The following is a 576716-nucleotide window of genomic DNA, read 5'->3' as shown; positions in this document are numbered from 1 at the left end:
TTTTTAAGATTTTATTTGGGGTGACTGTGTGGCTCAGTCATTAAGCATCTGCCTTAGGCTCAGGTCATGATCCCAAGGTCCTGGGATCGAGCCCCGCATCGGGCTCCCTGCTCAGTGGGAGGCCTGCTTCTCTCTCTCCCACACCTCTTGCTTGTGTTCCCTCTCTCACTGTGTCTCTCTCTGTCAAATAAATAAATAAAATTTGGCAGAGACAGAGAGTGGCAGGCAGAGGGAGAGGAAGAAGCAGGCTCCCCGCTGAGCAGAGAGCCCAACGTGGGGCTCCATCCCAGGACCCTGAGATCATGACCTGAGCCAAAGGCAAACGCTTAACCAACTGAGCCACCCAGGTGCCCCCAAAAGAGTAAGTTTTAAATGTAAGTTTGAAACAGTGAGAATAGAAGAAATTCAGGAAAAGCTGAAATTACTGAGGTTATTGGCAACCAGAACTACCTAAATCTCCCTGTAATTATTTTGACAGTGATGTGTTCCAATCACCATTTCAATAAGCTGAAGTTCATCTAAAATGTACAGGATGGGCGCCTGGGTGGCTCAGTCGTTAAGCGTCTGCCTTCAGCTCAGATCATGATCCCAGGGTCCTGGGATCGAGTCCCACATCGGGCTCCCTGATCCTTCGGAGCCTGCTTCTCCCTCTTCCTCTCTCTCTCTCTCTCTCTCTCTCTGTCTCTCATGAATAAATAAATAAAATCTTTAAAAAATAAAATAAAATAAAATAAAATAAAATGTACAGGATGTAGGAGCACCTGGGTGGCTCAGTCAGTTAGTTAAGTGTCTGCCTTCGGCTCAGGTCATGATCCCAGGGTCCTGGAATGGAGCTCCGCATCAGGCTCCCTGCTCAGAGGGAAGCCTGCTTCTCCCTCTCCCACTCCCCCTGCTTGTGTTCCCTCTCTCGCTGTGTGTCTCTCTCTCTGTGTCAAATAAATAAATAAAATCTTTAAAAAAAAGACTACACAGGGCGCCTGGGTGGCTCAGTTGGTTAAGCGACTGCCTTCGGCTCAGGTCATGATCCAGGAGTCCCTGGATCGAGTCCCGCATCGGGCTCCCTGCTCAGCAGAGAGTCTGCTTCTCCCTCTGACCCTCCCCCCTCTCATGTGCTCTCTCTCTCTCTCTCTCTCTCATTCTCTCTGTCTCAAATAAATAAAAAAAATAAAATAAAATAAAAAAAAAGACTACACAGCCAAGAAATAATGATGAATGATAGAAATTCACAATTATTAACACTAAAGAAACTGAAAAATCTTTTAAGAAAAAAACCCACTAGATTGCTTAAAAAAAAAGCAACTAACGCCATATAAATGATCACTTTTCTAAAGTATAAGAGGTAAATGTAATTAATTTAACAAATCAGTTTAATGAACAATGCAGAGATTACATGATAACTATACTATTATTTGTGGGGGGCAGAGGGAGAGGGAGAGAGAATCTTAAACAGGCTTCATTCACAGCCCAGAGACCGACACTGGATCTCACAACCCTGAGCTCATGACCTGAGCCAAAACCAAGAGTTGGACGCTTAATCCACTGAGCCACCCAGCCACATCCATGATAACCGTATTACCAAGGCTGTTCCTAAGAATTTTTTAAGCAGTTCACATACATGTCTTTTGTTATTTAATTCTCATGGGAACCCTATAAGGTTCAATTACTATCATCCTGCTTCCATAGATGGGGTCTTTGAAGCACAGAGAACAAAAGTCACATAACTAATAAACCAGGGAAAAGAGATTCAAAACTCTCAGTAACCCCACCTATGGAGAGTTGTATACATTCAGTTCCTGCATTTCTCTCCCCACGGTTTTCCTTGACAACAAAAGCTGAGGTAGGGTTGAGCGCGCAAGAGCAACCTTCAACCAAAGAGGTTCAGGATTGGTAGATAAATACCCCAGCTTCCTCACCTCTCCGTGAGACAATTCTAAGTATTCTGTACAGTCCCCGGAGTGACTGAGCCCCATTTGCCCCCAGTAGCAACTCACTCATTAATGGCCCCTTTTCTTGCTTTCCTTCCTTCCAGGTCTCACTGTCTCACTACCACCCTTCCAGGGGTCACTTTCTGACTAACTACTTACACCCATGTCCTTGCCCTTGGAGAAACCCAGGCTAAGACAAAACCCAAGCAAGTCTGCCCTCGGCCTCGAGCCTCTGCACATCCATGCGTTACAAGAGCAGATTGCCACCATAGTCCCTCTGGGAGAGTACACACTCATTTCACTGCTTCGGACAAAACTTGAAATTTGCCACGGTGACTATATCTTTATCTTATACCCTAGGTCCCCCAAAACTTGTACCTGGGAAAATGAGGCCAGTCTGGTAACCCCATGACTGTCACAAGGGCTGGGTCATTTCTTCTGAACCCCCAGTCTCTGATAATAGATTCTCTGATGCCTGCTTTCAGGCTACTCTAACACATATCCCTATGCGCTTAACCAGAGCTGCCACTTTGCCTCGGCCTCAGCTGTTTGTTCCTGCTTAGTCCTGCCAGGGTCCACTGTGGCTCCCATAGACCCAGCTCCAGAAGAGACCTGTTTCTCCACTTCTACTCTCTCCCCACGCTGTCCCCACCTCACCTTCTCTGGTGCAGTGAGTGTCAATGCATTATTCATGTTAAGAAAACTGCGGTTTTGCCCACTATTCTTTTGTACCATCAGTGCCAATATCAACCCCATGTAACAAGCCAAAAATGTCTTAGTATTACTATGAAAATAATGGACTTGGGGTGCTTGGGTGGCTCAGTCGTTAAGTGTCTGCCTTCGGCTCAGGTCATGATCCCAGGGTCCTGGGATCCAGCCCTGCATTGAGCTCCCTGCTCCGTGGGAAGCCTGCTTCTCCCTCTCGCACTCTGCCTGCTTGTGTTCCCTCTCTCACTGTGTCTCTCTCTGTCAAATAAATAAATAAAATCTTTTTAAAAAAAGAAAAAAATGGACAGAAGACATGAATAGACATTTCTTCAAAAAAGGCAGATGGCTGGGTGCCTGGGTGCCTCAGTCTTTAAGCATCTGCCTTCGGCTCAGGTCATGGTCTCAGGGTCCTGGGATCGAGCCCCACCTCGGGCTCCCTGCTCAGCAGGAAGCCTGCTTCTCCCTCTCCCACTCCCCCTGCTTGTGTTCCCTCTTTTGCTGTATCTCTCTCTGTCAAATAAATAAATAAAATCTTTAAAAAAAAATAGTGGACTCACTCTGAGAACTCCTGCACTGGAATATCTATAGTGGGTTTGGTTGTGTCCTCCCAAAAGATATGCCCATGTCCTAACCCTAGAACCTGTGAATGTGACCTTATTTGGAGACAGGGTCTTTGCAAACATAAAAAGATGTCAAGATGAGATCATCTTGGATCATCATTAGTGTTTCCAGCCTAAGTTCCAAGAACGTGAGGTGTCACCTGTGTTTGACACCCCAGGTAGGGGGACCATGTCAGGGCAGTCACAAGTCTGGGCAGCTTTAATATCCTGTATTACCTTACTATCACATTTGGCACTCAACAATTAGGCTAAGTCCACAAAGGCTCACTTTTTCTTTTAGGTATCTATGTATCTGAAGTAATCGATAAGGAAATCATTAAATCTTTATTTTCCTAATGTCTCATTCAGATCTTTGATAGTTGTGAGAATCTTACTCGAAAAGAACTACATCTTTCCTTCTTGAATTATTCTAACAGCCTCCTTAAGAAATTATTCCCTGATTATGAAATGAATGTTTGTGTCCCTCAAAACTCTTATGTTGAAGTCCAATGTGATAGTGTTAGGAGGTGGGGTTTGGGGGAGGTAATTATGTTTAAATGAGGTCATGAAGGTAGGGTCTTCATGATGGGATTAGTCCTCTCTCTCCTCCCCCAACCCATGTAAGGACACCACAAGAAGGTAGCCATCAGGGCACCTGGGTGGCTCAGTTGTTAGCGTCTGCCTTCAGCTCAGGTCATGATCCCAGGGTCCTGGGATCGAGTCCCACATGGGGCTCCCTGCCCAGCAGGAAGCCTGCTTCTCCCTCTCCCACTCCCCCTGCTTGTGTTCCTACTCTCGCGGTCTCTCGCTGTCTCTCGCTGTCTCTGTCTCTGTCAAATAAATAAATAAAATCTTAAAAAAAAAAAAAAAGAAGGTAGCCATCTGCACCCTGACTATGCTGGCACTCATCTCAGACTTCCCAGCCTCCACAACAGTGGGAAATAAATGTCTGTTGTTTAAGCCACACAGTCTATGGTATTTTGTTATAGAAATCTGAGCTATGACACCTGGCTTCTCTTTGATCTGTTTTGCACTTTGGAGCCAGTGATCTTTCAAGAATTAATGTTACTTTTTTTACTTAAAAATCTTCAGTAACCTCTTTTTTTATTTATTTATTTGACAGAGAGAGAGAGAGAGAACGAGAAAGGAAAAACAAGCAGGGGGAGTGGAAGAGGGAGAAGCAGGCTTCCCGCTGAGCAGGGAGCCCGATGTGGGGACTCCATCCCAGGACGCTGGGATCATGACCTGAGCCGAAGGCAGACGCTTAACGACTGAGCCACCCAGGTGCCCCTTCAGTAACCTCTTTAATTCTGAAAGACAGATTATAAACTGCTGGCCTGGCTCCTACGATTTTTCCAGCTTTCATACGCCTTACATCCCCAATCACAGTGGCTGTTTCTTGAGAACGCCAATCCTTTTCCTTTTTCAATAGAACACATAGAGACTTTCTGGTCTCAGGAATTGATCTGTAGCATTCTAAAAATTTTCAGGTCATGACTAGCTCGCTTTCCCTTAATATCAACACTTGTTAAGCCTTTACAAAGAAAGATGGACTAGAAGAAATTTAACACATTATAGAAAAGGAAACTTTAGCCAGCCAGTTTTACAAAGTGCATAGGGCAACTTGGGGTCAAGCCAATGTGAGTGAGTGAACAGCTTTTCAGACACGTATGAGGCTGAGATGGTTTCAGTGAACCCATTTTTCAGACTCCCAGGTTCATTATTAAGGTTTTCAGAGAAGCCTCAGATGCAGTAACCTTGTGCCTGCCATTGCAAACTGCTGGGAACAGTAAAATAAAATAGAAGACCACACTAAGACCTTTAATGTCTGGGTTCTGGTGTGACCTCTGTCTCTTTCTTGTTTTGTGTTTTCACACAATGCACATAAATTCTCCCACATTACGGTTGCATTTGATTTTGTAAAAGTATCTCATAAAGAGCTTCCCTAGTGTAGTCCTGTAAGATCGGCCTGAAGGTTCATTTCCATGGCATGGGGAAAAGGAAACTCAGTGCCCTGGCCAAGAGATCTGTGAATTCCCTATGGAGTTATGGTCTCATGGCCATGCAGGCTCTGGCAGCTTCCAACTGAATTCTTGCTCTCCATTGTGCAGCGTGAGGCTGTTCCTTCATCTCTACCCTGTCTTCAATCCATTTCTTAGTTTTCATACCAAAAATGGCTTCTGCTTACCCGAGGTTCGAGTATGTAGCAGTCCACAAGGAATGTTTTGGAAGGTAGAGCTGCAGAAGCATCTCACAATCAGACATCAAGCCCTCTTGTTCTCAGGACACTTTGGCTACATCTCTTGTTTCTGTACTCACTCCTCTCTCCTCTGTGCTTGCCCTCTCCAAAGGGGGGAAAAACATAAAAAAACAAATTCTTTCCATTTTCTTCCATACGGCACTTTAAACTTCTCCAGCTCCTACCTTCCCAAAGCAGCTCTGAAGCCTTTGACCATGAACTTTTATGGTTTCTTTATAGATATAAGTCTTTGGACTATCTGGTATTTGTTTTTGTTTAAGACTTTTTTTTTAAGATTTATTTATTTATTTTAGAGAGAGAGAGAGAGAGAGAGCATGAGAAAGAGGGGCTGGGGGAGAGGGAGAGAGAATCTCAAGCAGATTCCGCACTGAGTGTGGAGCCTGGCACAAGGCTGGATCTCATGACCCTGAGATCACAACCTGAGCTGAAACCGGGAATCAGTTGCTCAACCTACTGCTCCACCCAGGCACCCCTTTGTTTAAGACATTTTGAAAGTTTTTATTGTTTCATAAGGAAACATAAGGAGGTTGGATATAAATTAGCAAAAACAAAACAAAACAACAACAAAAGGAAATAGAAAGAAGCAACAAACCATAAAACAAGGATGAACAAGAGTATCATGCTCAGAATGACTCAAAGCAGTCCTCAAAGACTAAGTTTGTTGCCAGGCATGGTGAAAACCCAGAGATACCCTGCTCAGATCCCTTCAGAATGCTCTTTGGGTGACACCTCAAAGAGTGCTTACAGCTTCATGGTCTTATGTGCTAGGTTTTGGAGGGCACATAAGATTCTAAGCAAAAAGTTGGAAGTGGAGAGCACATTAACTGGAGAAAATAGTATGGGTATTGAGTATGTTAGGTTGAAAAGATAAAGAAAAATGTAGTATTAAGAGAGCTCTTGAGAGGATCCTCTGTCTTCTGAAAGACTGAATCCTTGCCATATAACTTCATCCCTTCACTTGGCCACTCATTCCCATGGGCATATGATATGAAGCGTGTAAGGGGTCATTCTGTGCTTGCAGGATGGGTACAAACCTTAGGGAACATGTTCAAATAGGCAAAAAGCCATTACATTTTTTTCCCTCCTATATAATTTCCTGTATAATTATTCTTGTAAGTCTCCATTCCACTAGGGTAGTAACAATTTAATCTTGATCAAATTGTGTGTCTCCTCTACTGCCCTCTTTTCGTCAAGCTGCATCTAAGTTCCAGGAGCCTTTTGGGTAATTTAGTAGGACTCCTCATCCTCACACCAGCCAGATATTGGATCCCTGGGTTATCAGGCCTGAGTGGTTCACTGTTGAGGAATGTTCCTCATTCCTACTCTCAAGACATCTGTAGATCCCACTGTCCTTTCGGCTACTCTCAGGCTGTGCTGGAGCACGGTGTGCCTTGGGAGGTTGGTCCCTGTGGTCTGCCCAGGGGTGATCAAGTTGCAAGGATTTGTCTCTATTTAAACTTCCATCGTTTTCCTATTTCCCTTCCGCTGCTCCTTTCCTCTTTACTTGTAGAATCATATTTAGTAACAAGACAGGAGTTGGCTCTTACATTATTCTGTTTTTTTCCCCCTCCCAAACATTATCTGTATTTTGAGCCGTTTCCATTCCTTAAGGATTTTGAAACTACCAAGTGAGGAAGAGACAGGCTGTTCTCTTCCTGCTGTCTCAGCCTGAAAGTGGGGGAGAAATCACAGAAGGAAACAGGGCAGGGAATAGAGGTGCCACAGTGCAAAATTTGAGAAAATACTAACTCTCAGGGTCAAGTAAATGCTGACTCTACAGAATCCGGAGAATGAGTGCCTCCTAAATTTCGTGCCCTAGACATCTCACTTGCCTCATGCTAGTCCCAGACTTGGAAGAAAACACCAATCATTACCCCCCCTCCAAAAAAAAGCAGTTAAAATATAATTTTTAGCCTATCTAACTAGACAAAAGACAAAAAGAGATGTCAACAATGGCTATAGCTCCATAGCAGATTATGATATCCATGTTGTTTACTCTATTTTGTATTTTTTCTTTTTTTCCTCCAGCTTTATTGAGGTATAACTGACAAAATTGTAAGATATTTGAAGTGTACAATATGATGATTTGATGTATGTCTACATTGTGAAAGGATTTCCCCATCGAGTTAATTATCACATCCATCACTCCATATATTAGCTTTTGTGTGTATGTGCGAGAGAGAGAGAATATTTCAGTTCCACTTTCTTGGCATATTTCAATTATACAATACAGTGTTATCCACTACAGTCACACATTACAAATTAGATCCTTAGAACTTACTCCTTTCATACCAGTAGCCTTTTTGTTCAAGCAACCCTTGTGCTAAGGACTTGTGATAAAAGGGTGCTTAGAAGATATCAAGGAGAATCATTGGCTCATTGTTATGTGAGCATGGCCTTCCTTCCATTTCCTTTTCCAGAATGTGGCCCCAGGCAGAGACAATGAAAAGGAGGGAGAAATGGTCTAGAACGAGGCTGGGGATGACTGTTCTATCACATAAATCCTGTGTACAGGTGGCTTGAACCACCTTTTAGAAGTCCCTGTTAAGTGTTGTCGCACAATCTTTGTAGGTATTCTATATTTTTCTAGTTTCCTCCAATAAGCATGTAATAGTGTTATCATAAAAAGTAAAGCTATAGGGTGCCTGGGTGGCTCAGTTGGTTAAGCATCTACCTTCAGCTCGGATCCTGATCCCAGGGTTCTGGGATCAAGTACCGCATCGGGCTCCCTGCTCGGGAAGAAGCCTGCTTCTCCCTCTCTCTCTGCTGCACCCCTTTCTCGTGCTCTCGCACAAGCAGTATGTGGAGCGATATTCAGTGCAAACTTTCTAATTCTCATATCGCTGCCTTCTCTTGCTACCTATACCCCTGGTGTGCCATCTAATACTGACACAAAAGCACATTTTCCAGACTTTTGATATTATTATAAATAATAGGTAACATTAATCTGAAAGGGAGTTTATTTGAATTTGGGATACTTACTGACAGCTGATAAGTATATAACCGGTATTTAAATAGAGGAGTTGGAAAGGAAGATACACAGTCATATGGCGATATAAATTTGGGAATGTTTGGTGAAAATATTTTGTGAATAATTTAGTGAAAAAAATAATGCATTGAATCAGTAGACTTAGATGAATATGTTTTGGTCAGCAGGGGCGCAGGTGTGATGATGGGGCGGGGGTAGTTCAATTTCTGCACTTGTATAATCAAAAAATGAAGTGAGCAAGAGCTGAGACCTGCCCAAGGGGATGGAGGTCTTGACTGAGAACAAATTACACAGACATATGAGCGCACACTGAGGACCTCTGTTCGTGCTGATTATACAATAATAAGCAAAAATGTGTGAAAATAAAATAAGTTGTATATAAGAGCTGATGGGGCATTTAGGAGGTCTATTGGCCATAACATTTAGAGTTTCAGGAAAAGATTAATTAAATCATTGAGGGAAGAGTGTAGGTTTTCAATTAAGGAATACATTGCACCTGTGAGTTCTTGAGTAGCTTGGCCACTGCACAGACCCATGTGAAATTAATAAAGGGAAACTCACTAAAGTGGATTAGAGGCTAGAAGAGGAGGTTAGAAGGGGGAGCCCTATCACTCAGTGTCCGCTACGGAAGTCTTCTTAGTTGCAGAGACCAACAGGAGAGTCATCAACAGGAAAGAATCATCAGTTACAGGTCCCAACAGGGAAATGTGTACATTGCATTTTATGCAAGAAACCCTGCAACTCACCCAGTGAGGAACTGTGATCACCCTGAAATCTTGCTTTTTTCCGGTGGATTTTTGTTCAGAACAACCACTCCCAAATTTCTCCCTCTTTTCCATAAAATAATTCTCCTCTCTTTTGTTTTTTGGACTTGTCTATGGTTTTGCCAGAGCTTGCCTGTCCCAAATTGCAATTCTCTACTATTCCTGAATAAATCCATTTTTGTTGGTAAAATGGCTGACTTTTATTTTTAACAACACCTATCGTTTCTCCCACTGGTGTAGCTACAACCTATGAAGATCCACCAAGGATCTACGGACCCACACGGCCTAGTCTGTCCTGCTTACCACACTACTGCGTGGAGAAAACCCAGAAACGGAGATAGCAGAACTCTCTCTTCTCATAGCTTCTAGAGCATTGGATTTAGTATGTGTCCAGCTGAAGCGAGCACTTGAGCACTGGTTTTAATATGAGCCCAAGGGGGGCGCCTGGGTGGCTCAGTTGGTTAAGCGACTGCCTTCGGCTCAGGTCATGATCCTGGAGTCCCAAGACCGAGTCCCACATCGGGCTCCCTGCTCAGCGGGGAGTTTGCTTCTCCCTCTGACTCTCCCCCCTCTCATGTACTTTCTCTCTCTCACTCTCTCTCTCAAATAAATAAATAAAAATCTTAAAAAAAAATATACGAGCCCGAGGGGAGCCAGCTATTGTGCCTGTCCTCCACCTCCTGAGATCAGAGGAGGTCGAGGTGGGTGAGGTGGGTCAAAGCTAAAAAAAGGAAAAAGAAATGTTCTCCTAGAAGTTGGGTTTGAGATGATAAACAGAAAAAGAAGTTAACCAACCAGCACTTTCCCCTCGTCTATGTCAAGAGCTAACTCTTGCTCTGCAGGAATAGTTTTGTCCAAGTAAAGTGCTAAGTATCTATCTGTGAAAATGTATATATTATGGTGGTTTATTTTCTATGTCCAACAGACTCATTTAATAAATACATTTTTTGCTAATAACTCCTTCCCTTAGCTCTCCAAGCCTAATGTTTGTTGTGAACTTCGTTGGATAGATTCCAAGCTTTTTGACTACCATGTAATTTACTCCTATTTTTGTTACTCAGAATGCAACTTTGAATTATTTTTTGATTTTTTTTGTTTTAGTTTTGGTTCTCTTCCCATGTTTGTAACAAGATTCGATATTTGTTAGGCATATTGGAATTGATTGTTTTGCACCAGATAATGAAAAAACTCAACAGATTTTTACCTGCAAGGTCACTGCTTCTTTGAAAACAGAGAAACGTTTTGATGACCTCATATCAGTAATTGATCCAGTTTCAAAACAGACTGTATAGTGTGGTCCAGGGACAAATGGATTGTTGAGCTTCCATCGAAATGTTCAGTTAGTCATAGTTATAGTTTGTAGTCATTTTTTTAAAGTTTTCTTTTAAGATTTTATTTATTTATTTGAGAGAGAGTGAGCAAAAACACGAATGGGGGGAGGGGCAGAGGGAGAGAAGCTGACTCACTACTGGGCAGGGAGCCCAACGTGAGACTCCATTCGAGAATCTTGGAATCATGACCTGAGCTAGAGGCTTACATGAGTAGACGATTAACTGACTGAGCCACCCAGGCACCCCAACTTTTTTTAAGTTTTTATTTAAATTCCAGTTAGTTAACATATAGTGTAATATTAATTTCATGTGCACAATATAATGATTTAACACTTCCATACATTACCCTATATTCATCACAAGTGCACTCCCTTAATCCCCATCACCTATTTAACCCATCCCCCACCAATCTCCCCTCTAGCAACCGTCAGTTTGTTCTCTATAGTTAAGAGTCTGTTTCCTGGTTTGCCTCTCTCTTTTTTCCCCTATGATCATTAGTTTTGTTTCTTAAATTACACATATAAGTGAAATAATATAGTATTTGTCTTTCTATGACTAACTTATTTTGCTTAGCAAAATACTCTCTAGCTCCATTCATGTTGTTACAAATGGCAAGATTTCATTCCTTTTTATGGCTGAGTAATTTTCCATTATATGCATATATATATATATATATATATATATATATATAATGGAGTTATATATGTATCTCTCACATCTTCTTTATCCATTCATCAGTCAATGACATTTGGGCTCTTTCCATAATTTGGCTATTGTTGATAACGCTGCTGTAAACATCCGGGTGTATGTATCCCTTTGAATTAGTATTTTTATATTTTGGGTAAATACCTAGTAGTGCAATTGCTGGATTGTAGGGTAGTTTTATTTTTAACTTTTTGAGGAACTCCCGTATTGTTTTCCAGAGTGGCTGCTTCCTTTCAAGTGCACATGGAACATTCTCCAGAATAGATCACATGCTAGGTCACAAATCAGGCCTCAACAAGTACAGAATGATTGAGATCATACCATGCATATTTTCTGACCACAACACTATGAAATTTGAAGTCACCCATGAGAAAAAAAATCAGAAAGAAAACAAAAACATGGAGGTTAAACAACATGCTTCTAAACAATGAATGGGTCAACCAGGAAATCAAAGAAGAAATAAAAAAATACATAGAAACAAATGAAAATGAAAACATAATGGTGCAAAACCTTTGAGATGCAGCAAAAGTGGTCCTAAGAGGGAAGTATACAGCAATACAGACCTACCTCAAGAAGCAAGAAAAATCTCAAATATACAACCTAACCTTATGCCTAAAGGGGCTAGAGAAAGAGCAACAAACAAGACCTAAAGCCGGCAGAAGAAGGGAAATAATAAAGATTAGAGCAGAGATGAATGATGTAGAAACTAAAATCAACAGAACAGATCAATGAAACCAGGAGGTCGTTCTTTGAAAAAAATTAATAAAATTGATAAACCCCTAGCCAGACTTATCAAAAAGAAAAGAGAAAGGACCCAAATAAATAAAATCACAAACAAGAGAGGAGAAATGACAACCAACACCACAGAAAGACAGTTATAAGATAATATTATGAAAAATTGATATGCCAACAAATTGGATAATCTGGAAGAAATGGATAAATTCCTAGAGATTATAACCTATCAAAACTGAAACAGGTAGAAATAGAAAATTTGAACAGACCAATAAGCAGCAAAGAAACTGAAATTGAATCAGTAATAAAAAAAATCTCCCAACAAACAAAAGTCAGGGCCAGATGACATCACAGGTGAATTCTACCGAACATTTAAAGAAGAGTTAATACCTATTCTTCTCAAACTATTCGAAAAAATAGAAATGGAAGGAAAACTTCCAAACTCATTCTATGAGGCCAGCATTACCTTGATTCCAAAACCAGACAAAGACTTCACCAAAAAAGAGAACTACAAGTCAATATCCCTGATGAACATGGGTGCAAAAATTCTCAACAAAATACTAGCAAATCGAATCCAATAGTACATGAAAAGAATCATTCACCACGATCAAGTGGTATTTATTCCTGGGCTGCAGAGTGGTTTAATATTCACAAATCATAGGTCCCCTTATCATTCATAAAACATTTTTTTCCTCTCCAGGGAAGAATGGGGGAAGCGATTAAAATTAAAATTTGAGGGCGGCTATTTCCTGTTCTTAAGAAAGTCACATTAAGCTCTCTGAACATCTTTAGAAAAATAAATTCCATTTTATTGTAACAAATGAAACATTTAATACTTGCAACATTACTTGAGTCATCTTTGTTTCAAAAATTGTGCCAAAACATCCTGGCAGTTTCTCAAAAGGTTAAATATAGTTATTACATGACCTAGCAATTCCACCCCTAGGTATATACCCAAGAGAAATAAAAATATACAACTTGTACACAAATTTCATAGCAGCATTATTCATAATAGCCTAAGGTGAATGGCACCCAAACATATGTCAACTGACGGTTGGATAAGCAAAATATGGTATAGCCATACAATGGAATATTATTCATTCATATAAAGTACTGATACATGCTACAACATGAATGAACCATGAAAACATGCTAAGTGAAAGAAGGCAGTCACAAAACACCATATATTGTACAATTCCACTTACATGAAATATCCAGAATAGGCAAATCCATAGAGACAGAAAGTAGATTAGTGGTTGTGTAAGAGCTGGGAATTCTCTACAAGGGGAATGGGAGTGACTGCTAAAGGGGTGGGGTTCTTTTGGGTGATGAAAATGTTCTGAGATTAGATAGTGGCACCACTGAATTGTATACTTTAAATGGGCAACTTTATGCTATGTAAATTATACCTTGATAAAATTGTTATTTTTTTAAAGTACCAACTATATGTTTAATATTGCAAGTAAAAGAACAGAGAGAAACCTGCTTATGAAACAGCTCAAGTGGGTAATGGAGTTATAATTGGATGTCATTTCCGCCCATCTTTACTGCCCTGAGTGAGGTTTTATGTGGGGTTGGAGCCACCTTGGCCTTTGAAGCAGGTATCTGATTGAGAATGAAATCTCTTCTCAACACCATCTTCCCAAAAAAGGTGGGGGATCAAACTTTGCCTGGACATCTCGCAAGCAGAAGGCTGAGATTATTTAAGGAGAGGGCGGAAGACAGTGTGCTAGTATCTGAATGTTGTTCATGGTTTTTCACAGAGCAGCAGTTCTCAGTCTTGGCTGCACAGTGGAATCACCTGGGGAGTTTAAACAATACCCATAGCTGGGTCCCGCCTCGAGAGGCCCTGATTTACGTGGTCTCAGATCAGGCCCGGGGTTTGGAATTCTAAAACCTTCCCTAGTGATTCGAATGTGCACACAAGGTTGACAGGTGCTGCCGTGGAGGAAAAAGGAGTAACAGAATATCTGACTCCTTTATTGGTCCCTTGGTGCTCTGAAATTTCCATTTACTGCTCATTTTCAAAAGCTTAAAATTAGGCCTTGCCCAGATAAGTGATTCTGGCAAGTGCTTAGAACAGCCAAGCTATTCTTAGAGATATATTTAGGTTACTATTTGCATTACTACTTTTAAGCTTCCAAGAACCGTATCTCAATGATTGATAAGTTCGATGACTTGGGGATCTAGAACAACACAGCAGAGACCATCAGAGGTTAATATTAAGTTTAACAGAAGTAAACAATCACATGGAAATAACTCAAAAACACCATGGCTGAAATAAACTACGTCTGGCTAATTATAATTTAGGCAAGGTAAGTTGTTCTTTCATAACAATTTCAAAGCCATCTTTAAGACTGTAATGATTTTTTTAGAATGTAACCAGCTTTCTGAGAAAGTCATAGTTAATCCTTTATTTCAAAATTCTGAATAATGCTATTTATTACTTTTTACTCAGAAACCTCCAAAGTACTTAAGGATCACAGAGAAATGCTTCTGAAGTCATGACTTCAGAAACTGTTAGTGGTTCATATTGGCAGATGCCATCATACTGGCATAATTATAGCCCCTTTAAACACTTTTAACTATTTTTTTTTTAGTATTTATTACCACATTGATAAATACGAGCTTATGAGGCTATTTCTTGGTTTTTCAAAATTAAACATTAACTACTCTTTTCAAAATGAAATTGAAGATTTATTTTTTTTTTTACATTCCCATTGTCCTCACCTCCACTTCTTCTCATCTCATTTTCCACATATAATTACAATTTGTGGCTAGCTCAATATTCATAGTTTATTTGATTAGGGACTATGTAACTATTGTTTACTATTGAGCCACAGAGAAAATTGTGATTATATCTCCTTTTTTTGTGTACTTCTTGTTTATTCAACTTATGAATATATCATTGCCTTGGTTTTTTGTTTGTTTAGTATCTTTATACCTATCATTAATTCATCCTCAGAATCTTTTCAGAGTGGTAAAACTACTCCCAGTGACTGTAGACACATAGTAGTATATCAATTCAACTGTTTTCTTTAAAGGCCTCCTTCCAGGAGCCCTCTGTCCTGTTCCAGTCCCGATGGTGGCTTTCCAGGTGGGTCATACAGCTGTCAAGGGAATTCATTTCACCATAATTTAAGGAATTCCCTCTGTCCCTTGTGTCATGGATTCTATATTTTCTCTATCTTGGTCTACACTCTTACCTTAGGAATCGCATCCTCCATTGGAAGATAAATTATTTAAGGCCTGACATTGCTAATTGTATATTTATTCTACCCTCATACATAGGTAATTGGGTTGCAGAATTCTGTGTTGTAATCCATTTTGTCTTACATTTTGGAAATCATTCCTCCAAGCTCTTCTGGATTCCAGTGGGTTGTTTTTTTTTTTCCCGAGAAGCTTTATAATGTTTTGTTTATTTCAGTTGTAGTGATGTGTCTTGATATGGTTCCTTGTAATTCTTTTTTTGCCAGCCACTGAGTAAACCCTTGCAATCTGTTCAGATTGGATGACTTTTGTCTTATTTCTTTGAAAAAGCTTTCACTTCTATTGCTCCGTTTTCTCTTCCCGGAATTCCTATTTGCTGGATGTTGGACTTCCTGGAATAATCAAACTCACTATTTTCATATCTTTTTTTTCTCCTGTTTCCGATGTCTTTGATTTTTTTTTTTTGCCACTTTCCAGGAGGATTCCTCTATTTTCATTTCCAACCTGTTTATTGAACCTAAAAGAATGGCTACCATATTTTTACCCCCAAGAGCTAATTTTCTTAATGGACTTTTAAGAAATCTCTTCCTATGTCACAGATATGATGTCTTCTGTTATCTCTTTGAAGATTCTTACAGATTTTTTTCCCATTCCCTGCATACTCTGTTACTCTGACTTCCTTTCAAGATTTTATTTATTTATTTACAGAGAGAGAGACAACCTGCTTCTCCCTCTCCCACTGCCCTTGTTTGTGTTCCCTCTCTTGCTGTGTCTCTCTTTATCAAATAAATAAAAAATCTTTAAGAAAAAAATCTCTTTCATGATATTTCCTGAAATGTTCATTTATAAGGCAAGTAATAAGAAGCTACTGGAAGCATTGTGAAGCTGTGTGTGTGTGAGTCCGATCACCAGGGGCAATCAGGCGAGAACTTGGATATTTGACTGGAGCTTCAGCAAATGTCAGGATCTGTAGGTTTTTTTTCCCTCTTAACTCAGTCAATTTTCCCAGAGTTTAACCCCCCAATCTCTTGCCTAGGATGTGGTTATGGGGTGAATTGTGTCCCCCCCTACCGTGAGGAGGAGTCCTCACCTCCTGAAACTTGGAATGTGGCCTTATTTTGAAATAGTGTCATTGCAGATGTAATTAGTTAAGATGAGGTCATACTGGAGTAGGGTGAGCCCTTCATCCAGTATGATGGTGTCCTTAGTAAGAATAGACAGGACGATACACACACAGAAGATGGCCATGTGAGGATGGAGGCAGAGATTGGAGTGATACACCTACACACCAAGCAAGGAACACCTTGGGTTCCCAGAAGCTGGAAGAAGCCACATAGAATCTTAGATGGTTCAGAGAAAACATGGCCCTGCCAACATCCTGATTTTGGACTTCCAGCCTCCTGAATTGTGGGGCAATAAGTGTCTGTTGTTTAAAGTCACCCAATTTGTAGTACTTTGCTATGACTGCTCTCAGAAACTAGTACAGTTTCACAAGCTGGTTTTTAATATCCTAGGAATCAGCAAGGAGAGAATACTAGCAATTTCCCCCATTCAGTATCTAAACTTTTATGTATTCCCCTTCTTTCCATTATGGCACTCCGTGCTTGCCCTTAGCTCTGCCTCAGATCCTCTTTGGTTAAAATTTTTCCAGTGTCGGGCGCCTGGGTGGCTCAGTTGGTTAAGCGACTGCCTTCGGCTCAGGTCATGATTCTGGAGTCCCGGGATCGAGTCCCGCATCGGGCTCCCTGCTCGGCGGGGAGTCTGCTTCTCCCTCTGACCCTCCTCCCTCTCGTGCTCTCTCTCATTCTCTCTCTCTCTCAAATAAATAAATAAAATCTTTAAAAAAAATAAAATTTTCCAGTGTCTAAACCTCCAGTATTAAACTATGGTGGAGGAAGGATGATCTTGCGGTGGTACAGGCTGGGGGAAGTGACTTCTTATTCTGAACTGATGTATTCACTGCTCCTTATACATGTTATCAACCAATCTTCCCACCCCCTTACCTTACCAATGACTTCCTTGGTCCTTTTGAGTTCACGTTTTTTCTGGGGTTTGTCCTTCAAATTCATGTTCTAATCTGTTTCCCATTGCAGTAGAAAAGTAGGTAGGTTTCCAGGTTTTTTAGTGCTTTTAAGTCAGTTTTCACTCCTTTGCTTTTTATGCTGCCAATATTTTATTTTTTATTCCTACAGATCTATATATTTTTTGCTGCCAGTAATTAATTTGCTGCCAGTATATTTTATTTATATATGTGTTTAAAATGCATCTTTTTGAATGAGATTCTTGTGATTTTATTCATTTTGGCATCCAGATTAGCATAAGAGCAATGAGAATTATGTTTTACAAGCATTGCATTATTACTCTATCATTAGGAAAAGGCTTTGCATTGATTGTACATAGAGAAAAAAATAACATTGGAACTAAGGTAATAACTACCTGTGCAAACCAAGCACATTACCCTGACATAGTTCTTAATAAAAACCTCTTTTGGTTAGCTGATGGTTGATACTGCTGCATGCAGGTCAATTGCTGTGAAAGAAATTGCCTTGAAGGACAAGGTATGAATAGCTTTATTCATTTGAAAAATCCCTTCTACTGTCCTACGACGGCCATAAGAAGCCTTCAGTAATCTCCACTCATGTCACTTGCAGTCACTGTGCCCAGGGTCTTCGGGCACATCTGATTGAACATCTGTTTTGTTTGTACAAGATCAACCTCACTTTGAGTGACTGCAATCCTGACAAGGTGGAGCCATCTGTGCCCACAGCTTTCACAGAAGAGAAGAACTTCTCAGCAAAGTCGGTAGGGCGGTTCAGGGCACACTGCAAGCTGGTCTTCAAACCACTTCCAACATTTCCAGGAAACTCACAGCCAACACAGTTTAACAAATCTTAATTAGTCATCTTGGATTAAGTCTCCATGGTAGCAATGCTGAGCACCTTCCTAAGCCAATTGGTAATTTACAATCTGATTTTGTCACAATATCCCTGGCACATGGATACAAGTAAATGTTCAAGATACTTTAATATATCTGACCTAATGTCCTTTTCAAGGTCTTGTGTAAATTCTGACTGATAATATCTGGCAATTTCTCAGATTTCCTGATTTGTTTTTGTTCACCACATTTCAATCGATACACATTCTTGAGTTTTACTGGAATAAAAAATAATTCATCTATGATTATTTTGATAAGATTCAGAAAGGACCAATGAAATGGCATGTCCAGGCAGGCATGTCTAGCTGGAAATCCAATCATATAGCTTTTTAGAGCATCTGGTTGCAAGCTAAGTAAAAGAGAAGAGAATTTGTTCAATTGGATAAAGGGCATCTATAAAAAAGCTACAGCTAGTATAATACTTAAAGGCAAAAGAGTGAATGCTTTTCCCCTAAAATCCCCCACTTTTATCACTTCCACATAGCATTGTACCTGAAGTTCTAACCAGTACAATCAGGCATGGAAAAAATTAAAAGGCACCCAGATTAGAAAATAAGAAGTAAAACTGTCTTTATTTATAGATGATATAATCGTCCATATGGAAAATCCAATGAAGGTACTAAAAAGCTTTTAGAATTATATGTTAGTTTAGCAAGCTTGCAGTATACAAGATCAATTTGTAAAAATCAATTTTATGTCCAAGTACAAGCAAAGAGCACTATAACATTGAAATTTTAGAAAAACACTACAAATTACAATAACATAAAAAAAGAAACAATTAGAGATAAATCTAACAAAGGATGTGAAAGATTTGTGCACTGAAAACTATCAAATATTTCTGAGAGAAATTTTGAAAGTCAAATAAATGAAGCAATGTACCATGTTCATGGGTTGGAAGACTCAGTATTGTTTAGATGTCAATATTCCCCAAATGAGCGATAGATTCAATGCAAGCTAGTCAAAATCCCAGTAGGCTTTTTGTGTAGAAATTGATAAGCTGATTCCAGAATTCAAATGAAAATGGAAAGGTCCTACGATAGCTACAATTTTGAGAAAGAAGAACAAAGTTAGAGGACTAACACCACCTAATTTCAAGATTAAAGAGCTACAGACACTAAGATAGTGGGTGCCTGGGTGGCTCAGTCAGTTAAGCGTTTGACTCTTGATTTCGGCTCAGGTCATGATCTCAGGGTTGTGAGATCAAGCCCCACGCCGGGCATGGAGTCTGCTTGAGATTCTCTCTCTCTGCCCCTCCCCCACTCCCTCTCAAAAAAAAAAAAAAAAAAAGAAAGAGAGAGAAAAGAAAAGAAAAAAGAAGCCAAGATAGTGTGGTATCATCACAGAGAGAGACAAACAGCAATGGAATAGAATAGAAGGATGAGAAATAAAACCACCCATATGTGGATGACTGATTTTCCCAAAATGTGAAAGGCAATTCTGTAGAGAAAGGATAGACTGCTCAACAAATGTTTCTACAGGAACAACTGGGCATTCATATGCAAAAACAAACAAACAACAATTTTCAATCAATGACTTTAACCATATACAAAAATAAACTCAAAATGGATCACAGGCCTAAATGTAAAACCTAAAATTATAAAACTTCTAAAAGAAAACATAGGAAAATAATCTTTGTGACTTTGGGTGAGGCAAAGATTTCTTAAATATAACACCAAGAGCACAATCTATAAAAGAAGAAATCAATAAATTGGATGTCAACAAAATTGAAAATGAATGCCCTTCAAAAGGTAATGTTAAAAGAATGAAAAACCAAGCCACAGACTCAGAAAATATTTGCAGAGTAGAATTTAGATAAAGGATTGTATCTAAAATATATTAAGTGTTCCCAAAAGTCAAAATTAAGGGAACAAATGGCACTTAAAATATGGGCAAAAGATTTGAACAGACATTCCACCAAAGAAGATATATGGGTGAAAAGATAGATGCTCAATATCACTAGTCATTAGAGAAATGCAAATTAAAATCAGACCGGTATGGCACCACATACCTATTACAATGAATAACATTTAAAAGACTGACTATACCAACTGTTAGCAAGGATGTGGAGAAACGGGGCCTTTCCTACACTGCTGGTAGAAACATGAAATAGAATAACCCAATTTGTCAATTTCTTTAAAAGTTAAACATACACGTCTCATAAGATCCTGCCATTCCAGTGCTAGGTATTTACCCAAGGGAAATGAAATCATCCCTACAAAGACTTGTACACATATGTACATAGAAATTTTATGTAATAGCCAAAAACTGGAAATAACAAAATGTCAGACAACAAGTAATAAGTGAACAGAATGCAGTATAGCCTTACAATGAAATGATGCTCTGCAATAAAAAGAATGAACTATTGGTACATTCTACAACATGACAAATCTCAAAACAATTGTGCTAACTGCAGGAAGCCAGACATAAAACATGCATACTGTGAGATTTAATATTCATAAAATTCTAGGAAATGCAAACTAATGTGTGGTGACCCGAAAGCAGATCAGTGGTTGCCTGGGAATGGGTAGGGAGAGGTAGGAAGGAGAAATTACAAAGAGGCACAAGAAACTTTTGGGGATGATGGATATGCTCATAATTTTGATCATGATGGTGGCAGGAGTGTATGAACATACAAACATACACACAACTGTACACTTTAAATATGTATAGTTTATGGCATGTCAAGTATACCTCAATAAAGCCGTTAAAAATTCAACTGTAATTAATTTGGTGAAGTTCCAGGATGGAGCAGGAAAATAGATATGGTTTATCCACCATGTTGAACTAAAACTATGATCACATAACTTTTAAAAGAATCCTGTCTCTTTTCAAAAAGCACTCTTAAAACTTTTGGGTTTTGGCTCTGGTCATGATCTTGGGGTCATGGGATTGGGCGCCCCCAGAGGGGGGCGGCTCTGCACTCAGCATGGAGTCTGCTTAGGGTTCTCTCTCTGCCTCTTCCTCTGCCCCTCCCTTGCTCATGCTATAAATAAATAAATAAAAATAAATAAATAAAATCTTAAAAAATGTTTTGCTTCCTGTATTTCTATCACTCATTAATACTTCCATGCATTTATGCCTCATCTTGTTCCCAACCCAACCAAGTTCTGGGTTGAGTAGTAGGGATGGGCCCCAATGCAATAAATTACCACAGGTGGATGGAATGTTACTGCCTGAGGATTAATTCCTTAGTTAAATCAGTTAGAGATCTACCCATGAAGCAAGAGGACAGACTAAGCAATCTTTCAAGTTCTTTTCAATAAATTCATGAGTTAGTCATATTATGAATAGTTAATCTTAAAAATGAAGGAGGCAAGTAAATTAGATAACGGGTCTTGGCTTTTGCAGTTTCATATAAGCCCCTTCCCTTTTCACACCGTAGTCCAACCCTTACCCAAGGCTAATAATATCCAAAAAAGACCTTGACTGTCCAGGTTCTTGGGATGGGTGGAGTGAGCATGACTGAAGCACACATGTAAGGTATGCCCAGAACATGTATGGACATGCCAAAGGCACAGCTACGTCATAATGGGTGGATCTAGATTGGAATTCTTTTTCTCAGGGCTGCTTTAATCATGCATCACTTCTTTTTATAAAAGGAGTTGTATGTTACTCACAACCATAGTGGGCAAGCAATGTTTTTAATCTAAAGTGTTTTTGTTCTCACAGTGATTGGGGAGTCCCAAAATGATCCGGAATTTTTCCTGAATGTAATTCAGAAACGGAAACTCCTGTATCTCAAAAATCTTTAAAATAGAAACTAGAAGTCTCCAGTCTCCAGAATACCACTTTGCAAATGAGGTAAAGCAATTTACTAAATTGTTAAAGGAATCAAGAAGGAAAAAGGAAGAAAATTGGGGAAAATGAGACCCTTGAGGGTAGTGTCTACATTTTATTACCTCTGTATTCAGGTTGCCAAGCACAGTAGACATCTGTTAGACATCTATCATTTTGGGTGTGATTTGCATTCCTTTCCTCTTACTCTGATACCAGGCCTCTTCTTTCCTGTGGGGGAGTCACTTTGTGTGGATCTAGTGAGACTCTCAATGTTCACTCACCCACCGGTGACTGAGCCTGGCCATTCATTTCCCCAGGAATGGTGATTGGTTCAGAAATAGGCATATGAATAAGCTGGGCCAATTATAGTTTTCCCCAAGGCTTTTCTTGTTTGTTTGTTGGACAGATTTTCTGAGATACAGACCTAGCTTCTGATTGTAGGGAAAAAAAAATGAGGCTGTGAAGACTATGTTTGAGCCCCCCAAATCCAGATGGGACTAAAAGTAGCCGTGATCTTCTTCTGCTTGAGCTAACTTGAGTTAGGTTTCTGTCACTTGCAACCAAAAGAATTCCAACTAGTGCAACCATAATGATTTAATGATACCCTTTAAAATATGATTTTTAAAATAAATATGAAGGTCAGCTGTCTTCCAACTCAAATGAAAATAAAATATAAGAAAATAAAATCTAACCACATCTTAGGAGAGTATGGTTTGCAAGTAGGAACAACTTCAAATAGTAAAATCTTCTAGACAATGAATAGTGAGGGAATCTACAAAATTTCTTTTTTTTTCAAAATTTTAAAAAATGGTCTCTCATCAAAAGTGTTGTAGCTACCTAGATCTGAAGGATAAGTAGCACCTGAAGATCTTTAAGACTGCAACTATAGTCTTTGTGTCTAAGTTGCACTAAACTGAAGAATATAATGAAGCCACATTTCCTTTAGTAGCCTCATTTCAATGACTTTCAGCCCCTGTCTGCCCACTGAGGTTCCTAGTCTCTGCTTCCAGATGCCCTATCTGTTCTCAGAGTTCCCCAGGTATTCGCTCATGCCAGGGACAAAAATCACTCTCAGTCTTCTACTCTTGTCTTCTTATCAGTTTGCTTGGCTGTCTGGCTTCTCCAAGAGGAGTCCATGGTCAGGGAGCAGTGCTGTCTCCTGAATCCCCTCCTGCCTCCTTGGGCTGCCAGAGCTGCGTGACTTTGTACTTGAAGGAAGGGGGAATGGCTTCCTTAGGAGTGCATACCGCCTGTTGTCAGCTGAGTTCCCAGGGAGCATGAAACGCTGAAACGCACATTAGGTGGCTCATGAAAACAGGTTGAGCCATGAGTTCAAACATGGTATCTCTCTGCCTCTCTCCCTCACGTGTGCGCTTACACACATACACGCACACACGCTTCCACATACACTGCTCTTTAGGCATAGAACACATCTCTTTCTCTAAAGTCCATAGTCAGTCTGCCTACAGCAGGGACAAACTTGACCTTTGTCATATTGAGCAGTGTAGTAATATGGAATCTCTCACATTCCCATTTCAGAAGAAGCTCTTCGGTTTACTTTCTTTAAGGGGACTGGTATAATTTATCACTTTCTTCTTTATAGTGTTCTATATTCTTTAAATTTTTACTCTTTTGTTTTGGTATTGCTGTTTTATGAGTGAAGTATGGAAACTTTATCTCCCTTTTCTCTTTACACACTCCCTAATTGTCTAAACTGTTTCTTGTACATATATGGAGAATCACATCAATGTTACAATTTTTGCTTCAACAAACATAATTATTTATTTATTTATTTATTTATTTATTTATTCAATAATACCCTCTTTTTTTAAGATTTTATTTATTTATTTGACAGAGAGACAGCAAGAGAGGGAACACAAGCAGAGAAGTGGGAGAGGGAGAAGCAGGCTTCCCGCGGAGCAGAGAGCCCGATGCGGGGCTTGATCCCAGGACCCTGGGATCATGACCTGAGCCAAAGGCAGATGCTTAATGACTGAGCCACCCAGGCGCCCCTCAACAAACGTAATTTAAAAAACTCAAGAAGAGGAGTCTTGTATTTATCCATATTTTTACTTTCCATTGTTCTTTCTTCCTGATGTTCCAAGATTCCTTCTTTTACAATTTTCTTTCTGTTTGAAATCCTTTAGCCATTCTTTTAGGGGTGGTCTGCTGGTGACAAATTCTTTTAGTTCTTCTTTATATGAGAGTGTCTTGATTTCCCCTTCATTCCTGAAAACGATTTTCACTGGATATATAATTCTGAGTTCACAGTTCTTTTCTTTAAATGCTTCAGAAATGTTGTGCCACTTTCTTTTGGAATCCATGATTTCTGGTGAGCAATCTGCTCTCATTCAAATTGTTTTTACTGTATGAGTAAAACATCATTTCTCTCTCTTGCTTTCAAGATATTTCCTGTCTTTCATCTTCAGAAGTTTGATTATGGGGACACCTAGGTGGCTCACTTGGTTAAGCCTCCGATTTTTGATCTCAGCTCAGGTGGTGATCTCAGAGTCATGAGTTCAAGCCCCCCATTGGGCTCCACATGGAGCCTCCACTTAAAAAAATTTTTTTTTTTATTATGATGTGTTCTGGCATGAATTTATTTGGGCATATCCTGCTTGGGGTTCAATAGCTTCTTGAATCTATAGGTTTATATATTATTCCAGATTTGGGGACGAGCCAGCCATTACTTTGCCGAATAATTTTTCAGCCTTATACTCTCTCTTCTCTGATGACACAAACGAAAGCCTTTTGTTACCGTCCCACAGGTTCCTGAGGTTCTGTTCATTTTTTCCCTTCAGTCTCTTTTCCTTCTGTCATTCATATTGGGTAAGTTTAATTGATCTAACTTTAAACACATGGATTTATTCTTACCTCCTCCTCAGTCAGCTATTGAGCCTATCCAGTGAGTTTTTATATTTTATTGTATTTTTCATTTCTAAATTTATTTGGCTCCTCTTTATAGTTTCTATTTCTTTGCTGAAACTTTACTTTTTCATTTGTTTCAAGCATGTTCACAATTTCTCACTGAAGCATTTTTTATGATGTCTGCTTTAAAATCCTTGTCAAGTCATTTCAGTGTCTATTGTCATCTGGTCTTGCCATCTGTTGATTGTCTCTTCTCATTCTAGCTGAGATTTTTCTTGATTCTTGGGAAAAGGATTGATGTTTTAAATTAGTTTCAGACATTTTGGTTATTATGTTATGAGACTCTGGATCTTATTTAAATCTTCAATTTTAGTGGGTTTCCTCTGACACCATCTCGTGGGGGAAGTATGATGCTGCCTTGCTACTGCCAGGTGGAATGGAAATCCAAGGTCTTTCCGTGGTCTCCTCTGAGACTTCAGAGGATGGAGGGACTTGTTACTGACTGATTAGGATGAAAAGTCCTGGCTCATCACTTGGCCTTCTTTGATACCACCCCAGTTGGGGCAGAAGAAGGGAAGAGGAATGCCTCATCCCAGCTGTGTGAGGGCAAAGTCTAGGCCTCCCACTCAGCCTCTGTTGACAGGGGTGTGGGTAGGACCTCGGTTTTTCCTGTGGCATTTGACTGCAGTAGGACAATTACTGTCTACAAGTTTTCAGTCTTGCTAGACTTAGCTATCCTTTGGCTGGAAAGGTCTACATCTGTTGGCATTTCTCTGTTGTTAGCCTCTCCAGCACCCAGTTGAGAATAAGAAAATTCAGGAAACTCAATGCATGTCATTCCTTGGGTCTTGAGGTCCCTAGCCATTTTGTTTTCTTTGCTCTATCTTTCAGGGTCTTCTTGATTTATTTTATATATGATGTCCAAGGTTTTGAGTTGTACTTAGTGGAAGGAATAAGAAGTGTGTCTATTCCATCTCATCTGCAACCAGAAGTCTCTTTAGTTTACTTTCCATACTTAAAAGACTCAGTTGGGAGTCATGTTGCTTGTATTTAAATCCCAACTGTGCCATCTTGGATCATTCTTTAAGTCTGTTTTCTTATCTGTGAAATGGAGATTAAACTAGTACTTGCTTCATGGGACTGTAGTGAGAATCAAATGAATACACACACACATACACACCCAGTACCAGTGGCTGGCACATAGTAAATGCTCAAGCAAGCACTGAACTATTATTTTTTACAATAGCATAAGGTACATATCTACTGCATAGATGGTGTCAACCCCTGGGTTAGCAGGCTGTAATTCTCCTTAAAGGCTTTGTGCTAGCTACTATATGCCAAAAGGTGTCTCAAGTCCACTCCTGAGTTAACCCACACTTGAACCCAGCCTCTCTATGGCATTTTATCTTACTCAAGGTTTCAATCCTCAGTACCAACAACAGGCCCTTTTCTCTGGTCTCCATTTCCCATATAACTGTTCCAGGAAGCTGGAGCTCTCCACTGCCTCAAGTGTTCTCAGAGATCACTCCTTAGTTTCTGCCAAAGCACCTTATATAACAGGCTCACCAGAAGTTTTAACATAATATAAGATTGTTAGTATAGAGAAAATGGAACTTTAAGGGATGCCTGGGTGGCTCAGTCGGTTAAGCGTCTGCCTTCGGCTCAGGTCATGATCCCAGGGTCCTAGGATCGAGCCCCACATCCAGCTCCTGGCTCAGTGGGGAGCCTCCCCCTGCTCATGCTCTCTATCTCTCTGTATCTCTGTGTCTCGAATGAATAAATAAAATCTTAAAAAAAAAAGAAAATGGAACTTTAAAACTGTATATCCATCATCACCACTCCTAAATCAGTCATGTTACAATAACTTGGTTATTTTGTGTCAACTGAAAACTCTTGAAAGTGTTTGTCCAAATAATATAGCTCTTATAACCTATAGAGCAAAAGATAAAAATTACACCTATAATTTTTATTTATTTATTTTTAAGAATTTTATATCATAACCAAACATTTTTTTGAAGTATAATTGACACACAATGTTCTATTAGTTTCAGGTGTACAAGGTAGTAATTGGACAAGTCTATACATCCGGCTGTGCTCCCCACAATTATAGCTCCCATCTATCACCATACAGTGCTATTATAATACCATTGACTATATTCCTTATGCTGTACTGTTCATCCCTGTGACTTATTTATTCTGTAACTGGTAGCTTGTGCCTCCCACTTCCCTTCATCCATTTTGCCCATCCCCCTCCCCACTAGCAGCCATCAGTTTGTTCTCTGTATTTATGGGTCTGTTTCTGCTTTTTTGTTTGTTTGTTTTATTTTTTAGATTCCACATGTAGGTGAAATCATATGGTATTTTTCTTTCTCTGACTTATTTCACTTAGCATAGTACCCTCTAGGTCCATCCATGTGGTTGCAAATGGCAAGATGCAACTATAATTTTTAAAACAACAGTTTTCATCTTGTCCCTATGCCACTAAAACCAGTCTACAACAAAGGAGCATTAAAACCATGTTTTAAAAAATATGTTTTCTGTGTCTCTCCACTAAGAATTCAAACATCTCAAGAAATACATAGCTCTAATTCATAAAACTCTATACTCTTCAAATAAAGATACATCTTTTTAGGCATCCAAGAAATGGTTACAAGATGTGATTTTTAAAAATCAATAAATTTTAAAAAATTAGAAATAATATAGGCAACATTAGTTTTTGGCAATATTATTTTGTACCTGGTGCAATTAAATTAGAAATTAATAAAATTATACCAACAAATCATAAACATTTTTTGTATCAAAGAGGAAACTAAAACTGAAATGTGAAAACAGTAAAACATCTGAGACACATACAAAGCAGTGCTTGGAGGAAAATGGAAATTCCTAATATTTAATTTTTTAAAAAGCTATCTTGACAGTAAAGAGTTAAATGTTCAAATCAAGAAATCAGAAAAGCACAAGAAAATAAGCCTAGTGGTATAAAAATTAATGAATTAATAAAGATAAAAGCAGAAGTTAGAAACTTGGGAAACATGGCAGATGTGAGAGATTAAAACTGAAACCTAATTCTTCAAAATAAGCAAGATAAGTAAACTGTTATTTAATTTAATTAAGGTTAAAAGGATGAAATTATAAATGCAGTAAATAAGAATGTATATGCGAGAATCAAAAATAGATACAGGATAAATTAAAAGATCCCGGAGAGACTACATTGTACATCACTATAAAGTAAATTTGAGAACCTGGCCCAAATGAAGAATTACCAACTTTTCTCAGAATGGATAGAAAATATAAAGAGATTGATTACCATAGAAAAAGCATGTGTATGGGGAAATATTAAAAGGCTATTCCCCAAAAAGCACCCTAGTACAGACATTTTTACTGAAGGCTTCTACCAAATCTTCAAGGAAGAATGACTTCATGCTTCTGTGTTCTAAAGTATGCATGGATAAGACTTCTAAATTTCTAATGAAGTGAAGATAACCACAAAGATAATGTAAAAAATAAATAGAACTATAGCTCAATATCATTTGTGAATATGCATATAAAAATCCTTAATAGGGGCGCCTGGGTGGCTCAGTCGTTGGGCGTCTGCCTTCGGCTCAGGTCGTGATCCCAGGGTTCTGGGATCGAGCCCCACATCGGGCTCCCTGCTCGGCGGGAAGCCTGCTTCTCCCTCTCCCACTCCCCCTGCTTGTGTTCCCTCTCTCGCTGTCTCTCTCTGTCAAATAAATAAATAAATAAAAATCTTAAAAAAAAAATCCTTAATAGTGACACCCATTAAAAAAATCCTAAATAGCATATTAGCAAACAGTTAAGAAGTACATTAAAAGAATAATATAACTTGACCAAGTGGTATTTATTCCATGAAGGCAAGGATTTTTCAATAATTCACCATTTAGTATAGAAAAAGTGGGAAAATCATATAATTATCTCTACATGCACTGAAAAGCATTTGATGAAATCCAACATCCATTTTTATAATAGCTATTAATAAAATAGGAAGAGTAAGTTGGATTATTCAATAAATTATATTGAGATAACTGGAATTCTTTCATTTGGAAAAGAGAGTTGGATTACTGCTTCTCACTTTATACCAAAACAAATGACAGGGGTGCCTGGGTGGTTCAGTCGCTAAGCGTCTGCCTTCGGCTCAGGTCATGATCCCAGGGTCCTGGGATTGAGCCCCCGCATCGGGCTCTGTGCTCAGCGGGGAGCCTGCTTCTCCCTCTCTCACTCCCCCTGCTTGTGCTCTCTCTCTCTCTGTATCAAATAAACAAAAATCTTAAAAAAAAACAAACCAAAAACCAGGGTACTCAAAACTTTTACAAAAGAAAGAGCACTATGTGTACTGGGTAAGAAACATCTCTAAGACTCATTATCAAATAAAAAGTCTAAAGGCAAAACAGCGATAGTGTATGATATCATCTGTTTACATAAAACAAAGATAAGCCCACAAAAATACATATTTAATATTTTATATTTACATATTATACATTTTCTTATGTTTCTGCAAGTTGACCCAAGACACTGGCAATCCTGGTTACCTCTTAAGAGTGAACTGTGTGCCTTGAAGGAAAGACGCAGACAGATACCCTTGTCTTATGTCAGATTCTCTAGACACAGAGGCTGAGACGGGAATTCTTGAGTGTGTGCTTTCAGGAGAAGGGGAGATAAGGAGGACAAGGCAGGAATCAAAAGCTAAGCAAGAAGGTGTCTCAGCTGGAGTCTAGCTTCTACCTGATATCTTGAGGAGTTCTGGAGCCTGGATTGTGCCCTAGAGTTGGTCCCGCCTTAAAACAAAGGGTCCAGGCTTTTGTACCTTCATCAGTCAATCCTTGGCTGTGGGCGGCCTCAGGAGGAGGGAGTATCCTCTTAGGAGGCTCTTATTGGCTAAAGGCCATTCTCTAGAAAAGGGGCAGCTCTGAGCAATTAGCAATCAGTCTTCAGAGCAGCTGGGAGGGAGCAAGATTAGAAGAAGGGATGCGGGCCCAATAGTTGTCTATTACAACCTCACTGTACTTTTTGTATTTGTATTGACCTCCTCAAAAAAAAAAAAAATCAGTTAAAAAGATCAGTATTACAGAAGGTTTGTCTAGATTTGTGGTTTGTCTAGATTCTAAATTCAGCATGAATGCCAAAATTTAAACAGGAAAAGTTAGCCTTAGAAATCCTTAGCAAGGCTTCAATTTAGGACCAGATGTTAGTCAATTTTTCCGCCAGACTTGGAACAAATTGTGTTTTTTTGGATGAGCACCACATGAAATAGTTGGCTTGTATTTAGGTGGCCTTCTGTTTGAAACATTTACAACTTTAAATGCTGGACTTGTATTCACTGGTGAGAGGCCCTGGGATACGGAGAAGAACTGAGGCAAGAGTGGATTTTTATCTACCATCCCAGGCTCACCCCCGGCTGGAATGGAAGGGGGTCAAGCATATTATTGGTCTCTATCCTTTATTTTTCCATACCAAATGTAGTTATGAATGTAGTATATGCTGTACTGAAAAAATGATACAGATTGGACAAAAGGTGAAAAGATGAGTAACATTTTAACATCGTGTTAGAGCATTTTCTAATAGACTCACCTGAGGGTCATATCCTGCAAGAAATAGAACTTTGTTTGGCTAACAACTGAGTTAGATGTTAACTTGTAAAAATTGGCAAGGTATGATTTTTTCCCCCTCTCTGGTAAAGAAGATAACCCAGAGATTATGGTTCTATTGCCTTGTAGGATATGATCTGGTTTCATATCTAACTCAGCCATCTGATTTCAACATTCCTTTTCCCACTGACATTTCCATCCCAGTTTCTCATATCCTCATCAAACTATTTTCTCTCTTTTCTATTTTCTTCATTAATGAGTTAAATAAAACTTTGGCATGTGCTCGCTATAAGATAATTGTGCTTTTTAAATAATTTGAGAAAATGTGCTTTTTCATTGTAAATTAACATAATGTATATTTATGTGGTTAAATGCACACTCTGTAGCTTGCTACAAAGTAATACATTGACTGCAAAGCTCAGTGGAATAAAACACTATTAGATTCATTACTCGTTATTTTCTCTCTGGAGGGTACCGTTGCATGTGTTTCAAACTAAGCTTGTGACTATTAGTCTGGCTGCTGAGGTCCTTGACATACCAACATAGGTAGTGCTTTGAAAAATGGCTTCACCAGGAAAGAGAATAAAAATAAAAAGCATTCATATATTTTTCCTGATTCATTTTTGCCCCAAAATCCACTTGCCATGTTTAGCAAATAAGGATATAGGACATTCTAGTTAAATTTGAACTTCCTATAGGCGATTAATAATTTTTAGTATAACTATGTCCCAAATATTGCAAGTATTTTCTCTGAAAAGCCTGTCTGGGGCATCTCAAAGTCCAGATGGGATTGTAGGGAAGCAGGTGGGGCAAGAAGGTGGCTGCCAGAGGCGTCAGAAATGAAAAGGACCATAGGCACGGATTGAGTCTGTGCTGGGGAGTACCAAAGGCCAAACTCAGGAAGTAGAATCCTGTTGTCAATTCCAAGGAGCGAAGGTTGAAGCACTAAGTAAGGACCTGGGAGGCACTGTAGGAGGGCAAACTGCTAGAACCAGAAGTGGGGCCAATCAAGAGAATTCACAGAGCTGCTCTGAAGGTTAATGTGTTCACGTGGGTTTGTATTGCTCTGGAGCGTCCATCCAGGTGCGTGAGTTAACTAGATGTATTTAAAAATTCAGGGTCAAAGAAAACATATTTTTAGCAATGGGGCAAAATACACATAACAAAATTTACAATTTCAACCACTTTAAAGGGTTCAATTTGGTAGCATTAAGTATATTCACAATGTTGTACAACCATCAGCACTATCAGTTTTCAGACCTTTCTTCATCTTCCCAAGTAGCACTTCTCTATTCATTAAACAATAACTCCCCAGCCCCTGGTTACCTCTATTATGCTTTCTGTCGCTGTGAATTTGCCTATTATAGATACCTCATATAAGTGGAATCATACAATGTTTGTTTTTCTGTGTCTGGCTTATCTCAGTAAGCATAATGTTTTCAAGGTTATAGTATGCATTAGAATTGCATTCCTTTTTAAGGCTGAATACGTTCCACTGTATAAGTGTCTACATATATATAAATATATACAAATACACGCACACACACACACACACACACCACATTTTGTTTATCCATAAAGCCATAAAGAGGACACTTTTTTTTTTTTTTTTTAAGGGAGAGAGCACGCACGAGAGGGGCTGGGGAGAGGGAGAGAAAGAATCTTAAGTAGGCTCCATGCCCAGCACTGAGTCGGACACAGGTCTCCATCTCACGACCATGAGATCATGACCTGCACCGAAATCAAGAGTCGGATACTTACCTGACTGAGCCACCCAGGCACCCCAAGAGGACACATTTTAGTGGACATTTTATTTTTTAATTTTCCTGTGTAACATGCCTATGTTATGTCCTTAAGGAGGACATATTTTTGTGGACATTTTATTTTTTAAATTTGCCTATTTTTTTATTTGCCTATATATTTACTGCTAAAAAAACCCCGACTCCATAAATAAGTATATTAAAATAACAACCTTGGGGGCGCCTGGGTGGCTCAGTCGGTTAAGTGTCTGACTTCAGCTTAGGTCATGATCCGGGGGTCCTGAGATTGAGCCCCACATCAGGCTCCCTGCTGAACAGGGAGCCCTGCTTCTCCCTCTCCCTCTGTCTGTGCGCTCTCTCTCTCAAATAAATAAATAAAATCTTAAAAAAAAAATAACAACCTTAAAAATTTGTTTTAAAAAAAATTTAGGTACAGTTGATACACAATATTACATTAGTTTCACGTGTACAACATAATGATTTAACTTCTCTATACTTTATGCTATGCTCACTACAAGTGTAGCTACCATGAGTCACCATACAACGCTGTTACAATATCATTGATTGTATTCTTTATGCTGTGCCTTTTCCTGTGGCTTATTTATCCCATAACTGGAAGCCCGTATTTCCCATTCCCCTTCACCCATTTTGCCCATCCTTCCCCCACCCTTTTCCCTCCAGCAACCATCAGTTTGTTTTCTGTATTTATAGGTCTGATTCTGCTTTTTGTTTGTTTGTTTATAATTTGTTTTGTTTTTTAGATTCCATATATAAGTGAAATAATATGGTATTTATCTTTCTTAGTCTGAGTATTTCACTTAGCATAATATCCTCTAGGTCCATCCATGTTGTCACGAATCCTCTAGGTCCATCCATGTTGTCACAAATATATATATATATATAATCTTCCTTATCCATCCATCTATTGATAGACACTTAGGTTGCTTCCATAATTTGGCTATTGTAAATAATACTGCAATAAACAGGTGGGTGCATATATCTTTTGGAATTGGTATTTTCATTTTCTTTGAGTAAATACCCAGTAGTGGAATTATTGGATCATATGGTATTTCTATTTTTATTTATTTATTTATTTTTAATTTTAATTTTTTTTAAAGATTTTATTTATTTGACAGAGAGAGACAGCGAGAGCAGGAACACAAGCAGGGGAAGTGGGAGAGAGGAAAGCAGGTTTCCCACGGAGCAGGGAGCCCGATGCGGGGCTCGATCCCAGGACCCTGTGATCATGACCTGAGCTGGAGGCAGATGCTTCTGCCTTCAGGGCCTGAGCCACCCAGGCGCCCCAGTATTTCTATTTTTAATTGTTCAAGGAGCCTCCATACTGTTTTCCACAGTGGCTGCACCAATTTACATTCCCACCAACAGTGCACAAGGGTTCCAATTGCTCCACATCCTCACCAACACTTGCTATTTCCTGGCTTTTTTATTTTAGCCGCTCTGTGAAGTATGAGGTGATATCTCTTTGTGGTTTTGGTTTGCATTTCCTGATGATGAGTGATGTTAATCATCTTTTCATGTGTCTCTTGACCACCTGTATGTCTTCATTGGAAAAATGTCTATTCAGGTCCTCTGCCCATTTTTTAATCAGATTGTTTGAATAATACCTGTTTAAAATTCCTCTAGAGTCTTCAGATGGACTGGGTAGCTCTGCTGATTTGGGCCAGGGTTTTGTGATCTCAGCTGGGTTGCCTGTCATATCTGTGGTACTTCTAGGTTGGCTGGGAGCTGGCTGATCTAGGACAGACTCAGCTGGGGTGATTTATCTCTGCTCTATGTGGTTGCTCATCCTCCAGCAGGCTATCATGGTCATATGGTGGTAGAATAAGAAGAAGTGTGGAAGACATCTCTAAGCCTAGGCTTGGAACTAGCCCAATGTCACTCTTGCCTCATTCTTTTTGGTCAAAGTAAGTCACAAGGCCAGCCTGGATTCAAAGGATGAGAAATGACACTATCTTTTGATGGGAGGAACTCAAATATCATGGCATCTATCCATATATGAGGAAGGGAATGACTGAGGCCATCTTTGCAAAAAGTCTTGCACAACCTAAACAATAACATTATTTTATAAGTTTGTTTTGTACTTTCCAAATTGATCTGCAGATTCAATACAACCCCTAGCAAAATTCTGTGAGTTTTTCTTGCAGAAATGGACAAGCTGATTCTAAAACTCATATAAAATTTCAAGGGACCAAGAATAGAAAAAGAAGAGCAAAGTTGGAAGACTTACTTACTTCCCAGTTGAAAAACTTACTACAAAACACCGTAATCAAGGCAATGTGGTACTGGTAAAGGATAGCAATATGGAACAATGGAATGGAATTGAGATTCCATAAATAAACCTCTGCATCTGTGGTCAATGGAAATTTCACAGAATGCCAAGACCATTGAATGGGGGAACAACAGTGTTTTCAATAATTGGTGTGGGGACAACTGGACATCTATCTACATGAGGTTGGATCCCTATCTCACATCACATACAAAATTAACTCAAAATGGATCAAAGACCTAAATGTAACAGTGAAAACTCTAATGCTCTTGGAAGAAAACATGGTAGTAAATCTTCATGACATCCTTCCTATTTAGTAATAGCTTCTTGGATATGATACCGAAAGTATGAGCAACAAAAGAAAAAATAGGTAAATTGGATTTAAGCAAAATTAAAAGCTTCTAGGGTCATGTTTCAAATGGCACTATCAAGAAAGTGAAAAGACAACCTACAGAATGGGAGAATGTATTTGCAATCATATATCCAATTAGGGACTTATATCTAGAGTATATAAAGTACTCTTAAAACTCGGTAATAAAGAAATGTAATCTAATTTTTAAAATGGGCAAAAGATCTGAATAGGCATTTCTCTAAAGAAGATATATAAATGGCCAAAGAGCACATAAAAAGATACTCAATGTAATTAGTCATGAGGGAAATAAAAATCAAAAGCACAAGATGCCACTTCACACCGACTAGCATGTCTATAATAAAAAAAAGTCAGATAATAACGTGTTGGTCACAGGAACTAGTCACAAAAGACCACATACTGTATCATTCCACTTATACAAAATGTCCAGAATAGGCAAATCTGTAGAGACAAAAAAAATAGATTACTGTTTGCTGAGAGCTGGCAAGAATGGCAGGATAGGGAGGAAACAGCTAAAAGGTACAGGGTTTCTTTTTGGGGTGATGAAAACATTGTAAAATTGAGTAGTATGATGGTTGCATGCATTTATAAAGACACTAAAAAACATTGAATTGCACACTTTAAATATGTGAATAATATGGTATTTCAATTATATATCAATAAAGCTGTTACTTTAAAAGGTCACATATTGTATGATTCTACTTATATGAAATGTCCAGATAGGCAAATCCACAGAGACAGAAAGTAGATCACTGTTTGTCAAGGGTCAAGGGACGATGGAAGCAAGAAGGATGGTTAATAGGTATGGAGCTTCTTTTTGAGGTGATTTAAATGTTTCAGAATTGGAGAGTAGTGATGGTTGCACAACATTTTGAATATACTAAAAACCTCTGGATTGTACACTTCAAATTGGTGAATTTTGTTACAAGAATTTTAACTCAATAAAAAATTGTAGCTTGTTTTGTTTGTTTTAGACACTAAGACCAATGACTGCATACATTTCTATTTAAGGTGAGCTCATTAAGTAATTGATCCATTCATTAAATTGAAATGAATTATGTCCAACATGAAGTCAAAGTGCTCTAGTTGTTCTAGCTTTTCACTCTTCTGACTTACACTGACTATAATTTGCATCACTACAAATTCTTTAAATGACCGTGCTTACTTATGGGAAGAATAAGAAGCCCAACCACTATTCTAGGTACATGTTTTTAATTAATGTAATTAGATCAGTCTGAGGGAGTTTTAAAAAGTATTTACTGGACATTAAAGTGGGCTTTAATAGCTATAATTTTCAGATGTAATTATTTGGTCTAAATACCTACTTACTTATTTCCACATATATACAAAAAAAGGAAGAACGAATTATAGGCATTTCTGTTTTTGGAGTCCTTCCCTGGGTTCACATTATGACAAAACTCTTTTGTGTTTAGGACAAAGCTCGATATGGGTGATTCAATAACAAATTGATTTTGAACTACAAGTATCGTCATGGTCACGTTACAGCTCATATTAGAGAGTGATGCATGGTATATCTAAATAATTATCATTTGCTTTGTCTATGAGATGTTATGCAAATAAATTTTTAAATAATTGCTTTTTCCTTCACGAAAGCTTATTGTCTCGGAACTGGTCTGTTGAAACTTACCTTGCTGAATGTTTGATCGACTATTACTATTTTAAAATTTTTTTAAAAGAATTCGTATCTGGGGCTTGGAAGATTCTTAAAATTTTGAGTAAAAAATGAATTTGTTGATTTCAAAAAGATAATGCCCAGAATTGATAAGGATGTGAAAAAAATACACACCGTCAATACTCTGTTGCTGGAGATATAAATTGCTGGTAAACTTCTGGAAAACAAGTTGGTAGTACACATCAAGGTTCTAAAAATTTATGTACTCTTTGACCTATTTTGTTACGTACTTTTGTTATGTACCTTATGTACTCTTTGACTCTATTCTATTACAATTTCAATTTTAGAAATATGTCCTAAGAAAATAATTCAGTTAATGTGCAAAGTTCTGTTCATTGTATCACTATTTCTTAAAAAAAAAAGATTTTATTTATTCATTTGAGAGAGAGAGAGAGAGAACACAAGCAGGGGGAGAGGCAGAGGGAGAGGGAGAAGCAGACTCCCCGCTGAGCTGGGAGCCCGACAAGGGGCTTGATTGATCCCAGGACCCTGGGATCCTTACCTGAGCCTAAGTCAGATGCTTAACCAGCTGAGCCACCCAGACGCCCCAGTATCACTATTTCTCTATAAAAACTGTATTATAAGCCATCTACATATCTACCAGTAGGCATTACGTTTGACATATTTATGCAAGGAAATACTCTGTGGCCATAAATTGATATTCCTTATCATGGGAAGATGTCCAAAAACAATAATATTGTTAAAAAAAGCAGGTTATCAATTAGTATTTATCAACTGATCCCATTAAAATGGTACACAGAGCCTTTACAGTTCCCTACATTTTCTGCATTTTGCAATGAGCATGGGTTATGTTTACAATCATAAAGATCAGTAAAATGATTTCTTTTTTAAAAATTTTTATTGTTATGTTAATCACCATACATCATTAGTTTTTGAAGTAAAATGATTTCTATCTCACAGAAAACGTGCCTTTCTTTGCAATAACCAGTGGTTACCGCTTTCTACCTTATCTTTTTTAACTACGAGATGTCATTCATATCCTAGGACTTCTTTGAGCTTCCCCATGACACTACCTGCAAAGAAGGCAAAGGAGATTATCTCCCTCCTACATGACAGCTTGAGAGATGTCACAGTCAGGCCAATGGTCACACCAGCGGAGGGCAATGATGGCCAATTCCAGAGTCTTTAGCCAGTTGCCCCATTCAGGGTTCTTAGGTAGAGACTTGCTACAATGTTTCACAATTAACTTTGTCTGATACCCCTTGCAGTAGCTTTAAGGAGCTAAGCACGGGTGGCCCTACTGACCTCACCAAGCCTACGGCTCCCTCAGCCTTGGGGACTCTCCCCACCCCCTGCATTCCCCTCTACTAAGACAGTCCATCCTATCTCTCCTTTTCTCCCTCCAGGAGAATCCTGCAGATGCTTTCTTCAAGGGGCCTTTAATTACTTAGTTTGTCTCATTTTATCGGGGGTAGGAGAAAGAGTTTGCCGACAGCTCTGTTTCCATCATGTTAAATATCAGGTGTACCGAAACCACACATTAAATGTGTTTGGTCACCTGGATCGAAAGTTCATTTCACTTGCCTACTCTTAGGAGGAAAAAGGCCCATACCTGTGATTTTGTTCTGTAAACTTAAGGATGACATAAATAAAAGGTAGAAGGGTAGGATATTCACAAGTTTGACCTGAGCTATATTAGTCATAAATGTCCCTCCTTCCAGAAAAAAAGAGCGAGAGAGAGAAGAAAAAAAAAAAAAAAGGAGGAGGATATAGTAAGGAGCAGATGAAACTCAGAAGCGCCACTTGTCTAAAAAATTGTGTGCAAGTCATATTATCACTGTTCTTATATATCATGGTACCCCCATAGTTGACTTTCAATAAATGTCTATTAAATATAAATGGAGTTAACATTGCACAGAAACAATATGTATTTTGCATATTCTGTTGTGCACCACTGTTGGATCTTGATATGCTAAGTGTTTGCAAGAAGAGCTCTATTCTAACCAAGTTAGGTCCAAATTCATAATGAGATTGGCAAAATTTCTATTTATTATGAGGAAAATCGCATCCTACGGAGAACATTGAAGTCGATAATTCTGTAATTGAAAGCAGTATTTGTATAAGAGAAAAAAAGTTTTAGTGATCACGAGAAATGAAAAAAATGTAAAATATGTTTGTCTCAAAATAGCCAAGGCTGGACATATTTCACAAAGCTTCCATCATAACTGGGTTACAAAGCTGAGTGTAATTGAAATTGAGTCCTAGATCATAAAAATGAGTTTTTGTAATTATCTGTTATAAGCAGTGTCTCAGTGTGATTTTTCTCACTCTCTTTAGGACAGTCTGAAATTGGCCACATCTCCCTTGGGCTCCCCTAGCTAGCCCAACTGGGTGCTTAGTGTCTTCCCAGGACTGCGTTCGTCATGTGACTTCGTCATTCATTCCCTCCCCTAGTCCCTCCTGAGTAACCTGATAAACAGCCTTAGATGCAAAAGAAGTATTTACTTTCCATTATCCTGTGCATTAAGTGCATTTTCAGCACGGCCAACTTCTAAGGGAATGAATCTCCCTGAAGAGGGAAATCTCAGGCAAGGAGAACAAGCTGGTATAAGATAATTCGGTCAGGAATACCTCGAGGTGCCCCTCAAATATTCTTGAGTCTTGCAGTCTGAGACCAGCTCCTCTGATTCTGGCTCTCTTCCCTGGTGCAGCAAGGAAGCTAAGTACAGGTCACCCCACCAGGCCCACCTAATGTGTGCCCAGTCTCCCCCACCCCACATCGCTCCCTACAAAAATAATCTGCTCAACTCCTCTCACACTGGAAGGGCTCCACTTGTTTCCTCAAGGAGTCTTGGGAAATAAGGTTGGCCTCTCTTTAGGGGGAAGGAGTAGAGAATGCTGATTGGGGGACTGTTAGCTATGTTTGTTCACAGGGACAGCTCAGTGGACTGCCATTCTTGTCAACAGTAATTCTAAGTTTGTCACTTTTAGTATGCTTCTGGACATGGGCTCCCTCTTGTGGCTCATAGGATATGAATACGACATACAAGATACAAGAAATTACATCTGCATTTTTGCAGCTGCAAAGGTTACTTAGGCACTGGTAGAAAAATGATTACAGCTAATTGATCGAGATATATATATATTTTGTTTAGAGAGAGAGGGAGAGCGTGAATGTGTGTGTGCAAGCACGAGCGGCAGGGGAGGGGCAGAAGGAGAAGGAAAAAGAGAATCTTTTTTTTTTTAAGATTTTATTTATTTATTTGAGAGAGAGAATGAGATAGATAGAGAGAGCACGAGAGGGGGGAGTCAGAGGGAGGAGCAGACTCCCCGCTGAGCAGGGAGCCCGATGCGGGACTCAATCCCGGGACTCCAGGATCATGACCTGGGCCGAAGGCAGTCGCTTAACCAACTGAGCCACCCAGGCTCCCGAGAATCTTAAGCAGGCTCTATACCCAGTGAGGACGGAAGAGGGGCTCAATCTCACAACCCTAAGATCATGACATGAGCCGAAATTAAGAGTTGGACACTTAACCAACTGAGCCACTCAAGCGACCCCGATCAATAATTTTTTTAAGTCATCTTTACACCTAACGTGGGACTTGAACTCATAACCCCAAGATCAAGAGTCACATGCTCTACCAACTGAGCCAGTCAGGAATCCTTGAATTGACCAATGATTTTTAAGCAAACATTATATAGACCTAAATTAAGTTATTTAATCCAGAATCATACATGTATAAAGACCCAGGGTATAAGAAATTATATCACTTGAATAAAGAAAAATCTGGCTTATCGAGCATCCCAAAAGTAATAATTAACATTTATTGAGTCTATACTATGTTCCAGATACCACTATAAACATTTTACATAAAGAATTACATAACTTTTGATTATAGAAATTTTATTATGGAAAATTAAGCAATACAGAAAAGCTCATATAGGAACCTCCTTCCATATATCACCCACTTTCAACCATTATCAAAACATTTTAGGGGCACTTGGGTGGCACAGTTGGTTAAGCAACCGATTCTTGGTTTCGGCTCAGGTCGTGGTCTCATGGTCATTGGATGGAACCTGGAGTTAGGCTGAGCTCAGCGTGGAATCTGCTTGAGACTCTTCCTCTTCCTCTGTACCTCTCGGCCTGTGCACTCTCTCTCTCTCTCTCAAATAAACAAATAAATAATCTAAAAAAAAACCATTTTAACATTCTGCCATCTTTGTTTTATCTACCATCATCATTCTTATTCCCCAATTTTTTTCCTGGAGTATTTGAAACAAATACCGAATGTCCTACAATTCAGTCATAAATATCTTAAGTATATTCTAAAGTTTTAAAATAGATTAGTGGTTTTCATGTTCACAACAAAAGAACAAACTGTTATTATTCCCATTTTACATGTGTATAAACTGAGGCAAATGTTATGAAGAGATTCAAACCCTGGATTCTGAGTCCAGAGGCTGTGTGGTAGCCAGCTTCCAAGACGGCTCCTGATCTCTGCCTCCTGGTATTCATACATGTTGGGCTGTGAGACCAATAGTGGAAGAGATGGTATGCCACTTCTGAGATTAGGCAGTGGCTTCTGTCTTAGGTGCATGCTCTCTCTCTCTCTTTCTTGGATCATTTTCTGTGGGGGGGAAGCCAGCTGCCATGGGCAGGAGCCCCATGGAGAGCCCCACATGGGGATGGAAAGCCCAAAAGCCAGAGAGGAACTGAAGTTTGCCAACAATGAGAGAGTTTGGAGGCACATTTCCAGCCCTCTTTGAGCCTTGAGCTGACTACAACCTCCTGAAAGACCCCGAGACAGAACCATCCTGCTACAGCACTCACAGATTTCTGACCCACAGAAATTGAGATAATCAATACTTGTTGTTGAAGCTGCTATACTTTGGGTAACTTGTTATGTAGCATCAACCACTGACAGCCTGTATTCTCAGTCACTGTTCTATTCTTCCTCCCATGCAAGTCTGCAATAGCTTCTGTTTTGTTACCACTATGGCACTTGTTGTTGATGACAACATTGAGGCAGTGCAATGAACTGAAAAGATATATTTAGGGGCGTTTAATATTACACATGCATTCTTTGCTCTAATCTGTGAGTGGTGAAGGTGTCAACTCTTTGGGAGTTAATTAAACTAAAAAGGGATGAGCTAATTAAATCAAATATCTTACTGTTCATATAATTTCCATATCAACACAAACTAATCTACAACACAACTAATCATGTTTTAAAAAAAATGACAGCAGAGCATTCTATCTTAGTTATTAAACCAATGCCCTATTGATTAGCAATTTGTTTCCAGTTTCTCTTTTTGTTTTGTAATTACAAATAATGCTTCACTGAACATCTTTATACATCCTATCTTGGTGAACTTTTGCAAACCTAGCCTTATGGAATATTTCTAGCAATGAGCTTGATAGGTCAAGGGTATGTGCACAAAAAGTGACTGCCAAATCAACTACACAAAATTTCCACTAATTTACAATACCACCAATCCTTTGTGAGTTTCCCTGACTTCCCACATTTTCATTAGAACTTGATAGCGTTAAACTTCAAAATTTTCCCAATCTAAAAGGTGAAAAAATATCTTCCATTGTTTGAATTTGCATTTCTTTAACTGTGGCTGAAGTCAAGCCTCTCTTTATAAGTTTATTGGTCATTAGTATTTATTTTGCTCTGAACCATCTGTCCTTATCCTTAACACAATTTTAATCTTACTGGTTTATAAGAGCTCTTTGTAAAGTATGGAAACTAGCCTGTCAAATGTGTTGCTAATAGTTTTCTCATCATTTGAGCTTTGACTTTGTTTATGGCTTATGGATTTGTGTACTACTTAGTAAGGTTTTCCCTGCTCTATAATAACAAAAATGTATTCCCATGCTTTATTCTGGAAACTTTTGTTTTTCATTTGTTTCATAACATCTTTGCTCCCTCTGGTTTAAGGAATGAGGTAGGGATGCAGCGTTTTTGTCCTCCAAAAGTTACCTAGCTGTTTTGATATCATATATAATAATCTCTCATTCTTCATCAATTTGAGGTACCACCTCTATCACTAACTTTCTATACATATTCGTTTCTATTTTGGACCCTTTATTCTGTTGCATAAATCTGCCCACTGCTTTGCAAGTATTAAAGTGCTTTTATTATTATAGCATTAATCTGTGGTAGGACCAGTCTTCTGCCATACTTTGCTTTAAATTTTCCTGGTTACCATGAATTATAGAATTATTTTTCAAGATAAAACATTCTTGTTTGTATTTTAATTGGGATTAGATTGAATTTATAGGACAATTTATGAAGATTTTATATATTTACATATTTAGTTTCCTGATCCAAGAAATGTTACATCTTTCAGTTTACTTGTCTTCTTTTATGTCACAAGATAGAATTTTAAAGTTTTCTTCATTTAAGTTCTATACATTTTTTATTTGTGAATACTTAGATATTTGATCAGTTTATGGGTTTAAAAATAGTTTCTTCCACTGAATTTTCTAATAGTTATTGATTAGGGACTTTTTTTTTTAAAGATTTTATTTAGAGAGTGAACGGGGGTGGGGGCAGAAGGAGAGGGAGAGAGAGAATCCCCTGCAGACTCTGTGCTGAGCACAGAGCCCAATTCCTGAGCCCATGACCCTGAGAGCATGACCTGAGCCGAAATCAAGAATTGGATCCTTAACTTTCTGAGCCACCCAAGTGCCCCTGTTGAATTTTATATATTAAATTTATAACCTGCCATTTTCCTGAATCCTATTATTGCTTCTGTTTTTAGTAATTCTCTAGGTTATCTTCCTAGATATGTCTCATCCCCCTGGGATCCCCTTTAGCAGAGCAGTGTGCCCATCCCCCAGCTGTCCTGAATGTTGACTATTAACTACTCATAGCTGCCCCCTTCCCTGGAGAATTGCCCTTCACTGAATGGGAGTTGACTTGCCTGGGAGATAACATTCTCCTCCATCCCCACCAAGAAGCATATAGTCAATAACTAATGACTTATTGATTTGGGTGTAAAAAAAAAAAGCTTGCCGCGCTTGCTTTAAAGTGGTGCTAACTATGGAACCGTCACGCTCTGGAGCATTCCATGGGCTCAGGCTGAGCCTGGACTTCAGCTAGCATGTTGAGTTACTCTGCCTGCCTTAGCCTGCTTCTTTCACTCCCCTTCTCCTTCTGCAAGAGCACCGCTTCAAAAAATCACATGCTTCTGCATCCCTGTCTTAGGATTTGCTTCTAGGAAACCCAATTTAAGATAATATGTAATCCTATGGATTAAATCAACATTTATTAAGCAAGTATTATTGGGCATTGATGATGTGCTAGCACTTCCTAGACACTGGGCATCTGAACAGGCCAAGTTCTTGTCTTGTGGAGCTTACATTTTTGTGGGAGACAATAGCAATAAATAAGTAAACAAACACAGAAATATATAATAAGGAGGATAAGAGAGCAATGTGTGATGGAGTGGGGCATTAGTTTTGAAAGAGTAACCAAAGAAGGTACATCGGTTATTTTACCCTTGGTGCAAGTAAATAGAAAACACAACTCAATGTGGCTTAGGCAAAACAAACAAAACAAAACAAAACGAAAAAAGGAAATTTATTATATCACAAAGCAAAAAGTCTAGAGGCAGAGGAGCCCCATAGCTAGGAATAGAAAGATATTAACAAGGAACCAGATTCCTTCTGTCTTTCTACTTTGCCATCTGTGGTGTATCAGTTTTGACCTCCAGACAAAAGAAACACAGACTCTGAGGCAGAGTAATTGTTAAACTGCAAAGAATACTTTGGGGACAAATTCAGGGTAAAGTCTTGGGGATTTACTCATTTATAGGTATGTGAGAGAGTACAGCGTTCTGAAGGCTGTGTCTCTGATCAAAGGCAAGGGCAGGACCTATAAAGGCAGAAGTCACAAGTTTTTACAAGGAAAAATGATTGCTTGGTTTAAACAAACTTTTGGATTGCCAGTTCAAAATTGGTTAGTTACAGTGGAGCTTGGGATAGCTGATCGCTATGCCCCAAGTCAGCTTTTCAAGTCTAGACAATACAGTCACAAATTCACCACTGACAGCTTTTCTACTGATTGGCTAGCTTTCTGAAAAGCTGTTGCTCTGCTTCCTTCTGTTCCTTCTTCTGGGAAGCCAGGTGCTATTTCTCCCTGCTATATATTACAGGGTCCGGATCATGCAGTGAGCAAGTCTGAGTGTATATATTCAAAGTCCAGCAAAAATTTCTTTTAGCACTTTCTTCATGGTCACAGGGTGGCTGCAGCAGTTCCAGATGTCACACCCAGACACACAATATTAAGTGACTATCTTGTATCATGCTGTAGCATAGATATTTATTAAGCCTTCAAAATCCCTTTCAATGGTTAACACTATATACCCTAGATATAATGTGCCAGATTTGAAATACAATACTCATCTCCCCCCAAGCCATGAAGCATTAAGATATTGGTGAGAATGAGATTCATGGTGATTCACAGTTTTTAAAAGGGTGGGTTGAATCATGCAAGGACAAGAGATTCTATATAAATCGCCCAAAGAAATACCCAATTCAGTTTGCATTAGATTATCTTCTTGCCTAAGTGTTGCTTAGGGGTTGTTGATTACGGATCAAATAATCCCTGGGCTCAATGGCTGTTCTGTAATCACTGAACATCTTAAAGAGCTGTACTTCCCTGCACCACCTCCCTTAACTCAGGTCAAATTCTATCTAACTCCCAGGAAGCTGGGCTTTCTAAAGCACACATTTGGGAAAAAGTAGGAAATAAAAGCCAGAAATCCCAGCCTTTTCTTCTAGGAAAAATACTGGAGTTTATTTCAACTCAGCAGTGGTGTAACTCACTACCTACAGCCTGGGAAATTTGCCCTGAGACCTTTGCAATACATGGATTGCAGGAATATGTCCGGAGATATTTTAAACCTACCACCATTGTATTTTCCACGTAACATAGAAAGGTTAAGGGGAGAGTGCAGAACACATGAGGGAATTGTTAGTTTAGGGAAAAGGTTGAAGGAGAGAGGGAGGTCTAGGGGTCACTCGGACAGACCAATCCAGTTTCACGGTTTTACCTGGGGCCAGGTTGAAATGGTTGACTTCAAAGCTCCTGTAGCTGGTTGAACCACATCTTCTCTGTCCTAGCTTGGTAATGTCTTTAGCTATAAATGTGATCCAGTATTGCAATTTGGCTTGTCATTAAGTAATTCAGTTCTTACTCAAATCAGTCTCTTGTCAAATATACCTTCCTCATTCAGTTCATGCTTTTGTTTCTTTTCACATAAGCAACAATATATGTCTTGTAAGAGGTTTAAGAGCTTTATACTCCACTTTAATTCTTGCTGTTTATGGAGCTCGTATGGCAGAGCAGATAGTCCAGCATTTATTCATCTATGGAATGTTTGTTGAGTGTCTACTGTGTGCCAGCAGGAGGCAAGACAAACACGTTGGTCGGTTCTTGTAGGGGTTTAGCGATTATTCTTTATAGCTATTGGAATCGATAGATACTAAATCATTTAGGAGACCCCATTCCCTAGTAGTAGACATTCAGTAACAAACTTTATTGTTTGGGGGCTAGAATTTCATAGAAGGAACATCGTGCTGGCCTCTTGGTGCCTTTTCCCAAGGTATCCATTTCCATCAAAGAGCAAGGGCACAGCAATAGGGAGCTTGGGTCCGAATGGGATGACATTATGCTGATACACTAAGTCTGTATCACATATCTTTGCTGACTCAGTGTATAGCCACACTGCAGCAGACTCTAAGCCTAGGGTGGGTGATGATGGTCTGGGGAGGCCAAAGAAAATCCCAGAGACAGAGAACAAGACACAGGGTTATTGGGGGGAACCTGACTGGACAAAGGATCTGCTGGGATCTATGTGCAGCGAGTTTTTGCTCATAGCAACTTACCCTGGCAACCATCAGTGGCCCTTCCCCTCCTCACATAGCCAGGGTTTCCAAGGATATTAGGCCTGCCACCAGGGCAGTCTTCGCTGGCCACCATTGGAACCCCCTGACTTGGAACACTGAACAACATGTTCTTCTGCACATTGTACTTGATGGGAATATAGAGGGAGACAGGATCTCTAGATTCTCGGGAGAGTGATTAACAGAGGCATTCAGGGTAAGCTTGCAGGAGCTAGCTATCCAGTGTGTGCCATACACTCAGTCTCCCATTAAATAGTTAAAAAACTTCTTTTCAATTCACACGTGGGCACTTTCACTCATTCTTTTATTTATTCATGTAAAAATATTTATTAAGAACCATCTGTGGAGAACTATGAGCATCATTCCCCAGACAGAAGCTTCTGGGAAACCGATCATTCCATTTCTGGAACCCCTACGGGCAGACTGGCTTTAGCCTGAGATGCTCTTTGCAAAAAATATTATCTCCATAGATCTTAGATTTGGGATGGGTCCCTTCAGCTTCCTGCAAATGAAAACTCGGGTTGTAGAGAGGAAAAATGGGGTGTTTCTGCAGAAGTCTTAAAGCTATCCTGACCATACATATATCACAACTTCATAGGAAGAAACGCTATGTGAATCACTATATGTTTTCAGGCATTATCTCTTGACTGTGATATCCTGGTAGCCTCCAAAGACATTTCTTCCTTGATGTCTGTGTCCTGAGACCCAAGCCCCAGGTGCTTTGGAAACATCATGCCATATCTTCATTCTGCCTCCCCGGAACATGGAAACCTGTAGTGATTGACTGCAGCACCATTGTCCTAGGTGCCCTGTTGTAGAACCGTCTTCCTCACTTCTGCTGACCACCATCTCCAAAAAACATAGAAGGCCAAGCTGTGCAAGCTAACCAATCAAGGTCCAAGATCAGACCCCAAAAGGCAATAAATTCATGTGCTGATTGTTTTCTCTTTAGGTGGTAAGAGTGAATCTATTCATTCGACAAATTGTTGAATGCTTTTATGTTTAAGATGAAATACTCTGCTTTTAAAAGCAGTTTCACTGTTAAACGCATCTCTTCAGAATATTTACTCCTGTGTGGGTGTTGGGTAGCCAGCTTCCAAGATGGTCTCCCAGTGATGTTCACCTTCTGGTACCTTTGTATATTCCCCTCCCAAATTGTATCAAGGTTGGTCTGTGAGTATGGCAGAAGTGATGGTATGGGACTTCCATGGCTCAGTCTTAAAAAAACTTGTGTCTCAGCCTGGTTATCCATAGCAACTGTCAGATAATCAATGTTCATTGTTTTAAGCCACTAAAGTCTGGGGCAATTTGTTATGCAGCAATAGTTAACTACTAACTGCAGTATAGTGTGTGAAGCCAGAATTAATTCAGTTAAAGCTTTAAGTTGGGTTTAATAGATCAAAAGGGTTTGCAACAACAGAAATAACAGATTTACAGTTGTTTATCACAAAATCGGTTTAACAAGCTACATACCTATTAAAATGTAATTTACTTTCTCTAATTGCCAGATACCATGAAAAAAAATTTCTTCCTACAATAATCAACACATAGGGTATACATAATTAAGTTAAATATGCTAACTTTACAGGAAAAGTTTCTTGAAGATTTAAAAAATTATAATAAGTGGAGCCTGGTTTAATGGATTTAAAGACACCTCCTTTAAAAAAATTTTTTAAAAAGATTTTATTAATTTATTTTAGAGAGAGAGAGTTGGGGGGGGTACGAGCAGAGGGAGAGGGACAAGCAGACTCTGCACTAAGCACAAGCCTTATGAGGGGCTCGATCTCATGATCCTGAGATCATGACCTGAGCCAAAACCAAGAGTCAGACACTTGACCAACTGAACCACCCAGGCGCCTCAAGATGCTTCTTAAAGTAGTTAAGGGTGAATACAAAAAAATCTCAAAAAGTAAAATTTAAGAAAACTGATTTTCAATGTTTCAAAAATTTCAAAATTTAAGAATCAACCTTCTTTTCTTCATAATAGTTATCATTAATTAAGTCCTTACAGTAGCCTTGTGAGGAAAATATTATTATGCCCAAATGTTAGCCTAGGAAACAGGCTTGGACAACAGCGGTAACTTGTTTAAAGCTACCCAGATAGAAGGTGACTGAGATAGAATTTGAACCCTGTTTTGCCTATCTCCTTATCCTATACTTATTCTACTATCACAGGAAAAGGACCTTTTTCCAAGGTTAGTTTTAAGGTTTGATATGTGCTGAATGATGTGCGCATTCATGTCACCACTATGCATGGAAAATGAATAAATACTTCTGATTCAGGTTTTTATTTTTATTTAATTAATTAATTTATTTTTTAAGATTTTATTCATTCACTTGAGAGAGAGAGAGACAGCAAGAGAGGGAACACAAGCAGGGGGAGCGGGAGAGGGAGAAGCAGGCTTCCTGCAGAGCAGGGAGCCCAATGCGGGGCTCGATCCCATGACCCTGGGATCATGACCTTGAGCCGAAGGCAGATGCTTAATGACTGAGCCACCCAGGTGCCCCAAGTTTCAGGTTTTTAAAAAGCCCTACTCTTAAGTGAAAAGAAATGAGCTGATCTTCTGAATTATTTAAGTGCTCCCCATTTTTTTATCCGTACCTTTCACCAGTTAACTGCTCATTTTCTTGTTTACCACAAACAATTGTAAAAATGATTAAGAACTTAAGCTTACATGGAGTAATTACTCTCTAGTTAACATTTAGTTTAAAAAATACTCTTATTATATAACATCTATAACACATGACCTACAACATAACTTATTCATAACAAGACATTACTCCCTAGTAGGTTAGTTGATACACTATTATCTGCCCTTCTTGTCGGCAGATAATATCTTTTGATGCTTGGTAATTTATGCACAGGGAAACCACAGTTGTGGTCATTTTTGACACACTGATATGAATTAATAAGTTTTCTCTTGCTTTTTAAATTTTTCTACTCTGAGTATAATAAAATAACCAATGTTTTTTTTTTTTAGATTTTATTTATTTATTTATTTATTTATTTATTTATTTATTTATTTATTTATCTATAGTGCACGAGCAGGGAGAGGGGCAGAGGGAGAGGGAGAGAGAATCTCAAGCAGACTCCATGCTGAGCATGGAGCTCCATCTCCTGACCTGAGATCATGACCTGAGCCAAAATCAGGAGTCAGATCCTTAACCAACTGAGCCACCCAGGTGCCCACAACCAATGTCTATTCTGTAAATATTTTTCATGAGTAGCGAGTAGTAAATTATCTATTTAATAAATACAGCAGGATCATAATATATATTTTATGATTTTATGATTTTATTTCTCAAAGAAATTTCTGTCCTTTCTATACGATAAAAACACTCAGGAGATGATGTGCTTTGCTGAAATGCTTGTGTTTTCTCATAAATTAGGCTTTTACTTCTTCTCAATGTGTTGCACAGGCTTTTGTATATTTTCCCATATTGTTTCTTCTAGGAAGGGCCACATTTTAGTTTTTTACATCAGTCACATATGATTGCTTTTAAGTACAATGCCATGCTGTGACGCTAATGTAGTTTAGAGAAACAAAAGCATTTCACAGTGTTTGAGACCATAAAATGTAATTTTAGGTATTTTTGTTGAATTAGAATATACATGTAACATGAAACTCCTTCCGCTTCTCCTTTCTTCCTTCTCTCCACATGTAACATCATCTACACCAGTCCATCCCTCTCCGCCAGCCTCAGTAGCTGCTGTGCCTATTTGTCTGACCCGTGGATCTGTGTGCTTGGTCTCACCTCTCCATGTCACTGTGGACTTTGATTCATCCATTGCCCTGTTTTATTCCCTTGGCCGCCTTCTCTCCCTCTCTGTTAGCTTATAGCCTGCTGCTTATAAATGAGCTACCAATATACAACCTGATAAAAACCCAAATTACCCCAATCCATTAACAAAACCAAAGACATTTTTGCAAAAATCAATTCAAGAAGCATAGAAAACATTAATGGATCAATAGCTAATAGAAGAAATTGGAGAAATCATTAAAGAAAAATAATCATTAGTGATAGTAAGTACATTTATTGAGCTTGCCAAGCATTTAGCTATACTTAAGTGCCATGCTAAACACATAAATTTATCTTATTTAATCGTCAACAGCAATATGAGATAGGTAATATTATTATTGATACTGTTTTACAGGCAAGGAAATTGAGGTTTAAAGGAGTAAAAAGTAAGTTGCCCTGGTGTTATATAGCTTTATTTACTTCATTTATTGTGAAAAAGCTGGAGTAGACGGGCGCCTGGGTGCCTCAGTTGCTAAGCGGCTGCCTTTGGCTCAGGTCACGATCCCGGGGTCCTGGAATCGAGCCCCGCATCGGGCTCCCTGCTCCGCGGGAAGCCTGCTTCTCCCTCTCCCCCTCCCCCTGCTTGTGTTCTCTCTCTCGTTGTCTCTCTCTGTTAAAAAAGAAATAAAAAATCTTAAAAAAAAGAAAAAGCTAGAGTAGGACCCAGGTGTGTTTGATCCTTTGAACGACGTTTCCCCACTTTCCCCAGCTGATTTAATGAGTGGTAACACGCTGAAGGGATGACAAATTCTTATATGTGTCTTTCAAACACAAGAAATAGCTTTCTCATTTTCTTAGTAAAAACAGCTTAGTCTTCCAAATCTATACTTACACGTAGACGGGAAAAATCTTAACATTTAACAAATTGAATCCAGGATCATGTAAAAGTTAACGCTGTCTGACCCAACAGAGTTTATTTTAGGAATACAGGGTATAAATCACAGGCCTGGCCTTTGACATAGTAAGTCATTCCCGCCAACATTCAAAAGTCTTCATTTGAAACCACACACCGAGGCTCACACAAAGTCTCCTCGGGACACACAGTCGCTGTTCTCTTTCTCTTACCAAAGGGTCACCAAGCTCACCACTTTCCATCCTCACAGACTCTTCAGAGCCCACTTAGATCAGGCTTTCACTCCCCCAAAATTTCTCTTGAAGATTATCCTTGATTACATCAATTTTAATAAGCAAATTTCATTCTTTCTAAGAGCACTTGGCATGCCTGACCATTCTCTCCTTTTTGAAATATTTTCTTCACTTGGCCTCCAGGACCCCACTCTCTTATGGTTCTCCTCCTGTGGTTCTGGCTGCTCCTTTGGTCTCATTTGCTGGCTCCTCTTCGTCTTCCTGACGTCTAAACACTGCATGGGCCCTGGGCTCAGAATGAGAATTCTTTTTTCTACCTTATGATCTCATCCAGTCTTGGCTTTTTAAATTTTTACCTTTTAAATTAATTTTTATTTTATTGAAGTAATATATACACATTTTTAAAAAGTCAAATAATATTCATGAGATAATAGAAACTCTCTATATATTGGTCTCTGCCCCTGGCTCCCAGCACAAAGCTCCTAAAACCCTTTTAATTTTATAATAAGAACACTAGGAGCACCCTTGTAACATTTGTCTTTGACGCCGTCCCTGACACAGGGCTCCTACAACTCTTGCCAATTTCTACGTGGTAAGAGCTTTAGGAGCATCTTTTGTTCATTGTGGTGACTCTGAGTGGGCTGGCTGGGTGGATCCTGGATGGGGGCTTTTCCCCAGAAAGACCAAGCCATGATTAGAAGCTTGGAATTGTCAGGCCCAACCCTCCAGAGAGGGTAAAGGGGCTAAAAATGGAGTTAATAACTGACCATTTCTACATAAGGAAGCCTCCACAAAATCCCAATGGTATGGGTATTGGAGATCTTCTAGGTTGGTAAACACATCCACACCGGCACATCCCCAACTCCATGGGGACAGAAGTTCCTGTACCTGGAATTCTCCAACACTTTGCCCTAAGTATCTCTTCATCTGGCTGACCATCTGTATCCTTTATTTTATCCTTTAATAAACTAGTAAATGTAAGTGTTTCCTGAGGTCTGTGAGCTACTCTAGCAAATTAATCAAACCCAAGGAGGGCTCATTGGAATCTGCAGTGTATAACCTGTTGGTCAGAAACTCAGGTGACAACCTTGGCTTGTGAATGTCATCTGAGCTGTGTGTGTAGGGGGCAGTCTAATAGGACTGAGACCTTGACCTGTGGGATCTAACACTATCTCCAGATAGCTAGTGTTAAGACTTAAACTGTGTTGGACAGCCAGCTAGTGTCAAAGACTTCCTTCTTGTGGGGAACCACCCCCCCACACACATATGGTGACCACAAGTATCAGAAGTGAAGTGTTCTCTGTGAAAGCAAAGGAGACCCACAAGGAAAAAGACACAGAAGGGATGAACTGGGTTTTCCCCTACATAGGAAGAAAAAAAACCCCAGTTTTTCCTTTTTTAGTACTAAAAAGGCTTATGACAGAATACCTCATATTATTGTGCTTCACTTGATTACACTTGGCGGATATCACTTTTTTTTTTTTGACGGATTGAGGATTTGTGGCAACCTGCAACACAAAAGTCCTTTTGTACCATTTTCCAACATTTCCTCCCTTCTCTGTCATATTTTGGTAATTCTCATAATATGCCTAACTTCTAAATTATTATTATTTTTGTTATAGTGATCTATAACCAGTGATTATGATTCACTGAAAGCTCAGATAATGGTTAGCATTTTTAGCAATAAAGTATTTCTTAAAATTTCTTAAATTCTAATTCCACTATAATTAACATACCATGTTATATTAGTTTCAGGTAATACAATATGGTGATTCAACATCACCAGGTGCTCATCACAACAAGTACACTCCTTAATCCCCATCACCTATTTACCCATCCCCCCACCCACCTCCCCTCTGGTGACCACCAGTTTGTTATCTATAGTTAAGGGTCTGTTTCTTGGTTTCTCATTCTCACTCTCTTTCCCTTTGTTTGTTTGTTTGTTCCTCAAATTCCATATATGAGTGAAATTATATGATATTTGTTTTTCTCTGACTGCCTTATTTCGTTTAGCATTATACTCTCTAGTTCCATCTACGTTGTTGCAAATAGCAAGATTTCATTCTTTTTTAATGGCTGAGTAATATTCCATCACACACACACACACACACACACACACACACACACACATCTTCTTTATCCATTTATCTATTGATGGACGCTTGGGCTGCTTCCATAATTTGGCTGTTATAAATAATATTGCTATAAATATAGGGGTGTATATATCCCTTTGATTTAGTGTTTTTATATTTTGAGCATAAATATCCAGTATTTCTATTATTAGATAGTGGGGTAGCTCTATTTTTTAACTTTTTTAAGTAGGCTCCACACCCAACATGGGGCTCAAACCCAGGACCCTGAGCTCAAGGGTAGCATGCTCTACCAACTGAGCCAGCCAGGTGTCCCTATTTTTAACTTTTCGAGGAACCTCATACTGTTTTCCACAGTGGCTGCACCAATTTGCATTCCTACCAATAGCACACAAGTGTTCCTTTTTCTCCACATCCTTGCCAACACTTGTTGTTTCTTATGTTTTTGATTTTAGTCATTCTGAGAGGTGTGATATGATATCTTGTAGTTTTGGTTTGCATTTCCCGGATGATGAGTGATGTTGCCTCTTTTCATTTGTCTGTTGGTCATCTGGATGTTTTCTTCAGAGAAATGTCTGTTAATGTCTTCTGCCCATTTTTAAATTGGATTATTTGTTTTTTGGGTGTTGAGTTGTGTAAATTCTTTATATATTTTGTATACTAACTATTGGATAGTTATTTGCAAATATCTTCTCCCATTCAGTAGGTTGCCTTTTAGTTTTATTGATTATTTCTTTTGCTGTGCAGAACCTTTTTATTTTGATGTAGTCCCAATAGCTTATTTTTGCTTTTGTTCTCCTTGCCTCAGGAGACATATCTAAAAAAGTGCTGTTATGGCCGATGTCAAAGAAATTACTGCCTATAATCTCCTCTAGGATTTTTATGGTTCAGGTCTCACATTTAGGTCTTTAATCCATTTTGAATTTATTTTTATGTATGGTGTAAAAAAGTGGTCCAGTTTCATTCTTTTGCTTGAAGCTGTCCAGGTTTTCCCAACACTATTTGTTGAAGAGACTGTCTTTTTCCCATTGGATATTCTTTCCTGCTTTGTCAAAGATTAATTAGCCATATAATTGTGGGTTTATTTCTGGGTTTTCTATTCTGTTCCATTGACTTATGTGTCTTTCTGTGCCAGTACCGTACTGGCTTGATTACTACAGCTTTGTAATATAACTTGAAGTCTGGAATTGTGATACCTCCAGCTTTGCTTTTCTTTTTCACAGTTGCTTTGGCTTTTCAGGGTTCAGGGTCTTTTGTGGTTCCATATAAGTTTTAGAATTATTTGTCCTACCTCTGTGAAAAATGCTGTTGGTATTTTGATAAGGATTGCGTTAAATGTGTAGATTGATTCTAGGTAGTATAGACATTTTTTAAAAAAGATTTTATTTATTTATTTGACAGAGAGAGACACAGCGAGAGAGGGAACACAAACAGCGGGGAATGGGAGAGGGAGAAGCAGACTCACCACTGAGTAGGGAGCCCAATGTGGGACTTGATCCCAGGACCCTGGGATCATGACCTGAGCCAAAGTCAGACACTTAACAACTGAGCCACCCAGGCGCCCCTAGTATAGACATTTTAACAATATTTTGTTCTTCCAATGCATGAGCATGGAATTCCATTTCTTTATGTTATCTTCCATTTCTTTCATCAGCCCACCAAGGGAAGCCAGGGTCCTCCCAGCCTGTGGATCTTGGGTCTGTCCCATACCATCTGCATAGACTTTTGAGCAGATGGCGCCTACCCCTGGAAGTCTTTCTGAGGAGGCAACTTTAAACTGGCAATAGTTAGTTCCCATTTGGACTGGCTGCCTGATGGGGTCCCCAATTTGGTCAGCAACAAAGGCTCCCAGCTGTCTCTTATTGGAGGAGACCCCAACCAGTCTGCCAGGCCTAATACCGGCTCAGCCTTCAAGGAAAATATGTGCATTTGTGTAGAATGAGGCTTGGAACTAGGCAAATGCCAGATATCCGCAACAGCCTTCTCCTGTGACCTGGCCCCTCCTTACAGCTGCCATGTTTCAGGTGCCCGACTCCCCTGACCGGCACCCCCTGCACATAGGCATTCTATCAGCTGGCCTTTGGCTGCTGAGGCCCTTCAGGACTACTGTGCTCATGCTGGTCCCCAAAACTGGCATTAGCCTCCAGGGAGGAGGGTGCCCACTTCCTGAAATACTTTCTGAGATGGCAGATTTCCACAAGCAATAGTCACTGACCATCTGGATTGCTGCCCAAGCAGTCCTGGCCTTCTCCAGACATCAAGACTCCCAGGTGTCTGTTACTGGAAGGTACCCTGATCATTTCTCACTGCCCCCTGCCCCCAGCAAGGAAGTCCAGATTTCTCCAGCTCTCCAGGGAGAATGTGTGTATCTGTGTAGGTTAAGGTGTGGAATTTGGCTGATGCCAGGTACCACCAATAACCCCCTCCTCTGAACTGGCCTTATCTGACATGATCTTATTCCAGGACCGTGGTTGTCTGCGCTGAACTCAGCCAACTGTGCATGTGCAGTCCACACCCTGTTAGCATGCCCTGGACTGCAGGGAATGCTCCAGGCTGTGGAGCTCTGCCAGGACCCCAACTGCCTGAAGGACCTCAGGGTCCTATGTTTTAAACTGATGATTGTCAGTCCCCATTTGGACTGCCTGGGGATGGTGTCCCAAAATTCTTCCAGCAACCAAGTCTCCCAGGTGTTTCTTATTGGATGGTACCTGACAATCCTGTTCAGCCCCGCCCTGGCAGACAGTCCAGATTCCTCCAGGTCTTCTACCAGATGGGAATATGTACATTTGTGTAGGTTAGTAGTTAAAATGAGGCAGATACTTTTTACCCTCAACAACCCACTCCCAGGACCAGGTCTGCTCTAGACACTTGCTCAGTTATAGGTCTCTGCCCCCCCAAACTGTGTGGTTCTCCCATGTACTTTATGCACCACATCAGCCTGCTGAGGGCAGCCGAGGCCCCCCCAAGGCAGTGGGATTGGACAGGTCCCAAACCACTTACACAGCCTCCAGGGCAGGGGGATCTTATAACTCCCCCACCCCGCATCTTTCTTTCTGAAACTGGCACTACTTGGTCCCCATTTGGACTGGCTGCCATATAAAGTCCTGGGCTTGGCTCATAGTCAAGAATCAGAGATGTCACTCACTGAAGGATAAGCCCTGCAGCACACCAGGCCCCACCCTTGCAAGCCAGTCTAGACTCCTCTAGTCTCGCCTTTGGGGGAAATATGCACATGATAGGTTAGGGGCTGGAAGGAGACAAATGCTTTATACCCCAACAACCTGCTTCACTGACCTGGCCTCTGCAGACTCGTGACCTGCACAGACTACGCATGTGCTGTTCCCACCCTGCTTGTCCCAGGAGAGCAGCCTGTGGAGCACCACCCAGTCCTGAACCACCTGCATAGTCTTGTGGGCAGAAGAATCCCACCTCAGAAAATCTTTCTAAGATGGCAGCTTTAAACTAGTAAAAACCAGTCCTCATTGGGACCGGTGGCCTGATGGGAGTTCCCTGAGGCTGGAAGACACGCAAGGCACCCTCAGGGAGGCAGTCTAAAGAAGACTGACAGTCCCAGGTTAAAATGGAGCCTCGGAAATATTACCGTGGGGGGGTGGTTTTCTCCACACTGAAGCCATTCAGGTGGCTGAGGTCTTGGCAGACCTGTGGAGTCCTGGAGTGCACCTGTAGCTCCAAGCGTGCTAATGGAGGGGGGGCTCCACAAATGTGGGCAGCGCAGATCAGGGTAGCCAACCAGGGTCCTGGAACGGTACCACATCCTGTGAAAGCAGGTCAAGGAGAAGACTCTTGGGAAGACCCGGCATCAGCCCAATTCCAAGTATTAACTTATAGAACAATGCATATTACCCCTGAGGACAGAGCAGGAGGAATCCAAAGCAGGGCAGTACAAGATGGTTGAGGTCGCCACAAATAAGAGGTGCCTGGGAGTGTCACAGTCCTCTGAGTCCCCAGGAGCCCAAGGCTGGGATGGAATGCAGAATTTGGATGCATGGGAAATGAAAGTCAGGGGAGATGGGAGCCTATAAAAGGCAAGCTGGGGCAAGAGGCCGGACCATGGGTGTAAGCCACTGGGGTATCTGCATCTGCCTAATTCTATGCCCAAACCACACAAATGCACATTTTGCCCGATGCATGCAGAGCTACAGCAAGTGGACTATCTTGCCAGAGTAGAGCAGGGCCATCTGGCAGAGGCATCCTCCAATAACCGATCCCTGGGATAACTGATGGCTGGAGAAGCCTGGAAACTCATTCGGCAACTGCTCCCCATGGAAACTGTCACCAGCTTAAAGATGGAGCCTAGGAAACGCTTCAGGAGTGGGATGCCTCTCCCAGAAGGCTAGGCACACGCTTTGGAACCAGCCATAAATCCAAAGGCCTACAAAGAAACAGCTGCCCGAGATGGGCTGATGGGGTGCATACTGCACATGCACCATTGGAGCCCAGTGCGAGGTAAACAAAAACCTGGAACCCCGGCGTGGTATACACAGGCCAGGTCACAAGAGAGGGCTACTGAGGTACTAGGTAAAAACGTGTTAACAAAGCCTTCTTTTACACAGATGCACACAATCAACCTGAAGGTAGAGATGGAGGCAACTAAAATGCCTTGGGGCCGACCGACTGGCCGTAGGTATCCTCCAGTAAGGGACACCTGGGAGCCTTGATGGCTGGAGGAGACAGGGACCCCAGCCGGCAGCCGGTCCAACTGGGCTCCCAGGTGTCTCCACCCCTAAGCTCATCCTGAGGGGGCAGCTCTCAACAGGAGACAGTCCCCATTTGGACCAGCTGCTGGATGGGGTCCCATGCTTCTCCAGCCCTCAGGCCTCTCAGAGATCTCTTCCTGGAGGATACCCCAACCACCCCATGGAGCCCAACCTGGCAAGGCAGTCCATATTTCTCCATTTCTGCCCTCTGAGGTAATATGCACCTTTGTGTAGGTTGAAATTGGAATTAGGCAAATGCTTCATACCCACCACAGCCTGCTTCCTCTCCTGTGCCCAGGCCTTTCCAGACACTTGCCCTGTGCCAGGTCCCTGGTTTTCCTGTACTGGGCAGCTTGTGCATGAACAGGGTATACCCCTTAGCCCACCCAGGGCAATGGGTTCCCCCACAGGAGTCAGGGTCGGTCCAGAACCTTTTGCATATCGTCTGGGTCTGAAGGAGCCCACATCCAAAAAATCTTTCTGAGGTGGTGGCTTTAAACAGGCAACAGTCCGTCCCTGTTTGGACTGACAGCCTATTGGGGTCCCAGGCTTCCTAGTCATCAAGGCTCCTAGATGTCTCTTTTTGGAGGAGCCCCAACAGCCCACCAGGCCCTGTCTTGGCAAGGGCGTCCATACTTCTCCAGCTTTACCTTCAGGGGGTGGGGGGGAGGCACATTTGTGTTAGGACTTGGAATCAGGCAGATATCAGGTGATTCCCAGAGCCCACACTTGTGACCCAGCCTCTCCCTACAGCTGCTCTCTGAAAATCTCTGAAGTGGTAGCTTTAAACTGGACAGTCAGTCCCCATTCAGACCCCAGATGCTGGGGTCTCTGGCTTCTCCAGGCATCAAGGTTCTTAGGTGTCTTTTATTAGAGGATATTCCAGCCCAGTCTGCTGGGCCCCAACCTGGCAAGCAGCCTAGTTCCCCCCAGCTCTGCCTTCAAAACGAATATACACTTTTGTATAGGTTTGAGCTCAGAGTTAGGCAGATGCTTTTGTAAGAGCCAAGGGCAGGCTGCCCCCAAATGTGCCATTTTGGCATATTGATTATTTTAAATAAAAGTTACTTAATAGGCAGCCTGGGCAGGAAAGACACTCAGATCCTCCTCTGTCCCCCTGAAAGCGGGAAATAAATCTCCCATGTGAAAGGTACCCTCTGTGCACCAGGAGCTAAGGAGACAGCCTTATCACCAGAGATGGGAAATTTAGAGCTGAGAAGGCTTTCCAAACCACCCTTTTTGCTTTTTATTAATTTACTACCCCAGCTCCAACTCTGTTCAGAATTTCTTACTAATCGAAGCTCCCAAAGTTGTTTTCTTTATCCTGCCAATTCCTCATAGGCTTATTGCCTCTTTATCTAAAAAGTATAAAAGCTGCCTGCCTTAGTCATTTTCTTAGGTCTCAATTTCATTATTGGGCCTCCATGCCCATGTAATAAAACTTGGGGGTTTTTCCTCCTATTAATCTATCTCATGTAAATTTAATTCTTTGTTCACCTAGAAGAACCTTGGACAGAGGAACATTTCTTCTTTGCCTTCACCTTGTACCCCAGCAGCCCACTCCCATGACCTGGGCTCTCCAGATACTTGCTTTATTCAGATCCCCGGGCTTCCCTGACCTTCATGGCGTGAGTGTGCACAGTGTGCACCCCATCAGTTGGCATTGGGTACCTGAGGCCTTCCAGACCTATGGAGCTCCAGCTGGTCCCAGAGCACCAACTTGGCCTCCAGGGTGGAGAGGGCGCATTTCCCAAAAATCTTCCAGACGTGACATTTTTAAACTGATTGGGTCCCTCTCTTTACAGCAATGTGTGCTTTCAGTTGTCTCTTATTGGAGGACACGTAGGCCAGTCTACTGGGCCTGATGCTGATGAGGTAGTGTGGTTTCCTCCAGCTCTGCCTTCAGGGGGAATACGCACAGTAGTGTAGGATAAGTCTTGGAATGAGGTAGACGTCTTGTACCCCCCACAACCCATTCCGATGAACCAGCCTCTCCCAACCCTTGCCCCTTTTGGGCTATGCTGACCTGCACAGCTCTTGCATGTGCAAAATGTACTCTGTCTCCCTGCATCCTAACTTCCTCACAGCCCACTCTTAGAATCTTCTAGAATGTCAGGCAGAGTTAGAGGAGATTCAGAAGCCCTCCCTGGCTATATGGAGCTGGGACTGGTCCCCCAAAACCTGCATAGCCTCTTCAGTGAATGGAGCCCATCGATGAAACGTGGTGAGGTGGCAGCCTTGAACTGGCATGAGTCAGTCCACATTTGGACTGGCTGCCTGATGGGGTCTTTTGCTTCTGCCTTCATCAGTGCTCCCAGATATCTCTCTCTCTTTTTATTTTTATTTTTTAGATTTTATTTCTGTATCAGAGAGAGAGAAATAGAGAGAGAGAGAGCACAAGCAGAGGGTAGTGGTAGACGGAGAAGCAGGCTCTGCGCTGAGCAGGGAACCCAACTCGGGGCTCAATCCCAGGACCCAGGGATCAGGACCTGAGCCGAAGGCAGATGTTTAACCGATTGCCCTGTCCCAGATATCTTATTAGAGGGTACCCTGACCATCCCGTGAGGCCCAGCCTGGCCAGGCACTGGAACTGAACTTTTTTTTTTTTTTTTCCAATTCTGATCTTAGAGGGATTCTGATATTTGTGTAGGGTAGAGCCTGGAGATGGGCATGTGCCCTGAAGCTCCAACGGCCAGCTCCCCTGACCTTGTCTCCCCAAACACTTGTTGTGTTTCAGGTCCCTGCTATTCTGACCTGCTGACTGGTGCATGCACAGCGGGGTTCCTCCAGGCCTGTGGAGCTCGGGTAGGTCCAGAACAACCTGCACAGCCTGTGTAGGGGTGTAAAAAAGTCAGGGACCCACATTGTGCTCTCACATTCATATCCTTCTCTCTCCCTGCATCCTGACTTCCTCACAGCCCACTCTTAGAACCTTCCAGAATGCCAGGCATAGTCATAGGAGAGTCTTCCATCGGTAAGGATTTGTTCTTTTTCTTCTTTCTTTCTCTTTCTTTCTTTCTTTCTTTCTTTCTTTCTTTCTTTCTTTCTTTCTTCTTTCTTTCTCCTTCTTTCTTCTTTCTTTCTCTTTCTTTTCTTTCTTTCTTTCTTTCTTTCTTTCTTTCTTTCTTTCTTTCTTTCTTTCTTTCTTTCTTTCTTTCTTTCTTGTCATATGATAGGGAGAGAAATAGAGAGAGTGAGAGAGAGAGCAAGAGAGAGCTCACAAGCAGGGGGAGCAGCAGAGGAAGAGGGAGAAGCAGACTCCCCACTGAGCAGGGAGCCTGATATGGGGCTGGATATCAGGACCCCAGGATCATGACCTGAGCCGAATGCAGACACTCAACTACCTGAGCCACCCAGGTACCCCTGGGAGGCTGTTTCTACAGAGCTCCCCACCCTATAAGTATATCCTCTGCATCAAACTTTCTCCCACTTCTAGCTGTCCTGGTCAGGGCCAGGAGACATCATGTCAAGTGGAGAGGTGAATGAATGCTGGGACACAGCTTGGTTCCAACAGTTAAGATAGTTGTCATTTTCAGGGAAAGACCACACCCTCAGCAAAATGGTACAGGTGGTGTCATCTGTCGTTAGTACCCCACCCACTTGTCTTTCTGCATCTTTTTTCTTTCCTTGGGGCTGACTTTTCCTCCTCTCTAACCAGCCTTCAGATCCCTAGGTCAGTGCAGGTTCTCCTGTCATCCTTTCATTATTAAAAGTGATTCAAGGGGAGTATTTGGTACCAGTCATTAATTACACAGGATGAGTTTTATATCCATGTATTTTTACCTTAGTTTTTCTCTGTAAGGGTGGAGGTAGGGCTTTGTCCCTTGCTAGAGAATGTTCCGTCAGGTATTAGTGAGAGGAAAGGTATTAGGTTAGAATAAGGCCTTCCCTTTCACACTCAAAGTCACACTCAGGAGGTGGCCACACCTTTCCAGATGCTTGTTATTTTTCTAAACCATGATGGATCTGCCTTATACTTACCAGTTACATGTACACTTAAAACTCCCTTATCCTTACCCCTGTGTGGGAGGAGGCCCGTGGGACTTGCTTAGTGAAAGGCTGTCCTGGGTTTGAAAGCCAGTTTACTCGTTAAGCAAAGTCACCTGTGTTCCTGGGTGTCCGCGTGAGGATGGGGATGTTTGGGGTCCTGCTAGGAGACCCCTGGCTGTGCCGCATCATGATGTGGGCTCCACTAGTGACCAGGGTTCTCCATCTTCCCCACTTTCTTGGTGGGATGGCTGTAGGCGCTGGGCTTCGGAAGAGCATCTTGGTGACATCTGGCACCTGCACCAGTCCTGGAGGGGTCCATCGGCAGTGAGGCCCACCTGAGGGAGCAGATGGAGCACGGGCTCAGCTGCATAGCCCACAAGAGCCAGAGGAGAAGCCTAGGCCTTCCTATTTTGGGTCATAATCAAGGAGCTTCTGAAGGGAGGGCCCTTAGGCAGAACTTCACATTTTTCAAAACACTCCACTTACTCCTGACAAACCACCCAGCAAGGCGGATGGGGCACGTGCTAGTACCCTCACGTTGTAGATGTATCTGAGCTCAGAGATTAACTCTCCTCACAGCAGAATGAAGAAGTTCTGTCCCCGGAGTCATCGGACTGCTCATCCCATCCTCAGTCTGCTCATAGACTGCCTGCTAACTTCTCTGTGCCCTTGTCATGGGATTGGCAGGTGGTACGGCCAGGTCTGCCGTGGCCTCCGCCAGCCACTCACTGAGGTGGCCTTTGTCCTAACCCCTCCTCCCAGGCTGCTGTCATTCGGAGGCCATGCCTTCTCCACATCCTTGTCTTGCCCCGAGCACAGCAGCAGCTGTTTAGGGGAAAAAGTCTCTTGAACAACTGCAGGTAGGGCCTGGAGTGGTGCACACCCTGAATCCACCATGCAGAGACCCACAGAAACCAGGCATTTGGTCCATCGGTCTTTATGCCCAGGACTGGAGTCCCCGGGTGTTTCGGCTGGATTGGGACAATATCTCTGGAGATATAGAACAGGTAACTTCTGAAGGCGTCTGTTACCCAAACGTGTAACTTGTCTGCTTGTACTTCCTGGGACAGGATCCAACTCTAACATCTATAGTCCAGGCCCGGAGTCCACACCTCAGCTCTACAACGAGAACACAGTCCTCAGGGAACAAAACCAGAGCCTTCGGGCTCAGCTGGGTCATGTTTTCAGAGGTGGTAAAAGCCACAGACTGCGCTCATTCCCAGGTCCCTTTCCTCCCTGGCCACACCAATCACCAACCAGAGAAGCAAAAAGAAGGAGGTGGAGATGACAGAGCTAACCAGACCCACCAACCCAAAGTCCCATGGCTATTCTCAGTCTAGAAGGGGCTACTTCCTGAGAGGTCCCAACTGTGGGCTCCAGGGACAAATAGCTCTAGGAAATCCACCACCCCCATGCAACCCACAGATATTCAAGTAGTCAGAATCAATAGTTCTCAAACTGGATACCAGTTAGGTGTCTGTTCTACCCCTGCAGACTTTACTGCAGCTCTGTGTGTCCCTCCTGGTCCTGATGTGTCGTCCCCATATCTCCTCACCACCTCCCCTCACTCAAGCTCTCAGGGCTTGTCTCTTGTCTGTAATCCTCAGAACTTTGGGTCTGTAAGCACTGGCAAAATGTCCCCCAGAGCTTTTCTAATCCTACTCAATGGGCATCCACGGGCGGGTGTGTGGCCCCGTGGGGCAGCTGACCTTAGGGCGAATTGACTCGATCAAATCAATATACTAGCAATAACAAATTATTTTTACTTACAAATATTTATTAAATCGCCATAAAAGATGAAGAATAGTGTCCAAAAGGATTAAGCCCAGAATGAAAGAAGGCTTGTGGAATCAGGAAAAGACAGTGAGTGATATTTCTAAATTAGCCACCTCAGAGCAGGAAGGTGTGAGCACAGGTTACTGCTGAGGGAAGAAACAAAAGTTCTGTCCCCAGAGTTAACAGATAAGAGAGAAAGCACAGCGATTAAACCTCCGTTTTGTGCCTGGACAGCCTAGCACAGACCTCACAGGGGAGAAGATAGTAAGGTTTCCATGAGTACGGGCCCGGGCACTTCCCCCAGAAGCCCGACAGCACTGCAGCCTGATTCTCAAGAGTCCCTGTCAGTGGTCTTTGAGAAATCATGAAGAGCAGAGAGATGCTGCAAGCCCATAAAAGAACAGATGTCCTCATTTCCAAAAAGATGATAATGATCTAGTCTAAAAACCGTAGGCAAGAAGTCTTGACGTTGATTCTTTGGCAAAATTCAAGAGTGGGTTGTTGCACAGAGGGTGTGTGAAAACTTAGAAAATAGTGAGCTTTAGAAACCAGAGTGTTTTCCCTACAAGTAAAGTAGGCTTTATTAAACCAGAAGATCAAGGGCATTGCAAAGACGGAGGCTCCCTGTTCCCCATTAGTGAGCTGACACTCTCTGCTTTCCTGGGCAGCTGAAGCATCCGCTGGCCTTCCTGTTGCCTTAGCTTTGTGTGTCTGTACGGATGTGCTTGGGCTCCTCTTCCTGCTGACCTTTGGCCCCAGGGCTCCTGTGTGCTGCTCACCAGAGCCCTCCCAGGAGACGGAATGCCTGAGGGTAGCTCTGCTGTCCTCTCCATCCTAATCCCGATCCGGCTTCAAGGGCTGGAGAGGGAGCTGGAGCACCATAAAGGGGTAGGGGGCAGCAGAGGCTTTTGACCTGAAGGAGAAGCAGCAAGAGATCTTGCATTTCCAGGAAGAACAACTATCCCTCCAGGAGAAAGACCCCAGGTTAAGAGGGAGCCCATTGATAAGGAAGGCGGCCCCATTTTTAGATTTAGAAGAAGGGATATGGTCAAGACAGTCACTGGCTCCTTTTCAAAACCTGTTGCCCATCCCCCTCTGCTATTCCCAATTTATGAATGACTTTGAGCAGAAGAAAGGACTTCTCTGGGAACGTCCTTTTTACTCCAAAGATAGATTAAAAAACCTTGTTATAGAAGGCTTCAGCATATCAGACACTGGAGAAAGGATGTACTCGTGCTCCCAGTTAGTTTAAGGATATTAGTCTCACCACAAGGTAGGAAAGCGCTTACACGGCCATGATGCCCATCCCCAGCATAAGCTGGCCAACGTGGGAGGAGCCCCGCAGGAGCAGTGAGAATACAAGGCTGCCGTGTCTGTTCCTAGCTAACTTTAATGGCATGACTTCAAGCAAGGTTACTTCACTTCTCTGGGCCTCTGTTTCCACATTGTTAAAATAAAAGTGATGGTCTTCGTGATCCCCAGGTTGACAGCTAGGACTACAACTCTCTGATGCAAAGGCTGGCTGAAAGCCGGCTGCCCTGGGGGTGCTGAGGCTCCCCAGCCGCTCAGCAGGCCCTTGCCTCTCCCCTGGCACCTGCAGCGTGAGCTGGCCCTCCTGCAGCAGCTGCGTCAAGAGAAACCACGGTTCTTCCAGTCCCCTCCAGTCAGAGCTACAGATAGACCCGGCACTTTATGGAAATTCCAGAAGGGGCTGAAAGGTATGTGTTCCCTCCTTCCCCCTCTCCATGAGCTTCCTGCCCATACTTAAGGATTGCAGTGAGGTCTTTGTCTCGGGGGTTGCGGAGTTCTGGAAAGCTACAGAGTTCTGTCTCAGAAAAAACCCCAGCTAGCCCTGGGGTTCCCAAGAAGAAGAGAGGGGAGCTCTCATAAACAAAGCCCAGAGGTTGGTGACACGAGCAAGATCCAGCTCAGGCATCCTTAAAAATAGGCCATAAGAGTTCAGCTCCACCCACCTAGATGGCCAGAGAAAAGTTGAAGTCCAGATTATACAGTGATTTTTTTTAATACAAAAAACTATCCTGATCGTCGTGTGAAAAGCTCTCAAATATTGTGAATAATGCATACTGACTGCCCATGCAGCTGGTAGAGTAGAGAGCCTGTGTTGTCCCTGACCCATTCCCCAGGGAGAAAATTAAAAGATCCAAAAAAAATTTACAGAAATACCATTAATAGGACTTGGATTTCAAGCCTGGATTTAAATTTTAAACTCTTTTATTAAGGACTTTTGCCACCTGCTGAAATAATCTAGCATTTGAGAATCTTCTACAAATGAGAGAGGGTTTTCTAAACATAATAAATCCAAGCAGGCTAGAACAGAGGGCTGAGGTCGATATGATGAAATCTAGCAAAGATTTAAGAAAAATCCTGAGGTTGATTAAAAATATCAATGGTAGAAGTACTGGAGAGGAACCATTCATGGGCATGAGGATGAGGGAGTTAGGTAGAAACACATTTACACAAGCAACCCATTGGCCAAGGTTGTTGGAAAAGCCAACTCAACCTGAGACTGAAGAAGTGTAAGTACAGTGTCCATATGGTGAGACCATGTCAGAGATATTGCTAGGTTGTGGGGCACCATCTTGTAAAAGGGACACTGACAAATTAGACACCATAATGAAGATAGGGCCCACATTGCTGAGGGGCCAGACATCTTGAAATGGTTGAAGGAACTAAAAAAATTAGGCCTGGAAAAGATCATGAGGAGATGGGAATTTTATGTGAAGAACTGTCAGGTGAAGAAGAGCTGATGTGTTTTGTTTCCCTTTAGAAGGCTGAACAAGGGTCAAAGGGTGACCTTCAGTGGAATGTGGACCTATACAGCTAATGCTTTCCTTATCGCTAGAGCCTTCTAAGCGTGGAACAGCTGGTTTGTGAAGGAGCAAGCTTTCCATCCAGGCCCTCTTGAAACAGAGATGATTTATCAAGGATGCCATAGAAGCAGTTCTTGCTTTGGGTGGGATGTTGACTTGTAAGTTTTCAATTCTAAGTTTTCTTGATTATATGTTTAAAAGTTCCTTGAGTAATACAGTTTAATTATTTTCAATATTCAGCCAAGTTTGAATTTTCATAAAACCTGATTGAATTTCCTAATTTGCTGATGAGACGTGAACCAGAACTTGAAGAAATGTGGTGGTGCAAGCAGTCTGAGGGCTGAGGGAATAGCTTCTGCACAAAGTCACAGGAGTGTTGGGTCAGTGGGGAGTGCTGGGAATAACCTGCTTGTGGGGTAGCTTTTTGTTGGGGGTGTGAGAAGAAGTAGGTCTACAAGGTAGGATGAAAATTCACATTCTACAAAGTGGACAGTGGAAAACGAGTATTTTTTTTATTATTATGTTATGTTAATCACCATACATTACATCATTAGTTTTTGATGTAGTGTTCCATGATTCATTGTTTGTGCATAACACCCAGTGCTCCACGCAGAACGTGCCCTCTTTAATACCCATCACCAGGCTAACCCATCCCCCCACCCCCTCCCCTCTAGAACCCTCAGTTTGTTTCTCAGGGTCCATCGTCTCTCATGGTTCGTCTCCCCCTCCGATTTCCCCCCTTCATTCTTCCCCTCCTGCTATCTTCTTCTTCTTCTTTTTTCCAAGCAAAACAGGTACTTGATGGGAACAGAACTCTCAGAGGGTAAGACAGGTGGGACATCTAGAGTCCGGAGACGTTAGAACCAGGGAAACCTGCTGAGTGGGTACAGCGATATTCTGGGCATTAGAGATAAGAGTCTAATCTAAGGTGCTGTTGGGAAGATAAAGCAGAATGGATAGAAGGAAAAAATTTAAAATAAAACGGGCAAACTTTGTGAGAATTTAGATTTAGGGAAAGAAAGACAGGGAGGAGCTTCGTGGAACTTTGCAGGAACTTTAGTATCTGGAAATCACTTCATCCTGAACTACCTCCCCTTTTGTGCCTTTCTCCCTTTTTAGGGTCTTTTAGGATTTATTTCAAAGCTACTACCACTACCTTAATTTTACAATTTAGCAAGAGGTCTGAATTGAAATCTTTTCCATATATTCATTTGGTGACAAAACCTAACCGAATGACAAAAGGGTATTCCCAGTCTTGATGTATCCCACTTAGGAGAATATTCACCAACTCATCATAGAAATATGAATGTGCTTGATTAAAGCCTGTGACCCAGATGCAGCTGGGTGCATATGTTATATGGGTATGTATGGCATATGCATCCTATTGCCTTTCTAAAAACCAAAACAACTTCTATCTTTTCAAAAAAACATGGCTTCAAAGTTTTCAGGTAAGAAATTGTGATCTCGTAGAATATTTCTTAGATCTCTTCATCCCCAGTACATAAAAACACACAGTGTGGTGAGTGCAAGTAAAAGAAATGGCGAAGTCGAACGAGTCAATGAGTTGTGACCCCTGGTCTGTGCCGGCCTCCCATCCTACGTGCTACCAAAGGCCTGGAGTCCTCCTCCCCCACTGCTCTGTGCTGCCTGAGTGTGGAGGCATCGACTCTCCTTCTTCCTCAGGGAGGAGTTCCATGCTGACCCCTGTCTTGGAAGACCCCGCTGTCTGGTCTGCAGGACTAAGGTGGAGATAGAATGATAGGCTTGACTTCATCTGCCCAGTACCCGTGGGGCACATAAGCCTCAGGGAAATTTCCAGACGGGAGTGTGTAGTATCTCAGTATGTGCCAGGCCCCACACAGGAAGGGTGGCAGCTCTGTCCCAGATGTGTCACCTGGGACCCCGAGATGACTGTGCAGTCTTGAGCAGAAAGGAATGTCCTAGAGGAGTGTTTAGACGAATGCTTGGAAATGCTTGGATCCGTGCCAATAAACCCTCCTGTCTCTTCTTTTAGCCTCTGCCTGGGATGCCTGTCACCAGGTTCCTTTGAGCAGGGACTTGAGCCACCTGGTGGCAGAGCTGGGAGCTTTTGTGAGGACAGCTGGAGGAGAGCATCCAGATGAACAACTGACTTCCGGTGGAGCAGTATTTGGATAGTGAGGGGCTGGGGGTCGGGGGGGAAGGGCAAGCCAGCTTCAGCCCCTCCTCTGTCAACCGGGACTTGCCAGCCCGCACAGACCCTGGAAGCAAGCAGCAGCTCTTCCAAGGGAGGAAGGAAAAGGGCACCAGGAAGCCCACAGCCAGTGGGACGGTCACCAGGATGTCTGTGGCAGAAGGGACAGACTTGCCTCTTCCAGTCTCCTTAGGGTCAGGGTGAAATCCGAAGTGCTTCAATCTAGAGTCTTGGGTGGGATTTAGGGTCCGACCTGGCTCAGATTTGGAGTTTGCCACATACAGGTTGCTTGCCTTGGGCAAAGTGTTTTAACTCTGCAGGTGTTCAAACCTCCGTTTCCTCATCCTTAAGATGAGGATAGTAACAACATTTAGAGTGTACAGTTATTTGGAGCATTATGTGAAATAATTTGCAAGTGCTTGTCACAATAAGAATTGCTCAACAATGAACAGTTTTGTACGCTAGTATCTATCCCTTGTATTTGTGGAGTGCTTTAAAACTTACCAAGTCTTGGGGCGCCTGGGTGGCTCAGTCGGTTAAGCGGCTGCCTTCGGCCCGGCTCATGGTCCCGGGGTCCTGGGATCGAGTCCCGCGTCAGGCTCCTTGCCCAGCGGGGAGCCTGTTTCTCTCTCTCTCTCTTCCTCTGCTTGTGCTCTCTCTGTCAAATAAATAAATAAAATCTTAAAAAAAAACAAAAAACTTACCAAGTCTTCAAATAATTTTTCAAATATTTTCATCTGAGGTAGGGCAGGATTACTCTCTCTATTTCACATGAGAAAACTCAGGCATTGAGACATTAACTGACACACTAAGGTTTGCAGCAGCTAAGAAACTGACCCAGGATGTGAACCTGATTTTTTTTTTAAACCTTTTTTTAAAGTATTCTCTGATGTGATGTGGGCCAGGAGCGAATGAACGGCCAAAAAAGAATTCTTGAGATGTTTTTGGTGCAAAAAAGGTGGTTTTATTATAGCACAGGGACAGGACCCGTGGCAGGAAGAGGTGCTCAGGGATTGTGAGGAGTGATTGGTTATACACTTTTAAGTTGAGAGGCATAGAGACAAAGGAAGTTTCCAAAAGGATTTTCACACGTTAAAGAAGACTTCCAGGATCCTGAAGGCCTGGCTATTGACAAGCCAAGTTATTTTTTTCTCTAGCAAGGCATTAACATTAAGACAGTTGGGAGTTCCTGAAGGAATGTCATACTCTGCCTGCCTCCAGTATTTGTCAATGGGCTACAAGGTGTAAGGAGATTCAGTTTTGTCTACATTTCCTTTTGCCTTTGTTCCCCCACATCATTCTCTACACCCAGTGTGGGGCTTGCACTCGAGCGACTCCAAGATCAGGAGTCACACGCTCTACCGACTGAGCCAGGCAGCGCCCTGTGCAGCTGATGGCGTGACCCCCAGTCTCTGTCCTTCCACCTCACTGTGCTCTGTCTTGGTATTGCTGGCCTTCCCAGATCCCGAGGCTGGCTTCCCATTTCCTAATTTGTGGGGAGCTCAGCTGGGTGGAAAACATTCCTGTCCCTGAGGCAATCCTGGCTGTGAGAAGGCAGGGCACCGTGACCTTGTTTATTCCTGGTGACCGTCATCCACCTCCCTGCCTGCCCGTGTCTGCCTTTAGAAATGTCTCACCAGGGGCGCCTGGGTGGCTCAGTCGGTTAAGCACCTGCCTTCGGCTGGGGTCATGATCCCAGGGTCCTGAGATCGAGCCCCATGTTGGGCTCCCTGCTCAGTGGGGAGTCTGCTTCTTCCTCTCCCCTCACTCATGCTCTCTCTCTCTCAAATAAATAAATAAAAATCTTAAAAAAAAATGTTTCACCAGTTCTCTCCCTCTCTTCTCAATGTCCTTCATCTGCTTCAGTTCCCCATTTCAATATGAATGTTAATGCTGACCCACCCCACTCCCAGTCCTCCCACACATAGATTTCTATTTCCTCTTCATTCTTTCCTTGTGATGCACCATTTAATTCACCGTCTCCTCCTACCTCCACGGCCATATCCTCAGTTGTATCCTAAGCAGGAGCTGCTTCTGCTCAGAATTATCTTAAGAGCTTTCAAACTTGCATGCCTGCTTTTCCTGGGGCATGTTAATCCTTATTTTCCCCCTGGTTCTGCCACAATTTTATTTATCAGACAATGACCTCATCTGTCAGGTGAAGGTGCTACTCCCGAGGTCACAGCATGTGGCCACTAAATAAGAAAGTGTATGTGGACTGCCAAGCATCAGGCCTGGCCTATAGAAACTGCTTGGCCACGTTAGGTGGACGCCTGGCTCCACTCCGGTCGCCATGATGGTTGTAGCGTTATGTCTCCCCCTCTGCCCTCCTACCAGCCTTTCCCTGCTCACTGCATCCCCAGAGCACCAGCAGGACTCAGCCCCACTGGCTCAGCCATTGCTCCTGTTCCTCACATACCACAGAGGCCAGAGCTGGAGAACAGAATGTGCTCTAAGCCATGTTTGCCTGAGCAGGATCCTTTCTGTCTTCTCTGTGACATTTTCTAATTCCTCCACCAGCGGATTGCTGCCTGATCTCCAGGAAGGCATCTCTAACCCACCATGACTTCCATCTGCTCTTCTCATACTACTATACTTTTTCTAGCACGAACTCATCAGCATCGTGGTTAGAATGCTGAGTTTAATTGTCCACAAATCCATTCCTTCTTTGACTTACTATTTTTAACATTTGTATTACATATAGGCACGCATACTTGTATTTACTTACAGGGCACTGCATTAGACACTGCATACACGATTATATTCAGAAGGGGGGTTAGAAAATGTGCCTGGTAATTTATCAAACTAGAATTTGCTTTCTCATGGAACACCCTTCCATTAAAGGAATATCTTCTTGTTCTAAACTGTGGAGGAGAAGGTGGTGGAGGTGATGTGTGCACATAGATCTTCAACGTCATCAACACATCCATACTGGAGAGAAACACTACATGTGCAGCAGTTGTAAAAAGACCTTTGTCCGTTTCTCAAATCTAACTCAACATCGAAGAACTCATACCGGAGAGAGGCCATACCAGTGTAATGTTTGTAAAAAAACCTTTAAATATCACTCAAACCACCACAGGGAAGCAATGGGCAGGACAGCAAAGGACAAACTGACTGCCTGGAGGCAGTGCTGGGAGCTGTAGGTAAGGAGGAAGGTGAGCAGGTATGGGAACATACGGAATTTTCCTTTTTTGGTAACTGTGCCCTATTGTAAGTAGCCCGTTGGTCAACTAGGGCTCATGGCTATATTGAGGTGAGTCGCCTAATGGGCCTATTTGCATTCAGCCAACGGGTTGGGGGTCACTGTGGGCCCTTCTACCTGACTCAGGTTTCCAGTGCTCAAGTTGGTTCCCTAAAAGTGGCCTCTACACAAACTAAGTGGTTTGTTTGCTATTACTTGTGATTGTGGAGATGAACCATGCTGCCTTAAATCTCCGCTGGTGAAGACAAGGCTGTGCATGGGCCTGGTGAGCCCTGTGTTCCAGGGTTCCTGAAAATTGTTTTTGTCTTTCCTCTCTAGACTCAGTTGCTTCCTCTCCTGTTCAGGACGTTGGCATGAATCCTCCAGCTCTCCAGCTCTTCTTCCACTGCTCATGACTCAGAGACCCCCATCATCAATAGCGCAGATGGTAGATATGGCCACTGAAGGACTCAGGGACTGATGATGGAAAATTATTAGTGTAAGTAACCTTTGGTCGCCAATGAACACATTATCTGAATGTAGAGATTTTTCTCTGTGGAATCCGAGGCCGTTAGTCTGGCTTGTTGTATCTTCTGTGGCCACCTTTCTTATCTTTATTCTTCCTCCTGTGGTTTACTTATTGCTCTGCTGTTGCTTCGTTGCGCTGTGATCTCTCCCTTCTGGAAAGTGCTCTCCGCATCCAGCTCAATTTCTTTGGATCTTCTCTCCCCAGAAATTTTAATATTTTTATTAATAATATTTGTCCTATATATTTCATTGGTCAATAGGGACAAAATTTGCCTCCTGACAGTTTTATCATTAGGAGATGATGTAAGAAAGATTCTAAAAACATAGAACCCAGGACCTCTATGGACTTAATGTCACACTTCTTCCCACGACTGGCTTCTTTCACGGTAGGATGTCTGTTTTGACTCGAAGTGAACTGACGGCATGATTACAGGTAAGTGGATCCTGTGTTGTTGTGGTTTTATTTTTCAGAGTGGGGTTTGGCTGCTTCTCCAGTAATGAAGAACCCTTCCAAGCTGGACGGTGAGCCGCCATGTCATTGGCCACATTGATGACTGTGGCTCCCTTGGACAGCAGATGGGGGAGGGCAAACTGCTGGTCAAAAAGATCATGTCTCTTGTGTGATCAGCCTGCACCTTCCCTGGCCCAGAAGTTCAGGGCACAGAGCTGAGTACATCATAGCTCTTACGTGTACTTTTCCTTTGTGCCCTTTCTTCTTCTGATTTCAGCAACTTCTCCCACTATTTTTTTTAATGCTTTACATCTCCTATGTACTGAAGATACATGTTCTGCTGACACCCAGCCAGGCTTTTCTTCTCCATCTCCTGTTTTCACTATAAACTGCTCTGCTCCAGATGTAGCTGACTTGATATTTCCTCTCAGAACCACAGAAAAGCCGTGCACCGTGGACATCCTCCTCCATAGAGCGTTTGCTGAGCAGGGACATATACATGCGCTGTCCTGACCCCCCCCCCCCCCCCCCCCCCGGTACCTTATTATCTGTTACGGTCACTCTGGCATGTGGTCATCCATAGGCAGAATAAAATCACTTAAGCAGACGGCTGTAAATGGTGGATTCACATCCTTGCGGGCCACCCGTGTGGAAGGGGCGGGAAGCCAGGCAGCCGTGGGGTTGTTTTTGTGCAGACTGAGTAGGGAGGGAAGCAGACAGTGAGGCTTCTCAGAGTACTTCACTGTTGAGGAGGGCATCCGCTGCCGTGCTGTCTGAGCCACCAACCCTGTCCCCGGGCGCTCCCCCAGTAGAGAGGAAGCCACGGATCTGAGGCGATGAGTACAAGGTCCTTTGCTAGAGGCCCCCTCTGGGTGTGAAGGTGTGCTCGCAGCCGCAGCCCTTATCTCGGGCTCTCAGGAGGAGCCCCCGGGGGATGTGTGGGCTCTCTGGGTGGAGGAGGGCATTGCCGGTAGCTGCCTCTCAGTCCCTGGAGCTACAGCTTCATCCAGCCCACGTGAAGCAGAAGGTGTGATTTAGGGTAGGACCGGAGTGTCAGTGCGAAAATCAGGGCGCGTAGACTCCAGAGCGTAGAGCAGAATTAGAAGCTTCCGGAGTGTGGGGGAAGCTGGAATGTCGTGAATTCTTGCAAGTGGGAGGTCACTGCTGAGGTGGAGATCCTGTGCTCTCAGATTTTGAAGAGGGTTTCACCGGGTCCAGCAGGCCCATTCCTGTGCCTTCCTTACGAAGGAAGCTTGAACCTCGTCTCAAAAAATATGGATCTCTCAGCCCTGGTGATGCCCCTGGCTACTCCCGTTCCCCCCATGTGCTGGCAGCAGAGGTGGCCGCGAGCTGGGGAGCGGGACCAGGACCCGCACCCCGAGGGAGGGGTCGGCCTCTCTCCGCTCTGGTCCCCACAGCAGCCTGGCCAAGCCCACAGCCCTGCGCTGCCCGACAACGTGGTGAGAGGCAGTGTCCTTTCCTGTCCTGAGGGTCCTACGGATCAGAGCTGAATGGTGAGTTGGGACAGATGGGACCGTAGACGAGTGTCTCTGGACGGAGACCTGTCGTCCACGGCGGCTTTCAGTGCGACTTTTTCAGTGACGCACCCTCTCCTCCTGCCCCTGACCCCCAGGAGAGGAAATGAAAGACAGAAATGACAGAATATGGAGAAGGCAGAGACATGAGCACCTTGGAACGCACCAACCTGCTTCTCGCTTTCTGAAGTCTGGCTGAGCTGAAGTTCAGGGACGTGTGTTGCTGAGGAGACAACAGCCACTTTTAGCCACCCACTGGATGCCAACACATTGCTTACCCTGGCATCCCTGGGTCAGGCCTGGGGAGGGTCAACCCCCCCAGGTGCCCCCTCTGGTTGTGAAGGTTTCCCAGTCCCTCCCGGGGATTCTAGGGGCAGATTAATATTGTTGACCCCTTAGGGGACCCAACTATGCTAATTCCAGGAGAGGATGTGTTTTGCTGATATGGCCCAGGTGGTCATTTCTGCCTTGTGGGGCTGTCCTATTCATTCAGTGGCCAGGACACACGATATTTTGGAGAAGGCAAGGACCAATGTGTAGGTAAGGAAACCACCATGCCAGCCGGAGCCACAGAGCCAGCCGCAAACCCATCCCCATCTGCCTGGAGTCTGCAGGTGCTCCCCGACCTGCTGTGAATTTCCGGTCCACTTGTAGGGCACAGGCCCTCAGTAAGCACCCTTCTAGTTTCCCTCCCCATCACTCCTCCTCCCCTGCCATCTTGGTCCCCTGTCACATTGTCGTCCTCCTCTCACCCCACTCATCCCTCCTTTCGGCTGCTTCTGGGGTCTGGAGAAATGCAATTCAGTTGGTTCTCGGTGTCAGAAGACATCTGGGAATCCTCCTCTGAATTAGCATCCAGTAAAGGCACCCTGAGGCCTGTTGTGAACTCTGGTGTTTCCTATACCACTTGATGAGAAAAACAAAAGCATGCAACCTAATGAATCAATTTCACTGCACACTGTGGGGCTGAGAACAGCAATGGGATTTGGATATGTCTTTTTCTTTAAGCAACATCACAAAAGAAAACCACTGAGTCTTATTGGCCTAAAAGAGAATTTGATAAATGAAAACTGAAACTTTCAGGGAAGATGTTCTGTAGGTTGATTTAAACACTAACACATTCCCAGCAAGCGCTTTGAAGAAAGACTTGAGGTATATGACATGGCTTAAAAATCAGAAACTAGCCTTTTTAACTTGGACTTAAAGCTTTGCCATAAGCAATTGAGCATATTCCTCAGAATGTTCTTGACTGTGACCTGAGAAAATATTGATCCTGCAGTGAAAATGGGTCAGGCCATGATTTCTCCCTGCCTTTTTTTTTTTTCTCTAATTCCCCTTTGGTTTTTCTCTGGTGATTCCTTTTTTTCCTGAGTCTTTTTAGAAGAGCTCTTAAAAGATGGCCTCATTTCTGCCCCAGCAAAGGTAACCCAACAGCCCCACTACCCACGAGTTCCCCGTTTGGAAGTTACTCCTCTACTTCCAGGAGGTCACTGGAAAGTCCCGGAGGCCTGGATTCTAACCCCAGGCTTGTCACTAACTGGCTGGCCCCTCGTCTCTAAGAGGTGGCACTAGACTTAGGTGGTCTTTGAGCTCCCCACTGATGTGGACCCTCCCTCTCTTCATAAGTAAAGGGGACAGGAACTTCACAGACGGACTTCCTGCAAAATGTCCTCTCCTTCCTGCAACAGGCTGTTTCTACATGTCCATGTTTCACTGTAAGCACTTCTTTTCCTGGGAGGTCCCAAAAGCCATCTTTTTGCTCCAAAGTGAATTACAGAGTAAACTGGTCTGTGCAGAGGGAGTGGTGGGATCTGGTCACCTGGTGTGCAGAGCTCTGAGTGGGGCCATTGTCACCCGAGTTGGGGGGGGGAAGCTTTGCCTCTAACCTGGTGGCACCAGGGGCTCCTCCACACCGCAGTGCCTCCCCTCAGTTTGTCCTCCAACAGGCTCTCATCATGCCTGCACTCCGGTCCCTCTGCAGCTTCAGGGAGCCACCAGCAGGGCAGATAATGGACTCTCAGCTTGTTTTACTTTTGTCACCCAGTGAAATCCCCTGGGCCTTGCTGTGCATCCCAGTCTTGTGACCCTTGCCTTCTAGGAGCCACACGGGAGGCAGAGCCCCGTGAGGTTCTTCAAACAGCAGGAAGGATAGGCCTCGCCCACTTTTGTGCAGCTTCCTCTCCGCTGAGGCGATCTGGCTCTGCTCTTCCACACCTGCTGGAGGAATCCAGAAGGAGCCAGAGATGTGGCCTGGTAGGGCAGGGTGAAAGGCGGAGAGTCTTTCCTGCAGATAAGGAACACCATCAGCCCAGGTCTGCTTGGCCCCACACTCAGCAAAACTTGCGTGGTTTGCAGGGGAACCTCATGACACTGCTTCTGAATGCCGCAGTGGCCTGGGAACTTACAAGAGCCATTTCTCACCTCAGCGCCCATCCTCAGGTGGTGAGCCCGACGGATCCACGTGGGAGCTCCTCGGCAGTTCTAATGCACGTGATGGACAGCGGTGCCCTGCTGGGCAGGGGGGCTCAGCCAGGACTATTCCCAGGTCGGTCCACGCCCACCTGGGGCCAGCTCAGCCGGCTCACCATCAGGTTGGACGTCAGTCTACACTGCAGCACCTGAGTGCTTTGAATCCACATCGTGAAAGAGGGGGCTCCCCACATGCCATCTCCTGCTTAGCCTAGCATCTCCTATTTCGATTCCTTTATGATCTCCAAACGGTGGCAACCTCACTCTAATACCCTGTCCCATTTGATCATCCTAACTCCTTTCGGGGGAACTGGGACCAATGGCTAGAACAGCCCACTGAAAGTCTTGTATCAAGCAAACCAGCGATGATTTTTACGTGGTACGCAGGAGTTGTGAGAAAGCCCAGTCTGCCTCTCACAGTGCTTTAGAAATGTGCATATGTGTATATAAGTGTATAATCCATATGCACATGTGTTACCATAGCGCTATGTTGAAGGACAACGTAACTAGTCGACAGGGTCTATTAGAGGAAATGAAATACAATCTTTTGGTGGCTCTTAAAGCAATAGATATAGAAATAAACATTTTTTCTTCACCTGCTTTGTTCTGCGCCAGTCTCCAGGCTGAGTGTGGAAGAGTAGGGAAGACAAAAAGCTCGTAGTTTAATGCTTGAAGTCTAAGCTTAAAAGAATAAGCTTTCCCTTGTCATTTTGTAAGAATTCCCAACCTAAAAAGATGAGAGAGTGGTTCTTAGATTTGGGGAGCCCTAGAGTCAGTGGTGGAGATAGAAGCTACGTCCTGGTCTCCAATTCCAAGCAATCTGCATTTCTTACCGAAACACCCCAGAAAGTCCTGATGCAGATGGGCTGCAGACCACAGCTTAAAAAACATAGCTCTTTAACATTGAATCAAAGCTATAAATAAACTTAATTAAGGATCTTTAATTGAAAAGTGTGTAAGTCGTTCCATAAATGTTGACATAAGGGTCTTAAAATATTCCTTGGGAAAAGTCCTTCCTTATGTCTTTTTGTCTTCCAGAATTAAAATAAAGCTATCACGTCACAATTATTTCTGAGAAAGTTAAAAATTTAAAATAAACAAGAACAAAAAAATGCAACCACTATAACATAACTACTACCACCACCACCAGACTGATGCCCGAGGCAGAGACACACCCAACTTTCATAGTAGATGCAGGGACCTCAGCCTCTGCTTTAAGTGTTGAGTTAAGTTGGGTTAAGTGTTTTCATGAGTGTCTTTGGCTGTCAACCCACAGGAACTCGCTGGCAGAATCCGCAGAATCGATGACAAATCAGCAAAACCACTAAGTATCACTTAAGACAAAGGAACAACATCTGAAGCCTTCTAGGCCCTTCTAGGCCAATGCTTATTCCAGCATCCCAGCAATTCTTCCTTCTTCCCTGAGCTGCCAGGGTTGGTGGCGCTGATAATGTAATCAGTAACCAATGCAGGAGTCAGATATTCTTGACAGAAACTCATTTTATGTACATAACATGTATGAAAGCAACCACACGGTATCACGTAAACCTCAGATCTGCTCAGGATCCAGTCACAAACTCACCTTATGAAATGTTGAAAAGTAGCCCCGTGCCTTAGTAAAACTACTTGCAAAAAAAAAAAAAAAGGATGTGAGGAGGATTGTCCAATATTTAGCTTTTTGTAAGTTATATCCTTTTCCCTTATGTGACCGAAACAGAGCCCATTCTTTAAAAAAAAATCCGCCTGTGTGACCATCTATGATGTCCAGTTTGCATAATTCACATAAGAACCATGCGCTCTGTGCAGGGAAGAGGGTGCAATCCTACAGAAAAGAATGGAAAGGACAAAAGAGGCAGATGCTTAATGTAACACTCAGAGAGGTGAAAGTAGCTCTTGATGGCCAGTCTCCTATGGACAACCTGCAGAATTATACAGGGTTTATCACATCCCACAGACCTTATTACTGCTCAAGCGAATGATCTAGACGTGTATTGGTTTCTACTGCTGTCATAACAAGTTACCATAAACTTACTGGCTTCAAAGAATACACATTTATTATATGATTCTGTAGGTTAGAAGTCTAACAAGCATCTCACTAAACTAAAACCAAGGTGTCTTATCAGTCTGCCTTCCCTTCTGAGACTGTAGCAGACAACCTGTTTCTTTGCCTTTTCCACCTTTTTGGGGTCCCCCACAATCCTTAGCTGGTGGCTCCTTCCTCTATCCTCAGCACTAACAACAGCAGGTAGAATCCTCACACAGCATCATTCTGACCTCTTTTTCTGCCTCTTCCAAGTTTAAGGCCCTGTGTAATCTCATGGGGTCACCTGGACAATCCAGGAGAATTGCCCCATCTCAGCTTCCTTAACATAAGCACACAGGCAAAGTCACTTTTGCTATGCAGTGTAACATACTCATAGGCTCCAGGGATTAGAATGGGGACCTCTTAGGAAGCTGGGGGTGGGGGGTGTTGTTCTGCCTACCACCACACTATGAACTCTGGTGCCAACTACTAAAATTGGAACTAAAAATATATCTTTTTTAATTTCAATAGTCAAGTTAAGACACTACCCCAAGGTGCAATCTAGAAGAGCAATTCAAAACAAAGCCAAATCACGGGATGCCTGGGTGGCTCAGTCAGTTAAGCGTCTGCCTTTGGCTCAGGTCATGATCCCAGGGTCCTGGGATGGAGTCCCTATATTGGGCTTCTTGCTCAAGGTGGGGGAGCCTGCTTCTCCCTCTGCCTGCCACTCCCCCTGCTTGTGTGCGTGCTCTCTCTGACAATTAAAATCTTAAAGAAAAAAAAAAGGCAAATCAGAACCCTAGAAGTGCTCCATGGATGACCATAAAATTATCCAAGTACCAGGGCCTTTGGAGTTAATTGTTTTGCTTTGTTTTCAGATGGCTTTTTTCCTCCAAGGGCCGACTTTGCAGAAATCTCATCCTGGGCGAAGTGCTCAGTGGTGGAGGAAGGGAAGGCAGTGAGAGAGTCCAGGCTCCTGGGACCCCCACTAACCTCCTGCTGTGAAATCTCAGCTGGGTCTAAATAGAGCAGACAGGATGGTTTTGGATCTGCCCTTGCCTGAACGTGGGAATCCTTGTGCGCCTCCCCCAGGGAGCCACGGTGGGGCGCCCTGGTACTGCCCTCAGAACATGCCTTGTAAAGAAGCAGGCACCTGGATTCTCAGTGTGTGGGGATCTTGAGGGGCTGGTGTCAGCCTTGAGTGCCCAGGGGTTCCTGACTTTTGGCCACACATCTGCCAGTTTGTCCTCAGGTAGGCGCTGCCCAGGCCTTGTGGCTGTGGAGGCTGAGCTCCTCAGGTGAAGCTATCTTCCTCTGTCTCCACAAAACCAGGTTCTGGCCAGAGAGAGCAGAGACATGTGCCCAGGCTTCTCCAGAGATGGGGGAGGACTGGCCTGCTGTGTGTGTGTGTGTGTGTGTGTGTGTGTGTGTGTGTGTGTGTGGCCTGGGTATGTGTGTGATGGTGGAAGGACTGGCCTGCTGTGTGTGTGTGTGTGTGTGTGTGTGTGTGTGTGTGTGTGTGTGTGGCCTGGGTATGTGTGTGATGGTGGAAGGACTGGCCTGCTGTGTGTGTGTGTGTATGTGTGTGTGTGTGTGTGTGTGGCCTGGGTATGTGTGTGTGTGTGGGGGGGGAGGACTGGCCTGCTGTGTGTGTGTGTGTGTGGCCTGGGTATGTGTGTGATGGTGGAAGGACTGGCCTGCTGTGTGTGTGTGGGGGGGGGGGGGGAGGACTGGCCTGCTGTGTGTGTGTGTGTGTGTGTGTGTGTGGCCTGGGTATGTGTGTGATGGTGGAAGGACTGGCCTGCTGTGTGTGTGTGTGTATGTGTGTGTGTGTGTGGCCTGGGTGTGTGTGTGTGTGTGTGTGTGTGGCCTGGGTGTGTGTGTGTGGGGGGGAGGACTGGCCTGCTGTGTGTGTGTGTGTGTGTGTGTGTGTGTGTGTGTGTGTTGGGGGACTGGCCCCGTGTGATCAGACTCTAATCTGATCCTCCAGAGGAGAGGATGAGGAGGCTGGTGGGGGCGGGGGCGGGGGGAGGACCAGAGCTGGAACCCCAGGTGGGAGCTGGGGGCAGGAAGCAGGGTGTGGGCTGGAGGAAGGGGGTGGCCCTAGATGTCACCGATGTGAATCATGCAGCCCAAGGGTAGAGTGCTCCATAGAATTCCCTGGGCTGTGGAAGTACCAGAGCTGTTGCTTGGATTTTATTAGGAAGAGTTGCGTGGGGGCTGGGAGGCTTGAGAAGGGGGCAGGTGCTGAGGGTTTTGGGGGCCAAGTGACTGTGTGTGGACAGTGGGAGGGTGTGAAGCTGTCCTGGATGGACGAGTTCCTACAATTACACTAGGGCACATCTCTCAGTCTGGGGCTTACCTGTTGCACACTAGCCAGGGCGCAGGGGTGCAACGGACCGGGTTTGGCCGCTAGCCACTGACAAAATCCAGAGGCAGAGAGACAAGCGGTGCTGAAACAAGAAAGGAATTGATTTCAGAGAGGCCAGTTCCAGGAAGATACCAGCTAGTGTCTCAAAGACTGTCTCCAAAGTACTTCGCAGTTTGTGCAAGGAAAATGCGGGACAAAGGTTGGTGGGTACGTGCAAGGGGGCACCGAGTGTCAGGTTGATCATTGTCACAGGTGGTGGCTAGCTGGCTCAGGTGGTCCTCATTGCTTGAGGGGTTAGTTTCCGTTCCCATCACGGGATGTTTTGCTCGCAGAGTCTTTTGCCTGCGTTCAGAGATAAGTTGGAAAGAATTTAATCAATTAGAAAGTACAGACTGAGGTCAAAATGGAGGGAGCTGAAGTCCGCTTTTGACGTGAGACACGTGGGTGCATACTACCTCCCCAGACGAGTGGGATGTGGCCACACAAACTGCAGCAGCGGGGGGACGCCCGCACACCTCCCTGCACTGAGCGCTCAAGAAGCCGTCTTTATGCTAGCGTGGAGGAGGTGCTACTAAATGCTTAAGGGAAGAGGCTTTTCATAAAGAATAAAATCCAAGGGCCAGGATTCCGACTTTCGGGCCACTCCCATTCTGCAGTTGGGGCTGGGTTGGACAAAAACTGGCTTCAGTCAGTGAATGAGGAAGACCCTCATGCTGTGTCTCGCAGCATGAGGAGTGCAGACAGCAATACCCCCTGTCCATAAATGGTATCTAGCCCCATTTTTGCTGCTTAGCAGGTGAGGTCCGCAAACTTTTTAGTCCGATCTGATGTGGGGAACAAAGGCAAACCCGTTGACAAATATTTGAGGCAGGCAGAGTGACCTTCCTCCAGGAACTCAACTGCCTCAATGTTAACGCTTTGTTAGAGGTAAAAAGCAACCTTAGCTTGACATGAGCCCCACCTCCAGGATCCTGTAAGTCTTCTTTAAACATATGAAAATCCCTTTGGAAACTTCCTTTATCTCACCGCACCCCCCCCAAGATATATGTTAGTAATCATCCTCTAAACATATGGCCTACTGATGTACCTCAAGAGTCTCATGACTAATATTTTACTAGACAGTAGTAAATAACCTTATCTTTTTTTTATTTAAGATTTTATTTATTTATTCCTGAGTTGAAGGCAGATGCTTAACTGACTGAGCCACCCAGGCATCCCATAAATAACCTTATTTTAACAGCAGCTGGCCCCTCAAGATCCTGGAAGCCTAGCTTCCAAATTCCTTAGAGACGTATGCTATCCCTAACCCCCACTAAAAAGTATCTAATCAATCAGTCACCCCTCACAACCCCAGTGCAGTTCTTTCTCTCAAGGTCCTGTCCCTGTGCTTTAATAAAACCACCTTTTATTGCACCGGAGACATCTGAAGAATTCTTTCTTGACTATTCACTTCTGGACGGCAAACATTCTATCATGACCTTGTGAGTAGAAGCCTTTCCTGGTCTGTTTTGGGCCAGTACAGAGAGGTGCCTGGGAGAGGGTTTGGGCATCTTTGCCCCTCCTTCTGTGCTCAGGTTACAGCCCATGGATTGGGCGAAGCTGTTGTTTCTCCATCCATTTCCACGAAGAAGTTAGCCTGGGCCCAGTGTCAGCTGGGGATACCCCATAAAAGCTCAGAGAAAGCTGACACTTCCCCTCAGGCCACTTTGTAGTCGTGTTCATCTTTCCTTCGCAGGACCCTTGAGAGAAATGATCAAGGCTGACAGTGCTTTTCAAGGGGCTTGTCCACTGGCAAGACCAACTTTACCATAGACCTCCCAGGAACTCTCTATCCCTCAGCTCTTGGACAAGGGAGATGGGGCTCCGATGCTCCCCGACAGAGTCAAGCAAAAACTGTTCTTCGAACTGGCACTGTGCTTTTTAAATACAAGCTTTAAGGGTTTTTCTTACTTCAGGGTTTTGTAACCGAACCAATGTGAGTTTGCTCTGTGGTGAGTCAGAAATTGTACCAGACTGATTTGTCTCACAAAGAAAACTTCATTTGCAACAAAGGAGATCATGGGGAAGGGCTTCCAAAGCCCTGACTCCCTAGTAACGGTGGATGGGTTCCTTTTATTTAGAGTTAGGATGAATATTTACGATGAAGGATAGTTGGAAGGCAGGCAGGCAGGGACAAGGGGCCCCGTCCTAAATGGAAACCACCCTTAAAAGGATTTTACACCACCCTGGAAGGAGCCCTCCACCCTTTCCCTATGATAGACAGAAGACAAAAATCCGATTGGATGACAGGTGCAGGGAGGGTTAAGCAGATTACAACAGCCTGCCAACAAGCCCATACAAACCCCTAGACGTAGAAACTCCAGTGGCAACCCTCTTGGGGGTCCCCTCCCTCCTTGGAAGCTTTGTACTATCACTTCACTATCGCTCAATAAACCTTGCTTTGCTGCCCACCACTCTGTCCGGTCTACTTCTTCATTCTTCGAAGCGGCGTAACCCAGAACCATGGGCACTGACGGAGAAAAAGTCCTGTAACGTTTAGATAGAGAAGTGTTGTCATCATATGTAGAGGGGGGCATAAGGTCGTGCATGTGCCTTAAGGAAACATGCCTATTTATACATTGTATCTTATGTAAATGAGGCTCAGGCTCCTCCTTGGGTGGAGATATGAGTGTTTATAATGAGGTAAAGGTAGTCATTGATCATTCTACAGGTCACTCCATGGTCCATCTGTGCAAGTGTGAGTCAGGGGTTAAGTACAAACTACTCTGGGTGGTCATGGCAGGGAAGTCCCTATCCTTTGAGGGTGCTTTCATTTTCATTTGTCTGAGATAAGAGATAAGCTGGAAAGAAGAGCTTAAGGAAAAATGCGGGACAAAGGTCAGTAAGTACAAGCAGGTGGGCAGTAAATGTCAGGTCTTGGGGCCTAGCTGGTTACACTTTCACCCTGGGTTTGGCTGTTTTCTGTATTCTGTAAAAGTCTCTATTGAGAATCTACATTGACATTTTCCAACTTTGATTTTAACATAGGGGTGCCACACGATTGCAGAGTAATAGGAACTGGATTTGCCCTCCTGCCTGAAACAACAAAACAACAAAACCAGACAAAATACATGAAACACAAATTTTCAAGATATTAGACATCAGGCAAAGAGGACAGTGATCCCTGAGGGATGGAAAACAAACAGGTGAGCCGTGCAATTGCTCTAATTTACTGCCTTGAGCGAGTTTCCAAGCAAGGTGGGGGAGGGGAAACTGAAGAGGCACCCAGTGGACCTCGTGGAATTGAGGACATTGAGCTGAGAGTCCTGGGGGTCGAAGGTAGCTGGTGTCCACAGGACAGAGTGCCAGGGAGAAGAGACCTAAGGAAAGTCAGTTAGAAAGATTTGTCTAGGGCCTCCCCACCCCCCCGCCAGCATGCAGAACTGTCCTGACCAGCGCCTCCGAGTAAGGCAACTACGGGGGCGGGGGGTGTCATTTGAAAGGATTAGAGGGAACAGTGCCCAGCACTCACACAAACTGGGAATGGTGCTTGTTCCCAACAGAGAGACTGAAGAAAAGACACCCCTCATCATTCATGGGGTGTGGGTGGAGCCCTCAGGAAGGTCTTGCCTCAGTCATGGGAACTGATTGGCCCTCGACTGAGCACTCCTCTGGACCACTTAAATCATAAAAGTGAGACCAGAAAAGATCAAACTGTTTCCAAATAACGTAAAGGCATCCTGGAACGAAGCTTGAAATTCATAGATTTATATAAAAATAATAAAATTGATATAAAAATAACCAGCAACCAACACAGTAAACTTCAGAATGTCTGGCCTTCCCTCAAAGATTTTGAGGTATGTGAAGAGCTGGGGGAAATGACTCCTTTTTTCTTTTTTTAAGATTTTATTTATTTATTTGACAGAGAGAGACACAGCAAGAGAGAGGACACAAGCAGGGGGAGTGGGAGAGGGAGAAGCAGGCTTCCCATGGAGCAGGGAGCCCGATGCGGGGCTCAATCCCAGGACCCTGGGATCATGACCAGAGCCGAAAGCAGACGCTTAATGACTGAGCACCCCTGGGGCACCCCTGGGGAAAAGACTCCTAAGGGAGGATATCAATCAATCACTTGAAAATGACCCAGAACTGACACAGATGTTCGAATCACCAGAGGCAGACGTTCAAACATGTTTTATAACTGTAGTCCATAAATTTAAGATGTTATGTCGATAAATGCAACATATCAAAAAGATCCCATCTAACTCTGAGAGATGAAAACTGGCTGAAAGGAAATGTACTGCGAGGGACTGACAGCAATTAGAAAATGAAGAAAAACACTTGCTAGGACTTGTGTTGAATCATTTGAGTGGTACTGTCACCTTCATGGCACGAAACCCTCCAAGCCGAGAACACAGGGTGCCTTTCCACTTCTTTGGGCCTTCTTTAACTGCCTGCAGCAATGCTGTAGAGTTTTCAGGGTAGAAGTCTTTGGACTCCTTGAATACATTTATTCCTAGATAATTTGTTCTTTTGGGTGCTCTTGTAACTGGAATTGTTTTCTTAATTACCTTTTCAGAGTGTTCATTGCTGGTGGATAGAAACACCACTGATTTTTGTCCATATTCTACCCTACCACTTTACAGTTAGTTTATTGACTCTAGCAGTTGTTTTTTTTTTCCCCCTGTGTAGATTAATTGGGATTTTTCATCTGCAAAGAGAGATGGTTTTATTTCTTCCTTTCCACACTATTTTTGCTCACCTTCGGTTTTGAAAGATATTTTAGCAGTGTATAGAAGCCTAGCCTGCTCCAGGCCACCCTTGGACTTTGCAGGTTAAAGAGGAGCAGTGACAGGAGGTTGCCTACCTCAGCTGGTGTCTGGATCAGCTCTCACAGGCTTGCCCAGGGAAATAGAGATCAGACTGAGCCCTTGCTTTTTGCAAGCTGAGCTCCAACTGGAAGGATGCCGGTGACCCCTTGAGGCCCCTGCAGGGAGGGCTCCTGGCCCCAGGAGTTGTGGGGAGGTGAGAGGCCAGAAAAGGGTGGATCCCCAAAAAGCCATCCCAAGTGCCCTTCTGTCAACAAAGGAGAAGGTTAAAGGAGCCACAGGCTCTCTTCTCTAGGTGGGATTGGGAGCCTCAGAGTGGGTGCAGGGGAGGGGCCGCTGATTCCGGGTCCTGGGCGGAGTCTCACTGCCTCAGAATGTGCCTCCTCCGGAATGGTGCCCCTGAGCTGCTTTGCCTTCCTGCTCCGTAGCAGCAGGACAGGGGGAAACCCCCAGGTCCAAAAGGCAACCCCCACGTTGTTGCTGCTATAACCGGGCACGGGGAGTCCTCTCTCAGGGCTCACATTCAAACCCAGGCCCCAGGGTTCCAACACCGCACCAATCACACCAAGACCGCTGTGCACCACCCATCTTGCCTCAGTCATGGGAACTGTGGTGCATGGGGGGGGCGGTGAGGGGGCGCGGGTCTCAGTATTTGAGGTTAGAAGCCAGCTCAGCTGAACCCTCCCCCTCATACTCTCACCTTTTCTCCTCTTCAGCTTTTCCTGTTCACCCCTCTGCCTGTGCAGTCCCGTATCTTCCTGCTGTGTCTTCTGGGGCGGGGGGGGGGGGGGGGGGGGGGGGGGCTGTGGGTAAATACACCTGTGCAGGCCAGGGCTTGTCATTAGGCATCCCCCTGTCCTCTAAGAGTCATCTCTTGTGACCAGCATCTGCAGACCCCTGCCCTCTTCCAGTGTCTGGAGTGAAACTATACAGCTTCTGTATGTCAAAAACTCCATTTTCCTTTTTAAAACAAATAGCTAACGAACTCGAACTGGGCAAAAAGACATTTGAACTGGAACAGAAGAGGCAACTGTTTTACAAGCAGTTGCTCTAAAATTCAACAGGACCACTGACATCTAGACCATAAAACTGTTGGTGTGAACTCTCTGAACACAGTATAGTTAATTAATGCATACCAGGAATAGTTTCCTTTGTTTACGCCAATAGAATAGTTGGTCCGGTAACCCAAAGCGGCTCCCCTGGATTTGCCTGCAAGGATAATCTGTACTCCCCATCTGAGACCCCAAATACAATGGCTTTTTAAAGTTTCACCTCCTTTTCTTGGTTGACCTTGGCAACCCTGAAGTGCTCAACTGCACATGCGCAGTAACCCCCACCTCCCCAGCATGCCTTGGGCAGACAAAGCCCTCCAGGCCTGTGGGGCTAGGACAAGGACACAAAGGACTGCAGTCCCCAGGGGTGATGCAAGCCCACCCCCTTAAAATCACTCTGATCTGGCAGCTGCAAATTGGGTGAGTCCTCATTTGGACCTGCTGCCCCAACAGGCCCCAGGTTCCTCCCAAACCAGGGAACCCAGGTGACTCTCGTTGGAGGAGTCACCAGTCATCAGCCCTGACCTACCCTGACTAGGCAGTGCAGGGTCCTCCAACTGGTGCCTGCAGGGGAAATATGCAGGCTAGGGTTTGGGATTAGCTATACCCTGCTGCCCCAGGGAACACCTGTCCCTCAGCTTCTGCAAACCTCAACCTCTTTCAGATAGCTGGTGACCCTGAATTGTGAAGCCTCCTTATGCTTAGTAGTCTTTCAGCAGGCCTGGGGCAGAAGGAATCTTCTAGGCCTAGGGAGCTTGAGCATGGCCCCAAAGGACTGCATAGTTTTAAGGTTGGTTGGAGCCCAACCCCCTAAGAACTACTCTGAGGTAGCAGCTCAAATCAGTGACAGTCCCCAGTTGAATCAGCTGCCTAATCTGCACTCAGGCCTCTCCCGTAGCAAGGCCCACAAATCTCTCTTCTTGGGGGCTACCCAGCCACCCTGCCAGACCCTGCCCTGGCAAAGCATTCCAGTTTCCTACAGCTCTGCCTTCAGGATAATATGCCTATTTGAGCTGGAGAGGGCTTGGAATTAAAGAGATGCCTGTACTCCCAAAGGCCCACTCCTTTTGATGCGGTTTGAACGCTGGGGTTCAGAGGCGACGGCCAAGAAAGAATTCTTGAGACATTTTTAGTGCAAGAAGGTGGTTTTATGAAAGCATGGGGACAGGACCAGAGGGCAGAAAAAGCTGCATTGGGGTCATGAGGAGTGGCTGATTATATACTCTCAAGTTGGGAGGGGGGTTAACTACAGCACAAGCCTCCCAGGTATTTTGGAAACGTTTCCCGGATCCTGAGGGGACTAGCTCTTGTTAGGGAAAAGGTCATTTATTACTTTTTAGTAAACCCTCAGTCATGAGACTGTTCAGATGAATATCAGTGGGCCATATGCTTGCAGGATGATTTATTTTTTTAATTTTTAATTATTATTATTTTTTATTAACATAATGTATTATTTGTTTCAGAGGTACAGGTCTGTGATTCAACAGTCTTGCACAATTCACAGCGCTCACCATAGCACCTACCCTCCCCAATGGCCATCACCCAGCCACCCCATCCCTCCCACCCCCCACCACTCCAGCAACACTCAGTTTGCTTCCTGAGATGAAGAGTCTCTTATGGTTTGTCTCCCTCTCTGGTTTCATTTTTTCCTCCCTTCCCCTATGCTCCTGTCTTGTTTCTCAAATTCCTCTTATCAGTGAGATCATATGATACTTGTCTTTCCCTGATTGACTTATTTTGCTTAGCATAATAACCTCCAGTTCCATCCATGTCATTGCAATGACAAGATTTCATTCCTTTTGATGGCTGCCTAATATTCCATTGTATATATGGACAACATTTTCTTTACCATTCATCTGTCGATGGATATCTTGGCTCTTTCCATAGTTTGGCTATTGTGGACATTGCTGCTATAAACATTGGGGTGCACGTGACCCTTTGGATCACTACATTTGTATCTTTGGGGTAAATACCCAGTAGTGCAATTGCTGGGTTGTATGGTAGCTCTATTTTCAACTTTTTGAGGAAATCCATACTGTTTTCCAGAGTGGCTGCACCAGCTTGCAGTCCCACCAACAGCATAGGAGGGTTCCCCTTTCTCCACAGCTTGCAGGATGATTTCTAAAATGTATCTTGGGGAGGGTAGAGATAAAGGAAGTTTCCAAAGGCATTTTCATATGTTAAAGAAGACTTACAGGATCCCAGGGGCCTAGCTATTGTCAAGCTAAGGTTGTTTTCCCTCTAGCAAGGCATTAACAGTAAGGCAGTTGGGAGTCTCCCGGGGGAATGTCATACTCTGCCTGCCTCCAGTATTTGTCAATGACTGCAGGTTACACGGAAATTTTTTTCTTTTGCCTTTGTTTCCCACATCACTGTGACCTTGTCTTTCCCATTTCATGGCTTTATCGAGGTTCCTGGCTACCTAACCTGGGAAGCCAGCACATAGGCACAGGTCCGCTGTTCGCTGTTACTGGCAGCTTGGCCCTACAGGGCCATTGCAGGGAGATGCTGGGTTCCAGGAAACTATTTGCAGTACCTGGCATGCGCCTAATTCCAATAGTTCTCGTATCCAAGAAAAGAATGGGTATTTTAAAATGTAGCCTCAGAAAGATTTTTAGAGTGTGGGCTCCCTATATCCTGAGCCCATTCAAGGGGCTGGGGTCCAGCTCGAGCACCACAGATTTGGAGAGCACCCTGCAGCCCCAGGCCAACTGCCAGTGTGCTGACTGCGCAAGCATGGGCAGGGCACTGCAAGTCATGGTGACCAGGGACGCAAACAAGGGACAGTAGCTGAAGAGCGACAGTCACAGGAGCAGGTTATTAGGGATAGCTGGCATCCGCCTAATTCCAAAGCTTAACCTAGACAAATGTGCATTATTTCCCTTGAAAGCAGACCTGGAAGGGCTGCATGAGATGGTTAGGAGTCCTGTCCCAGAAGAGATACCTGGGAGGCTTGATTGCTGGAGAAGCCCAGGACCCCATCGAGGCAGCCAGTCCAAATGGAGACAGAAAGGCCCCAGCTAAAAATGGCGCATCAGAAAGCTTTCAGAGTGTGGGCTGTCTCTACCCCGAGGCTGGTCAGTTGGTTAGAGTTTTATCTGAGCTGCACAGGCCTGGAGTGGCCCCTGGAGCCTAAGGCCAGCTCACAGAGTAGGGACTACACCCGGTAGGCGAGACACTCTCACCTCTGTATATGAAAACAAGAGAACAAATTAAAACGTGAGTCTAAAAGCTGCACCCACCCCCCCACAGGACAGAGCAACATTATTTACAGTGTTTGCAGGCACCAGCAACACGGAACTGGTTGACTTGGTAAGAACAGCTGAGGAAATAAGCCAAGGTAACACCCATGTATATAGGCAAAGCAGGCCTACACCTCATGTAAATAGCCCCAATCAAAACAGACCACAGAGACTTACACTACCACTTTTCAAAACAAATTATCAAAATAGAAACCCAAATAGAAACCCCAGAAACTATGTAAGCGACAGAGAAATGGAAACAACCAACATTTGAGAGTAAATAGACCTACAGAAAATAAACCCAGGTATAGACCCACTAATTCCTTTACCATAAACACTAACCCCTTTAATAAAACCTAATCCCATTAACAGACCAGCCACTGACAGCCAAAGGAGGAATTTGCCCATGTTATGTTGGCCATATCAATAGAAACCCCATTTGTAAATAAAAATACTACGTATACTAACATGTTGTTAGATACAGGTTTCCAAGTAACAGTGATGCAAGGGTATTCTACTAATTTAGAAACCTTTAATAATAAAAAAGGGACTAATTGAAGGATTAGGAGAAAACTTGACCCCAAGGACATGGGCCATAGCTTCCTAACAACTGATGACAGATCACCAATTAAAACTAAATGCCTTAGAGGTCCTGATTTGGGAAACATTCCTGGAATGGATGTAATAGAACATACTCGAAGAAAACATTCAGAAACTCCTAAAGGAATTTAGTATTGTGCTTACTATTTCACCATACAATAACCCAATCTGACCTATTAAAAAGCCAGACGGGTCCTATAGATTTACAGTAGATTATAAGGACTTAAACACTCTCCCCAAATTGAAGGAGCACCCTCAGATACAGGCCTGTCATAAACAGTATCACCACTGGACCTGGAACTTCCTACAGAGTGATAGACTTATGTGACATGTTCTTTGCTATTTCAGTTAACCAGGAGAGCCAACCCATGACTGCATTCACACGGGAAGGCAGACAATACCAGTTCACTAGGTTGCCACAATGACAGCTTAACAGCCCACAACCCAGCACAGGACATCCAGGCCTTGGATGAGAACAGCACACACACAAACCAGTATTTCCTATCCTGATGACATCCTCATTTCTGGTGATTCCTTGGAAGAACAGACTAGGGTCAAAGTTTATTGAATTCCTCACACTCACAGGATGGACAATCAACCCAAGTAAGGGCAAAGGACTCCAAACTACAGTAAAATCTGTCCCCCAGTAATTTGGTCCTCTAAAGGCAGAAAAATACCAGACCGAATAATAAAAAATAATAAACAAAACAGATTGCATACCAACTTCTACTACAAAAGAAGCTCAGAAAAGGATAGCAGTGTTTGGATACTAGAAATAGCACATACCACATATGGGGGTCATATTAAGACATATTTATGAAATAACTAGGAAAAGTAGGGAATTTAGATGGACAGAGATTCAAAGGATGCCTCTATTTGAAAAATGCTACCAGAAATTTAAATACACTGGCACCACCTAATAAGTAGGACTCTCGACATAAACTAGAGTAATCATACTCACAAAGGTTCGCAACACACTCACCATGGACTAAAGCACCATAGGACCCCAATTTTTTACCTGGATGCATTTTGGACTAAGAAGTTCCCATGGCTGAGAACAGATATCAACCAACTGAAAGGTTCATCTGGGCACTCTATGAGGCCCTACAGAATACAGGGCCACTAACAGAAAATAAACCAATGATACTTAGACTCTAACAGCTTATTCTGGAGCAGGTAAAGCAAACCCCTGACAAACAGAGGGGGACTATTCTTGACCATAATGTCCTAACATGGAAATGGCCAGTTTCTGACTGGGTATTACAGAAGGAGGATTGACCTTCTGCGCGAAGTGAGAAAATATCATCAGTGCCAATAGAGGACTTGCCAGAATTTCTGAGGGATGAGCCTATCCAAGCTGGAGCAGTAGGACAATGGGGACCACCCTTGACTGTGGCACTCAACAATGCATGGTTTATAGAGAATCAGCCTCCATGACGCCATCCAGAGTAAGTTGGCAGGTAGCCTTGAGGTTCGTGTTCTAACACTGACAAAATCAGTCTCAGGAGAATCGGTACAATATGCTGAACAAATAACCATAAAATGAGTGACTTAACAGTCTGTTGAGGAAAATCAGAATGAGGTCTATCTTGTCTCAGACTCTTGGGTAGTAGCTAATGGAATAGCTCTTTGGTTGGGACCGTGGCGGAGACAGAGATGACTGGAAAATGGGAAATCAGAACATATAGGGTGAGAACATGTAGCAGAAAATAGCACTGGCTGACATCTCCATATTCATCATACATGTCCCTGTACATCAAAAAGACAACTCTGAAGTAACCAAATTTAATAACTAGGTAGATAAACTCACTAAGAAAAACTAAAAAGGCAGATTCCTTAAATTTAACTAAAAACACAGTGCCTCATGGATAAGGAGGAAACCAATTCAAAGCAAAACCATGCTATAAACAAGAAGAACAATGGAACGTAAAACCTGAACACACAGATATGCCATGATAGGATCTTTGCATGGGCACATCACCAAACAGGTCATGCTATCACACGGACACGAGAGCATGGTTAGAGAAAAGAAGCATGCGCATCCCTACCAGACACCTCCGATTTCAAATTAAGAAATGCGAGAATTGCTCAAATTTTAAAGCATTAATGAATACTCCAGATAAGATCAAAGCTGACATACTCTTCTAAATTATACAAATTGATCGTATAGGACCCTTGCCTATATCAGAGAATAAGTTCTAGGTTTGCAGCACTGTAGACACATGGTCAGGAAGAGCATTCTCCTATTTTTGCTGGAAAGATGATAAAAAATTCCACCATCAGAAAACTGGAAATCTGGATTGCTTTTGTGGTATCCCAACCATCATAAAATCAGCTCAGGGCACCCACTTCATGGGAAATTTAATAGAAGAATGGGTTAAGAAACAGGGCATAACATGGGACTTCCACTTATCTTACAACAAACCACCTCAGATCAACTGAAAGGTATAGTGGCTGACTCAAGCAAAGGCTGAAATTGCTTACGAGCAATATAGATGTAAAACTAACTGAAGCAATCTGGGAGCAAGATCTCTGAACCACAGATATAGAAAGGATGGAAAACTTCCATTGAATGAATGTTGCAGGCACCCACAGAGATGAGAACTAGCACTAACAACACCCCAACATCTAAATTAAAAGGAAAAGTACTAATTAAAAAACAACGATATACATACAGTTCTGGGGCAGCTATAACATCTGCCACTAAGAAATCCTACTGAGTGACTGAAGAAAAGGTACATTACATCAAATTAAAGAAAATAATATGCTGTCTCTATAAAAATTTCAGGCATGGAGAACACCATCTTTTATTGCATCAGCAGTAGATGCCTAATATTTAGGCATGACGCAGGACAATTATGCTTGGGCCAATAATGGCACTAATGGCCATAATTACCCTAGATTTCCTTGAGTGGCAAGAACAACAACAAGAAAGAATTGAAGTTTTATATGACACTATCTTTCTGTTGCAAGCCTGACTCCATTGTGCATCTTTACCCCGTCCATATTCCTAAATGGGTCAGTGCAGCATGCTGCTTGCTGGACATACTATTTTGCCTATTGCTCACTATTGGAGACCATACTCATTGCAGCCATGGACGCTCTTCTGACAGCTCCAGCAACAGCAGGGGTGCCAACCATTCCAAATTGGAATTCCACCTTCTAATCTAGATACAACTCCACTGTCCATGACAGCTTGTACTTCCTCCACAGATCGTCATCCTGGCCACCTTACTGCAACCGAGGGCTCAACAGACTCACCAACATCACCAGCAGCACCAAGCCCCACCCCTCCACCCCACCTTTGCTATCTGCACCATCTACTCACTGGGAAACCTTCCAGTCAGTGGAGAAACCAAACATTAAGGAAGCCGCTGAAGCAGTGGAAACCTCCACGTCAATATCTGCAAGAAAAACAAAGATCTCAAACCACACCCTCTGTTAGACATTGACTTGGAAGATAAAGATCGGCCTGAACTACTAACTGGCTCTTCGTTATTATAACCCAGCATATAAGACAACCAGGTACTGACTTTTGTACTTTTCCCTTATATTACTGAATTGAGTGCAGCACCGAACACATGGCAGAAACTCTGTGCATATAACACCAATTTAATTTCGGATTCATTTTGTGTGCTAGCATTTAGTTGTAAAAAAAAAAAAGCAGCTATTTATTGTAAAAAATACAGAAAGGGCAATTATATCTTTAAATATAAATAAGCAAAAAAAATGACCCTTTACTACACTTTCAACTTGCCCTGTTTAATCCATTTTCACCTATTAGAAAATGAACAATAGACTCACAGGCACTATGTCCAGACTTTATAAGAACAGGGACACCATGGAAGGTGTACAGAGGACACAGGAAACTTAGCATCTAACACCTATCATTACCTTTGATGGTATACATCAGGCTTCAGTCTCATACCACAGGTGTCTGCCCCTGGGATATGGGATCCTATGTTAATAAAACCACTCTTGATCATATTAAAACTTATAATAGTAGCCTCTATCTTGAAATTTAACACAAAGGACTTTCAAGCCAGATATATATAGATTGCCAAACTGTGCTCAGTTTTATCCATCTTCATTTATGCCCAATTTACGACCTGTGCCAAAATCAGATTTGCTAAAATGAAGGAAACCCTTACAAGTCGTTGTTGGACTGGTAGGGGGATTAACTGAAGGAACAAGGGCAGCCACGTTTTCTCAATTCCAAGTCCATGGAGTCATAGTAAGCATATTAAACATTTAAAAATGTTTGAAATCAGTCTCAATTTAACACCCATGCCCCGGCAGCATTGTTTGGTTGGGTACACGGAGAAATAAAATCAGTAGTACATTACAAACCATAACTGAGTTTGACAGAGAAGTAAACAGAGCAATGGAAATTTGACACAAAGCAGGTGGAGAAACACTAAAAAGATACTATAAAATAGCATAAAAGTTGTTTCTCTGACTATAGATTGTTAGTTGTTGCAGTTAAGAACAGTTGATATGTGGAATACTCTTAGACTGGTTATAATGTCAGGGCAATACTTATGATAGAAGGAAAATATGTTCCTAAGGGTATGTGGGTGGAACAAAATCAAAATACCTTTGCTATAGCTACACCTATTGTACAAGTATCTGTGACTATGGCCTTGGGGCCTCCTCCATGAGTTATATATAATATGGGAAATTGGACCAGGATAGTAGACTCTAAGCCAAACCCCACATCATATCCTTTTGGAGTCAAGGGGAAAATAAGAAACACAGCATGATGGCATGTATAAAAATGAAACAGGTAACAAATGTGACGACAGAGGAAAAAGATATTACTCAAGGTCAATAGAAGATAAAGGAATTATTAAAATAACCAGAGAACTATTTCACATTGAACCTCCTAAACTAAATCTAACAAATGTAAATCATACGTTAGAAAACTTAAGAAAAGAAACATATCGAAGGTAATACTGATAAAGTCAAAATAACTTTGCAGTTGTTAAAAACACAAAAACGTGCATTCCCTAAAATAACAACAGCCTTGAATTCTGGTGTTTTGAATTCTGATGTTATGGCAGTCGCACGTGTGCTTAATAGCACTGCGCAAGCTTGTCACCACCGGAGCTTTATAAAAATTCTCTTTCGTTGGAAATGTAATTGTTAAGGAAGTTGAACTGAGTGGTTTAAGAAGGTTAACTTGTGGTCAGTTGGTGATTAGATATGGTACCATATTGGAGCCTTCTCTGTTATGCTTATGTTGATAATATTAGGAATATGCTTGCTTAAACTGGCGATGAAAGTATGGTGTAAAAGAATGTGCAAAGGAGAAATAAAAAATGTGATTGAGTGTGTGTGATCAAGATTGTAAGTGAGGTAGAATCACAGGGTGGATTGATATTTTTGTGAACTTGGATTTGTACAGGGCATTAAGCTTTAGTATTGAATGGTGTGTGTGAATGATTTGAAATCACAGAGTGGATTGTCATGTCCTGATTTGAAATGACTGGAGAGGCACTTGTTTATGACAAAGACATAAAAAAAATTTAGAAATCATGTTTTGATGTAAGAGTGAGGTGAAGTTCCGTCTCATCTGTTCTTACCCATAAGAATTCAGTAGCCCCACTGCTGAGGGGCCTTACTGGGGAATCATCAACGAAGACATAGGAAGAAGCCCTATGACAAGGGGACATGCAGACTATGAACACTGGGACTTGTGAGGAGCATACGAGAGTGTTCTGTTTGGGCAAGGCTCCACTTTGCTGATCTAAAATAGCTCTCCAGAGGCCTTGAGGTAATTAGTTCTTGGCACAGTAAAGGTAACTCTTATTGGCAGTGGTGAAAGCCATACACCTCAAAAAATGTCCCCTTGTCCATCATCACCAGCACCCGTGTTCCCTAGAAACATGCTCTGGCAATGCAGGACTTGAACTCTGACACTGGCAGAGAGACATCAGCCCTCAGTGGGCTAAACTGTCTCTCCTGAGTACCAAGTCCTATAAAGGTACACAACAACAACAATGTGCACAATTATGAAGGTTAAGGCTTGAAAGTAAAAGGATGCCAAGCACCCCCCAATATTCACCTCCTGTGACCTGGCTTCACTGGACATTGCCTTGTCCCAGGTCCCTGGCTGCCCTGACCTGTGCGGTCTGCACATGCATAGTTTGACCCATGTCAGTTGGCCTTGGGCTATAGGGAATACTCTAGGCCCATAGAGCTCTGGCCAAACCCCAAACCCTGAACAGTTTCAGGGTACACAGAGCCTTCCCTAAAAATCTTTCTGAGGTGGCAGCTTTAACCTGGCAAAAGGCAGTCCCCATTTGGACTGGCTGGCTGATGAAGTCCAGAACTTCTCCAGGCTCCCATCTGTATGTTATTGGAGGATACCCATCAGTCTTCCCAGCTTTGCCCTGACAAGGCAGTCCAGATCCCTGCAGCTTTTACATTCAGGGATTATGTGTGTAGGTTAAGGCTTGGAATTAAGCAGATGGCATAAACCTCCAAGAGCTTTCTTCCATGATCCACCTTCTCTGGATACTTGCCCCATTCCAGGTCCCTTCCTAACCTGACGTGCATGACCTGTATATGCACAGAACATACTTGGTCAGCTAGCCTTGGGCAGCAGGGACCCTCTAGGCCTGTGGAGCTTGGCCTGTCCACAACCAACCATAGAGATGTCAGGCTTGAAGCATCTTCAGAATGTGTGAGAACAGGCAGCTGCAATCTCACAGATTTTCCTGGTTTGTAATTTAATTTATTTTTAAAGTAAACTCTGTACCCAGTGTGGGGCTTGAACTCATGACCCCAAGATCAAGAGTTGCATGCTCTGCTGACTGAGCCAGCCAGGTGCCCCCTGGTTTGTAATTTAAATGTGTCTGGTGACCCTTTTGCATGACCCAGAGAGCAATAGGCACAAAGACTGTCTATATGTGAGCTATTGTGGTGATTTCCCATCAGATCATTCATATTCAGTTTGCAGGTCTTAAAAAAAAAAAGAAGAAAAAAGAGAAAAGGCAGGGGTGCCTGGGTGGCTCAGTTGGTTAAGTGTCTACCTTTGGTTCAGGTCATGGTCCCAGGGCCCTGGGATCGAGCCCCGGATCAGGCTCCTTGCTTAGCAGGGAGTCCGTTTCTCCCTCTGCCTCTCCCCTTGCTTATGCTCTCTCTGTCTCTCAAATAAATAAATAAAATCTTTAAAAAAAAAAAGGCAGTTTTGGTTTTCCATGATTCCAAGTCAAATGGATAGGAGAAAATTGGAAATGTTAGTTTTCAGAGTTGTAACCAGACATTGGAGGAAACTAGAAAAATTCAGGATCTAGTCTAGTTTATATGCAGTAAACAAAACCTCAAACACAAATGAACAGAACTGGAATCACAAAATGGTGTTAGTGAAACATAATTTTTCGCTCTAAAGTCACTCTTGTTTTCAAAGTTAGCCAAAATAAGATTAATTTGCATTTAAAATAAGCTAAGTTTTAATGACCGAGGTCTGATTATTTACATAAGTGCAGGAGAATAGTGATTGATCTTATAAGCTCTTTTAAATCTGCTTCACTGTTACTTTTCATAAGGAATCTCCAGATTGAACTTTTAACAGCCTTCTGAGGCTAAGAAGCCAAGCCAAATATTTGCCATCAGATTTGCCTGCAATTCCTATAGATTTGGGTTACTTTTCTCTCTTCTTGAGTCCCCCAAATATCCTGAGATTCTAGCACCTGCCAGGAAGTAACTTCCTTTGCTTACCTGGTAAGGCTGCTGGGAATCTTGTAAGCAAGGTATCAGGCTGTTTCTCCAAAAAGCTTTATTGGCTCCATAAAGTTGACCTTAGCTCCTTAAAGCGGTCTGGTCACATCTGAGTCTATGCATGTTTCTCTAAATGTGACATTTCAGTCAAAGCCGTGGTGTTGTAACCAATGTTTCCAATGTCCCTGTTATAAGGAAAACAGATTCTTACTGAACTTATGCAAATAAATAGACTGCCATGAAAATATAAGAACACTTCCCAAGAGTTTCTGAATTCTGAAGAGATCAGGTAGGGGGAAAAAAGGGTAAATGCTTCAGTTCTGCTTATAAAGGTGCAATTTACCAAATTGTTACAGATCAGTTAGCTCAAGAGAAAAGGTTTCTTTACATCTGGAAAAAGAAAATATTTTTAAAAATCAGCAATGTTCAGACAAAAGTTATAAAAATTATAATCACCCTCTTCAGTTTATTCAGTCCCATGTAATTAATTCTTGTTTTGCTTGAATCCAGTTTTTCCATGAGTTCTGGAAATATTTACCCAGTTTAGTTTTATGACCTCAAAATTATCATAAAACTGTACGCTAGAGTCTTTTTCATGAATCTCCTTGACAATGAAGCTTTTTGCAGGAACACTTTTGTAAAAGCATCTGAGTAAAAATAAAACTGCCCATAAATGATAAAAGACTTAAAATTCCCATGGTTAAAGATCTGAGGGGAGTTTGTTACAATGCAACTGAGAAGGAAGTAAGGTTATTTCTGTGACAGTCAGCACTTCAAGATAATGATAAGAATTACAAGACTTCCAGGAAAGATGGCAGAGCAGGAGAGCCCAATGCTCATTTTGTCCCTCAGATATAACTAGATAACAGCCATATGAGTGTAAATAACCCAGAAAATGACACTGAGACTGGCAGGATAGACTCTTTACAGAGAAGTGGGCATATGGAAGAGGGTGGGAAGGGCAGAAACACGGTTGGGAGTAAACCTGCAGCTGTTCATGGAAGGGAGCGAGCTGCTGGTACAGAGATGGGAGAGAAGCAGACTCTTATACCAGGGGGTCCGCATGGGGAAGACCAATCCCTAGAATATTTGTCTTTGAAAACCCAAGGGCTTGAATTTCACCAGTTCTTATAATTAGCAGGGCTTAAAACTCAGAACTTTAAAAATCAATGGCTCTGGGTGGGGAAGAGGAAACTGAGTCCCTGCCCTTAAAGAGACAGCACAAAAACAGCCCCCTGGGATACAGCATAGAAGCAGCAGTTTGAAAAACACCTGGGGTATACAGGAGGGAGATGCATTTACTAATCTCCGAACATGTGTCGGAGGGATAGAGATCCTTAGGAGACTTCTCCAGGAACAAAGGAGCTGGCAGGCACCATTTCCTTCCCCTAACCCCCAGCCTAGACGCAGAAACCTTTGGGAACCAATGCAGCACCAACACTCCCTATCTAACTTGCTGGCAGTGCTCCCACCCCCACAGTCTCCTGTGGACACACCCCTTCCAGCCAGGCCTCCAATTCAGGCCCCTCCCACAGCAGACCCATGAAAGCCTTACTAACATTGCTGCTTTGCCCCTGAGTATCCTTAGTATTTCTGTGGATCCACCCCTCCAATCTGGCCTACCTCAGTCTCTAGCAGCTGCAGGTCCCATGCCAGTGACATGGACCTTGCTGGCACCACACATCCCAACCCCATGTTCTCTTATAGTTTGGTGCTATTGCGTCTTTGGGAAATGCCTGGTCTGACTCAACTTAAGCCCAAGGTGGCCCCAGACGGTCTTACTAACAACACAGGGACCAAACCCTGTCCACAACAGGCAGAGAGAGCTATTGCAGATGACTGGACTAAAGGCAAAAGCAATTCAGCCACAACAGCAGGGCACACACAACATAGGAGCTAGCCCTGAAGTGCCAGGTTCTGGTGAACAGGGGACATTACATAAACCACAGGGCACTACAGGACCTTCTTCTTCATAAGGCCACTACTTTCAAGAGCAGGACATGTAGCTGACTTTCCTAACACTTAGAAATAGACACAGAGAATTAGACAAAATGAGGAGACAGAAGAATATGTCCCAAATGAAAGAATAGGACAAAATCACAGAAAGAGACCTAAGCAAAATGGAGATAAATAATATACCTGATAGAGAAGTTAAACTAATGATCATAAAGATACTCATTGGACTTGAGAAGAGTGGAGGGCCTCAGTGAGACCCTTAACAAAGAGAAAACATAAAAAAGAACCAATCAGAGATGAAGAACTCAATAATTGAAATTAAAAATAAATTAGGGGGGCACCTGGGTGGCTCAGTCGGTTAATCATCCAACTATTGATTTTGGCTCGGTTCACGATCTCAGGGTCATGGGATTGAGCCCTGTGTCTGGCTCTGTGCTTAACACAGAGTCTGCTTGTCCCTCTCCCTCTACTCCTCCCCCTGCTCTCTCTCTCTCTAATACAATAATAATAATACAATAAAAATAAATAAAATAACAATACTAAAAAAAGGTTTTTTAAAAATGTATTTGAGAGAGAGACAGAGACAGTACAAGCAGGGGGAGGGGCAGAGGGAGAGGGAGAAGACTCTCTGCTGAGTGGGGAGCCCAATGGGGGTTCAATCCCAGGACCCTGAGATCATGACCTGAACCAAAGTCAGATGCTTAACTGACTAAGCCACCAGGTACCCCAAATAATTAAAACCTTAAAAAAAATAAAAATAACCTAGGGTTCCCAGCTGGCTCAGTTGGTAGACCCTGTGATGCTTGATCTCAGGGTCATGAGTTCATGGCCCATAATGGGTGTGGAGACTACTTAAAAAAAGAAAAGGAAAGGAAAGAAACTGTGAAATTAAAAATAAAGTAGATGGAATAAATAGTAGACTAGAGGAAGCAGAAGAACAGATCAGCAACCTGGAGGACAGAGTAAATGGAAAGCAATCAAGGTGAACAGGAGAGAGGGAAAAGAATAACTTAGAGAAAACTCAGTGACACCATTAAGCATGATAAAATTCAACGTTATAGGGATATCAGAAGGAGAAGAGAGAGAAAAGGGCACAGAAAATGTATTTGAAGAAATAATAGTGGCCAACTTCCTGAATCTGGGGAATGAAACAGAAATCCAGTTCCAGGAGGCACAGAGAGCGCCCAACAAAGTCAACACAAGCGGTCTACACCAAGACATACAGTAATTAAAATTGCAAAAAGTAGTGATATAGTCCTTTTGCCTTTTTAAAAAAGTAATCTCTACACCCAAGGTGGGGCTTGAATTCATAACTATGAGATGAAGAGTCATGTGCTCTACTGACCAAGCCAGCCAGGTGCCCCGCAAAAAGTAATGATAAAGAGAAATTTAAAAGCAGCGAGAGAAAAGAAAACAGTTACTACGTGGGAAACCCCATAAGGCCATTAGCTGATTTTTTTTTAGCAGAAACTTTACAGGCCAGAAAAGAGTGACGTGATATATTTAAAGTACTGAAAGAAAAAAAAACCTGCAGCCAAGAATACTCTATCCAGCAAGGCTATCATTCAGAATAGAAGAAATAAAGAGAAATAAAGAGTTTTCCAGACAAACAAAAGTTAAAGGAATTCAAGACCACCAAGCCTGCCCCATAAGAAATGTTAAGGGGGCCTCTTTGAGTGGAAAGGAAAGACCATAAGTAGGACTAAGAAAAGTAGGAAACACAAAAGCAGTAAAAATAAGTATATCCATAAAAATGTCAAGAGAGTCACAAAATAAAATGATGTAAAGCATGACACCATATACCTAATATGTGTGTGGAGGGGTGAAGAGTAAAGAATGGGTTCAAACTTAAGTGACCATCAACTTAATATAGACTGTAGAAGATGTTATATACAAACTGAATGGTAACCACAAATCAAAAACCAGTAATAGATACACATAAAATAAAGAGAAATGAATCCAAGTATATTACTAAAGAAAGCCAACAAACTGTGAGAGATGAGAGCAAGGGAGAATGGAAAAAACTAAAAAAACAACCATTAAACAAGTAACAAAATGGCGATCAGTATACACCTATCAGTAATTACTTTGAATGTAAATGGATTAAACAATCAAAAGACAGAGTGTGACAGAATGGATAAAAAAGCAAGACCCACAGGGTGCTTGGCAGGCTCAGTCAGTAGAGCATGTGACTCTTGATCCTGGGGTTGTGAGTTTGAGCCCCATGTTGGGTGTAGAGATTACTTAAAGATAAAATCTTAAAAACAAAAACAAAAACAAAACTCAAGACCCATTTATATGCTGCCTACAAGAGACTCATCCCAGACCTAAAGACATAGGGAGATTGCAAGTGAAGGGTTGGAAAAATTTATCAAGCAAATGGAAGTGAAAAGAAAGCCAGGGTAGCAATACTTAATCAGACAAAATAGACTTTAAAATAAAGACTATAACAAGAGATAAAGAAGGACACTATATAATCACAAAGGGAACAATCCAACAAGATCTAACAATTGTAAATATTTATGCACCCAACATGGGAGCACTCAAATATATAAAGCAGTTTATAACAAACATAAAGGAAGTAATTATAGTAATACAATAATAGTAGGGGACTTGAATACCGCACTTACATCAATGGATAGATCATCCAAACAGAAAATCAACAAGGAAACAATGGCTTTGAATGACACATTGAACCAGATGGATCTAACAGATATATTCAGAACATTCCATCCTAAAACAGCACAGACCATTCTTTTCAAGTGCACAAACCATTCTCCAGAATAGATTACATATTAGGCCACAAAACAAGTCTCAACATATGCCTAAAGACTGAAGTCATAGCCTGCATAGCATCTTTTCTGACCACAACACTGAAACTAGAAATCAACCACAAGAAAAAATCTGGAAAGAGCACAAATATACGGAAGTTAAATAACACACTACCAAGCAATAAATGGGTCAACCAAGAAATCAAAGAGGAAGTAATACAAAAAAAAATAAAAATACATGGAGACAAATGAAAATGAAAACACAAGGACCCAAAATCTTTGGGATGTAGCAAATGTGGTTCTAAGAGGGAATTTTATAGCACTATAGGCGTAGTTCAAGAAGCAAGAAAAATCTAGCCTAAGCTAAGGAGCTAGAAAAAGAAGAATAAACAAAACCCAAAACCAGTAGAAGGAAATAGTAAAGATTAGAGCAGAAATAAAAGAAATAGAAACTAAACAAACAATAGAATAGGTCAATGAAGCCAGGAGCTGGTTCTTGAGAAGATCAACAAATTGATAAACCTTTATTCAGAAAAAAAAAAGAAGAAAAAAAGAAAAAAAGAGGACTCAAAATCAGAAGTGAAAGAGGAGAAATAACGAACACCACAGCAATACAAAGGATTGTAAGAGAATATTATGAAAAATTATATGCCAACAACTAACTGGACAACCTAGAAGAAAAGGATAAATTCCTAGAAACATATAATTTCCCAAAACAGAATCAGGGACAAATTGCAAATTTGAACAGACCGATTACCAGCAATGAAATTGAATTAGTAATCAAAAAACTCCCAACAAAGTCCAGGACCAGATGGTTTCATAGGTGAAGTCTACCAGACTTTTAAGGAAGGGTTAATATCTATTCTTCTCAAACTATTTCAAAAAATAGAAAAGGAAGAAAAGCTTCCAAATTCATTCAATAACAATTGAAGAATTCCATACATTTCTCAGTGCTCATCAAGATAAGTGTACTCTTGGGGCACCTGGGTGGCTCAGTTGTTGGGCGTCTGCCTTTGGCTCAGGTCAAGATCCTGGGGTTCTGGGATTGAACTTCACATTGGGCTCCCTGCTGGCAGGAAGCCTGCTTCTCCCTCTCCCACTCCCCCTGCTTGTGTTCCCGCTCTCACTATCTCTCTCTCTGTCAAATAAATAAATAAAATCTTAAAAAAAAAGATAAGTGTACTCTTAATCCCCTTCACCTATTTCACCCATTCTCCCACCCTCCCCTCTGGCAACTACCAGTTTGTTCTTGTGTTTAAGAGTTGGGGGTGGGGAGGGAGTGATGGGGGTGGGGCCTGAGTCATTGTTCCTTAAATTCCATATATGAGTAAAATCATATGATATTTTTCTTTGGTATTTCCATTTTTAATTTTTTGAGGAACCTCCATACTGTTTTCCACAGTGGCTGTACCAATATACCTTCCCTCCAAAGGTGCACAAGGTTCCTTTTTCTCTACATCGTCACCAACACTTGTTTCTTGTCTTTTTGTTTCTAGCCATCCTGACAGGTATAAGGTGACATCTCATTGTGGTTTGGATTTGCATTTCCCTGATGATGAATGATGTTGAACATCTTTTCATGTGTCTGTTGGCCATCTGTATGTGTTTGGAAAAATGTCTATTTAGGACCCTTACCCATTTTAAAATCAGATTTTTTTTTTTTTTGGTGTTGAGTTGTGTAAATTCTTTATATATTTCAGATATTAACCCCTTATTTGATATATCATTTGTCAATATTTTCTCCCATTTAGTAGGTTGCCTTTTTGTTTTGTTGATTGTTTCCTTTACTGCATAAATTTTTTTATTTTGGTGTAGTCCCAATAATTCACTTTTGCTTTTGTTTTTCTTGCCTGAGAAGACATTTCTAGAAAAATGTTTCTATGGCTGATGTCAAAGGAATTACTGCTTGTTTTCTTGTAGGAGTTTTATAGTCAGGTCTCACATGTAAGTCTTTAATCCATTTTGAGTTTGTTTTTGTGGATGGTGTAAAAAATGGTTCAGTTTCATTCTTTTGCGTGTTGCTGTCCAGTTTTCCCAGCAACATTTGTTGAAGAGACTGTCTTTGTCCCATTGCATATTCTTGCCTCCTTTGTCAAAGGTTAATCGACCATCTAATTGTGGGTTTATTTATTGGGTCTCTATTCTGTTCTGTTGATCTGTGTGCCTGTTTTTGTGCCAGTACCAAAGTGTTTTGATGACTACAGCTTTGTTGTATATTTTGAAATCTGGGATTGGGATACCTCCAGTTTTGTTCTTCTTCTTCAAGATTGCTTTGGCTAGTCAATGTCTTCTGTGATTCTGTACAAATCTTATATTACTTGTTCTAGTTCTGTGAAAAATGCTGTTGGTATTTTGTTAAGTATTGCAATAAATCTGCAGATTGTTTTGGATACTATGGGCATTTTAACAATATTGATTCTTCCAATCCATGAACATGGACTATCTTTTCATTCATGTGTGTTATCTTCAATTTCTCTCATTAATATTTTATACGTAACTTTTTCTAAGAATTTCAGGGTAGGGCGCCTGGGTGGCTCAGTTGGTTGAGCGACTGCCTTCAGCTCAGGTCATGATCCTGGAGTCCCTGGATCCAGTCCCGCATCGGGCCCCCTGCTCGGCAGGGAGTCTGCTTCTCCCTCTGACCCTCCCCACTCTCACGTGCTCTCTCTCTCATTCTCTCTCTCTCAAGTAAAGAAATAAAAATCTTAAAAAAAAGAATTTCAGGGTAATTGCTATTTACCCTTTTAAAGTATAGACCAATTTTGTCTCAATATTATGGTGTTTTATAATATCTGTAACCATTTAGAAAATAGGTGAGGTTTGGGGATTGGTAGAGAGGTGGGTTTGATCTGCTTCCAAAGTCGCATTTCTGATTTTGTAGAGATTTGCAAGACAAAAAAGTTGTTTTTAATTCCCACAAATAACTGGATTAGAGCCTGGATATCAAGGGATTGACCCACCTTTTAAATTAAGCTTGCTTCTTGAATCACAGATCTGTACCTCTGAAACAAATAATGCAACATATGTTAAGAAAAAAGAAAAAGAAGAAATAGAAGGAGGGGAAGAATGAAGGGGAGTAAGTCGGAGGGGGAGACAAACCATGAGAGATGATGGACTCTGATAAACAAACTGAGGGTTCTAGAGGGGAGGAGGGTGGGGGGATGGGTTAGCCTGGTGATGGGTATTAAAGAGGGCACATTCTGCGTGGAGCACTGGGTGTTATGCACAAACAATGAATCATGGAACACTACATCAAAAACTAATGATGTGATGTATGGTGATTAACATAACAATAAAAAATTAAAAAAATAAATTAAGCTTGCTTCTTTATATCAGAGAGATTTCTAACCAAAATAGGAATTAAAAGATTTATGCCTTTGAAATATCTGTATACAGTATTTTAGCAAAAGTCTTCTGAATATACAATTCAACATCAGCTTCCCTTAGTCCCTGAACATCACCCTTCTGCTAATCATTTGTAGGAGGGCCTACAAGAAATTTCAATCACCTCTTTGCTCTGTGAGGAAGGTGTTGTGAATGGTCACTGATTTTTCTAATTCCATTCTAAATTTGATAGGAAATTTTGGAAAGTGGAGGTAAAGGGGCTTTATAATTTAAAATATCTGCTCTTGTCCAAGAGCATAAATGTGTGTGTGTGGTGGGGGGTCTAGGATACATTTGCAAAGAACATTGTGTAGGAAAGCCTGACGCTGGCAGAGCCTGATTACAGAGCTCTGGGAAGTAGGAGCAAAATGGGCCTTCTAGCCAGTGCTTTTGTTATATTCATTTCCAGGCTTTCAGCATTTCCATGAGTAACCTGTACATCTTCAACCTAGAGATTGGACTGGAGTGCTATCTGTGAATCTAGTAGGGAAAGGAAAATTAAAACAGGTGGATGGGGCTGGATTTTGAGAAGGGGACTTTATGTTGGATGTGGACATTAATTTTGGTCTTAAGTCTAATTTTTGTTTTTTCATCTTGTCAAGGGAGACTCAAAGGTTATTTATTATACTAATATGACATTTGACAAAATGTAAAGAAATTTTTTTCTTTCAATATAGCCAGTTTAAAGGATCCATCAACTGGCCATTGAAGGGTAGAATCTTATTAATCTCAATAATGACTCAAAGACTTTTAATGGAAAGACCCTGAGACAATTTTCCTGGACACGAGAGGCATCCCTGGAGAGGGCATAGGTGATACAACCCGGATTTAAAAGTTTACTCCCAAAAGTAGTCTAAGAGAGCAAAGGTCTTCATTGCACAGGCAATAAGGATAGTGTTAAAAAATGCTATCTACGGTCTCCCACAAAAAAATGTGAGGTGCTTCCGGTCACTGACCTGCTAATATTTGACACCAGGAAGGTGCTACTGAAATGGGATTTTTCCAGCACTAACAAGCAATGAAGACTAAGAGGACAAAGGCCTTTTACGGGCTGAGATCTCTTATAACAATCTCCCCTGAGAGCTGGCACAGCCAGACAGAGACACTACTGCTTGTAAATGACTTGGCACCCCAGTCTACTTGACAGAACACCAAGGTGCACCCCAGTAAGTGTACCCTTCAGATGGTGGAGACTGGAGAGCATATTCCTACCCATCACAAAGCCAAGCATTTAAGACATAGAACAAGCTGAAAAGAAAAAACTCATCTGACTTTTACGTAGGGGACCCACACCAAAGTTTGTCTAAACAGATGCTAGTCACATGATTACCATGAACTCACCAGTTTGTGAGGCTGGCTTAAACACCAGGCTAATGGAGCTTATGCCTGCAGTCTTTCCCTATGGTAATTCCTTTTTATGACAAATGGTATAAAAGGCAACAACAAAAGAAAAACTGTGACCATCTGTGGGAGAAAATGGGTGGCTCAAACCAAGAGTACTCAACCAATAATTTACCAGTGTTGTTAAGCCCAAGCAACTATTCCACAAATATTTATCTTCTGCTAATCTCAATTTAGAAAGTGAGAGGAAAAGGACTCTCACCACTCTTGCTCCATTAGGCCTGCAGGCTGGCACCTGGGAGGCTGATGTGGCAGGGATTCTTACCTTCTGCTGCGTTTTGTGAGATGTCCCAGGATTTCCGAGCTACAACAGTGTGCAACCAGTTAGTGTTTATCCTCCCAACTGTTGGGGAGGAAAAATATTAGTCTAGCCTTCAAGATTCTTCTAGCTGGTCTAAGAATTAAATTGACATGAAACAGATCAATAGGAGAAAAAAACCCAAAGTTTAATTACATGTGCACAGAGGCCAAATATTAAAGTTGAGACCCAAAGAAATAACCAAAGCAGGCAGCTCTTACACTTTTTGGACAAACAATAAATCTGTGAAGAATTGACAGGATAAAGAAAACGTGTTCAGAAGCTTCAGTTAGTAAGGAATTCTAAGAGAATTTGGGTTGGGGTTAGTAAATTATTACTAACAAGGTTTGTTTATACAGCCTTCTTGGCTCTGAATTCCCTGTCTCTGATAATAAGATTGTCATTTTACCTCCTGTTACAGGAAGGGTACCTTTCCATGGGAGATTTATTTCCTGCTTTCTGGAGACAAAGGGGGATCAGAATGTTCTTGCAGTGGCTCTTTCTTAAGTAACGTTAATTCAAAAGAATCAACATGCCAAAATGGTACATTTTGGGGTGGCCTTCCCTTGGTGTCCACATGTGTGTTTGTGTAGGTTAGGGCTTGAAATTAGGCAGATGCCAGATATCCCCAATAACCTGCTGTCATGATCCAGCCTCTCCTGACACTTGTCCCATTTCAGGTCTCTGGCTACCCTGACCTCTGCATCCCATTCATGCACAGTACATATTCTGCCAGTTGGCCTTGGGAAGCTGGGGCTCTTCGGGCCTGTGGAGCTAGAGCTGGTCCCCAAACACCTGCCTATCCTGCCAGAGGGAGCCTACCCACAAAGCTCCTCCTAAGATGGAAACTTGAAACTGGTGACAGTCAGTCCCCATTTGGACTAGCTGCCTGATGAGGTATTGGCTTCTCCAGCTTTCAAGGCTCCAAGGTGTCTCTTACTGGAGGAAACCCAGGCCCAGGCCCAGCCCCACCCTGGCCAGGCAGTCCAGATTCCTCCAGCTCTTCCTTCAGGGGGAATATGAACTTTTGTATAGGTAAAGGCTTAGACGTAGGAAGATAGGAGGTACCCACAATAGCCCCATCCTATAACCCAGTCTTACCTGACTTTGCCTCGTTCCAGTTTCCTGGCTACCCTAACCTGTGGACCCACACATGTGCAGACTGTACTTTGTCAGTTGGCCCTATGACTGCCAGGGCCTTGCAGGTCCTGTGGAGCTCAGGCTGTGACTAACCATGTTTATATCCTACAGCAGGGAGAGAGCCCATGCCTGAAAATCTTTCCGAGGTAGCAGCTTTAAACCAGCTGTTTACTCAGTCCCCATTTAGTCCCCATTTAGACTGGCCACCTGATTGAGTCTTGGGCTTATAGTAATCAAGGCTCCCAGGTGTCTCTTATTGGAGGCTACCCCAGTCAGTCTGCCCAGCCATATCCTGGCCAGACTCCTCCAGCTTTGCCTTCAGAAGGAATAAGTGCATTTGTGTGGGTTAGGGCTTGGAATTAGACAGATGCCATGGGCCCCCAACATTCTACTCTTAAGACCTGGCCTCTCCCGACCCTTGCCCAGTTCTAGGATCCTAGCTACCCTGAACTGTGCTGCCAAGGCATACAAAGTTCAAAGCCATTCAGTTGGTCTGAGGCAACAAGGGCCCACCACCTACACTGGCTGGTGTAGCTGGGGCTGGAGCCCAAACACCTGCATAAGTTCAGTGTGGAGGGGACTCCCAAGCATCACCCTGAGGCAACAGCTGCAAACTGGGGACAGTCATTCCTTATTTGGACTTGCTGCCTGAAGGTCCCATGGTTCCTCCAGCCACAATGGCCTGTAGGAGTATCTTATTAGATGTATCCTGGCCAGACCTCCTGGCCCCACCAAGGCAGTCCAGTAACCTAAAGGTCTACATTCAGAGGGAATACTGCCCATAAGGTAAGTTAGGGCTTGTGTGTATGCATGCACCTTGTCCCTATGAAAACAAGTAAAGGAAACCTCATTTTAAATAAGTAGGGAAGCCCTGAAGGGGGCACGCTCATGCACGTGGCACTCATTGCAGCCTGCATAACCAACAGGAAGAAGGAAGATAATTCTTATTTTGACTAAGGGGGACATTTTTCACATTGGAATTTTACCTCCTGCATTTAAGAAAAGAAGGAAGATCTCTCCTTGCCCCAGCAACAATGCACTAACCACTCCTTGCATCCAATGAGAAACCACCACAAACTCAAACTCTTGTTCTTCTCCAATGAACTTTTGTTCAAGAAATCCTCCCCAATTTTCTGCTGAAATCTAATAAAAACTGACCTTCCCTTTGTCTCTTTGGAACAAGAGTTTGAGTTTGAACTTTTGTTCAAGCAATCCTCCCCAATTTCCTACTGAAATCTAATAAAAACTGACTTTTCCTTTGTCTCTTTGGATTTGCCTATGGCTTGCCAAAATTTGCTTGTCCTAAATTGCAGTCCCTCTGCTATTCCCAAATAAACTCACTTTGCTAGTAAAATAAGTGGCTATTTTATTTTTAAGGTTGACACTGTCAATGCAAACTGAACAAACCTTTTAGAATCTCAGAAAGTAAGAAAAAAAGTTTTATTCAAGTCTAACTTAGGACAGCTGCCCGGGAAGCATGCTCCTCACAAGGAAGAAAGTGCTCTGCAGAATGAACAGTTTTTACAGGGTTATATACTTTTTTACACCCTGTAAAAGCTCAAAAGATTATAGATTAGCATATAGGCAGGAATCATGAGTTTTATCATAAAGGAATGCAGCGAGCAGGAGCATTGATCAATATCTCAAGGACAAGATGGACTTACCTTAGGCTACTCATTCACAAAGCAGATGTACAATGCACACGTGGCGGGCCATAGATCAGGCGGGGTCCAGAGAAGATGCATAATAACTCTGAGGCTGATGAGCACACAGGTGCAGGTATCCACAAAGTCCGTTAAGCTCACTGCTTTCTGCTGACCCTGGAGTTTGTGGGGAAGTCTCTCCTGGATTTTGAACTCTGCTCTCCTTAGGTTTTGAGCTCTCTGGCTTTATTCACGTTCTGGCTTTTTTTTTTTTTTTAATGAAGGCATCACCCTTCCTGGTGAGTTCTCTTTTGCTTCAGTTTGTTGAAGCTTCCTGGTATGTTACCCATTTTGTTCAAAAGTAAGAAACACATGATTCCATGTGTTTTAGAACAGCTGTTGGAAAACCGGGTCCCTCAGAGTTAAGGTAACATAGGGAACCTGAAGGCAAGATAGGTTCCACCTGGTCCTTGGACTCTTGCCTTTCTGGAAAATGGGTGAACTTTTGGATTATTGGATTGTCATGGCCATTCTGGGGAATGTTTGTTTTAGATAAGTCCATGGTAAGGGGCACCCTTGACAGTTATGATTCCAAACCTCTTGGAGACAATGGAATATCTTTTTGATTGATATGCAGAAGCTTCTAAAAGACTAAAATGACTTGAAAATGAGTTCTAAAGGTCCTTTCAGCATGCAAATTAAAAAAAAAACTTAAAAGATTTTGGTGAACTGAGCAGGTAATCTTAACTTAGTCCATCTGCCAGAAATACAATTTGTATCAGAGACATGGCTTAAATTTCTACACAAAAGCAGTAAGATCTCTGTGTCTATCTATATGTTATGTGCGTCTATGTTATGTATGGCATAAATATGTGATATTTTTCTACCTCCAGGTGGTATTGCCAAAATTAATTTGTAAACATCTCTAATTGGCTTAAAGAAAATTAAGCATGTATATAAATCAGTTATACTCTCAGAAATATAGCAACTAACCCAAATGTTTTTCCAGTTCATATGATCTGAGATACTCTCAATTAAAAAAACACTAGTTTGTTTGTTGGTTTGATAAAACCAGGCATGCCTTCAGAGTTATCAACATTAAATAGAATACCTATAAACAACTTTTTCTTCCTGGGTGTACTAATCAAATAAGCTCTTACTCTTATATTACAAAATTTGTCAACAAAAGAAATAGGATGATGTCAGCTATTTAGTGTCTAATACAAGTATATTTGTTAAAAGTAACTAATTCATACAAATGTAAGTAAGACCAAAGTTTATGCTAGGTTAAACTAAATAATGGATAATCATTGAATACCTAAATCATTTCCAAATAAGATAAACATTAAATGCTAAACATAAGCATATATATTTTTGGCTTTTTAATTTTTATAGAGACAAAAAATTTGGATCTATTAATCCACATGTTTTATATCATCTTCAAAAAATTGAAATGTATTTATAAAGTTTGCTAATCTACTATAGGATGTTAATATGTGATAACTCACAACTGTCTTCCTAGTTTTCACTGGAAAGCCAAGATTACATGTATTTAAAAAGTTAAGAGACCCTAAAATACAAAATGAACCCCCAAAATGTCTGAACACTTAGAGTAATAAGCATCAATTAACTCTCCACAAACTGTGTGCATTAATGCTGACAAAATGCAAGTAATGCAGCAGACTCCCCTTTGGAAAGTGAGAAACAATGGAACTTCACGAAAGCTTTCTCCTTCTGTAGAAGGATTTACTGTAATTCTTGTTTTTCTTTCTTTTTTCTTTCTTTCTTTCTTTTTCTTTCTTTCTTTCTTTCTTTCTTTCTTTCTTTCTTTCTTTCTTTCTTCTTTCTTTCTTTCTTTCTTTCTTTCTTTCTTTCTTTCTTTCTTTCTTTCTTTCTTTCTTTCTTCTGTAATTCTTATTTTTCAAACCACAGACACAGATGAATCACCACTGATGAATTATAATTAACATTCATTTAAATAGAATATATATTACCTATATCTATACAAATGGATAATATATCAATTTTATCTAAAATTTGTAAATGGATTTATTATAGATCATATACAAATAAAAATAATTTCATAAAATACAAAACAGAGTACCTGCATGTAATATACTAAAAATAGGAAATACATGTCAGTTTATTAAACTTCTATTTCAGTTACTTAGGTGGTTTTATATACATAGGCATGTGCTGGACCATAAAATATACTTTATTTCTCACTGTGGAATGCTCCAACATGTTTGAAACCACTGCTCTTCTATCACAGTAAACTGAGCAACAGATGAAAAGGCCGTACAAGAACTCCAACCTGTTCTCTCCTGTCCACACACAGCGGTAACTCCTCAAGGTTGGGCTGTAATCATTCTGTGACAGACTCATACTTTGTTGCCTCGTCTTTTCAGATTTGCAAATAGGCAGCAATCTTTGTTTAAAAGGACTTGCTGTATTTCTTATAACTACTTGGAAAGCTGGATGGCAGCTTCCAATATTTCTAGCTCTGCCATCAGTTTGGAAGTTGTCCCATTTTTCAAATCTTTATTCTTTCTATTTAACTCATAGCAACTCTTTTTAACAAAACATGGGGATCCTGTTGCCGAGTCTTACAGAGCACGGTCAGAATGAGCCTCAGACACCAGTGAATCTCATACTGTAATTTCTAAAAAATACATGGTTTATTTTTATATTATATAAAAGTTTATATTTGATATAATGCATAAGCAATTATGCTAACTTCTAAGAGTAAATCTGCAACTATTCTGTAACAACTACTTTACATCATTTCTAAATATGTTTTGTAAGTTTTTTGAAATTGAGAAAATAACATTTAAACTAATACACTTGAAATATTTTCATAGTACACATCCAGGAGACAAAGACCTTAAACGTCATGCCTTGCAACGCTAGGACTTTGTCTTTTGGAAAAGACATCCCCAGACTTTTCAACTCTATTGGAAAGCCTGGTATAAGGTACTGTTAACCAACCCTTGTGCTACCAAACTCCAAGCAATAGACTTTTGGATTCACGTGTCACAGCTAAGGAAAAATCACAAACCCCAGACTGGACCTGCATCCCAACCACTGACCTTCCAGGAATTGAAGCAGATGACAACTGAAGGAGACCACTTTCCCAAGATGGCCAGCCTGGGCCTGTATACCCTTTTCTTGCTCCTGCTTCTTACTACCACCCTCTTCTTTCTCTCAGAGAGAAATGCTCTTATCCACATTTCTCAATCTACTGAAAAAGGGGGAACCTCTCTGACTATTGGATCTGTCACCAGAAACTCCAGTTTGTTCACGATTTTGGTGACCCCTTGGTCTCACCTTAACTATTTTCACTTTAGTCCCAGATGTTACTGCTGATTTTACTCATAAGCCTATGGATGTTACTTGTAAGGTTAAGTTGCTAAGTTCAGGTGTCCCCATGACTTGTTTCAACCTTTCCCCACTCACAATCATACTAGCTCAACTAAACACCTCCACCTCTGTCAGTTATATGACCCTCACTTCCCCATCTTCTTTTCCTTACCTAAATACAATCTCGGGGGTGCCTGGGTGGCTCAGTTAGTTAAGCATCTGCCTTCGGCTCAGGTCATGATCCCAGGGTCCTGGGATCGAGTTCCACATGGGTCTCCCCACTCTGCAGGAAGCCTGTTTCTCCCTCTGCCTTTCTCTCTCTCATGAATAAATAAATAAATAAATAAATAAATAAATAAAAATTAAATACAATCTTCGGGCACCTGGGTAGCTCAGATGGTTATTAAGTGTCTGCCTTTGGCTCAGGTCATGGTCTTCAGGTCCTGGGATGGAGCCCTACATTGGGCTCCCGGCTCAGCAGGGAGTCTGCTTCTGCCTCTCCCTCTGCCTCACCCCCTGCTCATGCTCTCTCTCTGTATCTTTCTGTCTCAAATGACTAAATAAAATCTTTTTAAAAAAATACAGTCTGTTCCTCTGCACCCAAGGGAAAGACAATTGGGTTCATACCTCTTGGTGAAGTTTTTAGAAAAGTCCCCTTTAGGAAGAGATAACCTCTCATAGAATGTCACCCCAACATCTCTGACCCATGGGTTGAAAGTGAGGGAATTCAGCTAATGAATCTATCAATAGTCAGACTTTAGCTGGAGTCCTCTATGCTCCACCTGGTTCCATTTGTATTTGTGGTGGACAGCATTTCCCAGGGGCATATGAATGTTTGCTGGTGAATCAGAGGACAATGCTTATTGGGACATTTAACTGTCCCTGTTGACATGCATAATGAATCAGAAGCCCCCCATTGGTTCACCCCATTGAACCTCCATGGCTGTCATAAATGGGAACTTTCAGGAGGCATAAGCACTCTGGGTTTGCCTCTATAAGAAGAGACTTTCTCCCATGGATCAGAGTGAATACCAACAAATTCAAGATCAGAATTCTCTCCCTGACGTTAGGAGAGCTAGCTGACTCCACAACCAAAGCAATAAAAGCCCAGCAATGATCCCTTGACTCACTGGCTACCGTAATTTTGGATAATTGCATAACCCTTGATTATCTACTAGCGGAACAAGGAGACAGTTGCACAATAGTGAATACCACCTGCTACACATGGATAAATACCTCTGGGGAAGTAAACATCTAACTGCATAAAATCAGAGAATAAGCACTTTGACTACAAAGAACTCTGCCTAATGATCTATGAGCCTTTGATCTATTTAGCTGCACTGGAGGAACGCTCTTGATCAAGTCGATCAAGTCGGGGAAGTGTGAAGGAGTGAAGGAACCCACATTAAAATGGAACCTGGAAGCCCTGAGGGGGGAGCGCTCATGCACACAGCACTCACTGCAGCCTGCATAACCAACAGGAAGAAGGAAGATAATTCTTATCTTGACAAGGGAGGACACTTTTGTCATAGGAATTTATCTCTTGTTTTTAAGAAAAAGAAGACCTCTCCTGGCCCAACAACAGCAACCATAGCTCGTGGCCAAGGAGAAACCACCGTATCTTTAAACCATAGTTGTTTTCCCAGAGAACTTTTATTCAAAACAATCCTCCCCAGTATCCTCCTAAAACATAATGAAAGCTGACCTTCTCTTGGTCTCTTCCACTCGCCTATGGTTTGCCACAGTTTGCTTGTCCTGAATTTCAATTTCTCCAGTATTCCCAGATAAACTCATCTGCTGGTAAAACAAGTGATTTTATTTTTAAGGTTGACATCCCCAAGAGCTGCTCCTCTGACCCAGCCTCTCAAGACCAAACACCTTGTTCTAGGTCTGGGCAGCCGGGGAAGTCCAAGGGGATGGTACTGGGGCCAGGCACCAATACCTGCGTAAGCCACGGTGTGGAGGGGGCCCACCCCTGAAAATCACCCTGAGGTGGCAGCTGCAGATTGGCCATTATCAGTCCCCATTTGGACTTGCTCTCTGAAGGGGTCCCGGGCTTGCCCAGCAAACAGGAATCCCAGATGTCTCTCATCAGATGATAGATCTCCTGGCCCTGCCCTGGCAAGGTGGCCCAGTATCATCCAGTCCTGTTTTCAAAGGGAATATGTGAATTTGTATAGGTTAGGACTTGGATTGAGGCAGATGTCTCGTGTCTACAACATCCTGCCTGGATCCATGCCCTTTCCAGGTTCATGGCTACCTTGAACTGTACTTACTGAGCATGTGGGGTTTGGACCCCTTCAGCCAGCCTGAGGCAGCTGGGACCCTCCAGGCCAAAACACCTGCATAGGCTCTGGTATAGAGGGGGCCCAGCCCCACAAATCACCCTGAAGCAGAAGCTGCTAATTGGCCATCATTGTCTCGATTTGCACTTGCTGCCTGAAGGGGTCCTGCAACAAGGACTGCCAGGTCCCTCCTATTAGATGATAGATACCCCAGCCAATCTGCCCGGGTCTGCTGTGACTGGGAGGCCAGCATCCTCCAGCTCTCTCTTCAGAGGGAGTATGTGCATTTGTGTTTGTTAGGCCTTGGAATGAGGCAGATGCCTTAGGTCCCCAAGATCCTACCACCATGACCCAGCCTCTCCCTACACTTGTCCCGTTCTAGCTGGCTAGCTTCCCTGACCGGCACGGCCCGCACCTGCACAGGACCCACTCCAGGAGCCATCCTTGGGCAGCTGGGGCGCTTTAGGCCTGTGGAACAGGGGCTGTGCACCACCACCTGCAGAGCCTCTAGGGTGCAGGAAGCCCAGCCCCTGAAATCCTTCTATTTGGCCTGGCTGCCTGATCAGGCCCCGGGCTTCTCCAGCAATCATGGTTCCCAGGTGTTTCTTACTGAAGGCTACCTTGGCCAGTCTGCTCAGCTCTGGCCTGGAAAGGAAGTGCAGATTCCTCTAGCTTTACCTTTGAAAGGAATAAGCTCATTGTGGGGGTTAGGGCCTGGGATTAGGCAGATCCACAGACACTCGGGAGTCCATTCCTGAGACCTGGCCTCCCCTGTCTGTTACACAAGCTCCAGATTCCTACTACCCTGAACTGTGCTGTCAGGGCATGGACAGTCCCCACTCTTTCAGCCAGCCTGATGCAGCTGGGGCCCACCAGGCTGCTGTAACTGGGGCTTGAACCCAAACACTTGCAAGTTCAGTCTGAAGGGGCCTACTCCCAAATATCACAGTGGGGCACCAGCTGCAAATTGGCCACTCTCGGTCCCCATCTGGACTTGCTGCCTGAGGGGGTCTGTGGCTTCTTCAGCCACCAGTGCTCCCTGGAGTCTCTTACTAGATGGAACCCTGGCCAGCCTTCCCTGCCCGGTGACCTGCAAAGGCAGTCCAGCGAGCTAAAGCTCTATATTCATGGAGAATACTGCCCATCGGGTTGTTAGGGCTTGCAAGTATGCATATACCTTGTCCCCAAGGGCCACACCTCTGACCCAGCCTCTCAAGATAAGGGCACCATTCTAGGTCCCTGGCTACCCTAAAATGGGCTATAGGTCCATGCTCAGCTTATCCCAGTGAGCCAATCTGAGACAGCTAGGACTCTCTGAGGGGCTGAAGCTGTGGCCAGGCACAATACCAGCATAGGCTACAGTGTGGAAAGGGGCCCACCCCTGAAAATCACCCTGAGCTGGTAGCTGCAAGTGGGTAACATCCAGTCCCTGTGTGGACTGCTGCCCTATGAGGTCCCGGGCTTCTCCAGGAACCAAGCATCCCAACTGTCTCCTAACAGAGGATACTCTGTCCTGCTCCAGCTTCCCCATGGCCAAGCATTTGAAAAACTTCGATCTCTGACTTTGGGGGAATATTCCATAATGAATAGATAGGCCTTGCAATTTGGCCAACACCTTGTACCACAAAGAGCCGGATCGCATGGCCAGGCCTCATCCAACGTTGCCCTATTCCAGGTTGATGCGACTCTGCCCTCAGCAGCTCACCCATGCCGGTACATAAGGGGTCAGCTGCCCTGGGACTGCCAGGCCCTCCAGACTGTGGCGCTAGGGCCTGTTCCCATCCACCTGCATTGCCTCAAGGGTGAATACACCCAGAAAACTGACTGAGGCTGCTGCTGAGAAAGGGAGTCAGTCCCCATGTGCCCTGAGCTTCTGAACAAATGAAGGGTCCCTGCTGTCGGTTATGGAAGGATACCAAGGCCTGCTCTCTAGGCCCAGCCCTAAAAACAGTTGAGTTGTTCAAACTCTGCTTCAGAAAGAATAAGCACATTTGTGTAAAAGAGAAGCTTGGAATTATGCAGCTGCCAAGTACCCCAAATAGCCTATTCCCACTACCTGGCCTCTCCCTACAGCTGCCGCATTCCAGGTCCCTGGCTCCCCTGACCTGGGCAGCACACCCTTGCGCAGTATGCCCTCTCTAACCCAACTTTTGGCTGCTGGAGCCCTTCAGGCCAGTCCCAAAACCTGCATAGCTTCTGGGAGGGGAGTATCCACTCCCCAGAAATCTTTCTGAGGTGGCCGCTTTAAACTGGTAACAGGCAGCCCCAGACTTCTCCAATCATCAAGGCTCCCAGGGATTGGTTAATAAACAATGCCTTGACCATCCCGCTCTGCCCCATCCCATCAAGGCAATCCAGATGCCCCCAGCTCTGGTTTCAGGTAGAATATACCCATTTGTGTCAATGAAAGCTTAGAATTAGGCAGATGCCAACTACACCAAACAGCAACCCACCACCTTGAAACCCTTCCCCAGACATTGTCCTGTTTCCAGACTCTGCCTATACCTCCCTAGGCAGTCCATCCATTTGAAGTATGCCCAGCGCCAGCCCTTTGAGGGCAGCCAGGACCGGGGAGCCTGAGCAGCTCATTGGTTCCCGAACCACATGCTTGGGCTCAGGGCAGAGTTGCCCACGTCCAAACATCTTTCTGAGGTGGCAGCTTGAAACTGCCCCCACTCAGTCCCCATTTCCACTGACTGTCTGATGGGGTCCCGGGCTTCCCAGCGATCACCATTCCCAGGGGTCCCTTGTAGGAGGAGCCCCGACAGGCCCCAGCTGCACAAGGCTGTCCACACTCCTCCAGCTTCCACTTCAGAAGGAATATGGCTGTGAGTTCGTGTAGGTTAGGGCTTGGAAGGAGGCAGATGCGTGTACCCCCAAACGCCTGCTGCTGGGAACGTCCTCTCCAGATCCTGGTTGTGTTCCACCCCCATCCCCACAAATGGCAGGTCGTGCATGCACAGTACGGAGCCCTTCAGTCCTGAGGAGCTTGGGTGGATCCCTGGCCTCTGGGTGGAGAGATTCTACCCCTGAAGTTCTTTCTGAGGCAGAAGCTCTCAACGGGCTATAGTTAGTGTCCATTTGGACCAGCTGCCTGATGGGGTCCCTGTGCCCTACAGCCATCAAGGATCCCAGGTGTCTCTTATTGAAGGGTGCCCACGGCCAGTCAACCTGGCCCCACCTGACAAGGCAGTCCACTTGCCTCCAGCTCTGCCTGCAGGGGCAACGTGCTCAGTTGTGTAGGTGAGGGCATGCAAGTAGGCAGATATAGGTATCCCAAATAGCCCATACCCTTGCCCCGGCCTCACCAGTCACTTGTCCTGTGCCAGGTCCCTGCTTCTGCTGACCTATGTGGCTTGTGCATTTGCTTGGTGTACCCTGTCAGTCCTCGAAGTTAAATTAGCCTTTAGGGATGGTGGTCAGCCACTTGTGGATTGAAGAATGGGAAATGTGGAGTCTGGATGCATATTTCATGTTGGGTTTTTGTTTGGTTTGCTAATGTATGTAGATTATCAATGAACGATTCCAGGTACCAAGGTTAGGAGTCCCTTCCAATCTCTTGAGGGTTGCTTTAGTTCTTTACTTCTGAAGATGGTGTGCAGAGGTTAAGTTCAGAGCCAGGAACCTGACTTACACTCTTAGGTCTACTGCACTGTGCAGCTGGAGCATCTGCCTTCTTCTGGTGTCAGATTGTCAGTATGTGGCACAGTCCTGAGCAACCGAGAGAGAAGGCTGGGTGACTTGCAAAAATATCCCTCAGAGGAATCTACAGACAAATTGCAATGTTAATTTATAAGCTTGGTTGTTTAAAGCCATCAGGGGAAAAAAAGAAGCCACCAGAGTTTTCTAATACTGCCTTCCCTGATGTGGCTCTGATACTTCTTTGACATAGCCTTTCCATTCCAGCTTTTCTTCTAAGAAGAAGAGGAATGGTAGATGATGCTAAATCAGCCAGTGAGTCACTGGGTGACTTTGGGGAGTGACTCAAGGTTCCCAGGTGTCCAAGGATAAGGCCAACTGTTTATGTGGTACTATGGGTGGGAGTTCAAGGAACTCATCCCCTCTAGTGTGGCTTTTTTCTGTTCTATAGAGGTCAGATATGGCTGCTCCCTCCACGACTGCTGGGCTGTGAATAGACCCACTGCTCTATAAGCCTCGTCAGCTGAGAGCTTTGGAACAAGTCAGGACTCATGTCACTGTTTTTGGGTTTCCAGGGGGAGCAGGGAGTGTTCTGTAGCTTCCTAAGAAGAGCCAACTCAGTGGCTCCAGGAAGGACATATTTGCATCGAAGAAATCACACAAGTACTAACACTTTGCTGTCTGCTTTGTGCAACTCATGCCCCAGGCAGCTTCCTGGTGACTGCTAAATGAAGAGTGGTTATCGGGTATACAAGTATTGTAAAACTGAGCTTGTAAGCCAACATTCATGATGGTTTTCTTTGCAATTTATTAGATGGTAGCAGGTCTGTTTTCTCAATGTATTTTAGAAATAATCAAATGTATTTGAAATCTTTGATGACATAGCAATAAAGATGCGGGGAGGCAGCCTTGAAATCTGATGGACACCAATGTATTAGTCAGTTACAGGTGAGGACTTTGGATGTACTGCCCAGATCCCCTTTTGGGAATGAAGGACTTATTCCTTCAGATGCACAGAACACGTGAGTAGCTTTCTCAGGGAGGTGCTTCCACTCAAGAAAACTGCCTCACCCAAGGTCATACCCCTTCCTGGAGCAATTGAATGAGACATCTGGTCAACCCAGAGGTATTAAAACCCCTTGCCCCAACTTGGGACAGCTCCAGAGCAGAGCCTTCATTGGGACTGCACCACAGCTCAGCTCAGCTTCCCCCTCTGCTGAGTTCAGCTTGCTTTCCCTCCCGTCCACAGGTGTTGGTCCCAAGGACACTCCATAACAAACCTCCTGCACACAATTCTGTGTCAGAGTCTGCTTCCTGGAGAACTTGGCTTGAGACACTACTACCCCATAACCTACCCAACAAACCCCTCCAACTCAGTGGCTCAGAGCAAACATCTATTCCTCCTGCTTACAGGCCTGGGGGTCATCAGTGGCAGCTCTGCTCCAAGTGCTGGCCATCTGGGCTTGGCTTTGGGCTCTGAGTTGGTTCAGGCCTGCTCTCTGTGTGCCACTCACTTGTTCTTATTAGGGATACTCATTCTTTCTGGCTCAGATCACAGGAGTGCAGAACCATGAACAGAAATACAGGATGCCTCCTAAGGCCTTGACTCCAAACTGGCTCTGTCCCTTTGCCTGCATGGCCATGGTCAAGTGTGACATCAATGGAGCAGGGGAATCAGCTCTGCCCACGGTAGCCCACTGTGAAGTCAGGCAGCATGGGAGGGAGGCAAGGACTGAGAATAGGACTTCAATCTCCCCCCATCATTATTCTCTCATTCATCTTCTCATACAGTACTTGTGAAGTGGGAACCATGTGCCAGGTGTGGTTGCAGGTGCTGAGGCAGGAAAGATGGACAGGACAGTCTCCCTGCTCTCGGGACACTCACAGTCCAGTGAGAGAGCCAATGAGCAGTGCGTTGCTGGATTCAAACCTGCATTTCCAGAAGGTTTGTGGAGTACTGTGTGGGGAGGGGCCCTCATCCATATCATATCAGAGACCATGTCAGAACCCCACCCATATTGCCTCAGGTCCCTCTTTTCTCACCCCTAAAAGGCAGCATCTTTCTCTTTGTCTGGGGTCTGCCTGCAGGCTGCTGGAGTCCACTGGCTTGTGGCCTGGCAAGCCAGAGATGTCTGAGAATTCACACCCTCCAGGGGTGCTGGCTGGATCGTCAATACAGGGTTATAAACGCTCCGGCTCTCTCACTCCCAGTTAAGACACTCTGGGTGTGACCTATACTGTCCCTGAGGTTCCCTGTGGGATGGGACAAAATGGGAGCCTCCAGGGCACTTTGCCACACCTAGCATAACCTCCCTCCTCCTTGGTCCCACTTCCATACTCCAGGTTTTTCTTTTTAATAAACAGCTTTCCCATTAATGCTACCCCATGATATTTAAACAGAGTGTGCCCACTTCCTTATCTGCTGCTTGGGCGAGGAGGGGAAGGCATTTGCTGGTGGTCACACAGGGCCAAGGAAGGCCAGCACTCAGTCTCTTGAGCGTCATCCTCTGCTGGTCCGACGGTTGATGATGGGAGGGAGTCTCCACTCCTAAAGTCTTGGTGGTCCACTGGAATCACTGAGGCAGGAGTCGGAGCTTGAACTTGAAGCAAACTACCTGAATCACCCAGGGAAGCCCTCAGCTGGACTCCTGATTTTCTGAATCACTTTCATCTTGCTAAAATAACAGGCAGCCATTCAACTAACAGACATTTATAGAGCATCTGTTTGTGCCAGATAGTGTTCTGGGTGCTGGAGAATGAAGGTGAACACAACAACCCACATATCTGCCTCTCATGAAGGAGAGAGAGATAACAGAACACCAGTGGGTGAGAAATGCTAAGAAGAGAAAACACCAGGGACCAGGGGTTTGAGAGTGACGGAAACTGCCATATTGTAGAGGGGTTCGGGGGCCTCCAGGAGGGGATCCGACAGCATGAGATACCTGAGCGTGGTTTCTCTGGGTCCCCTCTCCTGTGTCAGGAGAATGCTGTGCTTAAGCATTGGCGGTGGAGGCAGGGAGGCAGCTGGTTGGCACTCAGTGGACATTGGCCATCCACCTGGTGGGCCCCCTCTGGGTCCGCAGATGGTGCAGTGTGGCTGCACGGCCTGGAGGCCCAGCAGGCTTCTGCTCCAAGTGGGCGAGGAGATGGTTGGAAGTTGGCCTCTCACTGCATACATGGAGCTTGAGCTCCCCGGGAATGGCCTTCTAGCCACCCAAGGATGGCTTCGGGGTTGTCCTCAGCCCTTCAGAGAGGCCATTATCTTGAAAAGGAGAACTGGAGTTACGCATTAGGTGTCCTTCCCCTGACATCAGATAGCATCCTGGCCTCCGATGTCATAGTTAGGGCGGGAATTTTCTCCAGCAGTAACTATCTGAGAACTGTTTTGGAACTCAGCTTATGCTTGCCAGATGTGCAGTCAGGCAGAAATTGGCTTGAGCCTGTGTGGTGTGCTCTCGGGGTCCTCACAGACCCTCTCTGAGCTCAGACCTGAAAGATGAGTGTCCCAGGCAGAAGAAAGAGCCAGCACAAGGCCTCTAGGGCAGAAGTGAGCTTGTGTTCCGGGAACATTGATGAAAAGCGGTAATAAAGGCTGTTCCCTCCTGCAGCTGCTCTGAGGGTCAGTGCAACCAGCTGTACTTCCCACTTGACCCCGAGCCACCCATGACTCCTAAATATGGCTTGTTGATTTGGAGAAAAAGAAGGTGATGCTACCCTGAGCAAGACCAGTGCCTCTAGGTTGGGAAAGATGTGAGGGCACCCCCCCACCCCAGGCAATTGCCCCTCCCAGGCAAGGGTCCCCCACCAGACTCCGCATTCCCGGCTCTGCTTCAATCCCCACTGAAATTGGCCTGGTGTATGTAGGGGGGACTTTTAAAAATACTTATTATTATTTTTTAAGATTTTATTTATTTGTCAGCAAGAGAGAGCGCAAGCAGGGGGAGCAGGAGACAGAGGGGGAAGCAGGATCCCCGCGGAGCAGGGAACCCGATGCCGGACCTGATCCCAGGACCCTGGGATCATGACCTGAGCCGAAGGCAGGCGCTTAACAGACTGAGCCACCCAGGTGGCCCTAAAAATACTTATTTTTAAGTTTTGCTTTGATAACAGCAGAGAAAATAAGTTGCCTTTGAGCCCGTCTTCCAGAGATAAGCTTCCTAATTCTTGGGTGCATTTCATTCCCATCTTTTTTGTAATAAATATTTTCACATAGTTGAGGAGTCCTCATACATAATTTTTTTCTCCTCCTACCAACTTGTTTGTTTTCTTGGCCTGCCACTCCCTGTAAAAGGCACAACATATGGTACAGGAATTTTCCTCCAACCGGGGTTTGGAAATAATTCAAAATGATTCTTTGGCCACTGTTGGCTGAAATGTGTGCTTTATTTTATGAAACCTGCTACTTAGAATCAGGGGCCATAAAACGGAACATAGTCCAGGGAACAGATTGGCTCTTGCGGCAACAAAGCTCCCTTCTCACAAAGCAACACTACAACCCAAACCTGTGCCCATCCAATCCAAAATGCCCACGGTAATTAGCCTCAGTCCTTCTCCCCTCCTTTTTTTCTTATTTGCGTATTTCCTGTTTTCTACAGTGAACAGGTAATACTTGTATAATAAAAATATTTTTAAAAACCCGTAAGACCAAAAGTAAAAAGGACAAATAGAAGGCAAGGCATGTTACGTGTTGAAGGATGAGCACATGGTCCAGTGAACAAGCAAGTTGGGAAACACTGAGTTAAAGTTCATTGGATTTCTTCCCTCCGGGACTTCTCAGACAGAGCCTTTTAACACACTGAAGAGTATCATGACCTTAAGAGGGTGCTATAGCTAGCAATATTATCAGCCTTGTTCAATCTCGGAACCCTTCTTGGGAGAAGTATCTCTGTCCACTGATTATCTGGGGACACACTTTGGAAAACCCTATTCCGAAGTGCTGGCCATGTGCAGTGTCAGGGAGATGCTCGAGTGTCATTCGGCCCCATTCTAACGTGATCGGCATAATTGAATGAAGGTGTGTTTAGTGGGGCAAATTTGAGACCCAGACCAGGAACTCTGCTAGGATCTTGCTAGTAGATTAAAAAGTGTGGGTGGATCCCTTAGGGGTTTTATTATCAGTGAAGAGATCTGGAAAGTAGAAAGACATTCCTGGACATTTGGTTTGTAGGATTACTGAGTTTCTGGTTCTGAAACAGAGGGCACATGCATTCTAGGGGCATAAAGTATGCCTGCAAACGAAATACCCCAAAGGAGAATACAAGGAATAACGGGGAGTACGTGCAACAGATGGGTCAATAGTACCCATATCCCCTGGGGCCTCAACGCTGCAAGGGCTGGACCTCCATCTGCCTAGCTGCCTGAGGAGCTCCCTGGCCACTGGAACCTGCGATGGCAAGCAGGCCAGGGGTGTATAAGAACTGATGCGGAGCAGCCTGCAACCCATGAGAGGCTCCCCTGCCTCTCCGGCGGGATGGCTGCTGTGCAGAGTCCACGCTGGCTGCCAATTCCCCAGTGGTTAGATTTCCAGTTGCCCATAGCGACCTCTGGTTTGATGCCACACCCTTCATTAGCTGCTTTCCCTTCCCTGCCTCACTTGCCCTAGGGAAACAAAGTTAAGTCCTGCAGGAATTTCCTCCCTGGCAAGATGATTACTAAGACAACCAGTTTTCCTGCGTTTCCATAATTCTACCAAGGAAGATTTGCGGCACTGCGGCCGGTTGAGAACAGTTCCATCTTATTTCCGACAGGGGGCAGCATTTAGTTTTCTATCAGAGGGAGATCTATTCCTGGGCTTGCAAATGACTCCGGCTCAAAATAAAGAAAAACAAATTGAAATGAGGATTTTAATCACTGGGAAGGGGAATGAAAGGCTGTGTCAGCGTTTCCATGGTAAGCGCCGCCTTTCTGGGGTTTATCATCCCAGCTGTAAAAATCCGCTTTATGCTAGTATTTGGCAAGAGCAAGCCTTCAGTCACTTAAAATCTATATATTATTAAAGATTCTACTTTCAATCAAGTCGGAAACGTGACTCTGTAAAAATGGCACGGAGTGCTCCCCTGCCCCTCGCGGCTGCCAACTGTGCCCGCTGCGTCCTTCCCTGCCAAATCCGCTCGGCACGGGCTCCTGGAAGCCGCAAAGCGCAGCCCCTGCGTTCCGGAAATGGTCACACAGCCGAGAAGGCCTTGACTTGGTGGAGACAAAGTGGTGGTGTTTGTAAGGTCCCGGATGTGGGGCTGTAGGGGGCTGTTCTCTGAGCACTGGTTGGCTTTCCCCCTCTCCCGCACCCCGGGTCCCAGGGCCAGCGAGCGGAAGGACAGGAGGTGGCCCAACCACGCAGCACGCCGGGCTCCTTGGATCCTGAGCCTGAGGCCCCCATGACATTACAGTGGAAGTGTCTCGGGTTGAGTTAACCTTGGACTCATTCTGATTTTAGCTTGCAGCCTGAGCACCGGTGATGTGAAGAGCGTAAAGCAGTTGGGTCACATTATCAGCCCAAAGAGGAGGCAGTTAGTGTAAAACGGGGCGCAGTCTGAATCTTTGTCAGGTCACATCAAAGCCACCTCTGCTTGATCTCAAATAAGACCTAATTTGCTGAAACTTTAGTGTGTCCTTTATTTGAAACAGGGGGCGGGTGGTTGCGGGGGTAGGCAGGGGGCTCTTCATAATGAAAGAGAAAAAGTAAGAGCAGAACAGCTACTTTTTATGATCTGAAATGAATTCCTTTTTTAAATTAAGATTTTGTTTATTCATTTACCAGAGAGGGAGAGAAAGAATACAAGCAAGGGGTGCAGCAGGCAGAGGGAGGTGAGCAGGGAGCCCGATGCGGGGCTCCATCCCAGGACCCTGGGATCATGACCTGAGCTGAAGGCAGATGCTTAACTGACTGAGCCACCCAGGCGCCCCTGAAATGAATTCTTAGTATGTGCTGCTGGTGCTTACCAGGTTTGAAGCATTAGCAATTTAATCTTACCCCTCCTGACACAGGGAGTAGTAGGTACTGTTCTTTCCATTTTAAAAATGAACAAACGACGTTCAGAGGTTGGGGAACTCACCCCTCATGGAGTGTCAGGGTGAGCAGGTGGCAGAGCAGGTGCCCGAAGCTGGGTCACTAAGCTCTGGGTATTGCACTGGGGAGAGGTCCGAAGTCCCCTCCCCTGAAACAGTGCAGGAGCAAGACACTGAGACCCCACGGCCCATCTCCTTGCCCTCCCCTGGGTGGCGGTGAACAGCCTGGCCCAGAGCTTGCTAGCCCGCAGCCCAGCAGATTTCCTGCTGCTGAGACAGAGGAAGGCTGCAGAGGGCAGGGCTGGGGGCAATGGCCAAACTCTAAAGGCACAGATTTGTTTTCAACACTAACATCTCTTAAGTGCTTACTGTCCCCCAGGCACAGTTGGAGGGGCTGTACGTAATATGTTATCTCGTTCACAAGCACTCCCAGCAACTGCCTGAGATAGGTACTAGTATTGTTCCCATTTTATAGATGAAGAAACTGAGGAAGAGAGAAACTGAATCTTGTGCCCAAGGTCATATGCAAGCCAGTAGGAGGTGGAGAGGGAATTCCGGCCCAGGCAGCTTCCCTCCCAAACCAGGGCCTGCTGCAGGGGCTGGGGGAGGGGGAGTTTCCCTAGGCTCCGAGTGTTCAAGCAAAGATGGCATGTGCTCTGGTAACCTAATCCTAAGTGGCCAGGCTGGACAGGACTTCGAGCCAGCTGGTCAAGCAAGCCGATCTTCATGTTGACCAAGCTGGTGCTACAAGAGCTGAAGTGGCTGCCTTAGGAGGGGTCCTTTCCTCCAAGGGGAGAGCCAGAATGGGAACCTGAGTCCCGTTCTGCAGGAGGCAGGGCATTGTGACCCAGCCTCACACGGAGCCGGCACTTTGTCCCCACGGTGACTCAGGGCCAGAGCCGTGCCTGGGCAGGGCTGCTGCAGGCTGTCCTGTGTCCCTGAGCTAATCCAGGTTCCACACTCCCTCATCTCTCAGTCCAGAGAAGGAAAGAGCAAACAATAGCTTGGGGTGGGGCGGGCAGTATCCCTGGTTCTGAAGTGCATTCTGAAGCAGAGAGACTCGTTCTTGTTGGGATGCAAAGATCATCCGTGCTACCCCAGGAAACTGGGGCTGTGTGAGCAGCCATCCAGGGCAGTGGCCCCCCCCCCCCCGCCCCCCCGCCGAAGCTGCAATATCCGGTCGCGCTAAGGTATTTTGGTGAGGATTCTACCACTTTGGCACTGGTCTAAGATAGTTTCCCCCTGGCACTTAGCTATACTGGCTTACAAGGCAATTAATGGGATGGGACCTTCGGAAAAGTCCAGGCCCTACACTGGGGGGGGGGGGGGGGGGGGGGAGGGGAGAGAAGAATGGGCAATAATGCGAACAAAAGAAGAGCAAAAATCAAGAATGAAAGTGAGACTTTACTACTGACCTTACAAAAACAAGGAGTTTTAAGGGCCTGCTATGAACAATGGGATGCCCACAATTTAGATAACCTACATGAAATGAATGAATTCCTAGAAAGGCAAAAACTATAAAAATGGACTCGAGAAAAAATAGACATTCTCAACAGACTTATACTGACCGGAGAGACTGGATCAGTCATTTAAAAACTCCCTTCAAAGAGACGCCCAGGCCTATATGTCTTCCCTGGTGAATGATACCAAACATTTAAAGAAGAAATAGTAATCCTTCACAAAGTCTTTCAAAAACTAGAAGAGGAAGGAATACTTGGTAACTCGTTAAATGAGTCCAGTATTAACCTGATACCAAAACGCTCTAATATAGATTCAATGTAGTGCCTATCAAAATACCAGCTTGCTCTTTTGCAGAACTTGACAGGTTGATCCTAAAACTCATATGGAAATACAAGGAATGCAGAATAACCAAAATAATCTTGAATAAGGAGAAAAAGTTGGAGGAATCACATATGCTTGTTTCAAAACTTAGTATAAAGCTACAGTCATCAAGCCAGCATGATATTGGCATAAGAAGAGACAATTAGATCCATAAAATAGAATCAACAGTCTAGAGATAAGCCCTTACTCTTATGCTCAATTGATTTTCAACAAGGGTGCCGTGACAGTTCAGTGGGTAGGAATAGTCTTTTAAACACACGGTGCCTAGGACAGCTGGATAGCCACATGCAAAAGAATGAGTGTGGATCTGTACCTCACATTTTACACCAAAATTAACTCAAAATGAATAATAGACCTAAACGTAAGAGCCAAAACTCTAAAACTTTTAGAAGAAAACACAGAAGTAAATTTTTGTGACTTTGGATTAAATAATGATTTCTTGCATGTGACACAAAAAGCAGTTTATAAAAGTAAAGATAGGTCAGTTGGACTTCATCAAGATCAAAACTGCTTTTTGCTGCAGATGGTACTACCAAAAATGAGAAGACAACCCACAGACTAGGAAAACAAATTTGCCAATCATATATCTGATAAGGGACTCATATCCTGAATACATGAGAACTCTTTTTTTTGTTATTATTATGTTATGTTAATCACCATACATTACATCATTAGTTCTTGATGTAGTGTTCCATGATTCATTGTTTGAGTATAACACCCAGTGCTCCATGCAGTACGTGCCCTCCTTAATACCCATCACCAGGCTAACCCACCCCCCTCCCCCCAGCCCTCTAGAACCCTCAGTTTGTTTCTCAGAGTCCATAGTGTCTCATGGTTCGTCTCCCCCTCCGATTTCCTCCTTTTATTCTTCCCTTCCTGCTATCTTCTTCTTCTTTTTTTAACATATAATGTATTATTTGTTTCAGAGATACAGGTCTGTGATTCAACAGTCTTACACAATTCACAGCACTCGCCATAGCACATACCCTCCCCAGCATCTATCACCCAGCCACCCCATCCCTCCCACCCCCCACCACTCCAGCAATCCTCAGTTTGTTTCCTGAGATTAAGAATTCCTCATATCAGTGAGATCATATGATACATGTCTTTCTCTGATTGACTTATTTTGCTCAGCATAACACCCTCCAGTTCCATCCACGTTGTTGCAAATGGCAAGATTTCATTCCTTTTGATGGCTGCATAATATTCCATTGTGTATATATACACCACATCTTCTTTATCCATTCATCTGTCAATGGACATCTTGGCTCTTTCCATAGTTTGGCTATTGAGGACATTGCTGCTATAAACATCGGGGTGCATGTGCCCCTTCGGATCCCTACATTTGTATCTTTGGGGTAAATACCCAGTAGTGCAATTGCTGGGTCATATGGTAGCTCTATTTTCAACCTTTTGAGGAACCTCCATACTATTTTCCGGAGTGGCTGCACCAGCTTGCATTCCCACCAACAGTGTAGAAGAGTTCCCCTTTCTCCGCATCCCCGCCAACATCTGTCGTTTCCTAACTTGTTAATTTTGGCCATTCTGACTGGTGTGAGGTGGTATCTCATTACATAAGAACTCTTACAACTCGATAATCAAAAGACAAATAACCTAATTTGAAAATGAGCAAAGATCTGAGCAGACATTTCACCAAGAGACAAATAGCAACAAGCACGCAAAAACATATTCAATAGCTCAGTCATTGTTAGCCATTGGAGGAATGTAAATCAAAACCATAATGACATCACTTTGCATCCACTAGGTTGGCTATAATCAAGAGCACAGACAACAAGTGTTGGTGAAGATGTGGAGAAACTGGAACCCTCCAACACTGCAGATGGGAATGTCAAATAGGGTGGCCACTTTGGAAAACAGTTGGCAGTCCCTCAAAAAGTTAAACGTATCGTTTCTATAGGCCCAGCCAATCTACCTCTCAGAGAATTAAAAACATGTGTTCACACAAAACTTGTGCACAACTGTTCATAGCAGCATTATTTATCACAGTCAAAACTGAAAAAATCCAAGTGTCTATCAACGGATTAATGGATTAAAAACTGTGGAATAGCTACACAATGGAATATTATTTGTCAATAAAAAGGAATGAAGTACTTACTCACGTTACAATATGGATGAACCTTGAATACTTTATGCTAAGTGAAAGAAGCCAGACACAAAAGCCCATATTCTGTATGTACTCTATTTCTAGGAAATGTCCAGAATAGGCAAACCCACAGAGATGGAAAGCAGGTGAGTGCTTGCCAGAACTGGGAGAGGAGGAAGGATAGGGAATGACTGCTAATGGGTATGGGGTTTCTCTCGGGGGTGATGAAAATGTTCTAAAATTAGCTACTGGCGATGGTTGCACAACTCTGAATATACACTAAACTGACTAAATTGTGCACTTTAAGTGGATGAAGTTTATGGTATGTAAGTGTCAATAAAACTGTTAAAATTCTAGGGGATTAGTTTCAAATATTATGATAAAAGAATACAGTGGATTACTCCGTAGCTCCTTAATTAATGTAATGTATATACATTGATATGGAAAGTTATTCACAATATAGTGAATGGGGGAGAAGCAGGTTATAATTCATTACAACATGATCTCAGTTTTTTTTTACAACATGATCTCAGTTTTATAGAAATAAACAAAACACGTGTGTGTGTGTGTGTGTGTGTGTGTGTGCACAAAATAAAATTTGGAAGGATATACATGAGAAGAGTAATTTTCACTGAGTACCACATAATAAACTATTCTTTTTCAAATTTTTATTTAATCTTCGAAGTAATAAAATCCCATGGCATAAAAGTCAAAAGCTCTGAAAGACTATCTAGTGAAAAAAATCTCCAAACCACCCCGTTCTCCTTCCAGGTGGCAACTAATATTACCAGTCGCCTGAGTGTCCTTTGGGAGAGTGTGACCCACATGGGGCCTGCTGTGCACGCTGCTTAGCACATTATTGTACTCACTTAACTGTGAATCTTGTCCATACTGAGTTATAACATGAGTCCTCACTCTTCTCTTTATGGTTAAGTAGCTCTCCATTCTGCAGATGTACCGTTGAAAGATTATAGTCACGCATTTCTTGTTTCTGCACTTAGCAGGTATTTGACTCGGAATCAGAAAGAGATTAGGCTATTTCTCCAAGAACAGTACATGTCCTGGGGATTCAGATCTAAGAAGAGTGAGTGGGGTGGGGGGGGTGGGGGAGTTGCATGAGGAGCCCTAGAACCCCAGCTGTGAAAGCAGAAGGAGAGCAGGAGAGAGGGGGTGCCCTCTGCCACTGGGGCGGGGTCCGAGAGAGATGCTGGGACTGAGCAGGAGTCCCCATAGCATTTAAGAATCACTCCTTCTTCCTTTTCCCACCTAGTCCCCGCAGAGAGAATTTGAGATCTGCTGGGGGCAGGGGAGCAGCTTTCGGGTCCCCAGGGCCACTCCTGCCTTAGCTCCTCCAGTAATCTCTCCCTGCCCCCCAGCCCAGCTCTAAATAGGACTTTCTGCCCTTGAGCATATGCTGCAGTGCTTGAGAGCCCTCTGGGAACTTTATATTCTACTCTTTCTAGAGCTTCTTAGGTCGTTTAACCTCCATCATGCAGAAACTTGGGGAAGTGCCTGGCTTTGATTCCAGCTTCCCCCTTCCTCGCTGTGTGACCTTGAGCCAGTTACCCAGTCTTTCTGTGGCTCGGTCTCCTATCTCACAGCCCGTCTAAGGGGAAGATTTCGCCACCTTTGTTGTCATCCTGGCACGGAGGGAGGGCTCCCAGATGGCACTCCATGTGTTGGCTGCCCACAGCCCTTCAGGGAGCAGAGAGAAAGGCCAATTGTGTGAAGGGAGGGGTAAAGGGATGGGGAGGCAAAGAGCTCCTCGGTGAATGAACTCTTCCTTCATCTTCATCTGTCCCCCATGTCCTTCTTGCCCTGTGCTTGTTCAGCTTCTGGAAGGCACTTCCTACTGGCCCTCCCTGCTTGCATCCAGCCCCTCTCCAGCTTGGTTGCCTGCTGTGAATGGGGCAGGAAAGAGGAAAAAAGGAAGAGACTTTTGTAGTGGCTACTCTTACTGTGTGAAGGCCTGCTCCTGGTAAAGTTCATGCTCAGCACTCGTTTTTTTTTGTTGTTGTTGTTTACTGCTTACTGGATCAAAACAAAAATAAAATGCTGCAGGTCTGGTGGTTGCCTTATGACTTTCCTGTTACTTCTTCAGATGAGCTCTCCCCTTCCCCACCCCTTCCATCCTACCCCTGACTTGGACACAGCCCAGTCTGCCTCAGGGGACTTTCATGGTGCCAGTCCCTGGCTTGTCACTACCGGGGTTCTGCAAGTAGAAACTTCTCTTTCTCTTTGTCATTGAGCTTGTTTATTTGTAAATATTCTTACCCCTTATGCTTCCTGACACCTGTCCCCCAGGACATTGACTTCAGAGGTTCTAGCAAGAGCTACCTCCAGCCCTTCCTTTGGGCTGGGCATGAACATCGGGTTCCTGGCCTCCTGGGCCTGGGCCAGCATGTGACCATCCCAAGGGCTCAGCCTGCCTCGCTGGGGCAGGTTTGCAGACAATTTAATAAGTTGCCAAAATGGAAAAGGAGTCATAAGACCCAATATCCCAGCTGAGGAAGAAATTAGATTTCTGGAAGGTATCCCTGAATAACGACCAGGTATTTTCTTCCATAGGAGTTCACACTTGACTTGACCAAGTTCAGAAGGAGGAATTGTAGAGGCTCAGTCTGGATCAGACAGGGCCTCAGGACCCACCATTCCGATGAGAACAACCCAAGTATGCACAGGGATTTTCACTGGAGCATCTGTGAGAGCTTTACAAATAACAGTGAATCTTCACAGAAGCCCTCACAGAGAGGCAGGCAGGCAGGTAGGAAGGAGGCTTCTCTCTTTGAAGATGGAGGTACCAAGCCAAGAAATGATTTATCTGAGAGCGTGAAATGCCAATGACCAAGAAAGGGAATGCTTTTCCAAGCACCTGATTGCATGTACAATTATTTGATGCTGACAAATTACTTATTTGAAATAATGCTGACTAACAGCATTTATCAAGCACTTTTTATAGGCTGGGCCCTGGGGAAAATCGTTTGCATAATTTATCCTCATAGTATTCTTAAATGTTGGTGCCATTATTGTGCCCATTTCACCAATGAGGTTCAGAGAGTTTCCCTGACTCACTGAGGTTACACGACTGGCGAGTGAAAGACCTAAGATCATAACCCAGCTCCCTCTCTGCCAGAGCCAGTGCATTCCTCTGTCCTATTCCTCAGTCCAGTGTGCGGTTTTAAATATGTCACCAACCTCAAAAATGTCCCTGCTCTCTGATCCAACAATCCCATGTCTGGTAACCTGTTCTCACGCAATACTTCTGAATGTGGATCAGTGTCTTACAGTTCAACATGGCTAAGGACACACTGCTGTGCACCCATCTTCTCTCCCAAATCCCGCTAATAGAATATGTGATAGAAAAAATACAGAAATAAAAGTAGAGTCCTGGGGCGCCTGGGTGGCTCAGTCGTTAAGCGTCTGCCTTCAGCTCAGGACATGATCCCAGGGTCCTGGGATCGAGCCCTGCATGGGGCTCCCTGCTCAGCGGGAAGCCTGCTTCTCCCTCTCCCACTCCCCCTGCTTGTGTTCCCTCTCTTGCTGTGTCTTTCTCTGTCAAATAAATAAATAAAATCTTAAAAAAAAAAAAGTAGAGTCCTAGTAGTCGTGGACAGTCAGGAGGGGGTGGGAGCATTGTCCAGAAGAAGGAGGCATTGCAGGAAAATAGAAAATTGAGGATGAGATGAAGGGGAAGCTGTAATTGCTGCAGAGCTGAATGCACGACCGTCACAGGTGACCTCTCCCTGCAGAGTTCCGGAAGAAGGGCGACAAACACTGGGTGCAGGAGTGAGCAAGGCAACGGACTGCAGGGCGGTTGAGCTAGTTCCTTCCCACTGTCCACCATCTGTTCCCTTGCACACACACAGTCACCTGAGGCTGGCTCCTGTATCCCAAACTGCATTCCTGGCCAACCAAATGGGATTCTCTGGGGGTATGGAAGTGCCTTCCAGCCACCACCCAGATGGTCTGCCCAGATGTTCATCTACAAGTATCAACAGACAATCAAGAATTGCCAAAAGTTTCTGGGCGCCTGGGTGGCTCAGATGGTTGAGCGTCTGCCTTCGGCTCAGGTCATGATCCCAGGGTCCTGGGATCGAGTCCCGCATCAGGCTCCCTGCTGCTTGGGAGCCTGCTTCTCTCTCTGCCTCTCTCTCTCTCTCTGTCTTTCATGAATAAATAAATAAAATCTTTAAAAAAAAAAAAAGAATTGCCAGAGGTTTCTGAAAAGCCAGAACCTGAAAGAAGGGCAAAAATAGAACTGACTCCAAGAAAACAGAATTAATACCTAAAACAGAAGAAAACTTTAATTAAAATGAATATCCTTGAAAGAGTTAAATGAGTATCCTATCCATTTTAAAAAATAAAATTAATAAAAAATATATAATAAAGTCTCTATGAAAAAGATACTATTTTCTTGGAAATTAAAGCCATGATTGGCAAAATTTAAAAACACAATACATGGGCTAAATAGACAAATGAAAACCAAATTGGTAAGCTGGAAGATCAAGCTAAGGGATATTCCAAAAATGTGTTAGAAAAAAATAAAGAGGTGCCATCATTTACTAAGTTACGTGGTATGAAGTATAGAATCAGACACTGATTTATCTTTCTAATGGGAGTTCCAGAGGAGACTCACAGAGAACATAGAGAATGGATAGAAGGAAATAAAAAAAGATATAGTAGAGGAAAATGTCTTAGTGCTGAAGAAACACTTCAGGTAGAAAAGGACCCAGAGAGAGCTGAGCAAGAATAAAGCAAACTTCTAAAATTCAATTTTCAAAAAAGGCTATGAATCTCCTAGAAAAATGGATAAAGAGCATAGATAATTCACAGAAGAGAATATGAGTGTGGCTAGTAAATAAGTGAAAAGAGCTTAATCTTACATATCAGGGAAATACAAATACTTTATACCCATCCAAGTGGCATAAATGAAACACACCACAATATCCAGTGTTGATGATATGATAAATCAGCAATTTCACAAATGTCATTCGTTGTGGCCTGCCAGAGGGCATCTTAGTAGCAGCTATGAAAACCTTAAATGTAATTCAACACTTATGTTTCTAGGAATCCATTCTTTTTTTTTTTAAGATTTTATTTATTTATTTATTTATTTATTTATTTGAGAGAGAGAAAGAGAGAGAATATGTGCAAGCAGGGGGAGAGATAGAGGGAGAGGGAATCTCAAGCAGACTCCGCACTGAACATGGAGCCTGACACGGGGCTTGATATCATGACCCTGAGATCATGACCTGAGACAAAATCAAGAGTAGGACGCTTAACTGTCTGAGCCATCCAGGCGCCCCTTTAGAAATCCATTCTGCAGAAATTTTCACCCATGTCCACAAAGACCTATGGACAAAGATGTTTATTGGGCCATTGTTTGTAATTGTGATTATTGGAAATCATGTAAGTGTTCATTAACAGAAACACAAATTATGTTGTGTGAGTGTGTACATTATGCACGTGTGCACCCATCATGGAGTTCCATGCAACCATCCTAAAGGATGAGGTAGATGTTTGTGCTCTGATAGAAGATGATTTCTAAGTGAAAAAATATCAGTGTTGAGGTATTGGGGTACTTTCATTCTTCTTGCCAGTGTTTCTTCAGCTCAGGGAAGCTTCCATTGACTATTTGATTATTTCATTTCCTCCTCTGAGAATCTTATCAGATGAATGTTCAAACTTTGAGGACTTGTCTCTTAACTTTGCCCTCACATCTGCCACATCTTTGCCTATTTGTGTGCCCTTTTTAATAGAAACATCAACAGAAGTTACAAGAAGTAACTTATTCTTCAGTTGTTCCATATTCAATTACTGAGTTTAAAAGAATTTTTAATAGTCAAACTTTTATCTCCATTGTCTTTGTTTCTATTTTCATATCAAGCTGGTCTTCGATGGATGCAATGTCCTCTTCAATTCTTTTGGGGATACTAATTGCATTTGCAAATAATAAAGTCTCCTTACATTTGCTTTGTTAACTTTGTTTCCTTGGAAGTTGGGTCCAACTACCTGTAGGGCCAGGTACCTATCTTTTGTGATGCTGGCTCTTAAATATTTTGCTTTCCTGCTTCTGTCTGCCCTCAGAATCAAAATTTAAAATAAAAAAAATCTAAATTTTGATGATCCAAGAGTTGTCTAGGGTATGGGGATATGGGTTCTCTGCATACTTCTGGTGGGAGTATAAATTGATAGCCATTTGGAAGATGATTTGAAAATACCTTTAAAATCTAAATGTGTATAACCTTTTTTTTTTTTTTTAAGTAGGCTCAATGCCCAGCATGGAGCCCAATATGGGGCTCATAACCCTGAGATCAAGACTTGAGCTGAGATCAAGAGTTGGACACTTAACCAACTAAGTCACCCAGGCATTCCTAAGTGTGTAAAACCTTTGATTTAATCATTCCTCTTTCAGTTTTGGAACCCTAGAGGAATACTTACCCATGTGCACAGAGATGTTTACTGCAACTTTGTTTGCAGATGTGAAAATAAAATAACCAAATAAATCCACACACAAAATCGGTATTTCCATAGGTACTTACATATGTGAATAAGTGCATAAAACACAGTGAAGGTTAAAGAGCAAACTGATACTAGCTGTTATCTCTAGGTAGATACTGAGATTGAGTGATGTTAAGGGAGATTTATTGTTTAAATGTTAATAAGAACATATTAACAAACAAATGGCAGAGGTAGCCATACCCAGGCTCCCAGGACAGGCACCAGTCTGGCTTGAGCTCAGTGTGTGTGTGTGTGTGTGTGTGGCGGGGGGTGTCCCCACAGAGGACATGATCACAGAGAATGTAGTCGAGGATGGAGCAGGACAGCTGGTGTTCAAGCGGCCGAGAGTTCTTTCCCAAAGCCCTGTTCTTACCAGGGAGGGAACTTCCAACTGGACTTAAAGAGACATTTTAATTTATTTATCGGGATACTGGAGAAATATTTCCAAAAATTCTCATCTCTCATAATAATTTGTAGAAAGGGGACTCCATGGTCAACTAGCTAGGGCAATGTTCCATGCTATTGTTGGTTTGCAACCCTCTGGGGAGCTTCACCGGTGAAATCTGAAACCAGCCACATATGGAGGGCAGGGAGAGATGAAGAAGGAAGCAAGCCACCCCAGGTTGGTAGGTGGCAGGTGTTCTCAACACCACATCACATCTCAAGGCTGCGTGCTTGGAGCAGCCTCTGGGAGCTGGGAAGGCAAGGGGAACCCACGTTCCAAAGACAGGGCAGAGGTGAGGAGTTCCAAGTGCCTGGGTCCAGCTCATAGGTCACCTGGCAGTCATGTCTTTGCAGTGACCATTCCCAGCAACTGTAGACATTGGGATATTAGAGGCTCAGGAACCATAGTGCAGACACCTGTGAACGTAATGCTTCTCAAACTTATTTGACTCTGGGACCACCCCACATTTTCTCTAGTAATAGCAATTAACATCTTGGAAACCCACTTTAATTAATAATGTGTGCTTCTTCCCATCCCTTCCCCCCCCCCCCCCCACAGTAATGTACGTGAATGGGGCAAGTTCAGGAGGTTTGCACAGGTGCTGGAAGAGAGAAGGAAGCAGGGGACAACATGTTGATGGCCTTAGGTACTGGTCCTTTCCCTAGACCTCTGGGCCAATGTTTAAATCTCCTGAAGAAGCTGTGCCCACTGGGAATTTAGATTCTAACTCAGACCACTGGGGTACCCAGAGGAATGCAGCTGGGGTCCTGGGGCAGGTGCCCATGCTCTCCAGAGGTACTGGGAGCAGCGGGTGAGGGGTCCCTAGGCTGGGTGCCTTCCTGGGCAGGAGACAGAGACACAGTCTTCTGGAGAAGAAGAGTGTGAAACTCCTCTCCAGCAACACTGGAGTGAGCTGCAGAGAGGCATGGAGGTCTTCACGGCAAGAAGAGCAATGGCAATGAAATATGGGCTGTCACCATTAATGTGAATTCACTGTACCCACTAAGTGGTGTAATTCTGATTATTTTTTAAAAGGTGGTTGCAAGTCTTTCTGTATTTTAGGGCTATTCTGCCCAACATGGTTGCCACTAGCCACATGTGGTTATTGAGCATTTGAAAAGTGGTTAGTCTGAATTGAGATGTGCTGTACATGCAAAATATACACCAGATCTAAAATATCTTGTTACATGCCAGAATTAAAATATCTCATTAATAATTTTAAATTTGGTAAATGTTGAAATGATAACATTTTGGATATATTAGGTTAAATAGAGAATATTAAAATTAATCCTACCTGTTTCTTTTTAAAAAGAATTTTATTTATTTATTTATTTATTTAGAGAGAGTGGGAGAGGGGTGGGGGGGCAATGGGGAGGGGCAGAGGGCGCGCACGCGAGAGAGAATCCCAAGCAGACTCCGTGCTGAGCATGGAACACAAAGCAGGGCTCACTCTCATGACCTAAGGTCATGACCCGAGCCAAAATCGAGAGTCGGGTGCTTAACCGACTGAGCCAACCAGGCACCTCCCTTTTTTTTATCATATGATTTCACTGATATGAGGAATCCTTTTTTTTGTCTTTAAATTATTTTATTGTTATGTTAATCACCATACATGACATCATTAGTTTGGATGTAGTGTTCCATGAATCATTGTTTGTGCATAACACCAAGTGCTCCACGCAGAACGTGCCCTCCTTAATACCCATCACCAGGCTAACCCATCCCCCACCCCCTCCCCTCTAGAACCCTCAGTTTGTTTTTCAGAGTCCATCCTCTCTCATGGTTCGTCTCCCCCTCCGATTCCCCCCCCTTCATTCTTCCCCTCCTGCTATCTTCTTCTTTTTTTTTTCTTAACATATATTGCAGTATTTGTTTCAGTGGTACAGATCTGTGATTCAACAGTCTTGCACAATTCACAGCGCTCACCATAGCACATACCCTCCCCAAGGTCTATCACCCAGCCACCCCATCCCTCCCACCCCCAACCACTCCAGCAACCCTCAGTTTGTTCCTGAGATTAAGAATTCCTCATATCAGTGAGGTCACACGATACATGTCTTTCTCTGATTGACTTATTTCACTCAGCATAACACCCTCCAGTTCCATCCACGTTGTTGCAAATGGCAAGATCTCATTCCTTTTGATGCAGGCACCCCTTTTTTAAGTGTATCTACTGGAAATTCAGTGGGACCCAGCCAGAGAGAAAATAAGTTTTTGCCCTTTGGTTTGAGAAAACGTTTTTGGACCCAGACCTGGGGAAGACTCTGAGGCAAATGGGAGGTCAACTGCTTTGTATAAGAAGGTAGAAGAAAAGGAAAATAACAGAATGGGACCAGGACAGGTGAGTATGGCCTGGGGCCAGGTCTCAGGGGGGAAGAAATGGAGGCAGGGTGGGAGGGAGGCCCAGGAACATAGCTGTAGCCAGAGACCAGGGAGACAGATGGCCAAGAAAAGGCTCCCTTAGTCCCTGAGGCAAGGCTAGCAGTGAGTTCTGCCAGCCGTGGGGTCCGTTTGTAAGTTATAAAGTCCTAAGCTGTAGGACTCCTCTGCTGTCTCCACATCCCAAGGACAGACTGCGTGGGGTTGCGGGGAGCAGGGTCCACGCTGGGGCAAAGCAGGGCCAGGTGAGGACAGTGATGTACAAAGCAATGGCCTCACAGCCAGAGGTGAGGAGGAAAGGTGAAGAGCAAAGGTAGATACTGAAAGGTCAGGCCACCGTGAGGACAGTGTGACACCCAGAAATCCTTGTTAAGTGTCCACCAGAGCCTTGGACCCCTGGCAGGGACATGCAAGGCAGCTGAGCGGTTCATTTGGGTTTTGAAAGGAAGGATCAGCCTAGGAGGCTGGCCAACTCGAGGATGTTGTAGTGTCTTCAGGCGTGCTGGGCAGTGGGGGTCAGGGAAGTCTGGCGCCAGTGCTGGCTGGATAGGTGAGGACGAGCAACAGAGCAGGGTTAAAATCCACACTAGTGAATCATGGGGAAAGGTCCCGAGGATGCGCTGCCAGGTGATGGAGCAGCATGGTGTGCTCGCAGGTGGGAAGCACGTTCTCCACGTGCCCCTCCTGAGACACCCACGGCCTTCTCAGCCTGCTCTGCATCTCAGGAGGCTGGCTGGCGAAGTTGACACATGCCAGCCTCCTTGCCCCACGACTTCGGGCAGGGACTGGCCAGTGGGGGCCCTGCTAAAGGTCCAGAGGGCAGGAGGGAGTGAGGGGGAGGTACTGAGCTCCTGGTCCTTCCCTGCAGTGCTTCAGGCAGGCTGTCCCTCGACCTTGAGCCCCCTCCACAAGGTTCTCCCTTTCTCTCTCTCACCGGCTTCCAACATCTACTCCTTCCCCTCATCCCTGCTGCTAGGGCTCCCCAGGATCACCAGCCCTGGGCGTTCCTTTGTTTCCAGTCTGCCCTTTGCTTCCGACAGAGCCCCTGGCAGATCTACAGGACATACATATGCTAACTTTTGTGCATGTAAGGGAGGAGGCAGAGTGAAAATACATATTCGAATTTGCATAAAAATACTAGATTGCACTTACATGTGGAATCTTAAAAACAAAACAAACAAACAGAAACAAAATCACAAATACAGGAAACAAATCCCTGGTTGCCAGAGGAGGGGGGTGGATGGGTTAAATAGGTGAAGGGGATTAGGAGGTACAGACTTGCAGTTATTTAACAAGAAAGAAACCAGTGAAAGTAGCTTACCGTAAGGGGGGACAGTGGGAGGAAACAGTGAGCTAGCGCAGAAGAGGAGTAAGATTTCTCATTCTGCCTCATTTTTATTATTTTGCTTTTGAACCATGTGAATTATTTATTCATCAGACAAAAGCAAACTGGAAAGAATCTTCTCCACCTCAAGTCGGATTATATGGGGGAGTCAGTTTAATTCCACCTAGACCTTTCACTGAGGAAACTCCAAATCTTGAGCTGGAAAAGCCAGGGCACGGAGGGAAGTGGTTTCGCTGAGTTGGCTCCGTGGAGCACCCCACCTGCCACACTCCCTCCTCCTGTCCTTCTAGGGCTCCGGCCACAACCACGCAACAACCCGTATACAGGAGAGAGAGCAAAACCAACTTACACAAGAAAGCCGATCAGGAAAACAAGGGAACTTCGAAAAGCAGCATCTCCGGAGGGACAGCATTTGTGCTGCTCACTCCAACCTTGAAGGATGCTGCTCAGTCTGTGGGTTTTTCTATTGGAAACTTTCAGAAGGCCTGGTAAGATCCATTCCTTTGGCTGGCTTGCTATGTGAAATGCCCCAGGCACGTGCCCTGAGCTTGGAAAATGTTCAGCTCCTTCCTTACTAGACTCCCACCTTCTCCCCCGCCCTCCAGTTTTTGGTAAGTGTGTCTTCTGGGCCTCCTATGACAGGGACACAGACGCAGAGCTCAAGCCACACCTGGAGAGGCGCCTCCCGCAACCTCGGACCTCAGCCTCACATACAGGGAACTTTGACCTTTGCTATTTCTCTGCTTTGTGGAATAATCAGAGGAACCCACTTGGGAACAGAGCTCTCATTCACAAAGCTTAGTGCTCATGCCTTATTAATCCTCCGAGTCATCATTACGAGGCAGGGAGAGGCCAAATGCTATTATAGCCTTTTAGCCAGAACAGAAGGGTAATGACCTGCCGTGTGTCATGCATGAGTCATGAGCAGAGTGGGGTCTAAACCCTGCTCTCTGGACCCTGGCGCAGCCCTCCCTCCTGGCCCTCAGCAGCGGGAGGAGGGAAAGCGCACATGTGCACACAGCTCTGGAAGGTGCTCTGCTTCTTTTCCACTCTTCCCTGCTTGCTGTGGGAAGGTCGATGGAAGATGCACAGATGGGCTTAGCGGTTACCTGAGCAGTGTGACCTTAAGTTCAAGGTCAAAGATCTTTCCCCATAGACACACAGCTGACCGAAGAGCTATCTTTCGTCCCCCTTTGGGGGTGGGGTACCATTCATGGCGGCATTGCCCAAAGTGAGCTCCTGGTCCAAGACAATCAGGAAACACTGGACAAGGGACAGTCCGTGCCTCCCTGAAGGATCTTCCCCTGGGCCGTGGTAAAACATGACCTTGCTCTGGTACTGTCAGTCCAGGCTGGTTCATCAGTCAGGCCGAATCTGGGGCAGAGACCGGGACAGATCAGTTTTATTTGGGCAGGAGGGCGTCACAGAGGTTGGGGCGGGGGTCCCTGAGGAGGTGGGGCCACCCTTCTCAGAGGCAGACCGAGGGCAGAAGGAAACTGTGTCTGAGGTGAAGGCTGTGGGGAGAGACAAACAGGAGGCAGGGCCTTCAGAAGGGTGCCAGAGAGCACTAAGGACCAACTGGCTCAGGCTCGCGTTTAGCTTGGGGTAAAAGGTGTACCCCCAGTCTCTTCCATGTGCTACCCCTTTTCCCAGTGCCGGGATAAATCATTTTCATGTGTCTTCACAGTTTCCAGATGGAAACATGACACTCAGAGAGGTAAACTGCCCATGTTTGCACAGCTGGGAAATGGTCAAACTGGAATTTGAACCCCTGTCCGGCTGGAGTCAAAATGTTCCCAGCACTCCCCAGAACATGCCGCCACATTTACTCCTAGATCTGAGCAAGCTGTGGGGAGGCCGGGAAGGAGGGACAAAGGGGACGAGCTCAGAGGTGGAGAGGAAACGGTGAGGGTGAGGTGGAGACCAGGAAATCCTGCGGGTGTGCATAGAGCGCCGTCAGCACATGGACTGAGCTATTTTAATGTCAAGGCCAGGATGCTGCCTGAAAGAATGGCAAAGGAAAAGGTGTTTGTTTCTGCAGTTGGCCTTTAAAATACATTTTTCTTCGCCAGTTGGAGCCCTGGTAAACATCTGGATCTTCCTGAATTAAGCCTTTGACATTTAAGAAAATAATTTCAGGTAACAAAGCAAATAGGCTTCAGGCTTTGTAGCCAGAAGTCTCCTGCCCTCTGAGATACCAAGCTGTTCCAGCTTCCTTGGTGCCTGCTTTTACTGAACTTGCTGGAAGATGCTCCAGAGGTGAGCTGGCCATCCTGGTAAAGCTTGGCTGAACTGTGATGCAGGAGGAAGGCAGGGCCAGCAGAAGCTGCTGATCACATATCTGGCAAGGCCTGCAGACAAGGTACCTGGATGGTTGGCCTTGTTTGACTCTTCTGCGTTCCCTGTGAGCTCCCTCTGCAAGGGGGCTGTGGAAGTTTCTGGAGCTGTGTCCTCTCTGGGCTGTAGGACTCCCATCCCTTCTCCAAAGTTCTATAGGAAAAGTTGCCATGCAAGTCAAGCTGGAAATGCCCACCAGTTGCAGTGACAGTCATTCTCAGCTCTGCCATGCCGGGTGACCTTGAGCCAGTTACTTCACTGTGTTTCTGTTTTCTCATCTGGAAAATTTGAGTGTTATAATAACATAACCTACCTCGTGGGATCTTTGGGGAGATATGCAAGGCCCTTGGAACAGTCCTGGGGCACCGAGCGCCCTGGGAGCGTGCTGGTATTACTTGTTCTGGCGAGCCTGTGGATATCACATGGTGCAGGGGGTGCGAGGATTTATTGCACACCTTCTATGTGTCGGAGAGTTTCCATAGATGATCTCCTTCAAAGCCTCCCCGTGATCCTGTAAGAAAGAGGTTATCACCAAAGTTTACAGATAAGGACTCAGATAAATCACTTTGCCTAAGGTCACAGAGTTTGGGGACTAGGAATCAGGGTTTGAACCCACATCGGTCTGGCTCCAAGCTGAATTATGCCACATTTCCTCCCTGAAGCCCACCAGGCCTGAATTCTCATTCCTGACACTGGACTAGGATACTAATAAAACCACAGCCCTGGAGGCAGGAGCTGGAAACACAGGCCATGATCACTCAGCCCCTCTGCCCATCATGGATGGGCCTTTTCGGTCATTCTCAATTCCAATTTGAGGGCCCAGTGAGGAGTGGCCAGGAAGAGACACTGAGGGAACTGAAAAGTGAGAACAAACTAGAAGAGGAGTTGGGGTCCTTGGGGCCACGAGGCAGCACACACCAGCAGAGACGTTTCCGTCTGTCCTCCCTGGCTCTGGACCACCTCGAGAAAAGCAGGCCCCAGGCACAGTGACCGGCGAGAGGCGAGCACGTGGGGAAGCAGGAGGGTGACTGAGCACCGAGCCCCAGCCGCCCTACGCTGTGATCTCGTTCAATCTCCACAGTAACCCTACGGCGTGATGATTAGTGGTGCACTTTATAGACCAGGCAGCTCAAGCCCATTAAAGTTAAAGGAGTTGCTCAAAGTCACCCAACAGGAACAGTGATGCTGTTCATACAATAGATAATATGTAATGTGCAACTGCAGAGGCTGGGCCCCTCCCTGTGGCTAGAGCTTAGTAATGCCCCAGCCCCCAGGGCTAAGGAAACGGAGGCAGGGCTAGGATTCCATGAGGACAAGGACTGGGCAGCAGAGGAAGGACGAAGGAAGTGGAGGCAGGGCAGAAGGCAGTTAGGGAGACTGGGAACGCAGAGCCCCACCTGGGCTGGGTCGGCTAGGGCGGTGCGTGAGAGCCCGCTAGCGCCTAGAGCAGACTGGGGCCAAACTCGCTGCCTCCTTGCAAAGCACCAGTACGGACCTATTTACCAGCTTTCGAATGGCAGTAAGCCTTACTTCAGCCTTCCCCCAGGGGCTCAGAGGTGGAAAAGCTCAGGAGGGAAACAGAAGTTGGGGAAGTTTCCCAGGCATGGGAGGGGGAGAGGAAGCAGCCTGGTCCAGAGTCGATCGGATCAGATCAGACCCAGGAGGGAACCTGCAAATGTTGGCTCAAGTGATGAGCAGGCCGCAGGGATTGGGGTCATCTTCCACAAGCGCCCATCTTGGGCCTCCTCTCTGGAGCCCAAAGCTAGGTCCCCGCTGTACATCCCCTCAAGGGCTCCCGTATTTCCCTCCAGCTCACATTTCTTGGAATAGCTCAATTCTGCAGGGAACCTCCACCCCTCTCAGCTGTGGGGCCCTGTAGGTCCCAATGGGCCAGTCTCGCCCTCCTGGGTGCCTGGGTCATATCCTGGAGAGAGTCCTTATGATTGGCTCCACTTTCATGACCCGTACACCTCATGGGTCAGCCACCAACGGTGGGTGGAGCTCCCCTGCATCACCCCCACCCAGCCAGTGTCTTCCCTTGGGGATCATCCCGACACACTGGCAGGCATCCTGCTGACAAGTCTGGTCACACCGCAGGAGCTGGGCAAGGCTCAGGCTGGGCACTCACATCCACAGTCCAGGCAAATGGGGAGGCAGGTGGCTTCACTCACTGGGAATGGGGCTCAGGAATACTGCCAGGCCCTGGGTGGCTCCTCATCAGAGGACCCTTGGCCATGTAGACAGGACTTTTTTGGTCCTCACAGTTTCCTGCTTGTCCTTAGGTAGAGGTGATAAAAATGCCCCTTAAGAAACTTTGCACGAACCAAGTTGTAGTCTAAGGCTTTCAAAAGAAAGAACAAGGGTAAAGAGGCTTGTGGGCTGCGGAGTTCCCAGTTTATAATAGCAATGCCATTTGCTTGCAATAGGAATGTCAATAACACAGATCTCCTGAGGAGCTGAAAGTGATGAACGCAAACCACACCAGGGCTAAGGAGACCTTGAGGTTTGCAGTCCTTCAGGCCATTCCAGCATTGCCTAATAATGGTCGCACAGCCCCCAACCTCAAGCAGAAGAGCAAGCCTGTGAGGGCCCGGCACCCCAACATGCTGACTGGTCTCTGCAGCCCCTGGGGTGGGCCACCCAGCAGCCTGCTGTGGCAGCACTGTGCACGCATGCGTCCCAGTCTCCAGCTCCCCTTGAGAAGGAGCTGCCCCCACCTGGTTAACCGCTGCCTCCCCAGCGCCCAGCACTGGTCTGGGGACAGAACAGGTCCTCGGGAACACTTGCTAAGTCTGTGGCAGCCCTGTCACCAACCCCACAGTGCCTGGGGGCACATGCTGGGGAAGGTCATTGAAAAGATATGAGTGCCAGTTGACCCGTCAGCCGGACCCAGGCGACCAGAGGCTCCTCACCCCCAGCCCTGTCCTTGGGATGTGGGAACAAGGCTTGCCTTTCCCGCTCCCAGAGGCTGCGACAAGGACAAGGTCTGGAGATGGTGATGTGGTGTTGAGAACATCTGTGCAGCATCTCTGGCTGAACCCACTTAAAGCCTCTCTCTCTATAAACTTTTAAGATGTGGCGGGTGGGTGCAGGGATCCGCGCATCTCACTGCCACCCAAGACAAGCCTCATAGGTAAGTTCCCTTTGCTATTAAACCGGCTGGAGGGGCCAGCCCCTTTCTTCCATCTCTCCCTGCCCTCCGCACTCAGGGGCCAGCTCGGATTTCACCCAGGGAGGGTTGCAAACCGACAGCACATCCCAGGTACACTGCAGCAGGCTGAGTGACCGTCACCTCTCCGTGCCTCGGTCTCCTCATGGGGTTAATAATAGTCCTTGGCCCATAGGGTGGCTGTGAGGCGGAAGAAACTGCTCAGAGATGAGGTAACAGGGCTCCTCTGTCTTTTTTCTATTCTGTCAGCTGTCTCTGTGGTCCGAGCCTGGTCCGCCCTCCTGGGAGAGTGAGTGCCCTTGTTTTCCCCACCTTCAGGCCTGAGCCCAAGTCAGTGTTCTTGCCTGCCACCACTTTAGCCAAGCCAGGAGAGTCCCCAGCCGGCCATCCTCCTACCCCAGGATCCAGCCTTGGACGCCGCTCCACCCTCATTAACTGTGTGACACGGGGCAAGTTGTGTGACCCCTCTGTGCCTCAGTTTCCTCCTCTGTAAAATGGGGTTGAAGCACCACTTTAGAAGGGGTGTAGTGAGCTTTAGTGTAAGGCATCCAGTAAGGGCGACGTAACTGTCTGCTAGTTTTATTAATGGTGCTATAGTACTGTCATGGCATTATCTTAGCTCTCCAGCACCCAGGTGCTCCCCGCCTTTGCTGCCAGAGCCTAGCACATAGTCATCCATCGGATTCACCAAATATCTGCTGGGCGCTGACCAGGTGCTATGCCCTGGGGACATAAGGATGTGCGGTACGTGGGGGATGTCCAGTGGTTCTTTTATCCATTTTTCGGGGTTCTAGTCTGGCTTCCTGATTGTCTAACCTTGCTAGTATTGATGCTAGAGTAACGTCCGCCACTAACCAGGCGCTCCCCATGTCATTCATATACACATTACCCAGTTAGATCCATGCACAGCCCTAGTGTGAAGTGTTGCTAAACTTCGTTTCCAGCTAAGGAACAGAGAGGCATGGAGAGGTCAGGGAACTTGCCCGCACCCCTGCAGGGAGGGGGTGCCAGCACCAGGATCTGAATAGATGCCTGTTTCACTCCTCACCCCTCCACCATGCTCTGGGAGGCCTGGGAGAGGTAAGACCTCCTCTCCTTGCGGGGCCCACCTCCCTGTTCTGGAGGGCCACCTTCCCCGGGCGCAGTGGGACCCTCCCTCCTTCTATCCCTGAGAAACTAGAAACCCTTCAGCAGCTTCTTGTCTCCGTACCAAAAAGACTTTCCAGCAACCAGGAGCACTGGCTTCTTTCGTGGGACTGTGTGCATTCATGTTTTCTTTGGAGGTGCTTCATGGAAAATATTAGCCCACGAACTACATAGCCATTCAGAGATGCGATCCAAAGAGGCACAAGTGTTCCAGAAATCGCTGAGAGTGAAAATGGCCCACAGACGTCCAGGTTCCAGGCCCAGATCTGGGAACAGTGCAGTGCCACGTCTGTACTTGAGCCCACAGATGGCTGTTCTGGTAGCAGGTTTTCTGAGAGAATCTCACGACAAACAAAGGCAGAAGATACTGCTTTTCCATATTAGATCTGCTCAGGGACGGAGAAAGAGCATGACTGGGGGTGGGGGAGGGAGAAGGAACCAGGATGTTTACCTCCACCAGCTAGGAGAGGCCCCTGCACCCTTTGAAAATGCACTTGCCTTTGTTACATACAGAAGGCCCAGACCTAATATCCCTTCCCATTCGTTCTCTTCTGCCCATCGGCCCAGGTGCAGGAGCTGAAGTTCTGTCACGGCCAGCACCATGCAAGGCTCCACGGGGGATGCAGGAAAGGCAGTGGGGGGGCTTACAGCCTGCAGCCTGCTTTTTGTCCTTTGCACATTGCCCAATGTCAGCAGTACCTGCTGCATAGTTTTGCAAAATATAACCAAAGTGTTAAAAACATGCCTACCTCTTAACCCAGCAATTCCAAATCCAGAGATTTAGCTTAAGGAAATAATCAAGCACATGAAACAATTTAGCTACAAGAAGGTTCAGATGATTTTTGGGTTTGTTTTGGTTTTGTTTTTTACTTTTTATTTGTTTTTAATAGTAGCAAAGGATTGGAAATGAGCCAGATGAGCAAGAAGAGGGGGCTGGTTACCAAAAGATGGGTGTATTACACAATGGAGTGATATTTGGTCATTATAGCGATTTTGTAAAAGTATCTTTACTGGAAGAGGAGTCTTGATATATTATTAAGGGAAAGGAATTATAAAATATGCTGTGATCATATGTACATTAGGATCCCATTTGTGCACATGTGTATGTGCGTGTGCACGCGCGCACGCGCACACACACACACACACACACCTCTCTGCATATCAAAGTCTACACATGACCCAGTGTTTGGTTTTTCATTATCTTGACAAGGCCTGTGCCGGGGCCCCTTTGTTCACCCCTGGAAGAGTGAATCATCACTTCCAAGCGATCTAAAGGGGCCTTTCAGAAGGTGTGTGTTGGTGGGGGGTTGGGAGTGGTGATAGCTCATGCGGAAGATGCTTTCATCCACGTGGAGGCGGTACCCCTGCTATGACAGGATTCTCTCCATCCCTCCAGCTCCCCATCCTTGTCACCCTCCCTGGAGGGAGGGGCTTAATGTGATCAAGAGTTTGGAAGGAGAAATTGGACAGGAATAGCCCAAACCCTCTTGGGTCTCTCTACTTCCCTATGTTGTAGATCTCACAGGATAGGCATCTTGGTCCAGCTTTGCCAAGACTGGGTGAGTTAGATGCCTAATTCTGGGATTCAGAATGTAGTCTCCTTGTCCAACATCAGCTTTATCGGGACAAGTGACCTTCTGGTCTCCATCGGCCTTACCATTCCTTTGTTTAATTTCTCAGTGGGTTTGGGACTCAAGTGAGGACATGAGAAAGGGGATGTTATTCACAAGGCCCACTCAAACATCTCAACATTCTGGGCCCACTTTTGGAAGCAAGAGAGTGGAACCAACTCCTTTTGTTCAAGGACTGAGAAGCTAAGATGTCTGATTGCTGGGGGCTTTTCCCTGGAGGGAAAGGCAGCTGGAACTGGACGTCAGAAGGATTTGGACTATAAGCTCCAAGAGCATAGGGACCTATGTGGAGTGGGCCATGTGTGGGACTGAGGGACCCTAAGTTTAGGGTGGCTTGATGGCATGGTATGGAGGGATTAGGGTCACTGTCTGCCCTTGGGCAAGGAGTGAGGTCATCGCGAGGCCCCGTTCAGCCCCCTCTCTGTGGCCACAGCGGTGCGGTGTTCCCCACCTTGACCTTCTCTCCCATCTCACGGTTCCACTAGGAAACCCCTTCAGTTCTACCTTCAAATACATCAAGCCACCACCTCCGATATCCTCCTGGTTATTTAACCATTGTCTCTCACTTGGATTGTTGTAATAGCCTCAAGACAGGTCCCTTGCTCCTACTTTTGCCCGTCTGCAGTTTGTTGTCAATGTTAAACCTTTTTGCCCAACTGCTCTGCTTGAATCTTCCAGTAGTGTCCCATCTCACTCAGAGAATGGCCCGATCCCTTCACTGGCCCCAAGGCCCCACCCAGTCCGGCTCCATGACCTCCCTATCTCACCTCCCACACCCTATTCACACTGACACTCTCTCTCTCTCTTCCAGGCACACTGACCTCCTCTGTCCCTAAGTCGTGCCAGGTACACTTCTGCCTCAGGGCTTTTGCACATGCTGTTTCTGCTTCTGGAACACTCTTCCCCATCCTTTCCTGATGGCTCAGTCCTTCAGGTTGTTGCTTTCAGGCTTTCTCTGATCACCCCACTGAAAATTTCAGCCTGCCTGACACTCCCAAAGCCCTTCCCCTGCTGTGATATTTCCATTGCATTTATCCCCAGTTGTCATACTATTTTTCTTATTCATTTGTTTCTTGTCTGTCTTCCCTGGCCAGAGTGTCAGTTGGGCAATGGCAGAGCTTTTTGTTCTCTATCACTGCTGTTTCCCCAGCACTCAGAAGAGTGCTTGGCACATAATAAGTGTTCAACAAATAGCTGTTGAATGAGTGAATGGATCAAAAGTTGGGTGACTGATAGTTTTAGTTGAATTTGGAAAAATAAAAGAAGTATGACCTACTGTGTACAAAAGTGTCATGGAGAAATTCACACCAAGCCCACACGGGAAAAATCAGGCTGTATTTACACTAAAATGTTATAGTGGTTTTCCCTTTGGGGGGGGCAGGGAGCTGCAGATGACATTCTTTCTCTTTCTCTGTTTTTATCTAAACATTATTTCTAATTAATCTACAATATATTGTTTCTGTAATGAAGTAAAAGTAGAGGAGTAATTTTTTTTTTAAATGGTGCTTGCTATCAGGGAAATACAAATCAAAGCCACAGTGAGATACCAACTTACACCAGTCAGAAAGATTAAAACTAACAAGATAGGAAACAATAGATGTTGGTGAGGGGATGTGGAGAAAGGGGAACCCTCTTACAATGTTGGTTAAAAATAGAGCTACCCTACAACCCAGCAATTGCACTACTAGGTGTTTACCCCAAAGATACAAATGTAATGATCCAAAGGGGCACCTGCACCCCAGTGTTCACAGCAGCAATGTCCACAATTATCAAACTGTGGAAGGAGCCCAGATGTCCCTTGACAGATGAATGGATAAAGAAGATGTGGTTCATATATACAATGGAATATTACTTAGCCATCAGAAAGGATGAATATTTACCATTTACATCAACGTGGATGGAACTGGAGGGGATTATACTGAGTGAAATAAGTCAATCAGAGAAAGACAATTATCATATGGTTTCACTCATATGTGGAATATAAGAAACAGCACAGAGGACCACAGGGGAAGGGAGGGAAAACTGAATGGGAAGTCATCAGAGAGGGAGAAAAATCATAAGAGACTCTTGACTCCGGGAAACAAACTGAGGGTTGCCGGAGGGGAGGTGGGTTGGGGGGGAGGTGGTAACTGGGTGATGGACATGGAGGAGGGCACATGATGTGATGAGCACTGGGTGTTATATGCAACTGATGAATTATTGAACTCTACCTCTGAAACTAATGATGTAGTATATGTTGGCTAACTGAATTTGAATAAAAAAATTTTAAAAACCTGGTGCTTGCTATAAGTTATAAGATGTCCAGAGGTGAGGATTGTCTGCAGACGTCTGGGCATTTCTAAATCTCCCAGATAGAGACTCTCCCTAGTCTAAGGTGCTCCACATCTGGCAGGACGGCTAGTTCTCTACCCATCGGGTGTTCTTTGTGCATACCAGCTGAACAGCTTCTGACTATACCTGAGAAAGGCTGGTGCATCAGTAAACCTGCTGTCATCAAGAAAGGAAGTCACACACTCAACCAATGGCCACCTTGCTTGGTATCCTGGCTTAGCGTGGCCCCTTGAGTAAACCATCGTAAGGTTCACGGAGCTCTGTGGCTGACAGAGCATTTTCATGTGAATCCTGTTCCTGGATCCTTGCAACAGCTTCCTATGTTACCTGTCATTCCCTTCCCCAGAGAGGCTGGGGTGGGGGGTTCAGCACTTTGGCCAAGATCCCACAGCTGGCTTCTCCCACAAAGAGCCAGGAAGGAACAAGGAGTTAGTCAGAAGGCTTTCCTGAGGGCAGCAGCGTCTGGGCTGATGACAGCTAATGACAGCTAAGCCCTTGGAGTGCTTAGAGCAAACAGAGGTGAAGAATGGCAGTAGGGGTCTGTCTAGGAAAGGAGATGCAATGCCTCTCTTATCTCAGCAGTATGAGAGGGCCTCTCAGGGAGGGAAGAAAGACCTCAATAAATGTTTGGGGTAGAGTGCCAGGTCTTGAGGGAAAGCTACTCTGCCATACAAAACAACGTGAGAACTATTTTTCAGCCCCCAGGAGAGTCTGAGAGAGGATAAAGGAAAGGTGGGGGAGGGGAAGATGGAGAAGGGCGGGCGGGAGTGGGGGAGGTCAGTGTGGGGCAGCCAGAGGCTCAAGGATCAGAGACATTCTTCTGTTGGTTTGAGGTTGTGTTGCTGTGACTGAACGTGCTCTTGTCTCCCCTCCCAGCCCTTTCTCTTCTGACATAGTTGGCAAATTCTGCTCTGCTCATAAGTATTTCATGTCAGAAGGATTTGTGAGGTACTTGACGGAAGCCGTGCAGGTAACAGCCCAGAAGAGGGGCCACACACGCACGCACACACACACGCGCACACACACGTGCACACACACGCGCACGCAAGCGGGAGCCAGGGTGGGGCGGGGCAGGAGGGGACACAAGGGGACACAAGCACATGAGCCCTATAAGGGCATACAGAAGTCTGGGGGAGAGCTTTAGGTTCCTAAAGACCGCAAATCTGATGGCTCAAGTCAACTCTACCTGGATCTCCATGAGGTGGAGAGAGGTCTGGGGGTGGGGGCTAATATCTGTGTTACATCTACAAGGAAAGTATAAGGGTGGCATTTAGGGCAAATTTATTTTCCTCTCTAAACAATTTCCCTTGTTTGAGTCAAGAAGCTAGAATTACTAAGTGCAAAGAACAACACATTTGTTCCCTGCCCCATTTCCTGCCTTACTTGGGAACAAGGCTTAATGGATCCTTTTCTTTTATAGACAATGCTACCTGCTGAATCATATAGAAACTAATCTTTTCTCAGTGGCGCAGGTTTTCAGATATCAAAGAACTTGAAAAATGCACACAAATAAGGAGCATTTGGGTTTATCCATCAGTCCTCTATGAGTTTAGTCAGCATAGATCAGTTTTCCTGTTTGCTCCGTTTGTTCCCATAGACTGGCAGTCGCCAGCGCTGGACAGAAGCTGGGATTTATCACTGTAATCCTTTTCCTCTTCCCAGGGCTGGGCTGGGGCACGAGGTCACGCAGAGCTCTGATCATAGCAGAAGGAATTGACAAGTTTCAGCCTCACAACTGGAAGCATTTCCAGGATGCAAGAACAGAGGCATCCTCCCCTCTCCTTTCTCATTTTGTCCTCTCCTTGTCGTCACCCCCCTCCAAGGAGCATGTTGGAGGGCCTGTGCCTAGAACAGTCAGGATCTCCACTCCAGGAGTGCTCTGGGACCATAATGGAGACAATCGTGAGACAGCTTTATGCCCCACCTAATGCAGTCATAGTCATTACCTGATGCCACCCTACAACAACTGTGGATTAGCAAGGAAGTCCTTGCCATCCCTCGGTGCAGTGAGGGCTGCAGGATCAGAGAGGGTTGGGACTTGGCCAAGATCACCAAGTGAGTGAGAGAGTCAGGAGTTGGACCCAGATTCGTGGTTAGTGTAAGGGCCTTTCAGGTTTGGTTTTTCCTCTTTATTGTCAGACTCTTGGCTCCGTGGATGCTCCAAACGCTGCTTGTTCTCCCTTTACCCCTCACATTGAGCTCTTCCTGCTCTGCCCCGCCCCATCTTCCTCAGTGCCCAAGGGGCTGGCTTTGTTGACATCATGCGTTGGTGCTGCACTGGCTGGCTTCCTGGTGGTTGTGTTCTGCAGCCCCAGCCCTCCTCTAAGGCTCCAGCCCCGTCCCCCCAGCCTCTGCTACACCGATTCCTGCTCTCACCCCCTCAGAGGCTGCCTGCTTCCCACTGTGGCTGGTGTCTGGGGGCCTCACTCTCCCCAGGGGTGGTTCCCTAACCCTGCAACCCCCCCTTCCCCCACCGATGTGTCCTTTCCTTAAATTGTTCTTCACTGCACCATTTTGAGGGGACCCTCTGGTCCTGTTGGGCCCCTGGCATGTCACATGGATGAAATGGGGCTGCCCTCAGGTCCCCTTGACCCCTTTGGTGGCCCCTGGGACACAGCTGAGGAATCTCAGAGTCCCAGAGGCACAGTTTGAACCGTGACCTACACACCAGGCCATGAAGACCCCACTCTGCTGTGCTGGGGTGTCTGCCAGCTGTGGGCCCCCCGTTCAGTGCAGCCCAAAGGGGTTTGCGGCCTGGGTCCTTCCCTCCTTCGCACACAGGTGCCAACGAGCCTTGCCTCCTGGAGCTCTGGGCTATCCCCCACAGTCCCAGCGATGCCTGATCTCTGGGCCCCGGTCCCTCCCCCTGCCTACTTTGCCCCCTGCACGGCATCTGGGAGGGGCCCTGTCATGGAACAGATGTCAGGAGGCTGCCCAATGGCCCTGTCCTCGCCAGGGTAGCTTCAGTGTGAGTGCCCCCGCGGCAGCCACCCTGCCATGTTCGCTCCCCGAGTAGGGGGTCCGGGACCCATCGTCCTGGCCCAGCGCCGGCACCAGAGAACACAGGGCTTCGCCACCCCCGCCTCCCTCCAAGGGGTTTGGAAACCTGCTCCCCTGCATAGAAACTGCGGATTCAGCCACCTGCCCCTGACTTCAGCAGGGACCACCAGGGCTCTGGGTGTGTTCACATACATGCACACTCCTAAGCGGAGGCAGGAGAGCCAGGGGCGGCCCTGAGCACGTACGAAGACTCTTCCTCAGAGTCCTGTTCCCCATCCTGTAGGGCAGGAACCTAAAGCGTCTCCGGGTGGGGCACTCAGAGCCGAAGACTGCAGGGAAGGTGGCCCCCCACCCCAGCCAATGGTACCTGCTTTGCTTCCATCCTGGTCGGCACAGAAAGGGGTGGCCCGAGGGCAGGTAGCCTGAGGGCAGGTGCCCCGAAGGGGGAGTTCCCTCGAGGAGGGGCACCCTCCCACCAGCTGATGCCTGTCTCCCACTCTTCTTCCAAGCGGCACTTCTCAGAACAAATCCACAAACTGGCATGCGACTCTGACCATCTGTCTCCAGTGATTTTGATTCCCATCAATCAGGCGCCTTTATTCATTAATAACAATTTTTAAAAAGTGTTTGAATGTCCATTCACGCATTTACTCATTCAGCATCGAACTGCTGGCTATTATGAGGCCCGTGGTAGAGGCGGTGGGGCAGAGACCGAGGAACACAAGCTTCCCTGCGCACCAAAACCCACGGGCTCGTGGACGGCAGAGAGCAGGGTGCCGGCAGATGGGAGGGGCTCTGATCGGCTGTGTGTCCAAGCAAGGGCCCCCCTTCCCCTCCGCGTGTTCTCCCCCACCTCTCTCTGTTCCTGTCTCCCTTCTTGTTCCCTTTCCCTTCCTCCTCTGCCTCCCAGTGACAGGCTGTTTGCATGCTCCAGTGTCCCCCCACCCCCCACAGACGCACACGCACACACACTGTGTCCCTCCTCTGACTCTCTTCGCTCACTCCACCCCCACCCTCATCCTTCCCATGCCTCAGCCGGGCCCTCCCAACCACCAGGAACCCCACACAATCGGAGGGAGGGAGGGAGGAAGCAGCCCTCACCACAAGACAAGGAACAGAACTAGGGTGACGGGCCAGAATCATGTCAGATGTTTCCCCGGAGAGGGGAAAAGGCCACAGATGATAATAAAATGGTGCTTGCTGCCATGACAACTGCAATCATTCAGCCACAATACCAGCAGTTTAGGGGCAACAGAAATCGATCAAACGTTTATTTCCCCAGCACAACCAGCATCCCTAAGGAGATGGAAGCCAAGAAGGAGATGTCTTGGGTCCTCCACCTGTCACCTGCCTGAGAACTAGAGTATGGGGCGGGGGTTGGCCCTCCTTTCTCCAATCTACCATCAGTTGTGACATCATTTTCAGCCGTGCCCTGTGTCTAACTCTTCACTCGTGTCAGCCGGGTTGACTACGGTGGTTGGGAGTCTACAGGGAGCCCAGGTGAGGAGGCCTGGCCCTAAGCTGAGGTGAGTGGCCCTGTCTCTAGCCAGGACCTGCAGGGCTGGGTGGCTCAGTGCAAACCCTGTTTGTGGACGGGAGGGCGGGAGGCAGAACCCCACAGAACTCAGCAGGAAGCAGCATCATTGTTAAGAACAAAGCCTAAAACCAACAGGCGAGACTAAAAATGATTAGCCAGGCCCTATTCTGGCTGTAGCCAAAATCACACAGATTTATCAGGTCCAGCTAAGGAAAGGCCATGAGGGGGTCATTTACACTGCTGTCCTGGGTAGTGTGTGACTGTGAACATGACTATTCTGTAACAGATCTCCTCAAGCCATGCTGTGAGCTAAGCCAGTCACAGGGCCACAGGTGGGGTATTCCTGAGGGAACGGTGACTTCTGTCTCCAGGGAAGGCACCACCTGCTCCGAGAGCGAGGCAGCACATGAGGGCCCTGGACGTTTGTTCACTCATTTATTCTGCCTCGTTAGGATGCCAGGCAAGGCTGAATGGAGGCGTGAATCGGTGCTCTCTTCCTGCCATATTCCTCCCACCTCCCCAGGCATCGTGTGACTGACTTTCAAGGGTCTCTGCGCTTAAACATATTGCCACCTGCCAGAAATCTCAACCTGTGCGAGATCTTGCTGTAAGCACGGAAGCACGGCCCGGTGTGTGTGTGGCTGTTGTAAGGAAACTCGTATAAGAGAATCCACCTGTGCCAGGGCATCTGAGAAGGGGGAGGAGGTGGTTAAAGATCGCGCCACCACCACCCATCCCATTAAATAGGATGAGTGGTTCCTAGCTGGATGGGCATTTGTGAATCCCATTCCCCTATTGGCTACAGGAAGCTTGATTTGCATGTGGATCAAAGAACAGCTACTATCAATACTGGAAATTTCCTTCTGATTCACTGGCATTGTTCCACAGGGCGAGGGGAAGCAAAGGCTAGATTCACTCACAGACGGGAGCCTCAAAGCCAAAACATCAAGGGAACAGCTCAAAACGTCAAAAAACAGCCTGACCTAAGTTCTCCCACATTTCATCTTTTCAAAAATCACAAGAAAAAGATGAGTGATCCAAAAAGAGCGAATTCACTTTAATTTCCGCTTAAATACCTCAAAGCAAAAAAGTCCAAGGGTTCAGACTCTTCTCCCACCTGACAGACAGGCCCTCATTATTCTCCCCTCTCCCTTTCCCGATTGTGCTGAAAGTCTACTTTCCAAGCCGGCGGGGGCCTCCGCGAATCGAGCCGGCGGTTGCCAGAGCATGCGTATTGCTTCGGAATAAAAGAAGTTGAACATTTATGTCCGAACGTCTCATTGATTTACCACATTGCCACAGGGGTCTACAAACAAAGAAAGACTGGCTTTGAAACATATACCATTGCAAAAACAGTTTGGCAGGTTCTTAAAAAAATGACACGTACACTCACCATATGTCCCAGCCATTCCACTGCTAGGTATTTACCCGGGAAAAAAGGAAACACATGTCCATACAGAAATTTCACATGAATGTGAAATAGCAGTTTTATTTGCATTAGCTAAAACCTGAAAGCAATCCAAATGCCAATCAATAACGAACAAATATGGCACAAACAAAATAACCAAACAAATTGTGGCATAGTCAATGCAGTGGACTACTACTCAGCTGTGAAAAAGGAGAGACTGTGGTACAAACCACAATGTGCATAAATCAAAATAATTATGCTGAGTGAAAGAAGCTAGACAAAATTTACATAAAACTTATTTATATAAGTTTTTTAATATATTTATGTAAGTTCTTATAAATAAGAATTTATATAAAACTAACAAATGCAAACAAATCTGTGGCGGCTTACAGGAGATCAGTGTTTGCCTTGGGGAAAAGGGTGCAGGGAATGAGGGGATGGAAAGGGGACTTGAAGAAATTTTGGGGGGTGATAGATATGTTCACTGTCTTGAATGTGATGATGGGTTTACGTGTACATACATGTCGAGACTTGTCCACTGTACGTGTTAAATGTATTTTTATTATATCAATTATGCCTCAATAAAGCTGTTTCTTTTAAAAAAAGAACCATGATGTGTACCTAACGGGGACGACTTATATACCCCTGCCTTAAACAACTAGAAAACCAGAAAACAATATATGGAACAATAATTTCCAACACTGGACAACAGTCAAGCCAGGACTGTGATCTCTGAGAGAAGGGAACAAACAGGTGAATCCTACAATGGTACCATCTCACTGCCTAGAGAAAACCCAAATGAAGCCTGGTGGTCTCTAAGAGTGAGGAGACAGGAGTTCTGAATTCTGGAAGGTCAAGGCAGCTCAACTTTGCAGGGCAGAGTACCAGAGCGGAGCAGCTCTACAAACGGAGACAACTCCAGAGACTATCAGATAAAAACCTCAAGTCTTTAATTTCTGATCGGTGGCTGCACATGAAGAAATTCCTCTAGGCGGGGGCAAGAACCACCTGAAAGTCTCAGGACAATTCTTGGAGTGCTTACAGGGCTAGAAAGGACTGGTATTCTCACTAGCTGAAGTAGAGACCTTGTAGTACATGGGTAGCATCCTCAGAAGGGTATTGCCTTGAGGTGCCTGGGTGGCTCAGTCAGTCTGCCTTCCGCTCAGGTCATGATCCCAGGGTCCTGGGATCGAGCCCTGCATCGGGCTCCCTGCTCAGCGGGGAAACTGCTTCTCTCCCCCCCCCCCCCCCCCCCCCGTGCTCTCTCTCTCTCACGCGCTATCTTTAAAAAAAAGAGAGAGAACGGTATTGCCTTAATAATAGAGCTAAATGAGTCCTGGACCTAGCACAAAATTTAAAAGTATTTGGTGAGACAGTCTGTGTTGTGTGAAATGGAGGTCTTGGTCCTTGGATTCCCCATGAAAACATTTACGTGGGAATCCGAGCTCATTGAAAGCCAGCCAGAAAGAAAGTAGCAAGCACAAAGCAGTTTGTTAAGGTGGAAATACACTCTCAAGGTGGGAGAATGGGCAGGTTCCAGGAGGCAGAGCTGGTCCATGGATTGTTTTGGGATTTGATATTATTGGGTCTCCCTGGGCTGGGAGGAGCTATGACAGAGAGTGAGGTGGTCTCTCATAGAGGCTGCTTCCAGGCATTTGGGAAACTCCTCCCAAAGGTCAGGAGGGGAGTTTTTGACCCTATGAGGTATGTACTGGAAAAGTCATGGCAGCTTTCTCCAACAGGCGGGGCCGTACCTGCAAGGCAAATGCATTATAATGAGTTGGGGGTTGCCCTGGGGTGGAGGTGGAGGAGGAGAGCGCTTGCTTCGCACCTGTGGCTCTTAATCGGTCAGGCCCAAGGGTCTTGGAAGCTACAAGGTCAGGATGCTGTGCCCCCAGGCTTTCAACATGTAGCTTATTTATCACTGTCCTGGCCTCCAGCTCATGTCTATCATTCCCCCATCATGGACCTGAGACTTCATCTGCTTTGGGGCGTTCCTTCTGTTGCTCAAGTCTGGCTTCTACCGAACAAAAGCAAGCCCTGAAAGGATCAAACTGTTTCCAGGTAACTGTGCCAGAACAAAGTCCAACACTCTTTCAAGGAATAAAACAAAACCCAATACCAAACACTGTAAAATTTTCATTACCTAGCATCCAATGGGAAATTAACAGGCATGCAAAACAGCAGGAGAATATGGCTTGTAAACAGGAGAAAAAAAGAAAAAAGAAAAGAAAAAGGCCCAGAAGTGGCAGAAATGATGGAACCAGCAGGCAAGGGTATTAAAATAACCATTATGAATCTTATCAATGGATTCAAGGATGTTAAAGCAAAACACAAACTCAACTATGAGAGAAATGGAAGCTATGAAAGAACCCCCAAATGAAACTCCTGGAGGTGGGAAATACAACATTGGAGAAACACATCATGAACAACATTCATTATCTCAACAGTGGGATTTGCTTACAGGCTGTCAAGTGATAATCGAATCACCACTCCCTTGGAGAAGCATCCCTGGCTGGAACAAACTCCATTATTTCATGCTCTCGCAGTGCTTCAGCCTCCTCTTCAAAGCACTTGCTATCCCTGTCATATTTCTGTTGTTCGTGGGACTATCCGATGCATGTCTGCCTTTCCCCCTGCACCGGAAAGTCCACGAGAGCAGGACCCCATGTTTGCTCACGGGTGTGCCAGCACCCAGAACACCGCCAGGCTGAGGAAAGCACTCAGTAAATAGATCTGGAATGAATGAGTGAACTCTTGTAATCAGCTTGGCATTGGATTCATCTGGCAGTTCTAGTTTAAAGCATTGCCTCTGACTTCCTTTGTCAGTGCAGGGATGCCAGCTAACCCTGGGCTACAATCCTCCCTGCAGGCTGAGTCCTGAATCAAGTGCGAACAGAAGACTCACTGAGCCCTGGAGCAAGTTGTTTAATGGCGCTGACCTCTGGGTTCTCAGCTACTACATGAGGTTCCTGAAACAGAGATCTCTGAAAACTGCCCCAGCTCTGCAGTTCCAGGATGCTGTCGTGGTCCAGTCTCCAAAAACGCTCCTCCTTCTCCCAGGATCCGCACCTCCCAGTATACATGCCCTGTAGATGCTCTACCGGCACTGAATCTGGGCTTTCTGTGTGACCTGCACGGTAGGATGGAGAGGGCTGTGTGTGACTCCTGAAGCAAAGTCATAAAGGGCATGGCGGCTTCTGCTTAGGTCTCTTGTATTGCTAGCTCTAGGGGATGCCAGCCACCACGTCCTGAGAATACTCAGGTAGCCCGAGGAGAGGTCCCCATGGAGACTAACTACTGCCCCATTCCCACTGCACTCCCCTTTTCCTTTTTCTCATGAGCTGTTTTTCACTCCAGTTTTACCCACACTCTGCTTCGGATTTTCTAGGTGATTGGGGGACTCCTGACCTGCTCTCTTGAATGAGTGTTCCTGTTCCATAGTCAGTTTCGAATATATTGCAAGCATCTGTGGGCACATAGCAGGCATTGGTTAAATATTCACTGCCTTGGTCCAGGCCTTCCAGAAAGCAGAACCTGACAAAGGATTAAGGTTCTAATAATTTAGTTAGAAGGAGTAAGGCCAGGCCAATGGAGGTGAGGGAAGAAAGAAAGGGAGACAAGAAGGCATGCGATATAATGTGAAATCCCCTGTTCCTCCGTGAGTAGGGAGGGGACACCAGGCTCTCTTGGCATGGGGCTTCTCTGGAAAAGCGGGAAGGAGTCATGATCTGGTGATCATGGGAGAAAGGAAGGTGGAGGAATTTATCTGCCCTGCTCCCATCTTCTATCTCTTAGGTCACTATTTGCCTCACAGGGAGCTAGCTCCCTCGATGATCAGCCCTTCATAACTTCCCAGGAAGCTACAGTCCATGTCCCACAGTGAGGAATTTCATCCAAGTCCCAAAGTGGAGAGCATCCAGGAGCGAGTGGGCACCAGCCAAGAAATGAACAAAGTCACTGAGCAACCTAAGAAGATAGAAAGATGTGTGTCTTGTATCGTTACCTTCTTGGTTCCTTTTCGAATTCCTCAGATACTAACTCACCAGCACAGCCCAAGGAAGGCCTGGATTCTTCTTTTGACTGCATCAGTTCCTCAAGTATGTAATGTGGGCGGAGATACAACAAGTGTGTATATTACTGTGAGCGGACCCTCGAAAGCTTGAAGACAGACAGACACACTCAAACCCTGGCCTGCAAAATACAAGACTTCCTCTTCTGCTGGCTGGAAGGAGGTCTTCTCTCTCAGCAGAGGGTCTCTGAAACAGTAACATTCACCCACCAGCTTAGAAAAGGTAACTTAATTGAGTAGAGCTGGAGCTTTTGGGCCATCCCTGGGCTATTTTAGACAAAATTAAAAGGCCTTGAAGCCCACATTTTTTTGGTAGGAGAAAAGGTGTTTCCTCCCAAGAGTTTGCGAGGTTTCTTCTTAGAGGTAACCCCTGGAGAGTGGCTGCGAGAAGCCCAGAGAGGCACCATGAGTCCCTCCAAATTCCAGTGTGTAAGAGGCCTAGGCCAGCGCTCATTAGCCGATGAGGATGGATGGTTGGTAGATGGACGGACAGGTGGATGGATGGATGGTTGGTAGATGGATGGGTGGGGCAGATGGGTGGATGGACGGATGGACAGATGGATGGATAGGTGAATGGGTGGGTGAATGAACGGATGAGGTAGCTGCTCAGTTTTGTGGATATCTAAGAAGTGTTGTCCTGACACCCTTAAATGCCCCCTTTCCAACAGGCAATCAAGGAAATCATTGCTATGGTTTTTACTGTCTTGAATCAGTCTCTCCAACATGCATTTTCCTTGTCCCTGACGCAGCCACCACCTCCAATCCCCCACCCTTCTGGCTTGTTATCAGCCCCATGCTGTCTCTTTGCATTAAAGTGACAAGCAGCAGCACAAAGCTGACGACAGGAGGCTGGAGCTGTAATTTGCACTGACATTCACTGGCGTGATCCACTTACTGCCTGGTAAGCCAGAGAGGAGATTTGTCTGATTTTGATCCCAGAAGAGAAGTGACAACCCCTCTCTACTCCTGCCATTCAAACCAAGATGCCAGGCTGGTCCTCAGGCTTGGGTCCGGGCTGGCAATGCCCAGCCGCACCACATGGGGCTTCAGTATCCTCTTTCCTTCCTCGGGTCAGAATTGCCTTTCAGACCTGATATCTGGCAAACCCTGAACAGGGGCTATGGTCGGGGGGTGGGTGGATACCACGTCATTCTCTTAGCTAGGGGCAGTGCTGTGCACAGGGCCTCCAAGGACTCTCCCGGGGAATTAAGGACCCCTGGGATGTCAGACCCTGGTTGACAATAGCTCAGTAGCCCTCTTTTTTTTTTTAAGATTTTATTTATTTATTTATTTATTTATTTATTTATTTGACAGAGAGAGAGCACAAGCAGGGGGGAGCAGCAGGCAGAGGGAGAGGGAGAAGCAGGCTTCCCGCTGAACAGAGAGCCCGACGCGGGGCTTGATCCCAGGACTCTGAGATCATGATCGGAGCTGAAGACAGATGGTTAACTGATTGAGCCACCCAGGCCGCCCCCCACCTCAGTAGCCCTCTTTCTGCCTCCATACCCCCTCTCTTTAAACTCTCCCAGCTGTCAGAGAAATGACACCGAACAGGAGGCTCACAAGAAGCTGAAGCAAGGAGTTAGCCTGTGGGCACAGCCTGCTATGTCATCTCCAAAGCCCAGTGCAAAATGAAAATATGGGACCCCTTGTTCAAAAAGGCAGAAAAAAGTACCACTAAAGGTACTAAAATAGAAGGCTCTTACCTTTCTTCTGTGGTCTCTCTCTGACTTGTCATGGTGTTTTTTTATTTGCCATATAATGCTGTTCTAAGCAAACATAAATAAATAAATGAATAAGATATTAATTATTATCATGAATTCTACCTTTCATCTTTCTGTTATACAATGACAGTTTTAAATGAACCTGTAAGAGCTTTTAACTCAGATGTGGAATCACCAAAATGACACAATTCATATCTCCTAATTCATAAAGCACATATAATTCATTTCTATCAGAGCAATGGAAATGCTGCATGATAGTGTTCTTATTTCACTTTTCTTTTTTTAAAGATTTATTTATTTTAGAGAGAGAGAGTGTGAGCAGGGGGAGGGGCAGAAGGAGGGCGAGAGAGCGAGAGAGAGAGAGAGAGAGAATCTCGGGCAGACTGCACTGAGCCTGGAGCCCGATGCGGGGCTCAGTCTCATGACCCCGAGATCAGGACCTGAGCCGAAACCAAGAGTCCGATGCTTAACTGACTGAGCCACCCAGGTCCTTGTTCTTATTTCACTTCTTGAAACACATGCATTCTAGCCACTCTTTGTATCCTTCTCATACTGACAAGTAGGGAAGACGGAAAGGAAAAGATACTATGGTCGCCCTGTCTTTACCATTCCTCCTGTGTCCTCATTTTCAGTGTCGGTGGTTGGTTAATACAGGGAGGCAACCTAAGAATACGACAGGTTTCCTTGGCCTTTCTTGGAACCCCAATGTCTTCTTTCTGCAGTCCAAACCAGTTGTGGTTGAATAGCAAGCTTGAGTCCCCCCTCCTCTCCCCTGCTCAGTCAGTCATATTGGTAACACGCTTCCCTTGTACTCATTGTGAGTCTGCAGGAATTTGGTGCTCATGGGGCATCGAAAATGCTATTTGAGATGGGGCAACAGGGAATGACAGGCATGCACATTGCTCACACATCTCTGCCTATGTGCATGCTCCATTGTCTCCTTGACTTCTCTTATAAAACACAAGTTCAAAGATAAACTTATAAAGAATTTCAAGGTCATGACAGCAAAGCATTACTCGGGGAGCCGGGGAGCCGTGTGCTCCCATGGAACTGGCCCTGTCCGTCACGGTGGTGGGATGTGAGAGCTAACACTTAGAGCTTTATATGTGGGAACTCATTGAGACTTCCTGGCAAGTGCCTACAGCAGGTAAGTTTTTACCCCACTTTTCAGGTACAAAACGTGAGGCACTCGGAGATTAAATGACTTGCCAGGTCACAGTACTGGCCACTGGTGGAGGCAAGATGCAGACCCAAGAAGTGTGGTCCTCCAGTCCATGCCCCGGACCACTAGGCTAAACTGCTCAGGACAAATCAAGGAAAGACTTGGGGGGCGGAGCCACACAGTTTTTCCTCTTGTGTCTGTATTCAGGTCCATACAGCAGCGTTGAGGAATCATTCCCTTCACGTGGGAATCCTTAACTTTACTTCTTTAAAAATGCAGCCTTTGCTCAAACGCAGATTAAGGGGCTTAGCAACAATTTAAAGATGGTGAGGGGGTGGGGATGAAGTTCACACCGGGAGGCCTCGGAGTCTATGGGTCCAAATAAGTCAGAGGAGGGCAGCAGGGGGTCCGAGGAAGCCCCTTCCTCCCAGCTGCTGTTAGACTCAGGAGCCTGGGAGTTTTGCACAGGAACCCAGCTGGTTAAGGCCTGGCTTGGTCTTTCTTGTCCCTTAGTAAACAGTGTGCATGCGCACAGGCGCACACACACGACCCAGCTCTACCTCCAGGCTACATTCTTAGAATGTGTCCCTTTACCACCCCCACATCTTCTTTCTCTCAGTGTGACTCAAAGCCATTCCCCACTGGCTGCCAGGAAAGCAAGAAAGGCATTGCTGAGCAGGTTCACCTGGTCTCCCCTTTGCATCCAGAACACTGGCCTGAGTGCGTCAGCAGGGAGGAAGGAGGACAGCCGGCCAGGATGGAGGGACATGGTAACTCCCTGTTGGTGCTTATGTAGGTGGGAGAGGGCAAGGGGAGTAGGGAGGACAGGGAATGGAGGACTTGGGGAGGGAGGGGCACAGAGGAAGTCAGAGAAGCACTTTGTACAAGGTCCTGGAAGATGAAGAGATCAATGTGTTGCCCAGTGGTCTTACATTGACCCTTATTGGTTTATCAGTCACCAGTCTAGACCCATTCAGCCATTTAAAAAAATTTTTTTTATTAACATATAATGTACTATTTGTTTCAGGGGTACAGGTCTGTGATTCATCAGTCTTACACAATTCATAGCGCTCACCATAGCACATACCCTCCCCAGTGCCCATTCAGCCATTTTTGTGGCCAACCAAACTAGTTACCTTTCCTCTGGAGTAGTGTGTGCTCTCCGATTAGCCATTCAAACAAGGGTGATGTCAAATGCAGCTGTGTCTTCCCTCTCTGACCATGAGACCCCTAGCCCCCTACCAAGAAGACTTCTGTGTCATGTGCATTAATGCACAGTTTGTGTTTTTCACTGAAATGTTCCTGCAGACAGTGTCCCATCATTCAGGAATTGAAAACAACAAATGTAACATAACTGGGTACTGACCAGTACAGATTGGATATCCAGACTTGAAGAAAGAACATCAGGGAAGGGAAGCTGTGGCTTAATGCAATTGCTTTCATCATTCTGGTAAGAGCAGCCATGCTTCTCCCCTCTGGTATTTTTCCTTTTTCCAGAATGCGGAAGGCTTTCTCTGCTTTTCCCATCTTCCCTTGCACAGTGCCTTTATGGAGCTCTTCTTGACCAGCACCAGCATGGGGCAGAGTACCCTTCCCCCTCCTGCTTCCTTATTTGGGTTGTAATATGTTATATTTCTCTCTGGACAGGATGTTTGGAAAGCAACAGGCATGTATTTGATGCGTGGTGCAAATGTCATATGGTGTGGCTAATGTCATACCATTGACAAAAGAAGACAAGAAAAGGCTCCCAGCAGATGGCTTGGTGTTACATTTCATACTACACACAGTTGATTCCTGACAGCCCAGAGCAAACAGCAGTCACTTTATCAGTGGGAGAGATGCAAGGTTTCATGTTGTCTCAAGCAAGAATTCCCCCAAATGGCTGTTTTGGGGTCCTTACCCACTTGTCCATAAATTTTCTTTTGCATGGTTCTTTTTTTCCCCTCCTCAAAGATACCACTGGTCTCAGGGCTTAGGGGCAATAATTGTTGTTCCTCTCAAAATAAAGGTCAGGGTCCTTTGTACAAAGTACATAAAGTTGGGCCAACACGATCTCTACTAAAGGGCCCCAGAAAATACCTCACTCCCCGCTTGCCACATCTGGCCAATTTGAGTAAGAAAGGCTCATGGGTGTAAGAGCATATGAAACCAATTACGGCCTCTTGCTTATCTTTTTATAGACAGGCCAAAGAGATCCCAAAATGTTAGCCAGTGCTTGAACCATAAAGGGGAGTTGGTAAAAAAAAAAAAAAAAAAAAGTTGTTTCTTTTCTTTTGTTGATAGTTTTCTGCCATCATTTTCAAAGTCTCCAGCAGAGAGCCTGACACTATGAAGATACAGTTTCTGTTTATAAAAGATGGAGAGCCTGCTCCTATCCTGGTTTGCTGATTTCCAGATTTCTTCTGGCTTTAGCACAGGAGAGCCAGGGCGTTGAATGCCAAGAAGGTGGAGGTTGATCCCTGGCTGGCTGACCCCATGTCTGGGTTAATCTCTACCAGCTACCAGTCAGGTAGGAAGCATCACTTGGCTGCAGGGCCACTGTGGACCATTCCTTTCAAGTTATTATAGGTTGCCACGGAAACAAGGATGTCTTAATGTTAAGAATAATTTGCTCCTTAATGGAAACAGTCTTTCTCGAAAGGAAAGTTAACTGGGAAACCATTTGAGTCATCCCCAGTTGCTGTCCCCACCCCACCCCCGCCCTACTTTCCTCTGTTTGCCTAGAGGTCTTAATTTTGATGATCTATGAGGTGTCAGCCAGAAGGTCTTGTGCTCTGCTGTGAAGCACTATAAAAAGGCAGATGTATGACTGTGTCATCCACAAATACCCTAGAAAGTTAAGTGTTAAACCAATGTTAATAATAAATGTTTTGCTCCAAAGTAGGTTATGGTAGCATCACCAGAGCCCTGTGAAGTATAACAAACTAATAAAATCCCAGGGAGCTCAGGAATACCTTCTACGCCTGCCATTGTGTTTACGGTACGGTCAGGAAAGTTATTAAATGCCATTCCACTTTTTTCTGCCTGAAACCCTTTGATGCCCCTCCACATCTGAACTTGATCTCCAAAGATGGGAAGTCTTGGGACGAGAAATCCCCAGGGAATGGAGAAATGACTCTTTAAATGTCTTTTTAAGGAAACATGGCCACTAACCCATCACATTGCCTCAGCCCAGTACCCACCACCACTTTGCTACAAGGCCCCCTTGATCTAAATGGGGGAGGTGATCTGGGTCCTGCCTGGCCTCCAATCATAGGGCCCTGTTTTGGTCATTTAGGAACCACTGCACTTCACTCTGGCTCCTGCAGAGGTTTGTCTGAAGAGAACCCCCAGGTAGGGAGCCTATAAGTAGGGCCACATGCTTATGGGTGCAAGAATTAGAAGCTTACTTTGTTGCCCTGTCTTTGCTCAAGAGAATTCCAAGCCAAAATTCTATATTCTGGCTCCAACATATGTAAACTCTTGACAGCTCCTTATCTTCCATTGCTTCTCTTCCAACAGGAAGAGTGTTTGTTACGGTCACTGTTGTTATATTCTATTAGAAGATCCTTCCTGGTGCAGGAAAAAGAGTCAGCATTATGGGGAAAATGAGCTACGGTCAAGAAATGAAAATGTTCCGGTTTTAAGCTAGGTTCCCCAGAAGCAGATCCTGACAGATTATTCCAGTGAAAGTGACTCATTAGGAAGTGTTCCTGGTGTTCTCCATGTTCTGTAGGGTGGGGAAACGGGCCTGGGGAGGGAAGAAGAACAAACAAGGCTGTGATGTCAAGCCAAGTCCCTAGGAGGGTAATGTTGGTATAGCATAGGTCACACCTAAGTGTCCCCATCAGGGATGAGGGACTTGGAGAGTTGGTAGCCTCTACCCCTCAGTCATTGGTTAAGGGCTGCAGGAGCAGGTCATATGAGGCACGGCCAAAGCTGCTGCAGCAGCCTGTGGCTTGTCCTCTGACACAGAAATGCAGGTGACCCTGGGAGCGGAAGCACCAGGAGAGCCCATGTGCCCAGAAACAGCAAAATGATTGGAAGGAATAACAACATAGGACTGACAGCCACTGCTATACACCTGATCTGCAAGGGAAGAAAGACTGAGCTTATTTCCAGGTTAATTTGTTTGCTCATCACTCATTCATTCACTTAGCAAACATTTACTGACCCCCTGCTCTATTCCAGTCATTGTGCTAAATGTTGTAGATACAAAAGAAGAAGACAGTGCTGATCTTGTAGTCGAGAAGCTAGGTGTCATCGGGTGGGTGGGGCACATGTGCTGGAAGGTCTGTCACCCCCCTCCCACCTCAGGTTTGGACCCAACTATTCCTGGCTTCCATCTAGGTCTCTTCTATGAAGGGCCAACCCTTCTACCTGAGGGAGCTCTCTGTATAATTACATAATCCAGGGGCCATAGGTCTGTGCTGCTTAATGCTAATACCACACCTAGAGATCTCTGGATGAAAAGCACAACATGAGTGCGAGGTATTATTAGTAATAAAGGTGGTGTTTAGTAATACCAAAATAAATAGGCTGACGGGAGTTTTGCTCTGCATTTAGGGAAGTGTTCCGGGTCTCCTAGGCCCTTTATCTAAGAATCAAATGCTCCCAACCTCTATAAAACATTCCTGCCCTGGTTTGTCTTAGGACCTGAGCATTTTTCTGGCATCTGCGCTTCGGTAAGTGTCCTGCTGATTCCAAGGACCGGGGCCGTGGGGGCGGCATCTCAGCAGCAGTCCAGGCAAATGGGTTACCTAAGGTCACATCCACCTAGTGCCCTCGACCAACAGGCCAGGGCCAGGAAGGAAGGAAAGGGAATTGGAGTGGAGACTGATGGCAAAGTGTTTCTTATCTGTAGGGTAACGTGGGTTGGGAAAAGTACAGTGTCCTTGCCCCTCCATGCTTGGGACTGAGGACTTGAAGATCAGAACAGGCCCTCAAGGTTGGCACGCCAGATAAAACAAAGGGCACAAAGCTATATCCACACTTCAGATAAACCGTGAATACTTTTTTTTTAGTATAAGTATGTCCCAAATAGCTCATGGGATATGCTTATAATAAAACCTGATTTGTTGCTCATCTGAAATTCAGATGAAACTGGGCATCTTATATTTTTATTTGCCAGAGCTATCAACCCTGGCAACCCTACCCCCAAGGTCTTCTCCAGCAAGACTTTACTCCTTTAATTCCCTGCCCAGGTGAGAAACGGAAGGCCAGATAACCATGGGGGACTCCATTTCAGCCACACGGTGGGTACAGATCTCTCCAATCCAGCCATTTATCTGAAGTCAACTAAAATTACTTTTTAAGATCTTCAACTGTTGCTGGGATGAGGAGTGGAGACCCCAAACTGTTCTTTAACTCATTCTTAAGTTCCCTAATGCCAAACAGAAAGCCCAGCTGCCCTGGGGAGACGGCCGGCAAACATGTTCATGGGCAGGAAAACTGAGGTACAGAAATAACTAAGGTAAGACTCTCTTAGCGGGGGCTCAAATTCCAGGATTTCTTTTTTGAATGTAACTCCTTACATTTTTTCGCCCTGTGATCAGCTTCTCCTATGCTTATGAAGACAACAATGCTTTATGATTTATAACTGCCAGAATGGAAAGCTTATGTCAAACTGAATGCCGTGTGCAGATTTTGAAGCCATAGGGAAGTACAACCATCCCCAAACCTCAAACTTGTCAGCCCTTTTCTCCTGCCATAGCACTTTCCTGGCAATTACTTCATTTGAGCCTTGACATGGTCTTAGAGGCAGGCAACACAAATGCTATTGCACCCTTTGGCAGGTGAGGCAGGTCAGGCCAACACAAGTTGAGGGCTTTGTCCAGAGTGACAGGGGGTGGGGGGTGGCAGAAACCTCATTTATGGCCCTGGTCCTTCCCATCTGAATCAGCTGTTAGGAAATAGACCTGGAGTCAGGGTCTGGACTTTAGAGTCAAGGTCTGGGATATATCACTGAAGGATTCTAGACCTTGCCTCCCATAGCATATTTGGTAGAGGCCACACATTCATTCCATAAATCCATATTGAATATGTATGGTGTGCCAGGCATGGTCCAGGTGCTAGGGACAGAGCTGGGAGAGGCGGACAAAGTCCTGGCCTTCATGGGGCTTCTATCCTGGAGGTGGTGTCAGATGGTGGAAGATAGGGACAGAAGGAAAGGGTGGGAGGTGAGGCTGCTTTATGGAGGGTGAAGAGGAAGCTCTTTCTAGAGAGGGGATGCTTGAACCACCAGTGTCGTGTGCCGTCTGGGTCCTTGCCTTAGCAGACAGAGGGACCGAAGAGCTCCAGGATGGGAAGAAGCTCAGTGTCTGAGGGACAGAGTGGGGCCAGAGGGCCAGAGTGGAGCTGACAAGCTGCAGAGCAGGGAGATGAGGTCTCAGCACCAGGCAGGCCATGGTCAGGAGTTTGGATTTTATTTGAATTGTGATGGGGAAAGCATATCTTAGCTCTTCTCACCTTCTCCTGTAAAAGTCAAGAAAGAAAGAGGATGTGGGCGCAGGTGCAGAGCAGGTGGCACGGAGAGTCCATAGAGACCCTCACAGATGAAGGCCATGAGTCCCTTGGCCTTTGGAAGGGGCAGGTGACATCTCTGGCTGTTGCCTCCTGTTCGATGTTTGGCTCCTGGAGCTTGGAGTTTTCCCAGGATGTAAAGTTCTCTTCCCTGAAGCTTCAGGTCTTCTCCTAAAAGCTGGTAGTTACTCTGATAAGGCTTTAGATCCCGCTGCTGTAATTTCTAGGCCCTGGTGGCCTTTGGACACAGGCTGGAATGTCCCAATGTGCCTCTGCAGGCTGCCAAGAAAAGACAGTCCAAGTCTGATGTGAGGGTGAACAGAGCAGGGCCCTGGCACAGTGGCCGAACACTTCATACACCCAGCTCCTTGGACTCGGGAGAAGGCAATCTGTCTCCTTATCCAGGGGCCGTGTTAGAACATTTGGACTAGTGGTTCTCAAAGTGTGGTCCCTGGACCAGCCGCATCAGCATCAAGTGGGAAGTTGTTAGAATTGCTAAGTCAAAACCTCCTGAGGTAGAGCTCAGCTTTCCGTGTTTTAACAAGTACTCCTGATGATTCTAATATCGAGTAGTTTGAGAACCATTGCTTCAAGGGAAAGCTGGGCAGATGGTTTAAAAAAAATTCTGCTTTAGATAAGACTTGGCTCTCAGTGTAAAGTCAAATCAGAGCAAAAACAGAAACCTTCAGGGCACAGGGATATGTGATGCCAAAACCCCAACCAACCACTGAGTCTAACATCTGAGTTGTAACTTCTCCAATTCAAAAGAACTCTGTGATGAAACATATTAATAAAGAATAAACTTTAGCTACTTCTCCCAAATAGGTTCCGAGCCCTTAGTTTATCCTTGGCGCACTCTGGATGCTCCTGGGGTGGATATTAATTCATTCATTCTCACGCTCAGCTGCTGAAGATACAAAGATGGTAATACCCTCAACTAGCTTGAATTAAAGAGAGGAGTGTGACTTGTAAATGAAACATTACAAAGCAGAGTAGTAAATACTACAAGAGCGTGGTGGGTTGGGGTGAAGGAGACAGAGGGAAGGAAGGAGGAGGGTTATCTCAGCCCAACTGGGAGGAAGGAAACATGGGAGGTTGGCAAGGGTTAACCCAGCTCACCCCGTCCGGAGGCTGAATCAAATCATGATGCAGTCAGATGGGAAAGCTCCAGCCCATAACCCTGCCTTCTCCTGGAGAGCAGAATTGTCTGCAGAGCCCAAATACACCCCATTGTCATAACCGTGTGCTTGGGCTGTGAGCGGGGAGACCGGAGGAGTATGGGCACCACTCGCAGTCTCAGCCCCCTGGTTGCTGACCAGGGGCTCCTTTTCCTGATCGGTTTCTCACTGGTTGGTTGGTCAGCTCCAAAGCCCAGCACCCGCTTCTCGGTAAAATCACCCTGATAGACACTCCCAAACCTCCCTTCTACCACAGAATTCTGTCCATTAAAGTACTTTCAATTGAGCAAGGAAAGACTCAGAATAAATCCCTGTTTATATAAGCAACAATTCAACAACTCCAGGCCTTCACATGCAGCCCAAGTAATTCTACTCATCCCCACAGCGTGGCCCACCTTTGATAATTCATTCATTTGAAACGATTTATTCTGCCAGGCCCTGACTCAAGTGCTTACCCCATCATGTTACCGATGATTGATAATTATGCGAGAATTTTTAGCTTCAGTAGTAATAAAGAACATAACAATGAACTGCTATTTTTCACCTGTCAAATTAACAATGCTTTGTTTTAAAGAAAACAGTGTGGAGCCTGTGAGATGGGTACCTATAGCACCATCATTAGTAAGAGCACCTGGGACATCTTTCTGGAAAGTAATTTGACAGTGTGCATCAGAACTAAATGTTAAAACTGATTAAACAGTTTAAGGAAGTTATTGGGGGTTTAGACAAATATTCATATCAGCTACTATTTATTAAGCACATACCATGGGTTGTGCATCAAATACAAATGCATACATCAAATACATACAAGTTACCTCCTCTACCAGCCAAGATGTTCACAAACACATTGTTTTTAATGACAAAAAATCAGAAACAAGTGACATTGCAATAATAAAGAATGCTTAAACAAATTAGAATGAGTCCACAGAACATAATACTATGCATGAAAAACTTTTTTAAAAAGATTTTTGAATGCTGCAGGAAATGCTTTTATATATACAGTAAGATTTTAATTTATGAAATACATATAATAAACATATGTGCATTAAAAATAACAAAGAGATGGGGCACCTGGGTGGCTCAGTTGATTGAGCGTCTGCCTTTGGCTCAGGTCATGATTCCAGGGTCCTGGGATCGAGCCCTGTGTCGGGCTCCCTGTTTAGCAGGGAGTCTGCTTCTCCCTCTCCCTCTGCCTGCTGCTCCCCCTGCTTGTGCTCTCTCTCTGTCAAATAAATTTAAAAAATCTTTAAAAATAAATAAAAATAACAAAGAGAAATAAGCCAAAATACTATGAGGTAGAATGAGAACTTTCACTTTTTATGCTTTCTGTATTTTCCTATCTTTCTACAATTGGCAAGTAACCCTTTTATAATGAAAAGGTTATAAAGATTAAAACACACAGGCGACTTCCCCCTGGGTATAAGGAACTCCTTATCTCATTGTTCCTCCAGACAGCTGCCTCCTGGTCCAGTCCTGGTGAGTCATCCACCTTGTCTGCTTTTTATTTTCTCTTTGCAAAATGGACATGATAATCCTGGCCTTTCCACCTCATGAGGTAGTTCTATGTCGCCGTCAAAACCCCAGGTGAATGCTAATCACTGGTATTACTAACACACTAATGCTTTCTGGGAGAGGTGAATCCCAGTGATTGTGACATCACCACTGAGACTCCCATGAGGAAGGAATGGGCTCCTGGGACAGGGTTTCCCATGACACCTCCTCTTCCCAGAAAACTTCCTCCTGCGTAGGTGTCCAAGAGGCGCTGGAGGGGACTTGTATATCCAGCAGCCACTGCGGCTCCCAAATGACTGAAAGCCTCGGCAGCAGACCACTGAGCCTCTAATCACACACTGCAGGTCGGCCGCGTTTTGGCTGAAGTTGACTGGCATCAGCTGGCTTGGGCTCCAGGCTGCAGTATGGGGCCAGGTCGGTGCCACATGGCTCTCATCCTCCAGGGACCAGCAAGCTAGCCGGGGCATGTTCTTCTGGCAATGGCAGAGGCGCAAGAGGTCACACCCAATCACATCAGCACATTTCACACCGCTGTATGCGTCACATCTGCGAAGATCCCTGGCCAAGCCCAAAGTCTTGGGCAGAGAAGTGTTCCCGTCCGGAAACTGTAGGAGGATCTGCAAACTCACATGGCAAAGGGTGTGGATGCAGCCAAAGGTGGAGACTTGAGATCAGTGACTCAATGTGGTGCTAGAATGGTTAGGGAGCTGTTTGCCCCCTGCCCATCCAGACCGAAGGAGCTGTGCCTACGCTACACCCCTTCTTCTCTCATGAGCAACATCCAAGGGGGCTTGGCTTGGAGCGCGGTGGGGCTCTCACCTGGGCTGCAGTGCCAGCGAGCATAAAGGCAGGCCTCGACGCCATCCATCTGTTTTCCTCGTCTACTTTATTTCCAAACCTGCAGCCTGGAGCCATATTTTACATGCTTTTTAATTGGCAGCATTCCTGCTTCTTGTGTTGCCATGGTTTTAAAAGGTTGTGTGTATTTTTATCATCTCAAGACCACATCTCAACCACTTCTCTGGTGTGTAAACATCTTTATGACTGGAGTCCTCCCTGGGAAGACCAAATGGATGTGTCCCCAGGCTGGCCTGGAAGGATCCATCTGACGGTGTGGTCTGTCTCCTGGATGGGGGATCCCCCCACCAGGACAGCACCAGAGGAAAGCAGGGAGCTGGGGGAGCTTCGGCAGATGTGCCTGATCAAGGCTGAGGAGATGCCTCCACAGAAATAGCAGAGATGGAGAGTTGCAGAGACAGAGCCTAGCGTTGGGAGCTGGGAGGCAGGTGGCCATGCACCGGGCCTGGGCTTCAGTCTTAGTGGTGACGAACAAGGCCAGGCAGGAGGGTGAAGGACCCAAGTGCAATCTGTGGCCCTGAAATGTGGGGTCCAGCATAGACCAAGGGCTTCTCACCAGCAGGGACCCTGGGTTAAGATGACTTCTTTTAAATGGAACAAGATGACTCGGCACAACTACAAAAGAGGAGTCTCCTTTTCCTTCTGAAAAGAAGCAAAGATGTAAGAGAAAAATTTGACCTGGTCTGTAATTCTGCCAAATGGTGGAAGCAACAGAGCTGTTCCTGTTGGATTTACACCTGCCTCGCGAGAGCTCCCCGTCACTATCAAAAGCCAAGGGTTGAGCCTCAGTCTCATTGTGAGAAAGATCATCAGATGCTGCCCCCAACACCTGACCAGCACTCCTCAGAACCATCAAGGCCATCGACAACAAGGAAGTCAGAGAAAGTGCCACAGCAGGGAGGATTTTAGGATCCTGGGGAGGAAATGTAATGTGGTGTCCAGGATGGGATCCTGGAACAGAAAGAGACATTAGATGAAAACCAAGGAAATCCAAATAAACTATGGACTTTTGTTAATAATGTATCATTCATGATACATTGAATATTATACAATGAACATTAATGTTCATTAATGAGCCTCACATGGGGCTCCTCGCTCAGTGCAGGGTCTGCTTGGGATTCACTCTCTCCCTCTGGCCCTCCCTCTGCTTTCTAAATAAATAAACAAACAAACAAATAGATAAATAAAATCTTTAAAAACAAATTAGTTCATTAATTGTAACAAATGTACCAGCTGATGTAAGATGTTTGTAAATACCGGAAATGGGGTATGGAATGTATTGGAACCTTCTGTACTATCTTAATTTTTCTGTAAACCTAAAACCGTTCTAAAAAATAAAGTCTAATTCAGAAAAACAAATCAAGGGCCAAGAGCACACACCTGGAAGCCAGGTTGCCTTGGGTCCAATCCTGTCTGTCCTCACCTTGGGTAAGCCACTTAACCCTTCTGTGCCTTGGTTTCTTCTTTGTAAAATGGGAATAATCACAGTAGCTCTGCTTGTCCTGGGGACTAAACTCTGGAAGAGTGTCTGGCACCAAGTAAGTGCTGCTAGTGTTTATTTAATACATAAAACTAAAGGTGTGAGTCCACCTCACATGTTCTTTGAAACAAGAAGAGCACACATTAGCTGAGGTTTTTTTTTCTTAAAAAAAAAAAGAAAAGAAAACAAGTATTGGTGAGGATGTGGAGTAAAGGAACTCTTGTGCACTGTTGGTGGGAATGTAAATTGATGCAGCCGCTGTGGAAAATAGTATGGAGATTCCTCGAAAAAAATATAAATAGAAATACCATACGATCCAGTAATTCCACTATTGGGTACTTACCCAGGGAAAACACTAACTCAAAAAGATATATGCACCCCTATGTTTACTGCGGTATTATTTACAATAGCCAAGACATGGAAGCAACTCAGGTGTTCATCAATAGACAAATGGATAAGGAAAATGTGACACACACACACACACACACACACACACACACACACACACGAATATTATGCAGCCATAAGAGAGGATGAGATTATGCCATTTGAGACAGCATGGATGGACCTAGAGGGTATTATGTTAAGTGAAATAAGTCAGGCTGAGAAAGACAAGTACCATATGATTCCACTCATAAATGGAATCTAAAAGAAAAATGGATAAACAAAAAGCAGAATCAGAACTATAAATACAGAGAACAAACGGATGGTTGCAGGGGATGGGGGGACAGTTGGGCAAAACAGGTGAAGGGGAGGGGGAGATACAGACCTCCAGTTATGGAATGAGTAAAGCACAGGAATAAAAAGCAGAGCATAAGGAATACAGTCAGTGATATTGTAATAGGGATGTAATGGGACAGATGGTAGTTATACTTGTGGTGAGCGCAGATAGCATCATGTATAAACTTGTCAAATCACTAAGTTGTACACCTGAAACTAATGTAACATTATGTGTCAACTATACTCATATTAAAAAAAAAAGGAGCATGCTCAGGGCTCACTTTGGGCTATGCTATCGTGTAAACCCTGCAACGTGCCCATTCCCTGCAGCATGGCCTGAGTTCAGCTCCTCCTGCTCTTTCTCTTGAACGTTTCCCATCCTTTGCCAGGTTCAGATGAGATGCGCCCACCTGGAAACCTCCACCAGAGTTGGTATCAGCAAAGGCAGATTCACTGCCTCCTTCTGTCCTCCCTCTTCTTTCAGCCCTGGAAACCTCCTACTCAATTGGGGACGCAGCAATATTCCCAGACACCCCCAATCTCAGCACCCTCCCCCAGCCCCAGACTGCCCAGCTGCCTCTCCTGCCAGCATGGACACCCGTCCAGCGCTGAGCACCTTGGGAAGGAAGGGCACGTCATCACCCAACAGGATGCTTGGGAAACACGTGTGTTCCTTATTGCTCAGGAAGAGGTCTCCCTCAAGAACAATCCTGATCTTTGTCCAAACGATTGAGAGCTTGACACAAGTCATCTTCCTGTGAGCATCTGAAAAAAGCCTGTGTCCAAGCAGAATCAGATGCACACATCTGCTGTTTCCTTCAGTCCAGAGCTCGGGTTCCTGGAGCTATTTCCTGCTTGTGCTCATGGCCACACACCCCCTCTGGGGCCGTAGGTAAAAGGAAAGCCAAACACTGCTCCGTCCGACGTGGCTGCCACTGAAAGTCTACAGCTACAGGATGGAGCTGAATCTCCCAGAACTATTCCCCGGTGGGTTCCCCCACTCTCTGCTGAAGAGGACTGTTTTTGGCCCAAACTCTCGAGACACTAGCAAAGGGGGTTGTTCAGATGACCCTCATTTTACAGGTGAAGAAACCGAGACCTTCTGAAGACAACAGAGACTTCAGCCATGTTTCCTGTTTGGAGAAGGGATTGCCATTTCCCATCCACCTTCTATCTGGGCTTAGCTCATTTTCTTTGCTTTTCTTTGCTCTCCATCATGCCGGTGTTTGGCAATGACCTACATAGACCACATGCCTAATAATAACATGGGCTTTGTTAGCACCTAACATTCAAGAGCCTCTGGGGATTTGGCAAAAACAATATTTACTAAATCATCTGCTTGTTGCAAACAAACCCTCACGCCTCTGGGGCAGCCTTAAAGAGAAGACACTGCTGGCTGGGCGTACCTGACACAGCAGCCCCTTGACTTTTTCTCTTTTTCATTTTTTAATATGGAAATCCTGCCCCTGGCTCAGTTGCACGGGGTCGATATTTAACATATATAGCAACTAGTATGCTCAGGTATTGACCAGCCAGAATGGTTGTCAGCCAGGGTACCCAACTAGGGCCCTACCCTCACCTCCGCCCCCTGTTGGCCAGGCAGTGCTCCTGAAGCTGCAGGATTAGGGGAAGGTCCAGAGAGTTCCAGGGAAGGAGTCTTGGTGGTCAGGGCAGCAGGACAATTGCTGTGCCACGTGATAGGGAAATAATTCAGTGTTTAACCAGCTGACTGCCAACCCTAAATGCAACACATTCTCAATTCCTAGAGAGTACAGATCCATACCACCCGGCTGGACATGGACTTACCCATAAGCATACGTGATGGTTGATTATGGCAGGCCAAGGAGCAGAGGTGTTTGGATTTAAGAACCTTGAGGATTTCATTTTAGTACCTGCCACCTCCCCTCTGGGCTACTGGAGCTGGAAGTGCAACTGGAGATGGGTTGGGTGAATAGATGTAGGAAGTGGGCGTCAGTGGCAAATGATAGCATGAGATGGTTGAAGCTGGAGAAGCCCAAGAGGGTCCCCAAGTCCAAAGAACAAGTGTGGAGTTAGACCTGAGAGACAGGACAATCGAGGCAGATGCTGGGAAGATCCTAGAGGGTCAAGAGGACCAGAGCATAATGAAGCAAGGGAGTCTAAAACCATTGCCTCAAAAACTCGACCATCCTTGCCATGGGAAGCTTAGCTGTGGTTCAGTGTAAGGAAGGGGTAGAGTTACTCAGTACTTGCCTCATAACCTGCTTGTGAAAAGATTTTCCCGAGTGTTTGCAGCTAGCTCACATAGCAAGTTCCTTCTAGAAAAGTTGTTCCAGATGCCAAAGCTGATCCGTCAGAGACCTTCCCCATTCGAAGGGCTACTTCCCACTGGGAAAAAGCATGATTTGGATGAGTGATCATTTCCATCAGAGTCCAAATTCTTCATGACTTTGGCAGTACAGATATTCTAACATAGTCATTTTCAAACTGGGCTGGAAGGCCACTGGTGGGATTCACGAAATCTCTGATGGATGCAAATTGCTCTACAAACATGTGAGTCCTTACTTCTGCTTGTCTGAGTGAATGCCACACAATCCTCCAACTGTCGTTTATGAAGAACTCATCGCTTCTTACCGGTAACTTATTAAGTGAATCACTAAGGATGACTGAATTTGGAATTTGCGAATCCAAATTAGTGTGTGACTAGGATACTTTTACTCTGCATTCTACCCAGACCCAGTCATCCATGCCACATGTGGCAATTTTCAAAACTCCTGCTGGGCATGCATCCCTGTGCATGGCCAGAATGCCCCGACTTAAGAGGAGGCAAGCTCTGTTACCGCTTTCATCAGTTGTTGCTACTATGTTATCCACGTACTACAGCTGGTTACAGATTATCTGATCTTCTCTTCAGTGTTTAGGATCCCATATTCATCCCATTGGTAGTTGGGGCCCATAATTGTCTAATAACTAGATTGGAAGAAATGCCTACATTGTGGTTCAGATAGGAATCGTCGATGCCCCTACTGCAAAAGCAAGCGTTTACGTAATACCACCCCTCTCCCTAAAACGCAAGCTACTTGTACAGTGACACTTTGTGCAGTGACACTGTGGCAAACAAGTCACATCTTTTTTCCACTGGAAAGTATGAAAGGGTAGAATGGGTGCAGAGTGAGGTCTATCGCCCCACCTAAGTGGCTTGGAGTAAAAAAATGTCTAAAGGTTATTGCTCCCCTCGGGGAAGTTTTTCTAAGTGTAATTTTATTTTTTTAATAGATTATAAATTCCTGTGACTCAAAAGTCAACACAATACTAAAAGGCAGAATTGAGACATTTCATTCCCACTGCTCCCCAGTCTACATGGATCCTCCACCCCACACACTAGAAGTCACCACTGTAATTTGTTTCTTGTAAACCCTTCAGTGTGGCTTTACTCAAATAGAGAGTATTTTCCCCAAAAAAGAGGTTTTAAATATTTCACTAATGCACAGAGCTCCCCTGACCTCACATTAAAAGGTAATGTTAAATAAGGTAGATAAATTCAGAAGTGACCCCTGGAGACTGAAATTGTCTCTGAGGTTTATCTTGCTATGAGTGTCAGCAGCAGCGACCTTTTTTAAATACACCTGGCTCTTGGGAAAACAATAGAATAGTTTTTCTCTGGCTCCCTGGTTCCTCTGCTTCCTCCTGTGTCAATAACCCCCGCAAAGGTCTCTGACAAAGTCTCACCTCCACCTCCACCAAACTCACCTGTCTAGAGACCCATCACATCTGTGCTTGTGGGGATGGGTGAATGGATTGTCCTGCGTACAATATTCAAGGAAGAAATGGCTGGCTGGCTCAAATCAAGTTTCTTCCAACTGGAAACAGTCCTTTCAAAATTGATCCAGTGGAGAAACTTGATTCTGGAGCATGTCCCAAGCATGCAATATCCAACCTATTTATGGAGTGTGTATCATGTGCCAAGTGTTATGGCAGGTGCCAGGAGGAAGGGTGAGCAGGACACAGTTCCTGTCCTCACAGGCCTCACAGCCTCAGGAGAGGTACAAGACATTGTTATAAGAGCCTTGAGGAGGGCCCCCTAGCTAGGGTGGAGAGCTCAGAGGCTTCGCAGGGGAAGCCTCATCAAAACTGTGATAAGAGGGGCAAGAAGGTTCAGCTGGACAGTGAGCGGGGGCCTGAGGTGACATTACATGCTGAGACCTCAGCATGAACAAACCAGTCATTCCTCCTCTCCAACTGGGACCTTGTGGAGAAAATCCTGGTGATCGAAGGAGTGACTTTAATGGAGGTGTAGGGGCAGCAGGAGTTGGAGGTGTTTGGGAGAGAGTGGGGGTGTGGAATCCCTCACATCACAACACTCGTCCTACTCTGTGCCAGGGCAGTGGGCGGGGGGGGGTGGTGGTACCAGCCAACAGTCAGGAAATTAAATGCCTTCTCTCCTGAGGACCCCCAAGTTTATTCCAGTTACTTCATATTGCTTTGGAAATCTCAGAAAATGTCATAGCAATGGTAACTTCCATGGAAAGGCCTGAAAATGTACATGAGTCAGAAGGTGAATCAATCAGGTTCCCAACAGAAAAGCAGATGGCACATTCATAGCAGGATAACCTGGGGAGGGGTTATTTATAAAAGTGTGGGTGTGTGTGGGCACAACCAGTAGTACAATGGCTGGGTCCTCACCACTTTTAGGCCCAAAGGAAGGAGATTGGGGGTAGGTACCAGAATTTGCAGGGTAAGGGTGTCTTGTTAGGCCCCCGGGTCTTGAGAGGAGCAGTGGCCTTCAGCAGAGGTGATCTTGCAGAGAGAGAGCCAAGGCGCATAAATTCCTCAACCTTGCTCTCCTTCCTTCTGGCAGGCTTCCCATGTAGCTGAAGCCAGCCCTAGGAGAGGACACAGGGCCTGCCAATATGGTGCCGGACACAGAGCAGTGTGGGGCAAAGATCCGGAGGGGCATAGGTGGCAAGAAGACAAAAGGAAACCCACCAAGACCTCGCTTGACTCAGGGCAGTGGGAGACTGGACAAGCTTTTTTCTCTTCTTCATGCTTTTCTCTGCTTTTCTAATATTCTCAAAATGAGCACAAGTGACTCCTGGAATTGCAGAAAATATGATTTTTAGATTTAAAAGGTCCAAGCACCAACCACATCAACAACCATAACAGCAACAAGAAACGTGGACCAAGGAGGCCCCACTGGGCAGTACAAATGCCTTTATTAATTAGAGCAGAAAAGGGAGGCCTCACAAAAAATTCTTTTCCACTTTGAACAGCCAGCTGACGCTTTCCCACAGGATACCGACCACAGAGAGAGCAAATGCAACATGCATTCTCAACTAAGCTCTTGGGAAGAAGAGTCACCAGGCTCTGAAGAAAGTGACACCCAAGCCCGTCTTGCTTCTCTGAAGTGAGGCTTGTGTAGAGGGAGGTCATCATAGGGGAAGCCACTCAGCATTCCAGGGACATGGGTTCAATCCCCAGCTCAGCCACTTCATTGTGGGGGAACCTCAAGCAGCAGACTGTGAGTGCTGCCCCAGCTCCTCCCCTCCTGAAGGCACCGTGAGGGCCCCTGGCCTTGCAAATTTCCAGAACTTCTGCAAATATTACTTGCAAATGAAGGAGAGGAGGGCACAGAAGATAATAGCCACTGCAAAAGGCAAGAGCAAATGTCCCAACTGCTCCCTCTTTCATGGCCCACAACATCTAGGAGGCCTGCAGCACCGATCACCTTTGGACAGAAAGAACACACCTTCAACTTGGGTGAATTGAGGAGAAACCCATGCGCCAGAGGCACGTACAATCGATTCCTCTATGTTCCATCAGATGGCCTTTCTATCTCTCTTGTTTCTCTGCCTTCTTCACTCCTCAGCTCTGCAGACTCAGGGAGCCCAGACCCTGACCGGAGTTATCTTGTGCAGCTCCCTCCCTACTTCCAGGGTGGAGGTAGACCCTCAGGTTTGGGACTTTCAGAGACTTCAGAGGACAGAACCTATGATGCGCACCTTTCTCTTGCTGCCTCAGCCACTTTTGGCTGTGTGATTTCAGTGTGGGATTGTACTAAAAGTTCCCTGTCCCTTGAGGAAGGAACAAGATGGATGAGGCCAATGGAAACCCCATCTCACCACATGAGGAAAATCATGGCTGAAGAGGGTGTGAGAAGGAGGCAAGACAAGGAGATGGAAAATTCACAATAAAGACTGCATGAAGCCTGAAAATGTGTTCACATTTTGTTATTGTCCTCAATCTCTTCAACATGCAACACACTCACAGCTAGAGCCTGAAGGTTTTAAGGTCAAAGGGAAATGCAGGGGCCAAGGAAAACTCTTGTTAGATGCTAGACCCTCCTCAGACCCTCTCACCTCTCATGACTTCCACTACAGCCGGGAGGGAGGAGAAGGAGCCATATGCCGGGCCCTCTTGATACTTGAAGGCATTGCACCTGTCTTCCTCCCTAGTTTAAACATTATAAGCCGACCCCCGGCATTTTTGGTACTGAGAATGGGTGGGTGCTGGACACAGGGACTTCAGGAAGAGAACAAGGTATGAAAATGGAGCACTTGTCCTTCCTGCAGGATGGGGTTGTGGCTGAAAGTATGGATTTGGAGGTCAGATTGAGAAGGTCCAAAGCCCATCCCCTCTGCCTCCTGTCATCACTTGGGCCCTCTGGTCTACCACTATAAATAGGATAACCAGGCCTTAAGTGCTTCCTAAGGCAATGCAATGTAAAATACACAAGACCAACTTGGACACATCCTTGCCTTAAAAAAATTGACCCTGAAACTAATCAAGCCTCTGGATCTCTTTAACAGTTTACAGAAAATATAGGGATTGAAGAAGAAATTAAGCAACACTATAAAGACACAATCAGCCCAATCCAGAATGTGGGATATTCTACAAGATAAATGACCTAGCAAATCAACAAATCAACAGCATGGAAAAGGGAAGAAAAGATATACAAAAACAATGGACTGTGGATCACCACATCAAAAACTAATGATGTATTGTATGGTGACTAACATAACATAATAAAATTTAAAGATTTATTTATTGAAAAAAGAAAAAAGAAAAGAGTGGAAATTGTTAAAGAATAAGAAAGATCCAAGAGGGGCACCTGAGTGGCTCAGTCGTTTAAGTGTCTGCCTTCGGCTCAGGTCATGATCTCAGGGTCCTGGGATTGAGTCCCACATCAGGCTCCCTGCTCAGTGGGGAGCCTGCTTCTCCCTCTGCCTGCCCCTCAGCCCGGCTTGTGCTCTCTCTCTCTCTCTCTCTCACTCTCCTTCAAATAAATAAAATCTTAAAAAAAAAAAAAAAGACCCAAGAGAGAGGAATATCAAAAGAAATGCGTGAGCCTTGTTTGGGTCCTGATTTGAAAATAGAACAAGACAAGACAAAACAAAACAACCCTAAAGAGACATCTTTAAGAGAACTGATCTAATATTAAGGAATGACTGTTAATTTTGTAAAAGTGAATAATGGCGTGGTAGTTATATTTCTAAAAAGTCCTTACCAATTACAGATGCACCCTGAAGTATTTATGGCTGAAATGACACGGTGTCTGGGATTCACAGAGTCAAGGAGTAACAGGGGACAGAGTTAAATGGTTGGGGCTGGGCAATGAGTGCCTGAGTTTTCATCATACCCTTCTGCCAGCATTGTGTATTGTCTGGAAGTTTTTACAGTAAAACCTTTTATAAAGTCACCATTATATGGCTACAAGTCATGTCTGGTGCTGGATCAGACACCTTTGGTGCCACCTCAGCATCTGTTGGGCTGAGCAGGGCTTGCATCCATGGCTGGGGGGTAGTTCCCTGCAGCTTTGACCTGCTTCATTTCCAGAATGAGCCACGGGTCTCTCTGACTTGTGGCAGGGGATGCCGGCTTGAGTCTGCTCAGCACATCCCACACCCCGCCAGGTGGAGCCCCCAAGTTCAGGGGAGTTAGTGTCCCGTGAGCATAAGTCCAGGTGCCTTGCTGTAAAGGTGCATAAACTGGGACTGTGTGAAGGGAAGGGACACCTTCATGACAGCTGGTCGGTGACAGAGCTGGACCAGGGATTCTGTCTTGATGGCTCCCACAGCACCCAGCAGAGGGCTTTGCCCACAGTAGGCTCTCAATAAGGATGTTTTGCATGATTAAATAGAGACCGTAACAACACAACACAATTAACAATAGAAGGTTCTAAAACTAGGTCTTCTTTTTTTTTCCATATGACTGGTTTTAAGACCCTGAAGTATTATTTGAGAAAATGAATACCTGTGAAGGAAGACAGTCTCTTATGCTCTGGCAATACACTTCCACATCAGTGGTAAAACACTGAGCTTACTGTCTCTTAGCTCTACCTTCAACATAACGAACCCAAGTGTCCACACAGGTAAACAGGTGTGTGTGTGCTCCATATTGCTGGAGATAAAAATAGCTCATGAGCTTGGAAGAACAATCTGCTTTAATTCTATTTTCAAATTCTAGAATTTGAAAAAAATGCTTTGAAAATAATTGGCATTTCCCCCCAAGCACAAATATTTTAAATATTAACATGAATGAGATAACATGCGGAGGCAACTCCTCCAGCCCAAGTCCTCATGACTACAGGAATCCATTCCTTCTTTTCTCTTTCCACGCTCTGCTGGGGCTTTCAGGGAGCTGTGACAAAATCAGCAGGATTGCCAAAGTTTGAAAAATAAGCAACTTGGCTATCAGGTAAAAATATACAAAAGATACCCATACCCTCTTTTTTTGTGTAGAGAGCAAGGAAATATTTTTTATTAGAAAACTGGCAAGCAGAAAGCTAGTTGAGTGATGAAGGTTCCAACTGTGTGGCTAACCTGTTTAGCCAGGACCAGATGGTTCAGAGGGCCGGTAATGAGATCCAAAGTATTCTCTATCTAGGTCAGCACTGAATCCAGCCTAGGTCACAAACAACAGAGTGGTTTGGCCAGATGTGTGTTCAGAAGCTGATGGAAATGAGAGAGTGTTCTAAGATACATACATATTTGACTTTGGGTCTAATTTGTCTCCTTTTTGGGCAGGCTTTGGTCCTGAGTTCTCAGACGGGGTTGTGGAAGGAAAACTTTCTGTATAGAATAGATCTGCAGTTGTGGTTCTTTCCCAAAAGATTGCAGAATGTCATTGACTTTCCAGAACTTTAAAGAAAAACAGTGTCGGGGGCCCCTGGGTGGCTCAGTTGGTTAAACTTTTGACTCTTGATCTCAGTTCAGGTCTTGATCTCAGGGTCGTGAGTTCAAGCCCTGTATCGGGCTCCATGCTGGGCATGGAACCTACTTAAAAATCTTTTTTTTTTTTAATTTAAAAAAAAGTTAGAAAAAGAAAAAAGAAAAACACAGTGACTAGTATGAACCAGAATGCAGGAAATCCTCTCATACATGGTAGATGAGTGTAAATGATTACCACTTTTCTACAGATAAATTTGACCATATATATCAAAAAACCCTAAAAGTTGCACAGTACTCCACTTCTAGGAATTTATTCTAAGGAAATAATCAAGAATGTACCCTAAGATCTTATTTATATTAAAAATAAAGATAAAAATAATAATAATTTTTTTTCAAAAATAGAGCAATGAACTAATCTTATTGCCCAACAGTAGGGGATTTTTAAAATGATGGTGCGATGCGCTATCTTCAGCCATTAAGAACAATATTGCAGAAATGTATTCATTGACATAGAAAGACAAAAAGCTGGTTATAAAGTAGCCTGACCTCATTTTTGCTTCTCAAAAGCTTTTTATCCACAATGCATATGCAGGTGCTTAGAAAGATGTATGAGCAGTTGGTCACAGTAATCTCTGGGTAAGAGAGTAAGAGGCACATTTTCTTTCCTTCTTTGAGTTATTTGTTTTCTAAACTTTTTTATAATAAGAATTTACTTTTATGTTTGCTGTTGAAAGGCTATTTAAAAACAGAAATTAAGAGCTGTTCAGGAGGATTCTCTGTAGTGGCCAAAAGGCAGGGTGGTGGAGGTGTCATCCATGGAAGAAAAGAGGTATGGGAAAGGAACATGCAACGGACTCTGTACTCTTTCAAGGGAGATGTGATGCTAAGGCACTGAGCCCCAAACTTGCATGGAATGACCCTGCTGTGGAATTGAAAAGAAACCTCTGCGGTCCTCCCACAGCAATGCAGGGCTGCCGGTGCACCTTAGAACTGCCAGGCTGCACCCAGTCAGCACACTGAGAAGAAGCCTTCCACTGGTGAGGCTGGACCCGGGTAGAGGCGAGGGGGAGGGGCAGCTCCTGGGCTGGAACAAAACCCAGGCCACCAGCAGCTTTCTTAAAAATTACTCTTCTTGGCTTATTCCTCATTGATTTAAACATATAATTTCTTAATCCCTCAAGAGCAGTCTTTGAAAGTATGGAAGAAACCCATATAAACATCAAGAGAGAATGGAGCCAGCCAGCCAAAGGGGGATTTTTTCTTTTTTTTCAGCTTTCCCATTTTGAGGTGTTTCCTTCTACCAACAGATGTCTCAGTGCCAGGGGAGCCCAGCTCTGGATGGACGCTCCTTTTTCTCTTTGTCCCTCTGAGGTCTGGAATAAGTGTCTTCCCCCTCTTAGCACATGCGTGTCCTCAATTAATTGTACAGCAGCCCGATCTAGGATGGTAAATCCACCCTGGAATGCTCACTTGAGCTCAAAAAGCAAGCAAGGCAACAACCCAACCGAAGGTTTTGAGCTTCCCGGGTAAAGGCAGGGCTGATGTGCACAGCTTTCCCCACGATGGGCTCCTGGGCTCCGGCATAGCAGACTCAGGAGTTAGGAAGACACATGGTTCAGAGGTGACGGTGCCCAGACCTGAAAGACCCACGAAAGACCAACACAGGCATCCCCGGGGCCAGACTCTACTTGACACCCCTGAGTGCTACAGAGGAAGGGCTTTGGGACCACACAAAGCTGATTCTGAAGAATTTGGAGGCCAATGGCACTATTTATGGAGCTGCTTGGGATAACTGACAAAACTCTTGGAGTCTTAGTACCTTTGTTTGTAAAGTGAAAATAACAAAACCCAGGGAAGTTGCAGGAATTAAAGGAGACAGGCCCGAGGGCCCGGAAGAGTCTCACAGAGATGTGCAGCACAGGGCTGAAGAAGAACTCCCGGAGTCCTACCCTCTGAGTGGTCATCCTGGGAACAAAGACAACTAATCATCTACCCCAGTATCAGCCCTTCCTTGGCCAGGCAACAGCTCCCTGGAATAAAGCTCATGTGGCCCAGGCTCTCCTGTAGCTAGATGTGGTCATGAGAGATATTCCGGCCCGTGGGACACTCCATTTACATGGGAGAGTCATGTGCATCTGGGGTTTGGGGGAGAAGTGGGCCCTGCACCACCCCCCCCACTATTCTCCTGGGCCCGAGCATCAACTAGATGGCTGAAGCTGAACAGTCAGATAATCATATTGGGTTGCGAGCCGAGGATGGCAGTGGTAAGGCAGAAGGAGCCTGAATCCCTAATAGCTTCCCAGAGCCCCACCACAGCAGCCCAGATGCCCTAACTCTGGATTCATTTACAGGACTGAAAGATAAACTCCTGTGTTCTTTCAGCCACTGTTGTTTTAGATTTTCACTCCTACATGGACAGATCCAGTCCTAACTTAAACATCACTCATGCTATATGTAAAGCTGTGAAAATAAAGGCTAGCAGCTGACCACCCTAAGAGTAGTCTTTCATGTTCATATAAGCCCCCCACACCCAGGGCCTCTTATATCACACAGTGCCAGACTGACCAGGCTCTCTCTTGTCATAGCAAGTCACCACGCACCCAGAAGGGTTTCCCCACTGATTCAAGGAACAGGGCTCCTCTGTGTGCACCCAGCACAAGAAGACCCCAGAGTCGCTGAATCTATTTGAACACCAAAGACAGATTATGTTTACAAGAGTCAAAGCAAACGCTTATCCACCTATCTGCAGAGTGGGGGCAGGAGGCTACAGTACAGTATATTACAGTATGTAGGATAGCATTTAATACGATACTATATAGCATAGTATTCAAGCTTTGAACTCCAACATTTCAGAGACATTGTTCAAGATCCAGGAAGACCTGCTGCTCATAAACTTTTAGGGATGATTTTTTTTCCTTTAAACAGAAGATTTATTTTCATCTCCCCTTTCCTGTTTCTGTTTATTTTATAAGGGACCCCGATATGATACAAGAAGCGTGTTTTGCACTAATATTCTTTCCTAAAGACTTGTCTCTGATAGTGTTTTGTACCAAAAAAAAAAAAAAAAGTGATTTTCTTGGCTATTGCTTCTTTGAGGTGGCTTATTTCCTTGTTAGAAAGAATTGCAGAGTTTATTTTGGTGGTTGCTTGGCTGGTTTGTTGGGGTTTTGTATGTGTGGTAAAATATACATAACATAAAATTTACCGTTTTACCCATTTTTAACTGTGCAGTTTCCTGGCATTAAGCACATTCACCTTGTGGTACAACCATCACCACCACGTATCTCTGCAATGTTTCATTTTTGTAAACTGAAACTCCATACCCATTGAAAAACTTCCCACTCCTCCCCCCTACCCCCTCGGCTCCTGGCAACCCCCATTCTACTTTCTGGCTGGATGAACTGACTCTTCTAGGAACCACCTGTAAGTGGAATCACACCATATTTGTCCTTTTGTGTCTGACTTATTTTATTTGGCATAATGTCTTCAAGGTTCATCCCTGATGTAGTGTGTGTCACAATTTCATTCCTTTTAAAGGTTGAACAAAAATACTCATTCGGGTGGCTACTCCACATTTTGTTCATTCACCCATTCACCTGTGATGGCCCCTTGGGTTGCTTCCACCTTTCGGCTATTGTGAATAATGCTGTTATGAACATGCGGATACAGAGTTCTGCTTTTGAGGACCCTCCATACTGTTAAGGATTGCTTCAGAAGAAGAGCATGAGGGTGTAGTTTTTCCAGGAGTGGTTAAAACAATGATTCCCAAACTGGATTATGCGTCAGAATGACCTGGGAACTCTTACATGCAAGTTCCTGATTGCCCCATTTTCCAAGACTACTGAATGAGATTATCTAGGGGAGGAGTTGGGAATCTGGAATTTAACACAAGTTCCCTGTTGCCACTCATCTCTGGGGTGGCCTACGGGGCCATCAGGGGCAGGGAGGAGGGGTCCAGCTGTCCCAGCTGTGTCTACTACACACACCCAAAGGGAGACAAGCTTTGTTAGACACAGGTCCCACGCCGCTTTTCTCTCCATATGTGGCAGAAATTTCTTGTAAGAAAGTGAAGGAGTAACGAAAGCCGTCTTCCTGTCTGATGAGGAACCAGAGTAACAGCTCTTACTGCTCAGAACTCAGGGCTTACTGGCCTGAACCTCCTTCGTAATCTCTCAGGAGTGGGCAGAGAAGATGCCGCAGGGCGTTTTTTACGCACTCTTCCTGAGACAGGATCTGATTGGCCCTGTTTTTCACTATCCAATATCGAGGGCTCTTATTTGACAGCGCCTTGGGTCAAGCTTTCTCATAGGTGATTTGGCTTCCTTCCACCTAGGCTATCAGAGCCTTTACTAGGGATTCCCAATTCAATGCTAGCTGTTGGCCTCTGCCAACAGTGTGTGCTTCCAGGAGTGTTTGTAAGGCTGTGTGGATCCTCCAGGACAGGCACTGTTCCCCAATGAATGCTGTGAGCAGAGCTTTCCTCCTCTGAGCACCTGAATTTTTTTTTTTAAGTTTCGTTTTGTAGTTTGCTATAACATCATTGTATTGAGCTTAGAAAATTTGGAAATTATAGGAAAATAGAAGGAAGGAGGAAAAAAATGTGGTCCTAATCCCACTTCCCAGAGTTTACCATTTTTGTGAATTCCTTCCTGTCTTTTTTCTCTGCATAGCATTTTCCCATGTTATTATAAACTCATACATGCATTTCAGTGGGTGCATGGATCTACCATGGTTTACTCAATTCTTTGTTTACTTTTAAATATTTTTAGTTGTTTCCAACTTTTCTCTATTGAAAATGGTATTATAATGACATCTTTAGACCAAAAGCCTCTTGCAATATTTTCCCTTATAGCAAAGGCCAAGAAATAGGATTATTAAGTCAAAGTCATGAACATAGTAAGGCCTTTGATATATGTAGCCCATCTAATTTTTGAGAGGATGGGTACCAAACTGCACAACAATGGGCAAATATAAAAATGGGCACCGTTACCTAGATCCTAGTCTAGTGGTTGGACGCTGAATGATTTTGCCCTCAGGGGACATCTGACAATGTCTGGAGGCATTTTTGATTTTCGTAAGGGGAGGGATACTACTGGCATCTGTTGAGCAGAGGCCAGGGATGCTGCTAAGCATCCTACAATGCACATTATAGCTATACACAACAAAGAATCATCTGGCCCAGAATGTCAATAGTGTCAAGGTTGAGAACGCAACTCTATTGTAACCATCACTCGGATCACAACCCATTCAGGGAGAAAAAGACAGAATCTTATCAGTTCAATTTCAGGGCCCAGCTGTCAGCTGCTGTTGCTTCTGTCTGTGCTACATGATGTCAGTGATGAAAACCAGTCTAAACATCAGCTCAATGTGTCCTTGTCCAAGATTGGCACCCTGCTCCAGAATCAGATTTCATCTTGACCAACCCAGGGCACTACCTGAAGCACCTCTTACCCTGGGGCCCTGAGAATTCTTACCAGTCAGCTGCCCATGGCTTTCAGTCCAGACCACTGCCTCCCATCAGAAATGTTCCAATACAATTCAAAACAGGGGATCCATATGCTCTGATTTTGAGAAATTTTCTGGCATCCTATGCAAATTTACCCATACATCATCCGTTCTCAAACCCACAGTACCCCTGTGCAATACACCCAAACCCTAGGACTTTGAAGACAGGAATTCAAGTCACAGATCTAATGTGTGGTAAAGACAGCTAACTCTTCCCAGTATCTATTCTCCTTTTCCTCCACGGTAATAGAATCTGCAGTTTTTAGGTGGTCAATGTCTTCTCAGAATAAACACCTCATTTCCTAGATGTTCTTGCAGCTATCCAATGGCTTGTAAGAGGAAGTGTTGAGTGTGACTTCTGGTGGTGTCCTGTCAGAGGCAATGCACCCTTTTTTACTGATGGCGTAAATAAATGTGGACATGCTGGCTTGATCTAAAGCAGCCATCTTAGACCAAGAGTTGGAAGTCAAGTTTGGAGGATGTCAGAGCAACAAGATAGAAGGAGCCTGGGTCCTTGAAGATGGTGGAGTTACTGTGCCAACCCTGTACTCTTTACCACCAGGCTTCACTATGTGGGAGAGAAACAACCCATGTTTAATTTAAGCCACTGTTATTTTGGTCTCTGTTACAACTGAACCTAATCCTAAGTGACACATGATCCCACTTCCTCATTTGAAAGATAAAAATGCAGGTCTGAATGGACTATATCAGGCTTGGTTCATTGTGCCTTTTCTGCCAGCTGTCTGGGAGTTTGCTGAATAAGAAAAAAAAATGAATCATTTAAGAGAAATGGTGTATTTTGGGATACCTTATGAGATTGATAACACAAGAGAAGATAAAAGACTTGAATTGGGAGGAAAGCAAAGCCTTCAGAATATGTGAGATGAGATTTGGGGCACAGCAAGGAAAGAGAAAATAAAGCATCAGCTCTGATTTTTCAGGGTTAGATCTCCTGAATCTGAGAGTAGTTAAAACTCTAACGACACTCTCGTTGATGTAATGATCCGTTTTTAGCAGTCAGCATGTCTGAATGCAGAGACTGTTTATAGAGCAGCGTAATTAATAGATACTTCATGGAAGTGATTGTTGCTGGTTCAATTATTCTTTAAGAGATTGGACAGATCAAGAGACTGCTCTGGCAAGAGAATCACCCTTTCTTTTCTCCCCTTCAACATAAGTGAACACTCATAATTTATTAAAATTATCCCTTTGGTTTCATTTCACTCACAAAGGAAATGTATGCAGCTTCTTAAAATATACAGATTTATTTCTCCTAGAGTCTAGCAGGTAAAGAGAAAGATAATCGGCATCCTATTGAGTTAGAAGAAAGCTGTGTCTGCATATTGCCTAAGCAACCAGTTGCTCAGGACAATTCTGCCAAAACACCCATCGACTCTGTGAAAAGTCCATCAGCCTGGTTATGTGACATCCCACAGCCCTCTGTTTGCCCTTACCAGATCGAGTAGCTGAATTTCTTATTTTCTATTGCCTCTATTGGCGATTTTCTATTGCCTCCTAAAGACACTGCTGCTAGTAAAGCTTTGACTTCATAGAGGAAGTCATCTATCTTTAAAACTCTCCACAGGGTGACTTCCCTCATGACCATCAGAAAATGCTCTGCAGAAATAAGCTTCCATTGCCTACTGGAGCTTGAATAGTCAAATGAAGCCTAGTTCCTGGGACAAACAGAAACAATTAGAAAGAAGACCATTAATTGGGCTTCCCCCTTTTCTTCTTCTCTGTGCCCAGAAAATGGTTTTTCTTGGCTCTAGGACTAAATGGAGTGAATGCCTGGTCCAGATTTGCTTGGATCCTTCTTCTCTAAGCAACTAATTCTTGATGGAAAATATGCTTATATCAGGTAAGCCCACACCAAAGAGAAGGAAAAGCCTCCATTTATCCCGTCTCTTTGATTTCATTTCAGCCTCTGGAGGCAAAGTCAGCTCAGGCAAGCCTCATGCAGTACTTCACGGCATAGAAAACTGTTGGGTCTGGCTGGCTGCACTGTTATCATAGAGTGACAGAACCCTGCTTGGCAGCAGCCTCTTCAGCAGGTTGCTGTGACTCTGAAGGCTGTTTGCATCACAAAAGAGTATCTGAGCTGCACCAAGATTCAACCTACAAAACATGTAGGTGACCCACCCTGTGTACATCCACCTTTCTATGCATTTACTCTTCTCATCTGTGACTGGCCTACTTTCATATCTACTTCTCTCATACTCCTTAGTCTAGCCAGTTCCAACTTCACACGAGCTGCCACACCCTGGTTCTGTCTGCTAGTTTAATCCTTCACTTCAACCAATGGTGTGCCAGAGCCAGCTCCCATTGGCTTAAGAAAGCCAATTGTGCACAGCTCTTCATAATGTCATGTTCAATAACATCACATTGGTAGCTGGAAATCAGGCATGGTAAGGATAATTACAACACAGAAACCAGCAAAATCTATAAGAACTTCCCCACCCTGACCCAGAAAGCCGATTAAACGTTTGCCACCATGTGCCGGATCTATCCCTTTTGAAAAGGGGTAAATATGTGTCTGTTTATCATAGTCAATGTAAATAATACACTACATTAAAAAATAATTTAAAAAATAAAGAATTTTAGGCCAACCTTAACTGGATTCTGGTTTGAACCAACTAAATGTAAAAAGATATTTGGAAAAATTTGAAACCAAATATAGATAATATTAAAGAACTCATGTTAATTTTTTAGGCATAAAAATATTATGGAAGAATAGAGGGGCACTTCCTCAACTTGATAAAGAACATATACAAAAAACCTATAGCTAACTTCATTACTTGAGAGAAACTAAAAGTTTTCCCACTAAGGTCATGAATGAGTCATGAGAAAGATGTTCCCTCTTCTTTTCAGCATTGTACAAGAAGTCCTAGCTAATGCAATAAGATAAGAAAATGAAACACAAAGGATACAGATTGGAATAGAAGAAATAAAGCTGTCTTTGTTTACAGACAACATGGCTGTCTATGTAGAAAACCTGAAAGAATCAACAGTAACAACAAAACCTCCTGGAACTAATAAGGTATTATAGCAGGGTTGCAGGATATAAGATTAACATATAAAAGTCTATTGCTTTTCTATACAGCAGCAATAAACAAGTGGAATTTGAAATTAAAAACATATTACCTGGGGTGCCTGGGTGGCTCAGATGGTAAAGCATCTGCCTTCAGCTCAGGTCATGATCCCAGGGTCTTGGGATCAAGCCCCGCATCAGCCTCTCTGCTCGGCGGGGAGCCTGCTTTTCCCTCTCCCTCTGCTGCTCCTCCTGTTTGTGCTTTCTTGCTCTGTCTAATAAGTAAATAAAATCTTTGGAAAAAAAACATATTCTCTATGTCAACTATACTTAAAAAAAATTTTGAAAACCACATCATTTACATTAGCACCTCCCAAAATAAAATACTTAGGTATAAATCTAAAAAATATGTACAAGATCTATATATGAGGAAAACTACAAGACTCTGATGAAAGAAATCAAAGAACTAAATAAATAGAGAGATGCCCATGGATAAAAAGACTCAATATTGTCAAGATGCCCATTTTTCTCAACTTGATCTATAGATTCAATGCAAGCCCAATCAAAGTCCCAGCAAGTTATTTTGTGGATATCAACAAACTGATTTTAAAGTGTATGTGGAATGGCAAAAGACCTAGAATAGTAACACAATATTGCAGGAGAACAAACTGAGAGAATTGAAATTACCTGACTTCAAGGCTTACGATAAAGACACAGTAATCAAGATTGTGTGATTAGACAAAAAGAGACAAAAGAATAGGCAAATAGATCAATGGTATAGAATAAATAGTCCAGAAATGGACCCACATAAATATAGTCAACTGATCTTTGACAAAGTGGCAAAGGCACTTTGCAGGAAAAAAAGTCATTTCAGTGAATGGTGCTGGAACAATCAGACATCCATATTCAAGAAAAATGTATCTAAACACAGACCTTATGCCCTTCACAAACTAACTCGACGTGGGTCACAGATTTCAATGTAAAATGCAAAACTATAAAACTCCTAGCAGGTAACACCGGGGAAAATCTAAATGACCTTGGGTATAGCGATGACTTTTTAGATACAGCACCAAAAGCACAATCCATGCCTTACAATTGAGAAGCTGAACCTCATTAAAATTAAAAACTTCTGCTCTCCAAAACACTCTGTCAAACGAGTAAGAAGACAAGCCACAGACTTGGGAGAAAACTTTTGCAAAAGACTTATCTGATGAAGGACTGCTATCCAAAACAAAGAATTCTTAAGACTCAACAATAAGAAAATGAACAATCTGATTTTTAAAATGAGGAAAAGATCTTAACAGACACTAAAGAAGATGTACAGATGGCAAGTAAGCATATGAAAAGATGCTCAACATCATATAATCATTAGGTAATTGCAAGTTAAAACAACGAGATACCACTACACACATACATATAAGAACGGCCAAAACCCTAAACATTGACAACACCAAATGCTGTCAAAGATGTGGAACCACAGAAATTCTCACTCATTGTTGGTGAGAATACAAAATGGTACAGCCACTTTGGAAGATAGTTTGGCAGTTTCTTACAAAACTGAATGTATTGTCACCATACAATCCAGCAGCTGTGTTCTTTGGTATTTACCCAAGTTAGGTGAAAAGTTATGTCCACACAAAAGCATGCACATGGATATTTATAGTAGCTTTATTCATGATTGCCTAAACTTGGAAATAACCAAGAGCTACCATCCTTTAGTAGGTGAGGTGCATCTAGACAATGGAATATTATTCAGCACTAAAAAGAAATGAACTATTAAGCCATGAGAATATATGGAGAGACTTTAATGCATATTACAAAGTGAAAAAATCTAATCTAAAAAGGCTACATACCATATAATTGCAACTATATGATGCTCTGGAAAAGGCAAAACTATGGAGACAGTAAAAATATCAGTGGTTGCCAAAGGTTAGGGGGTTAGACAAATAGGCTGAGCACACAGGATTTTTAGGGCAGTGAAACTATTTTGCATAATGGTATAATGGTGGATATATGTCATTACACACTTATCAAAACAATAGAACACGCAACACCAAAAGTGAATTCTAACGTAAACTACAGATTTTGGGTGATCATGATATGTCATGTAGGATCATCAATTATCACAAATGTGCCACTCTAGTGACAGATGTTCATAATGGAGGAGTCTATACGTGATGGGGGGCAGGGGATATATGGGAAATCTCTGCACTTCCCACTCAATTTTGCTGGAAATCTAAAACCGCTCCAAAAAATAAAGTCTACTTTTAAAGAACTGGTATTCTGGTTATGTAGGGAATTGTTTCTGTAGTTTAAAGAAGTATTGAGGGATTAAATGCCATAATATCTATAATTTAAAAAACACGTCAGAAGAAGAAACAAAGCAAATATGGAAAAATGCTAGCAATTGTTAAATCTCAAGGACGGATGTAGGGAGGTTTGTGCTACTAGTCTCCATTTCTGTATTTTTGAAATTTTTCATAATAATAATTTAAAAGAACTTCCAGCCACGAAAGCTGTGAGTTTGGGCAATCTCAGGTAGGACTGTTCATATCTGTCCCCTACAATCTGGGCCTGGGTTACTCAAACAGTTGTAAACCTACCGGGTTGTGATTGTCCCAGTGCAAGCCTTTATAGCACACGTTTGTATTGGGCCGAGCTGGCCGCTGGCCAGGGCTCTGCCTGCCCCTGTGAGCACACGGGACGGAGCTGGGGTCAAGTCTGCAGAGGGCAGAATGAGGCAGCCACTGACTAGTAGCATTTTGGGCTTTCCCAGTCAGGCTGGAGGCAGATGTGTGCAGTACACATTTCACTATTTAACATTTGTGCTTTTTGTAATCATATAGACTGACTGAAAACAACTGTTTTTCAATAACCCTCCTAGGAAGCCCCTCCCATTTTGTTCAGTTAAACGTTTTAGTTTCCACGAACTGCATCTGGCATGGTTATACAATTCTCTGAGCGGCAAATACCGTTTAATCGAAATAATATTTTATTTTTAAAGATTTTACCCATTTTTTTTTGACAAAGAGAGAGACAGCGAGAGGGAACACAAGCAAGGGCAGTGGGAGAGGGAGAAGCAGGTTTCCCGCAGAGCAGGGAGCCCGATATGGGGCTCGATCCCAGGGTCCTGGGATCATGACCCAAGCTGAAGGCAGACGCCTAACAACTGAGTCACTAAGGTGCCCCTCAAAATATTTTTTTTATTTTTTTTATTTATTTTATAATAAATAAATTTATTTTTATTTATAAATTTATTTATTATATAAATAAATTTATATAATAAATAAATATTATTTATTTATTTTTTTATTTATTTTATTTTTTTTAAGATTTTATTTATTTATCAGAGAGAGAGACAGAGGCAGGCAGAGGGAGAAGCAGGCTCCTTGCTCAGCAAGGAGCCCGATGTGGGACTCGATCCCAGGACCCTGGGATCATGACCTGAGCCGAAGGCAGACACTTAACCGACTGAGCCACCCAGGCGTCCCCAAAATAATATTTTAAAATATCTATTTTCTTGTACTGATGCTTCCCCCTTTTCTTCCAAGGGGAATCCTTTGGCCTTGGGGAGTTTTAGGGATCTTATAAATGCAAAGAAAAAGAGTTCACATTTAGCTTCTAGCATCCAAACTAGGTTTTTATTTTTTTGGAAAGATTTTATTTAATTATTTATTTTAGATCAAGAGAGCATGCAGTGCAAGTGCAGGGGTGGGGGGTTGGAACAGAGTGGGAGGGAGAGTGACAAGCAGACTCCATGCTGAGCAAGGAGCTGGTCACGGGGCTCAATCCCATGACTGGGAGATCATGACCTAAGCCAAAACTGACTGAGCCACCCAGGTGCCCCAAAACTAGGATTTTAAAACAAGAAGTGTCTTTAGGGAAAAAGTTTTGTAAGTCCTTCTATCCTTACCCTTTAGGGAGAATGGCAGTCCTGGTGGACCTGGGGGTGACCCCAGCCTTTTAGGTCACAGAGTCCTATTCAATCAGGAAGAGGAAGGGGGCCAGGGAGGGAGAAACCAGTGTTGGGTATATGTCCTAAATGCTATCTCTGGGCTCATGTAGTGTGTCAGATGAATGGAGAAAACTGGGGGCACCACTTCTGCCCATGTCTCATTTGGGACTCTGGGAGGAGCTTACCCCATGAGCTCCCCACACCAACCTTCCATAGGAAACTACATCAGAGAACACTCAGAGGCACATGTGATCTAGCAGAAGGAGTTTGGCTCTTATGTGATGGAAGGTACCCCACAGTCCCCATGTGCCCTCTCGGGGGAAACGAAGCTGAATTGAGAGGCACTGGGCCTGCCGGGAGCCCCTGGTGAAGGTGAGGTGGCCCCAGAGCAGAGGAGAGTGGGACAGACACTCAGAAGACTCTGGTGCAGAAGCAACAGTGGCCTAGTCAACCTGAGAGAGTCCGGTCTGTGAGTGACAGCAGCGACACCAATAGGACATGCAAACCCAGTGGTCCCCATCCACACAGCAATCCCAGCCTGCTGCTCCATGGCTGAGACTGGCCCTCACATCTGTCCAACCATCCCACCCTCCCTCTGATACCACAGGGTCCTGTAAAATACAGCCCTCTCCCCAGTATTTACACATCACCTCAGAGGAGCAGAAAGTGGAGCACTTTCCCCCAAAGACCTAGAAAGACTGTGTCAACGACTGCATTTACCCAAGCGCACTGGACCTAGGTAAGCATGAGCTGCTCCTCCCCCTTCCTCCTTCTGCCCAACAGGGAGGGCTCTTCTGACAAAGACTGAAGGAACTATAGTTCTTTTGCTCATCTGAATGCAACGTGAGAAGATCCAAATCATGTTACAGCCAAAGTTTGTTCTGTGGCACATCCTTCTCCCAAGATGCTCACGATAAGAGTCTCATGACCAAACAAATCTGGGAACACCTCTATCCTGAATGCCCCTTCTGGAGCTGTACAACACACTTTGACATATCGAGGGTTCTAAAGGTTTTGCAGTGAAAAGCCTGTTGAATCTTTGTTGATCTCAGCACTATGCTTGGCCCCCACTCCTTCCCTTTGGATAATCTCCATTAATGTCCCAAAGTACATGTGTTCCCATGAACATGCTAGAACCTTGTTCAGTGGAAAAGAAAGTTTGCTGGGCTCACCTATGGAAAACCACATTTAGGCTCCAATGGGCAGGGGGCGGGGGGTGGGAGGTTTATTTTCATTTACCTCCTTGCAGAAGAAATGAAGCATCTCCCAAGCAGTTCCCAGGTGGCTCAGGCACATGATGCAGACACTTTCCAGCATTTCCAGCCCCTTGTTGACAGGCACATTTGTATGATTAGGGTCAGGTATATCCTGCATGCAGGACTTGACTCTAGCTGATTCATGGTTTTCATTTTGCTGCCGGAGACAAGTTGTTAAAATGCAAACACATATTTTTGGTTTTCCTTCACAAACCATTGACTGAAGTGGAAAGAACACTGGATTAAGTGAGGAGTGTAGAAAAACCTGGGTTTGAAGCTCTGCCCATGCACTAGTGGACAACCAGCCCCAGTTCAAGTGTCAACAAAACCATCAAAGGCAAATGGAAGTGGACTTGGACCCTTCACTGAAAACCCTCCCAGAACAGGATGTGGGCTTCCCAAATTCCTTGCGCATTCCTACATATCACTCCCATGGCCTCCTTGCCACCTTAGCCTTCCCTGTGTTTGTCCCTCAGACTAAGACCTAAGCAGTCCTGGATTGTATCTGGTGTTTCTGGGGCCTCCTAAGAGCCCATGTCCTAACTCCCATCCCCTTCCCCTTGGCCAGCTATTGATTTAGGGCTTTTTCCCTCTTCCCTGCTGTGGCCTGATGACTTCAGCTGAACCACAATGCTGAGAGCAGATAGTCTGTAGCCTTGGACATCCCATAGAGCCTTAGATTCATTCCATAATGACATTAATAAAAGATGCCTGTTTTGTCTCCCTTGCAGGGCTGTTAAGAGATCAAAGGAATAAAAGTCTACCTAAGTCTGACGTTCACTGGAAAGCCCAATACAAATGTCCCTTGTTATAATCTATTTTTATATAATTTAATTTTTGATGTTACACAGTATCTTTAGTGACTCTCCAAACAGCCAGTGTTGTTATCTGTTTTCTCATCTAAGAAAACAAAAGGTTTAGTGAAATATTTTCTACTCAGAAAAATCTTAAATTCAGAAGGAGGGGGTCAGTGGCCTCAGATCCATACCACGAAACACCCCTGTGAAGAAGATGCTCGGGCCTGCACAGACAGGTGCCTCCTACACCATGTTCCTGCGCTAGTTGATAGCTACAGATCCAGTTCCTTTTCATTTGGGAACTGCTGACATTGAATTTTCACTGGCTTCGATTTTCTGTTGGCCTTCATTACTTCCTTCCTCCCTCCCTGGCTTCCAAGCTTTTATGATGTTGAAACCTTTGGCACACAGGGCTGCTGACATACCTTTTGTACACCAAGCTGTTGTGCTCTACTTTTAGAAGTAAACAGAATCACATGTTGTTTTAAGGAGCTTCTGGAAACCACTGGGGGAACAGATTCTGTCCAGCTCTGACAGATTTTGAACAGAAAATCTCCAGTTCTTCTAACTTCCCCATGTATTAGTGGAATATCTCCTCCAGATCCGAGTATCAACAAAACCATCAAAGGCAAATGGGAGCCAAGCCCTGGACTCTTCACCACTTTCTTCACACAGCATGTGGGCTCAGATATTCTGAACCAATCACATTTCTGGCAGCACCATCAAAACTCTCAACCTAAAATCAGTCTTGGGGAAACTGAAGTAAGGGCAAAACCCCTGGAGAATACTATTAAAGCACTGAAGGTGAAAGGGATACATTTTAATACCCCAACAAATCTCCCCCTGGATCAATTCTTAGCCAAATGAATCATGGCTGCATTGGATTTCTAGTCGAATCAGTTTCCCCACTCTAGTACTGCAGTCCTCAGAGAGACATTGACCAACAGGAACGATTCCAGGGATGAGGGCCAAGGTAGCTCTTCACCCTGTTGGCAAGTGAGGTGGCTTCCTAAGGCAATCAGAGCCTAAACCTGATTGGAAAACTCCATAACCCCCAATATTTGATTATCTTCTTGTTCCTGTGTAATTATAAGGTTAGATTCTATTTGGCAAAGCCTGTCATCTAGTCCACCTTGGAATTTCCAGTTGTAAGACACTGGCAATCACAAATCCTCACTTCCTCCCTTTCCAAAAGGTGAGATTTTGAAATCCTTATCAACTCACATGTGTGGGGAGTGCTCAGGTACAACATTTTCTGTTCACAACTATTCTCTGGTAAAGCTTCACTATAATCCCACAAGGATAGGGCAAGTATTACCAGTCTCATCTTATGGTTGAACAAACTAAGGGTTGGAGAGTTTGAGGAGGTTCCCCATGGGTCCTACTGTTGGTAATGACAGAGTTACCAAGTCTCATGTTCTTTCTTTTCATTCAGCAGCTTCTTAACCTAAGCCTTTTGTCTGGCTTCAAGAGATTGCCTAGAAAAATTTATATGTACATGCATTTTTCTAGAAAGGGGGTCTATAGGTGTCATGGGATTTCCAAAGAGATGCAAGATTCAAAAATGGCTAAGAACACACTGACTGTTTCGTTTGGCATAGAGAAGGTGTTCAACATTTCCATGCTGAATTGAATTGAGGATAATTGGGGTTGGGGAGATGGGCCTCAGAAGGGTAGCACTCTGTTTATCCAGAAGAGTGCCCTGTGGGGAAGGACTCCTGAGTTGCCACAGTTGAGCTCCTGGTCCTGGTAATTCAGAGAACACATTGCAGAAGTTGGGGAGCAGGCCAGGACAATTTCCTGATGCACATATAGCCCAGAACCCAGGACCAACTCAGCTCACCTGGGGAGGACATATTCCTAAAGAAGTTTATCGTGAGAACACTGTTGAAAGAGAGAGAAATTGCCAACCCCTCCCCTGGACTTGGAGTGTGGTGGCCAGTTTAGGGGTTCTTTGGTCTTCTAGGACTTCTCTAGAAACAAAGAAATGAAACCTGCCTCAGGGGATTCCTGCCTTCAGCTGGCCCAAGGCTCATTACAGAGTGAGACAAGGGCAGAGTTGAGCTTCCCAACCTCATGCAGAGAAGATAAATGAATATGGGGCTTTGGCAGAGAGTTGAAACAAATGTGGAGATCAAGGAGCATCACTGTCAAGCCAGTTGTCCTCTTGGCAACTGGACCAGCTTTGACTCTACTCATTTGGGCATCTTAAAGAACTAGGCATGTATGATGGTTCAGCATCCCTTCAGAGACATGAAGTAAAATCAGGACATTTTTGTCCTAACAACAGAATATATATCCCCTCTTGGCTAGCAGGACACATGCTGTTAGAATGTGTAAAATCTGATGAACTTGGGTAGTAGGAAACAAGCATAAGAACCCTAAGTCGGCCTTCCAGTTTGGGCTATTTTGGTCTTTGTGTTTCACAGGATGCGTTTAGAGGAGAGATTTCCGTGACCACTGAAACACAGAGAAACTCGGTGCCCAAAGAAGAATGAGGGGAAACAAGAGCCTGCGTGTGTGTCCCCTGGTAAACAATGAGGCCGGAAGCATCTATCTGGAATGCAGTCAAAACAAACAGCCGCCCGCTGAAATGCTGGGTACCCGTGTTCTCAAAATGCAGCGCCTCTTTAACAAAACTTTGCTGGGGAACAGATATAAAAGGATGGGTGTGGTAAGGAGCTGTATGGGAAAAAGTTGGGAGCAAAGATTTTTTTAGCAGCCAAATAGTATGTGTTTGTGCAGGAGAGACAGAGAGAGGCAGAGAGGGAAAGAGAGAGAGAGAGAGAGAGAAGAGCGGAGAAACCGAGATTCAGTTGTTGGAAATGCTCTACAATTAAAATTCAGCCCACAATTCATCTCAGTCCCTTTCAGTGGAGTCCTGGCACTATACTTGGGTTGTGGCAGCTCCTTGAGCGATCCTGAGTATAATAGCCTGGGAAGAAATATATGATATGTTTCAAGATCCTTGAATTCATCTTAATCAAGTTACAATGATGGGGGAGAGGTTCAAGCAGCAATGCTGGCATTATTTTAATTCACCTAGTGGAAAATTACTGAAGCATATTTCATATAATTAGGGTCAAGAATGGATTTGGCATCATTTGAGGCAAAGGCCCCAAACACAAAGCCGATTCAGCTGGCATGGTTTCTAGCCTAGAGAACAGCAAGTCTGGCAACAATTAACCAGGCAAGAGGAAATAGTAGAGAGACCACTGTTTGGCCACCCTCTGCACAGACCAGGGCAAAGAATCATGGAACTCCAGCAATTAGCAGTATAAGGGACCCACTGGAACACAACAACATGTTGTGAGTAATGGCTTGTGCCTGGAACATCTCAGGAAGTTTTATGAATGTTAATTTAGTTGTGCAATAGTCCAGGAAAGTAAGTGGTCCTTGTTTTGCAAACACTAGGCTTGCTGGGAGCTGAGTCTCCCTGAGACTCACAGGTGTCCTGGGGTGAGTTGACCCTAGATCCTGAGGCTGATAGATTAAAAAAGAAGAAGAAAAGAAGTAAACCTATATTGTTAACCACATGGCTGATGAACAGAAACTAGATTTGGAACAGAACCAGGATGCTCAGCACAGATGCTTCCATTCAGGACCAAAAAAGAGTTGTCCTGAGCCTTAACGCTGTCAGCTGTGTGCAAGAAAGGATGACAGTGAAATCCCCAAACCAGCCTCATGGCATTCTTAGGCCATAAGTGTCCAGTGAGCTGGCTGCCAGTGTGGGGAAGTTTGGGGTTCAAGTGTGGTAACATCTTGGCTTGCTGGTGGATGCTACGAAGTCAGAACCAAAAGGCACACACAACATCATTGTGATTACTTTGCTTCCCCCTTAGGCTGCTCCCAGTAGATGCCTTGGGGATAAGACCAGTAGGCTTGTCTCTGGGCAGATTCCAAGGGGAGTATTGGGAAGCAAAGTACCAAATTCTGTTATACACAGCAGAGCACATAAATCGGTAGGTATGAAAATGTAAGCCTCACAGAGGTGACCTTATGTAAGAGAGACTCAAATAACAGTGGCTTGAACAAGATGGAAGTTACTTCTCTCTCCTGTAACAGCCTGGACATCAGCGGTCCGGGGCAAGTCTGATGGCTTATGGTGGAGGGACCCAATCTCCTTCAATCTTGTTCTCTGCTGTCCCTAAGACATTCCCCTCATCTACATGGTTCAAGATGACTCATCACCGCCATATGCCCATTCCAGCAGCAAAGGAGAAGAGCAGGACCCTCCTCTACCCAATAGGATATTCCACACATCCTTTCCCAGTGGTCCGAAGACAGTCCTGTGCCACACCTACTTGCAAGGATGACTGGAAAATGTAGTTTTTTTTCCTGAGTTGCCATGCACCCAACCAAGAATTGCATTTCTTTGGAAGCAGGAAAGAGGCAGTCTGAGGGCATAGGGGGTGATGGCAGTCAAATCTTTGGCTCCCTGTTAGAAGTCTCCTCCCCTAAGCTCCTTCATCAGTTGCCCCTCCTCTTCCTCCTCTCCCCCAGCACTTCTTTTTCTGTGCCCCACACAGCACCTCGACTTCCTCTTTGCCGCATCCCCTTTCTCCCTGGCTCCATGGTCCCACTCAGAACTCTCTTTTTGTCCTCCTCTTTTCATATTCTCTTCTTCACATGAGCTGGAGAGGCTTAAAAATAAGGAAAGACAAAGTCACATCTCTCATGAACATCTGGCAAGCATTTTTTTCTGGATGTAACTCCATGTATTATGTTGACCACTTTAAACAGTTACTTCCCTAAATATAGTGGAGGCCTTCTATGAATAAGAAGTGGCTCTGACATTGTACTACGTGGGCTCAAAAACACTAAATAAGTTTCAAACACACAAATCAAAGACACTAAATACATTTCAAACACACTTCTCTCTTCGTTCTGACTGGTGGAGACATGGATGGACACATGTAAGAGACGGAAAAGGAAAGGGATGATGGCCAGACCATATATGACAATAAGACTCTGACTCCCATAAGAAGCCCAGGGAGCCAAACCACAACCTCTGCAGCAACTGGCCCAGAACAGAGTCACGCCTTGGTCAGTAGCTGCCAGCTGCCCTATTTTTTTTTTGCCACCACTGCCCCTACAGTCTTCTCCTAATTCAAGGCCAACCAGAGGAGCCAAATATCAAATACGCTCCCCTAACCAATCGCATAGGATGCCCTGCTTCTAGTTTATGGGTCTCTGGCTCACCCATGTCTCCTGCCCCCAGCCTCTAATCAGAGGACTCCTGAAGCCATGGCTTTTCTCCCCTGTCAAGCTCTCCCACCCTTCTGGTCTGCCTTGGAGTCCCTACCAAAGGCAAGCCCTAACTCTCTTGCTAACGCAAGTTCTGGATAAATAGTCTCTGCTTGTACCTGTTTGTTTATCTTATTCATTTATTTTCACACTTGCAAAAAACTCAGTGAGCTGAACATTTAAGACCAGTGCTCTTTATATTGTTTACTCTGTATATCTCACCCACCCCAAATTTTTAAACCTTAACTTTGCTCGACCTTCTGAATAAAGAAAAGATGGACGATATTAGGAGGAGTAAAAGAAAAGCAAAGAACCTGGTAAAACAAAGTAAGCACCGTTGGCTTCACTGGGCAATATAAGAACCAAGAACTTCTCATTGCTAGTTCATTTGAAATGCCACACGCAGACTTAGGAACAGCTCCTTCTTTTTATGAAAAGGCCATAATCACTGTGCTAAAAAGGGAGATTGAAAGACAAGATCCCTAGAAGTTGCACATCCAGAGTTTCTGGGGCCCTGTCCTAGAGTGTGCATGCAGGTTGGTGAAACAAGACCCAGATCAAGGCACCACTAGCTCTGAGTAATAAAACTTTACTGACTAACCCATACAGGCACCATGTTTTTTCCCCATGCCTCTGTTCTAGGGACACAACTCTCTGTAATGGTCTATTTCGTCTTAGGATATAACTTGCCTCAGCCAGTGCGCCCCCCACCCCCATCCGGAGACCCACTAAAGGTTGGTGGGATTGGCTTCCATCCTGTTCCCCAGAAGCTCTCAGAGTTACCACAAGGAAAGTTCCTCAGTTCTCTCCCATGGCGCAGGGGAGCCCTTGATGCAAATTAAACCCAGACAATCAGAAAACAAAAGACTCCCTTACCAACAAACTGATGCTGATTCTTGTATATTTTGAAGAATTTAATTCAGGGAGGTTCTAGGAACAAAATGGAACTTTCCCCCAATGTTTTGGCTGACTTTTTGACATAAGTTGTGAGGCATAAAATATTCAAAGAAATCAAATATAAAGAGTGAGAGTGAGGTTTAGGATTAGGATTGAAGCATGGCTAAAAGTCGAAGAATCAACAGGATTGTTTGTGACAGGAACACCAGGCTGTTCTTCCAGATTCCAGAGCTGAATTGCAAATGTAGAGGATATGCCCTTCTGTTTGTACTCCAGCCAGAGTGAGGTCTCCAGGGTAAAGCAGGGATGGATGACTTCACACTCAGCAAAGGATGGGGGGGCGGGGGGCGCTCCAAGGACCTGAACTCACAGCTACCACCAGGGCCACACAGGGATGATGGTTGAAGGGAAGGATGGCTACTCACAGATGGTGGGTATGAGACTCAACTCAGTGATGTTAATGGGGTTGCAAAGTAGAAGACAGGACATTAGATATGAATGCCAGGATCAAACTAAGTATCCCCAAGTCCACTGTGAAGCACAGGCTTCTCACCTTCCACAAAGAACATGACCTGGTGGGTGTCACCAAGCCCTTCCTTGCTCTCTTCATTCATCCCAGCAGCCCTCCAAGGGGTTCTAGTATTTCCCCCATTTAAAACTGTCTGCAGATGTCCTTCTCCTGGCACCAAATGTGGTACCAATGTCACCCCAATCATATCCTCTTGACTGACAATTATCTTGGCATGCTCCCGTATCACCCTTGCCCAGGACATTCTTAGACTCTTACCATTGAGGCCCTGAACCCCTCTGGTCCAGCAGCCACCATGTTGCTCGCATGCATCCCCTCCCTTCCCATTTCGTCTGCCCTCCACTGCTCAGGCCTCTGCAGCCCAGCCGGACTCTGGCCCTGACCGCTGAGCTGTGGGCCCCAGCCTCTGTCCTCTCCTGCTGCCACCTGCCCCCCACCGCCTTCCAGACTTGGCCACATCCCCCAGCCTGACTCCCCCAGCCTGACTCCCCAAGTGCTCGTCCCTCCAGCCCCATCCTCAACCTCACTCCCCTGACAACCCTGCAGGTACCCTTTTGTCCAGGCTCACATGTTCTGGCTGATGCTGCCTCTTTCCTCCCTTTTAAAAAAAACAGTTTTCGCCATGAGCTGTAACGTTAAAAATCCCACTTAGGATGAGGACAGCAACACGAGAACTTCACTCCCCCCCACCCCACCCCTGCCTCCCACAATGTGAAAAGACAGATAATCTACAAAAGTTCATCGGAGAACTAAGGTCACAAGGAAACCAGGTGAACTAGATTCCAAACAAGACAAAGGCCTTCAGGGAGCTAAGGGACACATGAACGGTTTCACCTTTGGCAGAGCATGGACAGGTGAGGTTATTGTGGGCCACTATGAAACACAGCATAAAGATAGAAAAATGAAATATGCCTGTAGAGCTTCGTGAATTCTTGGAGAGTAAGCACCTGTATAACGACCCCCCGGGGCAACAGATAGGTTGTTCCCTACCCCCCTGAGAAGAGCAGCACTGCTGGTCTTTATGGTAAAAGCTCCCTTGCTTTTCTTTATCCTTTTACCACTAAATGTGAGTCTCTAATCACTACAGTTCAGTTTGCCTTTTTAAACTTTACAAAATGTAGCCCCACCGGTCCTCTCCAGCAGCCTCCTTCACTCAGCACTGGGTGCATGAGATTCTGCCACGCTGCCCAAGAGTATAACTTAGGCCCGTGCGTCTTTGCTCCTGACTCCTCCTTCCTGGAAAGTCTGTCCCTCACTATCCCACCCAGTCCCCACACGTACCTGCCAAATCATCACCGACCCTCAGAATTCAGTACAAATGCCCCTTCCTCCCCCAAGAAGCCCTCCCTATTGCCCCGCATGGAAGCTGCCACACCTGCTCGTGACTCCAACACCTTGAACTTATCTGCCACCTCTTTGGCCTGCCTTACTCTGCACCATGGTTCCTTGCCCCGAGATTACACCACGTTGTTGTGTGTCCTCAAAACCAGACACCCGGACTGTTTTCTTTATTTGGGATCTGCATGAAACAAAAGGGGTACAGACTCCACTGGGCCAGAGCTTGGCAGAGCCTGGAAGGTTTTCTCCTTATTGTTTGATTGTGTCCCATGGTCCTGCAGATTTCGGGGTGTCAGGAACTAGAAGCAAGACTGCACTTGCTCTGGGGATTGCTCTGGGGACTGAATCCCACATTCGAACTGTTTCCATTGTATCTGTGTCTTAGAGAAGTGATGCGTAGAGTATCGCCTGGCTCTTTGAGCTTCCATATTATTTAGATTTTGGATAAACAGGAGTTTCCTTTCTGGCTCTCTAGGACTAAGTCAGTTGGAGTATCATTTCAGTTTGAATGAAAACAGAGCTCTGTCCCTGACACTGAAATTTTGAGAAACGCAGACTGGAGAGACGGTCTTGGTGTACCTTTGATGACCCATGGCAGAGAAAGAGGTATTTGAGACACTTTAGGAAACTTGCTTCTGTGCTCCAAAAGGGACATGGGTGTGGAGGGGGAATGTGAGAGATGGGGAAGCTGAGCAGGAGCCCAAAGCACCAGGTCCCATGACAGTAGCCACGAGGACTGAGTCTCTTGCCTGAGGTTGGAGCAGCGTCTTCTAGGGTCCCTGTTGCCTGGTAGGGACACTCTGCCTGGGATCTGAGTCCTTTACCTCTATTATTGTTTATACTTCATGGAGTCTGGAAGCTGAAAAGACCTGTAAGCTAAGAGGAGGAGGAAGAGTTTACCTTCCTCAAAAACATGAACAAAACCAAAGAACAGTTATTATCCCCAAGCTACATCTTAACAGCGGTGGTTGTTGACAGGTGAGTTTATGGTAAGGAACCGAAGGAGGTGTCTTTCTGTACTGCACCTTTAAAAATTGTTTGAAAGCTTTTATAACAATGAAAATATTTGATCAAGGAAACCCAGGAGCAAAGTAAAGGTATAATACTAGTTTCTTAGCAAGTATGCAGCCATTCCCCTCCAGACTCTCCCCACCCCTACCCCCTACTCCATTTTGTGGGCCCACCTGGGCCAGACACCCAATGCCCTTATCCCACGAGCAGCTTCTCCCCTTGCTGCCTGTTTCCCTCCTCGCCTCCCCTCTCTGCAGTGCTCTGCAAGAAACCGTGGGAGATAGCTCTCCTATCCTACCCCACCCTGCTCATAGCATATTCCATTGTTCCAGCTGAGGGGCCTGCCCCGTGTAACTGTCACATTGGATAGATTGCCTCATGGCAAAATGTTCATGCCTGGGCTAATGCCTATATTTCCCCCACCATGAAACAGTATTTAGAGTTACAAGCTATTCCACTCCATTTTATCTAATGATGTCACTTCTTAGAATATATTCTAGAGAGATCACCCAAAGAAGGTGGAACAGGTACTGTTGATGCCCTGCCCAGATGCCCTCTACCATGCCAGAGCACCGGTCCCACCCCTGTGGGATTTTGGCAGCCAACAGCTGACGCCTTCCCCAAGCTGACTCCCCGGGGAGCTTATGTGCCCTCCTCTACCACCCAGGGCAGTCTTCAGTCCATAATTGACTCAAGTTTCTTTGCCTCAAGAGGGGATCACCTCTGTGATGCAGTTCACACTCCAGAGCTCCCCATGGGATCTGCCACAGGCCAACTCCAGCCAAGGGCCCATCTTTGCTCAGCTCCTTCCCCTGTTGCCCTGCTCCCCTCACTCTTGTCCTCCTTGGGCCTGAGCTCAAGGAATCACACGCACCTGAACCCCACGTCAGGCTCTGCTTCTGGGGAACCTGACCTAAGACACAGCGGAGAGTTATACTCAGGAAAAAGGCTTATTACAGAGTCATAGAGATAGAGAAAGTTAGGCAGATGCCAATAGGAGAGATCATCATCAGGGGTTGGAACTGGGGTAGGAGACTTGCTTTTCACCATCAGCTTTTCTGTTCTCTTTAATTCATTATCATGCGCTTGCATTATTGTGATTCAAGTATATTAAATTTAAAAACAAAAAATATATATCCATACCACCTCCAAATGAAGCAATGGGCTCACACTTAATGGTCGTCTGGATTTCTTTTTGGAAAGTCAGTCCAGAAAATGTCAAAACATCTAGGCTGGGCCTAGAATGAAATCTACTTCAGGTGAATTTATCTCTTTATCTGTAGGTAGGTAGAAGGTTCATATCGTTTTCTGCTATAATTTGGCTGTATACAGAAAGTAACCAAATCCTAAATCAGAACAGAGTGAAAAACAAAACAAAAAAAAAACCTAAAATGGGGCCCTATTTATTACTAAACTATAGGACATTAAGTTCATTGTAATACCACCCAATGTCAGTAGCACCCAATATTTTTTTCAATTAAATGACAAGGAAGGAGAATTTGAGGATAGTTGGCTGAGCAGAAGCTCTGAAAGTTACTGGTCTTACAGGTACAGATCCAAAAGCAAGACAGCTTCTGCCTCTGGATGGGGGTAGCACTGTTCAGGAGGAAGGCAAGGCCCTCACTGTGCACTGAATGGGGGACAAGGAGGTAGGGGGTCCAAGCTCCTGCCATGTGACTGAATTGGCCGCACTGTGGTCTGAGACAGGGATACCAGCTGATGGAGGCCTGGAGCAAGGGATGTGGCCCACAGTAGCCAGTTCATAAAGTATTCATGCAGCAGCCATTTGGTGCCTCCTCTGTGCTGGGGACTGTGAGGGATGTTGGGGACATCACACACAGAGGAGGGAAATAGAAATAAAGTGTGTCAGTCGGGGACCTTGATTGCAGGCAACAGAAACAGATTTTGCCTAAGAGGAGCAAAACTGAATTTATTGAAAGGCTAATGAGCCACAGAATTGCAAGAAGTTTAGAAGTGCTTTGAAACAGGCAGGGCAGCTCGGGTTGGAGGGGCTAAAAGGAGGAACTACAGGAATGGTTTAATAACAGAAGAATGTAATGTATTCTAGGAGAAAGCATTACAGTGGTCAAGCATAGGCCTTACATCTGTCCCTTTCTGTGTGGGGATGGTCACAGTAGGGATGAGCCCTACATTTGTGGGAGGTGGGGCTCACTGTAGTTACTGCCCTAATGAGACCACATACTGTGGGGGATTGTCCACGAGGAAACCGAGGTGCTCCTCAAGAGGGTGAATAGGCTTTCTGGGGGGAGACAAGCAATGAGCTGTGATGTGGAAGATCAGTAGAAGTCAGCCAAGCCAAGGAGAGGGGGCGGTTGAAGAATGCTCTGGCAGAGGACTGCCAATGGCTGGATGCCTTAGAGTCTCAAGCAGTTTTAGAAATGGTAAGAACCATGTTTCCCCAATTTATATGGTTCCTTATTCCTAAAGGAGTAATTCAATTGATGGTGCAGCCTCAGGTCACGATGCCTTGGGATGGGGGATATTGGCCTCTCTTTGGGCTTGATGCCCAGCCTGACCAGGACCTGGGAGGGGAAAGGCCTGTCGAGGCCAGCAGGGCCATTGTTTTTAAATGTATATATATATATATTTAATTCCAGTGTTGTTAACATACAGTGTTATATTAGTTTCAGGTGTATGACATAGTGATTCAACAATTCCATACATCACCCAGTGCTCATCACAACAAGTGCACTCCTTAATCCCCATCACCTATTTCCCCCATCCCCCACCCACCTCCCTTCTGGTAACCAGCAGTTTGTTCTCTATAGTTAAGAGTCTGTTTCTTGTTTTGCCTTTTTCCCTTTGCTTGTTTGTTTCTTAAATTCCACATGAGTGAGATCATATTTGTCTTTCTCTGACTTATTTCGCTTAGTATTATATTCCCTAGTTCCCCCCATGTTGTTGCAGTGACAAGATTTCATTCTTTTTTATGGCTGAAAAATATTCCATTGAATATATACTACCTATTCTTCATCCATTCATCTATTGATGGGCACTTTGGTGGCTTCTATAATTTGGCTATTGTAAATAATGCTGCTACAAACATAGGAGTGCATGTATCTCTTTGAATTAGTGTTTTTGTATTTTTGGGGTAAATACCCAGTAGTGTGATTATTACATCAAAGTGTACTTCTATGTTTAACTTTTTGAGGAAACTCCATATTTTTTTCCACAGTGGCTGCACCAGTTTGCATTCCCACCAACAGTGCACCAGAGTTCCTTTTTCTCCACATCTTTATCAACACTTGTTATTTCCTGTGTTTTTTATTTTAGCCATTCTGACAGGTGTGAGGTGATATCTCATTGCAGTTTTGATTTGCATTTCTCTGATGATGAGTGATATTGAGCATCTTTTCACGTGTCTGCTGGCCATCCAGATGTCTTTGGAGAATGTCTGTTCCTGTCTTCTGCCTTATTTTTTAATTGGATTATTTATTTTTGGGGGTGTTGAGTTGTATAAGTTCTTTATATTTTGTGGATCCTAACCCTTTATTGGATATGTAATTTGCAAATATTTTCTCCCATTCCATAGACTGCCTTTTAGTTTTGTTGATTGTTTCCCTTGCTCTACAGGGGAAATAAGAGTAAACTTTTTATTTTGATGTAGTCCCAATAGTTTATTTTTGCTTTTGCTCCCCTTGCCTCAGGAGACAAATCTAGAAAAATGTTGCTACAGCTGACTTCAGAGACATTACTGCCTAGGATCTCTTCTAGGATTTTTATGGTTTCAGGTCTAACATTTAGGTCCTTAATCCATTTTGAGTTTATTTTTGTGTATGGTGTAAAAAAGTGGTCCAGCTTCATTCTTTTGCGTGAAGCTGACCAGTTTTCCCAGCACCGTTTGTTGAGGAGACTGTCTTTTTCCCACTGGGTATTCTTTCCTGATTGGTTGAGATTAATTGACCATATAATTGTGGATTTATTTCTGGATTTTCTCTTCTGTTCTATTGACCTTTATGTCTGTTTCTGTGCCAGTATCATACTGCTTTCCTTACCACAGATTTGTAAAATAACTTGAAGTCTGGAATTGGGATACCTCCAGCTTTGCTTTTCTTTTTCATAATTGCTTTGACTATTCGGGGTCTTTTGTGGTTCCATATAAATTTTAGGATTGTTCTAGTTCTGTGAAAAATGCTATTCGTGTTTTGATAGGGACTTCATTAAATGTGTAGATTGCTTTGGATAGTATAAACATTTTAACAATAATTATTCTTTCCAATCCATGAGCATGGAATGTCTTTCCATTTCTTTGTATCTTCCTCAATTTCTTTTATCAGTGTTTTATAGTTTTCAGAGTACAGGTCTTTCACTTCTTGGATTAGGTTTATTCCTAGGTATCTTACTATTTTTGGCATAATTGTAAGTGGGATTGTTTTCTTAATTTTTTTCTCTGCTGCTTCATTGTTAGTGTGTAGAAATGCAACAGATTTCTGCACGTTGATTTTGTATCCTGTGACTTTACTATTCATTTATCAGTTCTAGTAGTTTTTTGGTGGAGTCTTTAAGGTTTTCTGTGTATAGTATTATGTCACTTATAAATAGTGATAGTTTTACTTCTTCTTTACCAATTTGGATCTCTTTTATTTCTTTATGTTATCTAATTGCTAGGCCTTCCAGTACTATGTTGAATAAAAGTGGTGAGAGTAGACATCCTTGTCTTGTTCCTGATCTTAGGGGGAAAGCTTTCAGTTTTTCCCCACTGAGTGTGAGGTTGGCTATGGGTTTTTCACAGATGGCCTTTATTATGTTGAGATATGTTCCCTCTAACCCTACTTTGTTGAGGGCTTTTATCATGAATGGAGGTTGTAATTTGTCAAATGCCTTTTCTGCATCTACTGAAATGATCATATGGTTCTTATCCTTTCTCTTATTGATATGATGTATCATTTGATTGATTTGTGAATATTGAACCACCTTTGCAGCCCAGGAATAAATCCCACTCGATCATGGTGGATGATTTTTTAATATATTGTTGGACTCAGTTTGCTAGTATGTTGTTGAGGATTTTTGCATCTATGTTCATCAGAGATACTGGTTTGTTGTTCTCTTTTTTAGTGGAGTATTTATCTGGTTTTGGCCTCAGGGTAATATTGGGCTCATAGAATTGAGTTTGGAAGTTTTTCTTCTTCTTCTATTTTTTCGAACAGTTTGAGAAGAATAGTTATTAACTCTTTTTTAAATGTTTGGTAGAATTTGCCTGTGAAGCCATCTGGCCCTGAACTTTGGTTTGTTGGGAGTTTGTTGGTGGTTGATTCAGTCTCCTTGCTGGTGATTGATCTGTTCAAATTTTCTATTTCTTCCTGCTTCAGTTTTGGGAATTTTTATGTTTCTAGGAACTTATCCATTTCTTCCAGGTTGTCTAATTTGTTGGCATATAATGTTTTATAATATTCTCTTACAATTGTTTGTGTTTCTGTGGTGTTGGTTGTTATTTCTCCTCTTTCCTCTGTGATTTTTTTGAGTCTTGAGTCCTTTTCTCTCTCTCTGATGAGTCTGGCTAGATATTTATCAATTTTGTTGATCTTTCAAAGAACAAGCTCCTGGTTTCATTGATCTGTTCTATTGTTCTTTTAGCTTCTATATCATTTATTTTTGTTCTAATCTTTATTATTTCTTTCTGCTGGTTTTGAGTTTTGTTTATTATTCTTTTTCTAGCTCCTTAAGGTGGATGGTTAGGTTGTATGTTTGAGATTGTTCTTGCTTCTTTAACTAGGCCTGTATTGCTATAAACTTCCCTCTTGGAACCACTTTTGCTGCATCTCAAAGGTTTTGGACCACTGTGTTTTCATTTTTGTTTATTTCCATCTATTTTTTTATTGCTTCTTTAATTTCCTGGTTGACCCATTTATTGTTTAGTAGCATGTTGTTTAACCTCCATGGAGTTGTGTTCTTTCCAGATGTTTTCTTGTGGTTGATTTCTAGTTTCATAGCATTGTGGTCAGAAAAGATGCATGGTATGACTTTGATCTTCTTGAATTTGTTGAGGCTTGTTTTGTGGCCTGATATGTGATCTATTCTGGAGAATGTTCCGTGTGCATTGAAAAGAACACACATTCTGCTGTTTTAGGATGGAATGTTCTGAATATATCTGTTAAATCCATCTGTTCCAGTGTGTCATTCAAAGCCTCTGTTTCCTTGTTGATTTTCTGTTTGGATGATCTGTCCATCCATGTAAGTGGAGTGCTAAATTCCCCTACTATTATTGTATTATCAATTAGTTCTTTTATGTTTGTTATTAACTGATTTATGTATTTGGGTTCTCCCATGTTGGGTGCATAAATATTTACAATTGTTACATCTCCTTGTTGGATTGTCTCTTTATCATTATACAGTGTCCTTGTCTCTTTTTACAGTCTTCATTTTAAAATCTATTTTCTCAGATATAAGTATTGCTATTCTGGCTTTCTTTTGACACCCATTTGCATGCTAGATGGTTCTCCATCTCCTCACTTTCAATCTGCAGGTGTCTTTAGGTCTGAAATGAATCTCTTGTAGGCGGCATGTAGATGGGTCTTGTTTTTTTTTTTTAATCCATTCTGATACCCTATATCTTTTGATTGAAGTGTTTGGTTCATATCAATTATTGATAGTTATGTATGTATTGCGATTTGTTACTTGTTTGTGGTTGTTTTTGTAGTTTTTCTCTGATCCTTTCTTTTCTTTCTCTTTTTTATGGTTTGCTGGTTTGCTTTAGTGATGTAGTTGGATTCTTTTCTCTTTATTCTTTGCATATCTATTATCGGGTTGTGATTTGTGGTTACCATTAGGTTTGCATATAACATCTTCTGCATATAGCAGTTTATATTGACGGTCACTTGAGTTTGAACCCATTCTTTACTCTCTCCCTCCCACATTTTAGGTATATGGTGTCATACTTTACATCTTTTTATTTTGTGAGTCCCTTGACTGATTTTTTACAGAAATATCTGTAAACAGAAATATCTATTTTTACTGCTTTTGTGTTTCCTACTTTTCATACTCTCACTTATGGTCTTCTTTTCCACTTGAAGAGTCCCCTTTAATATTTCTTATAGGGCTAGTTTAGTGTTCCTGAACTCCGTTAGTTTTTGTTTGTCTGAGAAACTCTTTCTTTCTACTCTGAATGACAGCCTTGCTAGATAGAGTGTTCCTGCCTATAGAATTTTCCCTTTCAGCGTTTTGAATATATCATACCAGCAGGGCCATTCTTGAAGGGTGCTCTGTATTGAAGAGCTGCTGGGGGGAAAGGTTGCTCCCTGCGGTGGGCAGGAAGGGTTGTAGAGGTAGAGCAGGGTGAAAGCTGGAGTGCTGTGGCTATAATCTAGTTGAGGCAAGACAAAACCTGTGGAGGGAGGAAATTGAGAGTGGTGAATGTATAGGCAAAAGCAGGCCTTGCCATAAAGTAAAAAGGATCCACTAGGACAGTCTCTGCACGTAAACAACATGGTAAAGCCTATATCTGGGCTTCCCATTGACATTTTAGCCGCAACCAGGACACCCAGGGTTAGGCCGGGTCACATGTACAGAGTAGATCTTAAAGATGGGTTTAAGACACTACCCCCTCTACCATTTTCTTGCCCTGTTGCTCTGCAAATATTATGTCATTTGTCCAGGTCTCGCAGAGGAGAATTTCCTTTTGTACCTCTTCTGGACATCTGTGGCTTGACTACTGTTCCCTTTTCTCTAGTGAGGCCTCTGATTTTTTGTTTGGGGATCATCCTATCTTCATTCTTCAGGAGTGGAGCTCATACCCCTGGCAACAAAGATTGCTTCAAGGACAGACACATACCCTAAGCCAGTCCAGTCAGAGTGAATCTTGGGAATTTTTGTGGAAGTCACTGGAAGAGATTTTTATTCTTCTCCATTGAATGAAAGCCTAAATTTAGTCATCCTACAGCCATCTTGCCTTTGATATGGAGACAGTCATAGCATGGAGCTCAAAAATGGAGCCACAAATGTATGGCAGGGCTATGATACTAAGGCAAAACAAGTCCTAGTGACACTCTTTTAGCCTCTGGATCAAGCTATACCTAAAGCCAGAGAGATATCCCTGGATTTTTCCATTACATTTAAGTTCTTCTATAGTTTGCTGGTTTCACCCAATAGAACAATGGCAATAGACAAGCTCTGCAGAAGCTGGGCTCTGAAATCACTACCTTGATCCCTGGGCCAGAGTTTGGTTGGTGTTGTCTTTCACCAATGGACTTGGTCCTTTGCAGCAACAGCCCCTCTGGGCAGTGTGTTCAGTGATCAAAACTATCCTCAGACACACCTATGCTGGCCCACTGAAGCTGGCAGTGAGGAAATGGGCAGGCCCAGCTCATTGCAGCTGGAACTGCGTGGGAGGGAGGCTTCGCTTGGCTCAGCCCTGGGAATGCCTGCAGGTGTGCATTGCCATCTCTGTGCCAGCATGCCATGTGCTACAATCTACCTCTCAAAGAGGTGTTTCTCCAAAGCCTGCAGTGGAGGCTTATGGTGTTGCCATGGAGGAAATGGGAGGAACCAGGATAGGAGTCTCATCCTGGGGGCATCCAGTCATGAGGGTGACAAGACCTTGCTTGGGGTAGTACTAAGAGCTGTGGACTTGTTGTGTGTTTGGGGTGCTTGAGCCAGCCGCTCCCCAGAGGAACTCATGCCCATCCACAGGATCACTGTCACCAGGGGGACCATAGCACTAACAGTAGAAGCACTCACACTTGTCTGACAGCGAAGGGCTTTGGCCCACGCTGAGTATGTGCTTCTCAGTAGCACACAACGTGTGGGTGTTGGAGCCAGGGGCCAGGGTTGGATACTGGGAGCTATATAAGCATGGGCAAGTGGCTTAACCTCCGTGCCTCAGTTTCTTCAGTCAAATGTGGATAATAATAGCACTGGCTTCATGAGTAGTTATGAGAATTAACTGAACTAATATCTCCAGGACTGGGCCTGGCTTATAGCGAGGGCTGCAGGTCGGTGGGAAAAGCATTCTTAACAGACTGTTTTTAGCTGACTGTCAAGGCTAGGCTTGTACATTGTACATAGTGAATGCCTATACATTCACTACTCTCAATTCCCTCCCTCCATAGGTTTTGTCTTGCCTCTATTAGATTATAACCACAGCACTCCAGCTTTCACCCTGCTCTACCTCTACAACCCTTCCTGCCCACCGCAGGGAGCAACCTTTCCCCCCAGCAGCTCTTCAATACAGAGCACCCTTCAAGAATGGCCCTGCTGGTATGATATATTCAAAACGCTGAAAGGGAAAAATCTACAGACCTTCTTCTGACTCAGCCAGGAACACAAGGGTGATGTTCACACACTCCAGAATGGTTCATGTGGGCACACCCACACCCCCAGAGTGCAGCCTCAAGCGGAATCTCTGTCGGGTGTTCCATCTGAGTCGATGGCACATTGGGCATATTATCATTAATTTTACTCAAAGTGAGATGTGTCAATATTCCCATATTCTATGTCTGCAACTGCAAACACCAGGGAAACTGACTGGAGCTCACTGGGTATTTATCGGGGTCCATGGGATATTCCTGCTTTCTCAGCCTCTCAACTTGTGGCTGCTTCAATGTTAAGGACAACGGGCAACTGGGCATTCAGCTGAACATCTGACCTAACTTCCATGGTGGCAAAACTTGAGTCTTCTTTATCTGTTTGGTGTGAAGAGGCCTAGATTGGAGGTCCTTGTGCCTGCAGACACACCCTCACCTTACATAACAAGCCCCAGGACTTACAGGAGATGAAATGAGATCCATTCCCACTGTGTTGACTGCCCAGCTTTGCTATGATCCTTTGGAGAGTCCTGTCTCTCAAGCTGGGGTGGGGGGACAGCAGGACTTCAGTGAAACATTAGTCACCCTGAATAATTCTCCACTCAGCTTTGGATAAGGATAAGTTCCAGGCAAAAGGGGACTGTTCCCATCCTGTGACAGCAGCTTGATGGCTGGGACTGGTGCAATAGTCTTCTAACTGGTCTCTAGCTTTGCCTTCTGTCATGATGCCTTCTGATCCATCCTCACTGGCCTCAGGGAGGGTTCTGTGAAATATGAAGCTGCCATTTGCTTCCCTAAAATCCTCCTGTGATTCCTGCAGCCTAGAGCAGGACTGTTCAATGGGACTTTCTGTGATGATGGGAATGTTTTACATCTGTGCTGTCCAATACTGTGACCCTAACCACATGTAGCTATTGAGCACTTGAAATGTGGATAATGTGTCTGGTGAACTGAATTTTTAGTTGCATTTTATTTCAATTAGTTGAAATTGGAATTGCCACATATGGCTAGGGGCTACATATTAGACAGTGCAGGTCTAGAGAATGAAATGTCAAGTGCCAGGCATGTCCTAGCCCTATTTGAGCAAGTTTAATTTTTTTGCCAGAATTCATTCAAACTGGGAATTCCAGCCATAGCAAATGACTTACAACTCCCTAAAACCCTGTGCCCACTTCACACAACCATGCATTGGCATCTGCTGCTCTTTTTGCCTGGAATGTTATCCTTCCCTGCCCAAATGTGTCCGCAAACTGCCTGCCAGGCAAACAGCCCTCCTTCAATGCACAGTTTCAGTGTTACCTCTACTATCAAGCTTTATCATCCACCCCCTGCCCTCCCCATGCAGAATTAACCACCCCTCCCTTTCTTTGTCAGTACAGATATGCTGCAGGCCCTTCCAACACTCAGAATGCCCATGTGTTTCCCATCTGCTTCTCTCTGCAAGTAAAGGCAGATTCCTCGAGAGAAGATTCCAGGTCGAACTCACCTTTGGGCCCCCTAGTGTCTGGCCCAGGGGTTGGCTCATCTCAAGCAGTCATCAGATGATGGCTGAAGAAATAAAATCATTATAGTGGACATATGCCATGGTTCAGGCTGTCCTGTGTCCAACTTCCTGTCCTCTTCTGTCCCAGTCACTCTTTGAGACTTCTCTTTGTGTGTGGCCTTGGGAGTTAGGAGAGTCAGAAGGGAAGATCTTCCTCTTACTGCCTGGGCCATCCTTCCAGAGAGCATAAAGAAGGCAGTGATGCCAAGGTGGATGGAGGTCACACTTGTAATTTCTGCTGACCGGCCTGCCAAAGCTCCAAGATTGGCTCTCCAGCCTCCAGTCAAACATGTGAGCTCCCGATTCGCTGAGAGCTGGCTATCTCTTGGTGGTCAGCTACCAGTGACACTGGCAGTCATGAAGATAACTCCCAGGTCTACAGAGCCCTGCAGGAGGAAACGATTTGTTTTTCTGTGATTAGACTCAATGGGTGACAAGGTTGAGCTGTCAAAATGCACAAAGCTGAGGTTGAAGCCCGAGCAGAAGATCCCCCCTCCGCACCCCAGGCAGCAGAGGGGGACCCAGAGGGAGGTATAATGGACAATGCCAGGAGTCTGGCCCATGCCAGGAGAGCACAGCACCATCCACTCCAACAAGAGGACTGGGATAGCTGGTTAACCACATACTGGGCCACCCCAAGCACTGAGGGAGAAGGGGGGACTACTTGGAGACTCCAGGTGATCCTGAGGAATTGTTTTGACAGGGATTGGGAAACTGAAGGCCATGGTGGGGTTTTGGTGTGCTATTGGTGAGTATTACTGATTGGGTTTAAGTAAATATCCACTCAAATACACTGTGAACCAAAAAATGTACTCATCTCTTCAGCAAAGTTTATGAAGGGCCTCTTCCTTTGCACAAGGTACCATGTCAGCACTCTTTCCCACCTCAGGGCCTTTGCCCAAGCTGTGTCTCCTGCCCAGATTTCTCTTTCTGCCTTGTCTGAACCGCTCCTACCCATCATTCACACTTATTCTAAATGTCACTTCCCTGCAAAAACCCCCCTTTGTACCCAGATTAGGTCTCCTGGACCCTGGTACTTCACCATATAGCACATGTCGGAGTTATAATTGTGTAGCCAGTTATTGGTGGGATCATTTTAAGAAAGGCCCTCTTCCTTGCTACACGGCAGGCTCCGTGAGAGCAGTGACAGTGCCTATCCTGTTCACAGATGCATCCTCAGTACTGCACACTACAGTGTCTGACATGCGAGAATTATTTGTTGAATGAATGAACAAAAGACGAGATGAAGAGGGAGGAAGGGAGGGAGGGAGGACAGAAGGGTTGCAGCACTCTCTCCTGGCCCTGTGGGTGACCACAGTATGATATTGTCCCCACTTACCTTTGCCCTAAAAGAGGAAATACTATGATATGTGAAATTTCTGCTATTTATACATTACCCAGTCTGTGGTATCTTATAGCAGCCCGAAAGGACTAAGACACCTACTACATCACACATCAGACGTGAAGGCTATAGATATTTGATGCTTTCTTCTGCAGCTCAAAAAATACCAAATATAAATGTGGTATTTTCTTATTAGTATTTTGCACATGAGACTTGGGAAGAAAGGAGACTTACAAAAACTGAGCACTAAGTCTACCCAATGTTGTACCCTGGGCAGGATCCTGGACCAGAAAAAAAGACATTAGTGGAAAAACAGGAATCTGAACAGACTTTGCAGTTTAGCTAATAGTATTGTACTGGTATTTGTGTCTTGGGTTTGATGAATGTTCCAGAGTTATGCAATATTTAACTCTGTAGAAGCTGGGTGAAATGTATGTATGCAAACTCTGTATTATCCTTGCAACTGTTTTTTTTGTTTTGCTTTGTTTTGTTTTTGAGAGGGAGAGAGAGAGAGCGCACATGCGTGGGGGATGGGGAACAGAAGGAGAGGGAGAGAGAGAATCCCAAGCAGGCTCCATACCCAGCACAGAGCCTGAAGCAGGGCTTGATCCCAGGACCCTGAGATCTTGACCTGAGCTGAAATCAAGAGTTGGATGCTTAACCAACTGAGGCACCCAGGTGCCCCACCCTTGCAATTTTTATGTAAATCGAAAATTATTGCAAAATAAAAAGTTTATTTAAGAAAAGAGTTCATCTAATTTCTTATTTTAAGTGTTACAAAATATAAATCTCTGCATAGAGATATGATGGATGATTTTTATTGTGTTTATTACACCTTCTGTGTTCTACAATGGCATGTATTGTTTTTCTAATTAGAAAACAAAGTGTTTTTAGTAAAAATAATTAAATAGCTTGGTTTAGAAAATATTCAAGTATGTATAAGTTTTGTTTTTAATTGAAAACACAGTAGCACCATTAAGATTAAAATGTAAAAGATATAATAATCCATCTTCTTACTACTGTGACAAGCTGGATTCTCAGTTTTTCATGTAACCATTCACATGTAAAACTAATGCTGTGAAGATGCAATGGGGGCTGGGCTGTCAAGTTTTAAGCCAGATGCCTGGCTTGTATTTCCTGCAGATGCAACTAGAGCAGATTGTGTGGTAATCTTCAAATGACAAGTGCTCAAAATGCTCAGCTGCCAATCTCGATCCTACAGAGTTCTGAAGATGTGTCCCTTAACTCCCTTCAAGACCTCCCATCATTGTCACGGTGTGTGTGGGTGGTGTGGTCAGGCGGGACTGGGAAGGTCATGTGCCACTGGGTCCCAGAGCACACCTATGTGACACCACTTGACCTTAGCTGCCTGCTGGGGGAGTAGGAGAAGCTGCCTCTAAAGCTGGAGATGCAAAATGGGTGCTAATGGGAGCCTGCTGCTCTAAAGTCATTCTAGATGTGAGTTTGGAAAAAAGTGGGTGGCTCCATTCTCTTCTGCAAAGTGAGGCAGAGAATTAACTATTCATTGTCAAATAACCAAAGGAAGAGTCCAGCATGACCCAGGAACGCTGGGGTTTTGCAGTACTCTGTCCCTGCTGTACCCCATCCTATATTTTTATCTTGACTAATCATCAACTTTCTCTTCAAGACCTCTCAAAAGTTGTATGAGCTAGTCTGAATCCTGACAAATTAAAGCTTTCTTTTACTGCGTTGGAAGAAGTGCCATTTCACATGAAGAAAAGTATGAAGTGTTTCTCTGAATCTACTCCCCTGGTCTCAGAATGTGGAAAGTGGCCCTTTGTCCACTGCAGAGTATCAGCGGCTCTGGAGCCCCCTGTAATTTGGGATCATATCTCTGTCCCAGGACAGAGACCAGAGTGACCTCCTTCCACTTGGGGCAGTGGGGAATGGCTTGCTGCGCCTCCCTGACCTCAGACCCAGGCCCAGCCCTGGGTCACTGACTGCTCCTGCAACCCCCGTTTCTCCCCACATTTATTCCCCCCTCCCCTTGCTGTTGGGACATTGGGCCCCTCCCTAAAGCCACCAGCAGTTGTGATGGACCAAGTGCCAGTCCTCCGCCTGGCATTAAGTCTCCCTCCAGGCTCTCTTGCTGTCCCTTTGGTCAGACCAGTCTTCCATGCTTCCTCGCTTCTGCCCCCTGGCATCTGCCCCTCTTTTTCAGAGTCCTTCCTGCTCCCACTGAATTTCTACCTATTTCCAAGCCTGATTCATGTAGAGCTTCACTGTGGGGTCCAAGGACAGGCATCATGCATGTTAAAGACACAGACTACTAGGACCACCCCCGACCTTTGGCCACAGAACTGTGTTTTCCCAGACCATTGAGTGGTTTGCATGTGCCTTACAATGGTAGAAGAAACTTTGAAATGAAATGGTCTCCACGTGTGGGCCTGAGGCCATCAACAGCAACAGAATCACCATGCCAGAAATGCAGATTCCTGGTCATATCCTAAAGATAGAGGAATTGGAACTTCTGGGGGTGAGACCCAGGAATCTTCATGTTTGACACCCTGTTGTGATTCTCTTGTATTTTCTTTATAAATTATATGTTGTATAATTTAAAAAATCACAAATCACTATAATTTTAATAGCAAGTAAATTTTAATAAATCATTTCAGTAATAATTTTAATTATATTAATTATAAATTAGTCTACATTGCTACAGACATTAGATATCAAATATAAATACATATGTTAGGGACACCTGGGTGGCTCATTTGGTTAAGTATCTGCCTTTGGCTCAGGTCATGATCCCAGCATCCTGGGTTCAAGTCTCACATCAGGCTCCTTGCTCAGCAGGGAGCCTGCTTCTGCTGAGCAGGCTCAGCCTACTGTTCCCCCAGCTTGTGTTCTCTCTCTCTCTCTGACAAACAAATAAAATATTTTTAAAAAATACGTATGTTATTTGTTACTGTATGTAATGAGTTTTACTTGGTACATGAAATATATTGTAGCAGATCAAAACATCAGGGAGAAGGCTGACATTTCATTTAGCCACCATACCCTGTGGCTGTCCTGTTCCCAGAACAACTTCATTGTATTTACACACATGTGTATATTCTGAGAGAAATCACATATTATACATTTTATACATATGGTACCTTTTGTATCATTCTGCAGCTTTCTTTTTTACACTCAGCAATATGTTTTGAGGAGCTTTCTGTGTTAGAAAGCAGAGGGCCAGCATGTACGAGGACCACCAACTATTCCCTTGTATACATTTCTTAAGCCATTAGTGGACAGTTCGTTTTTCTGCAATGCTATAGTGAACATTCTTGAACATACCTCCTGCACCAGAGTGTGTGGGTTTCTTTAGGGCAGAAATAACAAAGGGCTATAAAATGGAATTGTTGGTCATGGAGGGATGAGCATTTTAAGTGTTTAAATGCTATTGCCAAAATGGCTATAGCCTTTCAGCGCTTTACACCTTCCAGTTTAATCTCTTTGTTTTGGGGTTGATTTCACACGAAGTCTGGAATTGGACATTATGTTATAACATCAGAACAGATGATGCTCCAAAGGAGCTTGAATTCACCTCCTAAGACCAGTGCAGCTGACGCGCACTGAACCTTCTCAGCACTCTTCATGGGCTTACTTGTTTAGTCCTCATGTCCCTGATCCTTTGAGGCAGGTACTCCCAGAGTACCAATGCCAGACTGAGGCCCTGACCAAGCCTGGAAGGTAACGAAGTAGCCCATGTAAGATTCCAAGTTTGTATCTACTGCACTCCCTCATTGGCTTTTCACATTCTGGGTAAGCAAGGGACCGGCAGGATCTAAATTCACATACTTGGACTGAGACTTCTTCAAAGACATATTCATAGCTGACTTATCTCAGGAGATCATTAGGAAATTACCCACATAGAAAAACCAATAGGATCTGCAATGTAGGGGATATTATAGTGTGTAAAAGTATCCATCCAGAGCTTCATCTGGATGCCAGCGGAAGGCTCCCAGGATTTGCTGCAGCAGAGACAGAAATTTGGGGGGAAGTCACCGAAAGCACTATTAAAAACAAAAGAAGCATAAGCAAACTTTGTTTTTGTCCATGGGTGAGGATGTGCCCAGCCCTCAGCATTTCATTCTGTACCTGCGCTGTTTCCCTGACTCAGAACAAGAAGCCACTGACTTCATGCACCTTCTGAGTGGAACTTTCTTGCAGTGCTCCAGGGTTATCGCGATAGACTCTGAATTTAACAGCAGCCCTGGGCCTCCGTCCTTTAGGAGCACAATTTCATTCTGCCTGGTTTTTTCTTTGCCACTTTTTACAGAGACAAAATGTGTGACTTTTCTTGATGAGCAAACAGCCAAAGGTGTTCGGGAAGGTCTATCATTTTTCTGGTGGCAAGACACCCTAAACTAAATTCATTAGCGGCTCTTCTGTTTGGAATTTCAAAATATTCTCTGACCTATATAAATTCCTTGTTCCGTCCTCTTCTAATACAAGAAGATTAACTGGCATGCGCTGTGGCTACAGAACAAAGCAGTAACATAGTGTAACAAAAAGGGGCTTGGAGACTGTCATTCCACTGTTGAAAACCTCAAAACCCATGCTCTGGCCCCTGCTTCCTCTCTTCCTAAGGATTTTTCTTCATGTCTATACCTTTATGAATAGTAGATCATAGCTACCGCTTTTTAGACACAAGTCAAGACTTGTCCTTAGTTCTACATGGATTTGTCATTTATTTGTGTTTCTATATTTCCCTACCTTTTAGAAAAATATGAAAGGAACACAAGTTTGGCTATGTTTTATGAGCAACTAACTGTAATGAGTCATGTGGGCAAATGCTGAGTGGGTGACCACCAACTCAGATAAATCAGTTCCCTCTCTACTTCTCAGTTTTCTTTCCCTAAATAAACATGACACAGTATGCTCATGGGTTCATTCATTTGACAAATATTTATTGAGCTCTTAGTCTGTGCCTTGCACCGGTGCAGGGTGCTGGAGCTACGGTGGTAAACAAAATACATATGGCTCCTGCCCTCATGGAATTTAGTTATCAGTGGACATTAAAGCCTTGCAGGGACAAAAACACTGTATTGGTCAGAAGCAATATACATATATGCTTATGGAAACATTCTTTTCCCCCTCTGTCTCTAAAACCCATACTCTTATGTGTCTACACTGTGTACTGGCGCTTACTCGATGACATGTTAACAGCAACCAACTGTAGCCTCATCAACAACAAATGCATGGCTTAGAGTTTTCATATTCCCAATGCTCAGGATGATGGGGTAGGTGGCTCTGAGCCCTGAACATGGCCTTAGGCCCAAGAGTCCCTAGCCTTCTTCCTTTCCTAAATGGCCTTTCAGCTGGGACAGGCCACTGTAGATGTTGAATGTATGATCACAATGATAATAAAACGGGTATTTTCCTACCAGAATTAATGATGGGTACATCTGTGCCAAGATACCTTTGTGAATATTAATGATTTGAACAATCCAGGCCTGAGTTTGTGGACATTCAGGGACACTGCATTTCATGTTCATTAAACCTCAGCTGGTTTAGACTAGTGATTTCCCCCCTAGTTTATGACCATGATTAGCCCCTGAAATCTGAATTAGGCCATTTTGGTTGATTTCATATGGTGCAGAGTTAGATCTAGCTCACTGATTGTAAAAGAAACCATCCTGTCTTCACTCTCAGTTTCTGGCCCTTCCCCTGGCTCTGAGCTCATAAGAATACTCCACTACCTTGAATAACTGCAAGTTTACTATTTAAGAAGTATGGGGATTATCATGAATAAGCCACAGCCAACCACAGTGCAGACTGAGATCTACTAATTAGCATCAGGTCCAGGCAAAGGGCCCCTGTTGGGAGGGCCTGAGTGCTGACTGGGGACCAGAGTTTAGTCATCTCTGGTGAGTCAAGCCCCCATGCACTGTAAGGGAGTGTGTTAAGTGTCATTAAAGGAGGGTTCCCAGCTCTTGCCAGCAGTTTTGTTCCTTTCACCACTACCCACACCCCCAATGCCCCTCCACTCCACGGGGCAGAACAGAGGATTGGATAAGGACAAGCAAAACCTCAGGCTGGCCATTCCAGGAGTGGCAAGAAAGAGAGAGAGAGAGAGAGAGAGAGAGAGAGAGAGAGAGACTGAGAAGAGAAAGAGAGGGTGGGGGTGGTGAGCACCTGCATAACTCATCCCACTTCTATCTAACCTTTCCACTGCTTTCTGAGGACTAGGTGGTTCCTCCCCTTTCAACATTATTCCTTTAAATTAAACTTTGAGGACAAAAGGTATTTAACACCTTACGAAGTAGGATGAACAAAATTTAGAGTCTCAATTCTGAACTTTTGAATCTTGAAAGCCACTCATTTGATTACCTGTATATTTACTAAACAAGTGTTCATTGAGTAGCTACCATGTGCAAAGCAGTGAGGATACAAAGGTGAACACTTTCAGTCTCCATCTTGGAGGAGCTTGTAATCCTGAGTAGAGGTAAGAGATTATTGTACTCTTGTGTTGGAAAAGCCATGCCACATGGCCTATGAGGTGTTATGGGAACACAAAGGAGACCACCCAATCCAGGTTGGGGAGGAGGTTAAGTCGGAGGCTATGACATTGCAGCTAAGACCTGAGAGACATAGAAGTCAACAATGAGGATAGGAGACAGATATCTGGTTTGCCTTTCCATCACTGTGATTTGTAACTTTGGGGGTATCAGAAAAATGATAGGTCTTCTCTTAAAGGTCAGCTGAATGTACTACCTAAGGATGACCGACCTCTCACCAAAGGCTGGCTCAGAGTGGTTATCAAAGCTCAGAGAAAATCAGGGTTATTTTCAGTTAGGAGTGAATCGCCACATATAACACAATGCCCGTGACTTTGGGGCCAAAATTCAAGAAACATTAAGGATATTTCCTGGTTTCCTTTTCTTGACTTAGCAAATTAGAGGCTAGAGGAGAAATAAAGGAAGAGTTACTAGCTCTAAGTAACTAGAGTTACTAGTGCTAAGAATCTCATGTATTGTTGTTGTTAGTTTTGAAAACAGCACAGTTGTCTGTGTAATATAATTACTTATAATCTCCCCTGCTTAAAACAAATTGGAGTAAAGTCTTCTAGGAAGAGGCGAGAGGGTCATGGTGGAGACAGTATGAATTTTTTGTGAGGGATTGGGGGTTGAGGGAACATTGGAAATGGCATATGTGGCACTGATTTTTTGGTCCTTGATGAGAGTGAGGGAGGGGATGGCTCACAGTCTGGTGAAAGAGGTTGGACAAGTCATTACAAGTCAATGGAAAGAGCAAGGTGCTCTTGGCAACATGCAGGAACAGAGTGGAGAACCAACGTGGGTGTTCCACACGTGGAGAACACGGAAAGTGTGCTGGGCAGGAACAGTGTCTCTAAAGTGCCCCTAACATACCATGCTTTCAAGTACAGTCACATGACACTGTTTTATAGCCTAGCTTTGATTGTAGCATTTATTTAGCTTTTATGAAAATAACACTGTGAAGGAAGGAAACGAATTTAGGGACTTTGACAAGATTGTTCTTTTTTTAAATTGCTTTCTCATTTTTGTTGCTATTAGCATCTACAATGCAGGAAAACACAATTAAAACAGTAATATTTTTTTAAAATTTATACAAAATGTTCAACCATACATAAAAGTGGAGAACAAAATACAATAAACCCCTGATTTGTCTCGTCTTAACCTCCCCCACCACACACAACACAATTTTTGTTTGGCTTTGCTCAAATAGTTTAAAGCAAATTCTAGGCATCATTTCATTTCATCCCTAAATATTACAGTAGGTATCTCTATCAAAGAATAACTTTTTAAAAAACATAACCACAATGCCATTTTCATGTGATGCAATACCCAGAACAAACCAAATTTTCCTAAATAGCTCCAATAATAATTTTATAGCTGTTTCATTCAAGTCAGGATCCAAATAAGATCTACACATCATATTTAATTGAAAGTCTCTTTTGCTCTGTAAATTCTTCTCCCCTCCCTGTTTTTATGCCATTTACTTGAGGAAGGGGAGAAATGAGTCATTGTCCTGTACAATATCCTACATTCTGGATTTGGCTGATTGTTTCCTCCTAGTATCATTCAACTTGTTCTTGTCTTTACTGTAAGCTGGATTAGATTCTTGTTAAAATTTTTTTTTTGGCTAGAAAACTTCACAGATGCCTTCTGTTTTCTGATGTATTACAGCATGAGGTGCATGGTGTCTGACTGCCCTACTTTTAGAGATGTAAAAACTGATCAGTGGGTTTGGGTGTTATCAGCAGGGTCCATCCAAAGGTTCCCTGTCAACCATTCACCTAATAGTTATTGATGGTGGTTGCCTGGATTCTTTATTTCATTAGGTGTTCCAGCGTGGTGGTTTTCTAACTCTATCATTCCTTTTGTCTTTATTAGCTAGAATTCTTCTATAAAGAACCCCTTATTATCTCTTTAGTTGCTCTGAAATACAGTTCATACCAGAAAGGCAGGAGAAGTGCTTGGTTATCTCCCTTTACCCACTCTTAACTCAATTTAATCCATTGAGGCATTGTTTTCCAATGCTCAAATTGTCTCCTCCTTGGCCAGTGAAGTCTCCTCAAGTCAGCTTCTGTGTCATCTTGACTTGACCCTAGCAGGACTCGATACCTCCCTTGCTTTTGAGAACAAGTGTCTACAGATTATTTATTTATTTTAGATTTTATTTATTTGAGAGAGAGTGAGAGAGAAGAGTGCATGTGTGTGTGAGCGGGGGAGGGGCAGAGGGAGAGGGAGAAGCAAACTCCCTGCTGAGCAGGGAGCCCGAAGTGGAGCTCAATCTCATGATCCTGTGATCAGGACCCGAGCCAAAGGTAGACGCCTAACTGACTGAGCCACCCAGGTGCCCCTCTACAGCTTCTTTCTGATGAATTCACTAGACTTGGGAAAATCCTTATACCCCTATCCCCACTACCTTTTTCTTGCCCATCCAAGACAAGTAATGGTTTATACTGGTCATATCAGTCAGGAAGGCTTTCAGCTATAAGGAAGCATAATGAACAAATAGAATTTTCAATTTTTTCACAGAACACAAAGTCCGGAGCAGGCAGCTGTTAGCATTTGTTCAGCAGCTCCATGGGGTCCAGAGCCAGCATAGCTATGATTCTCTTGGCCTCTCCTTCCTGGTTGCAAAATGGCAGCTCCTATTCCAGGCATCATGCCCAATTAGGGCAGGAAGAAAGGGGACGGCCAGAGCCAGCTGCAGCTGTCCCTTTGTATCAGAAAAGCAAAAGTGTTCCCCAAACCACCACTCCACCCCCATCCCACTCAGCTGAATTCTACCCAGCTCTTATTGTCCAGACTGGATTAGATGGACACCCCTACTTGCGAGGAAGGCCAGGAAAGTGATCGCTTAGTTTTGCTGGGTTCTATAGTCCAAGCAAGCAAGGGTGTGGTGGCTGGGAGTGAACATAGGGCTAGTTCTGGGAGAGTAGTCTCGAGTCCTGAATCAATATTCCCTGCCCTGGTTTTTTATTTTAATTTTTTTTAATTTAAAAGATTTTGAGAGAGGGCATGTGTGCGTGCAAGTGAGGGGAGGGGCAGAAGGAGAGAATCTTCAAGTGGACTCCCAGGATCCATGGGATCTTGACCTGAGCCAAAATCAAGAATCCAACGCTTAACTGAGTGAGCCACTCTGGCGCCCCTATTTTTTTTTTATTTTTTACATAATGTCTAATATTCCTTGATTTTGAAGCAGGGTGGGACAGTTCAAAGATTTGTGAGCTGGAAATAAGTAAAGCTTTACTTTTGTAAGACTGCTCTAAGGAAATGATATCAGCTGTTTTGACATCCGTGCCCTGATGGCTCAGCTCAGCGCCGTTCAGTTATCAGATGCCAACTCCAGCTATAGGATCTGTGCGGCCAAGTGTCCCATCTCCTGTCTGCATGGGGACAGAGCAGTCTCACCTTCATCATGACAGACACCTCAGTTGAGCTGTAGTGATCCATATGATGCCAGAATACCTTGTGGCTACAGTTTCACAGAAGCCACTCAATCTTTGCACTGTTCTGGCAAAGAGAAGGGCTAACATGCAGCCAGCACTCACTGACACCGACACACGAGCTTATTCTGCACCCCCTGCCTGGAGCCTCACAGTCCTGTAGCCTTGGCCATCCTGGCTCCTCTCTGAGGAGCCCACCCCACCTGCCCATGACCTCCTAACAATCCAGCAACTGAAAACCAAGGCCTGGTCTAACAGGGGCCCTAAGACACTACTCCCACCAGCACTAGGGCCATCCATTCCATGTCCGTACATTTAGAGGTAATTTAAAAATATTTTTACTGTCTTCCAGAAGAAAAAACATTGTTACTATTCCTACTGGTCATTTTTCTGGACTGTCCATGGCTGAAGGCAAATGATAACTAATTCAAGGAATGGAAGTGGATAATTCCATCACTGACAATCTTGATTTCCTTGAGGCTAATGAGTCTCATATTAGAAAACTTGAGTTGTTCTGATACTAGTTTTTTCTTTAATATTCATGCTGCAAGCAAAAGAAGCCAGACACAAAAGAACACACTCTATATGATTCCATTTATAGGAAGTTGAAGAAGAGGCAAGACTATAAGAAGTCACAAGTGGTTACCCTGGGGGGTTAGCATGGATAGGGAAGGGGCACAAGAAGGTCTCTGGGGTGCTGGTTTTGTTCTTTTTCATGGTCTAGGTATTGAAACTGCTGGCCACTAACCCAGTATCCATCCTCTCCTTTCTCCTTTCTGTCAGAATCTGATCTCCTTGTGGGGGTGGAGGTGGCAGGTGAGGAGCTGAACACTACATTTCCCAGCCTCTTTTGGAACTAGGGCTGGTCATATGACATACTTAGGGCCAATGGGATGCATGTGAAAATCCATGGGACTTCCAGGGAATCTCCTTCAGGCAGACAGGCTCAGAAGTCCTCCCTGAGTGTACTGAAGGGTATACTGCCATCAGCCTCAGACATCCCAAATGTCCATTCATGCACTCTTATGTAAAATTCCCCCATGTCACTGGTTCTGTGGTTTGGTTCACTTATTCAACAAATACTGATTGAGCACTTGGGCTCAATAAGTTGGGCATGTGCTGATCAGGTGTCACAGATTCAGATGTCCCAGGGCCAGGCCTGTAATTAGAGATGTAGGCCTGCGCTGAAGGACCAGAGCAGATGAAGGAGGACCTAGGCCCTGGCTAATAAGGAGGATGGGGAGAGCCATTGCTTAGCTCTAACAGCTGGTTTGACATGTGAAAAATTCAAATCTCAAGTTGTAATATCTTCCCATTTTTCAAGAGGGCCAGAAATCTTGATTTTATTTTTAAAATTAACTCTGCCATGAGGCTGGACTTCTAGCTATGGTAGAGTAAAATTGGACTAAGTTGGTATATTAGTTTTCTATTGCTATGTAACAGATTATCACAAACTTAACAGCCCAATCAACATATATTTGCTAACTCACAGTTCTTGCAGATCAGAAGTACAGGCAGGCTCAACAGGTCTCTCTGCTCAGTGTCTTACAAGGCTCAAATCAAGGTGTTAGCTGGACCAGGCTCTTAACTAGAGGCTTTGGAAAAGAATCCACTTCCAATCTCATTGAGGCTGAAGTCATCACATTATGCCACATGAACATATATAAGGAGATCAAATCCAGCAGCATGTAATAATGACCTAAGTGGAATTTATCTTGGGGATGCAAGGTTGATTTAGCATCTGAAAATTATTTAATGCAATGTGTCATATTAATGTAATAGACAAAACCTACACAGTCAATGCATGCAGAGAAAGCATTTGACAAAATCCAACACTCATTCATGATGAAACTCTCAACAAACTCTGAATATAAGGGAATTTCTTCAAACAGATAAAAAGCACCTAAGAAAAATCGATAGTAAATATCATACTTAATAGTGGAAAACTAAATGAGTTTTTGAGAACAAAGCAAGAATATCTACTTTCACCACTTTTTTAAAAAAGATTTTATTTTTATGTACTCTCTATACCCAATGTGGGGCTCAAACTTACAAACCTGAGATCAGGAGTTGTATGCTCTACTGATGGAGCCAGGCAAACTGAAGAACTAACCACTTCTATTCAATATCATATGGTAAGTTATAGGCTGTCAAGAAGATAAGAAAAAGAAATTAAAGGCATTCAGACTGGAAAAGAAGAAATAAAACTGTCTTTATTTGCAGATGATATGATCCTGCTTCTGGAAAATACTAGTGAATCTGAAAACACCAAACTAGAACTAACAAATGAGAATGTTGAAGGATATAAAAATCAACATTTCTATATTCTGATAATGAACAACCTAGAAATAAAGAAAATAATGCAATTCATAATAGCACTAAAAAGTGCTATTTTGTTACCCTTAGAAATACACATCTTTTGTTACCTAAGTTACCCTTAGAAATAAGGGTAAAAAAAGATGTGCAACACCTAAAAACAACAAAACATTGCTGAGAGAAATTTTAAAAGATCTAAATAAATGGGGAGATATACCATGTTCATGAACTGTTAAGACCCATTATTGTTAAGATGGCAATTCTCCCTAAACTGATCTGTACATACAACACAACTCCAATAAAAATCCCATTCCAAAAAAACTGTTTTGGTAGAAATTGACAAGCTGCTCCTAAAGTTTACATGGCATTGCAACATACCTAGAATAGTAAAACAATTTTGAAAAAGAACAACAGAGTTGGAGGACTTATTCTGCCCGTTTTAAAAACTTACTGTAGTCAAAGACCATGTCACAGTGGTGTAAGGATAGACATATAGATCAGTAGAAATGAATAGGAAGTCCAGAAAATCCTTACATTTATGGTAAATAGATTTTCAATGAAGGTGACAAGGCAATTCAATTGGGAAATGATACTCTTTGACAAATGGTTCAGGGGCAATTGACTATCTGTATGCAAAAAATGAATTAATTGATAAAATATGTAGACACTTTACATCATGTATAACAATTAATTCAATTGGATTATAGACTAAATTGTCAAATTGAACTATAAACTTGAAGAAAAACACAGGAGAAAAATAATCTGATTTTGGCTTAGGCAAAAATTTCTTAGATATGACATCCAAAACATGATTCATAAAAATGAAAAATTTGATAATTGGAATTCATCAAAATGCAAAACTTTGGCACATTTAAAGGTATCATCAAAAATATGAGAAGACAAACCACAGCCTGGGAGAAAATATTTGCAAGTCATATATCTAATTAACAGCTTGTATCTGAAATATGTAAAAAATTCTTAAAACTCATTAAGACAAACAACCCAACTAAAAATGGGCAAAAGATTCGAATAGATCTTTCACCAAAGAAGATATATGAATGACTAGAAAGCACATGAAAATATGGTCAACATTGTTGGTCATCAGAGAAATGCAAATTAAAATCATAGTGAGTACCTCTGCACTTTTATTAGAATAGCGATAACTTAAAGGTCAAATAATGCCAAGTGTTGCCAAGGATGTGGAGAAACTAGAGCCCTCATATATTGATGATGGGAATATAAAATAGTAAGTCACTTTAGAAAATAATTTGTCGAATTTGCAAACACGAAACCAGCCCTCCAAGAAATATTGAAAGGGGTCCTCTAAGCAAAGAGAGAGCCTAAAAGCAGCAAAGACCAGAAAGGAACACAGACAACATACAGTAACAGTCACCTTACAGGCAATACAATGGCACTAAATTCATACCTTTCAATAGTTACCCTGAATGTAAATGGGCTCAATGCCCCAATCAAAAGACACAGGCTATCAGATTGGATTAAAAAACAAGACCCATCCATATGCTGTCTGCAAGAGACTCATTTTAGACCCAAAGACACCCCCAGATTGAAAGTGAGGGGGTGGAAAACCATTTACCATGCTAATGGACACCAAAAGAAAGCTGGGGTGGCAATCCTTATATCAGACAAACTAGATTTTAAAACAAAGACTGTAATAAGAGATGAGGAAGGACACTATATTCCTACTTAAAGGTTCTATCCAACAAGAAGATCTAACAATTGTAAATATCTATGCCCCTAACATGGGAGCAACCAATTATATAAGGCAATTAATAACAAAAGCAAAGAAACACATTGACAACAATACAATAATAGTGGGGGACTTTAACACCCCCCTGACTGAAATGGACAGATCATCTAAACAAAAGATCAACAAGGAAATAAAGACTTTAAATGACACACTGGACCAAATGGACTTCACAGACATGTTCAGAACATTCCATCCCAAAGCAACGGAATACACATTCTTCTCTAGTGCCCATGGAACATTCTCCAGAACTGATCACATCCTAGGTCACAAATCAGGTCTCAACCGGTACCAAAAGATTGGGATCATTCCCTGCATATTTTCAGACCACAATGCTTTGAAACTAGAACTCAATCACAAGAGGAAAGTCGGAAAGAACTCAAATACATGGAGGCTAAAGAGCATCCTACTAAAGAATGAATGGGTCAACCAGGAAATTAAAGAAGAATTAAAAAAATTCATGGAAACCAATGAAAATGAAAACACAACTGTCCAAAATCTTTGGGATACAGCAAAGGCAGTCCTGAGAGGAAAGTATATAGCAATACAAGCCTTTCTCAAGAAACAAGAAAGGTCTCAAATACACAATCTAACCCTACACCTAAAGGAGCTGGAGAAAGAACAGCAAATAAAGCCTAAACCCAGCAGGAGAAGAGAAATAATAAAGATCAGAGCAGAAATCAATGAAATAGAAACCAAAAGAACAGTAGAACAGATCAACGAAACTAGGAGCTGGTTCTTTGAAAGAATTAACAAGATTGATAAACCCCTGGCCAGACTTATCCAAAAGAAAAGAGAAATGACCCAAAGCAACAAAATCATGAATGAGAGAGGAGAGATCACAACCAACACCAAAGAAATACAAACAATTATAAGAACATATTATGAGCAACTCTATGCCAGCAAATTAGATAACCTGGAAGAAATGGGTGCATTCCTAGAGATGTATCAACTACCAAAACTGAACCAGGAAGAAATAGAAAACCTAAACAGACCTATAACCACTAAGGAAATTGAAGCAGTCATCAAAAATCTCGCAAGAAACAAAAGCCCAGGGCCAGATGGCTTCCCAGGGGAATTCTATCAGACATTTAAAGAAGAATTAATACCTATTCTCCTGAAACTGTTCCAAAAAATAGAAATGGAAGGAAAACTTCCAAATTCATTTTATGAGGCCACCATTACCTTGATCCCAAAACTAGACAAAGATTCCATCAAAAAGGAGAATTACAGACCAATATCCTTGATGAACATGGATGCAAAAATTCTCACCAAAATACTAGCCAATAGGATCCAACAGTACATTAAAAGGATTATTCACCACGACCAAGTGGGATTTATCCCTGGGCTGCAAGGCTGGTTCAACATCCACAAATCAATCAACGTGATACAATACATTAACAAAAGAAAGAACAAGAATCATATGATCCTCTCAATAGATGCAGAAAAAGCATTTGACAAAGTACAGCATCCTTTCTTGATCAAAACTCTTTAGAGTATAGGGATAGAGGGGACATACCTCAATATCATAAAAGCCATCTACGAAAAACCTACAGCGAATATCATTCTCAATGGGGAAAAGCTGAGAGCTTTTCCCCTAAGGTCAGGAATGCGGCAGGGATGTCCACTCTCACCACTGCTATTCAACATAGTATTAGAAGTCCTAGCCACAGCAATCAGACAACAAAAAGAAATCAAAGGCATCCAAATCGGCAAAGAGGAAGTCAAACTCTCACTCTTTGCAGATGATATGATACTGTATGTGGAAAACCCAAAAGACTCCACCCCAAAACAGCTAGAACTCATACAGGAATTCAGTCAAGTAGCAGGCTATAAAATCAATGCACAGAAATCAGTGGCATTCCTATACACCAACAACAAGACAGAAGAGAGGCAAATCAAGGAGTCGATCCCATTCACAATTGCACCCAAAACTATAAGATACCTAGGAATAAATTTAACCAAAGAGGCAAAGGATCTGTACTCAGAAAACTATAAAATACTCATGAAAGAAATTGAAGAAGACACAAAGAAATGGAAAAATGTTCCATGCTCATGGATTGGGAGAACCAACATTGTGAAGATGTCAATGCTACCTAGAGCAATCTACACATTCAATGCAATCCCCATCAAAATACCATCCACTTTTTTCAAAGAAATGGAACAAATAATCCTAAAATTTGTATGGAACCAGAAGAGACCCCAAATAGTCAGAGGAATATTGAAAAAGAAAAGCAAAGCTGGCGGCATCACAATTCCGGACTTCCAGCTCTATTACAAAGCTGTCATCATCAAGACAGTATGGTACTGGCACAAAAACAGACACATAGATCAATGGAACAGAATCGAGAGCCCAGAAATGGACCCTCAACTCTATGGTCAACTTATCTTTGACAAAGCAGGAAAGAATGTCCAATGGAAAAAAGACAGTCTCTTCAACAAATGGTGTTGGGAAAATTGGACAGCCACATGCAGAAGAATGAAACTGGACCATTTCCTTACACCACACACAAAAATAGACTCCAAATGGTTGAAAGACCTAAACGTGAGACAGGAGTCCATCAAAATCCTAAAGGAGAACACAGGTAGCAACCTCTTCGACCTCAGCCGCAGCAACTTCTTCCTAGAAACATCACCAAAGGCACGGGAAGCCAGGGCAAAAATGAACTATTGGGATTTCATCAAGATAAAAAGCTTTTGCACAGCAAAAGAAACAGTCCACAAAACCAAAAGACAACTGACAGAATGGGAGAAAATATTTGCAAATGACATATCAGATAAAGGGCTAGTATCCAAAATCTATAAAGAACTTATCAAACTCAACACCCAAAGAACAAATAATCCAATCAAGAAATGGGCAGAAGACATGAACAGACATTTTTCCAAAGAAGACATCCAAATGGCCAACAGGCACATGAAAAAGTGCTCCACATCGCTCGGCATCAGGGAAATCCAAATCAAAACCTCAATGAGATACCACCTCACACCCGTCAGAATGGCTAAAATTAACAAGTCAGGGAACGACAGATGTTGGTGGGGATGTGGAGAAAGGGGAACCCTCCTACACTGTTGGTGGGAATGCAAGCTGGTGCAACCCCTCTGGGAAACAGTATGGAGGTTCCTCAAACAGTTGAAATTAGAGCTACCATTAGATCCAGCAATTGCACTACTGGGTATTTACCCCAAAGATACAAATGTAGGGACCCGAAGGGGTACGTGCACCCCAATGTTTATAGCAGCAATGTCCACAATAGCCAAACTGTGGAAAGAGCCAAGATGTCCATCGACAGATGAATGGCTAAAGAAGAGGTGGTATATATACACAATGGAATATTATGCAGCCATCAAAAGGAATGAGATCTTGCCATTTGCAATGACATGGATGGAACTGGAGGGTGTTATGCTGAGTGAAATAAGTCAATCAGAGAAAGACATGTATCATATGACCTCACTGATATGAGGAATTCTTAATCTCAGGAACAAACTGAGGGTTGCTGGAGTGGCGGGGGGTGGGAGGGATGGGGTGACTGGGTGATAGACATTGGGGAGGGTATGTGCTACGGTGAGCACTGTGAATTGTGTAAGACTGTTGAATCACAGATCTGTACTTCTGAAACAAATAACGCAACATATTTTAAGAAAAAAAGAAAAAGAAGAAGATAGCAGGAGAGGAAGAATGAAGGGGAGTAAGTCAGAGGGGGAGACGAACCAGGAGAGATGATGGACTCTGAAAAACAAACTGAGGGTTCTAGAGGGGAGGAGGGTAGGGGGATGGGTTAGCCTGGCGATGGGTATTAAAGAGGGCACGTTCTGCATGGAGCACTGGGTGTTATGCACAAACAATGAATCATGGAACACTACCTCAAAAACAAATGATGTAATATATGGTGATTAACATAACAATAAAAAATTAAAAAAAAAGAAAATAATTTGTCACTACCTTAAAATGTTAGAGTTATGACATGACCCAATAATTCGACCTAGAAATATACCCAAGAAAAATGAAAACATGTCCCCATTTAGAGTTTATATAATTATATATGGCAGCATTATCCGCAATAGCAAAAATGTGGAAATAAAGTGTAGTTTATCTATATAATGGAATACTATTCAGCAATACAAAGGAATGAACTGATACAACTACATGAACTACAAGATGGATAAATCTTATGCTAAGTGAAAAAAGCCTGACACCACAGACGACACATTGTATAATTCTATTTATATAACATTTCTAGAAAGGCAAACCTACAGAGATAGAAAACAAATTATTGGTCGCTGAGGACTTGAAATTGGAGTGTGAATGACTGCATATGCACATGAGAAGACTTTTTGGGAGAGATGGAAATATTTTAAAAGTGGATTAAGGTGATGGCTGCATAACTTTGTAAATTTACTAAAAATCACTGAATTACCATGTATTCTGGGTGAACTTTACAATATGCAAATCAGACCTCAATAAAGTGATTAAACATAAAAATTAAATCTCCCAATTTTAAAATGCTCACAACTAGTTCAAATTCTTAAAAAATCTTTGTGAAAAAAAAAACACCCCAAGTCTGCAGTGATACCTGAAGCCTGTGTATAAGTCCTTGGGCTGCCCTCTTGAAATGTCAGGGCCAAGTGGCATGAATAGAATTTTAAATGAAATAAAATCCTCGTTTTCTAGGAGTTGAAGAGCCAAAGGCAGAAAATGGGAAAGGAAACAATTACAACAGCCCATGATAAATGCTCTAAGTGGGTTGCGCAGTGAGCTATGGGTCCAGATAGTCTTTGGCTCTGACTGGGTGAGGGCTGGGGCACCACAGAGGAGGTTGGACAGTGCAGTTAGGTTCTGAAGCATAAGCAAGAATTTAGGAGGTTGCAAGTGTGGGAAGCCGGGGGGGGGGGGGGGGGGGCGGGCATTTCCAGGCAGGGGGAACAGAACAGGGAAAGCTGGAGATGTGGTGCACATGGAGAATAGAAAAAGCAGGAAAGGAAGGTGGGGGCCACATTATGAAGGGTTTGGTAGGCCATGTTAAAGCTTTTGGATATGGGATTAAGAAGGAGTTTACTTGTTGGAGAACATGGGCATGCTTCTTTTGGCCTAAATTAAACTTTGTAAATTTTGGCAATATCATATTGTACTCATTTAAACATATTCATTAATATACCACTTACTGTGTCCCAGGCACTGTTTTAATACTTCAAATAAACTCACTTAATCCCATCAACAGTGGTTCTCAAACTCTAACTTGCATGAGAATCACCACAGTTTTTGATTTAGTACATCTGGAGTGGAGCCTGAGAATTTGCATTTTGATTCAGTTCCCAGAAGAAGCTGATATGCTGGTCGAAGGAGCACACTTTGAGAACCATTGCTTTACAGCAAGTTTACCAGTGGCTTTATACCTTATAAGAAAGGTGTCATTATCACTGCCATCCCAGTGTTATAGATGAGAAAACAGTTAAGCAACCTGCCCAAAGCCATATAGCATTTAGTGATGGGGCTGGGATTCAATGCCAAGCAATGACAGGCATATCTCCTAGGTCACAGGTTGCAAACAGAGTTAAGGGCTGGCATTTTCAATCTTTGTTTGCAACTATCAAAAATATATTACACACACACACACACACACACACACACACACACACAGGTTGGCCTCAACTGACATCTGAGATACAAGAGTGAAACGTGCTGATGCCAAGGGAGTGGTAAGGGAAGGTCTTTCAGGAACTCTGTGGGCCATTCCAATGAAGTATTATTTTGGTCCTACTGGGATGAAGCTAGGCTTTAGAAATGCACGAGTATCAATGTACAAAATTACTAATTAAATATCTAAAGGAAAATCTTTACCATGTCACACCTCGAAACTGAACTGTAGATGAGTACTCAATATCTATTGCTTTAAATATATTTATTTCAAATTTTTTACAAATTATGAAAACTAACAATATCTGGAGAAGACAATATAATGCTTTTTGTGTGTATGTGTGTGGGGGGAGGGTGTCCCAAGATGAAAATTGCAATTCTTTCAAGAATCTGCTTGCTTTTCACATCTTGATCTAATTCGTAGCATCTCCCTGGTTGCCTTCCAATAAACAACTTCTTCTTTAAATTGGTGGCATTATGTTATGTTTGAGATCTGAATCACAGAGACTGTAATACAAACCTGCATGCTCCATCTTGTCGTTTTGTAGAGTGCTGTATATCTAATTAAAGCTTCTTATGGGTCCATAAAAAGACTTAACATTAAAAAAGCAGTCTGTGTTGGAGAAAGCCCCAGGGCAGTTCGGAGGAGGGGTTTCTTCATTAACAATAAACATATTTGCTTAAATTCAAAGTTAAGTGATAATATATTAATTTGCACTTGAATATTCTTAAATATTGCCTAAGCATAATCAGATCACGTTCCCACATTTATGGTGTGGAACTGAAAATGGGTCATGTTCTTGCCAGCAGCACTCTAGCTTCCCAAGAAACACGGGGAATGAATAAATGATTCACCATGTGGCCAGTACCAACTGTATCCCTGATGTTATTCGAATCAATTTATTATTCTGTTCCTTTTCATTTATTGTTTTGCTATTCATATGTCCTTGTTACCCTTATAGATTTTAGTCAAAACCTGAGTCACATGGCAACAATATAAATACTCTTTTCCAAGGGCTTATCTATTATGGCGTTGTTTTGTGGTTACTGTTACATCTCAGGGGCCATAAGCCTTGGTGGCAGAGGCTATCAACCACTGGAATTCCCTTGGGGGAACATTATAGTATTTTTTTTCCCCTTTACTGGGTTCCCTAAATAGTGATACCTCCCTGAGGGGAAAAGTGCATGGTCTTCCAACTTCCCAGTAGTAAAGGCCCGAATTCCACAAAGAAACTACTGCTTAACATATGGCTAGAGTTAGAATGGCAGCGTCAAAGTGAGATTTTTCTTTTATGGTCTTCCTAAATCAGAGTGATCCCAGAACTGGGGCTTTGACTCATCCTTAAAAGTGTAGAGGCCCAGCCTGAGGCCTAGAACCTAAGGCTTTCTCCAGCCAATGATCCATCACGCCATGCTAGAGCATTAGGGTAACTGGGAGTCCCCCTTTAATAGAAAACCTTATGTTATCACCCTGAGGGTTTGCACCCCCCCCAATCCACTTTTACTTTTCAATCATCTTCAGACATGCAAAATTGATGCTGTGGAGAGTCTGGGAAAAAAAAAAAACAACCCTGACATTTGCAGGTCAACAAAGACATTTGCTAAAGCCATCTAGAGTTCTCTTCTGCACCCAATCAATTTAATCAAATTTGGAGCATCTAAGCAGCTTTTACTTGTATATTTACTTTTTCTTGTGTCCTTCCTCACTAGGTGTCTTTTATTGGAAGGGTGGAAAGAAAGGAGAAACAGAAAGGGAAAAGCAGGTTGGAGAAACCTGGCACCTGGCTTGTTGGCTCTCCCTTTTAGGAACCTCAGAGAGCTGATTAGCCATTGCAAGACAAGCTTTCAAGGGTGGGAGTCAGTCCCCCCCCCCACCTCCAGCACCCCTCTGTGGCTTTGGTTAAGCTCCCTTCCCCAGCCAGTTGGCCTGGTGACCATGCCGCTGAATCATCTAGTTAACCACGGTTAAGGTCTGCTGTTTTGAATCCCGGACTTCATATGCTTTATTACTTTCCACGACCTTTTGCCCTTCCAGGCGGTTTCCAGTGGAGGCAGCTAACTGATGGGGCCGGCTCGGCTAGTGTCTCCCGTAGACCTTTAAAGCCAGCGCTGCATTCAGATGGTGGGCTTTTCTCCTTTTGTTTAAACAGCAACAAAATCAACAAAATTCTTTCAAATTGGGTTCCCAAGAAATAAAACTGTAGAGAAAAAGAACATATGTATATTCGTATATATATACATATGAATGTATATTTAATTTTTTCCCTCCCCTTGCTTAAACTTGGGCGGGAAATGCGGCGAACCTTTAAAAGGGTAAAGTGCGTGCTACCCTTAGCCCCCCGCTTCAGGACGCAGTCAGGGGCGCACGCTGTCCCTTCCCTCCGAATTTCCCCCGACAGCTCGCGCTACTTTTCTTAGCCATTGTCCCATATCCCCGGTGCTTCCTCCTGCATCGTCCCCTCTTCTCGGGCGCCTCGCCTGCTTCCTACCGCCAGCCACAGCCCAGACTCGCTGAGGTGAGACGCCGCCAGTATGCCCTCCAGCAGCCAGCGCGCTGGAGCCCGCAGGTGCTGTCGGCCCCGCCCTTCCCATGGCCCCGCCCCGGCGTTGCGTCACAGTGACGCGCGTGCCGCGCAGGCGCAGCTCGGCCCCACCCCCTCCCCGCGGCCGGCCGCCCGCTCGGTATTATGATTAGCACTGGGTGCGGGGATTCGGCGGCCGGGAGGGAGTCGTCGGCGCCGCGGCCGCTGCTGACGGACGCTTGCCTGCCGGCTGAGGTAGGAGCGAGCGCGGAGCGCGGCCGGGCGCGGCGGCCGTGGACCGCGGTGCGGGCCGGCCTCCGCCGCCTGGTAGCCTGCGCCGTTGCCGGGCTGGGAGTCCGGGCCGGGGCGCCCACCGCAGGCGGAAAGTAAGTTGCGCGCTCCGCGCTCCCCGCGCCGGCCGCAGCGCGGGCCCGGGAGGACGCGGAGCCGGGGCTGCGGCGGCCGGAGCCGGCGCGGCGGCGGCGCGGCCTGGCGGCGGGGCGGCGGCGGGCCCGGCGGGAGCCGGCACTGCGGCGGCCGGCCGCGGGCTACCGGAGGCCCTGCCCTTGCGGCCGCGGCCGGATTGCGGCACCTCGGGAGGTGCCCGCATCCCGCGCCCCGCCCCGAGCGGGCCGAGTGCGGCGCCGCGGGGCCCCGCGTCCGGGCCAGGCTCCCCGCGCCCAGGTACTCTCATGGGGTGTGTGTTCTCGGAATGTGTTTTCCTTTTTCAAACGAATCTGGAAATCTGGCCGCAGCAAGAGGGGTTCCTTGGTAAAACTGCAGCCTTACAATAGAATGGGGATATTGTTGTCTGTAGAGAAAGGGCATCGGGGTAGGGAAGGAGGAGCAGTGCCATTCCCGAGGGAGAGCTAGAAAAAATGTTTTTTTTCCAGATCGGGAAACCTCCGTTCTTTTCCATAGTCATCGCCTGTTGATTTCTTTCTGGACCCTTTTGCAAAAACCTTCCTGCCTTTAACTTGGACTTGGGATCTAGGAAAGTGACAGTCTTATCCTGGGGGGTGTGGGGGGGGGGTTCCTGGAGTTGTGCTATTCCTAACAGTTGGATCAGATAGCTTCTTGGGAAGATCGGTTTAAGCTCAGTATTTGGGGAGAATTTAGCACTAGGGTTCTTAAATCTATAGAGGTCTGAGGATATAGGACCTTTCAAACTGTCAGGTTACTTTTTTCTCTTTTTAAAAATTGAGTGCATTCTCAGTCTTAGATGCGGGTGGTAAAGCTGATTTAATGAGTTTCACATTTTATCAGGTTTTAAGGTGAGGCATGACTTAGAAGTGATGGAACTGCAAATGTTTTGAGTATCCTGCTGAATTTTCACCAATTTCTGTCAAACGTCAGATGCCTCAGTTTGGGTTCCTTTTACCCGGTTGTCTCAAATCAGCCTAATTTATCAGAATGTAGATCAGTGTACTTTAAAGCCAGGGGCTCTCAAGGTTTATATAATCAATTTATTAATTTATAATCTTGTTACATTGCTTTCCAAATTTATAAAATCATTCCCTTAAGGAAATCTGTCTTCAGCTTCTGCTTACATATTTCTTTTGGAATTGGATTCCTGAGGAGGAATGTACTGTACAAGTGGTGATTTAAGCATACCAATTAGACAAGTTTCCTTTAAACAAATACATATTCTTTTATCCAACTATCTTATTGTCCCTCTTAGGAAAACATGACATTCCCATTTTACAGAGCTAGAAATGAGAGAAATTACATGACATTCCCAAGGTCAGACATTAAAGCAGTGTAGTAGCTGAAAAATTAAGTGTATGGTGCTAACTTCTTTTACCTCTTCAAGGTTTTCCAGGCAGGGAACTTTGAGTATCACCTATTTTTTTAAATCTGCACAATCAGTTTTTGTTGTTTTATTTTATGCACAGAAATGGCTGTCACCCTATTAGTATTTTACTATTTAGAGTAAATTTTTCAGTATCGTTGCAGTAAGATCAATTAGTTTAAAACATACAAGAACCTAGAAGGTATCCTAATTTTTATTTTTCTAGAACAGAAATATAAATTGGGACTTTATGTTCAAATTTAATCCCATAATCCTCAAATAAAGGCTTTTACATGTCCTTATTAAAATTGAAGGGCTTTCGTGATATTTTGACTGGTCACAGGAAATACTGTTCATCTAAACCTTATTATGGGTATTTCTGTCATATAGAAAGTGAAACTAAGTGGAAAAAAAGTTATTTATTTTTGGAGATAATTGAACAGCCATGGTTCTAAGCATTGGTATAAATGAGGCATGATGTCTTCCCTATGGCAGCTTGTCTGAGCCTAAGAGCTCACTCAGTACACTGCCCAAGAAGAAAAGGGCACAAGTGAACTTTCCACATGGCCAGAATTTTAGGAATTAAAAACATAGATGAGGAACTCTAAAGACCTATTTTAACTGCATGTGCGCTGTTTGCTTAACAGCCAGAAGATAGAATTTTTAGCCAAATACTTTTATAATAAAATATAATTTAGGTACTTCTCAGCGTATGTGTGTGCAGGTAAATTCCTAGAGCAACTTCGGTGGAAAAGTTACTTGAGTAGATTCTAGTAGTTTTGAAGATAAACTTAACCTATGATCATTTATTCATGGCGCCTTTGTGTGTCTATTTTCAGGGCCCTGGGTTCAAGGGTAGCAATAGAAAAATGAATAAAAACCAGTGACTGCCTTTAGGAGCTTACGGGCTATTGGGGACACTGAAGTAAACAGTAACAATAGGATCCAGCGAATGCTGTGATGAAGCATAGGCAAAACCCTGCAGAAGCACAAAGATGGGGGCAGGGAACTGTCTGACTTGGGAATGCTTTACAGAGGAGGTGACACTGAATGAGTCTTAAAGTACAGGCAGAGAAAAGGGGAAAGTGCTCAGAGGGTTCAGGGAGGATGAGAAGACAAGGTTAAGTGGTGGAAGAACTGAGATCCAAGTGGATGGAAGGGAGATGAGGAGGTAAAGACAGTGCAGCTGTTTTTTTTTTGTTTGTTCGTTTGTTTTAAGATTTTATTTATTTATTTGACAGAGAGAGACACAGCGAGAGAAGGAACACAAGCAGGGGGAGTGGGAGAGGGAGAAGTAGGCTTCCCGCCAAGCAGGAGCCTGACGCGGGGCTCGATCCCAGGACCCTGGGATCATGACCTGAGCCGAAGGCAGACACTTAATGACTGAGCCACCCAGGCGCCCCATTTTTTGTTTTTTTTTTAAGAATATGAGAAGGAAGGAAGAGGAATGGGGCAGGAACTTGGGCATGGAGAGGGAAGTTTTCAGTATTTTGTTTTTGTTTGCAAAGAGCTGGTGTAAAGTCTCTCAGACTTACTAGCCTCACCAGAGCACTGGACATGTGTTTTCTACTCTGGATGATCTGGAACTACATTATTCACCCTGGATGGTTTCCTCGTCTGTTTTTCTGTAAGTTTGCTTTAGATTGAGGCCTTATATCCTATGGGAAACCATTTCTTGCCCATGGTAGGGGAGGAGCTTGTCTAAAGAGGATTCCTGCTATACCTTCCCTGAACATTTATTTCTCTGCTGCTTCCAGAGCCTCCTGAGATTCTGCTTTGGCACCTCCAGCATTTGGCTTCTGCTCAGGTAGCCTCTTCCATAACAAATTAGGCCTCTTTCTCTCTCCTTACTTGTTGTATTGTACCCTCCAGAGTGCTGCTGTGTGGCTATTCAGCAGTTACTTCAAAGTCTGTCACAGACCACAGATCACAAGTCTGTGATGTTTTAAGTTTGCAGTGTCTTCGGGCTCAAAGCAGGATTGGGTCTGTCTGTCTACATACATACCCCCTCAACTACATATTGGCCTGGAAATGTAGGTTATGAAATCTGTGCTCCAGAAGTGTGGGTTATAGGTCATTTAAATGGTCAGATCATAGCCCCACTGGGCCTCAGTTGCTCATTTGTCGATATGCAGTTATTTTTCTCAAACTTAATTGAAGGCAGAGACCACTTCTTTGATTTCAACATCCCCAGACCAGTGTAATGCCTCATGCGTAGTTAGGATACCCAAGTGGTGTCTCGATGAAGAAACTTCAAAAATGTAAACGTATTTTGTTGATTTTATCAGCCTATTAATAGAAACTGTACCCATTTTAATACAGCTGGGCTAAATTTAAATTGTTTTTCAGTCATAGAATTTTGGAACTAGAAGCAAATCTTTCACTTGATCCTAGCATGTAGTAGATGCTCAAGAAATGTTTGTTCCTGTCCTGTGTATTTCTGGTCTGAGGGAATGGCACCACTTGCTACCACTGTCCATTAGAATCATTCTGGATTTCCATCTTTGCTTTGCCCCCCATGCATTGAGTTCTGAGATTCTACTTTCTAAACATGTCTCCTCCATTAATCCTCATCATCACTACCCACATACTGGCTGCCTTCATTTTTAGGTCATTAAGTGATCATTTACCTGGAGAAATTTTCAGTTGTCTCTTTACCTGTCCCGCAGCTCTAGTCTTGCCCTAACAGGCTGGTCTTCACTTTGCTACCAGAGTGGTTTGTGTAACTGTCATCTCTGATTGCCATTCCCCTGCTCAGGATTCATCTTTGGCTTCTTTTTTTAAAATTTTTATTTATTTATTTATTGGAGAGAGAGAGCACACGCGCATGAGTTGGGGGTGGTGGGGGGGGAGGCAAATGGAGAGGGAGAGGCAGACTCCCCACTGAGCAGGGAGCCCCACGCAATGCAGGGCTCGCGCTCCGTCCCAGGACCTTGGGATCATGACCTGACCTGAAGGCAGACGCTTAATTGACTGAGCCACTCAGGTACCCCCTTCTTAGTGGCAGCTTTCATTTGTTCATTTAATAATATGTATCTATATATTTTGGGTAGATGCTATACTCAACCGGCCCTAGGATACAGAGTGGAATAAAAGGGACATGGGCCTTACACAGACTGAAGTTATCATTTAGTTGAGTGGGGACACAGATTATTACTCATGTAACTATATAACTGCAGTTGTGATAATGGCTCTGCTGGGAAAGGAATGGTGCCATGAGAGGGCATGGGAGCTGGTGTGCAGGGGTGTGGGGAGGGGAGGGACACACTCAGGAGGGTGACCTTTCAGCTGGGCCCTGAAGCCCCTGGTAAGGGCTTGTCAGACCCAAGGAACTGCAGCTGATTTGCTTGGAATACCAGACCCTTTGGGTATCTGGCCCCTGCCTACCTGTCTGATCTCATCTCCTATGCTCTGTATTACTGTCCCAGTCACCCTAAGCTCTCTCAGGTCTCTTTTCTGAAAAGCCTCTTCCCCATCATTGCTGATTTCAATTCGTAGCTGAAATAAGAAAATGAATTTCTCTGAGATGCCTCCTATGAACTCCCCAACGTAGGTTTTGGGGAAAGAACACCTCTTCTAGCATATCCCTGTAAGAGATTGTACAGACCTTGTGGCAGGGATCTTCCTAGTATGTCTATAGAGGCATTTAGGGGCAGCTTGATGGGCCTTTTAGGGGATATCAGTGTAAGGTGGGAAACTAAGTATATAACCCCCCTCAAATATCAGACTCTCCTGGGAGGAGGGCCAGTTCTGAAAAGTTGGGGGGAAAACGGTGGATGATATTGAGCCTACTCGCATCTTGCTAATATATATTATCCCACTTAGCCTTCATAATAACTGTGTAGGTGGTGATTATCTTTGTTTTATAGATTAAGATGTGCCTATTTGTAGAAGTTGAGTCACTTGCTGGGCTCCAGGTTCTGTGGTACTCTTTCTCCTGCGCTATGATGCTACGGCTCATGTTTGCTGAATAAATGAATTTTGATCATTTAAAGGTGCACCTCTATGGTGAGGATAGTAAAGGTTGACCCTGTGGTAGTTTGAAATGCTGAATCTTAGGACGCTCTCCCAGCTCCTCTCTGATGTTCCCTCCCCTTCTGTGTACACACCTCTTAGGCCGTTATTCTTTATATTGCGTAGCTAGGGGAAAACGTTCAAATAATAAATTGAACTGGATTTAATACATATTCATCCATGTTGGCTTTTCTTTATTAGAGAAATTACATTTTAGATAATGTAAGTTTTACTCATAGTATAACTTACTTAGATAAAGTTCATTTCAGACTTAGGTCAGGATACTAACAAGTATTCGTGGAGAGAGTATGAAGCTAGAATGTACTGTATTTGTGGATCTTTTTTTAAAATAGTCATAATATTCTAGCCTTTTATATTTAGCAGTGGACAAAAGCAGAGCAATTGAATTTAAAAATAAAGTTTAGCTTCCTGTTTTAGTTCATTTTCTACAGGTGAAACAGTCCTCTCTTTATTGGCATAAAGTATTATGAGGGCTACTGAAGAAATTTGGAATGAGAATATTCACATAGTCTCAGTTCCAGGGCTTGATTTTGTCCTTTGCGCTCCTATTTGATATGTATTTGCTAATCCTCTTGTGAAGGAAAATGCTTTTTCGGAAACAAATGGAGAGAATGTAATTTGCAAAGTATATTAAAATTGCAGTGTGGGAAAGGATACAATTTTTAAGCAGAAAATAGAACCTCCCTAAATTTGTCTGAATTACTTGCTTGGTGTTGGCTGTTCTGTGCCACTGGCTGTTCTTGGCATCACAAAATTGTATGTAAGCTCTAAGGTGAAGTTATTTTTAAGGTGCCGTTCCATTTTTACGTGATCAGTAAATATCTCAGTCTGTCTTTTGACTAGTTATTTGCCTGTAACTTCCTTTCTTAAAAAGCAGTTTCAAAAAAGCTTTAATGGAATTGTTTGTTAATGTTTATTAAGTGGTGCTAGGGAAGTTCCTCCATTTAATTGATTGCTTGGCTAGGTAACTAGCATAGCATATCAGCATTGGAAGAACACAAGAATTGTCAAAATTGATTTATTTTAGTGCTGTTTCCCTGGGAACTAGAAAGGCCTAGGTAAACGGGAGGCATTGTATTGTTGCACGAAAAAGTGGAGGGCCCAGGAATTGGTGGGACCTGGAGTCCAACCGAGGCACCTCTTAGCTAGATATAGGCCTGGGGCAAAGGAAGTCCTTATCCTTATTTGGCCCTGCTTTCTCATCTATGAAATGGGTATGATATTTCCATTATATTGCTGGTTGTGTGGAATAAGTGATGAATCAAATGTAGAGTTCAGTACTGACATAGATTGCCAGTTATTACATTGTTTACCCTTTTTGAGACCTGCATTAAAACAAAACTGGAATTCTAAAATGAACAGTTGTGGCAGTGAAAGACATTTTTAAAATTTGAAGTGAGACAGTTGTGGTTTTGCTATAGTACTGGACTCATTTCTGTATATACCTATTTAGGTTTGTAGTAGGTTTTTAGGAAAGTTGTATGGGTGAGAGATCTAATCTAAGTCAGAACAAAAATTGATGTTTTATGGAACTTTAAAGTGGACAGTGAACTTTTAAAATTGGTTTAAATTCTCTAATTACCTTATTTCTATGTTGCTTTCATGTTAGTACCTGAAGCGTTTTCCTCTTCTGTTTAGACCTCTTAGCAGCTCTGTTATTAGAAGGTGCTTCTGTGCATTTTTAACTCTTTAATGACACTTTAATTAAACTTAAGTATAATTTAAAAATAGATAAGTGGTGAATTGAGTATGGCAAGTTTTCCATTAGTTTTGAGAAAGTAAGAGTTCATTATAGTTGCCTAGATGGTAAGCCATTAGGTATTTTTCAGGATCAGGCTTCTTAACCCTACTAACTTATCTCACATCTACCCCAAATCATAACTTCACCCAAACTAATGGTTTCCTTTCCGAAGCCAGCCAGCCATGTGCATGCTCTGCTGCCTGTTTCCCCCACTTTCAGGAATGGTGTTCCATTGCTCCCTCTTGAAGGGTAAGCTCTGGTCTATGGGCTGCCCTGTCCCTGCCTTTTTAGTGTCCTCTACTCTTCCTTTGGCACACCTCACCCAGGCTAACCTGTGTAGTTATTTATCTTTTTATGTGTAGATAGCTTATTTGTAAGGTTATAATGGACAGAGACTGTGTTGTATTCTACACAGTTAGGGCTCAAATATTTGCTAATGAAAATAGACTTTGTGTTCCTCTTCCTTCCTCAGCCTGAAGGAATTGCATACCTTGTCCCTCAAGGGAAGCAAAATATTTCCTTGAATATGTCTTGTTTATTAAGATGACATAAGTAGGTTTTAGACAATATATTTTTAGGGAAATTGGTCTTTTCATAGATCTCAGTGGAAAAGTAAACTGAAAATTATGTACAAAAAGTCAAAATTTTAATAAACTATCTTTTTTAGATTATAAAAGCAGCACACATTCATTGCCAAAAATTTGAAAAGAACAGAAAAGCATAAAGAGAAAAAAATTCTATAATCTTACCAACTTAACATTTAGGTATTTTTAAAATATATATGCAGACAAATTATATGCTTTAAAAAAATTGAGATCATGCCATGAAATTTGGTATATGAATTAACATTTTATTGTGAGAATTTCTGCATGAGATTAAATAGCCTCAAAATATGACTGCATAGTGTTAATGTTAGGTGTACTTTGATTTAATTGTTTTCTTCTTGCAGACCTTTAGATTATTTCTAATTTTTTGAATATATAAATATCACTGAACATTGTTGACTATAAAAATTTTTAACATCTTTATTTCTTTAAGACATAATCTAGTAGTGAGATTATTAAATCAAGGAGAGTAATTATTTTAAGGCTCTTGATATATGTATTGCCACATTGCTTATCAGAAATTTCAGAAATAAAATAATTTGCAGTCTTAATATAAGAGAATCTCAAATGATTTAGTCTTTTAAGTCAAAGTCATTGTAATGTTAGGTACCAGTATTTTTGTTTATGGGTTAGTTTATTTTTTTCTGTTCCAGTATTCTTTTTTGACCATTTTTTAATGACCATTTTCATCATATCAGCAGGGAAAGAAAAAGATGACAGAGAGTGAAAATTAGTTTTGATAGGATTAATAAAAGTTCGGAAGAAAGATTTAGATGATTAAGTTTTTAAATCCTCCAAACTTCCAACTTATATTGTCTTCCTGGCAACAAGGAGTAATTGCGGTTAGTTTTATGTATTGTGGAGTAACTTCTACATACCAGCTTTTGCTTAAGTCATTATTAAATATGTGAGCGCTTTATACCAGGGCTGTCACCAGAACTGGTGACACACTTAGCATTTTTCATCATTTTAGCAAGAGGCAGATTCTGTTGAGGAATTCAAACTTATCATCTGCCCTGCTAGTCCAAGTTTTGTGGCTTGGATGTTAACCTCTTTTGCTTTACAAATAATTAGTACTACTCTACATCAGTTAATAAATCGCCTGACTCCTGGACACATTAAAATTCTGTGATATATCCTGGAACATGGCTTGTTTCACTTGAATAAAGGTGACGTAAACCAATGCTTCATGAGATCGATCTGCACTGGTGACCCAGTCCCCACCTGGGGAGCCGAGCAGTCCTTTCAGCCTGCCATTCCTGGTCACCTCAGTTGCCCCCAGTCCATTAAAATTGACCGCTTGGAAGAAAACTTATAGAACATGAAGGAGGCAGTTACCTTCCCTTGGAAAATACTTTCCTAGACATTTGGAGGTACAATTTTACCTCTTTGGACATTTCTCATAATAAATAATTTAACCTTTTAATTTGTAGTTCCCATCTTGAGTCCACCCAGTGAGTGCAGCCTGATAACCACATAATCTACATGATAACCACATGGTAATACTCAGTCCATCCAGTGAAAAACTCTGGATCCTTCCATAACTTAGGACCTCTTGACCTATTTGTGGTTTCTTCATCTTTGATTTATGGCTTATATTGGTAACTCCCAGGGGGAGGAGTGCTGTTCTAGAAATGTGGAATATTGTTTATTTTGGATAGAGGGAAGAGCAGTGGCAACTGCATGTAGGTTTGTGTTTATTTTGCTTGACCAGGAGGTTGTTGATACTCTCAGAGGATTTAGTCTCCTGTCTTCCTTTCAGCCTATGGGTATCTTTGAAATTTTAGCAGTAAGATTGGGGTGGTAGAATTCATTGGGGGAGTGTTCATTCTTTACTTCCATTAGTTTTTCGATAAACATGCAGTTTAGTCTAGTATTTTCCATGAGTAAAAATTACAGTTTTCATTTTTGGTATTTGTAAAAGATACCAGATAATTTCCGTATGTAGGAAGCTTAAATGCAGTTTTAGTGTGGCTTTGCAAAAACTCATTTTCAGGGCGCCTGGGTGGCTCAGTTGGTTGGGCGACTGCCTTTGGCTCCGGTCATGATCCTGGAGTCCCGGGATCGAGTCCCACATCGGGCTCCCTGCTAAGCGGGGAGTCTGCTTCTCCCTCTGACCCTCCCCCCTCTCATGTGCGCGCGCGCTCTCTCTCTCTCTCTCTCTCTCATTCTATCTCTCTTCCAAATAAATAAATGAAAAAAAACCTCATTTTCCAGTTATCTGTATTAGAGGGAGAGCATTGGCACAGATACATTTTTTTTAAAGCACTTAATTTGGAAGTTTTTGCATATTTAAATATTGGTGGTCTGATTTTAGGAAATTTATAATATCCTCAATAAAATGTAGAGAAACACATGGCCCTTTTTGTTCTATTCCTCTACTTTCTCATGCCATGGATTGGCCATGCAGAGCTACCTTTGTTTGGTGTGCTATTTTGTCCTCCCCTAGAGGTGTGAGTAGGAGACAATTGTTTGATATATAGACCACACTGCAGTGGTGATGATGTCAGTGAAAATCTAAGTGAATTTTGACAAGAATAACAGGGTGATTTCCAAATTGACAGTAGATTTAACCGAGGCTGGTTCTACAACTGTTTTCAGCAGCTTGCAAAATGTGTGTAGGGCCACCCACACTTCCTTCCTCTTCTCCAGCCACACCCGCACACTTCAGTTTGCTTCTCTCTTTGGTTGGGAGAACATAAGTATATTCTTGCAACATATACTGGTGGTGGTTTCTCAAACATGAATTTCCGTATTCAAAAACACTTTTTTGACTAGTTGGCCTATTTCATTTAGGTCCAGCCCAGTTATATGCATGTGTGAACATATGCTAAATAAGATTGCTTTAGAATAGCCTAATTTAGACGTTTTGCTGTTTTTAAAGGTGGCATCTTTGTTATGTGTCATTAAAAATACCGAATTACAAGAACTCAGTGTGTAGGAAAATGTTCATTATGTAGAAAGGAAGTAAAAGTCGTCTCAGACTTAAGTATCTTAGCTTTGTAAAGAAATATAGGTATGGGGCGCCTGGGTGGCTTAGTCGTTAAGCGTGTGCCTTCGGCTCAGGTCATGATCCCAGGGTCCTGGGATCGAGCCCCGCATCGGGCTCTCTGCTCAGTGGAAAGCCTGCTTCTCCCTCTCCCACTCCCCCTGCTTGTGTTCCCTCTCTCACTGTGTCTCTCTCTCTTTCAAATAAATCAAAAAATCTTTAAAAAAAAAAAAAAGTAGGTATAAAGGATATATACTAACAGCTAAAGAGTGGACATCTTAGATGAATTTATGGGTGATCCCCACCCCACCCCCTCATATTGTGCTTTTCTGCATTTTCCAAATTTTCTAAAGTGAATTTGTATCAACTTGTTTTGTAGAGAAAACACTTCTAAAGTGGTTGTAAACCTTTTTTCCTTCCCTCTGTGTCTGTCTATATGCCATTTTATAAAAAAACTTGTGCCTGGGCATATATGTAGAAAATAATTGGGAAGGCTGTGTAGTGTACCAAACTGTTAACAGAGATTGTCACAGAGAGTAGAATGAATAATGGATGATTTGTAAAAAAAAAATTCTTTTTACCAGTTTATGTGTTCTAATTGTTTACTCTCTTATATTGTACAGGTATTTCATAACTTCATAATAGAAGCAAAATACTAAAACAAAGGAAAGTGATATGTCAAGTGAGAAAAGCAGGCTACAAGATATAAACTTATGTACAGAATGATCACTCCTTTTTAAAACAAAATAAGGAAGAAGCTGTATATGAGTATTTGCAGAAAGATCGCTAAAATATTGATAGTGCTTATCTTCAGGGGTAGGACTATGGGATGCCTTTTTATTCTTTCTACTTTCTAGTCTGTATTTTCCAGATTTTCTGTAAGAATATATTACTTTTGGGGGGGGAAATGTAAAGGAGCATTTAATTCTTTTTGAAAAGGTAGATTTGAAAGAAAGTCATCTTGGTATCATTTTAAAAACAAATACTTAGATTTTGTGGGATGTTTTATTGAAAAATCATCAGACTTTGATGCCCAACTAGAGATACTGTTTTCTTTATATTACAGTCGTACATCAGTCATTTTCAATTTAATACATTTTAGGAAACTGAACAGCTCAGTGGATTCATTCTTGAAGTAGGGTGGAAGAATTTCTACTCGGATAAGGGAGAATACCATCGTTTTAACAGTGATGGTGGTGGTAGCTAGTGTTTCTCGCTTACTCTGTGCCAGGCTTCATTCTAAACACTTTTCCTATACTAACTCATTCAGTTCTCACCACAACCTATGAAGTTGTACTCTTACTATTAACATTTTCTAATAAGGAAACTGATCATACAGAGAGGTCAGGTTTTGCTGAGGTCCTGTGGCCAGTGGTAGGTGAGGTCGGATTCAGATCCAGTGTCTGGCGCTCAGACCCAGTGCTGAGCCACGCTGACTGCCTTGCCTAGGGACTGGCTCGTGGAAAGAGAAGCAAGCAAGGGTAATGTCAGGAGCTACCATATCCCACTTGGAGCTGAAGGAGCAGGTAGCATTCCAGGGTTCACATGTCTCTAAAGGTGGGCCTGTGCCCATGACCTTGCTGGCCCTGTTTATGAGCTTCATGATTACAGATGCTCACCTGTAGTGTGTTGTGTAAATTGCCTTGGCCTAGTGTGAATGTTTAGGCCTTTCAGTATTTGTGGGATATTTCAGTGTTATGGAAAGGACTGTAAGGCCACCTCAGCCAAGGACTCTTACCATGCCACAGACTTTGATGTCAGTGATCTGTTCACATTCTCTGTGTTCATAGTGATAGTTTCTTTTTTACTATCGAATGGAAAGCCTCTGGTATGAAGGTGTTTTATGTGTTCCCAGATGCTGGCATGGTAATTGATTTCTGCTGGACTGCTAGAAGATCGTGTGTTGTAAAGGTTGCCCTTCTTGGCTGTGGGAGTGAGTGTTTCATGAGCTGTCAAGGGTTCCTGCAGGCAAGCTGGACTTGGAAACCAGAATGGGCAGGATTGGAGCTGCCCACCGCTGCTGATTGGGCAAGTCAAGCCTCATTGTGCCTAGCTTGCAGGCTCTTGGTGATGATCCGTGAAATATGGATTTGGCGCCTGTTACCCAGGAAGCATTTAGAAAATGGCGAATCGTCTGTTCATGATTATTATTTCCTCCTCCTTCTAGTGGAAAAATCTGTCTGACCGGGCTACCTGGAACAATCTCTGTGTATCTGTTACTGTTAAATTCCTGTTCACTCAAGATCCTCTGAATGGGTTTTAATTCACATAGGGAAGGGGAGAGGGGACTGGGTCACTAAGGACAAATTTGCCACTTTTATGTTTGTCTGGATATTTTGACTTTAAGCAAAGTTAAATAGAACTAAACGAAAATCTCCTCCTGTATCATCTTTTAGGAAAAAGAAGCTGTTAACGAAACCGTGGTAACAAGGATTATTCAATATGCGGTTTGCAGGGTATGTGCTGGAGCCACTACAGAGTCACCTGCACTTTATATAAGCCACATCTTCACATTTGGCATTGAGGTTCAGAATGACTTTTGGTCACTGGAAGATCCTCAAAGATCAAAAAACAATTTAGTTATTTCCTGTGCTAACACAAAATGCACTTGATGGTAGGATTACACAGTGGGCTAGTACTTAAAAAGATGTTCACTAACAAGGTTATTTTTCCTTCCAACCTTCAGTTAATCATAATGTCCTGTTTTTAGGTATATAATTACAGTTTCATAGACCCTGGAAAGGGATATACGTACAAAACAAAGGACAAAAAGAGTAAATTTCTTGATAGTGAAAGTGATTATTATTTCACTCCAGGGTAGTCTCATTGTGAAGATACCTTATTAGATTCTTTCCCATGAACTCGCTAGTAGATTAAAAACTGTTTTCATTGTACCATTTTGCTGGTACTGTTCTGGGAAGAGAAACCTCAAAGTGTTAGTTGTGATTGTTTCTGGGTGTTGGAGACCCTAAAAAAAGACTTTCCTTCCTCATCTGTCTACACATTTGTTACTTTCGTAATAAGGCAAAATTAAAACTGGGAAAACCTAATTAATTAAAATTAAATTCAGATTTATTTCTAAATTCGGGTTTAGATGCCACTTTATAAGAATATATCTAAACTAAAGTGATAGATGAAAAAAGCAAATAGGGGCACCTGGGTGGCTCAGTCATTAAGCGTCTGCCTTCGGCTCAGGTTGTGATCCCGGGGTCCTGGGATCGAGCCCCACATCGGGCTCCCTGCTCAGCGGGAAGCCTGCTTCTCCCTCTCTCGCTGTGTCTCTCTCTATCAAATAAATAAAACCTTTAAAAAAACAAACAACAAAAACCACAAGTATTGTATAACTTGGGGGCGGCCTGAAATTGTTTTGAGAGCTTAAGTTGCATTTACAAGCTTGTACAATAGAAACATAGACTCAGGTAGAATTTTAAGGATAATTACTGCCCTTATAATTAATCAAAATTAGAGATTTAAAGATAGTTTTCTGCCCCCTGGAGTTAGCTTAGAGTTTCTATTTTTGAAAATTAAATATGCCCGAATTAAACTTTCTTTTGGGGAACTACTGTCCAATTAAAGCAAGATCTTTTCACTCAGATTTCCCTGTTAATCTTATCATTAAAATTAATAGCTCAGATGACATGATAATACACAGTATGGAAGAAATTTGCTTTTTCTCCAACACCTGTACATATTACTGGTTTATTTTAAAAATCTTTATAGAAACAGGATTAACTTAGTTTGGTTTTGAAATTAGTTTGTAGAAACAGGTAGCATAGTTGTTAAAAGCAGAGGCTTTGAGTTCAGGTAGCCCTGGGTTCAAATCCTAGCTCTTTTACACACTGGCCAGGTAGCCAATGACAAGTGACTTACCATTTCTGTGCCTCAGAGTGGGGCTAATAATCCCTGTTTCTGAGGGCAGTTGTAAGGATTAAATGAGGATGACGTAAAGCATTTGGTATGTGAGTGACATATTGTACTTCCTCAGTGAACGGTTGTTTATATTTATAGTAATTACTAAAATATAAAAAAACATGAAACTAACATTGGCTTTTTAAGCTTTCTCTCTCTCTCTCTGTATGTGTGTGTGTATATATATATATATATATATATATATATATGTATAGTGGGGACCCCAGATATGTGTTTCAGATCATTTCAATTTGCATGTGAGAATGACTTTATGCCTCTTTTATAGTTGGTACTTTAACTCACCAGATAGATAATCCTAAATGTAACATTGTTTAGAGTGGTTAAATGTTTATAAAGAAGGTGAGCTTTGAAATAAGAATTTGGTTTGAATCTTAGCACTTTGATTCATTCTGCACAAATATGTATAGTAGGTTTTTTTTTATTTTTTAAGAGATTTTATTTATTTATTTGACAGAGAGAGACAGTGAGAGAGGGAACACAAGCAGGGAGAGTGGGAGAGGGAGAAGCAGACTTCTTGCTGAGCAGGGAGCCCCATGCGGGGCTCGATCCCAGGACCCTGGGATCATGACCTGAGTGGAAGGCAGATGCTTAACAGCTGAGCCACCCAGGTGCCCATATAGTAGGGTTTTAATAAATGTTAGCTTTTCTTCTGTTCTTTTAGGCAAAAATGAGATTTAAAGAAATGTAATGCTAGAGCTTTAAAATAAAAAAATGATCTCATTTTATGTACAATTTACTTTTTTTGGTTATTTTTATCTAAGTGGGAGTAGATAATGTAAGTACTATTAATAAAACAACTGGAAACATGCAGTAGAAAAGGTTTCATAGAAGGGAGGGGTATGCACACAGGACAGAGCTAGTCTTGGGAGATGGCTGTATTCCTCGTTGGATTTTGCTATAATTCTATTAAATTTTGGTCAGAAAAAATAATAGGAATTTAATTTGTGAGATTTAAAGTGGTATCTTAATTTGTATAATTTTATACATTGGTTTTTCTGAGGGTCATTTATAAGAGCCTCTTTCTGTATTTAGAGTTCATAAAGGTTTAGAATTTTAAATGCCATGTGAGATACGGTCTTTAAAACCAAATGGTCTTTAAGATGGTTTAAGAATGCATGCTTGTTCATTGTTGAAATATAATCAGATCATGGTGGGTTGTTTGAGAGTTGGAAAACTGTAATAAAGATAAGCATAACTGAGAAGTACAAAGTGTGAGTACCAGTCAGTCGGCAAACATTAAGCACCTAATGTGTGCTTAGCTAGGCACTAGTGTGACAAGAAGAGCAACAATCACCTTGGAAACATTTTGAAAAAAAGTTGAATTTCAAAATTTAATAAACTTGACTACTGGTTATGTGTTAAAACACTGTTCAAGGAATGGTAGAAGGGAAAAAAAAAATAGAACCTTAGAGTCCTCAGAACTTTGCAGTCTTAGGATGAGGATGGCATATACAAAAACCTATAGAATAAGACCATACGGGTGTCCCGAGCAGCTGTTGGAGATATGGAGTAGGGAAGGTAATTCCAGCTGGGAGGGTTAGAGGAGGCCTCACTAAAGGGATCTGTTTGTGCTTACAGGAAATAGTGCTAGCTTTGGAATAACAGGAAAAAGTTGTTGGGTTTCTGTCCAAATGTTTATTCCGTTTTCCCTTTTTTGTCAGTTCTTGTTTTTTAAGACACTAAATGAAATTACTTTTGCAAGATTTTTTTTTTTACCCAGAGTTTATCAAACTTGCCAGTTTCCTTATTTCTGACATCACCAAAAACTTGTTTCAACTAATTTTTTTCAGTTTGCAAAGTTTAATATGGCATTTAAATCGCAGCCTTTGTAACATAAACCTAAAATACATATATAGATGGTTATAAATGGCCCTTACTCATTTTATGTCTCTATTTACTTCAAGCTTCTATTAAAACTTTAAAAAAAAGAGAAAGCTATAAGAGAAAAAGCTACAGAAACTTAATTTTGTTTCTCCTCTTTTGTAGGTGTCCATGGCGACATTGAAAATGAATTCCTTATTTTCACCAGATATTCTTATATGAGAAGATCCATTTCAAACAGTCTAGATATTTTTCCTTCTGTTGGACCAGCATGGCAGGATTCAAGCGAGGGTATGATGGAAAGATTGCTGGATTATATGATCTGGATAAAACCTTGGGTCGAGGTCATTTTGCAGTGGTTAAACTTGCCAGGCATGTCTTTACAGGTGAAAAAGTAGCAGTAAAAGTTATTGACAAGACAAAATTGGACACTTTAGCCACTGGTCATCTTTTCCAAGAAGTGAGATGCATGAAACTAGTGCAGCATCCCAACATTGTACGCCTTTATGAAGTTATTGACACCCAGACCAAACTATATCTTATTCTAGAACTTGGGGATGGAGGAGATATGTTCGATTACATAATGAAACACGAAGAGGGACTTAATGAAGATTTGGCTAAGAAGTACTTTGCTCAGATTGTTCATGCCATATCTTACTGCCATAAACTCCATGTGGTTCACAGAGACTTAAAACCAGAGAATGTGGTCTTCTTTGAAAAACAAGGTCTTGTAAAGTTGACAGACTTTGGTTTCAGCAACAAATTTCAACCAGGGAAGAAGCTCACTACAAGCTGTGGATCTCTTGCATATTCTGCGCCAGAAATTCTGCTTGGTGATGAGTATGATGCACCCGCAGTAGGTAGGTAACCTTTTTCCAGTATTTGCCCACTTGAATTCCACCAGCTAGAGTGTAGTTGGTCAAATTGGTGGTTGTTTATCTGAAAACCATTTCTTAAGATACTTTCTTAAATGTGTCTTAATTAACAGATTTGCCTTCATGAATGCCATACATTCCTAAAGTTGGCAGTTTGTTTTACCCTTTAGATGGCAAATGTTTAAAGTATATTTCAGCACAAAGAAAAATGAGTAAGTTATCATTTAAGGTAAACATCATCTACTCATTGTAATTCTTTTGAAGGTCTGAGTACATTTCCTATCTTCTTAGATTCTTCTGGTAGTACCCCTAGTCAGCTTCTTCCTGTGCATATCCTTTAACAGTCATTGAGACTCATGTTGGAAAGGTACTATGAATATTACAATACATTATGAAGAATTTGGGCATGGGAATCATTTATTAATTGTGATGTTGAAGAGTGCACTTGATCTCTCTGCTTTATTTCCTCATCCATGGAATAGAATTGGATCAGATAGAGGTATATCGTCCTATGCTGTCATGTTTACCATCCACAGAGACCTGTGTGGTTGTTATTGTCTGCCTCACTGTACAGGACAGGTAATTGACATACAGACATCTGCTATATGGTGGATTCCAGGATCTTGGTAGCCCTGGGCATTCCCAGCTACCTTCTCTTCACTCCAACACATTATTGTGTTCTCTCTTGTCATGAGTTATCTACTTGGGGTGGAAGTGTTTACTGCTTCTCAGCTTATGTCAGCTTTGTCCCTTGGGATCATATCTGTTTTGAAGGTCATATGGGAATTTCTGTATAATTTTTAAGGATTTGCTAAGTTGAATGTATGGTCATCTTTTACAGTTTTTAGTTTAATCTTGGAACAGTATGCCCTAAAACTACATGTATATGATGTCAGACTTCATAGATAGGAGTCTTCTGTTTGTCTTCTGATCATTTGAAATGCATGTTACAAGAAGAGGAAAGATACACATTGAAAAGCACATTGAAGAGTGCTGATTTTTATACTGAATATTTTGTACACCAAGACACTGCCTTTGTGTCTGGAAAAGACTGTTAGACTGTGTTCTGGAAAAGAAAGGGTTATTGAATGGTTCCTGCCCACTACAGATGACAAGGCTTCATCAAAACTTTTTATTAGGATATTTGAGTCAGGTTTTTGATGAGTGGAGCAGGCTAATCAGAAAATGAAGCCAAGAATTAACAGAAGAGGAAACAAATGTCTGAACATGAAAATGATGTTCAACCTCACTAATAGGGAAGATAAAACCACGATCAGCTACTGTTTCATACTTTTCACATTAGGAAAAACTGAAGTCAGACAAATCTAAGCGTAGGTAAGACTATAGATCATTGGGAACTCTTGTAGTATGTAGAAGGCAATTTGTCAGTGTCTACTAAAGTTAAAGATGTACACAATCTTGAGACGTAGCAGTTCTCTTCCTGTGTACACACCCTAAAGATGCTCTCACTCATGTACACAGATTTTCAAAGAATGTTTTTAACAGCATTATTGTGTATTCATCAGTAGGGGAATACATTGTTTGATATTCATATGATGGAAATGGTGAAAATTAATGAACTATGTATGTCATCATGGCTAGTGTTCACAAACATAATGTTTAAGGAGAGCAAATCAGTGAGAGTACTTATAGTATTGTAACATGAAATTTTAAAGAAGACAAAGCAGTGTTACATTGTTTAGGGGTGTGTGCACATGTGGTAAAGTACTGATGAATGCATGAGGTCAAGATAGTTACTTCTGAAGGGCAGGCATACCTAGAGAGTTTCAGCTGTGTTGGTGTTATTTCCAACTTGGGTGGTGGGTATGTAGGTATTCACTGTAATGCTTTTTTCCCCCCCCTTATATCTTAAGTATTGCCTAATAAAACTTTTTAGAAGTTTTTAAAAAGGAAAAGAAAAGTGTCTGGGAGGATGCTTACCAGTCTGATAAATGGTTGGTGAAGTATGAATTGGGTGGAGTTTATGGGTAACTTTTCTTACTTGTATTTATTTCAATTTTGTATAATTGTGTGATTGAGATATAGAAGTACTTTAAAAAACAAATGGACAGTTATCTTTCTGCTAATGTAGTATTTATTGTGCTGGAATCGGTCAGTGATTTTTCACAAATATGTAGTAGAATTAGGGACAAAGATTAAAATCTGTCCTTTTGTTAAATTACTAGATGTTGCTGTATTAAGCAACTTCAGTTCAGTTTTATATGTGTTTTAGAGTGCACTGGTCCTTAACACTGACACTTGGTTCAAGGATTATTATTTTCAAAGAATCAGGTTTTGATTTTATGTATCAGCTGCACTTCTGTTTTCTATGTCATTACTTTTTCTTGCATTGTTACTAATTTTTTCCCACAATCTTTCAAAAGTTTCCCTTTTCTTTTATTGTCCTAATTTCTCACATTTAAGGCTGTATGTTGCTCTCTCCTGCAATCTCTGGTCACATCCTGGGGATTTCACTCTGCAGTCATTGCTGAAGTTTATCTTTACTGTTTTGTTTCTTGTTTAACCCAAAGTTTCTTTTTTTTCTTTTTAAATTCTTTTCTTTTTAAATTTTAATTTAATTTATTTTTCCTTTAGGTATTTGGTTTTTAGCTTCTAATTTTAGTACATTGCAGTCAGTAATGTACACTGCAACCTGATTGGTTTTTGCTTTGGGAAGTATTTTTTAGATTTTCTGTGTGGCTTAATATATACAGTGATTTTTGGTGACTATTTCCCATATGATTAAAATATTTGTAGTCTTAGCATATACAAGTTTTTATACATATTTTAAGGTTGTTAATTATGTATTTTGTTCCTTTGTGTCATGTTTTATTCTGATGTTATTTTCTGAGAGAATTATGCTATTTCCTATTCTAATCTGAATTTTGTATTTTAATCAACTTTTACTTTATATATGTTATTTTCAAACTGTGTGAGGTATATAAAGTTTTGTAATTTATTTTACATGATGGGCTATACCTTCTTTCAATATGAAACTGTGCTTTGTTGCCATGGATTCTATATTGTCATTTTGTTTTAGGACATATTAGTGTCTTCCCTTAATATTCAGAGTTAATATCCATATCATTCCCTCTGCCCCACAAAGAAGAACTATATGTAGTTTGCTTTTACTTCCCTTTTAGTTACCGATTTTTAATTTGCTTTTATTAATAAATACTTTTTTTCTGGTTTGGTAATGCTTTAAGATCTGACAAAGAATGTGGACATATTTTAAATTGTGTTCTTAAGCATCTTTAATTATTCCTTTCTTTGACCTAACGTCCTGCATGTGAAGAACATCTCGAAATCCAGTATGAATTTAAAAGTGACTAGCTGGTCTATCTGAAAAGCATTGCCTTGTCTTTGTGAAAAATTAGATTAGTAAAACATAAATTGAGACATTCTTGACTGTTAATTATGTGCGACTTACAGTTTGTGTAATATGCCAGTTTTTGGAAATCTTGGCATATTCAAGCCAAGAGTTGTGGTTTAACTAGAATCCACATTGCATGTATTTAAGGCAGTCCATTCCTTGCTCTGATTTAGCGCTGTGAAGAAATATCTCAGCGTGCTCCCTCGTATAAAAGAGTCTCTTAGAGAATGTAGGAAATGGGCAGCCACCAGAGCTGTGATTGTAGTAGTATTATGTATATAATATGTTTAAATATTGTTTTTTTGAAAACTTTTAAAAGGATTACTCCTTTCTCTGCAGATCGTACAGCCTAAGCCATAATACCTTTGTGGTAGAACTTTGAAAGAGTCCAAAAGTACCTAAATCAGTAATTTTCTTTTTGGTTTATCTGAATCTGCTAGTATAGTTTGTTATGAATTGATAACTCTTTGCTTTTATTTCCGATTTCTTCCAGAAAAACTGTTAATGTGCCTGCTTTTAATGTGCCCAAAATCTGAGTGGGTACAGTTCCATTTCCCTATCATTTATTAGAGACAGATGTCTTAGTAATGCTACTGTGTTTTCCGACTTAAACCTTCTCTTCCCCGAGTCAGACTCTGGTTAAATTTTATATTACTTACTCTTATGCAGTTTGCCATTTGGACTGTGGGCCCTGATGGGTTCTAGATTAGAAGACCTTGGTTTGTGTCACAGAGTTTTAGGCCCAAGTGTGGAGTTTGGGATTATACATTTTTAAGGGATGATTTGTGCCCTTTTTGTGCATAGGGAAGGAAGTTTGATCTGCTTTAAAGCGTTATCTTGTCTCTTTTATTTAAAAAGATACACATAAAACCCGCCTGCATGGTATGTGTCTGACATGAGCTGCACTGCAGCCTGGGCCCAGGCAAATGCCTGTGCTTTCAGTTGTACAGAACTGAAAAACGTATCTATAGAAACGTGGCCCACACCTTCCACAGTCTAGCTGCCAAGTGCACGGTCACATACTCTGAAAGATACCTTTGACAGAGTATAACATCATCACTTGTCATATAAACCAAAAGAAAAAAAATCCTAAACTCTCTGAAGTTTCACATGCCTGTGAGAAATGACAGTTATTTCAGAGATCACAGTTAAAAATTGATCTGGCCTGAACCCTGTGTAAATAAAAGCACTTAATGGTATTAGCTCTGTATGCACAATGTACTGGCTTTACAGTGTGAATGTTGTGTAATTATGTATTTAGGAAACAGCAAAAGTTCTGTGCTTTGAGTAAAATCTTCAGTTTTATAAATAAGCTATTACTGGATGTAATATTTGTCGTAAAGATTCTTGAGCATGAGGGCACCTGGGTGGCTCAGTTGGTTAAGCGACTGCCTTCGGCTCAGGTCATGATCCTGGAGTCCCAGGATCGAGTCCCACATCGGGCTCCCTGCTCAGCAGGGAGCCTGCTTCTCCCTCTGACCCTCTTCCTTCTCGTGCTCTCTATCTCTCATTCTCTCTCTCTCAAATAAATAAAATCTTTAAAAAAAAAAAAGATTCTTGAGCATGAAATGTTATGGGTAGTGTAATCTATAGGTACCATACAAATGGGTTTTTTAGGCTAACGCCACCATTGATTTTTTAGTGAGAGGCCCGAAAAATGAGATATAAATGACTTACGTGCTTTCAGTGTTTTCCCTACTGCATTTTTAGCTCTGGTGCTTATCGTTCTCACTGTTTTAAGATTCAGATCAAGTGAAATATATGTTGACACTACTTTGAAAAGTATAATTTACTGGTGGTATGGTAAGATCTAAATTGGTGGTTCTCTACTTACCATCTGTAAGTTTCACCTAGAGCGTATTTAAAACCAAGCAAACCTTGTCGGGGGGTGGGCACCCTAAAGATTGTGATTCAGATAATCTTGGTTGAGGCCCTCATCCAGAAGCTTCTCTGAGATTCTGATGGGCATCCAGCCTTGTGTACCTGTGATGTAAAATCCTAGAGTCAAATGTTTTTGGTTATTAGTGGAAAAATTCCTAACATTTTAATTCTAATATTCTTTAAAGAAAAAGTGTTCAGAAAATAATGTTTAAACCTCTTTAGTTTAAAAAATTGAACAAGAACATATACGCTTTTTTGATGTTGATAATTGAGCTTAAATTTCTCTGCTCCCCCTCCCCCATTTTTTTTTTTTTTAAGATTTTATTTATTTATTTGACAGAGAAAGACACAGCAAGAGAGGGAACACAGACAGGGGGAGTGGGAGAGGGAGAAGCAGGCTTCCCGCTGAGCAGGGAGCCCGATGTGGGGCTCGATCCCAGGACCCTGGGATCACGACCCGAGCCAAAGGCAGACGCCTAACGACTGAGCCACCCAGGCCCCCCCCCCCCCCCATTTTAATCATACCCTTTGCTTATTTAGGGATAAGTAAGTGAAAACCAAATTTCAGGTCCTTTGGAAATTTTTTCTGATGTTCCAGTACCTGGAACTTCAGGCTAGACACCCCTTGCCTTTCCTGTTAAGAGGCCAGAGACTGTCCTGTTTGCTTTCCGCTGTCATGCCTGGAGCTGCTTGTCAGGGTGTCCCTTGGCCTTGTGCAGGTCAGAAGGTTGCCTCACTGCCTCATATAAAACCATTTTCTTCAGAAGATTCAAAGCACCTTTGCACTTTTCTAAGGGCTCTTGCTGCTACTAACTAGACTTGGGTTTGGGTTGGTTTTACATGGGCCTTTGTGCTCCTCTTATTCCTTTCCTCTCAAAGCCTGTGTGGAAAGACAAAGGTGTGCAGCACTGATAATCATAGGTCCCACTAGAATGAAAACTGGAAGTTACTATTCATTTACTTTTCAGACTAGTGCCCAAGCTCTGAGTCTTTTGGTATTTCATATGAGGATGTGGGAATTGGGCTGATTGACATGACTATGTGCATCTTTGAAAGAAGATAAGAGAAGGAAGGGAGTTTAAAGGCAAGTTTCCTGTCATTTGTATGTGCTGCTATTTTTCAGACACTGACAGTTACAGGTGAGGGGAGGCCCTGTGGCTCTGGGCAAGAGGAAGTCAGGAATTGTCATGTGGAACAGCTGAAAGAGAGGGGAATTCCTTTGGAGGTGCCAGTATTAGGTAGTCACCACTCATAAGGGAAAAAAATGCTTATCAGTTCCTTTTAAAATTTATATGCGTCTCTCTCCTCTGCTCAGAACACTTTAAAGACTTACCATTTCCTTCACAGTCAAAACCCGAGTCCTCATAGCGGCCAACGTGGCCCTCAAGATTGGCTTCCTCATTGTCTTCCTCACTTTTTCCTCCCACTCTTTTTTCAGTTGCTTACTCAGCTCCAACAACGCTGCCTTCTTGTTAGTCACATTCCACATCCAGTCCTGCCTCAGGGCCCTTCTGTCTCCCTTCCCTCTACTTAGGCTCTTGCCCACTGCCACCCTCTTGGCCAGGCCCCACCCTCTACTCCAAAGCTGGAGGGCCCCAGCACTGCCTGTTCTCCCTCCCCACTTGACTCATTTCTGTGGTCTCTGTTACTTCCATTTGTGAAATGAGGGTAATAATAGTTCTCGCCTTTAGGATTGTTGAAGGAGTTAGATGAATGAAAACAAGGAAATACTTAGCATAATGCCAGACACAGAATCAGTCTTCAGTCAGATATAACTGTCACAGCCAGCCCTTTGGAGCGCTCACAGAATGCCTTGTTTCTTTGGTGCTAGGGCTGCAGGGGTGCCAAAGGGTGTTTAAAGATCATGGCCTCATTTTCCTTTCGAGGTGCTGTCTTTTCCTTTGGAAATTTGTCCCCAGGGGAATTTCTGAAATGTTGGCTGCCGTGGGAAAACTGGGAGGAAGGGGCAGGCCCAGGACCTTTGCTCTTGTGTTTTTCTCACACATGTTTTTAGTTGTATTTAACTTTCAGAATGTAGGAAGTAAGTTAACTTGGATTTTTCTTTGTGTGTGTGTTTTTTTTAATGTTAGATAAAAGCAAAGGAAAGTATTTATTTGATAACTGGTTAGTTTCTTGGAACTTCAGAAGTGCTTTTTAAGCCACTTAAAATAGTTAACTATCTTAATACAGAAATACAGCCTAGGAAACCTTGAGGGAGTTGAAAACATCAAATTTGCTTGGGTATTTTTTTTTTTTTTTTTTTTGGTAGGGAGAAGCATAAACCTGTTGAAGGAAGACTAGTTTGCAAAACAAAAAAATCAGTAAGCACAAACTTTTAACACAACAAACTTGGAAACTTGTTAGTCACAATATACATTGCTGGACAGACTCCGAACTCAAATGTTGAGTAGAATCACTGTAATATTTTTAAGAACTGGTGAAAACTGTCTTGACACGTAGGTGCTGTGCTCTTGTGCTTGCTCTGAGACAGCCTGGTGGGACTTGTTAGTGACACATCTCCGTTTCTGGGGAAACTGTCCCTCCACATCCGGAAGTTGCCTGTGTGGTCCTGGAGTTGTCATGACTCCCAGAGCAGCCGCTTGGGAAATGCTTTCACAGTCACATTAACATACATAGTAGTGTGGTTCTCTTCTTTCACGGGCTGTGGCTTCTCTCAGTTAGGTCCTCACATGTTTGACGCAGACTTTGGTGGAGAAAGACAGAGAGCAGACATAGAACAGGGCGCCATAGAGCTAAGCCAAGCTCATTATCAGAGATATACTGTGGAACCGGTGCTTCCTTACAACTGTGATTCCAAATACATGTCTTTGCTGTTTTTAAATGTCTTCTTCCCGTCATTCTTGATAACCCATTTTCTACCTAACCTGCTTTGTCTTTGGAAAACACTGATTTATCTTACATAGTTTTTATTGATTAGCCTTATGGTGATATCTTTAAAATTGTATCCAGTATGGTGTAGAAAAGTACCTAATTTAATATTACAAAATTTTAATTCAATTATTTTAAGCCTTGGAACCTAAGGCAAACATCAGCATTTGTGGCATTGTCTGGTGAGTAGGAGAACAAGACTTTGTGTAGTGAGACCTTCTTTGTGGATACATCTTAAATTCTGCCTGGGGTGCAGTCAGGCACAGAGTAGGTGTACTAGATAAAAATAACAGAGGAATTGTAGATGGCTAAAAACAGAGGATGATGAGGTACAGGGGACACCTGATGGCCTTTTCCCTTTGGAATTGGATGGGATGACGGCTAGGCCTTGCTCATTTCAGATGGCTCACTTGTTCCCCTTGCTCAATAGTAAGGTCTTTGAGAGAGAGGACTGCGTGTTTATATCTTATCTGTGTCCCATCCCTATCACCTGGTAAACACCACAAGCTCTTAATGTTTGTTTAAATGAGTAAATATTACAGAGACAAACTAAAGAAATGAAAATTTACATTCCTTTAAACTAGTTTACAAAGTATAATTGGAGCCACTCCCCATGGTCCTTCCTGATGTCCTTGCTCATGTTGGAACTCTTTCCCTGCTTTCTGTATATATATTAATGCGTCCTGGACTCACCATGAGTGTGATGGAAGCTGTGGTTCCTCTCTTCATGGAGAGGCAGAGTTGCAGTTTCAGGCACGTTATTACATATGGACCACTGTGAAGCCCTGTTTTGGATCTGACCTTGCAGGCTTGTTGAGCTGAGTAAAAAAAAACAAAAAAAAAACCAGGCACACAGCTTTGACAGGAAGGATGAACACAGGCAGTTTTGAAATAAGCTTTGGAGCATAAATTACAGGTGAGGAATAGTGTCCTTATTTTTGTGTTTTGGCTACTTGACTCTGACTTTTTGTTTTACACGTTTAGATCTCCCGTTTTCCTTACTGTGTTTTGAATTCCCGAGTTATGACTTGGGAATATCGTAATGGAAAATTGGAGGTAAGCTTATAGACAGGGTTTCTCCCAAAAGGAAGATCAAGTCATTGGGGATATGGTGTGCTTTTTTGTTTTTTAAAGTCAAAGAATTAATTTGTAGGTATTTGGTGTGTTTGATATGTGGTTTTGGGTTTTTATTTTGTAAACCCATTTTATGTTGTTAACAGTTTATATGTATCGACTATTCACTGACATTAGGAGGTCCTTGTTACGGTTTAAAGAGACTTTAACATAGATTAGGAGCTCCAGTAGGTAGCAAGGAACCCCTCAGATGGTGTGATCTCCATGTTCCAAGGTGTGATTCTCAGTTTTGTACTCAGTGGTAATTAGTTTCTAGAGGACTGAAACTGGCTTAACAAATTTTTAAGAGACTAATGTATACAAATACCAGTTGATTGATATACCAGATTTTAAATGTCCGTCTACTACAAGCTTATATTCTTAATTCAGATTAGTGATATTTTCCTAAATTTACCTAATTTTTTTCAGGCTCTAAAAAGTTGGCATACATAAGATTTTCTTTTAGGTGTAGTATAAATTGATTTGGTTTAACCTTTCTTAGGAATATTTGTGATCCATTGATATTCCTGAGGTCCCATGATTCATGTTTGGATTTCTGCCTCAGCTCTTAGAAAGGGCTCTTCCCAATTCTGGAATTTCAGTCCATTTCTTTCTTTTCCTTCCAAGGCCTTGAAAACATGATTCAGCAGTTCCACCTCTAGGAATATATCCAAAGGAAACAAAAATACTAACTCAAAAAGATATCTACACCCCCATGTTCAGAACAGCATTATTTACAATAGCCAAGACATTGGAACAACTGTCCATCAGTGGATAAATGGATGAAGAAGTTGTAGTATATATATGTACATACACACAATGGGATATTATTCAGCCATAAAAATTAGGAAATCCTACCGTTTGTGACAGTATGGATCATGAAGGTATTATGCTAAGTGAAATAAGAAAGATACTGTATGATCTCATTTGTATGTGGAATCTAAAACCAAACCAAAATGAACACCACGCTCAGAAAAAGAGATCAGATTCGTGGTTACTGGGGATGTAATGGACAGTGTGATGACAATAGTTAACACTGTTGTATGGTATATAGGAGACTTAAAAGAATAGGTCCTAAGAATTCTCATCACAAGGAGATATTAAGTTTTTCTTTTTATTGTATCTATGGGATAGTGGCTGTTAACTAAATCTATTGTAATCATTTCACAACACGCATAAACTAAACCATCATTCTGTATACCTTAAAGTTACGCAGATGTATGTCAGTTATTTCTCAATAAAACTGGGAGGAGAAAAAACCAAACATGATAGGCCCCTTTGTTCACTATATGGAGTCCAGGCCTTTAGCAGTGCTTATGGGCTCTTGGAGGTAGGGCAAAGTACATACTTGTTATTGAAGCAGCTCTAACAGGGGTATCCTAGATGAAAGATAAGATGGAGCCATCTTTTATAAGCCAGATAGTTGTTAACTTTTTCTGCAAAAGAAGGAATAGAGATGAATTGTGACAAGGGACACAAAGGGCAGTAGTACCATCTCTCCTGGACATTCTCCCTTCGTTGCCAACCTCTAAGGTCTCATTATGATTACATCCCAGCGCCTAGCACAGTGCCTGGCAATTGGTGCCACACATTTGTTGAAAATTCATATCAGTGTCTGCTTTGTAGCCCTTTAGTGTAAGGACCAGTGCCCCCAGGGATACCACTGTATCTTAGCATGGTTCTTACCTGGTAATGTAGATGTAGAAAAACAGGCTCTAAATAGTTCTAACTTCCTCAATTATCAGAAGGCATCAGAGGAGACATTATATAATAAATTGTACTGGAAATAAACATTTAAGGAAGAAGGAATGCTAGGACCCTGTCTATGTGCTGTGTCAAAATAAATTCGAGGTGAATTAAGGATTTGAATATAAAGAATTAAGCCACCCCCCCTAAAGGTAATATTCATAAGATCTTGGCCTTTCTGAACAGGAATCATAAGGAAAAGTTAATAGATTTGATTATAGTTTATGGATATGGTGCGCATCTAGTTTTTTTTTAGAAATTATAATGGAAACCAAGGAAATGATTTGTAATATAGATGATTAATAGTCTTACTGTAGAAAGAGCTCTTACAAATGAAAAGAAAGTTCATTAAAAAGTTATATAAATAACCAAGTTGGAAAAGTTTAGTTTTAAAAGTAATTGGAGTATCCCGGACTTAGTATAAAGTTACAATAATCAAGACTGTATGATGTTAACAAAAAAGCATATGTATAGATCAGTGGAATAGAATAGAGTCCATAAATAAGTCCACACATATATGGTCAATTGATTTTCAGCAGAAGTGCTAAAGCAGTTCAGTAGAGAAAGAGTAACTAGTTTTTCAACAGTGTTGCTGGAAGTTAAATACCCATGTGCAAAAAATGAACCTTGATCCATTCTTTATGCCACTTAAAAAAACTCAGTGTGCATCAGAGACTTAAATGTGAATCATAAAACTGTAAAACCTCTAGAAGAAAACATAGAAGATCTTTGCAGCTTTGACTTAGGCAAAGCTATTTTAGATACAACATCAAAAGCATGATCTATAAGAGAAAAATTTGATAAATTGAATTTTATAAAAATCAACTCCTGCTTCTTGAAAGATACTGTTAAGCTACCACAACAGGGAGAAAATACTTGCAAATCACATATCTGATAGAGAATATATAAAGATTCTCAAAGAAGGAAGATATTTACAAATGATAAATCTGCTAAGGGGTTAAAATCCAAAATATAATAACATATAAACTCAACACCAAAAACACAAATAGTCCAATTAAAAAATGGGGGGAAGAACATTTTTCCCAAGGAGCCATACAGCTGGCCAATAGACAAATGAAAGATGCTCTGCATCGCTAATCATCAGGGAAATGCAAATCAAAACCACAGTGAGAGATCACCTCACACCAGTCAGAATGGCCAGTATGGAAAAGACAAGAAGTAACAAGTGTTGGTGAGGATGCGGAGGAAAGGGAACCCTGGGCACTGTCGGTGGGAAAGTAAATTGGTGCAACCCCAGTGGAAAACAGTATGGGTGGTTCCTCAAAAAATTAAAAATAGAAATACCATACAATCCATTAATTCCACTACTGGATATTTACACAAAGGAAACAAAAATAATAATTTGAAAAGATTTATGCACCTTTATGTTTATTGTAGCATTTACAATAGCTAAGATACAGAAGCAACACAAGTGTTCATTGATGGATGAATGGATAAAGATGTAGTGTGTACACACACACTGGAGTATTACTCAGCCATAAAAAGGATGAGATCTTGCCATTTGCAACAACATGGATGGACCAAGAGGGTATTATGCTAAGAGAAATAAGTCAGAGAATGTCAAATGCCATATGGTTTTACTTACATGTGGAATCTAAAAAACAAACAAAAATCAGACTCTTAAGTACAGAGAACAAATGGGTGGTTGCCAGAGGGTTGCTATCCCTGAAATAGATAAAGGGGATTAAGAGGTACAAATTTAAGTAAGTCATGGAAATGGAAAGTACAAATGATACAGTAATAACATTGTATAGTGACTACACTTATGATGAGCACTGAGGAATGTGTAGAATTGTCGAATCACTATGTTGTACGCTTGAAACTAATATAACGTATGTCAACTATACTTCAGTAATTTTTTTAAAAAGTTTTTGAAGCTGTTTTTAGGAAATAATGTAAATGCAGTCAATATGACTTTTAAAATAAAGCCTTTTTCTGTATTGCTAGAGGTTGTGTATAAAAAAAGAACTCTCAAAACTCAACAAATTAAAAAGCAACCCAATGTTAAAATGAACGAAAGATGTGAACAAACAACTCACCAAAGAAGACATAATATGGCACATAAGCACATGTAGATGCTCCACATCATTAGTCATTAGGGAAAATGCAAATTAAAGCTACATCTATTAGAATGGCTAAAGTTTTTTAAACTGCCAGTCCCAAGAGTTGACAAGGATGTGAATGGAGCCATTGGAATCCTCATACTTTGCTGATGAGAAGGTCAAGTCCTAGAGCCACCTTTGGAAAGTCATTAGGCAGTTCCGTATAAAGGTAACATATACTTACTGTATGCCTCAGCAAGCTTACTTCTAGGTATTTACCCAAGAGAATGTTTAAGTTTGCACAAGCCTCTGTACTCAGATGGTTTTATTCATAATTGCCCCAAACTGAAATAAGCTCTGGAACATCTATATAGTGGACTCCCACTCAAACAATAAAAAGTGATGACCTACTGATAACATGCAACAACGTGGATGAATCTCAAATGCGTTAGGTAAAAAAAAAGCCAGACTTCATACTGTGTGATTCCATTTGTAGACAAGACTTGGAGAGACAGAGCTAGACCTGTGGTCGCCCGGGGCTGGGCCGGGAGGAGCGGTGGGATACAGGGTCCAGGGAACCTTTGGGGTGGTAGAGCCGCTCCAGATCTTGATTGTGGCAGTGGTTGCATGACTGCATTGTTCGAACTCCCAGAAATGCACACTAATGATGGTGACTTCCAGTGCATGTAAATTAAACCTTGAAGAAACGAGGGAAAATAGGACAGTGTAAATAAGGACCAATCTCTCATATCTTTGTCTAATAGGCTAATATTAAAGAATGTGGTGTTGATGAGTGTGGAGGGGCTGCTGATAGAGTCTTACTGTCACTGAACATGTATTACTTTGATAATCTGAAAGAAGTGAATGTTAAAAATGTTAAAAACTGGAAAATGTGTGGTTATACTTGGGAGAACTTTCTAGCTGAAGTTTTAGTCCTAATCCTGTGTGGAACCAACCAGGTTGTATGGTTATTGTAATTTCTTGGAAAATATAACATGCTATGCTGACTTTTTTTTTTTTTTAAAGATTTTATTTATTTAAGAGAGCGAGAATGAGAGAGAGAGAGAGCACATGAGGGGGGGATGGTCAGAGGGAGAAGCAGGCTCCCTGCCGGGCAGGGCGCCCGATGCGGGACTCAATCCTGGGACCCCGGGATCACGACCTGAGCCGAAGGCAGTCACCCAACCAACTGAGCCACCCAGGCGCCCCTGACTTTTTTTAATGTAGGAAAATAAGTTGTATACACTTTTCAACCACATGTCTGTTTAGGTGTTATGCATGGAGAACTAACCAGAATGAAAAATTTCAAGAAACAGTATTTTTAATTTGAATCTTGTTACAGCAAATACACGATTTTAAAGTTTTTTTTTCTTTATCCTCAAATGAGAAAGTTAAAATCTTTTTGACAAGCTTAAACATTTGGGGCAGTCTAGGATAATGTTGTGTTCTGTTAAAGGACAAACTTCATTTGGCTTCTTGTCCCCCACATGCATTAAATATCGTGTGCCTTTTGAAAGAGAACCCATGGGAGTTGGCATATGCAGGTGATTTTTATTAACTGATATTTTAATAGCTTGTATATTTGTCTTACGTTAGCATGCCTCAACCTTATGCAAAAGTCTCAGTGTTTTTAGAATAAATTTAAGAAAACATCAAAATACTCCTCTACCTATTAAACTAAAGCATCAAGCAGACTTAACATTTTACTAATCATACAGTCCTTTAGTCTGCATGGTTTATATTGTTTAACAAATAGAATTGGACATTTTTAGATTTGATATTAAATTTGAATATTCCTATTTTCTAGATCAAAGTTAGACTTGTGAAATTTGCATTTGTCATAATCTTATGGGAAGTTTATGTGTGAAATCACTTCTGAAAACTAAATCTACAGTCACTGTGTATGGGCAGCAGCTGCCTTCTTTGAAGAGCATCCATGTTGAAATGTATAGAAGAAGGTGCTTGTGTGCATGTTGCCATGCTGATGGCCTGACAGCAGCATGTTTCCACATTTCAAAAGTATTTCTTAAAATGTGAACGTTTTAGACTTTGTGGCTAGTGTTATAAAATTGGACAAAAGCCAGAGATTTTCCCACGTAAGCTTCGTGTAAAAGGAAGTATTTAGTTTTCACAAGGTATTAGATGTAAATTTGGATGTAATTTAAAAGATGTAATTTTGGAAAGCTATGAATTTGTAGTGGGTTCTTGCCTCACCTAGGTGTTTAGAAATGCCTTGAGCGACTGTTTTGGCTAGGCAGAGACTTGGAGACAGACCTTGGTAATGTCCCCGAGGTGGGTTGTGCTCTGGTGGCTCTAGCTTTGGTGTCCCCTTCCCCTGGTGAAACCTCGGGTGTGTCCTGAAGCATAGAAATGGAACTAGAGGGTGAAATGGCCAGCAGCACTGACCTGGCCCATTCCCTGGCTTCACAAGACCTAGCGTTTAATATTAGGGTTTTTTTTTTTTTTTTTTTTTAAGTCCTTGAAAGAAGTTACTTGTGCTAAAAATTCAAACTAAAATAATTCCTACTGTTCATGCTTTGGAGAGATTGATCTGTGAATTCATTGAGCGAACCTTGCAGAACCAAGTGTCCCCAGGCCACAGGTTGAGAATCACTGTCTCAGTGAGATTAGGCTTTTTTTTTATTACCTTTTTATTCCTCTAAAGACGTTTCTGCTTATCCCACTGAAGTACATACACTTCATAATGTTCTGTTAAGCACAGCTAATTTTTAATTACTTTTTTTTTACAAACAATAAATGAATGTTTTTGTAAGATAATTCAAATAGTAAAGAAGTAGATTGAATAAAAAGTATTAAATTCTTTTTGCCTTTTCCCTACCTGTCTCCCTCCTATACTTAGAGGTAAGGATTTTCTCAATTCTTGCAGGTTCTGTAGTGATACATGTAGTGCTTTTTGCCTTAGACACCCTCTCAGAAATTACCAGATGAGTGGTGGTGTCCACCTTTCGTGGAAGAGAAGTCTCAGGCACAGAAGGCAGGTAGAACTTGACCAAGAATACTAACTAATTAAATGGCCAAGGTAGGATTTGAGCCCAGGGCTCTCTGATGCTTTAGCCCAGGCGTGTTCTTTTCATTAGGCCATACTGAAGGAAATTACATGATTTTAGCCTGGCCTATCTTTTTTGCTCTTCATCTGTAAAGTTCACTAAAATCAGATTTGTAAAGTGATTTATGAAAGAATGCTGAGTCGGAATGTCTGCTGCTTGTCTGGTTTGGATTTATGAACGTGTGCAGTCCCCACAGTGTGTGATTGATAACCTTTGGACTTCTTGAACTTTTCCCTGTTTTCTTTTGACTTGAAAAAACAAGTTTGCACAAGGCGTTAAACCCTTAACTAAAACAAACTGCAGCTTGTCTTCACTGGTGCCACCCCTTCCCCCACTCTGGGTACTTAGTCTCCTTTTTCTCTTAGCTCTTATTTGAAGGTCATTGATAACTACAGACTGCCCCCTGCTGCAGCTGCCTTTTGTGGGACCCTAACCAAACAGTGTTTACAAAGGTACTGCTTTCTCTTTAGCTCTAGGTTCATTCTGGCATTCAGCAAACTTCTGAGAGTGCAGGGACATATTCTGCTCTCAAGGAGCTCTGAGGAATAGAGGAAAACATCCTTAATTATAGCTCACTGTGGGGATGCCCGGGTCGCCAGGTTGGAGGGCGGTTTGGGGAGGTCTCAGGGGGAGCTGAGGGTCACTGGTAGGATCCTTGGAGGATTCTGGGCACATGCTAGAATTGGCAGGATCTTCCTGACCTGGAAGTGAGAGGTGTGGAGTCTGGGGTGCTTCCTGAGTTTTGATTGGATAGGTGGAGGTGCCATAGACCACACTAGAACCCAGATGAGACAACTAGGTTTGGGTAAAAGGTGATAAGCTTAATTTGGACAGCATTGATTTTTGAAGTCCTCAGGGGGCATTCAGATGGATTCAGGTGTGGGAAAGTTTTTTGAAATATGTATGAGTGATGGCATTCATTCTAACTTTCTTCCTAAGAAAAGAAACGATTACTTGTTAAATAGTAAAACTTTGCTTCTAACTAAAGTGTTGGTAAAACCAGAAATAATATAGATACCCTAAAACATGGACTTGTCCAAATGCTTCATTCCTCTTCTGCCCCACTCTTCCCCTGTTAGTTCAGAAGACCACTTGGAGAATGGTCTCTAGTCCGGTCCCTCAGAACCAACCATTGATCGTGTTGGGAACAAGAATCTTCAGTGACCAGAGCTCTAGGTGATGTTGAATGCAGATGAGTAGTTCTTACTGTGTAGGGAGCAGTTCACATCCGTAGACCTTAGGGTTTCTGAATATCCATACAAGGAACAAAGTCCTAAGACCTACATGCTTGTGTAATGGTACTTGCTATTCTAAGAAAGCATTGCCTTTTACAATAGTTTTGGGTCATATATCAGTTGCTGGTAACCACAGTTGGAACTGAAAAGTGATTGCATAAATCCTGCTGGTTTTAAGTGGTGTCATAAAAGGTGCTGGTCCCTGCTTCATCTGTAGTGGTTTTAGAAACATTCCATTGCTTCTGTTATGATTGATGGCTGCACTAATAAAAGAAAGCCAGAAGAAAACGTAGAAGTTTCCACCTGAAACTTTTCTTCTGGTCTTGCCATTTTTTATTACTTTCTAATCCCTGCTTGTTCTTTGGCTCTCTAGATAATTCACTTCCGTAAGTGATTTTTTAGAAAACTTCTCAGCAGTCATGACGTCCTCCACCCACCCCCTGCCCCACCATTTGGCAGTAGCTTTTCCTCAAATTAATCATTAGCATGTTCTTCTTTTTGTTTTGTTTTCATTTTGATCTTTTGTTAGCCTGCCTAAAATGACCTTTGTAGTAGAAACCCCACCTCTGACCCTAGAAATGGCATAATTGTATTATGACAAGTTGACCTGCTGACTTTTGGCAGGTGAAGGAGACGTCAGGGCTCATTTTTTGTACTCTTATTTCCAGCTTGCTTGAGAGCTGCCATAAGGGGGCCAGTAACTCCCATTCTGTGTACTAACAAAGACCTCGTTATCTTTCCACCCCTTCCCTCAGTTCCATGAGTTGGAAGTGTTTTTTTAACCAAAGGAACTATATTTATTGATACTTTCTTTTTCCATTTTTTATTAACCAAGAACCTAATAGCCGGGTCTGAAATCAAAACATATGCTTCAGATAGTAGTATCAACATTAAATTTGATTTTTCAGATGGTTGATATTTGTTAACTTGTATACCTTTAATATGAATAGACAATTCCATTAACATTTTTTAAAATAAAAATAATGTGAAGTCCCTATTCCATTATCTTTCTCTCACCTTTTCCCTGTCCATCCCCTAATCCCCAGTTACAGACTTGATGGATCCCAAGCTGAACAAGTACGAACTCCCTCCCCCACTTGAGGGAAGTGTAATAGATAATCCTTCTTGATGCCATTGTTAGTCCTGTAATACCAGATACCTTGTCCTGGGGACCCAAGATCATGAATTGTCACCTTTTGTAGCTGCATTACTAAGAGGCCTTTCCTGTTCTCTCCCCCCATCTCCACTAGTTTCTCTTGTCTTGTGTTGGCTTTGTGCCTTCTTGAGCTTCCCTGCTGTCTCTCACAGTGAACTGGGAGCCCTGTAAGGGCAAGGATGTCCCCCATTCATCTCGGTGTCCACTCCACTGTGCTCAGGAACAGTGCCCGTGCGGTACAGATGAACGAGGGCAGGACAGTGCAGCCTCCTTAGAATGCTGTCTGTGTTCTGGGCTCTGTCCCGAATACTCAGCATGGATTTGATTTTAATATCTTTAAAGCCCACAACAGCATTAAGAGGAAGTGCATTACTGCTCTATTCCCATTTAACGATTGGGAACATGTTTAAATACTTGGTTAAAGTCATACCACTTTGTGTTTGTTTCATGATTGTTTTTTCTCTTTCCTTTGCCCCTTAGGATGGAAAAGTAAAATCACTCAGACACAAGACTAAGAAGAGAAATTAAGTCTGGAAAATAAGTACATAAAATAAGCAGCCCCTTGAATAATCACATTGTCTCAGTGAGAGGGTCATTTGCCCTTTCTGAAACTTGACTCCCTTAGTCACACTGCTGCTCTTCTTTTAGCTGCTTCATATCCTGTCACTTAGCTTTGTAAACTACCAGGCACAGAATTGTATTTCTAAATTTCTCAAATTTTAAGCACTCCTACATTCAGAAGTTATTTGAGCCCTAACGAAACAGTGGAGACAGTATATTCATGTTGTTTTTCTCCTTTTACTCTTCTAATCATGCACCACTTCCTAACAAGTGGTGTGTGAGTCTGCTTGGGCAAATGATCCTGAAGAGAACATTTCCAAATAATTGGACTTCCTTATTGCTGTTGAGGTTGATATTTAACAGAAAAAGAAAGTTTTCTTTAACCAGATAAGAATTTGGGATAATTATTAGTTGATGTTTATATTATTTGTTAAACTTTTAAAACATCAGCTTTGTCTGATTGCACCGTCAGATATCACCTCCAATTTAGCATAGAGAAAAAGTAAAAAACTAAATAACCAAAGAGGTTTATCCACAGTTAAAGTATGAGATGGTAGAAGAAATAATGTAACCAGATTCATTTTATAAAAATTGTTGTTGGGGCGCCTGGGTGGCTCAGTCGTTAAGCGTCTGCCTTCGGCTCAGGTCATGATCCCAGGGTCCTGGGATCGAGCCCCACATCGGGTTCCCTGCTCAGCGGGAAGCCTGCTTCTCCCCACTCCCCCTGCTTGTGTTCCTGCTCTCACTCGCTCGCTCTCTGTCAAATAAATAAAATCTTAAAAAAAAATTGTTTTGTAGGATTTATATGGAAGATAAGAATTTATTGTATCTCAAATACATATGTATTAATGGTTGGGCTTGGTTATAGTAGTAGCCCTGGACATTAGTCAGTATTTGAACAACAGAAGAGAGAGTGAGTTTTTGTTTTAACTCCCCTGATTTTTATGTTGATGTGTTTTATTGCAAGCCACTTAAAATCCCTTCCCTTCTTTGGGGAGGAGGTAGCCAAAAATAAAATAACACAAAATAATATAAATCAACCAAAAATAAAACCGTGGTATATTTCCCTTCTTATGTAATAAACATTGATGAAAAGATGGGTTCACTTTATAGCGAATTTCTAGGAATATAACTGCTTTGTAAAATGGGGGACACATGTATTAAAGGGAGAATAATTGTAATTGCCACTTGTTCACAGTAGTGGCTTGAGAGTTGGGGCAGGTAACCGAAAATAGGTTCAGATTGTTCAAAGAGGGTTTAGGTTAAACAACTATATAGATTTCCTTTGAAACTCTTAATAAGTTACAACTAGTATTGGGGTTATAAATTCTTCTCACTGGATAGTTAAAGAACAGGTGCAGCTAGCCACCATTACTCAGATTGTTTGACTTTGTATGGGGATGGCCCTCTACATTCCAAGATCAAGGGAAAGAAATGGGGGTCAGTGAGTAGAGTGGAGTCCTGAGCCAGCTTGCTGTCCTGGGGTGGTAGGTCACATAATTTATGCATCCAACAAGCAATGCCAGGCACATCTCTTGGGGACACTGAAGAGCCAAGGGTTTGGACTGAATGATCTCTAGGTCCCTTTTATTCTTACATATGTAATGTTTTAATTTTAGTATATTTTTCCATATGCTTAACTAATTTTCATTGAAGCCTCCTTAGTAAAATCTGTTGTACATATAAAAAAATCACAATGTGTTTTAACTTTTGGGTTTCTGCCTTTATTGCCCTCTTTGTTTAGTTTGGACCAAGGAGAAGATATTTTATTAACAGGTTACAATTCTGCTGGAAAATAATATGGATCCTACATTATTTTGGGGGTTTAAGCTAAATGAAAACAGCAGTTGAGTATTAACAGATGTGACAAAGTCCACATGGCTTGCATTCTCTTCTAAGCCTTTTGTGGTAGAAAGCTTCTTGAATTCATCTCTTGTTTTATTAATGTTTATGTAATCATACATATACTGTAGTTTCTGGAATGAGTGAATGATTTGTGATGCCGTTCCTAAATGGATTCATCCTTTGTTCATTTGAAAAGCCATCATTTTTCCAAACGATTGGTGAGATTTTATCTAATGGCAAGAAGGTAGGGGGTTATTTGCTCTTGTAGGAGTTAGTCTAATGCTACAGTTGGTAGTGTCCTTGGATGTCAACTAGTCCAGCCTTACAATCACTACAGGAATGTCTTATGCAGAATATTAGACAGATGGTTGCCCAGCCTTTGCTGAAATACTTAGAGTGATGGGAAACCTGTTTTCCCGTGCTTTATTAAGTAGCTTCTGTTGTTTTTAAGCCAAAGTGTGCCTCCTGGTTACTTCTATCTTCAGACCTAGTTTTGTCCTCTGAAATAATGTATCACCTGTCTTTTTCTTCATTGACAGCACAGAAATGTTTCTCTTCTCTGAATTTTAATTTTCTTAACTATAAAATGACTGTGATTTACATCATCTGGTTATCTCACCAGGATTGAGGTAAAGAAAACTGAGATAATTATGACGTTAGGCAAAATCGTTTTCATGTCTCATAGTATTAAAATACTAGTTTTAGTTTTTCTCTGGTAAATAATGTCATGAGAAAGACAGCAGTCTGTTGTCCAGTGGCTTGGGAACCTTGAGACGTACTTTCCACTTGATATTCTTGCCATTAATGAATTAATTTATCTCTTTGTTGAACATTTATTGACTATTCACTATGTGGCTGAGGTGAATATAAAAACAGTGAACAAGACAGATACCTTCCCTGCCTTATTGGGACTTAAGTTTTCTTCCCTAGATGTTTTTCTTTGAGATATAAATGGTTTTCACTATTGAAATAAAATAATATTGTTAGTCTACTTTCGCTCTTCTTAGCGCTTTTGGTTTTCTAACTCATCCAATATTTAACAGTATGTCTTTGATTTGTAGATATATGGAGTCTGGGAGTGATCCTTTTCATGTTGGTGTGTGGGCAACCACCTTTTCAAGAGGCCAATGACAGTGAAACATTGACAATGATCATGGATTGCAAATATACCGTACCATCCCATGTGTCCAAAGAGTGTAAAGAGTAAGTAAAAACAGAAAAAGAATGTGGAAACTTAAAACACTCATACTAAAACCAGATTTTTATTTATTTTTTAAAGATTTATTTATTTATCTAGAGTGCAAGCAGGGGGAGGGGCAGAGAGGGAGAGAGAGGGAGAGAATCCCAAGCAGACCCTGCGCTGAGTGTGGAGCCCTGCTCTGCGCTCAATCTCATGTCCCTGATATCATGACCTGATCAAAATTAAGAGTTGGATGCTTAACCAACTGAGCCACCCATGCACCCCCCCAGAAGTTTTGTTTTATTCCATTAACATGTCAAAAAAATATATAAGCATCTGAGTTCGTTTTAATTTTTGAACTTGATATTTTATTTTTGTTAAGTGTGTTTTGGGGGGTTAACTCCAGAATATAATTTGAAATTTAATATTGGAGTACAAAATGTGTTCGTCTATTTCTTAAATATGCTTGTTTTCAAGAAACCCATTATATGCCTCTTCAGCCTCCAGGAGTGGTAGTTACTGGAAGTGAAGATATTATCATGGGAACTACCTTGGTGGTTTTGCATCAGCAAAAAAGCAAGACCACCTGGAATTATTTTAAATTCCAGAGGAAACTTAAGGCATTTCTATTCCTGAAATAGACCACCAAGACACCATTTTAGGTTTTACATAATGTTTCCCTTAATTTTATTCATACACTGCTTTCCCCAGTTGGTTTGTGTGATTATGGGAATCCAGCAACCAAAAGTACACTCAAGTTGATTATTTGGAATTTAAAGTATAGTTCTGTGATATGTATAGTGAGAAATATAATAATGGAATAAAAGAACTGTTAGAAGCTCAGTATTTTATTGACATTATGGGTGATATATATATATTATATATATATATATTTTTTTAATGGGTGATATTTTTAAGTAAGTTCAGCTGAGATTATAGCTACTACTTTAAGGATTTGTTGTAGTAACAAAGTTTTGAATTTTTCCCATCAGCTGGTAAGAAGGAAATCTGATGGTTCGAGAAATCTTTTCTCCAAGTGGAACCCCATCTTAGGCCCATGTGGTGGATGATTAAGAGCTTACCTATTCAAACTCTTTGGTTTCAGATACAGGCTTCTCTATCTACTGATGATGTGAGAATGGTAGAACCTCTTATCCAGAGTAAGAAATAGCACAGTTATGATATCTTAGGAGACTTCTCTGTTTCTCCCTTGTAGAGGGATTATTTATAATAATCATAGGACCATTGAGTTTTTTACTTTTTCCTATGTCAGTTTTGCTTACTTCTGTTTTTTAAGGAGCTTGCCCATTTTATCTAAATTTTCAAATTTATTGGCCTCAAGTACTTATATTTTCTGGTTATATTTGTAAAGTATATAGATCAGTGGGATGTTGCCCTTTATCATTCCACTGTTGACAGTTTTTGCCTTCTCTTGTTTTTGTCTTGATTAGTTTTGCCTGAGGTTTGTTAATTTTATTAGTCTTTTTCAAGGAACTGCCTTTTATCTTTATTAATTTACTTATATTTCTTGTTTTATGTTGTGAATTTTCTCTTATCTGTATTATTTCCTTCTACCTACTTCATGGGCTGATTCTCTTCTTTTTTTTTTCTTATGTTGGATACTTGGCTCACAAATTTTCCTTTTCTAATGTCGTAGTTAAGGCTATTAAATTGCCTCCTTGTACCATTTCTGCAGTATCTTACTAGTTTTGATTTATAGCCCTGTTATTATTCAGTTCTGAGTATTTTCTAGCTTCAAATGCTTTATTTGACCTTAAGTTTTTAGAGGGGTATTTTACATTTCCAAATGTATAAAATTTTTCTAATTACTTTTTTGTTACTTCCATTGTGGTCCAGGAATATAGTCTATATAATACTAGTTTTTTGTTGTTTTTCAAATTGTTGAGGCTTGCTTAATGCTTAGCATGGAGTCAGTTTTTGTAAATGATTCTTTTGTTCTGGAAGAGAATGTGTTATTTACCCATTTTCAGGGTCAGAGTTATATATAAATCCTTAAGATCAAGCTTGTTAATTATGCTGTTCTAAATTACTTACATCTTTTCTGAGTTGATTACTTGATTTATCACTTACTGAGATACTCTTTCACTATGATGGTGTATTTATTTTATTCTTGGGAGTCTATCAGTTCTTGCTTTAAGTGTTTTGAGGCAACGGTAATTAGGTACAAATTGTTGTATCTTACTGGTGAATTGAACTTGTATATCACTTGTTTATCTCTAATGATGCTTTTTGCCTTAAAGTCAGTCTGTGTTATCTAGTCTTAGCTAGCCATACCAGTCTTCTTTTGGTTAGCATTTATGTGCTATATAGTTTTCCATTCATTTACTTTAAACCTTTTATTGTCTTGATTTTAAGTATGTCTTTTTTAACATCTGGGAGCTGGGGTTTAATCCCTTCTGAGGATTTTTGTCTTTTCATCAGAGTTTATTCCATTCATATTTATTGTCTTCACTGAAAGATGTAGGTATATTTATGCTCTTCTTATATGCTTCATATTTCTCCTACTTTTCTTCCTTTTTTTTTGGTCTATTCCTTCTTTAGGATTGATGGAGGTTTTTCTTTTTCCCCTTACTTGGCTTTCTCCCTTCAACTAGCTTGGAAGTTTTAGTCAATTATTTTAGTGCTTATCCTGTTTTAACACACACATACATATCTGTATGCTTAATTAATTAATTTTAATTTTTTAAAGATTTTATTAGGGAGAAAGAGCTTGTGGGGGTGGGGCAGAAGGAGAAGCAGAGTCCCTGTTGAGCAGGGAGCCCCCTATGTGGGATTCCCAGCACCCTGGGATCATGACCTGAGCTGAAGGCAGACACTTAACCAACTAAGCCACCCAGGTGCCCCCTATATGCTTAATTTAATAAAATTGATAGGTAATCCTTATGTTTATCTCTTCCTAAACAACACAAAATCCTTAGAACACTTTACCATTCAATATTTTCTAACTCCACAAATTATAGTACAGTAAAAAAATTGTTTAGAATTACCCAGATGCTTGATAAAAAACTGTATATCCTTCCATTTGGGATCACATTCTTCTACTAAAATTATACCCTTTAGAATTTCTTTGATGAGCATTTGTTGGTGATAAACTTTCTCAGTTTTTCATTGAAAGTTTCATTAAGTGTAGAATTCTAGGTGTGGACAGTTTTCTCTCAGGTTATTGAAGATGTTACCACATCTTCTGATATGTCTTGTTACTTTTGGGATGTCATCTGTTCATGTTATTATTGTTCTTGCACAGGTGATCTCTCTCTTCTCAGGCTGCTCTAAGAGCTTCTATTCATTCTGCTTAGGATATGTTAGGTTTTCCGGGTCAGGATTTATGTTCTTCCATGAATTTGGAAAATCCTTAGCTATAATCTTTTCAAATATAGTTTCTTGCCCATTCCCTCATTCCCTTCTGGAACTCTGATTAGATATATGTTTAGGTATTTTCACTCTGTCCTCCTTGTCTTTTCATCTCTTAGTTCACCGGTGCAGGGTTATTTCCTTGGCTCTATCTTCCAGTTCATTAATTTTCTTTATATCTAATTTTAAAAATTTGTCCATTGCTTTTTTTTTTTTTTTTTTACTGTCTTCTGTATTTCAGACTTCTCCATGTCTTGAACATATTCAGCACAGTTGTCTTCTGTGTCTGAAAATTTCAGTATTTTAAGACTTTGCATTTTGATGTTGCCATCATGTTTTTTTAGTTCTTGTTAGTACTTGTTTCCTTTGTATTTTTTGATTGTGAGGCCGTATTCCTTGTAATACTATGTGGGAGTTCTTTTAAGTTACGTTCCTATGGAAAGGTTTTACATTTCCTTCTCTACTATAGTTACTTAGGAGCACCTCCAGCTTAAAACCACCTTAAATTAACAACTTCTCTACATGTACCACACAGATATCATTAATTTGGACCACAAACTTGTGTGAGGACCAGCCTGTGGCTAGAAATTCTTAGACGAGATTTCCCTGTCCCACTCCACAGCCAGTGTTGAGGCAGGCAGGTTTCTTTTTTGATATGTTAGCAGATTTGTTTCTCATTTCTCATTCACCGTTACACTGAAGCTGGGACCCCAGCTCTTTACAAGGGCTCTAGTTGTACTCCCTGTCTTCAGTAGGCCCTACACATTATATTCTATTTTGTGCACTCAGTATAGCTTTCAAAACCAAAGCAGAAGCAATCGGGTCAAAGTCTAGCTTTGTCATTCGCCTCCTAAAAGTCCTTTTACTCTATTTTTACCTTTGAGTATTCTTTCCTTTCTTCCATCTTTATGTATATAGGTATTTATTATTTTGCCAGCACAATGCATTTAAACAAAATATATGTTTAAAAGCCTGTGGCATTTTGATTGTTTTCATCAAGATCATTTATTCTTCCTGAAGCAGAAGTTGGCTCATGCACTGTATTCTGTATGTCATTGGTTGATCACTATAGCTGGTTCTGGCATGCCACTAAGCCACAGTTAATTCAACAACAGATGTTGATATCTAGAGCTAATTCTAGATGATGGAAGCTGTTTGGCTTATCAGTATATCCGGCAGTTGTGATTTTCTATTTATGAATCTGATGGCACTAAATTTTTTTTATTCCCCTCGCCGCACCACCACCACCACTAGTGAGCCTAATGAAATTGATGGTATAAGTGTAGGAAACAATTCTGATTAATGAAATAATCCACCATTACTAATCCCTGCCAACAGTTTACTCTAACAGTGGACTTACCTTCCTTTCCAGCCTGATCACACGGATGCTACAGAGAGATCCCAAGAGAAGGGCCTCCTTAGAAGAGATTGAAAATCATCCTTGGCTTCAGGGAGTGGACCCTTCACCAGCCACAAAGTATAACATCCCCCTCGTGTCATACAAAAACCTCTCGGAGGAAGAACACAATAGCATCATTCAGCGCATGGTGCTCGGGGACATAGCAGACCGCGACGCCATTGTAGAGTATGTCAGCACTCATCAGCATGGGGCCACGGGTTTAGGATTCTTGGAATGGTCTCTTAACTTGTCAGGGCCTGTGGACACTGTAATGCGTAGAGTTCCCAGTTGGCAGAAGTCATGTCATTTATTTCTAGAGTTCCTGGCCCAGTGCCTGTCTCATAGGTTTTATTCTGTTGTTTTTATTTTTGTACTAGTGAACAAGTACACCATTGCTGGGTGGTGTCACCGAATGCTGTGGCCTCTCTCCCTTCCTGTAGGGGTGGATTGGAATAGCTTCTTTTGTATCCTAGATTAATTTAATAATAACATGTCTTTTCCATAGCGGCATTTTCTTCATTGTCATGTTTCCCTCTGCTCCCCACAGTGAGTGGGGAGAATGGGGTGGACTGCAGTCCTCTAAATGAGGGGTTGACACACGGGGCCGGTCACACATTGTTGTAAGGAAAGTTTTAGTGGGCCACAATCGTGCCTGGTGGCTTGGGTATTGTCATTAGCCACGTTGTGCTACAATATCACAGTAGCTGTGAGAGAGACCACGTGACCCACAAAGCATAAAATGTTTACTTTCTGGCCCTTCAGAGCCCTTGCTGCAGCGACCTGCAACCCATAAGATACAAAGTTGTTAATTAAGTCATTTAAAACCAAAGCCAGTTTTTAATAATCTAAGAAGTTTGGCATCAAGAATAATATAAAGATGCAGTTGCTTTGTTTTAATAATGATTTATTTCTATAAGAGGTCCTGTCTAGAAAATTATGAAGTATTTCCACAAATGAAAAGTCAAAATGTTATTTAACCTGTTGAATGAAACTGTCGGGTATAATGGAAAGAGGAGATGCTCGGTCGGGGGGTGAGGGGTGGGCGAAAAAGAAAACCACTCAGATTCAAAATTTTGGTTTAAGTACAAATTTCTACAGATTTCCAGCTGCATTATGAGTTGTCATACTTAATGACCTAAGTGAATAGGAAGAGCAGGACACTTGCTATGCCTGCCAAGGACACTTGCTTTAGGAATGTGTAGAAAGTGATTTTTCATTTTGAGTGCATAGAAGGCTATTTGTATCTCCCTGAATTGGCTCAATGTTCTTAGCCTAAATAAACACATGCAGTGGTATCATTTAGAACTATTGGATTCATGTAAATTCAACGATGAATCCAAAGGGAGGGGCAGTCTCCCTGGCTCAGGTGACCCCATTTGCCTTTGCACTGGTGGGCAGGTGCACGGTGAAGCAGGGGCTGGGAGGCCCGAGCTCACTCCCCCCAGCTGGTCTCAGCTCTTGCCCATGGCTTGTCTGTGACCAGCTCCCCCTCCTGAGCATGATGCCTCAACTCAAGGACACGTGTTTTTTGGTCCCCTCAAAATGAGCCAGTGACCTTAGTTTGGTACTTGGCTTAGGAAACCACTCTAAGAAGTCATTCTGAGCCCTGAATTTCATCTTGGGCTCTTTCTTTAGAGTTTTGCACCTCAGACTGCCCTGCCCCCATTAGCTGTGACCCCCCCTCTCCATCTTGTGAAAAGGGATCTTTGTATTGCTTCTTTCCTAAGTGTTCAGTTGTGTATTTTCAATGACTACAGAAAGTTTCTGAGCCCTATAGACCCTTGTAGTGCGCTTGTGCGGTCCGCAGCCCAGGCCAGGCCAGCCGCAGGAGGGCAGGCGGCCGTGTGCCCTGTGGGCGGGAGGCTGCCAGCCCCAGGCTGCAGGGTGCCTGCTCAGACTAAGGACTCAGAGCCCTCTTTTGAAATGGATGAATGAATACATTGATTTTATTCAAAGAAGAGGCTAATGACATGTTCTCAGTTATATTAGTAATTCATTAAATGCAAAGAGTGTAAAAATAAAAACTTATCCTCATTTTTCTGATTGATACTGGTATTTCAGTGCACATTCATACAGCTCATTTCATACTACTGATGGAAGCAAGTAAGCCAATTTAATGAAAATGAATACTTTGACACAGATTAAAGTTTTGTATAATGCATACATTCTTGGAAAGCTTCATCACCTTTTTTATGCATTGAAAACTGACATCCAGCTCAGCTGCTCTCAGCGTTTTGGATTTTTCTTACTAACTGAACATTTTTATATGGTTTTTTAGAATTTCATGAGTGATCTAAATAACTACTAGGTTTTTCTTCTTGCTTGTGTTTTTTTCATGATTTTAAAGATTCCACGTCATTGGATTTCATTTGCTTGTACTTTGGGAAAAAAAAAAGAATTCTGCTTGTAAAACAAACCTGCTGACATGGCTTACATTTATTCTCCCTTATTTTCCTCAGAGCCCTGGAAACCAACAGGTATAATCATATCACGGCCACTTACTTCTTGCTTGCTGAAAGGATCCTGAGGGAGAAGCAAGAGAAAGAAATACAAACCAGATCTGCAAGTCCTAGCAATATCAAGGCCCAGTTTAGGTGAGAAAAAAAAAATCTTCACTGATTTTAGTAAGTTAATGTTTTGAAATAGAGAACTCCTTTAAAAAAATGCTTCCTAACTCTTTGGGGCACAAGAGTATAAACAGTTGTGGCATCTTCATTGGAGAGGCCACGCATGGGCTCTCCCTGTGTGGGAGTCTTGTTCCTTCGTCACCAAGAACACCTTCCTTCCTGGGCTCAGGGGAGAGGGGCTGTGGCTGCTGGCCTGGCCGGGAAAACACGTTTGGAGAAGCAGCCTCAAGCAGAGTGTCTGTCAACTATTTTCATTAAACTCTTCTGGATCTTATATGTATTAATGTGTTATTTTCTTTAAGTTTTCATTCTAGGAACAGGGCCAAATGTTCCCACTGTTATTTGAAATAATTTTTAAGAACATTGAGGGCATTTCCATGCCATGATATTATCTCAGGATTTCAGTGATTTGACAGATCAGCTAGTTGATTTATTTATTGGCTGCTTGATGTTGGGAGGTCACTTCACCTCTTTTGGACTAAGCTTCCTGGTCTGTGAAATGGGAGTAATAATACATCCACCTCCTGAGCCTGGGCTCCACGTGTTTGTGGTCACTGTTACGACTATTTCACCACCACTGGTGTCTTTGGTAAAGTCATGAATGTGCTCTTCCCCATTTTTCCCCCTCCTCCCCACCTTGCTTTTTCTTCTGCCATATTATATGCTTTCCCTTCAAAATCAAAGGACGGAGAGGATTACATTTTTACATCACCACTATGAAAGTCATGTAGAATTTATCTTTTCCTCTTCAGATAAAGGAATCCATGGAAGTGTAGTGATTCAAAAACAGAAGGATGCTCCCAATTCTGAATAATTCTCTACGCGTACATCCATATACAAATGTGTGTGTGTGAATATGTAATAATAATTATTTAAAATAAGCAGAAAGCCATTGGATTTAAATTACGTGCAGTCAACTTGCCATGTGTAGGTTGTTACTTGGGATGCAGCAACAGAGAAGAGCGAAGAAAATGTTCCTGGATGGCCAAAGAATAAAGATTTAGAAGTTTAGGATTGGAAAGTGGACTTAGTAACTTCGTTTAGATCCTGGATGGAGGCTTATGTAATGAAACCTAGGCACGCTGTCTGCTGTGTGTGTGGAAGGGGACTGGTCCCAGGGAGCCAGGGACTCAGGCCTGAGGCCGACCAGAACAGTGACTTCGAGGGGTGAGGTCATCCTAGTCCTGACCTGGCCCCCCTTTGGGAAAGAGCAGGGTCACCACAGATCAGGCCACCACATCTGGAGTCGGTCTAGCCTTAGAGGATGGAATATGTGGATTTGAGCTGTTTTCAGTGAAACAGATCAGAACTCGATCTAAAGTTGATCACATGTGTAAATAAGTTGGTTGTACCTTATTATAAAAGTTATAGGGCCTATAAAGAAATATCCGCGCCTTCCCTCAAGTTTTCCTTTTACCCTCCTGGAGATACCGGAGTGGAGGTTCCGTGAGGGCCTTACCTCCTCCCGGGCCCAGGGCAGGTGGGGCATCTGCTTCCTTGCCTTTTTACTGGCACTGTGACTTTGTCGTCAAAACCCCGGACCTGACTTAGTTCTGTCGCTGGACATGCCTTCAGATCAGAGTGATCCTGGGGCTCAGGACCCTGGACTGGGTGGGGAGACAGGTGTTGAAACTAGCCCAGCTCTTCCGGGGGCTGCGGCAGGCAGGGTGAGCTAGGGAGCCCCAGCTGCAGCGAGAGCGCCTCCTTTGGGTTCTGCAAGCCTGGGCTGGAAGTGTGGCGTGGTCTATGTGTTAGAAGAGGCCTTGTGAGGTCCTCTGAGGAGTGGACCCCGGCACGGGAGCGCTTGGTGCCAGCATCCCCTCCGAGCCCCAGGAAGTGAGGGGAATCCCTGAGGCCAGACCGCAGAGGCCCGGCTGTTCTGCAGCGGCCATTTAGAAGCTTCCTGTGTTGCCCCGGGGGTGCAGTAGCTGTGGAACCCAGCCTCCATGTCACTGTCCGCCAGCCTGCGTGACCTTGGGCAGGTTTCCTACCCTGTCCGTGTTGTCACTTCTTCCCCCGTGAAGGGGAATGATCATGGCCCCAGCTTGTGGAGAGCTGCGGGGATGAAGTGCATTCGGCCCTGTCCGGCTCTCCCCACTGTGCTGCCTCTGGGAAGCACTCAGGCCGTGCGAACTGTTCTGTCCACATGACTCATTTACAATTCTTGTTTAGCCATCTCTGCTCACAGGGTTGTGGCGATGAAGAGGACTGACTTCGGTTAGCACAACATGGAGCTCAGATGTGCGCTCAATTAACGTGAGTGGTTGAACCACTTACTCCTATAAAAGCCGTTCGTTCAGAAGTGGCCAATGGAGGAGCCACCCCAGTGGCCACAGCCACCCCTCCTGTTTTGGGGAGTGGGCTCTGAGAACGGTTTTGGCTTTCTTTTCAGGTGGGGTGGGAGGTGAGGAGAGAAGAGCCTCCGCCACGTGTGGGCCCCCTGATCCTGGACTGCGCTGGCTGCCACTCTGGTGGGTCGGACACAGTCGGCACCCGGCCTCCCGGCCCAGGGCCCCCTGGGGTGTTTGCAGGCGTTGGGGGGGGGGCTGCTCTTTCAGGAACGGGGGTGGGGTGCCATGCTCCAGAGCCCACAGGCGTCGCCCCGGCTTTGTGCATTTGTGTTGGTGGGGAACAGAGGACTTGTCCAGAGACACTTAGTGACCTCAGAGACATTATCCAGCACTCGGCCTTTATGAACTACCAAGAAGTGACTAGCATAGATGGACCACGCCATGGACAAAGAGGAAATGGCTCTGAGTTGGGGGAAAGATATCTGTCGTAAATTCCTGTGAGTTTTTTAAAGCTCTAGATTCAATTGGGTTTTATTTCTAGGATAACAGAATTGGTGTGAAAATGAAAGTGTCATAGTGTGGAAGTGGCTATTTTAAAGATCTCTGGCATCTCCTCTTCCCCTGGACAGAGAGGACAGTTAAGAATTCCAAAACAGCTAGAGACCTCATTTTCAAAAAGTTTTCTTCTTTGACTGCCAAGCAATGTTCTTGTTGCTTGGGTGACTCTAGATGGGGGAATAAAATCGAAGTTTAAATAATTGTGGATTTGCCACTACACTTGTGTGGACATTTAAAAATACTTGGATTTATATTTAGCGTCGTGTGTTTTTTTAATTGGTGAAGAAGAGTTATACGTATGCCCGTGTACATTGACTTTTCTTTGCAGTATTCTCATGTTTAATCCACTGAACTATTTCCATTTATTTTTATAAACACCAGACTTTTACACCATCCTGTCATATCTGGAAGACTGGGAATTTCAGGTGAATTGTTGTTTTGTTTTGTTTTGTTTTTTTTCAGGTGAATTTTATTAGCAAAGCATATACCTTCAAAGGTTGTGATCTAAGACTCAGAGGAACGAAACGTGTTGTGTTTGGGTTTTGCTTTGGTGATCTCCCTTGTGCTTTTTAAAACTTTTTCTTGTGGTGTAAGACTCATATGGGAAAGATGGAGTAGCTCCTGGCTCCCTTTCCTGACAGCTCTGATGAAGTTCTCATTTGGCTAGTAAGCCACAGCCTGATCCATGTTTCAGAAGCACATTTGCCCTGCTGGTGTCCTTGCTAATCTTTATAGGATGTCGAATGGGTTTGCGAGGCTGCTGTTTTTTGTTTTTTTTTTTTTTTCCTTTTTTTGCGTATTTCTTTTTTTCAGTCTGTGGATTTTGCCCCAGTCAGTGTTATATGATGTAGTTTTAGTAGAGTCTGCATATTATTTATGACATGGCTTTCTTCTTCCAATCTGTTACACAGGCAGTCGTGGCCCACCAAAATCGATGTACCCCAGGACCTTGAGGATGATCTCACGGCCACTCCTCTGTCCCACGCGACTGTCCCTCAGTCTCCTGCTCGGGCTGCTGACAGTGTCCTCAATGGCCACAGGAGCAAAGGCCTGTGTGACTCGTCTAAGAAGGACGACCTCCCCGAGTTGGCCGGACCAGCTCTCTCCACCGTGTCCCCGGCGAGCTTGAAAGCCACGGCCAGCGGACGCAAGTGCCTGTTCCGGGTGGAGGAAGACGAAGAGGAAGATGAGGAGGACAAGAAGCCCATGTCCCTCTCGTCACAAGTGGTTCTGCGCCGGAAGCCCTCGGTGACCAACCGGCTGACGTCGAGGAAGAGCGCCCCCGTGCTCAACCAGATCTTTGAGGAAGGGGAGTCGGATGACGAGTTTGACATGGACGAGAACCTGCCCCCCAAGCTGAGCCGGCTCAAGATGAACATCGCTTCCCCGGGCACGGTGCACAAACGCTACCACCGCCGGAAAAGCCAGGGCCGAGGCTCCAGTTGCAGCAGCTCGGAGACCAGTGACGACGACTCGGAGAGCCGGCGGCGGCTGGACAAAGACAGTGGCTTCACCTACTCTTGGCACCGGCGGGATAGCAGCGAGGGGCCCCCGGGCAGCGAGGGTGACGGCGGGGGCCAGGGCAAGCCAAGCGCCGGCAGTGGCGGCGCGGACAAGGCCAGCCCGAGCGAGAACAGCGCGGGTGGCGGCAGCCCCGCGGGTGGCTCGGGTGGCAAGCCCACCGGCACGTCGGGCAGCACGCGCCGCTGCGCCGGCCCTGGGCCCGGCGAGCTGGTGCAGAGCCTCAAACTCATGAGCCTCTGCCTGGGCTCCCAGCTGCATGGCGGCGCCAAGTACATCCTCGACCCGCAGGGCGGCTTGTCCTTCTCCAGCGTCAAGGTCCAGGAGAAGTCCACATGGAAGATGTGCATCAGCTCCACGGGCAGCGCGGGCCAGGCCCCGGGCGTGGGCAGCATAAAGTTTTTCTCCGACCACGTGGCAGACAGCAGCACTGAGTTAGAACGGATAAAGAGCAAGAACCGGAAAAATAACGTGCTGCAGCTACCTCTGTGCGAAAAGACCATCTCTGTGAACATCCAGCGGAACCCTAAGGACGGGCTGCTGTGCGCCTCCAGCCAGGCCAGCTGCTGCCATGTCATCTGACTGGCACCCTCCCCGGCCGCCGGCACCCTCCCCGCTCGGGCCTGAGCACCGGCGCGCTTCTCCACTCTTCTCTGCGCTTCTCGTTTGGCTTTTGCTCTTTCACAGTGGGCGTTAGGAGCAGTTATTTATTACCTTTCACTTGTTCGCCTGACGATGTGACAATGCATGGTCTTTGTGCATGCTGCTAGACACTTCTTTTCCAGCCGAAAAGTCTGTTGTGTAATTTTTACATTTATAATTTTAATGTGGATGATCAGGATTAAATTAAAATGTATATTTGGAACCTAATATAAATGGAGCACTTAGAAATTTGATGTTCCGCACTTAATCTAGAGAGAAAAAAATGCTTTTGTTTCCGTGTGACAGATCTAAATTCCTTTCCTGACCTTCTGTGATAACGGAAACTCCGTGCTCTGAGGCACACTCCCGTGGTGTCTGAGACAGAACCAAAGCAATAACATGGTGATGCCGACAGGCCTGGAGCCTGCGAGCGTGTGCGTGCCCCGCCTCCCGAGGCCTGTGCGGAGCAGAGTACAGTGAGCGTCTGCACTGAGAACCTTAAAACCATGATTTCAGCATACCCACACCTGTTTGTCTTAAGCTATAGTGTGAAAAAAAAAAGTTTGGGCTCTTAAAATTTAACTGAAAAAGATTTTCTTGTTTTGTACTAGGTGAGATAAAGTACTTAGATTTATACGGCAGCTTCCCCCATAGTGGTAAATTACAAACAGACAATCTTATTTTGTAATGTGATGAAGTGAACTGATGGTGTCTTAACTCTACTTATAGAGTGTGTAGTCTGTCTAACAGAACAAAAAGATGCTCGGTGTAAATTCCTTCCTATAGGGCACACCCTAGGGTTTCCTTTAAAACCATGTAGGTAGAAGAAACTGTAGGGCCTGATATGGGAGCAAAGGTGCACACAGAGGTTGGCAAAGTCAAAACCCTATAAATTTTTTTTAAAAATTACTGGGATTTGATTTTTAGGAGTTTGGTAATTAGGTTGTCTCTTTCGGGTTTTTTTCCCCCCATTCTATATCCTTTAGCTCAGTAAGCTATGAAATTGGCTGATCAAAAACATATAAAAGAACAAAATTCACACATAAAGCAAACAAAAATGCACAAAGCCTGCTTTGTTTTTTTTTTTGTTGTCGTTTTGGTTTTTGCTTTTTTTTTTTTTTTTTGCTGGAAGTGTTTTTTACTTTGCCTTCCTGCCAAAACAATAATCAAAGAACTCTTACTTTAAACTGCTCCTGTACAAAGACTACTTTTGACCAGATAATCATCTTTCGTGGCATTTTATCTTGTAAGACGCAGTATATTGCAGATTGCTACTTTTGGAAGGGGCCAGATGCTACTTTTTCAGGCTGTGCCCTGGGGGTCTTCAAAGCAATGCTTATCCACATTGGTGGTAGGATGTGGCTGGGCCAGGGTTGGGGCGGGGGGACCTTCCCACACTCAGCAGCTTTCCTTCACGTCTCTGAAGCGACAGTCACTTTGTAGAGTGGGCAGGGCACCAAAGGACTGCATTCCATTGGTCACGGTTTCTCCAAGTACACCCTGACTCTGCTACTTAGGGTTCATAGATTTTACTCCGAACTCTGAATTTCACAATATACTTAACTAAGATGATACTTAAAATACTTATTTTACTTTCTAGACCTAGGCTAGATATGTTTTAAGCTACAGCTCTAGTTCATTGTGATATTTATAATTGAAAGCTACCAGAAAAGATGTGTGGGTGAAGCCATAGAACATATTTGCTTGAAATTCTTGAGCAGGGATCTTATAAAGGGCCAGAAATAAGATGTGTGGTTCACATAGATGGTGAGCGTAACATCTGTATAAAACGTAGGAGAGAAGTTTATAAAGGGCATTGGCAATAAACTCTTTGTTGCAGCTGTTTTCCAAGTAATGTAAATACTTTTTCCTGTGATTATGTATAGCCTTGGAATGGCACCTTTTAACTAACCCGTATGTGTTTGGTTTCCAATGGTTTTTTATATTCAGATGTATATATGGTGCTCACTTTAGGATCTCAGCAGTGTTGACCGTTTATGCTGCATAGCTGTATTATAGCCTTAGTAGTTGTGTGTGGTTGGTTGACCCTCTGGGTATACAGATGTTAGTCTGAGTGGCGTCTTACTCATTTGTTCGTAAGTGAATGATTGTGCATGTGTCGTATGTCATAGTATGTCGTCACATAAAAGGGAGGGAGCAAATAACCATTACATTAAGACAATATTGGACCAAACTATTTACTAGCTCTAAACAGTTTCTTGTACCCCTTAACCTGTCTTCAGAAGTTGCATAGAGTTATAGTAGTGTGTAAATTAAATACTGTGGAAAAACAATTAGTCTTGTATTTTTCTGTATGTGTGTGTACATATATATATACACATATATATATATAAAATTATGTACTTCTGGCAATTCTATCTGTATTTAAAGATGTGACAATCTTGACACCGATTTTAAGAATAGCTGTGAGACTGAAAGTAAAGATATCCCTACCAAGGAAGAATTGATGTGTGTTAAGAGGGTACAGAATTATCAGCTGATTTGGTCAGTTGCTTCCACTGCTGGTTGATTTTCCTCATTGTGTAAACATTGACAGGTATGTGACAAATGGGAAAAAAAAATTCCAAATAATAAAGTGGCATATTGGTGTTCAGCAATATAACCTGCGTCCCACGTTTCTCTTTCTTCTGATTGCAGACCCAGCCTGGGTGAGACGCCCCTTTGTGTATGCCATGCACCTGTGCTGCCAGGTGTGACTGAAAACTTATGGTGACTGTTCATGCTTTGAACTCATGACCACAAGCCTCAGGTGGCCCCGGGACTGCCCATTAATTATGCTTTATTTCCCCAATTCATCATTTCCCTCACTTAGCTCGTCACCATGCTCCGAAATAATGGAATAAACTGAAGCCGTTAGAACTGCCGAAGGCTCCCGCTTCACCCTCCCACCTTCACCTGAATCTGCACGCCCTGCCCTTGCCCCTGGTTGCGTGATCCCAAGGTCAATTCCTTTACTCACACCTTGAGGCCTGATGGGGATGAGTGAGGCAGCCACGAGGACTACTCATTCACTTCTTTCTTGTACCATCAAACTTCACTGCTAGATCATTCCTAACAGCAAACCAAACAAACATGACTTTATTCCCCGACCTTAAAGAGATGTCCTTGTTGTTCTCTCCTGTCTTCGCTCTTTAAACCCTTCCAATCAGGCTCCTGCTGCCATCACCCCACCATAACTGCTTACTCAAGGTCGGCAGTGGCCTCCATGTGTTAAAACTGGTGGTCAGTTTTTAAAACCAGCTTTGTGGGCACCTGGGTGGCTCAGTTGGTTAACCGACTGCCTTAGGCTTGGGTCATGATCCTGGAGTCTCAAGATCGAGTCCAGCGTCAGGCTCCCTGCTCAGCGGGGAGTCTGCTTCTCCCTCTGACCCTCCCCCTTCTCATGCTCTCATTCTCTCTCTCAAATAATCTTTAAAACCAGTTTTGACATATAATCCACAGCATAGAATTTCCAGTTGTACAAGTCAGTGCTTTTCACTGTATTCTCAGAATTGTGCAACCATTACCAGAAATCCAAAAAGAAATCTGTACCTGTTGGCACTTCCTCCCTTCCTGTCAGCTCCCTGCCGCAGCCTTAGCCCCTGGTGACCACTAACCCCAGCGGCCAGCTTCTAACCCATGGTAGCGTTTGATGAGTTGGTCACCCTTCCTCATAAACCTCCCATTGTTCTGGGCCCCACTTTCCACCTCGCTGCTCTTTATCCCACTGGCTCCTCGCCCAGCCTCTGAATTTGGAGTACCCTGAGGTTCATTTCTGGATCCTTCTCTGCACTTTCTGTCTCTCAGTCATCCCATTCAGTCTAACATTTACATGCTGATAGAACCCAAAAATATGTTTAGCCCACCTCCCCAGAACACCAGATTCCATCAACCTATTTGACTTCTCTACATGGACGTGTCTAATAAGCCCCTGAGTTTTTACATGCTCAAAACTTAAACCTTCCCTTCAAATCCTTATCTTCCTAATGCTTGCCATCTCATAAATGGTGGCTCTAAACCTTTTGCCCAAGTCAAGAATCTGGGTGTCCTTCCCTCTGTCATTCCAGTAGCCAAGCCATCAGCAAATCTTAGGCAACATTCAAAAACTGGCCTGTTCTTACTGCTTTCCCTGCTAACGCTCTAGTCAATGACACCATCATCACAACTGGACAACTGTAAATACCTCCTGGAGAGTCTTGCTGCTTTTGTCCTTGCCTTTCTCTTGTCTGTTCTCTGTATAACAGGGTGAGTGATGCTTTTAAAAGCTAAAGCATGTCATGTTTCAGTGAAAGGTGTTTAATTTCCAAATATTTGGGGATTTTCCACATAAGTTTCTGTTACTAATTTCTAGTGCAGGTCTGTTTTGGCCAGAAATCATGCTTTGTATAACTGAAATCTTTTAAAACTTCCCGAAACTCTTCTTATGGCTCAGCTAATGGCCTCTCTTGAATGTTTTTGTGAGTGCTGGAAAAGTGTGGTTGTTGGTAAAGTGTTCTATATGTCAGTCCCAGTTGCTTATTAATGTTAGGTCTTCTGTATCCTCACTGATTCTCTGTCTTGTGTCAGTTAGTGAGAGAGGAGTACTGAAATCTAGAATTGTGGATTGGCCTATTTCTCCTTTTGTTCTATCAGCTTTGCTTTATGAAATTTGAAGCGTTGTTGTTAGGTACATACACATTTAAGATTGTTAAGTCCCAATGGACTGATCTTTTTCATCATTTTGAAATGTTCCTCTTTATTGCTGATAAATGATTCTTTGTCATGAACTCTACTTTGTGTGATATAGCCACTCTAGCTTTCTTTGATTGGTGGGAGTATTTCTTTTTCCATCTTTTTACTTTTAACCTATCTGTGTCTTTATATTTAAGGTAGAGTTGTTTTGTTTTTGGATTTTTTGTTTCTTTTTTTATAGACAGCATATAGTGGGGTCTTGCTTTTTTTTCTAATCTGCAAATCTTTGCCTTTTATTTGCAGTATTTTAGATCAAGTACATTTGGTGTAATTAACATGGTTGGATTTAAATCTACCATCTTTCTGGCTTTCTATTTGATCTGTTTCTTATTTCTTTTCCCCTCTTTACTATGTTCTTTTTGTTTAACTGAGCACTTTTTATTGGCTTATTGGTTGTGCATGTTTAAATTTTTAGTGCTTGTTATAGGGATGGGTATATATATATGGATGGATATATGTATAAATATAGCACATTGTATTTATATATTTAGGTAATATATCTAATATATAGACATACATAATATATATATAAAGCCGCAATCTACCTCATACAGAATGTAAGAACCTTACAACTGTATTTCCACTTTCCTCTTTGTGCTATTGTTGGCATACATTTTATTTTTATGTATGCATAAATATTTTTGTTTTAAATTGTTTTATTTTGAAGAGATAATGGGAAAAAGTTTATTTTACCTACATCTTATCATTTCCAGCACTCTTCATTTCTCTGTGTAGATCCACATTTCGGTATTTTCCTTCAGATTTTCATGCAGTGCAGGTCTGCTGAAAATATATTCTGTCAGTTTTTGCTTGTCTAAAAAAGTATTTTTACTTAATTCATGAAGGATATGTGCATTGGGTATAAAATTCTAGGCTGCTTTTTACTGCAATGCTGGACAATACATTTTACATTGTTGAGTGCTAGATTTTTCTATTCATGTAAAAAGTGTTGGTTTTCATTTTGCATACAGTTACTTGGGAGCAGGTAGATCCTTTGGGGTTTTGCTTTTAAAGTGTGTTAGGACAGATCCAGAGCTGTGTCTAGGGCTAATTTGACCCACACTGAGACAATACCTCCTGTGCCCTCCACTGAAGTGACATGTCATGCCACCAGACACATCAGACTTCAGGGTGCCCCCTTGCCTTGCTGTTCCCCACAGCTGCCCACGGGGCTCTGGGGAGGGACAGATGAGAAGGGGGAACGGGACTTGAAGCCTCCTTGAGCTAAGGGGACCCAAGCACCTTGTTGACTGCCAGCACATTAGATTTCTGAGGACCCCTGACTCTAGAACTGAGCACTTAGTGGACACCCCACTCCAAGCAGGGTGTGATACAGGTTGAGAAGTTAGGAGGAGAAAAAAACTGAATCTTGGTCCTTCTGAGTTCATAGTGCCCTTGAGTCAGAAATGAGGATCTAAATTCGTACCAGATGAAGATCAGAGGTGGTGACATGTGGCAGGGCACTGCTGGGGGGGTGGTTCTGGAGAGTTCCAAGGAGGGTGAGTCTGGGGAGGGAGTCAGAGTTGATTGCCAGGGATGGAGAACTGAATAGCTGGGCAGATGTGGATCGCCAGCCCCTCTAGGTGCTGAGGGCCAGCAGTGGACTTTGCTGAGGGAGAGTCCACTTTGCTTCTTGGCTCCTTCATCTTTTCACCAGGATGTTTAGCTTTCTGGACCAGAGGACTGGAAGAACTGGAGGCTGGGGGGAGCACAGCTGGAAGGTGTGGTACTGAGCGGAAGGCCTGCATGCAGGGGAAGTGAGACTGATTCAGTGCCCACTGTGTGCGGCCACAGGCTTGGGAGGGCCCCCTCGATTTAATGCTCTGCTCCTAGTTTGTCGTCTTGAAATTCTTAAAAACTTTCAAGCAAGGGTACCGCGTATTCATTTTGCACCGGGCCCCTTAGGGCTGAGAGATTCCTTGCAGATCTGTACTCCACAAGGAAGGGAGGTCATCTAGACCCTGAGAAGGGGGGACTTTGGTGAGAGCATAGACCCTGAGGGAGCGGCAAAGGCCAGAGACAGGAGCCAGACCGCCTCCAGTGTGGCGATGAGCGACAGCATCAAGGAGGCGGCGGAGGGTGTGCGTGTGTGTGTGCAGACCACTGACTGTGAGGCCAGCAGGTGAGCCTGAGAACTTCTTGCTGAGGCTGTGTGGTCTGTGGATCAGCTCTGAGCACCAGAGGGTCCCCTGAGCTTGTGGAGAATGAGATGGAAGCAGGTCCTTGGAGGGCTCTCTCAGAAGTGTCAGGAGCGAGGTGGAAGTGGTAAAGTGAGCTTGGATCATGCCCCACTGAAGGATGGATGGGCGGCGCATTGCCCCTGCCTCCCGGTGCAGTCCCTGATGCTCAAGAGAGGTGAGAGGCCCGCCCAAGGGCACAGCACGCCTGCCCGAGGATCTGATCCCAGAGCCCACTCCTCAGGTTGCCTACCTGGATGTGGAGAGGTGAGCCTACCTGGATGCGGAGAGGTGAGACTGGCCTTTGACATTACCTTTGACCTTGCAGTACCAGAGAGCCGGCCAAGCAGTATTAAGCCTTGTCCTGTAAGGTTCCACTTTAAGCCACACTGGAGCTCGTACCTGACCCGTGTATAAGCATCTTGTTACCTTCCTACCGCCTGAAATTTCCAAAATCATACACATCGCTGGTCCTAGGGGATTGCGGACCTGTAGGTGAGACCAGGTTGGGCAGCTGATCACACACCTCGTGGGGCCAGATCATCTAGAGTCAGGGCTGAGAGCCGGTCTCACGACATTTCCGCAAGAATTCTGGCTGGCTGCGGCTTCCCTGGGCCAGATGGCTAGTTCCTGGGGCCTGCCGCCTGGGAGGAGATGGAGACCAGGGAAGGCCTATCTCTCGGTCCCTGGGAAGGCCTGTTGTCTGTTAGGAAAGTGGACCTTTGGCATGTTCGTGTAGGAAGCACAGCAACAGCCCGGCCCGGTGGACACGCAGTGCGGGTGGACGTCCACCATGTCGGTGGGTTGATGCAGGTTGTTCTGCAAACCCCAACCTGTGTCCTTCCTTCAGGTGTGGCCCAGAGGCGCGGACGGCTTCCAGCTGGGAAACAGCTGTGGCCAGCTGCTTGGCAAGGCCCGGGGCCGGCGGGGGGCCTGGGGGGGTGCTGGTGAGCAGCCCCCCACTGGCGGTCGGTCCTGCCACGTTCCGGGACCCCCCCCCCCCCGGCTCCACCTGCGACGGACAAACCCGTGGCGCCTGTTTTCGGCCTTGCTTTCTGGGGTCGGGAGGGGCAGAGGTTGCCCTAAAGGGGCTCGTCAGCCTCCAGCAGTTGGGGAGACATAACTGGTTTCACCTTTTCAAGCCAGACAGCTGTGTAAAGGGGGGCATGTCCCCGTGTCTACACTTGAGCTGCCTTCTGGTTCATTATTCCGCACTCTACCATGAAGTCCCTGGTACCGAACAGCACTTTAAAGTGAAGATTCGGCCTCAAGGCTGGTTATGCCCACCTGGGCCTGTCGGAGGCTGGGGATGGCACACTCGGGCTAAGAGAGAGAGGGCAGTGGGGGGGGGGGGGAAGGGGCCACGTGCTCTGGCCACTTTGTGCCTTGTGCCCCCTTCCCCAGTCCAGAGAGGAGGCCATGTGTCATCAGCGGGATCTGTGCCACACACGCAGGGCAAAACGCCACCATCCCTCTTTTACTTGTTTAATAATCACGTGAGGCCCACATACCAGTCAGCAGGGAGTTCGGCACCCCCTCCCTCCCCTGAACGGCCCAAACATCCCAGGGCCCTACAGAGGGCCAGGGCAGATGGGGGTCACCCAACGCCGGCACCCCGGAGCTGGAAGGCCTCTGGCCCTGCAGGCTGCTGCTCTACCCCAGCTCCTGTTCAGGCCCAGGGCTCCTGGACCGGTGGGTGCGGAGGTCCCCCACCTGGCCCCATGGGGTCAAGGCAGTGAGGAAGGAAGCTGGCTACTTCTGGGGAGAAACCAGAAAGGCCTCTGCCCCGCCGTGGTTCTCAAACCTCAGTATGCGCGGCATCCACTGCAGGCATCTTCGGGGACGTGACTCCGGGGCCAACCTGCCCACATCCTCTTCCTCAGGCCCAGGGTGCTGGGAGCAGGGTAATCGCTTGAACAAGGGCCAGGTGCTCCGTTCCCAGTGGGGTGCGAACATACTCTGAGCAAGCTGGGGCCCTGTGCTGCTGAGCCAGCGCCACTGCCGCATGGCCCCCATGCGGGACTCGCTGTCCCCCAACCTAGGCTTTGGGTGGGGCCCCCTGGCTGGCTTGCAAGTGTCCCACAACCTTCCTGGGTGCCCACTTTTGCATGGATGAGAAGACTATAAACGGGCCTCTCGACAGGGCCAGAAAAAGTGTCTTCCATCCCCTGAAGAGGCTGTGGCCCCTCTCGTGGTTGGGACAAAGGATGCTCCCAAGCTGAAGGATACAGCTGCCCTGGCTCAGGGGCCACGTCTTTCCTCCAGGCTCTGGTGGCCTCCTGGAGGTGCCGGTGGCTCCGGTCTCAGGCCCCCTGCTCTTGAAGCCACCCTCGGGTGAGCGTGGGGCACGGGGAGGGAAGCCTGGCCTGTTTCTTCAGACTCGGCCCTGTTGGCTGCTGTTGGCCAAGAGCTGGTGCCACATACTGTCATCGCGGGGCCCTGGGATTCTTGGAATAACTCAGCTGGAGGACTCTGGATCCTAGGCCTTCTTCCTTCTGTGGCTAGTTTCCTGCTGGAGAAAGCGTGGGAGCTGCAGGGGTGAGGGCTGAGGAGAGAGCGGGTGGTGGGCAGCTTGGTGCAGGCTGCATGCAGTACGATCCTGGCAGATGTAGGCCCATGTGGAGCTGTGGAGAGAGCTGTGGGGGAACCCTGTGTGCCTCAGCTTCCTCATCTCTAAAGGAGAACAATGTAAGGAAACCAAGGCCCATGGGGTGTATCAAGGAGGGCAGTGGGCTCCCGGCCTCCAGCTTCATCGTAGGGCTGGGTATCCCTAACCGCTGGCTTCCTGCTCCCTCCCCTAAGCCGCTAAGATAAAGATTTGTCCTCAAGTCTGAGTGTTTGAGCTGCTGATGAGGAGGGGGACAGTGTGCCCCTCAGGAGGGACAGGAGGGTCCACTGTCTGACCCCCTCTCCCCAAGGCGGCAGCCAGGGGCTGGACTCTGCCAGCTGAAGCCCAGGCCTAGTCAGAGGGACACTCTGGGGTCCCTGTGGCACTTGTGTGGGGCATTACAGCCCAGCTCTCTGTCGGGGGCACCCACTAAATGTCAGAGCACAGACCTAGATGTCATGCTGGTGGCGCCAGGGCAGTTGGGCTGAAGAGTGAACCAGGCTTCGGGCAGGCCGTACCAGGGTCAAGGCCGGCCACGGTCTATGGGCTTAGGAACAATCGGCATCTTAGAGCCTCAGAGAGGCGAGCTGGGTGGGCGGTGGGGGGGCGTCATCCATGGGGAGAGACGGCTGGGCGCCTTCCATGGTGGGGTGCACAGAGCCTCCTAGCACGTTGGGGGAGCCCAGCAAGGGCTGTGGCCCCCCCTGGGGCTGCGGTGCTTCTCCGGGCCTGTCCTCGTGGAAAGCCAGTGCTGACCAGGCCTGGAGGCCAAGCGCCCGGGCTCCGCGCCCCCTGGCTGACCACGGCGTGGGCAGCCCCTCTGCCCGCCTCTGAGAGACACGGGGCTGGAGGCCTGAGGCTCCGCAGCCCTTTCCTGCTTGTCCTCACCTGACCCACCCCCTGGGAGCGCCTGCCCGGTCCCCTGTCAGAGCTGCTCCGGCATGGGACAGCCGGGCTGGGGCCGGCACTCTGCAGTCCCCGTGTGTCACGGCGGGCTGGGGACATGGGAGCACGGTTCTCGCTTGGCTGGGCTGCCGTCCCCAGGGCTTGGCCCTGAGGGCGGAGGTGAGGCCAGAAACAAGAGAACACATCCGTGGGCAGAAGAGCGGAGGGAGAGGAGTGCGGGGCACAGGCTGCGGTGAGTGGTGCTGGCTGGGGACAGGGCGGCGTTGTCCTCCATGTCCCCCTCCGCTCGGTTAGGAGAGTAGGGGAACTACAGGGGGTGGAGCAGTGAAAAGGCCTTGGCGCCCCCAGGCCCGCTGCTGAGCACCTGCCATGAGCTGGAAGGCCCAGAGCAGCTCTAGGGCCGGCACACCTACACGGCAGCCCCTCCCACCAACCCCGCTCTTGACACAATCTGCCGATCCTACGCGCCCGCATGGCCCCAGCGGAGGTGGGTCCTGTGTGTGCCTACCCCAGGGGTACCGTCTGCCCCCCGGCTGAGCCCTGGCTAAGCACTGTGCTTCTGCCCGGTGGTACTGAGGAAGGGCACAGGGAGGATCCTGGGAAAGCTGGTCTCCAGGGCAGGGACCCCCGGCTCTGCACGGGCGCCTCGCAGGGTGAGGAGGGCCAGCCCATGGGCAGGGCGTCGAGCTGACTCCTGTTCACAGCCAGGATCCATGCGAGACCACGAGCCGGTCCATGGACCCCACTGAACACTTTCCCCTTCCGCAGGCTGGACTGTGAGGAAGCTCCAGGAGACTCAGCTCAGGACCACTGCGGTGGCTGCCATTCACTGGTGCTTCAAACCACGAGCATGTTCCAGAAAATATTCATCGGGCCTGGAACCACCACTGGATGACTGGGCCACGGAGTGCCTTAGACCAAGCAGGGGCTGGGTAGAGCCGACTCCGAGATGTCCACGCTGGCAGACTCGGCGGCCTGGCAGGACCAACCCGACAAGCATGAGGGGCAGACGGGGGCGTCGGGCCTTCCAGCAGACTATGCTGAACGGGCTGCTGAGGCCACCTCCACCTCGAGGTGAAGGAGAGAATGAAGGCGCTGGGCCCCCGAGGTAGACAGGTCTAGAAGCTAGAAGGTCCTCAGCCCCATCTTTCCCCGGTGGAAGGAGGGGCCCACGGGTCTGTGAGGAACATGGGCTCAGGCAGGGAAGGGCCGAGCTTGACAGGCAAAGGGAGCCAGGCTCTGCCCTCCTGGGTGGTCCTCATGGTTACACGTGGTGTGACACAGCCAGGGGAGCGAGCAGTTGGAGCTTGACTTACGGCCTCCGCGCCCGAGAAAGAGGTGTGTGCAGCCCTCTGGGCCCAGGCAGGGGGTGGATGGCACCGCTAGGCAGAGGCCCCCCTCCACAGGGATGAGCCCACACCAGGGTGCCGGCTGCCATGGGCATGAAAGCGGCCCCGGTGGCCCTTGCCAGTCCCCACGAGGGGACGGGTTCCAGCACTGGCTGGGCCTGGCCCTGGGCTTTGGAAGTGGCACACAGGTGCCCAGCCTCCAGCTGAGGCCCCCCAAGCTCCCCCTCCAATGACCTGACCCAGGGCTCGTTCAGTCCTCGTGGGGTAAGTAGGAGTCAGAGAGGTACGTGTTGCCTTTAATCGCTCAGTTACTACGGCTTTTGTTGAGAAAGGGTCTGTTAACATACTGCAGAACAGAACCAGGAAAGAGGTGTTTAGAGCTGTCCAGGGGCTGTGGAAACACTGCCTCGCCCCCCTTCCCCGGGCCCGAACCCCCACAGACCGGCCCCGCTGGTGGTGGTGGTGCCGGGGGCGCTCGGCCTGACCCGCCGCCCAGCCCCCACGGTCGGGCTGCTGCATGGGGGGGTGCTGGGGGGGCCTGGGCAGGGACGGGAAGGCAGGAGCCAGCTGGGTGGGGGCCTGGCAGGGGCTGGGTCTCGGCTGTCCTCCCCGCCGGCCCTCACCGGGACACCGCAGAGGGGGGCAGGGTGCCGGCTGCGCAGCACCGGGTCTGGGTTCAGGAGCCACCGCGTTGCTCCAGGTGCCCCTCTGCCCTCGCTCAGGGTGGTCCCGGGCGGGCGCTCAGGCCTCCTCCTCCTTATTGGCTTCCCTTGATTCCTCCTTCAGGTTCTGGGCCATGAGCTTCATTTGCTGTTGAGAGAACACAGGACACGGTGTGTGGGGGGGGTGAGCCACGCCAGCCTGCGTGGTGGCCCCCGGGGGGGTGACCCAGGCTCCCACCCCCGCTGTGAGAGGCCCTGGGCGATGGGGTCCCTTGAGCTCCATCAGAGCACACTCTGCGCCCTGAGAAGCCAGGGAGCAGGGCGCCCTGACACTGCCCGAGGCCTCCCGAGAGTGCAGAGCCCCTGCTGCTGACCCTGAGGGGATGGGGGCCAGCGGGCACGGGTCGGGGATGTTGGGTTGGGTGAACCTGCTAGAAGGGGTCCTGCGTGTCCTGCCTACCCCAAGGACGCCTGCAGATACGGGGCTGAGACGCAGCCACGGGACTCTCCCGCCCCAGGGGGCCTGGGGCACTACTTGGGGCCAAGTCCTCGCTCTGTGCCTGTAAACTTGGTGACCCTGGCAAGGGGACCTCTGTGCCTCTGCTTCCACACCTGCACGCCGGGAGCCGTGGCGCACATTCTGCAGGGTGCTCACTGTACATGGAGTCCCCCTGGCCCAGAGCAGATGCGCCGAAACAGGAGACATTTTCGCCAGCCCTCTGTCCTTACAGCCATAGGACCATCCCAAGCCATGGAGCCATCCAGTGCCACTGGGGACATCCTAAGAAATCTCCCTGAGGGCCAGGGCGAGACGGAGGTGCAGCCTGCCAGGCTCACAGGGAGGTGTCAGAAGGAGCCCCCAGCCAAGGACAAGGCAGCTGGGGGTGAGGAGGTCTTGCAGCTCCCAGTCCTGGGGCGCCCCCCGCTGGTTCCTGAGGCCCCCGCCCAGCTCCCAGCCCCCTGTGTCCGTGGGTGCTGGAAAACATGACTATAGCTCTGCCCTGTTTGTTGAAAAAATGAATAACTCCTTTGGAATTTGGCTGAAAATACCCACGCTGCTTTTTGAGAACAGTTATTTACTTCTGGGAAAAACACAACTCTGAGCTCAGACAAGGTCGCCGCTGCTTGAGGTAGCCAGCCGCCCCTCTTGGAAGCCCCTGGCACCACATGGGGCTGGATCCGATGTGTTTCTCTGTGTTTCAGGGACAGGAGGCCCGTTCACAGTCTGCAAGCAAAAGCCTCTGCCTCCTGCTTCAACCCCATTTCCCCTTGTGAGGATCCTTTAGATCTGTAGTAGCTCTGGAGACCCCCGTTCTCTGAGCCTGGAGGCTGCCCCTCTCCCCGTGGGCTGCGGAGAGGCCTGCCTGGCTCTTGCTGGTCCACACAGCAACAGGCTTTAGGGGATGGCTTTTAATGGGGATGGGGGCCGGTGGGTCATGGGGACCAGGGAGCTCTTGCTGCATGGGCCACAGCATTTCCGCAGGCCTCCCTGGAGTAAGCCGTGGGCACAGGAGTGGACGCCAGCCTCAGGCCCCACGGCCACGATGCCTGTACAGCCTGGCAGGGTGACGGTGACCGTCTGAGTTAGCTCACAGACCTGGAGGAGCAGAACCGCCAGGCCATGTGAGAGTCTCCCAGAAGTTATGTTTTGCATCTGCCTCCTTTTCTGCTGCTCATAGCACTTCCCGTCCTCTTACGAGCCCACTTTCCCTGTTAACTGCGGATGTAAAATACCCTCATACAGGAAAACTGTACTATTTCAGCCCAGATTCACTGCCGACTCTTCTAGCTGGTGTCATTTAATACTTACAAGACCTTTTTAAATGTCTTTTTATGAGAGAGAGAATATGAATCTATTTCCTGATTTGACAAGCAGCCATAAGAAATTAAAGGCTAAATAAATTTAACTAAACTAGAACTATAATGAGGATAAAATATTCCCTAGCTTGTCATGGAATCTTTTAGCCAGGCCTCCCTAGCATTCCACATGGGGAGGAAAATCAAAATGGGTTTTGATCCAAAGGAGCCTGTAAGGCTCCCTGCAGGGAGCAAGCTGCTCTCCCATTATGTGTGTGGCTTCCGCTGGGAGCCCCCTTGCCATCGGGCAAAGGACTGCGGAGCGGTCTGCAGATCTCCCTGGAGGGGCAGCCAGGAGGAGGGTTCTGTCTGATGTGCCCGCTCCCCTGAACGACCCAGCCCAAGGTGGAAGCTTCACTCAGGCCCGGGGAGGGATTCAGAAGCCACCTCCCCAGCTGCAGCCCCTGCCCTGCTCCGGATGGCTCCTGAGCACAGGGCACGTCCGGGAGATCACAGGCTATCCGCGCTGAGCTGCGCGGCTGGGAGTGAATGTAGGAAGGGTGGCCAGGGAACCCACCATCCTCCCACGCCCCAGCCCGGGGGCAGGAGCACTCTGCCCAGGAGTACCTGTCTCCACAAGTGCAGTAACCAGGCCCCTCCATCTGGTGGGTTTGGCCAAGCCTGCCCACAGCCCTTCCCCTAGGTGGTGGGTCCCTCAGGGCCTGATTTGCCTCATGGCGCTCTGTGACCCCCACAGGAAACATGGCCCATGGTGCGCGGGAAGGCTTGTGCTCCCTGGGCCTTTGCCAGCGCAGGGCTGAGCGTCCCGGCTGTGAGGGGAGCCGAGGCTTGGCTTGTCTCCCTGCGTCCCCTGTCCTCCCTGCCGGACATGCTAGCCAGCGGCCGCAGCAGAACTTCAAACTTGTGGCTCAAGCCCAGAGAAACATCCAAGCAGTTTAGAAGAAACAAGCTGCAGCAGCCTGTTTGCCACAGAGGGAGACTTAAACTGGTTTTGAGGTCAGTGAGTGGCACCCAGCCCTGTCCCGTGCAAACAAACGGGCGGGCCTCCATCATTCCTCCTGAAAGATGAAGTCAGGAGCCACTGCGTCTTGAGGCAGCTTCTCTCAGGTAAGCCAGCTGCTGTCCACTGCTCGCGGGTCTAGATCCCCTCCATCTGCTGCCATGACCTTGTTAAAGGAGCCCCACCCCACCCTCCTGGTGCTGAGGAGCCAGGAGCCTGAGCCCCAGCCCAGCCTGCTTCCTGCACCCTCCCCTACTGGGGGGAGACCATGAGCACTGGCAGGATGAACTCCAGAAGCACAGATTTTCTAATCTGAAAGAACCTTGATGATCATTCAGTCCTGTGGCCACTTAAGAATCTGGAGAAGCCTCTTAAATGCAGACTCATCGGCCCCTCCCTGAGACGCTAACTGGCTGGTCCGGCCCAGGTCTCTGAATTTTTAACAAGCCCTTGAAATTTCTCTCCAGACCTCCCCAGACTTGGGAGTCTCTGATTTGTCGCCAGTCATCTGTCACAGAGAAGCAAGCTGGAGTGGAGGGGGATGGGCAGGCCCTTTCCAGGCCACAATGTGGGCTCAGGCCAAGTCACAGAACAGGCCTTGGGGCACCAGGCTGACCCCTTGCAGCCCAGCTCTTCAGCCACTTCTGCTCTTTAGCAGCCCTGCCTGGGGGGATGCGGTGTCAGGGAGCAACATTGTCCTTTTAAAAAAAAAACCTGGCTTCTTTAGGGATTCTTAAATTAAAGCCTTATTAAAAATATAAGCAAGATAATAGTGCTGACTTCTTCCCTACAAAAAGCATCAGAATGAAGAGAATGAAATCTTCCCCAATTCATGACTCATTAAAACACTCATGCTCCAAATAATTCTTTAAAAAGCACAGACTGACTTCTTGCATCATTATTAGTAATGATTATAAGAGGAACCTAATCACCAAGTGTGTTGTCCAAATGCACAGCTTAACATACGAAAGGATGCATAATCGGATCCATTTTTCCCTGTGGAGAAGTTCAGAAATGCTTCCTGAGGCCTGCAGTGCTTTCTGCAGACCTGGGATGGCCTCTTCTCCGCCGCCCCCGCCCCCCCCCCCCCAGGCTTGTAGCAGAGACTCTCTCTGGCTGAACCCACAATCAGCTCTGGGATCTTGCTATTCATAGCACTCAGGAAATCACAACCAATGGATTACATTATTGCCCAATTTGAAATCTGTTAGCAGCTACTCCATTACCCTTCCCCTCAAAAGCAACAACCGTTCACAGAAAGACTCTATTTGGGCAGCTCCTGGCTGAAGGACCGAAAGAGCCTGTGCATTCATCTCTTCCTGTTTACCAGAAGCTTCACTGGCCAGGAGCTGGCTCCGTGCAGAGCTCAGTGACTGCCATGGGGCCGGCTGCTGGCCTTACGGGCTCAGACAGGAACCAGGTTCTCAGGCCAGTTCAGTCGGGCAACGGCACCTGCGGCACCCGGCTCCCCCGACTCTTGCCGGCCTCGGCCTCGGCCTCGGGTACAGAGGCCTGGTGACAGAGCTGAGATCACCGGCCCCCTACCCACCTCCATTCTGATGTAACTGGGCTCCCCCAGGGTGAGTCTATCATGCAGGCCGGATGGAAGGAGGCCACTCCTCCAGCTTGAGTGAGCGAGTGAGCGGGAAGGAGCAGGACTGGAAGCCTCCCTTGTGCACAGCCATGTCCGTGCACCCCTTGTTAGCACAAGTAAGCGAGGTCTTCTCTCTCTGTGTCATTCATTGACCAGGCTGAGGCTAAGCAACGTGTCTGAGGTCATGTAGCTAGAATCCCCCAGGGCAAAATCAAGCGAGAGTCTGGCCATTCAGGTGAAAAAGAAAGTAAAGAATGGGACATTTCACAAAGACTTTTTTTTTAAATTTTTTTTTAGTAATCTCTACCCCCAGTAGGGGGCTCGAACTCACAACCCCAGTGATCAGGAGTCGCGTGCTCTTCTGACTGAGCCAGCCAGGCACCTCAAAACTGTTTTTATTTGTTACATCTAGAGGAAAGCTTACCTCAAACAAGCAGTGTTTTGGACATATTCTAATATAATGATGAAACACTCCCGATCTGCACTGGGCTGGCAATGCGTTCAGGCACTGACAAGCCCCACAGCAGTGGGGGAAGGACAGGAGGGTGCAGGCGCAGCGGCCCCTCAGGCCATCCGGAGGGCATCGCCTACACCACCTCTCCCTCTGGGGTGCCTGGTTCATCTCAATATTTGACAAAATGTACAAAACGTGAAGTCTGCTGACCATTAAACACACGGTGCTCTGAGTCCCATATCCTTACCCCAGCCAGCTTCTCTCCCAGTCACCCCATCTCAGGGGCCACTACCACCTGGCTGCTCGGATCAAAACTTGAGCCCTTATGGTGGATGCCTCTGTACTACTCGTCTGTCTTCAGTCGGCCGTGGGGCCCTGCCCGCCCCACCCGCCAAGCACACCGGCCGCTCCCAGTGCCAGCCTCCCAGACTCCTGGACGTTGTCATCCCAAAGCAGGCCAAGCCAGGTTTTAAGACAGGGGACAAGAACATGCAACCACAGAGGCTTCCCATAGGTTCTGGACTCAACCCCAGGTCACTCAGCCCAGAGGGGCTGCCTGTCACCATCACCTTCCACTGTAATTCCTGCACTCCACTCATACCATCTGTTTTTGTCAAGGTTTATGGGAGGGTTTTTCCTGCTTCAGTGTTCTATCCCACCTACTGTGGACTCTCTGGAGAGGGGGTGTGACTGTCCCCACGGCCCCCAACACAGCACTGTGAGCTGGAGCCAGCACTCCGTCAGTCCCAGCAGAAGAGGGGCCACAGCCTGGAGCCCACGGGGGCAGCCGGCGAGATCCCCATTCAGCCCATAACTTGGCATGACTACAGTGAACTGGGAAAGGCTCCCTTCTCGTGGGTATGTAAATGAGACACTCATGTTCTTGAAGGTAGCATCACTATCTGGATCACAAGTCTGTTGGTCACATGTATGGGGTCCCCGAAAACACACTGCAGTGTGAGCTTTATGTCAGAAGGCCCAGGATGTCGTTCGGAGGCCCAGTTACCTGCCTTGCTGGCAATGCAGGTCTGGGCCCCTTAGGACTGTGGCTCAGTGGGAACAGGAATCTTGCTTCCCCCCAAGCCCCCCAATGTGGCTCTGGCTGTGGCTCAGGGGGTCTGCAATGACCACCAGGGAGGTGGAGGGAGGAGGAGAGTCAAGGGCCACCCAGAAGGTTGCCAGATTACCAGCTGGAAACGAAAACCCTCCAAGATCAAAATCCAGCTCCAAAGAGGCTCTAAGACCTGGTGGCCCAGCCCAGCTCACCCAACGGGTGACATGTTGGGGGCCACAAGTCTATTAACTGCACAAGCTGACCCCGGGGAAAGGTAAAGTCAGTTTAACATAAAATTTTTTTAAAAAAATCTACTTCTTAAATAATTGTTTGGGTCTTGCTTTCTCTGCATAATTGGGTTTCAGAACTAAATTTCCAAAAGCAGAAGTCAAAGGCTCTTGGAAGGAGAACTCCACAGATAGCCTGAAAATGCAAATTCCTTTCTATAGAGTGTGAAGGGCCCGCAGGAGCCTGAGGATTGCTTCCCAGCCATCCCCAGAGATGCACTTATTCTGATGCTTCTGGAATCGGGAGCCAAATACGTTTGATTAAGCCACAGCTTTCTCTGAAACCTGGGCTGCTAAAATTATGTATTTGCCAAAGCTATGGAGTTCTATAGGTGGCTAAAAGGTGCTGAATGCACACACAAATGACAAAGCGAAACTGATGAGAGAGTGGCCTACCTCGCTGGGTTTGGGAAGTGCAGAGAGCCCTCATCTGGGCTGCTCATGGCCTCTGTCCTTCCACATTCCATCAGTAGGTTCTGATATTTTCTCTGGGTCCCTAAATGCAATCCTTTCTTTCCATCTATCCAAAATTCCCATGAGATCACTAAGCAATGAATGTAGCAGACTCTTCACCGGCACCTGGGCTTTCAGCATGGGATGGGCACACTCCATTTAGATGGTTCCCCATGGACTGTGGATCACAGGCGGCTGTGTTCAGAGTGCTAGCCCCATGCTTCATGCATGTTCTCTGTACTAGCTTCATGTAGTTCTTGGTAACTTACTCCCCGCCTGCCCATTTCCTGCATTTCTAATTGTGCTTATATAGGCAACCTCTTTTTCCCTCCTGCTTTATTGATTTAACTTTTAATGTCTGTTACATTCTATTATTTTTGTGTAACTTAGTGACCAACAGTTATATCACAATACATACCAGATACTGTTCTAAACGCTATTTACTCATTTGCTCCTCAGAACCATCCTATAGGAAACATATCATTGTCATCATGTTAAAGATAGAACCGAGGCCCAGGGAGGCTCAGAAGCCTGCCCAAGGTCACACAGCGCACAGGAGGTTTGAGCCCAGCCCGCTGATGCGCCTCTGGTTTTGCGCTATTATAACATCACTCAGCTTTCTGCCCCAGCCACCTGTGCCAGGAGATTCAGGGTCGGCTGGCTCACACTTCCATCTCAAGAGGGTTTGGGGTTTGCTGAGATCTTTTTGGTTCTTGGTGAGGCCTCAATTTTGTCCCGTTCCACCTGGCTCAGATTTTCTGCTTCTGCTAAGTCTCTAAACCACGGGAGTCTGGCTCTAGAACCTACCACGTTAACCCCTCTTCTGACTGTAAGCACAAATTTAAGCAAGATTTTAAAAAGTTGCTTACAACGCCAGGAAAGAAGTTTAAGAGTTACATTTTTTAAGAAGACAGACATCCTTGGCTTTTTTTTTTTCCTTTTTTTTTTTTTTTAAAGGAAAGGGCTCCGAAGGGCACAAGAGCCAGAAAATGTGGGAAATGCTGTGGGATTGTTAGTTGGCAAAATCACAAGTGCTCAAACAGCTCAAACATGGGAAGAAGGCTAGCGATGGGTGAACCACTAAGGAGAGCACCTCCAACAAGGAAAACGGAAAGAACCACGACCTAAATGTGTCAACAAAGTGCAATTCACCAAGCACAGAAAGGGGAGTACAGGCAGTCATACATTATTCAGGAACAACCAAGGTTAAAATAAGCGATGTCCCCTTCATTAGATGAGGAGAGAAAACTGGTGACAGATGTTGCTTAAAAGGCAGCTGAACTGAATGGATGTATTTTGGAAACACCCAGGCCCAAGCGCAGAGAAGGACGGTGGGCCCTGGAGTGCCTGGGGACATCCACAAAGCGGGGGGGCAGCCCAGCAGTGGCCTGGGCAGAAGGTGTTAACCCCACCCTCTCCATGGCCCACCACGGGGGTCAGGTCAGAATGCAGAATGGAATATGTGGAATAGAAGTGTCATTAGAAATAAAAAGAGCCAGAGTCCCTGAGATCAAAAGCAAGCTATGAGTAATCAGAAGGAAATACAAGAATATATAGATAAAACACCCAGTACTTCTGGAATGGCCATCCACTGTGCGCATCATGACCACAGAAGAAGGAGGGTGATAACAGGGAGGGTGAGGAAGGCACAGAACGGGAGTACTTAGCAACTCACAGAAGTCGGATGAAGGGGCCACCAATTCTGTATGAGAAAGGGGAAAAAAGCATTTTGTGTTTTGGCAAATAGTCATGTAAAAAAAAGTATGGTGGGGGCACCTGGGGGGCTCTGTCAGTTAAGTGTCTGACTCTTGGTTTCGGCTCACGTCATGACCTCAGCGTCGTGAGAGGGATCCCTGTGTTGGCTCTGCACTCAGCAAGGAGTCTGTTTGGGATTCTCTCCCCGTTCCTTGCCCTCCATCTCTATTCCCCCTCCCCCCCTTTCTTTCTCAAATAAATAAATAAATACAATCTTCAAAAAAAAGTGTGGTGATCAGTTTGCCTCAAAACAGGACAAATTTCTTTTCATTTTCTTTTAAGAATTTCTTTTACAAATTGAGTTCCTTTTCTAACGGCATCTTTCACTCAAAGAACTAGGTTTCTAGGTGTGATGCTAGTTTGCAGAGCGAAGTGCACGAGGCAGCCCTCCATCCACTCAATCTTCTACAATATGGTCCTGGGCTATTTGTCAGAAGGGACGGAGGTGGATAATCTGATCGCTTTTCATCAGCCCATGATACTGGAACACCCAGTGATGTTCCTTTACCGAGACATCAGTCCTGCGCTTCAGATCACCCAGATGACCAAGCATCTGTAGGAGGCACTTCCTGGACAAGACTGTCTGCAGCGTCCCCTACTCAGGAACTGGTCCACTCTCGATCTGACTGTAGGAAGGATGTGCTGGGGCCTTCAGGATGTAACTCCCTCTTTGTCTGGAAGCCATGGGAGACAAGGAGGGAGGAAGTGTTCTTCTCTCACTGCATAAGCTTCCATATAGGTCACTAGGAGCCCTCAGGAGATGAGACCCAGAGAGGTGAGCGACCAGCCAAGGCCGATGACGATCTGGTCAAGCCCTGTCTTTATCTGCGGGTCCTAGGCTGATAGGTAGGAGCATCCCAGGGCCCAGGGCTCAGGCTGTGAGTGGAGCAGTAGACAGGCCAGAGGACACACCCGGGGAGTAAAGGACAGTAAGCTCCAGCGGCTGCTCCATAGAAACCCCCCCATGCGCTCACTGAAAGCCATGGCTGGGGGGGCATTTAGGGACCCAGCCACTGAAACTTCAGCAATTTGGTTGGGTCAAGGTGATACACAAAGGCTTAAGAGTCCAAAGAACAGAAATAAACACCACTGATTAATGACAGAAATCAGAGGTCTCTAACAGGACCCCGCCTGTGGGGTGGGTGGGTGGTGTGGTCGCGGGTCAGAGGGAACCCGGGGCCCAGCCTCACGCTGGAGTCCTGAGTTAATGAGTGGGAGGGGCAGGGTCTCACTGCCACACGAAGCAGAAGCCCAAACCGTTTAGAAAATAAAGGGCTGAGGTAAACGCTCCACTGAATTAAGTGAGGGAGACAGCCTACTGCCCACATCAGGGTTTCAACCAAAGACTTTTTTAAATTTGAAATAAACATTTTTCTTAAATATTAAGGGGGGATAACCTGTAATCGAAGAAAACAATCCAACACTACTAACTAGGAGAGAGACAGCAGGATGAATGGAAATGGCCGCACAGGGCGAGCTGCATCTCTGCCCCGAGAGGCACCTGTACCCTTTCTGTGTGCCTGCCATGAGGGTCCAGGCGGTGGGGTGGTGGTGCAGGCACGGAAAAGGCTCCTGTCCACTGCAGAGTGGTTCTAGCCTTTGGACACACCTCACCTCTCACCAAAGACCAGAAAGATGCTTGTAAAACGCAGGCCCAACTTCAGGCCACAGAGAGAGCACACGTCTTTAGGATCTTCTCCCACCACCTTTAGGATCTTCCCAGGGCAGTGAGGTTGTTTCTCCCCATCTAAATACTGTATGGCTCTTTGATAAACACGGATATCTCTATGTTCGGTTAATCTAATACTTCACAATCAATAACATAACTAAAACCAAACCAATAGTTATAACATTGACTGGGATTTTGACAAGCCCACACTGCCTCCATTGCCTAAGAGATTGGCATGTTCCCTTCACCCCGGGGGAAGGGGGGAGGGGGGGAGGGCCCCATCCCCAGCGGGTAAGAATGGGTCTCCTGGGTGCCCGCACAGCGAGCCAGCAGAACTGCCACCATCGGCGCCCCTTTGGAGGAGCCTGGGCAAAGCCGGAGCCAGGGATGGTCTACTTGATCACACCTGATCTTCTTCTGCAACAAAAACACCGTCAGTGGAGGGCAGGGCCTCTAGCCTTCATTCACCGGACATCCCTTTCCCTCAGAGCAGTTAATGTCTACTCATCCCCATCTATGAGCCTCATTAAACAGACAAATTCCTGCTTTTCACATACATCTTTTATTTCACTTTCCTTGCCATCACCTTATATCCTCTCTGGGTGAGTGGCAGTGACTGTAACCAACACTGACAGCCAAATTTAGGGTGACGGGAACGTCACAGAACACACCTCACTGCTGTGTCACAGGGTCTTGAGCACATTTAGGCTGTCTAGTGCTTCCTGAAATCTAGAACTGGAGTGACACAATGCTGTCCTAGTTGGTGTCATCGAAACCATCCACAGCACCAAACCACCTCTGTCCAAGGGACTATCTTTCCATTAACTTTCCTCCAGGGGGAGGGGCCCAGGTCAGACTTTCTAACAGGTGAAGTTAGTAGTAGGCTAGCTGATTTTTTTTAAAAGTTCATGTCTATAGTATAATATAGGCATGAAATTCATCACTTCTGTGAGGAAGAAAGGACTTTTTTTGCAAACATGTGCCTTAGAGACCAAAGAAATCTAAGATCCTAGCGTGACCAGAACCCAGAGTCTGGATGAAGAAGAAATGGGAGCATTCATGGCTGATACCCCACATGCTGTCTAGTCAGGCCACATCAGGTTTCTCCCGAGTGTGTGTGTGCTTCGGGGGAGACATGGCCTGGTACGTGTTGGTGTTACATGAGCTGAGATGGGGTTTTCCAAATTGCAATGATTACAGAGTTTCACTGAAATTATGGAACCAATCCTGGGTTAGCCACTCAGTGCATTATACACGTGCCCCTCTAGGCCTTGAAGAGCAGTGCTCCCAGGTGTGAGGGGAGGCTCTGAAAGGCAGCGTGAACAAATGCATGGGCTTATCCCTGTTTTTGACCATATTCCAAAGGCTCTTTTGGGGTCTCTCCAAAATAACAGAAGTAGAATAACAGCTACTTTATTATTTTATATGCAGTACCGCAGGTTCTCTTTGTCCATCTAATGGAAATAAAAAAGTTCTGATTATTCTTAGGCCTTAAATGCACAATGCAAAAATGAACTTAGAAGATGTTTTTGGTTCTTTGGGTGAAGCCAATATTACCAAATGCAGGTGTTCTTTGGTTAAAAAAAAAGTTTACAAATTCAGAAAGAAGAAAAGCTAGGACTAAAACGTTGCAGTTCTAGCTGCATACCACATTCAGAAGAGCACGCAAAATAGGGGAAGAAGTGGCAAAAGGGCACTTCAATGAGGCTCCTAAAAATCACTGCAGGAAACAAGGTTAGTACCAAATACTTCTTTCCAACTCCATCTGGTTCCACTCTCTGCTTCCAGGTCTCAAAACGTGTCCATATTTCATGCTGGGAGAGCATCAATGACTTCCTTCTGTTTCCATCACACATTTTCCAGAATCTGGAAAGTTCTAGAAAGATGGAGTCTAGCCTGTGTGATCAGTGGTGTCTTTAGTGTGACCTCTGGAAGAGATCACAGTCACAGTTTGGGTTAAGCTGTCAGCCAGCACAATCCTGCTTAAGCCACGTGGCTGCAGACATAGCTTTCTAAGCAAGTCCCAGTATCTAGAGTGTCAGAACTCTGCCTCCTTGCTTGGCTATTTAGAAACATGAACTGATCCACCTAATAGGTGTTGAATTAAACATGCTTTCAAATATTTAGTTCCTCTTCTACCGTTACTGCTGTTTCCCTGTGTGAAGCCAATAACAGCTAAGCTAAGCCAATAACCATTTGCTGACAGGGGAGCCCCTGGTAAAAGTAATAAAATACAGATGATTTTTGTCTCTTATCCTGAATGATCTGCAGGTCATTTTGTTAAGAGGACATGGAATACATGTTTTAGGAGCCCACGGCCTGGTTTTAGTGGAGTGATTCTGTGTCAACTAGCAAAGCCTGCAGCTGATGCACAGTTCGTTCACAGGAGTCTAGGAGGGGGAAGCAAATCAGTGTTTCCGTAAGTTGTTTTGGACAAGTCAAAAACCCAGCTTGCACCAAATCAAGAATCACAGAGTTGTACTAGGCTGTGGGTATATACTGTACATTTTCTGCCCTTTGACCTGAGCACTCTGGGTAAGTGTGTGGCAAAGCGCATGGGTAAATGCCCTTACGTCTGTGGGCTTACTGGAAAGGGCCTGAAAACCACTGGGAGGGAAGAGTAAGACATCCATAGTGGTTAGCAACAGCAGCTGGCCGACCTAGCCCCCCACCCTCCAGGTAGGCACTGGCACCAGGATCAAGGCTCCCCTGGGGTGCTCGAAAAGGCATGCACCGGGCCTGTGCTGGGCCAGCAGGAAGTGAGGGCTAACCACGAGAGGAACACCTGCACAAGGCGGAAATGGAAGGAAACAAAACGGGGTGAGTCAGAGCTGCAAGGCCACCACACAGTGAGAGGACAGCAATTTCCAAGCACAGCCCTCCTCAGGTGCAAAGGCTCACCACCCTCAACCACGGCCAGAGAAGGGAGCGCCATCCACAGTTCTCGGGTCCTTGCCCTCCCGGGCATGCTGTGGTCAGGGCAGCGTGTCCTGCTGACCCCACCTATGGTAGGTCACTGTGACCCCAGCTGACCACCCCAGTGCTGCGAAGAAGCTGCAGGTCCCAGGAGCGCGCTGTACACTCCGGGGTTTCTGGCTCCCAGGTGGATACACCTCGACGGGACCTTGAGCCCACCTCTCAGAACCCGGCTCCAGCCCCCTTCCCTGGCCCTTCTACCCTGCGTTGGGGGCTCTGAGGGATGCAGTTCTCTCCTGACCTCCCCAGCACACCAACCTGGCACACCAACCTGGCAGCAGCCTATAGTCCCACGGCCTCACCTAAACCTGTGCATGCCCACTGTGCCTTGAAGACATGGCATGGCAGGCGCGCTTCCCGAAGCTTCTCCAGCCTGCCACAGCCAGGACGGGCAGGCCTCACGTGCACCCGCAAGCAGAGGACCCTGACATAAGAGCCGGCAGGATGCTGTCTGCCCGCTAGCCTCCCTGAGGCAGAGTAGGCTCCCGAGGGCAGAGTTGGTCACCGCAGTGATCCAGAGCTCTGAGGTGTGGCACAGGATTGTGGGGAGCCAAAAGAGCCAGGCTGGGGAGGGCTTCTGCCCCGTTCTGTGCTGAGACCTTTACAGTGCTCTTTCTGCCCTTTACAGTGACCACAGACACATCCTGGGAGTCTCCCTTCTTCCCTGGGCTTCACAATCAGACTCCCCCTTTGCCACCAAACCCCATCCCTCGAAGGGGCCAGTTCTACAGCTGGAGGAGAGCCAAGGGCAGTGGTTAGGGAATGGACCATGGGACTACCTCGGTTACCCAAAGAAGCAAAGTCCAACTGGTAATTTCAGATGCTCTATGCAGGCAGCTTTAAGAATGAGACAGACTGGGGCACCTGGGTGGCTCAGTTGTTAAGTGTCTCCCTTTGGCTCAGGTCATGATCCCAGGGTCCTGGGATCGAGCCCCACGTCGGGCTCCTTGCTCAGCAGGGAGTCTGCTTCTCCCTCTCCCTCTGCCTACTTGTGTTCTCTATCTCTCTGTCAAATAAATAAATAAAATCTTAAAAGAAACAAAAACAAAAAAAAAAAGGAGACAGACTTTCACGTAGTTGGTCCTAAGTCTTGCTGATTGACAACCAGAATGTGTCTGAGGATCTTTCATAAAACAAGTTTCCCGGGTCCCATTTGCAATTCTCATTTAGCGGGTCTGGGGATGGGTCTGAGAACTGTTTTTCAAACTTTTAATTTTGATATTTCAAACTTACAGAAAAATTGCACTCACAGTATTAAGGAGTCAGAAATACTCTTACTCTGCTTTCGTTTTGCCCTATTTGCTTCACTATTCTCTACTATTATTTTTTTCTGAACTATTTGAGAGTAAGTTGCAGACCACAAGCCCCTTGGTCCCTAAACACATCAGTGTATATTTCCTAAAATCAAGGCCTGGTTCTTACATGATATAGGAGAATGTTCTGTTCCTTAAGTGATTTTGAAGGGTGAAGTGATGGCCACTTTCCTATTTTATCAAACTTGCCAAATTTTATCAAACTGATAGAATTCAGGAAGTATCAAAAACAGATGGGAGCCCCCAGTAGTATTGTAGAATGATAAAACAGCAGCTGGTTATTCTGAGGATATAAGGTTATGGAAGAGGTTACAGTGATGAATGCATGAGTTCCCTTTTATTCAGGATGCAAAAGATATTTTGATGAATTGGAATAGAACATTACCATATAAAGAAGTGTTCAATTAAGCTGAGTTTGGGGATATGTGGTGGGCATTCTCTAACTGGCCCTTGGTGTCCCTGCCGCTGGTATGACTCCTTCGTGGAACCCTCTCTCCTAGAGTGTGGGCTGGACCTAATGACTCGCTTCTCAACAAGAGGACACAACAAATGTGAGGGGATGTCATTTTGGAGCTTAGGCTACAAAGAGGCTGTGGATTCTGGCTCAGGTGTGCCCTCTCATGCGCTGGCTGGGGCGGGAGCTGCTGCCCTGTTGTGAGCGGCCCTCACACGTGGAGAGGCCCACGGTGAGGAACTGTCTGGGCCCTGAGGCTCCCAGCCACAGGTCTGAGCCCGTCCAGCCCTGGGATGCCTGTAGCTCTGCCCAACATAAGAGGTGCCCTGCTAAGCCATGTGCAGACTCGCAGAAACTGTGAGAGAGCCAGTGTTTATTGTTTGGGGGTAATTTGTTATCCAGCAGTAGACAATATGGGATGGTTAACATGGAATATCACAAAAACTTACTATGTTAAAATATGCCTGATTTCATGGAGAGCTCAATGGAGTAATCAAAGGCCAAGGGGTCCTGGCCAGAGAGGCAGGAGGTGGGTTACGTCTCCTGTCCTTATAATTTAACCTCTCTCTCTCTCAACCAAATCCTTTCCTAGTGACTTTGAAAAATATTTTTATTTTTAAAATACATGTGCATAGTTTAAAAGAATCAAGCACTACAGAAATACGATGAATAAAGATTCACTCCCACTTTTGTCCCCCAGCCCCTCATCTTGGAAGGCAATTTCTTAATACATGACCAATTTCATGATCATTCTTTCAGAAGTTTTGTCCCCCCTCCCCAATATCAGCATATGATATCTGTGGATATCCTTCTTGTTTTTAATACAAGGGTAGCATAATACACCCTGTTCTGCATCTTGCAAAATAAATCTTGGAGATAGTTCTATATCAGAAATTGTACAAAGTTCTTTTTCTTTTGAATGCCTGCGGGGTTTGTGCTTAACAATTAATTAACTAGTCCCCTAAACTAGGGTGTCCTTATGAACGTGTGAGTATATCTGGGGAATAAATTCTTGGAATTTTCTTTAGACTATTAAACATCCTACTCTCTCTCATTAAACAGACAGACAAAATCCCCCCTTCCCCTCCCATGGACATTTCAGTTTCCTCCTCCCTCTCCCAGCCAAACCTGTCAATGAAATGGTGTCTCTTGGCTGTCTTCTCACTCTGGCTCCCCAATCACCGCACTGTGGCTCCTGGCCAGTGAATCCACTGGAAGAGATCCCTCTAAGGTCACTCAGCTGCCATGGTGCTAAATCCAAGGGCGTTTTCCTATCTGATGCGTTCCAAGATGCACTGGACATCTTGCCACGATCTTGCCACGGACCCCTTCCCGACACGGCTGCCCGTGACAATGACGTGACCCCTCACCTGGCCCTCCAGCCCTCCCACCTCTCCCTCTGCCCTATGCCCGCCCTTTTCTGGAAACAATCCTCAAGGGTCAACTCCAGGGCCTCTCCTCACTTAGATCAGCATCACCCGCCAGAACACTGTGATGACAGGAATGTTTTATTAGCACCTAAGATGTGGTTAGTGCAACTAAAGTGCTGAATTTTTAATTTGACTTAATTTGAAGGAAAATGTAAATAGCCACAGGTGGCTGGAGGCTACCTGGACAGTGCTCTCCCTGCGAGATGGCATATACCCAGCTGCAGCCACCACCTGCGTGCAGAGCATACAGCCATCCCGATTCCCCGCCCATATTTCCTTCCCAACTCACAAAACACTCACAAAACCAATGCCCACCTGCCATCTTCCTTTGGATGTCACTAAACTGACAACACTAAATTCAAGATCATCTCCTGAAGCCAGGCTGTCTTCCCACCTAGAGAAGCGCACAGCTCAGGAGCCTTGCAAAACCAAGGCTGTGGTCGACTTTGTTTCCTGACCATTCTGATTGGTCTGCACTCTACATGTTGGTCACCGTCCTATGACTCCATCATGGAACTGGTATAATGGCCTCACCACTGGTCTGGTGAGGCAGCCCCTCCGACCGCCCCCCAGTCTGTCCTCACAGTCCCCTGGAGTCTGAGAGACACCACTCTCGGCGTGCCACAGCACAGCTAGAGCACACTTATTCATCCACTAGACTGGTGAAGAGTCGCAGATGCCAGGGGTCCTCCGAGCCCTCGAAGTTGAGCTCGGGTCCAGCAGCAAAATGAGCAGTGCTGAGGCCTGGTAAGTGCTAGGAGTTAGGTTGGGAAACAAGGCAGCAGTGGTCCATTTTCCTTGGGGCCTCGGGGCTGGAGAAGCAAGCACCTGACCAATGGTCATCAAGGGAAGGCATCTGCTGAGCAGTCCTTGAAAGGGGTTTTCTGAGCAGGGAGAGTGTGACACCAAAGGATGAAGGTGGCAAAAAAAAAAAAAACCAAAACCCAGAGACAGAGATTGGGCAGGAGAGGGGGTTGGGGGGGGGGGGCGGGCAGGAGGCCTTGGGGTCATGCCCCTTTGTTCCGGACACTATTCCTGCAGCCTCCGTTACATAAGCTTCTTTGGCAGCTGAGCCTCTAGCTCATTGGAACTTGCAGCCAAGGAGACAGGCCAGCTTATTTTACGTGTGCTTCATTTGGTCAGATTTTTTTTTTTTTTTGCCTGTACTTTTGTGATTGATTTTTTATAAACAGAATGCAAGACCTTGTTTATCCTGATTAAATTTTAACCTGTCTTTTGTGACCTTCATCATTGAAGTGTGTCATGATTTTTCTGAATGCCTTCATCCAATACATTCCATCGCCTTTCCTCCATCTTCACTGTTCATCTTCCTTTCATGCACCCCTCATTGTGTGCGTTTTCCCAACACTCAAAGCTTATCGCAAACTTCAGTCTATCAGAACAAGATATATTCCCTTCGACTGCCATGGAATGCCTTCCCTCCCTGCCTGGTCTCTACCTCTTCCCTACTCCAGATCTTTCACTCTGGAAGTCAGCAATGCCAGCCGCTATTTCTTAGTCTCCCCGGTAGCTAGGAAATGAACTGGTAACTAAATCCTGCCCAGTGGGGCCCGAGGGTAAGTCTCCTGGGGGACTTTTGGGCAAGGTTTTCCTTCCTAATATAAAGAGACTCTGAAGAGAAGCCTCCCTTACCTTTGGACAAGAATGTGTGAAGATATGATGCCTGGAGCTATGGCATCCACCTTGCGACCATGATGAGAGCCAACATACTGACGATGGCTGGATGGGAAGAGAGCCAAAGCCTACCGGGTTCCACAATGCCATCACTGGGCTGTTCCCTCAGCCCTGGGAAGGACCCATGTAGGGATTTATTGTTATATTACACCTCAGGTTCACTTAATAACTTCCTTTTTATTAGTTTCAAGAGAATTTAGTGATTCATCAGTTCCATCTAACACCCAGTGCTCATTACTTTACATGCCCTCCTTAATGCCCATCACCCAGTCACCCCATCCCCCCATCCACCTCCCCTCCATCAACCCTTAGTTTGTTTCCTAGAGTTCAGCATCTCTTACGTTTTGCCTCCCTCTCAATTTTCATCTTATTTTATTTTTCCTTCCCTTCCCCTATGTTCATCTGTTTTGTTTCTTAAATTCCACATAGTAGTGAGATCATATGGTATTTGTCTTTCTTTGACTAAATTATCTCACTTAGCATAATACCCTCTAGTTCTAACCATGTTATTGCAAATGGCCATTCTTTTTGATCACTGAGTAATATTTCATTGTAGATACATACTGCATCTTCTTATCCATTCATCTATCAATGGACACCTGGGCTCTTTCCATTGTTTGGCTATTGTGGACATTGCTGCTATAAACATTCGGGTGCAGGTGTCCCCTCAGATCACTGCATTTGTATCTCTGGGGTAAATACCCAGTAATGCAATTGCTGGGTCATAGAATAGCTCTATTTTCAACTTTTTGAGGAACCTCCATACTGTTTTCCAGAGTGGCTGCACCAGTTTGCATTCCCACCAACAGTGTAAGAGGGTTCCCCTTTCTCTGCATCCTCACCAACATCTGTTGTTTCCTGACTTGTTAATTTTAGCCATTCTGACTGGTGTGAGGTGGCATCTCATTGTGGCTTTGATCTGTATTTCTCTGATGCCAAGTGATCTTCTTCGGAGAAATGTCTGTTCATATCTTCTGCACATTTCTTGACTAGATTTTTTGTTTTTTGGGTGTTGAGTTTGATAAGTTCTTTATAGATTGTGGATACTAGCCTTTATCTGATAAGACATTTGCAAATACCTTCTCCAATTCTGTCAGTTGCCTTTTAGTTTTGTTCAGTTTCCTTTGCTGTGCAAAAGCTTTTTATCTTGATGAAGTTCCAATAGTTCATTTGTGCCTTTGTTTCTCTTGCCTTTAGAGACATGTCCAGTAAGAAGTTGCTCTGGCCGAGGTCGAAGAGGTTGCTGCCTGTGTTCTCCTCTAGGATTCTGATGGATTCCTGTCTCAGTATTTAGGTCTTTCATCCATTTTGAGTTTATTTTTGTGTATAGTGTAAGAAATTGGTCCAGTTTCATTCTTCTGCATGTGGCTGTACAATTTTCCCAACACCACTCATTGAAGAGACCGTCTTTTTTCTATTGAATATTCTTTCCTTGATTTCTCTTTCTTCTGCTTCATTGTTAATGTATAGAAATGCAACTGATTTCTGTGCATTGATTTTGTATCTTGCAACTTGCTAAATTCCTGTATCAGTTCTAGCAATTTTTTGGTGGAGTCCTTTGGGTTTTTCTACATAGAATATTATGTTGTCTGTGAAGAGTTAAAGTTTGATTACTTCTTTACTGATTTGAATGCCTTTTATTTCTTTTTGTTGTCTGCTGAGGCTAGGATTTCCAGTTCTATATTGAGTAACAGTGGTGAGAATGGACATCCCTGCCATGTTCCTGACCTTAGAGGAAAAGCTCTGTTTTTTCCCCATTGAGGATGACACTTGCTGTGAGTCTTTCATAGATGGCTTTTATGATATTGAGGTATGTTCCTTCTATCCCTACACTGCAGAGAGTTTTAATTAAGAAAGGATGCTGTATTTTGTCAAATGCTTTTTCTGCATCTAATGAGAGAATCATAAGGTTCTCTTTCTTTTATTAAAGTATATGTATCACATTACATATGTTGATGTTGTGGATGTTGAACCAACCTTGCAGTCCGGGAATAAATCCCACTTGGTCATAGTGAATAATCCTTTTAATGTACTGTTGGATCCTATTGGCTAATATCTTGGTGAGAATTTTGGCATCCATGTTCATCAGGGATATTGGTCTGTAATTCTCCTTTTTGGTGGGGTCTTTGTCTGGTTTTGGGATCAAGAGAAATAATTTGGAAGTTTTCCTTCCGTTTCTATTTTTTGAAACAGCTTCAGAAGAATAGGTATTAATTCTTCTTTAAATGTTTGGTAGAATTCCCCTGGGAAGCCATCTGGCCCTGGACTCTTACTTGTTGGGACAATTTTGATTACTGCTTCAATTTCCTTGCTGGTTCTGTTTCCTTATGGTTCTGTTCAGGTTTCCTATTTCTTCCCGTTTCAGTTTTGGTAGTTTATATGTTTCTAGAAATGCATCCATTTCTTCCAGATTGCCTAATTTGCTGGCTTATAGTTGCTCATAATATATTCTTAAAATTGTATTTCTTTGGTGTTGGTTGTGATCTCTCCTCTTTCATTCATGATTTATTTGGGTCCTTTCTCCTTTCTTTTTGATAAGTCTGACCAGGGGTTCATCAATGTTATTAATTCTTTCAAAGAACCAGCTCCTAGTTTCATTGATCTGTTCTACTGTTCTTTTGGTTTCTATTTCATTGATTTCTGCTCTGATCTTTATTATTTCTCTTCTCCTGCTGGGTTTAGGCTTTATTTGCTGTTCTTTCTCCAGCTCCTTTAGGTGTAGGGTTAGGTTGTGTATTTGAGAACTTTCTTGTTTCTTGAGAAAGGCTTGTATTGCTATATACTTCCCTCTTAGGACTGCCTTTGCTGCATCCCAAAGGTTCTGAACTGTCGTGTTTTCATTTTCATTTGCTTCCATGTATTTTTTAATTTTTCTTTAATTTCCTGGTTGACCCATTCTTTCTTTAGTAGGATGCTCTTTAACCTCCATGTATTTGTGTTCCTTCCAAATTTTTTTCTTATGGTTGACTTCAAGTTTGAAAGCACTGTGGTCTGAAAATATGCATGGTATAATCTCATATAGCCACAGGTGGCTTTTTGTATAGGTTGAGACCTGATTTGTGACCCAGTATGTGACCTATTCTGGAGAATGTTCCATGTGCACTCTAGAAGAATATGTATTGTTGCTTTAGAGTGAAATGCTCTGAATATATTTGTGAAGTCTATCTGGTCCAGTGTGTCATTCAAAGCCCTAATAAATTTTATTCTTTATATGGGAACAACTCAGAAATATCCCAGGCTACAAAGTCCCTACATCTCATCATTCTTGTGTTCTCCTGTAAGTTACTGGGTACCTTCTCAGCTAAATATGTTGTATCTATGATTTCTAATTCTATGCAGACTAAGGCTTTATCTGGGCATATGTTTTTCTCCCTTAAATTACAAAGTTCTCTTGATTATACCGGCCAATTTTCTGAGAAGTTCATTCTTCTCGTGAATTTTGAGGTACTTTCTATTGGTTGTTACACTCCAACATTCTAAGCCTCATTTAGAAACCAAAATTATGTTCTTTGACATTCCATGCAGCCATTTATCTCCTTTTCCTTTCAGTTACAAGTCTTGACCTCCAAGATAGACCAACACCTGGTGTCCCTCTCCTGCAGGTGCTCCAACATCAGTAGGGAAGCAGCCTCAGTTATTTCCTGTGATCTGAGCTCCCTGAGGCCCCCACATGTGGCTCCTTCCTTCATGCCTCCTCAGAAAAGCCCTCCCTGGCACTGGTCTCTGCCCCCTCATCCATTCCCAGAGCTCTTCCCTTCTCATCTGCCCTTCCCACTGGAAGGCAATCAAGCCTGCTGTCTGCCCCCCTACCCGCTCATAAGTCAGCCTTACATACGAGCCTAGGGACAGAGCTGGTAGAGAAGGAACATTCCCAGGGGAGGGAAAAGGTGTGAACACTCACAGGATATCATAACTGCTTTTTTCTATCACACTTCATTTTCAGGAAAATCAGGGGAAGTTTAGGGTGACTGCAAGGGCTGATAAGTGTGGGCAGATTTGCTTTCACATACGTGCCAAAGTGATAGCATCCTTCCTGTTTGGCAGTCCAGGCCTTATGTTTGTGTCCTCTGGTCCCACCTCAGGCATCGTGCTGAGCCTTGTGGTGAGCAACAGGCTTCCTCTGACCTATCATTTTTTCTTCTTGTCCTGAGGCCTGGTATGCAGCTTTTCCCTGAAAAGTCCAGATTTACCCTCTATGGGAAAACCTCCTGTCACAAACACATCACCAGTAGCTCTGCGTTTTTCTTTTTCCCTTGTGTCAAATTTTTCCACCCTCACCTCTTGACTCTAAGCCTCTCAGGATATTTGTTTTTCTGGCTTCCTTCCTGAATTTTTTCCATCTTGCACAGGAATATTTAATCCCTTCTAAAATGTTAGCGCCTAGACTTTTTCTAGCAAAAAGATCAGCTAGATTTTATAGGAAACAATGAAAAAATAACCCTTACACTTGCATGTAGTTTTTACATTTGAAGGAATCGTGTCCCGTGCTGGCAAAGAAAGCAGGAGGCCCATTAGTCACTCGATACCCCTGTGGAAGTGGCAAGGCCTGGTTGTCAGGCAGCCGGCTGCCCTATCCCTAGTTTTCACAGTGCTTCCCACTTTGCACACATAATAACTGTCCTGCACAAAGGTTAGATCACACGCCTACAGCTATGAAGCTTAGGTCTTAGGATAGAAACACAGCCTCGCTGCTCGGCTTCATACCACTGTTCTTCCCAATTCCCTCAACTTCTGTATTTTCTGGCATTCCGGGAAGGTAGAGTTGACCCTTGAACAATGCAGTTTCAACTGTGCAGGTTCACTTATCCATGGATTTTTTTCGATAAATACTGCAAAAGTCTTTCCCTTATGATTTGCTTAATAACATTTTCTTTCCTCTAGCTTAATTATAAGAATACAGTATATAATGCATATAACATTCAAAATATGAATTTTGGCTGTGTATGTTATGGGTAAGGCTTCTGGTCAACAGCAGGTTATTCATAGTTAAGTTTTGGGGTGGTTGAAAATTGAGCAAGTTTTTGACTGAATGAACAGGGTCGGTGTCCCTAACCCCCATGTTGTTCAAAGGTCAACTGTGCACTCCTCAGTTTTTAGATTTCAGGAAGCTACAGTTTTGCTGGACTTGTTTGACACTCTGCTTTTGCTCCTACCTGGTGGGGGAGGGGGTTCGAGCTGGTGGGAGGACACTGGGAGGCTGAACCGTCTGCCGCAGCATGTTTCCAGCCCACAGAGAGTAACAGTTGTGTTTGAGAGGCCCCCAGGACAGTTCTCTAGCAGATTCTCCTGCTTTTCTTTTAGCTTTCTCATTATATAAATGACAGAGTCAGAAAAGCATGTTTTCAGTTTTGATGAAGTGCCATTTATTGATTTGTTCTTTTATGGATTGTGCTTCAGAGGCTGTATCTAAGAAATCTTTGCCTAATGCAAGTCACAAAGATTTTATCCTGCTTTTTTTCTAGAAGATTTATAATTTTAGGTTTTCTGTTTAGGTTTACAAGTCATGTGGGTATGAAGCATTTTTGTTTGTTTTGTTTTTGCATATGGATATCCAATTGTTCTCACACTATTTGTTGAAAAGACTGTCCTTTCTCTACTGCACCATATTTGTGTCTTTGTTAAAAATCAGTAGTATACCCTGGTATCTTTCTCATATTATTGGTTTTCTTCAAATACCTGATGCTCTTAGGTAGTTTCTTCACATTTCTGAAAGAAGGACTAGGTGATCCTTGGTGATCTACTCCACCGAAGACTAGGTGACAAGAATGGACCCCTTCCAGGGGTTTTCTCTCCTCGTGTGTTATCTGTCTCCATCCTGTCCTCCCTCTGGATGGGGAGGAGGGGCTCTGGATAGGCTCTGTGTATGCATACACCGATGAGCCTGTTTTTCTTTAGGGTGTGTGTAGGCAGCAGGTAGGTGACCTGCAGGTCTCATGAGGAGCCACATGAGAAAAGCATCTTCTGTCCTGAGATACCATGCATGCCTTGTATCCCTTCCCTATGGATCATGGAGGCCCTAGACATCCCCTACAGTTGCAAAGCACCTCCCGCTCATTTTCTCCCGAGGGGGAGGCACTGTTCCCTTGACAGAGCTGCCTAAAGCCACCCACTCCTGGTTCCCTTCCTGGCTGGACTGCCCTCCAGCTTGGGGCTGTTCTCACCAGCCAGCACTTGGCTGTGTCTGATGAGGCTGCAACATCTCTGCTACATTTCCTGGTCAACTTATCTTTTCTACTTTCTATTTTACAGAAATTTCTCAACTTTTTGGTTAGCTGATGGTACGCTTTCTTGTTTTCCAACCTTTTAAATGGATTTATGCTTTTCTTGTATTTTTCTTTTTGAGGCAGAAGTAAATGGGAAGTCCCATCAGATGGTAGTAAGTGTTAGGATGTGTGGATTCACTTTGTCACAGAATATCCGCTAGGTCATCCCCAGAGACAGAAAGCAGAACTGGAGGGATCGCCAGGCCAACCAGGGATACTACATACAGGAAGCTGGCTGGCTGGCTGGCTGTGGTCTCATTCCCCACGTCTTTAAAAAGCTCTCTGGCCATGGAAGGCCTATGGCTCTGTGTAAGGGAGGCAGTGGGCATGGGCATGGCTAGGCGAAGAGCAGGGATGCAGGAAAGCACAGGTTTAGTAGGACATACTTTGTCAAGAATCAAGCCCACAGTCGTCATGACAAGACCTTTGTCTGTTTTCCTTAATCATCTTTCACAGACTTGAGTCTGCCTCTATCTGTTTTTTTTAGAAGAAAAGTATACATGTGTATGTAGTTCTACTATCTAGTCAGTAATAGTGTTATTATAGTCCTAGTTAATAGGAGCACTAGTTTTTTTTTTAAGATTTTATTTATTTGACAGAGAGAGAGAGCACGACTGGGGGTGGGGGGTAGGCAGAGGGAGAAGGAGAAGCAGACTCTCCGCTATGCAGGGAGCCTGAGGTGGGGCTCGATCCCAGGACTCTGAGATCAAGACCTGAGCTGAAGGCAGACGCTTAACCAACTGAGCCACCTAGGCGCCCCTAGAGCACTAGGTTTTAAACAAAACTATATTGAGAGGGTTTTTTTTTTGAGGGGGGAGATCCTTAAAAGTATCCATAATCTTGGCGCCACAGACTGCTTATTTTAGTTTCCATAGTATTTTATCCTAAGACAGGCTGGCCACAGCATTTATGAAGGAACCAGCATTATCACACATGCTCCATCATACAATCATTCTTGATCTGAAGGAAAGCATAGTTTCATCTTAAAAAAACAAAATAAAAAACTCCAAAATTTCATGTTTCCTTCTTGGCTCAAGTCTTGTTATGAAACTACTCTGGGTAAAGATACATTACATTTAAAAAAGGGGGGGAGCAAACACAAAATATGCCTGCTATAATGGACTTAAAGACTTGCTTCCTTGCTAACAGACCTCTGCTTATGCTGTTAGACTCTCTTGTTAATTTTGATCTGGCTGTTTACGCACATTTTTAATTTGTTCAATCATTTCACAGACCAGTAGTTTCATGGTTCAATTTGTTTCAGGCAAAATGGAGTGTTACAAAAAAAATCCCAGACTATTTTCAGGTTGGAGAAATTAATGAATTGAAATTGGAACAAATCTACATGATTGCTTTTTTTGTTCTAATTACAGAATGGAGTCCTTCCCATAGATGTAAAACTGTTCAGTAATAGCATAATAGATATAAATACAAATATATCCCCATATTTCTTAACCTTCCCCTTTTATTCTTTGAAGGGTCCAAAAGCCATCACATTTTGAGATGCAGGTTTAGCTGATGTTTACTCTGGAGTAAGTGCTAGGCTCGGACACTGCTACCTTTCAATCACACAGACTCTGAGAAGGGGTCCCTGTGCCCTGCAGGAAAGCAAGGGCTGTGGGCACAGGCTGGTTTGGGCACACAGAGCCTGGAATATCCCCCAGCAGGCTTTTCCCTCAGCTCAGTGGCTAAAAAACTCAATAAACAAAAGACAGAGTCCCTGGCATTCCTGCTCAATTACTGGTTTTCCTTAAAGCAAATGAACACAAACAAAAAAATCTAATTCTCATAAATCTATAAAAGTATTACTCTTCCAGTTCAAAATCATAAACTATTGCACAAACACATGGAGTTGGAAAGAATGCTATAACTACCCGCCCCCAGCTTTTTAAGGAAATGGACATTGCTAATACTACAGATTCCTCCTTGACAGCCCCTCCGAACCTCGTCTTCCACCCTCCTCCAACAAAGAGGAACACTCCCCTGGATTTGGTACTCGTCATTCCCATGTGGTTCTTCTCCCCCAGATGTGTTACACCTAAATGATGCACAGTATTACTCTGTAAGTGTTAAAACTTCATGTCAGTGACAAGAGCTGGCCACACAGGGCTCCAGGGTGAACTGGCTCCCGGTGTGCTGGGGTGCTGATTCCTTTTGCTCCAGTGCAGGGGTGTGCCCTCCACCTGTGCTCTCCATCCCACAGCTGCCCTACACCCCGGGCCCACCAGCTCCACAGTGGACCATGAGCCAGCCCGAGGGGCAGTGCTAAGAAGGGACATATAGTTACAGGCCTTCTCTTCATGCTCATCTAAAAACACACCTTGATGTCCTCACTGAGGATAATTAGACAACTGATGCCCCAACAGGAAGCAAACGCTCTACAACAAATCAGCAAATTAAACAAGACCTCATCTGAAGTCTAGTGACAGACAAATGAGAAGGACTCTATCAGGAAACATCGTGCCACGGCTGACATATGTTTTGTCTTAAGGCAAGCTGCCACCTTCTGCACCAACCCAGGATTGAGTATGCCTCCTCTGTCCTCCCCCAGCAGGTGCTAAGCTTCTCCTTCATCCTGCTCAGTTTTCAAGCCAGTTGGCAGCATATTTCTTCCTCTATTTGCTGCCCCTGCCCTGAACACAGGGCCTTGCAAACAGTGAGTACTCCATGCAGGTGGAATCCGCACCAGGTAGAGACAGTTCTCAAACTGTGCACAGAGGCACCCCCAAGCACTGCAGTGAACTCATAGGGGTGCCACAGGGTATTCTGAATTTTGGAAAAAAACACAGTGACACTCAGCATCTATCAGATGTCAGTCAAGACAGGTGCTCAGTCTAATACCTAGTGAGATGAGCTTTACTAAGGGGGATGCTTTTGACTAGGGAAGCAGAAGAAAGGTCTTCTGGGCACCCGGGGAGCTTGGGGCCAGGCCAGGCCTCTGTGGGTGTGGTATCAAGGTGCTGAGGGCAGCACAAGAGGGCTGGGCTGCTCCACGGTGTGGGAAAGGGAGCAGCAGATGTGGCCTCTCACCAAACAGGGCTGGAGTGGGGGTGGTGAGGTGCTGATGGACGGGAGTCCCCTATTGCCCAGAAGATGTGAAGAAGTCTCTCTCTACTACTGCACACACCCTGATCTTATTCCAAGCACAAGGTAAGTCACATAGTGATATTTTAGATTAGCTATACTTTGTGACATAGGCTTAGTCAGCTCACCTATAAACTTAGCTACAATTGATTACCCTCTCTCTTTTAGAACATGTGTTCTGCATTCCAAAGCATTGGCTTATAAAAGGATCTTTCAACTTACTATTCACTGAGTATCTGTAGTGGACACCCTAGGGTATGTCCTAGGCTTCACCCCCAATGATTCCCATCTACTGGTTTCATGCCTTGGACAATCCCTTTCCCTAGAATATGAGTGGGAGTTGGAACTTGCTTCCAATCAGCAGAGTATGACAAAGGTGATGGGATGTCACTCCTGTGATAGGATATGACAAAGGTGAAGAGATTTTGCAGATGTAATTAATGAGCTGACTTTAAGTTAACCAAAAGAGACGTGCTGAGGTGGCTCAGTTGGTTAAGTGTCTGACTCTTGATTTTGGCTCAGGTCATGATTGCAGGGTTGTGAGATTGAGCCCCATGTTGGGTGTGGAGCCTGCTTAATATTCTCTCTCCCTCTCTCTCTCTGCCCCTCCCACCCTGCTCTCTCTCTCTCTAAAATAAAAAAAAATCAACTCTTTAAAAAAAAAGTTAACCAAAAGAGAGATTATCCTGAGTAAGCTGGACTTAATAATAAATCGAGAGCCCTTTAAAAAAGGGTATAGGCTGTCCCTGAGGGCAGAGACTGAAGCAGAGAGACTCTTCACTGCTGACTCTGAAGAAGTAGGCTGCCATATTGTGGAGGCCTATGGAAAAGAACATGGGAAGGAACTGTGGGTGGCCTTCAGGAGCAAAGAGTGGTCCCCAGCACACAGCTAGCCAGAAAATGAGAACTTCACAGTCTTACTGTCATGGGTGATGCATTTGGCTAACAACTGCAGAGAGCCTGAAGATCTTTCTCCAGTTGAGCCTCTCATGAGACCAAAGCCCTGCACAAGATTTTGATTGCAGCCACTAAGACCTTGAGGAGAGGACCCAGTTAAGCTGTGCCCACAGAAACTGTGAGATACTAAATGTGTGTTGTTTTAGGCCACTAAGTTTGTGGTTGTTTGTTACAGAGCAATAGAAAACTAATACAGTGCCCAAGGTAGAAACTATTTATGCCGTATTCTCGATGCACTGAGTACGTGAAACAGTTAAGCAGAAACGATCTCCAAACATTTTATAGTTTTAAATAAATGACAATTTTTTTTTTTTTTTTTTTTAAATTTTTTTATTGTTATGTTAATCACCATATATTACATCATTAGTTTTTGGTGCAGTGTTCCATGATTCATTGTTTGTTCATAACACCCAGTGCTCCATGCAGAACGTGCCCTCCTCAATACCCATCACCAGGCTAACCCATCCCCCTACCCCCCTCCCCTCTAGAACCCTCAGTTTGTTTTTCAGAGTCCATCATCTCTCATGGTTCGTCTCCCCCTCTGACATACTCCCCTTTTCTTCCTCTCCTGTTATCTTCTTCTTTTTCTTTTTTCTTAAAATATGTTGCGTTATTTGTTTCAGAAGTACAGAACTGTGATTCAACAGTCTTGCACAATTCACAGCGCTCACCGTAGCACATACCCTCCCCAATATCTATCACCCAGCCACCCCATCCCTCCCACCCCCCAACCACTCCAGTAACACTCAGTTTCTTTCCTGAGATTAAGAATTCCTCATATCAGTGAGGTCATGTGATACATGTCTTTCTCTGATTGACTTATTTCACTCAGCATAACACCCTCCAGTTCCATCCACGTCGTTGCAAATGGCAAGATCTCATTCCTTTTGATGGCTGCATAATATTCCATTGTGTATATATACCACATCTTCTTTATCCATTCATCTGTCGATGGGCATCGTGGCTCTTTCCACAGTTTGGCTATGGTGGACATTGCCGCTATAAACATTGGGGTACACGTACCCCTTCGGGTCCCTACATTTGTGTCTTTGTGGTAAATACCCAGTAGTGCAATTGCTGGATCGAACGGTAGCTCTAATTTCAACTGTTTGAGGAACCTCCATACTGTTTTCCAGAGGGGTTGCACCAGCTTGCATTCCCACCAACAGTGTAGGAGGGTTCCCCTTTCTCCACATCCCCGCCAACATCTGTCGTTCCCTGACTTGTTAATTTTAGCCATTCTGACGGGTGTGAGGTGGTATCTCATTGAGGTTTTGATTTGGATTTCCCTGATGCCGAGCGATGTTGAGCACTTTTTCATGTGCCTGTTGGCCATTTGGATGTCTTCTTTGGAGAAATGTCTGTTCATGTCTTCTGCCCATTTCTTGATTGGATTATTTGTTCTTTGGGTGTTGAGTTTGATAAGTTCTTTATAGATTTTGGATACTAGCCCTTTATCTGATATGTCATTTGCAAATATTTTCTCCCATTCTGTTGGTTGTCTTTTGGTTTTGTGGACTGTTTCTTTTGCTGTGCAAAAGCTTTTTATCTTGATGAAATCCCAATAGTTCATTTTTGCCCTGGCTTCCCGTGCCTTTGGCGATGTTTCTAGGAAGAAGTTGCTGCGGCTAAGGTCGAAAAGGTTGCTACCTGTGTTCTCCTTTAGGATTTTGATGGACTCCTGTCTCACGTTTAGGTCTTTCAACCATTTGGAGTCTATTTTTGTGTGTGGTGTAAGGAAATGGTCCAGTTTCATTCTTCTGCATGTGGCTGTCCAATTTTCCCAACACCATTTGTTGAAGAGACTGTTTTTTTGCCATTGGACATTCTTTCCTGCTTTGTCAAAGATAAGTTGACCATAGAGTTGAGGGTCCATTTCTGGGCTCTCGATTCTGTTCCATTGATCTATGTGTCTGTTTTTGTGCCAGTACCATACTGTCTTGATGATGACAGCTTTGTAATAGAGCTGGAAGTCCGGAATTGTGATGCCGCCAGCTTTGCTTTTCTTTTTCAGTATTCCTCTGGCTATTCTGGGTCTCTTCTGGTTCCATACAAATTTTAGGATTATTTGTTCCATTTCTTTGAAAAAGGTGGATGGTATTTTGATGGGGATTGCATTGAATGTGTAGATTGCTCTAGGTAGCATTGACATCTTCACAATGTTGATTCTCCCAATCCATGAGCATGGAACGTTTTTCCATTTCTTTGTGTCTTCTTCGATTTCTTTCATGAGTATTTTATAGTTTTCTGAGTACAGATCCTTTGCCTCTTTGGTTAGATTTATTCCTAGGTATCTAATGGTTTTGGGTGCAATTGTAAATGGGATCGACTCCTTGATTTGTCTCTCTTCTGTCTTGTTGTTGGTGTATAGGAATGCCACTGATTTCTGTGCATTGATTTTATATCCTGCTACTTTACTGAATTCCTGTATGAGTTCTAGCAGTTTTGGGGTGGAGTCTTTTGGGTTTTCCACATACAGTATCATATCATCTGCAAAGAGTGAGAGTTTGACTTCCTCTTTGCCGATTTGGATGCCTTTGATTTCTTTTTGTTGTCTGATTGCTGTGGCTAGGACTTCTAATACTATGTTGAATAGCAGTGGTGATAGTGGACATCCCTGCCGCGTTCCTGACCTTAGGGGAAAAGCTCTCAGCCTTTCCCCATTGAGAATGATATTCGCTGTAGGTTTTTCATAGATGGCTTTTATGATATTGAGGTATGTACCCTCTATCCCTATACTCTGAAGAGTTTTGATCAAGAAAGGATGTTGTACTTTGTCAAATGCTTTTTCTGCATCTATTGAGAGGATCATATGATTCTTGCTCTTTCTTTTGTTAATGTATTGTATCACATTGATTGATTTGCGGATGTTGAACCAGCCTTGCAGCCCAGGAATAAATCCCACTTGGTCCTGGTGAATAATCCTTTTAATGTACTGTTGGATCCTATTGGCTAGTATTTTGGTGAGAATTTTTGCATCCATGTTCATCAAGGATATTGGTCTGTAATTCTCTTTTTTGATGGGGTCTTTGTCTGGTTTTGGGATCAAGGTAATGCTGGCCTCATAAAATGAGTTTGGAAGTTTCCCTTCCATTTCTATTTTTTGGAACAGTTTCAGGAGAATAGGTATTAATTCTTCTTGAAATGTCTGATAGAATTCCCCTGGGAAGCCATCTGGCCCTGGGCTTTTGTTTCTTGGGAGATTTTTGATGACTGTTTCAATTTCCTTAGTGGTTATAGGTCTGTTCAGGTTTTCTATTTCTTCCTGGTTCAATTTTGGTAGTTGATATGTCTCTAGGAATGCACCCATTTCTTCCAGGTTATCTAATTTGTTGGCATAGAGTTGCTCATAATATGTTCTTATAATTGTTTGTATTTCTTTGGTGTTGGTTGTGATCTCTCCTCTTTCATTCATGATTTTGTTGATTTGGGTCATTTCTCTTTTCTTTTTGATCAGTCTGGCTAAGGGTTTATCAATCTTGTTAATTCTTTCAAAGAACCAGCTCCTAGTTTCGTTGATCTGTTCTACTGTTCTTTTGGTTTCTAGTTCATTGATTTCTGCTCTGATCTTTATTATTTCTCTTCTCCTGCTGGGTTTAGGCTTTATTTGCTGTTCTTTCTCCAGCTCCTTTAGGTGTAGGGTTAGGTTGTGTATTTGAGACCTCTCTTGTTTCTTGAGAAAGGCTTGTATTGCTATATACTTTCCTCTCAGGACTGCCTTTGCTGTATCCCAAAGATTTTGAACAGTTGTGTTTTCATTTTCATTGGTTTCCAGGAATTTTTTTAATTCTTCTTTGATTTCTTGGTTGACCCATTCATTCTTTAGTAGGATGCTCTTTAGCCTCCATGTATTTGAGTTCTTTCCGACTTTCCTCTTGTGGTTGAGTTCTAGTTTCAAAGCATTGTGGTCTGAAAATATGCAGGGAATGATCCCAATCTTTTGGTACCGATTGAGACCTGATTTGTGACCTAGGATGTGATCAATTCTGGAGAATGTTCCATGGGCACTAGAGAAGAATGTGTATTCCTTTGCTTTGGGATGGAATGTTCTGAATATGTCTGTGAAGTGCATTTGGTCCAGTGTGTCATTTAAAGTCTTTATTTCCTTGTTGATCTTTTGCTTAGATGATCTGTCCATTTCAGTCAGGGGGGTGTTAAAGTCCCCCACTATTATTGTATTGTTATCAATGTGTTTCTTTGCTTTTGTTATTAATTGCCTTATATAATTGGCTGCTCCCATGTTCGGGGCATAGATATTTACAATTGTTAGATCTTCTTGTTGGATAGACCCTTTAAGTAGGATATAGTGTCCTTCCTCATCTCTTATTACAGTCTTTGTTTTAAAATCTAATTTGTCTGATATAAGGATTGCCACCCCAGCTTTCTTTTGGTGTCCATTAGCATGGTAAATGGTTTTCCACCCCCTCACTTTCAATCTGGGGGTGTCTTTGGGTCTAAAATGAGTCTCTTGCAGACAGCATATTGATGGGTCTTGTTTTTTAATCCAATCTGATAGCCTGTGTCTTTTGATTGGGGCATTTAGCCCATTTACATTCAGGGTAACTATTGAAAGGTATGAATTTAGTGTCATTGTATTACCTGTAAGGTGACTGTTAACTGTCTGTTGTCTGTGTTCGTTTCTGCTCTTTGCTGCTTTTAGGTTCTTTCTTTGCTTAGAGGACCCCTCTCAATATTTCTTGGAGGGCTGGTTTCGTGTTTGCAAATTCCTTTAGTTTTTGTTTGTTCTGGAAGCTTTTGATCTCTCCTTCTATTTTCAATGATAGCCTAGCTGGATATAGTATTCTTGGCTGCATATTTTTCTCGTTTAGTGCTCTGAAGATATCTTGCCAGTCCTTTCTGGCCTGCCAGGTCTCTGTGGATAGGTCTGTTGCCAATCTAATGTTTCTACCATTGTAGGTTACATATCTCTTCTCCCGAGCTGCTTTCAGGATTTTCTCTTTGTCTCTGAGACTCGTAAGTTTTACTATTAGATGTCGGGGTGTTGACCTATTATTATTGATTTTGAGAGGGGTTCTTTGTGCCTCCTGGATTTTAATGCCTGTTTCCTTCCTCACATTAGGGAAGTTCTCTGCTATAATTTGCTCCAATATACCTTCTGCCCCTCTCTCTCTCTCTTCTTCTTCTGGGATCCCAATTATTCTAATGTTGTTTCGTCTTATCATATCACTTATCTCTCGAATTCTGCCCTCGTGATCCTGTAGTTGTTTCTCTCTCTTTTTCTCAGCCTCTTTATTTTCCATCATTTGGTCTTCTATATCGCTGATTCTCTCTTCTGCCTCATTTATCCTAGCATTTAGTGCCCCCATTTTTGATTGCACCTCATCAATAGCCTTTTTGATTTCGATTTGGTTAGATTTTAGTTCTTTTATTTCTCCAGAAAGGGTTTCTCTAATAACTTCCACGCTTTTTTCAAGCCCAGCTAGTATCTTTAAAATCATGATTCTGAACTCTAGGTCCGACATCGTACTAATATCGGTGTTGAGTAGGTCCCTGGCTGACGGTACTACCTCTTGTTCTTTTTGCTGAGGTGATTTCTTTCGTCTTGTCATTTTGTCCAGAGGAGAATAGATGAATGTGAGAACAAAATGCTAACAGGTTAACAACGTCCCCAGCAAATATACTGTATACAAATCAGAAAAGACCTGAAACCAGGGGAAAAGAAAGGGAAAGAAAGAAAAAAGAAAGAGAAAAAGAAAAAAAAAGAGAAAAAAGATAAAAACAAAAACAAAACAATACAAAAAAGGCAGAATATGATCAAATATGATCAGGCTAGTGCATAGATCAGTGCCACACACTAGATTTTGGGCGTATTTTGGTCTGTTAGAAAAAAGTGCCTCCTAAAATTTTAAAGGAAGAAAGACATATATGTACAAAATAAGGGTTGATACAATGAAGGGATGGAAGATGACTGTAAAGATGAAAATTATAAAAGATTTTATAAAAGGACTTGGTAAGATAAGTTGTTTGAAAAAAGAAAGAAGATTTAAGAAGAAAAAAAAAAAGGAAAAAGGGAGAGAATGTGATCAGGCAGGAGACTAGAACAAAGCCATACACTAGTGATTTAGGGTATATTTTGATCTGTTAGAAGAAACTGTACCTCAAAATTTTAAAGAGAGAACAACTTATATATATATGCCAAAAATAAGGGTAACTACTATAAAGGGATAAAATATGACTCTAAAAATGAAAAATAAAAAATGTTTTTTTTTTTTTTTTTAAAAAGGGATTTATAAGATGTTGGTTGAAAAAGGGAAAAAGAAAAATAAAAAAAAAAACAGTCAACAAAAATTAACTTTGATGAAATAATGAATCATGGTAAAAAAAAAAAAAAAAAAAAAAAAAAGCCATGAATCTATGTGCAGTATTCCCCTAGCGCTGGAGTTCTCCTATTCTCCTTGATCGATCAACTTGGTCTTGGCTTGCTGGCTGTTTGTGCTGATCTTCTGGGGGGAGGGGCCTGTTGCCGTGGTTCCCAAATGTCTTTGCCGGAGGCGGAGTTGCCCCGCCCTTGTCGGTCCGGGTTAAGGAAGCTGCTCCGGTTTGCTCTCAGGAGCTTTTGTTCCCTGCAAGCTCTCGGTACAGCTTTGGAGGCCCAGGGCAGAAATGGTGGCCTCCCAATCTCCACTTGAAGGAGCTGAGAACTCGGGGCCCCGCTCCTCAGTGTGCCCCCAGAGAAAAGCAGTCACTTCCGTGTCCCCGGTCTCTGGCCGCACTCCGTGCTCACCCGGCCTGTGACCGAGCGTTGCTCTCTCTGGCACCCGACCCCGCGCGGAGTCTCCAAACCCAGCAGATCCCTGCAGTGCGTTCCCGCACCGCTCCTCCCCGGGAAGGAAGGGGAGTGTCCCCGGATCTGCTGCTTGTTGGGTCCCTGCTGGGGGAGCCGTGCCCCGACTGGGCCGCAGATCACAGTTTATGGCAACCCCGAGCTGAGAACCCGCGACTCTGCTCCGTATCTGCAGCCGGTTTCCCTGCTCTGATACCTGGGAGCTCTGCTGCACTCAGGCACCCCGGTATCTCTGTGACCCCAAGGGTCCTGAGTCCACACTGTCCCGCGAGGGTTCCACCCCCCGCTTAGCCACTGCAGCGACGTCCCTCAGCGGAGCCGACTTCTAAAAGGTCCGATTTTGTGCTCCGCGGCTCTAGCACTTGCCAGAAGCGGCCGGCGGAGGCCCCTCCCCCGCCGTCTATCCTCCCGAATATCGCCTCGGATTCACTTCTCCGCAAGCCCTACCTTCCAGTAAGTGGTCGCTTCTCTGTTCAGAGAGTTGTTGCTACTCTCCTGTTCGATCTCCTGTTGAGTTCGTAGGTGTTCAGAATGGTTTGATCCCTATTCAGCTGAATTCCTGAGACCAGACGAAATCTAGGTCTCCTACTCCTCCGCCATCTTGCTCCGCCCCCAATAAATGACAATTTTTGAAAAAGGTTTTATTTATTTATTATTTGAGAGAGAGCATGAGCGGGGGGGTGGGGGGCAGAAGGAGAGGGAGAAGTAGAGTCCCTGCTGAGCAGGGAGCCTGACATGGTACTCGAGCCCAGGACCCTGAGATCATGACCTGAGCCAAAGGCAGATGCTTAACCGACTAAGCCACTCAAATAAATGAAGATTTAAAAAAATGTTTTAAAACTGTGCTACAATTTTCATCTGCAAATTGATCTAACCCATCCTTTTAACTTTAAGCAAATCCAAATTCCTGTGTGTTGCTTGGCTCTTCTGGCAAACTGATCCTGGTTTTTCAGGATTTTGATGGCTCTAATTTCTAAGAAACTCTATCCTTTGGTGAACTCTAAACACGTTAGTTCCACTCAGTTGCACCTGGAGGAGTCCTGGGATAAACAGGGTGTTGTACCTGTGGACTCCTAGAGCAGTTTGCAGGGAGGAGGCCAGGTGGGATGTGAGAATGTGCACTTTGACCCAGTGACCCTCCATCAACCCACTGTGTCGTAACTTTTTGAAGATTCAAAGCTTTCTGTTAATTTATGAGAAACTGACAAATTACTCCTTAACATTTTTTAATCTGTAGGTTTTTTCTGAAGAACTAGAATTTCAAGTTCTGTCAAGAACTAGAATGTATACTTATCATTACCTAATTATTGACAGATTTATCTAATATTGTTAGAGTACCATCAGCTACTTTGTCTCTCCTTTGGGCCTGAAGAGAAAAACAATTTTGCTCTAATTTCCTCTAAGTGGCGCAGTAATTAAGGTGTGCCGGGGAGGAGTGATGTGGGGCCGGCCTGGCCTCCTCTGCGGTGTCTGGAGCAGGCTGCAGATGGTCCGCCCTGAGTCACAGCCTTCACTGCTCAAAAACATGATGGAAACACCCAAAGCAGATGATGCGCATATGCTTTCCCTCACTACGTTCACCTCATTTTCAAAACTTTGGGGCATTTAGTTAAAACTGATCATGACCACATCTTTAAACTTTGTGAGCAAGGCTGAAATCTTAGAGGCAAAAAAGGAGCCACCATCACCTGTTTATTGCTGATTTTGAAGCAACAGTGGCTTTGTAATGCTGGTAAGTTACTAGCACCCGGAGTAGCTGTCTCTTGTACACGCATCACGGCCGATGGGAGCACGGGTTACTTATAACACTGAGGGGCTCACAGGATCAATCATGAGGCACCCAATTCATGACAGTCAAAATATGCAGAATGCACTCTAAAGTCAGTGCTGTTAGTCAGTGGCTCTCCCCAAAGCCAAGTGCTTCTTTATGTCCCCAGTGACTTACGGACCTGTACCGTACACTTTTAGAAAGGTAAAATTAACAACTCTACAGCAAAAAAGATGAAGTGAACACTAAATTCCATTTACAACATTTCAAATTCACCCATCTTGGGGAATACAGGCATTTTTTTTTTTAAGATTTTTATTTATTTATTTAACAGAGATAGAGAGAGAGAACACAAGTAGGCAGAGCGGCAGAAGAAGGAGAGGGAGAAGAAGGCTCTCTGCCGAGCAGGGAGCCCGATGCGGGGCTCGATCCCAGGACCCCGGGATCATGACCTGAGCGGAAGGCATCCGCTTAACCGACTGAGCCACCCAGGCTCCCTGGGGAATACAGGCATTTTAAATGATGACGCCATCAGCTTGCATGACTCGTTTGAGCACTAGGGGAGTAGCCCAGTGGGCTGCCCCACCCTACAGTGTATGTGCCAAGTCTCCCCGGGAAGAGCTGCCCTATGGCATGGAGGCGCCTCCGGGATGCCTGGTCCAAGTCCTTAAGTTTAGCCATGAGGGCACTGAAGGAAGCCCAGGCTTGCATGGCTTCTCTGTGCTAGAGGACAGCCTGCAACCCATGCCGCAGAAGGTCCCTTGACCTAAAGGAGACTGCCCAAATGGCTGTGGGTGTTCTGACCCCAGACAGAATGTTTTTCTCCTGTGCTTCCTGGACACCCAGGGACAGGGCCTATCCCTGAGGACCCTCTGCTAGGTTAAGGCTGCTACCTCAAGCAGCAGTGCGGCTACCATCTCCTCTGGGAATACACAAGCAAATATGGAATCACCAGTCAAGGGGGGCAAGGTCGCTCTTCCATGCACATCTGCCACAAGCCAGGTACTAAGAAAACAGAGAAGCCACACACCGGCTGTGGCTATTCCAGGACACAGGTAAGTAAACCATGACTACATGTAGCACAAAGGAGGGCCTCACTGTGGTGGTGACCCAGGAGTCCTAAGAGAGGATGACAACATTTCCAGGAAGACAAGTTGGACAGAAAGAAGGGAGTCAGCGGAGTGGGGAGAGTGTGCAGAGGCAAAACCACCTGGGGTGACCCAGGAACCTGGTCACTTCCACATGGCCAGACAGAGGGGCTGTCCAGGGAGATGAGGCTGGAAACAGGCATGGGGAGGGGTCGGGATTTCTCTGGAATGTGGAAAGGCTGAAGGATTTTGAGTGGGAGCATATCATGCAGTTTTTATTTAATTTAATTTAATTTATTTATTTGTCAGAGAGAGAGCGAGCACACAGGCAGGGGCAGGCAGAGGGAGAGGGATAAGCAGGCTCCCCACTGAGCAGGGAGCCCGATGCGGGGCTCGATCCCAGGACCCTGGGGTCATGACCTGAGCTAAAGGCAGACACTTAACCGACTGAGCCACCCAGGCACCCCCCCCCCCCCCGCCCCGCCTCCCAGAGTTACATTTGGAATCAGGACAACAAGCTGTGGTAGCAAAAGGGCAAGTGGATGGGACAGAGGAGAGGCAGGGGCCAGGGGGTAGTCAGGGGCTGTAGGAGCCATCCTGGAAGAGAGGGTGAGAGCCCCTTAACTGATTCTTCAACATATTCCTGACTAAAGGGAAAGTTTACCTACACAAGGACTGATACCATTTAAAAGGACAAGTTAGGGACTTGAATTACTAACCCCAGCAGGGAAACCCAAAAACACAGCTTGTTACCTTAATGATCAGTTCTTGGTCATAGGGAATTCTCAGATGATGTAAAAGAAGAATCTTAGTTCATCTAAACACTGATTTATTAACATAGTTCATCTATTAATTATATCTTAGAGGCTTAAGCTATATTATTATACTTTGTAGAATGATAATTTCTGTGCTTTTTAAAGTACCAAATGAAAATGGAGACATAAGGGAAACCAGCAGGATATACTGTGGTTTGAAAATGGGTTTGATTTGCAACTTTGTGCTTGCTCCTTTGAGGAATTTAAAGGTATAATTTAAGAGTCTGGCAACTGAAGAATTATAATCAGCACTTAAAATTTCACCAAATATGTATCACTTCCAAATCTGCTCTTTCCATACCACCCTATGTTCTACTTACTGCCCTGCTTGAGACGCACAGAAGGCACATAAAATGTGAATTTTATGAGTGAATGCGTGAGCGGCATGACCTGCTGGGGGTACCGCACCCCGAGGCCAGGACTGGGTCACTCTCCTCATGGCTTTTCACCTTTATATTCTGGCTGAGGAGTCTAGGTACTGAGATCAGTGTAACAGCTTTGTAGCTCTAGATATTTTCTGATGAGTTACAGTGTCCAGCCGCTAATCTCTCGCTTTCAAGTTGCCTTCACTGTGCACTATTCAACAGTACCTGGTGGAGATGGTCTGAACCCCACATCACCACCACCACTGCATCCACGGAAGAGGGATGGAAATGGAGGGGTCTGTGGAGCCACAGCCTTTGGGGAAAAAAGGAAGTACATACTATCCTTACTACCTCTACAGCCGAGCATCTCTATCTTTCAGAATCATCTTTCCCAGATACAAAATGCAGTTTGCGTTACTTATCACTAATTACCGCAGGGAACTGGAGTGAATTGTACCAGTTAATTTTAATATACAATAAAAGAATCATTACACCAACAAAAAACACTCAAAAGCATGTGCATATTACATTACTCAATTGTAAGTAAGATAAAAACCAACTAACCCGTCTAATTTGTAGTTCACACTTGGGGTTAATGTGTTAACAAAATACTGGATTGAAAAAAACAGTATAAAGGCTGAATGTCTCTCAAATGTCTTAAGGGGAGTTCACGTTTTATATTACATTTGCATATTATTCTTTCTTTTTTTCAGCATATTATTCCTGAAGATCCATCCTTTAAAAGGGAAACTGGAAGGAGGAAGAGAGTGATTTGAGTCCTTCATTTGTGTTAAATGAGAAGCTGGGTTTATTTCTACCATGCTAATTGCTTTGAAAATGAACAATAAAATGTATTACCTTACGTGAGATTATCTAGCTTTCTCCTCCCTTACAAAATCTACCATATTTAACAGAAGCTGAGACGAAGGTAAAACAAAGGGAATAAGAATGGTATACAAGTTGTTTTTAACTGTATTTTACTAAGAAGTTGTTGCAAAAAGACTTTTCCTCTAAGTAATTTTAAATATATATTACTGTCATTTAAAAATTTATTTTAAAAATATTAAATGCCTGGGTGGCTCAGTTGGTTGGGCGACTGAATTCGGCTCAGGTCATGATCCTGGAGTCCCTGGATTGAGTCCTGCATCGGGCTCCCTGCTCGGCAGGGAGTCTGCTTCTCCCTCTGACCCTCCCCCCCTCATGTGCTTTCTCTCTCTCTCATTCTCTCTCTAATAAATAAAATCTTTAAAAAATAAATAAATAAAAATATTAAACTCTTCTTGCTGGGCTCATATCTGATTCTGCAGGGCAAGAGTATTTGGATTCCATTACCAAGATTGTAATGGAACCTTTTATGACTACAATATTGTGAGTCTTCCTCTATTTATATTTTCTTAAAAAAAGAAAGAAAGAAAGAAAGAAAGAAAGAAAGAAAGAAAGAAAGAAAGAAAGAAAGAAAGAGAAAGAAAGAAAAAGAAAGAAAGAAAAAGAAAGAAAGAAAGAAAAAGAAAGAAAGAAAGAAATAAAAAAAGAAAAGAAAAGAAAAGAAAGAAAGAAAGAAAGAAAGAAAGAAAGAAAAAGATGTTCCAAGCCTGCAGCACAGTAAACTACTTTGATGTGCTCTTGGAACCATAAGAAAACACTGATGTGCCTTTTCAAGCAGGGTGCCATTTATATAACCAGCAAGAAGGTAATGTTACCAAGCCCACTGCGTCCCACTTACCTCATCTAGCTGAACACTCAGAAAACCCATGACTGCCTACTGCATTTAGTTGCATGAGAAAATATACTTTGAATGCAACAGTGCTATATTTGTGAAAAAGAGGCTTTCTGTGAACATTTTCAGGTGGAGACTATGACTCCAAGTGGTCTGAAGAATAGCTCTTCTCTGATGACTCTCAAATATATGATGCCATTCTGGTAACATGGCAAACAGATGCTAACACCCTTCTCACTGGTTTACCTGTACGAAAAGTTCCAGAACATCAGCATGATGAGGTCCTTCATCTGGTATGTGTACATTTTTGTGTGTGTGCACTGAAACCAAATTATGACCTCAATGATTATGTCTATAGCCTCAGGCAACAGGTAGTTAGGTTCTCTAGTGCACTCAAAGGTAGTGACGCTGTAGGGAGGTGGTTTTAGAACCCTGACGGTGTGACTAAAATGTTAATCCCACTTTACTGCCATCGACAGTAACACTCAGAGAGAGCCAGAGCCCACTCTGGGGCCACACTTAATACCACCTTAGTCCAGGTACTTTCCTGTCAGAGAAACTCACTTTCCCATTTTATTTGTACTCCTTCAAAAGCAGATTGTACTGATTCTGACCATGGTTTTACAGCTGTTCAGAGTCCAAATGCAAACAGAAACTCGATGAAGGCAGATTGAGTGAGATTTAATCCTCTGGAAGCCCAGGAGGGCATTAGAGAAGGGGAGCTTAATTCTGAAAAGACATTATGTTTTTCCTTGGTTCTCTGTTCCCTAATCAAATCAATGGAAATGAACTTGAAGTGCCTTGCAGAGCAGGCTGGCAAGAGCGCTTCCCCAGGGCCCCGTTCGTGCTGCTTCCCTCTCTGGAGTGATGCCATTGTCACAGTGCTCAGAACAGTGGAAAATTTATACTTTCACTGCAAACAAGCAGATGGTTCCAAGTCTAATGGAGGACCATTGAAAGATGCCTCAGTCTGTATTTTGGAGCTCAGGAACAACTGTGTCTTGGAGTTACTGTTTCCCAGAAAAATTAACATTTTGCCCCGAGATGGCCACTGTGTTAAGACATAATTAACTCACACGAATTTGGTTTTTTTCTCTTGACGGCTAACCTGTTTGATTTGGACACCCTGTGTCTGTAGACAGGATAGGCCCAAGTTTCAGAGAGGGAAGATATATATATATGTATTTTTAACAAATAATTCCAAATAATAGGGGTATCTGGACTGTCACAAACTGACATGTGATGGATTCCTGAAGCTAGGGATGAAAAACAGCCAGGTCCTACAACCACATATAAATGAAAATCAAACCCACTCCCCCCCCCACAACAATAACAGCTCATTTCCACTTAACCACCCTCAGCCAAGGGCTCGTGGTTTGGAAGGGGATCTGAGGGAGCCCAGGGGGTGGTGGGTAACATGGAGCTTTAGATGGGTGGCAGATCAGAAAGGCTGATGCATCATATTTTAAGAGAATATGGAGAAGGAGGCATCTAGAGATGACTGTCAAGATGCCTACTGGTCTAGGGGTGCTGGGATGGCTGAGTCGGTTGAACGTCCAACTCTTGATTTTGGCTCACGTCATGGTCTCAGGGTTGTGAGATCACCCCGCGATGGCCCTGTGTCGGGTTCCATGCTGAGCTGAGCCGGGTGTCTGCTTCACTCTTCCTCTCCCTCTGTCCCTCCCACACACATATGTATGCACTCTCTAAAATAAATACATAAATCTTAAAAAACAAGAGATGCCTGGTGGTTTCCAGTGTCCCAGGCATCACACTGGCGATGGCCCAAGACATAGCCAATAGCCGGTGCTGGGCTGGCTGTTTGGGACCACCCCCCCGGCCTACTTCCTGCAGCTACTGTCCCCATTCCAGAGGGCTCTCCAGCACTGCTGAGTCAGCAGCTCATCTGAAAGCTAGTGCTGTCTAGACCTCAGGGCCTCTCCAGTCACAGTTAGAGCACTCTTTTTGATCCAATGAAAGAGACCATACAAATGGCAAACAATTATCTGTATTCCCTGCCCTGCTGGCACAATAAAAATTATATGCACTCTGATCTGAAGCAAAAGCTTCCCTATGGCAGAGCCATAAACAAAGCTTGCACTCAGGACCTGGCAGGAGGCACCTTCTGTTAGAGCTCTCAACTGCTCAGCCTTTCATTTCCTGTTTCTCCCAGCCTACTTTGTACTTATCTCAGCCTCAGTCTGTGGAGAGGCTTCTGGAGAGGATGGACAGGAAGTGTTCTCTTCCCTAGAATGCATACACTTCTGGTTCTGGTGGAGACCAGCCCCTTGTTTGCCATCTGGTATGGTGAGTTAATTATGACCATCAACAGAGGTGGACCATTTTCTTCAGGGGACAGCAAGTTAAGCTGGTGCTGGGGTTGCATCTCTGACAGCAGGATCTGAATGAGGCCCATTCTCACCTCACTTGCTGTTACCAGGAAAGCGGCCTGCATGTCTCCCAGGCCCCACAGGGAGCTGAGATGGGAGGGCTCCAAGGCCCCCCCCCCCCGCCCACAGGCCGCCCATTGAGAGAGGGCAGCCTTCACGAGGGCAGTCATCCCTGACACAGCTTCTCAAGTGGGAATGCTGGCCCAGAGCACAGACCACAAGGTCTGTGGCCATCCTAGGGGAGGGTTTGAGACCTAGTGCTCTGAAGACTGGAGGACAGAACCAGCAGAATACAAGAGGGGTGCATGAGCATCTGCAAAGATAAACAGAAAAGAAAGCAGGATAATTTGCTAAAAGGAAATGAAGCAGAGAAAAAAAGAGAGAGAGAGACTGTAAATAATAACCCAAGCACAAAGAAGGAAGGTTAAAAGGAGGGAGTTTGGATAACATAAAATTTGAAGAATGGACACTCTGGTCATGTAGGCCTTTTCCTTTCTTGAAAAACAGAAAAAAAGAAGAAGAGTTGTTAATGGGGAGTGGGGAGGAGGAGGCAGAAGAAAAGAGAAGTGTGAATGACATACTCACACAGACTCTACAGACTACAACCCTGGAGCTCCGTTCTACTCTTCCTAGATAGAAACTCTAAGCTCTAATTTGTTTCAAATCCACTCCTCGAGAGTTCTGCCACAGAAATAGCAAGTGTGAGCCCAAGAAGAGCTATCCAACAGAGCCCCCTTGTAAGTTCTGAAGGAACGCCACTGCCCAGGGACTTGACACCAGTTTTCATTCCCAGAAATTCACTGGAAATCCAAATTAGTTTTGGTTGATCAGCATTTCAAGATGACCTGTTTGGGGTTAAAATACAACTGGATAGTAACTATTTTTAAGGAATCACAGGCGGGAGGGGATCTGAGACAGTCAAGAAAGTAGGTAAATCTCCAAAGTAGGAGTTCCTTCTCTTCTGCAAGATCTCCAAGGATGGAGAATTAAAACCATCTATTTCCAAGGATGGAGTATTAAAAAGGAGTATTTTATCTCCCAATGGTCAAGTTCTTCATTGCACCCAAAAGAGAATTCTGGTATTCATACCCATCTACTCTGTGGTGGAAAATGGTAGAAAAGCCACAGACTCAGAATCCGTTGCCAGCCTGGACCTGACTACCTACTAACCCTGTGTGGTTATTCCTGTCATTATGCCCATTTCATAGAGGAAGAAACTGAGGCCCAGAGATGTTTAGTTACTTTGAGTAAATCTGAGGCCCAGAGTTACTTAGTAGAGAAGCTGGGATATATCTGACTCCAAAAGCCATTCTTTAATACCTAGAGCATGCAAACCACCAATCCTGCTCCTGGCATATTTTATATCCTCTAGAGAACCAAAATGCTTCATTTAAGACCAATGTTTTGGTACATACATAAAAATGATAATTTCTTAGTGAGTTTCTCTGATGGTAACTGTTTAATCACACATCATTTTCACAGAAATGATTTGTGCACAGCTATCCTGAATAAAGTCTGAATAACCCAGACTGATGTTTTTGGAAATGTTTTTCTACAACTTACATTTTTAAAAAAAAGTGAATTCATTAGTCCAAGAAGTCAAAAGAAAGCAACATGGCTTTATTCTGCTTCTAATCAAAACAATATTTATCACATGTGAAAGGAGAGGCGTTGGTGCTGTGTTTCCCAGACATTTGGCAGTTCATTTTCTCTCGTGCCTGTGACTAAAACCAGACTTGAAAATTAAAAATACGCCTCTCATTTTTTTTAAAGACAGTTCAAACAAAAGAGCCTGCAAATCTACCCACACAAACACTGCTTTAAGCAACTTGAATGAAGAACTGGAGAGAATCCTGAGATCCATTTACTTGCCAAATAACAAATAAGAGATTTTTTTTTCCAAATTGGCTTGTAGGGAAGATCAAGAATTTAAAGTTACAGCCCTGATAATGTAGTTACCGGGTGGACAGTAACTGTCTTGCACACTTGATCTGAAAGGACAACCAGCAGTACAAAAATTAAAAAAAAAACCCTCAAAATAGAACATTAAACAGATTTTTGAAAGGAAAAAGGAAAGGGAAGGTGATGTGCTTTTGAACTGAATTTCATAATCCAAGGACATTTTATCAGGCCTGGTATTTTGTTCTTTGTTCTCCTACCACTTTCTTCACCCGTTCTCACCATTTCACCTCACTGGTCAATGGCATCACCAAGGACATCTAGTCAAATGCATGAGATGTTCAAAATCCAACACTAATCCAGACTAGCAGACTAATCCAGACCCATTCAACCACCTGGGGAGGTGAGTACATGTAGTCAATGCAAGGGATCAAGAGAGAAGTTATTTCAAATATCCACTTCACGTACCTACCAATCAATACATTAAGTTATTTACATTGCCAATTAAAACCTTTCAGGGTGATTTCCAATTTCAAAGGGATTTTATTTATTTTTTTTAAAGATTTTTTTTTAAGATTTTATTTATTTATTTGACAGAGACACAGTGGGAGAGGGAACACAAGCAGAGGGAGAGGGAAAGGCAGAGGGAGAAGCAGGCTCCCCACAGAGCAGGGAGCCTGATGTGGGGCTCGATCCCAGGACCCCAGGATCATGACCTGAGCAGAAGGCAGACGCTTAACGACTGAGCCACCCAGGCGCCCATCAAAGGGATTTTAAAGGGAAGTTAAACCTACTATGTACTAACCACTGTGGTATGTAATTTTATATAGTGAATTGTATTTTATTTAATGTCAAATTCTACCTGTTTCTTTTTTTTTTCAAATTTATTTATTGTTTTAGAGAGAGAGAGAGAGAGAGAGAACGCATTGGGGAGGGGCAGAGGGAGAGAGGAGAATCTTAAGTAGACTCCCCGCTGAGTGCATAGCCCAACTTGGGACTCAATCCCACAATCCTGAGGATCATGACCTGAGCTGAAATCAAGTCAGACACTTAACCGACTGAGCCACCCAGGCGCCCCTCTATTTCTTCTTAAGCATGAGAGAGGTAGGATAGGAAGGAAGAAAGAACACTGGGCCAGGAGCCAGGCTCTGGACCCGGCTGCCTTTATTTGTCTGACCATTTAAATTTCTGGAGTCTCTGTCTTCTCATCTCTACAGTCCTGGAGTGAAATCTGCCAGGCTGATCCTCACAGGCTGTGTAAGAATGAATTATGATTAATGGATTTGTGAGTGCTCTGGTGACAGCAACGTTCAATGACTGTAAACAGCAAGCACTGTTCTATTCCAGGCCACAGTGAGGTAGGACCCTAGATCTCTGAGCAAGGCTCCATCCCCCAGGAATGACTAATTCTACAGTCCATAGTATAAAGAGTTATAAAGAAGTAGAAAGGCCTCCAGTATGGCACAACAAGAGCAATGGTATCAAAGTCCAAAGAACTATCCTGCATGGTAAGTTGGAGGTACTAAGGTAGTAACGAATTGAAGGGAAAACCTGGGCAAATAGCTAAATCTTTACTGGTTGCTATTTATGCAGAAAGGGAAGCCAAGAGAATGCAGGATTTCAGAGCCAGAGACCTGGCTGGGTATGCAGCATGGGCTTTGTGATTTTAGACAAATCACTTAACAGTTTTTTTTTTTCTTTTAACTTACTACATAAAAGTAGAGAGAATAATGTAATGAATCTCCATGTATCTACCTATCACTTAGCCTCAACAATTAGCACCTCATAGTCACCCAGCCTCCTTTCCTGGATTATTGGTACATTAGTTATCTATTACTGTGTAACAGATTAATCCAGAATCCTGTGGCTTAAAACAACATGCATTTATTTCCATGCTTTCTGTCAGCCAGGAATTTGAAAGCAGCTGGGTGGCTCTGGCTCAGGGCCTCCCACGAATGTGCAGACAGGAGGTAGGCAGGGGCTGCAGGCAACTGAAGGCCTGACTGAGGCTAAGAGCTGGGGATGACAAACTACGGTCCACAGGCCAAATGTGGCCCACTGCCTGTATTTATAAATACAGTTCTCTTGGAACACAGCCTCTTTCTTTCATTCACATATTGCTTGTAGCAGCCTTTGCACAACAACGGCAGAACTGAGTAGTTTTGATAGAGACTGTATGGCCTACACACCATAACTATTTACGACCTGATTCTTTGCAGAGAATGTCTGCCAACCCTCAGACCAGAGAATCTGTTTCCAAGATGGTTCACTCACTTGGCTGTTGGCAGTATGTCATGTTTCTAGTTATATGGGCCTCTCCATTGGCTGCTTTAGTGTTGGTTCACAACCTTGGGGGTTCTCTGGGTGAAATGTGAAAGTGGCCCCCGTACTTAAAGGGCAAGGACTGAAGAAAGAGGCTGGCCACTCCAGAATGGTAGGTGGCAGGTTTAACAAGCAAGGAAAATGACATGGGAGGCTTGTCTTGGGTGGTCACAAGATGAGTAGATCTCCATACCTGCCCACCAGAATCTTACAGTTTATACAGAGACCTTAAGGGGGCTTGGTCACGTACGCAATCCAGAGGGTCTCAACACCTACTCTCTCAAGGCTCTGTCCCTGAAATGGCTCTTAGTGTGGGAATGGTGCTCAAAACGTACATTCCAAGGACAGGGGAGGAGCCTCTGACTGCCTAGGTCCGGCTTTCGGGTCAACCAGCAGTCAGACTTTCTTGACCCCCTCCAATGTTGAGTGTCCTTGCAACATGGCAGCTAGTTTCCCAAGAGCAAATGATCCAAGAGGGAGATGATGACAAAAGCCATATGGTTTTTGTCATTAAGAAGGTCTGATTGACCTAGCCTCTGAAGAGACATACCAACCAACATTCTGTGGTCTCCTATTGGATGGGACTTCAAAAGGGTGTAAATACTTGGGAGGCAGGGATCATTGGGGACCTTGGAAGCTAACACAGTCAGTGACCCTTTCCTTAATCTATAAAATCAGGGTTTGGGACAGGATCAAGAATTTTTCTTCTAACATTTGACAGTTACATTATGTAGGGAATTTCTGATAATTTATATTTTTATGCTTTGGTCACAGAATGTACTCAATATTTGTTGAATTTTAATACCTATATTTTAATTTTGACTCATATATGAATTCAGCATAATTTACTATTTATGTTCTGAGAGCCATTATTATTATGGATTGATTATTTTCCCTTAATTAGGTAGTATTTCAGAAAGTTCCTAAATCCAAACATTTCTTGTTTTCTGTACTCTATTCTTAGAAGATAGAAACAAATCTGTGTTGTTCTTAAGGATTTACTTTTAAGTCTAAATTTTCTAGTCTACCAATCACTGTATTTTCAGCCCAATCTCTTAGGTTTACACTCATTGCAGGATATAATATTCAATCATATTCCTGAGGTTCTGTAACAGTAGAAATCAATGGAAAACAACACCATTTATTATATTAAATATTCTCCACTTAACCAATTTACTAGTAATTAAAAATAAAAGTTAAAAAAAGTCTGTGGTTTCCTGACATAGCAAGTACTCAATAATGGTTTCCTGAATCCCAAATATAACATGCAAGAGATAATTTCAAAGTCAAAACACTAGAACTTAGTAATAGAGAAAGGCACAAAGAGATTGGGCTTTGACCCTAGTGATGTTCATTTAATTACTGACTTACTCATTCAACAAATATAAATTCTGTGTCTGGAGTAATCCTGTCCCTAAGAAGCTTCTAGTCTGGGTGGTCACAGACAAATATCTTTAACCTTGGTGAGCCAACAATATCTTTAATATCCTAGAATATATGGTTAAAAAAAAGTAAATAGCTGCATTCATAACAGCCCAGGCATTTTCCTGGAAAAGAAAAGCCTGCTCCCACACATGCTGGCCCGCAAGGAAATATAACTATTACTCTAGTACAGAGTCTGAGATTGGAACTCTTAGAACTTTTAGTATCTTACCAGAAAATATATACTTTTCCTCTTAAAATATATAGCTTTGATGGGTGAAAGAGGTAAAAGTCATGAAGAGTACACTTCTCGTGATGGAGCACTGAGTAATGTACAGAATTACTGAATCACTATATTGCACACCTAAAAACTAATATAACACTGTATGTTAATTATGCCAGAAATAAAAAAAAACATATTTATACATCTATATACATAGTTTTAGGCATTCTGAAATCTCTAAGATAATTTGTTATAAGGTGAACTTTTTTCTTTACAAATACAGACACATTCTGACGACAAATGTGACCCCAGTCCAAAGCACAGGGTGTCACTCCTAGAGCATGATGAACTTGAGGCCCTTCTGTATAGAATGGAACTGTGGCTTCCAGGCCCTTTCTGCCCACACTGCTTCTGGTTTACTCACATGCTGGCTAGGAAAATGCTAAATTTTATTCTGTTTCATGGCCTATTCAGTAATTTCCACAAGTAAAAATAAATCTGGTTCTGATTTGGCTATGTTTCTTACATCTGGGAAAATAATTAAGATTTACAAATTTAAAATTTTGCTTAGAAAACCAGGGGAATGAGATAAGTAACAATTTCTATGGATTGTTTACTAGGAAGATAAAAATGATCAGAGGTTTTCTAGAGCTTTAGTGAAGCATCTTATTTTAATGTCTGTATGACTCAGTACTCTATAGCATCTTTTCTCTAGTGAGAACAGAAAATGCAGGGGAAAAAAATGTCTACACATCAGTGCTAAGGAGAGGATTGTTCCAGAGTCTGAATTTTGCAAAGTAGAAACTACTTTAGAATTCTATCTGGCTTGATTCGGGCTTATCTTACCATCTTCTGGGAGCCATGACTGTTACTGATATCAACCACAGTCAGTCTTTTTGAAAAAAACAGAATTTGAGCTTTATCAAAGCTAGATATGGAGACCTTATAAAGTGCTTGGACCTGCAATTCCTCAGGGTGCATTCTCTTCCCTAGTGATCCCAGAAAGTCCTATGACCTAACTGTTTCCATTTTTGCCAGAGAACCTATTTTAAGATTCCTCTTTTCTTGTCCAAGGACATCACTTGTCATTTACTTAATATATTAGCTTCTGAACTATGTTTGACTCAACAAACTTAGTTTGATGAGGTGGAGATTTATTCAGAGTCTACTGGGCATCAGGCCCTGTGCCGGATGAGGGAATGCAGGAGTAAAGAACACCTGGCCAAGCGTAGTCGGGGAATGCACAGAAGTAGGCACCAGGTCCCTATGCCTCACAGTGGAGGGAGCGCTCCCCCTGAAGGTGAGGTGTGTGAAGCTGAGGGCAGAAGGGAGGTGCCGGGGTGGTCAGTTACAAAGTAGCAGGGGTACTTGGGAATCCATGAGCAGTACATCCTGCCAGATCTGAAAGGAAGAAGAAGCAGAACAGGAGAGGGGGCTGAAGGGCCACACAGAGCCAGTATTCGTTAAAGCTTTAACCACCTGTGAAGAAGTATCATGCGTGGATTGGAGAGAAATCACAGGCAAAAGGCTTACAGACCCTAGACCAAGAACCATTCGGAGTCACTGCACACACAGAGGCTTAGAGCAGTGCCTGGCTCACATGACCACCCACTGCATGCCAGCCTTACCCTCCTCTGCTATTATTGCTGCCCAGCTGTGTGCAGGCCACAAAAACAGGTGGCGCTGCTGCAAAGGTGGAATGGTGACTTGCCACCTAATCTGGTTTCATGGCACCATTTTTCCCAGAATTACTGCCTGGCTCACCCAGAGATACAGGGCACCCAAGCACAAGGTAGTCCTTGCCTGTCCCAACTCCCCCCACTGTGTCTTACTCACACTGTCTCAGTCGGGCCTCTCTCTGACCATATGTGGTAGGCACCACCTCCCAGGGTCTCGCTGTGTTGGGGAGATGACAACATAGGAGAAAGGGAGAGGTCAGCTCAGAGGGGCCACCCCAAGTCTCAGAGCACTGTAGCTCACTAGGCCAGGACCATCCCTCCCCAAGAGCCAAGGCTCCAGCACCGTCTGCCACTAGCTTTCTTAGAAGCTGATTCTTTCTCTGGGCTCATATCCTTCTGAACCACATGTTGGCAAACCAGCTTGTGATTATATATCCAATAGCCAAATGCTTTAGCACCTTCGTTCTAGACTGTGATACTTTTAACTTTCCCTTAAAAATGTTTATTTATCTACCACAACTTGAGAGCACACATGAAGGGAAGAGAAGTTCAGAGGCTATTGGTAAATGCTGGAAATGGTTTAAATACACTTAACCCGGTGCGCCTGGGTGGCTCTATTGGTTAAGCATGTGCCTTTGGCTCAGATCATGATCCCGGGGTCCTGGGATCGAGCCCCGCATCGGGCTCCTTGCTTGGCGGGGAGTCTGCTTCTTCCTCTGTCCTTCCCCCCTGCTTGTGATCTCTCTCTAATAAATAAAATCTTTAAAAAATATAAAAATAAATACACTTAACCCTAGGAAACAGACATTACTTAAGGCCGCTGGCCCAGAATGCCCAGGCTGGCAAGATCCCACACCTGATTTGAGGCCCTTGAGGGCTACAATTAGCACCGTGGTGTCCTCTTAAAGTCCTTATCTTGCTCTTTCTGACTGATTTCTGGGGCTGTTATCTCTCTCGAAACCTGCATTTGGACCCAGCACTCTGGCGTAGGTAGGTGCTTGGCTCTGGGACGGCTGGCTGCCCAGAGGCCAGTTAAAGTGGTGACTCTACTGAGGATATGGTGTCCTTGTGCTCCAGGACACTGAGCAACTCCTTTCTATTTTTAGTTAAATCTCAAAATTATCCAGAATTGAATAAATCAATTTGAAAAGAAATAAAAGGGCATTGCTAGGATGATATTTACCGTCTAGAATTCTTTGCAAAGGTCTCACCAACTGAAGCCTGATTATTTGAAAATGTCTCCTGCAAAGCAAACAGTTTTATGTTCCCCAGTTTGCCTCTCACCTTCAAGTACATCTACCTTGCCTATATATTTAGAAATGCCATAGCTTCCTACCTGACACAGAAGAAGGAACTGTTCCCAGTACTTCTCCTTTCCTCCGTTCCTCCCATCACAGCTGAGAGCAATAATTAGGACCCACAGAGCACTTCTCCAGATGGGCTCCAGGGCTCCTGCCTTAGAACCAGTGCTGGGTGAAAATGCAGATTTCTGGGCCTTTCCACAGACCGTGCAATCCAGCCTCTCATTTTATAAAACAAAATACTGAATGGCAAAGAGACTACCTGCCTCATTTATGGCCCAGACCTTGCTTGTTCTTGGCACTCACCTGACTGTGCTTGGGATCTATCTTTGATGGGGACTGAGGATTAGGGGTGGGGAGTTTGGAGCAATAGGAAGGGCTTTTTAAATGTAGGTGCCTGGGCCTCACCTTAGATCTAGGGAATCCGACTCTTCAGGTGTGGGGCCCAGGCACATGTATCTTTCAAAAGTTCTATGTTCGAGATGCACAGCCCAATTTAAGAACTGTCCAATGACTTAAATTTCTCAGTCATGTTTTGTCCATAAAATGGGAACCTGAATTGAAGTGTAGCAATTCAAATGAAAATTAGACATGATATACTAATTACTCATAAGTAATCATTTCTATTGACTGATTTACTATCAATTTCTGGTCATTTAACAGTGAAAATGTCAGGGGATAGGCTAAGCATTCATGAGATTTATTCCTAAATATGTCTTCAAGAACTCCATTTTTGACCTGGGCCCACCAACTGACCAGGGGACACAGCAGAAGCTCTGTCTGCCTTTGATACATGGGAACAGCCCAGTGAATCGAGGCTCCACTTACTTACAAAGAAGATAGTTAAATGTCAGATTAAAGAAAAATAAGACAAATTCTATATCCTAGAAATGTCAATAGTTTAGTAAGTAAACTGACAACCTACCAGTTAATCTGAGTTTTTGAAAAGCACTCAGTGGGTGACTTTTCACATCGAGGACCTTCTGGGCTTCTTTGGCCCTGTGGACAGTGAGACTAAACAGGCAGCGTAGTTAAGAATCTTTGCCGACTGACAGCAGCAAGAACTGGCGAGGCCCAAGGAGCAGTGCTGACCACACCACAAAGCCCTGGGCCAGCAGGGGGGGACAGGAGAGGGGCACCTGGCCCAGGCTCTTCTGCCCAGCTTTTACCCTGGACCTTTCATTCTCAGATTATAGCTTTAACTAACAAGTAGTGGAGAGGGGGCTACCTTTGTGTGGTCTGCAGTTCAAGACCCTAGGAAATCTTGACCACAGCACTCATCACTGCCTCCTGCCCACTTGATGGATCAAACGCATTTGAGCCGCACATGCACAGATCTGAAATCACCTTTAGTGCAAGCTAGCTATGACAAGCTAGCATGTCCTGTTTGAAGGTGTTTGATAAATACAATGAGTCAAAGCCTGCAGGGTATTTCTGTCCCTCCAGACCCTTAATAGCAAGGTCAGCACCAAAATCATGTTTTCTTAGAAGGTGATATAATCTAAGAATCGTATCTATGTCTTCAGAAGAAAAAAGCCCAGAGAGACTTAAATCTTTTAGATTTTTTTCTCCTTTTAAAATTTTATTTATTTATTTTAATTTAAGTAGGCTCCATGCCCAGTGTGGAGCCCAAAGTGGGGCTTGAACTCAAGACCCTGAGATTAAGACCTGAGCTGAGATCAAGAGTCAGATGCTTAACTGACTGAGCCACTCAGGTGACCCTGGATTTTTTCTTCTTTTAAAATATGAGACAGGGAGGGGCACCTGGATGGCTCAGTAGGTAGAGCATGCAACTCTTGAGCTCAGGGTGGTGAGTTCAAGCCCTACGTTGGGCATAGGGCTTACTTAAAAAAAGTAAATAAATAAAAAAAAAAACCCTTGAGACAATTTTGGTTAGTGCTTCATTTTTCAATGACGATGTGTATAAATAAATTCTGCCTTTGAATTAGGGCTTTGCTTCGCTGTTAGGTAGGGCATATCTGAAGACATGGGAAGTCAGGGAGCTGAGATGACCTGAGAGATCATTTAGCCATGTCCACAGCAAACACTCATACCTGTGAGCCCCCGCCAAAGCAAGTATAACAGCCCTGCAGTAGGAGTTGTAGGTAAATGGATTTAGTAATACGAGACATGTTAATATCCAACATCATTACAGACCCTTTGCTTCTTAGACAAATATATGACAACATGAAATCCTGAGTGAGAGGAAAGCCTTACTAGCATGGAGCAGGATCTCACCTTGACACAGAGTTCAGATGTGTACACATGGCCAGGGAGTTGTCTACCCCAATCTATGGAACATCACTAGAAATGCAATCAATGCAGAAACCCGATTTACCAAAACTCTTCCCAAGAAATGCTGTACAATTAAAACATGTTTTTGCTTACATACCCCCTAAAATTTTGGGGTACTATGTGCCCTCCCACACAATTTTATGTTGACATATAAAATCTACACTATAAATTAAGTAATTGTAAAAATGTATTTGCTAGCTTACTGTAAATATTGCATATTTCCATACTACAAATACTAAAAACAAACTATTAGGTCACTCTTTTAAAGATGTCCAAGAAATTCTATGAAATACCATAGGGATGTGACACCCACCATTACCTATTTAAAAAGCAGGTGAATATAATTAATAGTAACAATTTCATGTTTTTCCTTTTTCTCCTCTTTGAAATCCTATTTCCTTATCATTTTTCCCAAAGAATTTTATCCCAATAAAATATTTTTTTTTGCTTGAAAGTATCAATTACTATCACACTTTACTTCACTAATATACTCATAAATGGAAATTTTAAAAGTTTAAAAAATTTCCCATGGTGCTAAGTCTCACCATAAGTGTTTAAAATTTTCTTCTGGACCAATTGGTCATTATAGTTATGAATGCTGCATAAATGATAAAAATTACATAAATATAATATACATACTGATAAGGAATTATTGGACCTAAGTTCCCAGATACATTTTGGAAATGCATCTTTTAAAGAGATGGATTTGGTTTTGGCAGTCAGGAGATTAGGGTGCCTTAATGGAACACAGTTTAGACCCTGACACCTCCATATTGTAAGGCTCTCTCTCAGCTGTGAGGCTTTCACCCTGGGGTCAAGGCACAGGGTAGGGTGCCTACCTTCTGCTAAGCAAGGGAGGACAACTGTAGGCAGACAGGCTGTATGGCCCAGGACAGCCAGGAGGGACGACAGGGCACCCGGGCCTCTTACAACAACATTTTAGGAAAGAAGATGCATATAAGTTGGGGATCTGAACATTGAGGCCCCTATAATTGTCTGGACCCAAAGGCTCCTCACAAGTTTAAGGAACTTGGCTATAGGGAGGGGCTGTGCTCTGCCCCTCACCCCTATGGTTTCAGCCTCTCCTTTAAATGGGGACTCAACAAGTACTCTGAAATACCGAGTGGGGCGCCAAATTCAGGTTGGTCTGCCCTCTGCCTTGGTCTCACCCTGACCTCACCTAAGGACAAATCTCACTTTGCCTCACATCGCCTCTAGGTTTCCACATTCGATTCATGCCCTCAAACTTCGTGTGTAAAATACATATTATATGAAAATAAGTTTACTCCAAAAATTTCACCTTATGCTTACATTTATTTTCTAAGGAAAAAAAAAACCCAAAGCATATGAATGTCTGTAAAAAGAACAAGGAAGGAAGAGGAAGGGTGTGTGAGGACGCGCTTAGGTACGTCTGAGAATGGCATTGGGGGATTTCAGGAACTATTCAAACCACTGACACGAGGGAGGACTTTATTCCTCATTTACTTACATGAGTGTTTTAAATGCAGAAAGCATACGGATAACAAACGGCATATCACCCCCCTCCCAAAGAATTCCTGTTGCCCTTAAACAAGTAGTACATGGTCAGAAAATTCAAGCTGTATATGAAAAGAGTTATCTTAATTTTTTTTTTAAAGATTTTATTTATTTGAGAGAGAGAGAGAGCACAGCAGGGGTAGGGGAAGAGGGAGAAGGAGAAGCAGGCTTCCCGCTGAGCAGGGAGCCCAATGCAGGGCTTGATCCCAGGACCCTGGGATCATGACCTGAGCCGAAGGCAGGCTCTTACCGACTGAGCCACCCAGGCACCCTGAGATATCTTAATTTTTCCTCAAAGGCAGCTACTGTACTGGGTTTCCCAGAAGCCCTTCTAGGAAAAATGCATGTGTTTGCATTCGCCCATTTCTTATCCCTTCCTTCCCTTCTACAAAATTTAACTCAAACTTGCTCTGTATCTTGTTTTCTCCATTTGCTAAAACAGCAAATACACGCTCATGCATGTAACACACGCACGCACATGCCCACAACACACACCCCAGCACAGAGATCTTTTTAAAAAAGCGGGTTCACCGAACGTTCTCATGTGGAACCATTATCATACTATAATTGTTTTAAACTGTCTCCTACTGAGTTTAGTTATGTCTGGGTTCTTGCTAATAGAAATGCTTCAACAATGGTATTTTGATCCACTTTGCAGATATAACTGTTACCCTAGCAAGAGTCATTTGGTTGGAGGGTGGTCTAAATTTTGGATTCAATTGCATTCTAGAAAGGCTGAGCCAATTTACACTTCTGTCAAGTACAGAGAAGTGTCCATTTCCCCACACCGGGCGAGAACAGGTTGTCAACCAGCATTTGCCAACAGTGAGTAAAATGTCGTGTTTCACTGTTGCTTGAACTTAAGTTTCTTTAATTGTGAGTGAGGTTGAGCACCTCTTCCTATGTTATGCTTTGATTACTGGGTTGTCTTTTTTAATGGATTTATCAAAATGCTGCCTGAATTAAAGATATTGACCATTTCTCAAAAGTTGCTAGGATTTCCCGTTTGTCCAGTTTAACTTTTGAGGTTTTTGGTCATCTAGAAGCTTTAAATTGCCATACTTTTTATATCTCTTACCTGTCTGAATATTGCAGGAGGGTGGTGGCAAGAGATATGTAAGGTACGAGGTAAAATAAAATGTAATAATTTTCCTAACCAATTGTTTGTCATCAGACCATGTAACAAACAATCCTTCTTCTTCCCCACTACCACAGAATGTTAATTTTACCATAAACTAAAGTCCCCGTTTTATTTGGGTCCATTTACAGGCTCTCTGCTCTATTCCACTGATCTATTTCTTCCCTAATTCAAAATGGATTTATTTTTTTTCTTTAAAGATTTTATTTGACAGAGAGACAGTGAGAGAGGGAACACAAGCAGGGGGAGTGGGAGAGGGAGAAGCAGGCTTCCCGCTGAGCAGGGAGCCCAACGTGGGACTCGATCCCAGGACCCTGGGATCATGACCTGAGCTGAAGGCAGACACTTAACAACTGACCCACCCAGGCACCCCTCAAAATGGATTTAATTACTGTAACTACTGTATTATTCAGAATACATTTCAATATCTGGCAGAGCTAAAGTTCTCATTTTTCTTCTTTTTCAGAAATCTCCTTGCTATTCTCAAATGCTTATTTCTATATATTTGAATTGGTATCACATTTTCACAAGACTGGATCTTTTGGTCCCAGCAGAGTTTTAAAAATACTCTTCATATAGATTACCCATATTGTTTTTATAAATTACTAAAGGTTTTCTATTTTGGCTTCTTTGGTAAATGGGAACTTTTCTTCAATAATATTTTCAAATGGCTATTATGTCTTATGAAAGGAATAAATAATTTTAGATAAGCCTTGTAACCTACCTCCTTACCAGGTTTTCCTATTGTGTCCGATAACATATCTTGTGATTTTTAGATTTAATAACCTTCTAATCTTCAATGAGTGACACATTTGCCTCCTACAGGTTACTTGACCTTCTCACTTCTTCCTCCTGTAGAAGTGCATTGGTCAGCAGCCCTGGCGCCATGGGAAGTACCAGTGGTGGTAATGGGTTTCCTGACACTGCTGTGAGTGCTTCTGGTGGCTACTGTGGAGCATGGTGCTTGTGCTTTGATTTAAGATACAAACACACAGACTAGGTGAACTTGCCCCACACCTCAGAAACCGAAATGCAGTCATCTAGCCTTCTCCCCCACTGTGCCCTGCTGGTGGACCCACACTTCTTCTTCTCTGTACTCTTATCACAAGTCTTATCCTGGGGACACCCTGCCTAATCAGGGGCACATTCTGCTCCAGTGTGGGGCCTCCCATCTAGTGTACTATCCTGGAGCCCTTGCTTCTATCAGAGGGTCAGCTTGGCGGGGGGTGGGGGGGCCCTCCTTGCAATTATTTTCCTTCCAGCTCCCCAAACATCAAAGGAAATATTCTTGTACATGGTGGTTTTGAAGCCTAATGGACTGTGAGGGTCAGAACCCGGTCCTGGACCCACACTTGTCCCCTCAGATGATAACTGCCTTACTAATTTTCTCATTGGTTTAATTCTTATCTCTCACTAGAGAGAACTAGCTCTGGGCATGGAGGAGTCTTTGTCTTGCTGCTCGCACTCTGCTATAAGTAGAAGGTCAAAATGAAGACCTCCAGCATGGCCGCTAGTATAATGTGGAAATCCCTGGAAAGAAGTTTCTACTTTCATGGCATTTTTGCTGCTTTTGCCCACACTTTCTCGTTCTCCCTCATTCTCTGCAAGATATTATGCAAGATTCTATTTGCTCACTTCTCCTTGCTTAATGTTTCTGTAGAAGGCAGGCTTAGAAAACATGAGGGCTGCTCCAGGATGATTCTTGGAAATCCTGGTCTTGTTCTTCTGCTGACTGTTAGCTCTACTCTTTAACATTGCTCAAATATTTTTGTTTTGCTTAGTTTAGTTCTTTCAGTCTATCCGTTGATCATATTATTAGGATTTTGGTTTTGTTATGCCATCCTAAACTGAGCCTTCTGTATTTATTTACGCTAGTAACTTCAAGGCTGAAGGAAATACTCAGAGTGAGTTCTCTAAATTATGGCCCCTGGCATTTGCTAAAGACATAACACTGATTTTCAGGACAGTTGCTCTTACCTGCCGCTTGAGTGCCTCCAAAGACTCAAACTCCAATCTGGCCAGTTTCATCTGGATATGCTGTGGTTTATCAGGTATGGCAAATGCAAGTATAAACTTTAAAGCCAGGAGTGCATGCTAAAAACAAGAAAGAGTACATGTTGATGTGCCACATTAGGCCACATGTGCAATGAGACAAAACGGAACCTAAGCAATCTGTGATTCTTCTCGTTAGTCTTGGGTAATTTCTAATGACTGGCCTGTCATAGATCAGAGATCAACCAGGCCCAAGAGTTCTATTTAACCCACCCCACTGTGGGCCACTCAATAACTGTTGTCTTACTTGCTTTATTCTTCTAAAATTAGTTTATTTCCTTAAACTGATACCATACATTTTCAGTGTTTTATAGAAAAATGAAATTTACTCTGAAAAGTCTTTCACAAAATGTTTTTTTTTTTCCTGTGTCTATTTTCCCAGTGTATCTTAGTACACAACACTGGCAGACTCATTCTTTTTTTTCTTTTTTTTATACACAGAGAGAGAGAGTGCACAAGTTGGGGGGAGGGACAGAGCAAGAAGGAGAAGCTGACTCCCTGCCAAGCAGGGAGCTTGGATGTAGGGCTCGATTCCAGGACCCCGGGATCATGCCCCAAGCTGAAGGCAGACGCTTAACCAACTGAGCCACCCAGGTGCCCTAGACTCACTCTATTCTTTGCCCAATGACATCTTCCCTGTGCTATGGTTCAGGCTGAGTTATGTGAAACATATAGTGCCTTAGACACCAGGTGCCTTGAATCCTCTGCACCCCTACAAGTGTCTGGTACGGTTTCTTTCATGAAATGATAATCAATAAATATTGATGAATTGATTGGTTGAAATGTACTACCTTATGCTGCTAATTCCATATACTGTAGGGCAGGTACACAGAAATGTACAGTGTATCCATTATAACAAGGGAAGCTTAGAACCCTTCTGCACCAAAATTATACAGTTTTTCTATACCATAATGATATGAGGTTTATAATTATGCTTTTTTCTCTGCAGAACAGAATAAGCCAACAGGATTGTTTCCATTGGTAAGCCTGTTCTTCATATGCATGGCCTCAACCTACTGATGCTTCTGCAATTCTAGCATCATCTTGTGATCCAGGATCAACACCCATGGAAGTCTGAACGATGAAAAGAATATAGTTGCCTCTTTGATAACAGCATGGATAACTAAACATTAAAAGCTGTGAAATGATTTTTAAAGGTAAGAAATGATTAAAAGGCATTTTGAAAATCAGCAAAGGAAATGGAACAGACTCTAAGAAATGTTGCACTGAATTATTGACAGAAAAAGAGGAGAGCTTAAAAAAATTAAACAAGCCCCTTACTGTAATATTTTCAAAAGGAGGATGAAGGACGAATACCATGTGGATATCTCCTAGGAGAGGCATGAAATAAGGAAGGAAATCAGAATCATGCCAGAACAAGCAATAATTCAATCCAGAGACCTGGAAATGGGCAGAGCCCCAGGGCAGGCCAAGCACTCCTGGTATTAACAAGAGATGTGGAGTGGGCCAGGGCCAGGCAGTCTTCACTGAAGTGTGACTGCTGGGACCAAAGAGGACACCTGCAAGGTACTGATTAAGTATCTACAGTATGAAAACTAGTAGATAACACAGCATGAATCAGGTGACATCATCTGTTGTAAGTCTTAAGTAATTGAATTAAATTAACAGGAACCTGGATAAAATCTACAAAGAACAAATAAATAAATCAAAAAAGGTATACTGTGTCATCATTTCATTCCATTGGAATACTGACACATAATTTTATGTAAGACTTAACCGCTTCAGTAGAAATACTAGACAAGAAATAAACAAATGAGCAGATGAAAAGAAATCTTCCAAGTTTTCCAGAAATGGGGTGTCCTCAAACTGCCAGAACCCCACCATGAGCCAGTCACTGGCCTCTTTCCATCTCTCCTAACAAATCTGTACCCATTTTCTCTTCTTTGGAGTCTTGGAGGGAACCAGTGAGAAAAAAGACCCTGCCAAGGTCTTCCCTTGGAAACAAGGTGTCTGTAAGATGTGTCAAATCCCCTTTGGGAACCAGGACCGGTTATGGCAACCGAACAACTCTGCCACAGACCTCAGTGCTCATAGATGCCACACAAAATGTCCATAACCCTCATTAATTAAAAATGTTGGCATTTATTAGACAATATCAGTTAACACAGGAAGTCATTTTAACATGGTTAAAACACATAGCAGTGAGTTTTTATGAGTAGCTCTGTAGTTTGCTTTCCTAAAATTATTTTATACTAAATGCTTTTAAAGGCCCACATGTAGAGAGATCAATTTCTTTTGAACTATATAGGTTCCTAACAGACCTGCTTATTCTCAGCTTTTAACTTCCCACGGAACACCTCCAGGGTTATGCTCCTTGAAGAGTTCCACGCTAAGCACACAGCTGAATACTCCTTAGCTGGCTACCAGCACCACAAAAGCCAGAGGGAAGTAGTGCTGTGTCCACCCCGTCACATTCATTAGTGACTAGTGTGCTAGACATGGGTCATGTGTTGGAGGATTCTACAGTGAAAGAGATGATGTCCCCGGCACATGGTCTAGAGGAGGAGATGAGTAATTATGGGCCATCCCCAAATGCCGTGCATGAGTGGTCCTCCCCAGTATACATGGGACAAGGAGCCTACAGATTGGTCAGTTATCCCAGTTTTTAGCCGTTTGGAGAGGGCTTCCTGAGCAGAGACATGCGGGATGAGGAGCTGGCTAGGAAAGGGGAGGAGTGTTCCCAGAGAGAGAACAAACACACAAAGGGATGGTGGGGTTGAGGAGAGAGGCGCCATGGAGGCACCCAGGAACTGGATGACACAGGAGCTGAGTGAGGTGTGAGGAGGCACTGAAAGTGCCAACATGGGAATGACGGGTTCAGATGTCTCCATTCATGGCACAGAGAGTGGACAAGAGTGGAGGCTGCAGAAGTGCAGACAGGTCATCGGGGTGAGCTGGTGTGTGCAAGAGCAATGGGATGGAGCCTCCAGGAATGAATGGAGGGTTCACCAGCAGAGGACCAGACAGGCCTCCACAGCTCCTCCATGATGACGTGCGTGCAGGATGAGGAGCAGACTGGAGGGAGAGGGTCTGCGTGGTCTATGGACTTTAGGGGTCTGTGGGATATCTGAGTAGAGATGCTCAGCCGGCAGTGGGGTAGAGGTGTCTCATGTTCGCAACAGGGCTGGAGGCAAACATCTGGGAGTTGCTGGGGTATGTGCATACATGGCACATAATGTCATGGGAATGGGTGAGATCTGCAGGGACGCACAGTGAGGAAGAAAAGATGAGACGAGACAAGAAGTTGGCACAGGAAGGAATTGGAGGAATGTACTAGGTGTGATGAGCAGAGGGAGAGGTCTGAAAAGTAGCTACAGAAGCAGCACGTGGAGGCAGAAATCGGGGAGGTTCTGGGTTTACAGAAGGAAAGGGGAGAGAAAGAAGCCAGTCAAGGTGGGCACTGGAAGGTCAAGTACATGGACGCTAGGGAGCAACCTTTGGCTTTAACCACTAGGCGGCCTCTGGTGATTCCGGTGGGAGTGGAGGTCACAGAAGCAAGACCAAGGTGCGCCAGGAAGGGCTGGGGAAGCAAGGCTAGAGGAAGGAGGGCCACCATGAGGGTTCAGAAAGTCTGGAGGAAGGGAGAGTAAGAGATGAGGAGGTAGCTGGAGGAAGAGCTGGGCTAGTCAGGTTTTCAGTTTTAAAGGTGTAAGTCTTGAATGCTAAAATGCTTTGGGAGAAGGAACTGAGAGAATGGTAAAAGGTGAAGGCCCTGGAAGGAAAAGTCTAAGGCACAGACCAGGCCACTGTGCAAGGCAGGGGCTTAGCCATACAGGAGGTCTGATATTGTCACACTAAGGAGGGAGGGCTGACCCGGGGAAACAAAGGCATTGGGGGCACTAATTTTAAAGAAGAAAAGAATTTTAAAAGAAATTTATTGTTCAGAATTGGCAATTCATACTTAAAACGAGGAAGGACAGGTGATAATCCCATAGTGTTCTCATTTTTCTTTTACAGACCTAATCTTAAACCATCACTAAGTACCCTTTCCTCAAAAGAGATCCTCATAATCTTTGACAGAAAAAAAAAAGTGCCTTAAAGAGCAAAACAAAAAATACCAACTTTATTAACTAGATCAGAAGAAAATATATCAACATCTTGGCAATGGTTGGCAATACAGGCAAACTTTTTATCTTTAGTCTCTAACAAACATGCATTACTTTTTTTTCCTTCCCCACATTTTATTTTTTTTAAGTTTTCACTTTAATTCCAGTGTAGTATTAGTTTCAAGAGTACAATATAGTGATCCATCACTTCCGTACATCACCCGGTGCTCATCACAAGTGCCTCCTTAATCCCCAGCACTTGTTTCACCCATCCCCCCACCCACCTCCCTTCTGGTAACTCTCAGTTTGTTCTCTATGGTTAAAGAGTCTGTTTCTTGGTTTGTCTTTCCTTTTTACCCCCTTTGCTCATTTGTTTTGTTTCTTAAATTCCACACGAGTGAGATCATATGTTATTTGTCTTTCTCTGACTTATTTTGCTTAGCATAAAACCCTTTAGCTTCATCCATGTTGTTGCTAATGGCAAGACTTCATTCTTTTTTATGGCTGAATAATGTTCCATTGTATATATACCACATCTTCTTATCCATTCATCAATGAATGGACACTTGGGCTGCTTCCATATCTTGGCTATTGTAAATAATGCTGCTATAAACATAGGGGTGCATGTTGTGTGTTACTTTTATAAGGGAAAAAAACCCCACTTGAACGAAAAAGAATGCATGGGTTCCTCACAGCCGAGGAAGGTCACTGAGAAGACATGACCACTAGTAGACCCGTGAGCTGGACCTAGGTGACTGGAGGCTGCTCACTTCCTCCTGGGTCCTCGGGATGTGGGAAGAGGCTTGCCTTTCCTGCTCCCAGAAGCTGCTACAAGGACATTGCCTTGAGATAGTGAGGTGGTGTTGAGAACACCTGCACGGTATAGTTGACTAAACCCGGTGAAGGCCTCTGTTTATAAAAGTTTATAAAAACTTTTAAGATGAGGCGGGCAGGTGCAGGGATCCACTCTTCTTGCTGCCGCCCAAGACAAGCCTCATAGGTAAGTTCCCTTTGCTATTAAAACTGCCACCTACCCGCCTGGAGGGGCCAACCTCTTTCTTCCATCTCTCCCTTCCCTCCGCACTCAGAGGCCAGCTCAGATTTCACCCAGGAAGCTCCTGGGGGGTGGGGGGGTGGGTTGTGAACCAACACTCATTTAAAGGAATTACATACGCCAAAGCTCCTAACCCCACCTTGCTGTAACTGCCCATATGCCCAGGAGACAGACCCAAACCAGACAACTTGCAGCCCAGGGAGTCTGGCTTCTAATCTGGGGTCCAAGAATACAAGAAGCTGGTGAAGGCTGTCACTTTGTAATCATTCCTTATGCAAATATGTAGGAGAGCACTTACACACACAGCCAGACTGCCTAGATGGCGGCCTTCTTCCCACTACTTCCTTCCCTCATCAAATCTTCTGGCACACTGATCCATCCCCTCACCCCACCCAACTTTGCAGCACTCTGGAAGTTCCACCAATTACAGGCCTATTTGGTTTAACATACTCTTGGGAGGGTGAAGGAGCATCGCATTCACAGGCAACTGTCAATTAATTTAATTAGCTGGGGCTAGCAAACTCTGTCCTCCACCCACCCCCAGTACTCTCGAGTGTTCAGAAGTTGGGGGAGATGCCACAGTAGCTTCAGCAGTGGGGTGCTGGCTTTGAGGAAGAGGAGTAAAGAGAAGGAGAAAGGAACCAACACTGTCTCAATGCTCAGGAAAGGATAAATTAGACATCCAGGCTCCACCGCCTTCTCTTTACTGGTTTCTTGTACCCAGGATCCAGAGTTCAAGTTGATGAATTAAGTAAGTTTTGTGGGCTAGCCTGGAAACCTAAATAACAGTTATAGCACTGTGTTTCAAAAAAAAATCAATTTTTAAAATGTTGTTTAATCGGCCAGAGCAAGTTCTTTCAAGACACGTCTCCAAAGGCAAGGGAAACAAAAGCAAAAATGAACTTTTGGGACTTCAACAAGATAAGAACCTTCTGCACAACAAAGGAAACAGTCAACAAAACTAAGAGGCAACTCACGGAATGGGAGAAGATATTTGCAAATGACACTACAAAGAGCTGGTATCCAAGATCTATAAAGAACTTCTCAACCTCAACACCCAAAAAACAAATAATCAAGTCAAAAAATGGGCATTAGACATAAACAGACACTTCTCCAAAGAAGACATACAAATGGCTAACAGACACATGAAAATGTTCATCATCATTAGCCATCAGGGAAATTCAAATCAAAACTACATTGAGATACCACCTTACACCAGTTAGAATGGCAAAAATTGACAAGGCAAGAAACAACAAATGTTGGAGAGGTTGTGGAGAAAGGGGAACCCGCTTACACTATTGGTGGGAATGCAAGTTGGTACAGCCACTTTGGAAAACAGTGTGGAGGTGCCTCAAAAAATTAAAAATAGAGCTACACTATGACCCAGCAATTGCACTCCTGGGTACTTACCCCAAAGATACAGATGTAGTAAAAAGAAGGGCCACATGAAATTCAGTGCTCAGAGCAGCAATGTCCACAGTAGCCAAACTGTGGAAAGAGCCGAGATGCCCTTCAACAGACAAATAGATAAAGAAGATGTGGTCCATATATACAATGGACTATTACTCAGCCATCAGAAAGGATGAATACCCAATTTTTGCATCAACATGGTTGGGACTGGAGGAGATTATGCTAACTGAAGTAAGTCAAGCAGAGAAAGTCCATTATCATATGGTTTCACTTACTTGTGGAACATAAGGAATAGCCTGGAGGACATTAGGAGAAGGAAGGGAAAAATGAAGGGGGGTGGAAATCGGAGGAGAGACGAACCATGAGAGACTATGGACTCTGAGGAACAAATTGAGGGTTCTGGAGGGGAGGGGAGTGGGGGGATGAGTTAGTCTGGTGATAGGTATTAAGGAGGGCACGTATTGCATGGAGTACTGGGTGTTATACGCAAACAATGAAACATGGAACACTACGTCAAAAACTCATGATGTACTGTATGGTGACATAACATAACATAATAAAAATAAATAAATAAAATGTTGTTTATATATTCCCTACAGCAAATCTGTTTCAATGCTAGGAACTGCTTTATGCTAACTGAACTGAGAAAAAAAAAATTGCAAAAGGCATTTTAGCTATTTCTACTTGTTTTCATAAATAAAAGCAAACCTAAGACAAAATGTGAATCTATTCAGATTTGAAGAAAAACGTATTCAAAAATGAATACTTGGGTTGGCTTTTCATAGTCTGTCTATGAAAACAGAAGACATTTTATGGGCCATGATCGTGATTCCTCCTTCACTGACAATCTTCTTCTAAAGTAAAACTCACAAAATTTTATCCTAAACAAAGCAAAGAAGAAAAGGAACAGTGGGAGGTGGGGTGGGGAGATGGACAGAATTTTAAAAGTAATAAATACAAGGAAGTTGGCTCCCTATAACAGTATGCTTCAAGTAATGATTATAGGGTGTCTTAGTTATAGGAAAAAAGAAAAGGACAAGACCAGAGAAAATCAGCATCTGGAGCAAAGTGTTTTCCAGAACTACAGTACTGCCTACCCTGCCACCAGTGCCACTCACCTCCGGTCACCACAGGGGGGTCCAACTCTTGGGAGTCTGGTGGCAGGTGCACAGAGCGTGAGCAGAACCTTTTTATTTTACAAAAGCTAGAAACTATAACACAATCGACAGTAGCAGCTGTGTTTGTGGCAGCATGTCCCCAACCCTGTCTCTTATGAAATACAAAATGCAAATTAGAGATGAGTTCCTAGAATTCTGAAAAGCTAATTTGATCTCTCCGGTGGAATGTTGGCCACGCTACCTCTTTCCATGCAGAGCCCAGCCACCACTGAATAAAAGAAACTCCAAAAAAGCATCCTCTGCTGATTACCAAATTACATGCCAAATGCCAATTAATAAGAAATGATTAATGGATCCAAGATTGAAAAAAAAATTATGGAATTAGGCTCTTAGGAAAAAAAAACCTAAGGAAAACAGAAATACAGCATACAAAAATCTATGGGTTCCAGCAAGAACAGTTCTAAGAGGGAAGTTCATAGCAATATAGGCCTGCCCCCAAGAAACAAGAGAAATTCAAATTAACCATTTAACTTTAAAACCTAAAGGAACTAGGAAAAAAAAAAAAGAATAAAGCCCAAAGTTGGTAGAAGAAAGGAAATAATAAAGATTGGAGTGGAAATAAATGAAGTAGAGACTAAAAATAGAAAAGATCAATGAAACTAAGAGCAGATTCCTTGAAAAGATAAACAACATTAACACATCTTTAGCTAGACTCATCAAGAAAAAAAGAGAGGGCTCAAATAAATAAAATCAGAAATGGAATAGAAGTGACTGATAACACAGAAATACAAAGGACCATAACAGACTACTAGGAACAATGACAGGCCAACAAATTGGACAGCCTAGAAGAAATGGATAAATTCCTAGAAACATAAAATCTTCCAGACTGAATCATGAAGAAACAGAAAATTAGAATAGACTATTAATAAGAAGTTGAATCAGTAATCAAATAGCTCCCAAAAAATGAAAGTCCAGGATCAAATGGCTTTACTAGTGAATTCTACCAAACATTCAAATAAGATTTAATACCTATCCCTCTCAAACTCTTCCAAAACACTGAAGACTATGGAAAGCTTTCCTCATTCTATAAGGCCAGCATTACTTTGCTCCCCAAACCAGACAAGGACATCACCAAAAAAAAAGAAAGAAAATACAGGCTGGGGATAAAAATAGATGTAAACTCCCCAACCAACAAAATACTAGCAAACTGAATTTAAGACACATTAAAAGGATCATACACCACGATCAAGTGGGATTTATTCCAGGGATGAAAGGATGATTCCACAACTGCAAATCAATCAGCACTACATTAACAAAATGAGTGATAAAATCATATGATCATCTCAATAGATGCAGTAAAAGCATTTGACAAAATTCAACATCCATTTATGATAAAAACACTCAACAAAGTGGGTATAAAGAATATGTAGCTCAACATAATAAAGACCATATATAGGGGTGCCTGGGTGGCTGAGTCAGTTAAGCATCTGCCTTTGGCTGAGGTCATGATCCCAGGATCCTGGGATCCAGCCCCGCATCAGGCTCTGTGCTCAGCAGGGAGCCTGCTTCTCCCTTTCCTTCTGCCTGCCTGTCTGCCTGCCTAATTGTGATCTCTCTCTCTGTCAAATAAATAAATAAAATCTTTAAAAAAAATAATAAAGACCATATATGACAAGCCCACAGCTGACATCATACTCAATGGTGAAAAGCTGAAAACTTTTCCTCTAAGATCAGGAACAAAGACAAGAATGAACACTATTTCCAATTTTATTCAACACAGTATTGGAAGTCCTAGGAAGCAATTAGTCAAGAAAAAAAAATAAAAGGCATATAAATTGGAAAGGAAGAAGTAAAACTGTCACTATTTGCAGATGACATGATGTTATATAAAGAAAACCCTAAAGATGCCACCAAAAAAACTGCTAGAATAAATGGATTCCGTAAATTTGCAGATAAAAAATTATTATATAAAAATCTGTTCCATTTCTGTACTCTAATAAGTTACCAGAAAGAGAAATCAAGAAAACAATCCCATTTATAACTGCATCAAAAAGAATAAAATACCTAGGTATAAATTTGGCCAAAGAGGTGAAAGACCTATACTATGAAAACTATAAGACATTGATAAAATAAACTGAAGAAGACAGAAATAAATGAAAAGATATTCTGCACTCATGGACTGGAAGAATTAGTATTATTAAAATGTCCATACTACCCGAAGCAATCTACAGATTCAATGCAATCCCTATCAAAATTCCAATGACATCTTTTTCACAGAACCAGAATAATTCTAAAATTTGTATGGAACCACAAAAGACCGCAAATAGCTAAAACAATTCTGAGAAAGATCAAAACTGGAGGTCCCACACTCCCTGATTTCAAACTGCAGTACAAAGTTATAGCACTCAAACAGTATAGTATTGACATAAATGAAAGAGAATCGAGAGCCCAGAAATAAACACATGTATATGGTCAATTAATTTATGACAAAGGAAGCAAAAATATACAACAGAGAAAAGAACTCTTAGAAGTCTGCTGTGGTGAGAGACGTCCCTGCCTGAAAGGCGCTCAGGTGGTGAAGCAGAGTGGAATCCTAGGTGGGACAGTGTGGTCTCAGGATCCTCAGGGTCACAGGAAGACCGTGGGTCCCTGAATGTGGCAGAGCTCCCAGGTTTTGGAGCGGGGAAGCCAGCTGCAAACAGCAAGGCCAGGAGTGGGCTTGCAGGTCTGAGTTGCCATAAACCATGAACCTCAGCACAGTCAGTCGACTGCTCTCCAAGCAGGGGCCTAGGGAGTGGCAGAACCGCAGCAAGACCCCCCTCCATCCACCCCAGGGAGGAGCAGTGGGGGAGCATGCCATAGGAGTCTAGGGGTTTGGAAACTCAAAACAGGGTCCTGTGCCTGAGATAGATATGCTTGGTCACAGGCTAGGTGAGCATGGAGTGCACACAGAGACCAGGGAGACAGGAGTGATTTGACTGCTTTTCCCTGAGGGCACACTGAGGAGTGGGGTCTGAGCTCTTGGCTCAGGGGACCAGAGATTAGAAGGCCACCATTTTCATTCTCATCCTTTAAAGCCACATGGAAAGCCTTCAGGGAACAAAAGCCACATAGAGCAGACCAGAGCAGATTACTTAGCCTGGCCCCTGGCAAGGGTGGTGCAGTTCCGCCTGGGGCAAATACATTTGAGAATCAATGCAAGAGGCCCCTCCCCAAGAAGATCAGCAAGAACATCCAGCCAAGATGAAGTTTACCGATCTTAGAGAACTGTAAAACTCCAGCACTAGGGGAAAACTGTATATATAGAATTAATGGTTTCCCCCACCATGATTCGTTAGTCTTTCAATTTTTATTTTTTTCTCTTTCATTTTTAACCAATTTCTTATTTTATCAATTCCTTTTTTAAATTAATTTTCATTTTTTTACATTTACATTCTATTCTTTCATTGTATTTATTTTTGTATATATATAAATTTTTCTTTCTTTACAATTTTGAGATGTAATTTCTTCTAACAAACCGACCAAAATACACTCAGGATATAATGTATTGCTTTGTTCTTTACACCTGTCTGTTTATATTCCTTTTTTTTTTTTTGTCTTTTAATTTTCATTTTTACAGTTACATTCTATCCTTTCATTGTATTTAATTTTATTTTTATACATAAATTTTTCTTTTTTTTAAATTTTGGAATCTAGTTTTCTAACAAACATACCAAAATACACACAGGATCCAGTGTATTGCTCTGTTCTGTTCACCTATCTGATTACATTCTCTTTTTATTTTCAGTTTTATTTATTTATTTATTTATTTTTGGCTTTAGGTCTCTTTTGATTTGTTTAGTGTATATTTCTCTGGGTTGTTCTCGTTGTTGTCATTTTAGTATTTTGTTCTCTCATTCATCTATTCTTCTCTGGAAAGAATGAAGAGATGGAAAAACTCACCCCCAAAAAGAGAACAAGAGGCACTACTGACTGCCAGGGACCTAATCAGTATGGACATAAGTAAGATGTCAGAACTAGAGTTCAGAATAACAAAGATAAAGATACTAGCTGGGCTTGGGAAAAAGCATAGAAGACACTAGTGAATCCCTTTCTGGAGAAAGAAAGAACTAAAATCTAATGATGTTGAAATCAAAGAGGCTATTAATGAGATGCAATTAAAAATGGAGGCTCTAACTGCTAGGATAAATGAGGCAGAAGAGAGAATCAGTGATATAGAAGACAAAATGATAGAGAATAAAGAAGCTAGAAAAAGAGAGATAAGCAACAACTGGATCATGAGGGGGAGCATTCAAGAGATAGGTGATACCATAAAGGGAAACAATATTAGAATAATTGGAATCCCAGAAGAAGAGAAAAGAGAGAGAGGGGGGCAGAAGGCATATTTGAACAAATTATACCTGAGGACTTCTCTAGGCATTCAAGTCCAGGAGGCACAGAGAACCCCCTCAAAATCAATAAAGATAGGTCAACACCCCAACATATAATAGTGAAGTTTGCAGATATCAAAGGCAAAGAGAAAATCCTGAAAGCAGCCTGGGACAAGAGACATTAGATTTGCAGCAGACCTATCCACAGACACCTGACAGGCCAGAAAGTACTGGCATGATATATTCAAGGTGCTAAAAGACAAAAATAAGCAGCCAAGAATATTTTATCCAACTAGGATGTCATTCAAAATAAAAGGAGAGATAGAAACTTCCAGGACAAACAGAAACTAAATGAATTTGTGACCACTAAACCAGCCCAGCAAAAAATACTCAAGGGGATCCTTTAAGCAGAGAGAGAGCCCAAAAGTAACAGACCAGAAAGGAACAGAGACGATATAAAAAAGCAGTGACTTTACAGATAATACAATGGCACTAAATTCATATCATTCAATAGTTACTCTGAGTGTAAATGGGCTACATGCCCCAATCCAAAGACACAGGGTATCAGATTGGATAAAAAAGCAAGACCCATCGGTATACTGTCTGCAAGAGACTCATTTTAGACCCAACGGCACCTCCAGATTTAAAGTGAGGGTATGGAAAACCATTTATCATGCTAATGAACATGGAAAGAAAGCTGGGGTAGCAATCCTTGTATCAGACAAATTAGATTTAAAACCAAAGACTATAATAAGGGATGAGAAAAAGGTCTATTCAACAAGAAGATCTAACAGTTGTAAATTTTTATGTCCCTAACGTGGGAGCAGCTAATTATGTAAATCATTTAATAACAAAATTAAAGAAACACATTGCTAATAATACAATAATAGTAGGGGACTTTAACACCCCACTCACTGAAATGGACAGATCATCTAAGGAGAAGGTCAACAAGGAAACAAGGGCTCTGAATGACACACTGGACCAGATGGACTTCACAGATATATTCACAGCATTCCATCCTAAAGCAACAGAATACACATTCTTCTTGAGTGCACATGTGACATTCACCAGAATAGATTACATACTAGGTCACAAATCAGGTCTCAACTGGTACCAAAAGATTAGGATCATTCCCTGCATATTTTTGGATCACAGAGCTGTGAAACTGGAACTTAATCACAAGAGGATTCGGAAAGAACTCAAATACATGGAGGTTAAAGAGCATCCTACTAAAGAATGAATGGGTCAACCAGGAAATTAAAGAATTTTAAAAATTCATGGAAAAAAATGAACATGAAAACACAACTGTTCAAAACCTGAGATGCAGCAAAGGCGGTCCTAACAGGGAAGTATATAGCAATCAAGCCTTTCTCAAGAAACAAGAAAGGTCTCAAGTACACAACATAACCTTACACCTAAAGGAGCTGGAGAACAAACAGCAAATAAAGTCTAACCCAAGCAGGAGACAAGAATTAATAAACATTAGAGCAAAAATCAATGAAATAGAAACCAAAAAACAGTAGAACAGATCAATAGAACTAAGAGCTGGTTCTTTGAAAGAATTAATAAGATCAGTAAACCCCTAGCCAGACTTTTCAAAAAGAAAAAGACCCAAATTAATAAAATAATGAATGAAAGAGGAGAGATCACAACCAACACCAAAGAAATACAAAAAATTATAACATATTATGAGCAACTATAAGTCAGCAAATTAGGCAATCTGGAAGAAATGGATGCATTCCTAGAAACATATAAACTACCAAAATTGAAACGGGAAGAAATAGAAAACCTGGACAGAACCATAACCAGCAAGGAAATTGAAGCAATAATCAAAAATCTCCCAACGAGTAAGAGTTCAGGGCCAGATGGCCTCCCAGGGGAATTCTACCAAACATTTAAAGAAGAATTAATACCTATTCTTCTGAAGCTGTTTCAAAAGATAGAAATGGAACGAAAACTTCCGAACTCTTTCTATGAGGCCAGTGTTACCTTGATCCCAAAACCAGACAAAGACCCCACCAAAAAGGAGAATTATAGGCCAATATCCATGATGAACATGGATGCCAAAATTCTCACCAAGATACTAGCCAATAGGATCCAACAGTACATTAGAAGGATTATTCACCACGACCAAGTAGGATTTATTCCCGGGCTGCAAGGGTGGTTCAACATCCTCAATTCAATCAACATAATACACTACAATGTGATAGAGTACATAATATGATATAGTAAATTAATAAAAGAAAGGACAAGAACCATATGATCCTCTCAATAGATGCAGAAAAAGCATTTGACAAAATACAGCATCCTTTCTTGATTAAAACTCTTCACAGTGTAGGGATAGAGGGAACACACCTCAGTATCATAAAAGTCATCTATGAAAAGCCCAGAGTGAATATCATTCTCAATGGGGAAAAACTGAGAGCTTTCCCCCTAAGGTCAGGAACACAGCAAGGATGTCCACTATCACCACTGTTGTTCAACATAGTACTAGAAGTCCTAGCCTCAGCAATCAGACAACAAAAAGAAATAAAAGACATCCAAATCAGCAAAAAAGAAATCAAACTCTCACTCCTCACAAATGACAGGATACTCTACATGGAAAACCCAAAAGACTCCACCCCAATATTGCTAGAACTCATTCAGGAACTCAGCGTAGTGGCAGGACATAAAATCATAGCACAGAAACCAGTTACATTCTATCCACTAACAATGAGACAGAAGAAAGAGAAATCAAGGAGTCGATCCCATTTACAGTTGCATCCCAAACCACAAGATACCAAGGAATAAACCTAACCAAAGAGGCAAAGAAACTATACTCAGAAAACTATAAAACACTCATCAAAGAAACTGAGGAAGACACAAAGAAATGGAAAAATGTTCCATGCTCATGGATTGAAAGAACAAATATTGTTAAAATGTCTATGCTACCTAGAGCAATATATACATTCAATGCAATTCCTATCAAAATACCAAGAACTTTTTGCAAAGAGCTGGAACAAATAATCCTAAAATTTGTATGGAACCAGAAAAGACCCCGAATACCCAGAGGAATGTTGAAAAAGAAAAGCAAAGCTGGTGGCATCACAATTCCAGCCTTCAAGCTCTATTACAAAGCTGTCATCATCAAGACAGTATGGTACTAGCACAAAAACAGACACATCGATCAATGGAACAGAACAGAGAACCCAGAAATGGACCCTCAACTCTATGGTCAACTAATCTTCGACAAAGCAGGAAAGAATATCCAATGAAAAAATGACAGTCACTTCAACAAATGGTGTTGGGAAAATTGGATAGCCACATGTAGAAGAATGAAACTGGACCATTTCTTTGACACCATACACAAAAATAGACCCAAAATGGATGAAAGACCTAAATGTGAGACAGGAGTCCATCAAAATGCTAGAGGAGAACACAGGCAAGAATCATTTGTGACCTCAGCAGCAACAACTTCTTGCTAGACACATCTCTAAAGGCAAGGGAAACAAAGGCAAAGATGAACTTTGGGGAATTCATCAAGATAGAAAGCTTTTTCACAGCAAAGGAAACAGCTGACAAAACCAAAAGACAACCGACAGAATGGGAGAAGATATCTGCAAATGTCTTATCAGATAAAGGGCTAGTATCCAAAATCTACAAAGAACTTAATCAAACTCAACACCCAAAGAACTAATAATCCAATCAATAAATGGGCAGTGGACATGAACAGACACTTCTCCAAAGAAGACATACAAATGGCCAACAGACACATGACAAAATGCTCAACATCCCTTGGTATCAGGGAAGTACAGATCAAAACCACAATGATATACCACCTCATACCGGTCAGAATGGCTAAAATTAACAAGTCAGGAAACAACAAATGTTGGTGAGGATGCAGAGAAAGGGGAAGCCTCTTACACTGCTGGTCAGAATGCAAGCTGATACATCCACTCTGGAAAACAGTATGGAGGTTCCTCAAAAAGTTGAAAATAGAGCTGTTCTATGACCCAGCAATTGCACTACTGGGTATTTACCCCAAAGATATAAATTTAGTGTTCCAAAGGGACACCTGAACCCCAATGTTTATAGCAGCAAGGTCCATAATAGCCAAACTATGGAAAGAGCCAAGATGTCCATCGACAGATGAATGGATAAAGAAGATGTGGTATATATATATATACGATGGAATACTACTCAGCCATAAAAAATTAAATCTTGCCATTTGCAACAATGTGGATGGAACTACAGGGTATTATGCTAAGCAAAATAAGTCAAGCAGGGAAAGACAATTATTACATGATCTCACTCATATGTGGAATTTAAGAAACAAAACAGAGTATCATAGGGGAAGAGAGGAAAAAATAAAAGAAGACAAAATCAGAGAGGGAGACAAACCATAAGAGACTCTTAATCATAGGAAACAAACAGGGTTGCTAGAGAGGAGGGGGTGGGGGGATGGGGTAACTGGGTGATGGACATTAAAGAGGGCATGTGGTGTAATGAGACTGATGAATCAGTGATCTCTACCCCTGAAACTAATAATACATTATGTGTTAATTAATTTAATTTAAATAAAAATAAAAAAAGGAAAATAAAAAAAAGAACGAGATGAGGAACCAAGAGAATATATAAAAGACAAGGAAACATGGCACAATCAAAGGAAAATAATAAATATTGAAAAACCGACCCTAAAGGAACAGAAATGTATAAATTACCTGACAAATAATTCAAAATAATTAACCCACAGAAACTCAATGGGCTAAAAGAACACAGAAAACTAACTGAAATCTGGAAAATAATGCATGAACAAAATGAGAATATCGACAAAGAGACAGAAACTATAAAAGAACCAAACAGAAATTCTGAAGCTGAAGAATTCAATAATCAAAAAATTCACTAGATGGGTTCAACAGCTGCCTTGTTCAAGCAGGAGACTCAGTGAACCTGAAGAGAGGTCATTTGAAATTGTCGTGTCAGAAGAGAAAAAAAAAAAAGAATGAAGAAAGCCTAATGGACTTATGGTACATCAACAAGCAGACCAATATAGGCATTCTGGGAGTCTTGGAAAGAGAAGAGATTAAAAGGCAGAGAGCTTATTTGAAGAAACAGTGGTCAAAAAGTTCCAAGTCTGAGAAAGGAAATGGACATACAAAATCAAAAGATTCCAACTAGGATAAACCCAAAAAAGGCCCACATTGAGACACAATGTAATCAAACTGCTGAAAGAAAAAGAGAGAATCTTAAAAGCAGCAGATGTAAGTGTTGCATCATCTACAAGGGAGGTCCCATAAGATTATCAGAGTGTTTCTTAGCAGAAATAATACAGGCCAGAAGGGAGTGAGATGATATATTCAATGTGCTGAAAGAACAACCCTGCCAGCCAAGAATACTATATTCAGCAAAACTGTCCTTCAAAAGTGTAGGAGAAATAAAGACCTTTCCAGATAAATAAAAGCTGAGAGAATTCATCACCACCAGATCTACCTTATAAGAAAGGCTACAGGGCATCCATCATGTTGAAATAAAGGATGCTAGACAGCAACACAAAAGCATATACAAATATATGTTCTCTGGTGAAGGTAAATATAGACAAACACGGCATCCTGTAATATTGTAGTGATGGCGTGTATATCATTTTTAATTCTGGTGTACAACTTAAAGGATAAAAGCATAAAAAATAACTATAAAACTATGTGATCGAATACAGTATATCAAAAAACATGATCTGTGACAACAATAACATAAAATCAGAGGGCAGACATGTAAAGGAGTAGAGATTTTACATGTGAATAAAGTTTTTATCAGTTTTAAAATAGATTGTTATAACTATGTTTTACATACCCACCATGTTTACCACAAGAGATACCTATAGAAGATACACAAAAGAGAAATGAGGATCAAAGCAAGTCACAACCAAAAAAAAAAAAAAAATCAATGAAACACAAAGAAAAGAAAGGCATCGAGAGAGGAAAAGAGGAACAAAATATCTATGAGACACACAGAAAACAATGAAATGGCAACAGAAATTTTGCTATCAGTAATTACTTTAAATGCAAATAGATTAAACTCTCCAAAAAACACAGAACAGCTAAATGGATAAAAAAACAAGATCCAACTATATGCTATCTACAAGAGATTCACTTTAGAATTAAAGACACATATAGGATAAAAGTGAGAAAGTGTAAAAAGATATTCCATGCAAATGGATGAGAAAGCATAAAAAAATCTGTTATTTGTCTCAATAACATAATGAATAGGAATCTTCTCTGTAGTTTCAAAGGAGGCTTCTTGTGCAGTGTCTTCAGTTCCTAACATTTGGTGGGTCACTGATGGACCCTGAGAAATGCAGTGGGGGCAGGGTAGCACCTGTGATAACAGCACATTATGCTCCTGACCAAGGTCCATGCTTGGTGCAGTGAGGATGCACATAGGGCATGATAGGGAGTCACCATCATCACAAAGATCCTGGGCCTTTGGCTTATCTACATGAGCTATTTCTCAAGATCAGTCAAATGAGTGAAGAGTTGGGTTGAAAAGGTTAGTGGAAAGTTGGAATCTAAAATAAGTGTACAGGGAAAAAAAGCAATGAAAAAATATTAGAATAGTTGACTAAAACAATGAGACAGAGAAGAGAAACTGATTATAATAAAAACATAAAAATTTTCCTCTATCTTACCACTTAATAGAACCAATGCCAATTAGACCAAATGAATAGAAGGAATTAAAGGGTTACAAGTATATTAAGCCAAATGCCTCATCAGCTCTTCCCTTTTAAAATATAATCACCATTGTTGAGACTTGCTAACAAAAGAGGATCCTCATAGGTGAAGGACCCTGAGTGATGGTGTTGTCATTGGTCAATGGGGTGAAGAAGCTGGCTTTCAAGGCTTCAGCAATCCCAGTGTCATCCAAGAGCAGGTCCTATGCAGTGTTGAAGGGATTTACATGTGCAAAACTTGTTCTCTTCCCATTCAGAGCCACACTTCATGCACAAAACAGTTTCTAGGCCAGATTTGATGACTGTGAAAACAAGTGCAATCTGTAGGAGGGTTATGTTTTATTTGGAGTTTGTTTTGTTTTTCCAACAATTATTTTGATCACTCGACAAGGAAAAAACCAAGCAACACTTAATAACTGTGTACTTGGAAATGTTTTCTAAGGCCTACAAGCAAAGTGATAAATCTTAAGATTGTGGTTTCGTTTCACTATATACTTACTTCATTTACTTAAATTGGACAATCAAGTGAGAATTTAAATCACGCTGGAGAAACACTTGTAGGCGCTAACTCATTAGTCACAAAAGCGAGTCACGGTGCACTCCAAGGGTCATGTGAGGGTGGTGGCTCTCCCACAGTGCAAGGAAGACGCACAATCAGCCTCCTGAAGTCACCTGCCTGATGCTTGCCTGGTCAGTGACGTGAGGAGGGCACAGGAGACTCCACATGTGAAACAGAATTACTGTTCCTTTGAAGATGCAGTCCAGGGCCAAATAAACTGTCCTTTACTTACTGGCCTCATAAAACACTGTTTATATTTGGAGATGTACAGGCATGGTGGACACTGGAAGAATCTTTGTAGTTGGAAAAAAAGTCTCAAAGGCCCAATGGCAGTGGGGATCCCACGCTACAGGTACAAGGTACAAGGTACAAGACAGGAGGAGAGTTCTCCTTTCACCATGGTGACAGTAGGATGTGACATATGTGACATAAAGCTGTGATCTCGGGATGGCTCTCTGTTCACAGACTTCATCTCCTTCCCTCTTAGTCTTTTGTTTTCCTTCTAGTTTTGTTGTTGTTGTTGTTTTCCTTCTAATTTAGATGCTACGGCCATGGGAACAACTTGTTCATTATGGAACTAAATGAGAACCAGTCATGTTTAATAACGCTTCCTCAAGTACCAACCATGAGGTAAAGCTACCTGGCATTTCTTTGACACTACTGGGGAGAAAGCTCTGTCCCTTCTTCTTGGTTCTACCTGCCTGCTTTGGACCAGCTTCCATTTGCCAAGGGCCTATGGCAGACCTGTCCTCTGAAATGTGCCCCCTGCAGGGGCTGCTGCTTCTATGCCATCCCTGCCAGGCGTGTGCTTCTTCCTTCTCCTCCGCTGGAGCATCAGCCTCCTTTACTCTCACTATGCTACACAGTGGCTGTGAAGCCCAATTGATATGTAGAGAAGGAAATCATGGTGAAGAACTTCCATGTAAGGGCCACCTGGTGGATAGTGATGTCTCTTGCCCCATCAAGATTACAGAGATTTTAGAGCTGTAAGATGCTGGGAGAGCCTTTCAATTAAAGTTAATCACTTCAAGGGCAAGAACCTAACCTTCAGGGACTACGTGTCAGGGCTGAGAGCTAAGTTCTAGGTTCTTCACTCTATACATTGCTGTTGCCCCCCCATACTACCTGCCTGGATGTGCTCTGTGAAGACACTGTGGATGAAGACACAGGCTCTGGAGCCAGGCAGGCATCTGCACAGAGGGCAGGACGCCGTGCAAGTCGGTGAGCCTCGTTTCCCACTGTTGCACTTGACAAACGGTGAGTAGTCAAGAGACAGAAATGCTCCTTTCTAAAGTTACTATGTTACTATTTTGTCAAATTGACCACCTTCAACTCAGCTTGGGCATCTAAACCTTAGTGGCAGGTATTTAACTAATCAGGCATTCTTCTGAAGAAAGAAATTACTGCACCTTCAACTCAGCTTGGGCATCTAAACCTTAGTGGCAGGTATTTAACTAATCAGGCATTCTTCTGAAGAAAGAAATTACTGCAAAGAATGTTAGTGTCCTTCAATTGAGCCCCCTAAAAATCAGATGGTTATCTGTTTATAAATGAAAAGAGAAAGCACCTCCTCTCACTTTCACCTTTGTAAGTCCTCATTCTAATCCAGTTAATACTGGTCATCTGCATACATACATGTTCTGCCGAAGGCCACAATGTCACTATCAGCGGTTTTAGGAGAAATGCTGCTGGACAAATGTCTCTCACCAAAATATGATTCTAAGTTGAGAACTTGTGCCAAGAAACAATGGGCTTTACATCTCAGGCACCAAACCACACCAGAGGTATCAGCTGATTAACTGGGTGGCGGGTGACAGAGAGTCAGTAAACTGAGCCTCAGGCCCACTATCATGGGAAAATCTACTCTGCAAAGGAGAGGAGCCTGAAAGACCAGGGATGCAGGAGGGCCTCAGATTTCTGTCTCCTCCACAGTGGACCTTTCACTGCTGCCGTCAGTGAGCAAATAGTTTGCTTAGTTATTGAAACATTTGCTTCAGTTTCCCTAAAACAAAATTTAGCATATTTAGTACTGAATATATGCTTTGATTTACTATTTTGGTAACTGACAACTTTATATGAAACCCAAATAACATCTCTTCAAAAAAGACTTTTGAGTACTTCTGGTTTTAGCTCCAACATGTAACAAAAGCTTGGAAGCTATCACTCCTGTCAATACAACAAGAAAACACTGGACAAATGGAAGACCAATTACTTTTCTTGGACCTGTAGAAGAACTGAGGGTGAACCACCACCCAAAATCTGGGGAAACAGGTGCATCCAGAGAGCTATAGCAACCAAGATGTACTTACTCAGAATGGAAACTGCCAGAGCCATAAACTGATAGGAATACTTAAAAGGTGATTTTGATGAATTGCTGGTGGCCGAGCATGACCAACATGAGTGAGAACCATTAAAGTGCACAGTACTAGGGGCCCCAAACTTTCATAGGCATTCCCTCCAGGAACCCAATCAGGTTCTCATGGTGAGAACAGAAGAAGGATTGCCTCACAGGTCTTACAGGGAGAGAGGAAAAGTAGGCATTATGAAATACTGTTCACAGCCTTCTCCATACAAAAGGCTTACTCTCCAGGAGGAAGGACTTTGCCAGGGCAAATTCTGGACCATGATTCCAGGTGCAGTAAGGAAATTCCTCCCCACTCCTGCTCCCTCCGGCCTTCCTGTCTCATGCAGGGAAAAACAAAAACAAAAACAGAACAGAGGGAGCACTGCGAAGGGTGCCAGGGAAGGATGCAGGGGGCAAGGAGAGAGCTCTACTCATATAACAACACTTTTGGAGACCACTCTCCTGAAACACTGCCTCACCTAAAGACTGAGGGTTGATCTGAAGATCAGAGAATTCGTCCCCTCCTCAACAGCTTATCACACACCGACAGGGTTCCAGTATAACAGTGCATTACAGTTAAAAGAGCTGCAAGACACACTTTCTCTGAGGAGGGAAACATAGGGAAGCCTAACATAAAGAGGGAGACAAAGACAAGGACACAATGGGAACTTAAAGCCTCTGGTATCTATGGCCAAAATAAACATCAAGTACAGCCCAACTTCTAGCCAGATTAACACAAATCCTGACACCAAAGGCCTATTACCTCAGCTTCTATTGCCTGATGCAACATGTCTGGCTTTCAACAACAGATTATATGGCGTGCCGTAAGACAAGAAAAACACACTCTGCAGAGATGAAGAAATCATCAGAACCAGACTCAGACATAACAGATTCTGGAATTATCAGACAGGGGGTTTAAAATAACTATGATTAATATTGTTAAGGACTCTACTGGGAAAAGTAGACAAAATGTAAGAACAAACAAATAATATAAGTAGAGAGGTGGAAAATGTAAGAAACAATCAAAATGGAATGCCAGAAATCAAAAACTCTAAAATACATGAACAATGCTTTTGATAGGATCGTCTGTTGACTGGACACAGCTGAGGAAAATCAGCAATCTTGAAGATAGGTCAGAAGAAACTTCCCAGTCTGAATCAATGCAAAGAATGAAAACATAACAACAAAAAAAGCCAACAAGAAAATATCCAGCAACTGCAAGACAATAGTAAAAGGTATAACATAGGCAAAATTGTAATCCCAGATGGAGAACAAAGAAAGAATGGAACAGAAGAAATATTTGAAGAAACAGTACCTGAGAACTTTCCAAAATTAATGATAGACACCAAATCAAAGATTCAAGAAGCTCATAAAACATCAAGTTGGATAAATGCCAAAAGTCTATCCCCAGGCATATCATATTCAGAACTGCAAAAAACCGAAGAGATAATCTTGAGAGAAGCCAGAGGGGAGAAAAACACCTTGTGTACAGGGGAACAAGGCTAAGAACAGAAGCCATGCCAGCAAAAAGAGAATGAAATGAAGTGCTTATAAAGTGTGGAAAGAAACCCCCACCAAACCAGAGTTTACATCCAGCAAAATTATCTTTCAACATGAAGGAGAAAGACTTTCTGTAAGTATGTATTTCTACAAGTTACTACTCTGGGGGGTGGGCAGAAGAGACAGACAGACACAAATAGAAATGTATCGCCACCAGAGCTGCTCGGCAAGAAATGTTAGAAGAAGTTCTTCAGGTGGAAGGAAAATGACGCAGGTCAGGAAATTAGATCTACAGAAAGAAGTGTCAGAAAAAGAATAAATGAAGGTAAGACATTTTATTTTTTCTTACTTTTTTTTGAGAGACAGGGAGAGAGAAAGGGAGAAAGAGTGGGGAGTTGAGGGGCAGAGGGAGAGGGAGAGAGAGAATACCAAGCAGGATCCACGTTGAGCACAGAGCCTGATGCAGGGCTTGAACTCATAACCCTGAGATCACGACCTGAACGGAAATCAGGAGTTGGATGCTTAACCGACTGAGACACTCAGGCGCTCCTATTTTCTCTTCTTAACTGATCTAAAACATAACTGCTTATTTAAAGCAAGAACAGGACCAGTGTATTGGGTGATTACAGCACATGGATAAGTGAAATGAATGATAGTTCTGTCATAGGACAAGAGGAAAGAATTGAGAATATTTTGTGATAAGGTACCTGTACTATATGTGAACTGGTACGGTGTTATTTGAAGGTGGTCATTTTGATGAAATGTACATTTCAAAGTTGATGGCAACCACTAAAAATTGTTTTAAGAAGTATAATTAATAGGCTAATAGAAAAGATAAAACTGAATCATGTAAAATGCTTAAGTAAAACTAGGGAAGGCAGGGAAAAAAGTAATAAAAAGCAAATACAGCAAATAGACAACAGTTAAAAGCATGGTAGATATTAACCCAAGTATATCAATTATCATTTTAAATGTAAGTGGTCTAAATGTACTAATTAAAAGACAGAGAATTACCAGAGTGGATAAAAAGCAAAGCTTAACTATATGTTATGTACAAGAAATCCACCTTAAATACAAAGACTCAGATGGGTTAAAAGCAAAGGAATGCACCCAGATCTTGTTTTTTTTTTTTTTAAGATTTATTTATTTTTATTCTAGAGAGAGAGAGAGCACAAGTGGGAGGGGCAGAGGGAGAGAGATTCCCAAGCAGACTCTGTGCTGAGCGTGGAGATGGACGTGGGGCCTGATCCTATGACCCTGAGATCATGACCTGAGCCGAAGTCGAGAGTTGGATGCTTAACTGATTGCACCACCCAGGCACCCCAGATCTTGGTTTCTAATTCCATTCTCCAATACAAGGAACCAGAGCTCGTTGGAAAAATGGCTGATTCTAGGAATGGAGCAGGAAATACATAAGATGAGCCTGGAGCATTTTGTCATGCCAGAAAGTAAGGGAGTGCTCAAAAAAGGAAACACACACACACATACACAATAATGGGGGGAGGGGTTTTCAAAGAGACACAGGAGTCAATTAAAAGAGCCCCCAAAGGCCAATAACCTAAAATATAAAATAAATATCCATGAATCTATATTGATACAAATAAATGATCATATAAATAAATATATGGGGAAGGAGGGACAAATTTCCCTTGTGTAAGAATTCCAAAAAATTGATAGATACTCAGCCTTCAAGGAGGTTGAGCATAATGTCCCACTCCTTAAGTGTGAGCTGAGCGTAGGGACCTCCTTCCAAAGGGTACAATATGGAGCGAGGACAACAGAGCAACTTCACAGTGCAGAAACCTGACATACACTCCCTCACCTGGTGAACAGTGATAAATCATGTTGACAGTGTGTGCCCCCGATATGATGTAATGAGAAGAGCACTTCACCGTGTGGTCTTCCTCCCCCAAACCCAGAGGCCAAGAAAAACATCAGACAAATCCCAATTTAGGGATGTTCTCCAAAATATTGACTGGTACTCCTCAAAATTGTCAAAGTCATCAAAAACAAGGAAAGTCTGAGAAACTGTCACAGCTGAGAGAAAACTAAGGAGACATGACAACTAAATGTAATGCAGTAGCCTGGATGGAATCCTGGGACACAAAAAGAACGCTTAGAAAAAAGTAAGGAAATCTGAATAAACTATGAACTTCTGGTAATAATGTATTAGTAATAGTTCACTATTCTATACTAATGTTAGATATTAAAAATAGGGGAAATAGCAGGTATATGAGAAGTATCTGTACTACTATGCCAACTTCCCAGTAAATCTAAAATGATTCTTAACAAAATTATTTAAAAAAACTCTTATCATATACATTTCCTGAAAAATTTCAGGTAAAACAAACTAGGGTTTGAAAGAAACCGTCTAAAAACAACTGAGCTAAATACTTGTTAACCAGTTCTCAGGTTCTACGGCTTCAAACCTATGCGCATACTTCCTACACCAGGGGCAGTGCATCCTGCCTGTGTTGTCAGTTTCTCAGGAGCTGTCCAAACGTGGGTGAGAGTGAAGGCAAGAAGCCAAGCAGAGGGACACACAGAGCTAACACTGGTGTGTGCAGTTCTTAGAAAGAGCTGCTCATTGGCAAGCCTGCAGCCTCCACTACCATTTGCTTCTGTAGGGTTTCTGTCCTACACTTCAGTATACATTCGGGGTGGCTTCAATAAAGAATGCTTCCTACCGGTGCATTTCCCCCAGGGCTCACTAGGATTCAGCATTCATGTCTACTCCTTGTAGAACTTACCAGCAATATCTGGCACTTGTCAGGTTTTGCCTTAATGTAACATCTTACTTCTTTGCAGAGCAAAGAAAGTAGGAAAAACAGCTGCATAGAGGCAGTGGATGTCGAAGAAAGAGGAGGTAAAAAATAAAGCCAGCTCGACAGTCTTTGCTCAAAAAGAAACTTCATAGAACTGAGTAGAGTTGCCGTCAAAGAAGAAAAAGGCAAGAACTCTACAGCTACACTTTTTTTTTTAAAGATCAAAGTTAAACTTTATATTCTTCATTGGCATATTTTCTTAAAGAAAACACTGGTTTGTTACTTTTTTCTTTCTTAAATCAACTAGATATGCTTAATGAACATTACTGTTAGAAGAGCAGAGAAATCTGAACTACTTCTTTGGCAAAGTCAGGTTTGCACCAGGGATCCTCACAGTTACAAAATAACACTAGCAATCACCCTGCTGGAGATACCCAAGGGAGGGATTTTCATAGGCAGATAAAAATGAAGAATGAAGGGGAGTAAGTTGGAGGGGGAGACGAACCATTAGAGAGACGATGGACTCTGAAAAACAAACAGGGTTCTAGAGGGGAGAAGTGTAGGGGGATGGGTTAGCCTGGTGATGGGTATTAAAGAGGGCACATTCTGCGTGGAGCACTGGGTGTTATGCACAAACAATGAATCATGGAACACTACATCAAAAACTAATGATGTAATGTATGGTGATTAACATAACAATAAAAATTATTAATTTTTAATAATTTTTATTATTAAATTTTATTAAATAATATTTTTAATAAAAAATAATTTCTAAGGCTTGACAATAGCAAAGGCAATTTTTCCTAGCTATTCTGAGTTTATTATTTTAAAAATGTATATATTTATACTTAGGTTTTTGAAATACATATTTAAAGGTATTGTTTAGGCGGGGGGAAAGTTAGCCAGTGAAAAATCTCTCTCTGCCCCTGTCTACCCCTGCCTGCCAATGCCCTTCTGTGTCCTGTGCTCACATACACAAGTAAATAGGAATATGTCACTACTTTTCTCCATCTTTACATAAAAAGAGCACACAGCAATATTGTTCTGCACTTTGATTTTGACTTACTAATATCAGAGCTCTTTCCATATTTTTTAAAAGATTTTATTTATTTATTGAGGGGGTAGGAGGAGAGGGAGAGGGATAAGCAGACTCCCTGCTGAGTGCGGAGCCTTATGCAGGGCTTAATCCCAGGACCCTGAGATCATGAACTGAGCCAAAATCAAGAGTTGGACACTTAACTGACTGAGCTACCCAGGCACCCCAGGTGCCTTTCCATACTGGTACACAGAAAGCAACGATAATTTACTTAACCCTGATGGACATTTAGTTATTTCCAGTATTTTGTTATCATTAAGGATGCTGCAGTGAATAACCCCATGCATTTATCATTTTGTACATATGCAAATATATTTGTGGGATAAAATCCCAAATACAGAACTGCTGGGTCCAAGGATACATGCAGTTATAATTCAAGTAGATTTTACCAAATTGTTTCATATGTGGTGTTGAGCCAGTATGCACTCCTAGCAGCTGAGTATGCCGTACTTGCTTTCCCTGTGTAGACCCAGGATAATATCCCTCTTGTGGATTTCTGCTAGGCTGATAAGTGACAACTGGTGTTTCAGTTTAGTTTCAATTTGCATTTCTTACTCTGAGTGGTATTGAGCATCTATTTATATGCTTTAACATCCATCTGAATTTTATTAATGTGAACTTCCTGTTCACAATGAAAAGCATCTGGGAAGGTTGGAGGATTGAAGGAAGGAAAAAAAAGTAAGGACAGGTAGAAGAAAATACATCTATTCAGTTCTGTACAAGGATAAAGACCTCATGTCTTTGGCTTACATTAATCTAATTTATATTGGAACATGTCAAATTCTAATGATGTTTTGCTATTATTTTTTATTAAGAAATTTTATTTTTACAACAGTTTTAGTTTTGAAAAAAATTGCATAGAAAGTACAGAGTTCCCATATACCCTCCATTCCTTCAGTTTCCCTTATTATTAACATTTAAAAAAATATTTTATTTATTTATTTGACAGAGAGAGAGAGAGACATCGAGAGAGGGAACACAAGCAGGGGCAGAGAGAGAGGGAGAAGCAGGCTTCCTGCTGAGCAGGGAGCCTGATGCGGGGCTCGATCCCAGGACCCTGGGATCATGACCTGAGCCAAAGGCAGACACTTAACGACTGAGCCACCCAGGCGCCCCTATTATTAACATTTTGTATTAGTGTGGTGAATTTGTCATAATTGATGAACCAATAATGACACATTATTATTAATTAAGGTCCACAGTTCAAATCAAGGTTCATTGTATGGGTTTACACAAATGCATACTGTCATGTACTCACCATTACTTATCATAAATAGTTTTACTGCCCTAAACATCTGTGGGTCACCTACTCGTCCCATCCTTCCTCCCTTCTCTCAAACCTCTGGTAACCACTAATCTTTTTACTGTCACTACAGTCTGCCTTTTCTACAATGTCATATAGTTGGATTTATTAATGATTGTAGCCTTTACAGATTGAACTCTTCCATTTAGTTATATGCATTTAAGTTTCCTCTACATCTTTCCATGGCTTGATAGCTCATTTCTTTTTAACACTGAAACACATACCATTTCTATGGATGTACCATAGCTTATTTATCTAGTCATCTGTTAAAGGACATCTTGATTGCTTCCAATTTTCATCAATCATGAATAAATCTGCTTTCAACATTCATGTGCAGGTTTTCATGTGGACATGTTTTTTATTTAGTTGGGCAAATATCTAGGTGGGCAATTGCCAAAATGTATGATAAGGAGTATGTTTAGCTTTGTAAGAAACTGCCAAATTGTCTTCCACAACTAAGTGAAAGAATCTAATTTATAAAGGCTATACCAATTTGCATTCCCACCAGCAGTGAATGAGCTGTTGGGATTGTTTATTCATGGGTTGTTTTATTATGCTGAGTTTTAAGAGTTCTTTGTATATTTTAGATACAAGTCCTTTAAGAAAGGTGTCTTTTGCAGATATTTTCTCCCAGTCTGTGCCTTGTCTTTTCAGTCTCTTACAACATTATCTTTTGCAGAGCGTAAGTTTTTAATTTAAAAAAGTCCAACTTGTCAATTATTTCTTTCATGCTTTTGGAACTGTATCAAAAAAATCATTGCCAAACCCTAGGTCACCTAGATTTTCTAGAAGTTTTATACTTTTGTGTTTTACATTTAGGTCTCTGATCCACTTTGAGTTAATTTTTATGAAGGGTTTAAGGTCTATGTGTGTGTCTAGATTCACTAGTTTGCATGTGGATGTCCAACTGTTCCCCACCATTTGTTGAAAAGACCATCTTTTCTCCATTGAATTACCTTTGCTCCTTTGTCAAAGACCAGTTGATTAATATATGTGGATATATTACTGGTCCCTCTATTCTGTTCCCTTTATCTATTTCTCTATTCTTTTGCCAATACCACAGTCTTGATTCCTGAAATGTTATAGTAAGTCTTGAAACCAAGTAGTGTCAGTCCTCTGATTTTGTTCTTCTTCAGTATTGTGTCTGCTATTCTGGGTCTTTTGCCTCTCCATATAAACTGTAGAATCAATTTGTTGATATCCTAAAGAGAGCTTGCTGGAATTTTGATTGGGACTGCACTGAATCTATATAGGTCAAGTTGGGAAGAACTGACATCTTAACAATAGTGAGTCTTCCCATCCATGAACATGGACTATCTCTCCATTTATTTATATTTTCTTTGATTTATTTCCCTGGAGTTTTATAGTTTTCCTTATCAAGATCTTACACATATTTTGTTAGACTTATGCCTAAATATTTCAACTTTTTTTGGGGGGGGAGTGCTAATGTAAATGGTATTATATTTTAAATTCCAAATTTCACTGCTGGTAGATGGGAAAACCCACTGACTTTTGTTCTACTAGTCTTTACCATTGTTTTTAGAATCAAGTAGAAAAATAGTTGTCTATATGTCTGTGAATGCCACTGAAAATACAGAAAATTTGATTCCTGAAGCTGTGAAAAATTACATTATCTGGCTTTTCACCTGTACTAGAATCAGATATCTTAGAGAGTTCCCTGCTTATAATAAAGGAATCTTATATCAAAACCTTTGTCATTTGTGATACATTTTTAAAAATCAAGTGATAAACTTTAAATAAGATTTCTGGACATAATATTCAAGCCCACACGAACCAAAGCCATATCAAAGGACCCTGTGCTTTAGAAAATATTATCAAGAACACTTGTGCCATCTTTTGTGATATAATACAGCGGTAGGTTAAAAAGTGAATGGAGCACTGGGTGTTATATGCAAACAATAAATCATGGAACACTACATCAAAAACCAATGATATAATGTATGGTGATTAACATAACATAATAAAATAAAAATGCAAAAAAAAGTGCTTCTATAAAACTGCACAGTTCTGAAAAACTGCATGTTGGTCATAAATTCCTTAGCTTCTACTGTATTCACAGATGAACTTCTGTGAATAGACTAGATGTTTGATGAGTCCAGGCATTCTCATTACTTAGGCTTTAGAAAATAGTATTGATAGCAAGTATCTTATATAATCTTAAAGTTAATGCTGATCTGGTAAGAAGAAGCTCCCCTTATTTTCAAAGTATATCACAGCACAAATTTATAACATCTGAATTGTGGCCTCTAAGCCTACTGCCACAGCAACAGTTGCTTAAGGAGTTGAATCTTGAGAGGAGTAATACTTGGGAGTGTAAAGTAATTGTAGGGAATGCAGGAACATGCCTTCTAAATGCCCTATCAGGACTATAGGACCTATTCCCCTAGGTTTTGAGGGTGCTACTAGAAGGCACACCAATGCCCACCCTTCCCCTGAGGCAACCTGTACCCAATGACTAGTTTATGAGGGTTGAAGAACAAAAGCCTGGGCACTAAGGGGCACCTGGGTGACTCAGTCAGTTAAGCATCTGCCTCTTGATTTTGGGTCAGGTCATGGTCTCAGGGTCTTGAGAGGGAGTCCTGTGCTCAGCGGGGAGTCTACTTGAGATTTTCTCTCTTGCCCTCTGCCCCTCCTTCTGTTCGCACTCTCTCTTTCTCAAATAAATAATCTTAAAAGAAAATTTTATTTAAATTCAATTTAATTAACATATACTTAACTGTATTATATAACTAATAGTTAACTATTAGTTTCAGAGGTATAATTTAGTGATTCATCAGTTACATGTAACAATAAATAAATATTAAAAAAAAAAGCCTGGCCACTGTGTCCCAACTTGGGACAACTATGCAGGATTATCCCAGTTTAAGTGTGGAATCAGCTGAGGTCTCTGTTGAGACTGTACTGCTGCCCACCTTCTCCCTCTGCTCCTTCCTGCTTCTTACCCTTCTTTTCAGGTGGTGATTCTCAAGAGCCGTCCCTATTAAACATCCTCCACACTAGCTTCTGTCTCAGAGTCTGCTTCCCAGGGAAAGTGAACTGTGACAGCAATCAGTCAAATAATGAGTATTTTAAAGCACCTTTCTTATGGCTTTGTCTAGGCATGGTGGTTAGAGATGGAGGATGGGGTAGCAGAGGGGTGGAAGAGGTTACAAAAGAAGTACAACACAAACCCATGCAAAGACCCTTCAATGTAGTTGAGGAATCCAAATGCACTTAGATGAGACTATAAAGTAATACAGAGGAATTTTAAACAAATACACTAGAACTTATACATTCATATAGCTGTTGTTCACATTAGCAATGAGTCCGGGAGACTCTATAATTATTTTAAAGAACTGGAATGGAAAAATCACAGAAGATTTTTGGAACTCTTAGATGTACAGTCAGAGCGAGTGAGTGAAAAAGGCTTTTTGTTGTCATTGGTGTTCTATTTCCAATTGTATTATGCACTTTGGCCACCCAGTAAACTCCCAAGATTTGGTACCAAATTATCTTTCCTGTTCTAAAAGTCAAATCCACCCTCAAAGGCTAAAGATACTCCTAATAAAATAGGCTGCAGGGCAATTCTAAAAAAGACTTCCCCTACACAATAGCTTCATTGGAAAAAAAAGATGGAGTAGGGGACCCTATTCCAACTGGTCCCCAGAATTGAGCTGGATATCTACCAAACCACTCTGAGCACCCATGAAATCAGCCTGAGATGTAAGAAGATCTGGATCTCTACAAACAGAATATTGCAGGTGGTTAGTTTCGAGGTAGGAAGCGGGGAGCCGTGATTCCGCTGGCAGATATCGGAGGATAAACGGCAGCAGCGGGAGAGTGCCTGGCCAGGGATCCTACACTGCCCTGAGCAACAGCCTCGCACGCTGGGGACGGGGCACAGACTCACAGACTGGTAGTGGCAGGGAGAGAACTTTAGGGCAGCCCCAGGGACAAAAACCCGGAGCGGTGGGGTAGCCCGTGGGAACTGGGAGCGGCTGGCGGTTTTAGAAGCACAAAGGGCAGAGACATGCCCCGACCTAGAGGCAGGACTGGGAGCGCTGCGGAGGGGCACACAACCCAGGATGCTGCAGTTTATAGCAGCACAGACGGAAACGGAGATAGTGTGGCCTGGAGAGCTCACTGAAGAACAGACTGTGATCTCTCTGCTCTGAGGCAGAGGGTTGGAAACAGTCTCTTCTGCTCTCTCAGAAGAGAGGCGGAAAGCCGCCAAGGAAAGCCCCCAGAGAACAAAAGCCCCAAAAAACTGGTTCCCACTGAGCCCATCCCCTATCACAGGGAGGCAGGGCAACTCCACCCAAACAGGGTTGCCTGAGTAACAGCGTGGCAGGCCCCTCCCCCAGAAGACAGGCTGGGAGAACAAGAGGCCAGCAACCCTAAGGTCCTTAGAAAACAGGTGCATCTTGCTTGGATTCTGGTCACTAATTTGGACTCTATACAATCCCTCAACCACCCATTAACAGAGTGACTAAGGAAAAGGAACCCCCAAAATAGGAAAGACTCAGAGATTATGACTTATGCCACATATTTACAAATGGATGCAGATATAACCAAGATGTCGGAGATGGAATTCAGGCTGGTAATTGTGAAGACAATAGCTAGAATGGAGAAATGCAACATAGAGTCTCTAAGGGAAGAAATGAAAGCTGAATTGGCAGAACTTAAAAATGTTATCAAGGAGAGCCAATCTAATCTAGATAATCTAACAGCTAGGGTAAGTGAGGCAGAAAAACGAATTAGTGACTGGAAGACAATTTAATAGGTAAAAAGGGAAACGAGGAGGCCAGGGAAGAACAACTCAGAATCCATGAAAATAGAGTCAGAGAAATAAGTGACACCATGAAGCATTCCAATGTCAGAATTATTGGAATCCCATAGGGAGTGGAGAGAGAGGACTAGAAGATATATTTAAGCAAATCGTAGCTGAGAACTTCCCTAATCTGGGGAATGAAACAAACATTTGTGTCCTAGAGGCAGAGAGGACCCCTCCCAAGATCAAGGAAAACAGGCCAATGCCTCGGCATGTAATAGTAAAATTCGCAAATCTTAGAACCAAGGAAACCATCTAAAGGGCAGTTAGGGTTAAAAGATTCCTTACATACAGAGGGAGGAACACCAGAATAACATCAGACCTATCCACAGAGACCTGGCAAGACATATTCAGGGTACTAAATGAGAATAACATGTAGTCAAGAGTACTTTATCTGGCAAGGCTGTCATTTAGAATGGATGGAGAGATGAAGAGCTTCCACGACCGGCAGAAACTGAAAGAATATGTGACCACTAAGCCAGCCCTGCAAGAAATATTAAGGGGGGTTCTATAAAAGGAGAAAGACCCCAAGAGTGATATACAACAGAAATTTACAGGGACAATCTATAAAAACAACATCTTCACAGGCAACATGATGACAATTAATTCATATCTTTCAATAATCACTCTCAATGTGAATGGCCTAAATGCTCCCATAAAATGGCACAGGGTTGCAGATTGGATAAAAAGACAGGACCCATCCATATGCTGTCTACAAGGGACTCATTATGAACCTAAAGATACATCCAGACTGAAAATGAAGGGATGGAGATCCATCTTCCAAGCCAGTGGACCTCAAAAGAAAGCTGGGGTAGCAATTTTTATATCAGACAAATTAGATTTTAAACTGAAGTCTGTAGTTAGAGACACAGAAGGACACTATATCATTCTTAAAGGGTCTACCCAACAAGAAGATTTAACAATTGTAAATATCTATGCCCCCAACATGGGAGCAGCCATCTACATAAACCAACTGTTAACCAAAATAATGAATCATATTGATAACAATGCATTAATTGTAGGGGACCTCAATACTCCACTCTCAGCAACAGATCATCTAAGCAGAAAATCAACAAAGAAACAAGAGCTTTGAATGACACACTGGACCAGATAGACCTCATAGATATATACAGAACATTCCACCCTAAAACAACAGAATACTCATTCCTCTCGAGCATACATGGAGCTTTCTCCAGAATAGACCACATACTGGGTCACAAATCAGGTCTCAACCAATACCAAAAGACTGAGATTATTCCCTGCATATTCTCAGACCACAGTGCTTTGAAACTGGAACTCAATCACAAGAAAAAATTTGGCAGAAATTCAAACACTTGGAAGCTAAAGACCACTCTGCTCAAGAATGTTTGGGTCAACCAGGAAATCAAAGAAGAACTTAAACAATTCATGGAAATCAATGAGAACGAAAACACATCGGTCCAAAGCCTATGGGATACTGCAAAGGCGGTCCTAAGGGGGAAATACATAGCCATCCAAGCCTCACTCAAAAAAATAGAAAAATCCCAAATTCACCAACTAACTCTACACCTTAAAGAACTAGAGAAAAAGCAACAAAGGATGCCTAGGCCACACATTAGAAGAGAAATAATTAAGATTAGAACAGAGATCAATGAATTAGAAACCAGAAACAGTAGATCAGATCAACGAAACTAGAAGTTGGTTCTTTGAAAGAATTAATAAGATCGATAAACACTGGCCAGATTTATCCAAAAGAAAAGAGAAAGGACCCAAAATAGTAAAATTATGAATGAAAGGGGAGAGATCATGACTAACACCAAGGAAATAGAAACAATTATTAGAAATTATTATCAACAACTATATGCCAATAAACTGAGCAATCTGGATGAAATGGAGGCCTTCCTGGAAACCTATAAGCTGCCAAGATTGAAACAGGAAGAAATTGACAACCTGAATAGGCCAATAACCAGTAACGAGATTGAGCAGTGATCAAAAACCTCCCAAAAAACAAGAGTCAGGGCCTGATGGAGTCCTTGGGGAATTCTACCAAACATTCAAAGAAGAAATAATACCTATTCTACTGAAGCTGTTTCAAAAAATAGAAACAGAAGGAAAACTTCCAAACTCATTCTATGAGGCCGGCACTACCTTAATCCCCAAACCAGGCAAAGACCCCATCAAAAAGGAGAATTTCAGATGGATATCCCTGATGAATATGGATTCCAAAATCCTCAACAAAATCCTAGTTAATAGGATCCAACTATACATTAAAAGGATCATCTACCATGACCAAGTGGGATTTATCCCCAGGTTGCAAGGGTGGGTTAACATTCGCAAATCAATCAAAGTGATAGAACACATTAATAAGAGGAGGGAGAAGAACCATATGGTCCTCTCAATTGATGCAGAAAAAGCATTTGACAAAATACAACATCCTTTCCTGATTAAAACTCTTCAGAGTATAGGGATAGAGGGTTTTCATAAAATCCATCTATGAAAAACCCACAGTGAATATCATCCTCAATGGGGAAAAGCTGAGATCCTTTCCCTTAAGATCAGGAACACGTCAAGGATGCCCACTCTCGCCACTATTGTTCAACCCCCAGTACTAAAAGTCTTAGCAACAGCAATCAGACAACAAAAAGAAATAAAAGGTATTCAAATTGGCAAAGAAGCAGTCAAACTTTCTCTTTTCACAGATGACATGATACTTTATGTGGAAAACCCAAAAACTCCACCCCTAAATTACTAGAACTCATACAGCAATTCAGTAATGTGGCAGGATACAAAATCAATGCACAGAAATCAGTTGCTTTCTTATACGCTAACAATGCAACTGTAGAAAAAGAAATTAGAGAAACGATCCATTTACAATAGCACCAAAAACCATAAGATACCTCGGAATAAACCTAACCAAAGAGGTAAAGGATCTGTACTCTAGGAACTACAAAACACTCATGAAAGAAACTGAAGACACAAAAAGATGGAAAAATATTCCATGCTCATGGATCAGAAAAATAAACATTGTTAAAATGTCTACGTTACCCAGAGCAATCTATACCTTCAATGCCATCCCGATCAAAATTCCAATGACATTTTTCAAAGTGCTGGAACAAACAATCCTAAAATTTGTATGGAATCAGAAAAGACCCTGAATCGCCAAGGGAATGTTGAAAAAGAAAAACAAAGCTGGGGGCATCACGTTGCCCAATTTCAAGCTATATTACAAAGCTGTGATCACCAAGACAGCGTGGTACTGGCACAAAAACAGACATATAGACCAACGGAACAGAATAGAGAACCCAGATATAGACCCTCAACTCTATGGTCAAATAATCTTCAACAAAGCAGGAAAAAATATGCAATGGAAAAAAAGTCTCTTCAATAAATGGTGCTGGGAAAATTGGACAGCCACATGCAGAAGAATGAAACTCGACCATTCTCTAACACCATACACAAAGATAAACTCAAAACAGATGAAAGACCTCAATGTGAGACAGGAATCCATCAAAATCCTAGAGAAGAACATAGGCAGTAACCTCTTTGACATCGGCCACAGCAACTTCTTTCAATATACATCTCCAAAAGCTAGTGAAACAAAAGCAAAAATGAACTTTTGGGACTTCATCAAGATAAAAGCTTCTGCACAGCAAAGGAAACAGTCAACAAAACAAAGAGGCAACCCACAGATTGGGAGAGATATTTGCAAATGACACTACAGATAAAGGGCTGGTATCCAAGATCTATAAAGAACTTCTCAACCTCAACACCCAAAAAACAAATAATCAAGTCAAAAAGTGGGCAGAAGACATGAACAGACACTTCTCTGAAGAAGACATAAAAATGGCTAACAGACACATGAAAAAATGCTCATCATCATTAGCCATCAGGGAAATTCAAATCAAAACCACATTGAGATAACCTTACACCAGTTAGAATGGCAATAATGGACAAGGCAAGAAACAACAAATGTTGGAGAGGCTGTGGAGAAAGGGGAACCCGCTTACACTGTTGGTGGGAATGCAAGTTGGTACAGCCACTCTGGAAAACAATGTGGAGGTGCCTCAAAAAATTAAAAATAGAGATACCCTATGACCCAGCAATTGCACTCCTGGGTATTTACCCCAAAGACACAGATGTAGTGAAAAGAAGGGCCATATGCACCCCAATGGTCATAGCAGCAATGTCCACAATAGCCAAACTGTGGAAAGAGCCGAGATGCCCTTCGACAGATGAATGGATAAAGAAGATGTGGTCTATATATACAATGGAATATTACTCAGCCATCAGAAAGGATGAATACCCAACATTGGCATCAACATGGATGGAGCTGGAGGAGATTATGCTAAGTGAAGTAAGTCAAGCAGAGAAAGTCAATTATATGGTTTCACTTACTTGTGGAACATAAGGAATAGCATGGAGGACATTAGGAGAAGGAAGGGAAAAAAGGGGGGGAAATGGGAGGGAGAGATGAACCATGAGAGATCATGGACTCTGAGAAACAAACAGGGTTTTAGAGGGGAGGGGGGTAGGGGGATGGGTTAGCCTGGTGATGGGTATTAAGGAGGGCACGTACTGCATGGAGCACTGGGTGTTATATGAAAACAATGGATCGTGGATCACCACATCAAAAACTAACGATGTATTGTATGGTGACTAACATAACATAATAAAATTTTAAAAATTTAAAAAATAGCTTCATTGGTTTATAATTCACCCATCTAAAGCATATAATTCAATGGCTTTTAATATATTCACAGGGTTGTACAACCATCACCACAGTCAATTTCAGAACGATTTCCTTATACCCCTCCAAACAACCAGCCTCCTCAGCTATCACTTACTAATCCCCCATGTCCCCTAAATCTAGACAATCATTTTTTTTTTTTTACAGATTTTATTTATTTATTCATGAGAGACAGAGAGAGAGAGAGAGAGAGAGAGGCAGAGGCAGAGGGAGAAGCAGGCTCCCCGCTGAGCAGGGAGCCCGATGCGGGACTTGATCCCAAGACCCTGGATCATGACCTGAGCCGAAGGCAGATGCTTAATGACTGAGCCACCCAGGAGCCCCAATAATTAATTTCTTTTTACTATCTAATAAATCCAACTGGATGAACAAACCACATTTTATTTATCCACTTGTCAGGTGATGGACATATGTGCTGTTTCCACTTTTGGGAAATGAGTAATGATGCTCTGAACTTTACTGTACAAATTTTTGTGTGGACATATGTTTTCATTTCTTTTGAATATATACCCAGGAGTAGAATTGATGGATCATATGCTAACTCTATGTTTAAAATTTGAGAAATTGTTAGACTGTTTTCCACAGTGGCTGTACCACTTCACATTCCTACCAGCAATGTATAAGAGCTGCAACTTTTCCACATGCTTGCCAACACTTGCTATTATCTGCTTTTTTTTTTTTTTTTAAAGATTTTATTTACTTATTCAACAGAGAGAGACACAGCGAGAGAGGGAACACAAGCAGGGGGAGTGGGAGAGGGAGAAGCAGGCTTCCCGCAGAGCAGGGAGCCCGATGTGGGGCTCGATCCCAGGACCCTGGGATCATGACCTGAGCCGAAGGCAGACACTTAACGACTGAGCCACCCAGGCGCCCCATATTATTTGCTGTTTTATTATAACGTTCCTATGAGTGTGAAGTATCTCATTGTGGTTTTGATTTGTATTTTTCTGACAGTTAATGATAAGAACATCTTTACATGTGCTTATTGGCCATTTTTCATCTTTAGAAAAGATGTCTCTTCAGATCCTTTGCCAACTTTAAAATTATTTGTCTTTTTATTATTGAGTTGTTTATATATTCTAGATATAAGTCCTTTATCAGATATATGTTTACAAAACTTTTCTCCCTTTCTGTTCCTGTCTTTTCCTTTTCTTGATGATGTCCTATGAAGCACAAACCTTTTAAATTTTTATGGTGTCCAGTTTATCTATTTTTGTCTTTTGTTATCTGTACTGGGGTGTCACGTTTTAAGAAACCACTGCCTATCTCAATGGCATGAAGATTTACATCGATGTTTGTTCTAAGAACTTTGTAGTTTTTGTGCTTGTATTTAGGTCTCTGGTCCATTTTGAGTTATTTTCATATCTGGTGTTAGTAGGAGTCCAACTTCATTCTTTCACATGTGGCTATCCAGGTGTCCCAGCCCCATTTATTGAAAAGGGTATTGTTTCTCTATGGAGTTATCTTGGCGCCCTTGTTGGAAATCTACACGGGGGTTTGTTTCTGGACTCTTGATTCTATTCTATTGTCTAGGAGTCTGTCTTTGCGCCAGTATCACACAGGGTGCTCTTCTGAAGGTAACCGCTATGTGCATTCACTCGTCATGAATGTTCACTGGGCACCCACGACATACGAGACACTGTCTGAGGTGCTGCGGAATCTCAGCTGAACTGAAGCTTGGTTGCAGCTTAGCTTTATGCAGGATAATTGAACTGTATGTGAGTAACACATACAATTTGTCAGAGGTTGATAAGTATCACTTAGGAAGCAAAGAAGAGAACATGAAGTATTGGGAGGGGGCTAAATTCAGACAGGGTAGTTAGGACAGGCCTTGCCAAGAAGCTGAGCATTGAACAAAGACCCAGAGAAGGTAAAGAAGCTGGGCGCGCTGACATCTATGCAGAAAGCACGTTAGAGGGAAAAGCAAGGGCAGTAGCCTGAAAGGCTGTTCAAAGAATGAGGAGGGTCAGTATGTCTCAACTGGAGTGAATGAAGGGGAGGAACCGAGACTGAGAGCGAGGTAAACATGGGGCTGGGCCCCGGTGGGTGGGGGGGGTCACTGTGAGGCCACAGGCTTTACAGTGCATGGAATGGAAACCTGTTGGAAGTTTCTGGGTGGAAGAATAACATGGTCTGGGTAAAGTGATTAACAAACCACTATGACTGCTGTGTTGAGACTAGACTCGGGAGGGAGGGTAGCAGCAGGGGCCAGCTAGGGGATGATGAGAGATGGTGGTGGCTTATGCCCAGTGGGGGGCAGTGGGGGTGGTGAGAGAAGCGCTCTGGCTCTGAAGCGGGAGCCAGGTGGATTATCCTGCAGACAGACGGGACATGAGAACGCGGGGAGCTGGGGAACTTGAAGTTTTAGGCCTAAGCCACTAGAAAAATGAAGTTTCCACTGACCGTGACAGAAAAGTCTGCAGAAAGGGTGGCTTCGGGGACACCAGGAGCTTATTTTTGGAAATATTAATTTTGAGACCCTTAACCCTAATAAAAAAGTCAAACAGGAACTTTTGTTTACAGAGCTGTGAATAAAAATGTGAGATTCAAAAGCATCTAAACAGCACTTATAACTGAGATGAGATCACCAAGGGGATGAATGCAGACCAGGAGATGGGTCCAAAGATGGGGTCTGAGGCAGCCTAGCCTCAGAGGGCAGAGGGGGTCAGAAACACACGTGCACGGGTGGACACACATGCACACATGCACACAGGGAAGAGGGAGATGGCAAGAAGCAGATAGGGAGGGAGAAACACTACGGAAGAGTGGCCAGAAAGGCAGGAGGAAAAGCAGGCAATGAACGTCAAACAGAAAAGTGTTTGCAGGAGAAGGGAGTCAAGTAGGATGAGGCTTGGGGAATGACGATGGTGTCAGCAATGCTGGTCACTGGTGGCCTTGAGCAATGGCATTTTGGCGGAGCGATGGTAAAGAGAAAAGGTAAGAAGAATAACTGGCGACTGCGAGAGTGGGCAAAACTAAAGGATTGTTGTTTAAAGAGAAGCAGGGCAGTAACTGGAGGGAGATGTGAGGTCAAGAAGGGAGAGAAGCACTGGCATATGTTTGTGTGCCACTGATGGGGACAGGATGTAGGGATGCGGGGGGGGGGGGGCAGGGAGGACAGAGGCAGCACGTGCTTGAGAGGTGACAGAAGGGGTCCAGCCCATGCGTGGGACATGCTTAGAGGTGCGGTTCCCTGCAGGAACAGGAGAGAAGGTCAGATGCTTGTGTAGGTGCAGGAGCGTGGGAAGCAAGGTCACCAGCAGAGAGGGAGCAGGGAGGGTGGCACTGGAGGACTGCAAGGTGAGAAGGCTTTGCCATGGTCATCCAGCACAGTGGGAAAGAGGACAGGCCAAGAAAACACACACGACTGTCAGGCGGCACAAACGGCCATGTGAGGCCAGTGATGAGTTTTAACTCTGGCCAGTCAGGTGCCAAATGCACTGACAAAGTTAGGGCATGACCATGGCGTGAGGGCCGATGTCAGGTGTCAGACAGGGCCCTGCAGAAGACAGGTCAAGGAAGTGGGCTGCTAGGGTAATGAAGCATGCACAGAGAGCTGTACCAGAGAAAGGGTCCTCAGTGACGGCCAGCCAGGCCCGAAGGTCCTCCAGGACTGCACCCTGGACGTGGGCGGGTCAGCAGAGGAAGAGGGCCAGGCCCATGGGACAGCTTTCATCCCACAGATCCTTCAGACCAGCTGAATTCAACTCATCTGACCTGCTGGTTATTATTCTCTTGCCCTTTTCCTATGTGAGGACCCTCTCAGAACTGCATGGGGCTGTATATTTGATCTCCTGAGTCTCCGAGTAAGCTGGGCTTACAGAATTTCCAAACATAACAACAGAATTAATCAAACATTGGTCCCAAACCTTCTTTTTCTTTTTTGGCATCAGGCTCTGACTTTAGGTCTTAGGGCACAAAGATGAACAAGACATATAAAGAACAGCTATAATATCCTGGTACATGCGGCTGTATTTACTCTGTAGAGTGATATACTTCAGACACAGCTAATCTAGAGCAAGGTCCAAGTGCAACAGGAACAAAATGTTAACTTTAATTTCTGATGCATGAAGATGAAGAAAAACAAAGAGAATATTAAACATAAAAAACACTTAAATATCTGCTACATGGCGAAATAATTAATTTCTTTAAATAGAAACTGATGCGCTACTTTTGTCCGCTCCTCAGATACCTCAGGCTGGCTCCTTCCCGTGGAACCCGGCGCTCGGCAGGGAGTACCAGTCAGCAACACCTGCAGAGTCAGGAGAAGGAAAGGGAAAGGACGCCACAAAAACAGACTTCCGACAGTACTGTTTGTAATTAATAGTAATCTCAACGGCACCTTTGATTGTCATCTGTTACACAAAATGTACATACTTTAAAGCTCTAAAAGTTCCATGTTTCACAGGTGGCACTAATTTTTACCTGCAAGATGCTAGCCATCTGGCAACCCTGGGCATTTACTCCACCTGAGCTGCAATGTAAGCCCAAGGGAGCAAGTATCAGGCTGCGCATCCTTATGTAGCATTGGCTTTAGAAGCAAAGACTTGGAGGCAGAATAGGTGCCCATCACCAGGAGAATGGACAAATAAATTCTGGTATATTCCGAAGATGGAAATCTATGCAGCAGTATGATACAATGAACCAGATACATATATACAGCAACACGGACATCATAAACATAGTAATGAGTGAAAAATAATTAGAGGCCCAGAGCCCAAAACTATACACGTAAATTTAAGAACACACACAGAACAATACAATTTAAGTAAATGAGTGGAAAGGAAAGATGGACATTGATACCAGTGTGAGAGGGCCACAGAAGTGGGAATAAGTAAAATAAAATACAAGCAAAGATGCCTGTATACCAAGAATCAAGGCATAGGGTCAACTTGATCTGCGTATCTGAGGTAGTGGCGATCATGGAGTAAGGGAGTAGAATATTCCTATGAATGAAATGCAGTTAGTAGGTATGTATTTTTCATACTTGAAGCTTTCCACTATTTGTTGCTTGTAAATCTTGCTCCAGAGATATCTATAATGTAGCATGATAATCACCCAACAGTTTATCTCCATTCTATAAACTTGACATGTTTTGGTACAATCGTTATCTCAATTTATGTCTGGTATTTAATAGGATCTAGAATAACAATTGCCAAAAACTAAATTAGTCAATCCTGAGTCTAATAAAGAGTAAAGCTTTGATCATAATTTGAAATATTCAGAAAGAAAAGTAGATAAGAAGACTCCTATAGAATTGAACTCGGCACTATGATTAATAACTTAGTACACGAAATACTTCTGAGCTGAATGCTAACCACACACATCAGAGTTTACCCTGACAGGCAGAGCTTATTGCAAAAATGTGCTCATGTTTCACTTTAGGATAAATGTATGTTTCCAACAGGCTCCTAGTTCACAATATGCTTTCTGTTTTCCATCTCTAAACTACAAATTCTATTCTCAAATAAAATCGACTGCAAGGAGGAGATCAGCACCAGATGGAAATCACATTAACTAATGTGCTCTAAGCTGCCACTTGTGATGGAGCTCAGTGCTACAGGGAGAGCTGTGCCATCGTGTATCTGGGGCCCAAGGGGTCAGGATCTGACCAACCAAGACTCAAGGACCTCCATTTCCTACTCCCATGGGAGCTTTGTGTGATCTTAGAATAATCGTTCAAGCTTTGCCTCACTTTCACTGAGTTCCTGCCAACAAAGACAGTGGATGAATGAACACAGAAAGAAGGGTCAGGAACCCTCATTTTGTTCCCAGCTTAGTACCTATGAAAGGGGAGATAACAGCATATCCCCACTGTGCTACTTGTGACCTTTGTTACTTGTAAAATAGAAATATTAAAACCCTGGAGACCTGTTATAAATGCTGATGCCGGAGTCCTCGTCAAGAAACCCTTTACAATGGAGACTATTGTTCAACAAGATCCATACAGCACCCAGCAGGTGAATCTTCTTACAGGTCTAAGACACACTTTAGAAAAATCTGTTCTAAGGAGAAGTTTAACAAACTTTCCATGACACCTGTTTCCCCCTTCTTGGAAGGATGGTCTTAGCACAAGACAATGCAGCCCTGAAAAGTTTTTGAGTTTAAGCTGAAATAATTTGATTTGCTCCACAAAACTCCTCCACAGCCTCCTTTTACACACTGCAACAATAAAATATTCTGAAAATATTTCCACACATAAAATATTTCTACATGGATTCTCTTACAGATTACAAATTTCCATTAACGTCAAATGAAATTAGCAGTAGACAGGAAATACAGACTATTAACTCTCCAATTAGACTTAAACCAATGTCTTGTATGCCATGAGCTTCAAAACCCATGTTTCTACAATGTTTCTGAGCCCCCTGAGTTGTGTGGAATTAGGTCGTGAGTAGAGAGGCAGAACCATATAGTGCAAGGTGGGCAAATTCTAGCCCACCCATGCCATTGGATGGCTCTAAGAGCAATGGCTGACCATGTCACTCCCTATCTAGTGTGGCACCTCTTTCTTTCCCTGACCCACTTTGTGTCCACCGATCTCCATTACCACACCTCCTGCCACAATGTCATCTTCGCCTTCTGTTCTATTCTGTTGGTAGTCACAGCCCCCTCCCCTTCAGGAGCCAGTGCTGTTGAAGTGAAAAGGACTGGGATTGCCTTCAGACCCCAGTTCTCTACCCCGTACACTTCCCTAATAAAGGGAGAGAATAACAAGCCTGAACATCCCCCAGTTCAGTGGGTAACAGACATGGTGGTACTATCAGGGGGGGAGCAAGTTTTCCATATGGAGTCATGTGCGACAAGGCTGAGGGTGAGAAAAGGCTTGATGGTGATGGAACATGGCTCTAGTGGTCCATGGCAGTACTTGCCTTTGGGCCACAGAGGAAGGATGACTTGTGCAGAGAAGCCAGGGGCATGGAGTGGGTGAGTGTGGGCAAGGAGGTAACACAGCTGAAATGTGTGGTGCAGCTGCCAGACTCTGAGTGGGATGCTCCTGATGAGGGTGCTTCTCAGCTGCCACCACAGGTTGGTGCCGTCAGAAGCTTCTGCTCAGTTTCCAAAAGTCATAGGTAAAAAGTTGCTTTTTGTGCCTTGGTAAAGCTCAGTCCTGGCTGGTGGGGCTGATGAGGCTCAGCCGTGACAGGAGGGCCTATGCTTCAGGCTGTGGATGAGCTCTAACTCTTCCACCACCATGGTCAGCCCCTCCCAGCCTCTACCAGCCTTGCTTCGTGGGCACAACCCTGGTGAGTTAGGGGGCCTCATTCAGCTCCTCAAGATTATAAGAGAGTCTAAATACAAATCTAATTTAATTTAATGTGTTTATTTAATTATTACCATAGCTCTCTGAGGGATGGAAGTACATTATCCATCTGCATTCATCTATCAGATTAGAAACAAGATGAAAAACAGAATTCTTATATCCACCATTGGTGGGAGGATACAACAGTAATAAAGTGACGTGGTATCTCTACGAAAATCCAGAATGCATGATGGCTTCCCCTTAGCATCGTTGACCTTTAGTGGACAGACTCTCACAACGCGCCCAGAGCATGAAACTGAGCTGGGACCTCTCACAGCACTGGTGTAACACACACAGAGCCAGCTGTGGAGTGTGCACGAACAACTAGGCTACAACCCAAGCATAGCAAGAAGAGCCTTTATGTAGGTCTTACTTATGCTATAAATTATCCTAAGGGCTTTATATACAGTAATTCATTTAGTCCTCACAAAAACTGTAGGTACTACTAGCTCTATTTTAAGATGGAGGAACACAGGGGTTAAACAACTTGCCCAGGGGCACACAGCACAGGAGTAGAAATCAGGCACATTATAGACTACTATGCAGAGCAGCTAAAAAGGAATAAGGTACATTGGTTTAAGATAAGATTCCCATCTATCTCTCATAACCATCTGGAGAGACCATCCAAAGAACAGCAAAGAAAATACAAAAGGTACAATTTCATAACAACAAAGGAAATGGGAAGGAGACAATGAGCAAATGGGAAATTTCTACAAATTTATGGAAATCTGAAAACAGATGAAAGAGCATAGAATGATGAAACTGAGCATAGGAAATTGAGCCTAGAACCCAGACGGAGGTGGGAGCTTAGCTATGGAAGAAGCCAACCAACTCGAAAGAACCCTGGAAAGGCTCCGTACTTGCACACTGTTCTCATGATGGGGGAACAATGCTATGTGGGCTCATTCCCTCCCCACAGCCCTGTGTGCAAATGGCTTACAGCTCAAAGAACTCTCATATGCACACATAAAAGAGGTCTTTGCTAGAGAAATTAATGAACTTTCTTGGGAGGGGAGTTCAGCAAGCAGTCCATGCGCTGGCCCTAAAGGACAGGCAGTATAATCTGGCCCACCAGTAGTCATCCAGCATAAAGCAGAGACTCTGCCTCTATCCTGAGCAAGCCATGCTATTGGCTAATCCTCAAATATAAACAGAGAGCCAAGAATCACGAGACATCTGAGAAAAGCCTTAAAAAAAAAGAGAGAGAGAGAGACACACACCACCCCCCCCCCCAGACAAACACACAGCTATATATACATACCCCCAGGTGAAAAAGAAGAAAATGGATGCCAGAGGAAACAGATAATTCAGGGAAGAGAGAGAAGGTTTTTATTTTGCTTTATAAAAAGGACCCTTCAGGAAGAACTAAGAAAACCTTGCATTCACATAGCAAGAACAGACACTTGTGAAAAAGGAAAAATCAGAAAACTAAAAAGAGTTCTTGAAAATTACCAAATGACTCCCCAAGTAAAAACTTCAATAGAAAAGCTAGGGGATCTAGTCTAAGAAGTCCTTTATGAAATAGAATTAAGAGGGGCTAGAAAAAAGAACCAAACCAAACAGTATAAAGAAAATACTAAAAGAAAATTCAGAAATCAGTGAAATAGGAAACAAATAGTAGAAAAAATCAATGAAATCAAAAGTTGGTTCTTTGAAAATATCAATAAAATTGATAAACCCTAGCTAAACAGATTAAGAGTAAAAAGAGAAGAAATTACCAACATCAGGAATGAGAAAGGGAATACCATTAAAGATTCTACAAAAATTAGAACAATAATGAGAAAGTAGTATCAATAACTTTGTCAATACATCTAACAACTTAGATAAAATAGACAAATTGCTAAAAAGAACCAATCACTAAAACTGACACAGAAAGAAACAGAAAATGTGAATACCTCCCTATAGCTATTAAAGACATTAAATTCATAATTTAAAACTTCTCAGGCTCAGATGGTTTTATTGGAAAATTATATCAAACGTTTAAGAAATAAATAATACCAGTAAAAAAAAAAAACCCACAAATAATCCTACATAATCTCTTTCAGAAAAAAGGAAGAGGAAGGAAATTTATGAGGAGAGTATTACTCTGAAACCAAAACTCGACAAAGACATTACAAGAAAGGAAAATTACAGACCAATATCTCTTACTGGCACAGATATAAAAGTACTAAGCAAAATATTAGGATATTGAATCTAACAGTTTGTAATAAAATACACCCAAGTGGGATATATCTCAGTAATGCAAGTTTGATTTTACAATAGAAAGTTAATAAATGTAATTCAACACATTAACAGAATAAAGGAGAAAAATGACCTATCACACACAGAAAATTCTGCCCAAATTCAATATTCATACATGATAAAAATACTCAGTAAAACAGAAATAGAGGGAAACTTCCTAAACCTTAAAAAGGCATCTAGGAATAAACTACAGCTAACAATACACCAGTGAGGAAAACCTAACTGCTTTTCCTTAAAATCAAAAACAAAGCAAGCATGTCAACTTTTGCTACTTCTATTCAACATTCTTGAACTGGAGGTTCTAGCCCTCAGTTCAGTCAGTCAAGAAAAGTAAGTATAAGGCCTACAGACTGTAAGGGAAGAAGAACATTTGTTTTTCTTTGCAGATGACATGGCTGCATACACAATAAATCCTAAGGAATTTATTTAAAACAAAAACAAATTACTATCACCAACAAGCAAATTTAGCATTGGTACAGGATACAGGAACATGATAAAAATAAGTTTTCCTTCTATATACTAGTAATTCAAATTGGAAATTGATGTAAATATACAATTTACAATGGAATCTAGAAACATAAAATATTTATGGGTGAATTTAACAAAATCTGTGTAAATCTTGTACAACAAAATCTATAAAGAGATTTTAAAGACAACCTAAATAAAGAGATACATAATGTTCATGGATTACAATACTCAATATTGTTAAAATGTCAGTCAATTGTTTCCAAATTGAACTACTGAATCGATGCAAAGCTTTTTTTTTTTTTTTTGGTAGAAATCAGCCCACTGATTTCTAAAATTCACGTCAAAATGTAGAGAACACAGAATAGTAAAACAGTTTTGAAAAAGAACAACAAAGTTGGGGACCAATAATACCTGATATGAAAACTTAAAACCACTTAAAACTTTAAAACATAAAGACATAGATATATAGACAAACAGAATAAAATAAGTGAGCCATACATATAAGATTAATTGAATTCAGACAAAGAGGCCAGAGTAATCATGTGGAAAAGGGTTTCTTCACCAAATGATTAGAGTAACAACTGGATATCCATACAGGAAAAAAAAAATGAACCTCAATCTCTATCTCATACCATATACAAAAATTAATTTGAAATGCATCATAGATCTAAACATAAAAGCTAAAACCAGAAAATTCATAGAAAAAAATCTTCAGGACCTTGGGGTAATGAAAGATTTTTCAGAAAAGAACATGTAAATGAAATGGCAAGTTACTAACTGGGAGTAAATATCTGCCTATGTTTGACAACAGATTTGTGTACAGAATACATAAAGGACACTCACTAATAAAAGACAATGCAATAAAGAAATGGACATAGTAACTGAACAGGACATTCACAAAAAGGAGACATATAAAATGCTAATAAACATATGAAAACATGCTCTAACATAATCAGTCACCAAGGAAATGCAAATTAAAACCACAAGGAGATACCACTACACATCTCTTACAATGGCTAAAACAAAACAAAACTAAGAAACTGACAATATCAAATACAGGCATGGATTTGGAGTACAACTCACAACCTTTGCTGGTGGAGGTACAAAGTGTCAGAAACACCTTGGAAACAATTTGACAGTTTGTTATGCAGTTAAACATATACTTACCATTAGACTCAGCAAATCCATCCTGAGGTATTTACCCAAGGGGAATGAAGATATATGTACACGAAAAAGCATTAATGAGAACATTCACTGCAGCTTTACTCATAATAGTAAAAATATGGGAACAACAAAAATGTTCATCAGCATGTGAATGGGTAAGAAAATTGTGGTATATTCAGATAATGGAATACTACTCAGCAATATAAAAAACACACCACACTACACAGAACGACATGGATGAATCTCAAAAGCATTATGCTAAATAAAAAAGCCAGATGCAAACAGTCTTTACGGTGTTGTTTCATTCATATAAATTTCTAGAACAGGCAACTGTAATTCATAGTGATAGAAAGCACTTCAGTGATGGTATGTGATGGGGAAGAGACTAATTGCAGAGAGGGAGGAGGAACTTTTTGGAGATAGGGAAATATACTAAGTTGTTCTGTAGTGTTGTTACATGGGTGGATACAATTGTCAAGACCCATCAAACCAAACATTTAAAATGAGTGCATTTTATTGTATTCAAATTTTACCTTGAAAAATTGATTAAGAAGACTGCACAACAGAATGATACAGTGAAACCTTAACTCTTTCAACTTTATCTGCAATAGTAACAACTGTGTCAGATCGAGATATGCATAAACCAAGTTGTAAAGAGAATTGAAATAAGATACAGAGGAATTTAGAGTTTTCCCACCAATGGGAAAACACTGACACTTTTTTTTAGTTTTCATCACAGTGACGGACTTCTTAGCATTTGAGTATAAGTATTCTTTTGAGTTGCCTGAGAAAGTGTAATGTAAGCATTTTGGGTCATATTTTAAGTTTTAATTATAAATAGTTCAATCCACAAGCTGTTTTTCTTTCATAGCAGAATTAATTACTTCCCTGCTTTGGCCACAAGATCTTATAATTTTAGCAGCGCCTTCTCATGTGCATTATATAATATCACCGTCAAAAAATATCTGCGGGCACTATGCTGGCGGGGCAGGGGATTCTAAAGAATTCTCATCTGTTCTGCATGTCAGTTTCTTAATTTCCGCAATTGTTTCAGTCACCATCATATCCCCAGTGTGCAGTATAGTGTGGCACACAGTCCTAGGAAGTTGCTAGAAGAATGGATGGAGGAACCATCTCTAACCCAAGAGACTTTTCTGTAACAGGAAAAGCCCTGGAAGAATAGAAAGTCCCTGTGCAGGAGTCACAGGGACAGAGTATGTGGGGGTGGGGGACCCGTCTGGACGTGGTTCCCCCTGGACCGAGGACCGGAGAAAGGAGTGATCTTATGGGGCTTCTGGCCCTCACACAAACTCTGAATGTAAATTAAGCTTTTCAAGCTCACAAAGCACCTGTGTGCCTACTGTTGGAATGAATGTATCCAGACTTCAAGCCAAGCAACCTCGATAGGTTAGTTAATTTTCATACCTCGGTGGTGGTGGTATGAAAATTTCTTCTCTAAACCTTTCAGTCCCATATCAAATGGCTTCTTTTCATGATTTGCCTTCTTGACAGTTCTTTCAGGTTTATATTGATTTAATCTCCTACTGATTAGGACTTCACAGCCCATGACCAGAGAGGGACTTTTTACTATTCTCTTTTATAATGTTCCAGGACTTGTTTTTTCTTTTTTTTCCCAAAGATTTTATTTTATTTATTTATTCATGAGAGACAGAGAGAGAGAGAGAAAGAGAGGCAGAGGGAGAAGCAGGCTCCCCGCTGAGCAGGGAGCCCGATGCGGGACTCGATCCCAGAACCCTGGGATCATGACCTGAGCCGAAGGCAGATGCTTAACCATCTGAGCCACCCAGGTGCCCAATAATGTTCCAGGACTTGTTAAGATCACTGTTTCAATACTTGTACTGTAAGGAATGAAAACTTGGAAAGTTTCTGAAAGTGCCAAGGGCCATAACTTTTATCTTTAGAAATATAACTATCATAAATAGAGATACCTCAGTCAAAGTCTTCTTCTTCTTTAGGACCCTTCCTAAGGAAGCCCACTGCATTGGGTCTCTGATCATTCCTTAAGCATAGTTCAGTGCCTAGTGTTTAATCTTCTAATAACTAAAGTACCTAAACGTTCTCGTAGGGGTTCATGTGTCTGTTTACATATCTAAGTCCTTAGATATATTTTTTATGTAACTTAGCTCTTCACTAGATAGACTACAAGTTCCGCAAGGCAAGGAGCTTGACTGCCCACTTCTGTGATGGCTACTGCCATCTGGAAACATTCTTGGACCTACTTACTGTGAGTAATCAGTCAAAGCATGGTCTATCAAATGTCAGCACCACTTAACTTAAGAAAACTATCAACAATTACAATCGTATTTTAAAAATTACATTGTAGCAACGCCTAGATGGCTTAGTCAGTTAAGTGGCTGCCTTCGACTGAGGTCATGATCCCAGGGTCCTGGGATCGAGCCCTGTGTCAGGCTCCCTGCTCAGCAGGGAGCCTGCATCTCCCTCTCCCTCTGCCTGCTTCTCTGCCTACTTGTGCTCTCTCTCTGTCAAATAAGTAAATAAAATCTTAAAAAAAATTACATCATAGTTTATAAGCAGCTTTATTCATAACTGCCAAAAATTGGAAGCAACTGAGATGTCCTTCAGTACACGGTTGAATAAACAAGCCATGGTATATCTCTACAATAGCAAACTATTCAGTGATGAGAGGAAATGAGCTATTAAGCCATGATAAGGCATGTAGGAACTTTAAATGCATTTTACTAGGTGAAAGAATCTAATCTAAAAAGGCTACATACTATAAGACTTTAACTATATGACACTGTGGAAAAGGCAAAACTGTAGGGACAGTAAAAGGATCAATGGTGACCAGGGGGTTGGGAGGTGGGAGGAAGGGTGGAATGAACAGGTGACATATAGGAGATCTTTGAGGATGGTAAAACTATTTCATATGATATTTTAATGGTGGATACATGGCATTATGCATTTGTTAAGGTCCACAGAATGTACAACACAGAGTGAACCCTAGTGTGAACTGTGGACCTTAGTTAATAATAATGTATTAATATTGGCTCATCAATTATAACCAATGTACCATACTAATGCAGGATGTTAATAATAAGGGAAACTATTTGGGGATATTGGGGTTATGTGGTATATTCTATATAATTTTTCAATAAAACTAAAACTGCTCTAAAAATAAAGTCAATGTAAACAATTACACTGTAAATCAAGATTGCAATTTTTAATATTACATCTTTAAACAGACATATTCTAATTGCAAAATAATTTTCCATTGAAGTATTTTTAGAAGAATATTATAACAATTTTCTCTCTTATATAACATTGCTGGGATGGCCTAGAAAATACTCAGAAAACACTTTCCCCCAGTTGGAAACCTATTTAAAGTAACATCAAACATTCAATCCCAGGTCTAACTAACAGTAAAAATGTATCCAATTTCAAAAGAAACACTAAGAAAAGAAATCAACTATAAATAAAACACTGATTTTCCCCTTATTTGCCATTAAATGTCTCATATTTTGGGGGCACACAGTTTCAAAATTTCAAATTTCTATGCTTAGGAAATAGAATATTGCTTGCAAGATTTTCCACTCTTAATTTGAAGCCTCATAACATCTCTTCCCTGCAGACGATGGGTGTCCAGGACCCCTGTGTGAACATCTTGGGGTTTAAAATTCTACACTTTAACCAGTTTTACTGATGACATTTCTGAATATGATACACTCTCACATTTTGATAAAATCCCCAAAAGTGAAAGCCCATGATGAATTAAAATTGCTCTAATTATTAACAATATGTCACAACAATGGTCGGGGGAGAAACACAACTTCAACTGACCTCCATGTTCAACTCATGTCCTCAAGAGGGCTCTTAGGGCCTGGCATGTGCTACTTTCCCTTGGTCCATTCAATCTCCCACTCCCTAATTTGATTCTACATGTTCTCCTGTCTCTTCAAACCTCCAACACCTCTCTCTATGTCCTCACTGTCAGCACCAGCCTTACTTGCTGTTTTGTGGAGGGAACAGACGCTTTCAGAAGAGGATATCTGGGAGTTCCCACACCTGGCTGGGCCCATACCCTCCACCATCCATCCCCTCTGTACTGAGGTCCAACCTGTCCACCTGTGCTTGATTCCAGCTGTCCTCTTGCAGAGTCAAGGACATTATTGCACTTTTGGGGAAGCTGCTACAGTGCAGGTCATATCATCAAGGTGTGGCTTTCAATCGGCTCCAATGCATTTTTTTAATCCCTCACATATATATCACTTATGAGATGTTCTTGACAAAACTGTAGAAACTGAATCTAATTAAGTCTCTAAACCTAATTTCTGATATAACATAGGGACAGGGGGACCAGGTTAAAAAAAAAAAAAGAGGAAGAGGAAACAAACGCACCTTAAGGAGACAATCAGATCAACATCGCGAAACATCAACATGAAAATTGAAACTAAAACTAGATGCTTCAATAGTCACTGCCATGGTCACTTATCAAAGGAAGCATATGATCACAGATAAATACCTGAGAAGATGTTCAACATCACTGGTCATCAGAGAAATGCAAGTGCAGATAGCACAACATGACCACTAGAGTAAGTAAACTGAACAAAAACGACCACCAGGGCACCTGGGTGGCTCAGTCGGTTAAGCGTCTGCCTTCAGCTCGGGTCATGATCCCAGGGTCCTGGGATCGAGTCCCACATGGGGCTCTCTGCTCAGCAGGGAGCCTGCTTCTCTCACTGTCCCTCCCCCTCTCGTGCTCTGTCTCTCTCAAATAAATAAATAAAATTTTAAACAAACAAACAAAAAAACTGACACGACCAAGTGCTGACAAAGATGTGGAGGAACTGGAACTCTCATACACTGCTGGTGGGAACTCAAAATGGTACAGCCATTATGGAAAACAATTGGTGGTTTCTCACAATGTCAAATACTCCCTTTACATATGACACAACAATCCCACTCCTAGGTATTTATCCAAGTAAAATGAAAACCTTCATTCACACAAAACACTGGGCAAATGCTTATAGCAGCTGTATTCAAAATCGCAAAGACTGGAAACAATCAAAATATCCCTCTTCTAAAAAATGGATGGACAAACTATGGTGCATCCACACACTGGCATACTACTCCGCAATGCAAAGGGACTATTAATAAGTGCAGTAACATGGATGAACCTCAAATGAGTTATTCTAAGTGAAAGAAACAGACTCAAAAGGCTATAAAGTATATGATCCCATTTATATGACACTCTGGAGAAGGCAAAACTGTAGGCAAGGAGGTGGCTGCCAGGGGTGAAGGGGCGGGGGAGGTTTGAGTACAGAGAAAATTTGAGCTCTCTCTTTTTTTCTAATCTCTTCCTTGTTCATATTAGGAGACTGTGAACCCAATGGCTCACAAGAGAAAGCTGGTGGGCTCAAAGAAGTTCATCAAACTTGATTATCCAAAACCACCATGCTGTTTCTCCAAGTCAATAAACCACTGGAGGGCTCGAAGCAGGAGGGGCAATGTTTCTCCAGAAATGAGGCCTTTTCTTGGCAGCTAAAAGCTTCTTGGTGGACAATGAGCTAAAACAATCTCTCCTTGATTACATTTTTGACTTATAAACAGCTTAAATTGGCCAAACCAAAGCTTTCATTAAAAGGCATTTTCACTAATTTTGGTTCTCCATAATAAATTTGGATGTTAAAACAGCTCTCTGCTGCTCAATTCAGAAAAACTAGACAAAACAAAGGCTGGTTAAAAAGAATGAATGTATAAAAAATCAAATATCAACTATAATAAGAGAAATCACCATTTAAAATATAATCTTTTAGAGTCATTTTAGAAGGAATGTGTACATTTGGTTTTTATGTTTAGAGAAATTTACATTTATGGTCATGTGGATTCAAGTTGCCACCCAATGAAATGGAGTCATCCTGCAATAAAACAGATGGTCCCAAAGATCCCGTTAAGAAGCCCATTTGAGCCCCGCCGGAGCCACCTCTGCCAGCAGCATGTTCAAGGTAATTCAGAGGTCTGTGGGGCTGGCCAGCCTGAGTCTGCTCACCTTCAAAGTCTATGCATCACCTAAAAAGGACTCACCTCACAAAACTTCTGTGAAAGTTAATGAGCTTTCACTCTACTCCGTCCCCCTGAGGGTCAATCTAAATATGTGGAGGAGCCAAGGACCCCACTCGAAGAAAGCATTTCACATCTCCGACATTATTGTGAGCCATATACAAGTTGGTGTCAAGAAATGTACTCACAAACTAAGCCCAGGATACAGAGCCTGGTTCAATGGGGGTTAGGCAGCTATGAATATCTCCAAAATGCACCTCCTGGATTTTTTTCCAAGACTTGGTGTTATTGGTTTTGCTGGCATTGTTGGACTTCTTTTGGCTAGAGGTTCAAAAATAAAGAAGCTGGTGTATCCACCTGGATTCATGGGACTTGCTGCCTCTCTTTATTATCCACAACAAGCCATCGTATTTGTCCAGGTCAGTGGGGAGAATATGACTGGGGTTTATGAGGATACATAGTCATAGAAGATTTGTGGAAGGAGAACTTTCAAAAGCCAGGAAATGTGAAGAATTCACCAGGAAATAAACAGAATGCTCCATGCTCTGCCCATTTTAATCAGTTATAGGTAAACACTGGAAACTCCATGCAGTAAACCAGTATTTCTACAGAAAAATGGCAGAGAAGTCAGTACTGAATATAGTAAATTGGCTTTCTTCTTCAGGACAAACTATACTAGGCTTCTTTGTTATCTTGGGTGATGCCATACTGCAAGTGGACTAATCGGAAATCCTTTCACCTAGAGATAAAGTCTAGCCTTAGAACTCCTCGTTCTCAAGTTGCTATTTATGTGCATAATTAAAATTCCAAATTAAAAAAAAAAGAAGCCTATTTGATCTAGGCAAGAGGGAAGTTTAAAGCTCAGTTTTCTCTCCAATAATCACCAATTATTTTGTGGTACTTTTTTGTCTTGGTTTTTAACTAGACTGGATTAAATATGTATAGGAAAAAAAAGAAAGAAGACATAAAAAAAAGCAAAAGGAAATAAATTATCCAAATCTTAACTTAAAAGCTACTGCTGTTAAATGTGGATCAAAACCAGCCAGGCCTTTTCCTACAGAAATGCATACATGCAAATACACAAATGCACAAGTTGTTTACTTCTCATTTCATTATTGGGGCCATCTTGCCAATAATCAAGAGTCATATACAGTTCTATTTTTATGATGGCAAGCTACACCATTATAAGAGGTTTTAATCAATTACCTAATGTTGGACACACACCTTCCTTTAGTCCTGAACTTGACATTCAACCTTAGCTAAAGAACTTGTGAGTCTTCTTACAGTTTCTTCCTTTGGTGCCACTCACATAGTAAAGGTCTCCCCATCCAAAGGTCAGCTAAATATTTACCTATAACTCTTCTGAATATTTTTATGGTTTTCATGTTTACGTTTATATCCTTAATTTTACTAAATTTAAATTCAGTGTATAACTTAAAGAGGGGATTGACCTTTATCTATTTCCTCTAAATGGCTAGCCAGTTGTCCCAACACCATTCAACAACCAATCCATCATTTTTCTACTGGCAGGAAATACATATGATAACATATACTAAATTTGTGTATATATAAATTTCTGACAGTCCCTGGACTTTCTGTTCTGTTTCATTTATCTATATATTCTGATGCCAGTACCATGATGCTTTAGTTACTGTGGCTTTATATGATATGATAGGGCAAAGCCTTACCACTGCATTATTTTGTTCAAAAATGTTCATGGCCATTATCTAACATTTATTCTACCTGATTTAACTTCAGATTCATATGTTTCATACACAGTTTACTCATTGTTATTTTGTAAGTTTTTCTCGGGTAGTAGATTTGAATGATGGATTTCTCTTTTAGCTTATTTACTTTTTTCCTACAATTACCATGTACTTAATCATATCTAATTAAATACCAAAAGAAACAAAAGAAAGCTCCATAAAATAATTGTTGGTAGGCCTGATGGTTGTCCCTAAGCTTTGGCTTATGGTGGCAATATCCTTATACCCAGTCTCTGAGTGTTTCTGAATCCTGGGGAGAAAAGGGTCCCTACTTCTCCTGGGCCTGCCCTTGCCTCTCTACTGAGCAGGGTTTGTAGCAGTCAGCTACATTTGTTAAACTTAATTCTCATAACACTGCACCAACTTCCTCAGGAAGGGAAGTCATGGGTTGGTTCTTGGTGTCTTTCTGAAGTTGGTCTGTCCTTCCTTCTTTCACCTGTTCTATCAGGTGATAGAACTCATCAATCCTTGTAGGCTGCATTGGGCACCACTTCCCCATGAGCTCCCTGTTTCTTTACTGATGTACTTTCCCCCTAACTTTTGTTTTTCTTTGTAATGTATGCTAGTTTCTCCCCTTACTTCATCATCTTCTCAGAAAATCCTGAGTTAGAGCACTTTGTGGAACTTTGTATGAACAAGTTGTACCAGTAATAAGCATTAAAATAATGAAATAACTTAAAATTAACTGCTAAAAGAAAACAAGTCTAGATCTGAATTCATGGGTGACCACAGTATGGATTCTGGAAGAAGAAATAAATCATGGTATGATTTATGATTGATAAGTGATTTCCCTGGTCTATTTGACAGAGGCCAATCTCTAGAGTAGGCAGATTTTGGGGCTTTTCCCAGAGAAAAGCCAAGGGCTCCACTATGTTATAATACCCAATTGAGTGAACAACCTATTAAAAAAATCTTCTTCAAGGGGCGCCTGGGTGGCTCAGTCTGTTAAGCGTCCGACTCTTGATTTCGGCTCAGGACATGATCTCAGGGTTCTGGGATCGAGTGTCGGTCCCCAGTGTCGGGCTCCATGCTGGGCATGGGGCATGCTCAAGATTCTCTGTCTCCCTCTGCTCCCCCTACCCTGCTCTCTCATTCTTTCTCTAAAAACAAACAAACAAAAAAAAACTTCTTGAAAAGACTTCTAGTCCCCACAACTACTGGGTATGCCCTGGAAGGTTAGCTGCAATTGTTGCCCAACTATTCACCTAATTAGCAGGATGGGTATGTTCTCTTCATGTTAAGGCACAAATAATAGTACCTTTTTCCTTTTAGCATGGGTCAGATTTTTTTTGCTAATTTGAGAAAGTAATGTGTAGACATGATTAGAAAAAATTAGACAAAGGGTACACTGAAAAGTAGATCTTCCATCCATTCCTGACCTGCCTCCTGTCCCCATCCTACAATGCTCTGCCTAGAAACAAGCCCTGTTATTTATCTGCTGGTCTACAAATAGAGAAGTCCTTTATTATTCATCAAATTAAAATTTGGCCTATTACATGACATTGAGGAGATATAGTCTTATAAACCGTAAGAAAGCTAGCATATCAAAAGTGTTATATTGGATAAGAGTTGTCTAGCTATATAAAAAAGATATAGTATATTTTCCTTTTTATTTATGAATATGAAAATAATTCATGAAATGTTCATTCAACAAAGATTTATCGAACATCTACAATATGCTAGGTACTGTCCTAGGACGCAGGGATAAAAATGAAACAAGACATGATCCACCCACTGTTAACCTCCAGTTCATTGTGTTAAGAAAACAGTTAAGAACAGTTGATGGTTACTTTTTTTTAAATTTTTAAAAATTATTATGTTATGTTAATCACCATTCATTACATCATTAGTTTTTTTTTTAGTATTATGTTATGTTAATCACCATACATTACATCATTAGTTTTTGATGTAGTGTTCCATGATTCATTGTTTGTGTATAACACCCAGTGCTCCATGCAGAACGTGCCCTCCTTAATACCCATCACCAGGCAACCCACCCCCCCACCCCCTCCCCTCTAGAACCCTCAGTTTGTTTCTGAGAGTCCAGAGTCTCTCATGGTTCGTCTCCCCCTCTGATTCCCCCCCTTCATTTTTCCCTTCCTGCTATCTTCTTCTTTTTTTTAATATATAACGATTCATAAATGGTTTTTATGTAAAGATATATTATTGATTTAACACTTAAAAAATAACCATACATAAAAACCATTTATGAATCAAAAAGAATAATCTTGACACAGATCCAGAGCTCACATACTTCCTCAGATCCTGGACCCCCATCTCAGATGTCCTTACACCTCCCTTTACTGTCAGATGAACCTTGGGTGTGATCATGCACAACGGCTCCCAGGAAGGTGAGTGGACATGGCCTCCCTGCTTGGACAAAGTATAATCTTAGCACAGAAGGTTCTTGCTGCTGGTTATGAGCAGAAAAAGAAGTATCATTCACACTCAGATAGAACCCTTGGACTTTGGCAGAAGATGGCCAAGCTGCATAACACAGGCACACATGGTGGGCCAGGGCGGGAGTGTCCTGAAACTATTTTACTACAGCCAGTCTCTGGGGAAGCAGTTCTGTTTCTTATGCTATGCTTTAACACAGTGCTTACCACGTACCAGGTCCTCCTCTAAAAGGATATTAATTCACAGCAATCCCAGGAGGTAGGAACTATAGCCCCATCTCACAGGTGAGGAAACTGAGCAACAGTCCCTACCTATTAGTGGCTCTGTTTATTCTGATGGCTTATACCTGTGATAATGCAGGCTGGCCGTCTACTTGGGGAGAAGTTTTCGGGCAAAAGTAATTAATTCAATAAAAATTTAACTCTCACCTCTATGTTGTGTTCATAATTGATACAATTTTTCTCATTTTAAACACTGTGAAATATTTGTACCATGCATATGTGGCAGATAATTCAAAAATAAATTGACTCTGATCTACCATTTGGCAAAAGCTTGAGAAATCAAATAAGTTATTAGACTCCCAAATTCTGTCTCTATTTTAAGGTGAGAGCACCTAAAAGCAAAGCCAAGTGCCTAAGTAATATTTTCACAGCCCCCTGAGGAAATGCCTCTAAGTTAAGGAACTTTAGAAATCATATTGAATCATCTGAATGTAATACCATACACATTTTCTAAAACTATCCTCGAGGACATTGATCATCATGCAAATCAAGGTTCCCTAGTCAAGGAATTATATGATAAGGTCATCTTTGAGTTCAATTTTCTCTGAAGAATTTTTATGCTTCTTTTTTTTAAGTTTTTATTTTAATTCCAGTATAGTTAACATACAGCGATTTAGTGTCCAATTTAGTGATTCAACACTTCCATACAGCGGTCACCCCGAGTGCACTCCTTAATCCCCATCACCTATTTCACCCACCACCCCACCTCCCCTCTGGGAACTATCATTGTTCTCCATAGTTAAGAGTCTGTTTCTTGGTTTATGCTTCCTTTTTTAATAACAAAAGAAGATTTACTCCCTTTCCTTTTTCACTTCAGCTGACCGGACAACCAAGCCAAGATTAAGTGCCTCATCTCATGAGGGTGTTAAGTGCCTCATCTCATGAGGGTGTTAAGTGCCTCATCTCATGAGGGTGTTAAGTGCCTCATCTCATGAGGGTGGGTGAGGACATAGTGTCCCTTTTATTCCAGATATCGTCTAAAAGTTTCTTAGCCTCATTATCCTATTTGCATTTTAATTTCATTGTTACTTTCTTCAAGTAGGTAAAAGAAGAAATAAAAAATAAATACTAAATTTAAATGAAATAATACAGAAGCTGGCAATCCAAAATTCAATAATATACCAAAAAATCATCAAACTTCTAGAACTTAAAGATAAGAAAAGACCCAGAGAAGTAACCACCTTTATTGAAATGTGACTGGTATGTTTGCCCTGAAGAGAGCTTTAAAAGAAAGAATGGACGAGAAAGAAAAAAGCCAGTTTACAGCTGCAGGCATTTCTAAGTCATCAGTATTGAACAGACTAAGGAGGATAAAAGTTAATTACCACATGGTTAAAATCAAAATGCAACTCTGAGGTGTGAGAGGCCTCTAGAACAAACGGACGACCTTATTTCTGCTCTCACCTCCTCCCAAATGTCACCACAAGGCCAGCCCACAGTGCCCAGAAGGCTTGCAGCTCAGGAGGCTGGGCTTCAAGGCCTGGAGGGGCTTCTGGGCCCACTCCCTGCCGCTGGAGAGACAGGTGGCCCCTAGGCACACGCCCTCACCTGACAAGGGACTCAGGCAGAGCCCGAGACAAGGCAGGGAAGGGAAGACAACTGCAGAGATGTGAGGCTGCATTCATGAAACAGAGTACAGAATACTATTTTTAAAAGGGGGTGAGACCATTCAGAGAATAAAGAGGAGCTCTTGGATACTAAACATATGATAGAAATAAATTCAACAGAACAATTAGAAAATATAGTTGAGGAAGGCTTCTCAAATAGACAAAAACAAACACAGAGCAAAACAAAGAGAACAAGGAGACACAATGGTGGAGGCTGGGGCAGGAAGGGTCCATAACAAATGGTAAGTCTGGATAATGCAACAGAAGCCCAGCAACAGAGAAGACAGGAGATGTGGAAATAATCGTTTTCAAAAAAATAATTCACAACATTTCACAAAAATGAAGAACAGGAGTTTGCAAGTGTCATGTTCAACTGTTGGGAAAGAAAAAAAAAAAAAACCACCAAACCACAAAAGAATATCACTATGAAATTTCAAAATATCGGGGATAAAGAGAAGACTCTGAAAACTTCTAGAGAGATGAGGTCACATAGAAAGACTGGGGATCAGATTGGCATCAGCCTCTCAACAGCAGTGCTGGAGGCAACTAAGCAATGCCTTCCAAATTTGGAGGGAAAATGAGAATGAAGATGTTTTCACACACGATTCCAAAATTTCTCTCATGCACCTGCCAAAACAAGGAAGGGGACTACGAAAGGGTATAGGGAACAAAGCAAAGCAAATTCTCAAGAAGTTGGAAATAAGGACGAGTAACCTGCCCAGACTGAAATAGGCCAACTCAGATTCCAGGAATAAGCTCTCATGGAAAACAACAAAACATAACACGGATAGGTTGATGTGTTTCAGCATAGTACGTTCCAGAATCAATAACAGGTATGTAGAAAATGAAGCAAATAAAAAATAAGGCAATTACCAACTCAATTATATTTAAGGAAATATAATCATGGCACACTACATGGTAATCTGTGGATAACAGTTTCAAAATAATAGAATCATCAAGGATGAATTTGACCAAAAGTTGTGATGTAAAACAACATTAGGGGGATAGAGGAACAGTGTATGGTGGGTGTAAAAACATTCATATCACAGAGTAGGGAGTCAACAAAACTGAAAAACATATTATTTAGGAATGTAGAGGTAATGAGCAGAAGAAAGGGCTAAAATATTGAGTCACTGACTCCAGGAAATTAGAAAAGGGCTGTGACCTATTACTTTGTTATTAGTCTTAAAGGAATATTTGGCTATAAAATTATGAATATGTATTACTTTCAAAAAATAAAATATAATTTAAAAAGGAAACTGAATATGCTTGGTCAACTATAAGCAGAAAAATTTGTAAAATCCAGTTTCTAAATTATAGTCAAGTACTAAGAGTAATACCTAATCTGTGCCTTTAGAGAACCATGGGATTTCAGGGTTGGAAGCACCTGAACACCTCTGCTCCCGGAACTGCTCCCAGTACAGCCATGCCCTCCAGAAGGACACAGGACACACTCAGATGAACAGGCTCACCCTCCAAGGCCCCTGAAGCCTCTTCCTTTCTGAGTTCCACTTCTGACAGCTCTCTACCTTCTGAGGGGTTCTCTCTGCTTCCCAAACCATGCGGCAAAAGGGCCAGAAGCAAACAGCTGCTGAGCGCACAACTCCCTTCTGCAGGAGAGCAGCTAGACCGACACAGGCTGCCCTGGGGAGCAATCCCAAACCCTCCAAGGAAGGGGCGCATGGTGGAGCCTAGGTTGGATGCTCCCATGCTCACCACTGGGCAGGGAACACGACAGGGTGGGGGCACAGCTGCAGTCAGGGATGGGGGCTGCGGCAGGTGGGGGGGGCACTTTCCAGGAGAAACAAGAAATGGGCAGGCAATCCAATAATTAATTAGGACATTGATGTTAGAGAAAGAGACTGCTTACTGAATTTGCCTCTTAAGAGATTCAATTTTTGGTCATGTTTAAGAATTATTTAATTATATCTTCTCTTGGAACAAATGATTATATACTATTAGCTTCCTGTGCTCTGGGCCCTGATGAGTGATCACCATCAAATGCCCCAAAGCAGAAATCTAACAGGACAATCATTCCTTTAGAAAAATATCTCATTCCCTTCTTTGCCTTTGCTCATTGTTGTGGAAAGAATGATTTCCTAAGTGACTTTACCCAGAATAAAAAAGATCTGCTTCCAGACCCAAGACCTTTTCCTCAGAAAAGTTTAGTAACTGTATATTTTTTCTAGTAGTTGGGGAATCTGGCAATTTTTCCTTCGGGTGGCATGTTTTGTTCTTTTCATTTGCATTGTAAGCTGGCAATTTCCCCAAGGGAGCCACACTTCTGTAACAAGCTTCTGGGTAACCTCTTCTGGGTAACTGCTGATGCACCCTGGGGCACCACTCAACACTTGGCCTTACTCCCAACCATGCGCAAAACACAAATGACTAAAATCAGCCCCAGCACCTCACGCTGCTCCATGGATTCATCAGTCGATACTGTCCATGAATGAGTAGAGGTGGGGGCTGTACTCTCACCCAGGGCGCAAGACCCATTGACTAAGAATGTGGACTTTCTTTGTGTGCAACTTATTGCGCTGCTGAGTAGGGGCCTGCTATGGGCGGACAGAACTGATTATGCACTCTTCAGGGTGACCACTGGAGACACAGGAGGCAAAGGAGGTTACAGTCATTTTCATCACACTACTATGGAGATTAGCACACAGTCTGATGACATGAACTCTTCAATAACTTTATTTCAGGTACTTGAAACATGATTCAGTTAGTTGGTACTGTGAGTACATGCTAGAGAAAATCATTTTTCTCTCTTCTTTTTTTGTGCTAGAGGAGCACTTTTCTACAAAAAAAAAAAAAAGCATCTTATTTCCAGGTGACTAAATAAAGGGCATAGAAAAAAAGGTCCTTCTCTCTCTGTGAGGACTAGAAAGGCAGGAAGGGTAGTGACACCTACAAAATAAATGACCTAGTGTTTTATTTACTCTCTAAATAAATATTGCAAATGGCACCAGGAAGTTAAGTGTTACCTGGCCTGGCTCACTGGGGTACAGTGTTAACATCTTTAAAATTGAGATTACTTAAAAAAATTTAAAACCTGTTTTATTAGCTGATGGTCAGTAGTGGTCCTGATCAAAAAAGACTGTTTTACAATAAATCAACAGCTACCTGAACATTTACAAATAAAAATTTCCTTTCATAGGAAATAGGAGGGAGACTCCTTGTGTCATGGGCAAAAACCCCCTTTCCTTTCATTGATGAGGTCTTCTGCTATAATCATCTGAAAAGAATAATCCTGTAAAAGTACCCTGTGCATCAATGTAGTGCTTTAAGGATCTTAAAGTCCTTGGATATTATTTCTTCTGTCACAGCAACTGTAGTAGGCAGTTATGAATGTGACACATGGATGAGGCAAAAACAACTTGTAGCCCAGAGAAGGCTTGCTTATAGTCACCCAGTGTGAGGGAGTTGGGGCTGGAGTTAGGCTTTCCACAAGGAGCCTTGTTCTCTTTTTCTTGCTAAATCCAGGTCCCTTCACCTTCTCAGATCTCCAACTAGGCAACAACAAAAGCCTGGATACTCTGTGGACAGCTCTCCCCACCAACAAGCAGTATTCCTGCTTGTTGCAATGAGCCTTCAGCCTAAAAATTACTGAAACTCTACAACTTTTTATGTCAACACAAGGAAAATAACAAGCAAAAAAATAAAATAATCCAAATCCTGGCAGTTCCAAAGAGAGGGGTGAAAAAGCATTTTAGAGCTCCTCCTTAACAGCAGCAAGATCATATTTTAAATCGTAATGGTAAAGATCAACATCTTGGTGTTACCCCGTAACCTGACAAACACTGGGCAGCAGACAGCATCGGAGAACAGACACTTGCTCTGTACTAACACTGATGTAGACTAAGGAAAAGGATGGAAAGCTAGGATAGGGCGCTGGGCGGCTCAGTCGGTTAAGCATCTGATGGCTGGTTTCAGCTCAGGTCATGATCTTGGGGTCCTGGGATGGAGCCCCGTGTCAGGCTCTGCGCTCAGCAGGGGATCTGCTCAGGCAATCTCTTCCTCTCCCTCTGCCCCTCCCCCTGTGTGCGCTCTCTCAAATAAATAAATAAATCTTGAAAAAAAAAAGGAAGCTAGAATATATTTAATACCAAACTTGATAAAGAAAACAAGAGACCAATTTCACTTATAAATATAGATGCAAAAATTCTAAATATGGTACTGACAAGTAGAATCCAGCAGTGAATTAACAGAATAATATATCATGACCAAGCATGGCTTATTTCAGGACTGCTGAGATGGCTCACCATTTGGAAAGCTATCCGCATAATTTATTACATTTACATTTTTAAAAAGTGAAAAAATAAAAACCCTATCAAGAAAGCAAAGAGACTAAAAAAACAAGCAAACAAAGAACTACCTAAAATAGAATAAGATCAAAGCCATTTACTACAAACTTAAAACAACCTATTCAACAGTGCAACACTAAGGCTATTATTACTTAAGTCAAGACTAAAGATGTTTATAGTCAATGTTGTTTTGGAGGCCCTAGCTAATGCAATAATAGAAGACAGCAAATAAATGGTATAAGTATTGGCAGAGAAGAAAAAACATGATCTATATTACAGCTATATGAGTATAAACCCAAGAAACAAGTAACAACCAATTACAACTAGTAAGAGAGCTTAGTAGTTGTTGGATACAACTATTTTTTAAAAAAAGCTTTTCTTTATGCTCATAATAAGTAGTTAGAAATGGATGATTAGAAAAAAATATTATTCATGAAAGAAATAAAAGCAATGAATTACTAAAGAAAAACAAGAAAGGTACAGAGTTTATATGAAAAAAAGAATAAATTTTTATCAAAGGATATGTAACAAGACATTGATAAAGAGACCCTAAATACAGCGTTCTTAGATGGGCAAACTTATCATTATCACAAAGTATTAATCTTTCCAAAATTCATATATAAATTTAACACACTTTCAAACAGAACCCAATGGATTGTTAAAATTGAACTGAGTAATTTTAAAGTTCAGAAAGAAAAATAAATGTATGAGAATTAGCAACAAATTTTTAGGGAAAAAACGTAGGAGGGAAAATTTTAGGGAAAAAAATTGCCATACAAAATACTGAAACCCTAACAACTATAATTAAAACAATATGGACTGGCTCAAACAAAGACAGAAAGGTCAGTGAAATAAAATAGAATCATAAAACATATGGGATAAAGATTTCAGGTTGCTAGAAAAGATGGCTTATTTAATAAATGGTATGAATATAAATGGCTATTCCTTTGGGAAATACAAAGTTGGACTCCTAGCTCAAAAACAAAAATAATTTCCAAGTGAATTAAATGTTTAATGTAAACGTAAATGTAAATGGACACCAAGCAATCCAAACAAGAGTCATTCCTGTTGTTCTTTTTCTGATCCAAGAAAAGAAGGGCCTCTCTTTCAGGCTCCTGTCCCCCCCAGCAGGGGGAGGCCTAGAGCTGTGGGGGAGATGTCACCCTTCGGGCTCTCTGTGACCCTACCACTTCCCACACACCCTCTGCCCCACCACGGACCCTTGATGCACCTGTTATTTGCGCAGAGACCCCTTACAGCTAGTTCATTGGTAGAACTGTAGCATTTACCCCAATGCTCTATCTATATCTATCTATATTCTCTATCTTTTTTTTTTTTTTTTTTAAGGTAGGCTGCATGCCCAGCGTGGAGCCCAATACAAGGGCTTGAACTCATGACCCTGAGATCAAGACCTGAGCTGAGATCAAGAGTTGGACACTTAATTGACTGAGCCACCCAGGCACCCCTCAAATATAATATTTTTGATATTGCTTTTATGATACATTCAAAGAGAGAAGGAAAACAGCAATACAAATTGAGCTAATCTAAATATGAAATTAGAGAACCCTAAAGTGACATTCATGATACATACCTTAATGTTGATGTTTAATTTCTAATTTTGTTGCTTCATCTCTATACTTCTTATATGGAATGACTCATTTATTTTGTCTCTATCATAATAAATTCTCAGCTGTGAATCAAGTCATTAACAATGTGGTAATTATTTTAAAGAATGAAGTAACATAGAATTGCTCTACTCATATATTTAAGGCATGAAGTACTGAATCCTTGTTCTGTGCTGAGGGGGCGTACGTGCAGTAGGGTAAGGCCCCAAGGACTGATGGGGCTGCTGTCTGGCTGTGGGCAGGTGGAGCAGGGGGCTGTTTTTCCCTCCCACTTCCTGGGAGGCTACTGGGCATGTCTGTGTTCTCACCATCGAACGGTTTTGCAATGCAACAGTCTTGAGGCTGTGGTGGTTGGGGCGTTGGAGTGTGCTCCCAGACCTGAGTAACTTAAGGTGGTGGTGAATACTGAGCAAGAAGCGAAAAAACACACCCCAGGCAAAATTAGGGGATCACCTGCAGCCTTCTTCACCAGAGTCCCAGAGCTCATGAAGAGAAACCACTGGAGAGGGACCAGTTGAAGCATTTGCCCCTGTTTTTCTCAAAACGTTTCCATATTTCTGGGGCACCTGGGTGGCTCAGTCAGTTAAGTGTCTGACCCTTGATTTCGGTTCAGGTCGTGATCTCAGGGTTGTGAGAGAGAGCCCCGTGTTGATCTTAACATTCTCTCTCTCCTTCGCCCTCTGCTCCTCCCCCGCACCCTCTCTCTCAAAAAAATAAATAAATAAGTAAAAGACTTTAAAAAAATGTTTTTATATTTCTGACGTCTAATAAAATTTATTTTTTTTTAAGATTTATTTATTTATTTGAGAGAGCGAGAATGAGAGAGAGAGAGAGTACATGAGACGGGGGAGGGTCAGAGGGAGAAGCAGGCTCCTCGCTGAGCAAGGAGCCCGATGTGGGACTCGATCCTGGGACTCTGGGACCATGACCTGAGCCAAAGGCAGTCGCTTAACCAACTGAGCCACCCAGGCGCCCTCTGACGTCTAGTAAAATTTAGAGCCCAGCTAAAATCAACAAGTATTTATTAAGTGAGCACATGGCGATGCTGGCATTATGGGTACCATGACAGGAACACAGTAGACACAGACCCTATCACAAGGAACTTACAGTCTACTACAGGTGTGGAATCCAGGCGTGAAGCAAACACAAAACATCTCTATAGTAACAGATAGTCAAGTGTGGCTCAAGTTCTATAACCTCCATAGAAGGACCCTGAATATAAAGAAATGCTCTAGATGGGGAAGCAGTTACCAAGGAGGGTTTGGCAGAGGAAGTGTAGGGTTTCAGCAGGCAGACAGGAAGGCACTGACCAGAGGAAGGGGGCACTGGCAAGGGGCAGAAGCTGGAGTCAGCAGTGGTGCAAAAGAACTGGGTGTTGGGAGAGGAAGAGGTGAGAAGTGGGAGGCAAAACCCACTTCCTGCTGTTACCTCACTGCACCCAATCTTACACGATGTGTTCTCATCACCTAGGATCCCAATTTGATGGGGCTTTTAAAAAACTCCTTCAGAAAGATTTTTAAAATCATCACTCTTAGGCTACATATAAGAAAACAAAGCACGATACCAGTTAACATACTCATTCCCCTCCCCCCACCCCCCCATTCAGAGTCCAACACTTCGGAGTCAAGTCTCGTCTCAGAGTCGAGCGTGCTCAGGGTTTCAGTAGAGAGCCTCCTAGGGCGGCCCAGCAGTGCAGGGGATGCAGCAGTGGTTAAAGGAGTGCTTCGCCATGCACCCAGGCCACCCCTCCAAGCAGCTGACACCCACTTGCAAATTTCAATGCTGCTCCTTACCCGATCTTATCAGGAGTCAGTGAGAGGTTTTCTGCACCACCCAGGGCTCCTTTTCCCTTTTTCAAAGAGTGCTTAACAGCTTCCTGGCTGAAACTAGGAGGAGCTGCAGTTGCCGAATCATGCTACCAGGAGAAACATTCCATTTGCCCAAAGCACTGGCAATGCCAATGATACCATGGCAGCCGCTATAAAATGCAGTTACCTTCAGAGGTGTCCAAGTGAGAAAACGTGCCCTTAGAATCAATGAAATGGGGTGGTGTGATGTATTAAGCTTTCATCCTAGACTATAACTCTAAAGATATTGGTAGTAAAATCACCCTTGAATGTAATTAACCTGAGGACAGGATTTGTCTTTTAAACCCTGAAAAGATGCATTAGTAAGATGTGTGTGTGCACAGGTGCACGCGTGTGCATGCGCGCGCACACACACACACACACACACACAAATAAACCCATTACAGAAATGATCCCAATATATATTTTAGCTTTATCCATGTATGCATTCTTCATTGGGCTGGGGTAATCTATGAAGGTTTACAAAGGCCGGACAAGCTTCCGAAGTCTATTTGACTTCTTATAGGTCAGTCTAGAATGGTGGCCAAAGAAACCAATAAAAGGGGAAGCATCCTGTAAAAGGTCTGCAGGAAGACTGGGGAGGGTTGGTGGGTAAAGAACTGAATTAACCCAAATTTGTCAGTAACAAAATCAATCGTATCTGGAGGAGAAGGGCTATCATAAGTTCCGAATGTTTTTTAAAAAGTCTTACTACTATAAAGCCATTCCTATCAAATGGGCTCAATAAACTGTGGCTTTGGTAGAAATACTGGAAACAGTCCCAGTCCTTGCCTTGGCCCAGCCTTGTCAAGTCCCTAACCTCAGCTCTGTGTGGGTCTGAGACTAATTCTGTCCCCTCTGGGTGGGTGGGGAGCCCTGGGATAAAGAAGTGAATATAAACAACTTTGGATACATCCTATCATAAGGTCACAACAACATTTTCTAAAAGTCATAGAGCTATTTTGTGCTTTCTTCTTTTAACATGTTTGAAATGCTTAACAGACTCTAACCTACTTTTATGAGTTAGATGTATTTGATCTGAGTTGCTTATTGCTCAGAGAAGTTCACTTGTTAGAGTCCAAGGATGCTTTGCCAAGCTTTTGACGTGTTTGAGTCAGATAAAGTCTGCAAATAAAGTTTAACTTAATTAACTAATTTTGTGTGGAGGTTAATGGTTTAAGGAATCCTAATGTGTTTGTTCATAAGTTTATTAAATATTATCCAGAATATACATGAAAGCGATTGTGATTTTCATGTAAAATTTGCTAGATTTACAAATAAAACAAAGCTTTATAAGTTGAGCATAAGAAACACCATTTTTCATATTCACAGTTTTAATTACCTGTATATTAAAAAGCAAGTAATTTTGAGTAATCCTTTCTATGCACTGGGCCATCCACAGACAATAAAACACTAAGAGAACTCCATTAATGGAAAGACAGGAAACCTGGAGAATCTGGAGGGGTGAAGGGACCGGAGAAATCACTGGGACACAGATCCCTGGGGGGAGGCCAAGGGAAGAAAGGTGGAAAGTGGCCATGACATACGCTACCTGGGTGCTCGTGCGCCTGAGAGTCTTACCTGAATAAGAAGGACAACTGTATTATTCACAACTGCCCAGAGTCCAGCATAACATGACTGACATTCTGCTGAATGGGACTAAATCTGCAGGGGTTATTGGGAGGAAGCGGGTGAGAGGGGGAGTGAAGAGGGGGGGAAGTCTGGGACCCTGGAGCCATAGCAAGGTCCTTGCTCAATCTCTTGGCCCACACCACGTTCTGTGACATGGAGTACAAGATCACCCACGTAGACAATGGTCTGGACCTGGTGGTCTCCCATGTCCAACTTAAAAGCAAACTGATGGAGATCACTGAAACTATGCATGTGTAAATCACTGGTGGATGGTAACCTTTTCTACAGCCAATAAAATCAAGCTGTTAAAACATTATAGTTTTAGAAATCAGAACAATGTGAGCTCCCTCTAGTGGTTTAAATACTTTTAAATACCCTCAGATACTAGAAGAAGTTTCTACTTTTTTTTTTTTGATCATTTATTTTTATTTTTTGTGTCATCCAGTCCTTTTCCTGTGGGGAAACCCACATCTTATAAATAGTGCACCACAAATTTCATCCCAGTAGATGAGGAGAGGGGTAAGCCCAGAGATCAAATGTGATGGCTCCCAAGTCACACAGCAAGTTTCTCTGCCCCTTCAAGGTCAATGTAAGCAGCAGGGAGTGATGGGGTGGGGACAGACTGAGCTGGGCCTCGTGATGCAGGGAGACTGGGAGAAAAGACTGGCATTAGGCCAAGGGGAATGAGCTGTGGCCACAATATTAACAAAGGTCAAACAGTGTTGCTGGGGCAGGGGAGGGATGGGGCCACTGAGTGATGGGCATTAAGGAGAGCACCTTGTGGTGATGAGCACTGGGGGTTGTATGCAACTGATGAGGGAGGCACTAAATTCTACTCTGGAAACCAATATTACACTGTATGTTAACTACCTACAACTTAAATAAAAAATTGAAAAAAAAGAGTTCATTTTCTCAGGTGGCTACACAATCGTCTCTGAAGAAATTAAAAAGGACTAGTTTCTAACAGACTTGAGGCCAATCCCAGCCGAACTCTGCAGGCCCCTGCGGCTGCTCTGACTGAATTTTTCGATGCTGCCCAGTAATGCATCCTACTAAACACTGCACTCTAGTGAGGCGGTGTCACAGCTGAGAAGGAAGGAATTTTTTTACTGCATAGCAACCCCGAGTACGGTTTGCACTGAAGCTCTGGGTCTTGCTACATCATGGTGCAATAAAGTGCTGGGGAGCTCCAGGTGAGCACAATCAATACAAACAAACGAAAAGGCCAAAGGCAGAGGAACCAAAGAAAAAGCATGAACTACACCTCCACTAAGAAGTGTAAATAACAATTATGAAGCAAATGGGACACGTAATTGCTACCTCAGTGATTAGCGCTGTGGCTGTGATGGTCTATTTTTTCTGCCATTGCGAAGGGAGGTATTTAAAAGGTTGGCTCACTTCGTTTACAGGAGAAAGGCTTTTCAGAACATCATTCTTGAATCAGTTTCTCAAAAAATTACCTAGTCCAAAGTCTCTTTCAAGATGGTTTGAAAATCCGATGAAATTCTGAATTCTCAAGTACAAGAGCAGTTTCTCTGATCTGCTCTAGTAAAACTGAGAATACAGGAAAACAAAAGCAGCTTTCTGGTACAGGAGATGGTGTCAGCGTAAATACAATTCCATGACTGTGAATTGCGTTTCTTAATACTGTCTAAGTTGTATACTGACTAGCACGTCATGTATAGTTGAAAATAAATACAGTTAAATCCAATGTGCCTGGTAATTTCTACAGAATGTTGAACATTGGATCCCTGGTCAGAATAAAATTCTCTCTCACGCTGCTTTTGCTATGGGAAAATCAGATTCAAATTAAAGTTGCTTTAATTATAAGAGCATTTTCCCTGCTGAGTCCAGGGACTGCCTCCAGGCTTGATTCCCTTGATAGATTTCACTAGTGGACTGACTGAAGGGCATGTGGTTTTCATAAGATGTCATCATCCCTAGGGCTTTACCCAGGTTGCAGTGAAGCCCCAAATTATGCTATGTCAAAACCCTTTATCTGAGGCGTTCTTCAAAACCTCAGACTGGCTTTCTTACTTATCAGGGGTGAGGTATCACATTTTCTTCACATGCTCTTTTCATGCCATCTTTCAGATCGTAGAACCAAACGCTGTCATTTTTGACAGATATTCCAGAGGAGTATGTCAAGAAGCTAAAGCTGTCAGCCAGTGGACTTTGTTTCATTCTGGTCACTATTCTGCAGTTTTCACATCTTTGATTTTATGTTTAACAGAATAGTATGGTGCCTCAGGGCAGAGGCCATACCTTTCTTCTTCCCCCAGAGGGTCAGGATATTATGAGTATGGAAAATAAGGGATAAAAGATACTTGCAGAACAAATGAATTTTACATTTCAATGTGCAGCACAGATAAGTGTACCTTGTCTCTTAGGAAGAGTTAAAAAAGGTAAAGAATTTAAGATGTAAATAAGTAAAAAAAAAACATTCCATCCAAAAATTTTTATGATCAATAGAATATGTTTAAGATATAGTGTTCCTGTAAAACTACAATTTAAAATGAGCATACTTTATTACACTTTGTGTATGCTTGCTAATCATCAACTTAAGAAGATCTAATGCTCTTACACTATTACCTAAACCTTACTTGCCACAATTCATTTATGATATCCTTATCTCAGAAACAATGGCTTATCATCCTTGATGCCTCGCTTTTGTCCCATCCTACCTGCAACCTATTACCAAATCCTTCTGATTCTGCCTTGAGAATATATGCTGGACCCAATCCCTCCTACTGCCCCCACACTTACTGGCCTGGCCGAGGACCCTGCCACCACTGTCCCAGATCACTGACGTGGGCTCTCAGCTGCTCTTTCTGTCCCATCCCCTCCAGTGTGTGTCACCATAGCAGCCAGAGTGGTCCCACGACCATGTACTTCCGACCACCCTCCTCTGCTCAGAACCTCCTGTGATTCCCACATCCCGTGCCCTTACCCCAAAAAGCCTGTAGCGAGCTGCCTTCCCATTCCCCCTGTTGTATGTCTGACTCATTTCCTCTTTCCCTTGCTCACTCCAGTGCAGCGCCATGAGCCTCCTCCTTCTTGAACACACCAGGCCCAGGCCCACCGCAGGGGCTGACTCCAGGTCCTGACTCAAGTGTCACTCTCCCTGGGAAGCCTTCTCACCACCCCATCGGGACACTACCCATCTCCCTTCCTCACCGTATTTTTCCCTTAGCACTTACCGCTTACACATACTGAACATTTACTTATCTTACTCATTATCTACCTTCCCCCCCAAATACCTACTACATGAGGGCAAAGTTTTTTCTTCTTTTTGCTTGCTGCTTTATTTATCATCATTGCCAAGAAACATGTCTGGCATGGAATTTGTACTAACAAATCCTTACTGAATTAACTGAATGAGTTATAATTCCTATTTACTGGAAGACTCTAGAACTCATCTAGTTTCATAAAAAAAAGTACTTCAGTGCTTTATTTGCTAATAGATTTGACATTGATACTTTTTACCTAAGAGTTGATAAACACATTTCTCTCTGTAGCCCTAGCAGCCAGGAAAGTCACCAGTGCCCTCTTCTTTAGCCAGAGTCCAGAGAAGCTAGGGGGAAAAAGTGAGAATTGTCCTGATATGCCTTTTGAGAGAGACAGGGTGGGTGCTCTACGCTCTTCACAGGAAGGAAGAACAGGTGTTCGGCAAGGCTCAGGAGCTACCACAGGCCAGGACTCATGTGGAACTGAGGCATGCTCCTTGCTCATGGCTGCTCCCTCAACCAGCACCGCAAGCAGAGAGGTCAAGTGTGTGAGGCACCCCTCCTCCCACGACCCTGGCTGCTGCTAGCCCCTGGAAGATCAGCACTCCACCAGCCAGCACTGCCTGGAGGTCCTCACGGTGAAGGCCAACCCTTCACGAAAAGACAGAGAAAAAGGAAACATCCCAAACTTTTCAGGGTAGCAATAGTGCAGAAGAGTCACTGGTGACTGAGTGACCAGACCACTCAGGAAGGGCATGTCTCAGGGCGCCTCGTGGCTCAGTCGGTTAAGCGTCTGCCTTGGGCTCAGGTCATGATCCCAGGGTCCTGGGATTGAGTCCCACATCAGACTCCCTGCTCAGCAGAGAGCCTGCTTCTCCCTCTGCCCCTTCCCCTGCTCATGTTCTCTCTCTCTCTTTCATTCTCTCTCTCTCTCCCCTCTCTAATAAATGGATAAAATCTTAAAAAAAAAAAAAGAAAATGGGCAAAAGACAACAACGGACATTTTACTGAAGAGGCAATACAGATGACAAATAGGCACCTAAAAAGATGCCCAGCATCATTAGCCATAAGAAAAAGGCAAATTAAAATCACAAGGAGATATTAATACAAACCCATCAGAATGGCTAAAATAAAGATTAGTGACACCACCATTCTGGCAAGAATGTGGAAACTGGTTCACTCATCCATTATTGGTGGGAATGTAAAATGGTACAGGCACCCTGAAAAACAGTTTGGCCATTTCTTATAAAACTAAACACACAAATAGATGTTACTTTTGGACATTTATCCAGGGAAATGAACTCTTTAGTTCACACAAAACCTGTTCAAAAATGTTCATAGCCTCCAAACTGGGATCAGCTATGATGTTCTTCAATTGCTGAATGGTTCAACAAACTGTGGTACATTCACAGCACAGAATACTACTCAACAATAAAAAGGAACAAGCTACGGATACACACAATAACTTGGATTAATCTCCAGGGAACTGGGCTGAGGGAAAAAAGGCCAATCTTAAAAGGATATATATATATATATACTGCAGAACTTATTCATGTAACATTTTTTAAAAAGGTTTATTTATTTATTTTAGGGAGAGAAAGAGCATGCATGTATGTGAGCAGTGGGTAGGGCAGAGGAAGAAGGAGAGGGAATCCTCAAGCAGAACTCCCCACTGAGCGCGGAGCCCAATGTAGGGCTCAATCCCAGGACCCTAAGATCATGACCTGAGCCAAAAGCAAGAGTCAGACCTTTAACTGACTGAGCCACCCAGGCGTCCCATTCATGTGACATTTTTTAAAAGACAGAATTTTGTAAATGGAGAAGAGCTGGTAGTTGCCAGGGGTAAGAGATGCAGAGGGTTGGGGGTGGAGGGGGCAGAGGTAGGTGGGGTTATTAAAAGACTAGAGGAATCCTTGTGGTGGTGAGCTGTTCTGTATCCTGACTATGATGGTGAACTCACAAACCTACATGTGATAAAATTATATAGAACAAACACACACCTACACACACACACACACACACACACACACACACACACACTAGCACAAGTAAAACTGGGGAAATCTGACCTAGATCAGTGGATTGTATCAATGTCAATATCGGGATTTGTGACATGGCTCTATAGTTTTATAAAATGTTACCATTGCAGGAAACTGGGGAAAAGGTACATGGGATCTCTGTGCATTATTTCTTACAAGCATGTGAACCTACGATTACCTCAATAAAAATTTCAATGAAAAAAATCATAACGTGATTTTTGCCATGGTCTGATTAAGCACCTTCTCCCAAGTCTTTAGGACCTACCCGAATATGTCCCTGTACAAGGGAGTAAGCTTATATAGTTGATTCAATTGATGGTTAATTAAACCCACCAGATTTACATAAAACTCCCCAATAATCCTACTAAGTCAGCTCGAGTTTACATTCTGCACACTATTTATATTTCCAGCTACACTGGAGAAAAAATTTAGCTTTTTCAATAATATGTTAAGTATGACATAATCACATTTAGTTTTGGTACTGTTCTCAAGGTGACAAAAATTAACTACCTAATGGTTATCCCATCTCATGGTTTAATTAAAATTGTTATGAACAAAAATAGTATAGCTTGATTAATGTGACCAATTAGTGAATTTTTATAAGCAATGTTCAAAATTTCGTGATCACTTTAATAATTTCATTTTTAGAGACTACAGCTTTAAGTGATACAGACAGTTAATGCAAAAAAAATGGCAATAAAATGATGGAGTGCAATATGCACAAAAAAGTGAGTGTTATTATATTTCCAACATAATTTATTTATACATTATAGTTATTTGGCTTTTTTACTGCTGCTCTAGTAACACAAATTAGATTTTTTAAAAATTTACAAAATATAGTCCATATATCAATTTATTGACTTGACAGTATCTGCAAAATCTCAGAAAAATGTTTTAACAACGTCCTAGTTCTAGACATTTCCAATTCTATTTAGCCTGAGAGTGGAGTCTGCATAAGCTCTTCCATATTAAATTAATGTCTGTCTAACATTCAATCTCTATCTCTGCCTGAAAATAATCTTTTGTAAAATAAACTTAAGCATCTTTCTTCACATGTAAATCAGGACTGTGAATACACAATCAGGCAGAGGATATCTGCCTGGTTTGGTTCATGTGTGCTACTGTCATTGCCCTTCATTTCTGAGCTGCCACCTTAGCACCCCACTTTTAGTTTTAGGATATGTGCCCTGAATGGGCCCTGATATCAGAGAGGATCAGAGTGGCCCTTGTGTGCAGTCCCATAAGAACAGGCCTGCTGTCAGCTTCTCTGGAGCTCAGAAAGCACTCACAGTAGAGGGGCTCTTCAGTGTGAGGTTAAATCTGTGCCTGCAGAGGGCCACGGTACAAGGGCCAAACTGTCGAGCAGCACATAGCCTTGTCACATAAACTCAGGGGTCACAAGCTCCAACTGTGCTGTCCTTAAAGGATGACCCAGGCTGTGAGCTGGGGGGGGGGGGGGGGGGGCAGGCGGGGCGGGCTGAAGCCCCTGATGGTGGAGTCACACACAACCACACAAACTTCTAGGAATCCATTAGATGGCAGAAAAGGGAACAAAGAGCGAGAGGGTAACTTAAATCTAACTACACCAATAACCAGGTTAAACATAAATGCCATAAAATCCCAATGAAAAGGCAGAGATTGTCAAACTGGATAAAACAGGAAGAAACAGTACCTCTGAAGCTAATACTACACTATATGTTAACTAAATTGAATTTAAATAAAGAATTAAAAAAAAACAGTGAGACCTAATCATATGCTGCCTAAAAAAATCCTTAAAATATATAGACACAAATAGGTTAGGAGAAGGATGTTTAAAAAAAAAGGCTACCATGCCAACATTAGTCAGAGGAGAGAGAATACATGGGAAACATGGTATGACACCAGAACACGTTATGGAAGCACAGTAATTAATCATTAATCCTAAACAGGGAGACCAGGGAAAGGTGATGTCTGAACTGGTCCCTGGAGGACAGGGGGTCCTCTGCTAGTAGCAGTTGGATGGGCGAAAATTTGAGGACTAAGGAAACTCCAGGCAGACACAGACACCGCGGTGCACCAGCGCCGGTGAAAGGAGCGGGGGTGGGTGGGGGAGGGTGGGGGTAGGGGAGGAGAGACAGCTAAGAGGCAGATCACAGAGGATCTTAGGTCCCTTGCTATGGATGCTGGATTTTATTTTATGAAAAGGGGAACAACCAAAGGCTTTTCAGATCACAAGCGAGATGGCTAGAACTGTGCGTTACAAATATTGGATGGTAGAGGAAGAAACCGAAGTCAAGAACAGTTAGGAGCCCACTGAAATATTCCAACAAGGCGTGACAAGAGGGGCCCTGGAGCAGGGTGGATGGCACCTCAGGAAGGAGGCTGGAGGAGACATTCTAGTGGTAGAATCAGCAGGTGGGAGACAAAAGAAATCTCTAAAGGCAAAGAGGAAAGCAAACATGGTCGATGGTTTCAAAGTGAGTTACCATGCAGACAGTGATCCGGTGTGTTGTGACAGAAGACCAGAGAAAGGAGGAAGCACAAGAGTGGGGTCGCTGGGAGGATGTTGTGCTCTCTTCTGAGTGGCTGAGGCGGGGTGCCTACAGGATGGCCATGGGGAGCTGTCCTCAGGCAGCTAGAAAGGCAGAGCCAGCAGACGGAGACACAGACTTCTGAGTTCGCTGCATAGACAAGACAGCGACTCTAAAGAGCAGCAACCACACAGTCATTACAGCCAGCTTCAGCCCAGGCCTCTTTAGGAATTAACCACCCAAAACATCTTTTCTAGTCTTTCATCTCTTCCAAAGGGTCAACATTTCACACAATTTTACTGAAAATCAAGATACATAAACTTCAAAAATATTCAAACGTTAAAAACCTATAGCATGTATCATATGACCTCACTGATATGAGGAGTTCTTAATCTCAGGAAACAAACTGAGGGTTGCTGGAGTGGTCGGGGGTGGGAGGGATGGGGTGACTGGGTGATAGACATTGGGGAGGGTATGTGCTACGGTGAGCGCTGTGAATTGTGTAAGACTGTTGAATCACAGATCTGTACTTCTGAAACAAATAACGCAACATATTTTAAGAAAAAAAAAAAGAAAAAGAAGAAGATAGCAGGAGAGGAAGAATGAAGGGGAGTAAGTCAGAGGGGGAGACGAACCAGGAGAGATGATGGACTCTGAAAAACAAACTGAGGGTTCTAGAGGGGAGGGGGGTAGGGGGATGGGTTAGCCTGGTGATGGGTATTGAGGAGGGCACATTCTGCATGGAGCACTGGGTGTTATGAACAAACAATGAATCATGGAACACTACACCAAAACAAATGATGTAATATATGGTGATTAACATAACAATAAAAAATTAAATTACAAAAAAAAAAAAACCTTAAAAAAAAACCTATAGCAAATTGTTTCCTGCTTCGATATTAGTAATATTTACTCATAATTAAGTTAATTAGTCCCATTTATGTCTACAGCACAGCTTCTCAAACTATCTGTGGTGAAGGACCAATGTTTTAAATTCCTAGTCCATTATGGACCTACCTATGGCCCTACTGTGAATGGAACTGTGTATTACCCAAATTCATATGTTGAGGCCCTAACCCCCACCGTGGCTATAACTTGGAGACAGGGTTGACCAAGGCATAATTAGGATTAAATGAGTCCATAAGGGTGGGGCCCTGATGTGACAGGCCTAGTGTCCTTATAAGAAGAGCTCCCAAAGAGCTCTCTCTCTCCCCCTTCCTCTGAATGTACATGAAGAAGAGGTTATGTAAGCACACAACAAGATGGTGGCCACCTGCAAGTCAAGGGAAGAGGTCTCCGAATGGAATCTGCCCTGCTGACACCCTGGTCTTGAACCTCCAGCTACCAGAACTGTGAGAACTACTTTCTGTTGTTTCAACAGCCACCCAGTCTATTGTATTTTGTTATGCAATCAAAGCAGACTAATACCACAGGTGACCAAAATGAGCTTGCACAATATGCAAGTCGCACACTACTCTGCTTGGTCTATACCTTGTTCAACAACACGAGACCACTGACCACATGCTTAAATGTCACAGCAATGTCAAACTGTCTTAGACATTTTGAGACACTTATGCCCTGCTTCCATGCTTAATCTCACTGTCGACCAGTATCAAACACTTTGTGGACTAACAGCAGTCTGCAGACCACGCTTCAACCAGTACTAGTTTATAGTCTTTCTGTGACAGTTTTTTTTTTTAATGCAACACTTAGCTTAGGCATAAAACTCAAAATAAAGGCATAAATATTAAACACGTTTGAAACCAGACATATGCTATGGAGTGAGGGAAATAACAGAGAAGCTCAGGATTCTATCATATACCTAAGCCAAGATCCCTCAAGACACTGCAGAATGCAGGTTCTTAAAAATGAATAGAACTCTGCCTTGTTTATAATGCCTTTTGCATTCTGTTTCTCTTTTGCTCTTCCTTCAGTCTCTGCAATCATATCCAGAGCACATTATAATTAGATTACAAGCTCAAAGCTGGAGTATGACTTCTTCAATTGACAATATATATACCAAACTCACCAAACAGATGCCCTCGAAGGACTCTGACTTAGATGGATAAGCAAATTAAGTCCCACGATCCTGCCACTGAGGTGAGGACCCTCTATTCCCAAAGAAGAGATGTCCGACTTTCTGACGGCCATTCCAGAGGATCTTTGATGCATGCAATCTAATGCACACATTTGGTTTTCACTCTGAGCCACTACTGGTTTGTTTGTTTCCTATGAAGAAGTGTTCATTCATCTTCACAAGCTTCATGTAGCTTCGATAGCACAATTGAGGACAATGATTACCTTTTCAGCACTCATGGAAACAAGCCAGAAATGAGTGGAGATCATCATGGTTTCAAGCCAGCATCATGCCTTGGCAAACACGTAGGTTTACAAGACCACAGAATATATTTTTTGCAAACAGGATTGCTGTGAAAAACTTTGCTGGCTGAACTTTCCTCTTTTTTCTATGTCCACTTCTTCACAGTTCTCAGGACTCAACAAGGAAGAGCTAGTAAAGAACAGAATTTCAGAACTGCAAAGGCCCAGAATAACCAATGGCAACCTCCTTGTAGCAAAGATGCCAGCTATTCACCTAAATAAATTTTTTCTTTCTTTTGGACACAGAGCTGGAACACATTTCCCCAGGCTCCCAGTGGCCACATGGTCTCCCAGTGGCTGTGGCTGATTTCCATAGACAGCAGAACATGAATAGAAATGACCTTCTAGGCCTGGTCCATAAAACCTTCCCTCTCGCCAACCTGCATGTCCCTCCCTTGCACCCACCTTGATCTCAGGTCTTATATTTAGGTCACTGATCCATCTTGAGTTGATTTTTGTACATGGTGTGGGGAGTCAAACTTCATTCTTTTCCATGTGGATATTCAGTTGTCCCAGCACGATTTGTTGAAAAGACTATTCTTCCCCCCACTGAACTCTCTTGGCACTCTTGCCCCAAAAAATCAACTGACCATAACTGTGAGTGTTAATTTCTGAACTTTTAAATCTATTCCACTGATCTATAAATCCATTTTTATACCAGTACCACACAGTCTTGATGACGGTAGTTTTGTAGTAAGTTTTGAATTTGGGAAGTATGAGTCCTCATACATTCTTCTTCTTTTTCAAGATTCTTTCAGTTATTCTGGGTCTTTTGCATTTCCACATGAAATTTAGAACCAATCTCTGCAATAAATTAGTTGGGATTTTAATAGGGGTCATGTTGGCTCTGTGGATCAATTTGGGGAGTATTGCCATCTTCTGATACTATTGTAAACGGAACTGTGTTAATTCCATTTTTTGATTGCTCATTGCTACTGTATACAAATACAATTCCTTTTTCTGTATTGTTTCTGTCTTCTGCAACCCTGCTGGACTCATTTATTAGTTCTAATAGTTTTTTAGTGTATTCCTCAGCATTTTCTATTAACTAAGTTGTGTCATCTGCAAATAGAGATGGTGTGTTTCACTTCTTCCTTTCCAATCTAGATGCCTTTTATTTCATTTTCTTGCCTAACTGCCTTGGCTAGAATTTATAGGGAAATGTTGACTAAAAATGGCAAGTATCAGAAGTAGGCATCTTTGTCTTGTTCCTGATCTTAGCAAGAAGGCTTTCAGTCTTTCACCAGTAAACATGATGTTTGCTGGAGGTTTTACATACATGCCCTTTATCAGGTTGAAGAAAAGGGATGATTTTTGAAACCCTTCTAACTGTCAAGTCTTTACTACTATTTACAGGGAAACCTTATATTTAAAAGCTGGGCCTGGTGATAAAACGATACATGGTAAAGAAGCTCTGTTTGCTCACTTCTAGGAAAAATGCCAGTTACGGAATGAAACTTCACTAAACTAACCCAGATGCTCTTGGCACAAATGAGACAGTAGAGAAGCTCCACACACATGAGAAGGTAATCACCATCACCAGCCATCAGGGAAATGAAAAGCAAAACCACAATGAGATACCACTTCACACCCACTAGGATGGCTACAATTAAAACAACAACAGCAAACCCAGAAAATAAGTGTTGGCCAGGACATGGAGGAACTGGTATCCTTGTGCACTACTGGTGGGAATGTAAAATCATGCAGCCGTAGGCAAAACAGTTTGGTGGTTCCTCAGAAAATTTAACGTAGAATTACTACATGATTTAGCAATTCCACTCCTAGATATATATGTACCCCAAAGAACTGAAAGCAGGGACTCAAACAGATAACCATATGCCAATGTTCACTGCAGCATTATTTACAATGATATTAAAATAGCCAAAAGGTAGAAACAACCAAATGTCCATCAACATAAAAATGGATAAACAAAACGTGGTCTATCCATACAATGCAATATCATTCAGATACAAAAAAGAACGAAGTTCTGACATATGCTACAACACGGATGAACCTTGAAAACACTATGGTAAGTGAAGGAGGCCAGACGCAAAAGGACAAACAATTCTATGAATCACTTATATGAAATATCTAGTATAGGCAACTTCACAGAGACAGAAAGCAGAGGTTAGGAGGGATTGGGTGAGAGGGGTCTGGGGAGTTCATGCTTAATGGTGATGGCTGTACGACACAGTGAGTGCAATTACTCTCACTGCACTGTACACTTAAAGTGGTCAAAAGGGCAAATTTTGTTGTTTCTATTTTACCAACAACAGAAAATGTAATAAAAGGCCCACAGCTATTACTACACCCACATTTTTACCATCTTTACTATCACAGCAATGTTTTGGTGTTCTTTTCTTAGGAAAGTTTTGTGACTCGAATTACGTCACTGATATACATAGCACAAGCTCCTCTTGATGAGTATTGTGATTACTCACTTATGTGCAAGCTAAGAGCCTTACACAATTCTTATGCCTTAGGGGTATGTCACTGCAGTTACGTAGATAATTACATTCTTCCCTCTGCCATTGGAAGTACTGATGCTAGAATCTCCTTGAGTCAAGCAGCGTTCTTCTTTGCAAGCTACAAACACCAATTCTGTTTTACTTGGACACAGAAGGGGGTTAAAAGGAATCAGGCAGTTCGCACACGCTCTAAAAGGTCTAAGAAACTAGGCTTAGCAGTCATCCAGCCAGGAGCAGTGTCCAAAATCAAGCACAGAGTTTATCTCATAAGGATGCCAGGGCCACAGCCGCAAGACAGAGAGTTAACATCCCTGACAACAGCCCCTGCCACAGCATCCCTCACCAGAGTAGGTTCTGCACAGCACCACCTTGCTGGGACCACTAGCTGCCAGTTCAAAGTTTGCAGCGGCAAGGTTATGGCGGCTGGAATATAGATCATGTGCCCATGTCCATGCCCCAGAAGCAAGGGAGGCTAGGGAGGGAGCACCTGGCAGTGCCTGCTTCTGGGGCGCTGAGGAGTGGGGTGGACTCTGCCCTACAAGGTCAGAGATTCTGTGGACACAAAAGGGGGCTTAGATGCTCAAAGATCAAAAAGAATGACTCATGTTCACTGCACCATGTACACTTTAGGCAAACCAATTTGCAAATTAGCAATTCAAGCTAAATATGCCTGACAAGGGTTCTCAGCAGAGGAAGCAGTACACCTAAATTACCAAGCAAGCAAGCAAGAGCTCAGTCCTTTGGAGAAGCATCAAGGAGCTGGGTATTATTAAAGCGTGGGAAGGAGAACAGTGGGGAAGAGCTGCATGATTTCAAAAATGGACTGCAAAATTCAATCTGGATTTCAATCCTGAAAACGGTGGAGAAGCCTGAAGGCTTCTAAGGAGAGAATTGCCCCAGAGACTACACGCTCCTTCAGCAGGACCACCTTCCTCCCTGCCCAAAGTGTCCTGTCCCTAGCCCCTCACTCCAGGATCCACGACAATGGTCACTCCTCCTCAAAAATACCTCCTCTCTGATTCCTGAGGAGGCTGAGTTCTTCCATACACTCCAGCCATTTTCTCTCTCTCTGTGTGATGACTTGGTGCTCTGTGTCCACACTAGATGAAGCTCCAAGAGGCCAGGGATGAAGCCTGCTTCTGCTCAGGACCCAGAACAAGGTACAGTCAGTCCCCAAGTATCTGTTAGGTGAACGTGCCTGGGGGAGGGGAGGGGCACCACACTCAAACCGGGGCGGGGGGGGGGGGGTAGAGGCCAGCGCACTTCCCTTCTCCAACACCACATAACACTCTGGCCACATTCAGCAAGGAGGAAGCAACATAAGGGAGTAGAATTATCAAGTAGAGAAAGATGCTTTGTCTCTCTTTGCTCCTTTTCCTAATTTCTAAAATAAACCTAAATGATGGGGATGGGGGTGGGGGGAGGCTGATGCAGTTAGGACCAGCAGAGGCTCAGTTTCCAAATTTGCTCCTCTACACGGCAAACTCTTCTTCTGTTTTCAATATCAAAATGCTAGCAATTTATGAGGAATCTAATGGAGACTGGTCACTTCAAACCTCAGGTTTTCTGGGAAGCAATCCCACCAAATCCAAGGATCTACTGCCGCAATAACATGGCAACATCATTTCTCTGCTTTAGATTTGTTTGTTTGTTTTGCAACAGAGTGATCACGCCCATTTTCAAATGACAACATTCAATGTACTCCAGCATAATCACATAATATACTTAGAAAGTATTAAGTAAAAAAGTCATTGAAATCAGCACATTGAGGGAACGAAAACCAATCAAATGATGAAAATGAGGAAGCTTAAAAAAGACTGCCAACTTATCTCTTTAGTCAGGGGTATGACTAACATATGGACCACAGAATTATGTTTCTCATTTTAGACTCACTTTCAGAATTAGCAACATACTAATTGTCCTGTTCTGTCACCACATCTTTAAATATACCCATATTTTATTAATCTCTCTAATCAGCCATCATCTTGAGAATTTCCTCACTGGACTTAGAGATGTACTATTTATGATCCCTCTATAATGCCAGAAACAGTGCATCTGTGTAGTACTGCAGCCCACTGTCAGCGTGCACATCGACACAGTGATACTAAATGATTAGTTAACACCTCAGAGAAAAAAACTGTTTAAAAAGCACCACAGTTGGGAAAAAATTTCAACACTCTGAGATCACTGAAAAAATATATTGAGAGAGCACAGTGTATGATACAATCTATGTAAACTTTAAAAAGAGGCACAACTAAGCGGCAACAGAAGTCAGGAAAATGGTTACTTTTGGTCAACACTGACTGGAAGGGCAAGAAGGGGCTTCTGGGACAACATGCTATGTCTTATGGATATGTTCACTTCTTGAAACTTCATTGAGCTTGACAGTCATAACCAGTATCTCTATGTAGGTGACACTTTAATAACAAGTTCCCTAAAATATTTTTAATGGTCGCTTAAAATATCCTATCAATATTACAGAATATAGCACCTATGTCCTTATTTCAGCCCTCCCTTCAAATTCTCTTAGGGTCTAAAATAATTTTAAACTTGAGTGACGTCAGCTGGTACATACTGGCAATACAACAGATATAACACACACAAACACACACACACACATACACACACATACACACACACACATACTATGCTGCTCTTTGCTAACGTGGGGACAAAGTTACAAAGGATTTAAAGCACAGATTTATGTGTAACAAGTTTCTGGGAAAAGTTTTCACATTTTGATCAATGGTTATGTATTTATAAAAATTGAATTTCAAAATGCCTCTTATCCAATGAAAATATTACAACATGCCCAGCATGCCCCTTATAGATAATATGTTAGAGGTTTACTATTATGTTGACAAGAATGGATTTTGCAGTGAACTAGGTATAAATTAGAGTAAGTATAATGATAATCCAAGTAATATAAAATATGGTACAAGCTAAACTGAAGATGAAGTATTCTTCTTTAGTTCATAAATAAGTATCATATATTAAAACTGCCTGAAAATACCAAAATAAACTCATTTTTTTCCAGACATAAAAATACTATTACAGAATTCTGGGTTTTTATAGGTTAATGGAGTTACCTAACTCCAAATCTCTCAATATATCCTCAAACACAACAAAACAGATCAACAAGGAGATTTGTTCAATGAAGGTATCCATTATTCATGACTACAACATAACGAGGAGATAGGGAATGCCATCACCTTCAGGTTACATGAAAATAGGGAAATCAACACCCAAATCCAGTAACACCAGCTGTAGAACTCATATCTGTGTGGGGAGTCAAGTCAGAAACTTCGAAAAAAAAAAAGTAGAGAGGGAAACAGAGTTCTAGGAATCTTGGACAACAAATAAAATCATCCACAGGAAAAGAAATTTCCACAGTGAGTAATGAATGAAAAGAGGTCTGGGATAGGTGGATCAGAAGTTTCCTGGAAAATCAAAAGGACAGAGCTTGAAAATGAACAGAACCAGAGATTGTAATCTTAGGAAGGCACCATTTCTAGGGGGAAGAATTACACAGAAGGATCAGGTATCTCATGGAGGCTGGTGATTATGGAAAAGAAGAAAGTAAAACGTAGAAATTATGGTCCTGCACAAACCAGAGCAATACTCACACTTCTCACCACAAGAAGGTAATCATTAAAGAAGTGGCATTTTTTTGCAAATCAAAACCACAATGAGATGTTACCCCACACGAGTTCGAATGACTACTATTAAAGAGACAAGAAATGATGAGTGTTGGCAACGATGTGGAGAAAAGCGAACCCTTGTGCACTGTTGGTGGGAATGTTAATTGGTGCAGCCACTGTGGAAAACAGGATGGAGGTTCCTCAAAAAATTAAAAATAGAACTACCATATGATTCAGCAATTCTACTTCTGTTCTTTCATTTGAAGAAAAGGAAAACACTAATTTGGAAAGACACATGCACCCAGCATTACTTACAATAGCTGAAATATGGAACCAACTTCAGTGTCCCTGTGAAATGGGTGAGGACATCAAAAGGTACAAATCCTCAATTATAAAATAAATAAGTCACTGGGATGTAACATATAGCACCGTGACTATAGTTAATACTGTACTGAATATTTGAAAGCTGCTAAGAGAGTAAATCCTCAAAGTTCTCACCATGAGAAAAAATTTTTTGTAACTATATGGTATTGGATGTTAACTGGACTAATTGTGGTGATCATTTCACAATATACACAACATCAAATCATTATGCTATACACCTGAAACTAATATGTTATATGTCAATTGTACCTCAGTAAAAAAAAAAAAAAATGCTTAGCCAAAGAAAAAGGGAAAAAAAGATACAGCATTTTGGCCATATCAGAAGAACGGAACACTATGAACTAAGGAGCTAAGAAAACCACTGAGTAAATCTTACCCTTGCCAACCTGAAATACTAAAGCTAGGCCAGGAAAATCATTCATTTCAAAATGAACAGAAAAATAGCACTAACATCAGTAAAGAGTTACTAGGAGAATGAAACAGACGTCGAGAATCAAGGGGTTTCAGTTTTGTGGTTTGCTCACCAACAAAATAAAAAAAAAATGGTCAAAAAACCCAAAAAAACAATAAAAAAAAGAAACCAGATGAAAGTTATAACTCAAGATTCAAACCTGAATTAAATTATATTAAGCATTTGCAAATGTGAAAGAAAACCTCCAAGTAAGAAATTTAAAACTCAGAACAGAAATATCAAACAAACCAACAAACAGGAAGATGTGAAATGAGAGTGACAACCCAGCAAAGAATTGAAGAAAAAGACAAAATTATCTTAGAAATGAAGATTAAACCACAAAACAGCCAAGGGAGAATAGATGGAAATGAAAATAAGGGACATGAAAGAAACGACTGAAAAGCCAAGATGACAAAAATAAGAAAGAGATGTCAAAGTGAAATAAAATGATTGATATAGAAGACAGGAAAAGAAGATCCAACATACATACAACTGAAGACCTTGAAGAAAAAAACAAGAGAACGCAATTAATATTTAAAAATATAATTCAAGAAAAGTTCCAGAAATAAAAGAAGACCTAAAAATACATTTGAAAGGGCCTACTGTGCATCTGTGGTCTGGACCAGTCAACTCTGAGACATATACCTACCTATAAAACTATTAGATTTTAAAGATAAATTTAAAAAGTAACAATAACACCTGGGCCTCAAAGCAAAATGACTGAGTCACTCATAAAAAGAGAAAAGTCAGACTGACATCAAAGTTTGACAGCAGTAAACCAAGACAACATTGCAGTAGCATTTTCAAGAAATTTTAAGAAAATTGAACCAAAATATTTTTTATACAGCTAAGTTGTCCTTCAAATGTTATAGAAGAATAGTCTTAAACATTCAAGAACTTAAAAACTCTTCTTGAGAAATCTTTTGCTACTCAAAGTAGGGTTCATTGGCACGGTAATGGCATCATCTGGGAGTATGTAAGCGATGAGAATCTAGCCGCTACCCAAGAAGTCCAAATGATTCATATGCCCATTATTGTTGGAGAAAGAGTGTACTAGAGAACAAGTTTCATGAAAAAAAAGGCTAGTAACCAGAGAAACTTTGGCAGAGTGACAGATGGCAAGCACCAGAGAGATTTAATTGCCTCCTAGGACTAAAAAAGATACATGCAAATCCTGAATATTTTGACAACGTAGAAATAATACAACTGAAATAATGAGAGAAAAAAGGAGAAAGGAAAATACATCAATGAACTGTCAAACAGATAACACATAATCAAAGGATTTTTTTTAAAACTGACAAACCAGGGGGCGCATGGGTGGCTCCGATGGTTAAGCGTCTGCCTTTGGCTCAGGTCATGATCCCAGGGTCCTAGAATTGAGCCCCGCATCGGGCTCCTGGCTCAGTGGGGAGCCTGTTTCTCCCTCTCCCTCTGCCTCTCCCCCTACTCATGCTCGCTCTATCTCTGTGTCTCAAATGAATAAATAAAATCTTTAAAAAAATGCTTTAAAAAATTTTAAAAAACCCTGAAAAACCAAATAGTAGAAATCTAAGTAAAGGGAAAGAGAATTAAGGACATTACAGGAGCTCTAACTATGTAAGTACAAAACAAACCTTCCTAAAAACCACCCCACAAAAAGAAAGTATACACCATATAGAGAAAAAACACAGTAAATATAACATAATACCACAGAATATATAACATAAAATAACATAACATAAAATAACATAAACACAATGGCATCTCAATTAATGCAAATGGGCTTAACACATCAATTAAAAATAAAATATTTCAAACTGTCTTCCAGAAGAAAACTAAATCCTATGCTATAGACAAGAGACACACCTCAATGAATGGATTTAAGAAAGCTAAAAATAAGGGTATACTAGAGAAAAACAGAAAAATAGAATGGAGGGGATATAATTTTAATAACAGACAGTAAAATTTAGGTCAAAAGGCATTAAAAATGACAAAGAAATATTTTTATAATGTTAAAGGTCACAATTCAAAATGAAAATATAGCAGTTACAAATCTCTATGCACCAAGTAACATAGCAATTAGATTCATAAACCAGAAACTAAATAGATGCTTTGTAATAGGAGCATAGTATTTAATAGAAGACTTTAACACCACTCTTAAATCAAGATAAGTGGACAAAGAGTAATAATTTAGAAGACCTAAACAATATGTTTACTATGGTGGAGCTTACAGAGAAACATTACATGATAACTAATTACATTGATAACATTACATGAGTATAATAAAGGGCCTATTTTTTTCTCAGGTACATGTAGAACATTTAAAAACCTGATCCTATGTCTTCAGATCACAGAAAAAATCTCAAACTTAAATGGCATGTATGTATCTAAAAAGAAAAATCTGAATATTCTCTTAAGTAAAACCTCTATGTGCAATACTATTAATAAACTCCAGGAAAGAAGACAAAAAAAATGAGTCTAAGTACAGGTATTCTCACTTTTTACTACATTCACATGCTGTTTAAGTAATATTCAACTATTTTGAACACAGCAAAATGATAGATTCTCAAGAATCAACATACATTTTAAGGGTACCTGGGTGGCTCAGTTGGTTAAACGAATGCCTTGGGCTCAGGTCATGATCCTGGAGTCCTGGGATCGAGTCCCGCATTGGGATCCCTGCTCAGTGGGGAGTCTGCTTCTCCCTCTGACCTTCTCCTCTCTCATGCTCTAACTCTGTCTCTCTCAAATAAATAAATAAAATCTTTAAAAAAAAACACATATATTTTAAAAGCAAATTCCATTTTACTCTGGAGAAATAATTTTAACCTTCTTTAAAATTATAAATCCTGGCTTACTCCTTACCCATAGAATTCACCATGATCTACTTCATTTTAATCTTAGATTTGTAGATTGTTCTTGTTTTCCCAAACTGTTTTTACAATAATGAAGGTAAAATAAGGGCCTCTCATGCCTCAGATAAAAATATCTTCCTTTTCCAAACTCATTTTATGAGGCCACCATTACCTTGATCCCAAAACCAGACAAAGACCCCATCAAAAAGGAGAATTACAGACCAATATCTTTGATGAACATGGATGCAAAAATTCTCACCAAAATACTAGCCAATAGGGTCGAACAGTACATTAAAAGGATTATTCACCACGACCAAGTGGGATTTATCCCTGGGCTGTAAGGCTGGTTCAACATCTGCAAATCAATCAACGTGATACAATACATTAACAAAAGAAAGACCAAGAATCATATGATCCTCTCAATAGATGCAGAAAAAGCATTTGACAAAGTACAGCATCCTTTCTTGATCAAAACTCTTCAGAGTATAGGGATAGAGGGTACATACCTCAATATCATAAAAGCCATCTATGAAAAACCTACAGCCAATATCATTCTCAATGGGGAAAAGCTGAGAGCTTTTCCCCTAAGGTCAGGAATGCGGCAGGGATGTCCACTCTCACCACTGCTATTCAACATAGTATTAGAAGTCCTAGCCACAGCCATCAGACAACAAAAAGAAATCAAAGGCATCCAAATCGGCAAAGAGGAAGTCAAACTCTCACTCTTTGCAGATGATATGATACTGTATGTGGAAAACCCAAAAGACTCCACCCCAAAACTGCTAGAACTCATACAGGAATTCAGTCAAGTAGCAGGATATAAAATCAAAGCACAGAAATCAGTGGCATTCCTATACAGCAACAACAAGACAGAAGAGAGAGAAATTAAGGAGTCGATCCCATTTACAATTGCACCCAAAACCATAAGATACCTAGGAATAAATTTAACCAAAGCGTCAAAGGATCTGTACTCAGAAAACTATAAAAAACTCATGAAAGAAATTGAAGAAGACACAAAGAGATGGAAAAACGTTCCATGCTCACGGATTGGAAGAACAACATTGTGAAAATGTCAATGCTACCTAGAGCAATCTACACATTCAATGCAATCCCCATCAAAATACCATCCACTTTTTTCAAAGAAATGGAATAAATAATCCTAAAATTTGTATGGAACCAGAAGAGACCCCGAATAGCCAGAGGAATGTTGAAAAAGAAAAGCAAAGCTGGCGGCATCACAATTCCAGACTTCCAGCTCTATTACAAAGCTGCCATCATCAAGACAGTATGGTATTGGCACAAAAACAGACACAAAGATCAATGGAACAGAATCGAGAGCCCAGAAATGGACCCTCAACTCTATGGTCAACTCATCTTTGACAAAGCAGGAAAGAATGTCCAATGGCAAAAAGACAGTCTCTTCAACAAATGGTGTTGGGAAAATTGGACAGCCACATGCAGAAGAATGAAACTGGACAAGTTCCTTACACCACACACAAAAATAGACTCCAAATGGTTGAAAGACCTAAATGCGAGACAGGAGTCCATCAAAATCCTAAAGGAGAACACAGGTAGCAACCTCTTTGACCTCAGCTGCAACTTCTTCCTAGAAACATTGCCAAAGGCAAGGGAAGCAAGGGCAAAAACGAACTATTGGGACTTCATCAAGATAAAAAGCTTTTGCACAGCAAAAGAAACAGTCCACAAAACCAAGAGACAACCGACAGAATGGGAGAAAATATTTGCAAATGACATATCAGATAAAGGGCTAGTGTCCAAAATCTATAGAGAACTTATCAAACTCAACACCCAAAGAACAAATAATCCAATCAAGAAATGGGCAGAAGACATGAACAGACATTTTTCCAAAGAAGACATCCAAATGGCCAACAGACACATGAAAAAGTGCTCCACATCGCTCAGCATCAGGCAAATCCAAATCAAAACCTCAATGAGATACCACCTCACACCAGTCAGAATGGCTAAAATTAACAAGTCAGGAAACGACAGATGTTCGCGGGGATGCGGAGAAAGGGGAACCCTCCTACACTGTTGGTGGGAATGCAAGCTGGTGCAACCCCTCTGGAAAACAGTATGGAGGTTCCTCAAACAGTTGAAAATAGAGCTACCATACGATCCAGCAATTGCACTACTGGGTATTTACCCCAAAGATACAAATGTAGGGATCCAAAGGGGTACGTGCACCCCAATGTTTATAGCAGCAATGTCCACAATAGCCAAACCTTGGAAAGAGCCAAGATGTCCATCGACAGATGAATGGCTAAAGAAGACGTGGTATATATACACAATGGAATATTATGCAGCCATCAAAAGGAATGAGATCTTGCCATTTGCAACGACATGGATGGAACTGCAGGGTGTTATGCTGAGTGAAGTAAGTCAATCAGAGAAAGACATGTATCATATGACCTCACTGATATGAGGAATTCTTAATCTCAGGAAACAAACTGAGTGTTGCTGAGTGGTGGGGGGTGGGAGGGATGGGGTGGCTGGATGATAGTGTGGAGGGTATGTGCTATGGTGAGCGCTGTGAATTGTGCAAGAGTGCAGAATCACAGATCTGTACTTCTGAAACAAATAATGCAAGATATGTTAAGAAAAAAGAAAAAGAAGAAGATAGCAGGAGGGGAAGAATGAAGGGGAGTAAGTCGGAGGGGGAGAGGAACCATGAGAGAGGATGGACTCTGAAAAACAAACTGAGGGTTCTAGAGGGGAGGGGGGTGGGGGGATGGGTATTAAGGAGGGCACGTTCTGCGTGGAGCACTGGGTGTTATGCAGAAACAATGAATCATGGAACACTACATCAAGAACTAATGATGTAATGTATGGTGATTAAGATAACAATAAAAAATTAAAAAAAAACTTCTTTCGAGGTACCTGGGTGGCTCAGTCAGTTAAGTGTCTGCCTTCGGCTCAGGTCATAATTCCAGAGTCCTGGTTTTGAGCCCCAGGTCGGGTTCCCTGCTCAGTGGGGAGCGTGCTTCTCTCTCTCCCTCTGCCTGCCACTCTGCCTACTTGTGCTCTATCTCTCTGTCAAATAAATAAATAAAATCTTTAAAAAAAATATCTTCTTTCTGGGGCGCCTGGGTGGCTCAGTCCATTAAGCGTCCGACTCTTGATTTCAGCTCTGGTCCTGATCTCAGGACTGTGGGATCCAGCCCTACATAGGGCTCCGCTCAGTGCAGAGTCTGCTTGTCCGTCTCCCTCCCTCTCTGCCCCTCCCCCCACCCACAGGCACGAGTTCTCTCCCTCAAATTAATTAATTAATTAATTAAATCTTTAAAAATTATCTTCTTTCTGATGTCTATGGCAGAGTTTTTTCTTGCATTAATATTTTAATATATGAAATGAAGTTACCATATTATATTTCTGCTTTGTAATTGCTTTAAAAATACTAATAGCAGGTCTTGAAATAAAAATACTCTACAATGTGTGATCTCACACTTCTGTGGTTTAGGTGGTAATTAAAACCATAATCAAAGAGCCGACAGCATTGTCATAAAGCCAGTGATGTTCTGCCCACTAAATGGAGATCCTCATCACTGAGAGTCACCATGGATATGTCCTCAACTGGTACCCTATCAATCATCTGGCAGTCCCATGTGTGACATCAACTGTTATCTTGCCAACAAGGAGAAGAGCAGAATCACAGGCAGCCTGGATTAAAGTCTCCATAATTCCCACAGCAATATTAATAATGCAAAGAGGAGACTAAAGGTCTGATAGTCAAAGGGACAAGGATTTCCTCTCTCTAAATAAAGAGGCAACAGTAACTGATGCTTCCATGGTTGCAAATGCCTTGCCTTTGCTTAAACTTCCCATACAAAGTGGCTCAAAATTCTTCTTAAGGATTTAGAAAAAACAAATGAAACCATCAGCTATTATCTCTGACTTGCTATCCTCATTCAATTTAGAACTGATTTTATACTAAATATGAAAATACAGGCAGGTGTGTAAAACGGTGGGAGAGGTAGATATAGACTGGGAAATAATCTGACTAGGTTCTTGGAAATCCCAATATTTATAACAGTTCATCCAGTATAATAGTGATTCCTTAATTAATGACATCCACAGATGTATCACTATTTGCAGGGATACACAAAATTCTTCAAGTTATTTTGTTTTTAAATTGTATTTTATATCATATAATAAAGTTGACATTTTTGTGTGTAGTCTCATGGATTTTAACAAATATATAGATTTGCATGACCACCACCATATTGAGAGTACTAAACAGTTCCATCACCCTCCAAAATCCCTCATGCTATGTCTTTATAGTCATTCAAAACAAAATTAATTTTAATTTACTTTAATGCTTTTTCCCATGAACGAGTAAAACAAAACAGAACAACCAACACAATCCCTCCAAAGCATCCACGGATCACCGACCCAAGGATTCAAAGACACAGTGATAGGGTAAGGTTTATGTGTGCTCAGTTCCTTTTTCAGTCCTAGCAAGAATTCACATAAAATGCGTGCCCTGCTCCAAAGACATTATTCTCTGATTAGGGATTTAGTTGTTCTGTTCCATACCACACAGATGTTCCCTTTTCTCTCTGCCTTTGTGGCCTCTATGCCACCCCAGGAGGGGCTCAGTAAAGCCTTGGTACCCCTAGCACAGCCCCAGACCTCAAGGAAGCAGTCAGAGAAAACTCCAACAAGAACGAAGCCTAAAGTAGGGGTTGTCGGCAGAAAAGAGGTGGTGATACATTTCAGAGGATGACAATGAGAAGCAGCATGGAGAAGAAAGCCAAGGGCTATGTTGGGCTAGGGAGAAAGAAATGCAATAGTAGATGAGAGTGAGAAACGAGCTGAAAACTACAAGTCCATCCAGAGAACTGTATCATTAGCCTAAACTACCCCCAAATTTTCTCTCATGAGGATAAATTACTTCGAGTAGGATTTCAGGGTCAAAGAGTATATCTATTTCACATTTATTTAAATTTTATGAAGCTTATTTTTTAAAAAAGCAACTTCAAAAACTCCCTAATCCAGGGCATTTTTGTTGAATGACACTGCTACAATGGATTCTCTTCCCAGAGTTGCACAATTATCTGCTTAAAAAAGCTTTGGCCTTAGAAGCAGTTTTAAAGAAATTCACTCTTATTAAAAAATTATGACAAATACACAAATAGACTGCTCCTTTGCTTTGGCCCCAACCCAATCTTGGTACTCTCCTTGACGATAAGCAGGACAAAATATTTGTTAATTAATAAGCAGCTTTTGTTTTTCCTAACCTGTAGGTGAAACAGATCTAAACCTAAAATTACAAGCACACCAGTCATCCATTATCTTTCAACCTATCATCTATTCAGAATGCAAGAACTGAACTATTATCCTGAAAAGGTCAAAAATGCCTTGTAAAATACCACTCAAGTCATAAATTCTAAAGCTCAACAGCATGGAGAAGTCATCTCACAGAGGACACAAAAAAATTTTACATAAATTTTTTAAAAAATTTCCAACAGCATTATTTGTACTAAATAACTAGATGTAAAATGAATTCACTAAATTCTGCTCATAAATCATTACTCTCATATGTATTTGTTTATCTGCACATTAAGTATCGCAGGAAGCAGATGTAAGGATCCTAGCACATTGGCTGCCCCCATGAAAGGGAATTTGTTGACTGGGAGACAGAGTAGGGGGATTTTATTACTGCGTTTTTGAACCTTTCAAGTTCGTACCATGTAAATGCACTACTATTCAAAGAATCAATTAAAACATTTACATAAAGAAGATCATTATTTCTGTAAGGAAATACCTTTGTAATTTCCATACTGTCAGCTAACAATAAAATTCAACTGTATCAAACGATACCATCAGATACCAAGACTTGTGCCAGAATGCACATCATCTCTCATGAAACATACTTGGAGTTCAGCTGACATTGCTTTCCATACCTAGACGTTTGCAGTGAAGGAAGCAGCCTGCTGATTTACATTTTAGCATGAGCTCCTTATCTTTCTGCAAACTACTACAAACAGTTCGCAGACCAGCAAGCACAACGTGTGAACCATACTTAGAGCAGCACCATAAACTATATGAGTACCACCAACAGCAAGGTTTAGTGAGATACTGACCAAGACAACAGGGGGAAAAATCCCCAAAATTCAAATTCCATTCATCTCAGCTAATATGTGACTTAATAACTATCAGTTGATCAGGGTTTGAGATAAGACCCTTCTCAAGACTTTAGATGATAAACCTCTTTCTTCCAAAGGAATGAATAAACAGGGCTTAGCACCCTAGTTTTGAAAGGTCACCGACCCTTATTTTATTTTTTAAAATATTTATTTATTTATTCATAAGAGACAGAGAGACAGAGGCAGAGGAAGAAGAAGGTCCCCGCTGAGCAGGGAGCCCGATGCAGGACTCGATCCCAGGACCCTGGGATCATGACCCGAGCCAAAGGCAGACGCTTAACCATTTGAGCCACCCAGGCACCCAACTGACCCTTATTTTAAAGCATAAAAACTACAAAATAAGTACTCAAGTATTTGTTACCCAATTGATAAATCAATAGTTAGATTTTAGTTAGATCAGTTACATACTATTTAGTCTTTTAGATTTTAAAAAAATATTCTTTAGGTTAAACCCTTAAATAGCTTCTTCAGTTAGAACTATTGAAACATTCCTCAGAAAAGTCAAATTCATGAATAAATGTAATGTTCCAAATTGTTTAAAATGTTTTAGTTTGAAATTATTTACTTAAAAATTACCAAATACAAACTTATGGTTTTTAATGACTCCACTAAGGGACATCAACCTCACTCCCTCCCTCATTAGAACACTGAAATTCTCGATCACTCTCAGTGTGCTACTGCCTACTGCCCATGCCCTGATGATTCTAGAAGCACATGAGGAATATCTTATGCCTCTGAAAAGCTTAACAGCAATAGCATATTACTTTCCATACAATTATCAGCATTTACATACATGGCCCACATTCTGAAAGCAACAGAATATGAAACAGTGGATCATTTTTGTTCTTAAGCATGACTAGTGAATTCTCAACTGTCTGAACTATGGCTCACCTCATTAATTTCCCTCATCAGCAAAACAGTACTCTGGATGAGCAGCTCCTTTCATGTTGACAGGAGTTATGAGAGACAAGAATGTAAAACCAAAGAAGTCTATGCCTCTTAACATGTTCCTTTTAGCAGAATCTCTAAAAATTCTATTATAAAATCTTATTCGGAGCTTGAAAAAAGCCACATACTATACAAAATCAAATTTTAGATTAACTGGTATTAGGTAATTTCATTCTCAATTAGTTTGGGGGAAAAAATCACTGGGGCGCCTGGGTAGCTCAGCTGGCTAAACGTCTGCCTTTGGCTCAGGTCATGATCTCAGGGCCCTGGAATCAGGGCCCACATCAGGCTCTCTGCTCAGTGGGGAGTCTGCTTCTCCCTCTCCCTCTGCCCCTCCCTCCTGCTCTCATGCTCTCTCTCTCTCTCTCTCTCTCTATTTGTTCTGTCTCTCTGTGTCAAATAATTAAATGAATAAAATCTTAAAAAAAAAAAAAATCACTTCGTTCACCTTGCAAACATACCCTGAACCACAGGCAAAAGACTTTCCAAAACATGTTTTTCAATAAAGTTGTATACATTTTAAAATTTATTTTTAAATTTACACAGACTAAAAATCACTCATAAAGCTCTTTGAATTTTTACAAATGCACTGAGGTATGAAACCATCATCATAACCAGGATACAGAACAGGTTCATCATTCCAAAAAATGTCCTTGTGCTGTACCCTTGTAGTCAAACACACACCTTATTTCCAATCCCTGGCAACCACTCTGCAGTAAATTTAAATGTCCAAAATTTAGAATGGATGCACAGGACAAATCTCACAGCAAAGAGAAGACAATGCAATGAGCCCTCCCCATGGTCTTGCTCATATGTCCTTCCTAATCCTTCAATGGAAGAATACTGTTGACCTCCCAGAGAACTGCTCTTTCCTCTTGGGGTTGCAGTTCTACAACTGATGACTAAATATCAACCAACGGTATTCTTTCTGCTCCAATCCCACCACCTTTTTGCTGTGAAATACTCCCTCAACCTAAGTTCTTTATGTGCCAGTGACCACATTACAGACTTAGTCATTCGCACAGATGGTGCCCATTAGTTTCTCCATGACACGCTACAAATGAACCTGAAATGGAATCCCTCCAGCCTTCCTTGCACTTGTAGAAATGGTTACAGCTGGGGCCCACTGACAGCAGCACAGGGATAACCACATCTCTACATTCTGCAGCTCATCTTCCACCTTATGCCCCAGCCACCAGAGGAGAAATGTGATCTACAGGCTCTGGTTAGGCATATCGTATCTCTCTCTCTCTCTCTCTCTCTCTCTCTCTCTCACACACACACACACACACACACACACACACACACACACACACTCATACATACATATATGCACACATGTATGTGCGTAAAACATGGCATTTCTATTCCTTCAGTTGGAACATAAGGGTTTTTGACTAAAGTATGTCAGAAGTTTTCTTAGAACATTCAAAATCTTTCTCTTTCATAGTTCTTAAACTCTTTGGAAATAGTCGATTTTTAGTAACATGACATAATGGGACCAGGAACACGTTTTATTAATTAGGAAGAAATGACAGTGGTAATATTAATATCTTATATTTATAAGCACCTCAGAGTCTATAAAACACTCTCACATGGCTTCTAATTTAATCCAGGGTTTGCAACATGGCACCTTGGGGGACTATAAAAGAAACTGAAGCCTTCTGAAGCATTTAAGCTAGAGACTAAAGGTGAGGCAGAGGGAAAACAGAAGTGACAACAAAACAAAAAAACAATTATAATATAACAAATATAACTAGAAAATTATAAGCTTGTCAAACTGATACCATTTCACCCAATCTAATTAATATATCAATGTCTATGATGCTGAGAAAGTGATAATTCAAGCCTGACCCAATATTTTGAAACAAAATTCCAATGCAAAAAGCAGTTAAGTGTTTCTTAAAGTGGGATCTGACCTAGAATACCAACACAACATTTTGGGCTTGGGGTATTGTTAATGTATGAAAAGTTTCCAAAAGGAAATGGGTTATTAAACAGGGTCTAGATATTGATAAATGTGAATTTAAAGGGACTAATTTAATTGAAGGAAAAAAGAAGAGAGACATAAAAAAATGAGTATTGAAATGCTCTGCCTGTGGGTTCAAGCCTTCTTAGAGAGCAAGAGTGTGATTTATCTTCTCTGCATTCCCAGCATAGCCTAGAAACTCGGAAACAAGTTATGTGAATGCAAGGACAACCTAAAGAACAGTTATCCTGGCAGTTTTGTATTTCTGCAAGGAAATAAACTAAGGACACAGGCATACAGAACTGGAACCTGGCCCACAGGATGGCAGAAACCGAAGACGCAAGGTGGACTGAACAATGGGGAAGAAGGCTGGGCTGACCCCAGTGGTCTGGGCTGATGTGGAAAGAGTAAGAAGCCACTGAGGTAGAGGAAAGCAGGGTGTGGGACAGTGTGGAGCACAGCCGTGCTGTCTACAAGCACGGGGCCAGACTTCACAGAAACAAACCCACTGCATCCCCCAAAAAGTCCTACATGGAGCTTCTCCCTAGAGAAACTAAAGGACCAGAAGCTCAAGCTCATAATGTGGAGACGCGGTAGATTCAGTGTCCAACCTATTTGCTTTTACATGTCACTGGAATGGCCAAGTAGAATTATTTTAGTGAGGGGAAATCATTACTGCAATTTTCCCCTGAGCATGTCAGAAGAGACCATTTGGAATGAAACGGAATGGAATGTAAACTTTCACCATGAGCTCTGGGCCCTCCATCAATTTCCCCATACTTTATCCCTCATACCTCAATTCATGCTCTTCGTTCTCTCTAAGAAACCCATATAGTCTCAGATTTCACCATTCCCAGGCTCACACCTGCCTCTGGAGCAGCCCCAACATTTCTTTCTTCCTTAGAGGGGTCCCCTGCCACACAAGGCCTCCCCAATGTGTTCCCCTTGGACTGGGGACTTCTCAACACTCCACCCAATACTATAAACACTGGTAGTTGTATGTTCTTAAAGTCTCCTTCCATTTTCTGAAGCAAAACTTGCTTCAAGAAGCCCTGGGGGAAAAAATTAAAACCAAAATGCTTTGTGCGTGGTAAACACCATTCCCCAAAAGAATAAAATAGAAAAATGGAGAAAGGAGGCAAGTTTGACTTTCAACCGGTTTATGTATCTGAAAGAGAAGATGAAAGTCCTACAAGGAGGAGGTTAGCAGGTAAATCCTACAGGAAGCCAATGCACTTGGCAGGTCTGTATGTGAGAGTGGGGAGCACAGGCTGGGGTGTAACGGGACATATTAGACGGAGCAAGTAGTTGGCAGAAGGCCTTGAGAGCAACCACTGAGAGCAGACAAGAGTTAACAGTTCTCCGAGACTTATTAAATAACCCAAGTCACTCTATTTGTCTTTGGAATTGGGAGTGTCCACATTTGAATATGGATATATATGATGTTCTGCGATTTCACTTAAAGAAAATAATGTAGCTAGATATTGGAATTGTGACTTAAGAGCACAGAGAAACTACTGAGTTTTCTAATTCTTAATCCTTGTACAAATTCTTTTCTGAAAACAACTCCATTTTGAATACAATCTGATCTCTTTCAGAAGGGTGAGGCTTGCCTTTACTAAACTTTCTAGGACAAGACTCAAGTTAGGTTAACCACTGTAATACCTTAAGAGAATACAAAATAATTTGCAAGATTAATGTCAATCAAGTCATATTTAAATAGTTTATGTACTAACCATCAATTTGGAGGACACCAGGTTCTTAAACAAAACACATATTTCCCACTAATTGACAAACTTATAAGACAGGCCCCTAATTCCACACTCCCCAAGGACAGAAGCAGCTCATTTATAAAGATGCCATACCTGAGACCAGTTAATCAACAAAGTAGCTGAAATGAGGAATCATAAAAATGCATATCTTTCATGTTTTATTTTAGCAAACATTTAAATGTCCATTTATTTGCAAAGATTTTAACGTAGGGCCAGGACTTTTTCTTTGAGTAGAATCCAGTGATGGAGTTTCTCAGTCTTCCATACATAAATAACACCCATGAGACAATGTTGAAGATCCTCAGGATTGTTTTCTTTAAAGAAGAATGAAAACTTAAAGACACGTGTGGAGCAAAATGAAAACACAACTGGAAGCTGTCCATATTTTTATGATTTGTCCCTAATCTTTTATAATTGCCTCATCTTTATCCAGTCTGATAGTAATTTGTCTTTATGGAGTCTTTCCAAAGGTTTTCATAGAAATGACAGCTCTGTTTTAGCACACATATTTCATCAGTTTTCATTCCATTTAATTAAATTATGCCAATTACAGTAACAAGAATACCATACATAGATTCAAAAACAAAATGCCTCTTGGTGAGCACTTATCTCAGTGAGTGGACATCTTCACCCTGGCCCCCACCCAGTGGGCTGGAAGCACCTGTGCCAGTCCAGGTACTGTTGGGAGGGGAGGGGAGAACTGGGTCACCTGGGGAAGCCAGAAAGCAGGCCTTCTATTGCATTGTGATCCATCTTCTGGAGGATTCTGTCTGTAAGCACTCCTAAAGCCAGGGCTGTATCTTAGTAATACCTGGCATATTTTAAGCACACAATAGATATGTAGTCAATGAAAGAATTTGCATTGACTATCTTTAATTATTCCCACACCATTAAAAGAACACAAAGCAATGTTTCATTTGGATAAAAAAGGAAGAGGGCGACAGCCTATAGAAACACCAGAAAATTACCATGATTATCACAGAAATAAGGGAAACAAAAGGAGGAAGGAAAAAACCCAGTTCAGTAATTCCATTCAAAAGTACCCTAATCCAAAAGACAAAAACCAGGTGGCCGAGCAAGATGGCAGAGGAGTAGGAGACCTAGATGTCGTCTGGTCTCAGGAATTCAGCTGAATAGGGACCAAACCATCCTGAACACCTACGAACTCAACAGGAGATTGAAGAGGAGAGTAGCAACAACTCTCTGAACAGAGAAGCGACCACTTACTGGAAGGTAGGACCTGCGGAGAAGTGAATCCGAGGCGATATTCGGGAGGATAGACGGCGGGGGAGGGGGCTTCCGTCGGCTGCTTCTGGCAAGTGATAGAACCACAGAGCACAAAATCGGAACTTTGAGAAGTCGGCTCCGCTGAGGGATGTCGCTCCAGTGGCTAAGCAGGGGGTGGAACCCTCGCGGGACAGTGTGGTCTCAGGACCCTCGGGGGTCACAGAAAGACCGGGGGTGCCTGAGTGCGGCAGAGCTCCCGGGTATCAGAGCGGGGAAGCTGGCTACAGAGACGGAGCCGAGGCGTGGGCTCTCAGCTCGGGGTTGCCATAAACTGTGATCGGCGACACAGTCGGGCCACTGCTCCTCCAGCAGGGACCCAACAAGAGGCAGAGCCGGGGAGACTCCCCTCCCTCCCGCGGGAGGAGCGGCGCGGGAGCGCACCGCAGGGATCTGCTGGGTTTGGAGACTCTACACGGGGTCGTGTGCCAGAGATAGAAACGCTTGGTCACAGGCCGGGTGAGCACGGAGTGCGGCCAGAGACCGGGGAGACGGGAGTGACTGCTTTTCTCTGGGGGAGCACTGAGGAGCGGGCCCCGAGTTCTCAGCTCCTCCGGGTGGAGATTGGGAGGCCACCATTTTCACCCTGGTCCTCCAAAACTGTACCAACAGCTTGCAGGGAACAAAAGCTCCTGAGAGCAAACCCGAGCAGCTTGCTTAGCCCAGACCGACAAGGGCGGGGCAATTCAGCCTCTGGCAAAGACATTTGGAAACCACGGCAACAGGCCCCTCCCCCAGAAGACAAGCATGAACAGCCAGCAAGCCAAGACCAAGTATACCTATCAAGGAGAACGGGAGAACTCCAGCGCTAGGGGAATACTGCACATAGAATTCATGGCTTTTTTTTTACCATGATTCATTAGTTCATCAAAGTTAATTTTTTTAACTGTTTTTTTTTATTTTTCTTTTTCCCTTTTTCAACCAACATCTTATCAATCCCTTTTTTAAAAAAAACATTTTTAATTTTTCATTTTGAGAGTCATATTTTATCCTTTCATAGTAGTTACCCTTATTTTTGGTATATATATATATAAGTTGTTCTCTCTTTAAAATTTTGAGATACAGTTTCTTCTAACAGATCAAAATATACCCTAAATCACTAGTGTATGGTTTTGTTCTAGTCTCCTGCCTGATCACATTCTCTCCCTTTTTTCTTTTTTTTTTAATCTTCTTATTTCTTTTTTCAAACAACTTATCAATTCCTTTTATAAAATCTTTTATAATTTTCATCTTTACAGTCATCTTCCATCCCTTCATTGTATCAACCCTTATTTTGTACATATATGTCTTTCTTTCTTTAAAATTTTAGGAGGCACTTTTTTCTAACAGACCAAAATACGCCCAAAATCTAGTGTGTGGCACTGATCTATGCACTAGCCTGATCATATTTGATCATATTCTGCTTTTTTTGTATTGTTCTGTTTTTGTTTTTATCTTTTTTTATTCTCTTTCTTTTTTCTTTCTTTCCCTTTCTTTTCCCCTGGTTTCAGGTCTTTTCTGATTTGTATACAGTATATATGCTAGGGACGTTGTTAACCTGTTATCATTTTGTTCTCTCATTCATCTATTCTCCTCTGGACAAAATGACAAGACGAAAAAAATCACCTCAGCAAAAAGAACAAGAGGTAGTACCGCCAGCCAGGGACCTACTCAATACGGACATTAGTACGATGTCAGACCTAGAGTTCAGAATCATGACTTTAAAGATACTAGCTGGGCTTGAAAAAAGCATGGAAGATATTAGAGAAACCCTTTCTGGAGAAATAAAAGAACTAAAATCTAACCAAGTCGAAATCAAAAAGGCTATTGATGAGGTGCAATCAAAAATGGGGGCACTAACTGCTAGGATAAATGAGGCAGAAGAGAGAATCAGTGATATAGAAGACCAAATGATGGAAAATAAAGAGGCTGAGAAAAAGAGAGAGAAACAACTACAGGATCACGAGGGCAGAATTCGAGAGATAAGTGATATGATAAGACGAAACAACATTAGAATAATTGGGATCCCAGAAGAAGGAAGAGAGAGAGGGGCACAAGGTATATTGGAGCAAATAATAGCAGAGAACTTCCCTAATGTGAGGAAGGAAACAGGCATCAAAATCCAGGAGGCACAGAACCCCTCTCAAAATCAATAATAGGTCAACACCCCGACATCTAATAGTAAAACTTACGAGTCTCAGAGACAAAGAGAAAATCCTGAAAGCAGCTCGGGAGAAGAGATATGTAACCTACAATGGTAGAAATATTAGACTGGCAACAGACCTATCCACAGAGACCTGGCAGGCCAGAAAGGACTGGCAAGATATCTTCAGAGCACTGAACGAGAAAAATATGCAGCCAAGAATACTATATCCAGCTAGGCTGTCATTGAAAATAGAAGGAGAGATAAAAAGCTTCCAGAAAAAACAAAAACTAAAGGAATTTGCAAACACGAAACCAGCCCTCCAAGAAATATTGAAAGGGGTCCTCTAAGCAAAGAGAGAGCCTAAAAGCAGCAAAGATCAGAAAGGAACACAGACAATATACAGTAACAGTCAACTTACAGGCAATACAATGGCACTAAATTCATATCTTTCAATAGTTACCCTGAATGTAAATGGGCTAAATGCCCCAATCAAAAGACACAGGCTATCAGATTGGATTAAAAAACAAGACCCATCAATATGCTGTCTGCAAGAGACTCATTTTAGACCCAAAGACACCCCCACATTGAAAGGGAGGGGGTGGAAAACCATTTACCATGCTAATGGACACCAAAAGAAAGCTGGGGTGGCAATTCTTATATCAGACAAATTAGATTTTAAGACAAAGACTGTAATAAGAGATGAGGAAGGACACTACATCCTACTTAAAGGGTCTATCCAACAAGAAGATCTAACAATTGTAAATATCTATGCCCCTAACATGGGAGCAGCCAATTATATAAGGCAATTAATAACAAAAGCAAAGAAACACATTGACAACAATACAATAATAGTGGGGGACTTTAACACCCCCCTGACTGAAATGGACAGATCATCTAAGCAAAAGATCAACAAGGAAATAAAGACTTTAAATGAAACACTGGACCAAATGGACTTCACAGACATATTCAGAACATTCCATCCCAAAGCAACGGAATACACATTATTCTCTAGTGCCCATGGAACATTCTCCAGAATTGATCACATCCTAGGTCACAAATCAGGTCTCAACCGGTACCAAAAGACTGGGATTATTCCCTGCATATTTTCAGACCACAATGCTTTGAAACTAGAACTCAATAACAAGAGGAAAGTCGGAAAGAACTCAAATCCATGGAGGCTAAAGAGCATCCTACTAAAGAATGAATGGGTCAACCAGGAAATTAAAGAAGAATTAAAAAAATTCATGGAAACCAATGAAAATGAAAACACAACTATTCAAAACCTTTGGGATACAGCAAAGGCAGTCCTGAGAGGAAAGTATATAGCAATACAAGCCTTTCTCAAGAAACAAGAAAGGGCTCAAATACACAACCTAACCCTACACCTAAAGGAGCTGGAGAAAGAACAGCAAATAAAGCCTAAACCCAGCAGGAGAAGAGAAATAATAAAGATCAGAGCAGAAATCAATGAAAGAGAAACCAAAAGAACAGTAGAACAGATCAACAAAACTAGGAGCTGGTTCTTTGAAAGAATTAACAAGATTGATAAACCCCTGGCCAGACTGATCAAAAAGAAAAGAGAAATGACCCAAATCAACAAAATCATGAATGAAAGAGGAGAGATCACAACCAACACCAAAGAAATACAAAAAATTCTAAGAACATATTATGAGCAACTCTATGCCAGCAAATTAGATAACCTGGAAGAAATGCGTGCATTCCTAGAGATGTATCAACTACCAAAATTGAACTAGGAAGATATAGAAAACTTGAACAGACCTATAACCACTAAGGAAATTGAAGCAGTCATCAAAAATCTCCCAACAAACAAAAGCCCAGGGCCAGATGGCTTCCCAGGGGAATTCTATCAAACATTTAAAGAAGAATTAATACCTATTCTCCTGAAACTGTTCCAAAAAATAGAAATGGAAGGAAAACTTCCAAACTCATTTTATGAGGCCACCATTACCTTGATCCCAAAACCGGACAAAGACCCCATCAGAAAGGAGAATTACAGACCAATATCCTTGATGAACATGGATGCAAAAATTCTCACCAAAATACTAGCCAATAGGATCCAACAGTACATTAAAAGGATTATTCACCACGACCAAGTGGGATTTATCCCTGGGCTACAAGGCTGGTTCAACATCCGCAAATCAATCAACGTGATACAATACATTAACAAAAGAAAGACCAAGAATCATATGATCCTCTCAATAGATGCAGAAAAAGCATTTGACAAAGTACAGCATCCTTTCTTGATCAAAACTCTTCAGAGTATAGGGATAGAGGGTACATACCTCAATATCATAAAAGCCATCTATGAAAAACCTACAGCCAATATCATTCTCAATGGGGAAAAGCTGAGAGCTTTTCCCCTAAGGTCAGGAATGCGGCAGGGATGTCCACTCTCACGACTGCTATTCAACATAGTATTAGAAGTCCTAGCCACAGCAATCAGACAACAAAAAGAAATCAAAGGCATCCAAATCGGCAAAGAGGAAGTCAAACTCTCACTCTTTGCAGATGATATGATACTGTATGTGGAAAACCCAAAAGACTCCACCCCAAAACTGCTAGAACTCATACAGGAATTCAGTCAAGTAGCAGGATATAAAATCAATGCACAGAAATCAGTGGCATTCCTATACACCACCAACAAGACAGAAGAGAGACAAATCAAGGAGTCAATCCCATTTACAATTGCACCCAAAACCATAAGATACCTAGGAATAAGTTTAACCAAAGAGGCAAAGGATCTGTACTCAGAAAACTGTAAAAAACTCATGAAGGAAATTGAAGAAGACACAAAGAGATGGAAAAACGTTCCATGCTCATGGATTGGGAGAACCAACATTGTGAAGATGTCAATGCTACCTAGAGCAATCTACATATTCAATGCAATCCCCATCAAAATACCATCCACTTTTTTCAAAGAAATGGAACAAATAATCCTAAAATTTGTATGGAACCAGAAGAGACCCCGAATAGCCAGAGGAATGTTGAAAAAGAAAAGCAAAGCTGGCGGCATCACAATTCCGGACTTCCAGCTCTATTACAAAGCTGTCATCATCAAGACAGTATGGTATTGGCACAAAAACAGACACATAGATCAATGGAACAGAATCGAGAGCCCAGAAATGGACCCTCAACTCTATGGTCAACTTATCTTTGACAAAGCAGGAAAGAATGTCCAATGGCAAAAAGACAGTCTCTTCAACAAATGGTGTTGGGAAAATTGGACAGCCACGTGCAGAAGAATGAAACTGGACAAGTTCCTTACACCACACACAAAAATAGACTCCAAATGGTTGAAAGACCTAAACGTGAGACAGGAGTCCATCAAAATCCTAAAGGAGAACACAGGTAGCAACCTCTTCAACCTCAGCCACAGCAACTTCTTCCTAGAAACATCGCCAAAGGCAAGGGAAGCAAGGGCAAAAATGAACTATTGGGATTTCATCAAGATAAAAAGCTTTTGCACAGCAAAAGAAACAGTCCACAAAACCAAGAGACAACTGACAGAATGGGAGAAAATATTTGCAAATGACATATCAGATAAAGGGCTAGTATCCAAAATCTATAAAGAACTTATCAAACTCAACACCCAAAGAACAAATAATCCAATCAAGAAATGGGCAGAAGACATGAACAGACATTTTTCCAAAGAAGACATCCAAATGGCCAACAGACACATGAAAAAGTGCTCCACATCGCTCAGCATCAGGCAAATCCAAATCAAAACCTCAATGAGATACCACCTCACACCAGTCAGAATGGCTAAAATTAACAAGTCAGGAAACGACAGATGTTCGCGGGGATGCGGAGAAAGGGGAACCCTCCTACACTGTTGGTGGGAATGCAAGCTGGTGCAACCCCTCTGGAAAACAGTATGGAGGTTCCTCAAACAGTTGAAAATAGAGCTACCATACGATCCAGCAATTGCACTACTGGGTATTTACCCCAAAGATACAAATGTAGGGATCTGAAGGGGTACGTGCACCCCAATGTTTATAGCAGCAATGTCCACAATGGCCAAACTGTGGAAAGAGTCAAGATGTCCATCGACAGATGAATGGCTAAAGAAGACGTGGTATAGATACACAATGGAATATTATGCAGCCATCAAAAGGAATGAGATCTTGCCATTTGCAACGACATGGATGGAACTGGAGGGTGTTATGCTGAGTGAAGTAAGTCAATCAGAGAAAGACATGTATTATATGACCTCACTGATATAAGGAATTCTTAATCTCAGGAAACAAACTGAGGGTTGCTGGAGTGGTGGGGGGTGGGAGGGATGGGGTGGCTGGGTGATAGACATTGGGGAGGGTATGTGCTATGGTGAGTGCTGTGAATTGTGCAAGACTGCAGAATCACAGATCTGTACTTCTGAAACAAATAATGCAAGATACGTTAAGAAAAAAGAAAAAGAAGAAGATAGCAGGAGAGGAAGAATGAAGGGGAGTAAGTCAGAGGGGAAGATGAACCATGAGAGAGGATGGACTCTGAAAAACAAACTGAGGCTTCTAGAGGTGAGGAGGGTAGGGGGATGGGTTAGCCTGGTGATGGGTATTAAAGAGGGCACGTTCTGCGTGGAGCACTGGGTGTTATGCACAAACAATGAATCATGGAACACTACCTCAAAAACTAATGATGTAATATATGACGATTAACATAACAATAAAAAAAAAAGTCAAAAACCTTCCTAGGAGCCCAACACATCCTCTGATGCTGGGAAGGAGTACCAGATGAATAGTTGGTTGTGGGTTTCTTCCTAATCAAGCTTTTAAATTAAATTCTCAGAGTTTAATCAGACCTTTCAATTAGGTAAAGAGATTTCTATGAGAAGAGATTCTTTTCCTGAAACAACAGTAACAATAACAAATACTGAATACTTAATCTTGCCAGGCACTGTAGTAAGCATGCCATGTGTATTTATTCATTTAATCCTCATAATAATTGTAGGTACTAAACTCATTCAATGACAGAGAGTTTATCAATGGTGGAGCCAGGATTTGAACCCAGAGCCATTTCTTAACTACTGTGTCATACTGCCTAGTTGAGCTCACCTTTTCTTATAAATAATTTTAATATTTTACCTAAGGATTTTGTTGATATACTCCCCAAAATACATCAAAGTCTTTAAGTATAAAGTTGAAATTAATTCTTGAATAATTCCAACTGTATATTCACTGGGAAAACAACAAGCATGCGTGACTATATTTATTCATTAAACATTTCACAAGCAATCGCTTAATCACTTGAAAACAAAGAGTAAAAGCGACTCAGTGGACACTTCTCATTTGTTAAATATTTACTGCACGCCTGTCCTTGCCAGTACTTTAGGAGGCTCGGTCTGGTGGAAAAAGTGCATCAGTGTCCTACAGTTTTAGTAAATGCTAACAGTAACTTGCAGGAAGGGCTCTGGGATGTCCAAGTGTGAAATGGGATGACAGGGAAGGTACAAGGGAAGGGCTATTGTGAAGACTCTGATATTCAACCCAGGCATTTCTTCTGTAAGCCACGGAGATTCACGTTAAGGACCTTTCTCACGTTAAGAGGAGAAATATGATCAGAATTTTGTTTTGGAATAACCACTCCAGAAGTAGAGAGCATGGAGCAAATCACAGAAAGCATAAAGCCAGGAGGCTGAGAAGGACCCAGTCACCCTGGTGGCTGTGAAAGTCTAGGTGAGGACTGGGGAAGGTACATTTTAAATGAGGAAACTGTATGATGTATGAATTATATCTATAAAGTTGTTTTTTTAAAAAGTCTAGATGGGGGGCGCCTGGTGGCTCAGTTGTTTAAGCGTCTGCCTTCGGCTCAGGTCATGATCCCAGGGTCCTGGGATCAAGGCCTGCTTCTCTCTCTCCCTCTGCTATTCCCCCTGCTTGCGCTCATTCTCTCTGTGAAACAAATAAAATTTTAAAAATTAAAAAAAAAGTCTAGACGGGAAATGGTGAAAGCCTGAACTCAAGCCACACCAATGGTCAAAGGGAGGAGAGACTCAACAGATACTCCAAGTCAGAATCAGCAAGGCTTGGTGAGATGATGGGTGGGAAGGAGGGCTCGACTGAGGTGTGGGAGCGAGAAGATCGGGAAGAGAAGAAAAATGGAGTCCTGTCACAGAATGGAAACATGAGATGGAGACTAACATATAATCGAGAAACTGCAGCACAAACAAAACCAATTCAGTGTTACATGGGGGGAACAGAGCTGGGAGAGAGGTATCTATGCGATGAGCTGCTAAAATATTAACCCAGTAACAATGGTGTCATTGTTCACTGTTTCCACTTTTTCACTTCCTCCTCCACATCAGACCTGGCGTCCATCACTTCTGCTGTACATTACCAACACCCTCATTTTATATCGGAGCAAACCACGGCACACAGGACGAAGAGGAAGAGCTGAGGTGCTAATTCATCTACCTCTGGCCTCTGACACCCCAAGCTACTTCCATGCTGCTACACCACCCACTTCACAAATAATGATGACAGTGACAATAAAGAGAAGGACAGCTTCACTCTGCCACTGCCAAGCCAGTTAGAAGTACAGTTCTCAGCTCTGAGCCTCTGCCAAATGCCCAGCTCTGTGTATGGAATTTCACATGCACAATCGTGTCTATATCTTGTCCCTTAAGAGTGCTAACAAGACCTGCATTTATCAAGCATCTGCACAAGGCCAGACCCATGTGATTAGGTCTCACACTTGTCATTTCTAGTACTCAGAGCATCCCTGCATGAGCAGCTGCCCTGGTCTCAATCTGCAGTCAAGGAAACGGGCCTACAAGATGAAGGGACCGGCCCAGGGCCATGGTGCACTAAGGGGCAGGAGAGGGATAGAATCTCCACACTCTGAAGTACCCATATGTATTCATACACATAAATGTAAATATAAATCAACAGAGAGAGGGAGTAAAAGAGAGAGAGAGCATTCATGGCGGCAAAAGTTTCAAAATGAGTGAATCCTAATAAATACAGGAATTATCTGTATTATGCTTGCAGCTTTAAGTCTGAAACCATTTTTTAAAGATAGAAAAATAGGGGAATCTGGTTGGATCATTGGTTAAGCACCCAACTCTTGATTTCAGCTCATGTCATGATCTCAGGGTCCTGAGATGGAGCCCCACATTGGGCTCCCCGCTCAGGGTGGAGCCTGCTTCAGATTCTCTCTCTCCCTCTGCCTCTACCCCCCTCCTGCTCTATCTTTCTCTAAATAAATAAGTAAATAAGTAAATAAATAAATAATAGAAAATAAACCCTGTGAGTCAGGGCATAAAAGAACCCAAAGGGCTCTATCCATTCTCAAATGACACCTTAGTCATTACAAGCAGATGAGAATCAATTCTGTTTCTAAGCAGCTCTAGGAAAAAAAAAATCACATAATTTCCTTTTTTTTTTAAAAAGTAATTGCAATTAAGCGATATTTTTAAAAACTACCAATTAAACATGCATGGTGCAAATTGGCTTCGTGGGCACCAGGACCTGAACAGTAGAAATGCAGTATAACTTCTGGGGTGAATAGTTAATTCGCTTTCACCTGAGGAAAAAAGTAGCATTTAGTAGGCGAATTGTTCGCATTCAGAATGTATGACTGATGCATCTTACCAAGTTTAGAATTAAAAGAGAATTGTGAATGCATTTTTTTTTTTTTTAGATTTTATTTATTTATTTGAGAGAGAGAAAGAGAGACTGAGCCAGCAAGCATACAAGCAAGGGCAGGGGCAGAGGGAGAGGGAGAAATAGACTTCCTGCTGAACAGGGAGCCCAATGCGGGGCTTGATTCCAGGGCTCTGGGAACATGACCTTAGCCGAAGGCAGCCGCTTAACCAACTGAGCCACCCAGACACCCCTGTGAATGCATTTAATTCTAAAATAAATGATTACCAAACATGTGATATTTAGATATTTAGAGATTTTAGGTCATTTCTATTTTTTAGGAATTGGAGTTCTTGTGTGATTCCTCATTTAAAGTAGTGATCCTTTGCAAAAAACAACCAGTAGTGATCCTTTGTTTGAAATTACATCCAAGAAATAAATTAAATTTGCCTCAAAAGTGAGGGTAATGATTATTATTTAAAAGAACTTATTTGGATGTTGATTTAATCTTGTGGGCTGAGCTATAACACAGCCATTACCTGGCTATTTTTAACCTAGAAAATGGAATTTTCACATGGTTTCATACATTGGCAGGCTATTCTTTTGATCAGCCCATAAAAAATTTTTGTAACATTTTACCAATAAAAGTAGTGTTTAAGTGTCCCTAGTTTTTAAAGTAAACACTAGATGGCAGTAAATACACAAAAGTTGTGACATGTGACCTGGTGCTTACCAGCATACAGTACTGACCATTTTTGCCTTTAACTGAATTTTATGCTGCACTATGTCAAGCTTTAAAAAAAAAAACAAAAAACTGAAGAATCAAAAATTAAATGAAAATTAAAGTTTCCTGGCTTGAAAAGTTTGAACCAGAAAAACTTCATCCACAATTTAAATTGTAAGAATACTCTCAACACCAGCTTTATAAGACTATTATATTTTCTAAGTCTCTTGTTTTGTTAACAAATTCTAATCACATAAATATATTTTAGATGTTACTTAATTTGGAGAAAATAACTAAAATAAGATCTCTTAAAATTGCTGTTTCCATCAAGATGCTAAAAATTTACACAAGAATTTACTTTATTTACGGCTTATTTATTAGGTTTTGAATTAGTGAAATTTCTACTCTTTTAGGGGCCATGAATGAATATATGCTGTTAATTTAATGTCCTACAGGCAAAACATTTTTTAAAACTCAATACTTAATACTGATACTTTACCTGGATTCTGGGAAAAAACACAAAATTAAATATAATTTTAAGATTTTACTTCCTTGTTTGAAAACACAACTACAGATTAAAAGGAAAAATCTTACACACAGAAACATGTTAATTTGACCCATGGATGGTTTTAGTGAACCTTCTATAACATTCTGAATTAGAATTTCAGTGTGACTTTACCAACTTGTATTGTAATAAACCAAAAAAAGCATATGTTCTAATTTCTATTAAACTTTCTACTTTTTGGATTCATTACAAGACCAGATGGCATTCAGCTCAGGTCTCAGCAACACTAAAATAAAACTAGCTAACTTACTAATTTTTTGGTTACTTCTAACACTTTCTCTGAGCTAGATTTTGTTCTAACACACAAAATTTTCAATTTAGAAAACAAAGCTGGGGTCCTTGCAATAGGAAGAAAGTAATAAAATAAAAACAAATAAATCTTCAAATATACTACTGTGGTAGAAAAGGAAGACTTATTTTAATACCAATCTGTGCCAATATAAACCCAGCTTGGTTTTTTTAAAAACCCAAGGGTTTTTAAAAAATCAGTAAGTAGCTTCAGTTACTACAAGCACATTAAAACAAACATACACCCGAATAGCCAAAACAATCTTTTACAGCCTTGAAAAAGAACAAAGTTGGGAGCCTCACTCTTCCTAATCTGAAAACTTACTACACAGCTACAGTAATAAAAGCAGTGAGGTAACTGGCATAAAGACAGGTGTATACTTACGACCAAATTCACCAAGTTGTACCACTTTCTCTATGTTGATCACACATCAGTAAAGTGGTTTAAAAAAATACAGATATAGAGACCAATGGAACTGAATACAGAGTCCAGAAATAAGCCCTCACATATATGGTCAAATGATTTTCAACAAGGGTGCCAATACCATTCACTGGGGAAAGGAGAGTCTTTTCAACATGATGCTGGGAACACTGGGTATCCACATGCAAAAGAAGGAATATGGACACTTATATACAAAAATTAACTTAAAATGTATCAAAGACCTAAACTTAAGGCCTAAAACTATAAAACTCCTGGAAGAAAACATAGGGCAAAAGCTTCATGACATTAGATTTGGCAATGATTTCTTGGATATGACACCAAAAGCACAGGCAAAAAGGAAAAAGTAGAAAAACTGGACTTCTGTGCATCAACAGGTAGTATCAACAGAGTAAAGTGGTAACCCACAGAATGAGAGAAAGTATCTACAAGTCATACATCTAATAAGGGATTGATATCCAGAATATATAAAAAACCCCTACAAATCAACAACCAAAAAACAGCACAATTCAAAAATAGGCAAAGAACTTGAACAGATATCCAAAAAAGATACACAAATGGCCAAAAAGCACATGAAAAATGCTCAACATCACTGGTTATCATGGAAAACAAAACTATAATGAGATACTACTTTATACCCATTAGGGTAATTATTATTTAAAAAAAAAAAACAAACAGAAAATAATAAGTGTTGGCAAGGATGGAGAAATGGGAACACTTGTGCATTGCTGATGGGAATGTAAAACGGTGTAGCTACTATGGAAAATGGTATGGTATTTTCTCAAAAAATTCAACATAGAATTACCATACAATCCAGAAATTCTGTTTCTGGCTATATACTCAAAAGAAGTTAAACAGAGACTCAAAAGAGATTATCTGTATACCCATGTTCACAGCAGCTTTATTCACAATAGCCAAATGCAGAAGCAACCCGAATGTCCATTGACTGATGAATGGATAAATAAAATGTGGTATATACATACAATGGAATACCATTTGGTCTTAAAAAGGAAGGAAAATTTGACACATGCTATAACACTGATGAGCCTTAAAGACCTTACGCTAAGGGAAATAACCTAGACACAAAAGGACAAATACTGGGTGATTCCGTTATATGAGATTCCTAGTGTAATCAAATTCATAGGAACAAAAGCAGAATGGTGGTTACCAGGGGCTGAAGAATGGGGGAGGGTAGTTAGTGTTTAACAGATAATAGTTAATGTCTTGAATAGTTAATGTCTTGAACTGTACACTTAAAAGTGGTTGAGGGTAAATTTCATATTACGTGTTTTTACCACAGTTAAAAATTTTTAAAGAGGTTACAATGGTAAATTTATGTTATGTTTACTTTATCACAATAAAAAAAATGAAAGGAGCAGTATACCTTTAGTTATCACCTCTTCACACCTCCTCATCCTTTGACTTAACTCTGGGTGATCTCAATATTAGTAATGATCTCTATATTAATAAATACTGATAACATTCTAATGAGTTATCTTGTTAAAAAAAAAAAACCAATACACACCAAAGAGATCACTTTTATCTTATAAGGATTTAATCTTGGTAACCAAAAGAAATACTTCTTGCCCAGAGGTGTAAGTCTAGCTGGTAATGAAACAGCCTAAAACATTGCTGGTATTCTGGCCTATGTGGATTAATTTTTTTTTTTAAAGATTTTATTTATTTGACAGAGAGAGACACAGCGACAGAGGGAACACAAGCAGGGGGTGTGGGAGAGGGAGAAGCAAGCTTCCCGCGGAGCAGAGAGCCCGATGCGGGGCTCGAACCCAGGACCCCGGGATCATGACCTGAGCTGAAGGCAGACGCTTAACAGACTGAGCCACCCAGGTGCCCCGTGGATTATTTTTAAGCTGAAAACTTTCTTCTACGTCATGACTGACTCTAAATCAGCCTGTGGCTGTGCTTTTGTCTCCCACCCTCAGGTTGCCAGGTAACCTTAACTTAGGAGTAGATTACACTCAGAATTCAGAGTGAGAAGTCTCTACTAGCAGGGAAGAAAATGCCTTTTAAACTGCTCTGGGAAATCAGGATTAATTCACATCCAAGCTTTCCCAAAATATGCCATAAGGAGGCCTCAGACTTCACCAAAGGAAGAAGATAAAGACAGCAAAGGGCCTCCTGTCTTTGGATGCTATTCATGATTCCCCTCCTCCATGTTACCACAGATCATTCACTTGGCATGCCATTTCTACCTCCTAGTTGCATCTCTAGTAGAAGTATTTAACCATGTCTGTTTATGGGGATGTGCATACGTGTGTGTGTGTGTGTGTGTGTGTGTGTGTGTGTGTGTGTGTGTGTGTGTAAAATGTGCACATATTCTCAGCTACATTAAGAAGCAGAGTTCTTGAGGACAAAAATAAAAAGACAGTTTGTCTTTCCTTAGCACCAGATTCAGTGTCATATACATAGAAGTTCTCAATACTGAGTATAATTTAATTAAGGAATAAAAAAAATGAGCACTTGCCACTTTGTGTTCTATAAGTAGAACTTAGAAAATGTTATACACAAATATAGTCATATAATACTGAATATAAATTTATCAAAAAAGAACAATATCCATTTTTTCCTTTTTAAATAAAAAAAGAAATGCCCATTTCCCTTTCTAACAGCTTAATTTATTAATTCCACATTTGTGTCAACACTGAAATGCCTACCTACCATGTTTTAGTTACTATTCTAGCTTACTAGCAGTTTGATTTACTGGATAGAAAAGTCGACATCATCCCTGCTGTTCTGAAGCTGACAGTGCACAGGAGAAACAGACGTTACATAAACACGCCTACCAGTAAATGCAAGGCAATTAAGTGGGATAATCACCATGAGGAAGGCCAATCAAGGCTTCCTGAGAGACAAACAAGAGATCCAGCAGAGATGGAGGAATCAGAAAAGTCTGGGAGCCCTGTGACATCTGAGCTGAGACCTAAGGAATTAAAGTGTGCTATCTAGGCCCAAAGAAAGGACTTTGTAAGTGCAAAGTTCCTAAGCTAAAAAGGAGAAAAAAAAAAAAAAAAAGGAATAAAAAAGTGAGGACTTCTACTTCTGGAAAGATGGAACAGAAGTACTTGCCACTACTCCTCCTGCTAAGTACAACTAAAAGCCATGGACATTATACATAAAATAAACATAAGAAAACTCTGAAGGGTAGAAAGAAGAAAGCAGACTCACCAGGGACCCCAGGACCCTAAGGAGCACATGGTGATGAGTTCCCAGGGATTCCTCTTTACCTCGTATGTACCAAACTAAGGGCTGAGGAAGCAGAACCAGAAATGCCAATGGGCACAGACAAAAAACAAGCAAGAAAGCCTGCTCTCTAGCCAAAGGGCCAGCACAGGGGCAGCCAAGCAAGACCAAACTTTGAGACACTCTAACCAAACACCACAGAAATACTGTGGCCCCACCCCACGCAGCCAGCAAACCCCTGGAGGAGTGCCACCTGCAACAACACTCCCATAGGCCAGGCAATCTCCCAAATCAAGTGAGAAGAGCCAGGCCCTGGATATCTGATGTTAAGGCATCGCCAAGTACAAAAGAAAGCAGTAGCAATGGGAATATACAGAACACTGGACTGGCCAGAAATCTAGAGAAAGTGAAGGCAAAATCAAGAGGTGGGCAGTGAACACACCGAGCACAGGCTCACAGCAGAGCTCTGCTCAATTTGGGGGAAGGGATGGTTTTCAGGTTTTCCATTTCCTTGCATCTCAAGACATACTCCTCTTGCTCTGGGTCCCACTTTACCAGGAAATCTTCTAAGAAACCAACTGTTACAGTCATTGGGAAAGATCTCCTTATGGTAAATTAATTGCCTGGCATTCTGGTCAGTCCTTTATGAGTCTCATTAGTTTTAAGTGTAAGTCAGTCCCTAAAGCCTAATTAACTCTGAATGTATTGGCAAAGTAAGGGCCATATCCTATATCAAGAAGGTATGCTATAAGCCTGGGCAGCTGGCCATCCCCTGTCTAAGATACCTGCTTTGATCTCTCACACAGGTGAGAAATCAGCCTTGCAAACAACTCTCCAAAATCCTATTCAACTCTCAAAATTCAAAACAGACCTACTTTTCTCTGCTAGAGCCATTCCCTTTCCCTCCTACTCACTGCTGTCTAAAATCCTTCTCCAAACGCATATTCTGCATATAGCATCTACCATGAACACAGATTCCTATTAAATACGCAGGAAGAGTAAATACAGCAAAGCACAATCTCTTTCTTCAGCCACTACTGGAAATGTACAAGTCCAGTTTCATTTCTAGTCAGCCCTCGGGCCTGAGGCCTTAGGGCCGCTCTATAATCCTGCTAAATTCTGCTTTAATAACTTTCCACAACTGTTCTATTTTTTAAATATCTAAAAATGAAAGGTCAGAATCTTCCTGACAATAATAATCACTAGCAATAAAAAAATTCCTGCAAATTCTTCCCTTTCCAGTTGGTCAGTACTGAATTTTCAAAATGTTACAGTAAGCTACATTCAGAAACATGATAAAATGAAAACCTAAAAAGTACACAAACAGCCTACTTGTACTTTGTATGTGAAATTATGAGTCTTCCTGTTATACATTACATTTGGTGTTTTAGTTTCACAATGAATTCCACACCTGTTGCTAATGAGACTTAAACTGTTAATCAAAAAGCATTTCTTGGGGTTTATTTGCTTAATAAGAAAGTAGAAATGACAGATCCCTAGAAGAGACTAAAAAAATCTTAAATCTACAGAAATCTATTTCAAATAGGATTTATCTACTCAGCATTAGACAGGTCAGTAGAACGGCTGGAAAGGCCACTTTCCCATCCGCACCATGGTGATTTTTTCATACCTGGGCAACAACTGGGAATGCACAGCCTCAAACCTCAGGTCTTTCCATTACCTGAACCAGGAAATGCATGTCGCCAAATTGCTAGTCATTGACAGTCGGGGACATCACTGCTTTAGGTTATCTCTGCTTTAACAGAGACATCTGATGTGGAGACTATTTAAAATAGGTTTAAATTTTCACTTACCTCCACTGCTACTACAATCAAAATGAGGTCCAATTTTGACTCTGGGAAGAGGGCGTTCACTTGTGGTGACATTCCAATGAGAGCACAGTTGGTGACCACAGATACGACACTCATTGTTTCAAAAGCCAACTAAAAGTGGGGAAAAATGTGAAATTAAAAACCACAATGACCTCTTCCATATTTCCTCATCCTTTTTTTGTATTATCCAAAATCAAAGGAAAAGCCTTTCCCTTGTTCTAAATATTCCAAGTACATTTTAAGCTTTTTCTCTATAATGCTGTGATTTTCTTTAGCTTAAAAAAGCACACTGTTACAAGGCATTTTAGATACTTTTGGCTTGAATAACCAAAGCAGTATGTTCTACCTTCCCAACTGGAGGTGGCCAGGGACCTGAGAATTTGGAATACATCCTAGAGGAGTACGCTGTTAAGGTTACTCTACTCATATCTATAGGGAATCTAAAATGGGGCCACCAGAAAAAATGTTTCACTATGATTTCAAATAGAATTTATTTTGTGACTGCCCTACTTTGACACATCACACAGAACATCTGGTTCAGCTATACCTGAGGCACCGTAACAGTGATCCTTTTCTAGTGGCATTTATTTGTGAGACTTTAGAAAAATACAGATGCCCCACTGAGCTACTTAACAAACTGATCCAAGGTCCCATGAGGAGTCTCATGGAGCACAGTACTGAGAACTGACTGTGGAAATGTTGTGACCACTGCTTGGTAGTTCTTTCTTTCCTTTAATGTGTAACACTTGACCACTACTTAATAACCACTGGGAGTGGGGAGATACAGGCTTCCAGTTATAGAATGAAGATGTCATGGGGATGAAAGGCACAGTGTAGGGAATACAGTAAATGGTAACAGCATTGTATGGGGACAGATGGTAGCTAACTTGTGGGGAGCACAGCATAACATACAGACTTATCCAATCACTATGTTGCACACCTGAAACAAATGTAACACTATATGTCAACTGCATTTTAATTTAAAAAAATCAGAAAAATGTCCCACTAATTCTAAGGAAAATTACTTTTAGAAATTAAAATTAAAAAAATTTTTTAAAGATTTTATTTATTTATTTGTCAGAGAGAGAGAGAGAGAGAGCACAAGCAGTGGGAGAGGCAGGCGGAAGGAGAAGCAGGCTCCCCACTGAGCAAGAAGCCCAGTGAGGGACTCCATCCCAGGACCCCAGGATCATGACCTGAGTCGAAGGCAGACACTTAACCAACTGAGCCACCCAGGAGCCCCAGAAATTAAAATTTTAAAAGAAGCAAAACGAAACATGATTAGATCCAAACTGAATAAATTTCTTGTCTCGTGGAGAATTTCTGCTATCTCTTATTTTAGGAACCCTTTGTGTAATCTAATTATTTTTCCATAGTTGTCTTTACAACAAACCTACTCTGGACTTTGTTTACCTTCTTTTTAAGTAACTTAAATTTTTTATTTATTCATTTTTTAATAATTATATTCACATAGCTCAGAACCGAAACACTCTAAGTGAAGAGTCTCCTTGCACTCATGTACGCCTTCCCCCCTTCTCACCAGTTCCTGTTCTCCCTACAAAATGATCACTATTATTATATTTCTTTTGTACCTTTCCACATACTTTATATACAAATATAAGCAAACTTGAAAGTATATACCCTTTCTTATTACCCTTAATGTCCGGTGCCTTGCTTTTGTCACTTAAAATGTCCTGAAGAATATTCTACATCAGAACTCAAAGAATTCCCTCATTCTTTGTCACAACTGCTTAAATATTTTATTGCATAGATGTATCAGAATTTATTTTACTATTTCCTTATTGGTGGGCATTAGTTGCTATTACAAACAATGCTCCAATTAGTTTTCATGTAAATACATCATTTAACAAGTGTGGAATTAGGATAAATTCCTAAACATGGATTACCTGAGTCAAAGGTACCATGCATTCATAATTTTGATAAATATGCCAAGCTGCACTCCACAGGGTTGACCAGTTCACCCTCCTATCAGTAGCATATAAGAGTGCCTGTCTTCCTGCACTTTTAATACATTTATCATAAAACGTGTTTTTCAAATACAGCTATACTGAGTTATAATTTGTGTAATAAACTGCATCCATTGAAGGTATACACTTCATCAAGTTTTGACAGATGTATTTACCTGTGAAATCACTACCACAAACAAAATACAGAATATCTCCATTTCCCCCAAAAGATTCCTCATGATCCTTTGTAATCCATCCTTCTCTTCACACCTGGCCCCAAACAAACACTGATTTGCTTTTTGTCACTATAAATTAGTTTGTATACTCTAGAATGTCATATAATTGAAATCATATACGTATGATTCGCATATTTTTTTGGTGAAGTACTCCTTCAAATCATTGTCCATGTTTTTATCGGCTGAAATGTCTTATTGAGTTATAAGAATTCCTAATCTGAATACAAGTCCTCTGGAAGACATCTGTATTATGAATATTTTCTCCCATTCTGTGTCCTGTTTTGTCTTCTTTGAACTTTAGAAGAGCAAACTTTTTCCCCCTATCTGGAGACCTAGTTATCTCAATGATATTAATGGACAATTGTTTCCCCTACTGAACTGAGATTTCACCTATACCGTATAATGCATTTCTGGACTTTTCATTCTGTTCCACTGGTGTGACTGTCTACTAATGCTCCAGTACCACACTACTTTAATAACTGAACTTATATAATAAGTATTAACATGTGGTAAATGTCCCTTTTCTTCTTTAGAGTTGTCTTGCTATTCTATTTCACTTACTTTTCCCTGAGAACTTGACAATAAGTTTATGTAGTTAAAAGAAAAACTTTAGCTGGGATAGTGCTACATTTGTGAATTAATTTGTAGATTAATTAATTTGTAAATTTGTAAATTAAAGGAGAACTGATATATTACAAATACTGAGTCTTCCTTTATCAGTTAGCTATTACTACATAACCAACAACCCCAAACTCTGTGGCTTCAAACAGCCATTTATTTAACTCTGATTCTGTGGGTGGACAATCTAGGATATGCTCATCCCAGCAATTCTGGTCTCAGCTGACTTTGACTGGATTTGCTCATACACCTGAGGTCAGCTAGAGACCTCACTGGTAAACTGGAGACATTACTGGCCTTATTATGCTACTTAGAACCTCTAGTACTATGTTCAATCTAGTGACAGTGGGTTTCCTTGCATTGTTCCTAATCTTAGAAGGAAAGCATTCAGTATTTCACCAATAAGTATGATGTTAGATGTTAGCTTTAGGTTTTTAAAAGAAAATAGGTGTTCCTTATCAAGTTGAAGAAATACCCCCATTTCTATTTTTCTGAGAGTTTTCAAAAATGAATGCTGGATTCTGTCAAATGCTTTAAATATACTGATTGATATAACCATGCAGACTATGAATATAGTAGATTATACTGATTAATTTTCTAATATTGAACCAGGCTGGCATCCCTGAACTAAATCCTACTTGTCATGGTCTATACTTCTTTATATAGATTGCTGAATTATATTTGCTAATAGTTTATTAAGATGTTTTGTATATTTATTCACAAGGGATATTGGTTTGTTGTTTTCCTTTTTCGTACTCTGGTTTTCTATCACACTGATACCAGCTTCATAAAATGAATAGGGAAATATGCCCTCCTCCTCTGTTTCTGGAAGAAATTGTGTAAAATCGGTATTAATTCTTCTTTAAATGTTAGAATTTGCCAGTGAAATCATTTGGGTCATGGCATTTCTTTTTTGGAAATTTGTAATTACAAATTCAATTTCCTTACAGTTATGGAGCTACTCAAATGATCTATTTCATAATGGGCGAGTCATGGTAGTTTGTGTTTTGGAGGAATTGGTCCATTTTAACCAAGTTGTCAAATTTATATGTGTGGTGTTGCTCATAACATTACCTTTTATACTTCTGATATCTGAAGGGTCTATAGTGATACCTGTTGTTTCATTTTTATAATGGTTGTCTCTTCTTTCTTATTTTAGTCCTGCTAGAGGTTTATCAACTACACTGATCTTTCCAAAGAATCAACTCTTTATTTCATTAATCTTCTCTATTATTTTTCTGTTTTTCATTTCATCAATTTGTACTCTTATTTTTAGTTTCTTCTTTCTGCTTCTTTTGGGTTTCTTTTGTTCTTTGTTTCCAGTTTCCTGAGTAGGTGTTTAGATTACTGTTTCAAACATTTTCTTCTTTTCCAATATATGCATTTAGTGCTACAAATTTCCCTGTCACCACTGCTTTAGCTGTGTCTCACCAACTTTGATATGCTGCTGTCTTTTTGTTTTCAATGTCTTTTGAGTCCACTTGACACTTCTTTGACCCATGATTAAGAAATGTCATTTAGTCTTCAAGTGTTTAGAGATTGTCCTGTTATCTTTACATTATTGATCAGTTTGATTCCACTTCAGAGAACATACTATATATGATTTCAATTTTTAAAGTTTGTTTCCCCCGGATGGATGTTCTGTAAGCACTTGAATGTGTACTCTACTATTGTTGAGCAGACTGCTCTGTAACACAGATTAGATTCTGTTATCTGATGATGGTGGTGGTGTTGAGTTCTTCTATACCCTTGATGACTTTCTCTCTCTTGTTCTGTCAACTGTTGAGAGAGGAATGTTGAAGTCTCCAACTATCATAGTGGATTTATCTATTTCTCCTTTTAGTTCTATAAATTTTGGGTTCACATATTTTAAAACTTTGTTGTTCAGGGCATACACATTAAGATTGCTATGTCTTCTTGGTAATTTTACCCTTGTATCATCGTAAAATGTTTCTCTCTAGTAATTTTCTTTGCTCGGAAGTCTATTTTATTATTAACATAATATTAACATATTAATTAGTATATTAATTATAATTATATATCATAATATATTAATATAACATTAATATAACCACTCTTGCTTTCTTCTAGTATTTCCACACATGTTTTTTTTCTCCTTTTACCTTTACCCTGCTTATACCATTATGTTTGAACCCAATTTCTTACAGACGGCATATAGTTGGGTTATGTGTTTTAATCCACTCTACCACTATCTGTCTTTAACTGGTACCTTTAGACCTTTTACAGTTAATATAATTATTGATATTGATATTGACTTTAGTCTGCCATTTCTTTGTTTTCTGTATTTTCATTTCTGTGTTTTATTTTTCATGCCTTACTGTGGGTTATCTGAACATCTTTTAGAACTACATTTTGATTTATCTGTTTCTGAATGTATCTTTTATATAGCTTTTTAGTGGTTGCTCTAGGTATTATATTATATACACATATGATTATATATATATGCTTTATATATGTAATATATATTACATTCATTACACATTGTGTGTCTGTGTAGATCTTCCCTGACTTAGGAGGAGTTATGTCCCAAAAAACCCACTGTAAGTTAAAAATATAAGACAAAAATGCATTTAATATACCTAACTTACTGAATTATCATAGCTTAGACTAGCTCACCTTAAACATGCTCAGAACACTTAGATTAGCCTATGGCTCAGCAAAATCAACACAAAGCCTGTTTTATAATAAAGTGTTGAATATCTCATGTGATCTGTTGAACATTGTATTGAAAGTAAAAAACAGAAAGGTTGTGTGGATATAGACGGTTCTAAGTGTATGGACTGTTTACCCTTGGACTATGTGGCTAACTGGGAGCTGCAGCTTGCTGCCCAGCATCAGGAGAGAGGATTATACTGCATACCACTGGCTTGGGAAAAGATCTAAATTCAAAATTTGAGGTATGGCTTCTACTGAATATGTATTGCTTTCACACCGTTGTAAAGTCAAAAAATCGTAATTTGAAACACTGTAAGTTGGGGACAGTCTATTTATATATATTGTCTACTTGTGTCATCATTTATTAGAGTGATGTACAGAAACCTCACCTCCCCTTACCATTCTGTATAGTATTTTCTTAATATTTTCTCTACATATATTTAGAATCATTAGATAGTATTATAATTTCTATTTCAATTGTCAAATATAACTTTAAAGACTCAAGACTGGGAAAGTCTAATATGTTTACTTGTATTTTTGCTTACTGTGGTTTTTCTTCCTACTGTTCCTAGGTCAGTTCTTTTATCATTTCCTTAAGTTTAAAGAACTTCTTTTAGCTATTCTTTTAGGACAGGTTTTCTGGCAACAAATTCTCTTAGTTTTCCTTTATCTGAGAGCATTTTGATTTTCCCTTCATCCCCAAAGGATATTTTCTCTGAACAGGATTCGGTATTAACAGTACTTTTCTTTAAGCACTTGAACAATACTATGCCACTTTCCTCTGGCCTCCATGGTTTCTGGTGAGAAATTGGCTGTCATTCTAATTGTCTTCACCTATAAGTAGATAGCATGTCATTTCTCTCTTGGAGCTTTCAAGTGTTTCTTTGTCTTTAGTTTTCCTATGTTTAATTACAATGTGTTTGGCATGGACTTTCTGGGGCTTATTCTGTTTTCAATTCACTCAGTTTCTTCAATCTGTAGTTTTAGTTCTCTTGCCAAATCAAAAGTTTTGGCCATTACTACTTCAATATTTTTTAGCCCCTCCTTTCTTCTTTCCTTCTGGGACACCGACAGCAGGAACATTAGATCTTTTGTTATAGCCACGCAGGTCTCTGAGGTTGTATTTACTTTGTCAATCTATTTTTTTCTCTGCTATTCAGACTGAATCATTTCTATTGCTCTATTTTCCAGTTTCTGCTCTTCCTCTACTCCTTCCATTCTGCTACTGCTACTGCACTCATACACTGAGTTTTTTACTTATATTTTCCACTCCTAAAATATCTGCCTCTCTTTTATATCTTCTATTTCTTTGCTGAGATATTCTATTTTTCCATCTGTTTTAGGTGTATTCATTTTATCAAGGCTGCTTTAAAATCTTTGTCTGATATTTCTAACATCTGTCACCTTGATGGTGGCATCTACTGACTGCGTCACCTTTTTTTTTTCCTTTGGTATCATCCTGGTTCTTGGTACGATGATTTTTTAATAGAAGCCTGGATATTTCGGGTGTTATAAGATTCTATTTTTTATTTAAAACTTTTGTTTTAGTTGGTTCCTCTAACACCACTCCAGCAGGGAAAGAAGGGACAACATCTTGTTAGGTTGCCCATTTCGACACCACTGACCCCCAAGGTGGGGGATGGGATCCTAATTATTGCTGGACAGGGATCAGAGTTCTGGCTTCCTGCTAACCCCCACATTGAAACCTCTTGCTTGGAGGGGTACAAATGCCTCATGTGCACTCCCATGCGGCCTCTGCTATGCTGAGTGGTGGAGAAAGGTCTGACTCTCCATTACGCTTTATCTGAGATCATCCCAGCAGAAACTGGAAAAGGGAACCTCATTACTGCTGGATGAGTGTGGAAGTCTAGGCTCCTCACATGATCTGCACTGACATTGCAGTGGGATAGCCTCATTATCACCCAGTGGGTGGAATCCCAGCTGGATACTTTACTAGAAAACTATCAGAATTTTACATCTCAATGGGGTCATAGAAATTATAATTACCTCCCCCACCCCATCCCTAATTTTATTTTTATTTATTTTTTTAAAGATTTTATTCATTTATTCATGAGAGACAGAGGGAGAGAGAGAGGGAGAGAGAGAGAGAAGCAGAGGGAGAAGCAGGCTCCCAAGGAGCAGGGAGCCCGATGCGGGACTCGATCCCAGGAACCCGGGACCATGACCTGAGCTGAAGGCAGACACTTAACCATCTGAGCCACCCAGGCACCCCCATCCCTAATTTTAAAAACAAGGAAAGCAAGGTCCAGAAAAAGTTAATAACTGTCTGAAGTCACACAGCTAGTTTGTGGGAAAAAAAAAAAGGATAACATCCAGTTTTCCCAAATCTCTCCTTATCACTTTTATTTTTAATCATAAGGGCCCATTTTGCTATTTTTTTCCAAAGGAATAATTTTTTCTCATATAATTACCTGCCATACACCAATATTGGCTGAAGGTTCTGAGAATGGCCGTTTGAGGACTCTGCACATTTTTAAGGCATCTGAATTAACTTCAGTGAAGTTATTCAACACAGCAAAGGCAGCTGCTAATGGGTAAACGCAGGAGAAAAGGCTCACGTAACCAAACTGAAGGAATAATTCCAAGTAATCATCAAAGGTGCCCTGAAAATGTAAACCACGAGAAGAAAACAGGCATTGTTTTAATATAATTTAACAGGAACAACATCTTGCAATACTACCCAAGGCACCGGCCTCCAACCAAAAAAAAAATCTCAGAATTCCTCCCAACTTCTTCTTCTCAACAACAGAATTTACATAAATTCAAAAGCAATTTTATATTTTAAGTCCCTGAAAGAATGAAAAAATGATTTAGCTACTCATTTCATTGTGCCAAATCATTGAATTATTACATAATAACAGCAAAGCTAAAGATGTTTGTTCTTGATCAACTGAAAAGAAATGATTCAACATCACTATTAGAAATCTTACATGACTGCCCCCTCACACCATGGGTAGCCCAGGACCCCATTAAAAAACTGAAGGTGGTAATGATGTGGGAAGCAAAGGCAAAAGAAAAATTATTAAATTTCCTCACTATTTACAGCTCATTGACAAGTCCTTGCAACAGGCAGAGTGACCTTCCTCTAGGAACTCAGCTGCCTCCATGTTAATATTTTGCAAAGGGCAAAAGGCAAAGTTAGACGCAACCCCCATGATGCTGTAAGTCTACTTTAACATAAAAATTCCTTTGGAAACTTCCTTTATCTCAAACGCCCCCATCTCCACCAAGATACATGTTGGCAATCATCCTCCAAGCATATACATCTGAAGGGTCTCATGACCGAGGGTTTACTAAACAATAATAAATGACCTTTTCCCAACAATAGCTCGCCCCCTCAGGATCCTGGAAACCTTGTTTCCAAAATACCTGGGAGGCTTACGCCATCCCTAACCCCCTCCCAACTTGAAAGTACATTATGGGTCACTCCTCATGACCCCAGGAGCCGCTCTTTCTGCCCATGGGTCCTGTCCCCATGCTTTAATAAAACCACCTTTTTGCACCAAAGACATCTCAAGAATTCTTTCTTGGTCATTGGCTTAGAACCCTGTCTTTCCTTTATCAGTGATGCCAGTGAAAATGGCAGAGTAAGGACCTCCAGAAGTTTGCCCCTCCATGAAAACGGAGAAAAATGGCAAAATGTATCAGAACCAAATTTTCGGGTACTCTGGAAGTTAACCAAAGGCTTGTAGCAATTCTGGCTGCATACAGTCATGACAAACATCTCAATCTTCTGGCATTTTAACTTACTCTAGTCTCATCTCCTGCTCTCCAGCTCTGCAGCAACCTTGAAAAAAAACCCCCCAAAACAGCATGCACTCCCAGGACCAGAGGGAGCAGAGTGGGGCTGGAGATCTTTGAAAGCCTCATTCCCAAAGGGAAACCATTATCCGACCTGGTTAGTGGTACCTTAGAAGAGCCCCCACTCGAAAGGCTCATCTTTATTCAATTTCATTGAGTCTCTTTCAGTGCTAAAGCCTTGTTATGGTATGTTAGCTGAATTTTTAAACATCAGTCTGCTTGAGGTAACAGGTAGCAGCTGGGGCAAACAAGAGACTAGCTAGGGAGCTCAAAGGGCAAGCTGAGGAATGAGACAACCCACAGGGGGTTTGAAAAGCTCCAACATTTTTCTGGAAATCTAAAAGGACAGGCACATGCATAGGATCATGCATAATCTCAGAAGAGATCTGAGAAGGCTCTAAGATCTCACCTCTGCATAAGCAGAAAGTGAATGCTAAGGCAGAATTTTAAACTTCCTGGTTTAGTGTTGAAGGCATGCCCCACCACAAAAACAGAGACCTAACAGACATCTGATGAAGGATAGAAGCAAAAAAATGTTCACCTTTAGCCCAGTAAGCTGACCTATGGCCTGCATAATTTTGATAAGGATCAAATTAAGTGCTGGTTGCTATATTCTTAAAGCGTCTCATGTCTGCCTGTATATCTCACTGATAGTTAATATTGAACTGAATGATAAGCACTAGAGAAATCTCACAAAAGTAGTGTTACAAGTAGAAATTTGAAGAAACATTCATGATCTAATACTCCCTACATGTCCCCCCGCCTTGAGCATTAAGCATGTAACCACCAGATTCATAAGGCAAAAGTGTAAATCTTTCTGCCTGAAGGTCCTGTCCCTATGGACAGAAAGCACCTTTTTGAACCAAAAATGTCTCAAGAATTCTTTCTTGACTGTTCACTTGCAGCCCCACATCAACATTTACATAACACGGAACCCAACAACAGAATACTCATTCTTCTCCAGTGCACATGAAACATTCTTCAGGTTAGATAAGATGTTAGATCATAAGACGATTCTCAACAAATCTAAAAGACTTAAAAAATCATACAAAATATCTTCTCTGACCACAATGGAATGAAAGTGGAAATCAATAACAGAAGGAAATTTGGGAAATTCACATATTTTATGGATATTAAGCAACATACTCCTAAGAAACCAATGAGTCAAAGAAGAAATCACAAGAAAAATTAGAGAATACTTTGAGATGAATGAAAATTAAGATACAATATATCAAAACTTATAGGATGCTGTGAAAACAGTGCTCAGAGGGAAGTTCATGGGTATAAATGCCTTTGTTTAAAAAAAAAAGGCAGATCTCAAAACAACTAAAATTTTCACCTTAAGAATCTAGTAAAAGAATAGTAAACTAAATCTAAAGCAAGCAAAAAGAAATAAAACACAACAAAGTTTTATAGATATATATGATAATTTATATAATATACATTTTATTTTTTTAAGATTTTATTTATTTGTCAGAGAGAGAGAGTGAGAGAGAGAGAGCACAAACAGGGGGAGCGTCAGGCAGAGGGAGGAGCAGGCTCCTCACTGAACAAGGAGCCCAATGTGGGGCTCGATCCCAGGACCCTGGGATCATGACCTGAGCCTAAGGCAGATGCTTAATCAACTGAGCCACCCAGGCATCCCTAAATATGTATTTTTATATAATTATATATAGTCATCTCAATAGATACAGGAAAAAAAACAAAATCTGATACCCTTTCATGAGAAAAACACTCAACAAATGAGTAATAGTAGAGAATTTCCTCAAACTGATAAATAGCATCTATGAATCACCATGGCTAACATCATACTTAATGGTGAAAAATTGAAAGCTTCCCACCTAAGATCAGGCACAAAACAAGAATGTCTGCTCTTAACTCTTCAGTACTGTCCTTCGGGTTCTAACCAGAACAATAAGGCAAAGAAAGAAAGAAGAGCCATCCAGAACAAGACAAGAATGTCTGCTCTTAACTCTTCTATTCAACACTGTCCTTCGGGTTCTAACCAGAACAATAAGGCAAGGAAAGAAATAAGAGCCATCCAGAACAAGAAAAGAAGTAAAACTATTTCTATTTCCAGAGGACATAATATTATATATAAAAAACCCCTAAAGAAACCCCCCCCAAGAGACTATCAGGTCTAATAATAAGCAATCTAATGATAAACTTCAGTAAGGTTGCAGGATATAAGATGAACATACAAAAATCAATGGTATTTCTATAAACCAGCAATGAACAATCTCAAAATGAAATTTAAAAATTCATTTACAATAGTATCAAAAAGAATAAAACAGTAATAGATTTAACAGAATGTAATATTTGTACACTGAAAACCACAAAGCATTGCTGAAAGAAATTAAGGACCTAAATAAATGGAAAGATATTCCATGTTTACAAATTAGAAAAAATGGAAATACTCCCCAAATTGATGTATAGATTCAATGCAATCCCAATCAAACTTCCAACTACATTTTTAAAAGAAATGGACAAGCTAATCCTAAAATCATAAGGAATTGCAAGGGACCCAGAATAACCAAAACAACCTTTAAAAAGAACAAAGTTAGAAAAATCACATTTCCTGATTTGAAAACCTACTACTAATCTACAGTATAGTACTGGCATAAGGATAGACATGTAGAGGAATAGCACTGAGAGTCCAGAAACAAATCCATGTATCTATAGTCTTATAATTTTCAAAAAATGTGTGAAGACCATTAAATGAAGAAAAAAATGATTTTTTAAAACAAATGCTGCTAGGACAGCTGGATATCCACATGCAAAAGAATGAATCTGGACTCCTTCCTCATACTACCTACAGAAATTAATTCAAAATGGATCAGACCTAAATGTAAAAGCTAAGTCTATAAAATTCTTACAAGAAAATATAGGAGTAAATCTTCCTGAGTTTAGGTAAGGCAATGTTTCTTAGAGATGACACCAAAAGAACAAGCAACAAAAAAGAGAGAAATCTGACTCCATCAAAATTAAAAGCTTTTGTGCATCAAAGGACACTCAAGAAAATAAAAAGCTAACCCACAGAATGGGAGGATATATTTGCAAATCATATAGCTGGTAAGAAATTTATATTCAGGGGCATCTAGGTAGCTCAGCTGGTTAAGCAACCAACTCTTGATTTCAGCTCAGGTCACGATCTCAGGGTGGTGAGACTGAGCCCTGCATCAGGCTTTGTGCTAGGTATGGAGCCTGCTTAAGATACTCTCTCTCCCACTCTCTCTCTGCTCTTCCTTCTCCCCCTCTCACACTCTCTCTAAAAAAAAAAAAATGAAGAACTCTTGCAATGAAATAATAAAAAGACAGATAATCCAATGAAAAATGGGCAAAGAGTATGAATATGTATTTCCCCAAAGACGAGACACGATGGTCAAAAAGCACATGAAAAGACAGTCAGTATCTTTAGGCATTAAGAAAATGCAAATCAAACCCACAGTGAAATACCATTTCACACGTATTAGGTGTGGCTATCATTAAAGAGGGGGAAGGGTGCCTGGTGCCTCAGTTGGTTAAGTGTCCAACTCTTGGTCTCGCTCAAGTCATGATCTCATGGTCGTGAGATCAAGCCCCACGTCCAGCTCCATGCTCAACGTGGAGTCTGCTTGAGATTCTCTCTCTCTCCCTCTGGCCCTCCCCCCCACTTATGCACATGCTCTCACTCTCAAATGAATAAATCTTAAAAAAAAAAGAAAGTTATTTAAAAAGGGGGAAAAAGGCAAAACACAACAAGTGTTGATAGAGATGTAGAAAAAAATGAGACTGGTAGGGATGGAAAATGGTACCACTGCCTTTGAAAACAGTCTGGCAGTTCCTCAGAAAGTGAGACATAGATATGATCTAGCCTATGGTAATGTATGTTCATAAGAAACATATGTTCATACAAAAGCTTGCACACAAATGTTCATACCAGCATTATTTCTAACAGCCAAAAAGTGGAAACAATGCAAATGTCTATCAACGGATGACTGAATATACAAAATGTAGTATCTCCATACAATGGAATATTATTCAACCATGAAAGGGAATGAAGTACAGATACATGCTATCTCATGGATGAACCCTGAAAGTGTAACGCTTAGTGAAAGAAGCCAGACACAAAGGTCCATTTACATGACATGCACACAATAGGCAAATCCACAGAGACAGAATGTAGACCGGTGGTTGCCAGAGACTGGGTTAGGGGCTGATTGCTTAATGGGTCTGGGGTTTCCATCAGGCCTGACAAAACATTCTGGAATTAGTGGTGATTGTTGTAAAACCTTGTGAATTCACTAAAAATCATTACATTGTACTGATTCAAAATGGTGAATTTTACGGTATGTGAATTATATCCCAATTTTTAAAAAAAGTAAAGAAGAAAAGAAGACTGATTTTAACAAGGAACCTCCTGAGAGTCACTCCAGCAGAAGCAGCATATATACCAAAGAGGCCAAAGAAAGAAATCCACAGCAGAAAGTGGGGAAACCATAGAATCAGGAAGAAATCGCTCTCAAACTATGTTTAAAAACCTTACTAATATGTTTTAAAAGGTTTGGTCTAAAGGAAGAAAGGGGCAACAATCATTATATGCCCTCAACTTGGTGGGGCAGAAACATAAACGTAAGTATGAGGTAAGTTATTTAGTTATTTAATAATGGGACAAAGGAGCCATCACTGAAGTAGGATGCCTAGGCGTTGGTGACTCTCACTTGTCACTTGAGTGACATCACAACTCTACAGGACCCAGTGACATGCTACTCAAACTCCTCACTCCTCACTAGAGGCCTGCTGTTCACAATGCACGTTTATTCTGACCCAGAGAAGCTGAGCAGTGCTCTACGCCAGGCAGTGAGTGAGTGACATACCTAGCTCTCATGATGCCTCAGGCCAGGCTTGCCCACTTCCAGCATCCTCAGACCTCCTCATGACCATCCAAGTGCACAGGCTGCAGCAACTCCAGCTTAATAAAAATACTTGTCACAGTAGTTTAAAGCAATATTAAGTATTAATATTCTATACTATATAGAATATAATATATATTGCTTTAAACTACCGTGATAAGTATTTTTATATGAGTATATTCTATATTATATTCTACATATTATAAAATACAAATATACAAATATATATACTATAGATACTATATATACACATAAATACTATACATGCTTTATTATATATAGACTATATTAGTATATGCATTATATAAATTATATAAATTACTTATAAATATATAAATTTATTTGATAATTTACATATAAATTATATATTATATGAATATATAATTATATATTTATATTTATATAATATATACTATTAAATATTCTATATATATTCTATATTATATAGAATAATTCTAAAATGAATTATTATATTATTATTATGGTATCTCAGAGTCCATCTTTCACCAAGACAGGATATTAGGCTCAACAGCTGAGCTTAGTGTAGGTCAGATTCCACTTCTAGTCAGTTTCTTTTCTTGTTTTGTATTTCACTAAAACAGAAAATACCCAAACGTAAGTACTGGGAATGGTAGAAAGTGCTTCTTTCAGATGCTCTGGGTATGTGGGTGAAGCATGAACCCAGGGACTCTGAGTTAGTCTCTGGCTATTTTCAAGATTCACATCTGCCTCTGAAGCTGGGGGTGGGGTGGGGGTGGGGGGGTGGGATTAGCGCTCAGCTGGAGATTCAGAGGTGAGTAGTTTCTAAACCACTCTTTGGTTGCACAGTATTTCCTTATGCTGTGTTGCAGCATATAGATGAGGTTTTAAAATATACCCAGTGATATAGCATTGATTCATTTCTCTGAAAAGTGTAGAAATCAAGAGTTAGGAAAGAGTGAAAATCTTAGCTATTAAGCCATTTTTACCACAATTCAGTCTTAAGAAATCCTGACAGCCTACATCTGGTTTTCAAAACTGCTCTGTTTCAGTTCCAACATTACAAGGTTGGGCCTCTGCAGAGATGTACAGACAAATTCTCCTGGATGTGCCACTAGGCAGCCTCCAGAAGGCATGCCCAAGTCTTCCTGGCATTTTTAGCATACAACACCCAGGGAGTCCCTACCCCACCCAGCAGCACACTGTGCATTCTGTTTCTATCTCACATAGGAGTGAGTGTAGTATGCACATGTTAACACATTATCGGTACTTTTACACTTCTGAGCACTTTTGAGCCAGTAAATTTAGCAAAGCAGGGACATACTCCAACAGCAAGAAGGAAAAAAAATGCAAATTCGACAAAGTAAATAATTGCATACTAAAACAGAAATACATTAACCAAGACACACTCTACCCTATTAGCTGCAAGTTAGCAAGGACCAACTAAGACAAACTTACAAAATTTTAAGAACAAAGCAGTCATTAAGAATACTTTCTGTGAAATTGTAACTAATTTTACATATCTATTTACTAAATGAATGAAAAAAAGTTTCAGGTTTCAGGTGATCCATCCCACTGGCTCCTCAAATCAGCCCTGGAGAAACACCATGTCTGGGAGTTCCCTATGCTGAGTGTTGGACAAGGAAAGAAAGTATACTGAGGGCAACAAGCAGCACACAGACATCAAAGGCTGGCCATTCTTCTCCTAAAACTGTTCTTCATTCCATATTATATTGAATGCCTGCTAAGAGTTACCATGATAAATAACATGGGGACCCTGCCCTCAGCGATCGAGAAAGGAAAATTATTAATAAGTGGCACAAAATCCTAAATAAAATACTGACATATTCAACATGACAATGTGTATTTAAAAATACTGAACAAGTGGAGTTGATCATTTAAATGTACACATGGTGTTCCATTAGGAAATTTATTATTGTAAATGAAAATATTAAATAATGAAAGGACTTTATTTAATATGATAATCTCAAAAGAAGCAATAAATGAAGAATTTGATAAAATTTAACATCCTTCACAATACAAACTCTTAGTAAATAAGGAAAAAAAATTTTAAATTGATAAAAAGTTACCTACCAAAAACATGTGACAAACATGATACTCAATGATGAGAAGACCAAAAAAAAAAAAAAAAAAATTCAGGAACAAGAGAAAGATTCCAGTTGTAACTACTTCTGTCCAAGTTATATTGAACATATTAGTGAGCCCAACAGATAATAACTATCAAGATGAAGGAAGAAAGAAAACAGCCATTATTTATTTATAGCTGAAATATCTGTCTACATAGAAAATCCAAGAAAGTGGATTGGAAATAATGGGAGGATTCAGCAAGATTGCTGGATAAAACATACAGAAATCAACAGCATTCCCAGGTACTAGCAACAACCAATTAAAAACTATTTTTAAAGGGGTACGAGTTATAGGAAACAGGAAAGTCTCAAAGTATCTACCAACAGATAACTTATTCATTACAAAGTGAAAAACTGCCTCTATAATCTGCCTATCACCAGGTCAATCAAGGAATCAAACAAGGCAGGCCCACACAGGGGGCAACCTGACATCATGCCCCCTGATAGGGTATAATGATGGTACCTTTCGGTAATTGTTAAGCTTGAATCTTATGAGGAAACCAGGGGACCAACTTGGCTGCACCAAAACCAATGCCTTGAAAAACAAAAAGGCCGGGCGGTTATTCTAGATTTGCAGTTTTTAAGCTTTTTGGTCTCTGAAGCCCTAAACTCTTAAAAATGAGGACACCAAAGGCCTTTTGTTTGTAGGAGTTCTACCTACACTGCTCAGATTCCACTTCTACTCAGTTTCTTTTCTTGTTTTGTATTTGATATTTACCATATTTGAAATTAAAACTCAAGACTGTAAAAAAAGTATTTCTCATTGATTTATTTAAATAAAAACATTAATCAATAAAATACTGCTGGAAAAGTAATTACATTTTCTAAGACAAAAACAGTGTAGAGAGTAACACTCGTTTATGTTTTTAGCAAATTTCTTACTGTCTAGCTTACTAGAAGGCAGCTCATTTACTGTGTGGCAATATGCTGCTCTAATTGGAGTATTCATCATGAAAATTCATACTCATGCAGCTATGCAGTTGGACGTGAACTGGCAGTTCACAGGAGAGGGGCAGTATGCAGACTGAGGCGCTACATGGCCTTAGCCCTGTGGCTGGTGCAGCAGGGTCAGAAGACCCTAGCGGACTACGCCTAGTGGGGACAATTATGGAGGTTTTCTTTTTCCTTACTTTTTACTCTGTCCTGAATTATCTAAGTTTCCTATAGTGCATAACGAATATTACTTTTATACTGTTTTTTTGTGTTTCAGCCAGATTGTTTTTTTTTTCCCAAAACTCGGTAATATTATTTTAGATTCATATAGAGCAGTCAGGATGAGCTTTACAGAAAACACAATTCTAAGTTCACTGACTTCAGGGAGGGGAAAAATACACCACGAGGGAAGGATCAGTGCATAGGTAACAATCTAGATCAAATGTGACCGAAAAGCATGTCCCCTCTCCCAGTACATGGAGAGAGTTGAAAGAGCAAATACTGGGTTGTCACTCCAGTGGAGAGAGTAGAGGCGGACATACAGGTTAGGAGGGCGAAATGCATCAGATCACACAGGGTCGTGCAACCAAGTCAAGGAGAAGCAGCACTAACCCAGCGTTCACTCACAGACCCAGGACCTGCAAGAGAAACTAGTGCACTATTTCCTTTACTTCACATCAGAGAGCCTGTGCTCAATGACAGAAAGACTCTCAACTGGAAGAGCAAAGTCTTGAATCTTGATCCTGATTTACTTGCCAAGTGATTCACAACATAGAGCTTCATTTGTCTTTTATTAACACGGGAAAAGCAATTTTTATCCTACCTTCCTTCATAAAGGTATTATCAGATGTCATCAAGTGCCAAAAAGGTGAGGTCTAAGATTCTGGCAGTGCCACTTTATTAGCAAACTTAGGTGACTTAAAATTGCTAGGGCGAGGGGCATATTGCTTGAATTATTGTATACCATTCACTGAGCCAGGGGAAAAGGAGAAGAAACTGGTCTAGAGAAGAGTGTGAATTTGGTTTGGAGCACTTCAGGGGATGATGTTGTTTGCCCAAATAATTCAGAGAAAAAGAAGAGATGAAAATAGATTCTAACTGATTACAGGAAGAGAAGTAGGGAAGTAAAGATGATAATACGGAGAATTATTTCAAGAAACTGTGAGGGGCAGGAAAGATAGGACACGAAGAGCAGAAGATGTGAGGGTTTGCTTGGTTTGGGGCAGGAGGGCTGCTGACAGGTGGGGTAGGGCGAAGGGGAAGTGGGAGATGGGGGAGCTCCAGGTGGGCACTGGGAAAGAGGCCTCTAAAAATGAGAGGGGATGCACAGGGGATGGAATAAAGAGCTTGGAGGAAAGACTGCTGGTTGGCTTCCATAAAAGAGTGAAAGATGAAAAATAAATACAGCCAGAAATACCACTCCCCAGAACAGGCAAGGAAAGGATTCAGACAGCGTGAATTAGACGGAGTTTTTAGGCCACAGTAAGCTAGCCCTCAACCAATTCAGGCAAGATGGCACCACACTGTGCAAATGTGTTCCTTTAAGTCTTCCTGCGTGCATATATGTATGTGTGTTGTGTGTGCGCATGTGCACACATGCACCTGTGTTTTCTCTGACACTTCACATATAAACATAAATCGTGTTACTGGTCAAGTGTGCTATAAATTCATACTTTGAATCACATTCTCCCCCAAAGACAGCAGTGACAGAAAATGCTAGTGCATACATGTATATTTTCAAGAGAGGCATATCACCACTCAAAAACTAGAAAAACAGCTGCATAGGTGAGAAATGGAACAAAATGCAAGGTGGTAAGTAGGAACCTGGCCAAGAGAGGTAGCCATATCTGCATCCATGGAGCAGGGGATTAAGGCACCCCACTCCAGCACAGCATAACTGGGGCCAGGCTGTTTGCACAAAACCAGGAGCTAGGACAGTGGAACACTGTCCCTGAAAGGGGGCTGAAAAAAGCCACAGTTGCCGCTCTGGAAGTATAGCTTGGGCCAACAGCATGCTACCTTACTGGCTCTCCAAAATCCCTGAGGTCATCACCAGGTGGGAGCTCTGGGCTACAAACACCTGGTTCTGGACTAAGGACTTAGCAGCTCAGGGGACAGTTGTGAAAATAAGGGAGGGAAGAGTGAGCAGAGAGAGAACATACTCCTCCTCGAGATGAAGGTACCAACTAAAACTCGTACACATATGAGAAAAGGGGGCACATAAGCCAAGAAACTCAAACGACGATTCATCAAGATGGAAGACAAGACTAAGAGAGTTTACCAGTAAGGGACCCTCACTGATGAGCCACTGCAGCATCTATTTCCCTCAGAAGGGTCCCACGCCGAGAAGGAAGGTGCAGGATAAACAGTGACCTGGGGCGGACGGGACCCCGATAGCCCTTGCCCACGAACACATGGTCAGGTTTGGGAGCTGTTACGAGTGACCACAGAGCCCGCAGATCCCTGGTGAACTCAGACCATTTGTATTCACCATGCCAGTAAGTAATTTAAACTAGAAATGACTCTGCCGACTGGCGCTCCAGTTCAGCAGCAGGCTTCAGGGTCCTCCAGGCGCCGGCAGCGCCCCAAGCCAGCAGGTGCTGCCCCTCCGCAGCCTTCCCATCCCTCCCTGGCTCCAGCATCTTTGCAGCAACAGCCGCCTCAAGCTTCCGCAGAGCAGCGACAAAACTGGCCAAGCTCCCCCTCTGCTGCTGACTTCAGATGTAAGGCAGCAACACTTCAATGCCCAGTTCCACCTTTTTTTAAGCTTTAATGTAGCTCTTGGTGAGGACGCTGGCTGGCAGGAACAACACTTACAAAGTAGCCACATCTGAGACAGTGAACCTAGACACATTTGTTACGCTCCGTGCATGACTGTTACTCCCTTTGAGTCAATGGTTAATTCAGCAATATTCAAACTTACCAAGTAGGTTCCCATTTCTTTCTCCAGGACAACTTGTTCATATAATGTAGCATCGATGTCCGCTTTTAACGCCTGCACCTTCCTCTTCACCTGCACATGGTGCTTCTTTTGGAGCCAGTAAGGAAGAAAAGATTCCATAATTTGGTTAAGGATCTGGGAGGTAATGAGGAGAGTGGCCAAGCTCTAAAAAGAAGCACACAAATGGAATCTGACAATGTAGCTTAATAAGATCATGGTATATGTATAATCATATAGTAAATAAAATGGAACCTTCAACAAATAGTATACTATTAATAAAAACTAGTATTGGAAAAGCTAGGTGCTAGAATAATGTTTCCAATTTATTGTTTTTTCACAGTTAAGACATATTAAAATACAAAAAAGTTGCGATATAAATAAGATTATAATAAGAAATCAATTACGAGTTGGCAGGGGAACAATTTTACTTAAAATTGTGTTTTTTTGTCATCTCAACCTTGCTACAACATAATAATCTACATGATATTGCCAACTTTGAAAAAAAAAGTTTGGCCAAACTTAAAAAAAAATTATAAAACGAATATATCCTCCCTCATTGGAGAAAACTTAGAAAAGAGAAAAAGGCACCCATAATTCCACAAGCATGATGGAACCACTCCTGACATCGTAGGATATTTCTTTCCAGTCACATGTGAAAATACAAGTGGCCCATGGACTGTTGTTGACTTTATTATTCCCATCTTTCACTACTATAAATGCTGCTCCCTGGATACCTGTGTACATGAATCTTTGCTCTATCTCTGATGATTTACTACGTAGGGATGGATTACGGTTCTTGGCAAAGCTGCCCGAGTAGTTTCCAGAAATGCTGTGTCAATTTCTACTTACCCCAGGCAGACAGAAGTGTTTGTATCACATACCACCTTTTCTGGTATTAAAATTATATTATTTAAAAAGTCCTCCCCATCCTCATCCCTCATCTCCTGTTTAAAAAGGAGACTCTCTAAGGTACTAGAAATGAGAAGTCATACCTTACTAATACACTAATGGCAGGACAGAAGACAGTATGTACATTTAACTTATCAATTACAAAATGTACTAATTTGAACTTTAAATTTTCCAAAAAAAGTAGCAATATATGTAGTATTGTTAAGAAACACAGCATTTGATTTCACTTTTATGCAAGCTGTTAGAACCATAACTACAAAATCTTTCTCTGATTATACAATTTCCTGAAAAATGATCCCAAGCCTAGGCTTTTTTTTTTTTTTAACTAACGATCACAGTATATTAAAACCAAGAAGGAACAGCCCTTACTGATAGCTGGCTCAATTATAAAAAAGATAATTTAGATAGCAATAATCTGTACTCAATTTATCATTCACTGGCATTTGTGATCCAAGAATGGCAATACACCAAAGTAAACGTCAGACTTCCGAAACACTGCAGAAAAGACACAGGATTGCATAGGATCTGCTGGTCTCTAAAGTTTAACAACTTATTCAAAGTGAAATGTATTTAAAGTCCTATCAATCATCCCTCACTCTGGGACACACATAAACTTCAATTAAGGAATACACGTTCTTTATTAGAATTGCTTTTACGAGCTTTGAGATGAACGATTTATTTTTCACTACTATATGATTAATTTTACAAGTTGGTTAGCTTCAACTAATTTTTCAGTTGAGCATGATATACAGTACAATGGCTAATGTTTTTTTATTTAGAGTTGGCTTAGAAATATACAAAATGTAAGACTTCATTTGTAAAAATAATAATGTGAAGACAATTACATTCCCTGAATATAGGAAAGTACCTCTAAAACCTGTAACCTTCTGCTATTCACTCACCTGACGCAACAGCTTCATATCCCTCAAGACAAAGGCAATGTAAAAAAGCGAGGCAAAGCAATTCAGAAAGTTGAACTGTCAAAAAAAGAGAGCAAGATTTCACACTGCTTTACAGTACTTCATCAAAATTGGAAATATAGCATTAAAACTGTAATGAGGGGACTTCCAGTCCTGACAAGATGCCATAGACTTGTTTCTCCCTATTCCTCCTCACTAAGCACGTCCACAAATTCTGGAAAGAACACAAGGGGCGAGCAAAGGAGTTCTCTGGGACCTGCCTCGAGCCTGGAGGACCAACGGCTTTGGGACTCCAGAACAGTGCCAGCGCATCTCCACTACACTCCAACACAAGGCCCAGGCTTTCCCACCCCCAAACAGCACCCCAGATAGCCAGTGGGGGGGCCCACCCCCTGTCCATTTGAAGAGTCATGCAGACCTGGCAAGGGGGATCTCTCTGGAGTCCTCACTAGCAGTGCTTCACTCCCTGCAAGGCCTGGCACTCCTCTGTGCCGCAGGGAGATACCAGGACAGCCAGACAGCCCCGGCATTTGGAATATCAATGATCTCACAGTGATTTGAAGCATGATGCCTTCAAAGACTTTTTAGTATGTATGGCTGCTTGCACCTTTTCTAATGTCCAAACTGCTAAAACTGTTGAATTTTTATTACATTCTTATGAAAAATTTTCTATTTCCTTACCACTCTTGCCTCTATAAGTTTACCTTCTTCCAGAAACCTAAACACCTTCCTATCAGTAGTTTCTAATCCGTTAAGGCCTGAAAAACTAGATCAATAAGCTTCTTAGAATGACTTCTGTAGCTGGAACAAAAACTCGTTTTTCTGGAATCCTTTCCTGGGAGTAAGGTACAGGGGCTGTGCTCCAGTTGAGAGTTCAGAGGACTCTTTCTGCACCTTTCTTGATCCTCAGTTATGTTACCAATGGCTGAGATAACCTCCTGATAAATGAGGGGCTTCCAAGCTGGTATTTATTATTTTTAATAATGATGGAAACAGGCATAATGTGTGAGCTTTTACACAAACAGCAAGCAGGTTACACTATGCCTTCTCTCCATTTCTTTCCTCCTACCCACTAAAACATGCTGGGAACCTCTTGGACTTCGGAAATTTCTTTCAGAAAATTAGTCCATCTAATGGTACATCTTTCAAAAAATGTAATGGTCCATCACTGAATTGAATTGGAAGAATTGTTGAAGAGTGAAACAAAGAAGTCACCAAAAGGAAAAGAACAGAAACATGTCTGTAACATGGTTAATTAGCTTTTTAAATTACTAGAGATTGGCTAAACCACTAATTTCTATACTTGAAGTCTTACAACACACACATAGGTAGTAAGACTACTGAACGTATATGTAAACACACTTAATCAATCTTTGCCTGCCTATACAAAATATATTAACTATCTGATATCTTAAATTAGAAGCCAGCCTTCCTATTTATACTCCTAAGTATTAACTAGTATACGTAAGTTTCAAAATTCAAATGGATTTGTATATAAAAACTCTACTCACCACTAAAACTTTCAGAATTAGATGATTCTGGTAGGCAGATTCCAATCTGTGGTTCTCTAAAATATTGAAAAGGAGAGGAAATTTCTCTTAGATAAGCACGCAGTAGGGGAGGCCATTGTGGAGTAAAGGCAGATGAGCTGAGGCAGAGATGTCAGGCACCTGAGCCTCAGTGAGTGAACATGCCAGACTGTCATAGCTGTTAAATGACTATTAAAAATAACATAAACATCTTTATGGTCCATGAAGTTAAAATATAGACTTCTTCCTAGAGAATAACATCGCATATTTACTTGTCTGAGTGAATAAACAGAGAATGGCCTGTCAAGACAATTTTTTTAAAAGATTTTATTTCTTTATTTGAGAGAGAGAGACAGATAGTGACAGAGATAGCGAGAGAGAGCACAAGTGGGGAGGAGAGGGAGAAGCAGGCTCCCGCCGAGCAGGGGGCCTGACATGGGGCTCGATCCCAGATCATGACCTGAGCCGAAGGCAGATGCTTAACTGACTGAGCCACCCAGGCGCCCCAAGACCATTTTTAAACTATATCCATTCCCCTTTGGCACAGATAAATACAAGAGTACCCACTCTACTAAGGCCAGTGGCAATCCTTGGTGCCCTAAACCATTAGATAATTGTTTCTCAGACACTAGACATAGTTCACTTGGCCAAAGTATCTGAAGATAATTCAATCTACTTTACCCCCAACAAAAAATACAAAATTACAGTATTGGGATCACAGGTTTTAGACACAGAGAGGTCTGGATCAGCCTGGCTCTACAATTTGCCTGAACATTGCTAACTCTCAGGGTCTTTATCCCTAAAACGGTGAGATAACTTCTATTTCATGGTGTGCTGAGGAGGTGAAAATGAGATACCACAGACAGAGAGTTAGCAGGGCACCTGGAATGCAGTGACTAACATTCATCTATGACGGCCACGATAACCGGGAGGTGAGAGCATCAGAACCCACAAAGCTGATGAACTCCTCCTTACGTCTCTATAGTGAGCCCCCAGCAACATCTTGCTTTGCAAAGCTGCAGTTATAGGAATCCTACGATCCAAGCAACATTTCCTATAGGCAAATAAGACATAAATGCAAGCATCACGTCTTACCCCATGAAGTTAGAAACTCGGCAGCGTATCGATAGAGGCGGTTCATGATCTCAATCACAATGGCATAGATGATGCTGGGCACATACAACAGGACACTGGTCCACTCGGATCCACTGCTCTCATGTAGACTCAAGGCCCAGGCCTCCATGTCAAAGTAAATCATCATGACATACAGGGAGAAATAGAGACAGAGGCATACAAAGGGCAGAGAGACCAGGTAAATGCGCAACTGCCTCTTGTAGCTGGAGTAGAGAGGTTCCTCCCTACCAGTGACAAGATTGATACCCAGGACCCCATGGAATCCCGGCCGGGGCTCCTCAAACTGTCTCTTCATGACAAGTGTCCCCCACCTGTAGGTCATATTGGCACAGCCACGCTTCCACACTTCCAGGATCACTGTGGACCAGATCAGGTTGAAGGAGGCGAAGATCACATACTTGTCATAGTCTTCCCACACAAACAAATAGTAAGGTAACCCAATGACTGCCATAGGGATTAAGGCAACAGTGAAATATTCCAAAAATCCAAAGTAAAGAGCGATTGTTTCCCCAAAGTAGTCACGAATACGGTCTACAACGAAAGGGAAAAAAAAGACCTTAAGTAGAGACTACCAAAGACTTTCACCATTTCAAGTAAGCTTATTTATTTTTGTAGTTAAGTGCGGATCATTTAATACCCTCATTTCCCAATCAGTGTGCAATAGTAAATCCATCTTCCATGCAGTACAAAGACCCCACTTGCCTGGAGAGCGAGCCCAATACTTGCCCCAGCTTAGAGCCCAGGCCGGGGCTGCTCTGAAAGGCACCCGGGGTCTGTTTCCTCTTTACTTCCTTATCTGATGGATGCCCTCTTCCCAAAGAAATACTCAGCTTGGGGCTTGTCCCAAATCTCTACGATCCTAGCTTAAACTCAGCCATAGCCAATGAGCCATTTTAATTTGTGGGTTTAATTTATATTCCCTGCCTTTCTCTCACTTTAATATCATAGTTATAGATGTTCTTTTCAAAGAAGACTCCCCATCCACAGTATCTGCTCCCGCTATCCAAAAATGTAAATTTTCATCAATGTGCCATGGCAAATGATTCAATACACTGGAGAAAAGCTATTCAAAAGTACAAGACAATATTCTACACATTAACTTCTAGAACAGCCATGGGACACATTTATCTCTATACCTTCCCATAAGAACTGGGCAAAAGAAGGGATAAGCAACATCACTGTTAAATATTCTATGAACTTGGCAGGAGCTAACCCAAAAGGGGTCTCAAAACACTACATTCTTTGCCAGCTGCATCTACCTGGGTGAGTGCCTGGGTTGTAAAAGCATCCTGCACTGGGATCAGGGTGCGATGCAGGGGCTGGGGAGGTCCAATAATGGGGTTATTATTTCTTGGTTAATTATATGCAGTTAAAACTTCAAGATAATGTGTCAGATCGTCTGTGCAGATGGGTCAAAGTAAACTGGTATAAGCTATTTTCCCCTATCCTTATTCTTCTAACTAACCTACGGACATGCTAAAATAGTTGGTATGATCAGGTCACCTCAAATCTGAATCAGGTCAAAGGATATCCAAACAATGAAAAAAAAACAGTGCTCAGGGTTCTGGGCTCCAAATCACATGACATCCCTCTTTTGATCTTAAGGGGAAGGTCAAGATTCACCTGTGCCCCAGCTGCTATCACCAGTCCCAGCACCCCCCAAAGCCTCACACCCTCTACCACAACCATGCTCAGCCTTCACCATCAACTCACTTTTCCCCTCACTTTCTAAGCAGCTACTGGATACTGTCACCTACAAGTGCTAGGGGCAATACTTAAATTTACTGCACCTAAATGCCACACAAAGTGAAAAAAATGTCAATAAGTGTAACACAAAACTACTAGTGTATTTACCTAGAACTATTAAAAACAAGCTTTTCCTTTCAAAGGATACAAGAAAAAATTCTAATGCAATTTCAAATTTTCATCTTAAAAACAAATTTTTATTTACTGTTACAATATTATAGTAGCTGTTTTCAGGAATGGAAATTAGAAATAAAATTATTTTAGAGGGATTCCTTTAAACAAAGTCAAAAGAGAAATGCCCTTCAAAGAAATATGGATAGCAACGCTTATGGTAAAATCTAACAGCTTAATAATCCTTATGCTTAGAGAAACATAACTAAGCCAAAACTCTGAATACCCACACTGATGTCAGTTTGCATACAGTAATGCTCAACACATACCAAATAAATTAATGGGTACTCTCATAACTGTATTCAGAGAAAAGGGATAGATTCAGTAATACGCACCAAGATCCTTACAAACTACCTCAAAAGATGTTTAGGCCTGTTAGTCTGCCCCTAAAAATGAGCACAGCTTGGTCCACTCAAATTATTAGCTCTAAAGAAAGAGAAATTTTCAAATACAGGATATTCACAGTCAAATGAAATTCTCCTAAAATCTGTCCTACACCAACGCGGACATGTACTTATGAAGGCCACCCTGAACAGCCTGTGCTGTTGGTGAAATTTAATGAAAGCCTGTCATTCGGCCCATAAGAAATGCTATTAGAAATAAAATAAATTACTAAGTAGGTCATGTAAACCATCTTATCCAACCCCAATTTTTGCCCATGCAGCTGGTGAGCCTTGCCCAGCAGAGCATTAAACATCTACCCGAGATGGTGAGAAAGCACCACTGCTGAATCAGGACGCCTCGTTAGCACTCCTCGTTCTCTACGAGAACAGGTATTGACACGTACCTAAGGGCTGATACTTCAAAGCCAACCGGGTGTACCAGCTGTCCTCCAGCTTCTTTAGGGCTTCATTATCATGCAGTGGGAACACCTGAATCACGATGCCAGAGGTGAGCAATCTTCTCACTGTGGAGGGAAAATGTGCCAAACTAGATAAAAGGGATTTGAGATCACTCATCACTGTGACACACTTCAAATGCTGGGGAGACAGCCCAGGAAGGAAGGGGTACTACACAAGGAGCAGTGGTATACTGCCCACTCTAAAGGGATATATTCTTTTGTTCTTCACGTGTAAATATCTTGACTATTTTCTTTAACTATGAAAGCAATACAAGTTTATGTAAAATTTTAAACCATACTGAAATGTACAAATTAGAATTGGAGAGATCCTCCCACAAAAAATAACCACTGTAAACAGCAATTTTGTGTAAAACCAAACTTTAAAACAAACATCCATAAATATATATTATAAAAATAAGTCAGATCATTCTATACACATGGTTTTGTAATCTTTTCTCATGTAGTAGTGTATAACAAATGTTTTTTAATGCCAATGCCTATAAACATGAAATGTCCTTTTTAACAGTATCATAATATTCCCTTGTATGAAGTGCTATAATTTAATCTTCTATTGAAAAATCTTGTTTCCTGCCCCCCACTTTTTTGCCATTATATATGTTAAAATTAAGGGCGCCTGGGTGGCTCAGTCAGTTAAGCATTCCACTCTTGGTTTCAGCTCAGGTTATGATCTCAGGGTCCTGGGATTGAGCCCGACATCAGGCTCCACGCTCAGCAGGGAGACTGCGGGAGAGTCTCTCCTTCTGTCCCTCCCCCTGTCGTGCTCTCTCTCTTAAATAAATCTTAATACATACATAAACAAATAAATAAATGTTAAAATTCTTATACACATATCTTTTCCCACCTGTCCACTATTTCCTCAAACTCACTTAGAAGTAGAATTGCTAGGTCCCAGAGCGTATGTGTTTTAAATGTGAACACCTATTATAAAACTGCCCCTAGAAAGACTTTACCAATCTGTCCTCCCACTACAGTGAAAGTAAGAAGACAGTGTTCAGTTCCTTTCATTCTTGATGATATTGAATATTTGCAGAATCATTTTCATCTTTTCTAATCTGATAACAAAGGCTTACGTTTATAAACAGCAAATATCAAAATTAAATAAGATCAGACTTTCAGCAGTCAGCTGACTGGTATGATTTTATCACTCATGCACATATTTGAAAGAGACAAATGAATTTAACCAAAGACAATATCCCCTGGTAAGTGTAAGTGAAAACAGGGCATTCTCTCATCCATAATTTAGAGTGACTCACTGGGCGGGTGGGTTTTCAGGTCCTATTAACAGGAAGTGTGTTCAGCAGACATGGGGAGCTCCAATGCAGTGCTCTGTGCCATATGTGGGGAGAAGGACTACTTTCCACACAAGTTTCTAGTAGAGTCTCTAAAGAATATAGCTGCTTATAAGATGGAATTTGCATAAAGAGGAGCTGGAGATGCTGTTTTCATCCACTGATAAGCTTTGAGCTCTTCAAGGTTTATCAGCTCACCTCTTCCAAGGGCTGCCTCCCTTATCTCCTATTTACCTTATCACCAAAGACAAGTGATGAGCATATTAAGCAACAGGCCCTTCAGGAGAATGATAAACGAATGTCTGCAGCATCGAAGAAAAGTATGTTTTAAGTTTTCCATGTAGAAATACTGTATGTAACAAAGAGAGATAGTATTCTCAAGACAGAGGCCTTATCATAAAACCTTCAGAGTAATTTAAAAGTAAAGCAGGGGCACCTGGGTGGCTCAGTCAGTTGTGTCTGACAGATTTCAGTTCAGGTCATGATCTCAGTGTTGTGAGATCGAGCCCCAGGTGGGGCTCCATGCTCAGGAGGGAGTCTGCTGAAGATTCTCCCTCTTCCTCTGCCCCTCCCCCTGCTCTTGTGCTCTCTCTCTCTAAAAATAAATAAATCTTTTTTAAAAAGTCTTGAAAACCTAGGGATGTGATGAAATCCTTAATGATTAAAAAAGGCATACACTCAAAATATCATTGATTAGGGGAAAAAGGTACATGGTTATACTAGCCACTGATGCTGTCAAATCCATTATTTAATGTTTTTTTATTCTGAAGTGTTTCAGTGGGTTTTTCTTCAGCTCACATGAGTGAAAGTCGGTCACCCACAACTGTTCTGATTCCTATCTCTTATTTGAAGATGTACAGCTGTACTTTATTCTTTCTTCCATTACTATCCTTTTCAATTACTGTGTCAAGTTATTCAACTTTGAACTGACAACATCTACATTATTTTAGTATTTCTAAGTTCTTTTTAAAAAACTGACTCCATTCCACTATAGATGACTTTCTAGGCAGGCATAAAAACCAGCTACTTCTAAAAATAGGACCGTGGACTGAAGGACTCAGAATATAAAGCCTCAAGTCCTAAATTACCAGGCTTCTCTTCACCATCAATGCCAAAAGCATGGTTCCAATTTCAGCTTCTAAAAATAGAGGTTTTTCTTTTAATCCTTTAACTTTCTCTTGTCAGCTAAGAATGTAATTAAAATGACCCTTACCTTCAAAGGAAAGTATGATGCTGTGCAGGCCTATTTAAAGAAAGAAACAACTGCTTCCCAGGAGGATCAAGATGGCAGATTGGAGCTCACCTCTCCTCAGACACACCAAGGCTACAACTACATACAGAACAACTCTTCCACAGCTAGAAAGAAAAAGTCACATCGAGAAGCAAAGGAGGGGCAGAGAAGCGGTCTGATCGGGACCCACACCCCCAGCATGGCAGTGGAAGGGATATCACATGCAGGGAGGTCCTCCCTGTGGAGTGAGGGGTTCAAGACCCACATGGGGCAATCTTGCCATGGGGACCTGCACCAGGAAGATGGGTCCCAAAATGTCTGGCTTTGAAAATCAGCAGGGCTTAATCCAAACACAGCCAGAGGGCTATAAGAAAACAAGACTCCACTCTTAAAAGACCCATCCACATACTCACTCTAAGACCTACTGCAGAGGCAGCAGTTTGAAAAGTGCCTGGGCCATACATAAAGGAGATTGACTGACTAATTTTGGGGCATGTGCCAGAGCTGCAGGGAACTGCAGGAACTTTCTCCAGGAATGGAAGCATGGGCAGATGCCATTTTTCTCACCCTACCTAGCTGGCCTAGTACTGGTAAGAAAGAGTTCTGACACTCTCTATCTACCTTACTAGCACTGCTAGCCCCACCCTGGTATTCCCCTGCAGACCTGCCCGCTCAACTCTCCCCACCCTGGAAGGCAGCCCCCAAAGTAGCTCCCACCCCAGCACAACCCCCAGGCCATCTCTGCCTTAACTGGTGCTCCCCCAAAGGGGCTCCCATCCACCATGAGCCCACAACAGTTGTGGCTCACCCAAAACAGGAGGGAACACACAAAGGACACCCCTGGTGCTGATTCTGGTGACCAGTAGGGGACTGCACTTCTGGGCCCCACAGTACACCTTCTACAGAAGGCCACTCCTTTAAGACCAGGAGATGTAGCTGATCTACCTAAAACACACAAACACAAAGAGGCAAGATGAGAAGACAGAGGAATATGTTCCAAATGAAAGAACAAGACAAAACCTCAGAAAAAGAATTAAATGAAAAAGAGACAAGCAATCTTCCTGATAAAGAGTTCCAAGTAATGGTCATGAAGATGCTCACCAAACTCAGGTGAAGAATTAATCAACACAGCAAGAATTTCAAGAAAGAAAGAAATAATATAAAATAAGAACCAATCAGAGCCAAAGAATATAATAACTGAATTGAAAAATATACTAGAGGGAATCAACAGCAGATTAGAGGATGCAGAATAATGGATCAGCAATCTGCAAAACAGGGTAATAGAAATGACCCTAGCTGAATGGTAAAAAGAAAAAAGAATTTCAAAAACTGAGAATAGTTGGGGCACCTCAGGTCATGATCCCAGGGTCCTGGGATCAAGCCCACATCAGGCTTTCTGCTCAGCAGGGAGCCTGCTTCTCCCTCTCTCTCTCTCTCTGTCAAATAAATAAATAAAATCTTTAAAAAAAAGACTGAGGATAGTTCAAGAGACCTTCAGGACAATATCAAGGGTACTAACATTTGCATTATAAAGGTCCCAGAATGAGAAGATAAAGAGAAAGGAGGAGAAAACTTACTTAAAGAAGTTACAGCTGAAACAGTCAAGAAAACAGACATCCAGGTCCAAAAAGGAAAGAGAACCTTGGGCAAGAAAACAGACATCCAGGTCCAAAAAGGAAAGAGAGCCCCAAACAAGAGGAACCCAAAAAGGTTCATACCAAGTTACAAAATAATGAAAATGTCAAAAATTAAAGAGAAAATATCAAAAGCAGCAGGAAATAAGCAACTAGTTACATACACGCGAACACCCTAATACTGTCAGCTGATTTTTCAGCAGACTTTGCAGGTCAGAAAGGAGTGGCACAATATATTCAAAGTGCTGAAAGGGAAAAACCCACAAAGAGAAACAGTCTACCCAGCAAGGTTATCATTCAGAATTGAAGTACAAATAAAGAGTTTCCCACACAAAAGAGTTCATCACCACTAACCCTGCTTTACAGGAAATGTTAAAGGAACTTCTTTAAGTGGAAAAGAATAGAAAATTTTGAAAGAAAAAATCTAACTGTAATAGTGAACATATAGTAAAGGTGGTAGATGAACGACTTACAAAGCTAGTATGAAGGTTAAAAGACAAAAGTAGTAAGTCAACAATATCTACAACAGTTAGTTAAGGGATACACAAAATAAAAAGATGTGAAATATGATGGCAGAAATGTAAAACAGGGAGGGGGAGAGTAAAAATGTAGTGCTTTTAGAATGTGTTCAAACTTAAGCAACCATCAACTTGAAACATACTGTTACATACATAGGGTATTATATGTGAACCTCATGGTAATCACAAACCAAAAACCTGTAATAGATACACAAAAAATAAAATGAAAGGAATTCAAACATAACACTGAAGAAAATCATCAAATCATAAGGGAAGTGAGCAAGAGAAGGAACACAGTAGAACCAGAAAAACAGCCAAAAATAATTAACAAAATGGCAATAAGTATGTACCTATCAATACGTACTTTAAATATAAATGGACAAAGTGTTCCAAGTATATCCAAAAGATATAGGGCGACTGAATGGGTAAATAAACAAGACTCATCAATATGCTACCTAAGAGACTCACTTCAGACCTAAAAACATGCCCAGACTAAAAGTGAAGGGTGAGAAAAGATATTCCATGAAAATGAAAATGAAAATGAAAATGAAAAGAAAGCTAGAGTAGTAATAGACTGTAAAACAAAGACTGTATAACAAAGAAGGGCCCTACATAATAAAAATATCAATCCAACAAGAGGACATAACAGTTGTAAATACCTATGTACCCAACATAGAAGCACTTAAGTATGTGAAGCAAATATTAACAGCCAAAAAGAGAGAAACTGACAATAATACAATAATAGTAGGGGACTTTAATGCTCCACTAACACAAATCATCCAGGCAGAAAATCAATTTAAAAAACCAGTGGTCTTAAAATGACACATTATACCAGATGGAATTAACAGATACATACAAAAAATTCCATCCAAAACCAGCAGGACATACATTGTTTTGAAGTCCATATGGAACATTCAGCAGGATAAATCACATATTAGAGAACAAAATAAGTCTCAATAAACTGAAGAAGACTGAACTTGTATCAAGCATCTTTTCTGACCACAATGGTATAAGACTATAAATCAACTACAAAAAAAAAATTTTTTTTTTAAATCTATACACAGAGGCCAAAGAACACACTAATAAGAACCAATGGCCAATGGATCAATGAGGAAATTAAAAACAAAAACAAAAAAATCCTTGAGACAAATGAAAACAGAAACACAATGTTCCAAAATCAACGAGACTCAACAAAAGCAGCTCTAAGAGGGAAGTTTATAGCAGTAGAGGCCTACCTCAAGAAACCAGAAAAATCTCAAATAAACAATCTAACCTTACACCTAAATAAACTGGAGAAAGAAGAACAAAGCCCAAAGTTAATAGAAGGAAGGAAATGATAAAGATCAAAGTAGAAATAAATGAAATAGAGAACTTAAAAATAATAGAAAAGATCATAGAAACTAGTAGCTGGTTCTTCAAAAAGATAAACAAAATTGATAAACAAGACTCATCAAGAAGAAGAAGAAGAAGAAGAAGAAGAAGAAGAAGAAGAAGAAGAAGAAGAAAGGAAGGAAGAAGAGAAGAGAAAGCAAATTAAAATTAGAAATGAAAGACAAGTTACAACTGACATCACAAAAATACAAAGGAGTATAAGAGACTACTACCAACAGTTATATGCCAACAAACTGGACAACCTAGAAGAAACTGATAAATTCCTGGAAACACTCAATTATCAGGGAAGGCTGAAATAGGAAGAAAGAGAAAATCTGAACAGACTGATTACTAGTAATGAAACTGAATCAGTAATCAAAAAACTTCCAACAAAGAAAAGGCCAGAACCAAACAGCCTCACAGGTGAATTCTACCAAACATTTAGTTTTTTTAACATTTCGTTTATTTACTTATTTCTTTAATTTAGAGAGTATGAGTGGGGAGGGGGAGGGGCAGAGGGGGAGGAAGAATCTCAAGCAGACTCCACGCTAAGCCTAGAGCCTGACGTGGGGCCCAGTCTCACAACCCTGAGATCATGACCTGAGTTGAAATCCAGAGTCAGACACTATCGACTGACTGACTGAGCCACCCAGGTGCCCCTCCACCAAACACTGAAAGAACAGTTAATACCTATCTTTCTCAAACTATTCTAAAAATTTCAAGAGAAAGGAACACTTGCAAATTCATTTTATGAGGCCAGAATTTACCTTGATACCAAAACCAGACAAAGATTCTACAAAAAAAGAAAATTACAGGCCAGTTTCACTGATGAACATAGAGGTAAAAATCCTCAACAAAATATAAGCAAACTAAATTCAGTAATACGTTAAAAGGATCACACATCATAATCAAATGGAATTTATTCCAGGGATGCAAGGATGGTTCGATGTCCTCAAATCAATCAATGTGATATACCACATTCACAAAATGAAGGATAAAAATCATATGATCATCTCAATAGATGCAGAAAAAATATTTGACAAAATTCTACATCCATTTATGATCTAAAAACTCTCAATAAAATGAGTATAGAGGGAACATACCTCAACATGATAAAGGCCATATATAAGAGAAAACACAAATAACATCACACTCAAGATTAGGAACAAGACAAGGATATCCACTCTCACTACTTTTATTCAACATAGCATTAGAAGTTCTAACCGCAACAATCAGACAGCAAAAAGGAATAAAAGGCATTCAAATTGGTAAGGAGAAAGTCAAACTGTCACTATTGGCAGATAGCATATTATTATATATAGAAAAACCTAAAGAATCCACCAAAAAACTATTAGATTAAGTGAATTCAGTAAAGATGAATAAGATAAAATTAATATATAGAAATCTGTTGTTTCTATACACTAATAGCAAAATATCATAAAGAGAAATTAAGAAAACAATTCCATTTACAATTGCATCAAAAATAATAAAATACATAGGATTAATTTAACAAAGGAGGTGAAAGACCTGTACTCTGAAAACTGTAAGTCACTGATGGAAGAAACTGAAAATAACACAAATAAATGGAAAGATATACCATGCTCATGGATTGGAAGAATTAATATTGTTAAAATGTTCATACTAACCAAAGCAATCTACAAATTCAATGCAATCCCTATAAAAATACCAATGGCATTTTTTATAGAACAAGAACAAATAATTCTAAAATTTGTATGGAATCACAAAAGACCCCAAATAACCAAAGCCATCTTTTTTTTTTTAAGATTTTATTTATTTATTTGAGAGAGAGAGACAGAGATAGGAGAGAGAGGGTGAGCACATGAGCAGGGAGGCAGACTCCCCGCCGTGCAAGGAGCCTGATGCAGGACTCGATCCTAGGACCCTGGGATCATGACCTGAGCCAAAGGCAGATGCTTAACGACTGAGCCACCCAGGCACCCCCATAACCAAAGCCATCTTGAGAAAGAACAAAACTGGAGGTATCATGTTCCCAGATTTCAAACTATACTCTAAAGCTACAATAATCAAAAGAGTATGGTACTGGCACAAAAACAGATATGTAGATCTATGGAACAGAATAGAGAGCCAGGAAATAAAGCCATGCATATATAGTCAATTAGTCTATGACAAAGGAGGCAAGAATACACAATGGGGAAATGACAGTCTCTTCAACAAATGGTGTTGGAAAAACTGGTCAGCTACATGTAAAAGAATGAAAATGGATCAATTTCTTACACCATATACAAAAATAAACTCAAAATGCATTAAAGACTTAAATGTAAGACCTGAAACCATACAACTCCTAAGAAGAGTACAGGCAGTAAGCTCTTACACTGGTCTTAGCAATATGTTTTTGGTTCTGTCTCCTCAGGCAAGGGCAACATAAGCAAAAATAAACTATTGAGTCTATATCAAACTAAAAACTTTTGTACAGCAAAGGAAACCATCAAGAAAATGAAAAGGCAACCTACTGAATGGGAGAAGATACTTGCAAATGATATATCTGATAATGGGTTAACATCCAAAATATATAAGGAATTCATACAATTCAGCAACCAAAAAAAAAAAAAAAAAACCCAAACAATCTGATTAAAAAATGGGCAGAGGCCAACATTTTCCCAAAGAAGACATACAGAAGGCCAGCAGACACATGAAAAAATGCTCAATATCACTAATCACCAGGGAAATGCAAATCAAAACCACAGTGACATGTCACCTCACGTGTGTCAGAGCAGCTAGTATCAAAAAGACAAAAAATAACAAGTGTTGGCGAGGATGTGCACTGCTGGTGGGAATGTAAATTGGTACAGCCACTATAGAAAACAGTATGGAGTTTCCTCAAAAAGCTAAAATAGGAATTTCATAACATCCAACAATTCCATTTCTGGCTATTTACCTGAAGAAAATGAAAACACTAATTCAAAAAGATATCTGCACTTCTATGTTCATTGCAGCATTATTTACAATAGCCAAGATATGGAATAAACCTAATGTCTATCGATAGATGAATGGATAAAGAAGATGTAGTATAGAAACGTACATACAATGGAATGTTACTCAGCCATAAAAAAAAAAAAAAGAATGAAATCTTGCTATTTGCAACAACATGGATGGACCAAGAGGGTATTATGCTGAGTGAAATAAGTCAAACAGAGAAAGACAAATACCATATGATTTTACTTATCTGTGGAATCTAAAAAGCAAAACAGGGGCACCCAGGTGGCTCAGTCAGTTAAGTGTCTGACTCTCAATTTTGGCTTAGGTCATGATCTCAGGGTAGTGAGATGGAGCCCTGGTGTCAGGCTGTGCACTGGGCGTGGAACCTGCTTAAGATTCTCTCTCTCCCTCTGCCCCTCCCCACCCATTCATGCTTTCTCTTTCAAACAAACAAACAAAAAAAAGCAAAACAAATGAACAAACGAAATAGAAACATACTTATAAATACAGAGAACAAACTGGTGGTTGCCAAGGGGAAGGGGATCAAAGGACAGAAAAATAGGTAAAGGGAGTTAAGAGGTACAAACTCCCAGTTATAAAGTTAGTAAGTCATGCTAATATAAAGTACAGCACAAGGAATATAGTCAATAATATTGTAACAACTTCCTATGACAGATGGTTAACTAGACTTATGACGGTGATCATTTTATAAAGTAAATAAATGTCCAGTCACTATACTATACATCTGAAATTAATAGGATATTGTATGTCAACTATATTTCCATTAAAAAATAAAACTAAACAACCCAAACCAAGATTCCTTCCTTTAAGAATGCTGACTGATCTGTTGTCAAATACTAGGGTTCTTACTATTACAGCCATTTAATGATAAGCCAAACAAAGCAAAATCTAATTTAAGGGACGCGATAACTAACCTGGCTTATACTTGGACCTCTAAATTAAATAACACCATAATAATACTCACACAGTACTGCTTCTCTCTTTGGCTAATGTCACATGCTTACTTCAAAAGCAAAAACAAAAGTCTCCGTCACAACTCCTTACAGTGTCTCTGTGCAGGTCATGCTCCTCTAATCCAGAAAAGGGATGATGAGCGCAAAGAGCCCCCAGAGGAAGTAAAGGCTGGTACAATGAAGATGGGGAGCCCCTTTGCCCCCTGTATCTGCTGCCATGCCCCAGCACCCTCTCCCAGGTCCCACTGGACTCTAGCGGTCAGGTATGAACACACCACTTGTGTCTCAATAAGGAAAAAACTGCTTCTCAGAAGTAACCTGTGTTCTCAAAATACATTTTTATATTCCTGTATTGTTTTTAATCCTGCTTAATATAAAAACTGCATATATGCACCAAAACACAGTACATGTATGTGCATATGTGTACGTATGTATGTGTGTGTGTGGATGTGTATATGCATATGTATACACACACTGATGTACCCAGTGATAGATATGTTTATAGAGAAAGAGAAATATATATATATATATGTATCAATAGTTTATAGTTTAATCTTATGTACATGCCTGCTACATGATATTTACTTGAAACTTTATTACTCTTATAAGGTCCATTAATAATCTTAGAAGACAGATTGTATCTGACCACTCTAATCTATCTATGTATAAACAGAAGATCTTCAGGAATAGTTACTATAATGTCCTAAAAGAATGACAATATAAAACTAAAGATGAGATGTGCCATATCCCATCAATCAAAACATGATAATCATCTGACAGATATTTTGAGACAGAGCTTGAACCTAAATAGCATCCCTTAAGATACAGTTAATATATAAGAAATTCTCAGCTCCCTTAACTCCTTTTTCTAAAGAAAATCTTTCATTGTGTTACGTGCATTAACTATTAGGAATCAACAGGAGAAGGCAGAGTCTGAGTGATCTCAGACACATACAGAGACACACTTTTAGACGTCCACATTGCTCACTGTCTGGTGAGACAAGGGAGAGCCCTGACTGCAAGCGCCCAGTATCTCCTAATTGGCTCAAGGTCACGTTCACCACGACACAAGTTGCCATCTACTTAACAAAAGCTATCAAAACAGAACATTGTAGCAAACAAAATCACAATCATTGTGTGCAAAATGAAATTAAACCTGCAATAGCAGAGAGTGTTTCTCATGAAAGGCCTGGCTAGCTCTCACAGTGCTGATGGGATCACAATGAACAGGTTACAATCTCTGCTCCCAATTAGCTGTGGGAAAGAGGATACCCAGGAAGTGTCTCCTGTGAAACTTAAAAGCCAAAAAAAAAGGGCGGGGGTTGCCTGGGTGGCTCAGTCTGTTAAGCGTCTGCCTTCAGCTCAGGTCATGATCCTGGGATCCTGGGATTGAGCCCCATGTCGGGAGGGGCGGGGCGAGGGAAGGGGGGGGGTCCCTGCTCAGCGGGGAGCCTACTTCTCCCTCCTTCTGCCCCTCCCCCGACTCCTGTGCACTCTCTCTCTCACACACACACACAAATAAATAAAACCTTAAAAAAAAAAAAAAAGCTTTTCCATTTATTGCTATGGATTAACCTCATGGAAATCTAAGATTTTAAGTTACTCTGAGTTTTATTAGTTCTAAAATTTGCACTCTGAAAAACAGTTCACACTTTATAATTATACATATCCCATATGCACATCCCATTTCTTCTTCAACCAAATATTATGATATAACACAGCATTTTAGGGATCACATTTTCAAAGATATAAAGGAAGAGAATAATGCAGATTTTGAAAATCCAGCCTTGATAATGGAAATATGATTCTTACTTCAGATGTATAAAAAATTTTCAAATGACCATGATGAGATGATTTTATTATCTTTATATGCATTACAAAAAAAAGAAAGAAAGAAAGAAAGAAAGGATCCTTGTTTATAAAGCCTCATCCTGCCAGCAAGAAAGTTATTTCTATTATGGCTTTAGGACACCAGACAGATTACCTATACACCCAAGAAAAATCCATTTACATATATTGCCTTCAAGGTTTTCATTCGGTTGGATATTTCTGAAGTGGCTGGGAACATTTGGAAAACTGCTGCTGCCCGAGCCCCATCTGCGGGGAACGTACACATAGTCCCCGTCCCAGCAGCAGAAAGAGGATGTACCTGTGCAGAAACTAGCAGAAGGAAGCAGGGGCTTCCACATAAGCATCTGAATAATGTGGATAAACAGGAAGAAATGGGATGCTGACATTAACAGCCAAGACGGTGCCTCAGTCTGTTTTGTACCCAGCTGTGTCTTATTCCCACTAAGAGATTAAGAAAGATTTAAAATTCTGGAAAGGCACCAAACAACTGCCTGAATACAGAATGTGGAACTCCTGGTAACAAACAGTGGCAGAAAGACACCTCTGCCCTGTTCTTGTTCATGACAAAAGTTAAAAACAACAAAGGAAACAAGACATATAAACGGAAACACCTATCTTTGATGAAGGTAAGGAAAAAACTATAAATCCAAATCACAAACCATGAGAAGAGGCTTTAAAAGTCAGCCCAGGCTAAGCTAAGGGCACCCATGCCTCTGCACAATGGGGTCAAGGAGGAGAGGGCAGGGTTCTCCTGGACACCGAGGGGTGGGGATTGCCTCACTGCCCAGATGATGTGGGCAAAAAGGACTCATGGCAGACTCCTGAACTGCATCTGCTGGAAAAGACAGTGGTCTGGAAAAACAAGGGCTCACTAGAAAGTAAGTAATAACCACAAGTAACTGGCATAGAACTATGCAGAAATATTACAAGGAAAAGGAAACCAGAAACAAAGGCAGAAAAGAAACACAGCAGGAAATTATAGCAAGCAATGCAAGACTATGAAATTAAAGAAATGAAAGTAAGCCATCTCTCTGAAATTAAAACCCAAAGAAGAGCTACAAGAGCTGAAGGTGAGAGCTCAGAAAAGTGATTTAAGACACACATAAAACTACTACAGATACAAAGTCATAATAAAAACTACTAGGAAAGACTGAAAACATAGCCAGGAAAATGGTAGACAAGCCTAAGAAAATTACAGAAAACCTTAAAAATATTTCAGAGAACATTTAAGAGCCCACATACACATAATTGGCTTACCTAAAGACAAGAAGAAAATACAACCAAGTAACTCTTAAAAGTTTACTGAAAAAAATTTTTCTGCAATCATGGTAATCTTTAACCTATATATTGAAAATATGTATGTCCAACAAAAACTGCTACAATATAATCAATATCAAGACATATGCAGATAACTGGAATGTAGACAAATAATCAAATTTCCTGATACCTCCTAAAAGCCATACTTCTAGAAATAGAAAGGATTGTAAGAGAGTGCTATTAATAACTGTCTAACAACAAACTAGATAACCCACATGAAATGGACAAATTCCTAGAAATACAAAACCTACAATGAAAACTTACCATAAGTCAGAAGAAATAGAAAATCTGAATAGGTCTATAATTAGTAAGGAGACTGAACTACTAAGGACACTGAAAAATCTCCTGACAAAGAAAATCCCTGGACCTGACAACTTCGCTGGTGAATTTTACCAAATACTTAAAGAACCAATACCAATCCTTCTCAAACTTTCCCCCAAAATTGATGAGGGGCACTGTTAACTCATTCTACGAGGCCAGCATTACCCTGATACAAAGCCAGACAACAATACTACAAGAAAACTACAGACCAACATCCCTGATGAACAATGATGCAAAAATACTCAACAAAATACTAGCAAACTCAATTTACCCACACAGTAAAAAGATCATACATCAAGCAAGTGGAATTTATTCCTGGAATGCAAGGATAGTTCGAGTACAAAAGTCTGCCTACTGTAATGCACCATAATAACAGAAAGAAGGGGGGAAAACCACATTATCAACTCAATTGATGCAGAAAAAGCTATTTAATAAAAGTCACCACTTTTATGATAAAAACACTCAACAAACTAGGACTAGAAGGAAACTACCTCAACATAATAAAATCCATCTGGGAAAAGCCCACAGCAAACATCATACTGAATGGTGAAAGACTGAAAACTTTTCCTTTAGATCAGGAATAAGACAAAGATGCCCACTTTCACCACTTCCATTCAACACAGAATTGGAAGTTCTAACCCAAACAATTACAGAAGAAATAAAATGCATCCAAATTAGAAAGGAAGAAGTAAATTATCTCTGTTGACAAGTGATATCATATTTTGTGCAGAAAACCCTAACTCTTCTGCAAAAACACTGTCATAGCTAATAGATGAATTCAGCAAAGTAGCAGGATACAAAATCAATAAACAAAAAGAAGTTGCATTTCTATACATTAACAACGAACTACCTGAGAAGGTAATTATGGAAACAATCCCATTTATACTAGCATAATAAAGAATAAAATACTTAGAAATTAACTAAAGACATAAAAAATTCACACAATGAAAAACTACGAAACAATGCTAAATGAAATAAGACATACATAAATGGAAACACATCCCATGTACATGGGACTTAACATTGTTAAAATGTCAATATTACCCAAAGCAATTACAGATTCAATGCAATCTCTATCAAAATCCCAATGAGGGCTTTTGCAAAAATAGAAAAACCCACTGTAAATTCATATGGAATTTCACGGGACCTCAAATAGCCAGAACAATTTTAAAAAAGAAGAAAAAAATTCCTTATTTTAAAACTTACCATAAAGCTGGGGTGCTGGGTGGCTCAGTTGGTTAAGCAGCCAACTCTTGGTTTTGGCTTGGCTCAGGGTTGTGAGATCAAGCCCCACATTGTGCTCCACACTCAGCATGGAGTATGCTTGAGATTCTCCCCCTCTTCCTCTCCCTCCCTCTCAGCCCCTCTCCTGGCTTATGCTCATTTCTCTCCCTCTCTCTCTCTCAAATAAATAACTAAAATCTTTAAAAAAAAAAAAAGACCACAAAGCCACAGGAACCAAAACAATGTGGTGATGGTATACAGACATATAGATCAATGTAACAGAACAGAGGCCAGAAACAAACCCTCACATATATGGTCAAATGATTTGCGACAAGGGTACTGAGGCCATTCAATGGGGAAAGGACAGTCTTCTCAACAAATGGTACTGGGAAAACAGAATAACCACATGCAAAAGCATGAAACTAAACCCTTAAAAAAAAAGAAAAGAAAAAGAAAAAAGAAATTGAACCCTTACCTAACACCACAGACAAAAGTTAATTCAAAATGGATTAAAGACCTACATATAAGACCCAAAACTATAAAGCTTCTAGAAGAAAATATAGAAGAAAAGCTTCATGACCTTGGATTTGATTTCATGACATTGGCAATAATTTCTTAGATATGACACCAAAGGTAGAGGCCAAAAGAAAAAATAGGTAAGTTGGACTTCCATGAAAATTTTAAAATTTTATGCATCAAAAGATAATATCAACAAAGTAAAAAGGCAATCCACTGGTTCTCAGGCATCTGTCCTCCCGGGGTGAGTCGGGGGAAAGACTGGAAGATAGTATTATACTGCCTAGAGAACACAGCAGCTTATATGTTTGAAGTGCAGGCCACCATCTGGGGGAGTTTGAGGCAAACTTGGAATTGAGCACTTTCATCTGCAAACTAGTATTCTCACTCAAATGGAATGACACATGAAGTTACAAACTGCTGATTTGCATTCAGGTATTATGTCACTGTGTGCTCTTCCTAAGCCTTGCTCCCAAGTTCTCACTCACTGAGATGAGAGCAGATGGAAAGAGGGCTCCAGGAAAAGACGATGGCTCCTGTTCTCATTCCTCCCCAGGCTCCCTAAAGTGAGTGGGCATAAAGGAAACTTTGCTAATCCTAACATGAGTAATATATATATGTATTCACACCCAATTTTAAGCTAACTGAATGCTGCAAGACCTTGATAAGTAAGTAGCAAACCATACAGAACAAATATATTGATCTAAAGGTACAATATAATGAAGCTCTAGTAGCAAAAGATATGTTCACAAAAAATAAGTTATTGTAAAGTTCTACGTATTTTTCAGTAAGAGAAAAAAAATAAAGCCTTTCTAACTTGTTATTCATGTCTACTAAGAAAAGATAATTGCATTATAATGTGTATTCATGAAGCTGGTTGATACAATGACTTACATAATGATTTTCCTGGATACAACTTTGCCTGGGGGTAACCAGGGATCATCTTTTCATCTCTGGCTCTAAGATTTTCAAGTTCATGTTTGATAATGAATTGACCTTCTGCCATTGTAAGGAAGTCATCATTGTCATCTATATGAATGCAAAAATTTCCAGTTATTTTCTCAGTAACAGTCAAAATAAAATTAATAACATTCAAATAACTTGGGATTATAGAAATGATGATATAAACAATAAATAACATAAGGAGTAAGCAAAGTATAAAACTGCTAAATTAACAGAATGCAAAGCGCCTTAGATATTCTGTAAGAAAAAAAGTATTGTTTGCCTTCACATAATACAATTCTTCAAACATTGTACAATGCTCCTCCCTCATCTGCAGTTGTGCTCTCTGGGCAGTTAGCTAAGCCCATGAATCACACAGTCCAGAAGTGGCTGACCCCCTCCCTCTCACCTACCATCAGAAGGTCAGTGGTAGCCTAGGCCATTCACCTCACCTCATCTCATCAGCACATCATCACAAGAAGAAGGGTGCACACAGTAAAATAAGATACTTTGAGGGAGAAAGAGACCATATTTGCATAATTTTTATTACAGTAGATTGTTATCATTGTCCTATTTTATTATTGTTGTTGTTAATCTCTTACTGTGCCTAGTTTACAAATTAAGCTTTATCACAGGGATGCATATAGGAAAACAGCACATACTATCTGCTATTTCAGGCATCCACTGGGAGTCTTGGAATGTGCCCCCCAACCGCTAAGGCGGGGGGGACTACATACAGTACTAGTTCTAACAGAATATAGTACAAACATCTAAATGGCAGGTACTTGCTTCATCTTATCTAATACCAACAAGCAGAAGGCAACATGCTCTTTAATTCTAACACTATACTAACTAGGGATGGAACTGAAGTTTGGCTGTATGACAAATTTTCCTCCTCCAAACTCAGAAGCCCAGGCCCTTCCCTTCTGGAGTTAACATCCCTCCCATAAATGTGGGAGAAGATAGTCTGATAAGAAAACAGTACTGTTGGGGCGCCTGGGTGGCTCAGTTGGTTAAGTGCCTGCCTTCAGCTCAGGTCATGATCTTGGGGTCCTGGGATCAAGCCCCTGCATCAGGCTCCCTGCTCATTGGGGAGTCTGCTTCTCCCTCTCCCTCTGCCCCTCCCCCTGCTCGTGCGGGTGCACTCTCTCTCAAATAAATAAAATCTTAAAAAAGAAAACAGTATTGTTTTTTGGCAAGTGAATCCTCTTAAATGCGGTGAATTTTACCATTATCATTTATGCACTAAGATATACAAATCCAGAGTGAGTCTGAAGAAGCCTAATCACATCACATCTTCTACCAACTCTAAAAGCTCTGGCAGGGACCAGTTTATTCTGAAGCCAAACTCCCACTCTGACATCTTGGTCAGCCTGGCTTTCTCAGTGCTTTCCAGAAACCATTCTCTTCTGGACCCCCTGTGAGACCAGAACAGAACCGGTTACCTTACCAGGAAATGGCAATTCTATGATTCTGAACTACTACTGCATTTCCCATTATAAGATTTTTCTGTATCAAACTAGTGAATATTCACCATCCTGAGAATTAGGATAGAATAATATAAATAAATTATATGTGTCACAATAATTTATGTTCATCTATTCCAGGGATCGCAAAATAAGGCCCATGGACCATACTTTAAAAGCAAATTTTACTGGAACAGTTGCACCCATTCATTTCTTATGGTCTAAGCCTCCTTTTGCTTTACAAGGACAGTGTCAAATAACTGGGCGAAAGTCTATGGCCCTCACAGCCTAAGATATTTACAGTTTGGCCCCTGAAAATGTTTGCTGACCCCTGATCTACTCATCAAAAGCTTATTTTTGAGATAAATTGATTCTCATAGAAACAATCTTGGGACTCACCATCAAAACCTTTGAAGTTATGTCGGGTTCCATATGTGAAGGCTCTCATAGTGTTATCATTACACTCTTTTACCAAACCTATTGCTTCTGCACCCAGTAACAATGTAATCTTGGAGGCACCAACAAGATATAAGTTCTGATTTTCTAGTGTTTCTTTCTCATATTTATTTAATAGTGGTCTAAACAGGAGCTGGGCACCTTCAAAAACAAAAGATAAGCACAATCTTAGAAAAGTTTCAAAAATGAAAACATTCTAAATAAGTATTGTTTCTAGTTTGATATAAGAAAAACGTATTATGGGGCGCCTGGGTGGCTCAGATGGTTAAGCATATGCCTTCGGCTCAGGTCATGATCTCCAGGTCCTGGGATTGAGCCCCATGTCGGGCTCCCTGCTCAGCGGGGAGTCTGCTTCTCACCCTCTCCCACACCTCTCCCCCTGCTCATGCTCTCTCTGTCTCTCTGTCTCAAATGAATAAAATTAAAAAAAAAGAAAAATGTATTAACAATTCAAATCTATCTTCCAAATAAATAAGAATTACAAGTAAGTTGATTTCCTTTGGAAAATGCCTTCTAGCTTCCCACGTTTCTGCTCAGAAGTCTGATTCTTTATGTGTGACCTTTGTCTTTCTTTCTTGAAGTCTGTAGTATCTTCTCCATTCCCAGGGTTCCAAAACATTCCAATGGTAAGCCATTTTCATCTACAGTGCAGGGCACTGGGTGGGCCCTTTCCAACTGAAAAAGCATGGCATCAGCCTTGAGTGTTTTCCTTTGATGATTTCTTCTCCTTTTTCTCTGTTCCCTTTCCAGAACTCCTTTTATTCAGATGTATACCTCCTGGACTAGTCCTCTAACTTCCTTACTTTTTCTCTGTCAAAGTTCCCAATTCTGTACCTTTTGCTCTACTTTCTGGGAGATTTTATCAAAATTATCTTCTAACCCTTTTACCGAGTTTTTAAGTTTTGCTTTTATACTTCTACTTTATATGAGCTTTTTTTCCTAAATGAATATATTACCGTATCCAACTCGATTTATAGAATGTCTGTCCTACCTTCTCATTACTGAGAGTTGAGTTTTAAATTTTCTCTTGGTTTTCTTTTTCTGCAGAGTTTGCTATTTTTATCTGTTTGTTTAGTTTTAGCTTTCTCTTTCATGCTAGGGATTTTTCTCAGATGTTTGGTGATCTTTTATTATATGTGCATGTTTAAGAAAGGGGTTCTAGGAGGCTGTACTTAAGTTCTGAAGGCTTAGATGGAGCTCATTAAAGATAGCCTTTAAGCATAGTCATCTGGCCAGGTTGTTTTCTATGGTCAACTCTCTGATTTCTGCACCTTTGCTTATTTTGTCTTTGATCAGACTCCTCAAGACAGATTATTCAATCTGCTTCTTAGATGATTTGAATCTAGCTGCTAATATTTTAGAAACTAAATTAGGTATGAGATTGGTGGGGTGGAGGATAGGGGTAATAATAATCAGTTATTATCCTATTTTCAGTACAGAATCTCTATTTTCAACTGTACATAAAGCCCCCATGCCAAAATCCAAGCATCTGACCCCTCTGCAGAGAAAAGTCAGCCTTCTGCTGTGATGGTAGAATACAGAAGGGAACAGGGGATCTATTTCTTAAATGAATCTCAGCCAATTGTTTTTTCTTTTTCTTGGTACCACTTATTTCCACCTCCAAAAGCCCCTAAAGTCACTAATACCTAAGTTTTTGGTTTAAACTGCAAAACTTCCATTTGTACCCCTGCCAACTTCAGCTTTGACTTTTTCAAGTCTGAGAAGTTATTTACCACTCAACCACCTGTTTTCTAGCTTCCAAAATGGTGCTGCTATTATATTCTTTCCTTTCTTCTTTGTCAAACTGGACTTACCTCTTTTTAAAAAAAAACCCTTTTATTGTCATGTTTGAAAGAGAGTAAAAGTAAACCTGAGTGTGAAATCCACCATTTTTTACCTGAAAGATTAGAATACTTTTTTGGAAGGTTCTTTTCATTTTTCCCAGCAGTGTAGAAAGATGCCCACCCCCACCCCATCCTTGTGTCTCTCTGCTGAAGGCAACACAGTGAGCAGGGAAGACTGGGAATACACTGGAGTCCCTCGCTCTTAGGCACTACAAATATTCTTCCATCACAGGAATTTTATTTTATTTATTTATTTTTTTAAAGATTTTATTTATTTATTTGACAGAGAGAGAGACAGTGAGAGAGGGAACACAAGCAGGCAGAGTGGAAGAGGGAGAAGCAGGCTTCCCGCCGAGCAGGGAGCCCGATGCGGGGCTCGATCCCAGGAAGCTGGGATCATGACCTGAGCCGAAGGCAGACGCTTAACGACTGAGCCACCCAGGCGCCCCCCATCATAGGAATTTTAAAGAAGAGACTCCAACCCAGGGAAACACTTCAGATTTCAGTAAGAAGTACTCTTATTTTTAAGTTTTCTTTTGGTTCAGTTGTTTGCAAAAACTTAAAAATTCCACTTTTGATTCAAGGTTTTATTATAAAGGAACCATTTCAGTTTACAGTCAAAATCTTTATTAAAAATACTCTATTTAAGTTTTATTCAGTGTTTGGAGACTTGGTGAAGTTTTAGATGAAGTTTTAGGTGAAGTGCAAGTGCAAATCAATTCTTGTTTTGTATAGTTTTATGAAGTGTTTGCTCATGTAAAATGTCCTCCACCCTCTCACCCGATTTGGATCCCTTTCTGCCCTTCAGGAGAGGGCTAAGCTTTGGCTTCTATAAAGTCATCCCTTTCCAGCCCAAAACCATCACTAACTGCCACCTCTGTCTTCCCTTTACTCTTCCAGCTAGTTTATATACAATTCATTTTTAAGTATCATGCACTGCTGTGTAACAGCCCTTTCTTTTGGGTTTTTTGTCCTGTTACTTCAATTTCCAGGAGTTGGCATTCAGTCTCCTTATACTGACAGTAACATCCTTGCAGGCAGAGACCATATTAATCTCTCCCTTAGCATCATAACTGACATATAAAGAGCACTCAGTAGATACTTGTTCATTCATTTGATAAATATTGACCTACTATGTGACAGGCTGTGTACTAGACATAGCATTTATAGCTGTGAACAAAACCACTCATGTTGCTTATAGTCTAATGTGGACTTAAGATCTCCTTTCAAGTCCAGATAAATAGTAAAGAACAAAGAAATGGATATTAATTTTAGAAATACATCAATGAAATAACTGTAAAATATATTTAAAACAATATTTTTAGTCACTGATCATGACTAAGTCCGAGTTATATTTATTTTACTCACCTCCATCTTCCTTTTTAGAGGTAATTCTATTCTTCAGCCATTCTTTGGTTTCTTCTTTGACATCCTGAGCCAGTTCTAGGACGACCAAAGGTGTGAAGGAACTCTCACAAGTATCCAAAGCTGATAAGGTCACTTTCATCTTTCACAAACTTGCTGAAATTAAAATAAAATAAAAAGTACATGGGTTACAATGGAAAAGAGAAATATATAGACAAATATATATATTTGTATTTTCTCTTAACTACACCTAATTCTGGCTTCCAAGAAAAAGGAAAATTTTTCATGATCCAGATGGGTTACATGACAGGCTCAACCAATGGTTCAGACCACACGTGTGAGCTAGGCCCGTACGAAGTCAGGGGGAACACCATCCTGTTCCGTAAGCAGCTCAGAACACAGTAGGGAGGACATTCAGGTAAGGGAAGGACAGCAGTGTAAAATGTGCTCTCACACAGGAAGAGTAAGGAAGTATTTACAAGGGGTGTGACACCTGAACAGGATTTAGAAGAATGAATAGGAATTTATTGGCGAGACTTGGAGAGTATTCTAAGTAGAGGAAACAGTATTCCCCTACAAAATAATAATGAAAAACAGCCAACAGTATCAGAGAAATACAAGTGATTAGGTATGGCTACGGCACTACCTGTGGGTGGCGGGGGGGGGGGGGGCAGGGTGCTCGGATGGGAATGAGCAGGTATCTAACAAGGAACCCTGATTGCAAAGGAACTGGGCTTTGTCAAATAAACAATAGGAGTCACCAGTTCAGTAAAAGCAAGGAATTGACACAGTCTGAATTCATGTTTAAGTATGGAGTTAATGTTCCCAGCATCAGCTTCCCTTCCTAGTTTTTCTTTCTCAGGAATATCATCTTTATCTCCATTTCCAAGCTTGAAAAATACTCAAGTAAACTTGGACCCTCACAAATGGCATCAGTCACTAAGGCCTAATGGTCTCTCTCTAAAATGTTTTTCATGTGAATCTCTTTAACCCAGTGATTCACAGCAGGGACAATTTCTAGACTTTAGACTTACTTATTCTAGCTTTGTACTTGATGTAAGTTTTAATGACTCCAAAGTGCAAGTGCAAATCAATTCTTGGGAATAATGGCAAAAAGAGTGACCAACACCACAGAACACCTTTCCATTCTTTCGGGTGAACCATGATCTTGCAACAAGCTAATCAAACAGACCAGTGTAATCTGACTTATGGTGATAAGCTTTTGTTTTTCTCTAACAGAGCATAGTTTTGGGGCAACATAGGTATTGTAAATCAATGCTGGATTCACATCATAGCACAAATGCTTCAGGAATGTTATTCTAAAAAAGCCAGCGAAATCCAAAGTCAGAACGCTAGGCTCTATGAAGATAACCAGATCAAAATAGGACACAGTAGTCCCATTCCAACAGCTAGAATATGTGGTCAGGAATTATACAGAATGAAAGAATGATAAAAGATAGCAATTAGAGCTATGGGAACTCAAAACACTTAATGTGCAAAAGTTTTCAATTAAGAGAAAAGGAAGAGAAGCATGTTCTACACAGGGAAATAACATGTGTAAAATCAATGATGCAAGAATAAAGACAGTATAGGAGAAGAACAGTAAGACTGGCCTGACCAAGCAGAGGGCAACATTTTGTGAGCTGTGACCATTTAAGGGTAAGGAATGCTACAGTTTACATCCACTCCAGTGGCCAGAAAGGAGTCACTGTAGGTTTCTGAGCAGAGGATTAGCTACATGTCAGAGTGATATGAATCTCAATAGGTAGATTTAGGGGGCAAGATCATGAGTGTTTTTCATCTTTCAATTCCTCCGAACTTCTGAAATTTTTCATAACAAAAGGTTGGGAAAAATGGTTAATCTACCAGTAGACTACAGAGGCTTAAGCATCATCAACTTTTAAATGGAAATATCAAATGCAACAAACATTTATGCGGTACTTATTTTGAGCCATGCTGTGAGAGTCTGAAGGTACAAAAGTAAGTCAGGTCCCCATCTCCCTTCTGGGGAGCTCACAGTCTTTTAGCAGAAGCAAGTGTGCACCAAATCATTCTAACACAAGGCCTGAGTACAATAGCAGTAACCAGGTGGGGCGGTGCAGCCGGGGGAGGCGGGATTAACTTTCTGGGAAGGGAGGGTGAGAACCAGACACCCTTCAACTTGGAAAAGGTACAGGGATAACTCCAAGGTTGCTGACCTGGGACATGGGAAAGAGTAAATAAAAAGGTATTTTGGAAAGAATGGTTAGGTTAAGGGCACAATCAAGGGTTCAGCACGGTACATGTGGACATGCATCGAAGGTGGCAGTTTTCTGGCAATTATGCATTGCCTAATGTCAGTAATAAAAAGCCTCCCTTATTCATAATGACCAGGTCATAAAACAATCTCTTTGAGACACTAAATGCGGGTTTCCATTCCAAACATGTATACAAGCACCAGCTAGAGATTCATAATATTTGCGCAATGATTTATTCTCATTTGAGATACTATACGCCTTTCATTACTTGAGACAAGCATTGAACAAGATTTCCAATATATTACAAACAAAAGTATCACTATCTCTGATAGCCAAAGAGTTCCTACAAATCAACAAAAAAAACACAAAAAGCTGAAATCACAAGTCACAAAAGAAATACAAAGCAGCCAACACACTTTGAAAAGATGTTCAAACATACTAATAAGCAAAATGCAAAATAAGTAGAAGATGCCTTTCCCTTTTCAGATTTGCTGAAGTTGAAAGGTGGACAGAATTAGCACATGTGTAGAAATTTGGGCATTCTCACCCATGGCTGACAGATGTTGTAATTTGATACCACTTTTCCAGAAGGGAGAGTGGCAGTATGAAAAGTAATAGTAAATACTCCTACTATTCAACACAACAGTGCTATTTCTAGGAATTCATGCCAAAGAGATAATAAAATAAAATAAATATATAGCAGAAGTTCATTACAACTTTCTTTTTTTCTCTCTTTCTTATTTATTTTTGGGTTTTAGTTATGGCAAAGAAACAACTGACAACCTGAAAATCTAACAAGTGGGGAGATAGGCTAAATACATAAAGTGTGTCACAACTATACAACAGAACCATCAATACTAGCATCCAGATGCAACTATATTAACATGGAGAACATTTTATAACACATTGTAAGGTAAAAAAAAAAAATGCAAAGCGTGATCCCATTTATGGATATACATAATCCATACTAATAGTAAAACGACAACACTAGCTAACTTTTGCTGGGGACTTACTACATGCAAAGCACTGGGCTACTCATTAAATTCTCACACCAACCCCGTGAGGAAGAAACTCCAACACTTTCATTTAGCAGATGAGAAAACTGAGGTCAAACAGGTTAAGTAGGTATGTCCTATGTCACACAGTAAAAAGCAGGAGAGCTGGGATTTAAACTCTGGTGGCCAGAGACCAGAGCTCCCACCCTGAACCATGTGTGGGAACACTCACATTTCAGTCTATACTGTGTGCGGGTTTTGTTTTTTTTTTAAGATTTTATTATTTATTTGTCAGAGAGAGAGAGAGAGTGAGCAAGCACAAGCAGGGGAAGCAGCAGGCTCCCCGCTGAGCAAGGAGCCCGATGCGGGACTCGATCCCAGGACCCTGAGCCGAAGGCAGACACTTAATTGACTAAGCCACCCAAGCATAATAAATGTGCCACCAATGATTAGTCAGATATATTTCTCCAAACTGCCATGTCTAAGTAGTAGGATTTAAGCTGAATGTTATTTTCTTCTTTATATTTTTTTTGATTTGAATTTTAATGAGCAAGGGTTTTTTAATAATTAGAAAAAATGGCTTTTACAGTTGTATATAGAACTATATACAATATTCTATATGTTGTATATACAATTGTATATAGAACTATATATATTATATATAGTTGTACATAGAATAGTATAGAAGCCCCACATTTTCAACAGTAGTGTAAAACACACCCTCTAGTAAAGGCCAAATGATACTTTTTTAAAACTGTATAATACAAGATAATATTTTGCTTTAGTCCCCAGATTAAAAACACACCAAAAGAAATTGCCTAACTTTAAAGATTGTTTGGAGTAAAGGTTCACTAACAATGAAAAAGCCTTCTGTCCAACAGTATATAAAATGAAAGGACTCAGTACCTAGGCACACCCCCTCCTATGCAGAAGGAGACAGCCAAAAGCCCCAGAGGGGCTGCACAATGATAGAATCTTTAAAGCAGAAGGAGCCTTAGGGGTCATTTAGTTCTATGACCTCACTGTATCATGTTCACAAGACCCAAAATCACACAACCAGTGTGGCAGATATAGGACTGAAATCCAGTGCTCTTTGAATAATATGAAAAAGATCTTTTTTTTTTCCTTTTTGTGAACTGAGTCAATAAAGTCAGTTTTACAGTCTGGTCATTAGAAGAAACACTGGCCTGGCCAAACTGCAGCTGCATGCTTTAGCGCCACAAAAGTCTCACAGACTAACACAAGTGCCAGTGTTGTGCAGACGCTGCTCTGAGCAACGTGAACCATGGGGATGGGGGCTGGGGGAGAATGCCCGCTAAGGCTTTTTAGTGGAGCCTGGTAAGCCTTGACCCCTTTAAGGCTCTAGGACATTAAATGCTCTTGAGGTTTCAACACTGTTGGTGACAGTCCTTTAAGGACCAACTCTGCTCTGTTCATGCTTGCGGTTTTCAGCTGTCCCACACTTATGCCATCCGTTGAGCCACACTGTACAAACCTGGTTACCTAAGATGACCCTTCCCCACCCTGTTACAACTCCTGTGCTCTCTTCTTCTGGTCCCTGTAACCCACCTAAGGGGAACATACTGCTCAGGGAATTTCTGTCTCTGTGTAAGAACACCTCTGGGATGCCCTTTCCTTTGGGGGATTCCTGCCCCTGCATTCTGCATGCAGCAGGGTACAGATAAGGAGGACTCAATTTTACAGTTAACTGGTCAGTGGAATCCAGGTGTGCCCTAAACTCACTTCTCCCAATGAGCTAGCCCAATGGCATGAATATAGTGAAAACAAGAAGCCTCATGGCAGCCTTGGCCTAAGCTAAGTTCTGCAATCTGCTTTTACCAGAGGATCTTAATAGGAACTTGGTTCACCATTATCATGCACACGACCAGTACATGGGACCAAAATACCAGATGGGGGGACATGAGGGCTTTAAGTGTGGGTACAGAAGAGAGGCTCATAGTCCCAGCTGGGGCCAATCTAAAAACAATGATTCAACATATGCAGTCTTCTTAGGCACTGGAAGGTAGAACAATTTCTGCAACCACAACAAATTTCCCCCTTTTATCCAAGCTGTCAGCCAGGACAGCAGCCAGGAATGACTAAAAGGCAGAGCATGTAGTCCCACAGATGCTGTGGGGCACAGGATAGCCACCCCAAATTCTGCTCTTAGCATGTGCTGAACTGCACGCCAGGTCAAAGAGAGAGAGGCCTATAAAAGAATTGGATTCATGTGACTTTTACATTAGCTACTGGAATCACTTGCCTACAGTAAAAGATAAATCCTGGCCATACAGGCCATACAGGCCAAACATACATACGAAGAGAAACACACTGTGAATTCAGCCATGGGTGGGAGGTTGGGGGACTGGGGGTATGTGCATATTTTATCAAGGATAAAGAAAAGAATAGGAGACCCTGTATTTTCTTCCTGAGTTGGGGGGGGGGGCAATGGAATTATAAATTCAGAGGCTAGTAAGAAGGAAATGCACCAGCTGTCTTCAGAAATCACCTTATTTCAGACTCAAGGAGAAACATAAACCAAAATTACAAAATCACTCTGTCATGAAGCAAAACAGGAATACATCAGTGACAGAAAAATGAAGAGCCACACCGATTGAGCTGGAAAATGAGAGGGATTTCCTCAGGAGAAAAGTTGCAATTTTAATGGCCAGGGCTAGAAGGAAGGACAGGACCCCTCCAGAGGCCCTGAGGGTAAAGACAACTTAGAGACATCCTCTGAAACCTCCAACAGGCAGTTAATTATGAGAGCAACTGTGAGACATTCCTTCCTTGAGACCTAAGGCAGCTGCCTCTTGGTGTTATATAAGATGTGGGCTAATTTGATAGTGGAAAATCAGCATTGCACACACCCACCCTCACTAGAATCTGACATTTGGTGACTCAGTGACACTGACAAGGTAGGAAAGCTGGTGAGGCCCATTCCCATACCTGGGAACCTGGTGGCATCAAGATTCCACAGGAAGATGCAGGAGAAGTGAGACAAGACATACTGAAGACAGCCTGGCCACAATAGCCCAAGCGCAGGCCTGATTAGATGCTGCACCAACAGAAGGCCACTTCCTCACAGAATCACAACTGAGCCTTGCCATGGACTGACCAATAAAGTGAAGCAACAATATTTCCTCTTCTCATTCAAACTTTCTATCTACTCTCATTATGCCACAAACTGCCAAGATTTTGCTTATTTGGGCTGGAATAATGTCTGAAAACCTGGAGCAACACTGAATCTCACCTGTAAGCATAGCCCTTGACACAAAACTAAACTCTAATATGTGATAAAAGAATGAATCCATATGATGACCATACAACCATTTAAAAAGATGTTTAAGGAGAATTTTTAATGATCCAGGAAAATGCCAAGTGGAGGGGGGGAAGCAAACAAAGTAATATAACAACATGACCCCAATGATGTAACATGTACATTTAATAGACAATAAAATACAAAAAGAATTAAGAAGAATTGCACCCAAATGTTAATAGGATTGGTGAAATTACATGGGATTTTAATTTTCATCCTTATATTTTTTCTCAATCTTCCAAGTTTCTACAGTGAAAAAAAAGTTTCACTGGCTTTTTTTTAAGTGCACACATTCCCATTTACCAGGCCATTTCTATTCCCTTCCATTATTTTAGATCTTTTAAATTTCATTCTTCACCTGCAATTCTACAATTCTTTCAGCAATAGCTGGTCAGAACAGATATGGTCCACTTTCCACAGTAAACTATGTATCATATAGAATAGGCCCTTAGAAAACATCCAGTTCTGTAGGTTAGTGTGACTTCAAATTCAAAGGAGACAAATTATATTTAATTTTTTTTAACTCCACGGGATTAGATTTTTAAAAAATTAAACTCCACAGGATTTAATGGAATGGAATACAACTGTTTTTCCGTCTGAGTGCACCTCAACTGTACTTATTTTTAAGTCCGGACCCTCCGCACACAGTCTTGGCGGCTGGAACATGTTTTGCAGCAGACAGCGCACACCAAGGCTGGCGCTGTGAAGGCATCGGGAAAACAGAAGCAGCCTGTAGGAGAACTCTATTCCATCCACATTGCTCAGGTGTCCCAGGCACTGCCCCTGACTTGCATTTATTACTTAAAATGTACGATATGCCCCAGTCAAGAGCCTGGAAACCCAATCACCCTGATGTGAAAGAGAGCATGACCCTGCAAGTTCGTTCCAGCCACACTTCCTTCTGACATATCCTTAACCGTCGCCTGCTCCCCGGACTGTCCGGGGAAGCATGAATCCTGAGCCCCGCTGAGCTGGTCCTTCCAAAAAACGCCCTTCTTTAAGCTTCGCCGTTTTTTCCACTCCCACCCACGATCTCATTCTCCTTAGCTCCGAAAACCCCCAAGCCCGCAGCCTGACTCCAGCCCCAGGTTTCGGCCTCATTACATTTCATCACTCAACCCTCCACCCCCAGACCCATAACCCCTCCCCAAACCTCGGCTCTCCCCAGCCCCTACCTGCGACTGCCATTCCCCAACACCTTCAGTTCTCCCTCCCCCATCCCGCATCTGCGCCCATCCCGGTCCCACTTCCCCATTCCTGGGACTGCCAGCACTGGGAGGTACCCCGAGAACGAAGGGCGGTCGGAGGCGTCCCTGGAGGCGCCCCGCCGCCGCCGGGCAGCCCGGGCTCAGCTCTGCATGGACCCCGGCTCCGCGCCGCTGACAGCGAGGGGGTCTGTGGTCCCCTCCCCCACGTACCGGCCGCAGCGGCACTCCACGTCTTCGGACGCGGGCCCGAGAGCTTGGCGCGACCCGGAGGCACCACGGTGGACGGTCCAGAGGCGGGGTAGGGTCGGGGCCTGCGGGGCGGGCGCGCCGGGCGCTGGGTGTGGCAGGCCCGGCGGGGCCCAGAAGCCAGAGCGCTCAGGCAGGGCCGGACCACGCAGGGAGAGGCGGGGCCCAGCACTGCGTCGCACTGAGCGGGGCGGGGCGTAGTGGGGAGTCCTCACGGTGCGGACCGGAACGGCTTCGCAGAAAACTGAGATGGGCCTAGCTGGTCTTAGGCCGGGAGTGGGAACGCGGCGGCGCACGGGACAGGCGTGCCTTGTGGGCTGTCACTCTGAGAGGGAACCGGACCACAGAGAGGGAACGGGGCCTCGCGGGGCGGTCGCACCGGGAGGGGGCGGGACCACGATGGGGGGCGGGGCCTCGCTGGGCGGTCTCACCGTGGGGGTCGGGACCACAGTAGGAGGGGCGTGCCCTATGAGCAGTCTCTCCGAGAGGGGGCGGATCCACGCTGGGAGAGGCGTGTCTTATGGGCTGTCTTTCCGCTGAGGGGCGGGGTCTCGCTGGGCTGTCGCGCCCAGAGAGAGTGGGACCTAGTAGAGCCGCTAAAAAAGAAATACTGGTATCCGGGCTCTTGCAGAAGACCCGCATTACTAGAGTAATAGCTTTTTTCACAAAAGCCTTAGTCCTTCTCGGGTTTCCTTCCATTAGTGAATATAGGTACTTATGTAGGTCTTTCGTAAACTGAACTTAAGGAAAGCGAGGTTGAGGGTGAGGGATTTATTCTTCGCTTTTCGACTTACAGGAATGCTCTGCTTTCTGATAGCCAGGGAAACCTGTATGCCTCTTCACATTTCCTCCTTTCAGTCTCTTATGGTCCAGACTCCACTTTTCTTGTCACTTTGAAATGCAAATTGAAACATTTTTTCATCTATCAGATTGGTAAATTCCAGTTCTAGCCAAAATGCAGGAAGTCCACTGAAGCCTGTGTACCCCACTGACTACTACTAAAACCTCTAGATTTAACTCCACTCTCAATTTAAGTTACCCCCGCCAGCCCTTATCTCTCAGAAGACCTCTACTCTCCCCTTTTCTCTGCCGTAGCCATATCGGTATCCCTGATCTTCCTATGTCCCCCCGCAGAGGTTTTGCCCTGGCTGTTCCCTCTGCCTTCCTTAATTATGGAGATTGTTTACTTCCCTTCCTCAAGGGAATGGAATCCCACCTTTTCACTGAGGCCCTTTCCTCCTCCCTGCCCCACCATCTATTTACCTACCCTCCTATTTCTTTTTTCCATAGCACTCATCACCTAAATGTTTTATATTATTATGTTTACTGTCAGTCTCTCCCTAGGATGTAAACTTCACAAGGGCAGAGATTTTTGTCAGTTTTGTCCACTGATACATTTCCAGTGCCTGGAACAGCCTATCCACAACAGGCTGCAATAACTCTCAGTGGAATGAAAGAAAGCAATGAATGAACGCCGCCTCCTCCTACACCTGTCTCAGCCCAGAGAGATGCCTCCAAGTCCTGCCAAGTCAGAGGAGTGAAGTCTGCTCTTCCACTCCTCCACCCCTTCTCTGGGTCTTCCAGGTTCAAGACAGGAAGGAGGGAAACTAGGGGACGGGAACAGAAGCTGGTTACTAGATAGGAGCAGTTTGTTGTTCTTTCTAGAACTCCAACGCTCTGTCATGACAGCTCACAACCTTACTGACCAGTTCTCATGTGGCTGTCTCTTACTAAGTCTTGCATGGGTATGTCCAGAAGTTCTCCCTCTTCTGCGAATTGGGACAAATTGTTTCCGAGTTTCAATAGGTTTAGACATTAATTACTTATTAGGCTTTTTGAAATTGTAGTCTTCCTGTCTTCTCATCCCTTGAACTTGAATGGCCATCCTCCATGTAATTTCATATTTACATGACCAGAAGGACTGGCAAAAACAAAATTTGAATGGAAATATAAAGAAATACCTTTCACATGGACAATCTCATTTCATCTCCACAATTAACAAGTTAAAACTTTGAGTAAGTATGACAAATTAGTTGTTGGACTATGCAAACGGCTGACCTGAGCGAGTTAATGACATGGATCCCTGTTATCAGTTACCTATTGCTGCATAATCACTACATACAGTTAGGGATTCCCATCTCCTCTGTCCTTTGGGGAATTTCCTTCAGATTCTGTGGCTCCCAGGACCTCCTATTTCCAGTTCTGCTGGCCAGAAAGCTGGGGTGCTCTTGGAGTTTCCTACACTTCCTATCTGTTGTGCCTATCTGTCTGTGGGGCTACTGTAAAGGTGGTGTTGAGGGAAAAGAGAAAAAAAAAAACAGGAATTCGATTCTCCCCATGCTCTTTGCACAACAAGGGTCCCGTTTCCTACTTCCTCTGTCCAGAGGCACAGGTGTTCTTTCAGTGTCTTAGTTACCCATGTCACGGTACTACAGCAGCCCAGCCCTGGGATTGGGACTAGCCTCAGGACAGAGGAGGGAGAAGAAAAAACAGGAGTCTTCAACACTTTCTCCAGCTTGCAAAGCCTTTTTTGCATATTTTATCTATAGGTTTTAGTAGTAGTCGGTGGGGTACACAGGCTGCAGTGGACTTCCTGCATTTTGGCCAGAACTGGAATTTACCAATCTGATAGATGAAAAAATGTTTCAATTTGCATTTCTCTTATTACATGTGTGAACGAGACATTTGTATTTTGTCTTCTGTGACTTCTCTATACATTTTGTCCAATTTTCTACTGGACAGAGAAACTTTATATAGTAGTAAAAATAGTCCTTTTCTTAGATACGAATGTCAAAACTTTTTCTCAGTTTGCCATGTCTTTTGATTTCACTTGAGCTGTTTTATTTGCTTGTTTTGTGTTTTGTTTTAGCAAGCAGACCTTTTCCTTTTCTAATTGGTGAATTTTACCATGCTTTTCTTTTACTACTTAGTATTTCCAGGTTGTATCAGACTTAGAAAGACCTTTACCTTTCTTAGATTACTTTGAAAATTCTTCCATGGTTTCTTCTTAATGTTTCACAATTTCACATTTTTCCTTTTAAAAGATGACCCATCAGGAATTTGTTTTGATGTAAGTGGAATGGATCTAGCTTTACTTTATATCTTGATAGCTACACATTTGCCCAATTTCGTTTACTTGATAATCCATCTTTCTCTTACTGATTTAAATGCCATCATTATCATATACTAAGTTTCCTTCTGTATTTTTGGACTTTTGCAATATATCATTTTCCTTCTTTAAACTCTCCAGTACAGTGAGAAAAGGCCAACCCACCTGACAGTTTCTGAATCCCTCATTCCCATCAGAACTGTCTGGTATAGCAGCCACTGAAGACTTGCCTTCAGTAAACTATTCATTCCAGGTGACCACAGGTGACCATTTAGGTAACTTTTCCAACTGTGTGCCCTAGATTCATAGTATCCCATTTTCCTCTGTTGACAAGGTCACCATTGTCTTCAAACCTAGCCAGGTCAGATCCAATCCCAGATTTCCATCTTGAGGGCCTGATTTCCTGCAACCATTTCCAATACCAAATATGTACAGGCTGGGCCTAGAAACACAGCAACTGCCTAAGTATGGAGAATTGACACTTTAACCTGTGATCCAGGGATTTCAGAGTTGGATCAAGAAGTTTCCACAACCACTACTGCTTCTGATACCAGGAAGCTTGAGAATAGACTGGAACTTGCTGCAAAGAAACCAAAACCTTCCTCTCTAGTGGGAGGATCTCACAGTCACATAATTTGGAAATAATTATAATTTTCCTGCTTTCTTTTCTTGTTTCTGACATTAAGGAAATGCTTCTGGTGTTGACTCAGCAAGTAGCAGGTTGACTTTGGGTTGGAGATAAATATATTTTATTATTAAGTAAGAATCTATGAATTCTTATTTTATTGAAAGTTTTTTATTTATCAAGGATGAATGCTGAATTTTTTAAATATGCCTTTTCATCATCCATGGAGCTATTCATGTAATTTTTTTTCTTAGTAATAATGAATTTTATTAATAGGTTTCTTTATTTAGCTTTCATTCTGAAAGTAATAGAGAGCCATTGAGGAATTCTGAGCAGATGAGTGACATTATCTACCTCACATCTGAACAGGATTACTCAGATTTCTGTGTTGAGAACACACAGAAGAGGTATGAGGATGGAAGCCGACTATTGCAGTAATTGAGGCAAGAGATGGATTATACCAGAGTGGTAGCTGTACAGTGATGAGAAGCATATAGGTTCTAGAAATAGCTGGAAGGTAAAGTTCTCAGGAATTGCAGACATGTTAGATGTAAAGTATAAGAGAAAAAAGTCAGGTGACAGCACTGGCATTAACTGAGCTAGGGAAGACTGTGGGAGGAGTGGGTTTGGAGGAGAGCCAGGACCCTGTGTTGGACGCACTGCTTAAGATGCCTTTTGGAAGTCCGAGTTGGAATACAGGCCCCTCGCAGTCAGGAGAGAAGGTACAGCTGGAGGGATGCATTTGCAGATCGTCAGCACAGAGCTGGTGTTTGAAGCTGCAGGCCTGCATGAGTCCACCAGAGGTGCAGGAGCCATTAGGGAAGAGGACCAAGGACTGAGCCCTGGTCCTTAGCTCCAACAGTGAGAGGTCAAAAGAAGAAGAAAAAAACAGCAGAGGAGCTTTGCAAAGACTGGCCAGCGAGATGGGAGGTAAGCCAAGAAAGTAGGAGAGGGGGTGTCTCAGAAGCAAGTGAAGCACATGAATGAAGAAGGAGCTGTGCCACAATTTGAAGGCAAGTCAAGTAAGATGAGAACTGGGAACATGAAGTAATATGACAGCATTAAGACAAACATATTTGGCCTGCCAATTACAGTAAATGTGCCTAAATCACTTGCAAAGAAACAAAATATTCAAATTGGATGGATGAAAACTCAGCTCTATACCCTATGTAACAGACAACCTAAAGTAATTTTTAAAGTGTTGAAATAAAAGGATGGTCAAAGGCAAGCCAGGCAAATATAAACACCAATGAAGCCAAGATTGTTGGATTCAAAGCAAAAAACATTAAACAAGACAAAGAAAAGGAGTTTGGAATGCTTATGTGTAGAATTCACAGTGAGATAACATACTTATGAATATCTATGCACCAAATAACACTGTTGTCCCTGCCTCGAACAGGGCCTTTGCACCTGCTGTTCCCTCTGCCTGGAGCACTCTTCCCTAGCACACCACTAACTCCTTCCCTCCTCCAAGACTATTCAAAATGTCGTTTTCTCAATGAGGCCTACTCTCATCTCCCAATTCAAAATTGTAACCAAGTCTCTCTAATCCCATTAAACTATTTTGCTGTTTTCGTTCCTGCTTTCCATGGCTCCTCCTGAATTTGCTTTCATGCCTATTTTCCAGGGACTGTTACCAGTTTTCCTTCAATTCTTTGATACCTTTTTTTTCCCCTTTTACTTCTTTTCAAAGTGCCATCAGCTTGTGTCTGTCTCTTGTCTCACTTTCTTCCATGTGAGCCACTGGCTGGAGGTATGGTGGGTAGGGTCCAGGTCCCTGGCTGGAAGCTTTTCTTATCACTTGGTATTGAGTTGGTGAATTGGCTTGGCCTTTGCTTTGCTTCCACCAAAAAACAGGCCACTGGAGGACTGCCCTTGACGTAGTCTTCTCCCTGCTCACTGGCAGACTGCTTCCCACACATCTGTGGCAGGTCTGTGTGTGTCCTCGTGCAGCCCTGCCCCCTTGTTTCTACCTTCATTCTTTGCATGCTGAGGCTCTGGGACTTGGCTTGGTGCCCCCTCTACCCTGGGCCCTTTACCGTGGAGTGCCCCTGGCCCTATGTGAGTCCTGCAACTGTGAGTGTGCTTGTTCCCTTCTGCCTGGGTCCCTACTGAGCCTCACTGCCCTGGGTGCACGCCCATCTGTTTCGTGTAGTTTTGCATTTCAAGGGTCTCCCAGTTTGTCAAAGATAAGTGTTTTAGCCAGTTCAGGCCGCTATACCAAAAATACCATAGATGGGTGACTTAAACAACAACAAAAAAAAATGTTTGATTTTTTTCCACATTGATATCTAGGAATGAAAAAGAGAAATTTATGCTCATATATGAAAACACCTATCTCATCCACCTAGAAAGAAATATGTAAACCGTTTCCATCCTCCCTGTAACTGTTGAATACAAACACCTATTTGCTAGAGTAGATGAAATATCATATAAATATTTTTAATGTCCTGGGGGAAAGTGTTGTTTTATTTTCACCATGTTTTTACTGGAAACCTATTAATATAGAGTAATGACGATCTGACAGCTGCCAAATAAGCAAGGACATAATTTGGCTCCCAGTGTTATTTCAATTTCCTGTCTTAGCAGGGAACAGTCTCAACAGCTAATGGGTCCTTTCTGTGTCTTCTCTGTATCTAAGACATTCCTGGAATAAAGCCATTGATGTAATAGAATTCCTCTATGAAATTGCTCACCTGAAGAGAATTGCTCATCCTAAATATTAGGTTTTGATTGAGATGGGTATCTTCAACTATCAAAATCTATATCATTAGTGTCAAGAACTCCAAAGGGTATGACATTTTGCCAGTCTTGTGAGCTAATAAGTTAGCCTGTCACAGTTTCATGGATGTTAACAGATGACAAGAGACCTCTGGGTCAGAGACAGAGGACTTGATTACTCACTGCATAGGTGTCAGTGTGAGCTCTGTGTTTGTGTGAGTTCCTCTGGGCCCCCAAGTCCCAGGCGGGCAATGTGGAGCAGCCCAGGTGGATTCTGCACCCTCACTGGGTTTGCATCATAGCTCAGAAACTCTGAGTTGAGGTAACTCTGGTTTTCTAAAGGGGCTGTTAGCAAGCCTACTCGACCTTTACCTCTGACGGAAGCATTATCTTTATAATCCTAAACAGAAAACAAATTTGCCCTCTGCTCCACACAGAGACACCAGCTCTAGCTTCAAGGCTACTTTCTATACAAACATCTTTCAAAAGATAATTTGGGACAAAGGTTTTCAGTGCCTTGACTCAGAAGATGTGCAGACATGCAAAAGATCCATGTAGAATTATTTCCCAACAATTAGGAATAGTCTTGCTACCAACACAACTCATGAGTTTCCCAACAGAAGTACAGTTCACATTTGAGCAACACAGGGAGAGGGGCACCAACCCCCCAAGCAGTCAAAAACCTGTGTATAACTTTTGATTCCACCATAACTTAACTACTAATAGCCTACTACTATGCTGAGCAAAATAAGTCAATCAGAGAAAGACATGTATCATATGATCTCACTGATATGAGGAATTCTTAATCTCAGGAAAGAAACTGAGGGTTGCTGGAGTGGTGGGGGGTGGGAGGGATGGGGTGGCTGGGTGACAGACATTAGGGAGGTATGTGAATTGTGCAAGACTGTTGAATCACAGATCTGTACCTCTGAAACAAATAATACAATATATGTTAAAAAAAAAAAAAGAAGAAGATAGCAGGAGGGGAAGAATGAAAGGGGGGAAATCGGAGGGGGAGATGAACCATGAGATGGACTCTGAAAAACAAACTGAGGGTTCTAGAGGGGAGGGGGGTGGGAGGATGGGTTAACCTGGTGATGGGTATTAAAGAGGGCACGTTCTGCATGGAGCACTGGGTGTTATACGCAAACAATGAATCATGGAACACTACATCAAAAACTAATGATGTAATGTATGGTGATTAACATAACAATAAAAAATTATTTAAAAAAACTAATGGTGTAAGTATGGTGATTAACATAACAATAAAAAAGAAAAAAACTAAAAAAAAGAGCCTACTATTGAACAGAAGCCTTACTGATAGCATAAACAGTTGATTAACACATATTTTTGCACGTTACATGGATTATATACTGTATTCTTAAAATAAAGTAAGCTGCAGAAAAGAAAATGTTAAGAAAATCATGAGAAAGAGAAAATACATTTACAGTACTGCACTGTAAAAAATCCACGTGTAAGTGGAGCCTCACAGTTCAAACTTGCATTGTTCAAGGTCAGTTGAATATCCCACAGCCTGCACAGGTATCAGAACTTCAGAGTTAACAAGACTTTGTAAGAGGAAAAAGATTACTGGATTTCCTTTTCACATGTCTTTGAATTTTAAAAAAGTTAGGTAACACAGACAGTACAAAAGTAAAAATTGTAGGTGAGTAGGCAGAGAAGAGTAGGTCTCCCTCCTTATCCCCTACCACTCAGTTTCTCTCCCCAGAGGAAACCAGCTTATTTTGAATTTCCTAGAGATTTTATATCTACCTGTCTTCCTTCCTTCCTTCCCTCCTTCCCTCCTTCCTCCTTCCTACCTGCCCCCCAACATCTGCACATAAGAGTTGGGGTATGTGTATGTATACTCATGCCCTTCCCCTACCTCTACCTCAGACTCTTGCCCACTCCTCCACACATCCCCACCCACCAGAAACAATCAAAATGAAGACGGATGAAGAAATCTAAAACCAAAACCAATGCAGTTTCATCCAATGACTTTCAAAATTCCTACATTCCTTTATTCATGCATTCCCCACTGAGCTCACACATGTGTAGGGGAGCAAGGCATCTACACACCTAATTATAAGATAAAGAATAATAGGAGTAGGAGAAATAAAGGTACTATAGGAGAACCTGCATGTAACAGCACCCACATCACTTAGGACACTTTGTTGCTGGCATCTATTTCCCTCCTTCACAGCAAAGAAAACATTGGGAGCCTAGCTTGAGCCTCTGAGGCTCCGTGTCTAATTTGTTGCTCCGCACTTATGTCAAATGTTGGTGATTACCACCCTGGAGGGCCCTGAGCATCACTTCAAGTCCTTTCATGTATCCTGGACAGAGAGAATCCCTCCATCTGACTTCTTCCAACATACCCTACAGATACTACTCTGCTATTTAAGTGTTATCCAGTAAACCTAAGTGCATAGGTGAAAACAAATTGTGACTTATATAAATGTAGCCCTTTAATCTATATGATGAAATCAAAAATGGCAATGTTTTAACAGTCTGACTTGATCTGACATTATAGTTTTAGTTTATTTTGTTCCTACAATTTGGTAAGCTCCAATAGCTTCTCTTTGAATAGTCCACTGTATAAGAGAGAAGTATTTTTATATAGCGAATCCTTAACAAATAGACAAAAAAAAAAAAAAAAAAGCAAGAAACTGCACTGTCCTAGTGTGGATATCCCCAGAAACAGGCCCTGAGACAAGGATTTGAGGGCAAGAAGTTCATTTGGGAGGAGAGCCAGAGGACACAGAGGGGAGAGAAGAAGAGAGACCGGGAGTGAGGGTGTGTCATCACACAGGTCACTCCCACAGGTGGCTGGGGCTGAACCCCACTGGGCAATTCCAGGGCCAGTGGAAAACACACCTCACACTTTCCTGCCTGAAGACTGTTAGTTGGAAAGCTTAGTTCTCTGGTACTTTTGGCCACCATCTCTGTGGGAGGCCAGTGCTCCTGCCACCAGAGGTGCCCTTAGGCAATGAGATGCAGATGTTGGCCAATGGAAGTCAGGTCCTGAAGGGATATGGCTGGGTTCTGCCTGCATCGACTGCATGGGTCATTACAAGACCAAGGAAGGTCATTGGCTCATATTCCACATCCACAAATGCCCCCAAATTTGAGCTAAAACATCATCCCTGAAGGTACAGAAGTAGTTATAGAGATATACACACAGGATGGAAAGATGTCTGTTAAGTAATTTTTTTTAAATTTAAATTCAATTAATTAACATATAATATCCTATTGGTTTCAGGGGTACAGGTCTGTGATTCATCACTCATATAATACCCAATGCTCTTTACAATACATACCCTCCCCAATGTCCATCACCCACTTATCCCATCCCTCCACCCCTCTTCCCTCCAGCAACCCTCAGGTTGTTTCCTCAGATTAAGAGTCTCTTATGGTGTGTCTCCCTCTCTGGTTTTGTCTTGTTTCATTTTTTCCTCTCTTCCCCTATGATCCTCTGCCTTGTTTCTTAAATTCCCCATATATATACAATGGAATATTACACAGCTACCAAAAAAATGAAATCTTGCCATTTGCAACAACGTGGATGGAACGAGAAGGTATTATCCTAAGCGAAATAAGTCAATCAAAGACAATGATCATATGAGCTCACTGATACTAAGTAACTTTCAATTTGTGTCCCAGTAACAGACCAAAATATTAATGGTTATATATAATGAATTTAGTGTTTTTCATAAATCCTTTCTTTACCTTGTAATTAGCATAGTTTACCTTGTATTTTTGTTTAAAAGACATATTTTATTAAATATGGATATTTCAATTGTTTACTTAATAATTAAAAAATTTTTAGCGGGCACCTGGGTGGCTCAGTCAGTTAAGCGACTGCCTTTGGCTCAGGTCATGATCCTCGAGTCCCGGGATTGAGTCCCGCATTGGGCTCCCTGCTCAGCAGGGAGTTTCCTTCTCCCTCTGACCTTCCCCCCTCTCATGAACTCTCTCTCTCTCTCATTCTCTCCCTCAAATAAATAAAATCTTTAAAAAAAAAATTTTAGCACCCTGGTTTAACATTTATTTATTTTTTATATATATTGCAAGCCTCAAAACCTGAAAACAACCCAGGCCTCTGTCACCATTGGAAAGGCCCCAGTTAAACACAATAGAATTGTGGAGAAATTAGGAGCAAAATTAAGAAGAAAAGGGAAGAACACAAGGGACAAAATGTCAGGGCACTTTGCTCTCAACTAATTGATTAGGGGGGTGACAGGGCTGTGTGCACTGTACCTGCACTGAGCGGTTTCTTCTTGGGCTTCCAGGCACCAGTGGCTCAGAGATGGAGAACGACTCTCAGAAACTCCACTTTGTAGACCTAACCTGACAGTTCCAACTGATCCACAGGCCGCACTCACATCTTGCTTTTTATTTCTCACCTCAAAGAAAACAAATTAGGAGCAAAAAAAAGTAACCATTGTTGATGATAAATCAGAAAGTTGCCATGAGCCTCCTAGAGCCAGTGGGACTTAGTACGTGTTCTGAATACAACATAAAAATATTGTGGGCAGCAATGAATGAATGATCATGAAATCTCCAAAGTGGAATCAGGTTTTTCTGGAAGCCTCCAGAAGTATCAAGAAATGTGTGTTATATTTATCTTTGTGCTTTTTCTTCAAATACAAGCTGATTAAAATGAGGGATCTTATTTTTCTAATTAAATTATAGTTTAAAAATTTTTAGGGGGGCAGAGCAAGATGAGGGAGGAGTAGGAGACCTGGATTTCGTCTGGTCTCAGGAATTCAGCTGGATAGGGATCAAACCATTCTGAACACCTACAAACTAAACAGGAGATTGAAGAAAAGAATAGCAACAACTCTGAACAGAAAAGCAAACACTTTCTGGAAGGTAGGACATGCAGAGAAGTGAATCCAAGGCAATATTCGGGAAGATAGACAGCGGGGGTGGGAGCCTCTGTCCTGTCCGCTGCTTCTGGCAAGTGTTAGAGCAGCGGAGCACAAAATCGTAACTTTTAGAAGTCGGCTCCGCTGAGGGACGTCGCTCCAGTGGCTAAGCGGGGGATGGAACCCTCGCAGGACAGTGTGGTCTCAGGACCCTCGGGGTCACAGAAAAACCGGGGGTGCCTGAGTGGGGCAGAGCTCCCAGGTATTGGAGCGGGGAAGCCAGGTGTGCAGACAGAGCCGAGGCGTGGGCTCTCACCTCGGGGTTACCATAAACCGTAATCGGTGACACAGTCGGGCCACTGCTCCTCCAGCAGGAACCAAACAAGTGGCAGATCCAGGGAAACTCAACTTCCTCCCCAGGGAGGAGTGGCGCGGGAGCGCACCGCAGGGATCTGCTGGGTTTGGAGACTCGACACCGAGTGGGCTGCCAGAGATAGAAACGCTCGGTCAGAGGCCGGGTAAGCGCGGAGTGCGGCCGGAGACCGGGGAGATGGGAGTAATCGCTTTTCTCTGGGGGCGCAGTGAGGAGCAGGGCCCCAAGTTCTCGGCTCCTCCGGGGCGGGGATTGGGAGGCCGCCATTTTCACTCTCATCCTCCAAAGCTGTACGGAAGGTTTGCAGGGAACAAAAGCTCCCGAGAGCAAACTGGAGCAGATTACTTAGCCCAGACCGACAAGGGTGGGGCAATTCCCCCGCCGGCAAAGTCATTTGGGAATCACGGCAACAGGCCCCTCCCCCAGAAGATCAGCAAGAACCGCCAGCCAAGACCAAGTTTACCGATCAATGAGAACAGCAGAACTCCAGCGCTAGGGGAATACTGCACATAGAATTCATGGCTTTTTTCCCATGATTCTTTAGTCTTTCAAAGTTAATTTTTTTAACTTTTTTTTTTGAATTTTTCTTTTTCTCTTTTTCAACCAACATCTTATCAATCCCTTTTTTAAAAAACATTTTTCTTTTTCATTTTTAGAGTCATATTCTACCCCTTCATAGTAGTTACCCTTATTTTTGGCATATATATATATAAGTTATTCTCTCTTTAAAATTTTGAGATACAGTTTCTTCTAACTGATCAAAATATACCCTAAATCTCTAGTGTATGGCTTTGTTCTAGTCCCCTGCCTGATCACATTCTCTCCCTTTTTTTCTCTCTCTTTTTTAAAATCTTCTTTCTTTTTTCAAACAACTTCTTATCAATTCCTTTAATAAATTTTTTTATACTTTTCATCTTTACAGTCATATTCCATCCCTTCATTGAATCAACCCTTATTTTTGTACCTATAAAGTTTTTCTTTCTTTAAAATTTTGGGAGGCACTTTCTTATAACAGACCAAAATACACCCAAAATCTAGTGTGTGGCAGTGATCTATGCACCAGCCTGATCATATTTGATCATATTCTGTTTTTTTTTGTTTTGTTCTCTTTTTGTTTGTTTTTATCTTTTTCTTTTTCTTTCTTTTTCTTTTTCTTTTTTCTTTCTTTCCCCTTATTTCCCCCCAGCTTCAGGTCTTTTCTGATTTGTTTAGAGTATATTTTCGGGGAACATTGTTCCCTGTTAGCATTTTGTTCTCTCATTCATCTGTTCTCCTCTGGACAAAATGACAAGATGGAAAAAATCACCTCAACAAAAAGAACAAGAGGTAGTACTGAATGCCAGGGACCTACTCAATATGGCATTAGTATGATGTCAGACCTAGAATTCAGAACCGTGATTTTAAAGATACTAGCTGGGCTTGAAAAAAGCATGGAAGATATTAGAGAAACACTTTCTGGAGAAATAAAAGAACTAAAATCTAACCAAGTCGAAATCAAAAAGGCTATTAATGAGGTGCAATGAAAAATGGGGGCACTAACTGCTAGGATAAATGAGGCAGAAGAGAGAATCAGCGATATAGAAGACCAAATGATGGAAAATAAGGAAGCTGAGAAAAAGAGAGATAAACGACTACTGGATCACGAGGGCAGAATTCGAGAGATAAACGATACCATAAGATAAAACAACATTAGAATAATTGGGATCCCAGAAGAAGCAGAAAAAGAGAGAGGGGCAGAAGGTATATTGGAGCAAATTATAGCAGAGAACCTCCCTAATGTGAGGAAGGAAACAGGCATCAAAATCCAGGAGGCACAGAGAACCCCTCTCAAAATCAATAATAGGTCAACACCCCGACATCTAATAGTAAAACTTACGAGTCTCAGAGACAAAGAGAAAATCCTGAAAGCAGCTCGGGAGAAGAGATATGTAACCTACAATGGTAGAAATATTAGATTGGCAACAGACCTATCCACAGAGACCTGGCAGGCCAGAAAGGACTGGCATAATATCTTCAGAGCACTGAACGAGAAAAATATGCAGCCAAGAATACTATATCCAGCTAGGCTGTCATTGAAAATAGAAGGAGAGATAAAAAGCATCCAGAACAAACAAAAACTAAAGGAATTTGGAAACACGAAACCAGCCCTCCAAGAAATATTGAAAGGGGTCCTCTAAGCAAAGAGAGAGCCTAAAAGCAACATAGACCAGAAGGGAACACAGACAATATACAGTAACAGTCACCTTACAGGCAAAACAATGGCACTAAATTCGTATCTTTCAATAGTTACCCTGAATGTAAATGGGCTCAATGCCCCAATGAAAAGACACAGGCTATCAGATTGGATTAAAAACAAGACCATCAATATGCTGTCTGCAAGAGACTCATTTTAGACCCAAAGACACCCCCAGAGTGAAAGTGAGGGGGTGGAAAACCATTTACCATGCTAATGGACACCAAAAGAAAGCTGGGGTGGCAATCCTTATATCAGACAAATTAGATTTTAAAACAAAGACTGTAATAAGAGATGAGGAAGGACACTATATCCTACTTAAAGGGTCTATCCAACAAGAAGATCTAACAATTGTAAATATCTATGCCCCTAACCCATATGGGAGCAGCCAATTATATAAGGCAATTAATAACAAAAGCAAAGAAACACATTGACAACAATACAATAATACTGGGGGACTTTAACACCCCCCTGACTGAAATGGACAGATCATCTAAGCAAAAGATCAACAAGGAAATAAAGACTTTAAATGACACACTGAACCAAATGGACTTCACAGACATATTCAGAAAATTCCATCCCAAAGCAACGGAATACACATTCTTCTCTAGTGCCCAAGGAACATTCTCCAGAATAGCTCACAAATCAGGTCTCAACCAGTACCAAAGGATTGGGATCATTCCCTGCATATTTTCAGACCACAATGCTTTGAAACTAGAACTCAATCACAAGAGGAAAGTTGGAAAGAACTCAAATACATGGAGGCTGAAGAGCATCCTACTAAAGAATGAATGGGTCAACCAGAAAATTAAAAAAGAATTAAAAAAATTCATGGAAACCAATGCAAATGAAAACACAACTCTTCAAAATCTTTGGAATGCAGCAAAGGCGGTCCTAAGAGGAAAGTATAGAGCAATACAAGCCTTTCTCAAGAAACAAGAAAGGTCTCAAATACACTATCTAACCCTATACTTAAGGAGCTAGAGAAAGAACAGCAAATAAAGCCTAAACCCAGCAGGAGAAGAGAAATAATAAAGATCAGAGCAGAAATCGATGAAATAGAAACCAAAAGAACAGTAGAACAGATCAACGAAACTAGGAGCTGGTTCTTTGAAAGAATTAACAAGATTGATAAACCCCTGGCCAGACTTATCCAAAAGAAAAGAGAAATGACCCAAAGCAACAAAATCATGAATGAGAGAGGAGAGATCACAACCAACACCAAAGAAATACAAACAATTCTAAGAACATATTATGAGCAACTCTATGCCAGCAAATTAGATAACCTGGAAGAAATGGATGCATTCCTAGAAATGTATAAACTACCAAAACTGAACCAGGAGGAAATAGAAAACCTGAAGAGACCTATAATCACCAAGGAAATTGAAGCAGTCATCAAAAATCTCCCAACAAACAAAAGCCCAGGGCCAGATGGCTTCCCAGGGGAATTCTACCAAACATTTAAAGAAGAATTAATATGTATTCTTCTGAAACTGTTCCAAAAAATAGAAATGGAAGGAAAACTTCCAAACTCATTTTATGAGGCCACCATTACCTTGATCCCCAAACCAGACAAAGACCCCATCAGAAAGGAGAATTACAGACCAATATTCTTGATGAACATGGATGCAAAAATTCTCACCAAAATACTAGCCAATAGGATCCAACAGTACATTAAAAGGATTATTCACCACGACCAAGTGGGATTTATCCCTGGACTGCAAGGTTGGTTCAACATCCGCAAATCAATCAACGTGATACAATACATTAACAAAAGAAAGACCAAGAATCATATGATCCTCTCAATAGATGCAGAAAAAGCATTTGACAAAGTACAGCATCCTTTTTTGATCAAAACTCTTCAGAGTATAGGGCTAGAAGGTACATACCTCAATATCATAAAAGCCATCTATGAAAAACCTACAGCAAATATCATTCTCAATGGGGAAAAACTGAGAGCTTTCCCCCTAAGGTCAGGAACGCGGCAGGGATGCCCACTATCACCACTGCTATTCAACATAGTACTAGAAGTCCTAGCCATAGCAATCAGACAACAAAAAGAAATCAAAGGCATCCAAATCGGCAAAGAGGAAGTCAAACTCTCACTCTTTGCAGATGATATGATACTTTATGTGGAAAACCCAAAAGACTCCACCCCAAAACTGCTAGAACTCATACAGGAATTCAGTAATGTGGCAGGATATAAAATCAATGCACAGAAATCAGTGGCAGTCCTATACACCAACAACAAGACAGAAGAAAAAGAAATTAAGGAGTCAGTCCCATTTACAATTACACCCAAAACCATAAGATACCTAGGAATAAATCTATCCAAAGAGGCAAAGGATCTGTACTCAGAAAACTATAAAATACTCATGAAAGAAATTGAGGAAGACACAAAGAAATGGAAAAACGTTCCATGCTCATGGATTGGAAGAACAAACATTGTGAAGATGTCAATGCTACCTAGAGCAATCTACACATTCAATGCAATCCCCATCAAAATACCATCCATTTTATTCAAAGAAATGGAACAAATAATCCTAAAATTTATATGGAACCAGAAAAGACCCCGAATAGCCAGAGGAATGTTGAAAAAGAAAAGCCAAAGCTGGTGGCATCTCATTTCCGGACTTCCAGCTCTATTACAAAGCTGTCATCATCAAGACAGTATGGTACTGGCACAAAAACAGACACATAGATCAATGGAACAGAATAGAGAACCCAGAAATGGACCCTCAACTCTATGGTCAACTTATCTTTGACAAAACAGGAAAGAGTGTCCAATGGAAAAAAGACAGTCTCTTCAACAAATGGTGTTGGGAAAATTGGACAGCCACATGCAGAAGAATGAAACTGGACCATTTCCTTACACCACACACAAAAATAGACTCAAAATGGTTGAAAGACCTCAATGTGAGACAGGAGTCCAACAACATCCTAAAGGAGAACACAGGCAGCAACCTCTTCAACCTCAGCCGCAGCAACTTCTTCCTAGAAACATCACCAAAGGAAGGGGAAGCAAGGGCAAAAATGAACTATTGGGACTTCATCAAGATAAAAAGCTTTTGCACAGCAAAAGAAACAGTCAACAAAACCAAGACAACCGACAGAATGTGAGAAGATATTTGCAAATGACATATCCGATAAAGGGCTAGTATCCAAAATCTATAAAGAACTTATCAAACTCAACACCCAAAGAACAAATAATCCAATCAAGAAATGGGCAGAAGACATGAACAGACATTTTTCCAAAGAAGACATCCAAATGGCCAACAGACACATGAAAAGGTGCTCAACATCGCTCGGCATCAGGGACATCCAAATCAAAACCTCAATGAGATACCACCTCACACCCGTCAGAATGGCTAAAATTAACAAGTCAGGAAATGACAGGTGTCAGCGGGGATGTGGAGAAAAGGGAACCCCCCTACACTGTTGGTGGGAACGCAAGCTGGTGCAACCACTCTGGAAAACAGTATGGAGGTTCCTCAATGTCGTCTTTGTGAAACCAAGCTCTAAATTATTCCTAGGAAAAAATGTGCCTTCTCTAAAATCAAATGTTTCAGTAATCATTGCCTTACTAGACCATAAACTCATTTATGGATAACTCATTTTTAAGGATAACCTTCTAACTAGCACTATAATTGAGGGGATGAATAATTGTGAGATAAATATGTTTTATCACAGTCCAGTAGTAGATAGTATTTGTTTAATTATGCAATTTGTTTTAATTTTCTTTGATCAAAATTTGTAAAAAATTAAGAAGAAAAGCTTTTTCAAGATATGTTTATAAAGGGTGCCTGGGTGGATGAGTTTTTAAGTGTCTGTCTTCTGCTCAGGTCATGAACTCAGGGTCCTGGGACCGAGCCCCATGTCAGGCTCCCTGCTCAGCGGGAAGCCTGCTTCTCCTTCTCCCTCTGCCCCTCCTCTCCCAGCTTGTGCTCTCTCACTCTCATGCTCTTTCTTTCTCAAATAAGTAAATAAAATCTTTTTAAAAATTTTTAAAAAGATATGTTTATAGAACGTTAAAAATTATGCAAATTGGAAATTTTGATTTCCCTTTAAATCATTTGTCATTTTCACGGATTTTTAACTGTCAAAATCAAAACAAATGCAATAATATTGGATATCCAGTCTGTTCAATGGGATATGGATAAAATACAATGACAAATCTTTTCTCACACCTTAGAATTTCTGAATAATGAAATGCTTACTAATATTGAATTGTGTTTAAAGGGTAAAAATACTTAATTCACAGATATCCAGAGAGCAGGTGCTTGGCACATAGTGTGAAATGGTGGTCCTGACTCCCAGGGTGCACTGGGCAGGACTTGTACAACCTCTGCAGGGTGAGATAGCTTTCTTCACGGGTGCATGCGTGTGTGCCTGTGTATGTGTGTATGTGGCTGCACAATGGCACCATCAAATGGAGGGGTAAGAAAGGCCACTCTCAGCAACTATTTTAGGCACCTAACTATAGAACCTATTGCTTCTTTAACAAATTACTCCCAGGCATAGCAACATAAAGCAACAAAATATTTATTATCCTGGGTGGCTCAGTTGGTTGGGCGACTGCCTTGGGTTCAGGTCGTGATCCTGGAGTCCTGGGATCGAGTCCCGCATCAGGCTCCCTACTTAGCGGGGAGTCTGCTTCTCCCTCTGACCTTCTTCCCTCTCGTGCTCTCTATCTCTCATTCTATCTCTCTCAAATAAATAAATAAAATCTTTAAAAAAAATTTATTATCTAATACAGTTTCTGGGAATGCCTGGGTGGCTCAGTCGGTTAAACGTCTGCCTTCAGCTCAGGTCATGATCCCAGGGTCCTGGGATTGAGTCCTGCAGGGAGCCTGCTTCTCCCTCTGCCTGCCACTCCCCCCTGTTTGCGCTCTCTCTCTCTCTCTCTGACAAATAAATAAATAAAATCTAAGAAAACAAAAAACAAAAACAAAAACACAGTTTCTGAGAGTCAGGAATGCAGGAGTGGCTTAGCTGGGTAGTTCTGGCTCAGGATCTCTCCTGAGGTTGCAGTCAAGATGTCAGCTGGGGCTGCAGTCATCTGATGGCTTGAGTAGGGCTGCAGGATCTGCCCCCAAGGTGGCTCTCTCTTGTGGCTGCTGGCAGGATACACCTCAGTTCCTCACACACGGACCTCTTCATAGCACTCCTTATGTGTGTTGGTGACATGGCAGCTGGCTTCTGGAAGAGGACAGGATCAGAGTGAGTATTCAGGATGTTTGAATGCCTTTTAATCACCTAATCCCCATAGTCATACCATCATTCCTGCATCCTTCTAAGCAAGTCACTAAGTCCAGCCCATAGCCAAGGGGAGGGAAATTTGGTTCCTTCTTTTGCATGGCAGCAGGGGGGGTGGTGGTCAAAGAGCTTGACTTCCTCTTTTTTTTTTAAAGTAGGTCCACACCCAGCATGGAGTCCAATGCAGGGCTTGAACTCATGACCCTGGGATCAAAACTTGAGCCAAGATCAATTGTCAGATGCCCAACCAACTGGGCCACCTAGGTACCCCAAAGAACTTGACATTTTAAATCAGTGCAGTGCAGCAAGCCTAAGGATCAGATAACTCATCCAGCTAACCCTCACACATCAGAGCACTCACATCTACATCTTTCTAGGTGTTTGTGCAGCATTCCTAGTGCTAATGTTTAATACATAGATTCCAATGCCACATAGCTAAAATAAGTTGAGTAATCAGTTTGTGATGGAAATATAGATGATTCTGTTTTTTCCAGAAAGTACAACCTAACACATCAGAACATTGTCAACTATGAGCCTGTTTGGATGGCAGCCTAGGACATTCTGAGAACTTCTCCAACATTATTCTGTCATATCATCACAACCTGGTGAACTCAGAGGAGTGTCCTTAGCCTAAGCAAGCCAAGTCCTGAGTTGGGGCCACAGAAGTATATGTTCGGTGGCAAGGAGGGGAGGATACTGAAGGGGCCTGAAAATGATGTTTCTGGCCAGTGACTCCACAATGGACCACTTTACAACGATTTGCTTGAAGAACTGATATTAAACATATCTGTGTCTAGACACATCTATATTCAATAGGTTTAAATTCCACAGTACCTTTTAGTATTGGTTGTGTGTTTTGAGGGGATGGAGAAAAATGGTTGAAAAGTGTACCCTCAGCTAGTTCTGTGGAAAGCCTTTATCTGAAACTTCTCCACTCAACCTACTCCATTCTGATGCTATTTCCAAGCCAGCACAAGCATGAAAGAGAAGGCACCTGATCAATGCTGGCTGGACTGAAAGAAATAACCGGCTAGTGGGAAAGCATCACCCCGGCCATGGAGAACTTGCCATCCCTGCCTGCACTGGTTATTCTGTCCTCCCCTGACCACCAGATCAGTCTGCACCCTCTCCTACCAGGCCTCCACAAAGGAGTTTACGCAGAATGGGTGACTATTCCTGGCAGCAGGAAGACTCTGGATGTCTGCTTCTGATACTCCCAATCTCTCCCCTTAGGGCAACAGAGGAGACTCATACACCCAAACAAAATGGTGATGTCTTTTACTTGCAGAGTTCTACCAAACAGAACTCTTTTCTTTTTTTAAAAAAAAAGATTTTATTTATTTATTTGACAGAGACACAACGAGAGAAGGAACACAAGCAAGGGCAGTGAGAGAGGGAGAGGCAGGCTTCCCGCTGAGCAGGGAGCCCGATGTGGGGCTCAATCCCAGGACCCTGGGATCATGACCCGAGCCAAAGGCAGATGCTTAACGACTGAGCCACCCAGGCACCCCAAACAGAACTCTTTTCAAACAGACTTTTCCCTTGCCGCATTATGTTGATAATTAACGTTCATAATAACGACCTTGAAGGTCTGTCAGAGTCCAAGGAACCTAATGAATAATTAAGAAAATGAAATGATTTTCAATAGGACTTCATGCTTACTGCATTTTGTATTCCAATACTTTTGATAGATGGTCACATCTATCATGATTGTCTAATTCCTCCAACATGTGAGGAAGCAGAGGATTTACTGTGTGTCAATGGTACCGCTGTGATGAGTTACTTGGGAGCATATTACCCAACACCACTCAGCTCTAGCAGAGCCATACAGGCTGCCACATAAGCTGCAGCCATAGGGAGCTGTTGCTTTGGAATCACTCAGAACCCATGTTTTCCTTCTAGATTAAAGAAAATTATTGGGACACCTGGGTGGCTCAGTCAGTTAAGCATCTGCCTTCCGCTCAGGTCATGATCTCTGATTGAGCCCTGCATCAGGCTTCCTGCCCAGCATGGAGTCTGCTTCTCTGTCTCCCTCTGCCCTTCCCCCTATTCGTGCGTGCTCTCTCTCTCTCTCTCTCTCAAATAAATAAAATCTTTCACAAAAATTTTGTTGGAATTAAGGATAATTATCAATAAAATCATATCCCAAAATACTGTCCTTATAATTGAGGAACCACCTATAGCTCTTATTCATTTTTAACATGTTTCAAGAATTATACAGAATTAATTAAAAAAATTAGCTGGAACAGATTAAACTACCCCAAGTAGCACCTCATATCCCAGTGAAGCCTTCTTCTTCTCTCTCTCTTGCTGCTCCTGTTATTTGCAGATACATTGCCCTACTTGGAGAAAATTCAAAATCACAAAATTTACAATGAAAAAAATATCAAGTCCAACCCTCATATTCGGCAGTTGAAAAACAAACATCCCAAAGGTAATATAACTTGCCCCAAGCTACGTAGCAAGTTAATCATAGAGCCCCAGAAGAACCCACATTTCCCAATTACTGAGGAAAGATCAAAGCCACAGCAAAGCCAGTAACTGCTAATGCAAACTCTCAGCTATCATAGCCAAAGAAACCAAAAAAGCAATGGGAAGTGGTATTTCAATAAACACTTTTGACCACTAAGATTGAAGTCCGCTGTGTTCTATTTTCAATATCTCACACTGAAAGGATTTAAGTAGCTTTAAGCGGAAAATTAAAGCTCACATGGCATTGCTCATCTTTAGGGTCTTTGAGGCTCATAGACATGTAATTTAGTAATTTCCATCTTTTCAGACTTTGGTTCATTTTCAGAATGGAAGCCATGACCACAAGAGTGTGGGCAGCTAGAGCTAACTCTTCAGGGTGATGCCAAGTGCCGGAAAGGGGATTACTTGGTGAAATAATTAGATCCTTACCATACACACACCTAACCACAGGTAGATTCATACTCTTTTATTCCTAAATATTTTGACATGCATCTCCTAAGAATAAGTACATTCTCCTTACTGGTGAGAAATGATATTTAGAAACCAAGATCTGGGGGCAAAGGTGTTCAGATACTAGATTATCATTGCTTCTTGGCCCTCTCAGCACACAGATAAAGGAAAGAGAAACTTTTAAGGATGAGTTCATAGGAATATCCTCAATTCAAATTTAACCTGACAGTGTTTTATTTTAACTTCTTTAATATTTGCTTTGCATCTCTTTTTTCTTACACAGAAAATCTTGGTTTGTATAATACTTATTTTCTCCTATATTTTAATTTTTTAAATATGTAAGACACTTACCTGATCCTAAAGTAAAAACTGTATGAAAAGGTAGCCAAATTCACTGAAGTTTCACTTCCAACCTACTCCCTTCCCTCTGTTTCCACACCTCCTATAGGTAACTAATTCTATTGCTTCTTTTTGAAAGTATAAACAAATATGTAAATATATTCTTATTCCTCATTTTATTCTTTTTATTTTATTTAAATTCCATTAATTAACATATAATGTATTATTAGTTTCAGAGGTAGAGTTCAGTGATTCATCAGTTGTATGTAACACCCAGTGATCATTACATCACATGCCCTCCTTAATGGCCCATCACCTATTACCCCTACCCCACCCTACCCCCCTCCCCTCCAGCAACCCTCAGTTTGTTTCCTATGGTTAAGAGTCACTTATATGTTTTTTCCCCTCTCTGATTAAGTCTTGTTTTATTTTTCCTTCCCTTCCTCTATATTCCTCTCTTTTGTTTCTTAAATTCCACATGAGTGAGATTATATAATTGTCTTTCTCTGATTGATTTATTTCACTTAGCATAATACCCTCTAGTTCTATCCATGTCACTAAAATGGCAAGATTTCATTTTTTTGTTTCTTTGGGTTTTTTTGATGGCTGGGTACTATTCCATTGTATATATATATATATATACCACATCTTTATCCATTCATCTATTGATGGATATCTGAGCTCTTTCCATAGTTTGGCTATTGTGGACGTTGCTGCTATAAATATTGGGGTGCAGGTGCCCCTTCGGATCACTACATTTGTATCTTTGGGGTATATACCTAGGAGTGCACTTGCTGGGTCATAGGGTAGCTCCATTCTTAACTTTTTGAGGAACCTACATACTGTTTTCCAGAGTGGATGCATCAGCTTGCATTCTGACCAGCAGTGTAAGAGGGTTCCCCTTTCTCTGGATCCTCACCAATATTTGATCTTTCCTGACTTGTTAATTTTAACCATTCTGACTGGTGTGATGTGGTATCTTATTGTGGTTTGATTTGTATTTCCCTGATGCTGAGGTATGTTGAGCATTTTTTTCATGCATCTGTTGGCCATTTGTATGTCTTCTTTGGGGAAAAATCTGTTCATATCTTCTGTTCATTTCTTGACTGGATTATTTGTTCTTTGGGTATTGAGTTTGATAAGTTCTTTATAGATTTTGGATCCTAACCCTTTATCTGATAAAATATTTGCAAAAATCTTCTCCCATTCTTTCAGTGGTCTTTTGATTTTGTCACTGTTTCCTTTGCTGTGCAAAGTTTATCTTGATAAGTCCCAATAGTTCATTTTTGCTTTTGTTTCCCTTCCCTTTGGAGATGTGTCTAGCAAGAAGTTGCTGCGGCCATGGTCAAACAGGATATTGCCTGTGTTCTCCTCTAGGATTTTGATGGATTCCTGTCTCACATTTAGGTCTTTCAACCATTTTGGGTCTATTTTTGTGTATGGTGTCAAAGAAATGGTCCAGTTTCATTCTTCTTCATGTGGCTGTCCAATTTCCCCAGCACCATTTGTTGCAGTGACTGTCTTTTTTCCATTGGATATTCTTTCCTGCTTTGTCAAGGATTAGTTGACCATAGAGTTGAGGCTCCATTTCTGGGTTCTCTATTCTGTTCCATTGATCTATGTGTCTGTTTTTGTGTCAGGACCATACTGTCTTAATGATTACAGCTTTGTAATAGAGCTTGAAGGCCGGAATTGTGATGCCACCAGCTTTTCTTTTCTTTTTCAATATTCCTTTGGCTATTCGGGGTCTTTTCTAGTTCCATACATATTTTAGGATTATTTGTTTCAGCTCTGTGAAAAAAGTGCATGATATTTTGATAGGGATTGCGCTGAATGTATAGATTGCTTTGGGAAGCATAGACATTTTAACAATATTTGTTCTTCCAATCCATGAGCATGGAACGTTTTTCCATTTCTTTGTGTCTTCCTCAATTACTTTTATGAGTGTTCTATAGTTTTCAGAGTACATATCCTTTGCCTCTTTCCTTAGATTGATTCCTAGGCATCTTATGGTTTTTGGTGCAATTATAAATCAGATCAACTTCTTGATTTCTCTTCCTTCTGTCTCATTGTTAGTGTATAGAAATACAACTGATTTCGGTGCATTGATTTTGTATCCTGCCAATTGGCTGAATTCCTGTATAAGTTCTAGCAATTTTGGGGTGGAGTCTTCTGGGTTTTCCACATGGAGTATCATGTCATCTGTGAAGAGCCAGAATTTGACTTCTTCTTTGCTGATTCAGATGCCTTTTGTTTCTTTTTGTTGTCTGATTGCTGAAGCTAGGACTTCTAGTACTATGTTGAACAACAGAGGTGAGAATAAACATCCCTGTCATGTTCCTGACTTAGGGGAAAAGCTCTCAGTATTTCCCCATTGAAAATGATATCCACTGTGGGCTTTTCATATATGGCTTTTTTGATCTTGAGGTATGTTCCCTCTATCCCTACACTGTGGAGAATTTTAATCAAGAAAGAATGCTATATTTTGTCAAATGCTTTTTCTCCATCTTTGAGAGGATCATATGGTTCTTGTCCTTTTTTTTATTAATTTAGTGTATCACATTAATGTAGGGTATCATATTGATTGATTTGAGGATGTTGAACCACCCTTACAGCCCAGGAATAAATCCCACTTTGTTGTGGTGAATAATCCTTTTAATGTACTGTTGGATCCTATTGGCTAGTATCTTGGTGAGAATTTTGGCATCCATGTTCATCACAGATATTGGACTATAATTATTTTTGGTGGGGTCTTTGGTTTTGGGATCAAGGTAATGCTGGCCTCATAGAAAGATTGGAAGTTTTCCTTCCATTTCTATCTTTTGAAACAGCTTCAGAAGAATAGGTATTAATTCTTCTTTAAATGTTTGGTAGAATTCCCCTGGGAAGCCCTTTGGCCCTGGACTCTTATTGTTGGGAGATTTTTGATTACTGCTTCAATTTTCTTGCTGGTTATGGGTCTGTTCAGGTTTTGTATTTCTTCCTGGTTCAGTTTTGGTGGTTTATATGTTTCTAGGAATGCATCCATTTCTTCCAGATGGCCTTATTTGCTGGCTTAGAGTTGTTCATAATATGTTCTTATAATTGTTTGTATTTCTTTGGTGCTGGTTGTGTTCTCTCCTCTTTCATTCATTATCTTATTAATTTGGGTCCTATCTCTTTTCTTTTTGAAAAGTCTAGCTAGGGGTTTACTGATCTTATTAATTTTTTCAAAGAACCAGCTCTTAGTTTCATTGATCCGTTCTACTGTTCTTTTAGTTTCTATTTCATTGATATCTGCTCTAATCTTTATTAATTCTCATCTCCTGCTTGGTTTAGGCTTTATTTGCTGTTCTTTCGTAGCTTGGTTAGATGTATGGTTAGATTGTGTATTTGAGACTTTTCTTGTTTCTTGAGAAAGGCTTGTATTGCTATGTATTTCCCTGTTAGGACCGCCTTTGCTGCACCCCAAAGGTTTTGAACAGCTGTGTTTTCATTTTCATTTGTTTCCATGAATTTTTAAATTCTTCTTTAATTTCCTGGTTGACTCATGCATTCTTTAGTAGGATGCTCTTTAACCTCCAAGTATTTGAGTTCCTTCCAAATTTCCTCTTGTGACTGATTTCAAGTTTCAAAGCATTTTGGCTGAAAATATGTAGGGAATAATCCCAATCTTTTGGTGCCAGCTGAGACCCGATTTATGACCCAGTATGTGATCTTCTAGAGAACGTTCCATGTGGACTCAAGAAGAATGTGTATTCTGTTGATTTAGGATGGAATGCTCTGAATATATCTATGAAGTCCACCTGGTCCAGTGTATCATTCAATGTCCTTGTTTCCTTGTTGATCTTCTGCTTAGATGATCTATCCATCACTGTGAGTGGGGTGTTGAAGTCCCCTCAATTATTGTATTATTATCAGTGTTTTCCTTTAATTTTGTTATTAATTGGTTTATATAATTACCTGCTCCCAAGTCATGAGCATAAATATTTACAATTGTTAGATCTTGTTGGAAAGACCCTTTAAATATGATACAGTGTCCCTCTTCAACCTCACTACAGTCCTTGGTTTAAAATCTAGTTTGTCTGACATAAGGATTGCTACCCCAGCTTTCTTTTGATGTCCATTAGCATGACAAATGGTTCTCCATGCCCTCCCTTTCAAGCCTGAGGTGTCTTTGGGTCTAAAATGAATCTCCTGCAGACAGCATATTGATGGGTCTTGCTTTTTTATCCAATATGATACCTTGTGTCTTTTGATTGGAGCATTTAGCCCATTTACATTCAGAGTGATTATTGAAAGATATAAATTTAGTGCCATTGTCTTACCTGTAAAATCACTGTTTCTGTATATTGTCTCTGTTCCTTTCTGTTCTATGTTACTTTTGGGCTCTCTCTTCACTTAAAGGATCCCCTTTAATATTTCCTGGAGGGCTGGTTTAGTGTTCACAAATTCTTTTAGTTTCTGTTTGTCCTGGAAGCTCTTTATCTCTCCTATTCTGAATGACAACATTGCTAGATAAAGTATTCTTGGTTGCATATTTTTCTCATTTAGCATCCTGAATATATCATGTCAGCCCTTTCTGGCCTGCCAGGTCTCTGTGGATAGGTCTGCTGCCAGCCTTATGTTTCTACCTCTGTAGGTTAAGGACCTCTTGTCCTGAGCTGCTTTCAGGATTTTCCTTTTATCTCTGAAATGTGCAAGCTTCAGTATTATATATCCAGGTGTTGACCTATTTTTATTGATTTTAAGGGGGTTTCTCTGTGCTTCCTGGGCTTGAATGCCTATTTCCTTCCCCAGATTAGGTAAGTTCTCAGCTACAATTTGCTCCAATTTACCTTCTGCCCCCCTCTCTCTTTCCTCTTCCTCTGGGACCCCAATTATTATAATATTGTTTTGCTTTATGGTACAGCTGATCTCTCAAATCCTCCCCTCATGATCCAGTAGTTGTTTATCTCTATTTTCTTCAGTTTCTTTATTCTCCATTGTTTTATCTTCTATGTCACTGATTCTTTCTTCCGTCTTATTTATCCTAGCAGTTAGATCCTCTATTTTTTAAAATTTTTTTCATTTGAGAGAGCACGAGCATCAGGGATGGGCAGAGGGAGAGCGAGAAGCAGGCTCCCTGCTGAGCAGGGAGCCCAGTGCAGGACTTGATCCCAGGACCCAGATATCATGACCTGAGCCAAAGGCAGATGCTTAACCATCTGAACCACCCAGGTGCCCCCAGAGCCTCCATTTTTTATTGCATCTCAGTAATACCCTTTTTGATTTTGACCTGAATAGATTTTAGTTCTTTTATTTCTCCAGAAAGAGATTCTCCAGTGTCTTCTATGCTTTTTGCAAGCCCTGCTAATATCTTTATAATCATTATTCTGAATTCTAACTCTGTACTAATATCCATATTTATTAAATCTCTGGCAGTTAGTACTGCCTCTTTTTCCCCCACCCCCAGCTAAGTTTTTCATCTTGTCATTTTGTCCAAAATAGAATAGATGAACAAGAAAACAAAAATACAAAAAATATCAACCATGACCCCAACAAAATATACACTAAACAAATCAAAAGAGATCAGAAACCAAAAAACAAAAACAAAAACAAAACAAAAGAAAAAAGTGAGAGAACAGGTGGAAAGAACAGGGTAATATGCTAGGTCCTGTGTATTTTGGCCTGTTTGTTAGAAGAAACTAGATCCCAAAATTATAAAGAAAGAAAAACATATATATATATATACAAAAATAAAATTGAATGCAATGAAAGGAAGCCAAAAATGAAGGACATATATAATGTAAATGTAAAAATGAAAATTAAAAAAGGCTTAAAAAGTGCACCTGGGTGGCTCAGTTGGTTAAGTGTCTGCCTTTGGTTCAGGTCATGATCTCAGGGTCCTGGGACCAAGCCCTGCATCAGGCTTTTGTCAGAGAATCTGCATCTCCCTATCACTCTCCCTCTGTGCTCTCTCTCTCTCTCTCAAATAAATAAAATCTTTTTTAAAAGTTTATATTTTTAAAAAAAGGCTTTAAAAAGTTGGTAAAATAAAAAACTAGTTGAAAAGAAAAAAAGTAATTTTAAACGGAAAGACTAAAGAATCATGAGAAAAAACCTTGAATTCTAGATATTATTTTTCCCTAGCACTGGAGTTTTTCAGTTTTGTGTGATCTGTATCCTTGCTTTATTAGCCCGATGTTCCTGCAGGTCTTCTGAGGGAGAGGCCTATTGCACTGATTTGGAGGTGACTTTGCTCAGGAGGGGTTGCACCACTGTTGCCAGGGGACCTGGCTCAGTGTAAGTGGCTCCGGATTGCTCTATGTGGCTTTTGTTCCCTGAATTCTTTCTGAGCCACTTTAGAGGATGAAAATAAAAATGGCGGCACCCCGTTCTCCAGCCCTGGAGCTGGAAGATCGTGGCCCCCACTCTTCAGTGCGCCCTCAGGAAAAAGCAGTCTATCACCTTGTCTCCCTGGTTTCTGTCCCCACTCTTTGTTCACCCAGTCTGTATCCAGGCATTTTTATCTCAGGCATGTGACCCCATTTCGAGACTCCAAACTTTTCAGACTCCTGTGGTGCTCACCCAGGCCGCCCAAGTCTCCAAACTCTGTAGACTCCTGCGGCATGCACCCCCCACCACTCAAGTCTTCAAACCATTCAGATTCCTTTGGCATGCACCTACACCACTCCTCTGGGGGAATGAGGAAGGTGTCTCCATGGTTCTGCCTCTTGCTGGGCCTCTGCTCAGAGAGCAGTCACCCAACTGTGCTGTGGTTCATGGTTTTTGGCAACCCTGAACTGAGAGCCCACTCCTGGCCTCACTGTTTGCATCCGGCTTCCCCACTAGGATGCCCGGGAACTCTTCCGCATTCAGGCACCACCCCATCTTCCTGTGACCCCAGAGATCCTGAGACCACACTGTCCTACCTAGGATTTTGCTCTACTTTGCCACCTTTCAGGCAGGGATGTCCCCCACCAGAGCAGAAATGTAAAAGTTCTGATTTTGTGCTCCACTGTTATATCACTTTCCAGTGCTGACTTATGGAGGCTCCCTGCCCCACCCCGTTTATCTTCTATCACCTCAGATTCACTTCTCCACACCTCTACCTTGCAAAAAGTAGTCACTTTTCTATTTGTAGAGTTGCAGCAATTCTTTTCTTAGATCCAGGTTGAGTTCACAGGTATTCAGAATGATTTGATAGCTACCTAGCTGAATTCAAGGGACCAGATGAAACTAGGGTCCCCTACTCCTCCACCATCTTCGTCCATACTCCTCTATTTATCCTTAAACACAAAGTATATAGTACTTACCCCATGTACTGCTATGTGCTAAATCTAAACGTGTATTCTGGAAATTACCTCAGTTCACAGACATTTTCCTTTGTTTTTTTGACTACCTCATCTCCAATTTGTGTATGTACTGCACTTTATTTGCCCAGTGTCCTGTTGGTGAACATTTAGGTTGTTTCTAATGGTTTGCTACTACAAAAAATGTTGAATTGCATAACCTTGTACAAACTTACGGAGGTGTATTTTCAGGATAGCTTCCTAAAAGTGGGGTTACTGGGTCAAAGGTTAATGCATATGTAATTTTGCCAAATCCCCTTGCATAAGATTTGTCCCATTTTGTGCTTTCAGTCTCAATAGAAAATGTTATCAAACTTTTAGATTCAGCAAAGTTTTAATTTGCCTTTCTCTTATAAGGGAACATGAGCATCATTTCATATGTGTAAGAAGCAACTCACATTTCTTTTTCTCTCTTTTCCCACATTTCTCTCTGGTCATGACTCTTGTCTATATTTCTATCTAATTTGGGGCCTTCTCCATATTTAAGGGCTCTCTATATACTTGCCCTCTTCTGTGAGATAACTTGCAAATGCTCTCTCCAGGTCTGTCATTTGCCTTTTGATTTGGCTTACTAGGGTGTTTTGTTTTGTTTGTTTGATAGTAAATTTTATTAACCTTTCCCCAGTTTTGTTCCTGGATTTTGAAAGGGTTTCTTCACTTCTGGGTTATAAAGTAATTCACGTGCAATACTTCTTTCGTTTCACATTTACATTTGGATCTCTGATCCATTTAGAGTTTATCTCAGTGTGAGGATTAGATTCACTTTTAAACTTTTCCAAGGGGCTATCTATTTGTCCCAACATTATTTATTAAAAAGCCTATCTTTTCCTCAGACAGAAATAACTTGATTGATTTATAGACACTAACTTGTCTAAAAAGACTTTTACTCTACTGTGGAATAGATCCACTCCCTTGCTGTTTGGAACAGAGAGGAACAATGCTCACAATAGTATATATGCATTTTCCTCCACTGGCTTCTCCAGAGCCATGCTCTGTCTCACCAATGCCACTGTAAAAAGGCCTTCCTAAACCCTTTCCACTTATGCCCTTTTGCCCTCTGAATATGCCCTGTGTGTCTGGCCAGAGCCTGACTGATGCCAACGGTATCAGAAATAAATACCAGTCTATCAGCAAAAAGGTAGACAGCATGGCTCTACTCTACCATCCCAAGTAAAGCCAAAAAACAGTCAATGAATTCACACCTCATTTAGAAATCCAGGGTGATATTATTTATCTTGATTATCTTTCTTTTCATGCTGCAAAGCTCTGGTCTAATTTGTGATTAGTTTCACAAATTAAGCCCATCCTCAAAGTTTAAGGTTGAACCTCTCTTAGGATATTAAAGAAAGTGATCCCTGCCTCTGAAGACTAAAAGCATTCCTAAATGTTTTGAGATGGTATTCTCTCTGGGGTGATTGCTTTGAAGTCAGACGGAAGCATGTGCAGGCTCTGGTATGTTTCCCTAAAAAAACCAAAAACCAAAAAACAAAGACAAAAAACCCTACTCCTGTTACTTACAGCCAGGCCCTGAGTGCTACTTCCTGGGTACATTTTTTTTCTCTGGTATTTCTGTACTTAGCATGTAAAAGGCTCTAGCAAAAACTTTCTTAAGTCTCTCTGACTGTTATAAGTTGCTTCACTGACCAGCGGAAAAGTTTCATAGGAATTTTATTATTCTACTGCTGAGTCATGTTCAAAGTATGACTTAGCTTTGTTTCAGTGAATATTGATCTTGGAAATAAATGCTAACTGCCTCACTATGTCATAATATAAAAACAAAAGGTTCCAGGAGTTCTGTTTCTCATGCTTGTATGAGGGACACTTCCCAGTCCCTTATTTTGAGCAGAAGTGAC

At 42.4% G+C, this 576716-nt stretch overlaps 2 protein-coding genes and 1 pseudogene across 7 annotated transcripts; 2 read left to right on the top strand and 1 right to left on the bottom strand.

The window, feature by feature from the left end:
- The first annotated feature begins 245280 nt into the window (after window positions 1–245280).
- On the top strand, window positions 245281–300082 carry SNRK (SNF related kinase). 5 transcript variants are annotated; one of them, XM_027584121.2, is made up of 7 exons: window positions 245350–245406; window positions 258710–258769; window positions 262230–262924; window positions 284931–285072; window positions 289794–290006; window positions 292280–292414; window positions 296208–300082. In XM_027584121.2, the coding sequence occupies exons 3-7, from the start codon at window positions 262336–262338 to the stop codon at window positions 297397–297399; spliced, it is 2271 nt and encodes a 756-aa protein (XP_027439922.1). In that variant the 5' UTR covers window positions 245350–245406; window positions 258710–258769; window positions 262230–262335; the 3' UTR covers window positions 297400–300082. The 5 variants fall into 5 exon arrangements, with proteins under 5 accessions (XP_027439924.1, XP_027439920.1, XP_027439922.1 ...); XM_027584122.2 differs by lacking the exon at window positions 245350–245406 and adding an exon at window positions 245488–245537; XM_027584123.2 differs by lacking the exon at window positions 258710–258769 and having other exon boundaries at window positions 245281–245406; window positions 289794–289898.
- A 9430-nt stretch (window positions 300083–309512) lies between these two features.
- Window positions 309513–545431, bottom strand: ANO10 (anoctamin 10). Of its 2 annotated transcripts, XM_027587534.2 has the most exons (13): window positions 545066–545430; window positions 537100–537252; window positions 533831–534028; window positions 531918–532052; window positions 515745–515864; window positions 513002–513571; window positions 511889–511944; window positions 510360–510434; window positions 508531–508713; window positions 496267–496458; window positions 488320–488448; window positions 368889–369005; window positions 309513–310040 (listed from the first exon to the last, which is right to left on the bottom strand). In XM_027587534.2, exons 2-13 carry the CDS (start codon window positions 537236–537238, stop codon window positions 309972–309974), a joined length of 1983 nt encoding a protein of 660 aa, XP_027443335.1. In that variant the 5' UTR covers window positions 537239–537252; window positions 545066–545430; the 3' UTR covers window positions 309513–309971. The 2 variants fall into 2 exon arrangements, with proteins under 2 accessions (XP_027443335.1, XP_027443336.1); XM_027587535.2 differs by lacking the exon at window positions 368889–369005 and having other exon boundaries at window positions 545066–545431.
- LOC113917539 lies at window positions 423961–424592 on the top strand (annotated as a pseudogene).
- Window positions 545432–576716: the final 31285 nt, after the last annotated feature.

Source organism: Zalophus californianus, chromosome 1 (assembly GCF_009762305.2).
Source record: "Zalophus californianus isolate mZalCal1 chromosome 1, mZalCal1.pri.v2, whole genome shotgun sequence".
Classification (NCBI taxonomy): Eukaryota; Metazoa; Chordata; class Mammalia; order Carnivora; family Otariidae; genus Zalophus; species Zalophus californianus.
The sequence above is the reverse complement of the archived record's forward strand: the minus strand, read 5'-3'. Positions and strand labels throughout refer to the sequence as shown.

Bases quoted from the DNA above. Each gene is read 5' to 3' on its own strand.
- SNRK (XM_027584119.2), top strand. From the start codon at position 262,336: ATGGCAGGATTCAAGCGAGGGTATGATGGAAAGATTGCTGGATTATAT. The intron at 285,073-289,793 runs GTAAGTAAAAAC...CTTCCTTTCCAG, and splicing joins GTGTCCAAAGAGTGTAAAGA to CCTGATCACACGGATGCTAC. The intron at 292,415-296,207 runs GTGAGAAAAAAA...TCTGTTACACAG, and splicing joins AATATCAAGGCCCAGTTTAG to GCAGTCGTGGCCCACCAAAA.
- ANO10 (XM_027587534.2), bottom strand. From the start codon at position 537,238: ATGAAAGTGACCTTATCAGCTTTGGATACTTGTGAGAGTTCCTTCACA. The intron at 534,029-537,099 runs GTGAGTAAAATA...TTGTTTTTGAAG, and splicing joins CTCTAAAAAGGAAGATGGAG to GTGCCCAGCTCCTGTTTAGA. The intron at 310,041-368,888 runs GTAAGAGCAACT...TTCTCTCAACAG, and splicing joins TGGAGGCACTCAAGCGGCAG to CAAATGAAGCTCATGGCCCA.